Source organism: Pelecanus crispus, chromosome 1, assembly GCF_030463565.1.
Source record: "Pelecanus crispus isolate bPelCri1 chromosome 1, bPelCri1.pri, whole genome shotgun sequence".
NCBI classification, from domain to species: domain Eukaryota; kingdom Metazoa; phylum Chordata; class Aves; order Pelecaniformes; family Pelecanidae; genus Pelecanus; species Pelecanus crispus.
This window is the reverse complement of record NC_134643.1, coordinates 25,919,822-26,340,685: the sequence shown is the minus strand read 5'-3', so window position 1 is coordinate 26,340,685 and position 420,864 is coordinate 25,919,822. Positions and strand designations below refer to the sequence as shown.

General features: G+C 39.8%; 2 protein-coding genes across 14 annotated transcripts; both read right to left on the bottom strand.

Annotated features, from left to right (window-relative positions):
- Positions 1 to 19,546: 19,546 nt before the first annotated feature.
- Positions 19,547 to 22,005, bottom strand: FEZF1 (FEZ family zinc finger 1). Its single transcript, XM_075727596.1, has 4 exons — positions 21,208 to 22,005; positions 20,881 to 21,015; positions 20,470 to 20,602; positions 19,547 to 19,851 (listed from the first exon to the last, which is right to left on the bottom strand). The coding sequence occupies exons 1-4, from the start codon at positions 22,003 to 22,005 to the stop codon at positions 19,547 to 19,549; spliced, it is 1,371 nt and encodes a 456-aa protein (XP_075583711.1).
- A 10,533-nt stretch (positions 22,006 to 32,538) lies between these two features.
- On the bottom strand, positions 32,539 to 368,023 carry CADPS2 (calcium dependent secretion activator 2). Of its 13 annotated transcripts, XM_075727941.1 has the most exons (32): positions 367,682 to 368,023; positions 295,759 to 295,872; positions 253,811 to 254,143; positions 224,774 to 224,854; positions 220,694 to 220,930; positions 215,489 to 215,610; positions 197,767 to 197,878; positions 187,004 to 187,143; positions 156,339 to 156,405; positions 150,250 to 150,358; positions 148,902 to 149,090; positions 145,114 to 145,134; positions 139,249 to 139,385; positions 135,480 to 135,667; positions 123,438 to 123,539; positions 116,260 to 116,323; positions 113,994 to 114,117; positions 111,403 to 111,423; positions 99,688 to 99,791; positions 98,113 to 98,121; positions 95,904 to 96,060; positions 86,934 to 87,075; positions 86,686 to 86,805; positions 78,440 to 78,595; positions 75,581 to 75,728; positions 74,554 to 74,568; positions 68,896 to 68,970; positions 65,327 to 65,410; positions 65,177 to 65,209; positions 54,804 to 54,911; positions 36,183 to 36,287; positions 32,539 to 32,709 (listed from the first exon to the last, which is right to left on the bottom strand). In XM_075727941.1, the coding sequence occupies exons 1-32, from the start codon at positions 368,021 to 368,023 to the stop codon at positions 32,539 to 32,541; spliced, it is 3,930 nt and encodes a 1,309-aa protein (XP_075584056.1). The 13 variants fall into 13 exon arrangements, with proteins under 13 accessions (XP_075584056.1, XP_075584057.1, XP_075584062.1 ...); XM_075727942.1 differs by lacking the exon at positions 74,554 to 74,568; XM_075727947.1 differs by lacking the exon at positions 86,686 to 86,805.
- Positions 368,024 to 420,864: the final 52,841 nt, after the last annotated feature.

Sequence of the window (420,864 nt, the reverse complement as noted above, 5' to 3'; positions counted from 1 at the left end):
ATTGAGAGGTGGAGACTGGCTTATAAAAGACAGGACTCTGAGAAAGCCAGGTGCGTGCCCACCACTGGAAGATCTATCATCGTCATCGCGGGATCCAAGGTTGGTGATAACTCTCTCTCCCCTCCCCCCCACCTCCCCCCAGCTCTTTCCTCCTTTTCCTTCCTTCTTATAAGCATTTCAGTTAGAACCTGCGTTGCCTACTGCTACGCTTTCCTAGTTCAGGTTGCCTACCATTACACTTGCCAAGTTCAGGTTGTTTCTGTCATCAATAAAGCATTTAATTGATCGTTTGGTGTTGTTTCACCTTAATTTAGCCCAAGGGAATCACAGAACTGCCACGATCCTCCCTGGACAGCCCAGTTCGGATCGTGACAATCATAGAATCATTTAGGTTGGAAAAGAAGCTTAAGCTCATTGAGTCCAACTGTTACAAATACATTATACTTTATATCTGATAACTGATGGCAAGAGTGATCTCCCTGAATGTAACAGAAACAACATGCTTTGGTGTAATAATGGTTCAGAAATTGAAAAAAAAAAATAGAAGTGACCAAAGTGAAGGGTTTTTCCAATACTTCACTTAACAAAAGAGTTCAAAGATTTTGATCATTCAGTTCGAACTGAAGAATCTTGGTTCAGCAAAAATGAAACTTCTTTTATTTTGAACAATAATTAACATTCAAAAATAAAATTACTTCAGTTTTTAAATAAATGTTTTTAGAACAATAAACATCTGAATTTTTTTTAAAAAACATTTGGGGCAGCCATGGAAAAACTCAGTAAAAGTAACACAAAGTCCTAAGTTATTTAGGTTAATCCAGGTGTCTTGATATTGAAAACGAAGCCTCTAGAGGGCAGGAAATGTATTTTTAAAGTGGCACAGGTCTCTGGAACCCGTGAGTATTCTTTCTGTTGAGCTGAATTTTACCCTGTGCAATTTCTCCCTAACATAAAGCCGCGGGATTTGATCAGCATTCAGTGAACAAGCAGCTTAGGCAGTGTCAAGCATTAACCATCTCCAAGAGATGTTACACTCTGCCAGTTCCAGTGTGAAACTAGGGTACATCCAGAACAGATGTAAAGCACGAAGGGGCTTCTTGGACCGCTGCAAGGGGACTTGCCAGAGCATGTTTCCCTCCTGTCAGGTGATTCTTCATTAAAAAAAAAATGTTTGCCATGAGAAATTTAAAAATGCAAAGGAATGTAACTTTTAATGCCTGCACATTGGAACAAATTCTATACATAGCATTGACTGCATAGCTGGCTCTGCAGAAGAGCTCCCTCAGAGGAACCGCTGTGCTCTGGAACGGGGATCTGGCAATAGGCAACATTCCTGCTGGGAGCACACTGCCACGTCGACAGCAGGGAAATCACAAAAACAGAGAGGAACAGTCTTTAATGACAGCCATAACTGTGATTTGTCAAAAAACAAGAGATTTTTGCCATGTGTAAGAGGGGAGGATGTTAGTTCCTAAAACACGTGAACAGGTGGGATTTCTTGCCAATTTTAGACCAGGATTTAATGTGTACGATGGGGAAAACATTTCCACTGCAACGGTTTAAAGTGCTGGTATATCTGATGAAATCTACGTATTGCCACTTTGCCAGCTCTTCTCAGCAATACAGAATGTTCCCACTTGGTGGCACCAAATTTTTCTTTTTTTAAACCTCAACTCAAAACAATTCTTTAACAAAAGAGCTGCTGAATTCCGAGGAGGTAATCAGGAAAAAAACATGCTTTTTTTCTGAGCACATTTCTTTTCTTAAAAATTTCGAGTCGTTTCTAAAGACTACAGTGAATTTGTTACAGTGGCTTTGTCTCTTCTGTTTGACCATGACCATGTAGTCATTTGAACTGCCTATTTTTTTTTGTCGCTGCTTAGAGAGTATCTCCTTTCAGTGAAGTAAAGGTTGTGTTATCATATTGTTATGAGAGTCAGCTCCTGAATGTGGATGAATCATGCATTGTAAGATAAATTTTGGTTCTAGCCCCATCCTTGAAACTCATCATGCATTTGCTTGTTTTAACAACGAAATGCATCCCTACAGATCATAGCAAAATAACAGGCAATTTTTTAAGGGCTGAGTATCAATTTTGATTCTGTTGCTTACCAGTAGTAATTACTGACTAGTAATTCTCCAATAGCCTTAACTACTTTAAAAACAACATTTAAACATTGCTTGTATGTTCTACTTCTGCACTAAAAGTGTAAACAAGAAAAACTGTAGTTTAAATAGTTGTCCACTTCTTGGAGATTTCACAAGCTTTAGACAATGGCCAGCGTCACGTACCATGTACCAGATAATAATAGATTATGTACCGGGTAATATTAGATTACAGTAAATATCCATTTATTGTTTCTCATCTCTTCTTTCAGCAATGAGCCGGGTAAGGCAGGGCCGAGTCCTGTGTCTGTGCGGTACCTGCATGGGGGAGGGAGGATGACCCAGTTCATGACTAAGCCTCCCAGATACTACAGTGACACAAGTGATGTACAGAACCATTTGCTGAGGTTCCACAACTGCAAACTAGTATTTTAGCCACGTATAATGAGATCTGTCACATTTCTGTCTGCAAAACAGTGAATGCAATGCAGCATTGGGGTTTGGAAGGATGAAGGGGGTAGTTCTGGACAGGGAGAGGATTGGGAAGCCAGGACAGATCAGTCCTGTGGGTGTCCTCATTCAAAATTAGGGTACCAGTTAAAGGTTTTCAAGGCAAAAGTTAATACCAGACGTCTTCTGCCACAGACTGTATTTTTTGTCTGGGCCCTGTAGGAGTAGACTCTGCAATGCATGTTCTGTACAGACATTGTGCATATGTGCAGTACACAAGCACTTAAGATGAGCTCTACCTATTGTGCAGGTGCAAATCAATGGCTTAGTATGTGCGAAGCAGGGCTGACACTTCCCAGATACGTCACGTTTACTGTGTTTGCACGACAGAGCTGCTCTGTGCATACGCATACACCATCGCTTTGATGTTCAGATATGCAGCATGATCTGAGCTACTGTCACTACCATGACCAGGCTGCCAGATGTCCAAAAGTCTCACTCAACTTAGAAGAAAGAGAACTTCTTTGGAAAAGCCTAAGTATGGGTTGCTTTTATCCACAAATCACCCTCCCCTTCTGCCACCTGCTGTCTTTTCCTGCCCTCAAGGTCCAAACTTCCCAGTTGAGTCCTGAGTCCACCTCTACAAGACTCCTCTGATCCATGAGTTTTAAAGGATTATGCAATGCAACCTGTTCATCCACCTCCAGTTCATGAATCTGTGATCAGACTGGTTTCCTGTCTTCTTCAGAAGTATCTTGCAAGTCTGTTTTCCACAAGGTTTCTCTCTCTTCTGTGAGGAAGTAAGCCACTTGCCCAGTCCTGGTTCCCACCAGGAAGATTTTTCACACAATATGAGCTCCATTTGAGACCTACTCTTGAGATCAAGCCCCTGTCTTTGAGGATGTGAACATTTCAAGCAGCTGGGATTCTTGGACCAGGAACTGAACTCAGTCACTGACACCAGTGTCTCTCATAGGCTGGCTTTCCTCCTTTGCTCTCTAGAAGAACAGGATGGAAGAAAGCCCAGTCCTACAAGCATGTAAGGACAGCACTGTTAATAGAAATTCAGTTATTGTTTAAACAAGTCATCTTTTATCATTTCTGTCTAATAACATCACTGATTGCAACTAGCTATCAAAAAAAAAAAAAAAAAAACACACCAACTTTTCATTTGATTTTACGCTCTTCTGTCATTTGTTCCCTGCACATTGCTGTCATTAAAATACTACATGGCATTTATGGTGTTTCGTTTTCTGTTAGAAGCTGAAAAAAAAAATGATAAGGAAATCCAAGAGCCTGTGAAACAAGAATGAACCTCCTTTCTGGCTCTGGAAAATACAAAGAGCAATCATTACTAACCAGAGCTTTATTAGAGATGAAAAATAGCAGCCGGGAGCAATATTTGTCTTTTCCTTATACAGAGGAAGAAAACTCCTGACACCATAGCATCTTCCCAAGCCACTTCAGCTATCTAGAGTCCAACCCAAAGCTGCTTTTCCAGGAGCAGAGATCCTGCCAAGGCACGTCAGCCCCAGCACACACTCCACTGCTGCCGTTCCGCTGAACTATGTGGGGTTTAATTAGCAGATGTACTTCCCCTAGGACAGAGGTCTGACAGCCAAACTCATTTTTCATGGGCAAGTTAATCTCACTTAAACCCTTAATTTTCCCTATTTAATAGAGGTCGGTCATGTTAGTCTTAACTCACAATTAAACCAGAAGTTACTAATGCCACCAAAAAGACCCCTCTTTTAATTACTCTTTCCCCTCCCATATTCCAACAACTACTTTTGCCTGAGTAGTATCCTGACAATATACCCATGATTTAGCTCTCATGTTTTAGCAATCATTTACTGCTGTTCCACACAAATTCTGCATCCCCTCATTTTTATTACTGAAAATTATTTTAAATTAGAAATAGAGTCATGGAGCAAAGAGAAAAGATGCATGTCAATGCCAAATGATTCTGCAAGCATCCTACCCATATACTTTTTGCCTCTGTTTTTTTTTTCTGTCACATGGGGTTTGTGTTTAATTATGGTTGATGTTATGAAGTTGTTAGGAAATTACTGTCTCTATGCTTAGCTTCTGTATATTCTGGCTGTAAGATACTGCTTTATTCACTTTCTGTTTAAGGCTATTTCTGACATGGTTTTAGTAACCACGCTCAAGTCTAGGTGCCACATGCTAGCCTAAGTTTTCAGACACATGTGGTCCAGGCCATTTTGCATCCATGTTAAATATAGTGGAAGACCTCAAGCATGACCCAGGACCCCCGTATGTTTTACCCTTCCCAGGTGGGAAACCAGCTGACCCTTTCCAAGGCAGGTGTAGAAGATGCCCAACACGTGGGCAGTAGGGATGAGCTGGGACTTTGGGCTCCAGTAAGAATTTAAGCCCTGAGGTAACATGACAGGCATCAGCCAGGGTACAAGAATACATATTCAAATTGCTGTTTATTCACAGGCCTTTCAGTGTATCCATCTACAGTTCTCCATTGCCATAAGCAGTCTCACCAAGATGGCATAGTATCAGCAGAAAAAAAGTTAACTGACCATGGCTGTTGTGCAGACTAATGCCAGAAGAGTGTTCTGCAAGGACTTTAGAAAACAGAGCTGCTGAAGAGAGCTGAACTAAGTGGAAAGAGTTAATGGTGTTAATCTGTGCAGCATCTGAAGCAGCTAAGTGGTCTGCAATCCAGGAAGCTGCTCCTTTTGGAATAGTATTGGGCAAACAGACAGATATCAGCAGAGCAAGGGTCTCAAGTGGCAAGCTCACTGAAGCAGAGAGGGAAAAAAATCAGGTTCTTTATGCCATTTGAGTCTTATTGTTTTGTCAAGAAAAAGACCCTTCATACAAAGAAGTGTTTTCTATGAGAGAAATCAGGAACCCACAGAGGCACCTAGTGAGTGGGTAACCCAGTTATACCTATTAATACAAGATAGTTATTTCACTGATAAATGTGACATGATGATGAAGAAGATCACAAGAGGATGACTCTCAAAAGAAATACAAAAGAAATCACTAACATAGGACAACTTCATATTAGAAAAAATCATTAGAAAGTCGGAACAAGCTATTCAGAAGAGCAGACAGAAATATTCGCTAGCACCAGTGACATGCATATTATAAAACAGAAAGGTAGTACCAGCAAATAATTACACACACACAAAATGCAGCAGTATGGCACAAGACACTCCAGCTTAGAAACAGAAGCATGTAGCAAAGGCAAAGATGTTACAGGCTTTTAGCAGATGTGGATTATATCATGCAGGAAAGGAATGTGTATCATTAGGGAAGCTATGTACAAAGTGACACAAAGCGAAGCATTTTGCATTAGCATCCCACACAGACAAACAGAAGAAACAGGCACACAACTGAAGAACATTTCCAAAAAAAAAGTAATGTAGCAGCAGTGAAACTGTCTTCCTTTCGGCTACTATACAAACTAGGAACTGCACTGTGGTAAAGCATATGTAAATATCTAAACAGATCCAGAAAAAAAGAGGACATGTAGAATGGGTGTTGAAATGCAAATAAGCTGCATCTCTTGAGAAAGAATGTAGATAAAGCTTCATGCATACCATGAGACTATTATCTTTTGGGAAGTATGATTAACAGGGTATACAATGCAGAAGGCACAGAAGGAAAATACTAAGACCATCACCAAAGGAATTGCATCAGTCTGGTTTTCCATGCAGGAGGACATGCCTGCAAATGGAACACATGAAGGCTGATACATTTTCTAAAACTTCTACTGGTAAAGGACATCTCACAGCTGAGGAAAGGAAAAAAAATATTGAAAACAGAGGGTACTGCTGTTACTGAGAAGAATAATTAGTCATGGCATTTCTGAATGCCATCTATTTTCTGAAGAATGCATAGTATGTGGGTGGAATTAGGTAACTGGTACATGTGGCCATGTGCCTACCAGGAAGGCACAGGAAGGTGTTATTCAGCCAACATAGCACTGGGTGCTTACAACTGTAGGCATACACCACAAGCTGATTATCACTACTCCTTCTATACTCAATGAAGGAGAGAGGAAAAAGAAAAAAAAAAAAAAAAGGCACATCTAAAGCACAGTTCATGCAACCAGTTTTAGAGAAGATGGACCATGCTTTAGAAACGCTTATTTCTCTGCAGTGACCCTAAGGGGAGTCTGGATGGGTAGCTCATTGGTGGACAACTAGACTGTGAACACCTTCTATTAGGGAAGATTAATATCAGACAAAGCACCAAATCAAATGCTTTCCAATGATTCTCTGTACCTGTTGGAAAGAATTCCTGAAAAAAAAGCATGTATTTTGAAGTCTTGCTTGTAACACTTGTTTAGTTTGAATATTTCTAGGTCATTTTCCCTTGCTGTGAGCAGTTTGACCCAGGACAATATGTTAAGTCAGGCTCATCACTTTTTATAGAGTCAGTGACACTAAATACTGGAAAGTGGAAACATTGTGAGTATAGAAAAATATATATAACAAGCTTCTAAATGCTGCCTCAGGCCTGTGTCACCACACCAGACAGCGCCAAAACCATGGTCCAACATCTGAGTGGACCATATGATTGAAGAAGCCCTGGCACCTTCTTAAAGCTTCTTAAAGTTTTCAGAAAATGAGGGAGCAGACTGCTGGCTTGGACATGCTCTATATGCCCAGCACAGGTTTTTTTTTTTCCTGTAGGTGTGCAATCAATCCAGCCCTTGCATGGAAAAAACACCTGAATTGCATAAGCACAAGCATACACAATAGCTGCCTCTGCATTAGTAAATAAAACATGCACTGGACTGGTTTGCAGGCATTAACCTAGTTGGCACAAACCCAACCTGTATCTATATTAAACTTTCTTACTGTCCAAAAATAGAGCGGCTGCATCCAACCTGCCCAGTGGGAATGGTCTCTGGCCAATACTAAATCCCTTAACCATGCCTGGGAATTGTTTTGGCTGGCCCACACTGAACCATGCTAATGACTGGACTAATTAGTTTGATAGTATGGACAACTGAATTTCAGTGCCCAAGAGGGTTCCCCAGCTCCATTTATTCAACTATTTTGGAATTAGCCAATACAACTGGTCACATGGTTGTGTGGCAGGACCTGTACAGAGTTTTCTTTTTGCTAAAGCAGAGTCTGTGTCTCCCTGACGGTGTTATTTATGAGCGGTTTCCATTCTGATGCTGTGTGGAATAGGAGGACTTCATGCAAGCCAAGCGGTCATGTGCAGGGGTCCCTGACAGAACAAGGGTTTCAGGCTTGGATGGTGAGTAAGACACAGGTACCTGCTCTCTACAGGAATTCATAAAGCCCAGACACAAAATGAGTATACAGGTTTGAATGAGTATACATGAGGTATTTTTTTTTCCTCTGTGTGTGAGGGGGAGAGAGGGGTGGGGAGAAAGAATTAACTACTTATGCAAAGGGAAATTATGAAAAAAACAAGTTTCTAATCTTGGGTTTTCCCAAAAACCTCCCACTGAATTTCCACTGTTTGCCTTTCAATTACCAGCCACAGAAAACAATTGCTTAAATCTCTGCCCCTCACAGCTGAATCATCAAGCAAAGATTTAGTTCAATCGGATTTCAGAGAGATGACAGGATCTGTCAGTGACTTTAACAATGAAGTTTTTCTCCTATGTCTGGTTTTACATGCCAAGTTTCTTTGTGCTTAGCTACAGTTTTAGACATGATCAGTGTAATTCCAGTGCAAAAGCCTAAATCAGACTGTTTCTTCAGAGTGGGGAGGGATCTGTTACGTATTACAGAGTTTTAGAGCCAGAGCAGGTGCTCTAGTCACCCACCTCATCATCATGAGGAGCATGCTCCTCAATTAAAAGAGTATATCATTCAAGGATATCTTGTTATGACCCACTTTTGTCTTTAATATGGACAAATATAAAATGATGGCATTAGTGGTCAGACTGGGATTTAAAAAAAAAAAAACCACCACCAAACCAGTTTTGAATTCCATCTGTCTTCCTTGACGACAGGTTCCTTCACTGGTGTGATGAAGGTTCAGGACAGAAGGAGCCAATAATAAGATACCTTCTCAATTCATAGATACCGAACCCTTGCATCTTTCCTTACGGCAAAGACCAGGAAAATCTCCTGGCTTGGGAAAACAAAGAAACAAAGCTAACAGACATGATACTCCCTCGCAAGGACCCTATGAGAGCTCAGTCTTGACCGTGCCCACCAAAAAGCCTGAATACCGAGGGATCTATCCTCAGAAATCTCAAAGAAGACCTGAGTTAGATCTCTAAGCCATCAAGTCACATTTGAAACCTACTCCCTTTTACTGGATAATAGCCTATACAATATATCACAAGAAAATTAGCAATCCCTTTACAGTGCTATTAGTGTTAATAGCTAATGAACTATAAAAGCAACAGGCAGGTTGTGTTTTGGGTTTTGGTTTTGTTTTTTTTTTTTTTTTTTTCTGATTGATTCATTTAAATGTAACCTTAATTTGTTTAGATCTCACTGAGAAGCTGCTACCTTATTCTGAGCTATGAATGTTGCAATTAGCAGCAGTATCCCACTGTGAGTATAAGGCTGATTGCATGGTATACAACTGCAGCGGAATGACACTGCCCAGATGTCTCTTGAAGAGATCAGACTACTAATTCCAAAAATGCAGGATTATCTATAAATATTTATTCAGCAGAACATTTTGAAGTGGACTATAGCATGGTAACATTTTGTGGGTGGAAAATATTTTGTGCCTTACTTATTATATCCACCATTGTTGATGCTCAAACATTTTTACAGATATAAACAGAATCTTTAAAATTTTGGGATACATTTCCATCTTCCTCTCTTTCAATCTTCAGCATGCTTATATTTTGATTTTAATTTAACATCTTCACAAAGCTATCAGATACCAAAGTGGATAATATTTCAGCATATTCATATTATTATCTTTCAAATACATATCTTAAGCTGGTCCTACTGAAGTTGGTGGCAAAATCTAAGTCCTAAGAAGCTTCTGTCTAAGCTTTTAATAAAAATAAGTTATTTCATTAAAAATTACACAGCACTTCATTATTAGGTAAACCTTGACAAGTGGATTAAAAAATTGTATCTAAATTGTAAAGATTTTCTGCTGCTTATGCTGAAGAATTCATTTTTACAAGAAAACAGAATACTATGGTATATCACCAGATTTTTTTTTAAAGTGAAACTCTGAGATACTTGAGAACATCCAGATCAATTAGGATATGGTGCTCCTGACAGCTACGAAAGCCTCATGGAAACAGAAAATTATTAGTTACAAACTAAGGTACCATAAACCATATTTTACTTTTTTAGATTCCTGATAAAACAGGATAATTGCCTACCAAAAATTGTCTTATCTGACCAGTAGGACTCAAAGGAAAGAGTTTTTTTTTTCCATTCACTTTAATAAGATTTAAATTCCACTCAGTGAAAAAAGAAAAAAACAAACCAACAACACACAAAAAAAATCTCACCCAAACTCCAGAGACCCTCAGTGTGATCAGAACAGTATAATTTTACGTTAGGTCTTCAGTATCACAGCCTGGCAGGAGCCCCAGTGCTCAAGATCAAGGGTCTCCAAACTGCAGTTCTTCATTGCAAATGGATCTCACAACCTACAAATGCAGGTGCCACACCGAGGAGATGTCAGATGACTTACAGTGAGTTCGTGCTGGCACATGGGCTGCCGGCTAATTCAGGTCCCCCATGGGGGGGAAGAGGCAAGGAAGCAGAAGAGTGTGTCCGCAGTCATTGCCACCAGCTTGTCTAGGTCTCAGCTTCATGTCTGATCCAGCCCCAGCAGTCTGGAGACCACCATGAGACTCTTCCTAGCGCTTCCTCTCCTCTTGGCTTCCCAGGTATAAGGTATGGGTATGATGGCTCTCAAACATTTGAAGAGGTTGGTAGGTATCCAAGGGTCAAGAATGTTGTCTGCACTTGTTGCAAATGTTTCACAGATACAGCAAGAATGTGTCTTCATACAACCCAAAATATTATCTTGTGAGTGGGAAATAATGGGGAGGTTTATATAGTCAGATTTGCTTATGCTAGCCTTTGCTAGGTAAATACACTCACTCTCCAGTGATGTTATTTTCAAATACTTTTTTTGTTCAAAAGGTACAGATATTCAAAAGAAATTCCCCTCCAAGGAAGAACCTTTTTCAAAAGTAAATGAAGCACAGGTTTCCTGATTATTAGCTGCAAAAGTTTAACAATTCAATAAATTCAAATTAATTTTGAGATATCTCTTAAAGGGACAGGAGAAGTCTCCTATGAGTTTAATTTTTCTTTACTGAAGAATCCAGAAGCTTTCTGTTCCCTTAGCTGTGCTAGCTACTAGAAACAGCAACTGCTTTGACATTACCTGCAGCAGTTACAGCCATCTGCCCAGGCACTTTGCTAGGCTGCAAAGTCTTCACGGTTCAATACGGAGACAACCATGGGCTCCAGAAAGAGTCATTCCAGCTTGCATTGGTGGGAGCCTAAGGTTTCTTAAAATCTACCAGGTGCAAACAGGAGTTACGTTTGATAATGAAATCTAACAGTTGTCAGAATTCAGTTCATCTGGCACGAAAAAGTCCTTAATCTGCACAATACAAGATGGACTGTACCCAGATCCAAGGGGAAAGTTGAAAACAAGCAAGCCACACAGTATCTTACATGAGAGCATTTTTCACCTCTCTTCTTTAAACTGAGACACTGCGCAGCCAGGCGTGCAAGACGTAGAGCACAGCACGCACTCGTGAGGCAGTAGGACTGGGATTTCATCCCTGCTTCCGAGGCTGCTTGAAAACAGCACGTGCACTTACCAGGGCACCCAGCAGCTCCGTCCCCTCTGAAAGCCTGACCCTGGAGGGCAGGGGAAGAAGTCCTTTTTGCTTACTGTCCTGTGGCCCCGTTAATGTTTTCCCATCAGATGCAAAGCAAACTAGGAGGCTTGGAGAGTGCTTTCACTCAGCGTGCTCCATGGCCTGAGGACTAGGATGGTCTCCTAGGATGCAGATGTTGGCGTTGTGGTCAGCCCAGCAAAGCAGGGTACAGCTGCCCATCCTCCAGCTATGTGGATAAGCAACTTCACCACCAAATTATTATGCAAAAAGAGGTCACTAGCACCATTTGCTGGGATTTCCTCCTGTCCCCCCAGAAATTGTAAGAGAGAAGAGGGATGCTTCGATAACTGGATTGCTTCAGGAGGCTGATAGAAGAACTGCAAACTATCTGCAGTGAAAGCAGTAACTTAACATGGGACAGACTGAATCTCTTTTTCATGCTGCTGAAGGCATCTATGTCTCTCCATTGATGGTGTCAAAAATACAGACATTTATGTTCATTTGCTTCCTGTTAAGATGCCCAGAATTTTGGTGTAAGCATTGCCCAAGGTAGACAGCCTTATTTGACTCATGCCTTGAACAAGATTGTTCTGAATTGAACTTTGCTAAAAGGAAAGCAAAAATCTGGAAAACAAATGATTCATAAACCTAATTACTCCATGTGGCGTTTGGCAACCAGTTGATTAAAGAAAGGGGGAGGGGGTAACTGTATCTAAACTTTGGATAAGTCTTTGGGACACTTTCCAAGTTGGTGCTTCACTCTCCTTAAGAAATTGAAAAAAACAGGCTGAGCTCTAAAAGAAGCAGACGGCTCATATGAAGGGCATGACCAACAAAACTGGCTGGGAAAGCAAGAATGCTGGTTAGCGAATAATCTCATGATTCCAGAATTTATGTTCATTGTGCACTAGGGTGAAACCAAGATCTTTCAAAAGCATTGCAACCCCACCCTGAGTAGCCAACAGTCCTTTCCTGACACTCACAGAATGAAGACTTAATTCCCAGAATCTGGAATAGCAAACAGCCTGGGGACTGGGAAATGCTCCTGAGACACCTGACACCCGCATTTGAATGATTTCTATCTGCTTATGAGTTGTTTAAGCATAGTAAGATCATTTTTAATTAATCCACGTTTTAAAAGGCAGTTCTCTTGCAAAATATCGGTACTGAACCCCTGCAGTTGGGCCAATCACGTGCTGCAGATCTGGGACCCAAGTTCAATCTCCAACTCTCTCTCTCTGATGCTATGACTGTCTTTTAGGCAAAGAGAAGCAGTCCAAGGAAAGCAGGAAAGACCAAAATAGACACACTGACTCTATAGCATGGGACAGACACTACTGAAGTGCTTGGAAGCATGTGAAACAGAAGGGATGTTTGAGTGCGAGTGTGACCTCTGCAGGCAAGAACTCAGCCCAGTAGACTCTTCCTTACCCTTAAGCTGGTTATCCCTGGTTTCAAGCAAACTCCTCCCAGTACAACAAGTATTTATACTCATGTTTTATCAAAATCTACTTGTAAACTTCTACAGAGAGTTATAAGTGCTGATTTGTCAAAGAAATTTCTACAAGATTCAGAAAAAAAAAAAAAATCTTACGAAGTATCACTCTGTAATTAGTACAGAGACAGATGCAAGTTAAATATAGTAAATGCAACTCAGCTGTGATGTACTCCTTTGCTCGCATAAATTAAAGTAGCTCTTTGCCCACTGTAACTTCCACTACAAGCCAGTTTGGTGTGCAATAACATTAGGCATCAGGGAGGATTTAGAACAATATCTGACTGCTTTTTCAAGAAATATGAGTTTTGCATTGCTGAGGAAGCAGCTGCCTGTCTTGTGGCAGATCCATTTTGGGGTTGCTCAGTCTCTGCTGTAGTTATAATCCTTACGTAATTTAATATTTTCATAAAAAATGTAACTGTACACTGCATTCTAAAGGTATGTAAGAAGAACATACCTAGAGAACCAGCATGCTCCACAAGAACAGAAGAAACACTGTAGGGAAGGGTGTCTCCGCTTCTTAGGACTAGCAAATCAAAACAGTCCATGACTTTATTATGTGAAATCATAATAATTACAGGTTGTCCACAGAAGTGATTATGAATTTGTTTTGGTCTTTACCTAACTGTTCTAGCTAGTTCTACTGTAGCTCTTCAAACTGGATGTTCCCATAAATTGAAAAATGTCATCTAAACTAATTTTTCTGTATCTCTTGCGCTTCCCAGGTTCATGGGATGCAAAAGCACTACTGGACATAAGCAAGCGTTGGCCCTCAGCTTTTAGCATTCAGTTAAAGTAGCCCAAAGTGGTTTTTAAGATGTATTCTTATCTATGACATGTAGATTAATGTATCTGCTGGCAAACGTAAAAGAAAAAAAGATTATGTGATTCCTGCATTCCTCATAATCAGTTTTTATTATTTAAGAGCCAACATATTGTTCCTTTAAAATATAGTAGGTTCAAAAATAAGACTGCCATTTCTTTTTTATTTTGTGGCAAACACAGGAAAAGAAACAATCAATCAAAGCCTTTTCTAGTTAAAGCAAAATTATTATTTTTCTGAACATATTATGGTTCAGATTTTGTTTAACTTCTTCAGCAGATACTACTTTTACAAATTCTTGCTTTTTCAGAAAAAAATATTCATCTGAACATATTTATCATCCAAGGGGTTTCTTCATTATTGTTATTTAGAAAGAAAGTTCTTGTTCAAGATTATTTCTTTTAAATCTGAGTTAAGCAAGGTTTTTATGTGGAGGTATAAACTCTTCAGATGTTTTGTGGTAATATCAAGAGGTTAACAAGTGTTTTAGAAATATTTTGAAAAGGTTTATTTTGTGTCATCAGTTGTATTTAATCCCTCTAAGCTAAAGTACCATGCATCAAGGTTTCTCTTACATGCTGTGTCAGCCTGCAACTGAATCTTATAGTCCCATCTTTGAAAATAAACATTTAACCTACCTGTGCAGTTGCAGATAAGCTGCTCACGCTTACCTTTGCAAAGCATCACTCTTCCATTTTTCCACCCAAAATAAAACTTCTTATGTATTATTTTTTCATAGAATTATTCAGAAAAACAGCTTCTCTATGTGCTTTAATTGATTGGTAAATGAAAGTTATTTCTTCGAAATCACATAATAATGCTGGTGAAATATTAGCCATCTCAAAGGCAGAAAGGAAGGAGTTTTTGTATTTCCACAGGCACAGTTATTGGATTTAATACTGTGCCTATTCGATTACAACAGAGTGACTGACCAGTGGAGCCATTAAATAACTTCCATGAAAGCTTCGAAGGAGGACCGAAGACAGGCACTGCTCATACTTCATAATAGTACCAGAGGTTTTAAAACGAAAAGTTTTGTGTGGATTCAAGAGCCACAGATTACTGAAGCAAAATGACAACTTCCTGCAAACCCACGGGACTACCGGTGAGTCCAAGCAGCCTTTGCAGGGGGTCGCAGCGTGCTCTGCAGCCCCTAAGTGGTCATCCCAAAGTAATCCAGCCTGCAGCCTTGGACCGGGAGGAGAAGGGGGACCCAGCGTGGAGTGGAGTTGGAGCTACCACTGCTCTTACAAGGAGCTAAAACTACCACTGCTTTTACGGGAGAGGTGGGAGCTACTACTGAATTGTTGCTACTACTGAATTGTTACTGCTACAGTCGCCATCAGGTCACAACGCAATTCTCCCTCTGTAAGGATGGTACCTGAGCAAACCAGTAGCCAAATAACCAGTGGCTGGAAAAATTCACATACCTACAGAGTTATAATTATTTCATATTAGCATGTCAAAATGCCAGGTGCAAATTAGGTCCCTATTTTCTTTACCAGGCACCAAAGAACAAAATGGTGACTGTCCCATTCTAAGTAGGGCACATGAGGTACAGAGTAGGAGCTTTCTAATTTCTAGTTTGCAAGCACTGTCCAACTAAACTGTTCTGGTACTAAGCTGTGACCCATATTCCCTCATTTGAGCTGCCTCCAGATTAATTTGTGACACTTTGTTTAGTCCCTCTATTTTCACCACTATGGTAATAAAGAAGAGGGGGCAGGGGGGGAAGGAAAATTAAACCCAAAATGCTTCCTTGCCTAAATATTGTCCAATATCCATTTTGGGTACCTTCATATTTGCTGGATTTCTATTTAACTATCTGTGAACTAGAACATGGTTTTGGGTAGCTATTGAAAAGCTTTGTGCTTAGTTTACATTTTGACGTGCATGGATTTTTCTTTTAAAAACAACAGCAACAAAAACCAAAGGTCATTACTAATATCTTTGTCTCCCCCTCCCCCCCCCCTTTTTTTTTTTTTGTTGGGGGGTGTCTGATCACCAATAAAGCACCAATAAAGCAGTAGTAAAGCAAAGCCAGTCCCATTTCGACTTCAGAAAGAACTTTGTATCTGACTCTGAGAAGATCCTGCTCTTGCTGGTTTTTATTTCTACAGCGATATACGGCAGCTTTGGTAATTCTGGTAGCTCTTTCAGATACACGGCTCTTTCAGCATTGACACATATTAACATAACTGTAGCATCTGACAAGCACAGAAGAAATTCAGTCCCATCTGAGAAATCCTAGGTGGGGACAGAGGGTACAGGGCAACATCTCCTCCTTTACAAGGGCTCTCTGCTCCTGAGTCCCATCAGCAACAGACTCGTCCCCTTTTATTCAGTACTAAAGTGAAGCTGTTGTGATTGATGGGCGGTGGGCTACAGTGTCCTCAGGATGCTCATGCTCAACTCTGCAGCTCTGTTTTAGCAGCTCCAGACACACAGACTCCCTTCTCCCCCCAGCATCCATGAGGGACTGGTAGAATGAGGCTGACCAGTTGTCATACAGGATACAGATAATATGGCAATGATGCTGACTGGCAAGCAGGAACCAGAACATATAACCTTTCCTTTAGGTACAGATGACTCCATTTCTCCTATCAAAATTATTCACAATTAAAAAAAAAAAAAAAAAAAGATGAAAAGTGTTAATCTTGTCTGTGGTAAAGAGAGCTGTTAACAGCTCTAAGCTTTGGGTGTATATGGAATTACAGCTTTTGTCTCTCACGATGATTTCACCGGCTTTAAATTGCCTCTGACCATTAACTAGAAATTCACTTAACCTGAGATTAATCTTGAAAGACAGGAAATGAAGGGTAATGCCACGCAGGCCTTCCAAGACATGTATTAATCCCAGCCTCTGACACAAACATGGTTTTATATAGTGAAATAACAAACGAGCTATCCTTATCTCCCTGTGAAGTCCCACGTCTGTAGTGTTTACCTCAAGAAATCTAGGAAGGAGAAACACTTATCCATGCCCATCACTGGCTTTCTCTTCTTCACCTTGGAATAAAGCTAGAGTACCTCATTTCCACTCAATTTCAAAGCACGGTGACTCCTGCACGCAAGTTCCTTAGCAAAAGAGCGTTTTTCATCAGGAAGACGCAGAAGAAACCAGATTATGCAGCGACTGCAGATCTTTTACAGGAGGGAAGGCAAAATACCGATTACTATTTATAAACCTGTAAATGGTCTATGGTCAAGCAACGTTGGAAATTCTCTCTCCCTCACTAACCATACAAAAGAAATAAATTAACTACCGCTGCCTGGGGAAGCCTGAGCCCTCATTTCTCCCAGCACTTAGAAAACAGTCTGGAGAAACAAGGTAGAGCAAAGAATTGCCAGGCATCCGGGTAACCAGAGCACAGAGCCTTCTGTGGTGTCTTCAGGCCTCAAGTAGATGTTTGATTTGAGGCTGACGTTACGCGCTTGTCACAAGGTGACCAGATTAGATTCTCCTTTCATTTAATCATATATTTACATGCATACCCTTTTGCCATGATAGGAAATACTTTTGTGACTGTTCCAGTATACCTGCAGTGCTTGAATACTTTTGAACTGTTTAAAAGAGTTATCAAATGAAGACACTTAGCACCTTGCCAAGACGGTTGCAGTACCTTGCAGTGTCACACCCGCTGAGCAATAAGAAACGCGAGTCGGACTTCTGCTTCGATTCATTTCACTCAAGCAGAGGCTCACAGAAACGGCACACCTGTAAAATTTTGGTGGGGTCTTTGGGGCACCTTTACCTTTCATTACACGCTGCAAAAGTTTACCTTTGGCAAGCAAGGAAAGAAGAGGAATTAGCGATGCGCTGCAGTCACCTGTTTTGGGAGGAATTTGTCCCTGTTGAAGCCTGCATGACCCCTCCTGGCTTCGGGAGCCGGGCAGAGCTGGGGGGGGGCAGCGACCACAGGGACGGATCCTCGGGGGACACGCGGCCGCTCCCCAGCGCTGCGCGGGACCTTCTCCTGCCCCCCCTCTCCCCCCCCCGCCCAGCCCGCCTCCCGGTCCACCCGGGGTCACCTCGGCTGCTCGCTCCCCGCCGCACCCCGCTACCTCCGCCCCGGCCGCCGCAAATCAGCCTGGAAAAGCGGGGAGCGGCTCCCCGTTTCCCCGAGGTCTCGAAGCGGAGACCCGCGCCGGGGGACGGGGGAGGGGGGGACACGGGGGACACGACGCTGCGCACGCAACGCGTGTCAGTGGGCTGCACTGAAGTGTCCCCCCCCGCCCCGGCCCAAACCAGCAGCCAGGCTCCGGGCTGCCTTCCCCCGGGAGCCGGGAGGGAGCCGGCGCGACCCCTCGCTTCCCCGGCTCCGTCAGGGGCTGAGCCCCGCCGGCCTGGCCGAGCCGCAGCCCCGACCTGTTGCTTGGCTTTTCCCAAGTACAGTCCATCGCTTCCATGGTCCGAGAGGCGTGAGAGGAGAGAGACTCGCTAACCCTCAGCCACCTCCGAGGGTGCGCGGTGAGACAACGCCGCCGGCCTAAACTTGAAGGCTGGACCCGCTGGCTGCAAGCACCCCCGGGCGGGGACCCCCCCCCCCCCCGCCCCGGGCGGGAGGGCCGCCTGCAGGAGGGCACCCCTCGCCGGGGTGCAGCGCTTCAGGCGCCGTCGTAACCACCGCCTCTCGCTCCTTCCCACACGGCCAAAAACCAGGGAGGGCTCTGGCCGCTGCAAAACCTAGGCAAGGGCAGGGGTGCCCCGCGGGACCAAATCACGAGGGGGCCGCTCCGGAGCGGTCCCGCAGACCTGGCCGCCAGCACCCCCCGAGAGCGGGGCAACCCCCCCCGCGCTGCTCCCCGCACCCCTCCGGCACCCCCGGGCCCTGCCCCGGAGGAGCACCACCCGCCCCCCGAGGACCCCCGAGGCGGGGGCAGCGGGAGGTGACCCCCCTCCCCCCTCCCCGGGGGGGCAGCGCGCGCTGGTCACGCCTGTTTGGGTCACCCCCGGGGGCGTTGCAACCCCAGGCGCCCCCTCCCGCCTCCCGCCTCCCGCCGCCCGCCGACGCGCGGGCTCGGCTTGGCAGAGTCTGCTGAGCAGCTAATAACATAACAACCCGCCTTTGATCAATCCGAACTAATTACCCCTCTTAATTAAAGCCTTCAGCCGTGGTTTCAGTGTTTTGGCAAGGAAGCGGGAGAGGTTCGCCCTTCGACAGCGCCAGCGCCGCGCTTCCCCCCCCCCCCGCCCGGCCGAGCCGCAGCCCCCGGGGCCGCAGCCACTCGTGTTCAAATATTTATTTCCACCAGGTCAACGAATTCTTTTTTTTTTTCTTTTTTTTTCTTTTTTTTTCTTTTTTTTTTCTTTTCTTTTTTTTTTTTTTTTCCACGTGCAAGAATCAACCCGAAATTCAAATCCGTACATAGCGAACCAGCTCTGTCCATATAGATACGATATTCAGGGGGAAGAGGGAGAGGAGGAAACCAAGAAGGGCGGGGGGGGGGGGGGGGGGGGAATAACCAGCAGGCAGCGGAGGCAGGGCAGGATCAACACAATGGGAATTATATATACATCGAAATAATTAAAGTGGTGCAGCGTTCCCGGCTCGGGCAATACAGATCCCAAATAAATACAGCAGAAATTGGCTCGGCGCTTTTTTTTTTTTTTTTTGCTTTTTTTTTTTTCTTTCTTTTTTTTTTTTAAAAACCACCTCTCCACCTGAGATGCAACGACAACAAAAAATAGAGTCTTTAAAAAACAAACCAAAAGAATAATTAAAAAAAAAAAAAAAAAAGGAGGAAACAATCAGTCCCGTAAACGTTAGTGGCCATATAGAGCGTAATACACAAAACCGCGTGAGAGGTGCATGCAAAGAGGCGGGCGGGCGGCGGCCGCCCCTCAGGGCTGCAGCGGCGGCGGGCCCTGCAGCAGCGGCCCGGGCGGCGGGGGCTGCTCGGGCCCCCCCAGCTCGGCGGGGGGCCGGGGCAGTCCCAGGGCGCTGTCGTGCAGCTTGCGGACGTGCTTCTTGAGGTCAAAGTTCCTGCAGAAGCCTTTGCCGCAGGTGGGGCAGGTGAAGGGCTTCTTGTCGTTGTGGGTGTGCATGTGGAAGGTCAGGTTGTACACCTGGTGGAAAGCCTTGTTGCAGATATTGCACTTGAACTGCTTCTCCCCGCTGTGGGTCAGCTTGTGGTTTTTGTAATTGCCTGGGAACGAGAGAAGAAGGGCCGAGGGACCAGGGGCTGAGAACTGGACGCCGCAAAGAAGGGGAAGAAAAAAAAAAAAAAATAAAAATCCCCAAACCCTGTCCCATCCCCAGAGCCCGGCTTTGGCCAAAAACGACCGCCGATCTCTTCGCGATCACCCGCCTTCTCCCCATCCTCCCCGCCGCCGTTCCGTTGACAGACGAGAAGGGAATGATCGAATAAACCAAAACCGTATCAATTGCAGAAATAACACCCCTATGTCTCGCCTTCCCAGCCACACGGAGAGAAAAACTGCCCAGAGTCCTGCCCTCCAAGGGGGAACAGGCGGCCAACTCGTTTGCCGAATTGCGCTGGAAGCTGCGCGTTGCCGTGCGCGGAAAACGGGCGCAGCCCGCGGGAAGGCTGCCCCCGAAAATGACAGCCTGCCCCGCTCCGCCGGCCCTGCCGCGGGAAATGTGCCGCGGCTAGCGACACTTAAAATTAACCTAAATCTCTGATAACAGAAATTAAAAGCAAAATCACACCCCCCCCCCCACCCCCTCCATCGCAAATTGTCCCCGACGCTTGACCTCGCCGAGGGGGGCCCCGGCCAAGGGAGAGGGCGCTGGAGACCGGTACCTTTCTGGTGAAATCCTTTGCCACAAAATTCACAGACAAAAGGTTTGTAGCCGGCGTGTATTCGCGTGTGCGTGTTGAGGGTCGAGCTGCGGTTGAAGGCTTTGCCGCACTGGTTGCACTTGTGCGGCTTTTCCTGGGGGGAAGCAAACGCCGAGTCAGGGCTTGCTGGCGGGTTTGCGGGGTTTGGGGTGCCGGGTGGGTGCCTTAGCCGACGGCTCCCGGCGCCGGGCACCCCGCGGTACCCCACCGCGCCTGGGGGCAAACGAAATCCCGCAGCGGCGCCGGCTCAGCCGCCCCCCGCACCCCGCCGCCGCCGCGGGGCGGCCGGACCACGCCGGGCTCCCCAAAAAGCCTGAGCGAGGGGGGTCCCGGGGAAGGAGGGAGGGAAGGGGGGGAAGGCTGGAGGCTCACCTGGGTGTGGATGATCTTGTGCCGGCAGAGCGTGCTCGCCTGCCTGAAGCCCTTCCCGCAAACTTTGCAAACAAAGGGTCTGGCTCCCGTGTGCACCGGCATATGGCGAGTTAAGTTATAATGTGCGTTAAATACCTTGAGAGTGAAATCAGACCAAAAAAGAAAAAAAAAAAAAATAATTGCGATTAGAAGGCGAGAGCGCCGAGGGGAAGCCGTCGTTTAAAAATAAGGCGAGCGAGCGAGCGAGCGACAACCCGGCGGACAGACGGACGCGGGTAGGGGGCTGGGGAAGCAGGGGGAAGGGAGGCGGGCTGCGGCTCTACTTGCCTTTCCACAAACTTCACAGGTGAAAACTTTGGGCTTGCTGCTCGGGGAGCCGCGGCTGAACTCCGAGGTCTTGTAGGCGATTTTCTCCGAGAGGATCTGAGCGCTCTCTTTCATGTAGTGCTGGAGCTGAGCCTGCGACAAGTCCTTGAAGGCGACCCCCGCCGGGTACTTGTCCACGGCCGGCAGCACCAGCTTGTTCCGCTCCGCCAGGTAAGCCTTGGGCTGCGGGTGCAAGGGGGAGCTGAGGAAATAAGAAGCCACCGGGTGGATGTTGACACTGGAGGACGGGTGACAAGGGCTGTCGCCGCGGTTGAAATAGCACAGGGCTCCCATGGCGTGGAAGGAGGAGTGATTGACCACTCGGGGTCTTACCAGTTTGTACTGCTGCAAGGGCAGGGCATCGCGGGGGAAATCTCCTTTCAAGCTCAGGGCACAGTTCAAGAGATCGCCGCAGCTAAAGGAGGGCGAGGAAGAGGAGTCTGAATGAGCCTTCCTGGGTTCCGCTCCGGCCACCGCCGCTTTGGGCAGGGGATCGTACGCCACCGGGACAAAGGGGATCATGCAGGGGATGGAGGAGTTGAGGTGCAGCGGGTGCTTGGGGTCGCCTTTGGCCACGGAGCCGTGGAGGAGCTGCGGGACGGGGATGGAGCGGGGCTCTGGCGTCCGCGCCATGATGCGCTCAATGGAGAAGGCGAGGGGCTTGGGCGTGCTGATCATGTTGCTCCTGGCAGACAGGCTTTCTCTGGCCGGAGGAGTCGCTAGGATTTTGGTCGCCGTGTGGTGGCCACTATTGTCCATGGCTGGATTGCATTTGTTCGCCCGGTTTGAGCCGCTTTGGTAGACGCCTCTTTTTTTTTTTTTTCTTTTTTTTTTTTTTTCTCCTTTTCCCCCCTCCTCTCCCCTCTCTCTCTCTCTTTCACTCTCTCTGCCCCTTTTCTTGTCACTGATCTGCAAGGAGGGAGACCAGCATCGCCGCCGCCACCATCCCCACAGCCTCCGCCGGCGGAACCAGCCGTCTCAGTCCAGTGGACTCACGCCAGCCCATCACAGTTTACTTTGGCGCACCAATGACTCGGGACAATCGCTACTCATTTCTATCAATAGAAAGTGTTGTGTCAATAACGCAGCCGAGATCTCGCCAATCGTTAACTTCCAAGAGGAGAAGGTAAACTAGATAATTGCTCAATTCGCTTCCAACAGTCAACAGGAAAAGTTTTTTCCCCCCCAGTAAGCGGCTACTTCTCATTGGCGCCGCGCCTCCCCCGCCCAGGGAAGGAGGCGGCTCTCCCTCCTCCTTCCCTCTCTCCCCTCTGCCTCCCTCCCTCCCTCCCTCTCTCTTTTTTTTTAAATTATTATTATTATTTGCAATCTGCTTAACCAGGCTTTAGAGGCCAAGCAAATCCGAGATCAATTTTCTTGTTTGGCTTTAAGTGACATCATCTAAAATCATTGTCCAAGTGCTAAATAGGGATGTGAAACCCAATTCAAGGGCAAGCGCCGGGGTATTTGTCAAACGAGGTGCCGCAGAAGAAGCGGCTGGAGGGGAAGCTGTTCCTTTCCTTGCCACTTCCCAGCCCGAGCTCTCTTTGTGCGGGGGGGGGGGGTGCGTGTGTGTGTCTGAGGGAGGGAGGGAGGGAGATGGCTGCTCTGCTCCTGGGACCGCTCCGGCTCTGCTCGCTGCTTTAAAGAACAAGGTCAGGTGGCGGTGAGCTTTTGGAAAACACCGTAAACACATGAGCGGGGAACTTGCGACAAGCAGACGGCGAGAGCAGCGCATGGGGCTGCGGAAACCACCCGGGCCAAATCCAGCGAGTGCTTGGGAGCAAAAGGATGAATCAAAACCCGGGGCTGGGGAAGAGAAGGAAAAGGAGGTAGGAAGAGGGAGTGCCGTTATGATCTGAAGCATTATTTTTACATATATATGTATATAAAGTAACCTGCATCTACACTAGGTATAGTTTCTCCGGCCTTAAATAATACAGGCGCAACACAAATACCGAAAACTCACGATCGGTGTAGATGCACGAGGAAATGTACAGCACACACACTACTTACAGGTATAGGTGCACCTAAACAGCCGCGCTCCCCCCCCCCCCCCCCCCCCCCCCCGCGTGTTTAAGCGCAGCTCGGCGGCCCTGTTGGGGTCGGGTAGCTGCGGGTGTTTGTCCTTACGGGCGGGGGGGCGGGGAGGGCAGAGGGGCAGCGCTGGGCAGGGGGGTCTCTGTACTCACCCCTGTCCCACCACCCGACCCTTCGGGGTCAGAACAAGCTCCCGCTCCTCCCGCCGGCCTGCGGTTCGCCGGGCTGGTGGCTGAGGGGCCGTTACCGAAATCCCCGGGAGCAGCCAAGGGCCCCTCCGCCCCCCGCCCCGGGAGCGGGGGGCACCGCGGGGAAGAGCCCGGCCGCTTCCCCCGGCGGAGGGGCCCACGGGCGACCCCAGCGCTGCCCTTCTCCGGGCCGGGGGAGGGAGGAAGGGGGTCCTGGGTCCTGCTGGTGGAGAGAAGCCTGCAGCGAGGCAGGGGGGCCCGGCCCCCGCCGCTCGGGTACCAGCTGGGGAGCCTGCAAAAGGCTGTGCCCCCCCCCGCCCCCCCCGGCCCAGGACAACCCGCTTGCGGGGAAGCGGGAGCAGGGAGGAAGGGCTGGGGCCCCGGGGAGGGAGGGAAGGGGTCGGGGGAGGGGGGCCGCATCCTCGCCCTCGGCGCTGCGGCCGGGCCGATGCCGCCCCGGGGCACGGCGGCCGGGGCCGGCGCTGACCCCGGGCCGCGCCTGGGTGGGCGCAGCCCACGGGGGACGGGGGAAGGACCCGCGCCCAGCCCAGCCGAGCCGTGCGGGGTCCCCGGCCGCGGTGCCCCGCTCCGGCCCCGCTCGCTGCCTTCCCGCGGCCGGGGCGCAGCCGCCCCCCCCCCCCCCCGCCAGGTGGGTCGCGGCGTGGGGCCCGTGGTTGCTGCCCGGGTGGGGTTGCCGCAGCCGCCCGGCTCTTACCTGCTGCTTCCCGCCCCGGCAGCGCCAGCCCCGGCTCGGCCGGTGTCACCGACCCGGGGGGGGGGGACCCCGGGGGGCCGGAGCCGCGTCCCCCCCAGCGCCGTGCGGGGCGGCTGCCCCGGGCTGCCCGCTTCTCCGGGGTGTCGGTGTCTCTCGCTTATTTTGTGTCTGCCAGAGGCGAGTTTCCTCCTTCAGAGCAATTTACATTTAATTCAATCTAGGCAAATTTCCTCTTGATTGGTGCTGAAGAAGGGAATTATTGTTAAGTGGGTTTTAGAGGCTTCAAATCCCATATACTTAATATGTTAACAGCTTGCTCTTAACTGGTCTTTTTGGGATTGACTTTCTGACATGTGTTTGAAAGTAAAATATGTAGTGTCATTTGAGCAGGGTAAATATCCCAAAGCAGCAATTACAGCCCTGCCATTACAATTATACTGGCCTCCTCAATACCGAGATACACTCCGGGAGAAGCGGGAGCTTTATTATTCGTTATTTCTTTACGGATATGCCTCCCTTTCTTTCCGTACCGCACGCGAAAACTTACGTTCGTGCCTAACCACTAAATAGCGACCTAAAAGCCATAGACTTAATTTTTTTTTTTCGTTTTCTTGTTTGGGAAGTCATTCTGTTCCGTCTCAGAGATGGAGCCTTGCTAATGCTGGAGTTGCCCGCAATATAGATAGACTTACTAAAATCAATGTCGATACGTAATTTTTTTTTTTTTTTTTTAGTCCTGTCCCGAGCTCTGCCTTGCTCTCGGACCGCATCTTTTTAGCGATTACATGTCTGCCGGGCTGCAAATCTCCTGCGGCCGTGCCGGTGCAGGGAGGTTTTTCCCGAGGCAGAGATTTACGGGTTCTGAGAGTGGTGAAAAGTAACGTCTTGGCCGGTTGCTTTTTGCAGGGGGCACGGCGGGCTGCCGGCCGGGCAGTAACTCCCAGAGTTACAAACCGCCGGAGGGATTAAGGGCAAAAGTTTTGGGAATTAAGGGCAAAAGTTTTGCCTCGAGTTGATTTCGTGTTCTGCCCGCAAAGGTGCTGTTCTCTTTTCCCCCGTAATCGGTTTTGTGTTTCATTCGCTCCTAAGCTATGTTCTTGATATTGCTCACTTGCATTATTATCATAACGTATCTCTACATGCACTCAAAATCCGAGTCACCGGCGAATTCATCTCGTCGTCAGGATTACTCCAATCCGATCCCAGAGGCGATTAGAGGGAGGTAAAATACCGCCTAGAGCCTAATCTTTAATTTCTTCCTCCTTAATAAAATGAATAATTCCATTGCGTTTTTAAGTAAAAAATGAATTGAAAGGGATAACAGCTCCGCTAACCTTCTGTTGCGTGCATTAATCTTTTCCTGGAGGTGTTTGCCCGCAGCCCTCCCGCCCTCCCCGCGGCCGGGGGGGGGGGCACCGGCCCGCCGGGCCCGGGGCGTTTGCCTGGGCGATCTGAACGGGGCGGGTGGTGGCCAGGGAGGTCGCGGAGAATGCTTCTGGAGGCGGCACCGGCGGGCCCGACGGCGCCCGGTCAGAGCCCTGGGTAACTAAGCTCGGTTACTGTTATCGCGACAATCGCCATGAATAGTGCCACCGTCCAGATTCGCTGCAAAAGCTGGGGCTTGCTCTCCCAAAACACCGGTCCTCGCCGCCCCCCCCCGCAGCCGCCGGCCCTGGGAAGGGGCGATTTAGCCCTGAGGCGGGCCAGAAGCCCCCTCCGCTCGCCGTCCCCGAGCAGCGCCTGCTCTCCCCGCAGACCCCGCCGCAGCGAAACGCGTTGCCCCCGGCTTGTTAACACCGGCAATTAGCCCCGGGCCGGCCCTTCCTTCCCACTCCGGGCTGGCTGTTCGCCGGCTTTTGAGGGCAAGTCAAAATATAAACGGGGGAAGGAGGCAAAGCGGGGGGGAGCGGACCCCGGGGTTACCGGGGTGGCGGGGCAGCTGCGGTCCCCCCTTACCAGCCGGCGCTGGGGCAGATCCGGCGCTGCCCTCCTTTTCGGTGGGGGCCTGCCGCTGCCCGCCCGGCTGCCGGGGCGGGGGACGGGGGTCCCCGGCCCCCCCGGCCCCGGCGAGGGGAGGCGGGGGCGGCAGCGGCCCCGGGCTCTGCCGCTTCAGCAGCGCCGGCGAAGGCGCTCGGGCTTTGCCGGGTTGTTTTAGGCTGTAACACTTCGGCGTTTCCTCCGCTGACATTTTCTCCGGGAAAAATCTATACGTGTATGTGTGTATATACACCTTCTGAGACGATGTGCCGTCTCGCCGTACGGCGAGTGCGTGTTGGCATCCCTCCGTATCAGTTCCACCGCGAGGAAAAGAATAAAGTATTGCTATTTTTAACGGAATCCACCACAAAAGAAAAAAAAAAAAAAACAAACAGTTGACACTGACCCGCCAGACACAAGCGTTGCCGGGGTTAAAACAAAGTTTGACAGTACAGTACGTCTCGTCCAGACCCCTCTAAACCGAAAACCAAACGGGTGCAAATTAAGCCTTTTCACGTGTAAAGCCTTTAATTACATATAATCGAAATTACAAGTGACCCTCTAAAGCAGCGCTCCCGGCCCTCCCGTAATTCATGCAAGCGATTTGTCTAAGTGTGCCAGCTACGGAGGCGAACCGCCGCAATCACGTCTAATCTAATCAGTCCGCCTGCGAGGGGACCCAGCGGTGTCATCAGCTCCAAAGGGCCCTTGGTGAAAGTGGCTGGGAGGGGCCAGCGGCAGCTGGAGCCATGAGTGACACTTTCTCATTTGTTCCTTTCCCAGTTCAACAAATGTTTAGCCCCGTTGCTGCTAAATGAACGCCTCGCGCTCTTTGGCTCGGGGAAGCTATTTGTTTTTAAGATTCCTGAATAGGATCAGGAGCAATTAACTTTTTTTTTTTTTTTTTTGTTTTTGTTTCTATTTTCTCCCAGTGTATTTGGAGCTAACCTGGAGCAGAGCAAAGAGCCGGTCGGCTGCGTGGGCGCTGCATTGCCGGCACCGGAGGACGCCGGGCTCGCCTGGACGGCGGGGACGAGGTGGCCGCCATCAACCGGCTGCCCGGCACCGAGCCGGGACGAAACCCCGCTGCCTGGTGGCGGGGTCCCTTTCGCTGTGCCGCTGCCGAGGGGGAGGTGGAAGCCAAGCGAAAAACGTGAAAAAAAATCAGAACAAAAGCGGGAGCCGTGCCCCGCCGCGGCCGCTGCTGGACGGCGCCCGGAGAGGGCTCCCCGCCGCCCGCGGCTGCTGGCCCGGGCCCCCCACCCGGGCACGGACACGGGGGACAACTGAGCAGCCCCCGGGGGCGGGGACGGACGACAGGATTCCCCCTAAGGCCAAAAACTTAAACTTTGGATTTTTTTTTTTTCGGTTGGTTGTTTTTTGTTGCTGGTGGCGGTGGTTTTTTTTTGGTTTTTTTTTTGGTTTTTTTTTTTTTTTAGCTGCTGTTAGAGCAAAAGGCGCCTGTGCCGGTGGGAGCCCGGTGTCTCTGCGGGTCCCACGGGGGTCCCAGGTTCCGTCCCTTTGCGCACAAAACGAGTTGAAGCCCCCCTTTAGAGGAGGGCTCTCCTCTTGCTGCCGTGCGGCTCCCGCCGCCTGCTGCGCGCTGGTTTGCTGCTGGTCAAAGGTTTGACCCAAAACCCCTTGGGAAGGTGCGTGACGGGTACCCCCTGCGCAGGAAGGCTCGCCAGCAGCCCCCGACCCCCAGCCTTACGCCCCCTCCCTGCTCATCGCCCTGTCCCCCGTGGAGCCGCACTTGCTGCCCGCGCAGAGGTGCCCCCACCGCCCTGAGGGTTTGGCGCGCCCCGGGGGGGAGCTCTGCCCCCCCCCCCAAGCCTGGAAACACCCGGGGCCCGGCCCCCGATCCCCCCGGGAAGCGTGAGCGGGTGCGGTGTCCCCAGGGCCGAGGAGGGGGGCCGCTCCCGCCCCGGCCCCGCACACCGCCCGCAGCGCGCACCCGGCCGCGGCTTCAACAGCCCCTTTTATGCCACAAAGGTGCAGGGGGTGAATTAAAAGGGGCCCCTCCTGCCCCCTTGTTAAGGGCGCCCTGCGCTCCGCGCCCGCTTAGGGAGCGCTGGGCCCCGCCGAGCCGCTGCCGCCCCGCACGAAGGCGGGCAGCGGGGGGTGATGCTCGCCTCTCCCGCACCGGCGCACGCTTCCAGGGGTGTGCTGAGGGGTTCAACTCGGAAATTAAAATGTAAAGGCGGACCTTGCTTCCATGCCAGCGGGGTTTTGCCGCGGCTGCTGGCGGCGGCGGTGCCTGCGCCCGAAGCTGTCACACAGATACTCACCGGCCTTCTCAAGCCTGGCGTTGGCTCACGGTTCCACAAATCTAGTTACTAAGAAAATACGTGAATTAATAAGGAATGGAATGACCTTTGGAGCGCTGTCATTTCTGTACCTGCCTTCCCGTGATGTCTGCTGTGCTGCCTTTCTAATAATAACTTATCACATACTTGGAGTTAATTTCTCTGAAACCACAAACATAACTTCTTCATGGTTATGTCATCTTTGGGTTTTTTTTGCTATTTCCTTATCCATCTCCATCTTACTGACAGACATGTTTTGCAAGTACTGCATGCAGATGAAATTGTATAGCAAAGCGCTTGACATATGGGGTGTACATGTACCATACTTCGTGAAACCTGAGTTACCCAGACCCACTTCAAGCCACAAAAATTCAGATTTTTTTTTTTTTTTTTTAAAATTATGTCAGGGCATATAAAGGGTTGGCTGCTCCCCGCAAAGGGTTGACTGCCCCACCAGCCAGGGCTCGTCCCACCACACCCAGCCAGGGAGCAGGGCAGGGGGAGAGGTGGGGGCAACCCAGAGTCCAGATCACTGACACATTTGTGATGACTGGGAAGGTCTGAAGTCAATCCATGGGTCCGGGTCTGGATCAAGAGAGCCCATAAGCAAGCACAGGCAGGGCTGTAGCTGAGCGAGAAACCAGCACTCCTACTCCATCACTGGGGCAGAGACTGGCAGCCCTGGACTGAGCTGGGGTGGAGGGCAGGGGCTGTGGGTGGGGGTCCCAGGTGAGGCCCATCAGGACCATGATGGCCTATGAGTCCTCTTGAGGCCCTGACAGGTGAAATTACTATAACCTACTCTGTAATTGTCCAAATTGTTAGGGGGAGTTTTTTTGCCTTACCAGGAAACTCTTCTTGGTGTGGGGACAACTTGGGGCAGAGGACAAGCCCACAGGGGAGGAGAGTGGAAATCAGTATGTTTCCCACAGGGCTTTTGGCTAGCAGGGCTGGGCAGGTGGGCTACTGCCAGGTCGGTCTCTGAGGGAGAGTTGGACCCATCACCTCCTCGGCTGTGCTGGTGACAGCCACTTCTGTTCCAGTGTTTCTAGTTCCCACTCCGGGTCCTCACACTGTTAGTGACTTGCTAGGGACAGCATCCAGTTTTGGTACTGCTTCCTACCCTTGTGTTACCTCAGAACCTTAAAAATCTCCTAATGCCGCCTTCTCAGGAGAGCCCTGCATGGACCTGGCACTGGGAGGCTTCGGCAAGCACCGCAGGGCCACTGCGGTGACGCCTGCATTCACCCGTTTACCCCCGGCTCCTCCACAGGCACCTCCGCAGGGTCTCGGGAATGTAAAGATGGTGGGGAGAGGACAAGCAGGGGGATCTTTGCAGAGACAAAGCTCCCTCTGGGCCTGAGCGGCACCGATCTCTGCTGCGTTGGGTTTGGGAGCTGGGCATTACACTGGGCAGCCCTGGCTTCCTCTGTACCCTGCCTGCCTGTCCTGGTTTCAGCTGGGATAGAGTTAATTTTCTTCCTAGCAGCAGGCATAGTGCTGTGGTTTGGATTTAGGATGAGAAGAATGTTGATAACACGCTGATGTTTTTAGTTGTTGCTGAGTACTGCTTATGCTAGTCAAGGACTTTTCAGCTTCCCATGCTCTGCCAGGCGCACAAGAAACTGGGAGGGGGCACAGCCAGAAGAGTTGATCCAACCTGACCAAAGGGCTATTCCCTACCACATGACGTCACGCTCAGTATAGAAACTGGGGGGGGGGTTGGCCAGGGGGCAGCAATCGCTGCTCGGGAACTGTCTGGGTATTGGTTGGCGGGTGGTGAGCAATTGCATTGGGCATCACTTGCTTCGTATTTCATTATTATTATTATCATTATTATACTGTTACTATTAGCATCACTATTTTACTTTATTTCAATTATTAAACTGTTCTTATCTCAACCCAGGAGTGTTTCTCACTCTTACTCCTCCGATTCTCTCCCCCATCCCATCGGGTTAGGGGGAGTGAGCGAGCGGCTGCGTGGTGCTGAGTTGCTGGCTGGGGCTAAACCACGACACTGCCGCAGCCAGAGTGGGGCTGAGGCTGCAGCTCCTGGCCCCGCAGGCTGCTCCCTACTGAGCCTGGGTTTCAGCCAGAGCCCCGCTGGCCCTTCAAATGCCGTCAGGTTCCATGCACTGGCACGACGAGGATGAGAGATGGGAAAGGAATATGAAATTCTTTCCTGCTGTCAAAACCTAAATCAGCAAACCCGTCTGTCAGCCTGGGAATGCTGGAAAGTACTGCTGAGGCTCCCTGTGCAGCCTCCAGCCCAGCAGAGCTGGTAACATGAACGCAAAGCGATGGAGGGGAGCCCGCTGTGTGTGCCCTGCCCGCCCCCCCGGCCGCCCTACCCAGCAGCAGCTTCCTCCCACCCTGCTGCTCCCCAAAATGCATTGCACTGCAGCCAAACGCATCCTGGGGTGTGGGGGGGGTAACACCCCTGCCCTCCCAGCCTCCCCGGACACCTCTGGGTGAGCAGTCGGGGCATGAAGAGCTGAGAAGGATGGTCTTCCTCACCAGCTCCCATTTCTTCCTTTTCACTGAATTCACCTCAACCCACATGCAAATGAGGAGGCTGGTTTGCCACAGGAAAAAAAAATGCCACTTCAGGTTTCTCCCGAGACAGCTAGAAAGAAGAGTAACTTGCCCTTCCCTGCTTGGCCGAGCTTCCAAGTGTGCTGAAAAACACTTTCCTTGCAGCTCTCATTCTCAGATCCAGCAACCCCGCGTGCTTGCGACAGACCCCTGAAGCCCTGCGGTCTGTTCTTGCAGGGAAACTTCACGCCAGCCTCGTAAATCCTCAGCAGTCCATCAGCGAAGCCCTTCAAGTGCAACACTATGGCTCAACAAGGACCTCAAGCAACCTTCCTTACTTCTTTGGCTATCATCTGTGTTCCTTCTGATTTTGTCTACACAAACCCGGCAATTAGTCACGTTCCCGCAAGGAAAAAAAAAAAAAAAGAAAAAGCAGCATTTTTCACAAGTTGTTGTGTGAGTTTTGACTGATGAAAATTTGAATTCTATGCCCTCAATATGAGCTGGAAAGAAAACCGGGCAGCTGGCACTGTCTGTTCATCTGCCAGTGAGGGGTTTTTGTTCACTTTTTTCCTTTATCAAGGCATCGTGTCCTTGGGTATTTGTTTCCTATATATATATATCTCTGCTCTACAAAATAAATATATTTGCTATAAATCACTATATAAACCAAATATAATAATCTTTCAAAAAACTTGTTCTCACAAGGAATCACACAACAGTTCAAATGGTTTGAAATATTGAAAACATCTTTTAATTGTAGAATTCTATACAAACTCAGGTAGATACAGAAGTGGTCACGACAAAATGTGTTCTTATTGCCTGAAATTTTTCACAGAAATAGAAACATTGATGGCAAGCTTACTGACATCCAACATGATGAGATATCTTTAAACTTGCATAATGAATAGACACAACAACACTTCCTAAGTAGTTTGTATGTGTTTGACTGTCCTTGAAGTCATACCACTTATATACCAACCTCAAAATACAAAGAACCAAGATTAAAATTTTTAATGCACAGCACATAATAATGTAAAATTAAGCACAAAAAAGGTAAACAAAGTGTAATCCTGAAAACACACTATTTTTTTTTTACCTAGGGCACTGACTTATTCCAAGAATGATTTCCTGTATAGCTGTGTTTTAAGTGAGGCACACATTTTGTTTTCTGCACAGGACATCAATATCTGATGGAGATACAAGAACGAACGATAACGAACAAAAGGGAAAGAAACGTAATCACAAGTGGAACTCAAACTCCATGCCAGTGTTCTCGCAGCCCTAAGCAAAGCTATACATTAAAATATGCTACAACCATTGTTGTCAAAAAGTCCTTGGCACTTTTCCTCTGATAATCTCACTTTCAGTTTTTTAAAAAAAATGGAGCAAATTACATTTCTGCACCTATATCATAAGGCAAAACTATAAATGCAACTACAAGGACAAGTTACCAAAAAAACCCCAAGCCAAAGATAACCCCCACCCTCAGACCATCACCCCCGAACTCCAAATGCTCGGTGAAATAATATCATCCTTCCTCCTCATCACTGTCTTTCATAGTAATGCCCTGAAGTCCTCCCGCATCCGTGACTGAGACTGTGGCTTCCTCTACGGTCAGACGGCTGTGAACAGTATCGTAGGTTTTACTGTTCAGCGTTCCCTCCAGCACGCCTTGCAACCTGAAGTCTCGGTAGGTTTTCTGCGGCAAAAATAAAACATCCTCAATTGGACTCGAGCAAGTCTGAGCAGTCTTCCACTACACCCTGGCCGTTTCTAGCATGCCAGCGCAATAGCTTCGTTCCTCCTGCAGTTAGGGCCTTATTACCTAGAGTTTGCCAAAGATTTTGCGGTCGTAGTTTCTGGGCTGCTTGAGATTTCTATAAACTCTAGGCAGTCTACAAGCCACACTTGATGGTCATTCCCTTAAGAGATTGTGTTTTGTACTGCATTTCTGTAACTGTATGCTGATTTCTCAGTAACTTCCATTTGTCTCATTTATTCAATAAGAAACCGACAAAGAATTTTTCTAACTGCATACTGAAATGTGAATTTGGCTACAGGTAGTTCTGTCATTTCACAGAAAATGTAAATGCCTGACTCTTTCCCCTTAATATGATTTTATTTGCATTTATCTTTACATTTATATGCTAAATGTGGAAAAATAAAATAAATTTTAGATTATGATCTATATTCTACAATATAAACATTTCTCAGGTGACTACTTCAGTCAGTCAGTTTACATTCTAAGTCATCTACATTTTGACTCACATCTACATTCCCCCCCCCCCCCACACTTTGTTTCCCTGGTATCCAGCCTTCCTATGAACCAGCAGATCTGACTTTCTTCTTTGACTTTCTACCAAGTAAGAATTCTGAGTGAAATTGTTTTATTCATTGATGCTATATGTTCAAGTGAGCACATGGAAGATCATCTACTCTACCTTCTTTATTTTTAACTTGTAACACATTTGAAATAATCTTCCCTGAAGCTAGCCTAAAAAGCTTAAGAAGGACAAGTTGATCTAGCTAGTTTTTTATTTCGTATGCACTGTCACTGCAAGTTCCCAATGTTTATGCAAGAGAATATGGGAAGAAGAAAATAGAAGATAATTAAGGGCTATCAGGCTCATTCCTCTCCCGGAGGAGACCGCGCACAACCCTTAGAGAAAGAAAAGAGAAAAGAGAAAAGAGCTGATCTTGTTTCACTCAATACTTCAGAGAACTGCAAAAGACACCTCTCAAAATGGGTAACATTCAGCTGGGAGAATTTTTTCTGCCACTATCCATGATGATTATTTAAACCTCGTTTGAATCACTGCAACTGAGATTTATTTGACTTTCATAGGTCAACTTCAGAGTCAATGGATGCAGCTTATGTTTTGCTCACGCACTCCTGCAAGTACCCTGCCTGGTCTTTTTCAAGTGTTACCATTGCATTCCCTTTTTATAACACTGTGCATTCAATTTCCTTTTATGCTGTTAACAGGTCCTACAGCAATTTCTTTCAGTTTTACATTGTATTCCTCCCATTCTCAGACCAGCACTCTGGGGTTCAGTCATTGCTCTTCTCTTGACATACTTTTGCGGGATAATAATGTTCACTTCCAAGCTTAACTTTTCATTTCTCCCTAACTTTCCTCTTGGTCCTTGACCCTTCTTTAGTAGTCACATCCCTCTGCACGCGTCTCAGACATCTAATGACACCTTTATGCCATCGTAAGGCTGTAATGGGAACAAACAATGTTTCTTCTTCTGGTCATTCTTAATAATGCCACTACCTTTGCTGCACCCAAACATGAAAGAATCACCCATTTCTTACTCATCCCATGTGCCTTAAAAATGACTTCCTACTTCTTTTTTGGAATATTTTCAAGAGACGACAGGGGCAACACAGCCTCCCAGTTTTTCCAGAAGCAGACAAAAAAGTGCCTTCATTCACTCTAGAGTGTGGAGGAACTGTCCCTCCCCACGTGCCTCTCCACAGCTGGGCTGCAGCAGTGAAAGCTTCTTAGGATACTCTGCTTGAACCACTGCTTTGCATTTCCCAGCAGCCTCCTGTTCGCCGAGTTCCTGTTTTACCAGTTCTGTCTTCTTCACCCACCAAAACACAGGTGGACAAGACTTTCTGTCTTCCAGTACATTGACCAGAACCCCTAAGACTGACATCATCTTCTTCAGTCTTCTGTATCCTCAGAAGGTGCCATGGAATAACACACTTGGAACTTAGGTGCAGAACAAACCAGGCGCACGGGCACAGAAAGGCCACCACCATAACCAGTGCATTCCCCGTGCCGCCGGGAGCCTACTTCTTTCGAACAAGGCTAATCGGCGTGCCAGGCTGCAGAGGGAACACTGGCTGACAGTGCTGCTCATTCACCTGAACTTCAGTTTTGTAAGAGCCTCTTCTTTTAATCTCCCAGGTGATATTTAGCTGGTCTAATTTAGCCTGCCCGTTCTTAGATCTCACTGGGCACAGGTTGTAGATCCTGTAACACTTCCCCTGCCCTGCCCTCGCAGAGGACGGTAACTACCTTCACCTGAGAAGAGCTTTAAACCTTTCACAAGAGCCATTCATTTCAACCACAAATAGCAAGCTGCTCTTGCCATTTTGGCACATAATGTAATGAAGAGCCAAATCCTGTTCCCAGAGAAATCAGTTAAGGTCAAAAATAGCAAAGCTAAGCTTGGGTGGGTCAGGGAGCCATGATGCCATCATTATTACACCTGTTTCCTTCATCTCTCTCTCTCTTTTTCCTTTTAGCTAGTGAATCCTGAAGGTTGCAGTTGCAATTCTGGTATCCATGAGTTAAAATGCTTCTGACTTTACAGTCTTGCATGAACTTCATGAGAAAATATTTTGAAGAAATCAAGGTCACCATTGACAACAGGTGCTTCTTATTCCACATTTATACAGATAACAAGAATGTTCAGAGCTAAACAAGACAGAATTAAAAGGAAAAAAAATCTGAAATATCTTTCCATCTCTTGCCTAAGGGTATTAACTAAGATCTGGAAGGGAGTTAAGAGGAAACTTTCTTTTATGGTAGGTTAACCCATAATTGCCTATTGCAAGGTATTTTATGCTTTGCTCAGAAGTATTTGACATTGGCCAGTGTAAATGACTGAGAACTGGACTGCAGAGATTGGTATTTCTGTTGATACTTATCCTGGAGTATGAAAAATTAGAAAATGTTATCTAATATGTTGAATATTGTTTTCCAATTGAACCTAGTAATCACATAAAAAAAGCAAATAGTTACTTTTTAGGAGAGTGAGAAAAATGGAGAAAGAATGCTACTGGGATTATTAAGGTAAAACAAAAAAAAAAATCAGTAATATGACAAATAATTTCTTAGGAATACCATACAACATTGCTGTACAGCTAGCAGTAATCTGTTAAAATTCATTGGAACAATCTTAATTGTCACTGAGTCCAGAATGGATGACAATTACTACTGCATATATAATTAGCATTAGAGGTTTTAATAAATTGCTTTTCTTCTGAAATTTGCTACAACTGTGAAAAAAAAAATCCCAACCTAAAACTACATCAGTTTGCAACTTTATTCCACATTTTCTAAGTTTTAGGGTGACCTACACTTATCCATGTTAATACTTTATCACTTTTTTTTCTCTTTACTATGCAGTGTAACACAAACACATTTTATTTACCTTCACTATCTTGATGAGAGTCTTCAGCTGGTAGATGTGAAGCTGAAGGTCTAATCTGTCAGCCAACCACATGCATATGACTTTCATGGAGCTGCTATACCATTGCTGAAAAGAAGGATAAAAAAAAAAAAAAAACAAACAACCCTGCGGTATTCATTTAACAGATTTGGTAATGAGAGGTAATGAAACACTTTGAAATGATCACAGATCAGCACTTGAAGTCAACAATGATATAATTTCCTGTTAAGAGAATTGCATGGGTCAGTAGGAAATCAAATAACTTGACCTAGACTGTTCTTTACATGAATTAGCAACTGCCATTTTATCTTTCAGTTACAACATTTTCAAGCAAAATAGTGTTATGCACTTTGCTATCTGTCAGTAAGAATGGATATTAAATACACAATTACATGAGAGAATTGACAGCTAAAACAGCAAGGGAAAAAACAGGTAGGGTATCTTGAGAGAGAATTTGCAATACCTAGATTTTCCAATACAAACAGGAAACCAGCATCAAACGTAGAATATGGAATCTGTCTTGCTTTTGCCTTTTAAATCACTTCTTTATTAAGTAAAAAAAACCAGAAATCCACAGGAAGTGTATTTAAGCATGATCAAAACACCACTCCACCCCTCCCAAAATAACCGTGTTAAGGCTTTGTTTTACGTTAATTACTAATTATAATTACAGCCTACCTTATTTCCTTTTTATGTCTTAGGCATGGGTATGTTTTCACTCAAAGCTTCACAAACGGATGGGGTAAGAATAAGCTCTCTGCTGTTGGTCTCTATGTTACCGTAAAAAAATGCTCAGATCCAAATAGCTACTATAAGAGTTCTTTCACATTAACTGGATTAAAAGAGATTTTACTAAACATAGTTGTAGCAGTTTTCCTTCCCTTCCTGTAAAATACCAACCAGATGTCATTTAGTCAAACTGTAAAAAGGAAGGGATTTTTTTTTTTTTTCATTTTAGCAGTGAGAGATTAAAAGAGTTTGTGTCGTAGCTCTGTTTCTAGTCTCTTTCCCCACAGGGAAGAGGCTTACATTCTTTTCAGATGTAATTTCCTCTATCTTTACAAAATACACAGATATGCAAAGAGAAGAAACACTGTGCATATATTAAAATGCAGCATGTTAGGCAAGGTAAACGTCGTGAAAATTCAAAGGAAGGATCTAACAGGTCTCATTAGCCACCTCTATATTAATAAATAAAATAAAATATATATTGAAAAAATGAAGACAAATTACTAGCAACTGGATGTACCAAAAGACAGAAATAGAATTTTTTTCATCAAAACGTAAGCTCTCTGGAAAAAGCATTAAAGACATACAGTAAGTATATGTAAATACTTTTTCCTTACAGGAAACAGTCTCATCTCATTGTAACTATCGGTTTTAAGATGTTTGAAATAAGATTTTCATATAATAATGGCTTCCATTTATTTTGTTTAATGTCTTAAAATGTGTTTTAATTATAAATCATTGGAAATAAATTGCTTTTACATTTTTTAGTGTTTCTCCCATTAAGTTACTATTTTACAGAAGTGAACAAATACACCACACAAAATGCAGATAGCTGCACATTTCATAAAAGTAGTTCGATTTATTCAATAAAATGTGGGACTGATTGGGTATCCATAAAATACTGGGTTTTATCACTGAATGACGCTCTTATACTATTTACATTATTTCACCCCAAACGTGAATGCTGGTTTTGATTTCCTTTATAAGTACCTGTAAAATATTTCTAACGTGACAGAGTTGTTACTAAGTGGCAGCTGTAAACTATATGACAGGTTTTGTATGTATACAGATGTCTAGAAAATAAAATACAGTTGAGCTTATTTGCTCAGGGAACTGTATTGATCTAATAAACATAAAAATTCATATGCCAAGCATTCTACCCAGACTATCGATTGTTATTTGCAGTAAGATGAGCCCAATTACTGTATTATCACTCAGACTCTACAGTTGTTAATCTTTAACATAATCACAGTAGAGGAAATGATTTTAGTAGTGGAGTTTTCTCAAAACTGATATTCCTCCATAAAAAAAAAATCCGGTAACAGATCCACGATGTATTTGGTTTGTATCAAGTAGAAAGCAGAAGGGGCTCAAACTTGCTCACACGAATAAACTACAGACAGGATCGAGAGTTCTGTGGTTTCCCCATGCAATACCGCTGAATGGGGCCAGATCGCTGAGAACAGACCCAGTCCAAGTTTTCTGGCAAAACATGTGTTTTAAAGCCCAGCCAGATAACTTATTTAGATGGATGCAGTAAAAATTAGACTCTCCATACATATCTGTGATATGCTTACATGCACTGAAAACAAAGCTAAGAAATTGGGGGGAATTAATTTTGCTACTCAAATTTGTGAATGAAAACAATACAATGTTTTCCTGACTAGTTCTGATATGTTAAACTTTCAGTAGAAATGTTTAATTTGGTGATTGTGAAATGATACTACAATACTTGCTCCTCTGTCAAAATACATTGTTCAGAAAAAATACAACTGCTATTGTATTAGAAAAAGATGTATTCCTATTTTGAATTGTCACAGTATTTTTAATAAAAATCACATCCAGTATATTTTTAGAGTCCTCACAGAGGCACTTGTGGATAGGATTCCTGTTCACTATTGGCCTTATACCTACTAGTTTTGAGCACTTAGTATAGGCTGAAGCTGCAGAAACATAAATCTGCTGGACTTCATAAGAAGAAAAGTAAATATTTCCCTATAGCTTCTATTGGAGCCTGTTAAAATGCACAGCACTGCAAATGCCTCTCGGAGGTGGAATCCAAGGCCCCATGTTTTGACAACGATGAGCATGTTACAGAGGCAGGGATGCACCTACTGTGACTTCTGGGAATCTATTGCAAACTCAAAAGCTTCAGCGATTAGATAATGGTCCTGAGATTACACCGTTTTTAAGTAATAATAATAAAAATAATAATGTCCTTCTAACTGGTTTTAAGAAAAAGTCACTTTCCCGCTAGTAACAATAGCACTGAAAGGACAATGCGACTCTTGCAGATGTCAATGATATGGTGTTAGTGCCACATTCTTTGCTGTCGTCTATGCAAGAATAAAGCAGTAAGTGTTTATTATATATTTTTTTCACATCAGCACATAACAGCAGCCAACCACTTTAACAAAAATATGTTTGCCTCCCTGTTTCCCCCTCTCTTCTTATTCATAGCTCATCCCGCTCCTGTAAGGGCATGCATTACTCACTTCATTTTCCTGAGATATCTCTTTTAAAGTAAAAAAATAAGAGAAAAGGAAAGGCTAGGGTTGACTCTGTGAGACCCCTGTATTTATTCACACTTATTGTGCATGACTGTAGACTGGTAAATCATATTAGCAGCCTGTCTCCCCATCAAGCTGCTACTTGCTTTCCAGCCCTGGGAAGGTTCAACAAATCAACAGGAGCACGGAAAACAGAACATCAGTCTAATCTAGTGTTTAAGGTGAAGTTTTCAAACCCAATCTAAGAAGATCTTTAGAGCAAGCAACAAGCTGAAGGGCTCAGAAGGTGGTATTGACAATGAAAGAGTGTTGAAATATTGAGAAGCGCAGCACTTGTGCATTTTTAATAACAAGAGGGTCAACAAGGACACAGCTCCCTCAGTGCCAATAGTTGCCACACCAGGGCTATAAACGCTCTCAGTTCATCAGATTTCTTAAACAGTTCATCAGCTTTCTTAAACACCCTAAACCCCCTCAGCGGACCTTTAGTCTTAAATTAACAAACCAAAGCAATGAAAGAGGGTGCAGCTTGAATGGCCAGCATTGATCCCCAACGGGGCTCGGCGCGGCTACAGGCACTGAAAAACTCGCTCCATTGTCGGGAGGAATTGACAAACCTCCTCGCCTAAATAGTCCAGCTGAGGCGGGCTGGAGGCACGCAGCTGTAAAGGGCTCCCCTCGCCCCGCTCCCAGCGCTCACAATGCGCCAGGCATGAGCTCTTTGTCAGGCCCAGACTCTGCAATTTTCTAACAAGGATTAAAGTTGTTTCTCGGCAGGGCCAGTGAAAAGCGATTTAGCAACATACCGTGCTTTCTTCAGGCGAGTTAAAGAGAAGTAGTTAAGGAATTTCATTATTCTGTTGACCGGTGGAAATACAAAACAAATATATTAAATATTCACCATCTTTCTGGGTGCCTGAGCTATACCATTTGCAGAACGGTTCAATTAAATATAACACTTATTGGCTGAAAGCAAGCACTTCAGATTTATTTTTCAAGTTTTATAAAAAGGTGCAGCTGTTTGCCACCTGGAAGGAGGCTCAATACATACTAATACACAATGCTTTAGTCCTTCTAGGGCTGGTATCCCCAACGCCTGAGACACAAGACCCCGTCGAGTTTCTATATCTTGCCTGCTCTTGATAAATGGGCACTGTCAAAATGCTTTTTCTGCTGAATATGGCAGGGGGAACAGCTTTTCTAGGAACTGCATTTTATCTTCCTACCCAAGCCTTTATCGCACTATTGATCAGGAATTGAGTCACTCAGACGACAACGGGATGTTTTTACTTCCTCCGGCTCTACTTTTCCTACCAGGAACAATAACAGAAAGTATTCTTACGGAAGAGGTTGTATATCAAAGGCAGCAGAGGCTAAAATGCATAAGAAACACTATGAGCATATTCAATATTAAATGCTAAAATGCCCGGTTTTTATTAAAAGGCAATGCTATTGCATTGTTTCAAGATTTTGGTAGCTAGTGTTAGTAGCGTGCCAAGGAACTTTTAGAACATTTTAAAAAAATGTTAAATGATGAAAGAATAAATTATTCCTTAAAAATGCAAACAGCAAAAGTTAGAAAAAAGTTCCTGATTTAAGTTTCATAATTTATTTCCCTCTTTGTAAAATACGAATAATCAGACTGACTTCCTTTGTTGAATGTTAATGACAACGAGGGAAACAAGTGTTATTTGTAGTGTCTTTGAAAACACTCTGAGGTTTTTAAGTTAGAGCTATATTTTCAAGTTTAGGTCATCCACTTAAATGAGGATTTTTACCCGAGCAGTGACGAGTTCATACACTCCTCTGAAGGCTGGAAAGCCTTCGCAACTCTTAAAAAAACCCCAAAGCTGGGGAAGGCTTTCTCAATCTGTGGGCCACCATGATACATCAGAAGGTATGTACACACAGGAACACCAAAATAAGAAATTGAGTCAGAAGAAGTAATTAACATTCAAAATGTCTTTATATTTTTACAGAAATGAAAAATACTTAGTTGCAAACTAAAAGCAACTTTGCATAAGATGTTTAAGGGTTGTAAACCCTCAGGTTTAGGTAGCCTTTTGATTAAGAAAGCCTGAGAAACCTTTGAAGGTTGAGACAACTGTTGGTAGATGTAAACAGAAAATTTAATGTATCAACATGCAGAAATTTTGTTTGTACTCTCTTCCCGGACTATCAATTCTGATTCCTGACACAGGCAATTTATGGACTCGTTAAAATATCAATTTGTTCTAGTGGAGAACTTGTTGACTAGTGGCGTACTGCCCTCCCACCACTCCCTCCTGTATTGTCACTCCCCTGAGAGGAACAAATTATCTCCCCAGTGACTTTTCTTTTCTAGATTGCACTGGTCAGAGATGTGTACTGGTCTGTGAGGCACTTCCAGTCGCATTTCCAACGAGACTAACTGTGTCAGTGACCAGGAAAATGAAGGAACAGAAGCTGGGGAAACCTGAGAGAAGAGAAAGCTCTCATGCAAGAGCTTTCCCATCCCACTGTCGGCTCCATGTGGCTTCATGGTGACAGCCACTGCCCTTCTGCAACACATTATCCATTGTGTGGATGTGCCTTCTCATTACCCATAGCCTCACAGTGCCACAACACAAAATGTTGAGCTACGTTTGACTCTGAGCAGCCAAGTTTACAGTGCCATCCATGAAAAAATATCCTCACCAAAATCCGGAAATTTACCTTCACGGGAAGTCCATGCAAAGGTGATTTTTTTTTTTTTTTTTTTTGGTGCGTGTGTGTGTCTCAACATTATTGTTCTGAATCAACAGAGAATCTTACATTACTGAGATGTGCTGCTAAAGTAGAGGCAGTAAGATTCAGTTGGCAGAAATGGTCAGTTAGCTGGCCTCTGACTGTAGAAATAGAAATGATACCATCTCCAGCTAGAGCAAAATTTTCAAGTACACTTGTAGCCTGGCTCTTCTTACAGCTACCCTAATTCTGCTGGCTGTTTGGTTTTTGGCAAGATAGTAATCTTTCTGTTTCGGACATCGAAGAGGTTTGTATTATTTTTCAGAAACATGAAAAATTTCTCCACCTTTTGATTCAAAGCACTGCTATGACTGGAGAAAAAATTTTATGTGGCATAGATTTCATAGAACAATGAATATGGGGGAAACAGCTACACTACGACTGTGCTGAGAGTAAGAATTGTATCTCCATTTTACAGGCACTGATGGAGCACTACTTCACCCATGTGTTCACTTCCTGTAATTTTACTGTATCAGGACACATTACTTCTACTGTTATTTAAAACATATAAAATATAATGCATACAAATATTAAAACTGAAAGGGTACTTTAATGTACTTTAGCTTTCATCTAATAATAGTACGTATCCTTTAATACGCAGACATCAGACCTGGAAGGCTTGGGGGGCTTACTTTTGCATTTTCTTAAATGTTCACGAAGTTCAAGGAGAATACTATTGGTTTTGGGGGTCACCATGATGCCACTCCATTTATTCCTTTTGCATTTTTTTTTTTCCCTAGGAATTTTCATTTAAGAAAAACTGAAAGAAATGAAGATTACACTAAGCACAAGTGGAAAATCCATGAAGTTAGCCTTGTTGGAACCACGGGTTAGCAGGCAATAAAAACAAATGAAGCCTTCTCCCTGCACCAAAAATCTGATGTTTAAAATCCCATGATCTGGAAAATGCAAGTATTAAATCAATATTGTGTCATATGAAAAAAATTCTGTTTATCTCTGCTCCCCATTTTGCTGCAGTTCCTGCCCACATTTTCATTCAAGGACCTGTCCAAAAGTCCCTCTATTGCTGTATCACTCATTTCTGCTGTAATGCTCCCAAGCCCCGTGTTCCCTCCTGTGCTCCTACTTTGCCCAGAGCCCCTGACACACACCTCTTCCACCCCTCCAGTGTCTTACACTTCTAATGCTCGGCACCACTTATCAAGGCATCTTCCTGGAAACATCTTAGGCTTTCAACCAGCTTCCGTGTTTTGCTTCCTCCTCTAGGCCTGAAATGCTAAGCCAAGTTTTGAACTTTGGCTTGGGAATGTGCAGAAATTTTCACAGCCTAAATTAAAGCTACATGTAGCAGGAAAGGAGAAGTGAGAAAGAAACCACATACTACTGTCTGCTTCAACACTCATACCTCTTGTGATAAAGGGATCAGGACCAAGATTTCTTTAGCTTGGTCATTTTAAGTTACAAACTCTGTTTGGGTACAAACCACTTTTTTTTTTTTTTTTCTTCTTTTTTCTTTCTCCCCCCTCTACCCCGTGTGTGTGTGTGTGTGTGTGTGTGTGTGTGATTGTAGCAGATTTATTAACTTGCCTCTTGCACCCTTACTTGGCCAAGGAAGAAAGGTTTTCTTCCTTCCAGTGGGACTCTTCCTTTGGTTTCCTTCTGCCTTTTTTGTGGCATTACTCCAATGAACCTCTCAGGGAGCTCAAAAAACATTTTGTTTTTCTTAAGAATGACTAATTGACGAAACGAACACTTCACTCTCCAGTCAGTCTCTTTCCTGCCTATTTGAACGAAGGATTCCCACTGTCCCTCCCGAAGAAATTGGCAGAAAAGGGGAAGGAGCTGAACAGAAAGAGGAACCCAAACCTTGACAGAAAGACCCTGTTCAGCAGGACTCATGATGATAGACAAGTGAACAGTTGCTGGATGAGATATTTTGGTGACACAAGGAAACAAATTAGGCAAGCTAGTTTTCAGAAATCAGTAATGAGAAGAAAATAGAGAATGGGGCTCATTTAGAAGCATACTAAGCATCTTTGAAACTTCTAGGCAAAAAGGATATTGTTCTGAAACAACAAAGAACTTCTAACATATGAAAAGCTTGTTTTTTAGGAGGAACATAAATTTTTCATATTTTACGCTTATAATTAGAAGCTGGCTAGTTGCTAGGGAACTGCTGCCAATTCACAAATAAATATTCACTTTTAATACAAAATATACAGTACTCATCTTTCCCTGCACTGTATATTGGTTGCTAAACAGCAGTTTACAATATTTATGCTACTTTAGAGCGTTTGTGACCTTTATTTTTTTCTGGCTTCTTCACATATGGTAGATGCACTGGGAAACTGAGAGTTTGCAAAATTAGACATGCATAACTTCCTTCTGTATCTGGACATATGTAATGTTGCTGTTCTGATTTTAAACACTAGGTACTAACATAATGCGCATGACCGCAAGAGACTAACAGCACAAACAGTTTCCCTACTCACTCTGGATACGCAGTGCATCTATGCACAGTACTTCCACAGGTTATTCTGGTGCTAAAACTCTCTGGAGCAAATGCTGCCAGTCTTGTTACACTGGGTGATGTGTTGCAATTTGGGTATATCTGCAAACATCCTCCACGGCGCAGAATGGGGAACATCACTTGGGTGACCTTGAAATGGAAGCCAGCTTGGACCTTCCAAATAAACAAATGAACACAATGCAAAAGGACCATGTTGTTACTCATTATATTAGCCTCTTGCTATCAGGCTCTAGTTTTACAAACCTTATGAATGCGCTTAGCTGCACAAATGCTAAGCACTCTTCCTAAGTGTGCGCGCGTAACGTTAGTAAGGTTAAAGGTCCCGGTTCGCTCCGCCTGTAAGGCATGTTACTGAGGCACCTACATCTGCTTTTGCCCAGTCATCTGAGACTCCCTGGGGACTCCCTGGAGCGAGGCATCAGCAAAGGGTGATTCAGGGAGGTGGCAGAGTCCTCCTGTGAGCTTCATCTCATAAGGTGAGTATACTCTTAATATCTCTACCTTGTATCAAAAGTGAAGTGGACCAAAGCTGGGCCAAAGTCTATGCTGTAGCTTTTAAACACTGACTCATGTTAGTAGCTTTTGTCCCGGAATCTTCTATTTAGACTCCCTGCTCCATGTGGAATGAGGACAAGTACATATTTTAATTAGAGTATTTAAAACATCCTGGGTTCCTCTGGGTGAATATTTACAGACAGCTCATTTCTTTCCACCTCAGCAATCTTGACTCATCATCCGTTTACTCTGTATGTTATTGTAGCGGCATATGACAGGGCTGGATGCAGCTGTGAAGTTGATAGGGAGTTGCACAGTGGTGCAGCCACTCCTCTCCTACGCAGCATCGATTGGGCACCACACTGAGCAGCACTAATGTGGAGCAGAGGTCCAGCCTCCTGCCTCCCTCTTGCTTCTCTCCTCCCCTCATCTCTTTGGAGAAAGTGTCCTTGGATTGGGCAGGTGCCTGGTTTGCTCCTTTCCGTCTCTGACCCTATTGCCCGTGTGCACTCTTTCAGCTATGCAGATTTTACAGCTGCGTTGCTTTTTTTTTTTCCCTGGAGCTGATTTTTCTATTCATTATTTGCACTGCTTTTCTTGCACACTGTAAACAACTTTAGTACAGTGTAAGTACAAAGGATTGTCAGTGCTGTGTAAATTAAGAAAATATACAATGAAACACTTGAAAATTATTTAAAGGAAATAATCTCTGTACAGGTCAACACTTTTGCGCATTTAAATTGGCACTACAGCTTCAGTTCCCCGTGATCAAACAGGTTAAGAAGCTCTTTCCACTGACGAATCACTGACTTTGTCAGAGCACTCTGCAGCATGCTCACCTGGTACTATTTACAACACAGCAACCTCTTTCTGTTACTCCAGACTCATTATAGTAAAACTAGATTATTCTTACGCTTTCTGGTGCTATTTTTCTTGTAATACGATCAACAATGTGGTTGCGCGTCTATCTGTGAACGCTTATGCAGAGTTTTGCTTGATTTTCCTTTTTAAGCTAAGCTTGACCCAAATGAAATAAAAGTAAGTATAAATATCAAACCCGCAAATAAGGTTTGAGAAACCACAAGGTTCTCCTGCTGTTTATACGTGTGTGAATTACAGTACATCAGGAAATCAATATTCCCTAGATGGTGCTTGTGCCTGGCACTTCATGGTGAACAAACATTAGATAAGACAATATAAATGGTACAATCCTTATTGATTTCTCTTGACTGCGTAGAATGTGAAAGCTGCAGCCACAGTTAACACTTACTGACAGACTCATCTAAAGTTTCAGTGCTATTTTATATTTTTATAGTTGTCCATGCTCAATTGATTCCATTAAGTTGCTAGACACATTTCAAGCCATCTAGATAGGAAAAAAAAAATGCAGTGCCTGGAATGAGATGCTGCTACTTTGTGCCTAGCAGGATAAAAAGGTTAAAGGACTAAATTGTGCCTGGATGTTGGAAGGCGTTCTCTTTTATTTGATAGAATTTGTTAATGTTTTTAGTGATGGATAGATGCATTTAACAAAGTTAAATAAATGAATGAACAGTATAGACCAGAAATGTCTATGGGGAAACTGTACTGGAAACTGCCAATTTTGTAGCCCCTCCCCAAACAAACAAGCAAAAAACCCTGGTAGTTCCACCCCTGACTGATAAAATTCCCTCAGAAAAAAAATTGGGTTGGCATTAAAATCTTGAATTTGGGATTTTTTTTTCCATTTGTTTTCCTCTTTTGACTCATGATGCACATTTTAAATCACGTTTTTATAGCAATTTATATATTGTTCTTTTTTCAAAAAAAGTAAGCTTCTCACACAAGTCTAGGAAATTAGGGGGTAGGACAGCATAAGACATTCTGAATATCAGGATATGATATTTAGTGCCCCCCCCCAATAATTCTCTATTTCCCTTTTCTACCCAAAGATCTCTTTCAGCAAGATATCAGAATATCTATTTCGAAATTTCTTACTCCTTGGCCGGGAAGATTTAAATAATATGGTTAAATTAGTGTGAAAAAGGTGGCAGACCTCCATTCCGTGAACACTAAATGCAGACTGGACTATGGGATACATAATGTCTTGAGAAAACCCGTTTTATATCTTTTCGGGCTGTTTGATACCCAACAAGATGGAAATTCAGAAGTTAAAAACGGCATGAAAAATGAAGAAAGGGGGAAATGTATCATATCAAACCCAGATCAAAACCAGCCACTGTGTTACGGTTTCCTCTAGAGAACACCCTCTCAGCTACAGTGTAAAACAGCTTACAAAGTGCTGAATATTCTGATCCTGAAGCAGCGAACTCTGAAGCACATGCTTTGCTTTAAGTGTGTTGTGGTCCTATTGATTTCAGCAGTACTGAGCTTTGCTGGATTGATAGCAGCATAATCAGCACCCTCCAAGAGTGGGCACTGCTTTCCTCAGCATATTCCAGAAAAAAAACCCCAAACTTACATACTATATGAAATCAGATGGAGGTTACATTTTTCAGCTTTCAAATCAACTGTTGTTCTCTTATAGAGATTTCTATCTCAAAAAATGAGGTGAATCTACTTGAAAACATCACGAATAATGTAGCGAACTTTGAAAAGACTTTGAACAGTAAATTTGCAAGATGTTGCTTCCACCTTCCACTCTTGCAGAAGAGTTTCATACATTTGAGCATGTTAATATAATTCACTTTTTCAGGGCGCATTTGGTGACACTGCCTATGGTTTTCTGTAAAATTCGTTCTTTTACCAAAAAATACATGACAAACTGTTTTAAAATGACAGGAATGTCTTTAGATCCAGAGAAAACTGCAGACTGGTTCTCATATCAAGAGCTTTCTATTTTCCCTATAAAATATTAGACATAATTAAAGGTGAGTTAAGACTTTGGTGAAAATCTAAAGAGCATCGGCAAATCTGAGCACTGCTCAGCTTTTCAATTGCTTTTCTACTTCTCAGTTCTTTTAAATGGTTTTCTATGGCAGGAACATTTTTCTTAATTAGTCACAGCTAATTAGTGTTCTGGCATAGACAAGTAATCAGAAATGTCAGAGCTGCAAGGCTACATCTCCCTAATCCTTTGATAATAATTTAGCCTCCTGGGAGGGCCTCAAGCTGCGGTAAGTAGTGGCTGACAATAAGGCAAAATTAGGTGGGCAGCAGACCATTAGGATAGAAAAATAAAAAGCACTACCAAACCCTGCTGAGCACCATCAGGCAACTAACTACACTGCCAGATGAGGTGCCTGTTTAAGCCTGTGTTGTTAATTAGCTGATTCTACCAGACCTGCCACATATGTCCAGGTGCATCATGCAAAGATGTGTATTTCTGGGTTTGCGCCAAAGGACAATTTTGCACCGTGATCAAATTTCAAGAATCTGAGAAAGAAGCCCACATATTTCTTGAAGATTATTCTGAGTTATCAAAGAAATAAGAAGATCAACAAGCTACAATCCATTTTTGTGGAGTCTCTTTTAAGTAATTAGGCACGGTCCTCTCATGTTTCTCAGAGGTTAATACAAACAGAGCTTTTGATTCAAATGTGGCCTTTAACCAGTTCTACCTAGTCTCAGCTTGCTGAAGTTGCCTTGGCATATAATCTAGATCAAAAAGTAGACCTTTCTCAAATCACACGCTTGCAAATAATTACATAACAATGAAAGTGAAGATTACTTATTAGAATTAATGTGACAGGAAACAATTTGAGAATGACGAAAAAAAATCACATTTGAAGTTTTCTAGAAAGACATTGTTGAACACTAAATACTACAGTAATGGTGCTTTTGAGGTAGACATGGACAGAACAAGGAGTTGGTACTACAGAAAACTCACATTTGAAATATGTGTTCCTCTTAGCTGTGTAACAGCAGCTGAAGATTAACTCACTTGGCCAGGGGGAAGCATTTGTTCATTTTTAACACATTTTTTGTAAAAGGTCAGAAAACTTAGAAAAATGATCCAATTGAATAAAGCATTTGCTAAAAATGTGCTTGCAGATATGATGGCAAACAGAAACGAATCAAATGAGTACTTCATCTTTCCATTTAGGCATAGAATGAAGTACATGACATAGTAATCTTTGGAGAATAATTACTACCTCAAATAACCTCAAGTACATCATTAAACTTAAATCGTCCATCCCTGCTACTAACGGAAAAGGAAAATAATGGGTGTGATATGGGAACACTACTAGCATTTAATGCACATTCGAGAGAAAATACAAGCATTTTTTTGACAGAAAAAGAATATCACATTACATCTGAATTTTTGAAATACAAAAGCCAAAAGCAGTTACATAGATCTGGAGTGCTTAAGCATTTATACTATTCATGAAGACGTTCAGTCTTTCTGCACTCCAGAGAAAGTTGTATGAGTCCCCTGCCATTAACATCTCTTACACTGCTTGTCGAATCGTTACCCTGCACGAGGCCACAACCCCGAGGACGTTCACCTACGTGAGCAGTCCCTGTGAAGTCAACAGGACTACTCAGTTGCGCCACACCAGTTTAACAGCCGTAAGAGATGGACGATCAGGGCCAAAGGCAACATCTGCTAACAGGTGCCATCTTGTAGAAGATAACAAAGGGACCTGTTTGCCAATGCCGACCTTTCCAGGATGCACACTCTGACTACTCTGTGTTCAAGGTACACTTGTGCACAGGTTTCCCAGGAATTAGAGCCCCAAAAAATTGTAAAACCTTCAAGATGTATCAATGGTAAAACACCGATGCGTTACAACGGTTCTCTTACACTATTCTTTATTTCTCAAAGCAGCAATCAATTATTGCATAAAGATTTCATTGCATATATAGTCTTAGTAAAATTGGAATTGTACATCTGTTTGCACTCTAAGTTTTTCACAACAGATCCAACACAAATATAACCTATAGGATAATGCTCTTAACGGTAAATAAACCAAGAAGGGTTTTGAAGGGAAAACGTTTGAAACGAATTTTTTCTGTGTTCAGACAGGAACATCCATATTTCACGTGCAATTAACAGGTACGAGAAAATGAGAATATACCCAAATGGCACTTAGGAACTTTACATTACTACAGAAAGTAAGTATTGCATTGATGTTTTATGCAAAATTACTTATCTTTTTAAATCGGGGGTCTGTTAGCAAAATCCAATTTTGTTTTAAAGGAAACAGTTTTTAATTTATAAGGCTAATTTAATTTAAAATGCTCAGGAGTAGGAAGACTTATTGGTCCCATCTTAAAAATTCAGGTAGAAATGTGACTCTAAGTCTAGTCAGCGATGATAACCTGGCATGTTTAGGGACACAGCACTGCTTTTATTGAGGTTAATGGTAAAACTCCCACTGATTTTGATAGTGTAGAACCGGACCCCACGGGATTTTCATAGTTGGATATTTTTTACATCTGTTAATTTTGTGATCAGATACATGGCATTGTTCTTTGATAGGCTGCACAAATGTTCTTATATCATCCATCAAGCAGATTATAAGAGAGGCCTTAATAATAATCAGTAATATTTTAGATTTATTCTAGGTTTGTGTAATTCTATTTAAATACTTCATTTTCCCATTCACCAACTGCTACTTCTGCAGCCTTTTCTGAAAATAAGTATTTTTCAAATACTGATTAAAAAAAAAGAAATTAAAGTGCAACTTTGTTTCTAAAATATTTTACTAAACATGATTTTTAAAAATGAGTTCTTGGTTTAAGTGATTAAACTTTAAAAAAGTTTCAGTGCGTGACGCTTTCAATCACAATTAAAAATTGTAGTCAGTAAACAAACCCTGTAGTGCCTGTCTTCATAATTTAGTTGTTATATATTAAATCTACCTGAGTCACTGCAGCATTAATGGTAGAAAAGTTTGCTTTATTTGAGTTTATTAGAGAAACTTGCCCCAACGTAACTTCATTGTCTTAGTTTACTTCAGCAGAGTATGGGATTGGAAGGAATCACATGGACCGTTCATTGAATTAAGCCTACAGAAATCATGAACATGGAGCAGACATTTAGCCCAGAGCTACTGCAGACCATCCACATACACAACACATTACAATACCTTTCTCTGCTCTTTAAGATCTGCAGTGTTAAAAACAAACAAGCAAACAAGCAAACCCCCACAACTATAAGCTTCTACAGCATGAGAGTAGGAGGTAAGTGTCCTGAGTTTCTGTGACAGAAAGGAATTTGATAGGTAAAATTCCCAGCTGATCTTAGGAAGACGACCACGTCCCACACCACAAAGGAAGACAAAAAGTCCTACGTGTCTCTGACAAACTGACGAAGCAAAAAACTCTGTGACTCCAAATCTGGTGGTTAAGACTGAGAACAAGAAGACTGACCTTGTAGAGACCAGTGCTACCAGGAGCACCACGCCATATTGTTCTGCGTGCTGTCTGTACCCCTTCCAGAGGAGGTGAAGAATGAAATGCACCCATAAGCCAAGTTATTCAGAGAAAAGGAAGGAAAAAAAACCCACCTTGGTTCTGCTGCATGATCAGCAGAGGAACTGAAGCACAGCATGATTTAAATGGTTTGAAAAGTGTGGAAAAAACTAGCAGCCCAGTCGTCTTTCGAAGTCCCCTGGAGATTTGAGCCTCTCTCCTATGTAAGGATTCATATCTCAAGCTTAAATTCCATTCTCCTGATTTTTCACTTTTTGTATAGCATGGTGGTGCTTTTCCAGGCTTATCAAGCACCACCAGAAAACAATGCACATTTTTTGTCTTCTCCCCAGTTTGAGACTTTTCAGATAGACAGAAAATTTTCCAACTTCTAGCCTTAATGTGTTTGTGACCCACTGGCAGACATTTCTACTTGTATCAATAGTATTCTTCAATTTAAATGAAATGTACACACCTCTTTGGTGTGTACATTACTTCATGTGATAGACAGCCCGTTCTCTTGGTCACTGTAATAGCTGTCAGTATATACCAGCCCTGAATCAAGTCAATGAAATCTGTGCATAAGTGTGCAAGTACACAGTTTTTGGATTAAAATAATGTCTGGGGCCTGATCTTGTCTATATTTATAACTATCACTGCTAGCATACAGAACAGTCTGGGTTTTTTGGTTATTCTGGATGAAGTGTTTCCCTGGCTGAAACACAGACGTGCACTTTTCCTATTTCACTTGGCTGATGATTTCTTAGAAATACAATGTATTTTAAGGGGAAATCAAGTGTTCTATAACTGTACCCAGTCAAATGGCTTGAAGTATATTTACATAAAAACTTGAACATATTTTATTCTTTCTACTGAAATATAACTTGATAGAATTGAATTTATAAACAGTAACTAGGTTTTGTTATATCACTAATTTAAAAACCACTTCCAAAAATCATAGGCAAAATCTTGCTCAGTCATACTGTTCTAAATCTGAATTAATCTCAGGAAAGGTGAGTTAACACAGTGAGATGCCTTTGTTTGAAATTTCTGCAAGCTATGAACTTACATATTTGTTAGTGCATTTATCTGATTCTGTCCAGTTGGTTATATCTCCTAGTGTGATGTTACGTAGAAATGTGAGACCACCATATATGAAGAAAAATAAAGATACAAATAGATATTTGATACACAGAATACTTATCATGTACATCTTTTTTCTTTCCTTACGGCTACAAGCACTGGCCATGACAGCATACAATGCATACGACTGAGTAAAAGGGGACAGGAATGGTTTTGCAAAGACAAGTGCTATGTCATGGCTTGCATTCATACAGGAGATGTTTTCTTGTGCTGAAAAGCTTGATTGCTGAAATCAAACCTGGAAGAGGTGCTCAACCCATGCTAACCCAATCGTACTGAGGCTCTGTCCTTGGGTTAGAGCTAGTTGGCCTAACCCAAAATCACACCAGGAACCATGCTGACAGCTTAATGGTACGGATGGTCACCTGCTGGTGGTCCACTGCTATGGACATAGCCTAAGGCTTGGTCCAAACCCACTACATCAACAAAGTCAATGTGGTCTCTCCAGTGAGAGTTCGACTTGGCCTTAGACACATAATTTTATTAACATTCAGAAAATTACAACATAAGCAAAAATAACCCCAAAGAAAAACAAAAAAATAGAATCTTGAAAATGAAACATATGCTTGCAGATTCAGTGCAAAAGCAAACTGAAGCAGAAGTTGCTAATATGGTTTTAGTACTTTGTGAAGGTGCCAGCTGGATGGATGATAATTTTTCTACCCCTGCAGGGCATCAAAGCTTTTATAAAATCATTCTTTTCACACATATTAGCACTTAGCTTATTAAAACAGATGATACTTTTTTTTTTGTAAAGCTGCCTGGGAGTGTCTGGAAATACAAAATCTGAGAGATAAGTCTCATTTTGACCACCCAGCCTAACAAACAACAAACACTGACATGACATACCACGGCTGAGAGTCTATGTTATGGGACCTTCTGTGACTGCCACAACTGTAGTGTCACAGTAAAGGCTGTGAATTGCTGTTATGAAAACATTTGCTGTAACTTGCATAATTAAATGAAACTGCCAGCAAAGCTTTCTAAAATACTTAGGAGATGACACACAAATAAATACATTTCAAAGTCTGTATTATGTTCCAGAATTTGTTTTGTAATAAATTGCATTGCACAGTGCCAGAGATGACTTCTTTCCCTGTTCAAATTCCTACATAATTATAAGTGACTGACATAATTGGCATGTAAATTGATTCAAGTTTATAATAAAATAACTTTTATTTTAGACATATTTTACATGTGTAGTGCTTTGAATTTATACAGAAGCTACAACTTCAGCTGCCTACAGCTTCTCCTTCAGACAACTCAGAAAGGGACATACTAGACATAAATTAATGTCAGAACTTAAATGAGCAGAAATATGGCCAAGACACTTGCTAGTTGCCTTATAGGAGAGCCTTGTATGAGGAAAATTTTGGTAGAGCAAGCGATCATTTCTAACAAAAAGAGGAGGAATCAGGGCAAAGGAATGAGTGGAGGGAAGCTGTGGAAGCCAGTATCAAAGCTGAGGGAAATTACTGTGAAGATACAGGCTGGCTAGCAATGTGTGGGCCTCGAGGTTGAGGAAGAGGATTACTCTGAACTTGCAGAAGCAGGACTAGAATTTTGAAAACAAGTTCAACAATTCAATAAATGGTTGGTCAACTTTAAGAAATTATAAGTCTTAAACTAAAAATCCATAAAACAAAATTCTAAAAGTCGTTCCATGAAAGTACTGGTCAAAGCTGTAGATGCACCTGGAGTAACTGGCCTCTTTCTGTATATGAGCAGGCAGTGATGTGTACAAGTTCTTTATTTAGGGAAATTAGGTCTGCAATGGAGTCCACAAACCACACCAATCCACTTGTCTCCATTAACACATTCAAAATCGTAACATGGAATAAAATTAGACTGCTCACAGTGGAAAAATTACTACTTTGAATAATAATCTTCTACCAATTTTATTTATGCCTTCTAGCACTTAGAAGTTTCATGCAGAAAATGTTTAAAGAAAAGCCATCCTTTACAGCTGAAGATGGTAAATAAAAAGCATCAGAAAAAATGATCAACAGGGAAGAACATCTGAACGGCTTGCTGAATATCATCAAAATGCAGCTTATCCCTTCTGATGTAGTAATAATACCAGAAAGTTTTGAAAGGGTAGTTACTTACATCAAATAACTTCTCTATGTACATTTCCTCATTGACCTTTTCTCGAAGTATATCCTGGTTTTGTCGAACAAACATAATGTAGGTATCTGCTAGATCCATCCCTGGTTTCTGTGGAGACATAAAGTAAGGGGAGAAAGTAGTGGGAAGGGAAAGAGATAGACCACGTAACAGTTGAGACTTACAAGAAGTTATAATGGTTGGACTGGATGATCTTAAAGGTCTTTTCCAACCTAAATGATTCTATGATTCCATACTTAAACATAATGAAAACTGAGATTATATTACAATGTTCACACATGTATAAATTGTATTTACTAAATCTACTGTGAATTCTGGGTTAGTTAGCAAGTTCAGGAGGGTTCACTACTAATAACGTTCTCAATGTTATAATTTATGGATGCTTTGAGTCATAAATCTACATTGCCATATGTAATGGAATGAAGTCTTGGCTCTGATAACGTCAATGGCAAACTTGGACATTTTCCCCTTTTTTTTTTTAGTGAGGCTCTCATAGCCACTCCACCCTCAAAGTCCAGATCCTGCTACCACATTCAGAAAATGGTTCAAAAAAGCATTCAGTTCCTTTTGCATTGCCTCAGACTTGCTTCCAGTGTACAGCTGAATTTTATGTTTGAGGTTAGCTTCTACTAATTCCTATTCAAACTAAGTTCAAGCATTTCTCTGACAGCAACGGCGTAAAAAGGTTGGTATGAGAGTAGACCTGTACCCCTATTTTTCTGAAACTGTTGCACTGGCACAATCAGCTCAGAGAATGACTAGGGAAGAAGCAAGGGCTGAAATGTTTCCCTTCTTGTACCGATCTATGGTCTGTATGAATAGCAGAGTAGGCATAATTTTCATACCACGCTCCCAAACATGGGACAGTCTAGGATATGTCATGTGTATGTGATACTATGTCAGACCAGCCAGAGTGGTTGCTGAAACTGCTCTCTCCTGCCCAGCTGGGACTTCTGGACCTCTGTAGCCACAGAATGTTGCCCCTAACAGCCTGCAACATCCCCTTTCCTGGCAGCGTACGCAGAACTGGTCAGGAGTTCACCTTAAAAGGAACCAAGAACAAACATAAGCACATTGGCAAGTCTTCTGTAAATGCCCTCTGTGTGAGCAGGTTTGTAAAAGTATCACTTGCTCCCAAATAGTAAGTTTTTAAAGTTCATGGCATGCAAAAGGAGGCTAAGTTTTACAATACCTTACAGTAAGCTTTAGCACAAAGCTATTTATAGGGGATTCAGATTTGGCTAAGACTGACTCTGTACAGAATAATTAACAGCTCTAGGGAAGGAGGATGAAAACAGCTATACCCAGTCCCTGAATTCCCAGGCATAAGTCATCTCTGTTTCTCAGAAGCTGTTATTGTCTGAAAACAGCATACGTACAAAGCTGTACGTGTAAAATATTTAGCATATTTTAAAGGCCTGTATGCATAAACATGCTCATATAGTTAAAATATTTACACATAATTTTATATTAAGGCTTTCTTTCTAGTCTACTTTGTGTATAACTTTTGATTTTTTTCATTCCTTATTATCTTATATGTAATATATTACAATGTATATAAACAGGTCTGAGCACAAGAGGGAAAGAAAGTTGCAACATGCCCAAACTAATACCTGTCCAGAAACTGTCATTACAATAATAGGATGAGAGCATTCTCCCCTCGAAACTGCAGTGAATGAAACCTCCTGGATCATGAGCTTCATCTCTTTTTTCCTGAATCTACCACAGACACATATATGAATATGATCCAAAATATGAAGATTTTCTTTTTCATTTATACATGTGCATCAATGGCAGTTTCATTTCTTAAAAGTAACAGTTAAATGTGGAATGATGGCCTGGTTTAACACTCCTAGCATCTCCAAAACTCACACTGAAAAACCGAAATGTCTCTGGCACATTTAGATTGGTCATTCCAGAGGCAATGAAAGCTCATTTCAAAAACTTATCACATACATACATGCCTACATGAAACTCTTAAGAGGAAAGCAGGACCTTTTATATTTACATCTGAGTTACACACCTTGATCCTAAGCATAGAAATAAAAATGTAAGATTACAATAGATAAACAGTTTTCTGTTGGAAAACCTGGTTCATGGAAATCAATAGATTTCATTCATAAAAATGTGCCTTCTTCATTAAAATGTGACAGAAATGTTTTAAAATTAAACTAAATCATAAAGCGATTTAGGAGATTCAAAACAGAAAGCTCCATATATTCCTTTAGCATACTCATTTGTGATGGTAGAAAAGAATAAACCAGTGTTGAAACTTTATGTACTTTCTAAAACTTGATAGGCAATTTAGAGGAATTGGACTAGTTTGAAGTTGGAGACATAATGGGAAAATATTTTGAAATCTCAGGGGGTGGGTAAAGGAGATAATCTAACAAATGAAAGGCTGATTACAGCTCTTGGAGATATACATTATATGTAAAAATGAATCTTCCACTGAATGCTAAAACTTCATGGTTTTCCAATTCATGCAATTTTTTCTTTTACTCAGTTCAATAAAAAATGTTCATCTTGCAGACAGCCAAAGCTAGAAGAATAACATTTCCCATCAGCATTAACTTTCCCCTTATCTTTGAGATGTTTACCTAGTCTTGAAGCTGTGACATATGGGAATTTCACACCTAGTGAATATATTTTCATGTAGCTTGTGGCACAGGAGTGTAATCATTAAAAGAATATACACAAGTAAGAGTAACTGCAACAGCTGGTGACATTTACCAATTAGAATTACAGTTCTTTAAAACACTTCATCCTTCTTTAATGTGTGCAGGATAATTATCTTTGAAAATTGCTGTTGAAAAAAAAAATTAATTTTCCTTTTAAACAGTGTCTGCCTACAGTAGAAATAGTCTGCGTAAGGAAGTTACCAATACTCCAACAGTATGACTCCCCGTTTTAAAAACTCACCCAAATCATTGCAAGCTAACCATCTCGGCTCATGGTGGGCAAAACACACATTAAACATTGAATGAACCAATAGCATACCAAATACTTCATTATCTCCCCATATTGCACGCATTGAATTTATTTGTTTTCTCTAAACACGTGAAAGAAGAGAAGAAAGCTATTATAAGCATCAAAACAGGCTTAGTGTTATATATTTCAAATTCTAACTTTTTTTTAAAAGCGGGATTATGTATTAGATGAGAACCTCTGATTACATGATCCTATCATTCCCCTACTATTTTGGATTATTAAACTTCAGAAAAATCCTAGGCTAATGTAGAATAAAAAAAACCCCAAACAGTGAAGCAATTAGATGTACCTTAAAAGACAAATTAATAGAAACTGAGACATATTTTAAGTAACTGTCACAGGGGGCATTGCATTACTAACATCGGACAGACTTAAGCAACTCAATCTCCACTTCTATACCCAAAATAAAAAATTCTGCTCCTCTGAATCTCTGGCAGAACATCTGCCTAAGTTAATGGGACAGAGTTATTTGCACAGCTTTGGGAGAAGAATTTAACCTGGTATATTTATCTGGATAAGTATAAAAAAAGGTATTCTGTCTGAAAACTTCCCCAAGTAAAAAACTGTTTTTATATGATAGATAAAAAAGTTATTGAAGGTTTGTTTTATTCAGAACAGCAGACAAGATGTTTTGCCTATCTGAAAATGAAAGAGAACCAAACAAAGAGATGAATGGAGAAACTGGAAACACAAAGACATCAAATAAAATACCAGGAAATGAAGAGTTGTAAATAGGGTTACTTTGTCACTGGTTACACAAGTAACTGAATACACTGGCGAGTGAATGAGTTTAAACAAGGGTGTAGGCTTCAGCACATTCTTTTTTAGGGTTAATCACTAGTTAACCTGGCAAGATGAACATGCTGTTTGGGAAAAAAAAAAAAAAATCCTTGTTAATTATATACTGCAAGTGCTCTTACTTCCTGCTGCTGCACCTAATCCCACAGGTGCAGGTTGTCTCTTTTACTATTCACTGGTAGGTGGGTCCAGATAGACAGGCACTTTTTCATAGCAACGAATTCAGATAAAGAAGAAACAGCTTAACTTTGCCCCTTTAAACAGGAAAACACTATCATAGTGTCTATTTAACAAGGAGGCTAATGTTCAAATACATTATTCCAGTTTCCACGATGATGCAGAAGCTGTATTATGATTGACACACATCGCTCCCACTGGCAAAATTTGCCTGAGGCACCTAGTCAAAAGTAATGCTGCATTGCCTTGATTTCCAGGCGTTCAAATATTTTGCAGCTGAAAGGTTTGCAACAAGCTTAATACTGCCATTAATATTAGGCTTTCCATCCAGCAGAGAGACACCTAAGTTTCTGCACAGCTTTTTGCAATGCAACAGTTTGTCACAAATCTCAATAAAATCTGTGTACATTTGTAAATACTTGAGTTATGTTTATTCTCACTTTGGCATTTGTCACAGAAAATTTCTTAGCATCAGAAAGTATTAAACAAACTTGTATTCTTGATATTACCAAGAAAAAAATCTAGTTTTACCTAGTTGCTATCCTGTCAAAGCATTAATTTTTCAAAGATGAGAACAGATGTTAGAGACTAACTATATAATAACAAACTTCATCCCATTTTGTGTTTGCTTTCCTCTCCGCCCCCTTCCCCTCCCCTGCATCCTGGAGGGAGACGTTTTAACTACAGCGTGGATGTAACAATGAAATGAAAAGGAGTGATGAGCTGGAGGGGGCTATTGTGAGAAACACAGGAGCTCCTTATTCAGTGTCCACGACCAAATGAAGGAGCACGTTGGAAAATTTCCCTGCCTGGAATTTCTCCTCTATATTCTGCAAGGCTCATCACTTGGGCTTTGGAATGACAGAATTAAAATACTGTTAAAATATTTTTGGAATAGAAACTACTTGTACTCATGACAAGATCCTCGCTCCCTTCATTTCTTTCAAATCAAAATACGTAAGTCAGGCAGGAAGATGGATCACTTGTATAATCGGTCTATTATAAAGGTAACATTTTATTCTCACACGGTTATGAAAGATAGTATTTTGCTGAAGTGGAAAAATACAATGCATTTTCCCTGCCTCTAATACATCTTCTTGTAGATGAAAAAGCAACCTTGGCAAAGGCTAAATGTGTGTATTTTGAGAACTGTCATGCAGAACTTAAGCTGTGATTCTGCAAGCATTTACGCAAACAGTTTTTCATACACATGTAGCATCACTGCATTCACGGGGCAACACAGGCATGCAAGTGCTTGCACCAGGATCTTGATTCTGTAGTGCAGAAGGTCTTCAAAATGCTACAGTTATGATGACAAAATCAGGCATTAAAATATGCTTTTTTCCCCCAAATAATTATGTTATTTTCACTTTCCTACTGATTAGCAGCCATCCTTCTGATCTCCATGTAAGAGATATCTCAAAAACACTGCTGACTCAAAACAGGTGATGCAGGGCTTTCCCTCCAATTCTGCAATAGCTTGTTTTTATGGATCTGAAAACAGAAGGGCCAGTTCCCAGGTTGGGGTATACAGAGGAGGAGGAGGAGGAAGGCAGGAGAAGCCCTGAGCACGAGGATAATGACTGTTCCGTGCTCTTTATTTTTAAACAGAGGTCTCCAAGTAAATCCTGCTTAAAAATGAATGGCACGGTATGGCCACACCTGAATAAACACCGATTTTCCAGAAAAAGTCATCTGCTTCTTAAAGCCAGCTAAATGAGGCCATGCAATACAAGTGTGATATTTGGAAATGGAGGTATCTGGAAGGACCCAATGTGTATCTGCCCGGTAGGAGGCAGAGTTCCTACTTCGGCCTCTACAGGACCCCGTAAGTCAAATGCTGGCACATGTGTGAGGCCCCTTTTCATACCTTTGATCCCCACATAAAGGCAAGAGCGGAGCGAGAGGCCTGGCATTGTGCGAGCTGTGCACTGCTGTCAGCCTGGGTCCTTCAAATGGCCTCTCTGCACTTGGTATGACAGGTGGCCTACATGAGTGAGGGAGGATTAGGTTCCTTCTGTGCCCTCTACATGACTGGCATAGATTACTGGCTCCTACAAAGGGATTTAAACATACCTTTCCGAACAAAAAGCAGTATATAAATATGCATGTAACTGGATGCTCAATTTGTATGAGTAATTGCTCTGGTTATATTTGTAAATGAGGCAAATGTGTGTAGAAATGACCAGCCAGAAACGCAATTATTTGTGTGCAAAACTGACTTACATGATGAGAAACTGAACACAATGAAATTATCTACATGATTGAGGAATAATAATCATTTGAGATTAACAATATACATTTTTTTTCCCTTAATTCTACTGCATTCTTTCCGTATTCTCATTAATTAACTGGCTTTGTGAACAGAACATCAAGAAGAAAGAAAAAAATGAGGTTGTAATTCTACATCTTCTAAGGATTGCTTGGGCTTTAAGAGAAACTAACAAAGAGTTATAGTGGATTTGACTGAGGTTTTTTTTAAAAAACCTGTAACCCAAATCAGCTCCTGCATTCCCAAACATCAAAATATAGCATTAACAAGAGAACAAATTGCATCCTTGGTGTACTACTTATATTTGTAACATTTGTGTTATTTTCCTCCAAACATTTGGTTTCGCTCACATGCACAGCAGCCACAATTTCTTTCACTTCAGAGCATAACGTATGGTGACAATTACCAACAAAAAGAGCATAATAGCAACGAGATTTTTTCAGTATTATTTTTAGGAAATCATAAGCCTTCTTTCTTGTTACTCATCTTAGTCTGGGTTATTTTGCACTGTTCCTAGTATTTCTGTTGGTGTTTCAATTACCAAAACATACACAGTGTCCGTATAGCTCTATACAGAATAGCTGGGGAAAGCAATGAGAGCTCCTTGTGTCTGTGTATGTCCCACTTCGTAAAGAGCATTCTGAAAAATGGAGGCTTACGTTGAATGTTTTCTTGAACAGGTTAAAAAAAAAAAAGATGAAACTCCTTTTTTTTGGATGGAGTTATTCATAATTCTCTGGCAAGATTAATGAATGGAAGGGTAGATAGCAACATTTTTACAAACATATCTGCCAAATGGACTGCAAGTCTGTGTCTCCATTTTCCACCCTTGCCCTGAGAAGTTGAGGGATGCCTTCTGGTGAGTGTGCATCTTTGTGCCCAGCTATTTAATGCCTAAATCCCCTCTCAATATTAATAGAATTAACCTTTTCCTCAAAATGACCAAGAAGCATCCAAGAATGTCCTCATCCTTTTTGAATCTTTTATTTACCTTTTAACTTTTTTATCCCCTTTACCTCTCATCCTCTCTCTAAAACGTTCTGCTCAGTACTACCTTCATTTTCTTCTAACATCTCTTTTGTCTAGTTAGTTTCTTCTTATTTCACTATAAACCAGCATATTTTTACCTCTTTGCCAAATATTGAGCCTGGTAATCAAAGATCAAAAACTCTGCTGAATTCACACACTCAAAAAACCCCCGAAGGCCTTTTGCCTCCCCCAACCTCCTTCTCCCCCAGATCCATCAAGTGATCAATAGCTCTGTTTCAGAAACCCCAAGGACAGCGCTAAGGTGACCCAGTGAGATCCTCGAATGGAGGTGGGGAACAGGGGCAGAACGTGGTCATCTAACAAAGTGCAACTTTGCACATATTTACAACTACATCAAAAGAAAGCTCCTACTGTGGTCACCTTTAAGTCACTTCCATATATACAGCTGTATGGTAAGGAGGGACTTTGTCCTGGTTTTGGCTGGGATAGAGTTAATTTTCTTCCTAGTAGCAGGCATAGTGCTGTGGTTTGGATTTAGTAGGAGAAGAATGTTGATAACACGCTGATGTTTTTAGTTGTTGCTAAGTACTGCTTTTGCTAGTCAAGGACTTTGCAGCTTCCTATGCTCTGCCAGGTACACAAGAAACTGGGAGGGGGCACAGCCAGAACAGTTGATCCAAACTGACCAAAGGGCTATTCCATACCACATGACGTCATGCTCAGTATAGAAACTGGGGGGGGTTGGCCAGGGAGCAGCGATCGCTGCTCGGGAACTGTCTGGGTATCGGTCGGCGGGTGGTGAGCAATTGCATTGGGCATCACTTGCTTTGTATATTATTATTGTTATTATCCTTATTATATTGTTACTATTAGCATTACTATTTTACTTTATTTCAATTATTAAACAGTTCTTATCTCAACCCAGGAGTGTTTCTCACTCTTACTCCTCCGATTCCCTCCTCGATCCCATCGGGGTAGGGTGAGTGAGCGAGCGGCTGCGTGGTGATTAGTTGCTGGCTGGGGCTAAACCACGACAGACTTAAGAAGAGATTTTAAACTATATCAGTTCAATATACTGCTATACGAGGCATTTAATTAGCTTCAGTGCAGGCTTGCTAGGTTACCATCACACGACCAAGAGCTCAGCATAAATCCCTCGCCCTGTGCCACCCGCTCTCCACTTCTCACTTCAGTTGCGAGCCCAGGAGATGACCTTGTAACGTGATGACTTACAGCTTCCTTTTGCAGGTGGCATTTGTAACTCCCACAAGTGGTGATTTTAGACTCTATTCAGACTGGACACTTGCTGTCAGTTATGACAGTAACGGCTCTTCTTGGCCTCAACTGCATCTTCACAAAAAGGGGAAGAATGTGAAGAAGCAAAACCAAACCCCAGCCTACAAAACTCCTTCAACCCAGGGGAAAACGTCCTCCAGAATTTGGAAGATGTTTGCTTGGACAGATCCACAGCCTCCCTGAAGTACAGTTTACACCTGTAGTTTACAGCTGTAGTACTATAGCCCAGTTCACCTCGTGGGCTGTGGGCAAGGTGTGTGGGATAGTGAAGGGACTGTAAAAATGCAAGGATCCTGACAGCCTGTCTATGATCTGGTTGTCTCTTCAGGCCAAGCACCACCGTTCAGTGAAGGTGAGAAAGGCAACAGGGCTCCAGCAACCACCTCCCTGCTCTGCCTTCCCCTCCTTCCGGAGCAGTGCATCCCTGCGTGACCTGACTCACAATATTCCCCTGAGCTTGTGGCAGAGGTATTTTTCGGTCTCATTTTTATCATTAACTTCAACGTCAACATATCCAGGCCAACAGTAAAAGACTTCAACATCTCCTTCTCATGGATATTCTATGTAATTTGGAGAGTTTTTCATGTTACCTGAAAGAAGTCAATGAATTTCTAGTTTGTTCAGTAATTTTTTCTTCAAGCTTTTGAGTCTTAAGTGCTTCACCAAGGACCTTTTGGGGCAGCTCCACAGCACAATATATTAACAAGAGGTATTCTAAATTAACTGGATTTGATACGAGGTCATTCCTTTGAATGCAAGATTGGGCCTACTTTTTTTTCTTTTTTATAAAACACAAGAGCATTCATACAATTCAACAAAAAGTCCACAGGTAACCAAATAAGCAAAAAATTCTGAAAACATTATCCGAACAAAAATATTACAATTTGTTATCTTATGAATAAAGCAAATACGGCAAAATAATGAATTCCAGAAATAGAGATTTTTCCTTTTATTTTGTATGCATGGACTTAAAAAAATGAATTAATTAAAGCTTGCAAGTATTATATTTTTAAGTATAGAACTGCTGAAAGGATTTCTGGCCACCACATAGCTTAGCATGTCTGGTGTTCTTCTATATTTGTAATTTTATTTCTTGTAAGGTCATTAACATCATAATTTTAGCCATTTTTTGCTATGCTTAGAAAATAAGATTGTTTTGGAATCACATTAAAAAGGGATGAGAACACAGATTTGTGAGAGAACAAAGGATACTTATTGACAGTGATAATGAAAATATTTAATAAATTCTTCCTTGCTTTTTTAAACAAAAGATACTCTACTATGATATTCTAATAAAATAGTCTAATAGCTGAATTTTGCTTTTATGTATAAAAGAGCTCCAACAGCTACCCTTTTTAGTTTTTATTTATACCACACAAACATTGCATAAGCAATGGTACGTCAAATAGAGATTTAGCAAGCAAGGGATTAAATAAGCGAGATTCGGTCCTGAAGTAAGAAATCAATAAATAATGGATATTCAAGTATGATGCTTTTACTTGTTGCTTATCCTCTACATTTGAACAATGTAGCCAAATGATGGAAAGACCCCTACAAACGAGTATCTAAGTTACAATCCTCACTCTTCCACAACTGAAAAAGTGCATTGAGAATAACCTTTCTAAGCTTTGCTTTGAGAGTTACTCGTTGCTTGAGGGAAATGAAATGCCCTCTGAGGGTTGTAGTGGCTGTTTAAATACTCTGTGTAAAGCTATAATGAATCTCTGTAGGAAAGCAAAATGTCAACAATAAAAAATGTGAGCTAACAAAACCCCAATTTTTTGAATTATTATGAACACTAGAAAAAAAAAATTAAAAGAGTTGTACTTACAGGAACGTCAACATATTTTGCAGCTGCTTTCACCTTTAGAAAATTAAAAATAAAACAACATACAGTAAGTGCTTATTACTACAGATTGTGCACAATTTCAGAATTATGCACAGAAAGAAGAACAGAACCATTGTGAGTCCAAACACTTACAGTGAATGAAACTAATGATGAGAAGAAAGTACCTTCATCGTATCTTGACAGTTTAGACAGCACACCTTCTAACACCGAAACAACCTGGAGGAAAAGCACAGAGAAAAATCTAAATGCACAATATGAAAAGTAAGTATTTTGAATGAAAATGTGAGTTTTTCTTCCTCAGATTTTTGTTGTTCAGCAGGGCAATGCAAACTGTGAATTTGATCACTTTCTCCATCTCACAAAGTGCTGAAATCAAGGACAACATTCTTTTCTCAGCTTCACCTATTGATCAAACTGATGGAAATCATTGCTGAAACGCTACAGAAATAGAAACCCAACCCAAAAATTCTCCTGATGTGGACCTGCTACCCAACACCACTTTGCTGCCTCTCGAATGTGTGGTTAAATAGAGGAGTGTGTGTACCCAGCATGTATTTTGGGTAGAAAACACACGTTATTTTCTAGGACCACAGTTTCTAAGATCACAGCTTCAAAGATGATGGATCACAATTGTTAAAGGTGGTGCTCAATATCATGTTCCTCTTACCTTTGCTATTGAATAGAAACCCAGCTCTGATTTCACCCAACAGTATAACAGCACTAGAGTTTTCTGTCAGCTCATCTTCAGCAACGGCATGTGCTGTTGAACTGCTATTCAATAGCCAAAAAGGGGCAAGAAAATGTAGGACCCAAACCTCTGGTATGGTGTAGTTCCCACCCCCCCATACTTTCACCTGCAATTCTCTGAGTAGTGTCATTCCTCAGCAAGTGGCATGAAAAGGTGTTTTTGCCAAAATTTATTTCTGAGCAAAAAAAATCTTATTAATTGCATTAATTATAGCCTTAATGTTTAAACTCCCCCAAATTAGCCTTAAAACAAACAAATCCCCTTCTCATGTCCTTCTGTGATGTTATGTTGCTCAAGTCATTCATGGTATATAACAAAATATCTGTCAGCTGTTGTATTCGGGTGCATTTATTTTACACATATGAATTGCTTTCCAGTTTATATGAAGATTGTTTTAAAAGTCATCCCTTGTTCCCAACACAGTCATTCCCACAACCACGAGTATCATTTTATGAGTGTGAGGACAGAACAAAATTCCATCTGGCATGCTGTTAATGGGCACTGTAACAGTGTCACAACAGTGTCACCTCCAGAGGAACGGAGATCATCACTTTACAATAAGCCCTGCTCTTAACAGTTCAAGGAGCAGGAGCAAGTGCAAACTTACATTTGTCATTTATCAATCTAACCTGTCATATTTACAGTGATTAATTAAGACACCAGCATGTAGGTGCTGATGAAGGAATAAAACCACATCATGACAGAGAGTAGCAGTTGTTTCTGCACCCCATGCACAGCATAATTACAGTCCCTTTATTAGACCAAATACCAGCTTTCTGCTTTGCCGTTGCATGCCTGCGAGAAGCTGCCGTTCATACTTTAACTCATTTTATCTGACTGGCAAGGGTCCTTTCTGCAGAAGGGCGTTCAATCTTATTGTACAAAGATCCACTATGGAAGGGGCTGATCTCACAAACAACATGGTGTCCACAGTGCCAACAAATGGTTCCAATAAAAGCGGGACACAAAAGAACAGAGATCAAAACATTGCAGTGCCAAGGATGTCCATTTAAACGAAAGGTTTAGATATGAAGCTGGAAACTTGTTTTCTGAGACCTCAGTGACCGGACGTGTGAAGCTCTAAGAGCATTTCTGCATATACCTCACATTCTCTGAACTGGTTACCCTGAGACACACTGCGCTTTGTTTCACTGTTTTGTGCTATTCCTGTGATTTGTTAAATGCTTTAGCTTGGTAAGTCTTGCGTACAAAATGCACAGCATAGTCTTTACCAAGTAAAGTCTCACTGAAGTGAAAGTATTCTTCATTTTCATAGATGACTTGCAGCTAAAAACAATTATTGAAACACTTATTCCACTGGAACACAAAGGAAATAATACAGAGGCAAAGGCTAAAAACCAACAAAAATATATTAGATGAAAAAAATGCACACACATGGGTATTATGCACGTTGACGTGCATTTTTCCTCACCAAAACCAAGAGTGAAACATCAGCCTTCCTCTGTACCCTTAGAGGCTTTCTGCCTTGAGAAAGAAGCAATCAGGATGACACCGGCATTTCACATCTCAAGTGAGGAGAGACTGGTTAAGCTTCTAATAAGCAGCCAGTGACACAGAATATTTGCTTCCTGTTCCGAGTTTTCAACCTCTGGTAATAGCATATGTGATACCTAAGAATGCAAATCCCTCTGTATTGATGGCAGTTGTCTCTAGAACTTCTTGTACATACATTCAGGAGGAATATGACTATTTTCTTCCTTCTTCTATAATCTCAGATATTAAAAAAAATAATGAAAAGGTTTAACTTTTAATAGCATGATTCACTCTGATTAAATTCCCATTTCTTCCTCTTCAGGAACACTAAACCCATAAACTGACAGGTCAGTCTGGACTGATGACAGGCGGCATGCAAAACTCGAAACTGTCGAATCGAACCATTTGTAGTTATGTTCCTGTCAAAACTTCACTTTAGAGAAAAAATGCGGGTGGTTTTTACACATTTATCAGTAAGTGGACACATGTTGCTTAAAATTCTGCAACAATTCTACAAAACTCTTCCTCTTCAACTCCTGTGCAAGTGTGGTGGGTGTCAATCCAAAAGGAGATTCCTGCTCCCCCCACCCTGTGCCAGCAAGCTGTAACAAGTGAAAATGAAGGCATGATGAAAATATGACCACAGTCTTGTTTTTTCCCACTAACTCATAAATTGTGAATGTACAGCTTATTTCTCCTACTTTGAAAATCAGGTATTTCTGGGTAGTTTGCAATGCATAGGTAACAAAATGTCTTATAAAATCTTTCTGTTCTGTCATTTGCTGTGTCCTTTGAACTATTAGGGACTGAAAGCTTTTCTTTTCTATCAAGCACTTGCTGGAGTAGAGGTGCAGTACTACAGTACAGTAACATAAAACATTGTTTAAGTTTTCTTCACTTACTCTCCAAGCACCTATGTTATGTGAAAACATATTTTCTTTTTAAATATAAAAAAACCCTACAAAGTCCATTTCAAGAAATAGCAACGTATAAAATATTTTTAAATTAAATGGTTTGTGGAGCAAAATCTCATTAAAAAGTTATACTGATACTCTGGCATCTTTAAATATAAAATTTAAATATTACTTAGTGATAGGAAGAAAGTTTTCCTGTGAAAAATTAAACAACAAATAAAACATGCTATTACTTAAGATAATATTGACATAATAAAGTCCTGCCAGTTCTGCTAGCTGCTAGTGTTCTTATCTATAACAGAAACATGGAAGAGAAACTTATCCAATTAGCAAGTTGCACAGAAATAGTTTACCTAATGGGTTGTGAAATTTAATTTTGTAAATTCGATATTATTTGGATGACTGTTATTTACAAATCATGTTGCTGTCCCCCCAATCTCATTGTGTACAGAAAAACTGTGTGACAGTTAAAGACATTTCAGAAGTTCAGTAATTAGAGATGTATTTTTCTGCTTTATTATAAATGAAAATCTAAATTGTTTTACCTTTGAAACAAGAAGTGAAATAATTTCTTTAACAGTTTCTTCAATCAAGTCATCTATTTTTGAATGGTATTGTTGCTGTATTTTGAAAGATAAAGAAGCATTAGCATGTATATGAACACACACTTTTGTCATAAGTCATAAATGGTACAAAGCTGATAACCCTGCCAGATCAGATTTACTTAAAATTATCATTTTGAACATCAGAAGAACAAACCCTTGAAAACGATCCACCCAATCAACACTTTCTTACATTCTGTGTTGAAAATTTTCCCATGTACACTGTTGAGTTAAGCAGCTAATGGGGTTATTATTTAGATGAATTGAGTTCTTATTCTTATTCAGGCGAAGGAATGTGAAGGATACTTTTTGTCTTCTCCTATATAATTAAGGTGGCCATGTATTTTTTTTCTAAAGGGTTGGTTTAGCTGGAGAAGCAAAAAGACTAGAATAAGATTTAATTAATACAGCATTTCATGTCTGACAACTCTCATTCATAAGTTATTTTAAATGTCCTCTAGAAACAAAATGAGCTCCAATTGTTCATCCTAAAAGAGCCTTTCTGTTAGCACAGTGAGCTGCAGTTTATACAAATCTTACAATATGCTCAAGCAAGGGCAAAATTAAAATTTCATCAACAAAGCAGAATAGATGGTAACAAATTAATAGGCCATAAAAGGCATAATAAAACAGACTTCATTCTCCATAGCCTTTTTCTTTTGCTTTTTCATAAAGAAGGTGCCTTTAAGTAAATGCTTTTAAAACAAATCTGAAAGACTTTTTAGATAATACTACAGAGTTCCCTCCTGAAATTAACAGGAACTAGGGATCCCATTCTGTCAAGGAGGCACATCAATTTAAACAGTAATTCTTCCTTTAGAAACATTTATCTGACAGCAAAGATTGTCCCCAATAGCCACTTCACAGAAAATGTGACTTGTAAAGACTAACCCTATCTTCATAGTTCAAGGCTACTTGGAACAGCTAACAGCATAATGCTCGGAGTAAAAGTACTGAGGTCAGTATAAATATTAGCCTAAGTTAGCAGCTGCCAGCTGAATAGGTTTCAGAGTTGTAAGTTTTTAAAGGCTATTTTTTTCATCTGTCTCAGAGTTGCCATACAAACCAGAACATTAAATCTGATCTGCTTAATATATTTAGGAATGATTTTCTAAACAGCGCACCTACCGAACTTGCATTTAAATTGAGAGAGAACAAAACCATGAGATGTGTTTGCCCACTCATATGTATCTGTTCCAGATACCAACACCAAGCCTGTTAATTTTTGGTTTCAATTTCTTTTAAAGTTTAAAAACACTTGCAAAATGTGAATACATGTTTCAGACAAACATCAGCAGACAACTCAGAAGAGTGAATGAATGTATTAGAAATACATCAAAGAACTTTCCATAGTTCCAGATATATTTTATTCTAATCATATTAATATCTTGACCAATATAATATTGAACTGCTAAGGATTTAAATCACCCTGAACTGTCTGACATCTGTTGCTTACACTTGGTTTCTTACTCTCTGAAAACAACAAACAATTACATTCCCATAGATGCATGTCAAAACTATACATATTCCTATGATCACAGTTGTCCTTCCCATAAAGTGTCTGCAACTGTACCTCCACAGCACATTAAGTTAATGGATCTATGTATAGTTCCTATATTTTTGCTTTTTTTTTTTTTTTTGTAGGAATGCACTATAATGAGTAACTTCACTGGGTGACCAAGAAAAACAAGTACTAAATCAAATTACTCAAAGATCACAACAAGCTTCCAAAATCATGACATTTATTTAAAATAATTTGATTTTTTAACCCAAATTTAATTTCCTTTTTTTCACAATTTATTTTGTAACCTATGAGATCGTAATTTTTTTTAACCCACTCCTCTCCAGTTCCAACTTCCACCAAAACAGCCACCCCTGACAAAACAAAACTTCAGATCCTTGTGGAAGATTATTTGACCCCAGGAAAAAGGCTTTAGGAATATGGCAAATATTGTGGAATTAATGATAAAATCATATGAGCTGACAAGGTTGCATGCACGATCCTGAAATCAGCACTTGTAAGACTCCTGCTTTTCTACTTCTGCCAAGCTTGCTTGGTGAGAGCAGACAAATCCTCACTACTTTTCCAAACACATTTATGGTGAATTGTGCCTTTACATTCCTCTGCCCGCTGATGTGATCACAGTCCGCATGGAGTCTGAATCTAGACAATTCAGCTCCCACAGCTAAATTATTTGAATACATGTTGTGGAGTCTTTCAGCATCACCCCAAAGCCCCTGAAGGGGGCTCTGCCTTTCCGCCCTAGAGTAACTCCCAGTAAAATACAAAATACAGCTGCAGCTCTAGGAGCTACATGGGAGAAAACTATGCCCAGTGGCAAAGTGTGTCAGGAGATGTAACCAAACAGGACTGTCTTTTGAGGGCAATCTGGTTGGTCTTCCAAATGTGGCCCTCTGCTCCTACTAGCGTTTGGAAGGAGACAAAGTATTTTAGTGCCTTTTGACACTTGTGCTTTTGGGGAACAGAGGAGTTTGTTCCTAAATCCTGTGGTGATGAGCTGAGAGCTGTAACTTGCTCAGTTCTACAATATAGCCAATTTTCTTTTCTACTCTACCTCACTGTGATCCAATATAGGAGGTGGCTTTTTTAACTACTTGCGTATTTTGGTTTTGGTTTTGTTTAAAACATTTTCAGGCTAGCTTTCCTTTGTTTTAAGGAAAAACTTTTTTGTTTCCCTGTGTTTCCCTTGTTTTAAGGTTGGATGGCTGTGAAAATAAATTGCACATGATCATCTGAATGGCAATTGCTACTGCCAACATATAACATTACAGTATTACATGCAGATTGTCTCTGCACTTTTACTATCAAATCGGCTATAATCCTCTACTATTTATGCAGTGAAATGAGTCTCCTCCTTGAATTGTATGAACCAAAATAGCTTCAGAAACAAAGTTCATCAAATTAAAGCCCACTTCTCCCTAAATTTTTCCACAGATATGCACAGCACTGGCTGTGGCGCATTCCACTGAAATGGCATAACACTCATTCTTCCCCAAATTGAAACGTATGTCTCTCATTTTGTATAAGAATGATAAGGTACTGGGAGGCTGGAATTCTGAAACAACTAAAACAGTTTCTATACATGTTCCACTATGAAGCACTCAACAGTATAGACTAATGGCATTTACTCTGCTCCTGCTATCCAGTTACACAAAACAACAAATAAACTGTGACTCAGATCTAAGGTCCCGCTTGGATCTAATGATTTGTCAACCTAAGCGGCTCCAGAAATATCTTGCATTTGATTCTTGCCTCCAGCAATATTTCTCTGTGATTTTTACCTATCATATTCAAAAAGGTGAATGTTGCCAGAATACTGCAGCATTTAGATCATAAAGTTATAAGTTAATAGGTTTTAAACTATTTATCACAAATAACAAAGGCCAAAAAATCTCTGGATTGAATGTTGTGTGACAGAAAAGGTTTCCCTTACTGCTGCTATTCATTTGACTTGGGATCCATGGACTGTAAAGGAGTAGCACCTGTTGGCTTCTGGTTCAGGACAGAAGGAAGTGGGATACCGCTCACCATACAACTACCCAAGATTACATTCACTGAAACTAAGAAGCCAGGCAGGCAACTATTTGAGAAATACCAGCAACCAGTACGTTACTTAGCTGTCTTGCTGTATCCTTGCCCTGTACTCCATGAATTGCCATTCTGGTTGTCCATGAAGCAGGCTGCAGGCACCAACAGTTAGTCTGAGATACGGCAATTCGCCCCTGGACCTGTTTCTCAAACCCTCCTAAAGCAACTGACAACCAATGTAGAAGGCATCCAGACAGCTGAGCTCTCTTTAAACACAATGTAATGATCATCCGTACAGCCAAATTATGCTGTGCTTCTCTTAGGCTTTAAGATGATATCCAGAAGGCAAGGAAGGGAGCCCTCCTGAATGGCAGACTTAGTGGCTCTTTATGGGAGTGGACTTAACTGGAAGACATTTGGGAGAATGGTGAGCAGTGCATGAAGTAACGAAGGAAAACCAGGGGACCCAAACAAATTGAAACTCTAAACTCAAGTTGCTGATTGCTAACCATGATCAGAATGCCCTAATTACATGTTAAGTACAAATTCCCTCCTATCTGACAACACAGGGTGAAAACTTCTGCATCTGACTCTACTTGAACAAGATATGCAACTGCTTATAGCTCCATATAGGGAATGAAGAGCATGCTGTATGAAAGGAAATGTTTGAGTCTAACCATCTAATTAAATAACACCTTCCATCATTTGCAGAGTAAGTTCTAGAAACTGTCAGATAGATATTCAGTGTTGAGTTTTAGGTAAACGAACAACCCTTTTGAAAATTTTAGGTCAGGCCTTATGGAATGCTTTTCTTGACTGGCATAAAGGACCATGTTTCAGACTAAAATGAAGATGAAAGAGGACAAGGGAAAGAAACATAATAAGGAAAAGGTTTCAAGACCAAATGGCTAAGTAGGAGTAATTGGAAATGCCAGAGCTTCTACAGGGGAATCAGAGATGCAACTGTTTATGTTATGAGATGTTCTCCTGCCTACTTTGACAGATGGGCAGATTCCAGAAGTATCTCACTCAACAAATCTTGAAGCATTTCAAACAACTATGACATCAGCTACAAGCAACTGAAAAGCCAATTTTTTCTTAATCTTCAAAAAAAGCCTTGGGAATGGAAGAAACTTATAGACAATAATTCGAAGTTTATGAGAAAGAAGGAAGTTTCCACATTATCTGATAATTTCTGATATGTGAAGAATTTGAGATTCCTTTGGTTTATTAAATGAAATGGCATGAATATTAATTTGGGGACTTTGAAAGAAGTATGTTTTTCACTACACTTGCACTCTTGCAATGAAAAGAAGCACTGGAAGCATTTGGGGTCATGGTCAGACCTACTAGGGAACAAGGGCTGTATTTCTGTTTTGGTGTTGTGAAGAGTGTATGATGGGGCTTGAAAATCCACAGAATGGGAAGATTTCAGAAGATATCTGGTGAGGGTCTGCAGTCCAAAAGGTAACTGCAAATGCTGAACCTTGGCTCCAAGGAGACTGGCTGACAATGCAGGAGGCATCATCCAGAGCAAGTGAGAGGAATAGCGTGACTGTGGAGAATGAGGCTATACCATCTGTCTGCAGGTCTTTATGGAAGTGCTGGTATTGTCTGTCCCCAAAGAAGGGCATGCATGTGTGTATTTGCAGGTTACTGCTTGGACAGCAAGTAAAAGATAAAATGGCAGCACCAGCCTAACACAAAGAGTTGCTAGTTGTGCTTTACTTCTGATGAGCCTGAAACACGTTGTTTGCTGCTCTTTTGCTTCACTGAGAGCTGAAAAAAACTTTGTGATGCAGTAAGACGGGACACTGGGTCTGAAAAGCAGAAGAGTGAAGAATTCATCTGGAACCACCTTAGGAGGATGAACAAGGAAAGAAGAACTGAGAAGCTGATGATCAGTCTGTAGCAAGGTCAGGCTGTAAAGGAATTCCAAGGGCTAGGCTGACAAATTAACAAGAAAAGCAATATTACCATTTAAAATAAAAAGTGGCTGTTAATAACCAAAGAAAAAAATGTAAGTTAAAAAACAATGAAAAACCACTTACCCATTGACTAGCAAACTGGTTCATGTCATGGAAAACCAAAAGGAAAAACAAAGGTGACAGGGTAGAACAGGAAAATGATGAATGTCTCATTGAATTGAAAAAAAAAAAAGACAATTACATCGAATACGCCAACTTAAAAAGATGAGTCAATAAAATGAAGAGCACAGTACAGACATGCAAATATCAACAGAAACAATGTGACCAAATAATGTAAATGTGGAACTGCCCAAAGCAGACATACTTTTTTGTTGCCAAATTCTGACAAATGTTTTTGCCCTCTCTCCAAAACCAAATCAAACAAAATTACACTGCTAATGCATTAGCATAGCAAGAACAGTTTTAATTTTATGTTGGTAATCTCACCAGTCTATGTAGTACGCCCTTTTCACTTCACAGATTATTCCTGCCGACAGTGACAACATGGGAAGGACAGTATTCAGGGAAGTCTAAACATCCTTCAAAAAAGCACATCAGTGCTCCATTGCCGAGTATGTACAGTCCTGGCAGAACACTACTGCCAAAACAGTCCCTGTCCTTGGAGACCAAATAAAAAAATCCCATTAAATTACCTGATTATTTCTTTCTTCTATTTTCAGCATGTATACAGGCAGGAATACTGGGTATATGAGCCATTTAAAAACAAACCTTACTCGTTTAAAACCTGGCTGCAAAGGATAATGTTTTGGCTCTATTTTACTATTACAAAAGAGTCCTGAAGTGGGCTGTTTCTCTGCTGCAACCCAAGAGAAATTCCCGGAGGGGCTGTGAGTCAAGAAATCCTCTGAATGTTCAACAGACTCACAGGTCAAAGCAAATAAATTACAGAAGCACTCTGTGTCTTCTCTGGTGGAAGATGAGGGGTTGTGTCTTGCATGATGCTTCTAGGGAGCAGTCTATGCATGCTCCTGTATAAACAGAGCTACGTGACAATTTCAGCTGGTTTGAAATTAATCTACTAAGGACTGTCTGCAGTGAGATGTTTCAAATTAACCGAACATCGGAATTAAACATACAAAACTCCACTTACCTCTTGCCCCCCATCCAGTATGCAGAGTTTAGCTGTCTGTTTTTTGGCATCAACTAAGACATTAAACATTGTACACAGAGAAGAAGGGATACGCAAGTCTGTTGTTTTGTTTGTCTTTTGCAGCTTGAGTTCAAATGCAATTCTTGTTCTGTTTATTAGAACACAATTCATAATATGAGTCTCTCTGATAATTCTGAACAACCATTGTACAAATCTATAAACCATACTAACCATGTTGGCTTAACAATGCACATGCACGCGAGAACATCTTAGAAATAAAATTCTGTAAGTGCAGAATATCCACCCATTCAATAAACAATTGCATTGATGGTAATCTCAAGGTTCTGCACTGCTTCAGCTAATTCAGTTGGATAATAAAAGTATTATCTTATTGCCTACTGAATAACTATGCTTCCTTGTATAATGACTAAGAACAATTTAAAGCAATGAAAATACCCCACATTTTCCAGCACTTCTACGTTAAATGCAGTTTATCATACCAAATGCTTGCTTCTAAGAAATATAATTAAAAAATCCTCACCTGGCTTTAATAGAAAAGAGAATTTTATTGAAGAAAAGGAGTGTATTATTGAGCAAATACTAATATTTATATTGAAAAGTAAGATGCATCAGGAGATACATAATACAAACCCCCTATTTTCTTCTCACACCAGTGTAAATAAGGAGCAATGTAACTGAAATAAATTATAATAGTTCAGAATACATAAATATAAAAGTAATGTTTTAATTCCACCCTTATTTTTAAATGCGGGTACCAGAAACTGACACAATATTTTAATAAGATGGGAACAGAAGCATCCTATTTCCAGTTAAAAAAGTATTATAGATCGTGTTAGTACCACAATAAGAGTTAGAATAGAACAGTTCCATCATTCTTTTCTGAGTTGCTACTGTCTAATGCAATCCATCCTATGGATATAATCTACTTTCTTTGTTACCTGATGTATGGTATCTTTGACCACACTAAAACATACTTAGTGTATTATCACTAGTATGTTATGTATTAACTCTAAAATATTAATACAGTTTAAGTATTGACCCTAGGATCATTCTGTAATATTAATTAAACCTTCATTTATTGCCACCAGAATCTTCTTATTCTCTACAAAAGCAAGCAGCAAAGATGTAAGGATTGGCATTGCAGGCCAAAAACCAATCCATAAGGAATTATTTTTGTAATGCCTCTGTATTAGTAGTTCTGTTCTCAGCTTCTGGTTGTGATCCTGGCAGTGAGCCATTTTTAACCTATTTTGTGTGTGCCATTAAAATCTACACACTCAAATCTGTATGGTGCGAAGTTTTAGATAATGACAACATGTGACATTAGGTTTATTGCCTAGAAGAAATCCAAGTATTCATATTAACACAATTGCCTTTCCCACATTAATCTGTAATAATCTTTAAAAAAGACGTAAGATGAATTTGAAAAGATTCACTTTTAAAAAAAATTATTTTAACTAGTACTAATTATATAAATCTTTGTATTTTAGTCCTGTTGATAAGAGTCCCACTGTAAAGATTTTTTTCATTTTTCTCCAGGCTTGAAGTCAATATAATCAATATATTACTGCACCTCAATGCTACTCCTTTTATGGTTTTTAAGACTAAGAATGCACTGATAGTCTTCCAGTCCTTTGAGATTTCACCATTTTTCTAAAATTTGTTAGATATTTGTAGTTGACTGAGCTTCTATGCCAAATTCTTTAGAACAGATGGATGTAAGCTTACATGACATCAATTTTAGTAGATATTGTCTCATATCTTTGCTACAGAGCTTAAACTTTTATTCCATTTACTATATTATCCCCCTTCCAAAACCAAATAGAAATGTTTGTGAAATGCTTCTGCCTTTTTTACCATGATTTCATCACTGTAGCTCTAGCAATAGGCTCATACACTAAGCCTGAGGTTCTCCTTGTTCCTACTACATTTAACAGAAAATAATAAAATACCGTGTTATTAGATTTAACCTTACCGGATGTTAAAGGTTCTCTGTTTCTTTAGCCTTCCTTATCAATGTTGTATGTTTTCTGATTGACACTATTAAATTGCCTATAAACTTTCTTTATTTTTTCCCCATTCTTCTGTTTATTTTTTTAAAACTCAGTATTTTTGTGTGTCCAGATTAAGCTTTCTCCGTCTTCTGAAACACCTAATAGGAGATCCCTGTAAATTTTCTAGACATACAGACACTTCTTCTAAACCCAATGACATGTACTGAAAGCTATGGCAGAGACCTTTTTAGATCACCTAGGTTTAATTTAAAAGGAGATACCCATAATTATAAGATACAGCTCAAGAAAACAACAACATTATGTTTTCTATAATTTCCAGAAGCTTAGCAATATAAAACTTAGTTTCAGTTGGATGACTTACAGATAGCCTTTTTTTGTTTATTGTATAAATGCAATAGTTTGTAATATATTTCTTAGAGACAGCACTCTAAAATAGTGACATTAAGTAGTATTACTAACTGAACATAAAGAATAATATAGTAATGAAGAAGGGAAATGTACAAAAAGTAAAAGGATTTCTTCTGGCAGAATTCTGAGATTTGTTAATATTTGCCAGAAACATGGAATAAAAAAGAGATTTGGTTTATTCACTTCCAAGGGTCTATTCACAACGTACGTAGAAATTCTGCTTGGTATTTCCTAGCTGTTGCCAAATGGCTGATTGCCAGCTGCTGGGAAATACACACAGGTCATGATCTCTTTACAGCTGCCCTGATTCCTATGACAGGATTTTGGTACAGATGTACCTCTGCAAGCCAGTATGGCTCTTCCTATGTTAATTTTCAAATCTCTCCCAATTTTTAATTGATCATTTCAACTGTACCTTTTAACGCAGGCTTCGATCATATCAGTGGCCATGAGTTTAAGTCTCTGCTCTAAATGGTGGGCAAATTCTGGTTCTGGCCAGTGAAGATCAAAAACAAACATCTGCAGAGCATCCAGTTTCCAGAAAAGATCTTCTGATGTAGCTGAGCCATTGCTATAAGAAACAAAACAAAACAAAGTCCCCAAGAAACAGAAGATAAATGTATGGATGTCTATCCCAGTTGCCACAGAATTATCTAAGGTAGTAAGATTTCTTTATCACACCATCTTCCTCTTTCACTTCACCATATCTCATAGCACCGTTGCTCTTACTCCAAGAATGTGAAAATGGTCATGGAAAATTTAAAATAATTCCCATTAGTGTGAAATAAGTAAAGTTTTCCTGTCTGTTAGCTGAGAAATATGACAGGCTAGAGAGGTGGATGGGATGACAGGGAACATGGAAAATGAAGTAGCTCAAATTTCAGATCAAGACAGGAAAAATAAAGGGTACAGGAATTATTAATTAATCATTATTAATTAATTAGTAAGGACCTTTTCAAAACATAATTCATAATTCTGGTAGATAAGCCTACCAAAGAAATGAGGATGCTAGTAGTAATATCGTAAAAGAGAAACCCAGACAAATAGTCCCTTGATAAATGCTCATTAATTCTAACTGAGGGAATAACGTCAGATCCCAGTGGAAAAAAGAAAACAGAAACTATTTAAAGAAATTTATGCACAAAAATTAAGGGGATTAATATGGCTCTATGTCATCTCAGATTGTCCACGTAGTTTTAAAGTTCTTCTTCCACCCTGAACCGATTACTAAATTTCAAGACGTTTGCTTGTGAAAGGATACAACAATTTAAGGCTAATCTTAGCAGTAACTACAGTTACGCTTCCGCTGTCACCGTGGATTAATTACATTTTCATGATGTGTTGTGCTGCAATGCTTGGGTTATTGTTTAAGGACAGTTACACTACGCAGCATGGCATTCCAGGATGTTAGTGACACAAGCAACCAAAACAGCCTGACAGTCCCAGTTCAGATCCAAATAGTTTAAATACGTCACTGCTGCCATTTTCTTTCTCCTGCCTCATGACAAAAGAACATCATTATCAAAGCGTTAAGGGATCCCAGCTCGCACGGAAGGAGTCAGTGAGTGCTGAGTGTGCTCAGAACAGAGCAGGGTCAGATTAAAAAACAAATGAAAAAATAGGAAGGACCACTAATATCCGACCACCTGATGCACCCCTCGGGCAGCAGCACCGCCAGCGGTTCACACCAGTGAGCCGAGACAGCTGGCGCTGAAGCGACGCAAAGCACAGCACACGCTCAGGGCTCTGAAGAGGCGGCACGGATGCGGCGGGAGCGCTGCTTTGCTCTCAGGGCACCCCGCCATCTTCCAGACCCACCCAACCGCCCCCTTGCCCCGCCGCCCTAACGCTACCACGGCTTCAGAGCCAACGCTGTCTTCCGCAACGCCGTCTCTCCGTGCCGAAAGGGGCTGCCGGGCCCGGTGCAGGGGGCAGCCAGCAAGGGCTGGGCAGCGGGTGACGAGCCGGGAGCAGCGGTGCCCGCCTAAGGAAAAGGCTGGCTCCGAGCGACCAACCCTGCCTTCGGCTTTGGTTTTAAGCGGCACGTGTTTTGACGTCTTCGTTACGCACAGGAGGATATCCCACAGTTTCAGACAGGCCTTTTTCATATTACGCATATTTTCCCCACTTACTTTAAACAGTAATTGTTAATTTTACATTTTTTTCGTGCTCCTGAAAGAAAACAGCAGAAACAGGAAAAAGGCCCATGGGACTGCTAAGATTACAACTTGCGTAGTTAAGGTTGGACCTGAACAGGGAGCGCTTTTATACACCGCTAACTTTAATTAAGAAATAGAAATAACAAACCACCAACACTCCTTAGGAAGCTTATAATCCTGTTGGACTGTTTCTTAAGTTATATGATAAGCAAATATTGAAGATTTCATTACATCTCCTGTGTACACTGGCAGTGAGTGAAGTTGTAGATGCTATGTTATACACAATATTCGATTCAAAAGTGACTTTGTCAATTTTTGAGATGACTGGGGTAAAAGAAGACAACAAATTATATAGGGACGGAAACCAGGACAATCTCAGTATATGTACTACAGTTGATAAGAACACATATTTTCTAGAAAACAAAACATACTTTCTCAGGAAACAGAACTACCATTTTTCATCATCAGATCATACAATTTAACCGTATTTTGTTCTTCCACAGTTTTTTTCTTTTTTGCCTAATGGACTTCCAAATGAAATTCTTTAGGACTCAGGAGGACTAATGTGCTCTCAATAACATCAATGTATTCTTATGCACGTTCACTCCCCGGTAGCCACTTAATTTGGTTTCATTATACTACCAAATAAAGTTTCACAATTATAATAAATGTAATAATAGACACAGGTTCATGAAACACTAATTCATTCTGTGAGAAACACTAATTCATTCATTCTCTTCTCATATAATTTTGAGGTCTCATTCTTCAATTTTTTATTCAGCATTGTCCAATGACATTTGAATTTGACTAACATATTATACTAGTAAGATGAGGAGGGAAAATAAAGTGCTACAAGAACAACTATCTATTCCTAGTTCACACATCCAGACACAAAGGTCTATTTTGTTTGTTAAGTGCTGCAGAAAACTGTAATTTCAATCAACTTGTTACTGCTATTTGTATCAGATACTTGTTTTATTTGGATTTTAGGATTTTTCCTGGCCCTTATTCAGTAAAAGCATTAGAAATGGTATTAATTGTCAGCAGATACCTCAATATCCTGAAGTGGTTGTACAGTCAAGAGATTTGCTTTCCCTAGTAGGAGCTGGTTATGTCACTTCAGGGCTTAATACTCCATAAAGTGTAACATGAAGAAGAGCCAAACTCAGTTTTTACTTCCTCCGGGCAGCAGAAGGAATTCCTGCATTCGAATCAAGCCACCAAAGCATTTGTATCTACATTGATAATTGCAGAACCATTTTTTTGTGAAGGGACAGGACACGTTCTTGGCTATTGAACAGTTTTTATTTCAACGTGTATGGTAAAGCTACTTCGATCTAATGAATGGAATAATATTGCTCTGCCAGGAAATTGAACTGGTACTCTTTTTTAAAAAAAATTATTTAATATAGTTATCTATATTTTTAAAATTAAGCACAAATTCCACTGTTTTGCTGGTCAAAACTTAAGCTTTCAGCAAGAGTTCTTTGTGCAAAAGGTACTATCTAGTTGTCCACTCTTTAACCAGGTCAAGGCAGTAAGAGAAGGTTTCCAATGATTAAAGAGGCAAATATGCCCATCTTAATTTTTTTTTTTTTTAACAGCAATTTAACTTTGTATTTGGTCACATTTTGACTGGGAGATTGGACCAGATACTTCCAGAAATCCATTTTAACCTAAATTATTTTACGGCTTTATGCCTTGCATCATACTGAACACAGCACAAAAAGGTCCAAGATATAATGTTTCTCCAAGACCCTGCAGAATATTAAACTTAAGAGCTGTACACAGTCTGCTAAGCAGTTCACTTATCCACTGACAGCTGAGAGAAGCAGCTTCCCACTAGGCTTGCCAGCTACCTAAGCAGTAGCAATTAGTCAAACGGTCCACTAATAAAGCACACTGGCTGCAAGATCAGCACACACACGATTCCAGAGTAGACACAGAATATGTCATTTCTTGCGTAGATGTCAAACTCCATAGGGTAGCTTGGGATATGAAAATATAGGAGAAATATTAAATATCTAAAAACATTCTCAATCAACCACAGGATTTAAAACCAGCTGGCTTCCATTCTTGTAGAATTTACCAAGGGCAATGATGGTGATTTTATAAACTACTGCAATTATCTTATTTTAAGGTTATTACTGAGTTACTACCCATTAGAGTTTTGTGGGGACTTTTTACAAAACAGGGCACCAGGTCTATGCCCTTTGCGAGCCCCCAGCTTGCAAGCTTCAGCTCTACTTCCTTCATGCTGCCTCAAGAAGTATATTCAGGGCTCAGAAAGTCAACTGAGAACTTCTTTAACAGAAAAGGATTTTCAATATTTACAGTGTCAACACCATTTGCCCCATGTCTCTATTTTCCATGAGCAGGTAAGGGGAAGGATGGAGCAGAACTTCAGTGCAGCAAGTAACCGCTTGTGTACAGTCCCTTAAAGATATTAGTGACAGAGTTACCTCACGGTTCCTCCTACTTAGTTCAAGAGTGAGGCAAGCTGAGGATCAAGCAACCAAAACACGTTTCTTGATTCTTCTTTCTTCCTGCATTTTAGTTTTTTTGGAAGAAAAGAAATTTGGCCCACAATATACATTTGTCTTCCAGAACACTCAAAAGAACTAGCTATATTCAAACCTCCTTATTCTACAGAAAGTAGATCAGCTAAATTTCACTACTCCATCAGTCCTGTGGCTATATTTTTAAATACCCATCCTTAAAAACACAAACCATGGCCTCCTTCCATTTTACTGCAGGCAAGCACTACAGCAGGAAGACATGGGGCACTACAGATGCAATCCTTCAGAACAGCACTGAAAGGTGGCCTCCTGACTTAGCACGCATGAACACACAGAGACATCCAGCACCGGAGCTCAGACACCTTCAGACCAGATCCCTTCATATCACAATCAGAGCGCTGCGACTGCTTCAGCCAGTCCCTCTTGTCACTCATTACAGCTGAGTCATAGCAGGAAGAATATAGCTGACACATTTCCTTTGACGTTGCCTGTTCTGGAAGACAAGACAGGAGCATCCTCCTGCAAGCAGGTATCTTATTCCATGTTTCCCCAGCCTTGAGTTTTGCTGAACCTGATGTTCTAGACTCGCACTAAATAGCAACAGACAACCTCAGGTCTGCATCTGCAATATTTTTGGTCAGTGAATCTATCTCATGTCTGCACTGAAAATAATAATGTACAAATGAAACCATATACAATTAAAATTACCCACAAATCTAACTTAAAAGCCACATCCAGAAGAGGCATAGAAATTAAATTTAAAATATGAAATGGAACAAAAATGCAATTTAAAGTAGTACATTTGCATTAATGAATAAGTAATGACACCCCACCCCACCCCCCTTATTCTGGCTGATTAGAAGCTTTTACAGAATATTCAAACTTTTTTGCTTTTTCAGGATGCTGTCTTCAGCCAAATGGAACAGTAATTCACAGTGCTCTGCATGTCTAGCCAAGGTGTCCTCTGAGTTGTCCTCTCCTGAGACCAATCAAGAAAAATAGACTACTATTCATAACACTTTCCCCTTTTCATATCTCCCTTTCCAAAGCCCAATAATAAAAGCTTAAGCCAAAACAACTGAAAACGAGGTAATCTTCCTAAGTGCTGTTATAAGCAGCATACATTTACTGCTCCAAAACATGCGATCAAGGAAAAAAAAATTGCAACAGTGAATTAAAAAATATAAACAATCTTCTCTAGTAATGTTCAAAAGAATTGCAGCACCTTTTAGGTGAAAGAGAGGAAAATCTGTTTTCATCAATAAAGCACACGAAGAAATGACTAACTGTGAATGCCTCTCCAGCAAAAGTTCTTAGGTAGGCACATAATAGCTCTGTTGAATATGAATGGACTTAAATGTGAACGTAAGAGCATGAACACGAACATTAGTAAAGTTTGGAGAATATGAAATCTTCCTATTGCAGCCAAAATAAACACAGGCCTTTGCATTCTCAGTAAACATTTAACTATAACTCAGCTCACAGACTATTTTCTCTCATTCTTTTTATCTGTAGATTCTTCATTGTGTAATTCAAATTGATAATGATTAAATGGCCAAAATCATCACTTCCAAAGAGAAAGAGAGAAGTCCAGCACAACTTAGTGACATACGTAGTCATCTTCTTGCAAAAGCATCAGCTGCGTGGCCGGGAGGAGGGAGCACAGCGGACTGGGAGAGAAAGACTTGGGGGAGTCAGTGGGGAGAAGGAGCCACCTGCGATGTCTGACAAAGCAGGGCCTGGGCTCCTGAATTTAGGTGCCTCCACTGACTCTATGTGCAATACAATATGCCACTCTAATCCACTTGGGGTGGGCGTTCATCACATCGAAAGGGAAAACGGACAAGAAACACCGGGTTTTGCTTAACAGATATTGGAGCCTAGGTATTTGGTTACTCCCCACTGGAGAATTTAACTAGAAAAAGGAAGCTTTATTCTTCCTGAAAAGGATGGGATGGGAGCAGTGGGGGAAATAAAACCCTCCTGCTTTTCATGTAATAGTAAAAGTAAGCCACTTCTTCTGGCGGAAGCTGAGACACCGTAACCAGCAGGAAAGAGGAAACTCATTAGCTTGGGAGGAGGAATAACTAGCTCGCAGAGCCCTCACTTTTATTTTTTGATCCAAATGCAATACATGGCCATTCTAATAAGTTACTTGGCTCTTCAGTAGGACGCAGGTAGGCTGATTCTTAAAATACTACCTGAATTCCACAGTATTACAAAGGTAACTTAATACTACCTGCAGTTTTGAATGTTAGTTTATACGCATTTCATAAAACACAACTTCATAGCTCTATGTTTGGGGAAAAAGAACATGAAGAGGTGTCTACAGTGGAGTCAGCACCTTGGCAGACCTCTTCTCAAATGCTGTGCGGGGTGGCTGAAAGGGGATGATGGCCTTACAGAGGCCACACTGCAGTGGGGATACTGCTCGTCCCCACTTCTCTTGAGAAGCAGCAGAGCGACAGCTACTGCTGGCAAGCGCTTACAGCACATGTCAGCCTCAGTGTTCACCGAACGCTTTGAAAACCTCACTGATTAGTTTAGGATGTTATGCATACTTTGCCATACACACCATGAACCTTAATACCAAAAAATGGGCAAGGGGGATGAGCCGATGTCTAAATTTCACTGTACTCGCACATTTTTTGACAATACAGTCTAGGAATTTATTGCTACACCAAAACCTTCATTTAGGAGAGATGTACCACTATAATCCTCCAACCTGAATCCATATTTATTAGACATTAATTATAAATTCAGTATTCAAAATACATGAATTTTAATATGTACAAGTTATTTTTACTGGATGGGGCTGCTAGAATACAGACTGTAAGAAGACCACATCTCAGATTATAACAAGTCTTAACTCTTTAAAGCTATTCTTTAAAAAAAAAGTAACCCTTGAAAGGATGGGAATAACAGGAGGAACTGAATAGCAGAAGACCAATTAGTTTCTATTCAAAGCTGAAATGACTTGCATAAACACATCAGGTGAAACCTAGCATTATATAGTAAACACAAAAGGTACCAAAGCCAAGGATTAAGAAGAATTTTGTCACCTTTTAGGGGAATTAGCAGCAGAACAACAATCATAATACTCAACAGACAAGTGCCAGAAGGCTGGCAGAGCACAAACTATCAACTCTTGCAGTAATGGATCTGAGTGCTTGTTAGGAGTGTTTAACTCTGTCATAAAGCTTGAGAAGGCAATACTTGGCTTGAAATCATATTATCAAGCTTTGCATCTTGAACATATGTTTTCTGAAGTCTTTCACATTCATCCTTTCCTAATACAACTTCAGCTAAAATATGGCTCTTCCTGAGCCTTTCTCTAACGTATATGAATGTGTCCTCACACAGAAATCTGTCCTATAACTATAGGAATACTCCCACAGAACAGGGCATGTCTGCTCTATTTTAAGGAAAGAGCACTGAAGTGTTGAGGAGAAATCAAAAAGAAATACGTATTTTTTCAAACAGACAAAAAAATGGATGTACTTCTATTCTGGGTACTTACTAACCTTCTACTATTTCCCTGTAACATGGATATTTAATCTAATGACAATATTTGCAATCCATGATTTTCAGAACCAACAATACAATGAGTTAATCAAACCCATGCAAAAATACGATGGGCTGCCTCACTTTACAAAACCATGATCTAAAATCAATTATCCAAAAGGTTCCCCACTGCTTATCAATTCAGAAGAATCATTAGGTTGTTTAGGGTATTAGTACCATTCATACTATGACAGACCTGCGCCAAGTTGATTTTGTAAGTTATCAGGTTTAAGACTGCTACATTTTAATGCACTAGAAAGCGCAACTCACTAACAGTCCATGCTTGGCTCACTCCCAAGAAACAATAATTTCCAACTAAGAGATCATAAACACCATGCAATCCAAATACAGCTGCACAGAACACTAGCAAGGCCATGCAGAGCTGACATACAGTCAGAAGGTTATTGAAGAATACACACGTGGAGTCATACAAAGAAGTCATCCAGGTTGGTGTAGTAAAGCTAGGTATTTGTGGAAGGTTAAGAGGCAAACTTGGAACTTTTGGAAGAGCTACATTAGGAAGACTGTTGGTGATGCTCCTGTGAAGAAATAAACAATGTAGGAATACAATAAAAAATAGAATATTTAGAGGACAACGGGGAGAACACCTGATTACACAGAAAGCTATAGGCAGGTGCTTTGTTCAGATCTTGTAGAAAGCACTTACTTGACAGGTTGCCACGACTCTTGTTCAAGACCTCTGTGAATGGACTGGGCAATTGATGATTCCATGAGATCAATGTAGCGGATGACCATGGGAACAAAAATTTCTTGCAGGTGCTTGTGAAACTTTCCATTGCACAAAAATGCTTTAAAAACAAACAAAACACAAATAAACAATGTCAGGCCTTTCCCTACTTTATTTTGCTATAGGAAAAAGTATCTCTTAAAATGTTTTATTACACAAAAGCAGTTTAAGAACAAGATCCAGCCTGTGTAGGAAATACAGTTCATAAAAGATAAATGAAATGCTCCATGAGGGCACTGCAGTACATTTTAAGCTGCCACTGTTATGAAAACTAGGCATATACTGAAGGTCTTTGTTGAACCAGAACACTTTTGCATCTTCTTAAAATTAATAATATACTTTGCTGAATCTAAGCCTTAGCAATTTTGTTCAATACTTAGACACCAAGACAGAACAAAAAAACCAAACCAAAAAAATGCTATTTGAATGTCATTCAATTGCTTTCATTCTTCTTTTGCTAAGAAGAACAAAGGTTACAGTAAAACATTCCAGCCTCACTAGGCTATGTGCAAAAATACAGAGGTATACAGCATTTCCTCCAGATTGCTTAATGGAAAAAGGCAATATGTGACATATGAGTGTTTGGGGGAATAAGAACAGTTTACCCATCTGCTCTGTGTCCTGGGGAGCTGGCAAAGTCCTGAATCACTGCCTATAGCTACACAGGACATTCAATGAGCTCTTGAATAGAAAACATTTCTTGGTATGCCTATGCATGTCCATATATAAAAATCTCAAAGGCCAGAGCTCACCACCAGAATCCTGGCTTTTCTCATCCTGACATGTGCACAAACCTCACCAAGACACCCACAAACAAAAGTACCTCCGAGCCAGTCTGTGTTCATGTGAAACTCAGCCCCAGTAGCCACACTTGCCTCTCCTCTGCCCTCTCAACTGTCTTGCAAAATTTTAAAGGACACTAACTCTACGCTTCTCTTCTGGAAGTTTGCTAATTCACTGGTGTGATTATCTCCAACTTTACAGCAATTGTAGTTTTATGACTATTTAAAGGAAGTCTTTACACCTAGAACACCTCGAAGTGTTCTCTTGGGTTTTGAAAGAAACGGAGTTGACTGGTGAGCATACTATAAGCATGAAGCATATTACTCAAGTAAAGTAGCTATAAGCAGTAGAAAATGAGCAGCTTCACAGATGGGGTTTACTGCATGAAAAACTGTATACACAGTGAAAACTGAAGGTACTTAAAACCTGAAAATTCATCTGCCATCACCACTGCTTGTCCCTGTACTCCCTGAAATGTTCTCTTAGCAAATCCTAACTCTTAGCACACTAATGTCCTGTCCCACCAAGTATTTCAGTTTCATGTTTTGAATGTGTCTGTGCTCACCCATTAATCCAGCACTATTATTAGGACCCATAAGAATATTCCCATGTGTACAGGGAAATCATACAGGCAAGCTGAGCCACAGAGAGAAAGTTTCATGATTTTGGTAGCCCACCTTATCTCCCACCCATATTCTGTTGTTTTAAATTCTCTTGTGGGTTTCTCCTCCCACCTAGTCCTGCATCCAGGCTTCTCATTTGATTTGGATGGGTATCACAACTGCATTTTGAGAAGGCTTCCTCCTCTTCCTAAGAAGAAAAGGCTGGATAATGGGGCTTAAAACCATGGAAACCATCTCATAAAATTACAATCCCTCTTGCTCCACTACTGGTACAAATCCATGTATAACATATAAAAATAATCTCTGTAACTTCCCGAAACTCCTTTGCCTTCCATTCCTGAATGATGTCTGTGACAAACTGAACCTGGGAGAGATGGTGACTATGGGAAAAATATGTCAAGTTTCAGTTCCCTATTGCTACTTGTATTGCAAGGAAGTGCCTTTGTTGCTGAATGTCTGGACACTAATATTGTATTTTTTTTCTTGAATACAATGATCTGAAAGCAAGAACTATTCTCTTGAAAATGTCCTTGTAGAGTAATGGGAAATTATGTATTAGTCACTTTTACCTAAGGAGACAATACTAATGCAGTCAGCTCTCTCTGGTTTTGTTCACCTGCCTCTCTCTTGCTAAGAATTTTGAAACTTTTAGCTAATTTCAACCGTATCACACAGAGGGGTGGAGATATCACATATATGAAGTTTCATGAAAACAGGCAGCTAGGTAGCAGGCAGAGATTATTAGGGTTTCCACTGAGAAAAAGGCAGCGGCATAGGCTCATCTCTTATTAAACACATGAGAATCCACCCTTGAGAGTACCTATGAGTCCATTACAAACATGCTCCATTATTTACACTGCTCATAGAACTACTTGTTAACTAGCTAGTTCTGGCATAATTATTCATATATCAGGCATTCAAAACAGTGTTATTTTTCCTTATATTTATATATCTTAAAATTGCAGCATCAGTGATCAGCAGTAATAACTGAGGCGGCTTTGGATATTAACACAAAGGTGTGCAAGCTTGCGCATACACCGTGTGTTTCACAGTAAACAGCTGATGAACATTGCCTTTGAGAAACAAAAGGTGGCTGGTATCAAGCTGCATATTAGGCTGATTTTTCAAGGCAACTTTGAGCTTAAAACCAACAACAAGAATACAACTGTGTCAATTAAGTCAATTTTGCTGCTTTATAGTGAATCAGTACAGGACTGGCATTAATCAGGCAATCACAGTTACTTGAAGGGATGAGCTTGTAGTTTACTGTTTTCTGAGCACACCGCAGAAATTCCTGCTACAAGCCCTACTCTGGGAATTACAGTAATAAAGCCTCATGGGCAGGAGGGCGACTCTTGTTATTCCGAAGTCAGAATGAAATTTAAAGAACTTACAGGCAATAAAAGCTGTTCAACTAAAAAAGCTGAATCATTTCCCTAACATCCCGGCAGCAGTCTTTGCAGGGAAGTGAAACTTTCTAAAATGATGCCAAGACTCTTAATCTGACTGCACCTCCACAGAGATCCCTCTGTATGTGGGCACACAAGTGAGAATGCTGTCTCAGATCAACAACTCGGTGAGCATTCTGTTTTCCCAGGGCTGAGGACATGGCAGCTCTGATTTACCCATCTGGAGATCTCCGTCAAGGATTACTGCAGGGCAGGGAAAAAAATCAGAGCACAGGGGTAGGTGATATAGCTGAGTATCATCAGCAGACTCATGGCACTCTACCCTATGATTTGAATTGATCTTGCCAAAAGGTACCACCTGTGCATCAAAGCAGATGGGAAACAAGAGATCCTTGAGGAAATGTCATACTTCAAATCCCTCAACTACCACTTGTCTTCAAAGCTATGTAGCTTAATTCTCCATTGTCTTGTCAATATAGACACCCCACACCCTCTTCATATGAGCCATCTCAAATTCACACAAACAACAACAAAATGAAAGCCTATGCCAGGGCAAACTAATGCGTATACAATATTAATGGAAAACAGATTGCAGGAACAGAAACCGATCCCCATATGAAAAATCCTTGAAATACTGAAGTCAAAGATGAAAGTTATTCAACTTCTACATATTAGGTAGCTGAAATATATTAAAATATGACAAGAAAAGCCCAGAGATGAAAAGTACAGTCTAATAATGCAGAACTGGAATGAGGTTTCTCCTCTGCCAGCAGGAAAAGAATCTAGTGTGCTTGTGTACATCAGAAGCTGTGGGGCTTGCTTTGCTTATACATATACAGGCAAAGTTTAGGACTTCTCCTCGAGTTGGCATGTTAAGCTGTCCTCAAGAGCTTCTGCAGAATCAAAGCAAAAGCAAGGTTAACATGAGTCTCTTTTCCACTGACAAAATTAGCACTTTGGCAGACAGTCTATAATTATCCTGCTCTCCATAGGATTCTCGGGAAGGCAACACTTGGATTTTTTGGCACATTTTTAAATCCAAAATAAAACCAATAAATTTCAAGAAGGAAATTTCCTTGGGGGTCCATATTCTATTTGTAGCAGTTGAAAATCATCCAATAACCTGAAAAAAAAAAGCTTATATTTCCATTAATTTCCTGTTTATATTACATTCTGCCTCCACAGAGCATTTATTGATCAGTTACTTAAATCGTGGTGAAAATTGCAAGCATCTCAGCTTAAATACAAATTGTTGTGCATTTTTACATATAAGACATTAAATGTGAATTTTAGAAATGCACTATATGGAAGCAAGCTCAAAATTTATTTAAGAAGTAAAAATTTCCCTCCTTGTCAGAACTTTGGCAATAAAATTGCGCAGAACTTCATCTTTACAAGACAGAGTGACACAAACAGCTTACTGCACAATTTTCTTGTGCCTACAACACCCACTCAGTCAAAAAGGTTATTGGATATTCTGGTAAGCAATTATGCAGCTTGAGTTAGCTCTCAGTATCAGTAAACAAAACATGTAGCTCTAAACTGAAGGCAGGTTATTATTTCAAAGCAGCTCCTAATAGGAGCAAAACCAGTAAGTCCCTGATCTAAGAAAAGATTCCCACTACATTTAATAAGAAATATAAGGTTTGATGAAAGGTATCTTTATGTGTGGCTATAAACTACATTAAATCCACATTTTTTTCTATCGCCACCTTGTAGTTTAAGATAGGGGCTATGATGTTATACATAAATTCTAGTACAAAAGTGGTACACAGGCTCTAACAAAGCTGGGAGGTGATGCTGTCTTTGGTGGTGTTTGCTACTCCACTACTAGCAACAGCAACAGTGGAAAAAATATATCAGAGAATTCCTGTTTGAAATCAATAGCCATGACAATGGCAATGGCTTTCAAGAGGCTAACACTCAACATGCTGTTTTTTCTAAATCAGCTTCATCAGACTGTCTACAGGAGTACTATGGCTGAGTTAGAGAATGTACACAGACTTTTTACTGAGTAATACTTGATGGGAAATGAAGATTATGAGTTAACTTTATAATACTCCTAGTTTTGACTGATCTGTGCCAATGTAGTAATGCAATAATGCTGAGCAACAGCACAGTACATAGTGTCAGCAAGAGCAGAATATTGAATATACAATTGAAAAACTTCTAAAATAAGCCAAATATATGAACACTTCATGTAACTATGCATGTGCCACTAGACACTGTCTTAAACGAAGAAGAATTAATACATGTCTGTCTTGAGGCACTAAAAACCTGATTAATCTGAATAATTAAATAACTACAGAAAGCAAATTGCCCTCTAGAGCAGGTCCCTTCATAACACAATTTATAGGCTCTGTGGACAAAAGGTAATGTGGTCAGTACAGAAAATAAGATACAGTCCCGGCACAACCATGTCCTTTTTTCCTCTATAAATACCCAGTTCAGGAAAAAATAATTTTGCTATCATGGAGAGGTATTGGGTACTGTGATCTCTGGAAAATCTGCAAAGCTTTACACAGTCAGGCATAATTGTGTATGAACAATAGAAACTCTGGAGATCATTAAAATGTATACTATAAAAGCAGCTACAATTTTTTTTCAAACCTTTACATTTTGAAAAATCACAACAAATTTATCTACAATCTATTACTCATCTCCACAGTACATGTAATTTTTTAAATCACTTCTTGTTACTTGTTAGCTCTTGTCAGAAAAGCTGAAATATTTTATAGGATTGGAAGATCATACTTCTCCACCCATTTTTTAAGTAGTTCTTCAGTTAGACTTAACAGGAAAGCAGTCATTGACGAGCTCACTGATGAACTCTTAATTGCTGTGGAATAAAGTCAGAAAAAAATGGAGAAGCTTACAGTGACTCAAAACGGAGTCCTTCATAACAGAAATGTGAAGCTTCATTCAGGACTCTGCCTTCCTCCCCCCTTTTACTTCATGGAAAGTTATACGCTGTATTGGAAAATTTTTTTCTCATTGTTAAATGAATATTGGCTTTGAAATATTCAGCTTGGATCTTGTACAATGTTTCGTATATACTATGCAAAATAACACATCTGATATTATTTGAATAGCAAACACTGCATTTTCATTATCTCACAGTCCTTTTAATATTATATTTTAGTGACATAGTTATAAAAATAGTCTTACATGTAAGTTTTCTTTAATGCTGTAAATGTTAGATTGTTTCTTTATTGTTAGGAGTTCGCTCATGTCAGGTTTACGTGAAAACTGACTCCTGCATCGAAGATTTAGAGCTCATTTAAAGCTCTTGAGATAGAATAACACGCAGGTGTCAGTCCTCCAAATTTCACTGAAGATTAACCTAATATGCAATATGGTGACCTAACAGTTCTTCATTTGAAAGAAATCTGAAAAGTAATCTCTGATATAGCCGGAGAGTGAGAATAACCCAGTGGGATTTCCACCTCTTCATTTCCTAATGAGTTTTTTGATAATGAGAGGTGACTTTGCCAGTCACTGTGGGCTCTATTATGGCTAATTTACTCCACTTCACTCTCCTTGTTAATTATTAACACTAGCCTTTTTATCCTCATGAGACCACATTCCAGTTTTTCCCTTTTTAGATTTTTTTTCTAAATCTATCTTTACGAAGGTGATAGTTTTCAGGAAAAGGTTTTCACTTAGGGTAAAGCCAGAATTATTTATTTCATTTGGAAGACTGTAAAATTGTTTATATAAGCATGGGGAGCTCTTTCTAATGGCTTTAATGCACTTGCAAGGTGAAAAGGCTGTTAATTAAAGAATAAACACTGAGGTATGTTCCACGTGGGAATCAGTTCTTGGTAGAATGGTCACTTGCCACTTGCTAACATATCCACTGATTAAAAGGTGACTAATTTCCATGGTTGCTTTCCAATAGTTCTGGGAAAAAAAAAGTGTATAATTTTCCAGATGGCTTTCACTTGCCAGAAACTGTCATTTACTATATCTATTACCATTAGGGAATTACCGAAATTGGTATACAGGTGTGACATTTCATACAGCAGTCGTTTCGGATCCTTCAGTTAAGGTTTTACAGTCTTTCTAATAATTGCTTCGACATGAAATTTTTCATAAAATGGTTTTCCTAAGGTTGTTTTAATAATTTAGCATTATTATCCATTTAATGTTTTAAGGAAAGAAAAGACAGTAGCCTACCAGCACCCTCTTTGCACGTGACGACAGCCCTTGTTTGTTTCTGTCACTTCTCTTGGGTTGGAACCAAAGTGCAAAGGAACGCAAACGACACAATAGCGTAGATAAAACTGATGCCACAAATCCTTCTTGTGAGACTACTGTAAAATACCTCCATAGCTTTCAGAAACCAAATAACTGCTTTAAGTGCACATAACATCACGACCAGAAACATGCTTCCTAAACTGAAAATGTAAGATGGTAAGAAAGACACCTGAATATAGGCTTCGGATTTTTAATCTAGATTTTAGATGATTGGACACCCACTTCAAGTAATGCAGAACCCACCTTGCAGGAGTCTAACTCTTACAAGACCTGCCCCAAGACTGAAGAATTCCTACACCCTTCCGAGCAGCCTTCTAAACTGAGTTTGAATTACTACCAGCATGGCAATTTTAATACATTTCTGTAGTTGTAGTTTGTTCAACAAGGGATCCAGATGAAACATTTGTGAATATCTTAAAAAACAAACAAAGGGAAACACTGACAGATACATTTTCTTTCAGTAGGATAACACGTGAAAAAAGAAATAATCAGGAATATGGCATTTAATGTATTGCTAAATGTCAGGTATGGAAACATAATTAATGAAAAGAGACCTCTAAGACCGGATGTTAATGTTAGTTCGCTCTGTCCTAGACCACATCCAACGTGGTGCAATAACAGTGACTTTCAACAATCCTGTTTAAGATTCAGCTTTAGTTTAGTGGACCTGTCCATTGGCCCCTTTCCCTCCATGACATTTGTCATTCATCACATTACAGTGAATTGTACATCTGCTAGTTGCTCCAGTTCATGGTGCTGTGGCCAACAGGTACTATACTGAGACAACCTACATATTTCAATAAACACTTGGCAGCTAATGTTAACAATAATACAATGATAAAAAATATAGGTTGCAATATGTGTAACTTTTGAGAAAAGCTCTTGAATACTCTTTCCCATTCTTTCAGTCAAGCAGTTTCCATACATGGAGCTAAAATTCTTAAAAGCTATTGAATTTCCACAGAAATGAAATTAATTTTCCAAGAAGAGTTAAAAATGAGTTCTTGTATTTATAATAAAAACATCAAATTTTGGAATAACTTCAATCATTGAATAAAAATAGCATTCCTATCTCCAAACTAATAAAAAACCCCAGTGGGTAATACACATAGAATATGTGTAAACTTATAAAATGTAGCACAAATATATTTTTTTCTTTACGATGCCTTAAAATGTTAGGGGAAATTACTTGTCTGCAAACTAGGGTGCAATTCAATGTTTTTAAAAGAGCATCTAATCCATTGTTTTTGGTTATTTCCTTAATTCCATTATTAAAATCCCTTTCACACAACAATGGCCCAGGAGACCACTTAACACAGCTATCTGAAATTTTGGTTTCCAACTCAAATAATAATACAACAATACACCGAGTGAAAATAACAGTCTGATTTGTTCTGTGTATCTCACCGCATTCATGGTAAGCCTACAATATCTTTATAGACATAACTAGTCTGAAAGTAGTTTACATGAAAGCTTAGAAGGAAGTATTAACTACAATTTCGTTTAAGTAGTATAGATTAAACGTGAGATATTAAATGCACATTATGCTGCTTGTACATCATTGATTTAAAATTGAGCAATTTGTGATACTGAATGGTTAAAGGATTGCCAGAATAAGGACTGATATGGTGCAAGGATACAGAGAAACTGCTCAATGTCCAAGAAATCTCCATTTATAACACCAGGATATTTATCATAAACATGGGCACTGCTACTTTTATTTTGAGAATTATATTAATTAGAAATACATTTCTAAGGTGTGGGCACATTGAAAAATCTTATGCACACAATGAGTAAAAAACTTAAGATCTTACTGTCGTTTCTGAGGGCATTATTCAGCAGCTGGAAAAGTGGGAAGCTGTCCCAGGAGTCCTGCGGCTGTGCCTCGAGTGCTGAATCCATATCAACAGAATAAAGAGACAAAAACTTCTCTGCATGCTCAGCCAATAATTCTGGCCACCAAGCGAACGCCTGCAAACATGACAAAATACAATTACTAAACACGAGTCATAAAGCAAAGAGTTGTGTTGTATCTATGGCAAAATACATTTGGATATGTCACTTCATGTCCTACCTCATTTGGGGAGGATGAACAGGCCAAGTGAAAAATGTGAAAATGTTTTATAAAACCTTGCATCAAAAATGTAAGAAATCAAATAGATTATGCTAGGAAAGACGATATAATCAGAACAAAAATGTAACACAACAAGTCAAAAAAGGATTATAAATCCCTGCAACTTTCTTTGCCAGAGCGCAAAGAAAAGAACGAAGGCCTCAGCCTTGAAATGTTACTGTACATGCTTTTTTTTATTTCATTCAATTCTAAGGCTAAAAGTAATCAGATTAATTTATTTTTCATATAAATTCTTGTGAATACATTTTGCACTTATTTGTTAATCGGAAGGGATGGTTTTAGTGTGAAATTTTATTCCTTGAAGCCTAAGGGTTTTTTTCATAGATACAGAGCACTTTTTAATTCCTGTTTTCGCCTTAAGGAAGTCAGTTTCTCCTGAGGAAGGCATCTAGTTTTCCTTCCACAAATGCTATAAATACATCCTTAGAAATTCACTAATGTCTATATTAAATTTCAGCAGCTTAACAACATGTTGGAATACACAGTTTTCTTTGGTAAAAATTTAGATTCTTAGGTAATCTTAGCTTAAAAGAAGAGAAGAAATCTGTGGAAAATAGTGTGTCAGAAGCAAAGCCAGCTCCACATCATGGAATGCTTCACATCTATCTTGTACCTTTTTACTGTCACTTAAATCTAGGCTTTGAAAAATCAGTATTGAAGCTGAGTATTGGATTAGAGGGAGCTGTATAATCCTGGAGTTAAAGATGAAGGTGAAGTGAACTTATGAAATAGGATGAATATCACATATTGCTGAGAGTGTTTTGCTCATAGTTCATGAAAATACCTGACAGTGAGAAATACCTACACATACTAGATGAGAAAATATCTTTGCTTTCAAACTTATGCCCCTCATTTTGAATATCTCATTTTGAATATATTTGAGTTATCAGCATGGGACATACGTAGCTTGATCTATACTAGTGCTGAGCTCCCACAACTTCAAATAAAGTCATAGAAATCCTCACTTGCATTTCTGAAACACAGCTCCTAGGTAATGCAGAATCATGTACTCAGGCCTGAAAGGCATCAAATAAAAAAGTCTGAAAAGTTGTCTACAAATATGTTTTTGCATCCTGGTCTTTCTGATGACTGCCTGTAAATCTTTTTCACAGGGGGAAAATGGAGAAAAGAGGAATTGGCAAGATTTTTTAAAGAAATGCTGAGCATCCTCTGCTATTACTGAAAAGTACTTTGTGTGTTGCAGTGTCAGCATTGAAGGATGCTGATTGGCACCATAGTGAAAATTCAAAAATTTTGGCAAGAGTTCGAAACGGAGTCTTTTTCCTCAAACTGGAAGAAGCTTCTCACTAGCAAATCCTGTTTAAATGGGAGTGCATTAAAGACTCCTTACCCTAGAAAATAACTAAATGCAGACAACTAAAGAAAGAAGAAAAGAAATGTATACAGGCATTGGCGGGTGACCCTTTTAGGCAAGCAAAACTCTTCAGAAAATATTGCCAAAAAGGCAAAACAAACAAAGCAAAACCGAAAGAGAAACCCAGCACATTTTCTTTCCATCTTCTTCCCCTTTGCAAATGACACTTTGAACCCAGACAGAAATTCTTCTGACCCTCTGAAGAACTACCCATCATTGCTTAGGCAGCAAGGAAGAAGAATAGAAAAACAAATACTACAGCTGAGACAGTTCAGTCATTATGGATAATATGTAAACAGGCTAAAGGCAATTAGCAACTGGTGACACACATTCTAAGAGACCAAAAACATTGACCGGATTAAAAGAAGACTGAAGTTCTTAGATTCTAGAAAGACACACATATGTGGCAATACAACACCAGAAATCATCAGAACAATCGATGCTACACATTGAATGCACAGTTCCATGCTATAAGTGGTGAAAAATAATGCTTAGATCATCAGAAATCACATACCTCTCTTCCCTTTGGGAATCCCCGAAATTTGGAAGTGTTATGAATTAAAGAAACAAAAAAATCTAGTATTAAAAAATGTGATATACTATTTCAGAGATTACTGATCCTTTTCGTCAACTGCACCATCAAACACTGAATATTTGCTTAACATTATGATGTGAAGTCCCCATACTTAATCTAAATTTTGAGTAGGGAATGTATGATTTTGTGATCTTGTTCTCAGATATATTTTAATATTGAAATTCTGCATGCGTTATAAATTTCAGTAAAATTGAACATTTATTACATGAATGAAGGAAGGGGAAAATAATCTTAAAATTACCTTTATTCTTTCCAAGCTGTCTTAGATTAGATTGAAAACTTTTGCTGAACTGATCTTTCTGAAGGCACATGCAATGTATCTACCCTTCTGAAAAACACCACATATCTGACTGCAAGTAAGTAGTATGGAAAGTAATCTTTGAACAGAGATGTTTGATCATACATGTATCATTTGATCTGTTTCTTCTGTGTTCTTTTCCACAGAAGTCTAATATTCTTATGGTAATGCAGGGCCTCAAAAGACAAAGACAACGATATATACATTTTATTAAGTAATCGTTACAGAGTAACACAGTGGCAACGGTAGTGTAGAACAGGACCTCCAGGGAATTAATTTCAAATCATTGAAACAGCTGTTTCATCAGTATAAGATAAAACATCTATAACAAGTTCACACATGACAGATGTAAGCTAAAAACCAGATTCCATAGTGTGATATAAAACCAGATGTTTTGAATGATCATACTTATAACTATATATACACTAAATAATGTTTATCCCTTGGCATATTTTGCTTAAAAATATTTATTGAGTTTTTTGATAACATTTTTAAAACAAATTCCTGAACCTTTGAAAACTATATTTATTAATTAAATGTTAATAATATATACAATTCTGTGTACCTGGTCAAGTTTATTTTTGTAATTCCTTGATATAAAAGGTGTTATAATTCTAAATATTCTAAATGTTATGGTTTCTGTATCATAAAGCAAAAGACTTGAGAGTAAGAAACATGAAATTGTTCTATTTTATTTCTTCTACCTTATGATGCCACTTTAAAAAGTGCAAGTTTAAAAGCAGTACTTTTTCAATCAAGAGAAAAGCAATGTGAATATGATTATACCCATCATTATTTTTACATTAAAATCAAGATCTATACAGCACGATGAAAACTAGCATTCAACTATATTTTCTTTCTATTTTGAATGCAAGGTGAAAAGTTGGAAGGAACAACTGTATAAGGCTATGAATGTTTTCCATACCATTTCACCACCTCCAGCACAAAGATGCTTTCTCTATTTTATGCTCTTTAATTTTCATTTCTAAACCTACAGTTCATTCAAGCAAATTCAAGTGGAGTTTTATTTCACTTTTCATAAGCTTCAAGTCTCTTATGCCTCTGTAAATGTGAACTGCCTTAAACATATGTCAGAAAGTAAAGCTAAAATGTTTCTTGACAGAATTGCTTCGCATCAGGGGAGAAAAAATCTAGGAACAAACCATTCTCTACAGCAAATGCAGTTACTGCCTCACCTCTGAATGATGTTCTTCATTTTGCTGCAATACTTCGATACAGAGCTCTGCAAGGTGAAGAACCTCTTCCAGTTTTCTAGCAGGTGTTGCTTGGTTCATGGTCTCTATATTAATATAAAATGCAAATCAAAATTGCTTTAGTTAGAAATAGATTCAATAGTAAGAGAAAACGATGCCAGAAAGGAATGGGAATGGTGTAAAGTTACAATTTCTTGAAGTATAAGCAATTTCACACGTTAAGGACAATCCTTTAATACAAGTAAATGCAGCTGAATGCCCAGATCACTAGAAAGAGAAAATATTTAATTCACAAAAGGATCACTGATCATAATAAACATTATCTGATTTAATATGCAAGAACTAACAGGTGCATCAATGTATTAGATGCTCAACTTCTGCAACAAGCAAGTTCTAATTCTCTTCAAGGTCAGATGCACAAAGACAGCAGACACGAGAGACCTTTTTTGTTATTGTACCGTCAGTACAATGCCTTTCTCGCTAGATGACTCATTACTGTCATCAGCAAGTCATTACTGCATTTTGCAGCAGTCAAAAATTCCAAATGTTTAATCTAGATAAGACACTACGTTAGGTGTATTTAAAAATAAGAAAAGTACAATAATTATTGAAATCACTAATTTCTAATAACTAATTATTGAAATAACTAATCTTCTACCTGCTGTTCAGCAACAAGAGTGAATCTGCATTCTTTTCAGTACCATAGTGAAAAGTAGCACTATAAAATAAAGAAGTTATAACAGAATTGACACAAACCTACTGCAACTCCACATAAAAGAAAACAAGAACAAATGTAGAAGTTAGAAATGACATGAAGATCACTCATTCTACAAGGGAGACTTCAAAAAGAGAGCAAACAACAAAGGTAAAACAAATGTAACTAAAACTCTTACAGGGCAATTAAAACTCAGTTTAGTCTTCAATAAAAAAAATTCATAGGACTAGATCGTAGAAAGAGTCATGTGAGATACGGGAAGAGAGCAACTGAAATTTTTTACAATGAAAATGAAAGTAATTTGTCCAATTACTTAATTTGTATCACTAGGAATAAATTCGGTATTAGCTATCTGAGCTTCTTTATCTAACAAAGCTCTTGTCCCTAAGCGTGAACCATGGGATGGAAATGATGCTGTACAGTATAATCGTACACAAAGTATGGTCACATTAACCAGATTTGTAGAGGACTTATGAGGCTGATAACACAAGGTGAGTGAGGGTCTCAGGAATCCTATTTTCTCATTTGCTGTGCACATTCATGGCTCACATGAATAGCAAATCACATGAATACACATCTTCATATGCAGAAAATGCTGCTGATATTTCTTTCCCGCTTTTTGTATTCACCATGGCATAGAACATTAGCAGATTAATTTAAAAACTTACATAATCTCCTTGCTGTCAGTAAGACTATCAAACTGCATGCACTAAATATTTTTAACACTTAACATTTCTGGCAAGTCAAAACAACTTTTCATACATCTTAAAGGCAGGTGACCTTGTCCAGCTCTTGAAGACTAACACACTGATGCATAGTACCTAGATGAAATATAGCTTAAACGCAATTTTTGAAGAAACATTGGATTAGAACCTCCAGCAAACATCTACAAAACCACATTATCTTCATGCAAAAAACAAAGCAAGCAAATTAGTTACTGAAGCAACTAAAAAAAAAAATTCAAACCTTATTAAAATAGACCACATAGCAGACATGTTCAAATAATATGATTTCCAAAACCACAATCTAACTCAAGAAAGAGTTGTTGTATGAACATGGACCAAGCACAAAACATACACCAGAACACAAAACTACATTCACAATGTCAAGATCATGGTTATTAATATGGCACTGAATTTGCAAATTTGATACTGTAGAACAATTATATGAATATAACCACAACTATATTAATGTATTATGTCAAGTGAGATTTGAAAGGATTGGTCCAGCCCTATTATTTAGGTTATAGTATAAAGACTACTATTGGATTCACACTTAACCAGTGGATCCTATGCTTATCCTGGACCCAAACTGCTGTTTCCTCTAGTGGTCAGTGTCTTCCCCTACCTGAACACACAGCAAGTACTATTCATGCAGCTGATACATCACTATCAGTATCACTGATGTTAATGAGTCTTAGGAAGAAACCAGTGATACTAATACAGAGTATGACTAGCACATCCGATTTCAGCATAAACAACTCATTTTATTACAAATTCAGCCTGATCTTCATAGACCTTACCACTAACCAAGTTAGCAGAATAATTGCACGCATAATTGCATTCATTCCTAATGAAACTAAATAAGCTGCAAACTATCAAAAAACCATATCCTAGAAGGGCTCCTCTAAATTAGTGAGAAAGTAATTCTAATACTTATATTGAATCTGATGTTGCATTTTTGCACTGGAGTAAGTTCACTTATTCCACACCTGGAATAAGCTCAAGATAGCCTAAAAATGGCTATTGAACAGACATCATTATCATTAGCAAGAGCAGGAGAAAGACCATAGATTTACTAGCTGACTGTAAGATTATCCTGAACCACCACTGTGATGAGATCATGACAGAGAGAAACATGGTCTCAGGGAAGTATTAATTCCACTGAGCAAGGCACTGAGGAAATGCAGTTCTGGTCATCTGCATTGAAGTGATGAATTTTGATCAGAAATGGCATTGAAAGGATAAGAATTCTGAATTTCAATCAGAAATGGCATTGAACGGAGAGTCTGGTTTTGTTTGCATGTGTGTTTGTCTGTTGGTTTGAAAGGCATAATAAGCCTCATAAAACGAAGGATGAACGAGGGGATCAGAAGTGTTCCCACAGTGGGAACACTTGGGAAGGAGAAGACCTACTTATGATCAGGGATGATGCTGACATAAAGATAAATCAGTCATGATAAATTATTTAAGCCAGAAATTGCAAGGATTTCAGTCATTATGGGACTAATGTTCAGGAGTACTTTTTTCAGTAGGTGTAGTGTGTTTAGGAGGAAAAGAGGAACTGTAAATTTCCCTCTGAGGTCAGTATGGCAAGTTTCTGAATGACATTTCATGGCAGGAATGACTAAAGATGTGGGACAGATTAGGCTCAATGAATTCCAGTTTCAAGTTTCCATGAAATTCCCCATGCTATTTACTATTTACTAGTTTACTCTGAAATGATTTACTACTTGCTAAAAACATGCAAATTACTCTTGATGCTTCATACAGTTTTCTATAATATTTTAAAAACAATTATTTTCCTATAAGATTTATTGATAAAAAGAGGTGGCAGATAATTGCACTCACTCTGCATCCTTGGACAAATCTCTCTAATTTTGTTGTCTTTTACTTATTCACAGAATAAATCAATACATGCAATTTCATTTGGATGGTATATGCTTCCCTACATTTCACTTAGACTTCATCTAAAGCTTCTATTTCAATCTGTAAGTTACCACATCAGCTAGTCTTTTTTCTCTGTAACTAATGACTTTTCTCCTTCCAAAATCTAGCAAATATGTGTTATGGATAACCATAATTTACACGGGTGTATAAACAGGGGGCCATGAAGTAATTTGAGAGAAAAACAATGAAATATTAACTTGTTTTTACCAAACAAGTAGCATATTTCGAATATGAGTACCAATAAACTGTTATCTGGAAGTTTTAGAACCTCCAAAACATCTGAGCAAAATACTGTGCTTAACTTTATAAGCATAAAAAAATTACAGGAATGGAAATCAGTGCTGTCAGTTTTCATTATAATCATGATGTCTTTCTCCCCACAATTACTAAGGGTTGTTAAGATGTGTTTACACTGCTCAAACTAACAAGTTGCAGCAGGAGTCGAGTCAGTAAATATGCCGCTTGACATCTTTTAGAAAATAAACAGAAAAAGCCATCAATCATCTGTTTTCAGCTTCACATTCTGCTGAAATGAAAAAGCAAGCCAGGCTTTGCAAATAATGGATGCTTTCTCAAGTACGCATTATCAGTGAGTCACATAGGTACCAAGAAAATATTGTTAAATGAGGTAAGTTAACTGACTAAAATGCTACTGAAATGAAAATGTGACTGCTTCACAGACTGATAGAGCCTAGGGCCAGAAGGGACTGTCAGATCATCCAGTCTGACCTCCTGTGTCACACAGGTCAGAGAACTTCTCCCCATTCCTCCTTTCTTGAGCCCATCAGTATGGCTAAAACCTAACAACAGTATGTCTAAAATCTAACTTAAGTTCTCTTTCCAGAAGAGAGTTTCTCCTTGAAGAGAAATGTACAATTCACCTCTTTCTTTTTCATCCCATCATGTAAACTGTTAAGTGTGTGTATTTAATTTCTTATTGGCATTTGCTGAGCACAGGAATCTGCTGATTAAAGAGGTGATTCTCCTCCTTGGGTATGAGTACAGTGCAGCTGGGAGGTACCTGTCTCTGGCCTGCCTGTCTTCCCCCCGTGGCACAGCATATATCCCTTACTGTTTTTCCCTGTCCAGTATTTCATCCTCCTTTTCCTCAAACAAACATATCCAGACCGAGACACTAAGGAGAGCCACCCTGTCTCCAGGCCAGAAGATCTCCCACGTACCAATGGTAGGGATATTGGAAAAAAGGCAGGTAGTCGTGTGACACTTGAGAACGGCTGCTTCCTTGGATCATCACGTCCTCCGCAGCCAAGGACTCTGAGAGACACCCCAGGTCCACAGCCCTGGTACCTCCTCATCCAGCCAGCTAGATGGGGCTGGGGACTTCTGCAGCTTAGGAACTGGTCAAGCTCATTTGATGCCAAACTGCAACAGAACATCCAGTTTGCATTTTGATCCTTCATGTAAGACAATTGGCATTTGGTTTAATTTTCATGAGCACCATTGCACTGGTCGCTGGCAGCACTCAGCTGTTGTGCTACGTAACATTAATGCTACCAGCATTCAAGCCTGGAGAAAGTGCAAGATGTCTACTAATGGAGGTGTCTGACCATCAACTAATTCGTTTCTATGCATGTGCCAGAATTAGACCCACAGGAGGGCAGATAATGCGATGACTGCTGGCTGTCAAACTCTTTCCAGGATGTGCTGCACACACAGCAGTGCACGGCCTGAGCCAGTTTCAGAGTTTCGGAAGGAATATTGCCTGTTTGGATATTGTACAGAGGGACCTAAATCTTATGTGCTTCTTTCCAAATCCAATTGTAGTGCATGGAGCCTAAATGAGCTACCCTTTATTCTACACCAACGCTCTTGCCAAGGAATCTGACTGACTCACTGCAGATAGGCGCCTGGGAGTGAACTCATATTGATGCAGAAGGGTTTAGGACTTCTTGACATGTGAAACCAGCAAGATTGCTTCTAGGCTTGTATCAAAAGCAGTAAAAACATCACTAAACTGGAGTTAATATGTTACTAGACCTGAACTGACTCTCCAGAGTTAATCCGCAACTGGGATAATCCACCCACAGATAATTTCGATGTGACTGTGGTGAATTTTCTTGCAAATTCTCACAGAATTAATTCTGCATGAAAAAGCAAGGAGTGGACATCTGGGAGGACATCCTATATTCTTCTGATTAAAAAAAAATTCTAGCCTTAGATAAATAATGGAATTTAGCTTTAAGTATTAAAATGAAACCAGTCTTTCCATAATTGCTTTGTAAGAATTCAACATGATTTTAAATTCTAGGGACAAAAAAAAAAAAAAAAAAATTAAAAATTAATTACCATTATCACCATTATACAGAGAGATCATGAGATTTGTAGAAAGTTAGAGCTTACATCTCCTAGTCTATAACCTATCATTTTATAAAGTGGGTCACACTACAGTGTTTTCAGTTTGTAAAAATTTATCATAGTATACAATGGAATTACTTTCATGGGAAAATCACAGACTTGTTTTTTTAAAAAAAGAGGAAATCTTTTGGCTCATGTGAAGCTGAAAAAAAAAAAAGAAACAACAAATTTGAAGAGGTAAAAGAAAAATAAACGAGGCAGAGATGAAAAGAAATCTCAATTTTGAATTACTGATCAATGGCACCTAATTTATGATTCTTTGTATTCTAGTTTTGGCAACACAGATACTAGCAGTTGTTATTTTCTTCCTTTCCCTCACTTCTAATTTCTCTTCAAAAGTGGAAAGAACTAATGTTCTCAGCACTCTATGTTCCTGTGGAACAGAACTCAGAGGTAACAAACATGGCAAACTGAAGAGCTCCATAATGAAGGGACCTGAATAACTGACATCCTAGACTGAGAGAAAACTGGCACATGAAAGTGCAGACATAGTAAGAAGTGTTTGTAAAAAATCTAATAATTTTAAGAGTCTAAATTTTAGGGAGTTACTGAAAGATGACAATAGCAAATCTAACGCTGGCAGGTAAGGAGGAGGGAAAAGTGATGTTGACAATTATTAATTTTAAAACAAATTTTGAAGAAATGACTGATTGAGGACATGAATAGAAAACAATAAAATGTAACACAGATTTGCAAAGGTAGGTCGCACTAGACTTGTGCAGTAGCTTTTCTTGATAGGATATTTTCTTAGAAAAGAAATTAAGTAGATCTCATCTATTCTGACTTTACTAAAGCATTTGATACTGTGCCTCATGGGAAAACTACCAGTTAAGCTGAAGAAAATGAAGATTAAAAAAGAAACTATGTGTTGGACAAAGAAGCTGCCTCAAGAGAAAGGCAACGGGCAGCATTGAGAAAGAGCAAAGAAAGGTTTCTTGAGGAATCCTTGAAGATCCATCTTAGGGCTGAGCTTCCTTAATATTTTCACCAATGACTTCAGAATAAATACTAGGAGTGCACGGATGACAATTTGTGAAACACTGGCAATAGACAGCAGGGTCAGAATGCAGTAACAAGAATTAGCTAATTCCAAAGAATGAGAGAGAAAACCAAAATGTAATAGTTTAAGAGGGAGGGCAATACATTTTGACACACAAACAGCAATAAATATTTGCTATAAACTGGGAACTCATCAGCTGGAAATGATCAAAACTCTGAAGCCTGGCTTGAATTAACTTTTCACAGAATGGCTGTGTGCCACAAGCATGATATAGACATGAAAAGACAAGTGTTCCTTGAGTATATTAGATTAAGCATTTTTGGTGTAACAGTGCTACTAGTACTGCATAAGGCATCTTATGGGAATGACTACACAGTTCTGGTCAGCAAAGCTCAAAAAGGCGGAATTCAAAGTTTAATAGAGAAAGGCTCCTAAGATGATACAAATGAAGGAGGGCTAAAACTCTTGAGACAAGGTGATGAAAACCTAGGCTGTATAAGTATAAAACAATTGTCTAAAAACGCATCATAGGGTGAGGAGGAATTGGAGACCATAAAATGTGAATGAAGGAGGGAACTATCCTTCCTTCATTAGGGATACAGGAGAAGGTTAGCATGCTAAAAACTAGGAACTAATTTGACTGTAAGGTGATTCCTACACCTATAGAGCAAACAGGACTTGAAATGGCCTTCACATGGGTGAAGCAGGGGGCGGAAAAGGGGAAGAGCAGTGACAAAGACTGACGCAGCCCAGCTGTTAGAGAGGATATGGGTACCTTTACAAAGCATATATCAGGACGTGGACCTAGCAATCCAGGGGTTCTTTTCCAGACCTCTGCTCCAGAATTGGAATTGGAGATATTTGCTGATACCCTCTTCTTTCCGTTTAGTTGCACAACAGAGACCAAGAAGGTGTTATAATGCTGCGCAACTCATTCGTTCTTGTTTGTTCAGTGAAATGAACATGCATGGAGAGCTTTAATCAAGTCCTCTCCAGGTACAATGACTCTCTCCACTTGCCTTCTCAATTTCAATAATGTTTGTAGTGTTCTTCTTTTTAAGTCAGATAGATCCTTCTGAGCCTTGAGGGCATTTACATACTACCCTTCCTTTAGAAACTTGTATGTAATGAGTATCTTAACGATCGATGTCCTTTAAAAAACAGCAAACTGTTGAGTTGCTCCTGACCTTCTATTGTATGAAGTTAACAGTTATTCAGCCTTTGGCAGTCTGTCTGATAGAAAGAAGTATTGGCATGACAACTGTGATTTGTCTTTGATCAATTGCACACTACACAGTAACTATTTGCTCTGATTTTAATCAAATTTATTCTCATTCCTTTTATTAAAACTGATTGGCAGAAGGCGCCCAGTACATTCAGCTACTAAAGACTTAAAAACAATGAGCTAAGAGACAACTATCTAATAATTCAAATCTTACAATCTATTGCCTCAGAAACTAGTATCTATAGACAATGACAGATACTGCCCTGTTTGCTTCACAGCTATTTACCACTTTAATCCCTAACCCAGTCCCTTTTTCTCCACAGCAATGTAATGCCCTTGTACTGAAAAATGTATTTACACGTAAGTTTCTATCACTTCTCTTAGGCAATGGCAGCAGCGCTAGCAGAGTTGATTACTCCTCAGCCATTCAGATTTCAAATAAATTTAAATGGGGAAAACCATTCATTTCTGAGAAGGCATTAATAAAGTATTTTATTTCTCTTTGTGTGTATTAATGGATGTGTATAAGTAAAAAATATGAATTCTGTATAAGGAAGGCCATCTTTTTTGAAGGAGAGAAAACAGGTGAGGGAGGCATGCAAATTTCTATAAGCTGTTCATTGGAAGCTATGCAAAATGCATCTGAAGAATGCTATTTGTCTCTGGCCTCAGCATCTAGCAGGACCAGTTATGGTCAACATTATCTATAGGAAGAGTTAGCTCCAGTTAAATACTGAATAAGACAGGCAAATATGCCATACACAAAATGATCTAAAAAGTACTTTCAGGTAGCAAAGTCTCAATGGCAGCATGTGCTGAAATGAAAATGGTTTATACTTAAAAAGAGATTTTCACATATTGATGCTGCGATCATCTCCTTGACAAATTATAAACCCTTGCTGCAGACTACAAGGGCATTATATGAGAATTCTTAGACATAGTTCAAAATTATAATAGTAGGTTTATTGCTGTTCTCCCCATAATGGCAATTATACTGGCTGAACAGATTAGCTTCTCCATGAGAATTTCAGCTGTGCATGTCGTAAGGAATGACATGCTGAACCCTGTATAATTGTCATTGCAAATGTAATTTTTATTGAAAAAAGCTGTTCTATATTCATAATAGTACAACGACATGGGAGTGCTAAATAAAATGTCATCCTGACTGCAAACAAATCCTGTTGATGCAAGTGCTGCTTATACCACTGTGTCTGCCATTAAGAAAGTAACCACCGTCTTCTGGGAAAGCATTCAGAGTCTTGTTCAATTGAGACTGTGAAAATGAGAGCACTTGGGGAATAGACCTGGGAACCTGGCAACCACACTGCTGAAAAAGGAATCTCGCAACAAAAAGAATTTGCATGTTCACCTCTGTATTACCTAACAAGGACACTCCTGCAATTCAAGATTCTGTATACAGTATCTAGTGCACAAGTTAAAGGGTAAATAATAGTTATCAAGAAATAGTTTTTCCTTATTTTCCATGACAATGCAATATATGTTATCAGGGCTAAGCATTCTGTACATCAAGTTCATGGTGAAATCTGTAGGAGTTTAGCTAGCAACACCAACAGGAGCAGGATTTGGCCCTGTTAGCCAGGCTAAAACATAATTTTATTGGGATTCCTTTCAGCTGCTTCATCTTTTGCATCAGATTGATGGGTTCAATGGGACACAAAATTCTGTTGAAACACAGTCTATTTACTCTTTTCAATAAAAGTAATTTTTTCTGAGTTGTCTCATTAATTTTCAGCTGCATTTTTAGTCAGAAGTGGAATTTAACTAAGCAATTAAAACACAGCCTATAAACCATTAGCTTCATATAACTCACACAGTGAATTTCCATTTTGTCACTGAATGTGATAGGCTTTCCTCATCCATTTTCTAATATAGTTATTTGCCAGGTCACTTAAGGGACAACTTTACTATCCTATCTTAAGAACATGGCAATATTTTCTTTCAAAGCATGCATAAACTTAATGTAAAATGACTGAAACCAGGTACAGTCTTTTTTTCTTTTTCTGTGCTTGTAACTGTATGTCATCTGTGCTTAATGGTCTATATTTCTGACATAATGAGCCTGAGAAAAAATAAGAACAGCAAGCCTGTGGCACAAAGAAAGCCCATGAGGTGATGCACATTATATAAAAGTGTACAGCTGAAGTTTTAGAGTGCAGAGGTCAAAGGACACAAACTCTAAATTAAGTTTTCTCATTTCACACATTAATTTTGACATTTTTCTAAGTTTCTAATTTGAAGATATATTTTCTTCAATACCTACAGGCGTAAAAATACTAAACTGAATATTTGTGCTATCTAGCTTTAGGTATATTACCTAGTAAGGAAATTTTCTCAGGGTGCATTTGTATTTGATGATGTGAGACAGGTCCTTTCACAGAGAAATTGTTGAATAAGCCTCCAAGTGCTCTGAATCAACTGCTTAGTGAACCTCTCCCTGTTGATCAGAGGGGGTCAGGAGATTACCTGATTAACGTGAGCCCCAATCAACTCATTCTAACAGGTTGTGGCATGAATGCCCATACCACCACCACATCGTCTGGTCTCTTTTTTAACAATTCCAAATACAGCTCTTCTATTTCCAGGGCATTTAAAGGTTTCACATGAAAACCAGTGGAAGTTTTGGGAAACAGTGGAATTTTTTGAATCTTCAGTTATGAACACCAACTCTAAAAAACGTAGTTTTTATAATTTGCTAGTATTTTTTGCTTGTTTACTGGCTAACGAACCTGTTCCTCCAAAACCAGACCATCTTTCTCCCTTCAGGCCTCTCATTGGCAAGAAGCTCCATTCTGAACTACTTTCATGCAACCTTTAAAGTCATCACCTCAGTCTGTCTTTCCAGATGAAAAATGATTTCATCCTGAGAAAGCTACCAACTCAATGCCCCTTCCCATAACTGTGGTTGATATTTGTGGAAAACCCACAAAGCATCATGATCAGGCTTCCATTGGGTCTGCATGTGTGTCTTTAAAAAAGGTAAGACAAAGCAGTGCGTGCATCTCTTTCAAAGTATGCACAATCCCTCATACTTCTATGCAGCCAATACTACCCAGCCACAAATACTACTTCAGCTACGCTCTTTTTATGATCACTCTGTTACATATTTGGATATATGCACTCAAAAAACCTCTCTACACTGTTGGAGAATATACAACATATCAGCCTCATGAAATTAGGAACACAAAGAACTACCATCCTCCCAAAACTCTGTTGTACCTAGAAAAATAAACATATCACTAAACAAAGACATATCAGATAAATGTAAAACCAGCTTTACGGAATTAGTTCTCCTATCAAGATCTTCATCAATAAATCCAGCATGCTCATTAGAAAATGGATACCATTTGTGCTGAAGACTATGAAATTAAATTTCTCTAAATACACAAACTGATTCTGAATTTAACAGCCAAACTTTTCTGCATCACTTAGTTACACCTCTTTCACAGAAACTACAATTGCATTATATTCCACATTATAAAATTATCTAAATTGCTAATAAATATTCACATCATAGTTAAGTATCAGTATAAATGAAGAATGCATGGACTATACTACATCAATATTAATTTTAATGTTCACATGTGTTAAGGTCAATATATTGGTATTGTTGAAATCAACAAAAATAATAAAACAACAGACACAATGCACTACATCTGTACTACATGCAGACATGCGCACAAATAGTAATCACCTGAGTCCTTTTCTGCTGTTGCTAAATATAAAACAAACAAAAAAAGAGAGAAAAAAACCATCATTACAGAAATGTAACTATTTTAATTTCATTAGAGTAGACTAAATACCAAATAAGGAGTTAAAATCTTCTTAAAATCTTGAGTATAGCATTGAGAGTCCTGACAGTTAGCTCATCCAAGTGATGGGTTTTGTCAGCTGAGAGACAAATGGTGTATGTGTTCAGGTAGTATATTTTTATTTACTAGTTCTATATAGTCTCTATTCCAGGCTCACTGGCCGAGTTTGCATCCATACTGTGCCTGGGAACTTAGAAACATAAATAATAGTAAAAGAATATAAGAATGTAAGAATATTATTTTTGCTAGAGCCCTCTGCATCTCTACTTTTTAGGTAGTTACTGTTGGTCTATAGCCGATATTATCATGCAACAGTTGCATTTTGACTGACTGATATGATGTTGTTCACTGAAGAAATATTCAAAGAATGGGACAAAAATCCCCAAAATGTATGACAGCTACATTTGAGGACATCAGTAATGTTATAAAAACAATGACTATATGCTTTCTGTATGCAGTTTGAGGAGTAAGCAATGCAAACACTAACATGAATTAGTTTCAAGAGAAGAACGTCATTTCAGTGCATGGATACAATAATGCTCCTATAAACCTAAAGAAGCAGACTGGAACCTATTGCTGAAAACTATTACATTTATATTGGTAAAAATGTAGGATATTTGTAATGACCAGAGTATAGAAAGAGACCAATACAGGTGTCATTGCTACTGAAAATCAATGTGTTTAATTTTCTGATGTTATGATACTGTGGCCCTTCACTTTCAAATCGTACTGTATTTTATTCTCAGGAAAGTACTCAACCTATTTCTCATTACGGTACTAGACTTTTATATGCAATTATCTATTGTGCTTTGGTTTTACAATTACGTGAGTGTAAAACTACTTACAGAAATCTAGTTGTGTTTCAATCAGAAGACAATAAATCCGAAAAGAAATCTGCAAGTCAAAATATGCCATGGGATGCACGGCAGTTTTATGTGCTGTTCCAGCTTGCTGCAGTGTTAACCGTGTGCATATTTTAAAGTGCAAAATTTGCTACTTGCAGTGGAACTGCCACAGTTTTCTAGGATATAGTTAAGAATCCTGCGCAAAGGTGTATTTACATCACTATAAAAAACTTCTCCAGTCCAATTTAGTGCCAGTGAGTTTAGATATCTTTTGCATGCTTTTGTCATCTTTTAAAAATGTTTCTATTTTTATACCCATTATCTCAACAGGTTTGCTGAAAGAATGAAGTACTGAACATTAGAAAATCCTCTTTATTGAATACAGAAAGATAAAAACTAAGGAAAACAGTTATTTTTGCTTTTTCGTTTTCCACAATAGATTTAATATTCATCCTTCTTTCTTTAACACAACATGATATCATAGTTAATTATGATAAACTGGTTACTAAGATGGTTTCATGTTGTTACTCCCATGATATAATACTGGTTGCTATAGTGATGAGATGGGTTTTTTGTTAATCACTTGTGAGATTGGTTAACTCATGTTTTTCAGGGAATTTGAGCAGAAATGGAAAAAGGAAAAAGTTGGCTTTATAATATTGCTAAACATATGAGGCTTCTTCATTTTGTTGCTATGATAACTCTATTTCTTCTAGTGTATTGCTAGAAATACATGCTATGGAAAAACATACTATGCATAAAAATAAGATTTTTTTTAAAGCAGAATTCATCCTTCACATATTTTCCTGTTAATTGACTCTACCTCCAAAAAACAGTTATATAGATGCACACACTGTTTTCTACTCCTGAATATATCTGTACAGGCATATCTCAGGCTCTCTGTACTTAATGGAGAACAGCATATGTGTCTTGAGAAGGCATTTGACTATTACAACTTCCTATTTGTTCTACATAAGGTTTAGAAATAATAAAATGTCATTTTTTTTTGAGCAATATCTTAAGTTAATTTCATGGTATACATTCTAGAACATATATAAATTCCAGAAAAAATGCTGTTTACCATCAGATCTAGTATTTTGTCCTCTTAGTTCATTCAGGACATCAGGATGTAATTAAGGTTTTAATCATCAGATTATTATTATACATCTGACAACACAACAGAAAAAAAACCCCAACCACTTATCTATCTGTCTGCCTTATACATACATCAGAAAGGCATCTATACCGAAAGTTTTCAAGTTTCAAGGTACTGTTACTGCTGATAAAGAAAGAATTTCCTGTCAGTAGTCTAATTACTAGAAATAGTTAGAGAAATAAAAAATAACCCATAAACAACCTTTTAGATTTATGGAGAACTCAAAAGTAAGAACAAAGGGCAACTTAAATTAAGAAGTCCTAGTCTTCCATTCAAACAGGGTCCCAGGAGGCATATTAAAGCAATGAATAGGAAAAAGCTCCATAGTTCACCAGCTGAGATTTTAATGAGACATTTCCCCTTGCTGTGGTAGGGGTTTGTTCAGGAAAGGGAAAAGGCTGCTCACAGAATATTCAGTTAATAGGCATTGTTGGCTTTTACAGCCACTTTGGCAGTTGATTGCTGTACTAACCTTCTATTTTGGCATATTCTGTAAGTCGAGTGTAATTGATCAAGGCAGCCTTCTCCAGACATTTTCTAACCACTTTCTTCACCTCTTCTGCTGGTATGGGAGTGGCAATGTCTTTCATTAAAACCTGTGTCAGAGACAATTATACCGCTTGGTTACACTCATTACCCAAAACCCAAGGGAAAAGGATAAAAGTATCCTAAAGACACTACAAATCTGATAATGATTAAAGGCAGAAATCAAAAGGAAGTATTTCAGCTGGTGGAACTAGGTATTTCCCTTTGAAGGTTTCTGTTCAACCCTGGTTTGACCGCCTATATGGTATTTATATACAATACCCCTACTGTTTGGCATCTTGCAGCATGCCAGTCAGTCTTCATTTGGGTGATGCCGAGATCTGTGTAACAAGAGCATTCCATGGATGGGCTGGATCATGGTGCCCACTAAAGATGTGGATGTGGAAATTTGCTTCATTCTCACCTGTGGAAAAGCTTCCACCATTGCATAACCATTCAACAGTGTAAAGGAGAAACTGTGAACACCACCATCAGAGCTAGCTAATACCGACTTGCTTTTCTTCCTTCATAAAGTTACTCAAATTCAGCATGTCCTTGCTGTGAAAAAGTCTTCTATAGTACACAGGGAAAACACTGAACTTCTGGCAGAATATTTTATTATGGACAAGCAGAAGAGCAGATCACATAAAGCTTTTCAAAACCTGCCAGTATTTAAAGACTATTCATTTTTAAAATACAGGACTTTGATAAAATGGATCACCTGTTGCAAGTGAGATAAACTGAAAATATATACCTCTTCATATGAATGCAACATTATATACTCTGGATTACTATGAAAAATGGAATAAATATTGTTAATAATTCACTTGCATTTTTACTTTAATTCTATACTCCATTAACTTTCAACAGGTAGGTGTAAACAAAACTCAGTATGTTTTTACCACACTTTAATGTAAATAATAAAATTTCAGATAACTCATAACTTTTTAAAAATGCTTCTCCAATGGATCCCCAGACAAGCTTATAAAACATATCTAAAAATTGCTGTTAAAGGAAGGGAGCAAGAAGTATGTTCCGGGGAAGGATCCAGTAGAAAAGAAATAGGTTCAGCAACAGAGAAGCTGTTAGGAAAACACTGCAAAGCAGGCTTCTTCCATTACTTGCACATACACATATGACTTATCTACCTTTGTTAACTTGCTTCTTTCTAATGAATAACTTCTGGGTTATCAACAAGTGAAAATGCAGTATTCAAAAACTTCTATTCTAGACCTGATTTTTTTTCAAAATTTTCGAACACAGGTACAATAAGATGTTTCTAACCCATTCTGCATCCACAGGTATAGGCATGCACATTTACTCCTGGTCAAGACTGACAATGGTGTTCCTTGAGCACCAGATAGAGTACCATTACCATTTATAACAGCAGGAACAGGGAGAGGAAATGGCTGTTTCGTATAACACAAAGAATCTACATAGCACTACAATCACTGAAATTGTAAGTGAGAGAAAACATACATGCCCAGACTCTCTACGTGTTTTTGAACATGGCAGACGTTTTCTAAAGACAGAATCTCTATCCATGGAGTATTCTGCAGTGCAGAACCACCAAAACTCCCTGGGACCAGACCTCTCAGATTTTGGCAAAGCTATACAAACTGGGATCTAAGCTTTTTTTGAATTCATATCTTCATTGGGCTCCTGCTGATATAATTCCTCTGGAATCTCTGCTGGAATTTAAAGTTCTCTTTCCTCAGAGATGACTGAGATGCTTTTACCATTACCAGATCTTCTCCCTTCCAGTCAATACAAGTGGATTTGCCAGGCAGGAGTTTACATTTATAGCTGCCCATTGTCAGTTTTGCTGCATATAGCTTTTTCTTCTTAAATTGACTCAGATTATGCATTTATGGAAGATTATTTGGATTATATAGAGGTTTTTTAATGTTACATATGAGTATAGACAGCATCAGCAGCATAGAAGCCACAGAAAACAGGAAAGGGGGAGTGTAGAATAGACTTGTACTACTTTAGAGGTAATGCTGGGTAATTGTTAAATTATAAAGAAACAGAGAGTCACTACAGTGGCTTGAAGTGAAAGTCCAATAAATAAGTCCTGCAGAAAAAAGCTGTTTGCCTGTGTGGAAGACATTGAGGGAAAAAACCTCCCTTCTGCCTTCAGTAGCCTGAATGCAAAAGAAAAATGCAGGCTTAGTAGTCAAGCAGAATTTAAAATACATTCTCAAACTTACCCTTTCAAGTAATGAAAGTGTGGCTTTTAAAGCTCCTTCAGGACGTCCAAAAGGGAAACAGTATCTTGAAAAGTAAAAAAAAAAAGAAAAAAAAGGAAGAGAAAATGATTAGAATTATAATACCTAAGTTAAGAATTTACTTTGAGATGTAAATGCACACAACTTGCATTAAATTATGTTAGCAGGAGACTCCCATACATGAAGTACCAATAAAAGCAGAAGGCCTCTTCAGTAGTCTACCCTGGAGCACATACATAGAGCAGCAGTATCAACCCACCAGCAGGTCAGGCATAAATACAGAAAAGATACAAAAGGCAAAAAGCATCCCTTCCACTTTCTCAACTATGAAGGATATTTAATGGTCTCTGATGAGCTTAATTGTCATCTTCCTGGAAAGAGGTACTATTTCTCATGTAGCCATGACAGCTACAGGAGCTGTAAAGTAGCACTCTTATATCTTGTTTTAATATTGGATTAAGATAAGGATAAAATGTCAGACATTTAAGTTTCTAGAGATATATGGGAATAAAAATGCCTGCAGATATTCTATAACTCTTCCTATTATAATTAGCTTGGAAAAGCATTTTAGTTATCTTAAATTTTATCAGCTACAACTTAAACCATACCCACTTCTGTCTTGATACTTCTAAAATTATGTAAATTAAAATGTAATCCAACTGATAGCTTTGGTTTTCATTTTTGTCTACTGAATGATCCAATATACCAGCTCAATGAGACTACGATGCTCAGGCAACTGTAACCTCTCTTAATCCTGTCTATAAAATCTTGCTGGGATATCCCCAATTTGAAAAAGGATTTTTTACTTTGCTGAGATTATGTTTTTCTTATTACTCACTGAAAATGGTAGCCTCATATTCTAATGTTTTCCAATAGTAAAATCTTTCCTAATGATAAAAGGATTTAGACCAGTGAATTTTAGATATACATTTTCATCACCCAAAAGAAAGCTCTGTAAATGAGGTAAAAAAAGGATTTCCTGCAGCAAGAATTCCAGTATTTGCTTTGCCGCATTTTGTTTCTTTCTTACTGTAGTGCTAACAATTTTTGGGGACAGGTTAACAAATTAGCAAAACAGATTTAATCACCATTAGGCATTAAGCCATCTTAAAAGAGAACACATCTTCAGGTGTTTTGTCTCCTCCTCCCTTTTCAGTATATTTCCACAATCCTTGACCGTTTATTTCCACTGTCTATTTCTATCAACCTCTAATGGTAGCTTTTGAATAACTGACACTCATTTCTTGATTATGCTGAATATTTCAAATTTCAAATCAAAGACTTACTTCCAGCTATGTTCTACACTGTAAATAATATAACAAGCTTCTAAAACCCAACCAGTTTTAAGTTCATGATGCAGACAGAAGTCCCACAGTAGAACAGGGCTTACCCAGTTTATTGCAGAGACAATATGTATGAGTACAACATGGGCAGCAAGCTTATGCGTGCAACTGGTGCAAGGAGCTTCTGACAGAGAAGAGTTGTTTTCTTGAGATAAGCAGCTTAAAGGAAAGGAAGTGTTCACCGCAGAGGCCTAAAGGGACACTCAGCAGTCCTGCCTCTGTGCTGCTGGGGAGGCAGGGAAGCAGCATCTTGCTGGCAAAGAGAAACTCAATCTCTTGGATAAAACCCCCATGGCAGCTGATTTCACACTGTCCAGCTGTGGCAAGGATGCTCCCACAGCTGAGGGGATCTTTAAGGATAGGGAGACATAGGTGGTGACAGTGGTCAATTCAATTATTAAACATACAGACCTTTGGGTCTGTGACATCCAGGAGGACCAAGCAGTAAGTTAGTTGCTGGGTACAAAGGTAGTGGACCTCAGGAGATGTTTATATAAGTTACCTAGGGGAGAACAGAGAAGGAGCAGCACTCATGGTCTACATTAGTACCAGCAACATAGGGCAGTGTAGAAGGAACACTCCAGAGATAAAAAGTCCAAGACACTCATGGAAGCTTTCTCTGAAATACTGGCTCCTCCACATTTGATGCTGGAGAGGCAGGCAGAGATCTGGAGTCTTGGTGGGTAGGTAAGATGTAAGAGAGGAAAGGTTTAAGTACCTTAAGAACTGGGAAATGCTTTAGATGCAAGCCAGCAGCATGGTATGGGCAGACTGCATCTTAATCATAATGGAGCCAGGCTGATAGGAATGAAAATTAAAATTAAAAAGGCCATAGGGGAGTATTAAAACGAAGCTGCAGGTTAGCTGACAGGCACAGGAGAGCATCTTTTTCAGATGGGTGTCACCTAGTGTCAGAGGTGGACACAGTAAATGTTCAGTGCATCTCTGAAAAGGCAGGAAGAGAAAAACACTCTTCAGTTAAACTGTCCACAATGACAGCTGACCGGTGCATGTAATGCTAAGCAATGGAGTGAGGGCAAAGCTTAGAAAAGTTCCGACATGTTACAGTAAAAAAAAGTGCTGGTGACCCCTGTAAGTCTGTACCACTGACCCCCTAATTAGGATGATGAGAGTGATTAAGAAATGTTAAGTGAGATTAGAGGAGCTGCAAATTGATGACAAATAGTAATAGTAAGAGAATTCAGCTATACCCATGTACACTTGATCAATGTCTCACTAGGATGAGATATAATATTTTGGGACACAGTTTTGAATTGCTTTTTCGGACAGCTAATTTAGGACCCACACGAAAAGATGCTATTCTGGATTTGGTCTCAAATGTGAACAGGACATAGTTTCAGAGGTGCAGAGCAGGAGACATGCTCTGCAGTAGTGTTCATGCAACAATAAAATTTAAGAACGTAGCAAAAGAGAACAGGCCAAAAAAATTCAGTACATGTATGTTCAGTACATGCATATTCAATTTCAAGAATGGGAACTCTGAAAAAATGAAGAACTTGAAAAACAAAAGCCAAAACGTTAAAGAAGCAATCAAAAAAGCAAGAAACCTACAAGCAGCCTGAGGGAAAATTCAAAAAATAGGAGCCCAACTCAAATGCATGCCACAATTAAAAAAAAAAAAAAGTGGTCAAAAAACCAAACAAAAACTCCTCTATGTGACTCTATGAGAAAGATAAAGAGGTTTCTATAGAGAATCTGGCATTTAAAAACTATAAAACCTATTCGAACAAGGAAGACATGAAAGCCTCTAAAATATTCTAGGGCACATGTAACCAGCTTGGATGCTCAGACTGACAGTAGAAGGAACAGTGGAAGCAGGAAGCCAGCTTGGGAGATGGTGGGACTGCCCAGTGACAGGGAATATGGGACAGTAAGACCAAAACCAGAGAAACTCCGTGCATGCTTTGCATCAACCTTTACTGCTGAACGTATTTTTCAAAATATCCGTATTTGATGGGTTGAAGTATGGAGTGGTTTTAATACCATGTTTTCTTAAGAAAGCAATCTCACAGCCAAGGTTATTCTGTGTTAATGATACAGGTGATCTTTTTACATTATTTGAGTCTAGGTTTTCTTTTAAAGTCTAATGCCTATTCTTTATTAGGATGTCCTATATTGTGGGACAATATATGCTTTATAAATTCATATATGCTTTCTAAATTCAGATTCCAGGGCACTATTGATCCTTCCTTCTACTAGTATTATGCCAGTATCCTCGTTTAAATCCAGCCATTCCACCTATTTTTTTTTTTTATTTCTAACATTTGATCAGAGAAAGATATAATATTGCTCTTCACCTGGCAGAGCACTGTTTGCCTATCTTGATTAAACAGGAATTTAAGACAAACCTTAGAGTCCTCTGAAGGATGGTGGCATTCATCTTTGAATGACAGATTTAATTGCTCTCAAGGAGGAGTTTCTTAACAGCCAGACCGGTCATCCCCAGGGTACTCAGGCCCCTGAGCTAGAGGATAGGGATGGGGAGCAGAATGGAGCCCTCATAGTCCAGGAGGAAGCAGTTAATGACCTGCTATGCCACCTGGATGCTCACAAGGCTATGGGGCCAGATGGGATCCACCCGAGAGTACTGAGGGAGCTGGCAGAGGAGCTCACCAAGCCACTTTCCATCATCTATCAGCAGTCCTGGTTAACAGGGGAGGTCCCTGATGACTAGAGGCTTGCCAATGTGACGCCCATCTACAAGAAGGGCCGGAAGGAGGACCTGGGGAACTACAGGCCTGTCAGCCTGACCTCGGTGCCGGGAAAGATTATGGAGAGGTTCATCTTGAGTGAACTCAACAGGCAAGTGCAGGTCAACCAGGGGATCGGGCCCAGCCAGCATGGGTTCATGAAAGGCAGGTCCTGCTTGACCAACCTGATCTCCTTTTATGACCTGGTGACCCGCCTGGTAGATGATGGAAAGGCTGTGGATGTCATTTACCTGGACTTTAGCAAAGCTTTTGACACTGTCTCCCACAATATTCTCCTTGGGAAGCTGGCAGCTCATGGCTTGGACGGGCGTACTCTTCGCTGGGTAAAAAACTGGTTGGGTGGCCGAGCCCAGAGAGTAGTGGTGAATGGAGTTAAGTCCAGTTGGCGGCCGGTCACATGCGGTGTTCCCCAGGGCTCTGTTTTGGGGCCAGCCTTGTTTAATATCTTTATCGATGATCTGGATGAGGGGATTGAGTGCACCCTCAGTAAGTTTGCAGATGACACCAAGTTGGGTAGGAGTGTCGATCTGCTGGAGGGTAGGAAGGCCCTGCAGAGGGACCTGGACAGGCTGGATCGATGGGCCGAGGCCAGCTGTATGAGGTTCAACAAGGCCAAGTGTTGGGTCCTGCACTTCGGTCACAACAACCCCATGCAACGCTACAGGCTTGGGGAAGAGTGGCTGGAAAGCTGCCTGGCCGAAAAGGACCTGGGGGTGTTGGTCGACAGCCGGCTGAACATGAGCCAGCAGTGTGCCCAGGTGGCCAAGAAGGCCAACAGCATCCTGGCTTGTATCAGGAATAGTGTGGCCAGCAGGAGCAGGGAGGTGATTGTGCCCCTGTACTCGGCGCTGGTGAGGCCGCACCTGGAATACTGTGTCCAGTTTTGGGCCCGTCACTACAAGAAAGACATTGAGGTGCTGGAGCGTGTCCAGAGAAGGGCAACAAAGCTGGTGAAGGGTCTGGAGCACAGGCCTTATGAGGAGCAGCTGAGGGAACTGGGGTTGTTTAGCTTAGAGAAGAGGAGGCTGAGGGGAGACCTTATCGCTCTCTACAACTACCTGAAAGGACGTTGTAGCGAGGTGGGTGTTGGTCTCTTCTCCCATGTAGTTAGCGATAGAACGAGAAGAAATGGGCTCAAGCTGCACCAGGGGAGGTTTAGACTGGAAATTAGGAAAAATTTCTTTACAGAAAGGGTGGTCAAGCATTGGAACAGGCTGTCCAGAGAGGTGGTGGAGTCCCCATCCCTGGAGGTGTTCAAAAAATGGGTAGATGTGGCACTTTGGGACATGGTTTAGTCTAGTCTACCCTTGACTGGTTTAGTGTGGACTTGGTAGTGTAGGTTAATGGTTGGACTGGATGATCTTAAATGTCTTATCCAACCTAAACGATTCTATGATTCTATGAACGTTGTTTGAATTCCCTCAAAACCCACCAAGACAGAGGCAGAAAGATCCTATGGTCACTGATAGAGCCCAAGCTCATCAACATACTCTAGTGTGTAGGTAAGCAGATATGATGGGTTTTACCTTTATTTGTTCCAACCCAAATTATTACTTAGACATTATTATACATTCTTTAATTTGTTTCATGCACGTGAAGGCCTGAGGGTGAACAGAATTATTCCGAAGATGCCTAGCCTCTCTTCCTGTTTCCCATCTCCCTCCTCTCTCTGTACATATTCAGAAGGCTTCTGCTGCTTCAGTATTTTTTGGGCCACAGTTACTCTCACTGACCACACCATTGTATATGAGTAAAAGTATTTATATTCATTGGAAATTACAGTGATTGTGTTTCTACCATAAACTTGACAGGGTATAGTCATAAGTATGCTAATCACAGGCCAGAGGTCTTCTCCCACCTCCAATACTCCATTTTTTTTTGTAGCAAGCATGAAAAGATTTTCCCAGAAACAAGTTTTCCTTCCCCCTGCAGATGATGTTCTTTGTTAGTACTCCCCTGCCTTTCCAAGACCTGGGTAGGAAGCACTTGGTACTATGCTACTCTGTATCACTTCTCTGGCAAGAGCTATCTAATCCCATGGAAGACAGGAAACAGGAAATGTGTCAGGGAAGAATCTTTAAAGGAAATAAAGGAAGGGACCATAATTTTTTCCCAAAAGGAATACTCTCCAAGAAGAATCCTAGCTCTCTCTAGTTTAATAAAGAGATGAAGTCCTAAGTGAAGACTGCTATGTCCTCTATGCTCAAAAAATCTCCAACAACTGTGAAAGATACCAGTGAGTACTAGACACTTACCTCAAACCAGACGGGCATCCAACAAACTTATAGCCAATGTTGCCAAACAAAAGGAAGCTGTTTCACACAGCACTATTTAAACTGTGGAACTGGTTGTAGGAAGGTGATACAGAGACAAAAAAATTCTATAAATATATTCTAAAAAAGGACTAGATTGACAGAACGATGGCAGATAGGTTGGCTTAGTGTGATAAACTAACAGATTTGGTGGTCTACATGCCATTTTTATGCCAAGATTCACAAACCATCATTTCCTAGAAAATAGAAGGGAATACTACCCCAAGTTTGCTCTGTTTCTTGTACTCCTTCCCTAAACATCTTCTACTGGTATTGACAAGTCCTTACATATGACAAACTCTTTATTGAGGATGATGACCTTAGCTGATTTAGGAACGGTAAGTATATCATGAAACTAAGAAAATTACATTAGACATCTAGAAAAGTTTTAGCTGCCATCTATCAAAGGCGTTCTCTATTCATATGATTTTTCTGATCAGTACTAATCCAGAAATTACTATGGCTCAGTTATTTTCATTCAGACAATTTTCTTAGAGTTATAGAAAGCTTAAAGTTTAAAAGGATCAACAAAAACCAGGCCTATATTCTTGCACAATCTTTTCTACCATAGAGAAATACAACTCACATGATACACAAATAATTTTTAAGCACAACCACTTCTGTACAAAAATTATTTCATATTTAATATATTCAAAAATTCTTTGCAGGTACACTATGTTGTTTTCACCCCACTTGTTCAAGACCAAAATTGAACACCATGAGAAAATTCTTCCAGAAAAATCTTAGTATTGTTGAATAAATTATACACTCACCTGAAATGGCTTATTTGGTTTTCTAAAAGGGAGGAAAGTCTGTCCTTAATTTCCTCAAACCTTTCTTTCTCTTCAACAGATACTGTTCCAATTCCATCTGGTCTGTAACATTAAATATTTAATAATTGTTGATATCTCTTCACGCTGATTCCTCTTTGAATAGTGATCTTTATTTTAAAAGCTTTCAGTTAACATGTGTGCTAACTCTCCTTTCCCCTTTCCCATTGCCTTGAAGGATAAACAGTAACTTGTGAATATAGTTAAAGAACAGACTGCAGCTAGACAAACAATTTAACTTTTGAGCTGAACTTTTAAATTCAAGTCCTAAGTTTCTACCTGATCCCAATATGAACACAAGGTAGCATGTATTTCTCCCAAATCATTCCCAAAGATATATAATATCCTTTCTCAAGAAAATTAGTACTATTGGCACCATAGAGGGGCCTACTCGGATCTTGCTGAATTTCAACTCCTTGAATCTTCTGGATATTTTCGCAGAGGCACAATATGGCTGAAAGTGATCATAAAATATAGGCAAACTACAGTGAGAAAAGCCAGAGCAGGCAACACTTAGGAATCCCCCTGCTTAGAGTGAGCATAGATTTTTGATCCCCCATCCTGTATTGACAAATAGCAGCATGTAAACAAGACTTCCATATAAATATAGCATAAAGGATGCAACAAGTAAATAATATTTAAAAAACAATAGCACTGACATTTTTTTAAACACTGAATTTAAGTCCCAATAATTAATAATAAGGCTTGTATTAAGTACGTTAAGCACACACTTAGAGTCTTAGCCTAAAGGTGTTTTTAATGTATTTATATTAAAATAATGACAAAATGAAAGAAATTTAAATACACGTTTCCCAAATGGTATTTTTGCCATGCAGTAACAACTTCCCCACATACAGCATAGTTTAAAAAGAAGTATCTGAAAACTTCATGTTACTCTCTTAACTTCCAGCTCCAGGGTAACAAAACAGCTACTGCCTCCCAACTGAATTTACTACCCTGACACTAAGTGTGGATCCAACCTGTACCTCCTCCAGGGCCTCCAAAACTGCATCTCAATCTTTCTACAACTAAGAAAATTGTATTAAAATGACATGAAGAAAGACAACATTGTTTTGCTAAATTATTTCTTTAATGTTCTCCACTATACTTAAATCTAGGAGGGATAAGTTGCTACCTGGTCATGACATAAACAATTCTCTCACCCCTTAAATCATTTATATTTGTGATCTGTCAAGTCAAGGTGGAAAGAATGCCTGACCTCCTTAAATTATTGTGAAGACAACAATAAAAATCAGATATGGTGGAGATATGAGTAACCAGGCACATCAATATACTATTGTATAAATTTGATGTGAAAGACCAAATAACTTATCTTCTCTCTTTTGATGGATGCCAGGATACTTTACCTCAGCCTTCTGACAGATGGAACGGGTTCAAATTTAAGTAAATTGCACTGTCTGATTTCATTGTCAGGAGAGATTGTGCTCTGGAGTGATAAAGCAAATAGTTCTGTCATATTAAACCTTGCTGAGGCATGTCATATATATGACAGAAAAGACCTAGGGGTTCAGATAACAGTAAGTGAAAAAGGTGAGCCAGTAGGATGTCATATCTGTCAACCTGCACTAAGGCTAGGATCACTACGTACCGGGGACCTGTCACTTCATTGAGTTTGTTGTCATAAAGAACCTCGTTGACAACACCTAAAATTTTCAGAACCGTTAAATATATTTTCAGTGCATGTCTGGATAGTAGCAAATGTCCCAGAAGAAAAAGAAAGAGAACACAAAAAGGTGTTAGAAAAATGTACCATCTATAGCACTGAAAAACTTGTCTCTTGAAAACATGCTTTTAGAAAACAGCACAAACTCTGAACTGTTATTTTGTTTCCTCCTGTTAGCCTTATTGCAACAAGCAGAATATAAAAATGCATTTTCGCAACACAGTTCTGAGACACATATTGTGTTGGTGAGCATTTTTTGCTACTCTTGGGAATGTCTCTCTACAACTGAGAAAAAAGAATCCACAGAAAAAGGAATTCACTCTGAGGTGAGCTGAGGCAGAAAAAATAGATAAATAGTTTCAAAATTCCAACTCATTTTGTCTTCTAGATCTTTTTCTTTAATTGATTTAAAGACAATAAAATAAAATAGCACTGTTTTGAGCTGGTTATTTTTATTTACAAATTACCGTGCCTGCCACGAAAATCAGACTCAAGCAGTCATTTGGTTTTCAAAGGTTTAAGTCATCCAGAAACTATGTAAGAACTATTTTGCAACTAAAAACAACAACAGAAGTCCCTTTACTACTATCCCAAATGTTATGGATAGTGGTTTGGACTTGATTTTTTCAATTAAAAACCAGTATTCAGCTTTCTTAGAGGAGCCCGAGACCTCTCTTTCAAGAACTCAGCCAAGAAAAGTGATGGACTGTCTTAAGAGGAGTTTTCATTTTAACATTATCGTCTCAAGAAGGTAAAGGGAAAGTGAATTTTCCTTTCCTCCACATTCTTTTCCTCCTTATTCTTCACAACTGCTTTTGGGATTAGAGAACTAGGTGAAATAGTGAACACTCAAAACCTGAGTAGCCCTCTCTCTCTCACTTACACTAGTTTTCCATTTTTTGAGAATTCTGTCAATTGGATTTGGATTGGCCTGTCTTGTCTGCTTAGATCACAGTCTAACTGGCACAGATGTAACATTGTCTCTGGTCACATCTCAAATTGTTTAATTCACTCAGACTTAAATATCAAAAGAGATTTGAAATAAATACCTCATGAACTAGAGATAGTAAATTCAAGCGGGAAGTAGCTGTTTGACCATAAGACATTTAAATAACGACACCAAAAATAGAGGTTGACCAGAATTTTTAAAGAAACTTTTACTGTGACAATCTTGCAAGCTTGCTGTCCTGATGGCAATTACTCTAGGGAAGCTGACTGATTAGATGGTGGATTTAGGTTTTCTTCTGGGAATGGACTGTTTTTCCTCACTTGATAAAATTCTTTAAGTCTTGGTGTAGTCTCTAGAAATATTTTGATGCCTAGAGGTCTTAAAACCTGTAATAATTTGCAGAGGTCACTTGATGCATTGTAGGATTAAGATTCTTGTGAATAGCTATGGCCCGTGAGATAAAAATGGTATTCCAGTTCCAACGGGAATTAGGTATGATGGACACTGGTTGACTAGATTGTTTTCAGCCCTCTACTTTGGAAACAGCTTCTCCTAGTGGCCTCTCAGAGAGTGAACTGTTACCTTAAGCAAGACTGTTTTGTTGAGACAGCCTTGTAATATAATAACTGAATATGACTGATTTTTCTTTTTTGCTCTGGAACATCACTGATGCTGGTGTTTTTTGCATATTTGTATATTTTACAAATGTTTAAAGTCTTTTCAATAAGCTTTCCTCATTAAAAACATAGACCATCACTTTGGCCTGTCATGAAAAAAAAGAATACGAGGAGAGGAATGCACAGATTGATATTCTAACATGTACACACACACACATAAATGAGAACAGTAAGGCTGACCAAAAACATCTGCCAGAGAAAGATGAGAAATTATGATGAAAAACAAAATACAAGAAAAATACTTCAGATAAGGTCTTACTTCAAGACATTTATATAAAAAAACCTGCATTTCAAGGGTGTAGGAAAAACAAAACCAAACTTAAATGTCATCTTGGCTGCTAGAAACAAATTGTTTTAGAAGACTTCAGTGGTTTCTAAGAGCACTTGTTTTTAAATTCAGCAGGATGCACAATAAAATGAAAGTGACAATTTTCAAATTAGCAAGATAAAAGTTTGACTTCTTGTTTCTTAGTAAACAGAAGATGAAAGTGTTTAGAATTTTCATGTAGAGATTTTATTATCTATTTATAGGACTTTAATATCCAAGGACTTTAATACCCAAATTTTCCTTTAAAACACAATTGTATTAACTAAGGCTTTTGCAGAGTCTATGGTTTATGTTAGACAAGTCTAAGAAAAACAATGATTTACATTATCAGGTTCGAAGAAGGCAGAGCAGACGTCTTTTTATTAATAGAAAATGAAGAGGGCAAATTATCACGTGGCATTTAAACATAGCTTTAACCAGCAGGCACTTGAAGACCAAGCATTTTGTTGTTTATATTAACTATTCTTCAAGCATTCTGACAAAAAAAATGGCACAATGGAGCCTTCTGCTGTATGCATTTCTCAGGCTGATCCTACATCTGCTTATAGGTCATACCCTCTTTTTCACAAGTGAACGAAAAAGACCAATTCTGAAGGCTGCTAAAACAGTTTAAGATGATAAATCAGGTTAATTTTAAAGATCTTTTATGCAGTTACTTTTTAGGTGGGATTCAAGAATGCCCTTTACTGAAATGCTAAGCATGTGCTAATATAATATCATTTTACCTGAAGTATAAGGGTATGTATAGGCATTAATCAGTTGAAATTAATGACAAACCAATGTATAATGTTTAGGGAAGGTGAGAGTATGTAATAGCATTAGCTGTTCCTTCACTGCCTAAGACAGCAAGTATCACCTTAAATATGCAGAACTTTGTTCTAATATTTCTTAATAATGTGTGAATTGTGATTAATTTTCTATCGACAATTTCTCTGAGGCTTTTCAGAAGCAGATTTGTTTGCATATGTTGAAAAATGTGCCTCTGTTAATATTGTGATGAGGACACATTTTATTATAACATTATTATAGTTATTAGTACTTTCCAAAACAGGACAGTATCCACAAAAAATGTCAACATGGCTTTATTGGTACCTGCAATAGGGTGCAGAACTTTGCTTCTAGCTTTGAACCCCGAGAACTCTACTGATAACTTTCTTGTGGCTATTTATAATAGTAACATATAGAAAGCTCTGTCACTAATTGAACAACATTAATTTAAAAAACTGCAAACTTAACAATTTAGAGAGGCCTTGCATCAGAGGCTTGGGGATATGGTGCTCATAAGTGAACCACTTAAAAAGAAGATACAGGTTACATTAAAGGTTCACCTTCCTCTGTGCTCCGTATACCTTGGAGATGATCATCTTTGAAAAACTAAGGATGAACTGGATGATGCAAGATGCTTGGCACAGGACAGTACACAAAACTGAAAGACCTAGCGAAGAAGTTCTGTTCTCAGCATTGCCCAACGAGCCTCAGAAAAGGGGAAGATTACATTCACTTGAAGAAAAGGGATATAAATGTCCAAGGATCAACTAGTTTTTCCAGTTTTGAGAGAACACTGCATCTCATCTAGAAGCACAAACTCTCATAGCATATCAATCCTAAAAGGTGTATTTCCTCATTCCATTATTCTGGGGAAATGGTGACTGATAATGAACAACTTCTGAATAAAAACATGCTGTCAAGTATGAGAAATCCACTCTCACCATTTCCATTATAGAGGACTGATAGAAAAATAGGACAAATTACAAACCCAAAAGACTCCTGTTAAGTCTCTAGATGCTGTATCAAACACGAGAGAGAATTTATGTAAGATGCTGATAGACTGATGGAACATAACCTCTGATGTAACACACTCCCCTAAAGTTCCTACACTGTAAGGGATCTCAGGCTCCTTCCTCCAGCTGCTGGACAGCCTTGGAGCAGATCTAAGATTAAAGCAGAACGCTCAATTGCCAATAAAAACCAGTGAAAGAAGATCTTTCACCTGCTATCATTACAACATAGACAGAACATGTGGGGTTGAGAGTGAATAAGAAGCGCTGCAGAAAGAGGAAGCATTTTCAACTGCTTAAAACTGAAAGGTTCCACAAAACCCTGCTAGCAGTGGTTTCTTGGGAACACCATCTAAGAAGTTGTCTACATGCTATTCAAATATTTTTATACACAAAAATATAAAAACATAACACTTTGGGGAAGAGATCAACTAGATAAAACATTTCATGTCAGATGGTGACCATGTCCAGATAAATCGAGAAACTACTGACTTAAGTTCTGGAATTTTAGATTAAATCTTATTAGATATTGTTTATGAAAGACATAAAATGAAGGAGAAACCAGCAAGATACAGACACCCTTACTTTAACTCTAGGGTTAATTTAGTCAGATGAGAAGGAAATGCCTATTCAGAAGCTCCACAAAAAATGATTAGAAGAGACAGAGCAATGTAATGATATTATTTTCCTTATTTTTATGAAGTTCCTTGTCCCAGATTTGAAAGGAATGATTTCTCTAGACATTCTTTTATCACTTGACACAAAGTGTAAAATTGGAGTAAATGGTTCTTATCACAAAACACTGAAAAATGAAAAGAAATATATGAATGCACAGCACACTCTGAAGTTTCCATAATTTAATTTCTCTTATGTGTTCATTTACTCCACTTTAAGATATTTCCTCCAAGCATAACAGGAGCAAGAAGCCTATCAGAGTCTACAGTGCCAAATGATGGCAAGGATCTAAAAGGAGCTCTCAGAGAGGGCAAGGCTGTTGCAGACATACGAAACAAATTCTTTGCATTGGTGTTTATTATGAAGGAAATTAAGAAGGTTCCTATGCTGGAACCCTTCTTTGTTCACAGCAAAAAAAAATCTTTACTTTCAGTGCAGAATCTGTCAAAAATTAAAGCAACTGAGAAAATGCTTATGGAACAAATCAGAAAATGAACATTAGTAAGTTGCCAGGCCCAGAAATGAATTACCCGTGGTTGTGTGAAAGTGCGCACCGAGAACTGCGCTCCTCCTAAGGAATGTGAGATTAATTTAAAATCAGAAGAAGTTTGCAGGGGAGGTAGGGTGAACTACAGGCCAGTAAGCTTTACATACAACCCAGAAAATTAGAAGGAACGACAATATAAGGATATTTAAGGATAACATTAAAGAAAATTGGGTAAGTATTATCTATTGTGAAGAAGTCTATGTGGCTTTGAAGCCATAAGGCAGAGAAATCTTAGCTTCTGATCTTGAGGTTCTCTAAAGGGATCAAAAACAGGTGGATGAGTGTGACTTGACTGATACAATGTACCTGGATTTACAAAAATCTTTTGTCAGAGTTCCTAACCAAAACCTTTTAAGGCAATTAAGCAGCCACTGAGTAAGAGTGAAAGTCCTTATATTTACAGTGAAAAACCAAGAGAGTAGGAATAAATGGTGAATACCCGCAGTGGAGGTAAGTTACCAGCAGAGTTCTGCAGGGATCTATGCTGAGACCTGTGTTATTTTACAGTATTCATAAATAACCTGGCAAACAGCTAAGAACTGAGATGACAGCAAATGTAACTGTAACGATAGTTATGTGGCATAGTGTGGAATTCCAGAAGGACCTTATGAAATCAAGTAGCAATAAAACAGCAAATAATGATCAAGGTAGATAAATATAAGGAAAAATCAGTTGCTATTCAGGACAGAGATTTTGGTGTTATGATGGATAATTCCATGAAACCATCCTTGTTCAGTAGCAGTCAAAGAAGCAAATCAACATCGGGAATTACTAGAAAAGGATAAGGAGTTAGCAGAAGACATCCATCCAGTGTAATCAATGCATGGTTCACTCATACTTCTTGAATCTTAAATAGCAAAGAGACAAAAGAAAAGGATTTTTTTTCATCTCTCCTCTGTCATTCCAATAGCTACAGAGAATGAAACCAGATGTGTAGGAGTCAAGTTCAAAGCAAGGGTTCTTCAGGCAAGAGGAGGCTGAGTTGTGGAACTTGCTGCCAAAGATGTTGAGGGTGCAAAGGGCTTACACAGGTTCAGGGGTGCAATGGACAAGCACCTGAAACAGAGACTCACTCCAGGTTACTGAACAGGCATATTCTGAGCTGCAAAGAGTTGGAAACTGAAAGAGCACTAAGAGGAAATATTGCATATGCTTGCCCTTCTCTTACTCCAAGCAGGCCAATGCTGACTTAGAAGAACCCTGACTCAATATGACTGTTCTTATATGCAAACACACATGCACTGAAGATTTCAAAATGAAGGCAGAAAGAAACAATTTATCTTCAGTTATAAACTGATGTTTGTAGCATTACTTTCACCTTCACTTCTCATATATGAACTTCCAATAAATCAGCTTTCCTTCTGAATAGAAAAAGGTATAACTGGGGAATATGCTTGAATTTTGAGTTTTTCGATTCAGTCTGTAACTCAGCAGGTGGAAAGAAGTCACTTTGCACTTCATGTGATACCCACCAGCATCCATTTCAGACAAGAGGGACTGAATAGAAGTCACAGCATGAAAAGTAGACAAAAGTGAATGTGATGGGGAAGAAAACAATAGCTCCTACCTGGACTGTTTAGACTGAAATGTCAGCATTCAGGAATATCCTATAGTTCCTTGTTCTGCCCATTTCACTTTCACAAGAGATACACAAGTGTATGCGTAACTGCAGTGTGAAAAGTTCACTTGTAAACTAATGACTTTGATGGGGACCATATAGTGGCAGATTTCAGAAGAAAAACACTGTGAAGAGGAGCCAAAGGAGATGCTATTCTAAAGTTGCATAGCACCAGAAGCAGAACCAACGGAAGCTGATTTTATTTACTAGGGGAAAAGGAATCAGTTAGTTCAGACGTAAGGATGTGTTTTCATTTAAACACTCAGCAAGGCTACTCTTTTACTAAAGTATTTTGCTTTTTGGCTATTTAGGAAGAGTATGGCTTCAGAATGTCATCTGCAAAAGCAGAAATACCTTTTCTACGTAAGCAGTTTGTTAGCCCAGCTGTAATGCCCTTCCCAGCAGGAAAGGAAAGGCACAAATGAGGCTAGAATTCCTCTGTCTAGGACTCAGCACATTGCACTCAACCCTGCATAAACATTTCTGTTCCCAAACCAGCAACATTGGCATAAGAGACACACGAAGTACTGGTATGCTTGATAACTCTGTCAGAACTTGTTACCTGTATCTTTTGTCTCAGGCAAGAAAACAGTTGGGGACTGTTCTCTGGTCCTGAGACCAGGTGGCAAGGTCTGCTGCATACAGCCTACACCAGAGCTCAGTTCAGGTCTCCTCTGTGCTCCACAATGGCCCTGAAGCTCTAGGACAACAATTCACTTTTATGTGTTGATTCCAGGTGTTTTGAAATAAAACCATGGCTATTGTGTTACAGCCTGCAAGAGCATTACAGCCTGAGGCATAAAACAGAGTTTGTATTTCAAGTCCTATGGTGCAGCAAAAGAGCATAGGAGATACCCAAAGGTTCAAAATCTGCTGGAAGAGTTTTGGAGACATATGAAGAGTGGAAAGAGCCAAAGCTGATTCAGCCTTGTTCATAGTGTTTACTGGGAGCAGTATTCAGTACACATGATCCCACAATCATGCCTGGGATCTCAGAGAGTTCCTATGACTAATGAACGGTTGCGGTCTGTTGTATGAGACTGCTTCCTCACCAGTTTTATTTAGTAAATCAGACATAGCCATTGGTGTGCTCAGCATATGTCCTGGTATTGTCCTGGCATATTTTGTAGATTTGCTCGGATTTGTGCTTGAGTTGCTCTTCACCAGACTACCAGAAATGAAGGCGAGGCAAGAGGCACCTTTATCTGATCATTTGACTGATGTCACTAGATTGCCTGCTACTCAAAAATTCATGCCTAAAAGAAATTGAGAATTTCAACTACAGATATGGTTGCATTTCTACATGCTCCTCCATCACCTGACTTCAAGATCATTTTTGATGATCTTTCTCAGGCTAGTGGAAGGTCTAAGATCCCTCTGTGAAGCAAAGGTGAAATATAAATTGAATACATCATGCTCAGAGTATAAAGCTCTTTGTCTTTGTTCTCTGGTCTTTCTAATTCTCAGCCTGACTTATAAAACTAACATGTATAATGCCAGGGATCAGCCTAGAACTTTGGCCTGTCATGCATTGTCTGTGAAATTCTTTTTTCCCTTTTACTATTTCTTAGTGCTGTGGCAGATGAATGAGTGGATGTATTATGTGTGTATATGTGTGTCTGTCATCCTCAGTGAGTGTGTCTGCTTCTGTCCTTGACTTACTTTTCTTCTTTCTTCACGTTTCTTTTTTCTTCCTTATTACAATATCTCAGTTCTAGTCAGACCCTCTCTGTTCAACACTTCTTTTATTCCTAAAACACTCATAATGCTATTCAGAGAATATCTGTACAGAAGGAATAGACAGAATACAAACAGAGTGCTTACCACTGTGTAAATGATGTGCTCCCTGAGATATTTTCATGCACTGCACGCACTGTTGTCCTTCACTTAAATTATGAAATAAAAAGAAATGTATCTACCTTTCTTTTGAATTCTTGAAATAAGTTTGAGCAATTATCACTGTATATTTGTCTTGTTAGGTTGAAACCAGTAATAAAAAGGCTAGAGACAACAAAGACTTAGACTCAATAGGAAATACGAATGTGTCAGGTTCTTCAGGAACTGACAAAAGAAGCATGCTTTTAAGGAGAATAGGTTACCAAGTAAAAGCTAGAAAATCTCCTAACTTGCAAGTATGAATGTTAAGATTCCTGAGAGTATTTCAGGCACATTCGAAAACATTTTGGATATTATTATCAAGGATTACATAATGTTAATCTCCCACTACCAAATCACTCAGGTCACAAATGCCCACCTCCTGTTCCCACAGGTGAGGCTTTGTCTGAGCCAATGAAGGAAACAATATCCTTTTTAAGAATTGTCCCTTCTTCACTGGCTTGAGGACAAGTAAAACAGCCTCTGTGACTGACTGGTTGCAAGGCAAAATAAGCATACGTGTTTGGAAGAAAACCTCTCCCTCTCTTGATCCCTACCAGGATTCAGTTTTGGGATTTACTCACCGCATCACAGTAATCACTTTTTGGGACTGTGAGTAGGTTTTCCCATAGCGGAAGGATTGGATCAGTTGAGTGGCAGAGATCTATTGGGTTTTCCCTTGTTATTTTTGAACTTTTAAAACATATTTCCTACAGCAGTCTACAAATCTAGCATTCACAGTAGGGTATAAATGCATGTTGTCCTATAATTTGATAGATTGCCTGCCCCACTCTCCACTCCAGCACAAGGAAGACATGGATAAACTGGAGAAAGTTCAGTGGACCGTGACCATGACAGTCAGAGGCCAGAGCACTTGCTCTGAGGAGAGGCTGAGGGAGCTGGGCTTCTTCAGCCTGGAGAATAGGTGGGGTCTAGGGGGACTGAATGTCAGCCCCCCAGCTGCTACTGGGAGGTTGGCAAGAGACAATGGATACACTGAAATGACAGGTTCGAACTGGGTAAAGACCTGACTGGATAAAGCCCTGAGCAACCTGGTCTGACCTCACAACTGACCCTGCATCGGGCAGGAGGTTGGTCTAGAGACCTCCTGAGGTCCCTTCCAACCTGAGCTATCCAATGATTCTATCTCCAATACTTGCTGTTCAACAGCAGAGCTAGCTCCCTCATAATTTGGAACAGGGTACAGATGAAGCAAAACCTTCTTTTAAAGAATGTGCTTAGCCACAACTTAATATTTTCCAAGTCTTTCACTTCCAAATGGAAGGAAAATGTCATCCCAAGAGCATCACTGTGACCAACAGCTCCTGAAGCAGCCTACCCCTTTAGTGGAAAGAATTCCAGAAGTGCCTTAGCTCTTCCTGGCTGGGGGTCACACCACATGCCCAAAATATGTTATTTCTCCTTGTGGTAGCACAGACAGAAGAACCTAGTATAGTATGATTAGTTGCCAAGATACAGACTGTAGAAAAAGAGTCAAAGCTTCACTTAAACTGCAAAGTTGTTCAAAATGTTCAGTGGAAGCACCATTCACTAACACAACACAAATGCAAAATGCAGAAGACTAGCTTTTTAACAGGATGATATCCTGTAGCCTTGAGTCAGCTTGTCTATAAAATGCCCAAGAAAACACATTGCATTAAGACAGTACAAACTGAAAGGAAATTATTATTTCTTTTTTTATAGTAATCTGTATAGAACCTCCAACACCCCTGAAGAAACTTTCATGAACTGATTTCTGTTGTGTGCAACTTCCCTACCTGGTAAATGCAAGAACCTATAAACACTATTGCTTCACCCTAAGGCTATGAATTTAAAAATATACCATTAAATTACCTGTTACCATGAACATGAGAAGCACAAAATGCAAAACTGTAGTGGAGCAAGGTTGGATCAATGACAGAACCATTTTCTGAATGTTCAATCAGTTCATTGAGATAGCAAAGATGGCGGTGACAGCCTCTCACTCCATAGCGAGCACAGTATTCATCTAATACGAAGACTTGACCTGGGCTAAACCAACCCTAAAAGAGAAAGGCAAAAAAACCCACAACATTTTAAGATTTCCTTTCTCACCCACAGCGTTTAAATCAACCAAACAACAGAAGCATATATTTTTATTTGCATTACATAAACTTTTTATACTGGAATGATTTATATCTGACCAATGCTGATCGCACTAGAAACTAGGTCCAACAATAGCCTTCTTGCTGAAAGGAGTAAATTTCAGGAAACTATTTGCAGTTCTGAGTTACTGCTACTATGAAATATGTGGTTTACAAAAACATGCTAATATGTCCAAAGTGTGGTACAGATTCAATTATATAGAAACCTAATATAAAATAAACTAACACTTCAAAATAATGAATTTTTTAAAGTAATTAATTGTAAACTATGAGAGAACATTTGGGTAATGGTGAGGTACATTAACATGGACAGTTAAAGCACAGTTTCTGGATGGTCAGTTCCCTGGGGCTGGAACTTTAATGTGAGAGAACCACAATTTGACCATTTACCCCATTTCTTATGTAACATGTGTGCACTTTTAACAACTTTTTAACAACTTATATTAGTAAATAGGTACAAAGCTAGGCAGTTTGTTAAAAGCCACCTGAATAAGATGAGTATGATTTGAACTTAAATAATAATTAAATATTCGGGGGCATACTGAGGGCTTACTCGGGCACACTCTTGATGAGACCAGAATGGCGTAACCCTGACACAGACATGAACAAAGTAGAGACTCCTTCCCAGCACATAAACAGTTCTTGAGTGAATCCAGAGTGTAAAAAAAAAACCTGACTGTTGATGTAGAAAAGTAAACCAGAAGAGCCTTGATTGCTTTGCCTCCCAATATGAAAAAAGATAGCACAGTGAGCTTCCAAAAAGCAGCAGGGAGAAAAACATAAACCTTGGAAAACCACAGCTCCTGCATAGCTGTTCTAAGCAAGCATTTTTCTTTGTTCTTAATTGTGATATTTCCCTCTCATCACCCCTGTCAAATGGTTAAGAGAGATTCAGGAACACCTGAACTCAAATATACAAATGACTTGGATAAGTAAGATGATTTTGCAAGGCATGATTTTAAAACATCAGTTTAGCAGCTGAAGACCAATATTTCCCTATTGCTTGGGAACAGTTCTGCAAGCTCAGATGTTTAATGTCTATTAAAAATATCAGCCAAAATACTATTACACAATACTTAAAAATTTATTCACATCAGGTTTAAATCATCTGTGTTTCAACTTTACCAAAAGACTTGGATGAGACAGGAATTTAAATTTTATATTCACCCTCAACTCTTGAATTTAACACATTTTGCAAACAAGAACACCTCAAAGTTATTTCATAAATTTATTTGCTCCTGATTCATTTCTTTGAAGTCAATGTTTCCACTGCCTTTAAAGAGCTTCAGCTGTTTCTAGAGAACACTTAGCTTTATTTCAGCACCCAGAACAGTACTCAGTGTTTTAAACTAATACCCAGTCATGTTGCAGTGGCTCATGTCGTTTACACAGTGTTTGCTAGAAAATATGGTATTTCACTGAAAGAATAAAGAAAAGGGATTTTAACTGAATTTCTGCAATAATATGTATCCTATCCCGAGATATAATACAGTTATTGTGATTGATATTCTGCCAATATGTTGTCATTGTCACTGATCTCTCTACATTTTTATGGAAACATGACAAAATGCTGCATGTCAATGCCTCGCAGTACAAAAGGAAATAATTACTAAAATTTCTGTACGTTATCACAGGAGAAAACTGTGACGGGAATTCAAATTTTTAAAAAACTCATTACTTTAACTTCAGACTCTGTAAGAGATCTGTTTTAGTGTGGTCATTTTCATATAAATATGCGCCTTCCTTGCCCTTGTTCAACCGCATACCATACATAAGTCTCACAAACACATAACAACCATATACTCCAGAGTATTAGATAACTGCATACTTTTTTATTGTATAATTGCAATATGAATATAATTTAGGTCATATAGTAATTTAATACAGAACTGTGGTTAACATCAATTCTTATACATTTTTTGGTTTATTTTTAAAAGGTGTATGTGTGGTTACTCTGTATATTTATTGAAATAAAGGGATGTATTATTTCTAAAAATGACAGGAAATGATCTGTTCAGGAAAAGAAAAAATCACACTTATATGTTCATGTATTCTATTGCTACCTTGACATTCCCAATTTTTTTCATTAAAAAAATATAGTTAAATATGCAATTTAACAAAAAAAGATCACCCATTCTACTTATTAAAAGCAGAATTTTAAAAAGAACAATAAGAAATGCATCTGCTTTATGGTTGCTGTAGCACTGCGTATTTCACCTAACCTCTTCTAAAAGTTCCTGATTTCAAGGTTATATTAAGTGTCTTACTATATCATTATTATAAAAAAAGATTTTGACCCCAATGCACTGTTAGAAAGCTAACCATTTTCTCTTTGAGTGCCAATTACTTTGTACAGATGTACCTTCGGGCCTCTTCTTTGATTCAGTGTGCAACCCACAGACAGAAAATGAGTCCTTTAACTTTTTCTATACATACTTGTCTGGTAGTATTTTAAAAAGGAAGCAACTGTCATAAAATAATGAAATTTCTTCCCTTTTTTACACTTGCAAACAAACCTAAAAACCCCATCATTATCTTTGTATTTCATGACTAGTTGGATCAATGGAAAAAAGAAGTAAAAAAAGTTATCCTTTTTTGTTGCTGTTGGGATAGTAAAGTGAAAAAAAATTACATGCTATGAGGCATTTTAGGTCTTCAGTGAGAGATCGCTATTTCAGACACGATTATCAGGTGAAAAATAAAGCCTCAGGAAGTTACGATGTCTGACCCACACAAACCTGCTTAACAAGTGTGTATAATCTGATGGACTTCCACAAGATTGTTGCTGGTTTTCCCTACTGAAAACAAAACCAGAAGCAGCTCCATCCTCAACTCCTAGCCCCACAAAGCATAGAATAGAAAGTGTTATATAGGAAAGGGAAACTGCAGTTACGTATATGGAAGTATGTTATGCCATTATAGCTGTCTTTGAATGTGAAAAATGTTCTTTTTGATACAGAGCTCACACTTCATATTTTTTTGTTTAATAATTATACTCCCATTTGTTTTTTGCAATTCAGGTAATACACATATGCCCACATATCTTTTTTGCCTGTGGTTCTGCTTCCCTTCTTTCGGCATTTTTCCTTCTTCACACCACAGTGGAATGAAGAATTACAAGATAGGTGAAAATGTCTGACATGAGGCGACTGCATTTGTACCTTAAAATGCCTGTACAGGTGTCAGTAAATCCTACCACAGGAGCTCTTACCATTATCAAAACCTTCTGTTTTTATTCAAACCTCCGTAGAGGACATGACAAATTTCAGCTGATAAAATCAGAGACAGTTTGGGTCTCTTTGCTTTCTATTGAGTGGCACAGCAGCAGCTTGTAAGTGTATAATTTTCAAATTTGAAACCAATCGATCGGACCCTTTATTCCAACTACAACCGCAGCTATTGAATGAACTAGGAAGAAAGGACTACTTTGTAACAACTATTTCTCACTTCTTTATATCTATCTTCCAGCCAGCACTCACCAAACAAGAATAGGAGTCATTCAATCTGTGATCCAAGGTCTGCCTCTGAAGCAGTCTAAAGAGGGAAGCATGGTCAAATTTGCAGGGATTAGCAGAAATAAACTCATCCATGCCATGTTTCTGACCACGATCTGTATCTGTTCATACAAAGGAGAAATGTGCAGAACAATACACGTGAGTGTGTGTGCAGATTTACAAACACAAGTGTACACATGGTATATAAGTCTCAATACATAAACTTTCTTCAAAATATTTTAAAGAAACAAGTTACATAAGTAGATGCTTGCAAGTGACATTATAGAATACTGTTTTTTAATCTGAAAATAATATTACTGAATTATTTTTCTATCATACCACTCTATGGAGTGTAACAGTGAAAAAAAAAATACAGTTTCTGCCCACTGACAGATTAAACAAAACAATTTCTAGAGGCTACCCGAAAATACAACATAGTACATTAAAATAATTCTTAAAGCATGGTTTTCTAGTGGAGCTCTTCAAATGTTACAATTTACAAGATGTTATGAGTATGAAAAAAATGTGTTCTATAATTTCCTTGTTTCGTGTGGTGCCCTTTCTAATTTTAGCAAAATAACTGAATAAATACCCTTCCCTCCACTGCAAAAAGAAAAGGTTTATGCATTTATTTCTTCAGATAAGAAAGAGCATCTTTACTGCAGATCAAAGTACCGCTCATAGAAATATTCATCATGGCTTGAAGCCTACTTCTCAAATGGCAAACTGGAGCAGAAATGAACACACTGGCTTGAGCTAGGTCATTTCCAGCCTTCTTTTTGTACTCAGCTTTTAATGAGACAAACCTTAATGTAGTAATGGCAAAGAGCTCCTTCAACCTTCCAGCAAAGAGTAGTGAAAAAGGGAGCAGCATTTTTGTGTAAATACATCGGGAAAACATACCATCCCAAATGGCACTTCAATCAAAGGCCCAAATTTATTGTTCCGCACAGACTGCATCTTTCAACGCCTTTAAACCCCGCGGGTTTATCAAAAGAGAAGCTCTAGTGATTGCTTTCATTAATGCTATGTTTTGTCAAAGTCCTCAATGTGAATTATCTATCAAGTATGGACAGAAAAAGCCTTACAGTGCCCAAAAGGACTAGTTATGTATTAGCACATTAGCTGTCTTGGATTCTATAGCCTGTACTGGGGTGAACAGTCCTATCAACTTAAAAATTGACTTCCCCTTTCAATAGGGTCTTAGCTCTTTGTTCCTTTAAATTCAAACCTAGGTCTTTTTATATTCGTTACTAGAAAAGTATAGATCTAAGCGTATCCTAAATGCAATTTTGAAAACCTGCATAGTACAAACCTAAAATTTCTAAAGAAAAGGAGACAAAAGTTTATTGATTAAACCCAATTATAGAGTCAGGTTCATAATAAAACTCAATATTGATCTGTAGGCATGATGCTAACATAATCAGTCACATTTAGAAATTTAGCCCCAGATCATATTGATCCATGTCAACTCCAACTTTCAGCTGTATTTGTGGATGGGAGAATTATTTAATTCAAGCTGAAGGATCTGCAGCATCACATCCTGGAAAGATGCAGAAACTAATTCATATCACTTGGCTTTGCATTGTCAAAGCAAGAGTCACATCCATGTGACAGATTTCACCAAGGTGGATGTAGCAAATAAACAGTATGACAATACATCGATGGTGTAAGGTATGAGACCATCATCCCAGAGAAACAGCAGCATGTATTTTTAATGGTTTAAGGATCAGTAGCATATGTGATTATATAGATTAACAATACTTCCATGAGCATTAGGCTCGCCTATCATTAATGACAAATTTAGCTCATATTTTTGACATAGGTACATGAAATGCTCTCTCTTAAATGTTTTTAAACACACATATTCAAAGATAAACAACTGATATCAGCACAACTACATAACTGAAAGTACTAAACTACAATGTGAAGTTATCTATAGTTTCCAAAAGGATCCACACACAGATAAAAGTTTCCCACACCCAATCTGTTTAATGTGTAAGTGACTGGCTTCTACATTTCTTGTAAGTTTTCCTTCTTATATGGATATCTGATTTATTGAGTCACTATTTAAAGTAAGACAGACTACAGAAAAGAAGAAGGATTAATATTTCTTTATGCCATTGGTCTCAGGTACAAATTATACACAGCTGAATCTTTCTTAATTTAAATGGCTTGATTTTTTTGTCTGGTTAACTACACAAATACAAAAGATTCTCCTTTGTTAAAAGAAAATCTGTAAGCGCTGACAAGTAATTATGTATTTTGAAATCAGGGGACTGGATGTTGCAAAGGAAACAGATTCAACATTCTGATAGAGTCATCTAGATGATCACAATGTGTAAGGTGACCTATTCAATACAAAGTGGCTTGTGAAAGCAGAATCTACTATTACATAATTTGGGCAAAATAAGCAAAAAATATTATTTAAAAATACACATACTTTCTAGATCTAATTCTACAGAAAGATCCATGACTACTCACTATCTTTTTAAGTGAATCAAACAGTACAAATAACATTGCCACATAGTAACAGAAGATCTGCTACCAACTATAGTCTAACAACAGAAAAACAGTTAAAAACTTATCTTTGCCAGCTGTAGGCAAGCAGGAAATAATAGAAGAACAGATCTAGCATAATACATTACATTTTATTTTACTGTTATGATATACATAGAAGATAACTGGTAAATCTTCTTGAAACAAAATGGATTTAAAAAAAATATAAGAACTTGATCAAAGATTATAAGGAATTCATAAATGTTATCTAACTGTGATTTAAAAGTTATTTAACACCCTACTTTTAAAAATTGTTACAGTGATTGTATATTTCAAATTCCTACACAAAACAGCTTTAGAGGTCCTGTTCAATCTACATGTAAATGCGAAAGACATAAGGAGTGCTATATTGTGATAAACAGTTAGGAAAAAATACAATTCCATTTTATTCTCTACACTTTCTCAATCTTGGGAAATATTGGGAAGATATTTGCTGAGAACTCTGAAGCAGTAATACTTCTCCTGCCTTTTCACAATTAATTTTCTTCCCTTCTTAATGGAATTTGTTGTCCTGCTTTCAAGTTGCCTCTAACTCAAGTGCATTGTTTTGGCTGCTATTTCTATGTTACACTGTCTGTTTCAGGTTGTGTATTTGTTTCATTTTTTGGAAACCATTAGCCAAAAAACTATCAATTTTTTTTGGATCAAGGTAGGATAAATATATGTATTTTAAAACCATGGTAAAAACTTACAAAAGCTATTGCAGGAGTTTTAGCAAATTCTTTGGGTGTTCTTTTAGACAAGGATATTCATTTTGGCAGAATAGCATCCTGAATATGCCTTTTGCCATCTTTGCAAGAAACTTCCAATTTTAGCCTAGCTGCAAAGGTTATAAAAATCATCACATTCTCACTGACTCAGTAGAGTTGCGTGAATCAAGACTACCAAGAATTCCATGTTTATGGCCCACACTCGACCAAATCACTAGGCGTCATCTCTGCCCCATTCCAGCCCAGAAGCAAACATGTTTCCTGTAGCATTTACTCTGTGCTAGGGTGAACTAGAGGAACTGGCCTCGTAAACAGGTGACCTCCCTTTTGTGGCTCTCAGTGACATCCCTGCTTGAGTTTAAGCATCATGGAAGCAATTGGAACTAATTGCAGGCAGGCAGGAACGAGGAGCAGGTAGAGACAAGAAATCTAGTATTGTAGGGATTAAAAAGATTTAGAGACTGGGAGTAGTAGGGTAAGAACTATGACTCTGATACAGAAGAGGCTGGAACAGGTTGGATGAAGATGAAGGTGCACATGCTCTTTGCAAAAGACAGTGGCAAGACATGGATTACATTCCTTCAAGTGCCACTCCATACAGATAGTGACAGCTTACAACGGGAACATTTCGACTCCTGATCATTGACCAGGACTCCAAAGTGCTACACACTTAGAAACACCGGCCAAAGAGACAATCTATGCCCCCAGAACCTTATCATTTAAATATCAGACAATGAAATAACAGATGAAGAGAAAGTGGCAGAATATGAGAAAGCAGCTGGCCCATACAGCCCGACCGTCAGGCTGGGGATAGCACACCGATGGACTGCCAGTATTTTGCAGAAGGACAGATTTGAAGAGGATACTAGCCAGTTTTTGCATGTTTCTGAGTAGTATGGGAGAGAGCATGAAGGTGACTTACTGACTGCCTAAGGTGATGGAGGCCAGTGTTAACATTTTCTTTCTAAAAGGGAGATGGAGGTAGTTGGAGGCAAGCAGGAATGGGAAATGAAGGGGGATGGGAGAACACGCAGGGTGGGTGGAGTTACTCCACTCTTCCAGGTGGAAAAGTGTATAGAATCATAGAATTGTTTAGGTTGGAAAAGACCTTTAAGATCATCAAGTCCAACCATTAACCTAACGTTACCAAGTCCACCACTAAACCAATTAAGGGTAGAGTAATAATTTCACGTTTCCTGGCTTGGTGGCTGCATTATTTTTTAATGAAAGTAAAAACTAGGAATCATTAAGGTTGGAAAGGATCTCTAAGATCATCAGTCCAACCATCAACCCAACACCACCATGCCTACTAAACCATGTCCCAAAGTGCCACGTCTACAGGTTTTTTGAACACCACCACCTCTCTGGGCAGCCTGTTCCAATGCTTGACCACTCCTTCCGTGAAGAAATTTTCCTAATATCCAATCTAAACCTACCCCTGATGCAGCTTGAGGCCATTTCCTCTCATACTCTTGTCTGTATGATGGATATAAAGCTGCCAAACCTGCTGAGAAACCATGTCAAATGAAAAAATATCTTCTATTTCTGTCTGTTTCTAAATGATTTAATTAATTGAATATACAGATACAAGCACCTCAGAACTATTTTAAAAGAACTGCTTTACAAGAACATTACCAATTACACCAAAACTGAGCGCTACCACCAAAAGGTTAAGCAGTGGTATTTCTTGTGTGTATGTATTATGACACCAGTACTTAATACTAATCACATTCTGGTTTTCCCACAGAGTCTCTGATGTAGTCAGTTCAAAGACTGAGAGTGATACAAATAACATTTAAAAGAAATATGAAATTAATGATTCATTCCCATACCATTAAACTATGATAGGGAGAGAAATGTTATAGTGCTTATCATCGGTGTATCCAAATAGACTTAAAATGTTAGTGTTATATTTTCATGCCTAATCCCAAAGCATTCCTTCATTTGGCAAGCTGCCTGCACTTTCTTCTTGATTACACAGCACTTACTGCCCCACTCGGATAATTTAAATGTCCATGCAAGCTTCCTCTGTGATGCCTTCCTCTTTGGCCAGATGGATGTTTCAGTTGGAAACGTCTTCAACTTTGCTGTCATTGGATTGATGTCTTGACTCCCTTTACTACTCCCTTGCTACTTAAAAAATAGATTTGATGTTTTGTACACGGGCTCTAAACAGCATTTTTATGGCAACTGTTATAACTGGTCTCTGCAAAATCTCAAATTATTTTCCTTTTGTGAACTGTTTTGATAAGTGACATCATTCCAAAAGAGAGATGAGGAAAACTATACATCTCAGATCAAACGATTCCTAACCTCACTTGGTTTTCCAGTATCCATCTCTCTCCTTTCTTATCTGCAGATATTTTCCAAAAGACACCATCTCTGAACTCATGGTGGTGTAGGACCAGAATGATGTTTGTCTTTGTGTTGCTTCATTAAGACATGACAATCCCCTCATGTGCTGCTGTTACTCTTTTGTTATGACCAAGTTATTAACAGTGGTCATCACTTCAGCAGCCCTTCTAACTATGAATAGATCTCCTAATACATTGCTCATTAAGAAAGGGATTGCCTCGTGCACCTTTATGTGACTCAGATGAATCTATTTTTAATTGGCGCTTTCCCTGAAACATTCATGTCCTTGGGAAACTTCTGGCTTTTCTACAATCATGCATCCTTAAATACTCCGTTCTTTGCATTAGAGCATGCTTATTCAGAATAGTGGAACTGAAGAGCAGTCTCTTTTTCTTGATCATTGCTGACAGTAGCCTGCCCTCACTTTTGTTTTGGAGTCATCTAACACTACAAAAGTGCAGTACCAAGTTGCTTTACTCAGAAATTAAAAAATTGGCTAGCATTCATTTTAGAAGTTGGACAGGGAGAATAGTAGCTTGATTCCAGTGCCACACTTAAATGTGTATTTGCCTCACTGGTAGTATAGAATATCAAGTTTCTTATAAATTACATGAATGATCCTGAAGTGCCATACAGCATCAACAAGAAAAGACAGCACATCCAGATCAGTTAGAGATCTGTAAGTTGGCCTTTTGGATTGCTGCTGCTGTGCACATGCAAGAGCAAAATTTACATTTTCTGCATTTGTGATAATTGCTGTAAAGATCAGTCAGACCCTGGGTGTCTTATTATAATCACGTCTGGTTTCTTTTCAGGAGTTCCTGATGTGTCTGTTTTGATCCAGCTCTGAGGTGGTTGGATCTTGTTCATGTCATTTTAAGCACTCCTTTGTACAAGGAATTATCTTATGTGGAACATGGCACCAACAACCACAAAAAATACGGCCTTTTTTATACAAAGGGAGTCTCTTACTCCTTCCTTTCTACTACTTTCTTTTCTACAAAACAGGTTCATGGTATAGATCACAGAATAATTCTATCACAGCTTACAAAAACTCTTGAAGAGTTTTGAACTTGAGAATATAGAAAATAGTAGAGGTTGTGAAAACAAAGTATCATTTATTGTCATTTACACATATCACTTGATTAAAAATATTAAATGTTTAATGAAATGCTTGCTCTTTGACAAGCTGTCATTTTCAGCTAATAGTTACATGAACTTTGGAAGGTAGAATTTTGTCTACAAGGCAATGGAAAATGGAAATGTTAGTATTTATTACTAGCAAAACTATCAAGAGAATTTCAGGATTACAGAAGATATTTTATAAACACAATATGTAAAAACATTGAAACATGTCTCCTTAAGTTGATTTCTCTCTACATCCAGCAGTTTATAAAGATATGTAAATTTTTTCAAACTATTGAAAGTTCTTTTTGTACATTTTATTACGATAAGTTAGTTGCATTTCTTATCTTCCTAGAGGATGAGGAAGATGGGGACAGACTTTCAAGGCTTGACTATTATTAAATGATATTTGTTTTGCAAAGCTCTAGTTGGTTTTCTGCTTTCTGTATGTGGAATGTACAATGCCCCCATCGTATGATACACTTTAAAAACTAAAACAATGTGATCTTGTATCGGCTGGAAATGCTTACACGATGTATTAATTGAAAAATAAGACATAAAAAAGTAGTTGACAAATTCTCTGGTCAAAACTGTATTTCCTAAGACTGAAAATGTATCATAGTAAAGAGGAAAAAAATGGAAATTAATTTCACTTTACATATACATTAGCTCTCAAGTACTCGGTGTTATATCTTGATTAAAAATAAAATACTCCTAACTTCATGCAAGCATCTTTCTAGAGGGAAACAAAATGAACTTCTTTGTAAACTGAACATATTTACATCTGAAAAGGTCAGCTAGATTCTTCTTAGAAGTAAAATTGTGCCCCAAGAAAATCAGCACAGTATATGTAAATGAAGCAGGAGCCTTAGAAAATTATTTAAGGTTATATCTGTAAACCCTAGTTCTTGCTGTTTCTTAAAAACTGATTAATTGGATTATGCCCATTTCTACCTCAAGTCCAAAAGACAGAATAATAAAATTTTCCTCATGTAGGCAGAACTGGAGGTGTTACAGAAATCAGTTAAACATTGATTCTTTTACGACTAAACCTCACATTAAGTTAAATTTCACAAGTTACTCTATTTGCAAAGAATTCTATGAATTAATTATAAAATACCAACATTGAAGTGTATTAAAACCAAACGCAAATAATAATTTAACCATGGATTTTTGATTTGTCTACAGTTCAGCCATATCAGTTTGTGCAAGCAGATACATAAGCATGACAGAAAAATACATTATATTTTGAGGCTTTTGAGCTTCCCTTAAACTGTCTTTGAAATAAACCTTATTTCTCTTACGGTTTCCACCAAAGAACTGCAGTCATCCTAACTGTGTAAGACAATATCAAGATGTGTCAACCTTGTTTTTTAATTCTTCACCTCTATCAGTAATTTTATCTCTGAAAACATAATTTCAGTATATCCAAACTTGCAATTGTTCTTTGCATCTTTTTCTTTCTATAACTTTCCCTGCCCTGTGGTCAGTGTTTTCTAGTTCCTTTCACTTCCATGTAAACCCTGTGTCCAAGAAGAAGAGCAATTCTTTGGCTACTACTGACTATGGTCACTTCTTTCGTACTTTCTAACTGATGCACATGAAGTAGAAACATTAAGAGGGGAACACAGTGAACTCCCAGTACCCAGCCCAGATCCAAGCAAGTGGGAGGAGGTGAACAGAAACACCCCTTGGCTGTTGCCCCACCTTTGCTTTTCCAGTGTTATTTATATCCTACAAAATACTTCACCTTAACACCCGCTGTGATGAACGGTTAGGTCACCCTTCCAAACTGTTTCAGATTAAAAATTCAACAGATGCCAGTGCTTTTGTGAGATTAAACTATGTTTTTTCAATGTTCTTGACATCCCAGTCAGGATTTTAGATAACTACTACTGAGTTTAACGAGCACATTTTACTGTCTTCTAGTGGCAAAATGATAAAAGATCACAAGATGAATGGAAGGCTGTGAGACTGAGTGACAGCAGGACTGACAGGAGAATCTTTTTGGGTCAACCTGCTGTAGACTTCAGACATTGAACCAAGCTGAGTTTAAAACATGTATCTCCCTTCTACCACTCTCCATATACAGATATATGATAATGAAGAAGGATTATTGTATACAGCCACATGATGCTGTAAAAGTTTGACGGCTATTACAAAAATCCTTGGATTGCACTCAGCCTCCAGAACAACAACAAAAAATCACATATGCTTCCTATGTGCAGATATATGCGTGACGGAATACTTTCAAAGAGATTATATAAAAATGTCGAGATATGGGTAATATATGCTATCTACCGTGATTTTCTCTGAAACAATATTTTCCTCAAAGGAAGATGAGGAAAACTTAAATCTCATTTTTTTAAAAAAAATTGTATATGTAGTTTAATATTACACTGCAGGGTGCAAAAATCCAGCAGCCCATCTAGTGCCTTTCAGCTCACAATGTACTGTCTGCATAGCAATTTTTAGATAACTAATATACACAATGTATGATAAAGCTGACCTAAATCCATAAAATTCTGAAAATAGATTGATGCTTTTCGATTCAACACTACACTGTCTGGCTACTGAAAAATACAATGCAAACCAAACACCATCTCCATGGTAGTATGTGGGTCAACTGTAATGAATATGAAGCTAATTGCTGTATTTTCATGGATTATAATAAAAATAATGACCTGCAAGTCAGGATTTCCCTCGCTGCTAATAACAATCTGAGTTAAAGAGCTTCTGGCTAACAACAAACTGCTAGGCACATTTCCCTACTGAATGAGTTCTGCTTAATTAAGCTTCACTGAGGGAGCTGCTACATATTTTACCAACTAAAACCAAAACCAAAGCCACAAAAGAAGAAGAAAGCCAACTTACAAAGTGGGGATATACCTGTGTTGACATTTCCTGCTTTAGGATTCATCTTCTGAGCTTGACTTGCAGGAATAGGCTTATACGATTGACCTGTGGCTCTGTACATGGCTTGAACCCAGAGTATTCTATCCTGCTCATCGTCACTGGCAAATATCACGGTATCGCCTTCTTTAACAGCATTGAAAAACATTCGACCACCCTGAAGACCTGGAGCAGGAAACAGGAAGGTAATCTTAATAAATACAAGTTACTCTTAAATCACCATCAATGTTTATCACATTATTGGTTTTCCTCTGTGTGTGTGTCTGTGTGTGTCGGGTGTTAAAATATTTTATAGGTGTTTATGACCCACAAATATGATAAAATCTAGAGCTATAAGGATCAAATGGTAATACATCATAGTAACATGTATATAGATATAGAAGTCACAGGAGAAAATACTTCCTTAATTCCATTTCCAATTCAATTCCAGTGTATTTCTTATTCATCTTCTCCGTGTCATACACACATTTCTCTAACATTTCCTCCTTCTAGGCATCATTTTCTTAGCTGGAAGTCCCCGTTAACTTTATTTCTTCTTGAACAGAGGCAGCTCCATATCTCTTATCAGTGTTGTTGCTCCTTCCTTTGTACATTTTTCTCATTCCAGTGTTTTGTTCTAAGAGTGCATAACCAGTAGAGCACACACCAGTCAATGTGGCTGTGCCAGGGACTTTTTTATGACAACATTGTTTTGGCTTTCCAAACACCTTCTGAGCATTGTTTGCCTTCTCAATTATTCTAAACGTTGAGCCAACATTTCCAACGATCAATCTTCAATATCTTAGACGTCTCTTAAATTCATAACCCTCCACTGCGTAGGTAGAGTAGCATAATTTTTCTCTACATGTATAACTTTGATTTCCGTCTGCCATTTTAACAGTAACTTGTGTAGATTTTTCTGATATCTTCAAAATTATTTCTGATTACTCTGAGTAATTTATCTTTAGCAAGCACTGTCATCATTCACCTTCTTTTCTAAGTCATATATGAATATACTTCATAGTACACTGCCACATGACTCCACCATCAAAAATAGAGAAAAAAAGGGAAAGACTGACTAGAATTCATATTTTTTTCCTTGTGTCATATGTAGTCTTATAATGTTTCAGGCAACCTTAGTGTTTAAGTTTGTTGTTCATTCTCCTTAAAACAAGCTGCTTTCTAAAAGCATGATTTTTCACACTAGAAAATCATAGTGGAATTATTGCAAAACCTTCAGATGCTAAAAAAAGAACCTTGGGGTTTCTTGCTGCTAAATCAAAATGAACAAATAGAATCAGCCGGTTGACACAAACGTATCGTACTTCAAAATCATGAAAAGTACCTGTGTGAGGAGCTGTATAATCCACAGTGTATCCTTCGAGTTGCATCAGTTCCTGAGGCTCAGATTTCTTTTCTCTGTAACTGCACATTGCAAATGTGTATTGGCTAACCTGAATAAGAAAGGACTTCTTAATTGCTGAATTCCATTCTAGAATTGTTTAACACATGTACCACTGGTCAAATTAGCTTTCAGTTGTGCTGAAGAAATAAAGCCCATTTTTTTCCAGAAATATTTACAATATAAAACTTTGCGTTCTTTCCCCTTCCTGCCAAAAGGAAGGAAAAAAAAGCCATAAACACATCTCTCTGCAGTTTCCTGAAATACAATCTATTTTTGGCTGTTGCTTTATGAAAAATTGGAAGGAAGCAAATTAGGTTCTGGTAGGGAAAATACTGGGTACCATGGTACTGATCAAACTGCTCAGTCTACTGTGTGAGAAAAAAAGTCCTGTATTCCAAGAAGCTGGAAAAAAAGGACTTGTATGTTTAAAAGTACTGTTTGCATAAGGAATGCCACAATAATCATGCAGCTGGAAAGATGAACGCATAATCTGACCAATTCTAGCTAAGGATGGTAAGTACCAGAACCTTCAGTTTGATTTTATAGTCTAATTTCTGCACCTTTTGCACCCGTATTCACACCCATCTCCAGCTTGCTTGGCCCACTGGATACAGTCCTGTGTAGGCCAAGCGGCTTGCAGCTGGCGTGAACAACATAAGTTACTTCTCATCAAGTACAATTATAAAAAACATAATAAAGCAATAAGAAGAGAATCTGTCATCAAGTGGTTTAAGACTCCCTAGACAGAAGAGCAAGCCACAAGGAGAGCTGAGGAAAAAGTGACTGGAAAGATAAAGAAAGGAATGTAACAGCTGGGAGAGGAAAAGCCATCACTGAAACAAAACTGAAAAGTTCCCAGCCTTAAATGAAGAGCTGGAAAGACTAGAACAGGTGACCAGAAAAAAGAGCTTGTGAATCCGTTGAACACTTGAAATTTAAGGGAACTGAATTTACATGGGCCTCTGAAACCCTTGTCTCCAAGGGCTGTGGGATACCTGGCCAACTGACTTGTTCTGAACTACAGTATCATTTCTTAGATCTGCAAAATTATGCAAGGATCTAAGGATAGGCGAGGAGCTTGTCTGGCAGATGATGGACCGTCTTCATCTCAGTTGCTGACTGCTCAGCTAACTGTTACCTAGATTTACTACTTTGGCTACAGCTTCAGGAATGATCCTTTTTGAAGTAAAATTTTGACAGCTGATTTCAGCTTCATTCATATATGCGCTGGTGCTGTACCCGCATACCACTCCACTCCAAAGCCCAGTGACTTCAGCTGCTATCCACCAAAGTTTTTTGACTCTCTGTATAAGATCGATATTTTTGGAAAATAAGGATAGAAGGTGTGACTATTATCTGCATAATGCTCTAAAAATATTTCATTATTTTAAGTATTTGGGTTTTTTTGAAACAGGATTATGCTGTGCTATGTGTATGCAGTGTATGGTGATTGAACATCCTCTGCCACAGCAGGTACAAGCAAAAGGAACAAGTGTCACAGCTCGCTCCACAAAATTGCCATCAGGCCTCAAGGGCTGAACTGGTATCTCCAGGACCACAGCAGAAGTCTATAGCTGAGAGAAATGGAACGTAGGTATTCCAGTTTAATGAATGCGTTAGTTAAGTGAAGGCAGTTTCATAAGAGGCAAGAAATTGAGACACGCTGTCAGGCAACTAAAACTGAGTGCCAGCTTTCCACAGCAAATTTAGTACATTCACTTAAGTGGGCTGTACCAAGGAGAGAGCGCTAAATATAAACAAACACAGAAAACAATCTAGCCCACCACTTTCAGAAATTCAGATTTTCAGGCTAGAAGGGACTATTGCAACCAGCCAGCCTGTCCTCCAGCATGGCATACATGACAGAATTTCACCTCGCTGTTCATGCCTTGAGCCCAGAGTTTGGCTTTTGTTTATAGTGTGTATTTTAGAAAATTACTGCATTTTGATTTAAAGATTTTACGTTATCCCTGGGGTAGCCAGGGTCCAGCCAGGAGCAGGGCAGCTGGGGGCGCCGGGGCAGCCCCGGCCCCAGGTGCCGGGCACCTCCCTGGGCACAGGCCAAGGCTGGGCTGGGGCGCAGGCCCACGGCTGGGCCGGGCCCATGGCTGGGCAGGGCAGGGCTGCGCGGAGCTGGAGACCAACCCTGCCGTGGCGTTACTGGGGCAGGGGATGATGGCCCGGGGAGGCTGAGATGGGGTCCTGGGCTGCGGACAGGGTGGGGAGGCGCTGGGGATGGGCAGGGACAGTCAGGGCCGGTGGTCCCCTCGGGGCCCTGGCACAGGGCTCAGGCCCTACGCCATGTCGTCTGCTCCAGGCCCAGCAGCAGCATCCTCTCTGTTACTGCTTCGTATTTCTCCCTTTATATTCCCAAGAAACGTATTTGCCCTCATGCACAAGCACGGAGGGAGCCGTTGTTTAGTCACACACCTCTAACTCATTTGCATTTATTACTGTATTTAATGAGAACTCCCTCCTGTCCTTTTCTTGTAAACTGAACCTACAGATACCTGGCACTGAAGTAAAAAAATTTTTCATATTATTCAATTTTGTTGACTGAAATAACCTGACAGGCACCCACATCACTCACATTTTCATGTCAACAACTCTGTATAACCACCCTGTACGGACAAACTCAGCCACCAAAAAGGAAGCTAGCAGACACTAATTCTGGAAATGCACAGAATACCCAGCTTTTTCAGATTTCTTCAGCCACTCTATGGTTTTGAAGATGAGCTTGTGGAAGAGCTGGGCTATGTGTCTGTTCATTTTTAACCTTACCCCTATAACAAGACAGAGATTATAATCCTGTTGATTTTACTTTTTTCAAACATATTTTAAATGCATTCTCTTATTTTAAAGGAACTATTTATTAAAAGATATTTATATAAAAATTAGTCTTACACTTCATCTTTTTGTTGCAAATGAGACATTTAAAAATATCTCCACCAAAGAAACAAATAGAAAAACTCAACAAAATAAAGAAATACAGAACTTGCCTTGTTTGTTTACATTCACAGTTTCTTAAACCTCCTTCCTTACTGTTATTGGTGGCTGCTATCAGTTACTATAGAGAGAACCACCAGCACAATCTGAAATGAAACTTTTTTATATAGACCTGTGACAGGGTTTAAGTGTATTTTTAGTAGTTAATGGAGCTGTAGGTAGTTTTTCCTTAGAATTCAGCAAAGTAGTATCAATACTTCATAGAATAATGGGTACTCAAAAGTCAGGATTGTGTACCACATATTCTCAGACAAAAACAGAATCAAGTCACCTTCTTAAATAGTAATGGTTAACAGGAGAAAAGGGAACCTCCTTCCTATAACTGAATTTACCTGAATTTCGTAATTTTACAGAGGTCCAAACACCTGACCAGCAGCTGTTCTACCTACGTTGTAACAAAGCGGAAAACCAACAACCTGCGCACGCGTGACAGACAGGCACAGAAATGCGGACATGCCTTATGAGCAGTGTCACTGGGGGATGTCCCCATGGGGCAGGAAGACCCCATGTTCAGTGTGCCGGGAGGAACCGCTACTGCAAACCTGGAGGCTGACTCTGTGGTCCCTGCTACGGGGCATCACTGGGCAGCCTGCTTCAGGGGTTCAGCAGCAAGAACTAGCCTACATAGCTGGGGTGTTTAGAAAAGAATTATCCATGAAACAAATGACTGACTTTTCAAACATTAGAACAGATGAAATTAAAATGACAGAAGTGAAACGGTATTCAGATTACTGGAGGAAGATATTTTCAGACAGTAACCGAAGTAAAACACAGCATGTCCAGCTGAGGCTTTTTACCTGACATGTTATGTCCCTGTCTTTTCCTAGTTTGAAATGAATAACTTTTTAGAGAAGTGACTGGATTGTAAAAGGAAGAAAAGCAAATATAACGAAGAGGTTAAAATTTCCAGACTCTGTAACCTTCCTATAACATTGAGCTGTTCTTTCACAAACCACTAACAACTTCTAATATGTGTAACAATAACAAAGATGCACATTACTCGCATAACGCTCCTGAAAAATCAACATTATTCATCTAATTTCACACCTGAGTGAAATTTCCAAAGCATGTGGAAATCATACTGATAGCCTCTGTCTTACAACTGAATTTCATGGCCTTAAATGTTTTACTAATGTAAGCTAAAAGCTAATCTATAGAGGAAGACTCATCAGTATGTCAATAATATATCAATACAACAGACTGATATTCATCACTGAATGCTTATTTCGCACGTATGGACTTCAGCTTGTTGTCAGTGTATATATCACGGCTGGACTATATAAATGAGCCAGACCTGTCTGGACAGTAAATATTGATTTAACACAGTATTTTTTACATAGCCTCATTGAGTTGATAGCTGCTTTAAAATGAAATAGATGTCTAAATCCCATCACAGTTGGAAAATTCCTGTAATATTCTCCTCCAGTATTTCAATTTCAGCATAGAAAGCAAAAGACAGTTAAAATTAACTTGGCTGGAATAAAGTGGTCTCCCAGGTAGCTCCGTATCACATGCACAGAAAGACTATGTGACTCTTAGGTGTGCGCTTTAAAACTCAGATGACACCTGTGGCTTAGAGGAAGAAAACGAGGTCTTTCTTTCTGTGAAAGAGGGGATGTAAAGTAGGAGGAGTGTTAAAGAAAACCATGAAGGACAAGGGAGCATCTAGGCTTGCTTTTTTTTTTTTTCCCTGTAACTTTGTTTCCCTTTTGCATCCATGCCTTAACAGCTAGCCTATATAGAGATCTTCCCAACCTTTACAAATCTTAATAAAGTCACAAAAAGTACTCATCTCTTCACAGAGGACCTTGGTAAAATCAAAACCCAAAGGAATTCCATAGACTTTCCAGAAGATCCTGTTCAACCTTATAACCATTACTCGCTGTTTATCAATATGCAACCCAATTCCCATTGAAGCCAAAGAGAACTGGCAAATGCAAATACTCTCAGCTTTTAACTTTACTTTATTAAAAACCTTGTTCAGGAGGTTTTGGTTTTTTTACATCCTCACAATTTTCATCATTTAGGAGTAGGAGGAGACCAGGTGAGTGTGACTGACAGAGTGGTAGAGAAAGGAATCAGGCTTTTTGTAAATTAGTTTTAGAAGCCTGCATTCTTAAAAAAGCCTCGTTAACAGGCTTCATCCTTTGTGTGACGCTTATATGGAGACTGAGACTTTAACAGTTTTCTGTCAACAAAACAAAGGACACGGAAGAACAGCATTCTCTGAACTGGCTCAGAAGAACATCGAATTTGTAACTGCAATCTGAAGACAAACACAAACAGAAAATAATGATTTTTCCAAAGACTTGCAAAAATCGTTCATTTCTCAGTTTTGACCACTCAAAATCTACTTTTCTATTCCTATTCTATTAATCTCCTGTTAATGTCACCATTCACTAGCATGTGAAAATATTTACAGTTCTAGGTTTGGAGAAAAAGTTATGAAATACAAGCCCAGCACATTTTTGTGACCAAGAACAATTACTATATTAGATTTTCTGTAACAACTACATAATTTTACCCAATTTAGTATTGCAAGGAAGAACAAAAAATAGCATTATTCAAAAAGTATTTACGAAATAGTTCTTAATAGTAACTATTGTTGCTTTCATATATATAATTTTAAAGGCAGGAAATCTTTGTTGAGATAGAATAAATGAAACAGTAAGTACAATCCACTTTGTGAAATATAACTTTAAATTGATTGATGCTAGAAAGCTGTCAGTGGAATGTTTCAGGGTCACAACAATTTCATTCAGAAATTTCTAGGTTTCAGTTGAAACATTGCTCAGTGTAGGGACTCATTTATATATATGTAAAACTCAGTGACATTTCTCTTTACTACATATGTAAATTTAAAAAAAAAAACACTTTGGATGTCTTTATGCTGTAAGAAGCTTGGAGTAGTGCTGCATATGTTGCCTTAAGATACTGATTGACTAGTGGCTCCAGAAACCATACGTAAGAAAATTGCTAGTCCAAGACTACTTTTTAATGACATTTCATGGCAGACTACTAACCTGAACAAGAACAAAGTAGCGTTTTTTCCACCGCTTCCAAACCTTCTGTCCTAGCGCATACAAATATCTGCAAAGGAAATAATAAAGGGAATGTTTTTCCATTAATAAGAAGCATGATATTAGGAGGACCCAATACAATTTAGTGTTTTCATTTGCTCTACCTACTGAGCTGCTTCTTCAGTGTTGTCACATCTAAGAAGTGATTTTTTTCTTCTATTTAGTCAGATCACAGAAATGCAAAGAGATATTCCTTTTCACTCCAAACAAGACAAAAAGCAGAAACAAAAGATCTCTTGTTTGAGAAGACTAACCTGCTTATCACTTATATTACACCAATTGCTTCTGAAAATAGAAAAAATAGCTTAAAGTAGAACACTTTTGACTACACAGAAATACTGAATGTTAGAAAAGTTAAACTCCCCAACGCTTTTTTTTCCATTTGGTTTCCATAGATTTGCTAGTGTTTCTCTAGTCTGTGAGAAGTCAGTCACGGTGTCAATTTGGGAAAATGCTCAAATAACAAAATGTCAGCAGACACACAAGATTAGTTTTTTTTCCAGAGTAAACCAGAATCTAATTTCCTAAACAGAAGCACTTCACTATAAAGACTCTTGATTACAATACTACAATACTCCTTGTCACCTTGGCAATTTCCAAGCTTTGAATCAGACGACATAATCAGAAGTATCAGTGAGATGACAAAACCACAGATGTTGATACTGTTTTGTGGTAAAGGAAGCACCCTCATTACCCACGAAATTGCAGCAAGTTTTATGGCATAACAGTGACACTTTTTTCTGTCACTGTGGTCATGTTGCACTGTTGTTTACAAAGACAGCAAGAGGAAAAGGATGAGCTGCGGGATTGTAAGCAAGAGCCTATAAGTGGTAAGGATCTGTTACTTAAAACCTGACAGGAGAGCAAAATATTATGTATGAGATGTCCCTTCTTGGCTGGCCAGCTTCTATCGAGGGCACCTAGTACATCTAGGTGGGTCAAAGGCAGAACAAAGATCCAAATTGTTCAGACCAATAAATACCGGCTTCACAGGGCACTCTCCAGAGGATGCTGGCACATATATTATGAAGAAGTTATAATAACTAGGATTGGGGGTGGTTGGTTGGATGGTTGGTAGATGGACAGGTGCCTTTGTGCTGCCCTCTACTTTCTGATCACTCTGGGGCTTTGCTGCCTGGTGTTTTTTAACTCAATTGAAAAACAGAGCAACGAACCAACATCTCATGTGAAACAGGCGAGTAAGAAACAGGCAAAACCTTCTTTCCACGTATCCTGGGCAGACACTCAAGCACATTCTTTCCCACTTAGGTATCACAAAGGACAAATTTTTGTCTAACGTAAGTGTTCAGCATAATGCTTATTAACCACGGTGGTTTGTCAGATTACGTAGCAGCTCACTCATTACTATGACACCACTATCTTGTCCTTCTTCAACTCCTGCTACACCTGTGTTGAAGCTCTGCCTTGCTTGGTTAGTCTGCTTTTTATTCATATGAGAGAGGAAAACTGGCTTTGTGTACAGGATTACCATGTGATGTAGCTTGCTTTGAATAGTCCAGACCCTCCTTCTAACTTCTTAATTCTGTGATTATTATAAATGCAATAAAAAGAAAGGAGAGGAGTAAGCGTTATGTCAGAAAAGGTATCCAAAAAGGGCCTACTAGGGTTTATTTGAAAGTTTATAATGTTTTGCAACTAAGGAAGCATTTACCTCACAGAGTGATAGGCACATATTCCCCCACAAAATATGAACTGTTTTGCTTTTCATATATGTTTCAAAAGAGCCAGGCAAGTTCCCCTAGATCAGAGCATTTATTTTTCCCAAAGCATACCACATTGCTACTGCCCCATTAATCTCTTTACTACTGCCACAGGGTGGAGGGAGAATAACTGACGAATTTCACTCAGCCTTGAAGATTAGTGACCGGGGCGGGGAGAAAAGTAGAAGGATCCACAGGTGGCCTTTGGGCTCTCTCAGTCCTAAGACTGCCCTGTTCTTCATGGTGATTCTGCCACCACATCCCTCAGAACATCCTGTAGGTTTCGCTGATATATGTCAGAAGACAACTACCCCATGGACTGTGAAGACCAACTAAGAACACACAGTCCTCAAATGCTACAGTACAAAGATATCCTGACCATGTTCCCACCCTCTCGGCATGTCTTAAATGACTGTAAAGGAGCCATAGATGAACAGAGGATTCTTGTTGCTTGACAGTAATCCTAGTATCATCAGTGGCAGTGACTTTACATTCCAACAGGATCACGGCAGAAAATGACTAACCCAACCCTAGAAACCTCAGGTTTAATTCATTCTTTTTCATTATTAACTGAGCCTGGTATAGAAAGGTGCTTCTAAAATAAGAGATCTTAAAAGAACACTTGCTATTAGAGAAAACGTTGGTTGCTTTTTAAATTACTTTTCATGTAAGACATACCACATATGGTCCTGCAGTACAGGCAGAACCATCACAAGTTACAGTGAATTCAAAATTACAAAATAAGAAAACATACAAAAAAGAAATTAAATAGCAATGTGCAAATTTTTATTCCTCCTATAAATCACTTCCAACTAAGGTGTTAAATAAGAGCTTCCTTGGGAAACAAAGGAGTGGAACATTAACTACCTAACTTTAAAATCCTGTGGTCTTAGATAAGATTAGGTAACAAAGAAAATAGCATTCATGACACAAAGCTGGGATTTAGTAAAGAAGTGCAAAGCCTTATGTTACTTGGCTTTAGAAATCACTATAAACACACAGTTATAACCTTCTGTTATTAATCCCTCTTCCAGTGTCACCTCTAATAGTGACAGGTTTTTTCTAATGTAGAAAGTTTCAGCCATTTACAAGGGATATATCCTCTGCTCATCTTAAGTGTGCATGCTCCTGAAAGATGAGGAGATTAATTCTTACTCGAGTCTAACATTTATACCCAGAAGGAGCCAAACACCCTAGACTTCTGTTTGAACTTCTCTTTCCCATTTATTTTCCATTGAAAAAAATGGGAAGCAAAGGACCTAAGAATCTTGTTAAATTTGGACAGTAATATCTAGGATTTGTAGAAAGTGCAGCTGATGTCTAGAACAGAAAAAGTCCACAAAAGCCAGTTTCCAGAATTAAATGACATTTGGGTTTCACAACTGGAGCAGAAAATTAAGAGGTTAACATAGTGAGGTGAACTAAGTCATAGAGCTAAGTTGAAGAATGTTTTATTTTTAAGATGGGGAATTGCATCATTTTTCACGGGTTTTAGGTAAAGTACCACAAATTAGAGCAGACCCTCATAGTCACCAACTCACAGAGCTGCAGCCTGCTATTTCTCTACCCATATGTGCATCTGTATTCACCTACAAGCCTTGTTCACTCCATCCAAAAAAATGTGCACAAGATGCATAGCATCAGACTGTTTTAAAAACCCTCAGTAGCAACAAGAAACACACAGCAGCCATTCCTTCAAACACTGTACCTTTCTTTAGGTAAAATATTCTGTGCAATACAAAGAAGAAACTGATATTCAGAAGTAGCCAATTCCCTATTTCTAAAAATTAACCACACCATTTGCTACAATTTTTCTCACTCTAATTTGGGTTCCAAAGTTGGGATAATCTAAAATAATTCCTGAATGATTACAGTTCAGCCATAAACTGAGAAGGAAGATACTGAAATAGTTACCCTGTATCTAAGCACTGAAATAGTAATTGCTTATTACTAAATAGATTTGACTTCTCTAAACCATGTTTTGAGAGTGGTTAATGAGTAGACTGACAAGAAGTTAGGAAAGATTGTTTTTCTGATGTACATAGATATAGATGGCAGACTTTTATTCTGTAAAAATGTATTAATATAATAAATAAAATATGTATACATAACATCTCTATCTGTACATGTGCACATTGGAAAACATATTTATAGTTAGGATGGATATGCTTGGTTGCCTTCTTCAGTCTTTTTATATGACTCACATAATTTCCAGTGACTTAAGACTAATACACCTGCTTTTATACAGCACATAGAGAATAGGACCTTGATCAAACATGTTGAGTCATTAAGTGCTACCCCAATGTAAAGATTTTCTAACACAGTTTTGTAGTAATATGAAAATGCAACCGAACGTGAAACCATGCAATCACTTTCCTGAGACTTTTGCTCTTAAAAACAGTTCTACAATTTTCTTTTCTTCAGCATTATTTAATACTGCTTTCTTTCTCTTCACTCACTCCCAAATTAAAGAGTCAAAACTGGATTTGTATGAAGTCACAGATCTACCTGATTATATCTCACAATGCTTACAATATGGTAGAAAAATAAACATTTAATATATGAAGTTCATTTTCCTGGAAAACAAATAAAAATGCAAGAAATTACATTTCCACTTCAAAACACAGAAACACCTGGATAAAAATGCTTTAGATATCATCTGGTCTCAGTTGGTATCATTTTCTCCTCCAGAAATAGAGCAAACAAACTGAACAACCATTTTCTTTAAAAAGTCTGAGCATCACTATATTTTACAAGGTTGAATATTTTTCAAAGTGCATTTCCTTGTGTTACAAAAATGCAAAACTGTATTGCTAAATATTATAGTTCAGTTTCAATTATGTGATGGCATACACAGGAAAGAAGATGGCAGCTTATTTGCTCTAAGTCCACGCTGCGAGAGTGCAGGGTTCTACTTTTTGATGAAAAAATCAGCACTAATGAATAGCTGAAAAACATAATTGAGTGTGGAATACCGGAGCTATTCACTGCTGGTGAAATGAGAAAGGCTTTAGTACATCTGCAGAGATCATTTTTAGACCGGCCTTTTTATTCTAAGGAATGAAGCAATCTATCTACATCTTCAATGATAAATCCTCTACTTGTAAAAGGCTTCATTTATCACAAACAATGAAAAAAATATAGAAAGAAAAATCAATACGTGTAGCAGTTTAGTCCAGCTAAGGCCTTTCTTAAAAAGAAACCTCAGTCAAGGTTGAAAGAGCAATTAATGCAGTCTCAAAAATCTGGGCCACTCTGATAGAGTTCGGTTAACATGTGGCAGAAGTAATCATCCACTTGTGAAAATGATTTTCAGTTCATTCTCAAACACCTTTCAGACACTCATGATCCCATTTAACTGACAACAATACAGGCTATCTGTGGGCATCATTGCATTCGCTGTGAGAGCCAATGGGGACCAAATGCCCACAGGCACTTTCAGTCATCCCTGCGCGCTTGCATAAAAGGAATCTTCCTTGCACCGCATTCCTTCTTTTATTTAACCCCGCAAGATTAAGCCATTTTTTTGTCTTCAGTTGAGGATGAGAGAGAAAACTGATTCAAGACAACAATATGACCTGGGTCATAAGAAACCTAGCTGTAAACATTCTCGGATTCATTTTAGTACTTTCTGTGCTCTTGAGGAGGAGAACTATATAAGCCTTCAACAGACGGAAAGAAAAAAACGAGCCTAAACTTCTACTGTAATTATGCCTGCTAAGGATAAAGAAATGTTGAAGAATGTCAAGTAATACAAACACCACAGCCACAGAAAACAGTTCCATTTATTCCAATGAGCAAGATACTCATAATATGAACAGGAGAACGTGTGGGTTCCCCCCCGCCCCCAGCCAACTTTTCACTTACAGTATAAATGGTTCTTGGTATGCTGGAAGATCAGATATCCTTAGATTCTTTAACAGTGATATCCTACTGCACTCCAGAGCGCTTCAACATTTGTGAATATGCATGCCAGTACTTACGGAACCTGTGAAGTAACTGCAATGGCAACTTGAGAATTATTAATCCAATTTATGTCATATCATGAAACCTGTTTGGTATGTAAAGTGGGAGTGTTTGTCAAGACAGAAAAACATCCTTTAGCCTTGAGAGAATTCCAGGCAACTAAAGAATGAAATCCTTCAGATGCAACGTAAATGTAGAAAGTGCTCCGATTCTAATGTAATCTAATTGTAATATAAACAGGTAATGCAGCACAACTGTGAAACAGCTAGTGCTGGGGAGCAGACATCCACTCTCTGTGCTTTTTGATGCAGCTTACTTTGGACTAGCTCTAGTCTGAACCCACGGACCAAATCGTTACCAGTGGTTGCAGTATATATGGGTGCACCCCTGGAGCTCATCTCCTGGTTTAATTTAATCTAAAACTGTTCTGTGATGTGAAACAAAGCACAGTAAGCAGGAACAACTAAGAGATTGGTTTTAAAAGTGAAAATCTGAATTTAAATGCTAATGTTGATGTAGTAGAAAAAGCTTCAATTGCATTGCTCTCCCTTGAGCATCCAGTTTGGCTGTGGAAACAGATCTTTACATTGCCAGACCTTAAATCAACTCAGAAGAGCACCCAGAAGCATCTGGGCATCCAGCCTAGACATGTCTCCCTGTCACTGGAAACACATGACACTGCAATTAGAAAAACGGGTGACCCTTTTTCCAGCCAGACAGTGATATCATTTGTGATCTAGAAAGTGTAAATGGCCAAGGACCTGTTAATATGAAAAAACTACTTTTGTTTCTAGATTATACAGTGCCACTGATGGAATAGGTCAAAACACCCTGTTCAGTGTCACACCGGTATAAAACAAATCAATGAACTAAGCTGCCAACTGAAGCAACTCCAATTCTGGAGTCCCGGTGTTGAAAATAGTCCACTTTTGGGAAGAGTGGCGGAGGCTACTAAGAGCAGTGAACTCTTTTAGGAATGATACTTGGCTTTGGTTATCTCTGGCTGGTTATGTATTTCTTTTCACTGTCTAGAAAGCTACTTTTGAGCTGATATCACTTTAATTTTGTAAAGAATACAGACATCAGCAAGGTTAATTTTTTATTTTTTTGCTAATAAAACATATAAGCAGAACAAGATGCATACATTTCCATCCTAAAGACTGTAAATTCTAAGTATTTTCATAACATTTGTTGTCATCATCACTAGTAGGTATTTTAAAGTCCTTATGAACTAGTATAAAGATGTACATTTGATCTCGCAAATATGGAAACTATTTGGAGGAAATATGTTACACCTGGTATCCCTATTTGTGATTTGAAACGAAGCACAGAAATTATGGTAACAAATTACTCTAGCATTTTCCTTCAATTTGTGCACACAGAAGATGTTTATTCAGAATGTTAGGATGTTTTAAAACTTTTTAATTTTTTAAAAAATTCTTGACAGCTGGATTTTTTTAAAAATCCCTGAAATAAATAAATTCAAACCATCATTTTAAAACATCACCAAAGTTTTGAAACAAATCAGTTTAACAAGTGCTAACTTACCTATCATTATTTTCTTAACAGGAATATTGCTTGACACTTGACTAGTGCTTTATAAACTTCAGGTAATTACTCCTCACAACATGTCCAGTGAGGGAAGTTAGCGTTATTACATTAGCTTCTGTGGGAGAGAAACCAAAGCGGAGAAAAGCGAGAACTGTTCAGAACCTGAGGTCCTAGCGCAGCAGAAGAAACATTCAGGAAAGCCCCACACCAGCCCTTATCTTCCAGACACTGGAAAATGCATTTCAGAAGCCTGTAAAGCCGTTCAGCCTTTTCACTCCACGTGTCAAAACATGCAAATCGTTCAAGAATTACAAAGAAAAAAAAAATGTTCCAAAGGGAAACAGCAAATTAAATGTTTGTCTTTGCAACTCCACTATGCCACTTTCAGGCCATGTTTCCCTTGTACTTTGTATGGATCCAGTGTAAACTACTTGGAGCATATTTCATCTTCAGAGCTTTGCGAATTACCCTTTGGAAGCACCCTTCTGTCTCCACTGGCTATACCAGATCCCTACAGTGCCAAGACTCCAAAGTTAGGCATTGCAGTTACTTGCCTGAAAACAGATGCAATGAAAAATGCTTTCTGTACCCAGGCATCATGAAAAGTAGATAATGTGACATTCACGGAGAACGTTAATTGTTTGCAGTCTGACAAAAGTACTCAATCTAAAGCACAATTCAGAATAACTATATTAATTTGCTCTTTTCAGTCAGTGCTATTGAGGTAAAGCTTCTGTGGATGCAGTGACTGAACTTAGCTGATAATCAACAGAGACTAAGTTGACTGTAAAGATATCAAAATGCTTGGCATGCTTGGTACAAAAAAAATTCTTTTTAGTTGAGCTACTACAGAGCAGTCCAGAATGAAAAGTGCGAGAGTACAATTTAAGCAACAGTGGGGAAAATGCCGTTACCTTCCTGGAATTCATAAACAATCTTTGAAATAGCAGTCTCTCCCTATGTTGCAGAAATAAAAAGCTTTTTATTGGGAACTATGTGATTTTCTCCTGGATTAAAATTTTGACATTTCATGCTCTCATACTTTGGAAAATTCCCTTTTAATCTACCAGACTTCATGTTAACACTGGAACCTATGAATGCCACTTCTCTTTCCATCCAACATACAACAGCAGAAAAACCACATGATGCTGCCTGTATCAGTGGTGCAGACTGTCTCCATTGCATCTCTAGCACCTCTAAGGAATGTAGGAACAGTGCCAGACATTAATTTCCATTCTCACACAGCAAAGCAACTGTTATGGCTTGTTTCCATGAACTCAAATTAGTTACATTTCATTGTGCATTTTAGGCATTCCTGGATAGGTTTGTGAAAGAGAAATTCAATTGCACTGAATGTTACTACATGCAAAGAACTATAGCTGGCTCAGAAAGTCCTTGCTCTGCAGACAGGTGGAATCTGAAAGACTGCTGAGACTACTCTTACAAACTTTCTCAGTCATCTGCTGCTGGCCACAGTGGGAGACATGATACTGGGTTAGATGAACATTTGGTCCAAGACAATAAGGCTAATCTAACATTCTGATAGAGACATTCGCCCTTGGAAAACCTACCAGTGCCAAACAACAACTGTAGGTGATCTTTTAACCAAAAGTTAGAGTCAAAAAAGTACTTTTATACTCCTGGCTGCCTTTTGATGACAATACAGGAGTAAGAACAAGGAAGAAAGCTTTCACAATATGACCCAGCCAATCAGTTCTCTTAAAATTCCCGTTTTAAGAAAAGTTTCCTATACAGAATACATGTAGAATTTTAAAGATGCCAAAGAGACAAAAAGACTTCTGACTCCATGTCCCTTTGGCTCTTTTGAAGAAACTTCCTCTATGAAAGAACGTGTAAGTGGCCACCCAAAAGCAGATTCAGGCCTGTACCTTGTTCCCAACAGGATGCGGACAGAAGCAGCAACTGGATGGAAGCATGCAGTTACACATCCCCAGAATTTCCTCCTATACTCATGCTATTACTGGCTCTAGGAGGTTCTTCATCTAGAAATGGTGTCTCTGTATTTACTACTTGTTAATGGATTTTTGTTTCAATGAATTTCCGTAATGGTTTTCTCAGCCCTTTTAAACTTTCAAAATCCACACCTAGTAGCACAGTTCCACATCTCAACTCTGTGTGCCTAGAAGCAGCTCTTTTGGTTCACTCTGAAACCGCCACCCACTACTATTATTTAGTGATTGTCATGTGGCACTGGGAGAGACAGCTTCCAGTGTAGAATAATTTGCATTAGAAATGTTAACATGATTGTATGTTTATCCTTGGAAATGCCACACAGAAGCAAACAATCTAAAACTGAATTCTGCGGGAGTTATTTTAGGAAACAATAGAAATGCATCACTGAGAAATACATCCCCTTTGAGAAACTTACTTTAGTATCCCTTTGCGGAATTCAGGATTTTTAAAATGGACTAACATAATTAGGAAAAAATTCCTAAAGAAATGTTAGTATCCTGAAAATGGCTTTGCTTTGGGTGGTGATTAGACAAAAAAAACCCCAAACAAACCCAAAGTTATATACAAGAAAGATATAAGCCTACAACAACAGCATGGATTTCCTCTTTGTCAAAAGTTCTTTACCGTAACAAATACGTAGAAAATAAAAACCTTCAAATGCACTGTCCCTGTACTAGAGTTTTTAAACTGGAGCTGATCCTCGTTTGGAGCTGTAGAAGCAGGACTTCAAGAATACAGAATTTACCACCTGTGAGGGAGCATCAGAGCCATCTACTGGGGTCAGCCTATTCCTGCTGCACAGGATTGCTCTCACAATCAACAGTCTCCCCCAGAAAAGCAATACTAAAGTGATATTCAACTGTAAAGCTGCTGTTACCTAAAAAATACAAAAAAAATCCATAAAATCTAAGAGAAAATATAAGTTCTAACACTGACAAATTGGATGTGAGGGGAGGTTTGAACAGTTTCTTGTCACTTGAAGTTTTAGAAATACTTTTTTAAAAAAATAGCATTTATTTGTATATAACACAAAGGGTAAAATGTCTTCTTTGAGTGTCCTGGTGATCAATTTAAATGGAACAAAAATGATAATAAATCTTTTTAGTGTCACTCATTGATTATTGTTCAAATCTGAGACAGATTTTTCAATCTCTTTCCCCAAACAGAACTTTACATGTATGTGTGTGTGTATTTAGACACACCTATATAAAAGGACTAATTTCCTGCTATAACTCAGTCAAGAGTTAAAGAGCAGAGTAGTTCCAGTGTCCCGTAAGCCTACTGGAATAGCTACCTCCACTCTCCAAATATTTGGTTTACCACAATATTAGAACAGATTATACTGGAATTTGCAGAGCTAAAGTTCCAAATAGGCTTTAATAACTCCCACGTTAAGTATCTTAAAACCTTCTTCTAAAATAGACTGTATACATACAGAGAAAAACTTCACATTTATAGCTACTAAGAAGCTATGCTTGGAAACTTCTAAAATTAACATGCAATTGCTTTATCGGTATTGGCTAGGAAAATATGCACTGTTCTCAATTATAAAACCTTCACAGAACAATATAAACAATCAAACGTGAGATTCATTTAGCTGGATTATAATCATATTCCCATCTTCTCCCTTAATTTAACTATGCTGCCCTCCTGTGGATGTCAGGATATGTATAATGCAGTGGCCCAGCCGAAGATCTAGTTCAAATTGAACCCTGCTACCTGTTTGTGACTGACTTGAAGAGGAAAGAAATGGCCACTGTGTAACCACAAAAAGTGGTTAAATTAAACTTCAGGGCAAGGACTGTGAAACTTATATTTGAAGTAGTTTTAAAGTGAGTATTTTAAACAAGTAAAATGTCTTATTATTCCACAAATCATGTATATATGGGAGCACAGAGTCATACATATTAATAATAAGTTTATTCTCAGATTAGGGGGAGAACATTCATTGCATAATGACGAGTTACTTCATCCGCTGAAGTGCCAACACAGTTGAACACATATATTATAAAGGTTATCCAACAACTCAAAAAGCATGGGAATAATTTACAACAGTATCGGTATTTGGTAAACTGAAAAAGTGCCAATTGGTGAAATTGTAATCTTTTTTTCCTGGTACACAGATACCAAACACATCCTGAGGAATTATTGAGTCAAAAATATGTTATGTCTTTAAAGAAAAATATGAAAAATGGTTTGGAATAGAAGAATCTAAAATTAAGGAGAGGTATAATCAATTATCCAAAGAAAGTATTGCATGCAGAAGAAAAATCTTTTTTGATCAATTACATTTCCATAAAGTCTCTGTTCTAATAAGCTCTGTTACTATTTAACAGGAAATTAATATTATGCACTAAAACATTTATATAATGTGAGCTCATCTATACTCTGTTAGAGTTGGCAGACTTGTTAAATCATTGGTTTAAAACAGATCAGTACAGAACAGATACCAAAACCACTACAGTACAATAGCTGGAGTGACACAACACTGCTGTTTTTTTTCTAGACTAAATTTATAAATGCTGACAAATTATGTTTAAAGTCTTAATCATAAAGAATGCTTAAAAATACACTTTTCTTTCTGAAGAAAGACTAAAACTTCTAAAAGCTACAAAAGGTAGAGTGATACTTTCTGATTCTAAAATATGCTAGAAAGTAAACGCTTTCTCTTTAGAACCTTTGTTGTCTTTAACTCAGAAATAAAAATGAAAAGTGAAATGCTAAATTTTAAATCAAGCCATTCCCTGCCAAAATATTTTATATATTATTGAAAAGACTGTGAAATAAATAAAAAGTCTCAGGAAAGCGAAAAACTGTAAGAAATTATTTTGGACAAGACAAGTCATTTAATATAGTCACATGCTATTTTGTGCCAATTAGCGAAGTTGCTAACATGCCATATCAATAAAAAACAATTGACCTAAGTAGTGGGGCTAATTAAATGAAATAAGATAATTAAATGCTTCTCAATATATAATAAAAAAATTATGGCTGAAAGTGTTCCATAATGTTGTCTTTTTGTTTTCCTATTATCTGCTTTTCTGCTGAGTTTTAATCAGTGTATCTATATGCACAAAAGATAGTGTCCAGATGTTAATGTGTTAGTGGCAGGAATCAGGTGTTCAATTAAAATTTATTGAGTGTACAAGGAAAAAACCCAAGCCTTCCATTAAGTAGAATACACACAGCTCAATTAAAAATGAATGTAGCATTTGTGATTAAATCGAACACTCACATTCTATAATGGCAATAAAATTTTACATGACATATGATTACTTTATTAACTTAATCTTAATCATACAATACTAATCTAGGGATCAGTTATCTTCTGTTTGAAAATGGATCCATTCCTTCTCAATATACAAAATAATGGTAATGCTGCATTTACACAAATTGTTGGTTCCTCTCCTCCCATGTGGTTTTTTTTGGGTTTGGGTTTTTTTTTTTTTTTGGCGTAAGTAGTAAATGAAAGAAAAGCAACTGTAACATTTTTGGACATCTTAGTCTAGCACATGTTCCCAGCTACTGGCAACATTTGTTACATTAATACCACCCCCGGCTGGGTTGCTTGCATAACAACTCCAATTTTGTTTAAACGCATTCATTACTCAAAATGTGTTTCTACATGGCTTGACTGGAAGATCCTTAAAATGACGCCTCATGCCCATGTAACGTGGTATTCCCAGCCTATGGCCCTTAACCTAAAAGGAACCATTCTGCCGTCTACATGTTCAGACCTTTGTTTCGGATTTCAGCCTGCCCTTCAAAGGTAAGACTTACAGCCAGATGAAAAAGGGCTAGAGCGCCATAAACATTCCGATTTAGAAAAGAGACTGGCCGTCAGGAGTCCAGCGGTGAGGGGCGCACATCCTCAGGCAGACCTCTCCACGCCAGCACTACTGCAAACTGAGCCAAGTTTCTTATTCTCTTCTACTTGATCAATGGCACGGTGCAGTCCACTTAAAACTTGGAACTTAAAACGGTTTCAAAATTTAAATAAACTTAAAATATCAGTGGTCAAAATCAGAAATGGAGGAACACATGATAAAACCAGTAACTTCTAAGCCACTGATTTACTGGACAAGGGTTACTAGTTTTGTATTTAGGAATCTGTTCTCTCACCAGAGCCATACAGCTTTTCATCTTTGGAATAAACTTTAAAGAAAAGGAGATGGCCGTTTTGGGCTGGCAATCTTCTAACGTTATCAGAGGAGCTCTCCATCTGGTAAAGCAAGGGAATTTGGTCTGACCCCGATGGTGACTTAGCAGTGGAACTCAAACGTACACCTACCACACCACTTCCCCTGCCAATCTGTCCCCGGTTTACTCCATAAAAGCAGCACGAAAGATAATTGAACGGGTCTTTTCTGTCTCTTGCTCCAAAGACAAACCATGCACAAGACTGGACATACCATTTCATATGCATTCTTCACCTACCTGATCTCTTTTATCATTTATGCATAAAGTGAAAAAAAAATCCTACACATTACAGAAAGACAAACCAAGACTACGTTATTGAACAGACACAAAGTTAATTTAGGATGGGATTAAATTAAAACAGGTTTGTGAGAGTAAGCACGCTAAAAAGATTATTTGTAGTGCAGGGTGAACTTCTCATTACATTTTTATTTAAATAAAAAGACAGAGTGAGCTAATTGTGCAGAACTCTGTATGAAAGCACTGCTACACCAACGAGATCACAGAAACCACCAGCCTACCAAGGTGATGCCATGACGTTGCTTATTTGGGCATGTGAGATGTACTTGAGGACCCTAACAAAATGGTACAGTATGGAACTGCCAACACAATTGTGTTGACATTTAACAGGACGTGGACTATTTAAAGGGAGCTGGCTGTGATGAATATACTATTTGAGCAAAACAACATAGTGCAGGGCCATGGGGACTCTGTTACTACGTTAAAATTAAATGCAGTACTGTCATCATTGAAATTATACTACTGTGGAGAAAAAAAAATACTAAATTGAATTTATAAAAAGTTACCTCTGCCTTTACATCCAGTATTGTGTTAAAATTCTTTTTCCCATACAGAATAGTGTATTATGAATTGAAATCCACCCTCAGACACAGTATAGCACAACTGACCCTACCGTATCGAACTCAGCCAGCATTCTGGCACATACAGAGGATTAGATTGGTTATGTACACTTAGCATTTAAAATTAATTTTGCCGTTATAAGTGCCTTTGATTTTGTCAGGGCGTATGTTCTAAAAGACAAAAATTAGGTGAATTTTACCTTCCTACAAGTAACAGATGGACAGCGCAAGTGACAGAAGGACACAACAGGCAGGTGGCATGCCCCCATCCTTGCAGTTAATAGTACTGGCACTGTCTGTACAGAAATAATGCCAGGCCATGCTGGACCATATGCAATGTCAATGTATGTCAGGTGGAAATAACTCTTTCTTAAATTCTATGTCACAGATTAGTGTATGGTACCTAGAAACAAGTCAGATCACCTGACAAGAAAGGCTAATAAATAAACTGCATCTTTCACCTGCATGATATGTGTACTATGCTGATTTGTAATAGAATAAAGCAATATAACCAAAATCTAAAACAATTACTTCAATGACATTTGGTCCTGCTGTCTGGGAAAATAAGAATATTGCTTAGGTGACTATGTACAGTAATAATGTTATGAATATCACAGTCAGTTATATCTTCATTACTACAGACTCAGGCACGTAAGGAAGTTTCCATACAACTTTCAAAAGGAACATACGTGGCAAAAAAGTTAAAAATTATAATATGAAATAAATAAAAATACAATACAAAATAAATATATATATTATACTATATATAATTCTGGAATAGGTTATGAAAAAGGGATACTTGAGTGCAATTTCATTCTAAAGATACTGTCAGCAATATTTTGGGTGTATTTACAGAGTAGTAATTTTTTGCTCAAGTTTTAAGCAAAACTAAAAGTCAGATGTTGTTCTGAATGATACTTTTCTAAAGCTATGGGAAATGTGTAACAACAGCATAAAGAAATTTAAGCTAAAGAAGCCAACCTGAACATTCCAGTCGACCAGTCTCCTCAAGTAGCATGTAGAAATTTTAGAATAACTCTGATGTGATAAAACATTTTTAACTGTTCATCATTTATTGTAGTAAAAATAAGCAGCCTACTCTATGCTTTCATTTTAGTAAGACAAATGATGCATAGGAAAAAAATGACCTGCCTATATTTCACTTCATGTACATGTAGTGACTAAACTGCTCAGATCATGATCTTCCATGTGGGGACCTAAGAAGACACATATTTTGCTACAACATAACAACATTTATTTTTTTAATACTACCTTCAAGTCACATAGCACTGAATGGTCAACCCATCCATTCTTCTTATCTTGTATATGAAAAACACTTATATGTAAATTAAACTTAAAGCAAACTTATTACCTAGTGGTTTAGAACAAAAGCCAGTTAAAAATCACATTAAACTTTAGATTTTCTCAGTTCCTTGCCTACAATTTAATGAACTTAAGGTCTATTTTCAGCTAAATATTAGTTCATCATTTGGCCTTCTAAGCTACCATGAGCTTTGTTATTTTTAAGGAAAATACAGAAAAAATCCTTTTTACATGTTAATAGCTTTCTGAAGTTGTGATTTGAGCATTTCTAACAACAGACAAGACTCTGTTTAGATTTTATTCTTCATATTTTTTAAAAATCCAATAAAGCAAACATTTACAAGCACAAATGTAAGGTTTCACCGGAGCATGTACTTCATGTATTTTCAGGACTGAACCCTTGCTTGAACCCTTGACATGGGCATCAATAGAAGCTGCTGCCCGGTTTTGTCCAACTGCTTTTAGGTACTTAAATGAAGTACCTAAACAAAAATGGATGCATCTACATTGGTAACTCAGTCTGAATAAGGAGTGCACTTTTGAAGAGAATCTCTCCATTGCCCCCAGTTGCAGCGCTTGGTTCATATTGCAGAATTAATTCAAAGCACGTGAACTAGACTCCTCTTGCATGAAATGAAATCAGATGCGGTGCTCAGCTAGTGCATCTCACATATTCCAGCCACTAAAGGGCAGTCAGTCTAGGACAAGACCAGGCAGAGACTGAACTAAATCCCCAGAAATGCATATAATGTGATTATCAGGTCCTCAGCAACCACTGAGACACTTCACAAATCTGTTTGGGCACACTTCACACTTGGCTCCCTTTGTAGTCAAGAAGGAGGCACATGCCAAGCACAGTCCAGGTCTTCCAGATTTCTACGTCTTTGTATTGGGTAGCATGATTTTGGGAGCCATCAGTGGCTTTGGTAGTGTAGGTTAATGGTTGGACTGGATGATCTTAAAGGTCTTTTCCAACCTAAACAATTCTGTGATTCTACGATTCTATAAAAATCCTTCATAGGTGCCTCAGTTAGACAAGTCCAGGTCATGGCTCTTTGCACCATTCATCCTTTAATTCTTCTCTCTCCATGGTAGGATCATCACATGCAATCTGCCATCTGGGTATAGGGCTTAATCTCATCCCACTGCGGCAACAAGTGACTGTTGCTAGAAGGTACTCACTCAACCAGCCTCTCTCATGCAGTGATGCTGCATTCAAATTTGGTCGAGTAGACTCGAATTAGGAGTCAGGCACATAAACTATGATGACGAGTCCTGAGTGATGGTACAGCACAGCTCATCACCATCTTTATGGTCTGAAAGTGACCTCTTCTCTAACTTAACAAACTGAAAATTGCTGCCAAGGTTTTTTTCACTTCTTTTTTCCCCTCACACATGCACACAAAGACAAGGAAGTTTAGATGGGTAGAGATTTGAAGTTGAGAACTGCAGACAGAAATTTGATAGTGTACACTAGAAAAGTCTTCCAAGCTGTTCTATGGGTCACTGAGATGCTCAGTCATAGGTTCTGAGTTCATAGTTCTTCTTATCTCACATGATAAGAATTAAAAATTGGCATTTGCATCTGAATGCAAGGCACCATTCAGGTAAACCATAAGAGATAATCCATGCCAAAAGGATAAGAGTTTAGGACCCAGTAAGACTGCGACATAACTGCATTAAAGAATGCTGAGGAGAGAACAAGGTACAAAAACCAGTATGCAGAAAACGGACCAGTGCTAACAGGACCAGCTCACTCCAATTGATTATTTTGTGAGGCTGAATAAGAATTTTATCAAAGATGAACCAAAGAAGGATTTGATGCACATGCAGGACTGATTATGGGGATTCTCCATACCTAATCAAATACGCATACTCAATCCTAGTGAAGGCAGGAAGATATTGAACAAATGCTGTTAAAGTTATGATCTAAAGACAATACATATACAACTGAACTTGCATCATTTTGCTCATCACAGAGATGAAGAAAACCCATCTTAACATTTTCAGAAGCACGTAGCTTTTCAGTGAAATATAAGGGACACCCTACATAAACAGCTTTAATGATTTTTTTAATGTGAGAGTAGAATCACGGTTTAAATACGTTACATATTCATGAGAATAGATTCTTAAATATATTCTCAATTCTTTTACTTCATGTTTTAAAAAGTTATGAGTAAAAACAAAGCAATTTTTTTTTAAGAAAAAAACATATTTTAAGTTTTCTGACTATTAACCTTGCTTAACCCATAGATCTTTTTCACATAAAGTCTGTTGTGGTTAAGCTAAGTGAGTTTGGATCTAAATTTGTATCTCAGCTTTTACAAATATTTCGGATTAATTACTATGGAATGAATGAAGAATGACACCTTAATTAGTAATGCTTCTCTTGGCAATTAGGATTCTCTTGGCTTCTCTCAGCAATTAAAGTGGCAGTGGCATATCATTAAGGTCTTCAAGATTCCCCATGCCTCCTCTGAAGCAATTACTGTGAGAAGCACTGAAAATCAGGCTCATAGCTATAATCTGTTCTCTAAGGATCTAGCAGCAGGATAAACACTTTTGCTTCCTCCTTCCATAATAATTTTGCATTAACCCATCATCTTTATCCAATTAATCATTAATGTAATTTTAATGTGTCATTTTTCATGAAGTGCAATTTTCATTTTTAAAAAAGTAACTGATTACAGTCAAATGATTTTGCAAAAGTGTATAATATTAAAATAATTTAAATGAAGACAGTTAACACATTAGCACTTTTCTCCATGGCAAAATGCTAGCATTCATTTAGCACAATGAAATACTAGCATTTAGCACATTTTAAACTAGCATCACAGAAAATACTGCTATGAGACACATTTGAATAATAATAGTAAGGCATCCATACATCGCTAAAAGTGAATCAAAAATCAAGCCATTCTATCATACTGTTTATAATGTAGACAGGAAATTTTTACCTTCATATATACAAGCGCATGTTGCCTTATGAATGTAAAAATGAGGACAGGTTTGTCAGAATTTAGCAAGAAATATAAGATAGTTGTAGCTACCTGAACGACACTTTTGACCCTCTGACTAAACAAAAAATAGACACCATTGCTATTGGACCCAAATTTTAAAATGTTTATTAATTATGGGCCAAAATTTGACCAATATTTCTGCTGAACTGTAAAGTCACTGTTTAAATTTTCAAATTTTGTGTTAGTTTCTTAGTAGTCTCACTCCATGTGTCAGAAGTTCTTGAAACACTCCAGTTTATGATGTGCCAGGATTTATGAGTCTTGTCTTGCAGAAAGGGATACGCACACGCTTGTCTTGGATCTTTGGAGTCAGCAACTGTCTGAGGGTTACTGTTGAAAAGAAAGATAATTTCCTCTTCCTAAGTTTTAGTAAAAAGCTCTCATGGTTTCAAAAGAATCATGTAACTTCATGGAGCAGGAAGAGTAGGTTAAGTTACAGATTAGCAATGCCAATCTTTCCAGTTCAAGGAATTCAGCAATGACTACATGTCCTGGTTTCGGCTGGGATAGAGTTAATTTTCTTCCTAGTAGCAGGCATAGTGCTGTGGTTTGGATTTAGTAGGAGAAGAATGTTGATAACATGCTGATGTTTTAGTTGTTGCTGAGTACTGCTTATGCTAGTCAAGGACTTTTCAGCTTCCCATGCTCTGCCAGGTACACAAGAAACTGGGAGGGGGCACAGCCAGAAGAGTTGATCCAAACTGACCAAAGGGCTATTCCATACCATATGACGTCATGCTCAGTATAGAAACTGGCGGGGCTTGGCCAGGGAGCAGTGATCGCTGCTCGGGAACTGTCTGGGTATCTATCGGTCGGCGGGTGGTGAGCAATTGCATTGGGCATCACTTGCTTTGTATATTATTGTTGCTATTATCCTTATTATATTGTTATTATTATCATTACTATTTTACTTTATTTCAATTATTAAACTGTTCTTATCTCAGCCCAGGAGTGTTTCTCACTCTTACTCCTCCAATTCTCTCCCCCATCCCATTGGGGTAGGGGGAGTGAGCGAGCGGCTGCGTGGTGCTTAGTTGCTGGCTGGGGCTAAACCACGACACTACATTTCAAGAAGTACTCTGAAGGTTGCAGCCAGAATACTTTTCATAGTAGTTTCTGATGTATCCTTCTGCAGGATCATTCACTGAGTAGAGAAAGTATGCTCTACACATATAAATATGTGGTGCTGGATGTTAGATGACATTTTGGCATACCTTGACGCAAAGAGAAGAGCAGATATTGCTGAATATGCAGTGGTATTTGCTGCACTGTATACTCCTGTTGCTGCTCACATTTTTTACTGAAATCCCTTTTTTCTTCAACAGTCAACTGCATCTGAAATTCAACCAAAGCCTATTTTATCAGCTACACATCTTTCACAAGTGGTGTTGAGTAAAGCACTGGCATTAATACAGTTTGCTTCAGCATTGCAGAACTACCTACAGCTACCATGCTTCTCTTGATCAGTCCTAAGATTTTGGATTGTCATGCTTCCTCTAGGTTGAATATGGATTGGAAAATGAAGCTCTGCAGTTCACACCTCTTCTGTCTTCAAAGCCAATGAAACTTAACTAAAACCCTGATACTTCTTTATGACTTCCTGTCAGAGGCTACAATGAAATCTTTCACCCAGTGTCTCAAAGGTCCTCTGTATACAGCAAGCAAATACAAGGTCACATTGTCCATGCTTACAGTCTGAGCATGAGCCAACTCTAATTCAAAAGTATTGTGACCATGTTGGCAACTCCAACAGTTCTGCAGTGCAGGTGCTGGCAAAACACTGTCAGTTTTTGGTCCGGGTGGAGAGCTAGCCAAGTATAATCTCTCTCTCTGCTGCCAAGGCCCATGATCTCCTCAAATGATCATACCTGAAATACTTCGATTAAAAAGAAACCTCTAACTCTCTTTTGCTTCATAAATAAAGTTTCTTTACTAGAGAATTCCCTTTAGATATGTCTGCTTTTGGTCATCTTCCATATTACTGACATCCCCATTAGCTTATAAGGAATTCTTTGGAGAAGATTTCATCTACATGGGTAGCTGAGAAGGAGGTTCTTAGGACAACGTGGGCACTAATTTTGAGGCCAGCTACACTCAGCAAACATTGTCCCATTTACCAGTAACAGGAGACACAAGAAAAGTGTGCACACTATAAAATCATAGCTAGAGGGAGCAGCTAAGTTTTACTTAGACCCAGCTGACTTGAATACACCCTTGACTGCTGTGATGGGATCCTCTTGCAGCAGACTGCTGCATCCCACAGTGTTTCAACATGTTGTAACAAGACTTCACAAGGTACTAAGACAGCCTCAGGAAACGGAAGCATTTTTGGTTATATGGTTAGTGAATGAAGACCCAGGTGAAGACCGAGGCTTTCCTTCATGGCAGGCTCCCTTTAGCCACACATGAGGAATGAGTGGCAGAGGATTATCTTTTCATCAATGGCAGGAAGGTAGTTTAATAACCTCCCATTTGTATATGGATTACAGGTCATCTCAAAATACTGGAAGGCCTGATGTTGCAAATGGCAGTGGGCAATCTCTGTCAGGTATTGGTAGAAAGATTAACATCTTAAATGTATTTGAGACTAATTAGGAGTAAACTGCAATAGAAATGATAAAGAGTGCTGATATACTCCACCCATATTTCTTACAATTCTACTGTTCTTATGATAGGATAAGAAAATGCTTTGAACAAAACTGCAGATGTTAAAAATACAGATCAAACATGTTGTACTGCTAAACAGAACAAACTATATGTGTCAGAGGACATCGCAAACACTAAACTACCACCAGTGCAAACAGAAAATCCTCACAGGAATTAACTGAAGTGCCATTTATTTCATATAAAATATCTGTTTAATTTCACTCATCTTCAGAAGAGTATATACACAGACACTATTTTATCTATAAAGATCAGTATTTATAACTAGTAAGAAAAACAAGAAATAGCAGCGGAAGTGAAGATATTTCTCCTAACTGCATGGTTACCTGTAGTGAAATTGTCTTACTATCTACCAAAGTAGCCTGAGTTTCATTTAAAATAAAAGGAGACTTAGATTTTAAAAATCACTTAGGCAGCTATGCATAGTTTCTCTCTGACCTGAATTTAGATTTAAAAAACTGTGAATTAGGCAGAAGAAAAAAGATTATATGACTGAAGCCCACCTCTTGCTCTGGTAATTCATCTTTCCAAAGCTTTGTTGTCTGGTGATTAGGCATTTATTTTAATTTAGTAGATAATCTATACTTCTTGTAAATACTGTACATATACAGAAAAGTTTACCTTACCAATTCCAGTGTACCTGTCCTTTTTTTTGTCATAGCCAGTGTCTTAGCATTGATAAACCAACCTTTCAAGGAATTCCTCCCTACCTAGCAGCTTTGAGAAAACTCAGAGAACTCTCGCATAGCCTAAATACCTAAATTTTTGGGCTGCTATAGTGAGGACATATGACTAAATGATCAGAAAAGGATCCCAAACTATCTGATGTTATGTAAAGTCTGCAGAATTCAAACAAACTCGACAGTTTCTTCCATCTCACTTTCCTTATGCTTCCTAGTCTTGACATTCAGAAACTGAAAAATAAGCCTTCCACCAAAGGACAGAGAGAACTCTGCTCTTTAAAGCAGCAGCTGAAGTTCGTGCTCTGCTCCCCTTTTTTAAGCTGGAAGAAAAAGTGCAATAGCAACAAACAGAAAGCTAGATGGTGCTAATATACTGACTTTATGGTTACCGCTAGCTGTGCTGCGCCCAAACTTGGAAAGACAAATCAAATGTTATAACGAGATACAAAAGAGTTTACGCATGAAGATGAAGAAATGCTATAGTTAGATAAGTATCTACTTAACATTTGGTTCAGGCAATTATGTTGTGTTGATAAGAAATGAAAAAGAGCAACAGAAATCTCTCAGATAGCCCCCGCTCCCTTTCGTAAGAGAAAAATGTTACTGTCTTCACTAACAAGAAAAGTATTTTCAGTAACTGTTGAAAAGTAATGTAGAAAGTTATTGTTTTCATCTCATGAAAAATAATACTAATTGAAGAAATCTATGCTATGTATTACCATATCATAACTCGTATTAGTAAGGATTTTCTAAGATGTTGGATACATACAGGTTTCTAACACTTTTCTTCACTTTGAAGGAACTGTACACCTACTCATTCTAAGAGAAACTAAACTTGACATTTTAGCTTAGCCAAAATTTTCTTCCTATTTCATCTTTTTAGTGTTGGTGAAACAAATGATTTAGAATTATTCTGACATATCTACATGTTTCAGCTCAGAGAAAGGTCTGAAACCAGTTTCAAATTCACAATGCAAATGCAAAATTTGCAAAATTTGCAAAATTTGCAAAATTTGCAAAAATGCAAATTCAAATGCAACACAAAGGCCTATCTGTGACAGGGAGCCTGCAGCACTTGCCAAGACAAGTCTGATTGTATTCCTGACATCTTACTTTATCTGTAAAAGTAACCCAGAATTGAAATAGAGTCATTTCAATGTGCTCACCTTGCACATTTCTCTGAAATAATGATACTGGGAGCAGATCTCATCTTCCCATCAGCCTTCAGATTACACATCTTGAAGTTATAAAGCTAATTCTGTTTCTCCTCCTGCCCTTCTCTGCTAGGTGACCATGGACAAGCAGCACGTTAAGAGCTGGCACCACCATTGTTCTGGCTAACTTCAGTGTCCCTGTGGCTCTTAGCTGACTTATGAGCTCACCAGTAGCTATGACAACGGTTTATCCAGGTGACAGTCACACATTGCAGCCCTACCCACTGAGAAGCCAGCAGACCCCAGTGCTATCCGCAGCTCGGTCACTGAATTGCCTGTGACCTTGGGTGATCTCTGTTCATTCCTGTGCTTCATTCCACTCATCTATAAAATACACAATTATACTTGCCTTCCTCTCCAGTGAACTCTTTTTACCAATGGGTGACAAGTGTCATAAAAATGAGAGGGGAAAATTACTTATCCTCTAATTCTGCATCTTGGAAGACTGCTAACCAGGGCATTTGTCTCACATATTTCCTTTAGCTCTAAAACTACAGCGGCAGGAAGAGAAATGTGATACTTCAGTCACATACAGGAACCAGTAGCTAGATATACTGTTTACAAATGCTCTCCTAAGAACATTTCAGTCAATTCCAAATGCACAAGAGAAAAAATTTTTAAAGGTCATGGTGATCTTTGTGTCCTGAAAATACACCCATAAAATAATAATATAAAAAAAAGAAGTTGTGAGACTGTGGTGGGTTGACCTGCCTAGATGCCAGGTGCCCACCAAAGCTGCTCTATCACTCCCCCTCTTCAGCTGGACAGGGGAGAGAAAATATAACAAAAGGCTCGTGCGTCAAGATAAGGACAGGGAGAGATCATTCACCAATTACCATCACAGGCAAAACAGACTTGACTTGGGGAAATTAGCTTAATTTCTTACCAATCAAATCAGAATAGGATAATGAGAAATAAAACCAGATCTTAAAACACCTTGCCCCCACCCCTCACTTCTTCCCGGGCTTAACTTTACTCCCACCTATCCCCCAAGTGGCGCAGGGGGATGGGGAATGGGGGTTGCAGTCAGTTTATCACGTTGTTTCTGCTGCTCCTTCCTCCTGTGAGGACTCCTCACACTCTTCCCCTGCTCCAGCATGGGGTCCCTCCCATGGGAGACAATCCTCCATGAACTTCTCCAGTGTGGGTCCTTCCCACAGACTGCAGTTCTTCATGAACTACTCCAGCGTGGGTCCCTTCCATGGGGTGCAGTCCTTCAGGAGCAGACTGCTCCAGCGTGGGTCCCCCACGGGGTCACAAGTCCTGCCAGCAAACCTGCTCCAGCGCAGGCTTCGCACGGGCTCACAGCCTCCTTCAGGCACATCCACCTGCTCTGGCGTGGGGTCCTCCCTGGGCTGCAGGTGGATATCTGCTCCAGCGCTAACCCCCATGGGCTGCAGGGGCACAGCTGCCTCACCATGGTCCTCACCACGGGCTGCAGGGGAATCTCTGCTGCGGTGCCTGGAGCACCTCCTGCCCCTCCTTCTTCACTGACCTTGGTGTCTGCAGGGTCCTTCCTCTCACATATTCCCACTCCTCATTCCAGCTGCAATTGTTGTTGCACAGGGGTTTTTTTTCCCCCTTCTTAAATATGTTATCGCAGAGGCACTGCCACCATCACTGATAGGCTCAGCCTTGGCCAGCGGCGGGTCCATCTTGGAGCCGGCTGGCATTGGCTCTATCAGACATGGGGGAAGCTTCTAGCAGCTTCTCACAGAAGCCGCCCCTGTAGCTGCCCCGCTACCAAAACCTTGCCATGCAAACCCAACACACAGAGAAAAATGATTTCACACAGATTCCTTACAATTTTGTAGAGTACAAGTTTGAAAAGTCACCAAAATAATTGCTTTACAGATGAGATACAAGGAGAAAACCTGGGCGTGTATATACTCAAGTGCTTGTAGAATGTATATTCCAAACACAAAAGTTCAAGAAATTAAAGGCATAACATTTCTATATGCAACATGACATAGCAGAAAGCAGAACAGAACTTACAAGAATTAATTTTGCCTTTCAAATCTTGGAAAAAGTTCTGGACAAGAGCTATGCCACAATGTTGTACTTTGGAAGTCAAAGCCAAATAATACTACTTTGTAATATTATCCTGTTTGGGCTGTTCAATTTGTAAGAATTCCATTTTAAGTTATTATTTATATTCCTTTTTTCGGTATTACCATTAAGCATTACTACTCCTTTTAAAGCAAGGTATTTGAAAAAATCTCACTATTCCTTTTTTATTTGTAGATTGGAAGCAATAGAATAATACCCTTTAGTAACCACTAGGCTATGCTAACAGACAACTTAACTGACACAAAATCTACTTTTAAAAATAATGCATATGGATGTGCAAAGGCACATTAAAAAACCCCCATGCATTAGAAAAGGTATTTCCAGTAACCCACATAACTTGAGTGGATTAACCTGTCCTGCTTGGGTTTTCAACTCTAATTTAATTATGAGTTAAGGAGAGCCAACTGAACCTTCCTGAAGCACACAGTACCTCCCTAACGCTGCTATTCTAACTCGACAGAAATAAACAGGCTTTTAGCATTTTATACAGGAAGCTTTTAGGTCAGATTTTGCTTACTTCCTCTGATGATTTGTTTTAGATTCAAGATTGCAACAGAAGAAATTAATAGAAATGTTAAACAACCTCCTTTTGTATGGATGTTGGCTTTACTACCTTAATAAAGAAGGTTAAAAAAATATCTGGTATGTGCTCTGCATTTCAGACGACGAAAAGGTTACTGCTTTCTAGGAGAAGGCGGCAAATACATTACGAATTATGAGAAAGGAATCTGAAGTATCATGAATTGCCAGTAATTGGAACTGTTCTACAAATCCCCATTAATGAGTGACATTTGCCTTGTCATTACTCAGAATTTCTAGCTGTGCATGCTTCCCCTTGTAATCTATTGACAGGGTTTAAATAGAAAAGGATGGTTATATATCCTTTGGGTTGTTTCATATTTTGATAGCCTTTCATGCAAGAATAAAAAAAAAATCTAAAAGAAATAATGGGTTTATGTTTACTGTAAGATGTACACGAGTATTGCTTATTTTTTAAGCATATAACAGAATGCAGAGAAAAATCACAGAGTGTTTCCTTGATTAAGTGTTTTTTTTAAAAATCACATTAGTGGAGTAACACTAGGTTAGCTATACGAATGTGGCAACATAAACACTAGTGTAAAAGTAATGTGGTTAGCAAAGCTGTCTCTTTTACACAGAGATACAAAATGAACTGCAATTGAGATTCATAGTAGTGATGAGTCATAAGGATTTTTATTTCTTGCTCTTAGAAAGGATACAATTTATGATGAAAAAAATCCCAAGTTTATAATTTTATTTGAAATATAATTATTTGTTATGTCTGTGGAAACCCAAAGAGGGAACATGATCTGAAGGTGCTGCAGCCCAGAATACTATTTGTGAATTAAAGATCTCAGTTTAAGAACAAGACAGTATAATTTGTAAAACTGAATATTCTTAAAGCATAACTGCAAGACAGGGTTTGAAGTCTTTCAGCATACCCCCTGTGTCAATAAGTCAGTCTTAAATAAGAGAAACTTTTCTGAAGGAGTAAAACTGTAAACCCACAATTAGCTTGGGCCTGTGGGTTTTGCTGTCCCTGCAGAAACGGAAAAATTTGAGTGTAGCTCCCATATCTGAAAAAAAGTCTATTACCATTATTATTTTTTTTAATCATGACAGAGTATAAATCTAATAAAACCCCTCTTTCTGCAATTGGCTGTGGGGTAAAATTTTAATTCAACTTTGCATAAATTTTGAGATTCTCAGCTGAAAGGCATTATCTAATGCCAACAGATTGCTTTTTTCTCCTGTGAGACAAATATGAATCTTGTATGTAAGCCTGTTAACTCAGACCAACACAGAAAATGTAAGTTGTCTAGTTCAAAGATTGGGCAAAGATAAAGCATGAGATGTTTCTGAAAAATAAACTGAAGAATTAGAACTTACTGGGATAATCACACTAACTACAGTAGAAGTCCGTTATTAAGGTTGTAAAATTCAACTTGCTAACATGACAAAATTCCAGCAGCAAGGATGATCACATTCTTTCATCCTTTTATTTCCCCCTCTTTTGTGTACCCTGACACTCTGCTTAAATATCTGACCACATACTAAAAATAAAATAAAATAAACCAAAACAAAATAAGATAAAATAAACAAAAACCTCCAAGCCCTTTTCACTATTCAGGATAGCAGCAGCCGCCTTCCAACTCTTCAACAATTTATTTTCTCCTTTAACTTGTTTCATTGCATGTTACTCAAACACTGCTTTACAAAGAGAATCGAGTTATTTGCTTTTCTACCTCATGCAGGTTCACCAGGGAGCTGCAGAGCTTGGCACTGCAATAACATTGCCTGGCAGAACATAAGCCTTTGGCCGTGTGTTAGAGAAGTGATGGTGCCCCACTTCCCCCAGCTGTGAGCTGTGCAGGAACCTTTTCTACCAGTTGCTTCCCAAGATTTACTTTCAAATGTCTATGACACTGGGAGGTGGTATTCTCACTTCATAACGGGAGAACTGAAGTACTAAAAACTTTAGGCTTCATATATTAAGATGAAGATCTAATTTTTAGGATATTCGGACTCTTAACAGCACAATGTATATTTACAGCCCAGTTTCCACTGATTTCAGCTAGTAGCTGTGAGTGTTGGGCACCTTTATGAAAGCAGATTCCAATTTATCAAACTGGGCACAGGAAACAAGTAACATACCACCGGTTACTATAGGTGGAAACATTTCAGTCTCTTACAGGCAGGTCCTTCTGTGGAGCACAAATGGGGATAAAAGCCAGTTCTTCCAGGCATTCCTCAAATGCCTTAACGGCAAAATATTCCTGTGCCTTCCTGCAATACTGTCCATCATCCACCGCATGTTTCCAGCCTCTTCACAAATGAGGATTTCTCTGATAACACAGTATCAATTCAGAGCCAGAATAGCTTTAATCTCTGTGTTGAGGCAGGTGGGAATCCGTCTTGAAAAAATAGCATATGAGCGCTTAATACTTATACTCACCCAGGAAGTCAAGAGAAGGCTGCAGAGAGTGTCTGGATGATGGCTTTTCATAACATTAACAGTTTCTGACTACACATTAATAATTCTTCTAGCAGGTGGTTTTTTCCCTCCAAACAACCACCCTCTTCCTTCCTCTCACTGCAACTCCAGTGCCATCATACAGTATTTCACCAACCTTTTCAATGGTTATTGGAGGAATTATTAACCTTTTCATTTCACATGTATTTATGGTGGAGGAGTCCATACAAGCCTCCCTCGGTGCCCTAACTTTTCTAGACATATTTGTAGGTAATAATCATTATAGCTAATGGCTATAAAGGAAAACGTTGACTGACCTTGAGCATTTTTGGTGGGAAGAACAACAGTATTTGCCTGGATAATAGTGACAGCAGTGACCCCGAAGTAAAATGAAGATGTAAACAACTGTGCCAGCAGATTAGGATTCAAAATCAATGTGAGGAAGTAACCAGCACAGCAGATGAAAGGGATAATGATTGAATTAAATTATTGAAAGTAATATTTGATTGGGCAATCCATTTAATGCTCAGACAAGAAGACTAATGACATAAACCAGTAGGGAAAAGCAAACTGGTGGATTAGGAAGACCCTCTGAAGACCTCAGAAGAAGAGCTCCCAGCCAAGAAAGCCTATGGGGAAACCCAGGAGCATGATGGGAGGAAGCACTGGACCCTTGTCTCTGTTTCTGGACCCAGCTCAGAATAAGTTGCATGTTATACCTTAACTGGGGTTGCAGACAGCACAACCCCAATGCTATCAGTGACCTGATCAAAAATGGGGACTTCTCCCAGTCACCTGCTGGGATCGGCGCATGGGAGCACAACGTCCCTGATGTAGTTGTAGTATGGAATATGCAACCGAGCCAGGTCACGTGCAAGTTAGATGCATCTGTTGTGTATTATTCATTACTGACGCTGTTCAAGTCATCCCGTCCCCATGGCTGCCTTTGACAAACCACAGAAGAATGCAGGCAGCACCGTGCCACCCCTGCAGCATTCACTACTTCAACTGGCTGAATACCTTCCAGCAGCAGGAGACTGAAACCATACTGGTGGACTGAATCTAGACAAGGATGTGCCACAATTACCAAACCATTTCAGAGGTGTTTGGTGAGTGCAAATGAACAGGGCACGGGGTGGGGACTGACAGGAGAGCACCATGCTTTAGTACAGACAAGCACTTTTCTTGCCTCCCTAAGTCCTCTCCACTCCAACTTACTCATGTCAGCCCGGTCTTCCTGCTCTCTCCTGCCACATCATCCCATTTCCCTTATTCATGTATTTGCAGCCCTGCTTCTTAGTCTTCTCATCTCAGTCCCAGTTTCCAAGCACAGTAGCTCCAGCTCCCCCGTTGGCTCCATGGCTGGTTTCCCTCTCTTTCCTCCCAGCTCCTGGTCACCAGCCACAGGTCTCCAACCAGCAAGTCTCATTGTTACAGTCCTGATCATTTGTGTCTAAGTTTCCCAAAATCAAAATGAGGGCTGAGGCTGATACCTGGGAAATTTCAGCCCAACCAATTACAGCTTTGCCAAAACTTATATAAGTTTTTTTTTTTTTTCTTAAAAAAGTACTGAATATAGGAAATTTTGGCAATTGCTGTCTGTATACAATGAGCAGGATATTAACAGGCTGAGGTTAAAAAGAAATCTTAATAATATGGCCACTACATTAATTCTACATTAACATGTTGAATAGTCCTTTTTTTGAAATGTACTTCTACTTAATTCAGAATTAAGAAGTTAAAAGGATGGAAAACAGCCCTGGTAATTGCTTTATAACAACAGATACAGCCTCGCTTACTGTCAGCAACATTACCTGTTTTTGCAGTTGGGGTGAGGAATAGTGGTGGCAGTTGCCCAGGGGAGCTGTCAATCTATTCCATATAGTTTCATTGTTAGACAGAAAAAACATCCTTAAACTGGTATTCGTACATAAATTCCTTTCAAGAGAAATACCGTACAGTGGATAGGGAAAGAAAAGGGGAGACTACGTTGCAAGTACCATCACATTCAGGTATGTAATTAATCCTGTTTTAATGGAAAAAACATGTTTCTCCTGAATATCAACTTTTTTTCCCAAAGTGTTATAAATTGTAACATTCAAAACCAGCTTCTAAACAACACTGTACTCTTCATTCTGCATTTCAGAGGTAGCTCATCATCTGTCTTTACACATCACTGAACATCTGAAATGAATGTTATTCCTATTCCAAACTTTATGTATAAAATGAGGATATAACACAATGCCATACTATAGGAACTGTTGTACACATTTATAAGGTTTTACAAACTTTATGTCAGCTACATATGCTTAAACACAAGCACAATGAGGCAAAATAATAAATACAGACAGCCAGAAAACGGACACTTACCCACAGTGCTTCATGTGAGGTGGTTTATCCATTCTCACTGCCAGTTTAATTTTCAAGTCACTGTCTTGGCTGTTTTTGGGGACTATCATTTTATGCAGATCAGGTGACTTTGGGCTATTGGATGTTGGATACAACACTACCTGCAAGTCATAAAATAAAAACTTCAACGAGTTGATACAAAAAAAATCTGCTAGTCTTTAATGGAAACTTCTAAGCAGTGAAGATTCTGGTTGTATCTCCTCCAATCTGAAAGATGACTAAAAAAGGTTTCATAAATCTAATAAACCAGTTGACTCAATCTTATTGTAATAGACGAATTTCCCAAATGAACTCATTAATTTTCTTACAAATGGGAATGTTCATATTATGAGTTAATAAAACTTCCTCCTCTTTTAGTTCATTCTGAATTAACAGTTTTAAACAAAAAGAAACAGTTGACACTTGAAAATGGTCATGTACATTAAAGAAGAACCTAAACTTTCACATTACTCAGCGCTCTGCTGGAAACATCCTATTGAAACAATTTGCTGTAGCATTATGCAATAGATTGCCCCTCCAGCAGTGACATTGTTTTGAGTGAAGAAAACCAAAATACCCTCTTTCTTACCAACTCATTTTTTTGATCATTAGCATTAATAAAAGCCAATTATAGTAAAAATCACAGAAATTGAAGATTAATTCCAAAGCGTCTTTGCTGCAAGTGGAGTATAATAAATCCAAGATACTATGTCCAGTTCACATGTGATATGACACAAACCTTTTTTTTTTTTTCTACAGTGGTAGACAGATAAAAAAATTAAAAATACACTGAATTTTGAATATTTCATTTTTAGAACATTTATATAACTTTCTTCATCGTTTTACTAGCTAACCATTAATTTCAGATTAATATTAGTCACAAGCTGTTAAAAATTTATTTATCATCCAGAAAGTTTACCCATTGATAGTCAGTACAATTAAATATTACTACTTCATGAAGTCCTTACCCACAGTCACACATTTAGCAGTTAAATGCTGCTGAAACATAATTTCCTTTCGTTCTTATTATAAGCACTACTTTTGAATCAAGTTAGACTCTAAAATACTCTAAACATGCTATTTGGGAGACTTTCATAACATTCAGTGAGTCCTGAATTACCATTATCACGAAGCAGTATTTCAAAAGTAACAACTCTAAAAAGCAGCATTCTTCACATCTTTTATTTCTTGAAAACTAAAATTAATCATAACATTAACTATCAAGTTAACTTCTCATACATAGTCCTTGTGCCTGGTGTCACATATATAAAACACAATATATTATCCTCTGTGTTATTAGGAAAGTTAAATCAAGGATTTGAGTAAGAATCTCCAAGCAAGCATAAATCTAACAGATATTATTAAGCCAAAAATATTACAATAGTGTCATTCAGATCTAATCATCTGAAGGATGATGTAAGCCGAAGGCCCTTCAGCTTCTCATCTCAGTATTTTGCAGGAACACATTCGTGCATCCTGTTAATATCAGGAGCTCTAGCGAAGCAGAGGAATACGATGCATCACCCCTAATCAAGTGTGCAACCTTTATAACACCAGTGGGAAAAACAACCTGTCAGAACTATTGAGTACACTGAGTACCTTTTAAAGAGACAGGAAAAGAAGTAGTATATTCTGGTTTCAATAAATCAGGAGGCTACTGGTTTTTTTTCTTTGTGCAAATGCATAGCAAACACAATTTGTAACAGAGCTTATTCCTTCTTTCCCAAGAAACAAGCTGATTTTCATTTTGAGTAAAAGCCATCCCTTAAAAAAAATTTAAAAGCATTATGAGTATGGCAATCTTTTGAGTGCTGAAGCATCAAACAGAAAATGATTTTTAGTTTGTTTATCTTTTTAAATGAAAGATTATATAAACAGAATTATTACTCATTCCTTGCATTTAATCATTCGGCATTAACATAGGACTGCAGGAGATGTTACGAATTCTTCCTTTTCTACAGGCTGCAGTTCCTGTTGTTCTGTAACAGCTTATTACAGCTCATGCATCTCAAGTGACATCTTTCTCCTGTCAACTTCTTGAGTTTTTAGAATTATGATGAAAATATAAGCAGACAATTGTATAATTAATTCATCACTTCAGTACTGACAATTCCTTTTCTGAATTTTTAAAGAAGTATTTTAGAGCTTCATTCTCAAACCGTTCACAATGAATAAGTATCTGGCAGAATATTTAAGTATGCACTGTGTTGTCTTTGTTTTACACTTTGTCATGCCTTCCAGCTTTAAACAATGAGACCTAAAAGAACTTTGTCATCAAACTTTTTATCATTACACACAAACACATGTACACACACGCACACAAAGCATTTGACAGGCATTAATTATCTTCACAATAACCTTCATACTAATACTGCCCTTAAGGGCAATGCTAACCATTGTGTACCATATCATCAGGTGGCACAAACTGTAAGCTCCCATGAAATCACTGAAACCGAAACACTGGGCAAATGTTCCTTGATAGGAAAAGTAAAAAGTTGCTGAAATTTGTATTAAAAGCATTCTCTCCACTATGGTACACTGCAATGCAAGGACATTGCCATTGTCAGTGGAGAAACTTTCTAGGTTATTCTGTCTCAGATTTCCTTTCAGGACTGGTTAAGGGATTTTAATCTTCTAGTTGTTGTTCTATAATCTACTTTAAAAAATAAAATGGTATCAACTCATATGTCTTCTCTGGTGGATATAAAACTCACCTACAGGATACTCTTTCACTGTGCCTAAAACTTCTAAAAGTTTCATAAAATTCCTACTACATCATACATTTCTGAATTAATTTTTATTTTAATTTATCTTATTTTATTGTTCTTATACCTGTGAATATCACCATAGTAGACTATTTAGCAGCAGCACAGAGAACTATGAGTTGTTAGTCTAGGACTGTGTTTACAATGAGTAAACTAACAGGTAATCTGCATTAAAAAGTATAATAAACTATTAATGATCACAATGCTACACACCAGACACAGCTGCTGTGCACTGCACTGCTTCACCTGATTTAAGGCAAATTAATAGTATCAGAACAGTGTGGGTTGAGATAATTCAGTAAATTCAATCATTTCATGATTATTAAAAATACTCAACCATGTGGTCTGATTGTATCATAGAATCATAGAATGCTTTGGGTTGGAAGGAACCTTTAGAAGTCATCTAGCCCAACCTCCCTGCAGTGAGCAGGGACATATATCTAGTATGACATTTCCTCAGACCACATTGTAACTGAAAAAGTGGCAAGTTCACTTTATGCCTCTCCTCATTTGGATGTAAAATAAACACAGAAATTTTAAATATTATAAAGCCACACACTTACGGATTTGTGCAAGGTGATATTCTCAAAACACTGTGTCTTAATTGTGAATGACTGAAAATGTTTCTCTCCTGGGCTTAAAATATGACAGGTTGAAAGATATGACACTAATATAATTAGACGACTTAACTAACCATCATTTATTGTGATTCAGTTGTATATTTAAGTCCCCAGCTGAACTGCAACAGAAGTTATTTGAAGTATACCTGAGCCAAACAGTCAATCCAGCAAGCAACTCTTAACTCTCCTCTATCTTTGGCATATTGATCGTATCTTCTTTTAAAGATATGAAAGAAAAGTTGAGTTGTCCAAAATACTCTGAAAGCTTGAACAAACTAAACTTGGGATAATCTTGCTTTCTCAGAGCAGATAACCAAGCAGAAGGTTCAGAGTCAAAAGCACTGTGCATAAATACCTCCTATCAGTATTCCCATGTTTAGATAAAGCTCTCAAGCTAACCATCCCTGGCCGCAGTTGTCCTGTTGTCAAAAAGAAAACGCAGCCTTCAAAAGGGACCAACAAAGCTAAGAGGCAAGCAGACTGGTAAGCCGTAAGCACACTTGAGAAAAAGCAAGAGTCAAGGTAATATCTACTTTTTCCCCCATCCCACACTTGAGGCTGAGTTCAATTTCAGCCAACTCGTGTCCTCGCATGCTGGCTGCTCCCCCTCCCCATCCTCTACTTCCACCCAAACCCATGATATTCAAGAGTTGAACAAGCACTGGAGTTTCCTTCTCTTTTCACCGAAGTATTTGAAATGAGATTGATTTTACGAATTGGGGTGGTCTAAGAGACATTTTGAGATCTCAGACCTTGGTAATCATGGTAATTCTGAACAGACTATGCTGAGTTTTGGCTCACTGTCACAAATGAAAAAGATAAAAGTGAAAAAGATCAGCTGCTCCTTAATGCCCTGGCTGAGAGCCAGATGACACTTAACATGCTATTACAAAAACCCCTTATCTCACCTTCAGTACAGCTCACACCACACAACCTTAAAGAAAATAAAGATGCAGCCCATCAACAGTCTCTTCTTCGTAACATAGCCTCGGCCGTCTTCAAAAACCAGACCGAACCTTCAACCTGTCCCTATCCCCAGGGAGGTGCCCAATGCCTGGGGCTGCCCTGGTGTCCCCCATCCTGCCCGCTCCCTTCCACCGCAGGGAGCCCCTGCTGCTTCTGCCACCCAGCTTCCTGCCCTTTCTTCAAACTGCATGGTCCCCAACAGGAAAGCCAGAAGATTTTATGAGGCAATGGAAGTTCCCATGCCTGATGTGCTCTTCCAGAGCACAAATGGTGCTACAAATGATTGCTTTTTGCCATTGACTAAACCCACATTTTCTTTTTATCTTATTCCATACCTAGGATGAAAAATTTTAGCCTCAACGCTTAAGGTCTGGCTAAGTTACAAGCAATTGAGAACTGAATCTTACGTCATGTGGCCTTAACCACAAGCAGCATTGCCAGCCCTGTTCAGAACAAACAATACAGTCATGGTCATGCAAGAAACCCCAGGATGAACTGGAGAAGTCCTCTAACTCCTGTGCTCTACCAGAGACATTTCTAACTCAATTTGTGATTATTTAAAACTATGAAAAACATTGAGTGCCCAATACAGAAGATCATATGCTCCCTCAACTGCATTTGCTGAAGCTTTCATCATGCTACAGGACTAATTCATTCTATGGAAGGCTTTTTCTTTCATGTTTCAAAATGTAGTGATTTGAAGAGATGTCAGTGCAAGCAGACAGGACAGGCAAATTTTATGTTATGAAATAAGCACCCATTATTATTTGGCACATGCAAATTTATGCTGCTGGTCACTGCCTGAGCAAAGATCATAAGAAAATTTCCTAGTTAAATACACTCCGTTTTACTGATTTGAAAGTAGCGTTATAGACCAAAAATTGTTGAAGCTGGTTTGGGATAGGAAATAGATGACTAGTAACAATGTGGAGACCCTTTAATGTTATGTTGTTTGTGTAACTCTGGTCCCAGCCTTACTTAGGGGACACTTACCTGTTTTTGATAGAAATGTCTACTGACTCCTCTCACGTCACCTTCTCCCGTAACTGGAAAGTTTGGAGCTGTTCTGAGTTATGTCAGCCCCTTGGCCAAAGACAGGTTAATGTCAGAAAGCCAGAAGCTGTTGTCAGTGTGACAAGAAGTGAAGTTCCCTCAAACGCCCCAGCAGCAGCCTGCCAAGCACAGCACTGCACTCACGTCCTCCGAGCATTAAGTCATGATGTGCTGCTGCCAAGAGGATGAAGCAAAAGAAGCTCAAGGGAAGGGACAAGGTTGGAGGTAGAAGTGGGAAAAGGAGATGGCTCTCTTGAAACTAACTCCCTTAGAGAAGTTCTCACCTAGGGAACCCCTAAAGAAAGGGTTAGTAAGAGCTTGATCACCAAGAGAGCTTATGAGTACTTTACACAAGCTCCATCGTCTCAGATATTGAGTGATCTCTCACTTTTCAGCTATGATTGTATTACAGCTGAAACACTGAGACAAGACTTCGGGTAACAGGTGGTTAAAAAGAAACAAAAATCAAACTGAACAGGTGAACGGTGAAAAAGCTATCTAAAATACTGTTGTTGACAAAGAACTGGGAAGACTTTGCAATTTATGCATTCAATGGACCTCTGCTGATGCTGCCAGCTGAACGCTTACCTTAATAGATCTTAGCAATTGATAAAAGTCATCTTTAAGTCCTTCCCAAAGAGCCTGTCCCACAAATCTAAGAGAGAGAATGCCTGAATGAAAAGTATCTCAAGAATTTCTGACAAGGGGCATTCTCAGACAAGCGACTGAGAAAACCCGTTAGCGTGCAAACAATAACACTCAGCCAGACATAGCAGGGTGCTGACAGGCAGACTGCTCAGGGAGCAAGAGAAAAAGGGGGAGTGGAAGCAATCTCTTACCATTGCCCAAACTTAAAAAAAGACAGAAAAACTAGACCTGTGACACCTCAGTCATTTCAAAATGTGATGGAGAAACACATTCGCCAGGATGGCAGGCTTTAAATTAACATATTCACAGTATGAAATTGTCTCTGCTCAGCAGCCCTTCGAAAGCAGCACAGAAGATAACCAACATGCCCGGTGCAGTCAGCATTCAGAAACCAGGCAATCATGCAAGTATGGGTACCTAGCCAGCAGAGCTATTTTGTAATGTCTTTAAATCAAACCCAGAGTAACAGCACCAATGAAAAAAACCGTAACTGCACAGCTAATTATTGCTGGCTGCAGCTGACTGTGACAAGCAGGTTGTGAGACAATAGTTCCCTTTTAATTGAATAGTCAGAGTGACAAGGCTGAAATATTCTTATATTCAAAAAGTATCAGCAATCAAACACCACCTGCTGTTCTCACATTGTATTCACATGTGTGCTAAGCAAGCACAATGGCTGTCACTTTGAATTACTAGGTTTGAACATCTTCATACACAAAGTACTGAACAAGGAAAAGTGGTGTCAGATCCCTGAGTTTCAGAAACTACCAGGCTGATTTTTCAGAAGTATTTACTCCAAACTCTGAAGGCGTCTTCACGCTTCCTCAGTTGTTGCATGTACAAATGCAAACATCAATTCTGCCTTCTGTATACACATACAAAAATTATTGAAGCAGCCAGATCAGTGTCAGTCACATAACAACTGTGCCACGCATTTCAAAGATATTTGAATAAAGTAAGTTCTTAACATTTCCTCATTAAAAGAAACTTAGCTTCAAAGATGCAGCCTGCCTCACTTCCTAGGAGTTGAATTCAGTGGTCCACTCTATGCAGAGGTTCACACAACCACAGACACAGACCGTGACTCCAGAGGCTCACATTCTGCAGAACCCAAATACAAATAACATCCTTTCCCCTCCTGTGCAGCACACATCTCCATTTTTTCTTTCAGTGGAAAACTGAGTTTGTCCAACTGTCCTCCAGTTTGTGTAGAAGAGAGAATAAGGGTTAAGATTTGATTTTTGTTTGAAAACACTTAAAGTGGTCAGCAGGGAGCCAGAAGAATATCCCCCAGCAAGCAAAATCTTCTCTCGGCATTCACGACTGCATTTATTTTGTTTTTTTTACGAGGAAGAAACTCCAGCTTCCTGTCAGTTAAGCACATCTTAAATGCCTTGAAGGGAGAAGATATTACGTACAGACAACAACCCTTCCGTCTCTTGGTGGTCACCTGATGACTTCTGTAGCAGAGGCTGAGCAGCCCCCCACCTCCGCTTCTCAACAGGGAGTATATAAAGCTGTAAGTATGGTCTGCCCTCTCTACTGAAAGCACGAGCCTGCATCCCTCCTGCTCCAACATGAGCTAGTTGCTTCTGGAAATCAGCAGCATCTCCTCCTTAAACCGAGGAGCTGTAGTGCCATCATACTGAGATCAGGGCCTACCTCTTAAGTTCATAAGTGTGAGAGACTGCCATGTACCGATGGGGTCAATGGAAATGCCTTCTCCTCTGCAGCTCTGAGGAAACCTTTGCTGGCTCCACATTTCACACCTTAGATCTGTTTCAATAACACACCAATCCCTTGGTGGCAGAAGAAACCCTCTGGTACGAGATGGAAGTTCAAAATTCAAATCATGTAGCTTGATGCCACCTTCTATTTCTAATTATAGATTAGACAGAACAAAACCTTCACAATAACCACAGGGTATGAGAAATGCAAACTTCAATAATGTGGAAAAGCGGTATCAGGTCAAGACACATGCTTTGAAGAAAGTACCCGACAGATGAGAATTAATGTCCACAGGAAGCCTATCTCAGAAGGGGCAGGTTTGAGTTGAATTTTCAAGTACAGAAAAAATAACAGCAGAAGTATCTTCAGGCTTTTTCAGAGCATAACAAAATGTAGCTGAATCAGCTGCACTCCTGCAAGTCACTGCAGTGTACTGACCAGGCATAAAGTTGCCAAACTTTATTAGAATTAAACTTATCCACTGGGATCCAAAGGCTACCTGAATTTAAACCTCTCAACCTGGAAATGAAGACATTGACAACAAAACAAGCCTTTGAAAGATAAAACATATACCATGAGCATACACAGTACCTTAAAATTATTTTGTAAAAATTCTGTCAAATATTCTCCCAGTCTCCCCTGAAGCTAGCAACCATCACTATTAAATACTCTGGTTAAACCAGAGAGGTAAGCTGGCAGATTCCCCCTTCTCCCAAGTTGAGCATCCACCGTCACCAGCTGGAAGGTGTCTGTCAGCAACCCCAGGTATTGCCAGACCTGGGAGGTGTGAGAGGACAGACCAGATGCCCAAACAGGCTGATGCACAGCCAACGTGCCCTTTTTCATGTTCTCTTCCACTGCTAAGGACCATGCAGTGTACGTAAGGTCATTGCAGGAAGTTTATCATTTACTGACTTATCTTTTACAGAAGGTATTTTTGGGTCAAGGATGGGGGATGGACATTTTTGGTAAATCAGGAATGGATTATAAAATGTAAAATCAGCATCCAAGCATCTCTCAGGTACTTCTGTTTGCTATGCCTCAGCACAAGCTTTAACACGAAGAGGAAAAAAGGTGATGGCCTTTGTCCTTTGTGACAAAGGGGAAAAAACCCAGCAAAAAGCGATGATTTTAATAGCCTAATTCTGGTACAAACTGCCAAACCTCAGAGCATCTGATAAAAGCATGCAGAGTCTCAGAAGAACAGGAGAGTAAGAATCAGCAACAGAACCAGAAGCTTGCTCTTTCCTCCCTCACCTTTTATATATCTTGCTTTGTCTCTGGGAAAGCTGGGTCAGACTCCATCCAACAACAGGGCAGTGAGCTCAGCCCCTGTCCCTGTCAACTACCTGTTTTTATTTTCTCTCTCTCCCCTCACCACTCCCAACCAAGAAAGGAAAGTTATTACCTTCTTTAAACTGGTTTGGCCAGCTGACAAATATAGATGTGTCAGAAGGAGGCCAGGAGTGGGAAGGGAGAAGAGGCAGGGAAAAAACACAAAACAAACCATCTGGGGCCACATGATACAGTTAAGGTAAAAGCTATATTCAATATTTTGCATTTGAAATGTTTCCATTCTTTACAATCATTTAAAATCTTTTTACCCTCCCGTCCTAAGACAAGCTGCAGCGTAAGAAAGCAGACCTGAAGTTTGGCTATTTAAGGTTGCAGAGCAAGAGGATCCTGTTAACACTTGTAATTCTTAGCCCCTTTATTCTGTTAATGTTTCTTTTCTTCTCTGACTTCTTGGCAATGACTATGCTGGCTACTGTTCACAATGGCCACATAGTCCCTTCTCCACTGCCCTGCACCTTTGCATTGACCTTCCTTTTGCTTCTTTGAAAGGACTGAGCAAGCAGGGACAGAGAAGAAACTTCTCTGCTTTTAATAGCACTACGCAGTTCCTGTAAGTCCACCCTTTTAATTTCTCATTTCGTTGTTTTGAATCCAGATAGTGCTGACTCCAGTCTGCTCAGCTGCACCCCTGTGGCTCCCCTGTATCTGCCACGATGCCTGCCCAGCTCCTGCCAGTGTGTTACCCCGAATGGAAATCTTCCCCATGCAGATCCCACCTTCACCTCAGCCATCCTTGACCAAGTGACCTTAGAGGCCACCTAGAAGGACATAAGAGGACGCAAGAAGAAGTAATACTGGGGATACAGTCCTGACCTTAACAAGTGACCCAATGTGTGGGAGAATCTGTCTTTGTGTAGCCACCTGCACTTGGAGGACACAAAGTGGGGAAGAGCCCTGCTCTTGCTTGAATGAGAAACAGCCATGACTCTGAATGCAGAACTGAGCATTAGAATGTGAGCCATCCTCCATGCGTTACATGTCAGAGGGGAGAATTTCAACAGGAGATGGGGGGCGAGATTTGCAGACCATCTCTGCCTTGTTCACCCTCCTCTTTCTATGATACACTGCACACTCTAGCTCCTGATTTTGGCCTAAGAAGGATAAATGATCCTGTCAAGATAGGGAAAATGTGAAAGAGGAGGGGATGCTTATACAGTACAAGAGTGAGAACTCTTATTTTAGTCTGACATATTATCTCCATCACTCCTCCCCTCTCCCCAATCCTTCCACCACTCAAGTCCTTCCTTCCCTTTCCCCGATCGTCTGCTATTTTTATTACATGCCAAATCTTCTCTCTCTCCTCTTCAATCCTAATTTGAATAGCAACAAGCATTGGTAGGTCACCTAGGAATTAAAAAAGTTTTAAAGAAGACAAAAAGAACCCTCATGGATCCCTGATGCAAGTTTCTGAAAGGCAATTCAGGTCAACATATCATGTTTTGAACCCTGGAAAAAGTCACCCTTAAAAGAAAAAGCACTGTTTGGTACAGCTGCAGCAGAGCAGGTGCTGTACTGAATACCTTATACCGTTTTATGGCATGTTTTATCAATGCTTCCATTTCTACGCATCATTTCTCACATATTTCCTGTTTCTACACATAATACTCACTCTTCCCAGTTCTTTATCTTCAAGTGCCAGCACACCGGTGCTTTCTGTAAAGAGTTTTACTTTGACAACAGGCCGAGGGTGAGTAGTGGTGAAATCCCCTTGAGTTCCCCATCTGCAATAAATAAAAGAACAGAATTTAACTGGGGCAGAGGATAGGCCTGAGAGTGATAGGACTGTAATCTTTTTGTACAGAGTATTTATTAATGCACTCCTAGAACTTTATTTCCAAACTTTGGAGGGGAGAGGGCATGGAAGTACATTTCTGAGTATCCAAGATTAAACATCTACATGGGAAAACTGGCTTTTCTCTGTGAGAAGACGAATCAGGAGTTTTCTATATGACTCTTCTCATCAAAAGTCAGTAATGATTTTTTAATGGGAAAACCCCAAGGACTGAAATTATATCCTCATAGGCAAAAACAGAACCAAGCAAGAAAGCAAAGGAGGAGGAGGAAGGGGGAAAGGGAGAAAGGGGGAAAGGGAAATCTTTTTTCTATTAAATGTATTATTAGGTTCACTATCTTGTGCATACAAGTCAAATTAATTCAGCAAAGAAACACAGAATCATAGAATGGTTTGGGTTGGAAGGGACCTTAAAGATCATCTAGTTCCAACCCCCCTGCCATGGGCAGGGACAACTTCCACTGGACCAGGCTGCTCAAAGCCCCACCCAATCCGGCCTTGAACACTTCCAGGATGGGGCAATGTCTCAATTTAAAAAAACTACTTGTATGCTTAACTTTAGGTGAACAAACTATGCAGAAAGTAAGAGACTTGAAAAGAGAAAACTTTATGCTTCATGAGCTGCTACAACTTAGAATAAGCATGTAGGAAAAATATAAACAAATTCTCTTAATTTTCTCCACTACTTGAGATATTGTGCTTAGCAGAAACTAAAGAAATAAAAAAAAATAGGTGACCTTAAGAGTATGCTCCATAAAAGGATGTATTGACAAGCTAAAATCTTAGAGGACCTCATATACAAAAAGCAGTATTTTCATTTCATGTTCAAGAATAATTTATGTGGACTCTCGATTGTTGGAAAAGGAACACACAGTACTAATCCTCCAGCAAAGGGATCTAATAGCTTAAACAAAATCCCTCAACTTGAGTTCAGACTTCAAGACAAAGTCTAGAAAATAATATGCAACCAAAACCTAAATTTTTAAGAAAGCGGTGGTTGTGTAAAAACCAGTCCTACAGGTGGCTGAACACATGCCAGACTACGAAAGTGAGGTTCACTGAAAATTAACCGAATCTTGCACTACATTCTGCCGCCTTTGCTTTGTCTGGATTAGATAGCTGTTCTTTCTGTCTGTCTGTTGTGGACATAGCCTTAGCCTGAGCTAAAGAGGTAATTGAAACAGGGACTCTGACAAGAAATTACCTTCCTGAGAGGGAGACAACCTGTTTTGTGATCTGATGACAGATGCTGCAGTCGCAGGACAAGACAATGCCTAGCACTGCTGCTCTTCCCAGCGGCGGTCCCAGGGGTAGGTTTTGTCACAATACAGAAATGACATTTCCAAGGTGAAAGCATCTTCATAAAAGATGAGATAATCGTATCTTCAGTCTCCCCCCCCCAGTTCCCAGTATTCAGGAGGAATGCTGCCTTGCAATCACAAACACAATCTAAGCACTTTGTTAGTTGCAGTCACTCTCTCTTGGGCGCCAGGATAATTTGTCCCTGAGCTTCCAGAAGCCTTGAACTGTGCACATTGTAATGGATAGGACCACCCGAATAATCAAAAGAAACTCCTATTAAAGTAACAAAACAAAACAAAAGTCTCTCTACAAAGATCTAGTCCAGCATTAACTTGCAGACAGAAGAAATGAGAAGTCACACGGACTGAAGGGAAGAGAAGAGACTCAGCCTGCTCAAGGAAGAGAGCATCACCGGGGGCGGCTCAGCTTCTGCAAGCTGAGCAGCAGGTACATGCTACGGCATGTGCTGGGGTCTGGGCACCACAGCATCTGGCTCCAGGACCTCCCCAGAAAGTGGTACAACTTTCTGGCTCCATTTCCACAGGTCACAGCAGGGAGGGACCAGGCACAGGTGAGCCTTGCCCAGGGAGCCTGGCCAAATTTGCTGCTCCTCTAATTTAGATGCACAATGAGAGACTGATGTGGATGGGACTAACACTGGGTCATCCACCTGTTGTTGACACTAATGCAGTATTGGAAATTGTCTTTAACCGCAGATTTGATCACAATCCTTGACTGACATCTTTCTCCCACCCTTTTTTCCATCTGCAGCAGTAAGTGAAAATCCTGGGCTGAAAAACAATGGTCTGAATCTATTCCTAAAGCTTAATATTCATGGTGGAAACATTCCATGCATTGATCTTCAGACTCCTTCCTGATCAGAACTTCAGCTAACTCTCCTAGCCTCTTAAGACCATGCCTTTGGAAGTGAATTATCTGGTAACGCAGACGGTCACAGATTTTACTGCCTAAACTTTAACATCATTCCTCACGGAGGTGCATGTGGAGAATCAAGTTCTGTTAGAAAAGGCAAATCCACGAGTGTGTTCTTTAGCATTACGCTTACTTGCGGGCATCTGATATTCCTCCCAGATGCAAATATCACAGCAAACTACACAAGGCTCATAGCTCATTTTCCTTATTATTCCTTGTGGATTACCAGAACAAAAACCCTGTTTCTTTGGAGCTTTGTGTTGTTGCAGAGGTATCCTTCCTCCTTGAAATCAGAAGTTGGGAGAGAGCAGCCAAAATAGAAGTGGTATCATGTTCATTTTAGTTTGCTTCTTCCAAGAATGAACATGGGCATGAGAGACCAAATAATCCAGACAGAAATTGAATTTAGCTATACGCTGTACGTTTAGAAGCACATTATGACTTTATTATGCATGCTATTAATGCATCAGGTATTAACTGAAGTGGAAGTCAGAAATTACAGCATAACCAAAATGTATAATATTGAACTCCCAGCTGTAGACTAACCCATATGAACATTGCTCCTAATAACAATTTGCAATTTGCATTTTAGTGGTTTGTCAGTATAAAATGAAGTGTAGTAATAAGAATGGCCTTACTGTCTGTATTTTGCACTGTCAGCACCCCGTAATAAACTTTTGTCTTGTTAAAAATAAAATTCTGAGGTGTAAAGAGTGTGCCATGAATATAACAAGATACCGGGCACTCAACTTTTATTAAGGGTGATCGAAAGCAAGGGATAGACTGAGTAAAGCATGCAGGTGTACATAAGCTAGCCTATTTTGAAATACACTTTACTGTTCTGAAATCAAATTATATTGGTGCTCAAGATCTGATACCTTTCAACTTCTTTTTTCCTGGCTATTTCTTTTATGATACCTGGTCATACTCCATTCCACAAATTAACTATTTGTTTATTCTTCCTGTTTATGAATAATACTTCATTTTAACCAAATTCCATTATAATGGGTATCACACTTTCAGCTTCTGTATCTGAGAGTATAAAAAGAGATATCAGATGTTCAGTGTACAGATCATCTTAAAATTACCTATAATGTAACTGCAAACAATAACTTTGGAGTAGCTACTGTCCCATCATCATCTGTGACTAAGAACTGTGCAAGTAAATTGCATCAATCCCATATTTAATGCCGAGATCATAAATATAGCCTTCCTAGCCAATAAATACGAATTTACTGAACCACTTGTCATTTCCACTGTAAAATTCTGTCACCTTTCTCCATGCTTTTGGCTATTTATTCTATAACTATATGTCTGTTCAAGGAGCTGTTAAGTTCAATGGTGAAAAACAGGTTAGGAGGATACCTAATAATTCATGGAATCAATACCCAAACAGTAATTATCATGATGCAAATCTTGATTACCAATACTGTAATTTCTCATTTCAATTTATAGATTTTGTGTGCTAATATAATTATATCCACTTGGTTTCTCAAAAATGTAACATTTTTCTTCCAAAACACATTTGCCTTCTGCCAAATGCATTTATTAATACCTATTGAAATGCTAGTATTTCCTGTTCTCACTTCTGCATAGTCTCATTTGAGTAGCTGTAGTGGAACATTTCCTTTAAATTTAAAAGCTAAGCTGCTAGGTATAGACCAGACAAAGTTTTATTTCTGTTTTAAGGTTGGGTTTGCACCTTGATGTTTTCCTGGAGAAAATACAGTACTTCTCAGAAGTGTCTTTCTGATCCACAGATTAAAAAAAGTCAACCATCATACAAAGGATTGTTTGTATTATTCATAAGATGAAATAACTTTTTAGTTATTTAATTGAACAACTTTTTGACTGCTTTTAAATAAGAACTAACAATGTGGCCTCCAGAATTCCAGCACTGAAAAAAGGAAAGGTACTTTTCTTTATATTTTAACTTTCAACACCAACAACAGTGAAATATTTTCTGCAAGAAATATACTTTTCATAAAGGGGAGCGCATGAACCTGTAGGTTGTAACTTGGTTTTCTGTGAAAACAGAAGGAAATTGCATGTGCCATTTTGATCTCATTTGAGTCAAAGTATGTTGCAGATCATTTCTTTCAAGCTTGCTCTGCTATGGACATATTGAACTGTGCAAGGAAGAGTGAGAAGGAAGAACAGGCAAATTAATTCACCTAATTTCTGAAATTGCTGTTTACAAAAGTATATCTTTCATAATTCTTAACATAATAGAAAAATGTAATGCTTTATATTTGTAATAGCATATGTTTTAACTACCAAACGCATGTATGCAATGGAAAGAGCAAATCAGCCATGTCCACACATTTGGAGGAGCCGTTTATTTATGACTACCTGTCCAATGATTTCAGTTAATGTGAATAATTCTGGTGCTGAATGTGTCTAGATGAGAAGTGCAAAACTTTTGTCAAAACAAGTGTGGATCTCATGCAGTATTTATATTAACTTTGAAAAGTCCTATTATTGTCTGATTTTTTTTTAATCTTGCTAGAACAGCAGTCAAAAGTAACAATAATTTCAGTGCTAAATGCTGCAGTGTCTCTCACTGCACTGTCAGCTGCAGCCTGTGTAGCATACTTGAGACCTCTAAAACCACCAACTTTAAGCCTAACCCCCCCCCCCCCCCCAAAATCCTGCTCTTTAGGCTCTCATTTTGCCACATCATTTTCCTTTGTATACATAATTTTTCTGCTTTCACCTACTTGTTCTCTTTAGTATAGAAACTGCAATGATTTGATGTTTGATCATCTTCAACCATAAGCCCTAGTCTTTTCACCATATTCACATTTCTGTCAGAGGCACATGGGCTGATACATCAATTATTGGCAGAGTTCTTATCAAAATTGCCTTCCTTTCACTGCAAAATTACCCACTACCGGCAAGGAGGTGGATGTTTATTTCAGGTGAAGATTTATCACTGTGTCACAGAACCCACTCTGGGCAAATTTATTTTTCTACTTCATTTTGGAAGACATTTTGTATACTGGAAACGGCACCAAAATTCTCTCTCAGGTTTTCCACTCTAATCATGGTCTCTGTTAGTCAAAACTTTTCTTTATGAGATCTTAAATCTCCAGTCTTACATGGGAGTCAGTATTATAAAATCAATTATTCTAAGCAAACATCTAGAAATTTTATTTTAGCACTATTTACTGGAACGTTTTCTCTCTGACAAAATACCAAGTCTACAGAATTTTGCACCATCAGGACTTCATTTTCCTCAGCAATTAGGAAATTTCCTTTTTGCCTTTTTGAAACCAATACCAGAGTGTATTGGTGCCTCCTTTTGCATCTTTCCAGGTTTGATTCTTGGTTTAAGTCTACCCCAGCAGATTTCTTCATTCTTCATTAAACCACCTTAAGAGGTCTTCTGGAAGAGTTTTGTTATTCCCTATCCATACAGGGAGGTGCTACAGAGCTGGAAGGAGCTGGACAACCCACCAAAACCAGTTTGTTAGGCAGCCGACTGCTCCACAGGACTAAGAGATTTACCAGCACTTCCTATTTGCACATCTTGGAGGTGGACTGGAAATACAATGTTCAGGTCTCTCTAACATCTCTGTGTCTCAGCTGTTTCAAGCATCTATACCAACTTGGGTTTTTTGTTTAGAAACATACTTTAACTGTAGAAAACTAGGTATCTACAATATTCAGGTTAGAAATCATACATACAGTGCAAGTCGCGAGATGAAAGGCCAGGAAACAAAAAGACAGACGAGACTCACAGCACCTCCCCGACACATGTGACTACATGGAGACTTTAATCTAGTTCAAAACACCTTAAATCCAGGTCTGACGAACATTCTGTTGTTAGTGAAGTATTGTGTGAATGTTAAATTTAGGAAGTGTTGCATATTACTAACTACAACTGTGTATATACAGAGGGAGAGAAAATGTGAGAGAGCAAGCAAGCCGCTGTACCAGCAGCACAAGTTACCCACAGCGATCTGACAATAAATCTTTAATTTGACGAGGAGGCTCCATTCAGCCAAACAGAAATAGAGTTAAATCCATAGTTATCTGATTCTGGCTTTTTTACTGAGACTCCCAAAGAGTATTAGTTGGTACTAATTGCTGCTAGTTCTTCTCCGCTAATAATTGGACAAATATAGTAAGCATTTCCTTTTCTCCGACGAGCACAGAAATACCCATCCATTTAGCAATGACTGACATGACGACGCCACACTAGAAATCATGGCCTTAATGCTAACAGTTTTCTCATACAACCCAAAGGCATGTTTATTGTCTGTCTTTTGCACACCTTACAAAATAGTATGAATACTCCAGCTTCTCCCATTAATGAAAGTTTTTGAAAAAGGATGTTGAAATGTTACTGCACAACCCACGGAAGTTTATTATGCAGCACCAAGGATTTAACAGGGTAATGATTATTCCTTATATGCAACATTACAACCACTGTTTTATTTAATATATATTTATGTATGTATTCTCAATTACATCAGTGGGATCTGGAATTCAAGTTTGAAACCACAAGGGAGAGTTTGTATGTTTGTACCTTTCTATAATGCTTATAATGTGGTTTAGGTTGCAAATATTTTTCGTGGGGAAAAATAATCTACATTTTCTTATTTCTCTATTTGAAAATTGCTCATTTATTTTGATGGAAGTAAAGGAACATAATTTCCTCCATCAGAGCAAGCACATTAAATTGCAGCTGAAAGGCGATGCATACAGAAGGTTCTAAACAAATCATAATGTCCTTTTACAGTAGAAGCACAGACAAGCCCCATGCTCAGGCAAACTAAACCGTGAGCTTGGTCAAGGATCTTGGCCTTTCATCACTAACCTCATCTAATCTTTTATATGTCTTGACTATGTTCTTCCCTGTGTTACCATGATTCTACTATTTTATGCAGAAATCACGCTGAGAACTACAGATTCATTGTTTTACAATCCCTACTCAGAAACACCAATACTTTGTATAAATACTTTCAGGGCTGTCAGCTAGTGAAGGAAGCATTACAATAATAATGGTTTTAACACTGAGGTTCCCATCAAAATCTTCCTAAAACTAAGAAATATAGATAAAAGAAAGATAATTTGTTCTACAGAGATGGATGTCAGTAGGAAGGAGAAGTACAGAGAAAAGGGAAATTCTGGTATAAGGATGGAAAGTCATATAATTGCCTTTAAGTGTCACCTTTGATTCCGCCTAAGCAGGGTCTACACTACTGTCCCTTTCTTTTTGTTTCTTTTACCATTTTTCATTTATTTCCATCTATATGGGAACTTCTAACTTGGCACCCTAGTAGTTTGAAATGCAGACTAACAAGCCATCTCTTCACCACTTCCCTTATAGAAAAGTTGGGTGTTCAGCACATGCTGCATACACTAAGTAGCTCAGCATTCAATTACTGAATGCATTGTCGAGTCACTGCCTAGTATAGTCACTCAGGAAGAGTGAATGTTTGGGTTTGGTTTTTTTTTCTGTGGATTCAGCAGCAAAATTAAACGCTTTTAGGCTGGCTGTTACAAAACGTTGGCAATCCCTTCTTGGAACTCTGCTCTGAAGAACTGGAAGCTCCAAATTGGATCCTTACTTCAGCAACAGCAAAGATACAGTGTTTTGATGCTATTTTAAAGCCCCTTTACACAACTAGACTAATATGAAAGGTAGAAAAGAGTAATCTGATCATATGGTGGTTTTTTCAGGGTTTGCTTTTGGTAAAAATAGTAACTTTTAAATGAAGGAATTAACAGAGTTCAAAATTTATCACAGAGCTAATAATGAGCTAGATACAATCATGTATTTCTTTTTAAACATAAAACATATTAGTATCTGAAAAAAAATTACTTGTAAAAAAAGACAGAATTGTGAATAGTTTTCCTTTAAAATAAAAAAATGTCTAATACAAACCAGAAAGGAAAACCAGAAGAGGGGTTCAATGCATAATAAGCAACGAAGTAAAAACACTCATTTAGGCTTTCTACATTGAAAATGAGAAAAGTGCACTCTAACACTAGGGAATGCTATTATGACAAGTATTGTCATCACAAACATAAAACAGTATGAATAAATTATTACTTAGTCTTGCTTTTCCATCTCACTTTCAGTACAGGCAACCAAGACAAGTCAGGATGAAGATTTTCAAGGGTATGTAACGAGACTGACACACTGCCAGGTGCTGGGAACCATTGCTACAGATTGTGTGAAGAATTTATGAGAGGCATTAACTCCTGTTTCCCACTGAGTTTCAAACCCAGCTAGGGGCTGGTGATGGACACAAACGCAAGACGTGGTCATTTATGCTCTCGAAATTTCTATATCCGTATTTAATTTTGTCTTGAAAAAGATAATTATGAATCCATCACAACATTGTTAAGAGTTGCAAATCCTACTTATTTCATGTTATTTAGTATTTGTGTGACACTTTAAACCTTCCAAATGTTGTACAAATGTTGATAAACTGACAGTACTTTGATGAAGCAGATAGATGTTGTCATCTCAGTCTAGAGATGTGGGAAAACAAATCACAAAATAGACTGACCTCTCTGAGCCTGCACAGTCTATCAAGGAAGACCCAGGAATCAAATCAGAAAATTTCAATTCCATCTGGCATCACACCACTTCTTCTTTATTCTGAAACCCTTTTTACTCCTCTTTCTGACTCCTACTGTTCTTATCAGCTGTCCACATTATTCTGCCTTTGTTTCTGCTGTCCTCCTACTCTCAATCTGCTGGTATTGCTTTCAAGCAGGCACATTAACCTGTAGACTCATACCTTGTAAGCTACACAGTTACTAAGAAACTTCAAGATCTATAACTTTTTTTCTTCATCTGTTTAGTGGACTCTTCTGGATTCTAATGATACCTCTGAGGATCAATGCACATACTAACACAGCAACAGCAAAGAAGAGTCTGTCCATGGTGGGGTGAAAAACAGTTTTCTGAGTGTCATGAGTATGAGATATACAAAGTATTCTTAGCCTCAATAGGACTCAAAAGCAAAAACTTCTTCCTTTTAAACCCTTTTCCTCAACCTTTCTCTTCACCCAAAGCCACAAACCAAAACCAAATAAAACCATAAAATTTGTTCCAATTCAAACACTGTATCTAGTCAAATGCTTAGCAATTGTTTTGAATGTACCTGTATTATATTGCTTATGACAAATATAAGCGAATTTTTGAAAGGTCTTTTCAAACCAAGATACAAGAACGCAATATTTTGAAAATGTAAAATGGGGCATTTTGATCATATCAAAATTTAAGAGAAATCCAAATTGTTTTTGTGTCAACTATTGCCCACAAACAATAATTCAATTTTCTAAAGATAAGGCAGTTGCAGACCACTTTGAATAACAAATTTCAAATCCACTCTACCAGAGTATTCCAGGAGAAGGCTAGAGGTAAAATTTGAGGTAATCCTTCCCAACCCCATCTTTTTTTTAATGACAGACCACCATCCCTCTATATGACGCTTTACAGGCTGCCTTTGCCTTCACTTTGACCCAGCCAGGAACCATGTAGCTATATTAGTATGAAGCTTAGCCTGTTCCAAACTATTTTTCTTCTAAGCAGGATTTAATTCGCTTTGGCTCAAAACCATACTATTCATAGCCAAATGCCTTCCAGTTTGAAGCTGGATCATTTATAGATGCTTTAGCACAATGTTAGAGAACACTTAATGTCTGTCTGCAAAATATTAGTCACATTTGCTGTGGATCAGGTGGGAATGGGAATCGAAACACATATATCGTGTACATTAAGCAGTGTGTAAACAGTATTTCTCCAAGCCCTGATTGTTATAGTGAAAGGGTTAACAGTGGGACATGCATATTCAAGCACCAAGGTTTCCAAAATGCTCTATGAAATAAAACTGGTATCAGTCTTGCAAGAGACATGTAATGTCATTATACATTTTAAAAGAAGACAGTCACCCCAAAACAGCTATTTTTTCCAGCAGTTAACACTAAATGAGGAGGGTTAATATCCCAACTCTGAACAGAGAGCCTATTAATCATAAAGCCCTCATCCCACAAGCTTTCTGCCTGGGGTCTAAGTGCTGCAGCGGAAGGCGGTGCACCAAAGCTGCAGTCTTCAGAAGTGCAAACAACACACCAGGGCAGAAATCCTGGTTGCTTTCAGTCAATTATTAGCATGCTGAGCACACAGGAGCAAGGAGAACAACCAGGATTTAGCCAGAACAATCAAAAGATTAAGGTGAAGAAAATTAAAAAAAGATATGCCCTGGTGGCAGAAGGATTATGTTTATTGCTAACTATCCAAATAGAGTAAAGATTACAACCAACTTTAATTATCTCCTTCTTCCTCTCATCCCAATTTCTTCCATGCCATGCTTGTCTTGATCTGACAAGCGAACATTCCCTTCTAACAGCAATGGTTTTCACAAGTCCCTTAGGTAGACAGACTTACAAGAGAATATTCTGGGAGTTAATAATAGAATCACCGTAAAATATAGGCTGGAAGGAACCTCTGGAGGTCATCAAGTTCAAACCCTGCTCAGAGCAAGGCCAGTTAAAATCAGGTGGCTCAGGTTATTATCCAGTTGAGTTTCAAATTTATTTTAATATTAGGACCCTGTATGTAAGTCATATTTATCTGCAATGAGAGGTGAAAAATCTTTTAGACAGTACAAAATAGTAATCAATGTCAGAACATAGCACAGAAACTTACTTATTTCAGAAATCCTGTATCTTTTTCTTGTGGGTATCATATGTCTCCTTACATTTGAGCTGATTAGGTATTATTTCCTTTCTTTAAAGAAGCAAGCAATTGGTCAGGCATCAAGAATAACTGAGTAAAATTGTCATGTAAATTTTCAGCTGAATCCTATTCCTTTTGTGAAACTGTTCCATCATTAACCCAGAACACAGGCTGGGATAAATGTATGTTTTTTTCTTCTCCATCTTTTCCTTTGCAGAACCAAGAAAACATCAGATAATTTCCTACTGGCAATTTCTTTTTTCCTCTTCACAGCTGGATACTAGACCAACATACATGGTATTTGCTCATAGCATCCAATTTTTTGAAAGGCAATTTCTTCTACTGTTTTGTGTATTGCTCCAATCGTGCCAATCCCAAAAAGAAAGACTTACTGACACATGACAAGATGAAAGCCATGATGGAATTCATCCTTTAAAGATATAAAGATGAATCTTAGAGCAAATGATAATAATCACTATGCAACTCAATCAAACCTGGTTTATGAAAGCAGACACGCTTTGTTTCCTGTCATGATCCTTACCCCACTGGCCACCCTAAAATTCCCAAATATTTATTAAAGGATCATGCTCACCTTCACCAAGTTTTCAGCATTGTCCACATCAACACAATTATGTCTCTCAGGCTTTAGCCTTTGAAATGGTCTTACTAATAATACACAGAGGTTCTCTAATATACAACCTCACTTTTGCAAATGTTGCATAAAATGTATTTATGTTTTAAAGAAAAGTCTGGATGCCAAAAGCAGGATGAACAATTCTACTTTGTTATCCTCTGTAAGATCAATGCTGGATTTCACTGCACTTATCTGTAAGTAAAAAACTTTCAGAGGTAATAGTGAAAAGAACGGGTGAAATCAATCAAGTAAAAGACTGTTCAAGAAGCTAAATCCTAAAGAGGATTTACCCACAGAAGATATACTAGAAAGCATATGAACAACAAGCTAAGCACAGTTAGATCAGGCACTATGAGACTGCAATCTCATTATCCCTCTGTAAAAATCCCATGTGCGAATATACTAATTTCAACAAAAAAGCACCCAGACAAATAACGGCAAAAAAACCCACACCCTAAGGAGAGTTGGTTGGCCTGCCAGGAACAGACCAGTTTGATTACTGCCTATCTGATCAGCAAACACTTGTGTTTCTGTCCCTTGTTTCTTCCTATGCTTAGTCTCTAGTTTTATATTTTAAGACTTGAAGCAGTGTGAGACAGGGACAACTTTTTCATTCTACTTTTTCTCCTGTGCAAGAGCAATAACATGGATTCCTACACATGTAAACAATATAAAGAATGATTACTGAAAACTAACAGTATAATTAAAGTATTACTGACCAAAATTATTCTCATTTATGCAGATGTATCAGACACAGAGCAGTAGTAGGTGGGTAAAAAAAAAAAAAGAGTAGCCGTGCCTTCTCTTTCCTTACATACTGTACATCTGTCTCGTGCAACCACAACTTAGCTGACAGTTGTAGGTATGATCATCTCTTTGTTTCCCTTAATCAAAAATAAAAATTAGAAAGTTGCAGGGACTATGATGAAGAAATCAAACTACCTGATGCTTGGAACATGACTGTCACAGGTTATAAATGTTGTCTATCCTTTTTCCCTTCAGAAACATCACCTTAGGCCATATCCTCAAAACATACTATTAAAAAAAGTATTATTTTTTTCATGAGCGACCATGTCGTTTAAGGAAGTTCTAAATTTTAGAAATTAAGTCTTTTTTTCCTTTTTTTAAAAACTGTTCTATAACATTTTTGCTAAGTAATCTTTAATTATGTATCCAAAAGTATTCATACTTCAAATACTTTATAGAATTAACGATGGCAGAATACTGCATAAAAATAACATGAGCAGCATTAACTTTATTTGTGCAGTCTTGACTGAGGTTCCCCGCCCCCTCTGGTCAGATATTTACTCATGCATTCTTCACATAATTCTAATATATAATAGCCCTTTTTATGAGGTTATGCAATCACTGGCAGCAAAATATGATCGTCTTATTTGTCTTGTTTACTTAAAGAATATCCTGGCTCCATTAAAATTTTCTCGTCATGCAAGATATGGTCTTTTTCTATTGCATACATACATGACAACAGAAGGTCACTTGTAGTGATAAAAGATTTTTCTATCTTTCATCTTTATGCATGATTATACATACCCAAAAGATGACCCTTTCAAGAAACCACATTATTTAATATTCAGAAAGAACAAAAATCAATGATAAGAAAACATGTGGACACCAGACTGCACAAGACTAAAAACTAAGCCACATCAGTAACATTTGAAAGATGAAATTAGCACTGGATTTTGCAAGATGACCCCCTGTGGCATCACAGCGACAAAGTTATGCACAGCTTCATGCAACTGAAGGGGTCCTCTGAAGGCTCTGCAGATCTCTGGCAGAAAAGGTCACGGGCTATGTTGGAGGGATTTTCAGCAGGGCTAAAAGGCAGGAAACAGTTGGAAGGAATGAAGAAATATTTCACAGGCAGTTATAAAAATTTTATAGGGTTTGCCTGTGAAGCTGTATAACTGATCTGTTTGTAAAATTGTCCAAGACTTAAGCTCAGTCAAACTATATTGTTCTATAGCATTTGCATTTTAGCATGACCACTAGCTACTCAGGAACATACATATGAACAGTGCTTTATTTAGCTTGTTGAAGAAGGAAATGAAGCACTTCACCATAAACTCACAAAATTATTATTCAATGACAGAGAAAGCAGACAGGGGTTAAAAGTAATAAGAAACCAGACAATATTTCTTACTGATAAAGTGTCAGGATAAAACTGTACTCTCCTCTCTGGGACTCTAATTAGGTCTTTCCCCTTTAAGAAAGAACACTGTTTCTAATTTCCATATTATTCTTATGGAAGCATTCAGGGATTCAGAGGAATACTTAAATACGTATTCATAAAAATAATTGAGAAAATAGTCAGCATTTTGGAATAGTGGATAAATCCTGAATTAAGCCTCCACTTGATTCATGCTTCCATTAATCTCCCCTCTAAGGTCACACTGGCGTGCACTCCATTTTGAAGCATTCGTCTGAGTATCTTGTTTTCTCCTTTTCACTGTCAAAGCTTTTGAAACTTCTGACTGAGTAGTTGCATTGCACTGCGTACACTGATGTTTTGCAGATGAAAAATGTAGGCATAAAAATTCTTTATACTGCTTATTTTCACAAATGTAGCTACCAGTTCAAAACGATAAACCAACTACAGAAAATGTGTGTGACAAGCACATGATTTGGAGCTCTTGCCAGCTGTCTCCCACAGCAGGCTGGTGGTAATCATTCACTTTTCATCACTGTCTCATTCTACGCTAAGTATGAGAGCTCTGCCACCCTTTTCTAGCTGCACGCCTATATAAAATCTGAAGTTATGTTCTCATTTATCTGGGATTTGTCAGTGCAAATATGTTATTGCTAGTGATTTGAAGACTTGTGCTGAGTTGAGCTGAGTTCTTGATTCTTTTTTTTTTTTTTTTTTTTGGCAATGAGTTTTGTGTTTTCTCCTCCAGCCTCACTGACTATTTTCCTTCGTATCAGAATGACAGTACCGAAAATTATCCCAGTAAGGAGCCAGCTCCAGCAGCAGGCAAAGTAGGCAGTAGTCTAGGGCAGCCAACAGCTTGTTTTTCCTGTGTCAGGAAAGAGATGGACTGGCTGTGCTTGCCCAGCTGGTCACTGGCCTCTGCTTACAGTACTTTGCCCATTGCTGCCAAAGGACTGAGGAAGGAAGGAGGCATCTCTCTTCCCAGTAGTACTACCATGACTAACATCAACAGGAGTGGAAAGTCATTTCTGTTTCCACCTCTTCTCATATCTCCTCTTTGCAGGAGAACATCCAACCCTTCACGCAGTAACTGACCCTCCCCATCACCCTGGCAGGTCCCTATCAGACAATAGTGATGACTGCTGGAAGAAGCAGGGGGGCAAGAGGAGGCAGGTGACTGCATGAGGCAAGGGATGTGTTGGTCATAAAAGTAAGAAAAATCTTATAAGAACTGGGCACAGGCTGGGATAGGAGAGAGAAAAGAGACACATCTTAAGTCCTCTGAAACCTGGGGACCCATCCCTGCCTATAACAGTATTTCCTAGGCTCTCTTCCACCAGTGCAATTTTCTGGTTAAACTCTGCCAAGCCCTCTTAGTTCCCTCTGCCATCAACCAAAAATAAGCAGTATTGCTAGTGTCAAGAAAACCTGATTTGGCTCTAACAGAAAAATTAAACTGTGGAATAAAGGATCTCCCATTCCACAGGCAGCTTCCTCCATCTTCTTTACTGTTTGCCCATAATTTGCTAATTTCATGCTTGTCTAATTTAATATCCTCCTCCGTTGCCTCAAACTACACCCTTATATATACTCACAAACTGCATGTTTCTATATGCTCATAATCATATTGTATGCCAATGTCTTATAATTACTCTTGTCAGAAATGGAAAACAGTACAACTCAGAAGAGCACAAGAACTAGATAGATTTTAGAGCTCTATCAGCTGTGCCCCTTCCAGTTACACTGTTTTGTAGGAGGGTGGGTCAACAGCACCAGTAACTCCCATTCCTGTCCTTCCAGTGTACAGTTCAGGGCAGCTCTCAATCATCCACTTTGTAAAGATGTTTAATTTTTCCATTCAAATCCATACGAATTTGGTTCAGACAACATCACTTATATGGAATAGCCTATAACCTGTCTTTCTCCCATATTGAATCAACTCATACCTATTGAGCCTGAAATCTGCTAAATCAGTTTACAAGCTGAGAGCAGGTCCTAACATTACCCCTTTTCCTAGAAACAGTTGTTCTCCTATTGACTCCTATTCTGGAACTTCCTTTTCACAAAGTTTCTACTTGGACAGGTAGGAAAATCAACTAATCCATTATTAAGTTTTACCAGATGTACCTATACACAATGTACACTTCTGATTGGTTTTACAACCTTTACCTTAACCTGCAGCCCTCAGTATGTAATCAGTAAACCATGAACTCACCATGAACCATCCCTACCATGTTTTGTCTACCATATCTGGAAACAGCTAGAAAGAAACAAACCCCTTAACATCTACAAACTGTTTTCTGGAAGGAGAATGACTGTGCCCAAGATTCAAGAATTTGTGTATTCTAACTGATTTAGGGAGATTTGAAGACCCATACCAATGACATCAAGGGTTAATCAAGCATGTAAAACAGAAGCTAACAAGTTCAAGGATGAAGAAAAAGAGAGCCACACCATCAGTAGAAAGGGGAACCTTGACTGTGACAGCAGGCAAAGGCTGGAGGCACTCGGTCCAGGGAACAGTATGAGAGCAATTCTGAGTTTGGAGAGAAAGCACAGCTTGGAGATGTTTCCTCCATGAGAAAGCCTTGCGACTCTCATGGGACCCCGAGCCACCAGAGAACGCCCCAACAGGTCCACAAATGAGCAGGGGATGTTGCATACCCACTTACGACCTTGCTTCAATGTGTGTCTTTCATGCCTTCGTTCCTTTTACAAGTTCCTCACATACTACATGCAAATGATAAGACTGAGCATTCCTATGCCCTAGAGAAGGAACACAGCCAGGGACTGCGACAAGTGAATTTCACATCTTGTCCCACACAGAGTTCTGCAAAGCTGTCTGAATATGTTACCGGAGTAGGCTACTGGCTTACTTGCCAATGAAAAATGCTGCAGCTAGGAGAAAGTCCACAAAATTAGATCTCTTCCTCCTCCCAACCCCAGAAGAGGCAGATAAAACTCCATGCTTATAATTTTGCCTTAACAGAAGTCCATATCTGTGGTCTGAATGGAATAGAAACTACCATCCCAACTCCATTGAAGATGTTTTCTCAGATACTGTAACAAGTGCAGTTTTAAAATTGTTTTTGACAAGGCACGCTATGGTGCCAGTAAAACCCCAACACGCTGCCTGCAAAGTTATCTACAAAAGATTCCAAATGACATTTTAAGAGAGAAAAGTGTCTGAAGTCAGTGTGTAAGGTCAAACAAATCAACCAAAAACCACACGTATTTTTATTCCTCTCTGCCACTCTGACTGGTTCAACTACCAATGCCATGATGTTATCCCCCTCCAAGTCAGTTTGCTGACTGCCTCCCTCAAAGATTAATTGAAGGAAGTGGATCCTGTAATTTAAAATGAAATAGGCTCAGCAGGTGGGTAAGCTTTGTCAAGATTGATTACTGAGTATTGATTTTCCGCCAATTGTACAAGCTACACTCCACAAGGCCACCTGCACATTAACGTAGAATACATAAAATCACCTCGGGCTAACATCTATCGAGAGGTTTGTATTTTCAGAGGATGCAGTTAAGAACACAACACTGCAGTCTCTAGCTCTTTTCCTCACACATACATTCAATGGCATTTATTTGGACAGTATCCACACTTTGTACTTCACCATAAATAACTATTATTTGTATTTTCATTTTTCAGAAAGAATTTAATATAACTATGCAGGAAAAAACTTCATATAACCTAGCACTAACTAATTGTAAAAACTGTAAAGATACTCAGTTCTCCCATGATATGAAGAAAAGAGGTGCTGGATGCAGCAACAGTGGAGCATCTTACTGTGGCCTGGAAGCTTCTGCTTGGTCCGTCTGAAGCTTCTCGCCCCCTTCCACTTCCATGGTGCAGTAGACAATTCGATTGGGAGCGACTGACTTTAAGCCTTGTACCTCCATTATAACAATCTAAGTAAAAGAAAGCAAAGAGTTTATCCTTCAGAAAACATTACACAGCACAGCTGTTGCAGTACTAAGCTCCACGCGGGTAAAAAAAAGAAAGAAAAAAATCCCCCAACCCCACACACTCAAATCTTCACAGACAGAGAAGAGTTTTAATTTTGCCTTCTTTTTCTACTTTCAACAACATATAGTAGGAATTGAAATTTTTGCTCTGTTTCTACTTGGACAACGACCAAAAACTCACTCCAATCATAATTTAAATGCTAGTACTTGAATTTGAGACTAATGTCTAAATATATTTCTAAATATTAATACATGAGAAAATGTATCTTTTAAGCAGTCGTCTAATTAAGTATTTATAGAACAAATAGGTTACTAAGTCAGACTGTAAACAAAACAAGTAAGTACACTGATCACATCTTGAAAGGTTAATCATGGTGCTGTGACACTGGAGGTTGCAACCCTTGAATCTCAGAAGCGATTCGGTGTTGTGCAGAGCATGAGGCAGGTCAGAGCATCGCTATCCGCTGCTGCAGCTTTTTTCCCCCGTTACCTACCCCTTTTCCTTCTCCCAGCTCAGTATTTGCAGTCAGGTTCAGCACGCATATGGGGATGGGGGGGGAAGAGAAAGGGAAAAAGCCACCTCTACCAGCTGCGCCCTGAGAAATTGCCTCACCAAGGAAATTCTGAGCTTGGCAGATCCCATAGCTTTTCAGCTCCTCTAAGCTACTCAGTTATAGCTCAGAAGAGCCAAATGCAGTCCTACTTCAAATGCTCTCCACCTTTTATAAACCTTACAGTTTGTCACAGTGTGAAATTATTGGAATTTTTACACTTCAGATGTTTCTAGTTCAGAGAAGATTTGAGAAGAAAGTCCAGTTTCCCCGCTTGCTTTGGAAAAGCTGCTTTCCTCTCCAGCCCCATTTGGGCCTATGAGAAGAAACTGGGAAAAACCTACTCCATTTAATCAGCAGAGAAGCTGTCCTCAACTGAACTATACACAAAAATCAGTATTTATCTGATTGTTTTAAAGATGACAAAAGTAGAATCGTAGAATCGTTTAGGCTGGAAAAGACCTTTAAGATCATCCAGTCCATCCAGTAACCTAACAATACCAAGTCTACAACTAAACCAATTAAGGGTAGAGTAATAATTAATTTCAGGTTTCCTGGCTTGGTGGCTGCATCATTTTTAATGAAAGTAAAAACTAGGAATCATTAAGATCTAAGATCACCAGTCCAACCATCAACCCAACACCACCATGCCCACTAAACCGTGTGCCGAAGTGCCACATCTACGCGTTTTTTGAACATCTCCAGGGATGGGGACTCCACCACCTCTCTGGGCAGCCTGTTCCAATGCTTGACTACCCTTTCCATGAAGAAATTTTTCCTAATTTCCAACCTAAACCTCCCCTGATGCAGCTTGAGCCCATTTCCTCTCATCCTATTGCTAACTACATGGGAGAAGAGACCAACACCCACCTCACTACAACCTCCTTTCAGGGAGTTGTAGAGAGCGATAAGGTCTCCCCCTCAGCCTCCTCTTCTCTAAGCTAAACAACCCCAGTTCCCTCAGCCACTCCTCATAAGACCTGTGCTCCAGACCCTTCACCAGTTTCATTGCCCTTCTCTGGACACGCTCCAGCACCTCAATGTCTTTCTGGTAGTGAGGGGCCCAAAACTCAACACAGTATTCCAGGTGCGGCCTCACCAGCGCCGAGTACAGGGGGACAATCACCTCCCTGCTCCTGCTGGCCACACGATTCCTGATACAAGCCAGGATGCTGTTGGCCTTCTTGGCCACCTGGGTACACTGCTGGCTCATGTTCAGCCGGCTGTCGACCAACACCCCCAGGTCTTTTTTCACCAGGCAGCTTTCCAGCCACTCTTCCCCAAGCCTGTAGCGTTCCATGGGGTTGTTGTGACCCAGATGTAGGACCTGGCACTTGGCCTTGTTGAACCTCACACAACTGGCCTCGGCCCATCGGTCCAGCCTGTCCAGGTCCCTCTGCAGGGCCTTCCTACCCTCCAGCAGATCGACACTCCCCCCCAACTTGGTGTCATCTGCAGACCAGTAAGTCTGAGGGCACACACAATCTCCTCATCCAGATCATCGATAAAGATATTAAACAAGGCTGGCCCCAAAACTGAGCCCTGGGGAACATCACTTGTGACCAGCTGCCAAGTGGATTTAACTCCATTCACCACAACTCTCTGGGCTTGGCCTTCCAGCCAGTTTTTAACCCAGTGAAGACTACACCTGCCTAGGCCATGAGCCACCAGCTTCCTTAGGAGAATGCTGTGGGGAATGATGTCAAAGGCTTTACTAAAGTCCAGGTAGATGATATCCACAGCCTTTCCTTCATCCACTAGGCGGGTCACCAGGTCATAGAAGAGATCAGGCTGGTCAAGCAGGACCTGCCTTTCATGAACCTATGCTGGCTGGGCCTGATCCCCTGGTTGACCTGCAGATCCCTGTTAAGTGTACTCAAGATGAACTGCTCCATAACCTTCCTGGCACCGAGGTCAGGCTGACAGGCCTGTAGTTCCCTGGATCCTCCTTCTGGCCCGTCACGTAGATGGGCATCACATTGGCAAGCTTCCAGTCATCGTAATGACTACTTTTGGTGTCATTAGAGGCAATTGGTTTCTTAGGTCAGCAAGCAACTACTAAACTATTTTGCTATTAAACTGTTTGCCTATTTGCCAATTTGTTTCAATTCAAGTAGGTTAAGCCAGACTTCACCCCTAGCTGTAAAATCCTTTGTACTTTAAAACTCCCAGAACCTTAGTAATAGTGAGATGTCTTGTAAAATTGCTAGTTTGGTAATATGACAGGAAGATGACAGTCATTGATCATTTAGAACATTTTTACATTACTCATAAATTATCAACACTGCCTATTATGCTTTATAAATAACAACAGCAATTCAGGGAGAATGATGTAATCATCTCTTTTCCATCTTTTGTAGTCCAGGAATTCAAGTAGTTATCAAAGTGATCAAAGATCACCGAGAGACTGCACTAGAGATCCTTCTAGCTAATACTGCTTACATGGTCTTTCCGCATGCCAAACGCATGTCCTTATTGAATGCAGACTTCATGTTTATGAAGTTTTTATGCTGATACTTCCTTTCCTTGAGTTCCAATTTAATTGCACATTACATTTGTCTTTGGTGGCAATGCTGGATTCCAGCAATGGCAAAAAGATGCACTTCATTAGGAAGAAAACTGTCACTAGCTGATTTACTAGCATATTAGCTGATAAACGGCTTCCTAAGTATTGCTTGTCTGTTTCTGAAGTTGTCCAACAGCTGAAGAACACATTGGCAACTGGAAGCTGAAGTGATTAAGTCTTCTCCTACTATGATATTTTATTTATTTATTTTACAAATTTCTGCAAACAGGCTATTTGAGGAAACATCCAACTTGCAAAAACAGTCACTGTTGCTTGTAGTGAAGCGCAGGGGTGCCTCTTAGCCAGCGAGGTCCGTTCCCACCAGGACGTTATAAATGTTACTAACATCTTTTGCTGCTCTGTCTGAATAACAACATGCAGTGGCAGCATGAACCCCAGCCACTTTCCACCCTGCCAAGAAATTTTCATCAAGTTCTTATCCTCTCTCCAAATGTTTAGACACATTATAGATTTCCCGTTCGTTCCATGTGCCTGTGCAGCAGCCCTCAGTGGGGATTTTGCTGGTTACCCCACAATTTAGTTAAGTCACACCACAAAAGACATGACGCAGATATGTTTACATGTTATTCAAGAAATGTGAAATTGTGCACATATAACGTCACATTTTCCAAAAATAAAGTATTCTGTCTCCACGGAAATGAAACCACCTTTTCTTATTTGCCCATTTGCATAGAAAAAGGGCAGATCGTCCATGTTTCAGTCTAAATGAGTATCAGTTCAGCTGTTTCCTTTTGCCCTTATATCCTCTGAGATTTAGCTTCCCAAGAGTAAGATATGCACATACTCGCCCAGCAAGAAACTCAACTTCTGTGGTTAACACCATGTTTAAAATGAAAATTTGCCCTACTAAAAACTGCTACATGTAGAGTAACACACTAATTCTTTGCCTTGCACAGGATGAACTGTAGATTACTAACCTTGCAGAACATCTGTGTGTTTTCTTTATCAGTGATGGGGGTTGGGGAAGAAGCTGAGTTCACCAGACCTAATAGTCTACATTTCTGGTGTGAGAGGGAAGGGCTGTAAACAAAGCAAAACTGTTCCAAATTTCCTGGAAATTATATCTCCTGTCATTTTTCATTTTATGATCGTTTCAATCTTTTACTGTGCTTTTCCCCCAAACACCACATCATCTTTAGCACATACTTAATATTCCTCTCTAGAGGCACAGAGAAAGCTTTTCTTCTTCTTACATCCTTCACCGAGCAAACTTTTTTGAAGAGAGAAAACATTATCGACAAACTTTTCCAGGTACTTTTTAGGTGCTTCAGAACTACTCTTCATTATTGCTATTTATGGACCATTCCAGGCTTGGTATTCCACTTGAGGCAGACATAGCACACGTGTGGAGACACACAGGATTCAGCACAAGAGTTATAAAACTACTTTATCATTTCATATACTTCAGTACTAAGGCTGGCACTCCACTTTTACACACTTGATGAACTAAGACTTTTTGGTGTACAGAATGAGGGATCTTACTACTCTTTGAAAGCTGATGTGCGCTTTTACATTACTAGCTAGTAATATTAAAATTGCATACAGTGGGGTAAGTAATTTCTCTGTTCCTGATAACAACAGTGTTTCACTATTATGTTCAAAGTATACTTAGGTATTTAATGTACTGGAATTCATATAAAGTTACATTTGTGTGGGAGATTCAACTGCCCACATTGTTGTGGGGGCTCAAATGCAACCACTGCTGCAAAAGGAAAAGGCATCATATAGCTGTATTCTAACTCCTAATTATCAGAGACAAAGAATAATTTACTTTTTTAACATAAAATTTTAAAATTACCAAGGAAAGACTAATAACAAAAAAGTATCAAGACACAGACATTCTAGTAATTTAAACTGTCAACAACTTTTCTGTGAAATATGTGATTACCTCTAATGTGAAGGAGAGGACCACATCAGACTTCGACAGCTGAACCTCATTTTCATCTCCAATGTCCAAGAACGCAGAATTCTGTGATCGCTTTAACTTCTGCAGTTTAAATTCTGGCCCACCTTTAGACACTGGAAGACTTTCCAAATTTGCCATCAGCAAATTCACTGAAGACCGCAACTCTTCTATGTACATGTTCTCCATATCTCTTGTTACAAATTTGGGGAATTTTCTTTCCTTGGAAGATATATTTTAAAAGTTAGGGAGGAAAAAACATCATCCCACATCATACATCATGTTAATTTACTGCTTTGCTCTCAGTTAAGAGATATTTAATAAAAATAGAAGTCCTAATTCCAGTGTCTATCTATTTTTATATCTTCAAAAAGAGTAATGGGAAGGCTAATCCCATCCCATAAATACTGTTAAGTTTGACATGAAGAAATGTAATTTGAATTGAGAATTCCATTATATTCCTCAAATGTAGTAGACAAAATATCTCTTTGAAGATGTCAAAAAAATAAAGTAAGGGGCATTTGTAAAAACAGAACCTCTTGCCCCACCCCTGAATCATTTAACCATAAGCCCAGGTTGAATATGTACACATTAGATATTTCTAATGTACGTGTTTTAAGTGTATCAATTGACAAAATGCCTTTAATGTTACTTTCAAATATTTAATAAATTGACAAAATGAACTGTCCACTAATAATTTTGTTACTTCATCCATTTCCCACGCTACCAAAAATAAGTCAATCACATTCATGCTTCTAACATAAAGCTGCTAAACTGCAACCATGACATGAAAATCCTACCATTGTTTATTTCTATTTTTACTAATAGGTCATTCATTTTGAAAGTAATGCTGAATTATTACACACTTATTTTAAACATAAGCGTTAGAAAGAACTTTAAAATCAATTTTTTCCTCTGTAGAAGTTAGCTAATAGTGTTTAAATATTGTGTTTATAACAAAGAGGGAACATATAAACATATATAATACATATATGAACATGTAGAGAGCCAGTTTTATGCACAGTTTCTCCCCTGATACTGCATATAGAGCAGCTTGGGAGAATATGTCACTCAAGAATAATCAAAAATGTAAATGATTCTAAAATATATGTTTAATGTATAAATGAGAAACAAACACTGCTCCCCACACATTGCCTGCAAAGGTAGGCATCTTGCTCCTAAACCAGACAATTTTTAGCATCAGCTGTTATAAGGTGTATCATAAAAAGTTTTACATTAAAACCTTTACAGTTGATTTTGTTTCAGTAATGAAGACCAAGCAAGTTGACTGTGACTCAAAACACCTGCAGCAAGCCCAGTGGTCTGGCTCATTACAGCATTACAGAGCCAGTGTGTTACAGATTGAAAAAGACAAAAGAAAAAAAAGTTTTTTATAGTTAGAAACTAAAAACACAGGGTAAAGTTCAGGGTGCTCTAGCCAAAAAAAAACCTACTTCAGTGTGTTTTTCAAACTGTACCTTATCCTGTGAGGTTCATTCAAATAATAATATGCCAACACAGAAAGCAGAGAAGACAGACTGCTATTATGTTGTTAAAAGATCTCTCCTCTTGCTCAGATGCTTTTTCCACCCCAATGTAAAAATTGAGGAAACTTTTTACAGTGCCCTTTGCTGTATACCTTTTATGACTATAATCTTCCATGAGTTAAGACAGCACTATCAGAATATATGGAGGCCTTTATTCTGTAAAATCTGAGTGTTTGTAGCCACTTCTCTCCCTCACAAAACAAGGGCGAGGATCCTCCATAAAGACTGCAAGGTTTACAAACTTCACCCCTCCCACCCCCCCTCACCTTTTATTTGCTTTTTTAAGATGGTGAATTTGTTACAAATTGCTATAGCGCATAACATTTAAACTAATTTAGAGACACAACAAGAATAGTGTGGGTTTCCCACTGTTTTTTAGTGCATATGCACAGGAATGTAATTATGTTGTTTCGAAAAGCCTAGATCGTCTGAAGAACACATCACCCTACACAACACCGGAGTTTTGGGAACTGTGATTGCAACATTCCGGAATACATCCTGAAACAAAGACCCTGGGCACAGATGCGAGACACTGATCAGTCTGATGAACACACAAGGCTTTAAGTCTGGATTCCGAGAGTGTTAAAATGGATTTTCAGGATGCATTTCTCAAGGAGAAAAGACACTGGGTAGTGTCTTCATAGGATCACATAACAGATTATCTTAGAAAAGCATAGCACCAGTTACTATAGCTAGAAAATCCCATTAGGTCATACAGACTTTGATTTCAACTACTTTAAATGTAGTCATATGAAGAAACAGATGGGCAAATAGATGCAAAAATTCCCCATTGGTTTTATTCTGTCATAGATGAACATATTTTTAAGGTTCTTGCCTCCATTAAATAGGCTAAATTATCTTTTCTGCTAAAATAAACTTCTCATTTATAATTAACAACTTGTAAAATCAGCAAGTAATGTGTTATAGGAACAAGGAATGAGACCTCAACAACAACAAAAAAACTATATGCAGAGACTTCTCTTGAGCTGTGCTGATCTTTTGAGACTGCAGTTTAATTATTCTCTTACAAGCAGGTAATCACTGAAAGCCCTTTTCTTTACCAACAAAGGTGCTAGAATACATAATCCAGTATCAAAAAGCTTTTTACCTTGTTTTTGAGCTCTGAGAATAAAGTTCATATTTTGCAGCATTTGATTGCTTAGGCTTAAATGATCTTAATATTTCTCACAGCTGCTAGAATCAGGACTAGCTCTCAAAGTACCCACAAAAAATTCTGCATTTTAAGTAGTTTAAGAGAGATGTATGAAAACTCTGATTTCTGACTTGGATGTACCATGTAGGACATGGAGTTCCTTATTCTGTGCAAAACTGTGCAGCTGACACTGTGGCAACCATGAGAATTTTCAAGTAATGGTTCGGGTAAAAAATGGATAAATAAACTTTTCTTTAAAAAAATCTATGGATGTGCAGTGTATGCACATTAGAGACAGAATGAACAAGATTTACATGGTTTAAACAGTGCTCATAATTTTCACTTCCTTTAAAATGAATTTGAAATCTTTATGGACAGCATTTTGCTTTTTAGGAAGATTACACCTCCAAGTTGATATTCATGAACTTCATAGATCTAAACGATAATTTTTTCCTTTTAAAGAAACAAGCAAATCTTAACTGCTTTACAGCTAATATCATATTAATATAATATACTTTTTTCTGCATACACAGTGTATAACATACCTGCTTCCAGTATTCTGTAACTTTTGGAGCTAAAGGCAAGAAGGCAACAGAGCAAACATAGGATTATTGGACAACTTTGATTATAAGCCCAGGCTTCACAGAAGATTGAAGAGACTTAAGATTGCCTTTCTGTGAAAAACGAGCTTTTCTCCAAAATTTAGTAAAATATGGCGAGGGACAATACCAATCCCACCTGTGATATTTAATATAGAAGGGCACAATCCTGTCCACTGAAATAAAATACAAGCTATAGGAGAGAAAAATAGGCTTTGCTTTCTAAAATTTACAAAAAGAATTTATAATTTACCCAATCACCACTCATTTGACCTACAAGACTCACTCATAGTTTTGTTACTTGCAATACTAATATAACCACTATGAATGTAGACTTGATCTATAAATGTAAACTATATTATATATACTTTAAAAGTGTATCATGTATAACCCATAGTAAGACATAAACATTATGGTTATACCCTAAGCACAGCATAATGCGCTTCGGTAGGTAAAAGATGACTTATTTTAGTTCCAAAACACATAATCCCAAATGTGCAAATAATACACCCTTTGTTTCACCAGTGGACTTGCTGATGAGGGAAAGGTAGGATCACACAGCATGAAGACTTTCCAAAAAGAAGTTTTGCTTTCTCCCTATCCCTGTTGACACAGATACTCCAGAGCAGAAAGAAAAGCATCTCTCTGACTGTTTTCAGGTATCTTTTGCTTAATTTTAGAATCAGAAACTGGAAACACATGCTATTATCGTCCCACTCAATCTCATATGAAGATATGGTTTTGGTACATGAAAGCAACCACCTACCCTTGCCATTTGTTCTGCCAATTGTAGTCGTCCATCTAGTTCACGTCTGATCTGGGCCGCTTGCTCATCTCCGTTATCCAACTTGGACAGAGAACAAAAATAAAGTTAATGGTGAGAAATACATACTATATTTTAACTTTATAGCAAATCATAGAATCATAGAATCATAGAATGCTTTGGGTTGGATAATGTAGTTAAAAACAAAATAGATATTAATTGCATCCTTTTTGTCTTAAAATCAGTGAAACACTAAGCAAACACATGGCTTTGAGTCCTACCAAGATGAAAGGAATGTAATGGCCACCAGTTACCCGTGGCAGTCAGGGTCTCTGAAGGGCAGCCAACATTCCCTTGAGTTTTTAATACTGAGGCTAAACAGAAGCAGCATTATTTCCTTATGAAAATAGCAGCTGAAAACATTTCTCCATGAAGCAGAAAACTGGACTGACAGACTGGCTTAGAAAATGTTTGCAAGGAAATCTGCTCTTTTGTGCCATGAGTTCCTGTATAGGAATGGATAGGTATAGGAAAAGAAAACTGTGTGGCTATGCCTTCCAAGTACGGTATTATTTCACTCGCATAGCTCTTTCCCCAAATATTAGCCAACTGCTCACATCAAGGCATATCCAATTTTTGAGCCTCCAATATTTTCATACCTAGGGGATAGTCATGATTAAACATCTGACTTTGATTGGGGAGGTAAAGGGGAATGAGACATCTCTTCACCTCAACAGAACACTGGGTCTCAACAAAAAAGAGACTCCCCAACTCATTTTTCACCTGTTTACTTGTTAAGGGAGGTGGGGGATGGAGTGCAGGTGAAGTGGGGCTTCTCCTCAATGCATTGATCTGAACCAGTGGTTAAGAGGAAGAAGCATGATGCATCTGGAAAAGATCAGGCACAACTTGCCTTCTTACCTGAATAAATGCCAAAAAAGGACAGAGTCCCAATGGAGGGCTCTCTCTGTCCCTAGGGCTAACCATAGACACGATGCGACATGCTGATACGACCCTAGTGCATTTAGTATGTGGCTAAGGTTGAAGGGTACCTGAATTGCTCTTCACTAAAAAAAAATTAAATTGATTTGGGATGTAAACTAGCAAAAATTGGTTCTCTAATTAAATGACATCTTCAGCTAAAGAAAGCAAAATTAGTTTGGTAAATGACTGATTATATTAAACAAAGCTTTTTAAGTAAGACAGACCACTATTCAGTGCATCAGGCCAAATACATAACACCATCTCCTTTGCAACACTCCCTAGCTAGATCCAGATGACCTATTGAACCAAGGCGCTCTTGAAAATTAGGTGTTTTTTCTTTCAAAATCCAATTTAAAAAAGGGAATAATTAAAAATACACTATCTAGTACTTACAGGTCAGTTACAGCATTACATATAATGCAAATCTGACCACATTTAGCAACAGGATGAAAAGTTTTCCACTGCTAGTATGGAAGCGATGACAGAACATGCAATCTGTCACCTGTGCAATCTGGCATCTCACAAGATCCTTACAGGAACTGCTCCAGACTACCAGAAAGCAGGAGAACAAAACCTGATGGTGTCCCTAAAAGTGGCTCAAATTTAAACTAGAGTAGAAGATAGATCATGTTCCAGACTGGAAGTGTCCTCCCACTAAGTGTGTCTGTAAATCTGCTCCTAGTTTGACTGTGAGCATAAATGGCAAGAGCGTTCTCGACGAAAGCAAATATTTTAGGTTTTCAGAATACAATTACAGTATTTCAAATAAATTCCCAAATTTGTATTCTTCCATTTCTTAAGAGTAAGAGACTGTTTATTGAATGTCACCAAGAATATTTCTAACTTCTATTTTCCTTTGTATTATAACTACATAATTTTTGCAATTACTTTTGTTTAATCAGTATGAAAGTCAGCCTAATATGAAAACCAATTTTGTTTTCCCTTTTGGGCTAAGAGAAGGTTAACATTATTTTAATAATATATCCCATGACAGGCTTGAAAAATATCTGCTTGAAGGTAATTTGATGACTGAATTTGGATTTCTGCAAAAAGGAGTGTGTGGGAGAGCAGAACGAAGCTAGAACTTTTTCCTGTGTCAAGGCACAACTTAAATGATTGCCTCTATTATTAACTCATTTGAAGAGGCAAAAGCTTTTGTTTGAATACCAATATTTAGTTATTTTGCCATTTAAAAAATACATGAAATGATCATTTAACTTAATGAAGGTGTAACCTGGTTTTATAAATCTTAACATTTTTTCCTTGACTAGGCATTGCTTCCCATTATCTGTTTGTACTTGAGTACTTAAAAACATGCTGATTTCCCTACTTACTTATTTTTAAACTTCATTCTTCTTCCTGAAATACTTATACATTTTAATGGTTTTGTTAATGTATGTATGTAATGATGTTTTGTAAAGTACGGAAAGAAGCTGAGGAGGTGAAAGACCAAAGAATGCTGCTTTACTTATAGAAAAGAGTCAAGGTAAGAATGACTGGTAGGTCATTCACAGCTGTCCTAACAAGAAGTAAGGTTGCTGATATTAGTATTTTTGCATTATGCAAAATGAAGTGACAATGAGAAAAACAGTAAATTTGATATCACATTCCATGCAAGGTCATTCTACTTGTTTTTATTCTAAAAAATCATAGAATCATAGAATCGTTTAGGTTGGAAAAGACCTTTAAGATCATCCAGTACAATCATTAACCTACACTACCAAGTCCACTCTAAACCAATCAAGGGTAGACTAGACTAAACCATGTCCCGAGGTGACACATCTACCCGTTTTTGGAACACTTCCAGGGATGGGGACTCCACCACCTCTCTGGGCAGCCTGTTCCAATGCTTGACTACCCTTTCCATGAAGAAATTTTTCCTAATTTCCAGCCTAAACCTCCCCTGGTGCAGCTTGAGCCCATTTCCTCTCATCCTATTGCTAACTACCTGTGTGCCCTTTTCCTTAATTCCTTATTCATGGATCAAACCTGTACCCAAGACATCTGTGGAATATACCGTTATGACAACCATTGCAGTAATTTTAAAACTGTTAAATAAAAAACAGAAAAGCGTATGACTATGCACAGAAATTAATATAAATATAACACTGCAGGATAGCAACTCAGATCCTTCTCAGTATCGCAACTGAAATTTGGTTAAAAAAATCACTAATTGGTAATCACTTGAAATTCAAATAAAGGTGGGGGTTTTTTTTAAGAATAATTAGCATTTACATGGCATCACATAATGCTTCCCACCTTCAAATATGAAGGCATGTTTTTTAAAAAAGTTATAGCCATAGAGATTATTTTTAAAAAGGTTATGTATAAATTCCATTTAATAAAAACATTTCAGCTTTCTGCAATGGTACTAATTATACACCATAGCTATTTACTGACTGCACCAACACTAGAGATACTCCTCATGTTGCTTAAACCTCACATAACCAGGTAGTCCATATTTCAGCAACAAGGGACCTCGCAACAGAAGACTCTACAGACACCAGAGACCTGTTTTCAGTATAAAATACGCCAGAAGTCCTGACCAAACAAACCAGTGTTTCCCCTAAATGCCATATATCTGCCCTCCAAAACTTGTAAAACCTAGGCAAAGACACTGACTCCCCTTTTGAGGGCTAGTTAATTCAGTAGGAAAATTCCCAACTGAGCAAGAGTATGAATAAGACAGCTGTGTCACTTGTGCCCTTTCTTTTTGCAAAGATGATTATATAGATTTTAAAAGCTTCTTCAGAAAAATCAGTAGTTATGAATGACTACGCTTGGGTGAATAAGAAGCTACTTTTTCTTCAAAAAAAAGTGGTAGCTCATCATCTTTTTTTTTCCCAACAGTGTTATATAAAAACAGCTTTCTAAAATAAACCTGCCACCATTAGACATCAAGCTATTCATTCGAAAATGTTTTTATTCATTAATGCTTGAAGTTGCCTTTATTTTTTCTCACTCTGGGAAGGGAAATAAATTTTATTACAAATTTCTTTATTAGTAGAGATGGAGTGGGAATGTCTTCAATGTGCAAGTTACCCAGCAGTTCTTATTAGAGGATGTTTTCAGTTGCTTATATAAGTGGCGACTCCTAAAAGACAGACTGAAGTTTACTACTCCAAATTTCTACTTTAACAATTTCAACCAAAACACTCCATTGCTTCTGAAGAGGCCAGGGAAGACAATACACATCCATAATAAGAAAAATGGTGACCATCTTGTCAAAGAGCTCTAGCACCATCTTGCTTTGAAGTAAGGATCTGAAATTTATCAGCTCAACTCTGGACAAGTTATGAACCTTCAAAAAATGAAGTTTGCAGCAGTCAGGCTGCAAACAGCCACTACCAGAGGCTAAATCAGATTCAGCATTCAGACTCATCTTCAGGTCGTGCTGCTCTCTGAATATGTACGGAGCCTATGCTCCTCAGATTATTTGCTCATTTAAGAAAGACTGTAAGCATTAAAAATCACTATTTGGATCAACAGCATGGTATCTTGCTTGACAAACTGTTGTTTAATTTGCGTGCCGGAACAGCACAGAACAGAAATACATCTGAATGAATTAATGTTTACATATTTTAAAAGGTTGGAAAAGACTGCATACTTTTAAATTCCTATGTAAATAACATTTTTAAAAAACATTACTTAAAAGGCTGTAAAATATTTGTGTATTTTGGTGCAAAAGAAAAATGGTACACTGGCAAAAAATCTAGTTAATGTGCAAGAGCAACTTAAGGTAAAAAAGGTACTAATGCTGCGAAGAGGTACTGTGCTAAAGCCCATGCCACTCATTTGCATTCCTCTACATACAAAGTCAGAGATCCTTTGCCCAAGAAACAAGACCAGTTTGAATATGGATGTGTACTGACCTGCTGCAAGTTATTGTTCTTTACATTCATAAGTGCTCAAACTAACTGATAGTTCCTCCAAGTGACTATTTTATTAACGTTTGGTTAGCTTCCCTGCAGCTTTCTAACTGACAGCAACATCAACGTGAAATTACATTTATGTGCTGGTTTTGGCTTGGATAGAGTTAATTTTCTTCATAGCAGCTAGTATGGGGCTATGTTTTGGATTTGGGCTGAAAACAGTGTTGATAACACAGGGATGTTTTAGTTATCGCTGAGCAGTGCTTGCACAGAGTCAAGGCCTTTTCTGCTTCTCACCCCACCCCACCAGCGAGCAGGCTGGGGGTGCACAAGAAGTTTCGGGGGACAGAGCCAGGACAGCTGACCCCAACTACCAAAGGTATATCCCATACCATATGACATCATGCTCAGCATATAAAGCTGGGGGAAGAAGAAGAAAGTGGGGGGACATTCGGAGTGATGGCGTTTGTCTTCCCAAGTAACCGTTACGCGTGATGGAGCCCTGCTTTCCTGGAGATGGCTGAACACCTGCCTGCCGATGGGAAGCAGTGAATGAACTCCTTGGTTCGCTTTGCTTGCACATGCGGCTTTTGCTTTACTTGTTAAACTGTCTTTATCTCAACCCATGAGTTTTCTCACTTTTACCCTTCCGATTCTCTCCCCCATCCCACTGGTGGGGGAGTGAGTGAGTGGCTGTGTGGCACTTAGTTGTCAACTGGGGTTAAACCATGGCAATTTACCTGCCCACAGCAATATAAATTTCTCTACATTTAATGACTAAATTGACAGTTCACATATCTTAGGGTTTGCTCTTATTTCTGCAATACAAAATCCAAAGTCTTTTCACTCTGTGTGACAGTAATGGTCGTTTTTCCTTTAGAGCCACCTTTTGCCACATGTAACCAAGTCTGGGCCCTGCTGAGCTTGTGGATGCCCATGTGAGGTAAGCCACTGGCTACTGTCTGACAGCCAAGGCAAAAACTGTCAACATACACCAAATGGAGTCAAGGGCTTGGATTAAAAGTGTTGTGATTATATAATGTTGAAAAAAATGGATTTCTGGAAGTAACTAATGGCATCCAGCAGCAAGGCTGGAAGAGAAAGTGAACGCCAGAGAAGTCCTAGTGCTCAATTTCGGTTGTCAATCAATCAAGCAGGCAGCAGGCAGTAGGTGTAGCAGATGCAAATATGAACGTTTTTCAGGCTGTTGTCCTTGCTACTCTTATCTCTGACTCTGAAAAAAGGAGTTTTGCTTCAGACAGACCTGCCGCCTCTAAGACCCACAGGATTTGTTCCTGTTCTTATCTTTACACAGGTGGAGTTGCTCTAAAGGAACAGACTGGGAAGAGATTACAGGCGGCTGCAATTCTCAGCAGCGTTAAGGAGCCACTGTGTGCTGAACACAAACAGCCTGCGGAGATTCCCGAAGCTTCCCAAGCTTGTGAACCAAGATTAGCAGCTACATATGTAAAAGTAGGAGGATCAACAACTTCCAAATTAGGCTGAAAACAGAGCGCCCAACTCCAGTCTACGACAGCAGACACTTTTGGACATGAATTCAACAGGACTTAACTTCTGAAGGACAAAGTCGAGACAGAAGTAAATTGCTTCCACTTCCTACAGGAGGAAAAAAACCAGATTTGATTAAAGGGCAGGACGTGTGAAGCTTTCTAAATGGCTTCTACTGGACCTTTTCAAAAACCTTCTACCTCCTGTTTCGCAGCAAGAAAGACACAGCTGTAAAAGGAAAGAAAATGCAGTCACTCTCCTATTTCAGAGGAGCTTCAAGTTTAAACCCTTTTCTCTTCCTTGGATTAATATGGATTAATAATGGTTTATTAATAATGGATTAATTCAGATTCATAAAACAGATTAATAAAATAGTATTTAAAAACTCTCACGTTCTCTGCATCCTGCAAAATCCCTATCATGTATCATGCAAATGGCTATGCTGATGGCGGACCCTGCCTGTGTGATGGTGAAATCCTATGGATTTCAGAACTCTGAAAAAGGAAAACTTTAAAAACTCAGTTCCTAAATCTTCCTCTCCCCTCTTCCCAACTCACTCCTTTTCTCAGTCAACACACACAAACAACAAATAATTGCTAGATGGGGCAAATAGAAGCAAAGTTTATGTTGCACATGCTCTAAGTGAAACGTAAGAGGAAGAATGTCAGAGAGCACAAATCTGTTAAAGGTTAAAACAAAGCGGGGGAGGAAAGCACTTATTTTTGAAATTATTTCTCTTGTGGAATACCAGTATACGTACTTTCAGCTAATTCTAAGTCAAAAGAAAAACTCAGCAACCACTGAAAGCATTTCTACTTTCAATCTGTCTGCAGCAATTAGACTTGTAAAAGCTTACAGGCCCAAAGCCCGTATGAGGTGTTCCAACAACATTTTACAATGCACCACCAGGCCTCACAGCCTTTTCTTATTGATTTTGTTCTAATAGAGCACAACGAGATTGCCTTTCAGACAGCTGGCCAAACTGATCACTCAGTTTTCCTGCAACACTGTGCCAGCAAAAAGCTCAAACATCATTTTGAATTAATTTGGTTTTATACAAATTCCTATTGACTACTATAATTTTTTTTTGTCTTTTGGGTTTTTTTGGAGGGAAGAGCAACAGTTTTACAATACTATAAATATCAAAATTAGGATGGAGAGGGTACAGATGAACAGAGCAAGCAATTAGAATACCACCTTCTCTATAGCCAATATTGTTAACAACAAGTAATAATGCACATAAAGAACAAAGCCAGTCAACAGTCAAACAGTCTACAGTGGCTTCAGTTGGATTAAAAAAAAAAAAAAAAAGGAATTTAAAAAAATAGAACAAAATCAATGTTTTCAAAAGCTGTGCCTGAGTACCTTCAAGGAATCCATTAGATACACCACCTCACTAAAAATTTTCTTACAAGCTCTATACAACCCAGAAGCTCAAAAAATTCATGCACAATCTCAGATGGCGAGAGGTTTTGGTGTCCAAAACATGTTTATAAAGTTCTGGACCTGCTTACGTAATTTCAATGTTGACTTGTATATGTATGACCGATTAAAGTGGCAGAAGATATAATTTATACTAATTGTACTAATTAATTATACTGATTATATATTGATTTGTAAAAAAAGGTTATCGTAAAAATATTAAAGACAACCCAAAACATAAAGTCAAGCTTATTTTAATTAATTTAACAAAATAAAACAATTTCAAAGTTCACAAAAACAAAAGTGAAAACTACACAACTTTAAAGTCTTGGACGTTTTTTCAATCTGCCATTGGATGGTTTTTAATTCACTTTGGCAGCTTCCAAAATAATCAAAGCTGAGACTTTGTGTCCTGGTTTTGGCTGGGATAGAGTTAATTTTCTCCCTAGTAGCAGGCATAGTGCTGTGTTTTGGATTTAGTAGGAGAAGAATGTTGATAACACACTGATGTTTTTAGTTGTTGCTAAGTACTGCTTATGCTAGTCAAAGACTTTTTCAGCTTCCCATGCTCTGCCAGGTGCACAAGAAGCTGGGAGGGGGCACAGCCAGGACAGCTGACCCAAACTGGCCAAAGGGCTATTCCATACCATATGACATCATGCTCAGTATAGAAACTGGGGGAGTTGGCTGGGGGGCAGCAATCGCTGCTCGGGGACTGGCTGGGCATCAGTCAGCAAGTGGTGAGCAATTGCATTGTGTATCACTTGCTTTGTATATTCTTTTATCATTATTATTATTGTTCTTATTGTTATTATTATTATTACTATTTTATTTCATTTGGATTATTAAACTGTTCTTATCTCAACCTACAAAGTTTTTTCTTTTACTCTTCTGATTCTCTCCCCCATCCCACCTGGGGGAGTGAGCGAGCGGCTGTGTGGTGGTCAGTTGCCAGCTGGGATTAAACCGCAACACTTTGGTATGGCATTTCCTTACATTCAAGCTTTGAAAGCATTAGAAGAGCAGATTCAAGAGTTTCAGTACCAGCTGAAAAATTCTCTCACAAATAGATCTCAGTTTATTCAGGGACTATCAATACCGAAAACCCCATGAAAACCTTCAATGAGACTTAAAAATAAACAGGAGAAGAGGCACATACAGCATTCAAGCCAATCAGAAGATACATAAAGTGAATAGTTAAAAATGTGCATTAAGCCCACTCAAAACTTAGCATAAAGTGTATGTTCATAGGTCAAACTTTCACTCTACTTAGCCAACACTGTGAGAAGACATTTGAAGAGTTAAATACACACCATGTATTACTGAGAAAATTTCTAACAAGGAAGTTTATTTTACACTATGATGTACAGCTGTACAATGCAACTTTATGCAGTGACCACTTCCCTAACAATAATCTTTCATATTTGACTGCTATTAACCTTTTAGAGAAACCGTAACAAGTTAAATGCCTTTTATCAACAGCTAACTTGATTATACTCGCCAGACAACAGTAGTCAAAATGATACGTCCCAAACGGGAAAGAGTAATCCAATCTTTAAAAAGATGAGCTTCAAAAGATTCTTCAAATGCATCATATATCCTCTGTTTAATATTATCTCCACTGAAGAAAATCGAAAAATAAATTAATGGTTCAAAATTTGTCCTAGCCCAAATTAAAATGTAGTCCTCAATATTTTATTGCATATTTTCATCTACTGACTGGAACTGATACTTTGTGAACAGCACACTTGGAAAAGTAGTGCAAATGTCTTTTCATAATAAGGAATGAAGTTTTTGTTTGCCTATTTGGATTTGAACAGAACCCACCACTCTGTTTATCTACATAGGCTAAGGAGAGAGTAGGGCTTTTCATTAATTTATATGCATGGTCTTTTCCACAACACACTGTCATATCATTGCTCTGCACTGACTGCCTAAATGAAACCTTTTTTCCGTTTTATTTTAGATCACTGATCTGAAATTAAAATTGGTGGTCTGCTAATCTAAATTCCAAGAGTTAAAAGATCTGTTTCTCTTCTTGGCCAAATCTTTACATGTGGTTTGTAAATAAATAAATAAAATTCAATAATGCACACAAATCACCTTTCTGCCTAGGTATTTAGATGATAAATTTGAAGAGAGTCTGCTAAGCCCTCATACTTACAGAGGAAATCACTCTGTCACAATACCCAGTCTGCTACTAGTTTTTCCTCTGATTTAACGCAAAGATAAAAGCTGAAGCTTTATTTGGTTCACAGAGTCTGTTAATTACGCAATGTGGGGTTTTAGCGAAAAAGATACACTGACCTAGATACAAATATTTAAAATATTTATTTATGCACAGCAGTCTGTTTAGGCATCGAGGAGAGAAAAATCAGACAGCAGATACTTAGACAGTCAATGATCTGTCTTTAGCTAGTGTTTCTTGGACTGTATTTTCATGATAGCTGTTCTCTGTAAGTATTAGAGACTCCTTGCATAGCCTTAGAATTATTATATTACTTGGACCTTATTACAAGCAGATTCAAAGAGTCAAAAACCCATTAAAAATAAAATTAAAAAAGAAAACTCCAACATTAAAAAATCCCAGAATTTTATTTGATTCACTATATAAATGGTTTTTCATTTCATATCAGTGTTGATACACTGTCACAAGCTTGTCCATAAATGACATGATTCTGGTGCTCTTCTGACTTTCCTTGCAGTGAAGAGAATCAAGACATAGCAATTTTATGAATTGTATAAACACGGATGTATATGTACACCGATTAGAATATTGACCAAGAATAGTTTCACTACATTGATGCCCTTTCCTGAAATAACAGGCTCTTCAATCTTGCTTAGTTTCCTTGAACATTCACTTCAAATTATTTTTGTAGCAGAGGTTCTATTCTGTAAAGCAGAGTCCCAGAATTGCAAACCCTACCTCTTTCTCCAGTTACGTTTTGGTCTTGGCTGTAGCTCCTCCTGTCTTCACAATACAACTACAACCTACTTGTTACACAAATGGTCGCCCCTAATCAAAGAGACTAGATAAAAAAAGCAGAAAATTTAAGTATCCCTCTAGTTGTACATATCTAGTGGCCACTGTGGACAGTGAAAATAGTATACATGTAACCCATTGCACGATTCTTGCTTGTTTATTGTCAAAGAGTGGTTCATATCCCACAGCACTTATTCTGATGCATGCTTAAAAGTAATATGGCTATTGCTTTCATGAGCACTATCTTCATACACTTTCCAATAGGTAAACCATCAAGATTTAAATAATAAAAGTAAAACCAATTCAATTAGCTAATCCTATTTTTACTTATGTTGTATTTATACATTGTTCAAAACAAAGTCCAAGAAGAATCTATTTACTTTAAGCTTAATGCAAGCCAAGATCCTTGACTTTCCGAAGGAAATGATGGGTAGAGCTGCAATATAGCCTGCATAAAACAAGACAGATTATTTCTTTTAAAGCTTAAAAGCATATTTTAAAGTTTTAAACCTTAAAAGCACATAAAAAAAGCATATCATTATTCTAATGATAGTTGTGGAGCCCAAGGAAATGAGAGGGATGTTAAAGGGTACATCCAGGCCTAATCCTATTAGCATCAATTTATGGACCTGTTCTCCAGGAACTTGTCCAAACCCTTTTGAACCTTCTGCTGCTGTCTGCCCTCATTGCGCCCCATGACAAAATGTTCTCCAAGTTTTCCAAAAGCCAGATAAGAAAGTTTGCATTCATTTTAAATCTCCTACAAACTTCCTTGTATGTCCCAGTTTCTAGTGGTGTGGCATTTGGTGAGTGAAGGTACACATTCACCTTGGCCACTGCCTTCATAACTTTGTAAACCTCAACCATACTCCTCCCTGTCAACCTTCTCACCTCCAGACTGAAGAGCTTCAGCCCTTTCAGTTTCTCCTTGAAAGGCAGCTGTTCCATGATTTTCAATGCCACCCTCTAGTCCTCATTGACCTCCCCTATACCCCTGAGATGGGGAGACCAAAGCTGCACACAATACTCAACATATGGGCATAAGAAGGTTATATGCAGCACGAAAACGATGCTGCTGTTGCACACAGAACTAATGATTTCACCACAGGGAAACCCAAGGTGTCTTTCTCGAGCTGTAACTGCCCATGCTCAGTTCAGCATCCTGTGGGCACGTGCTAGTTTATTTCTCCTCTGATGTATTACCTTACGTTTAGCTACATTAGAGCTTATCTGTCACACTTTTGCCCATGCAGTTTTGTGAGGTCCTTCTGGAGTTCCTTGCAACTAGAGCAACATTAGAGTACCCAAAACAGTTTAGTATCATCTGTAAACCCTGAGATTTCCCTTACACTGCCTTCTCCAGGACATTCATGAAGATGTTGAATAAAGATGCAACACTTCTCCTAAACAGATTGAATCAGATAGAAACCACACTTAAACTCTCTAGGAATTAATCAAAAGGAAAAAAAGAAAGCTTCCCCCCAAAACCTCCTTCTGAAATATCAAGACTGCACCATAAAAACACTACCATCAGGCCTTGGATATTTACTACAGAACTGACTGTTCAGAAAAAAAGTGTCATGGGCTGACGACAAGTCAGCCCATTGGCTGTTTAAGAACAGCACTGTTTTTAAATCAACAAGTATTAAAATTAAACTCCAGAAGTCACATTAGGATGATTAGAATCACATTAGGATCCACATTAGTGGCTCAGTAGTGGACTATAGAAGAGAAAAAAATGTTAACACAGCTCAAAAGTGTCACTACAAGCAATGGAAATTTCTGCCTCTCATTCTCTTGGCATTTGTGACAACTGCACGGATCAATAGCCAAAACCCAGGTTTGCCCTTCTTTCTGGTTAAGACTACAATGTTCAACCACCTCTGTTGGACAGGGCGAAAACTTGAGGAAAGCATGTTGTGCTGAGAGAGAAGGAAGAATAATGGCAGGTTCTTACTATTTACAGATCAAATCGCTCTGAATATTAAGAAGATAAATCAAGGATGTGGATACAAAGCATCATTCTTTTATTAACAGGAATGGAAAAATTAAGATCTGTAATATGTCACACTGTGAAAATATTTTATCCAACTGTACCTTGTTTTTCACATCCAGATATTGGAGTTCAGGGATGCTGTCAAGACAGACTCTACACACTCATCACAGCACTGTGTCTTCAACAATGTGGAAGTAAAACTTTTCAGTTGTTGCTAACTCTGCAAAATGCCTTCCACCCCAACTTTGCAACCACAAAATTATAAATATACACACACAAAAGAGTTTAGCTTTTATTTATTTTCCACTCAAGTCTTTGCCTTGTTAGGGGTATGGGTGTTCTTCCTACAGCTAGGCACTGAAAAAAGCTTCATAGCTATGCATAGAGCCAAATAAAGTATCTTGTAAGTCAGAAACCTAGGGTTCCTAGGTAATCAATGGAGAGACAGAGAAGCCTCCAGAGAGTTATTAAAATCACTTAAGCAGTTATCTACACGCCTACCATAAATACTGTGGAGGTCCCAACTGCACTGGTAAGATGATCAAAGAAATGGGTGTTCTTATTCTCCTTCTCACCTTCCCCCGGATCCTACTGAAATAGATATTGGCTGTCTCCTTCAATACAAGTTGCTTTCAGCTCCTCGCTAGGGAATACCCTCCCACATCCACCCTAGCCAGGAAGTGAGGGGCCTTAAAAGAGCTATGACTCATGTCCTGATCCTCCTTAGAAAAACCCTTCCGCCCTCCTCCTCTCCCACCACCTGCACAGAGATTACCATATCCAAGACAACCCAAAGATTAGCATGCAAACCTTGTTGGCATATGCATATTTATGTCCTATAATACTAAATGGGCTCACAGTGTTTTGTATTTTCCTAAAATTATCCTTGCTTCAGAAGGAAATCCCCTCTCCTTTTGCTTACCCTCCTCACTCTCAAAAAATATCACGCAGAGTGTTTTCTTGCCTTATTAATCCCTGATTAGATTTTCTTTGGAGTGTTGAAACCAAAGGGAATATATGCAATTAGGGCAATAAATGTTAATGAGCATTGCATTAAGTAAGCAAAGCCACCTTGAATGTCACGCCAATATTCTTCCCCAAATTATTATATGTGGCTGACTTAACTAGATAACGAACTTAAAATTCAGGCTGACAACTCACAATTGAAGCACTGATTTAACACAGATTTTCCAAAAAACATATATGATGTTTCTTTCAAAATGCACCATGAAAAAACCCCACCCCACCCCAAAACACTCAGTTGCATATAAACACTTCTTCTTTCAAATAGGCAAGATGCTTCTATTTAGTTGAAAGTCTGCATTTGTATTTAAATATATACAATATCTGAGCATTTTAATAATAATATTTTTTAAAAACAGCTAGTAATTTCTTCAAGAAAAACTATTTAAGAAAATCACTGGATAGAAAGATATACTACTGAAGTTGTTCGTAAATATGATGGAGAGAAGCTAGAAGATGACAGAAATGGAATCCCATTTTCTCCCTTTCTGTTCAATACTGTCGCATCAGCTAGAGAATGTTCGGTATTGCTACCTTTTTCTAGACACCAGTAGTATGAGTGATGTGTACATACCTATCCATAAAAATAAAAATCTCAAATAGTTCAGGAAGGACTAAAAAAATAGATATAATCTAGAGGTTAATGTGTAAGAAGGCAAGCTTCATCTACAGCTTTGTGTTGCACCATGAAAAAACAACTTCCATATCTATGAAAGTTCTGTTTAAAAATCCTCCCATGGTCAGGGCATGTAGAAAGCTCTCTTTCTATTTGTATACTCTAGACACACAGTAAGATATGGCCAGCTGTCCTCCTTGATGGAGAACTGTAACCCGCTACTTCGACGAAGCAACCTGTTTACACAGTACTCCAAGAAACCTAAGTTCTTTCCTTACACCAAATTTCTTTCAAATTGGCAAATACATTGAAAAATTGCTAAGGTGACCACAGCCAGATCTTCGCCAACTCTCTACTCCATTCACTCCCAAAAGTGAGGAGTTCTGTGGACTGTATTAATCCAATTGTTTTCATTTTCCTACTATTCTTCATGCTTAGGACTAATAATGAGTACAATGGGATTCTGGCTGCAAGTTGAGAGTAAGAAAGAGCTCATGTTTGGAGTGAGGTCCAAAAGAAAACATATTCTAGATCTTCAGTCTATATTCTGTATATTTAATGATCAGCAAAAAGACCTTAACAAGGAAAATTAAAAAATATTGCTTAAGAGTGTATAGCTAGTAAGTCCTTAATAAGGGGAACTTTTTTTTTGTATGTGATGCAAGAAAAGAGCCAACATCTGTTTTACATCACAATGAACTGTTACTCTTCTAGAACAAGACCTTGTAATCAGAAAATTCCCATGTTTACAAACAACTTCACTGATAACACTTATCTTCGAAAACAGGTCAGAGAACACCTCGTACATCAGTTATCCCAAAAGAAGGACAAACTCTATTTAGCCCAGCGTAGAAACATATTTCTCCAACTTACTAGAAAACACCTCTAGTGAAAAAGACTCCATATGCTCTCTAAGCAGCCAACTCTAGTTAAACACTAGTCCAGTATTTAAGAAGCCTCATACAGAGTTCAGCTGAATAGCAAGGGAGGGTCTGCTTGATACTACTCTCTAGGTTCCATTGCTTGGCTAGATCTCCACTGACTATAACAAGGGTTTGATACCTAACAAACCTATAAACAGTAATATTTAGGTGTTTGCATCAAGAACTGTGTACTATTGTCAGCCCCTCCTATCAACATTCTCTTCATTTTTGTTCTAGGTTCAGGACACAGCACTATAGAAACATTGGTTAGATAGGCAATTTTGAGGTTATTAAGTCCAGCCTGCTACTTGGTTAACAGCAGATAAGTCAGCTGTGGCTATGTCAAGCCAAGTTCTGAAAACCTCCAAGATGGAGATTCCACAGCTTCTCTGGCTGACCTATTCCTCTGTTCCACTACCTTCATACTGAAGTTTTCCTCTAATGATCATTCCAAATCTCCAAAGTCACAGCTTGTGACAGTCAACTCTTGTTATACCATCACAGTAATACCTCTATCATCTTTGTCTTTGAAACACCCCTCCAAGTTGCTTGTGGTAGGCTGCTATTAGACCACCCATTAGACTCCTCTTTGCCAGGCTACACAAGTCTAGCTGCCTCACCACTGCCAGGCAGAGGCGAAAAACAACTCCTTCAGTCTCCTATCTATGCTTCTTCTAATGTAGTCCAGCATTCTCTTACCTGTAGCAAGGACATTGTTGGTTCTTACTCAACCTGGCATTGGTCCTGCACACCCCCGACCCCCCATGCCATGCCATGTTTTCCAGCAGGGCTGCAACTCAACCAGTTGGTTCTTAGCCCATAACCATGCCCAATCACCCTGCCCAAGGTACGAAACCTTCTGCTTCTCCTTCATGAACTTCATGAGACTTCTGTTAGCTTAATGCTCAAGATCACCCTTAACCATTCAGCATGCCAGCTGCATCACCCTCCCCTTCAGTTTAGTACTGTCCACAAATTTGCTGAAGATACATTATGTCTCATCATCCAAGCTGTCAATAAAAATACTTAACAATACTAAACTCTGGAGTACTGTCTTCCCAGCTACCAACTGAGTTTTTAAACCACTGCCTACCACCCTTTCAGCGTAACGACCTAGCCAATTTTCAAGCCCTCTAACAGACAGCTTGTCCAGACCATACTTCCTGAGCTTACAAATATGAATGAAGTAGATGATGATGATGTTAAAAGCCCTATTGAAGTCAAGGTACATTACCATCCACTGCTCTCCTTATTAACATAGTAATTTCAATGAAAGAAAGCAGTCAGTTTGGTCAGGCATGATTTGCTCTTGGTACCCATATAAACTAACAATGACTACCTTTATGCATGTGAAAATGGATTGCAAGAGGTTGTGCTCCACAGTCTTTCCAGGGACTAAGGTAATACCTATAATTCTCAAACTTTCTGTACAACAGTATGGTTTGCTCCTGAGCTCCTGATATGTTTTCTTAAGAAATCAGCCAGCTCCCGGGCTCTCCTTTTCCCCCACATGGCAGCTTCGCAAGGGTCTCTGCATAGCAATTCTTTAAATAGAGGGTAAGTTCACAGTTTACCTTGTCAGCCTTCCTCCAACTCCTGAACTGTCAACTGGTGATTTCTGGAGCCCAGTTGCTACCTGTGATCATGTTCATCCCCAACTCTTCCCTGTTTATGAGCAGCAGGTCAAACAGAGCACTAATCCCAACTGCTCCTTTTGCATTTGTGTTCAGAAATTATCACCGACACAGTCCAGAAACTTCCTCGATTGCTTGCACAATGCCATGTTACGCTCCCAGCAATTTAGTGACTGGTATCTGAAATCCACCATGAGGATGAAGGTCTGGCATTGGGAGACTTCTATTAATTGTTTGTAGATAGCCTCATCCTCTTGTTCAGGTGGTCAGTAACTGACCCTCACCACATCATTACCAATATTACCTCCTGTCGTGGTTTAGCCCCAGCCAGCAACTAAGCACCATGCAGCCGCTCACTCACTCCCCCTACCCTGATGGGATGGGGGAGAGAATTGGAGGAGTAAGAGTGAAAAACACTCCTGGGTTGACATAAGAACAGTTTAATAATTGAAATAAAGTAAAATAGTAATGATAATAGTAACAGTATAATAAGGATAATAACAATAATAATATACAAAGCAAGTGATGCCCAATGCAATTGCTCACCACCCGACGACCGATACCCAGACAGTTCCCGAGCAGCGATCGCTGCTCCCCGGCCAACCCCCCCACCCAGTTTCTATACTGAGCATGACGTCATATGGTATGGAATAGCCCTTTGGGCAGTTTGGATCAACTCTTCTGGCTGTGCCCCCTCCCAGTTTCTTGTGTACCTGGCAGAGCATGGGAAGCTGAAGAAGTCCTTGAGTAGTGTAAGCAGTACTCAGCAACAACTAAAAACATCAGCGTGTTATCAACATTCTTCTCCTACTAAATCCAAAACACAGCACTATGCCTGCTACTAGGGAGAAAATTAACTCTATTCCAGCCGAAACCAGGACACCTTCCCTTCTGATATTGACCCAGACTGGACTTCTTGTTTGCTGCCCAAATAGTGTAGATGCTATAGTGTAGGCATTAGTATAGACACATTTATGAATGCTCTCCTTTCTGAGAAGTAACATTATTGTCTCCCTTGTAGCCTTCTACCATACGTATCTTCTCCACGTGCATTGCTTTCTCATTTAACCCCGAGATTAGCTCCCTATCGTCTAACAAACCTAGTTTAAAATCCTCCACGTTAGGTTAGCAATCTTGTCCACAAACATGTCCATGCTTTCTTGTCAGATTCACTCTATCAATTCTTACTAGTTCTTCTCAAAACAAGGTGCCACAACCAAAGGTCAAAGCCTCCCTGATGACATCAATTATGCAGGTTGGACGTGTCACCCTGGGCCATCTTTGCTCTCAGAGTCTTACAGTCACCTTTATCTCCTCAAGGTCACATCACTGGTGCTCGCACAGACAAGCAGCAAGGGGCAGTAGCTGGAAGGCTAGATGGGCCTCAGCAATCTCTCTGCAACACCACAGATCCAGGCTAGAAGCAAGTAAAAAGGCAAAGCCAGCCTATGGGTGCTTTTGTCCTGGACAGGGTGGAGTCACCAAACACTAACACTTGTTGCTTCTTCTTTGTGCTTTGGTCCCAATCCCATGACCTGAGGTGTCCAACATACATTTTTCCCACAACAGGACTCACTCATCCTCCTCTGCTGCCAGGGTCCTGAACCAGTTTTCTAGATGAACAATCGCAGAGAGACAGGGAGCCCTTTCCTGCTGCCAGAAGTTATAAGCTTCCAGCTTCCACCCTCCTGGAAACATGGGAATGGGAGGAAACTACTAACACTAAACAGATGGGAAAACACCAGTTACAGAAAGTCTGCTATGCATCTATAAAACACAGTAGTTGCTCCATTATGGTAAAATTTGAATACTGGTCAGATTAAGTTTCCCTAAGGAGGGATAGGTGTTTCAGGCAAGATCCTGCTGTCTCCAGTCTCCTGAGGAAAGATACAGTATGGGGAGAAGGCTGTACCAGATTGATTGGAGCATGATTTTACGGTGCTCCTAGGAATAAAGCAAAGCTTTTGTGTGTACCTTTGGAAGCTCTCTCAGGCATGGCTCAGTATTATATTCCCTCATTTATGGGCAGTCCTAGTGTTCTCACATTAGAAAAGCTGGGCACTGCATGACCAGTTAGGAAAACAAGTTTATTCAGAGGTGACAGAGGCACTGACTCTTCCCTTACTTCATTTGCAAAGGGATATTTCTTCTGTCATAGCCCTGGAGTGCTTACCATACAACTGCTGCTTTCAACAGCAGCTAGAAGTCAACATTTCTACTAAATAAGTAGCCCCAATTTTATTTGAGATTTTTCTTGTTCGTAGCTAAAATGCCTGGAAGTCAATTTATTTATCTGTTATCTCAAGAAACAGATTCCCACAGAGGACACAAAGTACAGATTAATCCTATTTTTACTCTCATCTTACTCTTCCCCTTCCCAGTAGGCTGTAAGCTTTTAGACTGAGGGCTTCAATTATTTCTTCTTCTCTCTACTTATGTCACTGGCCATAAAAGGGTTATTTCAGTTGGCCTGAGAATTTTTCATGCCTGCAGCAGAAACTAAAAGGGAGATAGTCTACCTACCTACAGAAGACCTGTAGAGAGAGAAACAGGCACTTTCTTGTAAACATGTCGGAAGTTTGAAATGATGAACATCTAATCACAAAGCAGACAGCCTCAGCACTGACACCAGACTGAATCTGGATGATATGAATAACTATCTTTGAGTCTTGTAATACAAAATACAGGAATAAATAACAGGCCAAGAAGCATCTCCCTGCATGACGGCTCTTCTGTTGAGAATCAGTCCTCTTTTGGGGTGAGAGGGTGTCTGGGGTGGACAGCCTGGAAGATTAGAGATGGAGAAATTAGATCCTAGAGATTAGAACAGCCTCAGCAGAGGAGAGAGCTGAAAAGGTGAACTGAGAGTTCTCTAGTTTTTAGGACAGCCACAAAAACACCTTCCTAGAGGATAAAAAATAAACACAGAAATTACAGGCTATTCAAAGAGAGCTGCAGATATCTCAGCCATTCTGCATACACAATTATTCTTGCATAGGACAGTCCATCGTCTACTATGGCTGTGCTTTGATATTTCTGTTTAAAATATGTATCTACCATATATATTAGCCATCTCATTTCCAAATTTACCTGCATCTTTCCCTTTGGAGTGACTGGGGTGTGGGAACCCTGTCATGGTTTAGCCCTAGCCAGCAACTCAGCACCACGCAGCCGCTCGCTCACTGCCCCTGCCCCGGTGGGATGGGGGAGAGAATCGGAGGAGTAAGAGTGAGAAACACTCCTGGGTTGAGATAAAAACAGTTTAATAATTGAAATAAAGTAAAATAGTAATGATAATAATAACAATATAATAATTATAATAATAATAACAATATACAAAGCAAGTGATGCACAATGCAATTGCTCACCACCTGCCGACCGATACCCAGACAGTTCCCGAGCAGCGATCGCTGCTCCCTGGCCAATCCCCCAGTTTATATACTGAGCATGATGTCATATGGTATGGAATAGCCCTTTGGTCAGTTTGGGTCAACTCTTCTGGCTGTGCCCCCTCCCAGTTTCTTGTGTACCTGGCAGAGCATGGGAAGCTGAAAAAGTCCTTGAATAGCGTAAGCAGTACTCAGTAACAACTAAAAACATCAGCATGTTATCAACATTCTTCTCCTACTAAATCCAAAACACAGCACTATGCCTGCTACTAGGGAGAAAATTAACTCTATCCCAGCCGAAACCAGGACAAACCCATATGAACCTTGTCCAGGCAGCCAGCTGCAAAGAAACTTCCTCTCAAGAAGGGAGAGCTAAGAGGGTTCTCCCTTAAAAATTTCAAAAACGGGTGAAAAAAACCAGCTAAGCTTCAGAACAAGACATTCAGTACCAGTGAGTAAGGGGGATATGGAAACATAGGCTCATTCTTTTCCTGTGGCTTTTTCAGCTGCTTCTGCTGGCTTCACACTGGCTGCTGAAGACACCTCACAGGATGGAAAAACCCTGCAGGGGAAAAAACCTAAATAATCAAATTGATCCTTGGGATGGAAGTGATTGTTCTAAGCAAAACTGCTCTACTTTGAACTGATAAAGAGGGAATACAGAATACCACCATGTCTTAAGCAGAACAGGTGACAAATTCATGCTAAGGGCCATTAACTTATTCAGCTTGCTCACAAGCATTCATTCAAATGCACATACAAGCTAGGAATCAGACACATTAATAAACTTAATCATCAGTCTGGAAATGTGGCTGTAAAAATTATTTGTTTTGTATTTATTTACCTGAAGACACAGAATCTCTCCTTAAAAACAAAAATGATTTTTTAAAAACATTAATACTACAGCCTTTGGGAGAAAAGATTTATTTTTATTGCTTAATACCAAACTAGAGGAACTTTATCCTCAGCTGGTAATATTAAACATGATAAGTCAAATGCACGGGTGATGTTAATTTAAGTGCATGTTAAATGCTGGATATATTTGGCTTCGAATGTTGAGGCAGCTTAACTCCCTTGGATCTGGAACTCAAAAGAATGCCAAAACAGCATTAAATACTTCCTGAAGGCTCCAAAAGAATATTTCAGGGGAAGAAACACAGGAAAAGGTAAAAAAATAGAAGCAGCTTAAAAGGATCTCATTTAACAAAGCCAAAACCAACTTCCTTATTTTTTATGCTACAATGCCCATTCTGCTGCCGTTTTCCTGCACTCACTGAATGCCAAAGACAGTCTCAGAAAACAAAACAGCTTGAAAGAAAGATCTGCAGCCAAAATCCCAACGCTGATAATTTTAATCCTGAGAGGAGGCACAAGACAGAGCAGGGGAGATGGGTAATTCTCAGCTTCTCTCTGCTGATTCTCAGTCAAGCGTGGCTTACCTCTTGTGACAAGAAAGGTGATACACAGGACAACAGGCCTGGAAGGATGCTAACTTTGAAAAAAAGTCTAAGAGTGCTGGTAGTCTCTCAGGCTACTACAGACCACTCCATGTCCAACAGGTGGAAAACAAAACACAACAAGAACAGAAGCCATATATGCACAAAGAGAGCTCTATGATAGAAAAATCCACAAGTAAATTTTGTCTTAAAAGTGATTAAAAGTGCAAAAACTATCCCTCAATGTTTTTTCTTAGCACTGAAACGTTTTTTCTTCATACTGAACAAGTAAACCTTTAAATGTTTTCACGGTTTTCAGATATCCCACTCAAGTTTTCCTTTTAAATGAAGATGTCAAAGCCAATTTTTCCCACCCAATAGCTGCATGTAAGAAGGATACTGCAATACCTCAAGTACTGAAAATGCATCACTGTTGCCAACACACCATTTGTCTGGTATTTTCTCAGTATTCCTTCAACTGCAAACATAAATATTGCAAAGCACTTCTCCATTATGTAACTTGCAAGGCTTTTAAACATTGTTCGGAGTCATTTAAACATGCTAAAAAAGTAACTTGCTTCTCTGAGGATGCTTTAATATTCTTTCCATCATTCTTCTATAATTAGAGTAAATGAGAACAAATCAACACCCTTTGGGGCAATCAGAGACTTTTTTCAAAAGTAAACTCTGCTATTATAGAAAAAACCCACTAGTTTAGAGGCGTTAAAACTTTTTTTTTTTTTTCTTTTTAAATATCATCAGTGTGTATTAACAGAACTGAATCACTTGGGGGTTCCAAGTCTTCCTTTTTCACCAGAACTCACATTATTAAGCTGAAACTCTGAACTGGCCTGACATACATTGTTCAGCTTAGCTCTGGATTTCTCACAGTCCCATAACAGAAGTAATCTTAGTATTTTCCAAAGCACTGCAATTTTTGTCTTGAGCAAGACATCTCCAGACCTCTCAAATGGAGCTAAAGGACAAATGAAGCAGCTCAGAAAAAAAACATTTAAAAAAGATAACTGTTGAAATAACTTCATATTAAACTCCTCTGTGCATCAAGAGTGACACCTTATGAAGAAGAGACAACATCTAAAATCCTGTGAGAAATGACAATTTATTTCTCCACTAAAATATTTGGTTTGAATTATTCTGCTCTCTCTCAAGAATAGACAGTGGTGGATCTTTTCTCCCCTTGAAGAACAGAGAAAAATCAATCAGAAAGCAGATTTTTTTGTGAGGAGGAGGGTGGCATAGGAGAAGATATATTCTTGTATTTACAGGTACTAGAAACCAATAGAGTTGATGTGTGAACAAGCCTGAAGTGTGAACATTTGAATGTTTCTGTTATCAAAGGCATGAAACGCTTTTCAGGTTGACATATATGACAGTTTTAAAGCACTGACCCGTTCTGTAAGGAAGCATATTGTAATTGCATCATGACTGCGTGCAGAAACTTTCTAGACTCACATTTATCATATAAAAATGCCGTCAACACCTGAATATTAACTATAACTCTACAGCCTCCCACAGTCCCACGAAATTACTGTTTTTTCCGCTCCCAAGAGCTCTCCTACACCGCTGCAGTCCTTTCTGCCCACCGCGAACCCGGACAGCTTCTCCCCACGCTCCTATTCTGCCTGCAGTCTACCCCGCAGTCGCTGCAGAATTGCCTTTTATCTGGAGAGCAAACAAATCCTGCCCCACGCCGGGGGCCTGCACTGGCTACCCAGCAGTAACCTCGTACCAGGTAAGGCCTGAAGGTAACAAGATCCCCCGTATGAAGCAGGTGATCAGCACGAGGTTTTTTGTTTGTTTCTTTGTTTGTTTTTTAAATAGGGGAGTTGGAATATCTTAGGCTGGGTAAAAAGCACATTTTCAGCCCAGAGGGATGTTTAAGACGTTGGTTGATGTCTTGTCGAACACCTGATGCTACCTCGAAAACACAGCAATGGACCTTGCCAACATTTTCCAGAGGTCACTTTGTTGTATCAGGTATAATTTATCATGAAGTAAGTAATGACAGTCATTGGTGACCACTGGAAAGATACGGGCATAGCTGAAGCCCTGGTCACATTATAACATCTCATGGAGACAGTATCTTTTCTTTTGACTAAAAAGACTCAGATCTAGAACACACACTGTTACGCAATATGTATAATATACAGCCCAAACCAATTTTTTCCTGTGCCTTGCAAAATTGAACTTACCAAATTGAATCTTTTGATCACAAAGAGATACAGATAAGGCAGCAGTTGCTGGCCTTGCTCCAAGTTGTAAAGTTGAAAACAAGATCATAGAAGAAGTCTTCAACATCCTAAGAGTTAATGTATCTGTGTAAGTTTTGCTCTACATACTAAAGAGAATTTTAACACTTCTTTAATTACTTCAAGAAGATTATCAACTCCAGACTGAAACTTTCTGTACAAAGATACCATTATCCTTTATGCTTCATAAAGTTGCATTTGTACCTATAACGTATACAGGGTATGAAAGTTTCTAAGAAAAATATCCAGAAGTATGGGAAATTCTGTGATCTGTGACATAACTGCACTACTCTTCAAGATTTTACTGAGCAAAGGATCAGAACTACAAACATTGAAAAGTCATGAGGGCCTTGATGCAAATTAAATTGCCCTTAGTTTGACTTATTTCCAAAACAGCATAATTAACTGGACTTCAGTGAAGTGCTGGATGAAACAGTCCAATTGTATTGAGCACCATAAGCAGACTTCAGTTCAGGAGAAATTCTTGACAGAAAATATTCTTATAATTAAAAATACAAAAATTTATTATGGAAGATACAATATATTCCATCATTCTCAATATTAGACACTTATACAAAGAGTTACATCTTGAGAAAGCTAAAGATAATGAAGGATGTGAACCAGATGCAATACAAGGCTTTTAAACAGAAAATTATATCTTCCAGCAAAGTACCATCTAAAGCTATTTCCAGAAGAATTAGTTTGTGGTTGATTCCCAAAAAGTCGACAGTAGAAGACTTAGGAAATAATTCTTCTTAAAACTGCTACATTATTCCCAGAAATATTTATTACCTGTCAGAAAAGAGAACGTGACTTGCAAGAATTCTTCCACTATGAAAATCAGTGTTGTTCTCCCCGCACCCAAGACCAGGGGTTTAGATCAGCCAAAAAAGTCAACCTTTTAAAGGTACTTTCAAACTACAATAAACTCTGTGTGGAGCAATGATTTACCTGATATGGAAATTCTGGTACTGGTGAAGTGGTATAATAATAGTGCATGACCACACATCAGTTTGAGTTTGACTTTCAGTTTGACTTTCTGCATCAAAGTTATCCTCTATATCAGTGAACAATTAAAAAAAAAAAAAAAAAAAAAAAAGACTGTATCATGTTTGATCTCTATAAATCAAAGAAATTGTTACAACACACTGTGGCCAGGCATCTCAAAAGCAAATCAAGGAGCTCATTAAGTCCCAGCTAACTGGCAATCATTTCTTTATCATAAAACATAGCTCAAAGCAATACAATGTAAATAAAAATCAGGTGAAAGTGTCAGCACTTAGCAAATTGAATCTTTCAGTCACAAAGAGATATAGATAAGGCAGCAGTTGCTGGCCTTGCTCTAAGTTGTAAAGTTGAAAAGAAGATCATAGAAGAAGTCTTCAACATCCTAATGTGAACATCCTGTTAATGTTCACTACCTAAGGACAAGCTTAGGCATTTAGTGTATGTTACAAGATTGTGACAAGGAGTTGTTCTTCAAAGAAAAATGCATAAAATTCTAATAGCTATGTGGACTGTGTTTGACAATGTCAGAGAGCTAGTCTATTACTATTCACTTTATTTTTGATTAAGTTCTTGTGCTCATTGAATGAATACTGTCTCTCACTGCTATCACACAAAGGATGGAGACTGGCAACCTCTGTGGACCCACAGTAACCCACACCCTAGCAGAATTGTCTGATGAGCTGCTGCAAGATACCCAAGGGTTTAAGAGTTGAAGGGAATGCTCCATTTAGAACAGGCTGGGGAGCAAAAGCTACTGAAAACCAATAAAAAGTTTCTAAATGCCGAGAAAGTCACAAGGAGGAGGCTGGCAGACAATACCTCCTACTGTTACAAACAGCATCCTTGTCTGCCTAGCAGCCTTGTAGGGGCAGGATAATTTACTCTTATCATTGACATTGTAAGACATTTTTCTGTTTCCTACTTCCAAAGGGCTGGAACAAATGAAAAAAAAAGGGGGAAAGAAAAAGACAGAATTTTCTGCACAAATTATAACTGTACAGATTTGCTGTTAAGGGCAGCTGTTTCTCAGAGCTGGAAAATATACAGAATTTCATATATCTGATTCTCTGCTAGAAGCACAGGCTAGAATCCAACTCATCAAAACCTCTATCAAAAATACAATTTTAACATCTGTTTGGACTTTCACTTATCTCACTGCTCCCAGACACTATTGATTATCATTATCTGCAAGTCTCTAGTATTCTGAACGGCAGCGGCAAAGGGAAATGAAAGTGAGCATTTTCATACAAAGACAGATAGAGGCTTCTAGGGGAGAATGAAAACTGCTGGTGCTGACTGAAATCCAAGTCTAACTTCATCTCATCTTCTATAAATACACTGTCAATACAAAGGAATAAGATACAGCCTAAACTAAAATATTTACTAAAACTATAATGAGAAATAAGGGATTTTGTCAAAAGAGAAAAGGCATTACATTATCAGAGTCCGGTTGCTGTCTGCAATACGCTTCCTGGGAAGGCTATGGTTGCTGTCTTTTTCTTTTAACAGACTTCTCCTCATACCTTTGGTGTGTTATGGGCTTGACTGGACCACAGGAACAGGATATAAAATGTATGGAGGGTAGCAACTCTGTTGGAGTACACAATGAATGTTTTTGCTTTAGCAAAGTAATCTCATCCTTGCCTTGGAAAACTAAAATCCTCAGACAGCAGGAACCCCAAGCAAGAAGGGTAAAGGCTTGAAGCCTTTCCCTCTCCATGCTTCCCAGCTTGAAATACGTAGGTGCTCCTGTATCTGCTCCCAAAGAGGTAAGTCTCTCTCCCCATCCTTCAATATTTATATGAATCCAGCGTAAACAATGTGTACTTCGGACACGTGCACAAGGAGATTTTAGAACCTTCAGTGCTCAAAATCAGGAAGAGTAAGAGAAGAGTCTTCTCTTAATCCCATTGAGTCATCTTTGCACACATCAGGATGATCAATCAGTCTTTCTCCTTTCCTACCTCCCACAAGATTATTTCTTCTTTAATTTGTGATTAAAAAAAAAACAGAAAAGAACATCACCCCATGCTCAAAATTCTACCATGGTAGAAGACAACAATGAGTCACTGTGATGTTTCAGCCTCTCTGTAGGTTACGGACCAAGAACAGACAGAAATTTCTTGATATTTGCCAACTAGCTTTGTTCCATCAATATTCCTACAATTAAGAACCAAAACAAAGAAGCCTTCAAGTACAAAAACAGAAGCACCTTGTGGACTGTATCATCAGAATCACTTCCAGACTAAAGAAACAATTTTTTTGTTTGTTTAATTGTTGACAGCTCTACAACCACTTTTGTTTGTGTTCCTCTAGCACAACACAGACTAACAGCAGATTTTGACTGTTCACAGTGACACATAAAGTAAGATTTAGCCATCATCAGACACCAGAGGAGGGAGGAATCCATACAGAATTTCTACTATAAGTAACGGGTTATCTACTTTTGCAGGAAAAAAAAAAAAGTTATTTTTTCATGTTTTCAGGTATTGGAAGGGGTTGCCCAGAGAGACTGTGTGGTGTATCTCCATTCTTGGACGTTTTAAGACCTGAATGGATAAAGTCCTCAGTAACCTGGTCTGTCCTCACAGCTGACCCTGCTTTAAGCAGGAGGTTGGACTGACTGACCTCCTGAGGTCTTTTCCAAACTGAATCCACCTACGCCTCTATGTTCTATTATATAAAAACCCCCAGATCATCACGATTATCCCCCAAGATTTCAGTGCTACTTCATCTTGTTACCAACCTGCATATCCCAGAGGTTAACTTCATGATATACATGTATGTGAATTAAGAGGCAAAGGAAAAAGGAAAACAGGGGCCAAACAGGAAAAAAAGAAGAAATATTCTGTCTCCTTCCATTCTAAACACTGCTTATTCAGAAGTCTCTTCCCACCCTCATAGTGGGTAAAGAGCTCATAGTGAAAACAGAAGCCCTCATAATTTCATGCAGAATAAAATATTACACTTTCTCATTATGAAAGTTGGATCTATGACCTTGAGAAGTATTAAACACCACAGAAGTTTCAGTCATAGAACAGTTACATGATAGCATACCACACTACTCCATAAATTAAATAGGCAACAATGTCCAAGATTCCTCATTTTTTTCCCATATTAAGATGGCCCATAACTACAAGCCAGCCTTCAGCATAATATATGACAAACAGCTTAGCTGTAGTCTGGTGTACTGTGTGAGCTCAGTTTAAGTGCCACATCCATGCTGGTTGGTTGCGACTTTCAAAAATACCTTGCTTTTTTCATGTTTTTCCTCCCTAAGTAATTGTTAATTTACAGTTACATCACTATGAAGACTGGCCAGATAAAATATTTTTACATACCATTTACACTACTGATTAGCAATAGATTATACATATAAATCCAAATATGATTGCTGAAGAGACTGTTTGTCTTGGTCTCGGTAATTTATGGGGACCATTACTCTTACCCAACAGAACATCAAAGTAAAAATGTGCAAATTAGCTTTGTAGATGGTGTTGGAAATGAAGCACATTGAGTTCTAACATACCGAAATTCTAGACACTGGATGGCAAGAGCATCCTGAATTCAGCCACCTATCACCTATCTATTTATGGCAGCAAATTTCTCTTAAAGATGTATGCACATACATACAAATGTATGTACAAGCATACATGTGTAATTTATATGAGGGTATGCAGGTGTATAGACCATAGAACATGCTGCAGAATCACCCAAACCACTGGAACTGTGACACCATAAAAGGTGTCAGGAGATCCCTGCAGCATAAGTACCATATACTCTGGCATACCCTTTTTCCAAGTGCTCTCCAGCGACCAAATGATGCAAAGATTCCTTCCTGAAGGGTCTCATCTCCTTGGACTGTGGAGATGTACTTAAAACTGAAAGCTTCGGCACACAGGGAGGAAGCACTTGACCTGTCAGCGGCGGGGAGATATTCTGAACACAACAGAACCGAATGACACCAATACTTACTTGGCAGGCATTATAAATCAACTGGTGTTCCAATTTTTTGATCCCTAGAATCTGCTGAAACATTTCATAAAGCTGTTCCTTGCTCAGAATCAGCTCCGATACAGCACTTAAGGCCATTCTATTCGGCTGTTTGCAAAAGTCCTCTTCTCCCCTGTATATGGCATCGTATTTGGCTAGCCAAGAACTTAACACTGTCTCTTTGCTTAATCCATCGATTTCAGGTAAACTTCGGACCCTCTTTTCTATGTTTTTCTTAAAAACATCTCTAAAGTCATTTGCAGAACATCCTCCACTGTGGACCATTCTTGCAACCCGGTCACTCTTGAGAAATACCTTTTAAAATAAAAGAAGAGGAAAAAAAAGAAAGAGAAAAAGTTAGGCATGAACACAAACACAAAACAATCCCTTATAAAGGGATTACAAGCTAGTATTTTGCTCTGTGTAACATGGCTTTATAAGGAACAGTTATTCAGGCCAAGTTTGCTATATTTTTCATACAGAAACAAGTGACCATGTTGAAAAAGTAAGTTTCTGCATTGAGCAAATACTTAAACTAAGTAGCTTTTAAAGTATTTATGCAGAAATTTACAATAGCTAAGCTAGAATGAAGTTTGAATTAACAGCAGTTAATATAAAACTTACCTACAAGATTTAATTAATCTTTCCTCCATTAAAACCACAGCAGTCTAAAGTTACTTGCAAGTAACTCATGGATAAGCTGCACTGTCTCAAAAACTCGGAAGTATGAGTTAAAATATGATCTTCAAGCCAGCCAAGAATCTCATGGAAGATGAGACAGAAATCCAGGAAAAAAAAAAATACTAGACAAATACTACAATCAATATTAACAATAGAGAGAAGAAAGATTCAAAGATACAGAACTGGTTCTACTACTGTAGATACAATACTGGAGACACAGTATGAGATTCTCTGTGTAAAAAACCCAAACAAAAACCAACACAAAAAACCCCGCCCAAGCACACATACTCTAAGATATGACAAGGCAAATTACAACAACAAACCCATTAAATCAGCATCAGCATTCTGTAAGAGCTTTTCAGTCTTCAAGGATGGTTGCATTCACCTCTTCTTCTAACACAGGCCTTGGCAAGGTTGATCTTCCCAGCCACTGTGCGTGGCCAGGTCATTTCTAGTAGCGAGTCTCATCAAACTGTTCCTCTACAAAATGCAACCAACAAAAAGATGACCACAGCAGCATGGTCAGCCGTGTAAACAACTGGCGTCTGCCTTAGACAAGGGATAAAGTGCAACATGCCGTTGAATGGGTAACTCGGGGAGGACCATCTGGCTCCCCACAGCAGAGGGAGATGGGTCAAGGCACTCTGCCCTGCAAGGCTTGGCTGCTGGGGGGACTGCCTGGGTGTCACACCAACACCCCCTTGCTGAAATGCAAAGAACAGATGTGATACCATGTAGTCTAACCAGATTTCCTATCCACCACCTTTCTGACTGTTTGCTGTCTTCAGTCAGAGGCTATGAAGTGGAAGATGAGTTAACTATGCATTTTCAGATAATCATTTTAGTCACCAAGATCTATGAAAATGCAATGAATGGAGATGACAGCACAGTAAACCTCTGACTCCATATGCTATCACATGTTGGAAGATGGTGCACCTAACAACCAACCTAAAATATTACTGTGCTTCATTTGGAAAACACAAAACAGAGCAGTAGGAGAGGAGCTAAAAAGCTGAGCAGAGAGGAGTGCACAGGTGGAAACAGATCAAGAAAAACATATTCTAAAAGTTCCAGTGCTTGTTGAGGCATGTTTCCTGGTAGCATATTTTAAAATGCAGTTACTTAGAAAATATATCTTTCAACAGATATCTTAATTGATATTGTACAGAAGGCTACAGATTAAGCCTAAAAGTACCTGCCCAAACAGATTATTCAAAAACAACCCATCTCCAATATCTGCTAATCATATTTTATGCTCTAACTGTACCATGATAGATTTCCTTTTTTGGAAACATAAGTATCTAAGGTTAAATTCTTATTCATAAAGGGACCTGACATGGTTACTGTCAATTAATGCTGATATTAATTTCCTAAAAATGCTACACAAATATTGAATCTCATTTCAAAACAAAGAATTATCAGAAATTCCACTCAGCAATAAAACTTATCAACACAAACAGATACAAGGATATTAAGCCTTTCCTCGTTTTAACAGTCTGCAATTACAATTGATTCACTCCTCCAACAGCTTCACTGGAAACCAAATAGAAAAAAAATATTTAAAAAAAGATTACTTCAAACTAACTTCAGCTACTTTGTATTGTTCATAAACAGCATTAGATCTTCCACCACATTAGTTTGCATAGCAAATGAGAGAAAGCAGATGCAGAAGAAAGAATGAAATTAAGAATATTTATAGGCTCTTCCCCCAAAAATCTCACATTTATGCAAGATTACATGACCCTATGTATTGTTAATATAACTGGATCAGTGTAATTAAAAAAAAAGAAAAATCTGCAAAACACACACTGTAAGATCATCAGAATATCATTCACCTTTCATTACCTTCTTTCAGTCATATTATTCAAACCCATTAATCCAGAATGCAGGGGCTGAAAAGCTGCTAGCACTTCCCTTGACTTAAGAACCAGACTAATTAAAAATTTATTTCTGATTTTGAAGTTGATTTTCTAGGAGACTGCAGGAAAAAATCTGTTCCATTTTTTCAATACTTACCTGTGGAAGGGGAGTACATTGACTAAATGATGGCATGTTCATGTTGGGCAAAACAAATTTTTATATAGGATAAGTCTGTGCAAATATAAAATACAGTTTACATGTATCCCTGACCTTAAAATGTTGCCTTCTGAAGTGTTTCAGGTCACAAACTGTATTTTTATTAAATATTCAAAAATTATTCCAAGATCATTCTTTCACAAAAGATATGGTGGATATTAAAGGAAATTACTCAAAATATAAACCCAAGGTGTAAATAATTTACTATAAAAAGTACATGGCTGGTTCTGAAAAGGAATCCACTGGACCTAAAGCTCTTATTGTACTGCTCCTTTCTGAGTGGCAATTTATGAAAATTTTTCCTGAGAGGAAAAAAATGTAACATCATCTTTAAAATGAACTATTTGTATTTGAGATAATTAAAAGATAATAATACCATTTGAACAGAAAGACTCCATTTTTAAGACTTTGCAACATTAAACCATAGAAGAATGGAAATTCAGTTAGGAGTGTACCATATGTGCCTCAAATTTAACACAGTAAGATGCATTAAAAAGCTATTAAATGTCTCGTTATTCCTGTTCCTGAAAGACATATGGTACACTTCACGGTAAATTCAAAATCCTTTGCTTCAGTTACATTTCTTGAGATTTGACTCCTCAGTTTCAAAGCTTTTCTGAGCTGTTCTATGGCTTTTTTTTTCTAAATTCTAAACAGAATTTTATGGGAATTGCTACTATATGGGGAGTGGTATCCCACCAGTTCCGTGCCAATGGAGTTACTGTTTCCACCATTGTTCCAGAAAGCCCATCTGGCTGAGTATCTGTGGGACCAGAGTCCAGGCTAGGACTGCAGATTGGGATACATACAAGCTTTACAACACTCCTGGTACTTTCTTGGCAGCATTCATTTTAACAATGAAATCTATAATCTTTCATAGCAGTCTTAATGTAGTTTACCACTTTTTCTTCAACACGGATTATATGCGCAGCCCAATCATCCCCATTAGGGAAAATTTTTGTGTTGATATCTATCTTTAGAGCAAAGTACTAATTAAGTGCATTCACTAAATTGTTGGCTCTTCTTCCCTTTATTCCTGTATTTGGATTGTCTGATCGTTAGACTTAGTTCTAATTAAATGATCATTCAAAAACCTCCAGTGTTAAAATGTTATCCCAAGTTTCTCAACACTGGGGGGAAACTGGAGAGAAAAAAATATTAGACGTTTGAATGTATAATATAAAGTACCAGAAAAAGTTACTGTGGGGACAAAGAAATCTGTTTCTACAAGGAACGAAATTTGGCAGATCAGCCATGATCATTCGGAGATCCTTGTATTATTTAGAAATAATTTGACAAGAGTCAAAGTTTTAATGAAGTATTTCCTGTTTCTACCAACGTTTTCTGGACTTCCTCAAAAAAATCCTAGGGCAATGCTCTTTGTTAGTCAGTATTTGAACTTTTAGTATCATTATTGGTTCCTTAAATCTAAGTCAACATCAACTCTTCATGTTACCCGCTGCTAACAAACACAAAAAACCCCACTATTAACACACACAATGCATTCAGGAAAAAAACAGGTAGTTAAAAGACAGGTTTTCATCAGCCCAATATATCCATCTTGAAGAACTTTTTCAATTCACATTATTTAGAGCCCTTCTAAATACTCTTGGACTGAGCCATACCTACAGTCTTTGATGGATAAAGTTCTCCTCATACCATAACCAAAGATCGTCAGGTAAGGAATTTAACAACTCCTCAATTTCTTCTTCCCTTATAATTACAGTAACAATTATAATTTGCATCTATCTACTGAAGTATGGTTTAAATTCACTTTTTATCCAATCATTACACATACACAATTTCATCTGTTGCAAATGCTAGTAAAAAGCTTAATTCAAAATAGTCTTTAGCACTAGATAGTTACATTAAAAGTATATTTCTGTTTAGAGATGAAACATCATCATTTAGCAGTGCCTACAACTTGAGAAAATATTGGAAATATTAAACAAAGAACTGCTTTTACATCTTCTAGCACAGACCCCTTGAATAATATTCCTATTTATTGAACATCATACCAAGTTTAACTAACTATATAAGCAGGCAACACAAATACGATGACCTTATTCTCTACTGTATAGCTTAGAAAAAAACATAAGCAATATGCAACAGAGTTTGCATAAACTGAACTGTAGATAACCTTTGCCTTTTCTTTGTAAACAGATGAAATATGAGGTCCATTAGGCCATGCATTACAAACTTTCATATGTGTTTTCTTTCATTTGGAAGACACATAGTGACGGAGTTTTTTGTTAAGGTCACCTTCCTAGCCAGTTTGGAAGAAAAAACCGAACACAATAATTATAAATATCTATAATGTTTCTACCAGTTTGTGTAAGTGGTGTTATTAATAAAAAATAACATTTTGTAATTCTGCTACACATACCAGTAAAGCACAACCTTTCAGCTACTTGCTTATATATCAGTTCTAGCAGAGCCTGACTCAGCTCTAGGCACAGCACCAACTGGCAACACACTAAGCTTGCGCTGACCAAATTATGTTACAAGCTCTTTTATTCGCTGGCAGAAAACTTTGCAAAAGGGTTTGATAAAAAGAAAATTGATGATCTAAGCCCCCCTCCCCTTTTCAAACAAAGGATTGCAAAAACAACCAAATAAAAAAAAGTGTGCTCTAAACAGTACATTACCTCAAAAGGGAAAAATATATATACATTAGGATTTTTAACCAAAATCTCACTTTCATACTAACATTCTCTTCCAAAGTAAAACACAGAAAGTAACCACCCCGTATTTTTACTTGCAAAAACGTTCTGTCTATCATACAAATCTCTTGCAGAACACTACTCACATCTGTGGTATATCCAGTGCTATAAAATAAAAATCGTTGGGTTTGCAGGTAGTAAGTTATAATGGAACACTTTTTTTAAACACAAAATTGCTTTCTTATTAACCATGTGAAAACTGAAATTTTAGTTTCAGGGAATATAAGTGTGTGTATATATACTCATACATATATAAATGTGTATGTGTCTGTGTAATGCATGTGTGTATACACACACACAGAGAAAAACACTGCAGTCAGTCATGTTCATCCATTATCCATTTTGAAGACAAATGAATTCGGCTATGACTTATTGCTTCTTATGTTTTGCGTATGAGTCTTGTGTGGTAACAGTATTTTGTTTAAGCAAAACTTCGTTTGCTCTTTTAAAATTCAAAAGGGTACTGAGAAGGGCAGAAGGGCCACAAGAATGATTTCTCAGTCTCTGAAAAGGAAACTCCTTACTCATCTGGCCCCGTACACCTTCTAGTAGTGCAACTGCACCAACATTCTCCCTTTCATTAAGCAAAGCAGCACTGAGAACTTCATTTGCCACAAGAGCAGCTAGAGATTTTTCTTCATTTTTGACAGTCGCTGCTGTTCGTCTAGCTTTGAGGAGATCACATTTATACTCTAGACACGTCCTATGTCTTAACAGCCAGGGCTCAGTACATCTCTCATGGAAAAGATGGCTGCAGCTCAAAATGCACACTATGTCCCTGGGACAGTAAACTTCTAGACATACGAGACATCATCTGAATCAGTTTCCTTACCACCATTCTTTACAACACATACTTTAAGCTGCCTAATAGCTTTTTTCACTTCTGTTAAATTCTGGCATTACTGGATCCAAGCTCTTGGTATCCTGCATGTTCCAGCACAGCAACAGGTGGAATAAAACACCACAGCCCTTATACACAGACAGGGCCTCTAAATAATGGTTCACCCAGGAGCTGTGGTAGCTTCCTACTTCTATTGCTATGATTACTTGTATGCCACTCTGAATTAAGCATAAAATGTCCTTATCTTCCAGACTACCAATCACAGCTGTAACAGTATCCTCTGCACTGATGTAGACTGTAAGAAATGCTTCACTACCTACACTTGGACATTTTTAAGTGATTGCACCAATTGCTCCAGTTGACACTGCACACTTTATTTTGCCTGCGAAAGTACACTATCGCCTTCTATTTAGGACTATCCACGTTCTCTGTTTCTGTTGGCCTCCTCAAGCTTGCTAAGGAGCTGCAAGCACTGCAGTGCGGTCATTTGGGTAGCACCACCAATCCAGACACAGTCTTTAATGGTGAAGTTCTTCCAGAGACTCCACCAGGTGCCGACTCCCACACTGTCCTCTCCCCAGGCTGGAACAAAATGCTTGGGCAAGCAACTCCCAGTCCATGGGCTTGCGATCAAAGCAGACAAGGCACCATCAAGACTGCAAAGCACAACCACTGGGAAGATTTGGCCTCTCTTCTCTAAGCCCCAGTCACACCCTGTTCATGAAGGAAGACACTTTAAGGGCATTTTTCCCAGTTGGAGCTGGAGCTTGTCACAGAGGCATAGTCTGCCGGAAGCTGTGTTGCTTTCCCATATTACTGCCCTCAGCGATGGCACTGCTGCTCTTTGGCTGGTGGGATCTTCCTCGGGCAGGTGGGATACACTTCCCGTTCCTGTGTTTTGTGGTACTGCCATGTCAATCTCCTGTGCTCAGCGCAGAGAAGTAACACTCAGAAGATTTTTGTTGAATGTGGGGATAGACCCACTGTCCCCAAGATAACAGCTGCCCCAATTTCATCTGCTTGTCATTTTTACTTACTATACAATACTTTAACCCTACATTCATTGACTATCAATGCCTCCACATAAACCTCTAAAGTTTAGTTACTTACTATACAATACTTTAACCCTACATTCATTGACTATCAATGCCTCCACATAAACCTCTAAAGTTTAGTTTAATCTCTCTTTCTCTCAGGAAAACAAAAAAGAGCAACTTTCACTGTAAGGCACGTAAGGGAAGTTCAGCCTCTGACAACATCACACATTCCACCTTTCAAGTGCTTCCAGAGCTTTCAAACCGTATTCGACACATAAATTACAAGTGTAATGCTATACGAGGGCCAACCACTGTCTCTCCTACACCGGCTCACAAAGACTGATGAGCCAGCTCATCAGTCTACCTAGACCTCCAACGTATTCATTCATGCCAATGTACCGCAACTGATGTTTGGGGCATCCTTAGAACCCACTAATGTTAAAACTGAACTTTTTCATGTAACTAAGAAAAAAGGTTGTCAGGTAAGGTTTACTGATACTTCTCTTTGGAGATTTTTTTTTCAGGAGAATACCATCAAACAGACACAGATATACAACTACAGAGGGCAGCATTTTGTCCTGAAGGAATCATTCTTGCATTAAAGGGTATTATTTTTTTTTACTTTAAGCTTGCTTGAAACACAGCTAGAACTGTATTAAGATTAATGGAAATTATGTCATATTGGAAACTGTCAATTAAAATTAAAAAATATAAATGAGTAGAAGTACCTCTTTGATAAAGACTGAACAAGGAGAAAAAGGACTTTGACAGAAGGCCAAGCAACACTCAAGTTTGTGAATGCTTTTCAGGTTTCTGATGTACTTTTCTGATGTGTTCTCCACTCAAGCTCCTAATATGGTTCTTACAGTGACCAGAACCCTTGAGTTTATGACACACAGAATAAATTATTAAAAATGGCGAGCAATTTTCAGGGTTAAATTGAGCTCTCAAATTTCTGCAAAAGACTAATTCTCCTTCTAGGAACTAGAAGGAATTAAAATAAGTTTCTTACTTGAAAATTTTATGTGACATGCATCATCATGCTGTGCTAGAAGCATTATTTGATGCAAAACAAAGCATAGGAAGTTTACTGTGTGATATTAAATAGTACCTTTGCTGCTACTGCAGCAGCTCCTCAAAGCCTCTCATGCAAAAACTCATTAGCAACTCTCATGGCAGTCAACAGCTCTCACCCACTTCTTAAAGTCCTTCCTGTTCCACAGGAATAAAAATATTCCCCATTTCAGTCATTAGCATGAGCAATGTTCTCTGGGACCAGTTCACACAGCCCTCAGTAGTTCCACTGTATTCTGGAACCGCACAATGCATTGCACCGAGAATTGGGGCTAGTTTGATGAAGGTGCAAAAAACTTCTGACACTTTGGAGAACAGCTTCCACAACTACATATTTTAAGAACAAAGGCTTATGCCTAGCAGGAATTAACATATATTATAACAAACAGTTTGCTGCTATACCCTGGAGCTGCAGAAAACCCCATTGTTTCAGATATGATGTTCTCACTCCACTTATGAGAGTCTGAAATAAAAAAAACACTCCAAAAATTATGAAGTTGATGTTTAGATGAGGTTTAGTCTGATCAACTAATCAAACTACAAGAACAAGATCATTTTGGGTCAAAAATAAATAGCTTATGCAGTAGCTTTGTACCTCTAATAGTACATATTAATTATTTTTATGCTAGTTGAATAAAATTGCTGTGTTAGCCATTGAAACAGCATTGATATTCTAAGAGACTAATAGATACCAATGCATTCTAATAACTACTTTTAGTAAATACCGGCTGCTGAACGTGAGTGGAAATTGAGCTACTTACTGAGATTTGCTCAGTATTTTGGAATCAGAAGTATTTTTTATGTTTTTAGAAAAAAAAATATTTATAAGACTGGCTTGCAGGTCTTCTTTCTTCCTCATTCCCTTTCACCCCCTAGAAATATCCTCCAGGCACTATGTTGATTTTTTTTTTTTTTTCTTTTATCTGTGTAAGTCTTCAAAACAGAGTCCTTACCTTCAGGTAAAAGCAAAAGATACTCAAATTTTTAGAGATCACACTAATAAACTCCTATTTCTCTATTAAGTATTTCTGCTATGATTTTGTTAATCACAGGTGTCTTCTCCTAAAAGTATACTACACTGTACAGTTTTCCATTATTCGGGGGGGAAAAATGCTGAAATAAAAAAATCTTAAATTTTGGTTAACAGCAAGTTTTTTGTTTGTTTTTAAAACCTCCTTAAAACATCACATTATACTAATGTGAGAAAAGGAAATAAATTTAAAGTGATATACCATCATTGTCTGAAGAGGCATAATCTTCATTTAATATTTATCCTTTTTTTTTTTTTTTTTTTTTAATAATATCATGTCTACCACCCTTCTGGAGTATATTAAGCTACGATTTCTTCATATCAAGAGTAATGGTTCAGAAACCATCACAAGTTGAAATCTTTAGAAGGTTTACTTTGTTTTCTTCAACTCTTTTGGGCAATATCATAGCTGCACATTGGACATTTTCCACAGCTTAGCAACCAGCTATCTGTAAAAAAAAACCACCGAAACCCAAACTCTTGCAAATTCAGATGTGTGCTACTTCTCTAGGCTTACAGGCTTGTAAGCATACTACACAACACTGTGCACTGGGATTTGTTTCTTTGCCTCCTTTTTCAAATTGGCACAAGCAATTGCCCCAAGTCTTCCCAAATTTCTGTTCCTGATGGCTACACATTTCGCAGACTCATGTACTGCAGTGTTCGTGCCTTGGGCACAAGAACAAACAGAGCTATAGTGACAATCGCCATAAAAAATCCACAAAAGTATTTCACCCAGAAGCAATGTTTTCTCCTGGATTCATTTATTAAAGCTATCCAGACGCCCTTTTGGAACAAGCATATTTATCCTCCTTTCAAGGCTGACAACAGCAACAATAGTTTTTGCACCCTTGTGAGACATAGCAAGTTCTATACTGTTGCCTATATGAGCATCGTTGCGGATTATTTTAGCAATAGCTCTACTTGCTACAGCCACTGCTGTCTTCTCTTTAAAAGTACAGTCTCCCCTTCCACCAAGCCCCAGAGTTCACTGGATGTCTGAAGTGTGTTGAGGAACTTTGTTCACCATGGTACTGGCCCTCAGGTGATACCAGCACTGCGGTGGAGTTATTCTCCAAATATCACCCAGATGTACAATTCCAAAGTGGTCCAACTTCCCTCCCGAGTGAGTTTGCTCACAGAGGCAATGAATGTTCACATGGTTCAAGATCTGGGAGGGCTGATCCACAGCCACATATTCAACACTGGCAGCCAGAAAGAGGCAAATCCTCTTCCCCAAAGATGAGGCTTGAGTATGTTTGTGAGAGACCCTGCATAAGGGTGATTACAAGAAACCAACTACAAAAATGACTTCTCGTCTTCCAGTTGTCCATGGCTGGAAGGAATTAGCTGATAAACAGGTAAAAGGACAGCAGAAATAGATCTGCATATTTCAAAATGTTTTGATGCTTAGTTTGCTGAAACATAAGAAACAGCCTGCTGTTAAAAGACATCTCAATAATTCTGTGTTCAATAATGGGACTGGGACATCTGACATGCTGCTAGGGAGAAAGCACTGTTCCCTCTGCATATTGCTTTCCTCCTGGCTAGAATATTGTAAGCCTGCTGTAGACAATGCCATGAGGTCTGAAATCACACCTATACAAGTCCACTCACCATTCCTATTTAACTGTGGAAATAAATGCATAAATGTCACTGGAGACTGAGCAGTTTCTGTACAGGCCTAGGTTCTTCTATCCAACAGCTCTCTCCTACTAAAAAAGCCATATTGCCTCTGTAGATGCTTCTCAAGACCTTCAGATATAGGAGAAAGAACAGATTGAACAGAGTGGATCTCGAATAAATCATTAAGTTCAATAGTTCCAAAACAGAAATGGTATTCCAGCTGTCAGCCTGCCCAGGGGAAGATGTTAATTACCATCATAGCAAGAGAAACCTAAACTCTGTGCTAGACATGAGAAGTTTTCAACATCTATCTTTTTAATGTATTGACTGATACAGACCATAAGCACAAGTGAAAGTGTTTTATACTGAACAACATGCAACCCCAAAGGGAGGGGGAAGAGTTTTATGCTTTGAAGCACACATTTGTTTGTTTGCAAGTTAAATGCAGGGGTCGTCTTGTCACCAAGCCAGACAAGTTACCAACAACCTATTCTTATGCTATTTTCCCACTTTATTCAAGACTTTGGAATTAAAGCAGACATGAAATTATTTCAGCATAGAAATACAAAGCAGAGGTTTTCCTTGACCACATAAAGAACTTCTTCCTCCACTGTGTAAGGCTGCAACATGCTCACTGTCCGTGGTTATATCCATTGCCACCTACTTGGCAAAGAAGTCATTTGCAAAGCCTCTTTTTACCAAAGTGCATTTTCTTGGTTAGTAAAGTGAAATTCAACAAGCATTAGGAACTCATCAACACATTTCTTCCAGAGTTTCTCCCCTCTTTACAAAAGAGCTGAAAACTTTCTCCCCGGTATGCTGATCTTGCCTGACCAGAACTCCTCCCTTTGGGGACCAATGGAAAGCTCCAGGTGGTGAGAATTTCAAAGGGTCTGTTTTAGCCACCATAAGCCAGAAAAAGGCTGTTAACTTGAATATGTAACACAGTGTGCCTTGGAGATATCAGTGAAAAAAGGCTTACTCTCACTGCACTATTGGTCCCATTCATTTTCCAGCAAACAAATTCCAGAAGGAAGGTGTCCAACCCTGATTGAGGGAAGGACAACAAAACCAGCTAGAAATAATAAGGCAGAAAGAAGAGAGAGGAAACTGAAGATTGAAAGAAACAGACTTCGAAAAGGAAACATATATATACACAAAAATAATGAGCAGCAAACACAGCCATACTGAAAAGATTAGAAAAAATATTTACTTAACATACTTATCTATTTCACAATCACAGATGATGATTCGTTTATGCATAACTACCTCCTTTGGTACCTGTAAACTTGAGAAAAATACACAGCTGTTCAAAATCAATGGCCCACACCTCCATTTGCCTTGCTAAGGAACTCCTCAATTTGCTGACTTTTTGGTGTTTATTAAGTGCTGTACAAAAGACAACAAATGCCAGCACTTTACCTCTTAGATAGTGTTGATCTCTTAGGATACAATCTTTCTAAATATAAGATCCAATTTCTTGTATTAAATTCAGGAAAAGTGAAGTAAATGGGCAAGTTCAATAAGGAAGAGAAAACAGTCCTTCACTTCACTGACTTTTCCTCTAGAGTCACTTGTGGTTCTAATTTTTATTCCACTTGACTGAAAAGTGGAAGTTATGCAAGTGACAGTTTTCATCATTGGTATTGCCCTGGGCTCATTTTGTCAGAGGTGAAAAGAATTGGCTATTTCATTTCCCTATTATCATTAATGTTCTCCTGCATTAACCATTTTCACTTATGTTCTCCTGCATTAACCATTTTCACTTAAGTATGAATTAACAGCATTTAGTTTGAATGAACACACTCCTATATCTTTAGTTTTAAACATAATACCAGGCAGCCTATAGTCAGAGTAGCTCTGCTGAGGTCCTTTTGGTCCCTATTCCCCACCACCACCCTAAATACTTTCATTTAAAATGAGAAGGAGGCTGTTTCAGAATACGTTTTTTACTCATCAAGATCACTTTTTCAGTTCCAATTTATATATTCTGCTAGTGCAGATGAATGCTCAAAAAGCACATGAGTAAACAGAAATTGGGCGTAAGCCACCTGAAACATTATCACATAACATTATTATTTTTTCATCTCTGTTTTAGCAACCGAAAAAGTGTCAGCAAACTGACAATTTAAGCAATTAACCTGCCACTTTCTTTCCCTGTACTATTTCATTTTGATGCTTTATTTTTTGGTGGGGTGGAAGGGATGCTGTTGGGTGGGGAGAAAGATTAAAGCACTGAGTTCACTCTGTGGTCCAAGGAAACTGGAAAAGAATTGACACACCATGAATACTGCAAAACTTGGATAGTCACTGGAAAACAAAGACAAGAGTAGACCCTCTTAAGCTTTGCAAGGTTTACTGATGGTGTCTCATCTTTTAATATAGCATCTTTCTCCTACTAAGATCCCCAGAATTTAAGGAAGCAATACATACATAGGAAAACTCAGCCCCTTTCCATCTAAGGAAAAAAACTTTTGCATCCCATGAAGGGTGACATCGTTTTCATAGTATTTTTGAGAACTAGAGATTCTGAGAATCTGCAGCGTGCAGAAGTAGCAGAGAGAAAGATCTCTGAGAAAGAAACACAGCTGCCTACCTCCCATCCCAAAACCAAAAAGAAAGGCTGTCTGCACCTGTTGTCTCCTGTACGACCCTATAGCTACTAGGATAATCCACTATGATTGTTTAAAAAATAATCCCGTCATTACCAAAATGATGGAAGTAAGAACAAATAGGCTGAACAGGAGAAAAGAAGGTAAAAACTGCTGTAGACATCAAGAGCCGTATGATGGGAGACAAGTAAATAAAGAAGAATCATAGAATCGTTTAGGTTGGAAAAGACAATTAAGATCATCCAGTCCAACCAGTAACCTAACATTACCAAGTCCATCACTAAACCAATTAAAGGTAGAGTAGCAATCCCACGCCTCCTGGCTTGGTGGCTGGATCATTTATAATGAAAGTAAAAACTAGGAATCATTAAAATTGGAAAGGATCTCTAAGATCATCGGTCCAATCATCAACCCAACACCACCATGCCCACTAAACCATGTCACAAAGTGCCACATCTACCCATTTTTTGAACACTTCCAGGGATGGTGACTCCACCACCTCTCTGGGCAGCCTGTTCCAATGCTTGACCGCCCTTTCCGTGAAGAAATTTTTCCTAATATCCAACCTAAACCTCCCCTGGTGCAGCTTGAGCCCATTTCCTCTCATTCTAGCGTTATCTACTTGGGAAAAGAGACCAACACCCACCTCACTACAACCTCCTTTCAGGTAGTTGTAGAGAGCGATAAGGTCTCTCCTCAGCCTCCTCTTCTCCAGACTAAACAATCCCAGTTCCCTCAGCCGCTCCTCATAAGGCCTGTGCTCCAGACCCTTCACCAGCCTTGTTGCCCGTCTCTGAACACGCTCCAGCACCTCAATGTCTTTCTTGTATTGAGGGGCCCAAAACTCAACACAGTATTCCAGGTGCGGCCTCACCAGCGCCGAGTACAGGGGGACAATCACCTCCCCGCTCCTGCTGGCCACACTATTCCTGATACAAGCCAGGATGCTGTTGGCCTTCTTGGCCACTTGGGAACACTACTGGCTCATGTTCAGCTGGCTGTCAACCAGCAAGATCCAAGCCAGAAGATTAAAGGAGTAAAACCCCATCTAGTTCATAACTTCGTGATGTCTAAACTCTCAAAGAGAAAAATGTAAAGTCTTAATATTGTATTTCCATCTGTATTTACACACTAAGAGAAAGGAACCATTTAGAGGTAAATAAGGACAAACAGTCCTACAAGTCATGTTTAGCTACACAACTCACCCATTTTAGACCCCTTTCCATGTGCTGGGAAAGGGCATACTCATCCAGAGGACAATTCAGAGCACTTAATGCCGGCTCTGCTCTGAAGCACTCCCTGGAGGAACCTCTCTCTCCACAATGAGGACAGAGAAGCTCACAAAGATTCATTTTCCAGACTGTTCTACCACACATCTCAAGGCAAGTGGTGCGAATGCTTTCCAGAAGTTGCTAAACTGGCCAAACAGAAGACTTCAAATAATTTGGGGAGAAAAAGGATGGAAAAACACTGTTAAGTTTAAGTGCAAGCTGATGTGATAGATAATACGTGCTTTGTGATGACAATGTATTTGGTGTTATAGAAATTGCCTCCTTGCCCCCCCCAAAAGACAATCTGTACTTCAAAGTGTTTCTGTTTTAAGAGGAAGACATGAATAATGGAAAATGAGTGAAAATGCAGGCAGGGACAATACATCATGAAAATGGGAGTGCTTGGGGAATTGCTGGGTTTGTTTTTACACTTAAAATGCATTATTATTTGTCTGGACATTTCTCTTACAGCAATACCATCCCATCACTCATTATAATGCATTTGTATTCTGGAAAGTGGTACAAAGGTTATACAGAGCTGTTAGACACCAAGCCGTTGGCATGTAGGATTTAGCTGTTAACTGTAGTCTTATAAATATTTTTATTCCAATACAACTTTCTTGAAAAGTCAGCCTCTATCATAAATACATTCCCTTCTCTCCCCCATTATAAAGTGTAATTTTTGTGTGTCAAAAAACAACAATACATTTTCCTTGATTAATTTTTCACAAGGGTGATCAATTCATGGTGTTGTTAGAAAAGTTACAATACACATAAAAGCTTCAAAATGCATTCTGAATCTTAAATCCTTCTTTAGATTCAATAATCACCCAGCTGGCTACACTTCAGACAGCAATGCTTCAATGGGAAGATTAATGAACATTTGGTCTGCAGTTTAATCCCTCTAGATTTTACCATGCAAAGTGCAAACTTTTATAAATTAGACTATTTTTATGCATTCCAATTATATGTCAAGGTCCAAATAGCCTTAATGGTAACTTTGAGGCTTCTTAGTCATAGTTCCCTCTCTCTTAAGAGTACTTAAGTTTTTGAAAATATTAATTCACTACACTATAGTATTCTCTAGACCATTTTAAAGATTACTTTTCAATACATCATCCCAAGTCAGAAACACCTTCAATTTCTTTCTTATTTATTTTCATAGAATCATAGAATTCTTTGGAAGGGACCTTTAGAGGTCATCTAGCCCAACCCCCCTGCAGTGAGCAGGGACAGCTTTAACCAGATCAGGTTGCTCAGAGCTCCGTCCAACCTCACCTTGAATGTTGCCAGGGATGGGGCCTCCACCACCTCTCTGGGCAACCTGCGCCAGTGCTTCACCATCCTCAGTGTAAAAAATTTCTTTCTTATGTCTAGTCTAAACCTATTCTTCTTTAGTTTAAATCCATTATTCCTTGTCCTGCCACAACAGGCCTTGCTAAAAAGATTCTCCCCATCCTTCCTATAGGCCCCCTTTAAGTACTGGAAGGCCGCAATAAGGTCTCCCCGCAGCCTTCTCTTCTCCAGGCTGAACAACCCCAACTCTCTCAGCCTGGCCTCGTAGGAGAGGTGCTCCAGCCCTCGGATCATTTTGGTGGCCCTCCTCTGGACCCGCTCCAGCAGGTCCATGTCCTTCTTGTGCTGAGGGCCCCAGAGCTGGACGCAGCGCTCCAGCTGAGGTCTCACCAGAGCAGAGCAGAGGGGCAGAATCACCTCCCTCAACCTGCTGGCCACGCTGCTTTTGATGCAGCCCAGGATACGGTTGGCTTTCTGGGCTGCAAGCGCACATTGCCGGCTCATGTCCAGCTTTTCATCCACCAGTGCCCCCAAGTCCTTCTCCGCAGGGCTGCTCTCAATCCCTTCATCCCCCAGCCTGTATTGATACCGGGGGTTGCCCCAATTTTATACAATCATCAGTTACTTTGCCTTGCTAGCAGTATATTCTATGGCAAGGATTGAACTGAGTAAACAATTTAAGACACAAAAGTGAACAGTAACTTTCCCTACAACCACACTGGCCCGTTACTGCCTCTACCTTTTACAGCAGCAATTGCTACCCACGAAGCTCCCGCCATCCCTGACCTCTGTGGTGCCCATACTGTCCAGATATTGCATAAAGTCCAAAAGGATGCCGCAGTTGAGGTAAGAAAATCTGCACCCAGGTTGGGGCAAAAGGGAAGACATTGTCCACGCGGCTTTGTCCTCCTCCCTCAGCATTTACACACAGATGCCTTCCCTTTTCTGTGTTTCTGGAGGGAGATGCTGATAATAGCAGAACAACCTATGAAACTTCATTTGCAATTAACAGGGTAGTCTGAAATGATTACAATACAGAGAGGAACCTCTTTCTTGGAGATAACTTTGGTTATTTACCAAGGGATAAAACCTAGTTATTAATCCAGTGTATTTCAAGATCCTGTGGACAGTTTTGTTAGACAATTACATCAGAAACGGGGGGGGGGGGGGGGGGGGGGGGGAATCTTCATAGAGCTCCTGTAATTGAGCCCCCCCATCTAAACCCCTCAAAACCCCCAAAGTCCAGAACCTTTTTGCCTCACAGTTCCCAGCAATGAGTATGGGGTAGAGACCTGAAGGTGGAAAAAGAAAGGACAACCACCACCACCGTGATACTGAAAAGTTTTCCTTCTCCACTTTGCTCCTAGTCCAGCTGCAAATTTGCAGAAATAAGACTTCATCTCTTTCTCTTTTCTCCAATCATGGGCACCGGTTTCAATAAACCAGAAAGATACAGGAAGGTAATGCTTATTTTTTAGCTGCTTCTTTTAAATACCAGTAGCAACTATATGGACATTCTGAAATATTTTCAAGCTAAGCTAGTCAAGAGCTTTGGCAAGAAATGCAAATGGTATACGAGTCAAATGTAATAAGCAAACAAACATTACCCTCCTGCTGTAAAAACAGTGCTACTTACACCAAGATAAGGCTTAAGTCATTTGGTTATTGTGCCTAGCCTATTAGTCAACATCCTAATGCATTTTTAATGCGCAGAAAGAAGAGCACACATCTTTTGTCACTTCTAAGGCTAAATCCTAAACACTGCAAAACCAAAGTCTGATTGCAAATTCTTCTCATTTTAGTTTCCATTTTGTTATTCCACTCAATTTCTAGTCATAATTCCACTAATGCGTAAGATTTTTCTTTTTTATTACAGCTTCTTCTAGACTATTCTGAAAACGTACTTCCCGCTCACTTGTCCGAGAAGCAGACTTGCACTGATCTAAGTACTTCTTATAAAAAAGGTAACTCAATTCTGTGTCAGGCTATTTGGAAACATTTGCACTATTCATCTGCCAACTTCTGAAACACATTACTCATACCAAGAGCCTTCTGCCATCTTCAAACACAGATTTTCTAGTTTGATGCTCTGAAAAGCCCAGAATAATCCCTCAAGGTTTTTTATTTTAATCATAAATTTCATGACAGCCAGAAACAACCTCCTTATCATGGCCACTTCTACAAATGATTGTACCTTCCAAGACACTTACATTACAAACAGATTAATTTACTGTGGAATTTGCATACATATCTTAATCACTATTTAAGTAATGAAAAAAATCAGTTAGTAAAAAAGCAATAAGCCATGTATTTAGAATTTATATTGTTGGTGTTGCAGAATTAATGCTTCCACCCAGTGAAACAATTCAGGTTATCTCACCTTTACACTAAGAACTGAGCCTATAAATCATGCAACAGGCAAAAGGCTGGTGAATTTGCACAGGTAAGGGATAAAGATTAAGAGAAGGAAAACTATAAAAGGAGGCAGCCTATTAGAAGGTAAGTCTAATACTTGTTGCAGCCACAGAGTACACAGCTGCCCAACAAGAGAAAAAGGTGAAGTGAACTCTCTATTGCCAAGTCAAGGAGGAAAGAGTTTCTACAGGGTTGCTGGATACAAACTACAAAGCCCAGCACATTGGAATACAGCTGCGTAGCAGCGCTGCCCTGTCCCAGAGCACGTGCTAGTGGAGCAGCCACTACTAGGCAGATGCACGCATCTACAACAATGCAGAAGCTACGGCAAATACAAGAAAGCTGCCCCGGCATTACCTGGAGCCGCCCTTGTTCTCCTCGCCCAGCACATCCAATTGGTTTTGGCAGGTACTTCTTCACATGCTGACAGAGCCAAGTTCAACATCTTTAACTTCCAAGATAATATATATTTTGGGAGGTTGCATTTGGAATCTGTCTGCATTAAATTGTACCAAAAATCTCGGAGCTTCCAGGCTCAGAGCAATGTGCAGCATCACTCCTATAATCAGGAAGCAATTAAAGCTGCACCGTCATCAAGTAAGACACTGGCAGTGATCTGATCATAGAGGCGGCTCATAAACACATTGTCAAAAGGGATGAAAACTTCACTGTCACTCTCAGCCTTTGATCTTTTGAGAACAAAATAAAACAACATCCAGCTGAGCAGCCACTGCTAGGTTTGAACAAACCCTAAATTAAAACTTCAGCAAAGGCAGTTATGTCCTTATGTCAGCAACAGAAACAGATTTATATTGAAGTTTGACCAGATCTTGGCTTTAATTTGAATGAAGATTCATGATAGCTTTCCAGCAATTCTTCCCTGTACTAAATTAAAAGCAAGATGCTACTTTTACAACAGCTGCCTTTACCTACGCCATTTCAGATAAGACTCTGTACCAACTTTCTCCCACTTTCAGTTTAAATGGAGCTCATCAGAAAATACCAAAGCTTCCAAATTCTAAAGCTATGTTTTATAAAAAATTTGAAATAGTAATCTAGGAGAAGGAAACTTTGAATACTGAGAACTCAGTATTCTGAGGTACCAAAATATGATCTGTAGAATGAGGTACTACTGAGAATCCAGATAAAACAGTCCCTGAACTCAGTCTGTCCAGCAGCCCTTCAAGGTAGACCCCTTTTCCCGTGGTTTTGTTTTACAGCCTATAAACTTTCAATGGCTTCCTGGTCCCCAGGAAAGTAATTCTCCTCTTTATTCCCTGTTAGGCTGGGTCTGCTCCCTGCTGCAAGATCCCTGAGAGATCTTCCATCCAGGAAACTGATGGAACTGAACAAAGACACCAGATACATCCTCCACAACACTGTTTTCTTCATCAAAAACACTGTTTATGAACAGTGCCCATTTATGAACATTATGCCTATTGAGCTGTCTTGTAAGTCAGTCATAATTTGAGAAAAAAGCCAGTTTTGTTATACGTCATCAAATATTGCATGGTTCCAGTCCAGAAGTAGCTTAGCTAACCCTAATTAGGTAGAACTCTCTAGATATTATGCTTGTATTCACTAGGCTTCATCTAGTGGTTTTTTGTTTGTCTCTAATTTTAGAGTAAACCTGAGGCCGAGCTTCCATTCTGCAGCATTATTCAGAGAAGAAACAACTGAAGGATTGGAGAGAGCCTCAAAATAATCCATTATACTGAACAGACTTTAGTCTAAATGCTATATAAGCAATATGAATTTCTGATTCCGACACAACCATAGAGAAGAAATCAATGTCATCAATCTAAACCCCAATGGAACTGAGTTATTGACTTTCTCATCTTTTTAGATTACATCTTCTGGTATTTCAACTAAGATCAGATGACAGTAATTCAGTTTTTCTCATTTTATCTAGTTGGGAACTCTGGGAACATTGCAAGAAAAAAAGTTACATTTTCTAATCTGTGCAAATAGGAGTAGGAAAGAAATGTACTATAGATATGTACCCTAAGCACACAGAGGTGGCTTCTCCCCTTCTCCTGACTTTTCCTTTTTCATTCCTGTAGGTGTTTAATTGGGTTCACTTTGTGTCTGTAAGAATCATGAGCTACACAGTACATGGAGCACATAATATTAAACCTCCTTCACACGTTAGAACAGAGTCATGATTATCCATATCTAAAAGTGAGAAAGTGTGTGTGGAGAGGGGCATTTGCCTTTTATTAAAAAAAGAAATTTGCTATCTCTGAGCGGACAAAGTTTTAGGATCTCTGTTACAGAATGCTGGAAAAAGGTGAAGAGGCACTGGAATTGTTCTCCAATTATTTTCCAAAATAATGTTAAACTAAGAGTTTTTTGAGTGATCACGTCTGAATTATTGTATGCATGTGCATGAACACAGTCTCTGTCACCTAAATAATGACATCTAACAAAGCCAATAATATTTGCATTCAATTTCCCCCACAAATTATTAAATTATTAGGAACAAGAAGTAATCTTGAGCAGAAACGTTTAAGGCAACCTGAGATTGGCAGCCAACAAAAGGCAGCCGATACTTCTCACCCAAATCCCCCATCAAGTGTTCAGATCTGCTGATGATCTTGTTAACATGACCCAGTCATATAAATCAAGGAACAGATCCAGCTGATAATTAATAAAGTAACACAAAACCAGATCATATTTGAAAAAACCTGGTTTATCTCTCTGCCCATGAGTTAGTTTTCAGATGAATCTGGCTCATAGCATGGCTGTGAAATGGTGGCAGAGAAATCCTTGCACAGGCAGTTTCACTAAGGTTGCCTTAAATGAATCCTCAAACCGCTGTCTTTGAGAACACTTATATACACATAATAAAAACCAAATTTCACTCTGTCCATTTATTTAAATCATCAATTATTTAAGTAATTGTTGCAAATGGACATGAGAAGCCACAGATGCCCTCTATACTGCAAGGACCTGGAGAAGCTCGGGGACAGACCTCAGAAGAACCCTGGTGCTCTGATGGTGGGAATTTACCATGCAGTGGAGAGCCCTGACCTAGGTGCCTCCATACGCTAAATCAGTGTACCAGGAGGTTGGGCATAACATTACATGGTGCACAGGTGTCTAAACACAGACAAAAGTGATCATATCTAAAAATCCTATTCTTCTTCAGAGCTCAAGTGTCAAGCATGAAGCTGGAGGACTTAACTAGCCTCACAGTCCTGAACACTGTCCTGGAGAGAAATGGTTGAATAATTTCTCCCAGACACAGACAAGAAGCCCCTTTATCCATGATGTGAGGTGATGGGGGTTGGGAGAATGAAAACTACATGTCCTATTTCCTAGAAGAATTAATTCTCCATCAAGGAGGAGATTGACTGACCTCAGCCAAAGAACCTTCTCTATCTTCCTACTACAGCCAACACATGGGAAGTTAGCTCTCCAAATCAGTGATATTACAACATCCACCTGGGAGGAAGCAGTCTGTATTCTTATTCCTCCTCCAAGGCATGTTAATCTGTTTTAACAAGCGATCAATTAATCTAAAATACATAAACAAGAGTATGAACAAATCACTGGAGAGAAGCCTTAGAGATGATGAAATGCCAACACAGTAGACAGAAAAATAGATAAAAACTCTGGAGGAGCTATTGCTATTAGAGTCCCTAAAGACAGAAACTGCTTGCAAGCTTGACATGATCTTGTTTTCATCATTAGAAAACAAGTATCTGACCTTCCGAGCAAAGACTCTTACTCAGTTACCATGTGTTAAGTCTGATAACTCAAGGGAAACCTGGCTTGTATTTAACTAATATATCAAAGGAGGTACCTATTCTGATCTTAAAGGCTCCAATCAATCAGCTCTTATGGAAGTCTACCCAAAGAGCCAAAGAGTTAATTACTGTGATACATAATTACTGTAATATTAATTTTTTTCTTGTGTTAACATGAAAAATAGCTAAAAGCTGTGTCTCTTTTTGCTAGGCTGAAACTGTTTTAAAAGCAGTTATAGGTAGTAGTTACAGAAGATGCTGAGGAACACCTTTGGCATTTTAATTTATAGCACTCATTTTTTTTTCTTTTATGAACTATATGAAGTGCTAAATCAAAGGCAGAGAACATGCATCTTTGCCTTGGTAACTATGGCTTTTTCTTCCCCCCCCCCCCCCCCCCCCCCCCCCACCTTCAGTGAATACTTCTCTTACCAATCTCCTATGCTTCATATATTCTCGGTTACCAGTTCCAGCTGTTTTACACTCATTCTTAGTTTAATTGCAGGCTTCCCTTCCTCCTGGATATGGTTGCTTTCACCTACCATATTTCCAATCATGGTTTGTGGGTAATCAACTTTTATTAAACAGCTCCTAATTTTCCACATCCATTTTTCCCCTCCCAACCAGTGAATCTTACCAGTTTCTTAAGCTTCAGGAAGTTAGCGATTCTGCTGCACTTCAGAACTGCAAGAGTAGTTGCATTTACGCCAGCAGCCTTGCTGAAGAGCCCTTATCACCTGCAAGCCATCTTATATATAAATATAAAATATATACACATAAATATATATATATGATGTCCTTTCCTATGGCTCATTTAGTTCTGCTGTACCCTTTTCTGGAGATGGAACAAATGTAGCAGTAGACAGCAATGAAAGTCATACAGAATCATTATGGTTTTGTTTTCTTTCTTGAGTAGTCTTCCCTCCGTACAGTTATCACTTGCTCTCTACAGATCATAGTTTGGTTCCTGCCATCTGAAAATATGCTGCATGGTCCTGAAAACCTCTGTCCCCTTCAACTGACTACAGGGAGCATTTGCATGACTACTCACTTGGACTTTATGGCTGAACTTCCTGGAAATTATTTTCAGCTTTTAATTTACATGCTCTGCTTAACTGAGATTTGTTTAGATTCCTCTTTACTATTTAGTAACTGATTTTTACAGATGTTTTTCCTATTTTTTCTAAGGTATGATGTTATGATTTCATTTACAAACAATGTATTATCCCAAAGCGATTACTTTCTCCTATGGTTTACTTTTAAAAATCTGGTACAATCTTTTTCTAATTTTAGGTACCAGCAACCTAGTTCTTTTCTGGCTTAGGTGATGCCCATCTTTTTCATACAGCCCTCTGACTGCTGAAACTTTTGCTAGTTCTTAACAAACCTCCTCCTCCTTGCAACATTTTCCTCAAGAACATACTGAAATGCTCCCAGCACAAGGCACACGGCCAGCTAAACAGGCAGGACGAGCTTCAGAATGCTGCTATGGAAATTCTACTCTTTAAATCCTATCTTTACATGACCCAAAAGAGTTCCTCCACTTCAGAAGTCTATCCTACATGAAAAAGCACTGCAAGAAGCCTTAAAAGAGCTGGTGGTATTTTATAGCCAGCTACATGAAACCTCCAACCAAAGCCATCTAAATATAATTTTTCCATGGTAACTTTCCCCCTCCTTGAAACAGAAATTAAGAAACAAGTTTCTCCCACTCTCAAACTTAAATCAGTGGCCTGTATGAGATGCCTTCTCTTTTATTTGTCAAGCTAATTTTTCTGTATTTCTTATATTTCAGACTGTTGCTTCCATTATTGCTCTCACAAAAAAACATGCATAGCCACAAGACATGTATGATTAGAGCTATCTTTTAACATAATTACTACATTTTTTTTTTGTTTTGCGGTGCTTGAGGTGGATTTGTTATGGGTGGGGCTGTTTGTTTTTTACACCTTTTCCTTGAGGCTGGATACATCCTTTCATTCCCTACCCTTAGCTACCCTGTTTGTTAATCAGTCTCATAGAGCAGACACTGCCCTGGCCAGAGTTTCTTTTCCAGAAATGTGTCTCGGGATGCTGTTAGCCGACAGAGCGGCCCCGCAGAGCAGCACCGGGTGCCTCACGCATGGCAGAGGTCTCAGACCAGCTACGAAACTCACAGCCCATCTAGCAGCATCCCCTGGGCTCAGCGCTCTGCCTGTCAGGGCCCCGAGCAGGTGAACAGCGATGCCATCCATCGTGGCATGGAGATCCAGGAGAGGGACAACAAGAGCACTCAGAAAAGGAAGCCAGAACGAGCAAGAAGATTTATTGTTGCTCTGGTTGCGGTTAGAGCAGTTAAGCGGCACGCTGCAGAAGCGCGGCCACTGTTTGAAATGAGTGGCAACACCAACAAACCCAGCTGAGTTATTCCCGAGGGCTCCTGACAGACCACTCCATCCACCCTTCTGAAGGATAATTTTTTAACCTGGCTGAAGTTTCCCTGTTACCAAATGCTGTTACAATACTTTGCTGCATTGAGTTTATTTTCCTGCACCTAGCTTTCAGCTTTCCTAATGAGCTGTCAATCAGTTATGCAAATGTGAAGAAACAAACATTCAGCTCTGCTTATGGCAACCTCCTGCTTCTTGCCATTTAAATTCACTAGCCCTCTGTTGCAGAGCATGCATTTATCAATCCCACCCCTCACAGAAGGGAAGGCAGCACCAGCACTTTCTGTGTAAAACATGGACTTTATGTTGGAACTGTAAGTAACTCCACATAAAATTCCCATGGAGTTTTGGCCCATTATTCCCTCTTCAACTGAACAGATGACCACTGGAAAAACCCATTTTAAATCCTGCTTTTTAAATAACCTGTCTGGTTATTATTCAGGAACTCAAAAAATTTTAAACCAAACTCCATGTAAGGGAGAAGGTGGGTTTCTGGGTCTTGCACAGGACGTGTTGAAACTTGGCACAGATCTTCTAACAAACTGAGGGGGATTTCTGGTTTAAACAGCCCTGTCAATCCAGATGCGAGCACCAGAACCTTAGCGTTTCTCCAGAATGTAGCCTGATATGCTGCTGTAGTCCAGAATAAATAAATTTCTGTAGGCTGTAATGTGATGAGTCCCTTGCTGGAGCTCTATTAATTAGCTAAACGTGTGCTGAATTTCAAATTTAAACAGCCTCCCTTGTAGTTCTTCTTCATGAATGCATTTTATTTCACTACTGGGCCATGCTCAGAGCATCTGCCTGACCCATGATCCAGTTGACAGGTAACAGCTGGATAACTTTGGGTCACACAGCTATGTGTGAATTACCACAAGTGCTCCAAGAACATTTTTACATAAATTATCTTAAAAAGTGTCATTGTGGCTTTTTCAGACCTCCATTTTAAATTTTCTATATATTCCGGACCCACTTTACCTTCTTTGACCATAATGCTTACTCAGTTACTGAACAAAGAAAAAAAACCACCAAACCCCAAACCGCACAGTAATTTAGGTATTTTGCACTTATTCCAAATCTCTGAAGTGCAATGGGCTTCTTTCTCCAATTATTTCAACCAGAATAACAACTGTTTCAGGATCACTGATTTGCCTGTTTTAGAAATATGTTTTAAAAGTGAATAAATAAATGTTTTAAAGAACCAACAAAGACTGAGCTAAATACTTCTATTAGTTCAAAGATTTTTAATATAAGTATTATTCTATTGTTATATTTGTATCCAAACAGAAGAATGCCGATACTGAAGTCCTAAGCATTTCCTCAAACAAAGCAATGGCATTTCAACATGCAGCAGGTGGATAAGACCTTTCTGCTACCTGCTCTATGCAGAGAACAAGGCAATAAAAAAGAAGCAATGCTTCTTTAGTATGAGTATCAAGAGTCATACTTTTGGTACTGAAGGTAACAAATTAAATTCCGTCTTGCAGGCCGTCACCAGGCTGGCTATAACATTATTTTGACAGGAAAAGGAGACTTTTTTTTTTCCAAATCATCAACTCCTTTCTCATAGTCTGTTGTGTGGAAAGGGAAAGTTGTCTTTACTGAAAGCTGTTAACATGCCCACAAGGCTGTTTAATCATAACCTTATCTGACAGTTTAACAGCATCAACTTAACGTTCATTAACATCTATTCTTAGGCTAACAGACAAATCAAGACCATCTCCAAAAATTAAATTTGCAGACTATTTTATAAGTAATGTTTTCCATATTGTTAACCTCAGTACATTTAAGAGCTTTCATTAAAAAAGGTCTTTCTCCCCCCTCTCTAAACTAAAAGCTAGTAAGATGGTCTTCTCATTACTTGCTTACACTGAACACAACTTTCAGTCTACACAAGCTCCTGTTTTGCAGACTCTCCTGCCATCAGTATTCACTGTCATTATTACTTTTTTGAAAGATTGGGTCTGGCCTTGTACACAAAGACAGGGCTCATGTACTTCTAAAAGAAACATCTCATTCCTTGACACCTGAAGTTATTCCAGTCCTTGTAGCAGATGTTACCTACACTTTTTTTCAGACCTTCAGGACCACTTACTCAACTTCTGAACTGTTGAATATGAACATGTTTTGGAAGCAGCGTTTGCCTCTTGTCCCACTTGAGGAAAGCCACATGTACCTTCCCTTTCAGTAGAGGAGATTGGGTTTAAAGAATTATTGTGAAGCCTACAGCCATCATGAGTCTTCATATTTTAAAAGTCAGGAGAAATGACTATGCATATTCAGATCAAGAGCCATAAACAATGCTGAGCCTGAAGACGCCACAGTGATCAATCCGATTCTTAAGTGATATGCACAATTTATTCTTCTCAGAGTTAACAGTAGAACCAAAATATGCATTTCACAACCACAAAGAGTTAAAACATCTTCCCCTCAACTGCTTGGAAATTTCTCTGTGACTCCTGTTCAAAGGGGCCTTATCATTTTTCCACAGGCTGTCTTAAAATATTTGTAACAACTCTCACACATAAGTTTTTCCTCTCTTGCTGCCATTTTTTGGTTACAGAAGTCTGACCTCTGCATCATCAGCCTGTCGTGTAATGCTGGCAGACAATTCAGTCTCCTCTTCACAGACCTGCAGAATGCAGTTAGATACAAGCTGCACAAATGTTGGGTCATGATGATCAGGCTGGCATGTTGGAAGGATAGCAGCCTACTTGCAGTTCTCAGACCCATCTCTGTGATACTGCCAAGGAAACAAAGGCTACATACTCGTTCTGGGTTCATCCTCAAAATGCAGGAGAGTTATCCTTGCTTAATGCCAGAAACATGGCATCCTTCCAGGAGAGAGCAGTACTTTTCAAGTAGACCCTGGGGTGACATCTCAGCTGTTGTTTCAGAGGTATCCACAAAAAAGATTTCAGCATCCATACATATCTGGACCAATGGCCACTACCATGAGTCCTGTGTGTTTAAAGCTCACTCCTCTAACAGTAACTAACTTTCTACTCACGTAAGGGTGGTGACTCATCTTGGACTTTATATCTTCTCTTCACAGCCTGCAATTGTTGTGGTCTTGTTTCTGTCCTTCCTTTCAGTCTTAGCTTTGAAGTTCAACATATTGTTGAAATACACTGGACTCAGAATAGTGTAATGGTGGTGTCAGGAGCTCTTCTACAGTTGGAAGAGTCTTTTAGGTTCAGGTGAGAAGCGGTTCCCAGCAGTGGTACTGCATTGAGGAGACAGCTGAGGGGAAATGGATTCACAGCAGATTTTGGTATTCACTCAGATGAAACATGCAAATGATGAGCTTTCCTGTACCTCATCTGAGACATCACATACCGACAGAACATGTTGTTAGCAAATGACAAAGATGTAGTTTTAGCCATGCAGCTCTGTGCATTTGAAAATCCTTCAGACAAAAAGATTTGATGGTGTAGCCATCGTAAGAAGGGAAGAAAAAAAAAAAAGAAAAAAAAATCATCATAATGCCAACTGAGCTGCAGAGTAAGCCGAACATGACTAATATGAAGAAGGTATAGAGCTGCTGGTAGAGTTAACATTGCATGTCATACCCTGAATACAAAAGGAGTGTACTTCCGTTTTCCGTTTAGGTACAGATACTTGTCTCAAGTTCATCTTTTAATTTCAATGTTATGTTCATGGAAATGTAAACATAAAAATAGGAAAGCAGTCCATCCTTTTCGACCCTTCTCTGAAGTGAAGGGAAAATGCAGTCAGAAGTGATTCACATGCTCAAAGAAGAACCCAAGTAGTGGGGAAGGACACTCTTTTACCTTTTCCTTCTTCATCGATTCATCAGCAGCAGAGATTGACTTTATGAAGCAGAGATTGACTTTATGAAGCAGAGATTGACTTTATGAAGCAGTACTCACTGCTAGTTGGATTAGAAAAGTGGTAAATCTCTCTCATGCTGAAAGATGAAAGCTTTAGCTTACTTCCTAGTGAGTTTTTTTATGGATAAGCTCAGTAGTCCAAGAGGGAAACAGAGCTAAAAGCATCACTGTGAGCTGCACAGCTGTGGTGGAGCTGTGGGTTCCCAGAACACTTTGAGACACACGCTTACTCTCAGTCCCCTCTGAGTCCCTTGCCAGGAGCAAGGCAAAGAAGACCCATCAACTCAAAGCATGCAGAGAAACAGAGGGAGCTAAATGGAAAGCATTGCTTCTTTTTGTTCCCTTGCTTAATTTTCTTAATTGTATTTGCTGCATGTCTGAAGCACAGTCAGAAGGCTGAGAGTTGGAATAAGGCAACAGGGATCATTTACAATTAATCACCAATTACTGCTGCAAGCCCTAGATCAGAACCTGTATTTCAAAGAACTGTCTTCTCCAGCTACACAAATTACATCAGTACTGGGGCCCCAAGGATGAGCCTACTCAGTCTTTTCACAATTGAACATCTGTATAGTTGTTTGGACAGGATGCCAACTGTCCAGAAGAAAAAAGTTCGTATTTTAAGACCACTTCTGTAAGTCCATCATTCCCTCCCAACGTAAGCAGAGAAGGAATGGATGGAGTGCAACTAAAACCAGCTCCACTACAGTAAGGACAAGGAAATTAATTGATTCTGGAGCTAAGAATACAGGGCTTCTAGAACTTCACCCATATCCCTCCTTCCTAACCCCAAACCAAACTTCTGAGAAACCTGAGAAATGAGAAAAGGAAACATTTTAAGAATTGATGCAAGCCTCATTTTCCAGACACAGAAGACTGCCTGCACAGAACAGGAACACAGTAATAACAAGCTCTTCCTGTTGTTGAAAGACAAAATTGAAGAACTGGTTAATTGCCTTATGCTGTTACCAGTGATGGAAAGGTGGCCAAGTAGAGGTTGAAAGACAAAATTGAAGAACTGGTTAATTGCCTTATGCTGTTACCAGTGATGGAAAGGTGGCCAAGTAGAGGATGTCCCTGAGCCCTGATGACTGGAATCAGGGAGAACACTCATGAAAATCATCGCATGGGTTTTCCCTGCCCAGATATTTTTCATCAGACATTTCCTTTGATCTGGTAATATCTGAGAAAGGATTCTGAATTCCCTGGACTTTGCTCTGACACAATATTGCTGCTTGAATGTTATTAAATTTGGGAAACTTGTAACTGTCCATTGCCCTTTTTTAAAATGCAGTTTTATAAAAGATTTGGCTGTGTATTTTTTTCACAGTTTTCTGCTAACTTTTATTGAGCTACCAAAAGCTCAAAAGCCAAGTAAGAAGGTAACTTGCTTTCCATTGCAAAAGGTTAGTTTTTAAAATTACAAAATTACTTTTTAATTAATGGCAAAAGTAAAGGATATTTTCCAATTTGCAGATTTATGTCAAATAAGAAACTGCTGCACTACTTCCCTGGAGGAAGGTGCAGAGAGATCACATGAGAGAGTAAAGCCAAAGGGGTTTGACATGGGCATTTCAATACTACTGATCACACTGCATGTGCCACTCCTCATTACAACACTGCAAGAAAACCAGTACAGAACTAGACAGTTAGCTTTGCTTTGTTTCATTTTGCTTCCATCTAATTTAAGTACTTACAGGGGAAATACTCTTGAAAGCATTAAAAACTGAATTGCATTCAGAGACAACCAGTAAAACAGACAAGGGACAGTACTAGGATACTGACTTTCACAATTTGTCCACAGACTTCTACCACAGCATTCCAGACCATCTGGACATAAAGAAACCAAGGAGAGGAACTAAGAAAGTCCAAATAAACAAGCTGTAATTCCACATATAAACTGACAAATGTATAGTCTTTTTATTGCTAATGTTCAAAGGAAGATTATAGGAGACTCATAAGTGAATAGACTCAAAACAGGGAGATAAGTATGTATTTGTGGCTAATTTTATGCTGGTCAGGAAGAAATGTTGGATTTCATTGAAAATAAAATCTGATTTCTGATTGAATTACTTCTTACTCTTAGAGTCAGAAGGCTCTGCTGCAGCAGTATCTGCATGTGATGAGCAGAATAACGTATTATTCATGGTGCATATTTATCACAGTGAAACTGCAGAGATACAAACACATACAAACAAAGGATGCCTGCTGCTCTCAAAGGAAAACCTTTCCTAGTTTTAGGAAAGGTACACCAAGAACAGAAAACTTAAATGTAACAAAACCATCATAGTCTGAACCCCAGGGGATCGTTTATTTCCTCATGCTGGGCTGTGAACCAGCATGCTGACATTCCAAACGGAGAGAAAACGCTGAAAGGTATGCAATGCTCACAAGTCCCAAGCACCCAGTTGTAGCTTTCTAGCTGGGAAGTGCTGGCCTAGTAGCATGCCACAGGTGAGCATCTTAACACTTATTTTGCCATCACTGCTGAAAAGATCAAGAAACAGAACGACGATGTCCAGAGAAATCACATGCATGTCTAGGACCACATGAATCTATAAATATAGATGCAGAACTGCATCTTTTGACTATTTCATTTCAGAAGAAAAAAAACTAGACAGCAGCACTGTATTTAATCACCTTGCCAGTCACTGGCAACTGTGCAAGCAGGCATGCTGTGTGGGACTGGGCTCTGAACGCTGCAGTACACCTCCATGACAACATGCTGGCAAGGAGACAGACAGAAGCTACTTCTGCACTAGCTAACTGAGGTACTACAGACAGGGTAGCTCTGTGTACAGCTGCCCTAGACACCTGCTCAAAACACCTGCAGACGTAGCTCCAAGGCCCACAGTATTTCCTATCATAGTGCTGTCACTTGTGAATCTTCCTTCCTTTACACCAGCCTTAAAATTCATATTCCTGCTGATCACTCACTTCTGTAAGGACTGTCACCTAGCTGGGTGAGAGGAATTACAGGAGTAAAACATAAGGTGGTACAAAATATCAGAATTGCACCAGGATTTGGGGCTGTGTCTGGAACCCTAATTTAGAAAAAAGAAAAGTGAAATGTCCAAAGTGGGACCATAGTAAATGCCCAATATCAAATTATTTACTACACATTAAGAATACGTAATTTGCTTTGCATTTTTGTTTTGCTAAGGAGGCACAAGACAGACCCATTTATACAAAGGGTAATACAATAAAAGAAGAGATCATACAATTTACATTTAAAAAACAGCAAGCTAAGCAATGAGCTTACGTTAATAAGAACTGAGCTAGGAAATGAGGGGAACCAGTTTGATGGCAAGACCAATGGAAAGAAGAACGGTTTCCTTAATGAGGTAGTTACTGTTCACTAGCAGTGCTCAAAGCAGGCATTTACTAACTGGAACAGACTGGGTAATCTATTTCTCTTAGTATGCTCCATTTAAGATAATGTTTTTTCTTGTTGAGAATCCTGGGTGGATAGCAACTTTATGCCTGGATTTAACTTTGAAGAAACCTCTTTCTTGCTCTGTGAGGAGTAAAACCTTTCTAAGGCAACATGAAATAGAAAAAGCCATCTCTATGGCACCATAAAGCTTACTTCAGCAAATAAAAGCTTGAGAAGAATCTCATTTTCCAATTTGGCTTTTCAGCGATACCCTATGGTGGGAAACGTAGATCAATCAAAACCAATCACTAAGAAAATATTTACGTCATCATTGTCTGTGTTCTGCGTTCACAATTCTCAGGATATAAGAACTTGTTGTCGTCTTTTGAAATTAGTAATAGAACAGAAATGAAATGGGGTTGAGAGAGCTCAGTGAGAATTTAAAACCTCACTTCTCATTTACTGACTTCTGGATTTCAGCCATGCATTTGCTGACCTTCTTTATCCCTTACTGCCATGTTCTCTCTAGCTTGGTTTACTCAGAGATTATCAATTCACTATTAAGAACAAAATGCCACTTTTCAAAGACATTATTGTAAAGTTAAAAGATTTTGACAACTCACACATCTCTAAGGATTTGACAGGTAAAGCTTTCTACAACAAAGTAAAATGGTAATAGACAAGTTCAATCAAAATATGCAAACATAAGTTATTTATCCCACCATCTAGAAATCTAAGAGTAAACAAAATAATATCCAGGGTAAATACCAGTCCTAGAAATTCAGTCTAATGGTACATGAAACTACGAGGTTTTCTCCTTTACTATTTGTTTGCTTGGTGGGTTGGGTTTGGGGGTTTTGTTTGTTTGTTTTGTTTTTAAGATCAAGAAATCCTTTAGCTCTTAGTTGCTTGCAATTCAGTGGAATGATTAATTAGAAAAATATGGCAACTTTCCACAGTGGATCTCTAATCAAAACTTGAAGCCTAAAGAAATTATGTGAGAAAATTCTAGGGCCTACAGAGTGAGGAGAGAGAGATCCTAGCTGGACTGACTTTGGCTCAAACAGAGTCCATAGACATCTTATGGAAATTTTCACTTGTCTTGTATTCAGATATTTCAAGTGTACTATTAATGTGAAACTACATGCCTACCTCTGGTCATGGAGAAAGACAGTGTCGTGGGTTGACCCTGGCTGGATGCCAAGTGCTCACCAAAGCCACTCTAACACTACCCTTCTTATCTGGACAGGGGAGAGAAAATATAATGAAAAAGCTCATGAGTCGAGATAAGGACAGGGAGAGATCACTCAGCCATTACCATCATGGGCAAAACAGACTCGACTTGGTGAAAATCAGTTTAATTTATTGCCAATCAAAACTGAGTAGGGTAATGAGAAACAAAACCAAATCTTAAAACACCTTCCCTCCACCCCTCCCTTCCTCCCAGGCTCAACTTCACTCCTGATTTTTCTCTATCTCCTCGCCCCGAGTGGCGCAGGGGGATGGGCAATGGGGGCTGCAGTCAGTTCATCACTCATCATCTCTGCCGCTCCTTCCTCCTCAAGGGAAGGACTCCTCACACTCTTCCCCTGCTCCAGCATGGGGTCCCTCCCATGGGAGACAGTCCTCTGTGAACTCCTCCAACATGGGTCCTTCCCACAGGCTGCAGTTCTTCATGAACTGCTCCAGTGTGGGTCCCTTCTACAGGGTGCAGTCCTTGAGGAGCAGACTGCTCCAGCGTGGGTCCCCCACAGGGTCACAAGTCCTGCCAGCAAACCTGCTCCAGCGTGGGCTTCCCATGGGGTCACAGCTTACTTTGCGACATCCACCTGCTCCGGTGTGGGGTCCTCCCTGGGCTGCAGGTGGATATCTGCTCCACTGCCAACCCCCATGGGCTGCAGGGGCACAGCTGCCTCACCATGGTCCTCACCACGGGCTGCAGGGGAATCTCTGCTGCGGTGCCTGGAGCACCTCCTGCCCCTCCTTCTTCACTGACCTTGGTGTCTGCAGAGTCCTTCCTCTCACATATTCTCATTCCTCACTCCAGCTGCAGCTTGTGTCCTGGTGGGTCTTTTTTTGTTTTTCCTTTTTTTTTCCCCCTTCTTAAATACGTTATCCCAGAGGTGCTACCACTGTCACTGATGGGCTCAGCCTTGGCCAGTGGCAGATCCGTCTCGGAGCCGGCTGGCATTGGCTGTATTGGACATAGGGGAAGCTTCTAGCAGCTTCTCACAGAAGCCACCCCTGTAGTGCCCCCCCTGCTACCAAAACCTTGCCACACAAACCCAATACAGATAGCAAGTCAGAGATTGGGCTGAATATGTGTTTGACTGCTGAAAGGAGAAAAAAAAACAGTGTTCTGTTGCTCCCCGTTATTTTGTATGGTCCCTGAGATACTGCCGACTTGAACACACAGACATCACAATGTAAAGGCACAAAGGAAAATTCACTGGCATTAACACAACTCTTTCAATGCAATATTTTGCAGTATTATTTCTACTTCCAAAGGGCCTTAAGGTCAGCTCTGTGCCGAGACATGGAAAAGGCAGCGGGAAGGATAACTTAAAAAGATCAAGAGTTGTCATCCTTTCAACATCTAGTGAAAGGAAAATCCTTCCAAATAATGATTTCCAAATTAAAAAAAAGAGAATAAAATTTTAGTATTTCCTGCAAGATTTCTGCAGCACTGATGTTAAACTGTCACATTTCTTATTAGTATCAGGCTAGTTGAAAAACACTCCACTGTTTTCAGTTGCCCAGAAGACAGCATCAACAAAAATGTGTATAGTCCACGTCTCTGCGCCAACATACTTTTAACTGTGCAAAACCAATGTCCATATAAGTTTTGTTTTCCTTTGAGCCAGAGTAAAACAGCACTGGCATTAGGAGAAAAAAAATTAAGCAACACAGACCAAATTCACAGTTGTATAACAGCTTGAGCCATTCCTGGGTTTCTAATTGGTTTGTTTAGATTAACACACATTCAGAATTTACGTAATAAACAAGTAAATAATGTCACGCAATGCGTACTACAGTAGAGACTTACCTCACTACCCAACACTAATTACTTCTGCAGTGTAGTGTCAGATCTACAGAGCATTCCATATTTGCCTGGAACAACAGTGGTCACAAAATGAACAAAAAGGATACCATTACTGGGATTTTATTTTTCATTTAAATTCAATGAGCCATTCCTCCTCTCATTTGGAAGTTTGAAATACAGGTATGTTATAATTACATCTGTAATGCTAATATGGAAACTGTATGACACCTTCAGTCAAATTAACAATGATCAGCCACAAATATCAGTGTCCAAAGAGACTGGATAGACACAGTTTCAACAGCTAGCAATTATGTTCTGTGCAGATGTACAGCAAAATGCTTTGCTTCTCTGACACCATACAGGCAGAAGTGAAAACAGGATTTCAAGTCTTTGAAAACGCAAAGAATATAGTTACATGTAGCTATTTGTAAAGCAAGAAACTAGAGGATTTCAGCACTGACACACTTTCCATGCAAGAGTGATACACCACCACTCAAGAGAAAGCTGTGCATCGCAAAGCCTGCAATTCAACTCTATCGGGTCTCTCCTTAGCACAGAAGAGGTCAAAGCATGTTTTAATTTGTTGTATCTTATCTCCCCCTCTCTTCTTTGAGGAAAATAATTAGACTGCTAACACTGAGACAATCTCCATTACACGCCAAATTGTGGCTGATGATCCAAAACATTGAAGGCATTATTGCTTCTTCAACGAAATGGATGACCTAGATAAACGTTTGTTATGCCTCTTTCTTGGAGGTGGCCTAAAAACATTTTTATGAAGCTTTTCAAAGAACTGGCCCAAACCAGACCTCTAAAATAACAGCCCTCATGCCAACATTGCACTGACCTCAAGTTTGCCAACGTTTTAAAGCAACTGGAAGGAAACTAACTGTGTAAGTGCTAGTAAGTGCAACTATAAACGTATTTGTTGTTGAAAGGCTCCCTCACGACGCAAGGCAAGATTATCCTAAAGTTAATGTAAGAAAACATGCTGTTGAAACAGTTTCTCCAAATGAGACTGTATCAACAATAAATCCCAAATTGGCCTAGTGTTCAGGTTTTTGAAGAGGAACTGAGAATAAAAAGCCCATATTCTTTAACACATCCGTATGCCAATTATGACTTTTAAGAAAAACAAATTAAAGCAGAAACCAGTGAATTTATGCCCTGAAACCCAGTTAGCTTCTACAATTATTATCCTAATGTATTCAAATGTTTACTCTAATAAATGTTTACTCTACTGATTCCATTATTTTGCCTCGATAATATCAAAACAGAACATTCCAACATTTAATTACTATTTATTTTGTGTGTACTATGTTTTGATTCTAATGATGCTTTTTAGTTCCTTTAGGAGTCATCTTCATCCCTGAAATATTCATTGAGATCAACTCTGTATTTTGTTGCCTTGAATAAAAACTGCGTACCTAAAGTAGCTGATATTAAAAATCAAGCGATAAAAGCAATCAAAATACCACTTAGTCCAGAAAGCTAGTTCCTTTCTGCAATTTCATCAGCAAGATCCTTTTGCCCCTCACTTCCATGCAAAACAACCTTCAGACCAAGTTTTCCATAGTTACAGGCAGAAATAGCATCATTGCTTCACTCCTTCCTCTACAGAAATGCCTCAACTTTTTTCAGACTAACCCAACATCTGAATGTCTTCATATAACAAAGCTCCAATAAACACAATTCATCCTTTTCTAAGGATAAGTGCAAGAAATAATCAATGTTTTTGTCACAGTAGCATGTGCTTCCCCTATGGGCCAAAAAATTGTTCTGTGTTAAGGGAAACATTTTCAGGATGCCTGTAAATGCTCACACAGATTTGATCAGAACAAAGAAACAGTGGTATTACCACAGGTACATCTACGCTGGCAGATGTTTATGGGATTATTTTATATATAATTTTCTTTCATTCCCAGTCTCTGTAGAACTTTCAAACTCTTTAACAGCTCAACATCAACCCCTATGAATATGCCCAAGACTGGGGTTGGACGCCTTTGCCCTGCACCACGACCACCTCAAACAGCTGCCAAACTCCGCGAGGAGTCCTTTCTGTACGCCACCCGCAGCACAGGGAAGGAAGGTGTCCCCGGCCTCAGGAGGAGAGAGAGGGAAGGCAGGCTACATGAGCAAAGACTGAGCAAAGCAGCCCAGTTAGGTTTAGGAGAGGTGTGCCTACAGACACCAGTGCACGTCTAACCAGCAACATGCAGCCAGGATTCAATGTCCCACTCACTCCCCTTGCCAACACGTGACACACGAGGGCTTGCGCTAGCAGTTCAGGATTTGGTACCAAAGGAGAAAGGTATTTGTAGGACATTTGCTCTACTTGCTGCAGAAGCTGAAAGGTGTCACCTACCCCCACTGTGGAGAGGGAAGGGAATGGGTTTCTCTTACCATTTAAGAAGCTGCAGTGGGTAGATTTGGATTGGATATAAAGAAGAAATTTTTTATGATAAGGGTGGTGAGTCACTGGAACAGGTTGTCCAGAGAAGTTGGATGCCCCGCCATTGGAAGTATTCAAGGCCAGGTTGGATGAGACTTTGAGCAACTTGATCTAGTGAAAGATGTCCCTGCCCGCGCCAGGCAGGTTGGACTAGATGATCTTTAAGGTCCCTTCCAACCCAAACCACTCTGTGATTCTACAACATGGGACCTCTGCTCTTTATTACTGTTGATTCTGGTTGATTTCTACTTTTAGTTCACTTTTTTTTAAACCCTCCTAAACCCTCCCCCCAGCCAGGCAGTGCTGATCCATTAGCTAAGTTTGTACATGATCTCCTGCCTCACCAGTTTTCGCTATTCCTCACTTCTTTCCTATTGCCTGACTGTGGCAGACAACAATTTAATTTGCCAAGGACTACATCACCTGAATTTAAATAGAAATTAAGTTAAATATGATCTCTGTATCACAGACAAACAGGTACAGCCAAACTAAGTCTGATTTTAAATTCTGAAAACCCCTCATAGTGCTAACTGCTACAGATCCTGCATTTAACATTCAGATTTAAGCAGCATGCAGTAATTATGGCTTAGACCCACATATTTAGAATGAAGCGGCAAGAAAAACAGGAAAAACACCAGTACATAAAATTTCTTGCAGCCGCACAGTGCTTTAAGCAGAGAGTTGAAAACCTGAGAACTTGCAATCATTACAACATTGAAAATGTTTTTACAGTATTTCAAATATTCATTACAGTTCTTTGCACCCATTTTACTCATGTCTAAGACTGCATACATTCAAGACTAAAGAATTAGTAGTGTGAGTTTAGCCCAAGGTATATACATACCTATTAAAGGCATATATATTAAAGGTGGCAAATGAACCTCTTAGGGCTCTGCACAAGAGCATTTTCCAATCTCCATGAAAGAGCATGCAAGAATTGATGAATGAAAGATTATCTAGTATTTTACTGACTTTTTAAAAAAAGTGTTGAAATATGCAAAGAAAGACTTTATTTCATAAGTCACTTTCTCACTTAATTTTATAATTAGCAGCATGTCCAATATAATTACTCATAATAAATTGCCATATGATTGAATTTTTCTCTTTATCCAAAAAGCACCACCAACATCTGATGTTCTACCGATTAGAATCTGGTTCAATGTCTGTAATGGAATTTTCCACAAAAAAAATCCTGCGTTAATTCTGAGAGAATGATTACAGAAAGAGAACTGTAAACATTTCCATACCTTCTCTAAAACTGGGATGGAAGAGAAAATAATTCCTTGAGACAATCTTAATTATATTTATAGAAAAATGAATCATGCTAAATTTCAGTGATCATTACAGGAACTGTGGTGGGATGCCAGTGGGAGATTATACAGAACACTAAAATAACCGTTTCTGGAGAATTAAAGAAGACTTTATGCAACTTTTCCTATGAATTGTTTTCCTATTAGATTTTTAAGATAAAGGAAAAACAATGCCAGAATATTAATAGAAAGTCTTAAAAACCACAGCAGCATTAGAAAAGACATAATGCTGGAGGATAAGGCAACAAAATTGACCAGTGTAAACCTTCCCAAGTAGTCCTGACACAGGAGCATGACTTACACAGCAAAATTCCTATTTATTTATATATTTAGTAAATAAATTACTCTTTCAGCAAATATTTCTAGAAAAGTAAATTAAAGACTGAGCTATAAGTTTCTAGATCCTAGGAACTTAACCTTAGATTCTTAAGAGGACAAATTCTGAACAAACCCAGTAATTATAGACAGATTTAGTGACTCAAAACACCTGCAACTAGTGATACAGGATTTATGTCACATGCCCAAAACAAACCTTCAGAGTTAAAGAGTTGGGTGTGGAAAATCAGCTACAGTAATGAGAATAGCCTGGCTTTGCAAGCCATATTGTAACAAGTCTCAAACCATAACTACTGCATGGGATTAAAGGGAAATTAATCATTTTCAGAGTAAAATAATTACTGTGCAGACCATGTATGTGTTTCCTTCCATGTCAGATAAAACTGAACTGTAGCTCAGCAACTAAAGTGTAAGGAAATTAACGCTGAAGCTTATGAGATACTGTTTGACAGAAACAAGCAACACTTCCATAATTTAAACTACTAACATCACCGAACAGGAGATGTGCTGGATCGTATGTGGAAGACATACAGATGAGAAGACATCAGAGCAGAGCAGCAACAGAACACACAAAGAAATAACAGAGATTAATATTTTCAACAAATGGCTAATGAAGCAAATGAAAAAGGCACAAGAGACACATATAAGTGATGATATGAGACTACATAGTAAAATGCATAAAATTTGATTAAAATGCACTGAAGAGGAGCAGTAACTTGAACTAAGTCTCCACCTGGATTCCACCACTGCAACATTCATTGAATCTAATGTTGCATAGTGGTAACTATCTACCCCAATCCTGAAAAGAAATTAAAAATTACTAGCAAATGCTGAATCAAACTGCACAACTGGAAAAGGTTGTGCAAGTCTGGAAGGAAATCTCCGGAAAGAATGGAAAATGGAATTGGGGGGGTGGAATAACCAACAAAAAGACTGAAGAACCAAATTACAGCTGGTAGATGAGCTCACGGTGTATTAACACAGGATGAAGATCCCACTAGCCCATGGTGTCATTATAGCCTTGATAGTGATGCCAAGATCTCTGGAACCCTCTGTTTGAAACTGGACAGCTAGAACATTTGTACACTTAATTCAAAGTGGTGAGCAGCTGAAAATAGCTGGAGAATTTGAGTCTTCGATTTTATAGAGCTATCTTAGATTATTAAGTGTGGCCCTTCATTGCAACAGCAGATATGCTGAAAAACGTAGCTCTTGATGTGTCAACAAAAGTCTCATTAACAAGAGATAGAAAGTAAATCTTAACAGGACAGTTACTGTTTAGGCATTTACTTTAAAATTATTTTTATTCACTATCACATCTTTTCCAAAGGGCGGGCTACTTCCTCTAACACATCAAGCTTCTTACATAGCTTGCTGAAAGAACAAACCATAAACATTATATCCTTTTCAATTCTACCCCACATTCAGCATCTTGAGACATCCCACTCCCCTAAAAACTTCTGCTGGGCAGCTAACTAGCTCAGCCTTGCCCTGCACCATCTTCCAAACTGTCCTTCCTCCGGTCTTAACTTCTTCATTAGTTATACGGAAAAAAGGATTACTTTCTAACAACTTCTATACTGTTCTTGCACCCCTGTGTAGTACCTAGTGAATGTTCATATTCTCATTTCACCTGCAGTCTTGTAAACTAAGTTAGACCCATCCCCATCCTTTCACAAGCATTTTTATGAGACTTCCTTCATTTCAATTGCCACAGTACTGATCAGACCGTGATTTGGAGAAACTTGCATTGAGTTCTCACATTTCTGTACAACAGGGAAACCATTTGTCCACCCTGTCTCTTCTTTTCTTGTGCAACGTAATTTAATGTAGATAAAACCAAGCTAGAACATGTCACATCTTTTCCTCCATGAAGAAAAGTTTCATCCACTAGCAAAGAATAGCTAACAGAGAAAAAGGACAAATAATATGTAAAAAATAAAGCTAAAAAATTTGAAAAAAAGATGTGGCCGCGTGAAATATGGAGGAAGACCCTTCAAAATAAATACAAGTTTAACATACAGCCCTTGTGATTCATTGAGCAAGTTTGAAGTTAGATGAGACAAAATGAATTCACAGCACCATTTGCTAAGAGTAAGAAATAAATTCTCTAGCCATATGTTGCTGATGTTACAAAAAGGACAGTGAACTGCCCTCTTAGTTTGGAATGGGACCTATCCCTTAGCCAATTAAAACCACATCTAAAGATGTGCCCTGGTGGCCATAGGCACTGAACATGCCTGGGAAGTCACATGAGAGCTGGCCCAGCCACAGTCCTCTCTAAAAAACTCTGCATGGTAACTAAAAATCAGAAGACATATTTCTCAAGATGGTAACTTACAACTGAAGCGCTGATTAAAAGAGGTAACTTAGACATATGGAGGTAAAGATAGCAGTGCCTAGTTGTATCAAATGCTGCCAGAAAGATTTTTAGCACCAGGGGTTTTTCATTTTGTCTTTTCTTTTTTTTATTTTCCTTCTTCAAAAAGATGGATATTTTCCAGTTCAGTTTATCCCTTGTGCCCAGGCAGTAGATTTCAACTTTTAAAACAGCAAAGCTGGAGTAGGAGGAAGCTGCTTCTAGAAGGTCTGGAAGTTCACAGCCTTTGAAACTTAAAATTTATTTTCTTGTATTTGCATTAAAAGACATCCTATGAGCTTTTTAAACAATACAGAAAACAAAGCACATAACTTACCTCGTAGTAACTTCGCACAGCATTGCAAAATGCTTCATCTGCTACGATTTGTGTCTCTCCATTCAAAAAGGCCTGGAAACGTTCCTTCAGTATCTGTAGCTGCTGCTTATTGAGCTATGCAGGAAAAAAAGGAGAGGGGAGAGAAAAATAATAAATGCAGTTAGTCTCCAAGTAAAAATATACAGCACTATACACACTTGGAGACGTGAACAGGGAAGAAAAGGCAGAGGCTCCCCAGCCAGCTGGCTTCCTAGTAAGTCGCAGCTCTTCAGAGTCCCACCTGGACAAGCCAGGTTGCTGCAGCAAGTCATGCATGCACTCAGCATGCAACTAAACCTCTCCTCCTTCCCTTGTGTCCTCAGGATGCTACAGGTAAGTCTGCATGGATACTTCTTCTGAGCAATATTTTATATGTATATGCTGAATAAAATGGCTGACCTCCCCCGTGGCAGCAGCACCAGCTAATAAATTTAGCTCTTAGCTCCAGTCTTCAAATCTTTCAATTTTTTTCAGCCTTCAAATAAGTGAAAAACAACTGAGACGCCTCCATTTTTTTGAGAAATCTAGGCGCTACCATTGGCATGTTTTAATAAGCATGCTCACTGTGAAGAAAATGGATGAGACATGTTCCCTATGAAGAAAATGGACTTCTAGCCACTGATGTTATACCACTATGAATGACTGTCCTGGTTTCGGCTGGGATAGAGTTAATTTTCTTCCTAGTACCTGGCACAGTGCGGTGTTTTGGATTTAGTTCGAAAAGAATGCTGATAACACACTGATGTTTTAGCTAGTGCTGAGTACTGCTTATGCTAGTCAAGGACTTTTCATGCTCTGACAGGTGCACAAAAAACGGGGCGGGGGCACAGCCAGAAGAGTTGATCCAAACTGCCCAAAGAGCTATTCCATACCATATGATGTCATGCTCAGTATAGAAACTGGGGGGAGTTGGCTGGGGAGCAGCAGTCGCTGCTCGGGAACTGTCTGGGTACCGGTCAGCGGGTGGTGAGCAATTGCATTGGGCATCACTTGCTTTGTATATTGTTATTATTATCATTATTATATTGTTATTATTACTACTGCTATTTTACTTTATTTTATTGCAATTATTAAACTGTTTTTATCTCAACCCAGGAGTGTTTCTCACTCTTACTCTTCTGATTCTCTCCCCCATCCCACCGGGGCAGGGGCAGTGAGCGAGCGGCTGCGTGGTGCTGAGTTGCTGGCTGGGGCTAAACCACGACAATGACATGAAACAACCTTGGGAACAGCAGCCACAAGGCTCTAAGACTGATACCAAATTACATTTGGTGGATTCATATCAAAACTGAGTGCATTTTGAAAGCAGACTCCTAGTAGAGAACATTACGTGATTAAACCTTGCAATCAACCCATTTTTATCAAAGTTTAATGTTATGGGAAAAGGCAAAATCTGAAAGCTCTCCAGGGATCCAGACACAGGCCTTCTGCCAAGGTTCCTGTCTACTCTTGAAATATTTAGTAAGATACTTCTTATCAAATCTGTGAGGAGCTAGAATGTCACATCAAAAGAGACTCCCACTAACAGTAATATAACAAAGCAACAGTTAAAAATAGTTGTTTTGCTTTCCCAGAACTTTAAAACTAATGTAAAGCCTTTATTCCAGTGAGTATTCCTGAACTTTAAATTTAAACATTACAAAAAAATCAAACGCAATCGATTGAAAAGTCTTTCCATCCTTCCTGTATTTTGCTTAGTTAAAAATAAACATAGAAATAAACATATAGCCAGAAATCGAAAATACTTTTCCAGAGGGCAGAGTTATATTTGTAATGGCTAGCCTGCAAAAAAATAACATTACCCCAATCACGTCATCGTTTCCTACAGAAGAACTTTTTGGCTTCTACAGTAAGTATGGTGACTTTAGGCTTTCAGGTCGCTAGTGTCAACACTTTGAAGCCAGTTAAGCTACAACACTGTTACAAGATTAGCAAAATTACTGCTATCCTCATAATGTATCCTTGGACAATCTCCATTTCCTTCATATCAAGGGAGGATTTTCATCCTACATAAAGTTTGTTAAGTCTGTCAGGTCATGTGCTTCTATGAAACATGTAGCAATTAACTGCAAAACTCTCTCCAAATTGAATGCAAACCTGAGAGCTGTTCTATTTTCACAGGAAACAATAGTATAGATGCCATCTAAACACTTGATATGAGAAATCCTCTGAAAAATCGTTGAAATGTAGACAGTAGCAATGCAAAGCCGAAGAACTATGCCTCTGAAAAAATCCAAGCTAGTTAAAAATACATAATAATTCTGTTCCTCATCTTAACAAAATGATTAGCAATACAGCACAAGCCCCAAGAAACCCCTAGAGAAGAAAAGGCCTCCCGTTGAGGCAAGCAAACTTCAACAGAAGTTGCTGTGACTTGGAAAAAATTTCCTGCATGAGCTCTTGAGAGCAGCAGCCCAGCACTGACACATTACCAGCCTGCACCACTGAGAGTTAAAAAAATCAATGGGAGAGAAGTATTTGTATCATGTTTGCACATACACCAAAAATTACATCTATCCACCTGTCTGCCAGACATCCATTCCTTACACAGAATCTACACCACAAAGGTTAGCTGTTCCTAACAGAAGTCAAACTTTATTCCCAGATATGCAGCACAGGTCTTTCCCTTTATTCGATTCCCCTTATTCTTATCTCATTTTCTAAAGATATTGGACAAGTTGAGATATCAGAAAATGCAAATCATTAAGGATGGTTTGAGGGTTTGGGTTTGGTGTTTTGTTTTTTTTTTTTTTTCCAACACACACTTGTTCTTGTAGGGGACTTAAAAAAGAGCTGAGTGCTCCCGCAGACGGTGCACCACTGCTGAGCAAGCAGCTCCTTCATCCCATGGAATATTCACAGCTCTGCCACAAAAACATGCGGGCTTCCTGCCAAGACAATTATGCAAATGTGTTTTCATGCTTGCAGACTTCATCCTTTAGGTGATTTGCTTGTCTATTACCCACATATCAAACAAAAACATTATGAATAAGGCAATGAAATATAAATTTAATTCTGACTTCCTAATTTCTAACCATCATAGTTCAGCAAACTGGAATGCCTTTAAAATATTTATATGGCTTTCATATTTGCTACTTCAAGTAGTAATTCTAAGGGATGAGTGGCATTTTAGGATTACTGTACATTTCTTAAATTACTTATGTTTTAGTGCAAAATCTGGATGTGTAGGGGAATACAGTTCTCCTGCAAAACTAAATAATAATAATTCCAATGGAAAATATGAAAAGCTACACCTTGCACTAAGGATGATCTGAAGTCTATTTTACAGGTCCCAAGTACCGTCATATATAAAGATGCAGTTGTGTTAACTGCCAAGATACAGAATAATTTATAGTAGTCTACTGTAGCATACAGTTCCTCTGTTTTTTCTTTGTCAGAGTATTGAGTATTGAGTGAATTCTCACTCATCTTTTTTTTTTTTTTTAATGTTGGTCATTTTTAGTAGATTCATTAACACCCTTCAATTTGCAGCCAAGTGCCTTTAAAAATGAAACAAAATAAAACTAACAGTAAAAGTAGTAGGTTAGAAAAAAAGGGACACCTAATTGCATTAGAATGCCATTACAGCAAATGGAAAGAAACAGGTGTCTGTACAGGACATTAACTCTTGGACACTGCCAAACAGCTCAACCTATCCAAGTCTGGGCTACTTTTGAAGTTGTCCATCTTAATTAACAAGGAACAAGAGATGAGGACATCATGCATAACCAGAATCCCAAGTGAAATGCTTAAACTTAAGGGCAATAAGCCTGGCCAGATTCTCTTTGGTAGGAGTGCATGTAAAGGAGCTCAAAATCCTTCTGCAGTAAGATTACCTTTCCACTGCACATGCCCTTTCCTCCTTTCCTCTGTGCAAGACACATACATGTCAGACCTTTGTTTTCAGTCCCTCACTACTTCTTTACGTCTTTTCTGTCAGTGCCTCTGTGTCCACATTTTAATTCTAATAGAAAGAACCGTGAACAGCAAAATTAAAATAAAAATTGACATTACTACACGTACCCACAAATGTAAATTGAACTCTGAATATCACCTGAAGTGCACAGCAAAGCCTCACTGATTCTGTTACTTTCCATCAACCTGCTCCAGTTTTGTATTGCTTATTTGGATTTCGCATTCTCAGTGGTATGAAATCTGTTGTCATAACTCTGTGTGATACTTCATAAATAACTACTCCTGCTTCATGGGAGAATGTATAACTAAATTCCAGCAACTCAGAATATCAGGTTTGATTGCATTCTGCACAATGACTGAAGATAAGCAAAGACAACTTTAAGGGAAAACAAGATTAACTATCCTCAAATTTGCTTTTTCTTTATTGCAGCCATGCAACAGATAAAAATTTCTCTTCCCCTCAATCTCTGTGCCTTCCGCAAAAGGTAACATTTATTTTCTACTTTACATTTGCTAACCTTAGTAGACTATCAAAGAATGTTTTAAGATAGAATAAATCTCTCAGAGATATTTAATTAAATTAAGAATAACTTTTTTCAAGTTGCAGTAGCAATTTAACTTTTCATGATTTACAGAGTAATACAAACGTATCAAAAGAGCCTCAAGCACTTAGCTATTAAAAAAATTCTCACCTTGCATTTAACATCTCAAAGAAGTCATATATCCCAATATATTCCTCTTTGAGCACTAATTTAAAGATTTGCTTTTTCCCTTCTAAAGTGAAACTTGGGTATGAAAACCTAGAGGCATTTCTGTTTTAGCTGCACTCATACCTTTAAACAATTTCAATAAATGGATTTTACAAAGAGTTTAAATTCTTATTTTTATAAGAAGTACCTTTTCAAACAGATCTAGCAGTTCAGGGAGTTGTTCCAACGTCATGGGTTTTACTTCATTAAATAAGACACTCCAACATTTTGAAGGAAAAATGAAGCATGTATGTATTTGTAACAGTAATACTGTTTAACTTCTCTTTGAAAGAAAGGAGGAAAAGAAATAAAACCCTAGCTTCACAGAGTTTGATGCTAGATTTAGAGCATTTTCATCTGCTTCTCCCTGTCTAAGTACACAGAGCAGCTCACTACTGCCCTAAACATATGCAGCCACAGCAGCCGTCAAAGACATAACTCAGAGCACAACTGTCCCCTACAAAACTTTGGCCTTTAAAATGAAAAAGCTTAAAATGTGGCCTGTGTATGGGCCACAACCAGCCTCTCCTCCCACCCCCCAGAACACAGCAGATGCTGGCTTGCAACCACAGCCCGCGGCTCACCCTATTCCCCACAAGTGCAGACAGCCAAAGAGCTGGTACTGGAGGAATAACATTCTGAATCATTGCCACCTTGTGGCAATTTTAGAACTACAGCAAAGAAATAACTGCAGGGTGCACATCTTGACTCTCGGAGCTGGAATTTGTGCGAGTATCAGTAAGCCCCTGACCTTAACACAAGCAACAGCATTGCTGCTTCTCTACTCCCACACTGTAGTGTGAAATTACCCTTTCTCAGATCACATGGGTATTTTAGGAAAATATCAGGAGGTGATGACTGCAATTCTAGAGAGCTAGATGAAACATTTTTTATGCAGACTACAGAGGAAAGGGGTAGGAAGGAGCCAACCAAAGAGCAACTCCGCAAATTCTTAGCCGTAATGTATACGATCCGTAGTACCAAACATGACTTAAGTCCCTGAGCACTTCCTACAAATAAGAAGCTTTGCTATTTCAAGACTATGCCATTCTGTCCAATGCCTTCCACAGCAGCAGCTGCTTTTGGACAACTTTAGCCAAAACTATACTTTTTGAGAGCAGAGCAGAGTGGAAAAAGAAATAACCTGATGACTGTTCCCTCAAACAGCTGTGTCTTCATTTCAATCAGGAGATAAATTTGCATCTCCTGAATGAACAGAAATGAAGGTACAAATAAATCCTTTTCCATCCAACTTCTCACACACCTCTCTGAACATAACTTTGTTTCTTGTCCTGCTAGGCTCTTTGTCAATGAGGAAAATAAAGGGAAAAAAAAGTAGAAATTATGCCAAGGACTAACTTTCTGATGTCATGAATTGAGTTTTGCTATAGGATAATTCATCCTGAATGGCTTGTTTTAGATTTTGCTTCATGTTATTTCACTCTGCCTTGAAATGTAGCTGGTCAAGTGCCGATCTAACTGCCACTCTGGAAAGACAGACAGACACTCTCTCTCTCTCTCACTTCCCCTGCGAGAGCCAAGGGCAGGGCACAGAGCCTTAGCCTGAACCCATCATTATCCTCTCATTCCAGAAATCAAAACACCTGTGCCACATCATTGGCTGTTTATGAGCTTCATCTCACATCGGTGATGAAAATAAGCCTGAAAAGCAAACAGCCAGTTATAGACAGCAATTCTCACTCCATTTCCCCTCCTTCTCCCCCACCTTGCCTCCTCTTCCAGCGTCTGCCTACACAAACAAGAATATTACTTGTGTTTCAGAGCAGAGACGGAGAGTGTTCATTTATAGTGAATTACTTGAGACATTTTCTTCTGAGGAAGACGACCAAATAAATAGTATTAGAGAATCTCAGTACTAAGGGATGATAGCTGTGGTTACTGTGCTGAATTATGCAGGTCTTCATCATGTACAGTAATGGTCCTATACAGCATGCGGGTGGCACACAATATATGCTGTCCTTTACTATTCATTGCATAAACTGGTTTGATTTTCTAAATAACGGATAAATATTTTGCTGTCACTTAGCAACCTTAGCTGTTCTTTGATTTTCTTAAAGCCGCAGTTATTCCAAGTAAAACAGTGTCTGTAAGGATTCTGTTTGCTGTCACTCAGTGCAGACTATCCTGCGTACATACTCATGGTGCAGCAATTCAGCACCTCGCAGAATCAAATATTAGATTTCCAAAATCAGCTAATACATTTACCAAACAAATTTCTCATTCCTTATAATCAAACAAACACGACACAGCATTTACCTTTCATTGGTCTGCCACTTGTTTAAAACCCAGAAGCATGACCAATAATGTACTGGTCATTCAATTCCACTTACAGGGTATTTCATTATAAGTTAGAAATATTTTCTGTATCATTAAGTCTGAAAATTTAAATATTTTCATTGTTCAGAGCAGCATATTCAAGATTCTTTGTCAGGATTGTAAAACATTTCACAAGGAACAGAGGGTTTGGGCATTGGTTTTCTTCAGGGAGCAGAGGGCATGGGACAAAAATCACAGGCCGCGAGCAAAGGCAAACATTTGTGCGAAGGAATTCATGTGTACCACACTGCCAAAATACAGAATTGATACAGAATTGAAGACAGCTTCCAAAAAGGTCAGATTGGCCACCCGAGAGGAAAAGAAAAATAAGTATTTTGACAATGAAGTGGAACAAATGGGGGGGGTGGTGTGGTGTGTGTGGAATCAGAATCCTAGTTTTTAGACAGAAGAATGAAAAGCTATAAAGAAATGCAGAAAAATGTAACTACTTAAAAGTTCCTCATAGCAATGGTAGATTTCTTTATTGTTGAAAAAAACTGTCAACCTTTTACAGATTACTCTGCACTAGGAAATAAAGTTATCTGCTGTGTGTTTGTCCTAAATGCTGTTAATATCACACCCCAATAAAAGCTATCTTCTCTGAGATGAGGTTGTTAGTGCAGTTGCAATCATTTTTGTTGTACCTACTCCTACTGCCTGAGATCTGCTTAGAATTTAGCTGACAGTCATCAGCTAGATTTCTATTATTGTATTTATTTCTTCTGTGTGGCGGACTTCACTGATCTCTCAGTCTGAAGTGGCTGCATAGGCACGATACAGCTAGGCCAGCTATGTTTTGCTGTCCCTCATGCCACCACTGCTCAGGGCCATCTCCCATGCAGAGAACACAGTGGCACCGTGCCTTTACTTCCTTGAGGTTGCCAGAGCCACACGGAGACCAGTCATCCTTAAAAGCTATGCAAGCAAAGCTTCCAGCCAAGAAAGCTGACGATGGCTCGTGCGGGTGACCGTGAAAATTATGCCTAGCAGAGATGCACACAGTGATCCTTGCCCACAGTGGGAAACTCAGCTACCAGTACCCTTCCAGAAACAAAAACCGAGGGAAGTTTTAGAGGTGACATCAAACATGCAGACAGATGTACAGCTCTGAATAACAGTGTACGCCAGCAGTTCAAACTGTGCTGGACTGAATGGATTTGCATCACTTCCTACAGCACAGCTCCTGTCTTCCTCCTCTGCATCTACATCATCTTTTCACCCCATGTCAACTGTGCACCCCCAGAACTATTTGTCAGAAGAACTACTTACTCCAAGAAACCAGCTTTCTCATTTTGCAAAACTTCTCCACACATAAGTTAAGCTACCAGAAACAGCTTTTTTGTAACTCAAAAGCACTGCACTGAAGAGCTTTGTTTGCCAACAACCTTACACCAGGACGTTCTGCCAGCAAAGATCTCTAAGTGTAGCTGAGGAGGCTACAGCAGAGCTGCTTGAACTAACGGAAGCATCACCAAAATACACATTCCTCCAACCTACTCTCATCTTTCCAAGGTTGGCATTCATGTTCCATTTTAGCCCACTTTCCAAGGAGACACTGTGATCATATAACCCTTCCTTGTTTGTGCAAATGTCAGCTTTTTCCCCACACACGGAACTTCTGCATGCACTTCTCAGTTTCTATCAGTTCTGATAAAAAAAAAAATGCGTGGAGGTTTCACAGATAACAAGATTTCCCCTTCACTGAGAAAAGGAATTCAAAAGAAATCCAAATTATTCTTCTCAGTGATGGAAATGCAAGCACAACTAAGAGACTGTAATTTCTGTTTGGCACCTGGCAAATACAAGTTATATGCCCATGACACTCTGTGGCAACATGTTTTGGGACTAGTTTGGCTTAAATTCAAGGAATAGAAAGGATAACAATAAAAGCTGGAATAAAATCCAGAACAAAGTATCCATTTTATTCTGGCTTCTGATAACATTTAAAAAATTATTTCACCAAACTAGGTAATTTTACAAAATATTTTCCACAAAGATTTATCTACTTTCATTAGTAAGCAGAATTGTGTCCATACTCCATCTACCTTCTCTGTGAGGGCTGTGAAACAGAAAAGTTCAGGATGGATGGGACCTCTAGAATTCATCTAGTCAAACCTCCTTCTCAAAGCAAGGCTAGCTCTGAAGATACATCACACTGTTCAGGACCCTGTCCAGACAAGCTTCTCGTATCTCCAAGGATGAAGAAGATACTGCAGATTCTCTGTGTAACCTGCTCCAATGCTTTTTCTGAAGTTCCTCCCCACCCCCTAATATCTAGTTAGAAGTTCCTGTGTTGTGGCTTGTGACTATTCCTTCCTGTTCTTTTCTTGTGCACCTCTAAAGAGAGTCTGGCTCCATCCTCTCTATAGCCTTGTCCCCCTTAAGCACTACAAGACAGCAGTTAATGCTCTTAACCTTTTCCAGACTAAACCAACCCAGACCTCCCCACCTCCTTTGTGTACCATGTCTTCCACCTCTCTAAGCATTTGAGGGGACCCTGATGGACTTCTGGCAGTTTGTTGGTACTACTCTTCTACTGGGGGGCCCAAAAGTGGACAAAGTATTCCAGATGTGGCCACACCAGTGTCAAGCAGATGGGAAAATAACTACAGTTCCCTTGACCGGCTAGCAGCACTCATGCTAAAACAGCCGAACATGTGGCCAGCCTTCATTCCCCCAACTCACGCTCCACCTCCGCCAGCTCCAAGAGGATCTCCAGGTCCTTTGCTGCAGAAGACTCAGCCAATCTGCCTCTTGCCTGTAAAGAATGAATGGGGCTTTGGCCTGAAAGTGTGGCTTGGCTTTTGTCTGTGCTGAATGTCTGGAGATTTTTGTTGGCTCATTTGTCCAGGAAGTTAGGAGTCCCCTGAGTAGCGGTCCTGCCCTTCTGCTGTCAAATGCTCCTCTCAATTTGATATCGTCTGAGAATGTGCCGAGGCTGCGTTCAGTTCTATTTTCCAACCTAATCCACGCTTGATTACTATACTTGTACATCAGCACCTTTTGGTCAACTTACTTGTACCCTCCCCCAGTTCATCATCCCAACAGAAACAAGAAAATACCACTTCTTTATGGAGATTGGAAAGATAAATCAACAATACATAATTGCAGCACAAACAGTTATTTTGAACTAAAGCTTTCTGGCTTCCCTAGAACTAGATAGGAGCAGACGGTCTACACCACTGAATCACTCTTCAGGTTAAGCGCAATAAATTCACATTTAATAACTATCTCATTAATTACATGCTTTCAACTCCAATTAACAAATTAACGTCAAGAAAATTTAACAAGATTAGTGGATAACAGACATGTATCAACACCTTGCCAAAATACGTTGTAGGTACCAAAAACCTACTTGGGAGACTAGACAAGTGGAAATCTACTGCAGATTATATGCACAGAAATGCTACACACTAAATACATCCACCACTCCCCCTCCATCTGGTATCGGAAATTCCTGAGATTAATATAATTATGGGAATTACCGCATACCCTTGCTCCATTTTCAATCTCCACCTAGGCATCTGATTAAGGCCTCTGTTAGAAATAGTTCAGTTTTCTAGATAGACTGTTTTTCCAATCCAATTAACAAACAGAAGAACATAAAGGAATAGAGGTAAAGCCTGGCCTACAAGGTCATTAACAGTTATGTCTTCACGTCATACAAACGCACATACTGTACACACAACCACTCACAACCCTATTTAGCTATGGTATGGTAGAACTAGGATGCTCGAAGAGCCATAATATTAAGGACCACAGAAAAAAACCCAAAAAATACTGTGTTAACCCAAATGACCTTCAGTTTTGTCTGGCAAGGACACCACTGCTGCAAAAGAGACTGCAGCTTTGAATGAGCTATCCAGTATCACCTCATCTCATCTTGTACCCTTATCTTTGTCACATACTCTCCTACCTTGGAAACCTGTGGTGGGAGAAATTTCTACTTTCAAATCCCTCCTCAGCCTCTCAAGACAAGCCTTCAAACATTTCCATTTCCTACTTTTTGACAAGGCTCAGGAATCCATTTATGACAAACAACACCTAGACACTATCTGAACAATAAATACAAACATCTGGATAGCCATCACAATAGACATCGTCTGTGACAGACACATCCAAATCCCTGAATACATTTATTTCTCAGCACATAATATGATTTTGAACCAGCACAGCAGCTGATATCATGAAAACCACAGGGGTGAAACTAAGCAACTGCACATGGCAACCAACTCGCACAAACACTTCCTTAACAGCAAAGACAGAACTTCTCATGAAAGTGCTCCACCTCTGACCTCCCCACCCCACCTCTCAGAGCTATCTCTGGGAACTAATTTTCAGAAACCTAGAGTATAGCAGTACTCATGAACCCAAGAAAGTTTAGTTTTGTGTTGCATTACAAAATTATATCAGAGAAATGTCCAATAAGTAAAAGCTTTATCACGTCCTCCCCAACACCCATGTAAACTTCCTGTGATGATCTGTTCTCTAACACAGTCTGATTGACTACCGTTAACGTAATTCAATGAAGAACAATTATCCCCAGCTAGCAGTTACCTCTGAAATTTTACTGTTCTATCTCAAATTTGAATATCTCACATGCCTAAAACTCCTTTCCCCTTCTCTCCCTCCCCCAATCATACAGACCGGTCCAATAGAAGGTATTAATTTTCTCCCACAAATCTTGCTCTCCTTACACACAAGAGCCGTGATGGTTACAGCATTATTCGACATCAGCAGTCTTCGACATCAGCAGTCTATCTAATACACTCAAATGAAAATTCTTAAAGAAAAAAAAAAAAAAAAACAAAACCTAGGTTCTGCTCATCAAGATACATAGGAGACTCACCATCATTTGAAGACATAGGTACAAAGGAACATCTTCCTGAACCAAATGTTCTAGCAGAAAGAAAGGATGTGAAAAAAGGAACAGGATGCATTTTTAAATGCACATAATTAGGAAGTCACAGTAGATCATCACAGTCCTTCTGGTCAGTTTGCAGAAAGTTCTCAGGGCTTAATTTACGCAGCTTAAACTACCGGGTGAGCAATACAGATTTCATAATGACATCTGATTGCAGTTTTAGGCAGTACTCCCCTTAGTTTTGAATTCTCAAACTGAAAAAAAAAAAAGCCTTCCAAAAGGAATGCAGAGATGACATATGATCCTCGAGTATATTACAATCAAACATGTTTTGTCAGGTATCTATGTACACCAGATGCAATTCACCCCTTCTATACCAAAGTACATAGACATACTATCCAAATTTACACCCTTGGTCATATTGACCCACATATCCAAAATGCAAGATCAAGCATTTCACAGTCAATTTCATTTTGGTTATATATACATATACCATACATGACTATGGTGTCCTCTTCTGTTGAAGTGTTATTTCAGTCTGTGAAAAGTTTACACACAGCACTCAAACATCTATTGACGTCTTTTTTTCTGCAGCATCTTTATTAACAGGTAAATTCATCAATTAGAGCAAATTCACTCACCTTTCTGGGAAAATGAGCTTGTCTCAGAACTGTAAGCTACAACATTAAAATGTAGAAGGAAACTACAGTAGATAAATCTAAATGTACACTTTTCACATTCTAAATAAATCTGTCAGACTTCACACATTTCTTAAGAGAGGCCCAAGAGATTGGTATATTAATTCTATGCAAAGTTATATTTCCCTGGGCAATCTTTATATAACTAAGAGCCATAAGAAAATGCTCGATTAAAATTCCCTTAAAAGGAAAAGTACTCAAAAAAATCCCCCTAGAATATCACAAATAAATGGCTGCCCGTTCTGTTTTAGAGGTTCCAAGCAATGGACTCCTCATAATTGTTAAATTGGGAAATTATAACAGTAGCTAACAGATTTTTATTGTCAGGCTTTTCCTGATAGTGACTCAGAACTTTCTCTTTTTTTTCTGCATTTTAATCCTATTTCTAGTGACGCCTTTTGCTATGCTAAGTGATTTCCTCTGCTTGGTACGTATTCACATCACCCAAGCCTTTTAGAATTTACTTCTAGTTTTGAGCATCTTTTTCCATCTCATCCTTGTTCCTGTGCTTTCTTTGGAGGGAAAAAACAGCTTCATACATTAAAAAGAAAACGTTTGTTCTTTTGTTTTTTTTTTTTTTCTTTCATAATCAAGATTCTGGATTCTGTTTCCTTTTTTACTTAATTAAACATTTCCCTCTTCTTAACCATTTGAAATGAAGTCACAGTATTTGCTATCACACCACCACCACTAATTATCATCTACAAATTTCATTCCTGAGTGTTAATTCTATCTTCCCTTGTGAAAATGCTGTATAAAGCAACCCAACATGGATGCTCCTTGGTTCCCACCAAGTCCTTCTGCGACCTGATGTGCACAATTTGGGCCACACTTCCTGTAACTGCTGAGCTTTAATTTGGTTTCCAGCACATATGTGTTCACACCCCAGACAACTTCAATAACAGATGGTATTAGCATGTTAACATTTCTGAGTAAAATACTTGGTTTTGTCACCTCTGCTGTACAGTGTGCTGGCTGAGTCAGAGGTCAGCCCCTTCGTGGCAAAGAGCTGTAGTGGAGAAGGGCAGCAGAGAGGTCCTGACCCTCCTGCCTTTGGAGCTGCTCATCCCTGGCCCCCATGGTGGCTGTGTGGCCCTTGTCAGCACCCTGCCTCCTGCCTCCCTGATACTCAGCCCGATCCTCACCCACTGGCATGACTCCTTGGCTTGGCCTTGGACCTGCCTCATCACCATGGCCTTCCCAGGGGACCACCAGATGGAGGCTGACCCTGAACACTGCCTCCAGACTTGATCCTGACTCCGACCCCCCCGCCGGCATCCCAGCTTGCCCATCCTTAAGCACTAGCCTGTCCCTACTGCTTCCCTCAATATCCCCTTCATTTCCCTCCACTGCCCTCAAAATTGTCCCTTTCCTAGCAATAACCCAGGGCCTCTACATCTGCTCTCCCCTCTTTCCTTAATCCTGCCTCCAGCTTTGGCGACCACAGAGCTTCTAGCATGCTGCTCCCCATCTCACCTCTCCTCCTTCTCTTCTGTCAGGCATGCTGTCAGCAGAGAGGCAGAAGACCCTGAAAAACAACAACCCCCCACCCTCATGAATAAAAATGTACATTTAACATTTCAATCTACATTACTCAAACTACAAGCAGAAACTACTCCATTTAGAACTTCTCCCTGTAGATCTCTATGTCTACCCTATGTAAACTATATAAGCTATGCACTGATGTTATCAGAATAGCTTTCATCAAGATCTTAAATGATTTTTTTCCCAATCATAACCCACGTTGTAACTTTGTCATCCCCATTTTTGTACTGTTTTCAAAATTTTGCAGTCTTTCAGCTTTCATAAATCAATTTGCTACTTATATATCTTCTTCCTCACAGGTGCTTCAGAGATGATGCAGGAGATTTCACCTTTGCATTCACCTCAGCTCACATGCACAAGCAGATCCCATTCAACAGGCTTCTGTAAGCAGACAACCCATGGTTCTCTTTTCTTCCTCCCTCACTTCAGGTTTCACTTAGAAAAAAGGACTGGTGTTACATTGTCATTCTGGTATCTCTCCCATGGTGCTCAGGTATCAACCTGGGTCCAGTACAGCCCTCCTCAGAGGCTCACAATGTTGTCCGTGCTCAAGTCCCCCTTCCCATCCTTCCTTTCCTCACCGCTCATGGATGGACACCGCACTTCTCAACACAAGACCTAGAAATATCAATCAGCTTCAGCTCAGTCCTCCTTCCAGGTAGAATTTTTCTTCCCCATAAATAATCTCTGTGATCCAACTTTTCCTACATTCAACACAAGCTACTTACACTTGAGTTATTTCAAATTCTACCTAACGTGCACGGTCCCACTGTCTTCCAAATATGTGATTATTCATGACTGCAGATACCTGCTCCTTTCTTTTGCCATGAAAACATGGTAGATAGTTGAGATATGATTCAGTCATATCACCAGTTTTACACAGATGCCTTTTTCTAAAGCAATTAATAGAGAAACATTGGGGTTTAGGTCCCTAATATTTGTGCATTAGGGTATTTTATTAGGTTTTCAAAACAACATTTAACTAAAAACTTTACAGTAAAACTTTACAGTTGCATCCCAGTAACTTATTTCCCATACAGCCCTTCTGTGCAACCAACAGGGACCATCAGACACATTGCAATGCACAATACAAAGTGTTGAGAGAAATTTAGTTCTGTGAAAATAGAGCATAAGTCTGGAGAAGTCTGGCCTTAACCTTATCACTTATCCTACTTAAAAATAAGGAGGAATAAAGTCATAGCAAAATTCTGCTTTCCCACAAGACATAGTACTGGAAGAAATCACCTTTCAATTGAAGTTTCAACTTTAAAAAAAAAAATATCTCATCTCCTATTATAAATCAGAGGTTAGATTTACGTAAGATTTCAGTATCAGTAATACAGACTTAGAGGAAACAAAAAAACAAAATACAAGTTTAATTAAGGTGTTCTCCACTGTGCAATAATGTTAGCACTAATTTAAAAAGTTATTAAGCTGCACTTATTTCCATAGAAGGTTATTGGCAAAATGTATTTCCTTTATTGCAGTCTTTGATGCCTTGAGGGAACAGAGTTAAATGGCTGAGTCAGTCAGTAAAACAGCAAACCAATTCCCTTACATCACACTCTCCTCCATGCTCTGAATACTAAACAGGACAGAATATTGAAAACAAAAGCTGACTGTCTGCCAGTTGAAACATGACTCTGTACCATGCTGGATGTATCGATAACTTGCTCTCTCTTCAATGAGTAAACCAAATGAATCACAACAAACAACAAGGTTGTACGGTATAATACTACAGATTTGTTTACTCCATACATATATATTCAACTCAACAATAAATATAGGCAGTTGTTAAAACTCATTCCCCAGAAAAGAATTTTTTTTTAATTTGCAGTATAACAAAGAGGATCCACTGGTAATGTTACCTCTAAGGTCTTCATTCTTAGTCTGAACAGCATGTTTTATTTCCCACCTCTTTTTGTGCAGCCTCCATATATCAAATAATGAAGTAGTAAGGCCTCAAGACATTCTCCAATGTAACAATCCAGATAATCAGGTTAGGCAAAAAGTAACTTCAAACACAAGTACTTTCATTACAAAAACATGTAAATCTGAAGATTCACCTATGATTAGTTTTTTTAAAAAGATGTTCTTTTTCATACTCATGGTAGGATTCACGAGTGTTTGCCAGAACAGCCCATGCCTGTGAAACCTCAGTGTTCCTTTCTTATATGAACAGTCCATGCTTCCCTGCTAGGAAATGAAAGCGTAGTACACCTGTGGGAATGAGGCTGGAAAGAGCGACAGAAAACTTGACAGCCTTATACTATTGATTTAGACTGCAATAATTCCCAGGGCACACTGTGGAATCAGGTTTGATAAAACATAACAAGATACCAGCAGGAAAAGGCAACAGCACCGGATACAAGCCGGGTGGAGCAGGGACAGACGGTACAAGATTCAAGTGAGGGAGTCAAGTTTGAGCCAACTTCAGTAGGTTGTCACTTGTCAAAGCATTCAAATAGAAGAAATAACTGTCCTTTGACCAGATAAAGTAACCCAAATGTGGAAACCATTGTATAGCAACAATATTCTGCTGACCCGCAGCTCAACCCAGGAACCAGCCAACAACTGATCATGTTCATTTCTAACGTCTGCTAGAGATTAAATCACTGAAACCAGTGCCAGGGTTTCTTCTGGGATGACAGGACACAGCAACAGATGAATTCCTTTTTTACCACCTCCAAATTTTAACTCACACAAGATCATTTCTTTGTTCAGAGGACAGTACAGCATCTAGTAACTTCTTCAGATAAATATATTACTAAGTCTAAAACTGTTATAAATATCCCTAATTAGCTTCTCACAGATTGTTCATTAAGGTTTGAAAGGGAACTGGATTGACACAGTATTTTGGGATATGTGCATTTGTTAAACTCAAAACAGAGGGAAAAAAAATGAGTCAGATTAAGACTAAATAAATATTGTAGAAGTCTTACATTTCTGATTAGGAGCTAGCTAAAGAAAATAGACAAGGAAATGTACCACACAGTTACAGGAAATCTATTTGTAAGAAATATTATTAGAATTCAATGACCATTTATTTAGAAAACAGCAGTCGAGGTAATACAGTCAGAAAAATAATATTATAAATACAGTTGGGTAACTGCTTGGTTACTAAACTGCTTGGATTTATATGTACACAGTAAACAACTTCGAAACAACAACTGGTTTTAAAACTTGGTCTGAGGATATGAAGGAGAGGATGTCAACCAGCTTTTACACTTGATGAAATCCCTTCACTACTGACACCCTAACACAAGACAATAAAACTTTTAATCACATATTGTGCTTAGTTTCTGTTTACACTAGAAAATTTTACTTTATAATGTTAAGAAATAGAGAGGGAAAAAAAGACATACACAAATGAAATTGGTTAGTCATGAACAAATAGCAGAAGAGAAGTCTAAAGTATCAGATTCACCAGGGTTTCTGGCACTGAAAATGGCCAGCTGCAAGGCAAGGACAAAGCTCAATGCAATCCAAGCACCGAGGGACAATGTCCTGTGCCAGATTTTCATAGAGAAGTACAAAAAGGAAGAAAAGAGGGAGCAAAGAGCTTTAAGAAAAACCCTAACTGGATACAACAGCAATCAGAGACTACCCCTCAGAGTAACACGGGCTGCAGATAAGTGAGCAGAAATGCAGTTTCCTACTTACTTGAGTTATTCCTGAATGTTCATTAGAAATCTACTGGGAACACTTTCACTGTGGCCTGCTGAAATTCATTCCCAAATTTATGAAGTGTAGAAATGGAACCAGTGACCTCTTCTCAATTTACCTTTACTTCTAGGCTGACAAGTATTTCCAGGATGATGTGTTTGATTAACATATTACAAGTTATGGTTCCGGGAGACATTTCACTCCCTTAAATTGCTACCATCTTAACATACATAAAAATTAGGTACCCAAGTAATCTAGGAAGAGAAGTAAGAAACTACACATCATACATCTCTTGGAAGATAAACAGGCACTACTGCTGATACGAGGAAAAAATGTTTTTAAGTTTAAACTAAAAATTACATCTTTGCTTTTCATCTACTTAAAAATCTCAAAACCCTGCGGAACAGAAAATCTATGAAGTTTAGGATTATAGGTGAGGGTTGTTTTGGTTTGGGTTTTTTTTTTTTTTTCCTATTAGTCAGTAGAGCTGTTCCAGTTGATACGAGAAACATTGACCAACAGGAGTTATATTTTCTACCTCTAGGATGCCCCTTTTCAAAATCAGTTATATCAAAATATCTTATTCTAGACACCACAAAGGAGGGGGAAAAAAAAAAAAAATGCCATCATCCCTCTCTTCTGAAAGTCCAAACTTTTGATCACGAATTTTGCAATATGCACATAATAAACTGGAGAGGGTTTTCCATATGCATTTTATTGCCTTAATCTTCTAAAACTCTTCCTATTTTTTGCACCCTCACAAGGAGCAAAGTCTTCCTAAACAAAGGGGGGGGAAAAGAATGAAATAACAATGTTAATTGTTTTCTGTCTAGTTAAAAGAGTAGAGAGAGATGATGAAACCAAGCAAGGATACACACACCAAAATTGCCTACTTGACTATCAACAGCTAAAGCTACTGGTTAAACTAAACAGCGGGACAAGTTTTGCCTCCAACACGCTAAGCTATTAAGCAAAAATTTAAGCCTTCAAGGGCTTACCATAACGATCCGGATGAAGGCTCCATAACTGAGGCTGAGCAACATTTAGTATATGAAGCAATAATTCAACCTCTTTACATATAATGCCCAAAAGGTTATGCTTAAATTGTTACTTTAAAACTGCAGTAAGCTTTCTAAGAATCACAAACCCATTACTGATCTAACTCAGATTTTCCAGAGGTATAGCTTTTGCTCAAGTCTTCATTAGAATCACAGAATCGTTTAGGTTGGAAAAGACCTTTAAGATAATCCAGTCCAGCCATTAACCTATTCTTTAAGAATATTTTTTAAAAAGAACCCTCAAAAATTAGGTAGTTTCCCATATGGTTACAATTACTTGAAGTCAAGCAAACAGGCAATATTTCAAGGAAATATATAGTAATTAGGCTAAAGTGTAGCAACTGCATTTAACTGATTAATACACTAGAAAGCACGCAGAGATTAACCAGGGAGGCTATTCTGACATCATCAAAAGCCAACTCTGTCACCGTATTTCCCACAGTACAGGATTATTTCCAGTGTCATTTACAGTACCAGTGGCACCTCTGCAACTTCAGCTGTGACAAGAGCCCACATGTGCCACTACACTGGCATGTGGCATTGCTACAGTCCAGCTTCTTCTCTGTTTTGACAGTCACATTCAGTTCACGGTTCTAAATCATGACACAACATAAGCTTGTCCCATCCCTCCCTAATGGATATACCTAAGTATACTTCTTTCTAGGATTCTCCTAACAGTTGCTTATTTTTGGGCAATGTCGCCAAAGCTCAGTATGTCCCACGCTTTTGAGACACATCTGTTTTCCTGTCCGTGTCTGAACACATCATACAGTTGGTATGCATATGCCCAAATAAAACAATCCAAAATTTCTTGGAAGTATTAAGCATACTGTGCAAGTACACATGATTTGTGTATTGCTTATGCACAAAAATGACAGAAAAATTTAGGATGGGTGGGATCTGTAGGTGTCATCTGGTCCAAACTCTTATTCAAAGCAAGGTCAGCAATCAAAGTTGCTGGATTACAACTACTACAGTGGTCAGGGCCTTGGCCAGTCCAGGTCTGCACACCTCCAGGGATGCAGATTCTGCAAAATCTCTGAGCCACCTGTTCCAGTGCTTAACCACATTCACTATCAGAAGGGGTTTTTTTCCCCTGATATCTGGCTGGAATTTCCTTTGTTGCAACTTTTGAGTCTTACCCTTTTAGCTGTCCATCTCTCAGAAGAATCTGGCTCCATTTCTTCTATACCACTGACCCCACCTCTGCAAAAGCTGACAGGAAATTGCTTTTGAGACCATTGTCCATGATTTCTCTACATATCAATAGCAAAGTTATTCATAAAAAAGATAAACACTGGAAGATATCCAGGCAGAAAAGAGGAAGACACATCAGGAAATAGCTAAATGTGTCTTCTGCACATGTGATTCGAAGATACAGGAACACTTGCGCAGTCAAAAAAAAAGCAGCAGCACTCTTAAGTACTTAGTTGTCTGAGGGATACTGCACACATTCAGGTTTCTCTGGGTAGCTTACCTTGCAAACATCTTTGCATTCTTTAAACGTTTCTCATCTCCAAACCACGCTGGCAATAGCAGAAAACACAGACGTCACATTCAAGGTACCACAGACAGGAGATCCTGTGCTAAGGCCCTTAAAAGTGCATACATTGATTCTACAATCTCATCTCTCCTGCCTGTACCAGGAACTGAATTTCTGATATTGTGTTTCTCTATGCAAAGTAGTTTAACAAGATTTTCAAAACTAGGAAGAGTCGCAGTATATTGGAATTATGGGTGCCAGTACAAGGTTCTTAGCTTACATTCTGCAGTCATCCTTCAGAACTGTGCCTTACAAATAGTTGAAATTCTGAGTTACCTATGTTGAAATCCAAACTTAAGACTAAAAGCAAAAAGTATGATTAAGGCACTCAAACACAGTTAGTTATTCCCGCGGCATCACCCACAGAAGAAAAAACACAAAACATGATGAATCTCCTGTTTCTGTTATGGTCAGATCAAACTCACTGGGGAGCAAATGTCAAAGTGTGTCTGAAAGCACCAGTTATTGCATGGTCCACAGTAGAACAAGACAACTGCTCGGTAGATGTCTTAACTATGTTTCTAACAGTTACTAATCCAATTCTACTACACAGCAGTGATTTTTTTTTCCTAAAGGGAAAAAACACCAATACATTATGAATATTTCAGAAGTAATGTCCTGACTGTCAAATCATAGCCTTTACCATATGCATGGGGAAAGTAGCTGTGGAGGACTAATTATTTCTTGCAGGAGGGGTTGCATTAAGGGGGGGGATGCTGTTTCAGAAGAGTTGAGTGCTTAGCCTAGTTATTCAGAAGTATGACTGACTTGGATTGCTAAATATTGAGTCTTCAGGTTTCAGTGACCTGACTAGAATATTCCTGCTTATTTTATTCAAGACAAATTACACTCAAACTGCAAAGGAATTAAAGGAAAGACTCCCTAATGATTTAGGTCTGAAGGCTCAACCTTACATAAGGCTTCTACATCACTAGACATGATGGCAAAATATGTTAAAGTCCTACTTATTTTTGAAGAACTTAAGTTTCATGTTCTGCCTGTGTGGGCTGGATAAACAGGTGAATATATTTTCTTCCAGTATTTTTGAGCATCAGTTTGCCTAAAAATCTTCATGTGGATTCTTTTGTTAACAACAGAGCATGGTTTGGTTGATATTGTGCATACATATCTGAAATTTATCATCCTGACCAGAGAAACAGAGTATGTTCACAGCTACAAATTACATTTAGTCATACATCTGCAGCACAGTTAGCGTATGTCAACTATAGTAAGAAACGTCTGCCAAAACTCTCCATATACCAATTCAGGTTTTTTTCTGGTTCATCACTATGTAATTCCTTATCACCTTCTCCACTTATTCTGCAAGAAAATGTAGGAAAGAGGACAGCGAGTTCTTGACTGGTATAGTCCAAGTGAATTTTAACTCAGAGGCTGAATAGAACAGGAAAGCAGACAAGCTTCTTACGGAGCAATTGGATCTTTCAACTGGGTTGAAAAAGACATTAAAAGAGTACTGATTAGAATCTTCTAGTTCCCTTAAAATGACTTTCCGCCCTAAAATGATCTTCCCACCCCTTCCGGTCCCTTAGCCTTACGTTATTGGTCTTTAGTCCATTCCACCACACTCCCATGGATTTTCTCCCTGACTTCAAAGGCCAAACTTCCATCCATCTTGAACGAGGCTTTCCAGCATCCATGACTACAGAAGAGTAGATGCCAACTATTTCAACACTGGCAGAATCTACCCTTGAAAGAGAAGAAAGAAACGGTTTCCTCACACAAGCCCAGCCAGGTCTCTGCCAGCACAGAGGACAGTAATTTCAACAGAAGAACAAAGATAAGCAAGCAGTAAGAGCAGGATTGCAGCAATATGGAGAGCAGGAAAAGCCCTCACACAAAATGGTATGGTTTTGTGCTTTAAAACACAGCCTCAGATATTTATGCCTCATCAGCAGGATGGCACTGTGTCCAGAAGATGACCAGCTGGCAGTACTGGCTCCTACTACCTTGCCAGAGAGAAAACAAGTGGCAGAGGCAGGAATACTTGATTCTGAAAGGCCCTCTGATCTCGGCAATGGAGGGAGTACAAAACCCGCAATTCATAACAAACTTACAGAAAGGAGGAAAGGCAAAAAGCAGAAGCATTAGCAAAGCACTACAGCCACGCCCCAGCTGAGAGCTGCCTATCAGTTACCACTGCTTCCATACCAACATCCACCCAAAAGCAACAATTTGAATACCAATGAGGAAAATAAATCTCAAAGTTCAAAGGCTTGCTAAACTTTGGCTTGAAGAGAGACGACAGAGAAAAAGGCATGATTATTTGAAAGCTGCATACACAGGGTTTTAGTTTGGTGTGTTGTTTTTGTTAAGGGGTTTTGTTTGGGGTTTTTTTTTTTCCCCACTCTCCTGTTTTTCTCCTCAGCATCTGGTATTTTCCACTGGGGAAAAAAAAAAGGCAAGAAAGAAAAAAACAGAAACACTTCACTAGATCAAGTGATTGAATCATTTTATGATTTTTGGCCAAAACTCTCTCCAATAATGCTACATTACACCTATTTTAAACACTCTCAGTTTGGAGGAAAGAACTGATGCCTATTAGCTAGGTTGCAAGCTGTCAGGATTCCAGTATTGCTTTTAGCTCTTTGTATAAAATAGCACACCCAATGTAGTTTTCTCTCATATCAGTATTTTGAAATATTTACTACTCCTGCAAATAAGTAAAGAAGCAGCTGGTAATGATCTGTAATTTTCACTGCCTAACATTTTGTCCTTCTAGAAAAGATACATGCAGTATCCCATAGAAGCTCTGAATCTCAACATTATTTGCAGCAAATCCTTGAAATTAAATCACAGCCCTAGACTTCAGATTTATTTTGTGCTTGCCCTAAAGCTTTCTTTAGATTCAGCAGCTATATACATCCGAAAGTCTCCTGGATTCCCATGTAGAAACTAAAAATTGTGTGCGTATCAAGATGTTTGACCATACAGAGGACCAAGCACAGTCAATATATTAATAGCAGCACCGTTAGCATGCCTCTCCTTCTGTAGCCAGCACCGTTAGCCTGCTTCTTCTGTAGTAACAGACATAGAATCATAGAATGCTTTAGGTTGGAAGGGACCCTGAGAGATCATCGAGCCCAACCCCCCTGCAGTAAGCAGGGATTGAACCTGTGAGCTTGGTGTTATTAGCACCGTGCTCTAACCAACTGAGCTAACCCGGCTTTTGCAGGCAGTTCATAGTATGCTCTCAAGAAGGGCTGTATGACAAGAAGGGCTTCTTCAAGTACATCAGTAGCAAAAGGAAGACTAGGGGAAATGTGGGCTCACTGCTGAACGAGGTGGGTGCCCCTGGTGACAGAGGATAAGAAAGATGGAGTTACTGAATGCCTTTCTTTGCTTCTTTACCACTAAGGCCGGCCCTCAAGAATCTCAGACCCTGGAGGTAAGAGAGGAAGTCTGGAGAAAGGAACTTTCCCTTGGTCCAGTAGGATCAGCTTAGAGATCATTTAGGCAAACTGGGCACCCACAAATCCATGGGCCCCGATGGGATGCACCCACAAGTGCTGAGGGAGTCGGCAGATGTCATTGCTAAGCTACTCTCCATTATCTTTGAAAGGTCATGGAGAACAGGAGAGGTACCTGAGGACTGGAGGAAAGCCAATGTCACTCCAATCTTAAAAGGGCAAGAAGGAAGACCCAGGAAACTACAGGCCGGTCAGCCTCACCTCCACTCCTGGAAAGGTGATGGAACAGCTCATTCTGGATGTCATGTCTAAGCATGTGGAGGGAAAGGTGGTTATCAGGAGCAGTCAACATGGATCCACTAAGGGGAAATCATGCTTGACCAATCTGATAGCCTTCTACGATGGCATGACTGGCTCGGTAGATAAGGGGAGAGCAGTGGATGTTGTCCACCTTGACTTCAGCAAGGCTTTTGACACTGTCTCCCATAACATTCTCATAGGTAAGCTCAGGAATTGTGGGTTAGATGAGTGGACAGTGAGATGGATTGAGAAATGGATGAATGGCAGAGCTCAGAGGGTTGTGATCAGCGGTGCAGAGTCTAGTTGGAGGCCTGTAGCTAGCAGTGTTCCCCAGGAGTTAGTACTGGTTCCAGTCTTGTTCAACTTACTCATCAATGACCTGGATGAAGGGGCACAGCATATCCTCAGCAAGTTTGCTGAGGATACAAAACTGGGAGGAGTGGCTGACGCACCAGAAGGCTGTGCTGCCATTCAGCGAGACCTGGACAGGCTAGACAGCTGGGCTGAGAGGAATAAAGTTAAACAAAGGCAAGTGCAGGGTCTTGCACCTAGGAAGGAATACCCCATGTACAAGTACAGGTTAGGGAAAGCAGCTCTGCAGAGAAGGACCTGGGAGTCCTGGTGGACAACAAGTTAACCATGAGCCAGCAATCTGCCCTTGTGGCCAAGAAGGCCAATGGTATCCTGGAGTGCGTTTGGAAGAGTGTGGCCACCAGGTCAAGGGAGGTTACCCTCCCCCTCTACTCTGCCCTGGTGAGCCCACATCTGGAGTACTGTGTCCAGTTCTGGGCCCCCCAGTTCAAGACAGACACGGAACTACTGGAGACAGTCCAGTGGAGGGCTATGAAGATGATCAGGGGACCGGAACACCTCTCTTATGAGGAAAGGCTGAGAGAGTTGAGTCTGTTTAGCCTGGGGAAGAGGAAACTGAGAGGGGACCTCACCAATGCTTACAAATATCTTAAGGGTGGGTGTGAGGAGGAGGGGGCCAGACTCTTTTCAGTGGCCGCTAGAAACAGGATAAGGGGCAACGGGCACAAACTGAAACACAGAAAAGTTCCATCTGAATATGAGAAGACTTCTTTACTTTGAGGGTGATGGAGCACTGGAACAGGCTGCCCAGATTGGTATTAGTCTCCTTCTCTGGAGATAGTCAAAACCTGCCTGGACACAATCCTGTGCAATGTGCTCCACGTGAACCTGCTTTAGCAGGGGTGTCAGACTAGATGATCTCCAGAGGTCCCTTCCAACCCCAACCATTCTGTGATTCTGTAACTGGAATTCTTGTTCTGAGGTTTAAAGTGGAGTGATTATGGAACATGTTTTTATTAGTTAAAAGATAAGGAACTGTATACTGAAGTTATGTTTAAATTACCCATTCAAATCACAAAAAACAAGGACTCAAAAAAAACAGAATTAAAGTTACCACTTTAGCTTGCTTCCATTGTATCTATACAAGCTACTGTCACACTGACTGACATCACAAAAAAAGTCACAAAATATTTTTCTCACATGACATTCACCTTAATAAATAGCATACACACATATGTCTGTAAGTTTGCCTTCCATGCATGTCAGGTATCTATCTAGAAGACAGTTCCCATCCTGAGGTACTCCAGTGACCCAATGACAAATTCAGCTGTTGACTGTGCAGACAATTAAGCTGTCTGATCAAAAGCTCAGTAAAGTTTTATAAAAGTAGCAGATATTTCAATTGTCAGGAAAACTGCTATCAACTGACACAACTCTAGTTCAACAAACAGAGCATTTGTCAGGACAGAAGCTATGGGTTTTTCAGTCCCAAAATCTGATTACCTCAGTGAGGATGAGGTTAAGAATGCTTGTTGTATACCATTTGTTGCTGTAAAAACAGGCAGTTAAATAACTGATGGAAATCCAACTAATCACTTAATTCTTTTCTGTGATACGGTGATTTCATTTACACAGATGAAGCTGGATCTCAAGAGAAAGTTTAAATAAATAAGCACTTGTGGAAAAGAGCTGAACCAAGCAGTCGAACCAAGTATTTTCAGATCAGTCTTATTATCCAAATCTGTTGTGCAAGACTGCTTCACCAATTTCTTAGCAGGAAATTTGGCGGGGGGGGGGGGGAGCAGGCAGCAGAATAAGATCATTAGTATTCTTATTAATGAAAGGAAGGAATGATGGTTGATAAGTTTGGTCAAGCACATTGACTGTAAAGGATACATACTAGTGTTGAAAGAAGCAGAACAACTAGTTAATGAACTCCCTACATCTTTGCAGTCCAAAGAGGACAAGACATCAATCCAAGTGACAAATTCTGAATCTTAGAAACTTGGTTTAGAGTTCAGGTTGAAGATTCTAAGACAGCAGTAGATATTATTAACAACTAGAAAAATTAGCCTTTATTTCAGAGTAGTCAAATTGTCCTTTCCAAAGATACATGAGTTCCAAACTGAATTTAACAAATTAGTTGCCTAATCTGCAATCACACATGCGATCAATCATGTCTGCAGTCCTGGAACTTTTAATTTGAAGTATCAATTGAATGTAATCATGTAACCATCCGTTGTTCCAATATAATCATAGCGAAATTTAGGTCAGCAGGAATGCCTGGAAGTCGTTTAGTGTAACCCCAGGACCAGAACAAAGCTAACTTCGAAGATATATCAAGTTGTCTAGAGCATTAACAGGGATATAATTATCCAGGATAACTGAGAAATCCTTCATTTTTGAGTCCCACATTGATGAATAAGAAAGGTTTAAAGAAAAAAACATAATAAATTCCTTTAAAGTTATCAAAAAAAAAGAAATTTTGTCTGTCTAGTCAGTAGTCTTGGACTAGTATTTACATGTCTTCCTGAGACAATCAAAACGATCCAGTATTTGCCATCTCGGATGTATCTCAAGACACTGTCTTTGTACTGTCCTAATTTGTTAAATGCATTGGAATCATGGTATGTGGTAGTTTGCCACTTTCATAGTCGTTATTGTATAACATTGTAAAAAAACACAAAATTGCCTGTTTTTACAGACTACTATAAAGTGGTCCCTCTCCCCATCCCCTTCTTCCCTATACACTGAAAAATTGTGACAAATCAGCTAATCTTATCTGCTTCACTAAAACTGGGAAATACTTAAGAAAATATACTTTTTCCTCCCTCTTTTCTTCCAACCCCTGCTCCCCCAAAAGAAACAACATCCTACAAAAAAATGGTGAAAAAATGTTTAATCTTATACCTAAAACATATGAAACTGTTAGATTTGGGAGTTCATCAGCCATTGAAAGTCAATATAAATTTGCAAAAATCCCCAAAAATCCAACATATACCAGCAATCGTAATAAAACTGTAAATTCCCTAATATTACTACCTCAGGAAATACTAGAAAAGGTAACTCTCCCAGTGTCTTTGGGACATCTCAGTTTATACCTTCTTTCTAAGATTTCATAGAAGCATTTAGGGCAGAGATATGGGAACGCAAAAGGTGGCAAGAAAGGTACAGAAAGCATACAGAATGTAAATTTGGGTGAAAGAGGTAAAACAACGAGCTGTACCTTGAAAGAAGCTAAAATTGAGAGCTAAAACCAGATGTACCTACAGAACAGATAGTGCATCCTACAAGTAACAAACATGAATGAAACAAATATGGGTCACTTCTCCCTGTTCCATATGGGGACACAGACCAGGATTCCATTTCTTCTTCTTTTTTTTTTTTTTTTTTTTTTAATTGACAGGGTTGGGGGTTTTGCTGTTTCTATTTTCCTGATGAGGACAAGATTTGAAACATACAGAGGAGAACAAAAACTAGCTTCATAGCTTTCAAGTCTTAGTGTTTACATCAGCACAGGTAATTCCCAGTTTTATTTACATTTGTACAGGAAAGCCCCACTGAAACCAAAATTTAAGATCTGCCATCTTCCCCCATCTTCCTAAGACATTGCTTAAAAGGACTAGTTTCTACTCCAGCTTCTACCCCTCATTTTATCCCTACAGCAGGGTAGTATTACTATGCAAGATCCTAAAATACTGCTCAGTGAAGAGAGACATCCTTCAGCAATTTAGGATACTGATCAAGATCCCAGTTCCTGGGAAGAATTCAGACTCCTTAGTCACTGAAGAGACATTTCTAAAGATGGAGAAATCAGTCTTAATAGAGGCTTATTCCTCTCTTGTTCTAGACAGGGCTTCTTTCCAAGAGCATCCTTCCTCTAGAAGGTGGCTTACAGATGAGAGGCTGCCTAATTTTCCAGGCAAGATGTATAAGCAACACACAGGGAACAAAAAGTGAAATGCTTTTCCTTCATTACAACAGACAGAACTGAATAACTGATCATCTGGCTCCAGGATACAGTGGGAACAAGTCACAGTTAAGACCTGGTGAAAATCCAGACTCCACCGAGCAAGTGACAAAAATCTTGGGTTTATTCCTTTGTTCACAGTACAAAGGCCAGCAAGTAACAGTGCAACCACTACAAGAACAAAAAGTTTCTGTACTTACTGAGGTTGATTTGAGATTAATTATAAATTCCTATCACTATGACAAAAACAATGAAACTTTAGCAAGACAACAAAGCAAAGGTAATGCACACAGTGCGTAATGATCTTCCAGCTTCAGAAGGGAGTCTGTAAGAACCATGCATGATTTGTATCAGTTGAGTCAAAGAGGCCCAGTCCCAAAAAATGATGATTTTCCTGATCAGTGTCTTTTTTCATCTACAAGTGATTTTTTTGCAGAGATATGCAGTGAGCTCTCAGAGAAGGGCTTTTTTTCCCCCTACATTGCCAACATAGATTAAAAGTTAGCACATTACTGAACATTATGTTAATAGCAGAGGCTGGTGCTAAGTCTTTTCTCAAGAGTTCTTTATGCTGACGATTTCTACCTCTTGGAAAGAGGATTGAATTCTCTTGCTTAAAAACATCCCACACAGTCACAAATACGTACATCAACGAGGGGAATTGCAAAATATTATTGGAATGATTGTATTTTAATAGCTTTTTCACCAGATACAAATAATATTACTCTTTTTTTTTCTTCCTTTTTAAAGAATTCTAGGACCCCATTTTATATATATGCACACATGCTAATGGTAATACAACAGGTTTTAATATAGTGTCTTGCGTTAGCAGATGGCCCTTCGGTGCTGTGTTTTATTAGTTTGTTTTGCCCAAGAAATATTTGGCTACAGGAACTGCAGCATGTCATTGATTTTATTATATTGGTGAATTATCTCAGAGCCTGGTAATACAAACTGCTTAGGCAGTTATTAATTTAATTTATATTTTGTTGTTGTAGAAGAAACCTCTTTGTTGTTCCCCCCTGCTATCAGTCCTCTGCTATCACTCCCTTCTCATCAATCCCAGCTGATGGTTTTCAAATGTAACATTTTTTCCATCAACTCATTTTCCCCGTTTCCTGTCCTTTTGGTGTTCAGAGTGGATTCAGCATCCAGCTCAGCTCACATTTCAGTCCGTGCCCTGGCTCATCTCCCTTCCTCCGGTCAGCACTGGTGACAGACTCCGTGCCAGCCACCAGGCTCTGGGACAGCTGCCAGCCTGGCTTTTCTTATGCTTATATGCTCCAGCACCTCTCCACCTCACTGTGCAGCATGAAGCTCATGTGTAAGCCGAATGCAGGAGGGGAGTGCTGGTCTAAGACCATCCTTCGCTCCTCACAGAGGCACCTGCCACACCTGTGGCTCTTCCACATCCTTCTGTCAGCTGCCAAGACCATAAAGCGCACCTCCCTGGTCTGAGCAAACAAACACCATTAACCAAAAGCACACAATGCAAGTGTTTTTGCACAAAGCAAGTGTGACATATTTACTTCTAAATACAACTTCTAAAGACTTTCAACAGTTGCGCCAAAATAAGTATAGTAGCTTAAAAAAAAAGAAAGAAAAAAAAAGAAGTAGTCTACTTTTCAGCCTTATGTAGGTCATCCAGTGTTGGAACTTAAAACTCTCAGATCCACAACACAGTTGATAGGAATGACTGGAGGGGAAGCAGCATGTAGAGAAGCCCATATGGGCAGCATATGCTCCACCAGGAAACCACTAACTTTGTGACAGTAGCAGAATTTTCAGGGTAAGAGATGTTTCCACGTGGCTCCAAGAACAGAGTGTGGTCTAAAGATGGCAGGCAGCATATCCAATTATAAAATATCCCATTAGAGTCATCTGTGGGAAAAGAACAGGCATGATCCCCTGCTAGAATACTAAACAGCTAAATGTGCTAAAAACACACAGGCACACTAATACAGCCAAGGGTTCCTTGCATGAATTCAATTTGGAGGCAATGCAGTCCAGCATTTTCTGTCTAAAAGACAACATATATTAAAAGAAAAAATAAAATTAAAATAATGTATGGTACATTTTAAAATTATGCCAATTAGCAACAATTTGTGTATTATTAAATACAATGTTAAATCTTTCCATTGTTAATCTTTCCAAGAAGGCCAAAAAGCAGAAAAATTCCAAATAGTTCTTAGCACAGAAAGTGCTCAAAAACACCAGCCAAGAAAAGATTAAGTGGGCTTGGGAAAAGCTGACTGCTTAGGACAGTAAAATGATAATAATCGTCTATTCTTCACTTATAAAGTGATAACTCCTACTTGTGTCACATTAACTATGCAAAACCTAAAATAGAAAAAAAAAAAAATTAAAATCCAGTTTTCACCAATTCTTCAGAATCTTAAAAAAAAAATAAATAAAAGGGATGCAGGGAAACACTGTAGTATTGTCCTAATTTAGATAGGAGGTAATTAATAAAAGCAAAGGAAAAAAAAAAAAAAAAAGAAAAATGCTCTGAGAAAGAACTTTTAGCAGGTGGAAAAATGTGGAAGTGAACTACTGCAACAGCCAAAGCTGTTTGTCGTCTCTAGGTAAGATTCACTAGTCACTATGAAATCCAAAAGTGAATCATGAATCCTGAGCCTAGCACCATTTTTTATTTGATGTGCAGAAAGGTGTGGAGAAGCCTCCACACTTCCTGTGCTGGACAATCACTGTAAGTTACAAAGCTAAATTCTATTCAGAACTCAGCGTGAAGCCACATATAAGCCTACAGCTTTCAACTGTAAAATGGGCAACTAACAGCTGCATCCCACAAGATAGTAATACACAAAATCTTGAACAGTTCTGCAAGTGTCCAAAACCACAGAAATACAGCTACAGCCTTTGAACGAGCTGGATTGTTTTGAGCACAGTAGAAAGAAAAACATTTATTACTTTTTCTGCATTCTGCTTTGACTAGATATTCAAAGATTTTCAAGCAAGTCTATGATTTACCATGAGCAGAAATTAAAAAGTGAAGTTAAGTCTTGGGGGGTGGGCTGTCAGAAGATATTCTAAGGTAGCAATTTATTGTTTCTTTCATGTTTCTCAACTTCTTGGACTGAAAGACTACGATCAAAGAGCTACCAGCGTGAAGACAATTCCAAGAACTCATTTCTTCTTCTTTTATAATCTATATTTAGAGTACTTCTTCATTTACTTATACTCTTCTATTTAATATTAGGGAAGTAGATTCTACTAGCTGAAACTTCAATGTGTTACCGTTTACATCACTTTCAACCACCTTGTAGCACAAATGATTTTACAAATGTTTTATGAAAACATAAATCTGGGCTGTTTAGACAAGAAGAAAAGTCTCCTTATCAAATATTTTAGTTGCCCTCTAAATACCTAATACCCTATAAATGCATACCACCACAGCATATTAAGACATTTCAAGGCATTGTTGTCTTTCAAAAAGACAAACAAAAAAAGCCTCAAAAAACCAAAACCCAAAAAACCAAAACTCAAAAAAAAACCAAAACCCAAAAAACCAAAACCCGCACTGTATCATAACAGCTACTTCAAAAGCAAATAATCTACCAGTGCAACTTTCAGCAAACAGGGTCTCTAGGATTCAAGTCTATTTCTACTCACACTACTGAAAGTACCAAAAGTGTTCATACATGCAACAGAGAAACTCATCATCTCCTGGCTTACAGAAGATTCCCCAAAGACAGAGGACAGTGTGTGGCTATCTTCTCTTCTTACACTTACTTCTACTATTTCTTTTGCCTCCTCTGTTTTTTCTTCCTTACATCTCTCCCAAAATCACATACTTCATAGCAGAGCTCCTGTAGTGTGTATTAGGAGTGCATTTTATAAATAGTACAGTATTTTAAGTATTCAGAGCTACACTCTCTGCCATTTCATTCATACGCATACAGATACACATACTATACAGGTCAAAACCATTTATATTGTTGGAGTGACTCTACAAGTGCATGTGAGGGAATAATACAACAGTCATTTCCCACCCTCCTTTGCTTATTCACACAAAATGCACTCGAGGAGATGACTGTTTAGTTCTAATCTAAGTGTTAACATAATGGAAAAGCAAAGGGAGTAGAGGAAGGGGAAAACCAGCAATTTGCTAAATGGTATCTTGCTTAAACAATACATTCTATATGTGTACATATTCACAGTCTCACAGACCACCACTCTCTCTTTCATAGACTAGAAAGGATGAAGGCCAATTTTCCCCTAAAACTCTTGCGTACCAGTGGAGAAGATTTCTGGTTTGAACTTCAGGGTATGCGACGGATGCATTATGGAAGAAGACTGTATGAAAGGAACAGCACACCACTATCAATTTTCTTTCCTTTCCTCTCCCACATTCTAGTAGTAAGCAGTTATAAAGCCTCAAACCATTATCTTAAAGGAAAGTGCTAGCTAATTATGTCTTTATCAACATTTCTTTATATTCTACTTGGACGAAAGACGAAAGTCATAGTTTGCATTTAAATGCAAATTACTGAAGATAAGCCAAATATTCAGAATTTTTAAGAAATTCCATTTCCTAAAGAAACAGAACCACAAAAAAAGCATAAGTATTAAGAAGCAGAGGACAATTTACTTTGTTTTTAAACAAACAGATCTCACTTAATTCTGAATGATGTAGTAGTTCATTTCCTGACAAGAACTTGTGATTCCAACTCATCAGTTAATTATACAGCAACTTGTCTGGCAATAAAATCCCTGTGCCAGAAGTCCACAGTCTTACAGCTTAAAGCCTTCCCAGTGACAATTTCCCTCCACAGATTCAGGAGCATATGTTATGTCAAGACACCGATTTCTAAGTTCATAAAGTTTTGGGAGAGCTTTCAGGGATTCAAATAGACAACCTACATCCTAGGAATTTTCTAGGCTCTGTCTTTTAATTTGAGGCAGAAAGGTAGGAGGAAAAACATCAAATCTTGAGGCCAGACTGGACAAGTGAAAGAACTCATTTAAATTCACAAGTAGAAAGCCCCTGATCCACTCAAGTAATGCAAAATAAGGCAGTCATTAACAGGAAAAGGAGACAGTAACAAGTGTTTAAATTAGTGACTCTAGATGTGTTATTAGGGTTTTTTTTTAGATTGCAGAAGGATTTTAAATACTTCTACAAGCATTGTAGAAAAAAAAATCACAACAGAGCAAATGCATTTGCAAAAACATTGACAAACTAGGAGCATGAAAATCATTATTAAGAAGATACTACTTTTTCTCAGTAAAGACAGACTAAGCTTCTACAACAAGAAGTGCAAATGACACTGAAAACCCAAGCCTTCTCAGACATCATGGGTGCTGTTTAGAAAGCCGGTGACTTAACACAATAGTAACAGCACACGCTATAATGCTCCCCTTCTCTCCTTCAAAAGAACAACCCGAAATACACAGCCAATATCAGAGGCATAATTCATCTAATCTAACTGAGATGCCTTGAATATATATTTATGTCCATAGCTGAACCATCAGCTTAGGCCCCTTCTAGTCAGCGGAGACAAACAGGCATAGCACAATCTGCTCATCCTAATGCAGGTATCTACAGATGAAACAAACTGCAGCCCAGAAATGCCTGCTTTTACTCTCCTGATGATGGAAAGTGACCTGCAGTACACGTTCAGCCAGACATCACCACTTAGTAGGATGAATTCCACTCGTTTGCCATATACAGTCCAATTCCCTCATCCCTTACATAACTACTAAAACTTAAACATGAAAAAATAAAACAAGATAAATCCATTATTTTAAAAGTAAATGTAATTTTTACATAAAAATCATCCTCCAGCTCACAAACTGTCAAAAATTATACATTAAAAGAGATTTCAATTAAAGAAGCCATTAAAAATGACCACACTCTAAGTATCAAATAAAATCTTACCCAAATCCTAAAAAATTGTTTTTCCCTTACACTTACAGAAAGGTCCAGCTGAAATCACTGCATCTAAAAAGGAACCTGTGGTATCATTTGCATCAGTAAGCAATAACAGGAATACGATCCAACTCCTGATTTAGAAAGACAAATATTATTTGAGGTGTTTTTTGGTTAAAATTCATTAACAATTTCAACCTAATGTCAAGTTGCACTACTACATGTTTTTGCATACTGTTCAGTTTTTAGCTGTAGTTTACTAGTGCATTTCTAATTGTATTTCTTTAGCTTCCTGATTCTTCCTGAAGTTTTACCGTATTTTACAGATGTAGTCTTCTCACAGATAATTTCTTCCCCTTGTTTTGAATTTCAAGTGATCACCTACAGTAGAAAAGTCAAGGTGACTTCTCCAGCAAGAGGAACAATGTAAACTCACATCATGCATCTATGCATTGCACTACCACAGTTAAAGCCCGAGAACTTCTGACTATTAAACATTCTCTAGCAGTGGTTATTGCTGGAAAGTATTAAGTTCTGTGCTTCTACATCACACGAGGTTTTGAAGTCCCCTCCATCAGACACATATAGGAACTACAGTTTAACTTGCCAAAAGATTTTGGCATTCGTAGGATCGGGGATTTTACTCTGTTTGTTTGTTTTTGTACGTAAACCCAAATTGTAAAGACTCAATAGTATGAAGGAAGTTACAATAATTCTCAGGATCTCTATTGTTTCAGAGTAAGATCTCTCAGTGCTAAAGAGTGAGCTATTAAGAAACAATAAAACTGAGTTTACAGCAAAATTACTTGTACTTCAATACAGCTTTTCCTTCAAGCATATCAACAGTCTCAAAGTCAACTGGACTATTCAGATAACACTGTAACACACTAATTCCATTCCTTGTCAACGTTTCAGCCTGATTTTAATCAAAGGAATTTAATTCCTCCTTTCTGCAGGGAAGTACAAGAACAAATGTAAATGTGAACAGAATCAAGCTCACATGCAAACCTTTCTGTATGCTTGAATACCAGACTATTGGATATACCTAGCTGGCTTTCTCTGCTATTTTGAACAATAAAAACAGTGTCTTGAAGTCCAGAAATACAACTTAGCTGCCAACGTACCCCATGACAGATGTAGGATGTAGAACTTCATGTTGCCTGCATCCTTGTACAAGTAACGCTGAGGTTAGCTCTCCAGGCGCTGGCAGGAGCTCCATCCTTCCCCAATTCTCCCACATCTCAAGCACTGAACTCTCCCCTACCTGTTATGGCCCTGATAGCCAGCCTTCTCCACATCAGCTTTACTTGTCTATTATTTCTCAATGCCAGCCCAAAACTAAGGACTCCCTCCAGTGCTTAGTTTTGCAGGAGAGGAAAGAACAGAAAATGCAAGAATTTCTGCTGTGCAACAAAGCACCAAAACCCTCAGCTTTTGCAAAGAGGTTTGGTCCCCTGTTCTTCCTTCCTTGACACATTACAAGCTAGGAGGGATGAAAGTCAATCTCTGATCTCCAATAGAAGTACAGGGTCAACTTTAGACACAGGGCACTGCAACACTGCTCTTATTTCGCCTCCTGGAACCGATCAAAGCCACAATGGACAGAAACTTTTACATTCATGTTTCTTTGTCTCCTTCAAGTAATAGATAAAACCTGAGGGAGAGGAAAAAACCACATAAGTAGCCTCCTAAGACATCCCCAACTAAAACAGCTTTCTCATGTTCCACTCTCAAAATCATATCCAGTTCAGGTATGAATTCTTGTGGCACAGATACTGCAAAATAAAACACCCCACCAATGCCACCGGCATGCAAAGGGAGCAGTGCCTGCTTTGAACCTCTGCTCCAGCCTCATGCATAGGGAGACCAAGTTTCACTCGCATTCCCTCCCTCTTTTTAATATTATAGATGAATCATGAAGAACAGCAATAATTGTCGTGAAGCAATAACATTTAATACAAGGAGGCTTAAGTGACTATATTTATCAGAAAAGCTTCCCCCCCTCAAGCTTTTATTGGTAGACAGAATAAAAATGAAATCTCTGTAAAGCCTACTGGTTTTTCCTCCTGCATTATTTATACCAATCGTTTTGTTTTAAATAAAAAAAAAATAAAAAAAAAAAAAAAGGAGCAACATGACAAAGGACCATGCAGTTCTTCATTGAACACTACCCCTTCTCTGGCTGCTGCAGCAGATTAATAAAAAGAGCATAATATCCAGTCAACCTAGACCCAAAAACAACAAACAAAAAGTTAATTACATCTTTTCAAATAAGAAAAGGGGAAGGAAGGTAGATTTAAATGTTATCAGAAGAAAGTAATCAAGATTATTATTGTACCAGAAAATCTCTCAAATGCATAGAGAACAAAAAGCACAAATGAATAAGCAATCGCTGTGTTGTGTAAACGCACGGTTCACTTCTTAATAAATCTGTCTCTTCTTATGCATGATCAAACATACTTATATAGATGTTTTGCTATCGTAAGCGAGACTGACAGCACTGTATTGGAAACCCCCTCACTTGGATCACTTGGCAAAAACGTCAAACAAATTTTTAGGCTGCAACTTCAGCCATATATTTGCCTGCAGTGATCCCCCTCTCCCAACCACGCCAATTCAGCAGCGCCCAGAGGGGCGGCCCGGGCAAAGCTCACTGCTACCGGTACAGATGCGTTTCTTGGAAAAGCTGCAACACCTCTGTACGCTGAGAGAGGATTTTAGAGCACGATGGAAGAATGTCCCCTGTGTCCAGAAAAGGTATTTTGCCATATACATAAAACCAACCACTGGTTTTAGACAAGCTACTGTGCTGGGTGCGGGTGCCCGGGCGCGGGCTGCGGGGCGGCTGCTGTGAGGGGCGGCCGGGGCTGCCCTGCGCCGGACACAGCCGGTTCCAGCCGGCTCCAACCGCCCCCCGCAGCGCACGGCCCAGCCCGGCAACCAAGATGGCGGCGCCTCAGGGAAAGGAGATTTAGAAAAGGGCAGAACGCTGCACAGCAGTGAGGACAAAAATGTGAGAAACAGCCCTGCGACACCAAGGTGAGAGAAGGAGGAGGGGAGGAGGTGCTCCAGGTGCCAGAGCAGAGACTCCCCTGCAGCCCATGGAGAGACCATGGTGGAGCAGGTTGTCCCCCTGCAGCCCATGGAGACCACACCAGAGCATGTGGTATTTCCTGAAGGACTGCAGCCCCTGGGAATGACCCACACTGGGGCAAAGGAAAAAGCGTGAGGAGGAACGAACAGCAGAGAAGAGCTGTTCTGGACTGACCACAGCCCCCCACTGTGCCACTCAGGGCCAGGGGGGGGAAGAGGTAGATGAGTTGGGAATGAAGGAGTGATAATGAGCCTGGGAAAAAGATGAGGTGGGATGGGGGCGGAAGGCATTTTAGTTGTCATCTCTGTTTCTCACCATCCAACTCTACTCTGACTGACAATAAATTGAATTAATTCTCCCCAAGTCAAGTCTGTTTTGCCTGTGACAGTAACTGGTAAGTGATCTCTCTGTCTATCTCGACACACAAGCTTTTCCAGCTTATTTTCTCCCCCTGTCATATTAAGGAGGGGGAGTGAGAGAGCAGCTGGGTGGGTGTTTGGCAGCCAGCCAAGGTCAACCCAGCACAGCTATAAAACTCTTGTTTCTGTCTACTCAAGTCTTTTGCAGCTGCGTACCCTGAAAAACCTCCAGAAGCTAGAGCCTCCCTCTGCAGGCAAAACCCCAAGGTGCTGGCTTGCCTTCTGACACAGCTAACAAGCTAACACAAGTTAGAAGGGAAAATTCCAAACAGCAATGGTGCCTTTGCCAGTCTTTCCCACCCCACCCCACCCCCCGAATCAATGAGACCACCCTCCTCAGCTCAGGGTATCCTTGACACTAGGTGCTCAGAGATGGTAAAATAGAAGGTGACCTGATGAATGAAGAAAGGAGAGAGACTGAGATGATGGTGAAAGGTTGGGAGATGACAACTGGGGTGAACAGGAAACTAGAGCTGGGACAGGTTGTGCAATGAGGCTGAGACAGGACCTGGAAGTAGCACAGGGATGTTGAAAAAGTACAATGCAAGGAGACAAGACTGGCAGGAGAGCTCCATTACTGCATGATTCTTAGCAGGAAAGCAAAATTAGTCTGGAAAATGAGCAAGAACTGGGTCAAAAAAACCCCACAAGTCAATTTGGTGAAATAAGGAGGGCTGCTGTCTGTGTGACGCCTGTCCTATGGCATACGCATCAACATGTGCAGGAGAAGCAGCAAGCACTGGCAGAAGGGAACAGCTGTCCACCATGGCTAAACCAAAGCCAAAACCCAGCCCGCGCTCACTGGCAGCAAATTGCTCCTCCTCCCCAGCCACATGGGCAATGATGATGGTTTGCACAGTGCTCTTATCACTGTTACGTCCCCTCTGAAGCAGAACGGCCAGGCAGGATGGCAGAGGGTGGCCCATCAGGCACCCCATGACGAAGAAAGAGGGCCCTGGCACACGCTGGGGCAGTCTGACAGCACCGCAGCTTGGCAGCTGCGTGAGGCTTCCCCCACCGGTGCCTTCTGCTGCAAGGTGGCTGCAGCCCAAGTCACATCACGCTCCCAGCACGATGCTGCGTGGAGGGCTCTGGCAGCATGCATGCACCAGGGTGGTGAGGGGAACTGCAGGGTTAAAAAGGGTGAATATCCCCAGCAGGGGAATGGGGGGAAACCAAACCCCCACCTACACATCGTTAAAGAGTCCTGCACCACTTCCCAGCATAAAAAAAACCCCTACAACCAAGCTATCAAGTAACAGGTTATCATTAGGAAATAGTTACTGCGGTTGTATTGAATCAGGACACAGGGAAATACCAACAGTCTGAAGGAAATAAACTCAAGATCATTTATAATGAATACGAACTTGCAGCAGGTTTGAAATGCCCCCCTTTGCCATCTCTAGTTCTGCATTAATTAATATTAATTTCCCAGTATGTTACCACAAACAGTTACTTTAACAAAAGTCTTAAACTGCTTATCATAAATTGTGCAATTCAGTAAACACAATGGGAAATGCTACTGCATTGAACATCATTTGTTTAAAAAAAAAAAATCCTTGATAACTCCTAATAATTCAAATAAATCTTATGATTAATGCAAAAAAAATGAATGCAACTCATGCCATTAATTATGTGGGGCTTTTTCACGATACATGAAATCTAAGTTTTTTCTTCAGTTTTTGCTTGCTTCCATTTCTCCTCTAATGCTTTCAGACTCCATGGGGATGTAACAAAGGACATTTGGTAGGTGACCTCTGAGTTTTCAAGTAACTTGATTATTCATCACTCTGAGTGACATTATATACTAATCACTATTTACACTTGGTCTTTGAGTGGCTATGCTCACTTATGTATTTTTGAAAAACAGCATCTTCCTCATCCTCCAGCATTTTTTCTGTTTTTTAAATGGAGTCTTCTACAGATAAAGAGCTACCGGGGAGGGGGGTGGGGGGGGGGGACAGGACACCCACACAGTAAATTAAGTGATTGCACAAACCTCTCTTTCTGACAACGTAATCACTGTGCTATCCATGTGAAAAGACTGCAACACTAAGAAGTTTTAGCTTCTTAATCTTTTCCTAAAGGAGCTTACTGTGCTTTCAAAGTTATTTATTTTGCTCTATAGTCATTCAAAGTCAAAAGAGAGGTCAAGTGGTATGAAAAGGAGGAAAGCACACATAACAAAGAGATGTAAGGTTAGAAGCTCCTTCACTGATTTGCTGCAAAACACTTGTGACAAGGTTTCTGGCCTTTGAACAGCTACCTATGTAAGTTTTCCCCTTCCATCTCATGGCCCATACAAGTCTCTTGGACCCACTCCACGTTTCCAGCCTCTCATCTCCTCACTACTCTGGGCAGAGTGAAGACTACAAGAACTGCACACCAGCTTTCCCAAGACCGCAGTTCATATCACCAGCCACATCCTTCCTAACTTCTAATACAGTTAAGAAACTTCAGTTGTAGGACTATGCCCATGTTTGCCAGTAATGTCATCTTCTTAGCTACAACCCTTCATAAAGCTGCTCATCTGCTTTTTCATTGGCATTCAGGTCTGATGCGAGCATGGATTCCAATAAATATTAATTTAGCTATTATGGTGCCAATTTGTTCTTGTGCTTTAAGTCACATGTAAGCTTTTTACATCATCTGAAGTGCTGTAGACCACTGTATTACAAGTAGTAATTATTTGAAAGACGAGATCTCTACCATACTTTTGTTTATCCCTCTGAAACAGCCTATTCTTTTCCTTCCCTCACCTAAGTGAACTCTCTGATAGCAAAGAGTTTGCACAGCAGACTACTAGGCAACACATCGAAAGCATCTCTACCCTTGCGAGACAAGCAGCAACACTGATGGAAGAGCTCTTACAAATTCTCAAGTGCCAGATTTTAGAAGGATGTTACACTTGAACACAAGATTTGCCGCAAACACAAAGAGAGATCAGTAGAAACGCTACATTATGTCCATGGCGTACTTCTTCCCACTTTATAAGAGTCTCCTCTAAGTAACTGCAACCCTGTGCTGAAGGCAGACCGTTGTTACGAGTCCGAGTTCAAGCGAACAGAGCTATAATTCAGTCCCCCCATAGGTGAAGACTAATTTTGCATCTGTAAGGAATGGAAGGCAGTTCCAAACCCAGAGCACCGGGCATGCTTTGGCAGGGTCACCACTTTAACTTCTGTGGTCTGTATTCCAGCAAAACAGAAGCAAACAAAAGGCTCCAAAAAAAGAGAGAGGTATTAAACCTAGCGCCAAAATGATCTTTCCCCATAGGCAAGGCCATTTAGAAGAACCTGCTAAACAAAATGATTTTTTCCCCACAAAGATCTGTGAATAATGTTAGGGCTCTGTTTCAGTTTTTAAACAAAAAGCCATATGAAGACCTATGAATATGGCTTGAGACTTCACAAATGTATGCATTTAAGTTCTGACTTCTCTGTTCTTTTTTAAAGAAAAACCTTTTATGCTGTGGCTCCAAAATAAGCTCATCAAGCTGACCAACTTGCAACAATAGTGGTATGCAGTAAAGAGAGAAACACAAAATAATTTAAAAAAAAAAAAAAAAAAAAGGCATTTAGGTTCTGCAGTGGAAGACAGCCTTCTATGAACACAGGAATAAGTAGCTCAAGAACTCAGTACAAAAACTTTCCGAAGCTTTTCTGACCAGAAATTCCAGCAGAACGGTGCATACCTATTGCAGTGTGCCATGGGTGATACAAGTAAATGGCAGCTCCCAGAAAACAAGAAAACAGGGATTGCGAGCTCCACAGCAGCACAAAGATAATATACCAGAATTGGTCATGGAAAGAATCATCTACAGCAAGATAACATGGCTTTTACGAAGTATGGACTACTAAAATATTGGAGGTATATTCCATCATCTTTTCAGTCTTGCAGATTATGGTCCTGTTCTCTAAAGGCAGCGCATTACTTAACCTTGTATTTTAGTTTTCATCTTTTTTAGTTACTTCATGTGCACCTTCAGCTACATTCATTAAATAATTCACTTTTACAGATGTCTTTCTCATAACATTTCAAAACTCCTTGGTAATCCCACCTGGCTTTACAAGCTAGCCAGCTGAAAACAAAACAAAAATTATTAGAAATTAGTAAGTTTTTAATGACAATTCTGCTCTAACATTACTGAAATACAGAAATCCCACCTCACAATCTGTCCTGATATTAGAATTCATTATAATCTGCACATCTGTTTCTTTGAACAAAACACTGATTCCCCAAGGTATAGCCTCTGATGTGTAAGAAGTCGAAGCTTGCACGGAAGCAAAGCATTCCCATAAAGGCATTATGTTTTCCTTTGAAATAAAACTTGAAACTTGCAAGTTTAATTTTCAAAAGCCCACATCCCAAGAAAGTATACTTCTAAAAGCTGTAAAAGGGAGGTAGAGCTTCTGTTCTTATTTTCAAGGCAAACATATGAAAGCGTGTTGTGAAGCAATAGGAGCTGTAGCATGAAGTTATTATAAAAGGTTTCAGAGGCAGCAAGCTACCTTGAAAGGATTTTCTCTCAGGAGAATGACTGAAAATAAGATTAATACTCTCGAGGAAGCAGAAAGCAAACAAATCATATAAAGAATGAGATTCTGTTTTTCAAGCGAATGAATTAGCATAGGTAGAACAAGCACTATCGTCTCCTAATATAAAGTTAAGAACTGGACAGCCTAACACCTACTGCCAAAGCTAAAACATCAGTGCTGTGGTAGCCACTTCCCTACAGACAGAAGATTTTAGGGAGAAGTATCTTTTCTAGGACCACTCAATCCAGCAGGAGAAAAAACGGAAGTGAAACTCATCATGAGAGATTACTTCTTCCTTCAAAACAGTGTTTCTAAAGCCCTAAGAACAGGAACAGGCAGGCAACCAACACTGAACAAGCAAACAAAAAAAAACCCCAAAAAACAAAAAAAACCCACCCACCCAACCAACCAAACAAAAAGATATCACACCAAAAAAACCCCAAAACTGATACACTAGCTGCTACAGAATAAGCCACTTTTCCAGGGGAAAATAACTGTCAAACAATTGTTTATTAAAAAGTGTAGATGTATTTTGCCAAATAAAGTTTAATATAATTTGATAACACATTAAAAACACAACTGTTCTTTTCTTCAAATACAACAGAGCAAATCGGAAGAGGTATAGAAGAGGTACAGGGAAAAATACCCTAACTGGGGCAGATAATTATCAACATGAAGCACAAAAGAAGCTACCAAAAAAAGTCATACTTCTTAATCAAATAAGTGCACTTTCTAATTCTAACTCTTTTATTATATCTATTATAGAAAAGCATGTGTAACCAACTGTGGTTTAATCCCAGCCGGCGACTAAGCACCACACAGCCACTTGCTCACTCCCCCCTTCGTGGGATGAGGGAGAGAATCAGAAAAGAGAGAAAATTCATGGGTTGAGATAAGAACAGTTTAATAATTGAAATAAAGTAAAATAAGATAGTACTACTAATAATAAAAGAATATACAAAGCAAATGATGCACGATGCAATTGGTCACCACCCACCACCGACTGATGTCCAGGCCAGTCCCCCGGCAGCGGTACCCCAGCCAGCTTTCCCCTAATATATATATATTTCCCTAGACTGAGCATGACGTCATATAGTATGGAATACCCCTTTGGCCAGTTTGGGTCTGCTGTCCTGGCTGTGCCCCCTCCCACCTTCCTGCGCATCTCCAGCCTTCTCAGTCAGCAGAGCATGAGAAGCTGAAAAGTCCTTGATTTAGTGTAAGCACTACTTAGCAACAACTAAAATATCAGTGTATCATCAACATTATTCTCATGCTAAATCCAAAACACAGCACTATACCAGCTACTAGGAAGAAAATTAACTCTATCCCAGCTGAAACAAGGACAACAACTGACAGAACACTTGTCTTTATTAGTCAAGTGTACTGCAGTGAAATTTTCTTGACTTCAGATAGCATGGTATGCCTTCAAGCTTAAGGCTTAACTGTATTTCATGACCCTGGAGCATCCCAGCCTACCAGCTGAGAAATGCCTGTCTACAGCAGTGTACTACAGCAACATTGATGTACACATGGAAACAAAGATTCAAGCTGATAGAAAGAGATACACCTTCAAGGAATTCCTGAACTCCCATTAGATCAGAAACTTTTAAATCCCATCACCTGGCAAAAATTAAATGGGGTAGCTTCATCCTAGTGCTTGTCCCAGTAAGTATAGGGACATCATTTTGAGAAGTGATGTTTGCTTTCTTAAGAGAAAGCAGAGGTTTCTCAGGGCCTCCCCGCCTCTCCATCCCCCTTACATGCAAGCAAAATAACATTGTGTGAGTCCTAATCACTTTGGATTTGATGAACTCTGGTCTTGAAGGAAGAGACTCCATGAAAAACTCTATGTGGCAAAAATGCAGCAGACCAGCAAAATGAACACAACACCCAAATTCAACTCTATATACAGTTTATACTGTAAACAGTTTGGCAACACTTCAGAACGCAGCATATATATTTCCTTATCACAGAGTCACATGGATATTCCTTACCAACTTGGGTTGCAGCCATCACACCCCAGCTCAGCACTTCCCGCTAGCCAGAGATCCATGCAGCTGTGTCCCACTAATACAGAATGTAAGATCTATACATTCTTCGAAAGGTTCAGCCTACAGCTTATAGCTGACATTTGGGTTTTTTTTTTAACTCACAGAGAAGAGAAAAATACTGGCTTGTTTAATATCTTTATTAACGATCTGGATGAGGGGATTGAGTGCACCCTCAGTAAGCTTGCAGATGACACCAAACTGGGTGGAAGTGTCGATCTGCTGGAGGGTAGGATGGCCCTGCAGAGGGACCTGGACAGGCTGGACCGATGGGCCGAGGCCAACTGTATGAAGTTTAACAAGGCCAAGTGTCGGGTCCTGCACTTCGGGGACAACAACCCCATGCAACACTACAGGCTTGGGGAAGAGTGGCTGGAAAGCTGCCCAGCCAAAAAGGACCTGGGGGTGTTGGTAGACAGCCAGCTGAACATGAGCCAGCAGTGTGCCCAGGTGGCCAAGAAGGCCAACAGCATCCTGGCTTGTATCAGGAATAGTGTGGCCAGCAGGAGCAGGGAGGTGATTGTGCCCCTGTACTCGGCGCTGGTGAGGCCGCACCTGGAATACTGTGTCCAGTTTTGGGCCCCTCACTACCAGAAAGACATTGAGGTGCTGGAGTGTGTCCAGAGAAGGGCAACAAAGCTGGTGAAGGGTCTGGAGCACAGGCCTTATGAGGAGCGGCTGAGGCAACTGGGGTTGTTTAGTGTGGAGAAGAGGAGGCTGAGGGGAGACCTTATTGCTCTCTACAACTACCTGAAAGGAGGTTGTAGTGAGGTGGGTGTTGGTCTCTTTTCCCATGTAGTCAGCAATAGGATGAGAGGAAATGGGCTAAAGCTGCACCAGAGGAGGTTTAGATTGGATATTAGGAAAAATTTCTTCACGGAGGGGGTTGTCAAGCATTGGAACAGGCTGCCCAGAGAGGTGGTGGAGTCACCATCCCTGGAAGTGTTCAAAAAATGGGTAGATGTGGCACTTTGGGACATGGTTTAGTGGGCATGGTGGTGTTGGGTTGATGATCGGACTGATGATCTTAGAGATCCTTTCCAATGTTAATGATTCCTAGTTTTTACTTTCATTAAAAAATAATCCAGCCACCAAGCCAGGAAACATGAAATTGCTACTATACCCTTAATTGGTTTAGTGATGGACTTGGTAATGTTAGGTTACTGGATGGACTGGATGATCTTAAAGGTCTTTTCCAACCTAAATGATTCTAGGATTGTTTAGAGACTTAAAATAATATCTCTTTGTTACAAGATTAACAAACCTTGAACAAGTTCTTTAAATCACAGCCTGAAACTGGCAGATACCAAGGCCAGAAGAACTAGGAGCATCATTATAGAATGCTTTGGGTTGGAAGGGACCTTTAGAGGTCATCTAGCCCAAGCCCCCTGCAGTAAGCAGGGACAGCTTTAACTAGATCAGGTTGCTCAGAGCCCCATCCAACCTCACCTTGAATGTTTCTAGGGATGGGGCCTCCACTACCACTCTGGGCAACCCATTCTAGTGCCTCACCACCCTCATTGTAAAAAATTTCTTCCTTATATCCAGTCTTAATCTATTCTTCTTTAGTTTAGAGCCATTACTCCTTGTCTTGTCACAGCAGGCCTTGCTAAAAAGATTGTCCCCATCTTTCCTATAGGCCCCCTTTAAGTACTGAAAGGCTGCAATAAGGCCTTATCACCCAAGATAAGTGCAGAGAAACTAGTTAAAACTTGCACATATTGCAGCAAGCTGTGACAAGCTGCTCAGTGAGCCAACTCAAGACAATATATGGGAAAAGGATCCAGAGTTCATAGAAAGGACACTGAAAGACCTCTCTACAAAGACCACTAGGGACCCCCAAGGACCACAGACCCAAATCACTGAGCATGCACACCTGGGGAGAGAATATGTAAATAAGTTCTGGGGATTCATTATCCTAAGACCACCTTTTCCAAGAAATACGATGAATATGTGTACTTCTGTCCTACATAAAGTGTATGTCTTTGGTTGTGCAGTTAGGCAGAAGTATCCCCCGTGCATCGGGTGCCATAAATAAAGAATGCCTGCTTTCTAAAGCTCCAAGATGAGTCTTGGAGATTTTCCGTAAGCTGTAGTTTTCGGTATCACCACCTACAGTGCCTACAGCTGGGGAATTCAGCATGGGAAGTTCTTCTCTAGACATATGGATTATTTTTTTTATTATTATTATTTTTCCCCCGTGAGAGTGGTCAAACCTCAGAACAGATGTCCAGAGAGGTCAGTCTTCATCCCTGGAGGTGTTCAAATTTGCCTGGACACTCAGTGGAGATCTTGCTCACTTGGCTACGCTGACTGCATGGGTAAGTCACCTCACTCTGCAGCAGACGCCTTAGAAGTAGCCCAAATGAGTAGATGACCTAATGAATAAACTGATGCGTGCTAGCCTCTCCTGACCAGATCACCACTATCTAAATGGGAGTCCAGACAAGTGTGCCCAAAGTTACAGATCTTACTGAACCTCCCCCCTTCCCAAGCTTTTCTTCTTGCATGAGCAAACCAATTTCTCCAGTTAAATAAAAACATGAGAACTAGCTAACTCATTTTTGGTTACACTGGTTACATCTATGACAATATCTGCCACTTCAACATTACAGCACTTGAGAAGTAATAAAGCCTCTTCACATATCAAGTGAGAGAAATAATCCTATTGTATGGATGATTTTGTAATTTACAATAATTAGGTATATTCCCTGCAAATTTTCCATTCTTTTATTTGTAAAATATATGTAGTATAGTTCCAGTGCATGGTAGCATAAGGAACACAGATTCATTCATAGCATGAAGGACACAAATATTGTACAGTTACTATAAAGGCTGACACAAAACTTTACATCTCTCAGTCTCCATCCTGATGCAGCATTGCAGGTTACAAGATTCTCTGAAAGTGGAACATTTTATTACTCAAAATACCAGATGTTTCATAACAAGACAGAAGCATGCTCACAACATCCACAATAATCTACAACTTGCAGAAAACCCACACTTAATGGGAGTAACACTTAAGGACCAATGCCTCTCTTACTTTAGAAAATATATTCTGTGTAAGCCAAAAATTGGAGTATTTGATAACAGCATTTCATGAATTATTTAATCATAAACAGTATGAAACAACAGAAAAATAAGGAAAAGAAAGCAAGATTCTCAGAGCCTTCTGTAAACATCACCTCATCTTTTGAAAAGGGAATTTTTCCCCAGTATTTGATCTCCATTTCTGCTAACTTTCAGAGCTACAGAAATAATGCATATCCAGCCTAAATTCCCAACCTCTAACAACCAGATGTAGGACTTTCAGGCATAGCCACACCATATTGCTCCTATGAACAACTGCTACAAAAGAATCTTAAAAAAAAAAAATCTCGATAACTTTGTTGCTTATATACAATGAAGTACCAGAGTCACATGTTAAAGAATAAATTCACTCTCTCCACAAGCCATCTGGTTTAAAGCCAAGTATTTTTTTCCTCCACCCAGAAATCTTGTATAAACATAAGAATAATACATTACTGTGCTTTCAAGAGGAACACACCTAGCAAAAATCAACAATTCTCTCTAAGCCAACTTCACGAACACATTTTATGAGGATAAATTTGCAACCTGTCCATTTCTGACAGCAGTCAGAAAGAAAACCTGTTTCTGGACAGGAGGCTGAAAGGAATTAAAAAAAACCCAAACAAAGCATATTTTAGAATCTGGTCATGGGTTGCTATTGCAACACACCTACTTTTCAGTGCGGTATTTCCCATTCGCAGTGGTGTGGCCTCACACAAACAACACTGAAATCCTTTCATTACTTCCAGGTTACCCCACTGCTCTTATGTCACAGGCCAATTAGTAACTGCTCAGCTGTATATGAGCTCAACAGGCATTTTGATGCCAAACAACAACAGAATTGCCTCAGACAACTAATGTCTGATACCAGTGTTTAGATTATCCAAGTCTTTCAGATGCTTGTCCCTTCTCTAATACTGCTTTTTATCTTCACAGTCATATACAGTAGGCTCCCATCCACCAACAGTTTTGTCATTCCTATTAATTTGACTAAATGAGTATCCTCAAAGCAGGAGAAGGGGTGGGGGCGGGGGGGAAAGGACAGGTTTTGGTGGGTTTTTTTTAATTATGTCTGACCTTCAGAAGCACAGGGCATGGTTGTCAAAACAGTTAAAACCAATTAAATTCATTTTTGAAAAAATGTAAATTTCTAGGAAACACTATACTATTCAAATTAAAAGTATACTGAGTTCTGAACAATTCTGCCAAAAAAAATCTGACAATTTTCCTTTGCTAACCCTCCTGCAGTTTTCTCCTAAGTCAAAACATTCAAGGAAGGGTGTCCATCACTACCAGTACGGGAAAATCCAGCTTGCCTCCCCCAGAACAAATTATTCGCTCTTTCATCTGCCCGTCCTTATGCCTTGTATTGACTCCTCTGGTAATACTTAGCCTGCTCCTCATTCAGTCACCCCGAATGGGAGATCTGCAGGCTCTGCTTGCACACCTGGAGCCTTCCCCCAAGCCACCCACTGGAGCAGGACAGAGGAGCTGTAACCTTCAGTCTCAGAAGGGCTTTCTGGATGCAGAGCAATCAGACTAGCAGTTTCACCAACTTTCTAGCAAAGGATAACTGGACCTCTACACAAAACTGAGGCACCTCCAACCTTTCCCCTTTCCTGATGAGACTACTCCTCTCTTGCAATGACATTCTATAGATCTTCCTGAAAACAGAGACTAGTGTTATCATCATCTTGCACATGCCTCCAGCATTTCTCATTCTGATTCCTATTGGGGACCGTGTAGAAACTCACATGCCAGGCATTTTACAGTTTCTGCCTGTTTTCCTCTACATCTTGTATTTAGTTCATAGGCACCTTTTACGGAATCTCACAGTACTGCTTAAAATTCAAGACTTGCTTATTTCCCTGTCCTGGTTTTGGCTGGAATGGAGTTAATTTTCTTCCTAATAGCAGGCATAGTGCTGTGTTTTGGATTTAGTAGGAGAAGAATGTTGATAACATGCTGATGTTTTTAGTTGTTGCTAAGTACTGCTTATGCTAGTCAAGGACTTTTCAGCTTCCCATGCTCTGCCAGGTGCACAAGAAACTGGGAGGGGGCACAGCCAGAACAGGTGATCCAAACTGACCAAAGGGCTATTCTATACCACATGATGTCATGCTCAGTATAGAAACTGGCGGGGCTTGGCCAGGGAGCAGCAATCGCTGCTCGGGAACTGTCTGGGTATCAGTCGGTGGGTGGTGAGCAATTGCATTGGGCATCACTTGCTTTGTATATTATTATTATCCTTAGTATATTGTTGTTATTATCATTACTATTTTACTTTATTTCAATTATTAAACTGTTCTTATCTCAACCCAGGAGTGTTTCTCACTCTTACTCCTCCGATTCTCTCCCCCATCCCATCGGGGTATGGGGAGTGAGCGAGCGGCTGCGTGGCACTTAGTTGCTGGCTGGGGCTAAACCACGACATTCCCTCAGCCATGACACTTAAGGGGTCAAAAGCATTTCCACCCTGTTTCAGACTAAGCCAGTTTAGCCCAGTACTCTATCGGTGACAAAGACTAGCACCAGGTTCTCCAGCAGAAGATGCAAGATCCTTATGATAGACTGGAGGCAATATGCCTTAAATAAAAGTGTCATCCTGTAATAAAGAGATAGGCTTAGACCTTGAGCCATAAAGTTCAAGGGCCCTAAAATATGTTTTGACGGTAATTCAAAATGAGGATAGTCTAGTCTTGAATATCAAAGTTTTTTGAAGGTAGGGAGAAGTTTAGAAAAAAGATAAATTGCTTTAGTCCTAAATTTCTCTCTCTCTCAAGTTCTTGTCCTACAGCCTTGCTCAGAGCAACAGGCAGGAAAGATCCTCCCAGCACACACTGCAGAGCGAGCAGAGGGCTTCTGTCCAAGTAATAACGTGTTTCACACCAAGGTGCATCGCTGAGAACAAACTGCACAGTCAGAACACCTTCAAAATATGTCAACCAAAGGAACAAAGCTCAGAAAGTGTCTGATATACCAATCCTGCTGCAAAAATATTAACAAATTAATGAAAACACCATGAGATAAGAGTGGTAAGAGATAGTTTGCTCCTCTTGAAGGATTTGTTTAGTTTTGGGGTTTTGTTTTAAAGACAAGTTATCCAAAGTTTTAGTCACCAAGTCCATCAAGTTATTTGCTGCCAGATTTGCTCTCTCAATGATAGCAAGCACAGCTGAGAAGACTTCCCTCTTGGAAACTCATTATCAAAATTATAATATTCAGATTACATTATCTCAGTTATTTCATTAAAAATCAGGAGTGAGGATAGGAGCTGCACTGCTTGAAAGCATATCACGAAACATAGACAGCTGCAGCTGCATCTCGTCATCTCACTGAGTTTCAAGACAGCTGTTGTAAAGAAAAGGGAGACAAGGGACACACATTTACCAGAAGTGTTCCCCACTGCCATTAGTAGGTCTTTAAAACATCACTTCCAGGGAGAAACAAACCACTGAAATAAAAGGGAATGGGGAAATCTCTCAGTCTAGAAACAAACCCAGAAACGCAGACCCAACATCTGACTAGAGACAGTGATAAACTAGTAAGTTTTGAGTATTTTAACAGTCTCTGCTCTTACTTACCTATTTTAATACAATGGCTGGCTCTGTAGCTATACCATGTTACATCCCTCCAGACAACTAAGAGGAGCCGACATTTGACTTTTGCACACTGACAGAGACAGGAACCCAGCGGGAGGGGGACACGACACTATTTAGCCATTTTTCAGCTCTGTATTTTTAATTCTGCACCAGTTATGATAAAATTACTTGATTTCTGTTTAACAGAAGTGGCCAAGAAAGTTTTCTGTCTCTGCCTGATGCTGGCAAACCTATTCCAGAATGAGGTATTTAAATTAAAATGTTAAAGTTTATCAGCCCTTTTTTTCCTTTCCCCCTACTGCCTTATCATTGCAGAGTAATATGAATTTTCTCAAAGTCTACCACTTAAAAAGCTTAAGGAACAATCTCAGAAATGTTTATTTCAAAGTGTTCCATAATGTCATTATTAGCATTTTATTTCAAATCATGACTCACGGATATTCATTCTGAAAAGCTATAAAATAAAAGCACTAGGAAGCATGCAGGGAGAGAGCAGGGCAATAATGAAAACGAGAATGGAAATCAATAAAGAGAAAAAGAACTAGAGCAATGGGACCTGGACCATATCACAGACCATAATTCACTGGCGACTACCTTAGACTGAATGCTAATGACTGAATGCTGGCAGGAATGCATTTGATCAAAACCTACCTGACACAGCACAAAGCTCAAAAGGCAAATCAAGCAGGTCTCTCTGAAGCTACTGTAATTAGAGCTTAGCGGTGTGACCATTTTTTGTTCCCTTCTTAAAAAGGGGAAAAAAAAAAGAAAAAAGAAAAGAAGAAAATAGTCTTAAAGCTATTACTCTCTTTAAATGCTTAGTTACAACTTCACAATATATTCACAGAGCATCTACCTGTGTAAAATCCCACTGAAACAAAAAAAGTTCGCTTGCGTTCCCTAAAGGACAGGATCTGAGCAGGGCATTGCAGGCACATGAATGGGAAGAGGTTAAGCGGTTCCAGGACAGCACACATATTTTATAACATGAAGGCAGATGAGATAACATCAGATGTTTGAAAGAAACAATGAAAGGAAGTCGGCTGAAAGCCTCCCAGCCCTCCCTGCTGACCACAACCACGCGCAAAGACAAGCCTAACAAAAACAGGCCAACAGGGAAATGACCGGAGTAGAACGAAAGCTGTAAAATCCAAACCCAAGGGAGAATAAAGACACTTTCAAACACGGACCACTACAGGTCTGCATTTGTAGAGCAATCCCTCCAGGTGACGGGGAGAGCTACCAGGGAGCCCAGGGAAGGAGACTGGCACGTCACCTATGCACCACAGAGCAGGAATACAAAGGTACCAGGCAGCAAGGACAAAATCCCAAATTGGTAGGTTAATATGCTTCACTGCCCAGTGAACAGGCCCTGTTCATCTCCAGTCTATGGCCAAGAAAAAGCAACCAACTGCTCTTCCCCTCATGTGTGTGAGGGAGTGACACTGTCTTTCCTTCCATCGTGTTTAAACATGGGGGGAAGCCGCACCTTTCTCCCCCGAAGGTTAGGACCTGTTTTAATCCAATGAGAACCCACCGATGGGCCGCAGTTTATGTTCAGGGTTTATTTTCTGTCCTCAGATCTTTCATTTAAGTTCAAACAGAAGAAAAAAAAAAAAATTACCTTACCTTGCAATAAACTTACCACTAAGTTCTTTGCAGGTGGTTTTACAAGAAGTTTAGGAGACAGCTGAACTGTAGCTTTCTGCTCATGAATGGAGCGGTAAACTGTAGGACGAAAATGCAGTGTCTCCAGATGTCTTTTTAAACCTCTGATGAGTTAACTCGAGTGAGGTACCCAGTCAACCCATTAGTGTCTGAAGTGACACCAAGGCTTACTCAAACTAGTAGGAGTAGAAAACCTGCATTTTTTTTCCTCCCCAAAACACTGCATAATCTAGAGGTTGGGTTTTTGTTTGTTTGTTGTTTTTTATAATATCCACTTGCTTTAAAGGGAATTTTTCTAACAGTAACAATTCAGTTTTGGAAAAAAGAAATGGGACTAACCTTGTCACGTACAATTATCAAGTACCCTTCCCTCTCGGATCACCAGGAGGGGCTGAGCAACAGATCTTCAGATGCTCAGCACAGGCCTTTCTCGTTTAAGTCGGGGGTGGATTCTTATCTTTTATCCTGCAAAAGCTGCTTAAGAAGATTTCAGTACACACTGTGCTGGCAATTTATGTTTCTAACCAAAAGCAACAGAACTGGATTCCTGATCTCCATCTCTCTCACTGTCACAGAAAAAAAAAAAATGGCACAGTGATTAGGAACACGCCAGAGGAACAGAGCTGACACTCTTGCACAGCTATTGCATAGTGAATTGGCGGGGGGGGCGGGGTTGGGTGTCCGCTGTTCTGGAGATGCAATTTCCGTTCCAAACTTCAGATAAAAATCAACTTTCAATATTTCTATTATTTGCAAAGTGACAGTAGAGGACCAATACTTAGCTATGCTTCATGTTTTGGGCAGAGGCCATAATAATGAAGGACTGAAGCACACAGAAACCAGAGCTTTCAGAGGGACAGACTGAGCTTATTCCTTCCTCCACCTCCCAGTTCTGCACTCTTCTACTGAGACTACAGAATTAATTCGACAGGATGCCTCTTATTCCCCTTTCTAAAGCTTTTCTTCTTCTGGTGGAAAGGAGCAGACAACACAATCCTGAACCAAAAGAAGAGACACACATGCTGCTCCGTAAAATCCAGTATAGTTGAGGAGTGTGAGAAATGGAAGAGAGTTGTGGTGAATGACATTTGCCTAACTTTGTGCAAGTGAACCTCACAGGAACAAGACCAGAGTTTTGAAGTGATTCACCCAGTCCCTAGCACAACCACGAGCACTGTTCCCAAGAAGCACAGAAATAATGACTGACCTTCAGAATAATTCACAGTATGTTCTTTGTACCAGCTTTTCCAAAAATTATAATTACTTAGAAGTGCTGAGTAGGAGTAAGGCAGACAGGCCAAGGTTCCTTCCAATTTTCCAATGTTGGGAGATGCCTGAATTATAGCACTACAGGCAGGATAGAAGATGAGGCAGACACAGAAGTCACTCATTGTTGCACTCTATTCAGCCACGAAGTTGTAGTGTCAAAGGAAGCTGGGAAGGAAGCACGAATCTATGTCTTTTGTCGCACAGAAAACCAATGTATATACGTGTCAGTGGGTCTGAAAAAAAAAACATTGGCTCAAGTATGCTGGATAATGTTTTAGAGGGGAGAATTAACTCCTAACACTGCAGCATAATTGCATCATTATACATGTTGTCTGCTACAAGCATTCAAGTCCTAAGCAAAAGTATAGTAAAAACTCAGAAGTCTAGACGAATTCTGTAGAGAAATCAGCACATCATGACTATTTAACCTCCCGTGGTCAATGAAAAGCTTGACCCAACAGATGTTTGTTAAACTCTGCTCTGCAGCATGCCAAATGTGGCCAGTGCAGAATGCCAAAACCAGCCTTTTTAGATGCTTATTGGATGACCTGGAACTCAGGACTTTTGACAGCAGTTGGGCTAAAAACGAATTAAAAGGAAGGCACGCAGCAATGCTGCAATTGAATGCATATGAATTGTACCACTGAACGGTCTTTGTTCTTTATCGCTGTAGCATTTCATTATTTTTAGAGCTTGCTGATATGCATGGTTATGGAACATGAATCAGGTCTCAGTAGTTTGTATTTTGTCAGAAAGATCTTTTTAGCCTGGAAACTGAGACATGATCATTTATTCTCTACATCAAGGAATTAAGAGGAGTTAGTCAATTCAGTCGTCTAGATTGAAGAGTTGAGAGACCTGAATGAGGCAGCATGGAAGTTCTTTAGAAGACGACTGTGAAAGTTGTCCAGCATTGCCCAAAGAAACCTCCTTCCCAAAGGAGGGCAGCAGGTCTCTATATTCAGAGGAGGACAGACTCCTCAGGAGAAGGATATAAAAATAAGCTTAGAATCAGGGCAACATCTGACCAAGAATGGGAAGGATTAGTCATACAAAGTCACAGGTTTGCCAGAATTATTTAAAAGACGGTAAAATCAAGTAATCCATTTGCTTTTTTTTTCTTGCTTTCTGGCTAAAAGAATGCTGTAGATCTTATCTAGACAAGAGTTAAGCAGCTGAGATACTGCCACAGATGGGGAGGGGGAAAAAGAAAACAATAAAACAAAACCAAAAACCATGAAAACATGAGGGTAAGTATTAAAGGAGAAACAGCAAGCCTCCAGAAAGGTAGCTGCAAAGTTCTGGAGGACAGTACCTGCAAATTAAACATAAATGCAGTATTTCTGTACTTGTTATGACAGAGAGCACAGGAACATGACATTGTAATCTTCTGATTTGGAAGACTGATATTGAAATTCAAGGCTGGGATGCACTAGCACACCGAGTGGATAAGAAAACCGTACTGGAAAACGCAGCCAGCATGGGAGCTGCGGTAACAGAAACGAGGTGAAATTCAGCACCCCACACTTCAGGCCAGGACTCACAAGAACTTCTGCGAGATTTTCGTTCTCCTTGGCTGCTCTGAGCTGAAGGCTCAGATGCGCTGCCTCAGCACGCCCCAGGCACTGTGCTAACGTGAAAGGCGACATGAGAAGGAGGGTGCATTAATTCCAGCTGCAAAACACACAGAGAAAGGCCATTAGGATAATCAGAGGAGGAGAGAGATGACTGCCTGAGGGACGGTTCAGAGCTTGGATTGTTTCATATAGCAGAATGAGACAACATCCTCTGTTAAATCCTTCAGGAAGGAAAAGCTGTTGTTTTAACTGAAGGGCAGAGATGACAGAACAACAAGTGGGTATAGAACAAACTTCAAATGCATTCAGTCAGGAAACAGAATTCTCACAACTATTAATGAAAAACAGCGGGGATACCTACTAACTGAAGTTTTACCTGCTTATAAAAGAGACAACAGGTCTCTCTTTTGGAAATGAGACTGCCTCAACCCAGCAGGTCCATTTGGAGTAAAACTACAATACACAGTAACTTGTTTGCATGTTGAAGGCATTCATCAGTTTTGCAATAATTTTGCAAGATAAGCTTTCCATCCCACAGCAAAGCAGTAATTTCATTCAGCCATAATACCTACCAGGGTACTTACTAGGTGTACCCAAGCTTTGTTAGCCTAGCTTTGCTACATGCTCTGTCAAAAGCAAAGCATTTAAGCAAACAGGTATCAGGAAAGGCACAAATATGGTAACAGAGCTGTTTGGCAGTAGCGGTGCTATTCCCTGGTAGCTCTTTTGTGATTCAGAAAGAATCTTCTGAACTGGCAAGTGGATAAAACACCCATTTTAACACAAGAACTATTGAGGGGAAACCTACAGATACCCTATTTGTGCCACTTTTCAGAAAAAGCCCTTATTTTGGTTTACTAAGTTGTATGTACACAATTTGCAAACACAAACTTGAAACTGCTTAGAAGCTCCTGCATCAGAAACAGTGTCCCTAACTCAGCCTATCTCAAAGCATTCACAAGTTTACAACTCCTCTTAAAAAAACCTCTCCTGCATTAAATGCCATCCCCTTTTTAAAACTGCATTAGTTTAGTCCATTCTGATCTTTCTCACTCTTCTGCACGAATTGCACAGATTTATTTACTTCCTACAGAAAAGAAACTTGAATTATTTCAATGTTTTATTGGGCTTAGAATTATTAGGCTTAAAATTAGCAAGCAACTTACAATCATTTTGATACCATTTTACAATTTTGATAGTTCCCTGAGTTCTGGGGTTTTTTTTACTTACTCATATGAATGGCTGTAGTGAATAAATATTCCCTGACGCCTACCTTAAACACACAAATGCACATACTGTCCAAGGATGGGTTCACTCTATTGACAAAACAATCTAGTTTCTCACTCTGAATCCTTCACCCTTACTGAAAGAAAAGGTTACAGGCTACCTATCTTCTTCTGATGTTATTATGCAATTCTGTCCATTTCCCAGGCTCTCCAGCATTACGGATTGAAATGGATTTGCATCACTGACCATCTGTATGGCTCAGAGCTTCAACATCTCACACCTCTTTACTCAATCTCTCAGTCTACATATCACTCCAGCTATTATAATCAGTATGCATTACCCCATTTACGTTATTAGCACTGAGGCAGTGTGATTCTGATCACTGATATGAAGAAGCTGTTCCACTCTAACCACATCACTATTAAAAATAAAATGGCCAACTTCTTCTTTGCCCCTCAAAGAGTGGCTTATGACAGCCGTGCTAGTTGCACTGTAGCCTCAGTGAAGTCAGAATGAGAAAAAGGTAAGAGCTATCTGCACAGTTGTGCAGTGCAGGGGGCTAATTTTTTTTTTTTTTGCCTCTTTCTTTACCACACAATCAGCATAGTCGTTTTCCTGTTGGAACTAATTATTTTTCCACTGTAGGCAAAAAAATACAAGTTGAATCAAATTAGGAAAATAAATTATCCTTCACACTGAGAACACATATGCTATGTTTCAATCCAGAGCAAGTTTCTGGAGCCAAGGTATAAATCCATCCTCAAATACAAAACCAAATCAGATATTTAAGTCTTTTGCCTGCAAGACTTAAAGAGCAGAAACAGAAAAGTAGAAATTCAGTGTACTAATTTCAACAGGGCACACTCTGAGCTAGCCCTAAGGAATCAGATCAATTCTGAAAGCTCAATATTAATAAAAAATAAAATCTCTACTGTTAATAGAAGCCACAGGAACATCTTTGCTTCCTTATCACAAGGTTTTAGGAGTTTCATTTTATATGAAGTAGCTACCAAACTGAGCCAAGCCAGAAATACGGATCTGCAGGGTCTGGGGTGTTGGGTTTGTTGTTTTGGTTTGGTCTGGGGGGGTGGTGAGTGGGTGTCATTCATTTTTAAAGAAAGTAAATGGCAATTTACAGTTTTTACAACAAAAAAAACCCAGAAAAAGGTGTTTCTGAAAAAGTAACAGTATTAAGTGATTTGTATTCAGCATTTTACACTCAATGTGTAACCTCTTTAAAATAGATTAGCTCATAACATGCTATGGAGTACTCATTCTCCTCCCCTCATATCAGTATCTACAGCATTTTTCCCTGCCCCTCTCATGCATACACACACACACACGCACTCTCTCCCTCCTTTTATATATAACCATACATATGTGTATTTTTCATGTCCCATAGGGAATTTGGCAGGGTGCAGGGAAGCAGGGGTGCACCACCAGCAGCAGGACCCCCCTGCCTCGGTCACACGACGTGGTCCCAGTCTCACTTCAAGCGCACAGGAGCCGACTGATTCCCCTTTTCCAGTATATGAATACATTCAGAGTTGCAACACACAACCTTACGGGACCAAGGAGATACTAATGAATTTATTGCAACACACAACCTTACGGGACCAAGGAGATACTAATGAATTTATTGCAACACACAACCTTATGGGACCAAGGAGATACTAACGAATTTATTGCAACACACAACCTTACGGGACTGAAGAGATACTAATGTATTTACTGGAACACACAACCTTACAGGACTGAAGAGACACTGATTAGTTTATTGAATCCCAGAACAAGTAAAAGATACTATGGAGGTTATGGATATTTCAGTTCTGGGTGTGCTCCCTCTGTGAACATGAATTCCACGTAAAGGGGGGCCTTGCAGATCAATCAGCAAGAATTAAATGTAATGCCTGTCTGGAGGGACATCATACAGCAGTGGGTTGGTCTCACAGCCTAATTACTTAAAGGCACTGTTGGCTGCCTCCATGCTCACCCCAGCACTTCGGGGCACCTCCAGCCTCCCACCTTGGCCTCTGGCAGATGCTTAGAAGCACAGGAAATTACACATGGGGTTCAATGCTTCCAAGCATTTACAGCTTTGTTATTCCTAATCTAAGTTTCTATAAACATGTCAAAGTAATTGAGGACCAGGGCTATTAAAAACATTCCAAGTTTATAAATTAAGGAGTGCCTAATTAGGCAGGAACACCCAAACAGGTGTCTGGATAAAATTTAACCCCTGATTAGCCCCTTTAAAAAATTGCTTAGGATAAAAAAAGCTCATTAATCAGGCTAGATTTCTTCTTTTGCAAGGAAGATGAATCTTTAAAATTTCCATTTTTGTTCTGTCAGATGTAATTTTCAGATTGCTGTTTTTTCAAGAACCTAGAAAAGAGAAATCACAGTCCATTTGGTGGCCCGCACACTTGACAGCAAACAGTTGCCACGCATACACATGCTACTAATCAACACAGAGAGGGTGCTACCCAAAGGCCCTCTCCAAGCATTAAAGACCTCACTCAACTGTATGAGCAGTAGACTATTGCAAAGCCAACTATTAAAACAAAATACAGTATGTCACCATATTTCATAAGCAGGTTCTATTGAAGTCATACATAAAAAAGAGTATTTGATATTAAAATGGAAATAGTATTCCTATTCTACCTGTCATTCTGCCCCCATTAATCTCTACCTCAGTACTAGAAAGTGTAAGCACAGCAACCTCTTGCAAATCAGTTCAGGTCTATCTCTGGGATTAGATTCAGTGGATGGCTCAGGGTGTCACAATATTTTCCAAGGGCAATTCATTTGCTGTCTGAAGATACTCTTGAAAATGATTTCTCAGTCATTAATTATGCATTCTATTTCTTATAATCAGTTCTTTTAATTAGTATCCCAGGCAGCTTTGCTGAGGATCCCACACTTTTAGTAATTAGGGGCAGTTTGTTGCCCCTAATTAACTTCAGACACAGCAAGACTCTATTACTTTGTTACTTCAGCTGTTTTTATGTTTGCATTGCATATTCTGTCCTGCTTTACTGGCTCAGAAAGGAGACTGCCCTCTTGTGCTATTTATCTCATTTAGGTTCCATCTCTCTCTCTTGCCTCTGTGTTAGTTGCTATATTTTAAATCTCTCTGACTCTCTCTGAAGTCACATCTACCCTGGCAAGCAGTGTGACACCAGAGAAGTGCATCTGTACAGTGAAGCAGTTCATGCTGAGGACCTAACACTCACCCTAAATGCATTTCAGGAGGCTTTACCTCAGTCCGGTTGCACGGACTTCATGTGCTCCCAGAATGTAACTTCTGGTTTAGCTTTGCCCACACACAGTCATATTCACGCGGTCCAAACCAGAACTCTGCAAGTGGGACACGGAGGGTGACTTCAAAGGATGCTCTTGATCTGAGCTAAAATGGTGGTGCAGTTGATGACGTTTTCACTGATTACATCCATTACCTTTGGGGATAGTCTTACTTTTTAAAAGTCTCGATCATTTCAGCAGATCATACTTCCACAGCTACTGGACAGTAGCCATGACCACTGCACATCAGCCCAACACCATCAGGCGTGGATTAGCAAAATAAAGCAGTCAGGTTTAGAAATAGATTTTTATAATACGGGAAGAACTCTGCCAGCCTGTACAGCCTCCTTCCCTTGTGTGCTGCTCTATGTAATTAAGTGCACTTGTAACAGATACAGCTTGTAATACAGCAAGAGGGTCATGTATGGAGGCTTTAGCCAGTTTACCAATTTTATCACATCTCTGTGACCTCTTGAAGCCCATTCCAGACCAGGTTCTGACTGACAACTGTAGTCAGCAAATTAATGTGTTAATAATAATCTACTAGATTTTAAATATCCAGGACACATAAAACAGCTAGCAGTTCAGTGAAAAACTGACTAATTTTGTCGCCACTTTAAATAAGTAATACTTCTCATTCTTACGTGATGCTTTTCATCTACAGACAGCAAGTTGTATTAAAGTAGGAGAAAGAGTGTTGTAATCCAGTTCCTCCAATGCATGAATCAAGCCTCCATAATCCAACGGGAAATGATTAGTGACCTGCTACACCACTTCAACACACACAAGTCTATGGGGCCAGATGGGATCCAAGGGTACTGAGGGAGCTGGTGGAAGAGCTCACCAAGCCACTTTCAATCATCTATCCGCATTCCTGACTAACCAGGGAGGTCCCAGTTGACTGGAGGTTAGCAAATGTGATGCCCATCTACAAGAAGGGCCAGAAGGAGGATCCAGGGAACTACAGGCCTGTCAGTCTGACCTCAGTGCTGGGGAAGGTTATGGAGTAGATCATTCTGAGTGCCATCACGTGGCACGTACAGGACAACAGATGATCAGGCCCGGTCAGCGTAAGTTTATGAAAGGCAGGTCCTGCTTGACTAACCTGATCTCCTTCTATGACAACGTGACCCGCTGAGCACATGAGGGAAAGGCTGTGGATGTTCTCTACCTGGACTTTAGTAAAGCCTTTGACACCATTTCCCACAGCATTCTCCTGGCTACTCATGGCTTGGATGGGCGTACTCTTCGCTGGGTACAAAAACTGGCTGGATGGCCAGGCCCAGAGAGTTATGGTGAATGGAGTTAAATCCAGTTGGTGACAAGTGGTGTTCCCCAGGGCTCAGTACTGGGGCCAGTTCTGTTTAATATCTTTATCGATGATCTGGACAAGGGGGTCGAGTGCACCCTCAGGAAGTTTGCAGATGACACCAAGCTGGGCAGGAGCTTTGATCTGCTTGAGGGTAGGAAGGCTCTACAGAGGGATCTGGACAGGCTGAATCCATGGGCCAAGGCTAATTAATTGTATGAGGTTCAACAAGGCTAAGTGCCATGTCCTACATCTGGGTAACAACAACCTCATCCAATGCTACAGGCTTGGGGGAATGGCAGGAAAGCTGCCTGGCAGAAAAGGACCTGGGGGTGTTGGTCAACAGCCGGCTAAATACGAGCCATCAGTGTGCCCAGGTGGCCAAGGCGGCCAGCAGCATCCTGGCTTGTATCAGGAATAGCACGGCCAGCAGGACTAGGGAAGTGATTGTCCCCCTGTACTCGGCGCTGGTGCGGCTGCACCACAAATACTGTGTTAGGTTTTGGGCCCCTCACTACAAGACAGACATTGGGGTGCTGGAGCGTGTCCAGAGAAGGGCAACGCATCTGGTGAAGGGTCTAGAGAGCAAGTCTTATGAGAAGCAGCTGAGGGAACTGGGTTGTTTAGCTGGGAGAAAAGGAGGCTGAGGGGAGACCTGAAAGGAGGTTGTAGCGAGGCGGGTGTCAGTCTCTTCTCCCAAGTAACAAGCAATAAGACAAGAGGAAACAGCCTCAAGTTGCACCAGGGGACAGGAGGTTTAGATTGGATATTAGGAAAAATTTCTTCACCCAAAGGGTTGTCCAAGCATTGGAGCAGGCTGCCCAGGGAAGCGGTTGAGTCCCCATACCTGGAGGTATTTAAAAGACATGTAGACATGGTGCTCAGGGATATGGTTTAGTGGTGGACTTGGCAGTGTTAGGTTAACAGATGGACTAGATGATCTCAAAGGTCTTTTCCAACCTAAACGATTCTATGATTCTAACTTTGAGGAAGAGCCAAGCAAGGACCACCAATAATACCAAGCTCTGTTCACACTATACCACTGTCCTTCCTTGCAATTTAGAAAGTAAAAAGGTCGTAAAAAGCAAGTACTACTCCTAAAATTCCCCACCCCCGCCTGTGGGAGGTGGGGGCAAAGAAAGGGCAAACAAACCTTCATCTCGCTGCAACAGCAGTCCCATAAGGTACTAACCATCCTACAGACAGGGTGCCCAAGTGAGAGCCATGTACAAAAATACTCACGTACACTGATACTAGTGGGTGACAGATCTGCAGATCACCTTTAAATTACATGGTTAAGAATGACATTCTTAATTTATTTCCTTTTCAGCAACACATGAGCAAAATATATCTATATATCCACAGGCTGCCAGATCTCATAATTCTCAGATTACCTTTATAGGATGTTCATTTTTTTATGTTCCAAGTGGTAAAACAGAAGGCTTATATACACAAAGCATAGGTAGTCACTTTCTAACATTTATTACCATGGAAAAAGGCCTGGAAGCATTAAATAAGGATAGCTAAAAACTTGGATGGCAGAGAAAAGACAACTTTAAAAATTGGCCTTAAAAATCTCAAGTGATGTTTTTAAAGTAATTGAATTTGGGAGCCAAAGCATTCTGTAAAGAACCCAAACCATATAAACAAGATTGGTAGAATTTGTATCACAGAGTATTTAAGGTAAAATGCTTCTAATTACTTCATAATTACATACTAGCACGCTCAGAACTGCCACCATTTATAGCATATATGTGATTATGAGAATGATACTGCATTTGGTGTTAAGTCACCACAAGCTGAATCTAACTGTCCATTCAGGCAAACCCTCTGACTCTGCAAGTTTAAGATTACTAGAAACAAAAATTTCTGGCGGAGTTTGTTAATTTCCATCTCCAAATACTACTGCTATTTGTTCCTCTTCAATCCCCACTGGTAAGAGACTGAAAAATCCTCTGCCTTTTAATGACACTGTAGGAAGGAAGAGAGAGTCAGAGGGGAACTGATTGCTAAGATGATTTAATATCAGATCTATATCAAACAACCACTTCTTCTTTATTTTTATTTCTTTTCTTTGCTTATATTCCATCCATAAGCAGATCAAAATTTAAAAAAAAATTAAAACTGGTCAATATTAATATTTTAACACTAATGCATATTTGATGTATTAAACAGTTGGAATGGTGAAACACTCGTAGAACACTTTTGAACCCGAAACAGATGCCAGTACCTTGCTGCAAGGCCTCAGCATACATCATTTAGAAATGAAGGAACTTTTGAGCAATAGGCACAAACTGGGGGTGCTCCCCATCAAGAGCCAGCAAGATAAATATTTGGCGTAGACTGTCTGGAGGTGGATTTTTTTTTTTTTTTTTTTTAAAAGAAAACTCGTGCATTCACCAGAAGAAAAACCTGAACACCTAAAACAACTGCAACTTTCTACAGAAAAAAAATCTGGGACCATGAAAATGCTGTTTTCCCCAAGGTACTATATCCTACCACTCTGATTTGCATGGACACCCAACTTCTGAGCACCAAGTTTCTCATCAACTCTTTGCCCTTGTTATTCTGTATTACACCGGCACGGATATTGAGACTATTCACTTTTCCCCAGCTTAATCCTTATCTCTTTTTCCTAGCCCAATATCTTTCTTGCAAACTCTTTTACCCAAGATATTCCTTCTTCAGTTCTGTTTCATACTGAAAAGCGTAACTCTCATGACCAGTGGATTTCTCTGCTACAAATTAATTCCTCTTAACTTTGTCATTGTCCTTCCTGAACAGTTCCTCTACTCTAAAACTAACTCAGTTCCATGTACTTTCTCAGTACCTTCAACCCAGTCCATGAAACTCTCCATCACTGATTTCCATTTCTCCCCTGATATTTGTAGATGTACGTCATCTCTTTGGAGATCTCATTTATGCACTATCTGAGCTTTGTCCTTTCTTCCATGTCCTTGTCTGTGGCCCAAACAAGTCTCAAAGTAGTATCCTAAGGATTTTTTTTGTGTGCCTATACTATCACTCAGAGTATCCCTCTAGCACTTTCATCAAACAGAAGCTGCTGGCCTCTATTTCCAAAACCCCACAGCCAAGACAATTGAACATAAATGAATAATTAATGCATGAGAGAAAAATGGAAACAGAGCTGGAGAAAAATTCTTGTACATTCACCCTTTCTTCTAATTTTTCTTCACCAGGTCATGTAGCTAAAGTAGTACTCACTGTAGCTCTGTTCATTCTTCACAATGCTGTTAATTAATGCTTTTCCCCTTCCTGACAGGAAAAACACTCAAGAACGTTCTTAAACTTATGCATACAAGTAATCACGCTTGAAGAGAAGCATATGCTTTATCTCCTCGCTGCAAAATAAATAAGAACCAGAAATAAATTCTTTTGGGCAAGTACCATCAACTTCTAGAGAATTTTAAACAAAAAATGAAAAGCCTTCAACGCTTATGGCTGTGAAAATAACCTTCAAAACGCAAACCTAAGCTGATGCAGTCTGGTACCCCCATACAAACACTCTGCCTCTCCTGCTGCTCAGAGTTTCCCACACACAGCAACAAACTGAAAACTGCCTTTTCACAGCTGCTATTCTGAAACCTGTGGGAATCAGCTGCAACGCACAAGAACTGGGCTGCTTTCAATTTGGTGCCAGCACTTCTAGGCAGAAGCAGGCATTGGAGATAGGCACTAGGCAAAGGGAACAGGAGTTCAGCAGATGCTGTTCCTCTCCCTGCCGCCCCTCCTGAACGGCAATAGCTAGAAACCAAGGAGAAGCTTGAGCGCCAGACCTGTACATACCACAGCCATCGGCAGGCAGCAAGAGGACTAAGTTGGAAAGAAATACAGGAGGCATTTTTACAGCCACTGTGCCAAAAAAACTGTATGAAAAGAGACTTAAAGATTAAAAAGTTTAAAAACCTCAAAGGCTGGCACCCAGTTCAGAGTCATATACTACCAGAGCTCAGTACAACTAAGTATAGGACCAGAGTCAAGGCACAAAGACTAGCACCCCAACACCCATCCCTCAATCAGCAGAGGAGAGCCAAGCACTTTCCTAGAAGAAGATGCGTCATCCCACCTTCCCCCATGGACACCTCTTGGGTTGATAAATGGGAAGCAAGTTCTGTGCCTGAGCTATTAGTTTTCCAGTTCTAGCAAGCACATGAATAAAAGGGAAGCAGCAGGAGAGAGGGATGTGTTAAGCTAGCAAAGTAGGAGACATCTACACACAAAAAAGAAACAAGGATAACAGGAAAATAGAACACGAATATGGAGGTACATTAAAAAAGTAAAACAATATATACCAAAACCAACTTCAGGACGATATTCACCAATATTAAAAAGAAATGGTACAAAGGCAGAAACAGAAAAACCATGTCTAATAAGCAGCATGCAAATGGACAGGTGACTGGTTAGTAGTGTCCCCAAACGTGAACTAGTGACAATAGGTGTGCATGGGGGAAGAAGGGAGGAAGTGGTATATTTGCTTTTACAGAAGTACATCACTCAGTGAATAGTCAACTAGTGACCAACAAGTACTTGCTGCTCTGGCAATATTCTACAGTTAAAGACAGCACAGGTAATGAATATTTTGATATGCTGCCCCTCTCCAGATACAGGGAAAGGAGTATGGTTCAGAGGGGAAAAGAGTATTTTCACCAGCTTTGTTCTTCCATGGCAGCAATGAGTATGTTTCTCAGATGATGTCAGAGAAAGTTATAAGGACAAGATGAACTGATTTGGCATTTCTGCTTCTCTGTCACCACTTACCAGTGGTTCAGATACACAAAATATAATGCAAGAATAAAAACTGCCTGGAAAAGGTGAGAAATGCAAGGCAGCCCAGCCAGCCAATTCCCCCATACTGTTCCTGCAGAGATGGCAACAGTCAGCTGATTCTTCAAACTCCCTTCCTGTCAGCTCCCCTGTAGAAAAAACTAATAAGTAGTCTTCCTCAAGCACTTTAAAATGGGGTATTTGCCAACAGAGTTAACACACTTGTCAAACTGTGGGGGTGACAGAAAGAAACAACCAACCTGAGGTCACTCATTCCAGAAAAAAATTTAAAATTGTCCTCTCAAATAATAATTGAAAAATAATCAAATTTCAAAGGCAAGTATGGGTAAAATAGGCAGGGAAAACAAACCAAGCAAGCAAAAGAAGAGACTGATGGATTTTTCAGCATAGTAAAACTAGGTTTGCAGACTGTCCCTATGTGTCCACTTCATTACACAGCTGTTTACCAAAGCCTCATTTTCCCAGCACATTGCCTAGCTTTTGGCCAAGCCGCACAGATAAATGCTGAGCTGGCAGGGCAGCAGAACAGTTTTAAGATTAAGACAAAACTCTGACGGATTGTCATTTCTGAAGTGGCATTGGTAACTAGAAGGCTCTGCTTCTCTCATCATCCTTCATTATTTCTTCAGCCACGGTTGACTCAATTACCCATCATGAGCAACTTTCCTACTGCAGGCAAGAACAACTTCTTCCCCAAAGAGCAAGTTCTGACTGCGGTAAAAAGATCCGTTTGCCAATAATCTTGTCTCAACATATACAGAGCTGCGTAGGCCACCATCTTAATGGGCTTTGACAGGATTTACCAGAATATTCTATCCTAACTTGACTGAAACAAAATACACGTGGCTTAGAGCATCATGACAAGGTGTTATCAAGGCATCTGTGATGGGGAAAAACAGAGAGGCAAATAAACTTGATTCAAAATTACTTTCTGAAACACTTCACAAAAAAATTAAAATTTGTAAAGGAAACATTGAAGGGAGAAATGGAAGACATCTTCCTAGAAAGCCCTTTAGCAGAATTTTGACCAGATGGCCAAGTTTTATAGCTAAGCTCTTCCTCTGAAATGTGTCTAGAGTTTCTGGCAACAATGGCTTTTGATGCGCTCTCCTTGCTATCTTAGCAGTGGGGAAAACAGCATCTTACGAAGCAAGCTCAGAAGCCAAGAGGCAATTTTTCTTTCCCAAAACCTGCTCAGCCAACCAATAAGCAGATACACATCACCAGCTCAAAAGCAACAAAAAGTGGGGCTTGGGGCAGGAGAAATAAAGACATTAAGAATAAAACTGTGATCCAGAGAATGAAGTCTATCCCTGTAACCAACACTTTCCTGATAAAGTTATTTAGCGGACATGTATTATTACAAACCTCTCCTTCAGAGGTAAAGCCCAAGAAACAGGAAAGAACAAACTCATGGAGTTCAGATGAAAATAAACTACCGAATAGTACCACTCCCACTTTTGAGTATTAACTAGAAGCCACTGTTTTTGTAATATACTCATGACTGAGGAGGTGGAGAAAAGAAATGGATGGAAAACAGGTCGGCATATATTCAGGAAGTAAACTCATTTATTTATGATTTCTAAACAGCCAGTTCAATTACTTCTGCTACTTATCAACTATGAAAGCAAGACTTGAATTATCAGCTTTGATGTACTAAGCCTTTCATGCATCAGGAAATCTTGTTTAGCATAGAAGTGTTACTTCTCTCCCAGTCTTGGGTTTACTGTGTGACCACTTGATTAGTAGAGTAAATTTTACAATGCTGAGGAAGAAAAACACTGGAAGAACACCTTTTTTGTCAGTTAATTGTAGCACTTTATTGTCCCTTCCTTCCCCAGGAACTGTAACTCCGATTCATCTCCCAGATACAGAACCCACCTTTGGCACACACTCCCCGAGTAAAACCAAGTATGTACAGACAAGTGTACAACTGGTTAGTATAAACCACAGTTACCACGGTCATCATCTAATCACTGGTGCTGTGTACATTCACATACACCACTTTCCCTTGATGGAGGACAGCCACACTGGGAATGCATTTCTTTTCACCACGTAAAATCCCATTCTGAGGACAAATTCAATCTGCTGGTTTGAGATTCAGTTTGGCTGGGGTGGGAGGGAAGAAGGAAGAGGAATGGGATTAGCTAACTATTCTCTTCTCTTTTGCTGGACTAGAAAGGAAGAGGAGCGGAGAGGCAGAAGAAGAAAGATGCTGAAATACGTTCCAGAGGACTCATTAAAATGGAAACTACAAAAAAGTGACAAAGTCTCTTTAAGCCAGAGACAGACAAACCTTGCTTGATAAAGGCATGTAGTGCATTGATGCATTAATATTTCTCTAAAAGTTTGGAGAATACATGACCAAGTGTCCATAAATATCTATTGAAAATATGTTACTAAATACATATTAGTTCTACTCTGTAGAACTTAACTCCCATCTTCGTCAGGATCCGTTACCCCACCTTGAAAAATCACGCCATGCTTCAGTTCCACATCTCCAATATTAGCTTATTCTTCCTTCTCCACCACAAATCTACCAGTAAACAAAGTAAGACAGGATGTAATAGTAGGTCACCAACTAACTCTGAACAGTTAAAAGAGAGTATTTCTACCACATATCCTACAGATTAAAAAGAAATGCAGCCAGATTATAAAAGGATGTGTTTCAGCAAAGTCTGGGGTAAATTACATTGAATTTGGCATTAAAACCAAGTTAGCAGAGTTGATGGACTCTGGTCAATTATGATAGCTCTTTTTTTTTTCTTGAAGTTTGATTTCTTTTTTTTTTAAATTAATCTTATCTATCACAATAGAGCTGAGCTAATTTTACTTAGCGAGAAGAAAGAAGGATGAGAAAAGACAGCAGAGGAGTGAAACACTGCTTGCATTTAAAATTCTTTATGTTAATTAGCATAACTCAGTCCATTAAGTATGATGGTTTCGAGATACCGTATAGTACATTTTAATCTGATACTGAAGCAAGAACATAAGAAGCCAGCCATATTGGAAACCGCTTCCTTACTGACATTACAATGCAATTGAGGATATTTGATCTGTGAATTCCATCTCATTCCCTTACTGGATAATATGTTCCACATTAAAAAAGAAGCAAACTGCATTCTGCAATATTTGCTCAGCAATATGCCAAATGAACTGGCAGAAAGAACAAATTACTTCTGCTCTCAAGCAGGGTGGATACTATTCTTGGGTTATCAGAAAGACTGCTGGTGCAAAAGCATTACGAAGAGTGCACAACCAGAGACAGGCAGACTGGGCTGGAGGCTGGAAGCACAGAGCATCGCAGATTCTGGTTCGAAACCATACCTTGGATCCCTTATCCACTGATGATGGACAGGGCGTGTGGTAGTTAACGGCTCCAGTAAAATAACACAGGTAGGGAATCTCAGTCCAGCTCGCAATGGACAGACAGCCACATAACTGAAGTCAGATGCGAAGCAAGAGAGCAAGAGATTAAGGGACAGTCCACATCTGTATCGCATCTTGGTAATGATAAAATTCATTCAGGAAATAAGACAGACTTTTACCCAATGGAACACAAGTCCAGCTGTCCAAATCCAAAAGTTTCTTACTACAGGACACAGCGTAAGACAGGTGGTTGCACTCTCATTCCTAAGGCTGACACGGGGCCACCGGGCAGCACAGAGTGCAAAAATTAGAGCACAGAAGAGGGCTCCTTCGTATGGCTCTCGGTGCTCCTGAACTATCAAAGCAGGTTTTCTGAACCCCTAACACTCAGGACCAGCTCTGCTACCCTACATTCAGTAATTCATTGGGTAGTATACCAAATTGTCAAATAAGGGGAAGGATGTTTATGTGCATTTCATTACTTCTAGAGAGAAGCGCAACTCCTAGACAGAATTCTTTATTGTGTTATGTTTTACTTAAAAACACTAGTTCCTGACCAGCAAAAGACAAATCATCCTTGTTCTGCAGCTAAATTCCTACACATGACAAACATCTCTTTCTACATATAGTAGTTAAACCAAAAGTCAGAGTTCACTTAAAAACAGTAATTAGCAAGAGTAACATTTAATTTTAGGTATCAAAAGTCAATTCGGTCAATCAATTTGTTCATGGCTCATATGTTAAATCCACAACTGTTGTATTTCTGTATTTGCTGCACATCAGCAATCTCTTTTCATACATCTTATTAATAAAAATAATTAATACTGTAGTTATTTTTAAAACGCAGTTCCTATACTTAGTGACTGAGATCAGTGAGAACTTCTAAATGTTCAGTATCTTCTGCAGTCGATGGCCGCAAGTTTTAACTTGGAAGCCGATTAGGAAAATTTCATCAAGAAGAGGGCAATGCAGCACCAGAGCAGGTCACACGGATGGGTTGCGGGATCTCACCTCTGGAAGCTTTTGAGCCTCCTGCTTGAACCTAGACTAATACCACCACTACATCAGGTCAGCTTTGGCTTTGTCCAGTGGAAGGTCACACTCAGATGACCTCCAGCTGTCCGTTCAAAACAGCATTTCTATGATGACTCTGTTTTGGGGCGGGGAGTCCTCAGTGGCATGGTGAAAATTCTCGTTTTGCCAGGTTTTCTTTGACTTCCTGCTTACAAGATGTCTTTATACAGGCTTCACGGTTTAAATACCTAACACTTGACAAAAACAAAATGTTCTTCCAGAAATAATCTTATTATTACCACCACGCTAACTTGTCAGAGAATTCACTAAGCACAAACTACCTATAGCAGGCATAATTCAGACACCCCAAAACATTTAATATTGGATTTTACAAACCCTTAGAGATATGGAAGTACCAAGATCAAAAAAAGCCAAGTGGAACTGAATTCTTTCCCTCTGGAAAGTGATGTGGAAAGGGGGAGTTGTTTCTCTTCTGTTTTGATTTGTGTTTGTTTGTTTGTTTTACAGAACTGAAAGGGAAAAAAAAAAAAACAGACAAACAAATTATTTAGACCAAACATTTCAAGAACTAAGTGGTTATTTGGAAATGCAGTGCCTTGGTTCAAAACTTTTAAGTATTCTACCTGTTCAATAGCTCAGAAGGAACAGAATAAGCACCGTTACAGCATAAACACCTACCACACACCTGCCCCTTCTCAGGAGCTCGGCTCGGATGTACAAGACGCAGAGAATACTTGTGGTCAGCCTTCACTGGCAGGCCATTCGCATCACAAAACACGCGTGTTAATTGCTTCTCTGTCCAGACAGACCGCCCTGAATAATTAACGAAGCGGTCTTCTCGCTCACCTCTGCCTCACGGCTGGATTTGCTGGAGGTGGGCGCCGACGGCCGGGGCGCGCCGCGCAGGGGGCAGCTTGGGCTCCATCCCCACGCCGCGCCGAGCGGCAGCAGCACCGCTCCCGCCGCAAGCCGGCCCCAGCGCCCCGCCGCCCGCACCCTCCGCACGCCGACTTGAAGCGCGGCTCGCAAAACTTCCAGGACTTTGCCCCTGACGCCTTCCTAGCTCCAGGCGCCGCCGCGGAGAAGCCGCGCTGGAAGCCAGCCCCAGCCCCGCAGCGCCCGGCTCCAGCGCCGCCTGCGCTTGCGGGGCCCCGGGGGCCGCCGCCGGGCCCCCCCACCCCCCCGGCGCCCAGCTCAACCTGTTGCGGGCCCCAGCGCGGCGGCGGCGGCGGCTCCTGCACGGCGGGGGCCGGGGGCGGCGGGGGCTCACCTTCTGCTGCCGGCGGGCCATGTCGGTGGGCTGCTTGGCGTTGAAGGGGTGCGCGATGCACCTCGCGATGAAGACGTAGAGCTGCAGCCGGAGCCGCTTCTCCCGCTCCTCTCGCTGCAGGCGCTCCTGCTCCTCCCGGCCCTCGCTCAGCACCGAGGGGCTGGGGCTGGGGCTGGGGCTGGGGCTGGCCGCCCGCGCCGCGCCGCCCTCCCTGCCCCGCGGGTCCCGGGCCGGCGGCGGCGGCAGCAGCAGCGAGCCGCCCCCCGCCGCCACCAGCACGTCCCGCCGCTCCTCTTCCAGCACCTCATCGGACTCCTCCTCGCTGGAGGACGGGTCCAGCATCGCGCTGGGCGGGCGCGCCCCGCGGCCGGGCGCGGAGCGAGGCGGGGAGCGGCGCGCACCTTTCCGGACACGTCGAGTTTACACACGGACTGTTTCCGACCGGCGGCGGCCGCCGGGCGGGAGCGGAGGGGCGGGGAGGGGAGGCGGGGTTTGGGAAGGGGGTCGAGCCTGGGTTGCCGTGGGAATTGCTCCGAGCGGCTCCCGGCGGAGGCGGGGCCGGGGCCGGCCCTGGGCGAGCGCCTCCGCCCGCCCCGGCGAGCGGCAGCGGCCCGCAGGTGGCTGGGCCGGGCGGGGCCGCGCTGCACCTGCCCCGGCTCGCCTCGGCTCGGCTCGGCTCGCCACGCCACGGCTCGCCACGGCTCGGCTCGGCTCGCCACGGCTCGCCACGGCTCGGCTCGGCTCGCCACGGCTCGGCTCGCCGCCGACCCCCAGCTCGCTGGCATCCTCTGCCGTGTAGCGTGGGGGAAAAACGAGAGGCGTCTCAACTGGCTCCAGAGAAGGAAGCCACCGAAACCATGCCTTCCCGAGACGGGGAGTGAGCTGGGGCTGAAGCCTGCGTTGCTCTCACAGGGTACCCCTGTTGCGAGCCTGCTGCTGCGAATATAGGTAGTTCGCATCCCTCTGAAATGGTTGTGCCGGGGTGTCTGCGGATCCAGCCAGCCTCATATTCGCAATGGTTAACTTCACAGTTAAGGCTGTGAGAAACGCATGAAAGCCTACCACTATCACTCTCTAAAATGAAATTTAAAAGCCCTCACAATGTGAAAGCTGAATTTCTGGAGTCTGATCAGGGCCCCGTGGAAAGGTAGCACTGGGGAGGGAAGGCACAGCAGATTGCGCATGGATCAACAAGTCCATCTCTTGCTCCCTACGCACCCATGCATGGTGGCGCTGGTACCAGGGAACGGGGAAGGACCAGGGGCCAGGAGGACAGAGCTTGGAGGGACGGACTGGCTCACAGAAAGGCAGTGTCCCTGTGTGCTGCTTTAAAACAATGGCAACGGAGGCTCTGCCCGCGCAGCTCGAGGCCTCTGCTCATTAGCAGTGGCAAATTTTCAAAGCCCTGAATGGAAACTCAAAAACTCAGACAGCCTACGCCGTTCTCACTGTATGAGCTGGGCTGGGTTTAGAGTGGTGAAAGGCTCTGGTCCATTACCAATATTTTGAAGTGCCCAGTCCTGCAGTAGGAGATTTAGGAAAGGATCTTTAAAGCTGGCAGTTACCTCCTGAGTGAGCCAGCTTTCAGAAGGTGAAATTCCTCCTGCTGTGGGCAGCAGCTGTTGGCTAGATGGCAGTGGTAAGCACCAGGAGCCTGGGCTCTGCCTCTGGATCTCTACCAGGGGAATAAGGTGGAGCACTGAGGGAGAGCCATGCTGACAAACACTCTGGCTTTCTTGGAAGTTTGGGTGCTAAGTGTAGCAGTCGTATAAAAATAGGGGGGTTATTTATATGGTTGGCTCGTGTCCTTAACATTAACTGATAATAGTAGGCAAAATTTGTGAAACGCAGAAAGGCAGTCAGGGAAAAGCATGAATGTCAATCTGTTGAACATCTCTGGTCACATTTCCTTAGTGCAGGAATAGGGCCAGTTTTCATGGGTACCGCCACCACCAGTTACATGTCAGTGCTTGTGTTCCCAGTGTATCATTGCAAATAGTGCTAGTCCTGTAGTAGATGAGGTAGTTCCATAAAAAAATATGTAACTGGTTACCGTAAACTACTTTTTTGCTAAGAGGAACACAATGTGTACTCAGATTTGTGGGTGCGTTTTGCAATAACTTGTTTGCATTCTAATGGCAAATAAAAATAAAGTAACACTGTAACAAACTTGCCACCAAAGATATGCAAAGCACCAGTTGGGATAGGAACGCTCTGAAACTTCAAAACAGTTGGGTCCCAAACATTTTTAAATGTAATGGCTCAGTCCAGCAGTGTCACGTCACAACTACTGCTGCATTATGGCCAGGATTATAGTGTTATCATACATAAGATTACAAGATTCTTCTTGATAGAAAAGATCATGTTTCCTCCACTAGCTGCCTGCACCTTTTTGGAGGGAAGATATCTCTTATTTTCCTTCATGCTTTGTATCAGAATCACAGAGTTGTTGAGATTGGCAGGGACCTTCTGAGATCATCTAGTCCAACCCCCAGAGCAGGGTCACCTCGAGCAAGTTGCCCCGGACTGAGTCCAGTCAGGTTTGGGATATATGCAAGGATGGAGACTCCACAACCTCTTCGGGCAACCTGTGCCAGTGTTTGACCACTCTCACAGTAAAAAAGCTTTTTCTTATGTTTAAACGGAATTAATTTCCTGTATTTGCTTCTGTGACCACTACTTCTTGTCCTTCCCTGGGTACCACTGAGAAGAGTCTGGCTCTGTGTTCTTTACTCCCCTCTGTCAGCTATTTTTATACATTGATAAGATTCCCCTGAGCCTTCTCTTCTCCAGGTTGAGCACCACCATCTCTCTCAGCCTCTCCACATAGCTCACATGCTGCAAGTCATTAACCACCTTCCTGACCTTTCGTTTGCTCCAGTACGTCCATGTCCCCTTTATACTGCAGAGCCCAGGAGTGGACCCAGCACTCGGGATGTGGCCTCACCAGTGCTGAGGAGAGAGGAAGGATCACACCTTTGACCTGCTGGCGACACTCATCCTAATGCAACCCAGGAGGCTGTCAGCCTTCATTGCTGCAAGAGTGCATTGCTGGCTCGTGTTCGGCTTGGTGTCCACCAGGACCTAAATCTTCCCGCAAAGCCTATCAGTCAGCCACCAGCCTGTACTGGTGCATGGCGGTTTTCCTCCTCAGGTGTAGGACTTTGCAATTCCCTTTGTTGAATTTCTTGAGATTCCTGTTTGCCATTTTCTCCAACCTGTTGAGGTCCCTCTAAACAGTCACACAACCATGTGGTGTATCAGCCACTCCTCCCAAGTTCATGGTGTCTACAAACTGTCACTGGGTGTGCTCTGTCCCATTGTCCAGGTCATTAATGGAGATGTTAAATGGTATTGGTCCCAGTATCAATCTATGGGTACACCACTGCTGACTGGCCTCCAGGTGATCTTTGTGCTGCTGATCACAACCCTCTGGGCCAGGCAGCTCAGCCAGTTTTCACTACACCTCACTGCCCACTTACCTAGCCTGCGCTTCATCAATTTGTCTATGAGGATGTTATGGGAGGCAGCGCTGAAAGCCTGGCTGAAGTCAAGGTAAACAACATCCACTGCTCACCCCTCATCCACCAAGCCAGACATTTGGTCATAGAAACCTGTCAGGCTGGTCTGGCATGATTTCTCCTCCATAGATCCATGCTGGCTACTCCCAGTCACTTTCTTGCTTTGAATATGTTTGGAAATAGTTTCCAGGATTATTTGGTCCATCACCTTCCCAGGGGTCAAGGTGAGGCTGACTGGCCCATCGTTCTTTTTTCTTACCTTTTCTTTCCTTATTTGGGGAGAAAGACAGAAACAAGAACAATTTAGATTTTGTTTTCTATCAGACCAGGCTCAAAATAGAATGTTCTCAGTTTGGAATTGACTGCATCGATAAAACGAATTGACAATACCTATTAGCATATCTAACAACTTAGGATGAACAGTCTTACTTTCTGCAGCTACTTTTAACACAGCACTTTATCTGGTATCGTGTGTTTCCATTCTGTAAAGCCACTCGCATCCAACATTATTTGAGTTTTTGGTTCTGCTCTCTTGTTGGTTTTTGGTGCTATTTTTTCGTCTGGTGCGTTTAAATGTAGAGTATCTTCTTTTATATTTTAAGCATTTCTGCAGACCACGAAAGCCACCCTTCCTGAATTCTCTTTGTCTACTTTACTGATAATGCTACCATCAAACGTTGGTGGCATCAATCTTGTAAGAATCAGTCAGAACTTGTCCCTGAATTCCTCAGATGCTTGTGTTCAAATGCTGCTCAACCGGTTAATGTCAATGCAAAATGTTTATATTCAAATACCTATAAGCTTAAAAATCCAGCCACAACAAATGAAAAGTCATTCATTAGTTCTCATTAAGATAATCTAACCAAACCCTGGTTATTTGTACTTTCTCTTCGCTTTGCCCAACCTCAGCACAGGTTTATTTACAGTTGCACTCATTCAAGTGCAATTTTTTCTGCTTAGATGTTATATTTTGCCTAATTTAGCTTGTAGAGCATATTTATTTTAACAAAATGGTGTTAAGAACTGGACTGTCCTTTTTTATATAGCAATGAAATGAGGATTTTGTCAATAAAGCTTTCTATTTAGGGGATAAGAGAAGCAGTAAAAATAGTTAGTGGTGAAAAACACAGATTTGAATGGATGTAAGATTTTTATTTCAAGATGCAGATAAAAATTTTAGCTATGTTTTCAAGTCCTTCATTTGGGAAAATATGTGACTAAGAGTAAAGTGTATAAGAATATATTTATGCTCAGCAAAGATTTCCTATTATAGAATCAGTGTCTTGTAATTCACTTGTAAACTGTCTTTTGGTCATAAATTCATTATTATTTTGAGGCTCAGTAGTTCACAGTAATGAGTGTTAGCTTCATGCAGTGCATTGCCAGGTTAGACACTTGTACTGTTTTGCCCTAATGCTTTGGATTACCAAATCATGTGACTAAGCAAGAATGTCACCTTATGCTATTTGTAAACAGGTCATAGCCAAAGACAGACATAACAGTGATGTTTCTAAGGTGCTTTGTAATTGCTTTACCATGGGAATGTGCTACCCCAGGCAGAACTGAGTGGTGGATGAAGTACTGCCTCTTCCTTTGCCTTACCCACTGTGACCACCATGAACCTGTGGAGAAAAATTTGAAAGCATGAAAGAATACTGCCAGAAAAGTACAGATCCTGAAAGTGAAGTAGAAGAAATAACCACATTTTTATGATTATTTTTTAAATAATATGATGGTGAAGCTGAGCATGTATTGTTTTTGTGGCCTGACTTTCAGTTTCTGAAGGGGTCTGACTGTTGACACTATTGTCCATTGATATGTATGAGTTTTTGCGCAGGCAAGAACACATAATGGAGATGCTGTACGGGTGTATGGAATAGGTAATGTGGATTTACAATCCACCTGGAAGCGTATAAGTTTGAAAGTGCAAAAGAGCTTACATTCTTTGTGGTGAGCAGTGTCCAACAGGTCTTTCATAATGATAAATTTATCAGCATTTGTGTGCTACCAGTGTGCAGTGCTCAGCTCTACAGTGTGAGAAGTTTGTGCATAGCTGATGTATTTCCCAGTCCTCCAGCTTTTCCATGCAGCAGATTATTTTATTCCTTTGTGAAGAGTTTGCAGGAGGTGGCTAGAATTTCTGGAGGCTTCATTTCTGGAATATAAATTAATCTCATTTCAGGAACGCATTTCTCGCAGAGGCATGTCAGATGGTACCTCTCCATTACTTGCAGGTGTTCTGTGCAGATTCAAGTATTTGGATGGGAATTTGTAGAAAGAAATCACTAACTGACATTGTGGTGTTGGCCATACCTAAAATGGGTTTGGCAGTAGTAACTAAGTGTTGCAATGAACGGAGCTCTTGAGCTTGCATTGACAAAATAAACGGAGCTTTCCCTGAAAACCAGGCTTGCCACCTATTTACTTCGTAGCGGGTCTCAGTGTAGCACTATATAAGTGGTGGAACTCTCTGCATAAATATTCACACAGCTTCTTTCTGATGCCTGAAAAAATGAGATTTATTTTTTTGGTCTGTGCAACCACGCAAGCAAGTGGCAGAACACTCCTAGGCTTAGAAGATGGAGAAGACATTACATCATGTTTTTATTGCATTCTTGCAGCAATCATCATGCTGTTACTCTGCTGCAAAGTCTTTCTTGTCCACCACAACCTCTTGCATTTGCAGACGATGGAGTATATTCTTCTTCTCCTACTTAAATCAAACACCCTTGCTCCACTGACCTATATCAGAATTGCAGAGCTTAGGAAAGTGTACCTCCCAAATTATTCCATTTGGTTTGACTCCCTAAGAGTAATCATTAAACAAAATGGCCTTTATGTCCTGATATTTCCTGTTGGCATGCCAGAACTGGATGCCAGTGTTCATGAGCTAGATAGGTCTCAGACGAGAGCATAGGGAGGAATAAAAAGCATCCACATGCTTGATTCCTAACTAGCTTTTCTAGCCCTTAAGAGAAATTCCCATCCTCTCCTCATGTGAGTCCCCAGGGGCAGCCGACCAGGGTAAGGGATGTCAATAGCTGATCCATATAAAGAAAAAAACCTAAGTTAGATCCAAGTATTTCCACGCGTACTTTCCGGTTTTGTAGCTCAGGTTTAGTTCATGCATATATGTATGTAAATGTACAGAAATATATGAGAAAATGCTAATCATATGTCCTGCTCTGACATTTTGGAGGCACTGCATTACTCACAAGCTGTGCAGCATCAATGTAATGAGCAGGTTATTGCTAAGAGGCCAGATTAAAATTTATGTCACATCACCACTTAGTGCTAAAAGCTATTCTAAAAAATGGAGATTTTTGAATTAATTTGATTCAGGGTAGCCTTGTGTCTGAAATGTAGTGTTGTTCTCCATACCGTAAGCTCAAGCAGTTAAGGCAATCTGATTTTTCAGTGTGGGGTTGAAAAAGTGACATTAATATCTCCTTTAAAATTCTAAAGAAATACCCAAATCCATTTTTCTTAAAGGAATGTTTCTACCCGCAAGAAACCTCTCTACCCCACAACCTGTCTTTATTGGCAAAGGTTGTTAAGCCCATATACATCACAGAGTCTATTGTGCTGTTAGCTTAATAATGCCAGTGGAAATCTTAAAATTAGTCTTGTTATAGGTTAATGAACTTCTGAATTAGAAACATCAAGAAATGCACAGAGCCATAAAGTAGCTGTTGTTTAGCCATAATACGTTAATACTTTCATGTGGTTGTTATCATTAACACACAGGTAGCGTTATTTTTGTTAGGGATTGTTACTGCTTTCTGAAATACTTGGTTTCTCAGCAAGCCCAGATGACGCAAAACTTGCTGATGTGAGCGGTGTGGAGTCTTGTGAGCCATATAGTGGAACGTGGTATCTCTTACAGATGTTGCGCATGTGACGCCGCCAGACATTGCTAGTGAGTTCCAGTGAATCCTGTCACATCTCCAGAGGAATGTGCTTGCTTAAGCCCTGTTCAGGTCTATAAACAATAATAGAAAGTAGGCTTGGAAAGGATCTTAAGAAGTTATTGGGATTGCACTTCTGCTCCCAAATAAGATCTGCTACACCTTACTCATTTGTGAGTGACACTTGTCTAACCTTATCCTTAGTACCTTCTAGTATTTCATCTCCCTAGGCAAACAGTTCCAACATTGAACTCTTTCAGTTCAGATGCTTGTCTTAGCGTTACCCTAAGCATCCCATTCTGGAAACTTGTACCATGCATAGCAGCATGCAGCCTAGCCTCTTCTACTGCTGCTTGAATGATCCCAAACCCGGTACCTGCTTGCCCTGCGTTTTCTCAATTCCTAGGCACACAGGAAGACAAAAGCACTTTGCCTCCACTCCCTTCCCTACGGGAGCTGTTCTGCTCAGTCTAGACAAGGACAGACCTTAAGAGCTTTTCCTGTGTTGGAGGGAAAGACACTGAGGGGAATCTCTCTGGGTGCAAGAGGGGCTCATCTGAAAAAAACCCAGATCTCCATCTGTTTATGCTGAAGAGAAAAGGCACTTGCAAAGGGGGCCTGACCTGGTTGTCCGCTTGATACCAGGGCGTGGAGAAGGAAGCACAGGGTGGGCTTTCAGGGAGGCAAGTAGAGGTCAGGCATGCATTGAGCCAGGCCCCATCCCTCTTCCAGGAGCTGCTGCCGGGTGTGCTCCTGCCGAGGACTCGTGGCGCTTTTTGGGCTGGAGCAGAGGAGACCAAGTGGCTCATTCTTCGGCTCCCTTCATCATTGCCTTGGAGCTTGGTCCTAGTCCTGCAGAGAGGAGGACGGGAATGGCAGGGGACAGTGGCTGGGAGATGCCAGGGGGAAGAGCAAGAGAAGGAGTTTTCAGCCTCTTGCCAGCAATGAGCTTGGAGCTGCTGAAATTTGCACCATGTCCCTGAGCAATTTAAACCTATTAGTCTTGTCTGTCTGCAGCAAACAGGGAAAACAGTTTATTCCGTTCCTATTTATAAAAGGTTTTTGTACAAAAAGGAATTATTTTCCTCCTGCTCGGCTTTCTGTGGGCTATGTGATCCCTCAGTTTTTCTGTGTAGGCGATGGGTGCAAATTCTGATTATCCGTGTTTCTTCCCAGTTGAAGTACACTTTTCCTGAAGTGGCACTCTCAGTGGTAAGCCAGCCTTACCACATCAGGCTGAACAGACAGAATACTTTATGAGCTTACATATGACTGTCCTTTTAATACTTCCAATGGCAGAGCTGCCTTTTTTCCCTAACACTATGAGCTGAGCAGCCACCGATGTCATTCTGCTTGTATTAGAAATGTGGCCCCGCTCTCCAGTCAAAGCAGGGATTTTGTGTGGTGCTATTGTCAGCAAGAATGGCTCTGTGAGCATGAGAGGAGTAGGGGTGAGGTGGGGAGACTGATAACAGGGATGCAGGAGGCGCTCAGCCTTTCCAATTCTTCCTTCTCTCACTATGTAAGCCTGCAGTTTTGCGTACTGGCCATTTAAAAATATTTTGAGGTCATTATTATCCTGTTAATTTTGTTTTATGCATGAGCTCAGATTCCTGGCTGTGTACATTAGTAATTAATTAACTAAAAATGAAGTTTCTGTGGGCTCTTACCAGGAACCAGGCCTTTAACTGAACAGTGCAGTGGATGACTGCTTGCATAGTTCAGGGAGATCCTTTCTTGTTTGTTCTAAACTCTGGACTTCAGTCTCAGTCTAGTCACCTACAATGAATTTGTCTTCCTTTAAGGTGTATGTTGGAGTTCAGGTGGATTGACAGTGTCCTTTTCATATCTTCTGTTCCATTTGTTATGGAAATGAACTGTCATTTAACACAGCCCTATTCTGCACCCCCAGGAAGATGAGTGGGGAATCCCCCTTCTGGAAAAGAAAACAGATTAACTTTGAGCATTGGTGCCCTAACATCTAGAAAAAAACCCAGAGTCAATGTTTGTTTTGTCAAAATCTGGATAATGAAATAAATGGTACAGAGGGTCATTAACTCATATGCTAAATGATTTGTGTAAAGAAAATATTCCTAGATGGCAAAACAAGATTAGCTGTTTAATCAAACCATTCCACAAGGATGATGAGAGTGTATGGAAATTTCTTCAAGAACTTGAAATGGCAACAAGAGAACCTTGTGGTTATGACCAGGTCTTCCCACTGCATGCAAGGAAACCAGCTTGGTTCAAACCCTTCTGGAGTGATATACGGTAATTTTCAGTTTCATGATGAAGGGAGTGTTTGAACACGTTGGCAGACCTTTTACAGCATATGGTCAAAACAAAAAGAATCCCTGCTGTCACGGCTGAAATCTGCATTTTGAGCACTCGGACAGTCAAAATCTGCTCAGATCCCGATGTATGAGCTTGAATTTGATATATTTTCTTCTAGAAGAATTCCTTGCAAACAGCTTATGTACTTTATTGCGCAGAAAAATGTTGCAGAGAATACAGATAGAGGCAGCTGTACTGAGCATACCCAAAGGCTGCGCTCTGGGAAGGGCAGAAAGCTCGTCACTGTGATTATGCCTCTTTGAAAAGCCTTCTAATCGTACCCACTTGTCCATGTTTTGAATGTAAATCCTGATAAGTTAGGACTTGATTCAAAGTCCACTGATGACAGAAATAGCCCCTTTTTTCTCTTCAGTGGGCTTTTCTCCATTTGTTTTCCAAAGGCTCCTAAACTCTGCCCTGCATTTGAACCCGAATGAAGTTGCTAGTTGGATATGCCAGAACGTAATTTTTAAACCAGGGATAAGAGAAGTCTTGTTAGTGTCTGGATTTATCATTTAGAAGACCTTCTTATAGCCTTTCTGAAGGGGGATATTTTTAGACCTAGCAAGCTGGAACCATTTTTAATCACTCATTTTTTAAATTACTATCCTGTGGCTAGACTTGAATCATATATTTCTTTAGGTTTTATTTTCAACCAGCCCAGTAATTTAAACCATGTAAGTGGAAGTGACATTGCACTCTTTTCTCTGCATCACCATGTGAAAATTTTCTGCTTTCTTACGCTCTCAGCCTCTTGGTCTTCTAACACGATGCCTTGGGTTAGCTGAAGGTTTGATTTCAATATAGTTGTTTTAGTACAGTTTCAGTGCAGATTTAATACGGTTCAGTTTGTTCCTCACAGTGGACCCGACAATTCCTTTTTCCTAGAAATTTTTGGTTACAACATGAAGTTGCATTATTCATGCAATTTGCCATAATCTTAATAATATATGGTTATAGTATGCTTAACTTCGTCAACTGCAATTAGTATACTGAGTGAGAATTCGGCTTTCATATTCCCCCACCCCCTCCTAAAAACCCCTGTCCTTCCGCTTATGGAGGGAAGTTGAAGTGCTCTAATGGCTTGTCAAAAAGGAGGTGGTTAAAAAGAGTGCAATATGAGTCTGGCTTTTTCCAGATCTAATGATTTTAAAGGCAATATTATGATTTGGGATTGTGGATTCCCAAGAACTTGAGCTTGGTACTACTGCGTTTGGCTGTGTGCATCTTTTTATAACATCACATTGGCTTTTCAGCATTTTGTCATCTTTCCACTGTCATTACTGGAACTGTGTTTGTAGCATCCTGGTGACTCTGTCAGGGAGGATGTAATAAATTCACTCTTCTTATCATTCAAGACAGGTAAGATTTTGATTTATATCTTGAATGAAGCTCTGATGTGATTTTTCTGGAACTACCAACTTTCTGTCTGGCAGTAAGCTGAAAGGAGAGCTGGAAACATTTACCAGATAAATAATTCTTGCATTTGCTTCTAAAGTAAGAACATATGTATGAGCAAAGGTAATACTTTGTTTTCCTTTTTTTTGCATCTTTTCATACATATAATAGGTATTTTAAGTAAAGTGGGCACTTACCAAGTACATGTTAACATTTATTCAGCTGTTTTAATTTAATTCTACTTTTTTACAAAAACTAATTTGAATAGAGTCCTAGATTAAAACATATGCTTCAGTACAAGTTTATTGAAATATATTTGACTTAACAATAGATAATGCAAGCAGAAGGTGACACACTTTCTTCATATTGAATGTGTTTAAATATTTGTGTTAAATTAATTCCAAAGGCAAACAACAAATACAAATATAATTTCTTTCAGCTGTCCTGCATCTTGCAATCATTGCTTTGGATTACAGCCTTTGGGGATGGTTGCTAAACTATGCCATAAGATTAGTGTTAAATGGAAAGTTAGCAAAATGGAATGGCAGGAATTATGCCAAATTCTCCTGCAATTCATTTTTAGGTTTTGCATCTGGGTTTTTGATCCCCAGCACCACCTGCCTGATCACCTGGTGAAGGTGTGTTCTTACTGTTTCAATGTGAAGCCTCAACACTGTTGTCTGTTATCAGGATACTGTGCTGGCTGTCATGGTTTCCAGTGGAGTTTAAGATGTTTATTGTAAGTCACAAAGCTGTAAGTGGCATGGAATAGGCCAGTGTGGGAGATGCCAGCAACGTGCTCTTAATGGTCTAAAACAAAGAAAACCTTTCTCCTCCTATGCCCCTCTGTGGTGACATTTCAGGAAGGCTGCAAGGATGCAGTCTAATGGGAGCCTATGCTTCCTAGAGAAACAAAATCCCAGACATAAGTTATTCTAGAAATCAATTAATGTTTCAAAGCTCCAAGGATTTCACTGTATGTACTGTATTGTTACTGAATCGCCAGGGTGCCTAGAATTTTAGATTGTATTTTAGATGTGATTTTAGATGTATTTATAATAAAACATAGTTGATATTAATAATATAATTTAAAATATGTGTGTATGATACACACACAGACATACAACCTACATACGCTTTTTCTACCGTTCAGGAAGGTACTTCATTTTACATGTAAACTTAACCCTAAGTCAAGCAAGTACCTACAAAACTTTAAGACTGTTGAGTTTAATGAGACTAAAACCTAGATTTACGGCTAAACACATGCTTACTTGGGTTCCCAAAGCAGCGTTTTCTTTTTTCTTTCCCTATAATCAGATCTGCATTAGTAGAGGGTGTCAGGATTTGCATACAAGATCACTGTTGATAAGTTGAGGCACTCAATGGTCTCCCATGCTTTATATAATACTTTAACAAACAAAGCATTAAACTCAGCTAATGCTTTGCTTGCCAGGTGAGAAGTGGCAAAAATACATTGAATTAGTTTAATTTTTTGTAATGCTGATAGAAGGAAAAAAGGTAGTGTCTGGCTCTTGCTTACACAAAAGATTCTTTATGACATTTATGACTAAAAATGCCTGAAACAAGAGTAAACATTTACACCTCCTTTAATTACAGGATCCCTTAAATAGTGAGGAGTTAAACTGGAAAACAGGATTTCCAGTCCTTGCTATTTGAAGGGGGGGGGGGGGGGGGGGGGAATTGTTTTTTTTGTTTTGTTTTGTTTTGTTTTCCTGGAGCTTCTAGAATCACTGAAATAGGAATGAACTTAAACTCTCATGGAAAGAAAACTGGAAAAGATAGTCAGTATTATTTAAAATTACAGAGAAAATCTTGAAAATATGACCCTACTGCCTCTTAATGGCCCAGAAACCAAGAGACAAATAAAATGAGATTCAAATGTATTTTTTAATATCATGATTAAGAAATGAATCTCAAGTGTTTTGAGATCTCTTACATGAAATTTTAGTACTTACTGGAAGCTGTGATACTGGAATACTGGGAATACTTGGCATCCTGATCATAGACTTGGTAGTTAAATGGAAAATTTGCCAAAGTGAGTGTGTCAGAACAAAGTCCTTTCCCATTCCCAGAGCTCATTCTGAATTTTCACATATATAGAAAGTGCACAGTGATGGATAATTCTGCCTTGCTATGTTTTCTTGGCAAAGGAACACTTCGCCAACAGAGAAACAGTTGCACTCATTAATCTATACAGAAATATCCATAAGATGGTGCTGTATCTTAAATCTGACCAGAGTAATTTGCCTTGAAAAATAAAAAGTATGTTGCAATTGTTGCTTAGAGCTCTTGTTATAAGCTGAGTGTCGGTAACAATTTCTTTGGCAGGCATATTGCAAATGTTAGTTTCCAGTCACTCCAATATGTTAATTTACGTGTATTAAAATATTAGTCACAGCATCTTTGTTCAAGCCTGAAAAATATAAAACCAGCTAGTAGTTTCAGTGGTGCTTGGGATATAGGCTGCCAGTAGCTTGCTTTCACAACTGAGTTTCATTCCATCCTTTTTTGCTAAAGGCAAGTGATGGCCCAAGGACTCCTCCAGACACGACTTTAATGGAAAAAGAGACAAAACTGCACACTGGGGGTTCTATTTAAAGGGGTAAGATGAGCGATAATGGCCAAATCTGGCCAGCAAATGAAAAGACCGTGGGAGAAATGAATCTGAGACATTATAACCGCCCACACAGGCAGCAAGAGCAGAAATTTCATGTGCAGCCAACACACGATATTGCAGGATTTTGGTGAGAACAATAGTGTGGAATGCGGGACTGGCTGGAGAGCAACCAATTACAGCATTATCCCGCTGGAGCCTGGGCAGTGGATTATAGCTCAGTAATTGCCTTCCCCCACATCTCATGGCTGGAGTAACGCACAGCCAGGGCTGAGCCAGTGGTACCATGGCTCCCAGCCCAAGCCAGCCAAATTGCTGACAGGAGGAGGGAAAAGAGGCTGCCGAAAGGAAAAAGGCTGTCACATCTGCCAAGGTCCCTGCAATTCCATGTGTGTTTCAGCTAGAAGGCTACAATGCTCCAAAGACCTTGTTGCATTGGGAATTTTGCCTGCATGAATCATTCAGGTTTGCCCATACATTTTTCTCCCTGCTCATTTCTTTGAAGGTGTGAGATGACAAGAGCAACTGATCAGCTGATAAATCTCTGGTTCTTAATATAATTTATATCAGTTATGCATTTACTTCTGGAGTTATTTGTACATAGTCTGAGTCAGTTTTTCTCCTTGAAAACAAGAGTCAGGGAAGACACAATATGCAAAATGGCTGATGCAGAAGGAGAGAAAGAAGGAAGGATGGATTCAGTGCAGCATCATGCCGTAGGCGGTAAGGAAAAAAGGAAATGGCGAATGACTTGTCCATGCTCAAGCGAGAACACTTAGTGTCGGCAGTGCACCTGAGCTGATCCAGGCTAGACCAGGAGATGGAATATGCCAGTAAGAGACTCATAACATCTTCCCTCTGTTTTTGAGGGATTGGGATGATATTCTCTGCGGATATCACCCTCCTTTGCCTTTTTGGATAAACCTGTGACCTTGTTGATTCCAGACCTAGTGAGACCCTGATTACCTCATTAGAAGGACAGAAACTCCTTTCCAGCTGGCTAATGAATGTCATTCACCAGTAAATGTTATGTAGAAAAACCTGTGTGCTTATACCCCTAACTTTGGTCCTTAGATTGCAAAAAAAATATCACTACTTTTGGTGGAAGATACAGCACAAACTTGAAAGTTATTTCCATTTTTCTCCTTGCTATTTAGCTGTGAAGCGAAACCTGAAATATCATTCTTAACAGTACATGATCATATGATAACACCTCTCTGTAGGCAAATTGGTTCTCAAACCAGTTCAGATGATCAGGGAGGAAAAGAGGGAAGCATAAGCTACTTTAATGGAGCTAATATAAATTGGAGGCTAAAAATATACATATATAAAGCAAATGTATTGTATGCCAGGTTGTTCATGAGATGCTATAGGATTAGTTTCAAGAGGCTACATGCTAATGTAAGGCTAGAACTTCTACCTTGCATCATGTAACAGATGCTGTCAATATATTTTGGTTTACTTTAATCCTGTGAATTCTTGTTAAACACACTTCAGGAATTTTTCTTCCTGCCTATAGTGCCATCTTTCAAGCAGCATTCTGATTGCTTTCTGGTGTAATGATGCAAGACCAGATTACAGAGACAGCTAACTCTGCTGATGTGCTCTGTTATTATAATGCCACCTGATACCTCCTTCATTTGATACATTAGGTAGTGTACTACATCAACAAAGCGAAGTGCTCACATCATTTCTACAAAGATGGAATGTTTCAGTGGCAATCATGAATTCAGGGTAAAAGCTATATATATATGCAGCAGTGCCAAAATGCCCCTTGGCTTTGTCTTTTTCACTTTATGAAACTTGTTAGACAATTTGAAACCAAGAAGACCTATTAAAAAAAAGATGAACTCATGAACTCATCCATTATGATCTCAACACGACAGAATTCTTGGTTTGCTTTATATATATATATAACATCATCACAATAAGAAAAGGAAGAGAGTAAAGTGTTTCTGGAATGTATTTATTTTATTGTTCTATAAAGCAGCCATCTCCAGGAGAGCTGATGACTAAACACTGTCTTTTCAGTAGGTATATAAATGACATACAAACAGAATTAACTTCTAAAATGAATTATAAGATATGTCATAAAAGTCATAGATGCTTGCAGTTAACAGTCTTTCTGACAAGTGAAGACATCAGTGTCACATGAGGAATAGGTTCCCTGAGCGAAGGTCCCCTCTGGAGAGATGGACATTAGCAAGTCCCATGCAACAGCAACAGCAGAAGCAAATCACTCCTCTGAACTCAGGTTCTGTGACAGAATACAAAAGGGAGGTAGTGAATCAAGCAATCGGGTCCCATACCATTAAGAATATTTAGGTATTATCCTCTGTTCCTGATGCAGGGATTCTTGAGGACATCCCAGGCTGGAGTACAGCCTGAATCTATTTTACACACTCTTACAGTGCCTCTGTAATTCCCTGGGTACCCACAGTGACCACAGCTGGGAGACACCTCATGGCGTTTCCATGAGGTTCCATCACTTAGACCATTCCTGTCCTGGACTGTAGCGTTGTGTCTCTGCTTGGCCCTGCCTTGGAGAGAGACTGCATCTGTGTATGGGACAGGGATGGAGCAGGGCCCATTCCTGTGGGTTCATCACTATGGCCCGGCTCTCCCTGAGCCAGACTGCAGCTCTGATGGGTGCCTTGAGAGGCAAAGAGGGCAGGTGTCCAAGAGAGGTGGGACAGCCTCATAACTGAGGTGCACACAGTGTACCTGCAGGTGCACAACACGCCTTTCACACACCACCACTTCTTTTCTCTGGACAGGTTCCTTGCTCATGTTCGTTATTCATCATGTCCTGGCTTGCCGCTCAAACTCCTCCAGCTACGCCCTTTCTTCTGTAGACACCAGTGGTTTGGTGCTGGTGGAGGTCACCTGGCTGCCTGTTGCTGTATCTTTGACATCCTTAGCAGGCTGCTTGTAGAAAGCAGAGACTTGTAGCTGCGTAAAGGTATATGATGTTGGACTCCCATTGTCTTTGGAAGTGGATGGGGGCTGAAGTTTGGGCAGCCTTCACAGCATCTTTTCCATGCACATATATGACCTCTCTGTCACAGTCTTTCTGGGAAAGGTCATTTCTGAGGTATATTTTCTTCCTCTGCAAGTGGAATTCTGCAATGGAAAATTGCTGTCTGTGGCCTGACCATGGGCCTTCTCCATTTTTTTTTCCACTTTTACCTACCATCAAACCCAATTGCAGTGCTTTCCCTGCAAGGTCATCAGTAGTCTCCTATGTGACAGTTGTCATTCGGTTTCCTGAAAATGCTTTCCCAGAGGCACTCCTTCCAGATGGATGGAAAGTCACTGTCATCTCCAAGGGGCACTCTGGGCAGAGGGCTTCTGAGTACTGTGGCAGGCTGAGCAGCCCTGAGCCTTCTCTCCTTTCCCTCGTGCTTTTGTGCCTGAGTATTCCTGGTGTGTTTGTCAGGCCCTCCTGTGGCGAGATAATGAGGATGATGAAGGAATTTAGCTTTCAGATAGTATTTGAGGGGCAGTTACAAATATGGATGCAGCTTTGAGCTAATCTCCTTCCACTCTGAGTTAAGACCATCCCACAGAGGTGGCTGCTGATCTGCTTGTCCCCGTGACCTTAGCAGTCAGGGCTGCTGAGACCGGGGAAGTTCTTCCTTGTATTGGGTCTGGCTGAGATGGAGTTAATCTTCCCCATAGCAGCCCTCATAGTGCTGTGCTTTGTATTGGTAGCTAGAAAGGTGTTGATAACACCCCAGTGTTTTGGCTACTGCTGAGCAGTGCTCGCACAGCATCAAGGCTGTCTCTCCAACATTTTCCCCCCCGTCATGAATAGGCTGGCGGTGGACAAGATCTTGGGAGGGGACATAGCCAGGACAGCTGACCCGAATCGACCAAAGGGATATTCCATACCATATGATGTCAGCTCAGCAATAAAAGCTTAGAGAAAGGAGGAGGATGGGTGGCATTCATTATTACGACGTTTGTCTTCCAGAGCAACCACTATGCGTACTGAAGCCCTACTTCCTGGGAAGTGGCTGGACATCACCTGCTGATGGGAAGTAGAGAATAAAATCTTTTTTTTTGCTTCTGTGTGTGGCCTTGGTTTTTTTGTTGTTGTTTTTTGGTTGTTTTTGTTTGTTTGTTTGTTTGTTTTAATTAAACTGCCTTTATCTTGACCCATGAGGGTTTTCCGGGGTTTTTTTTCCATCTCATTTTCTCCCCATCTGTCCTGCCGAGGAGGGGAGTGATAGAGCAGCTTGGTGGCACCTGACATCCAGCCAAGGTCAAACCCATCACATTCCTATTGCCAACCACCAGCAAAGCAAAGGAATCTTTACCTCCAAAATATATTGGCTTTTATGTCCGTTGTCATGTGAGATCTTCAGGCTATGTAGAGGACAGTGTCATGAAGAATGATCTCATCCCAAAGCTACTGGATCCTACAGTTACAGTTTCATATTGCTAGTCTTTCCTGATGGTTCAGAAGGGGGACCTTGGTTTCTGACAAGCTGTGGGTTGGTGGTCTGGTGGAGAATTGTCCTCTCTCTATGTGGATGGAAGACTCACTGAGAGTGGTGAACACTGTCATGAATTCATAAAGAACAACCAACAACCATCCAGGCTACCCAATACTGTGACAGAGTGGAGGAAATGCAAGTACTGAATTGGTTGTAAAAACATGCTTAAGATTGGAAATATTGCAACAGTGATTTTCAAAGAATGTATGGACTTCCTTAAGGAGGTGGGGAACTAGTTTGATTCCTGTGCCACGTTATCTGCAATGATGAAGTGCAATCCTCTGCTAAGGGCTGCATCCTAGTCCTGAGTCAAAATCTGCCATCATAAGATTTGCAGAGCACTTGATGGGCAGACTTTACACTATGACTGGGGTAGAGAGTTTCAAAATGTCTTTAGCAGATTCTATTTAGTGGAGGTTTCATGAGATGCAGAACGGGCCTGGGAGGCTACAGTAGGACTCTTCTGAGACAAAAGCTATGACAGGCCAAGAGAGCCACATCTCAGAGGATGAAAGCCTGGTTTGTGCTGTGGTCAAAATGTCCATGTTCCATCTCTTCTATCTCTCTCAGTGTCATAGCCCAGAAGTGTTAAAGCATGGCTACTGCTGAGAGTCTCGGAGGTATTTAGTGTACAGAAAGGAAGTACTGAGCATAACACAGAGCTGGAAGGGGGACTGGAAGCTGCTCTTTGTATGTTTTCAATACATTTCACCTGACACCCCAGCTGAGAACTAATTTGCATGGACTTTAGCCTTACAAGGGAAAAATACAGTGAAAAGCAGATCTGCTGAATTGCTGCTTTGAGAGCACACTTGAGCGGAACTTATTGTGCTCATTTGTCAGCTAATTCATTAGGGTTCACGTCATGCTGTCAGGGTGCTTGGTTGTGTTCTGTAATGGCATTTTTTTCCTCTGCTGAACAGCAATTTTGCAATCACTGCATCAATTATTACAATGTAAAATATTTGATATATTATTAGATGAAAAGTAAACTTGTGCTAGGAGTTGCATCAGAATATAATAAATGCACTTGATGCTCATTGGGCTTTACAGAGGCACTCGAGAAAGCAGATTGTCTAGAACAAAACTACCATCTGGAAGTTTTATCTCAAGTCTGATTACAATTGAGGTTTAAAGGGGCACTTTTTTTTAAAAAAAATAAAGCTAATTTGAAGGAAATGTATCTGTATGGGCAATTCAAAAGCCTAACTGAATTTCAATAAATTCTGATAAAGTGGAAATGTAAACGAGTATCTCATCTCTATCCCTTGCATGTCTAATGTTCAACAGGATCTAAATAAGTTTATAAAATGTTCCACAGTATATCAGATAACTTTATTTGGATATAAAGAACACTGATCTAGGTTATTTGAAGATTTTTTTAGTTGTGATAGCAAAAGATACGCTTTGTGGATTTTCAGGGTTTTGTTTAGTTTTCTTGAAAAGCCTTATGCAAGTTAGGTTCTTCAGAAAAATAGCCATAATCCCCCCTAGAATCTATGAGCTTGAAGAAATTTGGTTTAGAAATAAGAAAGGCCCAAAGATTCAAGCAATTATGTGATGTGCTATTACTGAGGAGCCCAGGTCTGTCACAAATGTGTGGTTCTTCGTTATGAGATTTTAATAGAAAATGTGAGTCACAGCCAAGCTCTCCCAGCTTTTTGGCAGTAGTTCTTTAAATGACCCAACTGGCCAAAATTACAAGTGGTTCATTCCCTTCTTCATCTGTTCTCCAAGGAGAGAAATGTGTGAAGCGCAGTGCTTTGCTTTGATGGGATTGTTGTTTAAGGTTATGTATTTATTTATTTATTTAATTTTTATTATATAATCTGCTGTTTACTTTAAAAGAAGGTAATTTTGAAGCTATTTTCTTTGCAGTTGAAGCAACGGGGTGAAGTTTGCAGCTGACCTTACTGTCTATGGGAATTCATATCACATTTTCATACGCCTGAAAAATCTGAGTTCTCTGTAATAATTTAGGAACAAAATTATTTTGTCCCTGAGGTATAAACCATGATATTCATCCTGGATTTTCCAGCTGGTTTGGGCCTGTGCCATGGAGCATTGTTAAGAAAAGTATGGCTCCTGTGAACCTGAAAGGTACTCTGTGGGAAATCGGTGCTGTACGTGTACGCAACGGTGGTGTTCCACAGTTACCCAGGTTGTTGGAGGGATGGGCAAGTGCACTTTGTGCCGCTGACCCAACTGCTTTGTGCCGAGGCAGGTTGCTGTAGCCTGGAAGAGAGACCGTGAAGGTGTGCGTAAGGGAGGCCAGCTGCGGCTCGCCGGGATGGAGTGGGGTCTCCCAGGCAACTGAAGCCGGTCGGAGATGCTGGCTGTGAGAGTTTAGTGACACCGAGAATTGAGAGAGCATGCCTTAGCAACAGGCTCAATTGGCCGTAATGAGTATGTACCTCTAACCACAGACGGCTGCACGGAAAATTCTTCAAAGTGATTGCATCTGCCTGCTAACATTGTCCTGCCTCCCCGGGACTCGGAGCCAGCCTGCTGGTCCTTATGCGGAAGAGAATACGCCTAAGGACCAGGCAATTGACTGACACTGACGTGAGGAAACATTTTGAAGGATAGCTAGAGCTGTGTGTCATCTGCACAGCACTACCATGCACACCTGTGTCATTGGCTCACCTGCTGCTAACATGTATGCGCTGATTTGGATTCCCAATAAGAGTTACTTTCAACGGCATCAATAGGCCTCATTAGGGATAGGAGACAGGTCACAGGCAAATGTAGAAGACACATTAAATAGCAAGGTGCCGACAGGGCTGGCTTAAAGAAAATCTTTAATATAGATTTCTTGGTGCTAGTGTTATCACCCAGGAATTAGGTAAGACTGATCTGAAGTATGTATAGTACGGAAACTGTCAGGACTGGTTGCACCATAATATAGATCCTTTGGAAAGAGGGGCAACTTACAAATATTTTTTAAAAGACATTTTTCATTCAGTGTTGTGCATACCTGTATCAATTCTTCCCTGAAAACAGTACCATTTTCTCCCATCTCTCTTTCCTATATCTAATTATTCTCATCATCTACCTCTGAGCTCTTTACTTTTCTACAGTGTCTTTTGTGGGGATAGGGAGACTAGAGCCAGATGCATCATTCTGTCAATTCAGAGAACTGCATTATTATACTTTTGTTATTACTTTCCCACTGCTCCTTTTAAATTCTAGCAATTTGTTTGCTTCTTAACTGCTCTCACAGACAGATCAGAGATTTGTATTGCACTGTCCACAATGATTCCTAAGTCCATTTCCTGAATGGTTACAGTTAATTTAGAACCACGTACTGTGGCTGCATGGTTCAAACTGCTCCTTCCACTGCTCATTAACCTCACATTTATCAACTTTTAAGAAAAGCTTAAGCCTGTTACCGTTAATTAGACTGTATGAACATAAGAATGGAGAAAATGTATATATTTAAAATGTATCACTTTAAGAAAGAAGGCATTGAAAACTCAATTTTGAACGAATCCCCTATCAAATCAGAATGAAACCCTGCTACTTACTGTGTGAAAGCCAATTACTTTTGTTCACCAGTTAGAAAGTCTTTGATTGCCAAAAAAAAAAAAAAGGAAAAAGAAAAAGAAAAGGGGAATTTTCAGGTTAACTTCAAGACATTATTTGTATAGCCCTTCTCATATAACAGAAAGGGCTGATAAAGAATGACACATTCGATATATAATGTCTGGTTTAAGAACAAATATTGCTAAGGTAATATATATAATTGGGGTCATATTCCCTAACAACTGTCTCTATTTCCCCAAGATCAACCTGCTTTCAAATTTCTGTTGCTTTTTCCTGATTAACATTCCAAATTCTGCTCTCCCTCACCATTAAAATTCCTGCCCAAGGCAACTTAGTCACTCACCCTAATACTCTCTCTGTTCCTATCAGCAGGACCAAAAGAGTGCTCCAAAATTCATCTCTATCTCCAGGCTCTCTAGACACATGATTCCTAAATTACTATCTTTCCTCTTATTACATAGAACTGAACCTTCCCTTTGAAGCCCTGCAAAAATTTTGTCCCAAGAGAGCACAAGCTATCTCATGCTTTCTGTTATCTCTTTTGCCTTTTCTGGTCCTGACACTCTTCCAAATCACTGCAGCTGCATAGACATAAGCAAAGCAGAATCTGACCTGCAGAAACATTGCCACCAAGCAACATGGCTGGAAGAAATCAAAAGGATCATGGTGTGATCCCCAGTTAACAGGTTGCCTTTCCAGGGGCAGCCATTTGAAAAATTGTCTGTTTCATTGTAAAGGAACATTGGATGTAGAAGTTGCTGAGATGCTGCCATTTTGCAAAATTATTTTCACCAGGATAAAATGATGTATAAAGGGGCAGTTAGCTGTGTGAGCTTTCCGTGTTTAATTTTTACCCATTTGATCAATAGATTGTACTCTTCCAGACTGCATTAGGCTTCTTTCATTTCCTAGAAATAAAAAGCCAGTCATATCACAGGAGAACAATATCATTATTATTTCAGCAGTCTTTCCTTTTGACGTAATCATATAAAAAATAAATAGTGAAAATTCTGTGCTGCCAGGGATAACAACTGGCTTGCCAACTTTTCACAAGTGTTACCCATGGGGAGAAAAAAAAAAAAGCTAGCCTAATTGTTAATGTAAGAGTGGTAGGAAATGGACAATATTTTTATTTTTTAAAGTATCTTTTTATTTGTAAATGTAAAAATGTCTTAGTTTGACCCATATGGTATTCTTGATATATCATCTGTCAGATTCTCAACTGGTAGAAATTAATTTAGCTCACTGAGTGTAGCAGGTCTACATTTTTTCACACTAGTTGTATAACTTACCCAGAGCAAGAACATGAATGTAGAAGGAAGGCAAAATTTCATTATTATTAACACTGTTCTGATATATCTGTTGAAATTATGAGCTAAACACTAGCTATAAGACATGGAGGGAAGTCTAGGGCCTTCACAGCTTCTGTTCTGGAGTTAGTGAAACACCTCTTGGAGTATGTGTGATCAGTCAAATCCCTTCATATCAGTTTTTAACTGTCCTGAGCGTGATTGTGGAAAATAAAGAGTAGTTTGATCAGATGAGTGGTTGATGCATAACATATACTTTTATAAAGGATAAGCAACAAACTCTTGTAGGTCCATTTTCATATCTACAATCAATTAGACAAACTCTATCAGCTGAATTGCTGAGTGTCCCTTGGATTAGTTGCTTAGACAGGTTAATAAGCTTCACAAGCTTGATGTGTCAGCATTGCTAAAATACCCCAAGAAAAAGACTCTGGCAAGCTTTGAAAAGGTGAACCTAGAAACGTCAATATATAACTGTTGTTTTATGTAAATACTGGGTTCCCACTGTAGCAGCTGCAGTAATGATGTTAGCCCACTGCCTGGCTGTTGCAGGATTCCCATGTGGGCTGCTAAACTGGTTTCTGGGGATTTACATATTTCCCCTAGAACTTCTTCAGAAGTCATTGTAGCTTCTGAGGTGAGCCCTCTGAAACCTGTCACTGAGCAAGAGGGCTTTGAAGGCCAACAAGATGGCAGTGGAGCTCAATTCTGAAGTGAGAACACTGTCCTGCAGGGAAGGCTTAGATATCCATATGATGTAAGGACTGGAGCTGTTTGGCAATTGAGTGCTTTTGCTTTCAATAAGCCACTTGGCTCATTATTCTCCTGGAAGGATTAGGAGAAAGCCTTCCCTGGGAAACCTCCCAGGTTTTGTTTTCCTAACTCTTTCTTTGCTCACATAGGTTTTCCCCTAAGTGAGGATGATAGAGACCGTAAACCTCCCTGCAGACCTATTCCTAAAGTAAACAAATAAAGAAGAACAATATTGTCAAACAGGCATCTATGAATTGGGCAGTTGATACTGGAATTAGCTCACAACCATCTGGCTTCAAAAGGAGGAATTGGCTGGCAGTTCAGCTCTAAAAGAAACAAACAATTCTGGGTATTTCCTCTCCACCTTTTATTTTTTATTTGTAGGCACAGGAAAAAAAATAATAATCAGTTAATTTTGACTCTATTGAAGAAACCTGTCTCTCACAGTATCTGCAAGGAAGCAAAAGACCACAGAAGACTAAATTCAGACTGAGATGCCTCCTGGTTTACTTGTAATTTTTTGTAATGACTTTTTATGACTTAAACAAACCCTTTTTTATTATATATCAGTGACATGCTCTCAGGCCTATACTGTCCCCTTCTTCCAGGGAAAGTTGATGAAAATCTCGGTAAGACTCTCTGCCTTTAGAGGAAAATGCCCGACTCTTCTGTGTGGAGCAAGCAGCCATGCAGAAGGGGTTGACGATGCAGCTGTGGGCGACACAGCCCTAATCCTGCCCACCCCAGTCACTGGAGTCTTGGTCAGTGTACTCATTACTCAGATATTGCCAGCATGCCTAGCTCCAGCCTTTATTCTTCTTATGCCTCCTAAGAGAAGGAAGCGGTATGGTATGGAAGACATCCGGGCCGTTGCACGATCAGAGTCGTCCACTCAGCTCATGGCCCGTGCTGTCCATGGGTGGTGGCTGGCCTTGGCCACAGATGCCTGTCAGGCTGGCTCCGAGGTGCGTTTCCTGTGGGCTGAGAGCTTGCTCCTCTGCTTTTCTCTTGACGGAGAATATCTGACGTTTGATAAAAAATTCAAACTCATGCCTCTGTACCCACCTTTTCAGGTCATACACTAACTTCACACAACTTTCTTCAGACATTGGGCCTTATCCAGGGATTTAAAAAATCAAAATCTTTTTTACTGACTTCACTGGTTTAAGGCTGGTCTCCTTGCTTTGGTTAGAAGCTCCTCAGATGGACTGGGGAAGTGATAAGGCCTTCAGTGCAGTGTGTGATAATTTCTCTTTGTGTGCAGCATTTTTTCACTGATGTTCCTTATTTTTTTCATTCAACCTGCACATCACTTAGATTGCTTGAAGCCATTAGACTTGATGATTTCTTTGCAAAATGAAGTGTAAAAACATATTCAGTCAAGGCCAGCCTCTAAAGAAACCCATTGTTTGCAGTGGTTCAATTTAATTTGAAACATATCACATCAGTTTCTATTGTTAAGTTTAGTATTTCAGCACTATGGAACCTGATGAGATGAAATTGCATTTTCACTGTAAAATCAGATTTAGCTCTTTGAGTGATGAACTGGCGAGGGATTGTATTTCATTATGTATATTGCAAAGAAAAGAGCATGCTTTGCCACACAAGAGTAGCTTGCGCACAGCCAGTTTGGGTTTTTTTTTTTTTCTTTTTCTTTTAATATACATTTGTGTGTGAATGGTCTTTGGGTCGTGAAGTGCTGGTGTCTCTAAGTTTTAAGCTCCCTAACTTTGCCAGTGAATTTGAATCTACAAAATGGTTACTATGCTCCTTTCAAGTGTTATGTTGTTTTCATAACCTTGGATTTTCCAACACTCTGTAGCTGTATAGTGTTGTTCATTTAAGTGCAGTGTGATTAGCTGTCCTTGAAAATATCATCAGTGGCAGTTTGATCACATAGCAGAGCGCCAGGAGTCAAAGGATGCAAGAACATCCTCTACACCCACCAGGTATATTTACACATTCTGCAGCAGGTATATAATTTCAAGCTTTGATTTGGGAAAATATTCCTAAGACAGACAACTCAGATCCATCTAATTAAAAAACACTGGCCTAAGGAGATGTATGACTTCATGTCCTGGCATTTGCATAAAACCATGTTTAAGTGTTTATATTGTCCCCAATAATGGCCTTAGATTTATTCCCACTAAAGTCCAGCAACTGAACCAATGTTAGACACCTAGACTTGGGAGGCCCAGTAATCCCTTAAATAATTTGAGTCTGCCCATTAATATGTCTACAAACTCCTTGAAACATTGCATGACTTAGATTTCTTTAAAACTGCAGAATCCTCAGTTTCCAACATGAACGTGCTTTCAGTTACAACATAGGAATTTATTTGTTTACACACAATTTAAAATTGAGGCTTTACAGATTTGAATGCAGAAGATGCTTTTCTATAAGTAAAACTTCCGAAAGGTTGATAAGCCATTTGCTCTACATGAGAACCCAGATTTTTAATTTTTTTTTTTCTAAATGTAATTATGTGAGCCACAAAATCTATTCAGATATTAACAGCATGCTTCTTCTGTGATATTACTGCCTTTTTATTTGCAAGAAAATAAAGAATTTCAATGCAGCCTGGAAGAATTCAGTCTTTTGATCTGATGGGTAAAGATTAAGTATGGAAAGCTCACGCAGTACAAGATTGATCAAACTAGCAATTCCTGTAAAAGCAATTCCTTTTTCTGTTCCTGCTTGAAATTTCTGGGAGGAGTTTCTTTTTAATGTTACAATTGCCAAAAACTCTTTAAAGATTGGACTTGAGGATTAGAAACCTTCCTTAGAGAACGAAATCAGCTGCTACAGATTTTGGGCTGTTTGTCTTAGACTAATCTATTAGCAAGTTTGTAAAATACAATGCTGCTGAGCAGACTGAGAAGTGTGCAGCTTCAAAGTCTGTTTGAGAACACCAGGAAGCCTAACAGCTATGTGCGCCCTCAAGCCAGCTAGTTTTGTTTGACTTATTCCTCCTTTCTTTCCTGTAGCTGCAGCTGTGCATCTCTGCACTCTTGTAATGCACACGTTGCACAGTTATTTATGACCATAGCAACATACCACGGGCAAAAGTATAAATTAGTAGACCACTTTGATTTAAGCACATCGTCATCATTTTGCACAGCTTGTTATCACCCCAGAAGCAGAAAAGTACTTGGAGAATCTGATGCCAGGTATAACCTGCTTTCTGCACAGTCCAGTCATTTGCTACAATATCTACTCCACCTGTCCCTAAGCCCTGAACATCCAGCTGCTGTTCCTGTCATCACCAGAGCTGAACAGCTGTTGCATTCCATATTAATATCACCCTCTCTGTGCATAACTATTTTGATTTAAACGTAGAAACTCATAATCTTCTCTCTCTGCTAACAGGAATTAACTTCTTTCCGTTTTGAAGCAAACATCTGGTTTTTCTCAAGTACTTTTGAGCAACCAGCTGACTTAGTCCTCTTAGTTTCACCTCAGTAGCACTCTCTACATTGTAATGGTACTCCTCAGTGCTGAAAAAGGCATATATGGAGAAACTCATCATTAAAATATTAAATAAAATAGCTAGACTGCATTTTTGGTCATATGATTGCTGTGCTTATTGTCTTGGGATATAATTTAAAATATTAAAATTTCATCAGAAAAGGCAGGTAGGTGACTTATCTGAGTCTGTATATCTTTCTGTCTAACTTTCACATCTGGATTGTCATTTTGTTCTGTACAATTGTCCAATTCATGTATTACACACACACAAAGTGATGGTGACATATACAACTGCTACTTGACAACCTGTCCCAAACATTAATTTCCTTCTGCATTTTAAAAAGTGTCATCTGAATATCCTCAGGACTTGCTATTGCTAAAATTAACGTGACTAGTGGTTGGTCCACAGAAATTCATGCCAATCGGTCACAGTCCTTAAACCAGTTTAATTTAGAAGGTATTTCACAAAAGTCTTTTCTCCAAGACTTTCTCTTCCTAACCAGATAGCATTCTTTAATGAATAGCATTGAGAAACTAAAGTAACCATGTTCAGGAGTGGGGATTCACTGTCAGATCAATTTGCAGAAAAACAATTAAGAAAAATTAAAAAGTGGCCACAAATTAACAATGGCAATATGCCTTTCTCTGAAATCTGTCAGGATGTTGTATAGAACAATAATTTGAAATATAGAACTATATTTCCTAAGTAGTGCTAAGTACTATTTTATTTCAGAAAACCAAGGGCTTCTCAAGCCTTGGTTTTCCACAGCAGGAATTTCTCTGCTGGCTGTCTCTTACACCTGAGTTGAAGTATTTTACATATCTTTTCTATGTTTGTCACACCATTTGCATGCAGCCCTACTTTGTGCACCACAGTTCTTAGTTAGCTAAGCAGTCAGAAAGAACTTTAACACAAGATTTGCTGTGCAAAAAAAGACCAGATATGGTTATTATTAAGCAGTTACAGACCTGGATGTCTCAGCCAATTACCATGATCACAACCCTGTTCTGTCTATTGTATGCAACCACCCTACCTCAAGCTGTGATCTTGTGAGAGCTCGTAAGCAAAGTGGAGCGGGGCTGGTGAGGCAGCAAGATGGATTTACTCTGGAAATAAGGCAGAAAAATAACACAAAATTAATTGGTAATTCAGAAGGTAGCATCTCATACACTCAGTATTGCCAGCTTACAGAATTTTATGCTGAAAACTGTGGTAATGGCATTTTTCTTGACTCCTGATTTTCTATGCTAATAAAGAAAAATAGGTTTTAATTTATTTAAGGAGTTTCTAGACAGAAAAAGGAGATTTGAAATATATCCCAGCTGTAGGTATTAGATAGTAAACAACCCTTTGCTACATTACTCTTTTAAATACTCTCACAGGCTTGATGGTTGACTCATGAGCTTTGAATACCTGGGCAAAAACGGAGCACTTTGCAGCATTACGCTTCTGGTGAGACAGAGCCACGGTGCTCGCTGCCATTGTGCTATTCGCATTTCTGACCTTAGACTGCCCACCTCTGCCAGGAGTGAAACGCCTGACCATCCTGTGCTTCAGGAGGACCTTGGGCAACAGACTCTCCTCTAAGGCAAAGGCTGTATTTTGCTACAACATCAAGACAGAATAACCCTTCGTTGCCGTAGGAAAAGCTATCCCTGCCACTGTTTCGCATGCCTGCTTCTTCTTATCCCCACATCATTAGTTCCCTTGTACTAAGTCAGCCTCCTGCCAGCTGTACAACAAAGGACTTAGGATCTGAAGTGGGTTAAAGCACACCACATCAACAAAAAAGAGAAGAAAAATCATAATAAACCCCCCAGATAATCCAGGTTTAACAGAATGTAATGGTCCCAGAATGCTTATGGATTTTACGAACCATCCTCACAGCCTTCTTAACCAAATAATGACGATAATGTCTTATGTTAACACTAAAGCTACGTATAACAGAATTGCAATGGGGGAAAAAAAAAACCCAAAACAACAATAACTGAATGTTCTTCTGAACACCCAGGAGTGACCCATCATCTAACTGGATCTGACATGTGGGATCAGAGGCTGGAAAAAAGGCTGCTCTGCATAAATGTGTGTGCTCCAGCCCCAGCCGGGAGGCAGCGTGAGCGGGCAGTCTGGTTTCCCCACGTCAGACCTGATGGGCCTGCTGAGAAATGCTTTGCTCCCAGGCAAAGTGCTGGAAGCATTCTATCAGTTTTATTGAATTGATTTTAAAGGTCTTCGTGTCATCATTTCTTTCTCTGTGCTGCAAGGCAATTCATTCTGTGGTTAATTGTGGGCATAGCTGAATAGTTTACATTAGGACTATAGTAATAGTAGGGCAAAGGTTTGTTAAAGAATAATGTAGCTACTAGAAATTGAAGGTGCCTTATTGTAAATACTAGAGGCACAGAAGTCCCCAGGCAAAAGGTTTGATGAACCAGACAAATCCTTTGTCACGTAACAGTCTGCAGCATTCTTTCATGTAGTAGAAAAGGATACCTTAGAAGTCTGAATAAATTAAGAAGTCCTCACCCACTGTTTTGGCTTTTTTATTCCAGATTAAAAAGGCTGAAGTGCTGGAATGAGATCCTAAAAGTTTTGCATTTGGCATGTGGCAGATTCTCCTTTTGCCAAGCATAAACACATCAAGCTCTCTGTGAAGACTTCCTCACAGCTTTGGCAGAAAAGAAAAGCTGAGTCCGAGTTGGTGGGGGGGGGTGTACGTGGTTATTGCACATAGTGACAGAAGCAGTCCAGGAAAGGCTGTGTTAATTATAAAGATTTTCTCTCCCCTCCCATACAATCTGAATTACATTAGGTCTTCTCCAACCCCTGGGCAGCCAAACCCTATAAAGGAAAGAAGATGTCAAGCACAGACATTAACTTTGCAAACAGCTGCAAAAACTGAAAAAGTTATTAACCCATAAGCATTTATTGCAGCCTTTCTTCTGGGGATACTTGCTTCCCAAGCCCTTCTGCTGAACAGATGGGATCACACAAGCATTCTCTTTGGAGCAGCTAAGGAGGTGATCTGATTTAATTTGGCTGGTTCTGCCTGAATTGGGTGATGAACAATTCACCTCTCATTACACCAGAGCTGGAAAACCCGTGAGCTCCAGCTGGTGCCTCTGCATAGGTCTGTGGCTCCAGCTAGCTCTGCAGGGGCAGGTCAGCAAAGGGCCTTAAAGTACAGTCCACAAATTCCCCTAGGACATTAGCAAAGCAGAGTTAAACCCTGATTTTGTTAATCATAGTTATCTTAGTTCAAACACTGCACTGAGAAAGGTCATCATTTAACTGTTAACTTTTTTGTCCTTTGGGTCTGTCCCTTGAGTTCCCCTGTTTCATACACACAATTACTTTTCACATATATAATTGGTTTTGAATCTCCCTCTGAATGACAGAGGATATTGCCTTCCTCTTAGACCATCAGTCATATTAAAATTAGCTCATCTTAAAAACGTCAACACTTACATGAAAAATATGTTTTTAACATAACTGTCATTGCTTACTGCAGATTGGTTTTAACTCAGACTCTGTAATAAATTAAAGAGTTAGCTGATGAAAGCATATCCAAGACTACCAGGCTAGTAAATATGGTGTAGAATTACTTAAACCATTAGAACCGTCTTAAACCATTAAAAGCTACACTTTGTTACAAACCATTATTCTGCTTGGATTTTATACCAGCCTACAACTGAGTGTACTGACCTGTAGGTAATACCTCTTCATACCTAAAACCTGTCTACCTATTTTTCAAGCATAGTTACCTTTAAGTAGCCTTATAATAAATAAGGGCTTCAAAATTCTTCACTAAAAGAATAAAATATATTGCATTCATATAAAAAGATACTAAGCTTGGCTTTTTTTTCTTTTGTGTTCATACTGATGATGAAAGCGACTTCAGCCAGGACTTACGGTGTTTTGCTAGGCAAGCAAACGTATTTCTGTTTGCAGCTCTGCTAAGCAGAACAGTGCCATCTAGTTGCCTGCGAGCCAGCGATTTCTGGTGCAGTTGTGTCACCTGTCTAAATGTGGGCTGTAGTCCCCCCCGAGGTCAGTTCATTGCTGTTATGACTTGGTTTTATGGAGGACTTCTCTTAAACTGCTGTTATATCAGCAGTAATGAGGTTGTTTCAGACTAACTTTGCTTTGCGCTGTTTGTTAACAACCTGATCACAAAGGAAATAGAGCTGAAAAACTATTCACAGAGTTTTAAATGGGTGATTGTGGTTATAATCAAGCATCATCATGGACCTGCTAGCCTTATAACACAAAGTAGTTTTGCTCCCATGACTTATATAAAATCCCAAGTTTTCTCCTCACCTTATGGATAAATTGCATTTCTTTAGTTAGCAGAGAGCAGTCGCACACAAAACCATGTATTATCCCAGTACAGAAATTAAGAATCCATTACTTAGGAAACCCTTGAGACTAAGGCAGTTCTCCTGCTGTGTGACGTAACTGCTTTTCAGTTTCATTTGCTTACTTTATCTTATTTCTTTATCTTGTAGATTTAATTAAGTCATCCAATATTGAGTTTGATGAATGTTTTAATGGACCTTTCCTGGGTAAGTTTTATAGAGTACTAAGCAAACCTAAACTGGTAACTCTAAAAGGTTGGAGCAGAGGTATCTGTGAAAAGCCCAAAAGCTGGAATCACTCATGTTGTCATGTGAGTGCAGATATTTATTTTTATTTTTAGAAGGTGTAATACATCATAACAAGACTTTATATGTAATTTGTGGTGAGGAAGGAATCCTGTGATTGAGTGACAACACTTCATTTTTCCTCAGCTAAAGATGTACACGGTAGGAAAGAAATGGTCCTTGCATGCTCTAAAACCATATCCAGACCAGAACCATGTTATGCAGATTAAAACAAAGCTTACAATGCACAGACTGATTCATGCTCTCCTTTGATCTGGTTTAAGTTCAGAGAGTCTACTGGGACCATTAAATTCAGCAACAAAGGAATTAGGACTCAGATCTTGAAACATTTATATTATTTCCATCACCACGGTGCCCAGGAGCCCGAAGCCCTGGTTCAGATCTGTTAATCCCAATAAACAGAGAATATTAAAGGTGGCCTCTCAAGTATGACATAAGAAACAGCAGATTTGACACAAGGCAGAGCAGTGGCAACAGCCAGTGCTGACCAATGTTGCTGGAGATGTCCGTCAGGAGCTTCATACAAGTCTTGGGAGGAGACAACGCAAAGGTGCCTCCTTGAAAAATTAGCAAGTGCATGGTGGAAGCTGTTGTTCCAGGAAATCAAAGCTGTGAGTTAACTCCTGACACTGAATAATAGGTTCAGGTGGAATAGACAGAGGCTGGGAGGAATTCAAGATGCATGGTCTGTAGCTGGAGAGCAGCAAAAGGAGGGTCCATGGAGAGACAGAGAGGAAAGCGATGCTACTGTAGCCACAAGCCAGGAAGGTGCTCCTTGAATAAGAATTTTGATAGGTACAAGTGGGCAAGAAGACACATGTCAAAATCAGCAAAAAATATGTCACAGCAATCAAATATTGAGATCATAAGAATCTGGCCAAATATTTAGCTGGAGGATAGTAAGAAAGATCATCATTTAGAAGTATTATTTAGAAAAACTGTTGGTGTTTCAGAGTTCTTGCCAAAGGCACTGGCTGTGCTATGGGCTTGACTGACAGGCAAGATGGAGGTGGTTTCCATGGTGATGACCAAAGTTGGAGGAGACATAAACATAGACAGGAGCAACTACCACATTTGCAAACTAAGGGACGGAAAAAGCGGGAGAGGATCAAGAGCTGATGAGAAGTCATTAAGGCTCTCAGATTTAAAGTCATAGAGAGGTTGAGCAGAAAAAGTTGATGAGGCCAGGACAGGCAGCCACATCGAGAAGATGTGGGAGATGGAGGACAATCGAGGAACGAGGAGGTCAGAGCAGAGCAGCGCTTCCTGAGAACGAAGGCAGCTGTGTGGCCCCGTGGCAGCTGGGAAAATTGTAATCAAAACTGTGGGCTGAGTGAGGAGCGGAGGATAAAGCAATGAGCATGGAGGAGTCAAATGAGTGATAGAAAGCCCCTGTAATCACCCAGGGTGAACTTGCCAGATTTTTAAAGGGGATGCAAAACAATGTCAAGACTGTGGTAAGCTCCTGAAGTTCAGCGAGGGGTGTAGACTGGTTCTTAATTAAAACAGGGAGAACTTTAATGAACTAGCTGACAATCTGTGGTATTCCTTCTAATGGACTGGAAGACGTGGTGGAAGGTCCCTGGGTGTCAGCTAACAGTTGGCATGCAGCTGGGGTAGAGCACTTAACCGTGGGAAGTGGGAGGCCCTGGGAGTGCGGCATCTAGGTGGGTAGAGACTGCTCCGACATTTCTCCTCAAGTAGAGATGCTAGGGCAGAAAGAATAGAAAGGATTTTAAAAGAAGCTTCCACTTAGACCCCAGAGAGACTGAAATGCTCCCCATATGTACATGAAGCTCCACTCTGAAGGCCTCAGATACAGAAGCAAACAGAATTGCGGCCCTGCACCCTGTGCAGGACTGATGGGTGGGTAACTTCCATTGACTGCAATAGGGCTTTCTTGGCCAAAGAGCTTTGCGGGCTGTGAAAATGCAACTTTCCTAGAAGTCGTTTTTTCCTGCGTGTCTCCAGAAGGTAAGAGCTTCTTTAAGATTAAGTGGAAAGGGTAAAAAGAAATAAAATCTGCCTTACTCTCTGTAAAGACTGTATGATAACTAAAGAGCTATGTCTCTCCTGTGCATGACAGGGAAACAGACAATAATAATAGTAGTAGTAATGATAAAGTATGGGTGCATTAGTTCTGTACATATATTTATCCAGCTATGTATAATGTATGAATCTTGAGATTATGCAGTCCTATGCTTATAAGGGACCAACTCATCAGCTAGTGCAATTCTATTAACATCCATCAAGCAACAAGTAATTATATGCAGAGTGTATGACTCTTGTGCTTAGTTTTTTATTGCCTGTTTTGAGGTGAGGAATCTATTCTTCTTAGCAGGGACTCTCAGTCCATTCAGGAAAACAAGTAAACAATGGCACTGATAAGTCACTGATATTAATGGAAACTGCCTGCATGGATTCCCCATTCATAAAATACTTCTGTAGCACCAACTCTTTAACTCAGTGGTATTTGCTCTGTAATCCATTATATTGAGTGATCTCAAAGTATGTTTTGTTAGCAACAGTAGTTCATGCAACTATTCTAAGACATAACAACACAGATATGTTACAGTCATAATTTTGTTTTGCATTTAGACAGAAGTTCATTTATTTTGCCTTGGGTGTCTTACACTGGGGGAAAAACTATTCAAAAATGGTATTTTCAGGTATATATTTTTTCTGGTATGTCTTCTTCGCAGATGGTGAAAATATTTCTCACAAAGATCTAGTAGCAGCTAGAGGTTAAAAAAATTCTTAGTGCTGAGATGAGCCAAGCATAATCAAAATTCAGGAGGTGTGGTGGAAGATCTGAGCCTTAGCAGCTGTGTATGTACTGCAAGGCTGTAGTACGGTAGCTATGCCTGGTCTGGCCACCTGCAGACTTTACATCAGGGCAAACCCGATCCACATCACTCTTCTGTGCACCCCGGTTTTCTCGGAAAGGAAAGAGAGTGGCCAGGCAGGGGTCTTCAGTGGGTCCCTCAGTCTTGACATCTAGGTACCTGTGTAACAGGGACCTGTGTGGGTGTACAGTTCACGGTAGAGACATGTCCAGCAAGACTTTACATTGGCCAATAACCTGTCAACATTACTTCATCTTACAAACCTCTGGCCTTAGGTCTAATTAGGTAATACTTGTTCTGCTCTGTAAAAGCTAGTGGTCTCTTGGTCAGACTATTTCCATGATATTCTTTATTGCTTCGTTTTCTTGCTGCCCTATTGTTTATGGTCATTGTTATGGCCAGATATAGTGAGTTCAAATGGAAAACTTTAAGGACTACAGAAGCGATACTAGAAAAAGTACTAAAAATTTAGTGAGTGGCCATGTTCTGCACTGAACCAGTGCCCTGGCGTGGGCTCGCCTCCTGGAAATGCTGCCTCTTCAATTATAGATTAAGTTAAAAGTTTACTACTTGGCAAGGACAGAGCTGTACAAACCTTCCCTGATTTAATCTGAAAGAATGTGTATGCCTTTGATTTCAGATATGCAGACTTAAAGGAGAGGGAAGATGTTGTGCTAAGAAACAGGGGTGAAGCGGGTAGACCTGGTTCCATTTCCTGTCTGTGCCACAGACTCCCTACATAACCCAAGATAAGCTACTAAGTTCTTTGTTCATTATTTCATGCTCTGTAAAATTGGGATAATAATGTTTCCTTTCCCTTTATATGCTCTTATTCTTGCCTAATAAAATATTATGCTTTCTTGCTAAATGTAGCTGGTGTTGCATTTGTGTATTAAACAAGCACATGAATACAGAACTCCCTTTCCAAGGCTTCATATCTATGCATATTCAGGACTCGGTCATAAATGAAAATTGGCCTTGAATGTGAGTACTTGCACAATCTGTCTGCCTGTTCACCTGGTTGCAGGTATATTCAGGTCTGGGTGCTGGTCTAGAGTTCTTTCCAACTGCACTTGATAAATAACATATCAGTTTCAGGACCTAATACTTCAATCAGGATTAAGCTAGCTTTATCTTTATTTAATGTTCATTATCAAGTAACGAGGAAGGTTCGTTTCACCATATACCTCTACAACTTAGGTTATTTGCCTGAAATGTTATATTTGGTTAGAATCCTTAGAATATCATTTATCCAGATTTCTGGTGCGTTGCACTGGGGAGCCAGTAACTTTGGAAATCAAGAGGTTATTTCTCTCTCTGCTTACATGGAAACTCTAGGTTAGTTAATAACATTTTAATGTAAGTAACAATCAACTGGGAATTCTTCACTGGTATTTTCATGACAAATCCTACCTGCTGTGAATGGCCAGACTGCACTTTATAATTTTTCTCAGACAATTCCCTTGCAGCCTTAGAATGCTAAGAGTCATTCAGGCAGAGTAAAATGTTTATGGCCAATGTTGATGAAAAGCTCATTAAAATCATGATCACTATTAGTTAATGACTAGAAATACGTTTGGATCCGAGGCTGATAATGTGACTGAGTTGAGGACCGAAGTAGAATTATTTACATCTCTTTACAAAAAACATCAGAAGTGAAGATTTTTAGCATGTATCCTGACTAATGCAAATTTGGGTAAATATATGTATTCTCTCCCCAAAGTACTCCTGTAGTATCAGTGGCTATGACTTTACTCTTTATGTGCTTTAATCCCCGACAGCCATGTAGACATTCATTTGTACATAAACCAATGCTGGTTCAGACTTGGCTGTAGATAGAGGGATTGATCTCTGACGCAGAAGTGTTGCCAGCAGGGTAAATGACATCCATCAGCTGTGTCACTGCCTTGTGCCAAATAGTGGGAGAGAAGCAAGGCTGTGTAACCCCATCGCCCTGTTAATACTGTAGTTTTATTTTGGAGAGAAAAGGTGCTAGTTGGATCTGATCATTAAAACAACAAAAATTTTTCCTATAGTTAGGACTGGAGAAACATTGTCCTTACAAAAACCCCAGTATTTTATTACTTTGTTATGCATGGACCTGATCTGCTGGTAGCATATTCTAAAAATAAAAATGTGCAAGTTTCTCAGCACTTGAGCCTAAGAAATTAAATCAATATCTGTTGGTCTTCTGCATATCTTGACCTTAAGATTTATGTATTAGATTTTTATAATTTTATTTTCTTACACGTTTTAAGGCTTTGTTAATGTCTACCTGCTTTGTTTGGCACATATCAAGTAGCACTTCATGTCACGGAGTCTGCTAGTATAACTTAGTTCAAAATGCTTACTGTGTACTGTAAATATTGTTAAATATTTCCTAAATCCAAGGTGCAGACTGCATCTTGTTTTACATGCAATAGAATGGCCATTCCATTTGCTTCAGATCGACATAACTTTTTATTGTATTTTGCTGTGAAAACCATAACCTCTGTCCTGTTCTTCATCCCATATAGAAGTTTAGCCAGTCCATGAAAACTGCCAATATAGGTTTAGAAACTGTTGTTTTCAGTTTCCTGTAGCGCAAGTAAACCCCCTGAACTTCAGGTGCCTCCAACAGCAGAACTGTGGTGGGGAGGAGGCAAAGGGTGCAAGGTCATCTCTAAGACACTACAAGAAGCTCACATTCCTCTTGATGCAAGAAGGCACTAGCCTGAGGTAACGAGGTTGTATCATAGCAGCTTTTGGATCAGTTTGACTCTGTGCAATTGTTTATGAGGGGGAGCAGTTAAGACATCATCTAGTCAAAAATGGTGATTATCAGAAGCATGAAAAGAACCAGTGCTGGGGAGACACCTTCAGCCAGACACCCAATAAATCAGAACAACAAAGAAGTCCTTTTCCTCGCAAGTCACAGCCTTGTCTTGTCTCCCTCAAAACACATCGAAGAGAATAATTCTGATTTTTGTTTAATATTATAACACAATATATGTAAAAGATAGCAATGAAAAAATAAAGGAAAGCCCCAAGCTGTTCTGTTACCAAAATTAAAACCATCTTTTTATATGAGACTATTTTTTCTGAAAGGTTTTTTGTGAGGCTCTGATAAGTATTCCTTCCTGTGTGTAAAACAAAAGCATACCTTTCTGTAGAAAGTGAGAGACTTCCTTGACTATTGCTCCTAACTCTGGATCTCCACTACTCCATCTAAGTCCACTTCAGCATTTGGAGCCTGCCCATTTTGAAGTTACTCATGATAGTTTTATGCTGAATGAGGAATTGGCATTATATTATCAGAAGCGCTATTTAGCTTTGCTTTGATGTCCTTTCTGGTAGCCTTACCATCTGCAGGTGTATAAAAATAACACCTGGTCGATGAATTCAGAATAAGGACAGTTTATGGAGGCATCTGCACAGAACATTACAGGAACTATCTGGTAGCCTGGAATATTAAAAAGAACATCAAGAAATAAAACACTGATCTTATTCAAAACTTCTACAGCACTGAAAACCAGACAATAGCACTCAGGGTTTAGGAAAAAGATTAATCTTTCTGACAAATGGAGAGTTCAAGGACAGACTTGTCATTAAAAATACTAAAAGTCTGGAACAACTCCACTGAAATAGGGAGAGTTTCTTTGAGTTTACACTGATGAAAGTGAAATTAGAAATTAGTCTTCAGCCTCTAAATTTTTTTAAGTAGTCCAGTAAATGGATGCCTGGACCCTTCTTTTTTACCAGAGGGCTTTCCGTTTAGCTCACATTTCACTTCATCATAAGTCAGGTTCTTCTTGGAGAGAGAGAGCTTTATCTTCTGCTATCAGTTGATTCATTTTGCTGGAAATGAATGTTTAGCCTTTACCTGCGCATTAATCTAGTATTCCAGGACACATCTATTTTATGCATTTGAATTCCTTATGGCTGTGTGTGCTCACATATCAAAACTCGATACTCTAGTATAAATCAGTAAACAGTCACCATACAGTCTTCTAAGACTGGTTGTGTTGCTTTTTCTCCTTTAGTTTTTCATACTGTTAATGCAGTGACACCCACTGTTACAAGTTTTCATTGTATGAAGGCCTTTGCTGCAGAGATTCATTGCATATGGACAGGCATGGGTCTCCATTTATCATGGTGAAGCAGGTCAAATGAATCAGTACGCTGTTAAGTGTTTCATAATAGAGTTTATGTTAAGCAGGACAAACTCTGTGTTGACTGAGTTTTGTTATGCCAAAGCCTTATAGACGTTATTACATAAATATACCCTTTGATCACTTAACTGGCTAAAAACTTTATTTCAGTTTTGTGGAGTAGTTCAATTAAATGAAATAAAACTGCAGTCCAAGGAAGGCTATAATTCCTCTTTCACTGATTTTTACCACTCCTTTCTGTAACAGGTAGTAGTATGACAATTTTCTATTGCAGGACTTGAAAAGGCACAGAGACCAGACAACATGCATTGTTCAGGGACACTCCTCTTCTCTGCCAGAGCCCTTATGATTCTCACCATTCCTGGTTTTATTCATCTCAGTCTTGAAATGTTCAGTTTCCAGCTTAGGAGCAGGGTATGGACGTAACTTAGCAGTTTGCTTTTTAAGATGCTGTCCCCCTTTGTGTTGGCTGATCTGTATCACTTGACTTTGGCTGTAGGCATGGTGACAAAAAATAGAAGGTACAATGAATTTCACACTCATGCCACTGTAAAAGGCAGCCAAAGTAAACAGAGTTAGACTGATACAAGACTCAGACCCATTTCAGACTCTGCTTATAATGCTGGGATTAGTCTGTGGCTCTTCATTTCCTCACAAAGAAAGGTGGAAATTAAAAATGTTGGCCAGGTCTTTTTCCTCCAGCAAAGAGTGTATTTAACCATTGGGGGGAATACTGGCAGGAAAGGGTCTGATGGTTATAGCTAGCCACAGGCTCACTCTGAGGCGGTGATCACAGGGCCATTGAGTAACGCAGGTTGGCAGGGACTTGGGAGGTCATCTAGTCCTGTAATGCAGTTGCAGAAAAGCAAACTCATTTCAGTTGTACTGATCTAGTACCTGCTGCCATCCTGAGTTAATATATATATATATATAAAAGTATTTAAAAGAGTTATTATTTAAAAGAGGTATTATTTAAAAGGAAACGTTGATTTTAATTCTGTCATTTTAATCCAAAATGTTAATCATGTGTAAGTAGGTTTTCTCTGAAAGCTCTGTATATGTGGGTATAAAAGTATATGTGGGTATAAAAATATGTACTAACAAATCATGGTGACACGGTTAGTGGAAAAAGTTAAAAACAGGAGCAAATTCAGACATTTAATTATTTAAATTTCTAGATGACTGTATATGATTGTGATAATACCACAGTCTATAAAAGGAAGATATCCCTAAAGATTTCTCCTTTTTAAAGTTATGCACATATAATTACCGTATTATGAAACATAATTACGGTACCCTCGGGATTTTTCCATAGTCTTTACAAGCAACCTGACAAGGAATTGATAAAATGCAGGAAATAATCCAATAAAACAATTTGCATTAGTTTTATCTCACAATATCAATTTAAATACAAAACTATTAAAGTATGATTGTAATACTCTTATAACAAATTATTTTACAAAGTGCTCTGTAAGACTACGTATAATAACAAACAGATTTATTCCTCTCTGGGGAAGTGGTCCTCTAAAGACTGGGAAATCTTATTTTTCATGAAGCTATCTACTATAACACCAAATTTTGTTGCTTGGAAATAGTTGTTTCAAAGCTCATTCTTTTTATGTATAAAGTTAAGAGTGTTTATTTTCATACACCTCTGTTAGGTTATCTGTACTGAATTTCCTCTGCCATTTTTTCATCCTTTCACCTGGGACTGTAAGATGCCTCTGCACCTCTTTACAGTGGCAGTTGTCTATGCTACCTCAGTGTGATCAGCAGACTTTGTAACCTCATTATTTACCTCTGTGATTGTGTCATTATCATTCAGTCATATATGGATCCCATTACAAAAAGATGTATACTCTTATTCGCCTTGCAGTCACCAAACAGCACTGGAACAGGTTGCCCAGAGAGGTAGTGGAGGCCCCATCCCTGGCAACATTCAAGGTCAGGTTGGACGGGGCTCTGGGCAACGTGATCTGGTTAAAGCTGTCCCTGCTCACTGCAGCGGGGTGGGGCTGGGTGACCTCTAAAGGTCCCTTCCAGCCCAAAGCATTCTATGATTCTATGATTCTATATGGGATGGCAGAATGTGTGCATATTTAAGGACCGGTATAGGAGGAAAAAAGAACTATGGTCACCATCTGCAAAAGTGGTGTTCATACTGGTGGATTTGGGGGTTAGAAAGCTCCTCTCTCTCTCTCTCTCATTCCTTTCCCCTCTCCTAGTGTGAAGCTGCACTGTGTGACCTGGGTTGAGCTGGCTTTGTACAAACTGAATCGCAGTGTGGATCCAGAAATAAAGAGAGGAGGGACACATGCATACAGGTGTGGTTCTTGGCTGCAACTGAACATAATTGCCCATGCTATGCTGATCTGGACGAGATCTTTGAGAAGAAGGCTGTATCTCCTGTGGTCCATGTGCTTCTGCAATGGGTGCTGAGTGTCCACAAACAGATGCTGTAGTGTAAGATCCAGGCCTTGCTCTTGAGTTCCTCAGCCATTAAGGCCAGTGGGGATGTAAGGAAGGGACTTTCTTACCTGCAGCAGCCCCAAGGATTGGTGAGCAAGTGCGCATCTCTGGTGTGATGCAGGAACAGAGATTCACAGAGTGTCCTGATGTGGGTAATGATATTGGAGATGAAGAAAGACAGGAAGAGATCTTAGGGGGTGCACAGGCTGTATGAGGGACATCAGCTGATGCAGTGGAATGCCCTTGACAGCTAGAAGACATGCATTGATAAGATGGGGAGAACCATCCAGCACCATCTTATTTCTCTCTGCCCCACACAACCCCCATAGATGGGGGGTTATGGTTTATTCATGAGAGGGTTCCCCACCTGGTTTCATTAAAAATCACTTCTGCTGCAAAGACTGCTGATGGCTGGTTGGAGCACATAACCTACAGTGCTGAACAAGTATTTTGTTATCAACAAGGCAAAACACAGGCTCGCTCCCACAAACTTGTGCTCATTCTTGCCTTAATCCATCAAAGACTGTAAGCACGTGCTTATTTTAAAGAGCAAAAGGTACTTCCAAATTTTAGTGGGACTACTCACACGCTTCCCATTTGGCATAGCTTTAATTGCTTTGCTGAATCAGGGCCAAAAGACACTTGCAGGGACTGAACCCATAATGTTCAACATTTTCGCATTGTTGGTTAGTTACCCCAGGTGTGACAATATCAATTATTGTGCAGTTAAAGGAGAATATACTCTTTGTTCAATAGTTCAAACTGAAGCATAAGGTGACCTGCAGGTGGGTCCCCTGTGTGAGAAGTGTGTTATTTTGGCAGGCCTTTGTGCCACCTTCTAAGAATGACACCTCTCACCTTCAAAATATGGGGGGATGGCCAAATTACCAGCTGAGCAAAGATCAGGGCTGAGCCACCATCCTTGTCCTGCTGAAAAGATTACTTCATCTTCTAAGTGTGTCATGGAAGCTGCTTTAACTATGAGCTAATTTAAATTTCTTATGCTTTGGCTAAGTTCATATAGTGACATTTAAATTTCATTTGCTCACAGTAATTTTGTTGTGCAGAATGTTGCAGATAACAGAAATGGCAGATTATGTAAATAGCCATTTATAAACAGCAGCTTTTTTCAGTCCATTGTTCTGAACATCCTACCCAAATTGCCTTGTACATGTTCCTCATTTTAAATGTGTCTGTGACCAGACACTTTGCTTTCACAAACATTTTTAAGTTTCACCCATCTCCCAAAAAGTATGTCGGTTAAATTTAAAACACTGTTGAAAGCCAGTTATTTCATCAAACAATAACAACAAAAATTCCTGTGCAAAGGGCAAAAGATATAAACTAGCCATCTGCTACAAGTAGCAACAACAACACTGAAACGTGTAAGAAAGAAATGATAATACTCTCACTAAAAGTGAGATTGCTAGACATTTCCCAGAAAGCCATATACACTCTTTTTCATTATGATATTTGGAAGCCTTTTCTCATTATGGCAGTGAGAGCTTGAGATAGATAGTTAAGCTCAATATTCATACAAGCGCTGGTGCTAAACTCTGCACCTTTCTACATGTTAGATGTGGCACTTTGGGACATGGTTTAGTGGGCATGGTAGTGTTTGGGTTGATGATTGGAATGATGATCTTAGAGGTCCTTTCCAATCTTAATGATTCCTAGTTTTTACTTTCATTGTATATAATCCAGCCACCAAGCCAGGAAACGTGAAATTGCTACTCTACCCTTAATTGGTTTAGTGATGGACTTCATAATGTTAGGTTACTGGTTGGACTGGATGATCTTAAAGGTCTTTTCCAACCTAAACGATTCTATAATTCTATGATTCTATGTCCCTGATTCCCGTAAGGACGGTGCCGTCACACAGGTAAGCAGTGCTGTTCAGTAGAGGTTTCATTGGAGTGGAGAAAGCACTTGCTGCCAAGGACAGGGCTTTGCAAATCCTACTTGAAAGAAGAACCCATGGAGGAATTGCTAAGTGTGGTTTCTGTTTTACTACCAAAATTCAATATGAAAAATTTAAAAAAAAAAAAAAAAAGAGAGAAAGGAAAGGAGAGGATGGGTTTGCTGAAAAGGGATGATAACAAGCTGAAGGCCAAACAGAAATCCTTAGTGCTAAATGTCAGAGGGAAAGCACGAAAGAAAGCAACACTTCCAGTTGTATTCATGGAGGGTAGATAAGAGATTGAATTAAGCCTTGCTTCGCCAGTGGTGGTGAGGGTGGCTTAAGCTGATGTGACTTGTGGGAATGCTTGATGGCTGCCTCCCAGCAGCAGAAGGTCACACCAGCCCTGCAAGGCATGAAGGCTGCTTGCCTCCTGGATCTGCACCCACATTTGTGCCAGCAGGTTGCCCATTGCCCTGGGCTTTTGCAAAACTCTCCATTCTCTGTATTGCTCCTCTCTGCATCTTCCCTTTCCAGACTGGTGAAAGGTTTTCAGAAATACCAAGATTCAAACAGGAGCCAGAAGGGAATACTTTTAATGTGAATGGGATGCTGCTGGCCTCCTTGAGGTCAATTGATTATATTCAGCTTGATTTTGGTTTCTCTGGATCAGGTCTTTAAATGCTTGACCTAGAGGAATCCAAATGAAAAAGATTTGAATGGTCCAGAAAAGTTGCTGATAAGTGTAAGGGAAAAGTTTGTCATAAATGATATAAAGTATATATTGCATGAATGAATGATATGAAAAAAAAAAGACAAAGTTGCATGAAGGGTGAATGTACTACTACAGTCATTAAAAAGTCATTTAAACCCAGTCATCACTGATTAATGTATAAATATATGCACAGAAAACAATTTTTTAAAATTACATAATGGTTACTAGTAACTACTATTAATTTACTCCTAAAGTATTTATTGTAATCATATTTCAATATTATTTATTAATAATGACTATCTTAAAAATTAGTATAATGTAAATAGACGTTTATCAGTTTTTTTCAAGATAACCTCTGCTATGTGCTTTCATTATAGCTTAGATATAAATAAATGGTTTGTAGAACATTTTATTAAATTTGCATAACTACTCCTTTAAATATGTTTTTTTATATTTATGTTTGAGGTAACAGAATTGTACAAACACTGTTTGATGGCAGATGCAGGACAACACAGTTCAACTATGCATAAAACTGTAAAGCTGTATTGTACAGCTATATACATAAGATAGGCCAGCTAGGGTGTCACCATATTCTGGGGGGAAAAAAAAGAAAAAAAGGTTAGGTTGTAATCTGTAAACTTTGACTATCCACTTAACATGGATCTGACAAGCATGACTAAAGAAGAAAGCATGAGTATGAAGAGAATGGGATGGAAAGAGTTAGACTGAGAGGCATTCAATTTTATCTGCGATCCATTAGGATAAGGATGTGGATGTAGGACACTTCATACAGGAGAGCATTTCAACAGCGGCACTAGAAGCTTCCTCCATATTGCATTTATTAGCATGATAACAGGCTTTCTACCATCACAACTGTGAGTCATGCCTGTTCTAAAGCCATGATGGCCCTGCAGAATATATTGGTCAAATCCCAGGGCAGCATATGCTCTCAGCGTAAATCTCGGGAGCTGTTTGGACACTGCAGTTCTTGCAGACAAAGCATTGGGGGAGGCTTCCAGCCCCACAGTCTGCCCCTTGCACGTGGGATAAACACACAGGAGAGGGGTTGCCATGCCATGGTTTTCACCTCCCCAGCCAGGGAATGGATAGTCTTCCTGCCTCAAAGAGGTTAGAAGCTTTAATTGGACTGATACAAAGAAGAGGAGAGGATAGTATTTTTCCATAGAAGTCTGGTCAATCAGATCACCAAGTGGGTCAGCAAGGACTAGCAAAAAGGCACAGTACAGTAAGTGGGATCTTCCTCTTTCCTCCATCAGGAAGGAGGAGATACGAGGATGTTTTAGACAGCCTCTAGTTCTCAGCCACTGAAATGTCTTGAGGGACTGAAGAGAGGAATGAACTCCCTGAAGAAGGAGGTTTCCCAAGTGGTGGCTGGTGGCAAAGAAAAAAGATACATTTTGGGGAGAAATGGAGGGATGGAACAGCAAGCCTCATGTGCTGTGCCTGCAGCTTTTGTGCTGCCCACTATCTGGACTGCCCCCACGTCACTGGGAGGACAACGTGCATCCTGTTTTGGAGAGGAACATGTAAGCACGTGTGTGTACCTGCTTTGGACATATTTACAGCAACCAAAGGAGATAAACCACTCACAGGTGTGACTGGGAGGCTAGTTCATGACTGTGTTGAAATTATCAGCTAATACCCATTACAGCCAAAAGATGGCTTTGACTTTGAGCTATTCTTAGGGTAATAACTAGCTCCCAGTTTTGACCTCATAGACCCGCACTTTCCAAATAATCACTTCCAAGAAGATATTTCTCATATAATTTCAGAAGGATATAGAGTTCATGAGGAATTGTACTCATTTAAATAAATTTCCCCCATGATGCTATTTCCCATTGCCATTTTCAGAAAATTAGAAAACAAAGTTCAAAAAATGTTAAAAAATAAACAGAAATACTTTAACTATCATAATTTCTTTTAAAAACTTTTCAAAACTTGTCTAGTCTGGGATGAGCTATTATATGTAAATTGCGTAATATTTTTTCTCTTTTGATAGAAATTGGAAGAAGAGGACGCAAGTTGAAAGCTGTATTCAATACCAGAAGCATATAGAAATGCATATAGAAAGGCTATATTCAATATTAACTTTAGAGAGGCTATCAGAATTCTACATTCAGTCCTGAGATTTTGTTAGACTTAAATAATTAATTGCATATATATATATATCTTTAAAAGGACTTTTGCAATCAAAACCTCTCTAGCTCCATTCAAACATAACTATTGTCTCTTCAAAATTTGTTTGTTTTTCCTCCCTGAGGTTAAGTACAAAATTGGATCCAGCTTTTCTGAAACACTCCAGAAAATCTCTTTCTCAGCTTACCTCAAAACTTCTTTAATCTTCCTCTCCCTCCTTTCCTTCCCAAATCTCTTTCGGAGAGTTCTGTTTTGTTTTGTTTTGTTTTGAATCTTCTCAACACAGCACAAAAGCTCAATTTGGAGACCTAATTTAGAAGTTGGTAGTCTAGGTGTCTCACCAAGAGAAAACAGCAGAGAACTCCGGAGGGTAATGCAAATCTCTAAATAAGGCTGTAAATCAGTTGGTTAACCTAATTAGTTAACATAAATCTAAGTTTGGTTCTGTAAGTGCTCTATCCGGGTGACTCCCTGACTTGTGGCTGAATGCAAAATTCTGTGAAGACTTATGGCGCAAACTTTCAACTATTTTATTCTTTTTGATGCTCGCAATTTGCAGTTTACAGGCAGTTTTCTATTCATGTCATGCACAATAGTAATTATATGAAAAAAACCTGGAAGCATAATGCAATTTAGGACTTTAAAACTTCATTTTGATCCAAACTAAAGTAAGTAAAACCTTTAAATATTACTACTAATTCATTTTCTGTTTTCTGCATCACTTTATACATTTTGCTTTTACCAAAATAAACAGTTTTCTATTTCCTAAATCTATTGCTAAGTTATTATTTAATGAAAAGATGAGATCTGGGCTGGAGTATCTTAAGTAAGTAAGAGTACTTACAAAGTAGGATTGGTCATTAGTGAAATAATTGTCCTGATAATTTGCAACGCCTTTGTAGTTTATGTACATCACTAACTTAACTAAGCTTGGCCAACTTTATTCAGCAAGTTACATGTGTTCAACTGTAGAGAGACACAACGATCAAGTAAACTAACCACTCAACTTAGTAGAGCCAGGAATTTTTGCACTAAATCCATTATTTTCCATTTAAGCTACAGTGTGTCTTTTGTAAAGATAATTCTGATGTAAAGATTTCAAATAAAGGAAAATCCACTACAATACCTTCATGTGCTCTATCACTGGTTAAACAGAAAGTCTTTCTCATCACAATGATTTTTTATTTTCTAAACCGGAACGTGTCTTGTCCCTCAGAAGGTATAATTAATGATTACTGGGGAAACCTGCACTTCCTTTCAGTTGATTGTGTATACTTTATTTCCGGAGTTAGGCTTACTTAAAAAAACCCCACATGTATAGTGTATAATTCCAACCAATTGCCAGGCATTGCTATGCCGGTTAAATCTGATACTGTTTAAGTGAACCTGTCATTCCTACGCTGTATTATTGTAATAGGTCACCAGCATGAGGCTGGCAGACGTGTCAGTTCCCAAGACAGAGTAGTGTCACAAGTTTTAGTAAAAATAAAAAAAATTAAAGAAGTTACTTGAGAGTTTGGGGCCAATATTAATTAGCTGTATAGACCTATAACGGTTCTTTCAAAATGAAAAACAGTTTCAAAGAAGTAAACGTTGCCTGGAGCAGCCTGAGCTCTGAGCCCGCTCTCCCGTTCTGCGCTAACACTGGACAGCTTCCCACCACTGCAGATGGGACAAGGAAGGGTACTGTGCCCCCCTGTGCCTGGTGAAGTGGCGTTTTTCAGCAGATTATAAAACTACAATGTGCGTGCCACATACGGATAAGACACCATGGTTCCCGGTTACCCTCTAAGCATGTGGCCCAAGACCAGTCACTGGGATGTGGATGTCACCTGCACAACTGCATGATCTGCGGCGGATGCTGGAAGTCACAATCTGTCAGGTATGCAAAAAAGCAGCTGTCATCCTTGATGACTGTTAGGAATAATTGCCAAGTTTTCTCATTCTTTCTGCGCACAGGGCGCTAAGCTCCCTGTTCTTTCAAGTAACCACTGAAGCAATGACATGGTGGCAATGTCTTGCCTCTGTGAACCAAAACAGCAGTTTCTATGCTGAATTCCTCTTAGTTCTGGAACTTGAGCTCTACTCTTTCCAGCATAGGTTTTACTAAAAATATATTTTCTGTTAATTGAATTCAGAGTCAAATTTTACTAATGCATGAGACAATGTGAACTTATATCTCTTCTGGTTTATCTACGCGGTCTATCAGGCTGTCTATAAAAGCTAATTGTTTGTATGGTCCCTGCCACCACAGTGTTATGAGTGGAAAAATTGAGGGCAGAATTTCTTTTACTATTGGGAACTTAGCTAACATAGGATAATGCAGAAGTCCCGCTAAAACCCTAAACACCGCTAAAAACCCTAAAAACCACTAAAACACTGATGTTCTCTGAAATGTGCTGGTGCTTTATTGCTGACTAAAGGAATGACAATTTTCTCCCGTCCCCTGAGTAAGCAGATGGGACTCTGAATACTGAAAGGAACATATTACTTTGATTTAAAACAGACTTTAGTGAATAAAAAGGTATTACAGCACATATTCATGGAGCTCCAAGCTGAAAGGAGAGGGAGTCTATGGTTGTCATATGAGTATTTCTGAGTTATACGACCCCTTAGGCAGTACTAATAGGGAGGAAAATGGGGAGAGCTCCCTTTTGTGCATCCCTTTCAGAATAAGAAATGCAAAGGCAGCACAGCATATCTCTCATGGCAAAGCCTCGGTGGCAGTTACACAGTTAAGGAGAGAAATGCTGTTTGCAACACTGAGTTATCTCATGTAGTTTAACCTCGCGGTATCTGCTGGTGTGAATGTTTTATTACAGCTGTTAAGACTACAATAACTTCCTTTCTCCCCAGCCTCATTATTGTTTGAGAGAGATGCGGTGGGAGGAAATAGGAACTGAAGCAGTCTTGTTTTCATGCTTCTGACTTGACACAAGTGCTATTGCACAAGGTCGCTGGCTGGTGGAAAGATTGCCACCATTTTTAAACAGCTGATATTGTCTTCAATATCAGAGGGGTTTTTCTCTCTCACTGCAGTGATTTTTGAATTAATTTGCCACAGAAAGTAGTAATCCAGGAAGACTCCCTACTTTCTGATATTGTCTTCAATATCAGTCCTCAGGTGTCTCTTTTGTTACGGTAATCTACATAGAAGGTCAGCTGGCTGCTTTTGCTGTGGTTTAATGACAGAAGGAAAAAGCAGTATCTGGTGTGATGTGGTGAGTCCTGACACACAGGTCACATCAACAACCTTGCAAGGCTGCCCAGCAGATCCCCCCCCAAGCTGGGGAGCTGTTATTCTCCTTAAGGACTGCATGCTCAGGCTCCCTTGTTGGATGTTATTCGGGCAGGAGCACACCCAGGTCTCACTCTGCTATGGAGTTGGGACACAGCTGGTGTGTGCCAGGAGCTCCTGGCTTCCCTGCTCTGCAGGTAGTCAAGAAACCTGTGATCAGAAGAGAAACGTGTTTGTCCGTTAGAAGACAAGAAAACCTGGGAGGGTTTTGTGTGTGTATTTCTCTATCTTATTTTTCTTTTAAACTTTTCTTTTAAATGATTCATTTGTATTGTGTAACATGACTCATTCACTTCTTTAGTGCAAGGTTGGACCATCTGATTATCAAGCTTACTGCTATGTGGGACTCTAGTTCCCTGAGGGTCTTCATCTGCCAATAATCTTAATTGCAGTTTGCTGTAATTGACATCTTATCTATTTCCTCTCCTTCTTTCCACTTAGAAAATTCAAAATGCTGACAAGCTAGCTCTAGTATTTGATGAATGTGATAATTAAGGAGGAATTGGCAACCTCTTCATCGTCAAACTATGTTTTGTTTTTAATTAAAACTGCATTTAAGCTTTTGATAAGCTATAAAAATAAATGTTAATCATAACCAGACCTAAAGCTATGGCCCCCAATTTACAGCTGGTATAAAAATGGATGTCAACAGAAGGTAGCCTTTCTCTGCTGATTTACATCAATCAGCTGAAAATGGGATTCATTGATCTTATCTCAGAACTTTCCAGAAAAATTACGTCCTTCCTCAAAGACTCCAAAAGAGTAAAAACTAACCCATTAAATACACTTTGACCTTGGTGTTGCTGTTTATTCAGATTCTATAGAAATAGTTATATTTCAACTCTTACAATCTAAAATTGATAGACTTAGTTTAGCTCTAGTCTACAGACAGCTTAACAACAAAAGCTTTTAAAAGGGGGAGAAAATCCAGAGCAAAATAATTAATTATTAATGATTATAGTTATACCAATGAAGCTGAGTCTTGATACAGTTTTGGCAAATACTAATTTCTGAAGTTCTATCTAGTATTATAAATTTTGTGTGGCTGCATTTCTGGTGAAAAAAAATTGAAGTGGTTGGTTGTCCTCCTTCACAAATATGTAGACGGGAGTAGTACAAATTCTGATGGCACTTTGGAGCACCATGAAATAGATCCTTCCCCATCTTGGAAGGTTTGTAGGAGAACAGTCCTTTTCTTACTCCCCAGAAGTCCCTATCCAGCAGGTTCTGTCCTGGCTAGTTTCTGAGTTAGGCTGAGCAGCTGTCTGGCCCTGACAGTATTTCTAAGGATCTGCAAGCATAACGCAAAGCAATAGTAGAACATTTGGGTTTAGTTACTGTGCTGAACCAGCAGCTTTTGAGACACAGGCCGAGACACGTCTCTCTCCAAGGCACCCCTGCTCTCATCCTCCTACCCCTTTTATGGCCAATGTTGCCCTGGTAAACCTTCTTTCACAGTTAAATATTTATGCTATTTCTAAACTCTGTAGTTTAGAAGAAGAGGTGAACAACACCTTATTATTCTGTGTGTTTTAGTTGATCTATCTCTTAAATTAATGACGTCTTGGTTGTGCCAGCCTCTGCTCAGTTGAACCTTTGTGCCAATCATTTGGAACAGCATGCCAGCTATTGATTTATTACTCCTCTTTTCTTCACTGTGAATTCACGCAAACTAGCACTGAAGATATAGTCCAAAGAAATATGCTTTGAAATTGCATGGTGGAGATTTGTACAAAGCCAGACAAAAGGCAGAGGTGCTTCACCCCATGCCTAGTTTGACCAGAACTCCTTGCTCTGGGATATTGTGGAAGTTTGACATGGGTTCAACGGGAGCCTGTGTTGGTTCACGAAAGAAAAGTATAGTAAGAGTTATTAGACATAGACAAGTTGCTTTTAGTGAACTAGAGGAAATCTCCATTTCCTCTAATGAAGCTTGGGAGGATATTTGCTTATTCTGCTTTATACTTTTTCCTAGGCTTCTGCTTTCAGGCACTCTTGCAGGTTCCTTAAGTCCTGGTTGTTCCCTGTGGAGTTAGTAGTAGTCCAGCAAAAAAATAAGGAATAGGACCAGGAATGATCAGGGAAATAGTATTTCAGTAAAGTGTTCTTTACAAGGAGGATGGAAGCTCCCAAAGAATTCTGGGGAAAAAAAAAAAAAAAATAAATCTTGGGAAAAGCACTTGTAGGGGTTTCTGTTAGAGAGATGCAGTCATGGAAGCAAAGCTTACATGCAGACAACTCCAGATGGACAAACTTGCATCGAAGCCTGCAAGCGGGGGCTTCATGGTCGTGATTGGCCTAGGGCGAGCTTGCATGTTTTCCCCTCAGATGGGAGAGAGATGGATACATCATCCAGCATCAGTATCAGTCTTTCAAGAGCACACTGAACATCTTGCACAGTACTGGTGCAGGTTATTCTTTGTGTCATCACAAAACCCTCCATTAACCATGCTGAGAAGTAGTCATGGAAGATCACTGCACCAAACTAACTTTGAGTTTTTATGTGGTAATTTGCACTAACATTACAGCAACAGATAAAATCCTGCAGATGTCTGAAGGAGAGGAAAGCAAATGAGGAATACACAGGTTGGGGAGGCGGGGAGAATAAAGAGGGAGCTGGCTCAGCAGCAGCCAAATTCTGACATCACCTTGAGATGTCAGAGAGGGAGAAGGGATGGGCTTTGCTTCTTTTCTGAGAAGGGTTGCTTTTCTTCACAGGAGAGTAGAGAAGAGAAAAGAAGTAGTGTTTTTAGAGGATGCTAAGGAAATTGCAAGTTTGTGCTTAAGGGAAGATTAAGTTTAATCCATAAGCATGCTGCCTTATCGTTGAAAGGAATAGTTGGGGGTAAGAAAAGGGATCTGTACTGCCTCACGGTGGTTCATGTAGTAAAGGGGCTTGTGTGTGTGCGTGCTTACATGTATTGCTTATGTACTGTGACTGTATATACATATATAAAAAAATATATATGCTTGCATATGCATTGTATTGCACTTCATATAGAAAATCAAATGGCATGAGAAAATATCCAAGATGGATTGGATCTGAGCTGAAGCTTGGTGGCTTGTCTCTGACATGAGCTATGCAACAGGCTTGAGAGGAAGGCCAAGGCACGTAGCTGTTGGCAGGAAGAGAACTGTATTCCCTCCATCATGCAAAGGCTTGCCCAATCGGCTGAAAAACAGAGACTGGATAAACCTTCAGGGATAAAGTTTAACATCCCTTCCTACATTTCTATTTTTTGTGATGACATTCCTGAGTATTACTGCAAATAATGCTTACTTTGTATTTAAGTGCTTTGTCCTGCAGTCTGATGCGGAGATGCTTTCAGTGCAGTGCTTGGTGAGGCTGGCAAAATGAGAATAACCAGTCCTTGATAAGGGAGGGTCAGAGAGACAGGGCACGGCTGTCTTTTAAAATGGGAAAATTCCTGCTAGTTTCTACAGATGAAAAACACAGGCTCCGTAACCATAGAAACATGATGGACCAAGGATAATGCTGAACTTCTGATGAATTTCTTTTGTTTAGAATAAAACACTGTTTGGAGGAAGAGTTATAGTGTAGATAAGGTGAAGTAATAACAGTGCTTTGCTTTCTGTACTTCCTTTC

Excerpts from the sequence above, each read along its gene's own strand:
- FEZF1 (XM_075727596.1), bottom strand. The coding sequence starts at position 22,005 with ATGGACAATAGTGGCCACCACACGGCGACCAAAATCCTAGCGACTCCT. Across the intron at positions 21,016-21,207 it reads CCTGTGAAGTTTGTGGAAAG|GTATTTAACGCACATTATAA; the intron begins GCAAGTAGAGCC and ends TTCACTCTCAAG. Across the intron at positions 20,603-20,880 it reads ACAAGATCATCCACACCCAG|GAAAAGCCGCACAAGTGCAA; the intron begins GTGAGCCTCCAG and ends GCTTCCCCCCAG.
- CADPS2 (XM_075727941.1), bottom strand. The coding sequence starts at position 368,023 with ATGCTGGACCCGTCCTCCAGCGAGGAGGAGTCCGATGAGGTGCTGGAA. Across the intron at positions 224,855-253,810 it reads TGATTTATAATGCCTGCCAA|TTGGATAACGGAGATGAGCA; the intron begins GTAAGTATTGGT and ends TCTCTGTCCAAG. Across the intron at positions 116,324-123,437 it reads AACCAAATAAGCCATTTCAG|ATACTGTTTCCCTTTTGGAC; the intron begins GTGAGTGTATAA and ends TTACTTTTCAAG.